Source organism: Balaenoptera borealis (assembly GCF_965194805.1).
Source record: "Balaenoptera borealis genome assembly, chromosome: 15".
In the NCBI taxonomy this organism is placed as follows: Eukaryota; Metazoa; Chordata; class Mammalia; order Artiodactyla; family Balaenopteridae; genus Balaenoptera; species Balaenoptera borealis.
In genome coordinates this window covers 73,960,858-74,519,176 of record NC_138871.1, presented here as the reverse complement: position 1 = coordinate 74,519,176, position 558,319 = coordinate 73,960,858, and the positions used below count along the sequence as shown (strand labels likewise).

Below are 558,319 nucleotides of genomic sequence, written 5' to 3'. Positions count from 1 at the left end.
AGATGAGGTCAACTTGGAAGTGACTGTAGACAGAGAACCGAAGAAGTACCAGGTCTGAACCCTGGTGCCCTCCAAAATGTTGGGAAGAATATGAGTTGAGTAAAGAAAAGGACATGAAGAACCAGATTAAATCTACTAGAAGTAGATTAAAGTGTGTTAGATCCTAACACCAAGTGGAGTCAAGAAGAAGAAAAGATATAGCAAGGTCAAAAGCTGGACACAGATCAAGTAAAAAAAGGACTGAGAAATGACCATTGAATCTGTCAATATGGAGGCTACTAATGACCTTGAAGAGAGCAGTACTGGTAGCATGGAGGGGACAACAGCCTGACTGGGGTGGGATTAAAAGACAAAGAGGAGTTCTGCTGCTGCTAATGGTAAAGTAGTTTGTATCAGACTAACCACTCCCTGGGTAATAATTACAAACTCTATATAAAATATAAAGTACATAAAAGTAAAGGAGAGAAGCCCCAAATCAGGTTTTTTCCACAAATAAAATGCAAGGAAAAATAAGAGAGGGATGGAGGAAGAACCAATAAAATATTTTTAAGAGACACATCAAGCAATTACAAACAAAAGAATGTTATAAAGATCCTGATTCAAACTACTAAAAAATGACAAGAAAATCGAGAAGTTTAAAGTGGTGATATGTGATATTAAAATCTTTATTGTTCTCTTGTGTAACTATGGTGATTCAGTTGCATTTTTTTAAATGCCATTATCTTTTAGAACTCGTGAAATATTTAGGAATTAAATGATCTAATATGGTGTTCAATATTTGCTTTGAATTAAAATAAAGCAATACAAGGGTGTAGCTAAAACATGACTGGTCATGAGTTGATAACTGTTGAGGTTGGGTGGTGGGCACATAGCATTCATTATACTATTCTATTGTTTTACATGTTTATGCCTTATAGTAAAATTAATTTTTAAAATGAAGACAAACCAAAATCCAACTTATAAAGCAAAAGAATTAGTCAAATGATATTTTACTTCCAAAAATACTCACTGTTATCTGCTTACAAAGAAAAAGTTCCTTCAATGCTTTAAAGTATTTGCCTTATAAATCATTCAATATTAAACAAAGGGCAGGGGGAGGGGGATAAACAAATGCGAATTATGGGAGCCTATACGAATTGGAAATTGAACATAAATGAAGTAAAACTGCCTCTGAAATGATAATTCTAGTTTATGATAAAGTAGGATTGGATTAACAAACACCACCTCAGGATCAGAACTGTTTTGCAAAGCAAAGTACACTAGCAAACAAATATGTGAAAGATGTTTACCCTTTAGGAGAAGACAGGCATAGGTAATTGTGAGCCAGCTCTAAGCCCATTTGTAAACAATAATACTATATTTTTACTGCTTCTCAGATTGTGGTCTGAACATTTGACATCTTTAATGTCTTTCAAAGATATTAAACGTTGCAGACAGGTGAGAAAGGACATATATCATTTCTGATTTGTTGTCGACGTTGCTGGCAAATGTGCATTTGTGTGCAGCCATCTCTAATAAACTGCTGGCTTCCTGGTTGTTATATAGCTCGCCCACTTCGAATAATTTATTGTCCCCCACATTATTGGCACCACTTTCTGAAAGCTGTGAGTGGAAAGGGGATTCTAATACATCACATTAAAAAAATAAGAGAAAACTCTAGATCAGTATGTTATTTTAAACAGCCTCTACTCATTAGGGAGGCAACTTATGGACCCAAAGTAAAAATGCCTCCCACATCTACTCAGAGAAGCAAAGAGGAGCAATGGAAATGGGTTTGTCTGCTGACCACTGTACGGATGCTGCCCTGCCTGTGTCTTGCACTCTGTGAGCGAAGCCAAATGGTCTCTTTGGTCTTATTCTTTATTTTAATTTCATTTTACAGGGGAGTAAAAACAAATTAAAAACTCAATCTTCACATCCTCCCAACAGAGGATATGTATTAGCTATCGATGCTGTGGATAGAGATACCTGAGTGTACTGTACTGGGGTCTCATCTTGACTGGCTCCTAATTAGATCTACCTTTCTGAATACAGATCCCTACCCGCAAAGTGGGGCTAAACCAGGACCTGTGGTTGGGAGGCTTCCGCTCAGTGTTGGCTCAGGGAGAGTTAGAGCTGTTGAAATTAAAGCTGGCTAACTGATGGGCAGTGAACTCCCTGTCACTATTTGTTGATGACCACCTGGCAAAGATGCTCTAGACCAGTGGTTTTTAAGCCTTGTAATTGTTTTGAAGTCATTAGAAATGCAATAGAGCTATGAAACTCCTCTATGTAAAAATATGTATGTTGAAATAAGATTACATATTACATAACACATCAGGGGCTCATGACCCCACACCCCCCATTAATGGTTCAGAATAAGTTTCTACATGTGGAGGAAACTTTGTCTGACCCTCAGGGTCTCTATATGCCCTTAGATTCTGTTATTCTTTAGGGAAGATTTTTAAAATAAAGAAGGATTCAAAGTGATTTTAAATTATTCCATCCTGCCCTCTGTAATTATCTGTAAACTGGCAAAACGGCCCTGATTCATTGCAAGTGAAATAATTATACAATTGACCCTTGAATAACACAGGTTTGAAATGTGCGGATACACGTGAATTTTTTTTTTAATAGTAAATACTGCAGTACTACACTATCCGCGGTTCGTTGAATCTGCAGATGTGAAACCGCAGATACAGAGGAACTGCGTATAGGGAGGGCTGACTATAAATTACATGGGGATTTTTGACTTCCGGGGAGGATCAGCACTCCTAACCCCCCCTCCTGCCCCATTAGCAGCAAATGACTTTGACTTGGTTTCCATGAGAGCCAGCAATGGAGACAAATCCACAAACAACAACACCTTTCTCCCTACGTCATGAATATCCTGTGCTAATGCTCTTTCTGGCACATTCACTCAACTTGCTGCCCACTACTTCCCACCCAACATGTCCAAATTCAGTGCCTTTCACATGCCCTCTGAGTTTCTTCTCTCACTCTGAAGCCTCACCTGGTATTTTAGGCTTTGCTCACCTCCTCTCATCCTAACCTGTACAAAACAGCGTCTGGGGTACCATTCCACACATAATCACATTCCATCATATGCTCTTAGTTTCTCTGTCTTGTATGTTGTCTCATTTCGGAGAATAGACTGTAATATTCTAGATCATAGGTACCTAGTCAAATTTTCTTCAACTTATCCACTAGAGCTAAAACACACATGAGATACTTAAGATAAGAAATACATATTGACCAAAAAAAATTTTTTTTGGCTTCTGTCTACTTTGAGAAACAATAAGATCTCCACGAGGGTAATTTAAAGGACAATCTTTTGAAAGAGAGCTAAGAAGTGATGAGCAAGCTTGCTCAATGTGCAAGAATCAATGCAAGTTTAGAGTTTTATATTTGAAAGGAATAATGATTAAGGGAAACTGTAAGACTGGATTAAAGAGTTGAAGAAAAAACTGATGAGAGATAAACACATTTTTAAAAGGTTTGTGACCTTATTTTTAATCATTTTTTAAAAGCTGAAAAGAGTTGTCTTATAAAATTATTTTTAAAAACATCTCTTGAACTTATTTGGCTCAAGGAATCACTTTAAAAACAGAGACTGTTAAATTCACTGTGGTTGTAATTGCCTAGTACCCACCAGCCTCACTTAAATGGCCTATTGTCACCTCAGAAGTAAGGTTTTACTTTGCTTAGTTATGAATACTCTCAGTTGCTGTTGTATTAAACAAGGGGTCAGCACCACCAGAGAATATCAAGTCAATTGTGAATTCTCAGCCTCAGTGTCTAATTAGAGGTAGTGTATGGAATGCCTTCCTTAATTACTTTGGAGTCATTGGGGTATTTCATTAGTCTCAGTTTTTATCTTGTAACATCATTCATAAAATATATTCCTTATCATTTAGCTCCGTCGGGAACAGATCACTGGCCCTGTGCATCCTGCTCTCTCTGTGATCTCTCAGCCCCAAAGGAGAAGGTCAGAATTCCTCTACATAATAACACTTTCAGCTCTATTAGCACATTCAGAACACCATGAAGGAAAAAGGAAAAAAAGCAAGATATCAGGTTGCTTACAAGATAATGTTCCCACATTTTGCCAGAAATATTAGGTAAAATTGTTTTCTTCAAAGAAGTTAAACAACAAATGTTGTTTATACAAAAATTGATCAGCAGTTCAATCTATTCTTCTCCTGGGACCAACAGAAGCATGCTCCCCAAAGATGTTCTTAAAAGAGAAATTATATTATTGTCTTTGATTATGAAATTCTATCAATACCTACACTCAATCAGACAAGGGATACACAGGTCATGCTAAAGAGAAAGACGGTTTCAGAGCAGAACACTAAATTCAAGCTATGAACATGGCGGAAGAACATTTAGGCAGGAAGGTAATGTCACAGAGATACACATAGGCATTGGCAATGACATCCAATATGTGGTGTCCTCTCCTAGCAATTCAGGTGCACCCAGCCCCATTGCAGGTTATTATGGAGACGGTGTGTCATGCTTGACGTCTTTAAACATTTAAATTCTGCAGTAAACTTTGTTATTCTAATTCCATGTTCACAAAGAAACTTCAGATTACTAATTTGTCTTCTAAGTTTCCTTGATCCTATAGCAAAGGCATCATAGGGTAAGTGGAAATATTCAAGGCCGCTTAAAGCCTCCTCTCAGAAGTGGCAATAATGACAGTCATTTTCACCTTATTCTGTTGGTTAAAGCAAGTCAAATAACCAAAAACAATACCAAGGGAAAGGGGAATAGACTCTGCTCTTTTAGTGGGAGGAATTGCAGAGTTACATGGCAAAGGAGTTGGATAGAGAGAAACATAGAATGAGGTCCAAATAATGCCATCTACCACATGTGGCCAACTGCACAGCTACAGAAACCTCAGCGGCCTCAGTAGCAGTACCTTTTTGAACCTTTATTCTAGTACCCTGATTACGTTGACTCAGCCACAAACTTGCATTTTTTTCTGTGTCTCCTAGTTCAAATTTCCAAAGGAAAAATCATACTGAATCAGCCTGGCTTACCATTGGTTCCTCGAGGGTCAGGGAGTTCCCTGGTTCAATCAAGGGCACATCCTCTTAAAAGAGGATGCAAACAGAGAGACAGTGATCACAGACATACCCAGGATAGTTTTCTTTTAGTTGCCATCGTTTTCTGTTGGCAATTCTCTGGGTCTCCCATCATTTGGCTTCTCTCGGGGGCAACTTCCCCTTGAGATGTGCACATCTGCTTTTCTGAGACTTCTATATTCATAGAAATTGGTTCATTTTACAGTGTTTCACAATTCCTTACTGACCACCTGACCATGGCCAGAAAATGATCTAGTCTTTATCTCAACAATATCTTAATACTTTCTACGGAATGAATGATGTCTTTGGCCACTCACTGATCCCTGACCCGACCACAGATCAGGCCCTGACTTCAGCTTGCTGCTTACCTCAATCATGGATGCCATTGGTCTTATAAAGAATAGAGACTCAACTCAGATTTTTTCCCCTCCTAGAGATACAACCAGAAGTAAACAGATAGTAGGGTAGTGGCACCATCTTTTTTTTAACATCATTTCTTTCAAGGAGCAAATTTTTCCATATCAAACTTCTGTAATATACACATTACTTAGAGGAAGCCTGCAATCCAAAAGAAAAATGAGGTCAAAATCAAAACTAAAGAAAAATATTTTTCCCTAATACAGTGTTTCTGCTGTTGTTCAAATGAAAAACCACCCTCAACACATAGGGAACTTTTTTTTTTTCATAGGGAACATTTGAATGTGTTGATGGAGGTTAGAAATTATCTATCATACATGTTGGCAGAATACATTTCAATCTATTGTCATTATCTTGAAGGAAATGGCACCATTTTAGTTGACAATTTGCAGAATGAGCAAAGAGATGCGGGTCCTATTTAAGGCATGATTTTCCTTATGGAAAGACACTGGGAACACAGCAGAGGAACCCTACATGTGAGCTTCCCTCCACTTAGCTGAGCCAATTATGGAAAACGCAGACATAATCTAATGTCTAAGCACTATGTACATGATATATTGTTATTTTGTTCAAGAGCCCTGAGGCAAGAGAAAAATCAAAATAATTTTACAATAGCACCTATTTGAAAATAAGCAGTTTATTCCATCCTTATAAAATATTTATGGATTTCAAATGGATGTCCTTGAATAAGGCCATTTCATTTCTGTTCTCCACTGAGGATCAGTTACTTAGAGAAAACTCTAGACCTATTTCCTGATAATTTAGTACAGTTCCAAACCTTTTGTGAAAAAGCAGCCATCCAATAACTTTATTTACTAAATTTCATTTTTAATGATTCTGACTTGGTAGTCATACAAGCAACACCTCATGCATCGTTTCACCCTATTGAATAGAGAGGAATCCCTTCTATGAAATAAAATAATTTGATTTCCATCGAGAAAATGTATTTCAAAAAACCCAAGAGATTGAAGGAAACTATTACTTTTTATTACCCATATCATAATGTTCATCTTAATTACTGCTAAAGCAGGTTCACAGACGTAGTCTAATTGAATGTATAACTTTTTAATTGAAAAGGGGAAAAGGATGAGATTTGAGTTCTAACAATAAGATGAGACTCAAGTTAAATCCCTCCCTTCTAAAAAGCTTTCCTGGGAGAATTGAGGTTCTTAAAAATGTCCTAATCGTCAGGTATCAACAATGCACAAATGAAGCATTTTGGAATTTGGAGAAATGAGTCAGTGTTGTGTTATCTATTATAACCGGGGTTAGAGGCAGGTCAATGTGAACGGACACTGGATAATGCGGCTAACCAGTTGAGACTATCCTCAACTCGGCCTCTGATACTTTGACCCATCTCCAGGCAAAAGATTTCACGTTTTATATAAAGAACAAAAGATGGGGTCAGTTAAGGTCTCTGGGCCTTTAGTTCTGTCTCTTATATGCCAAAGCTTTAACCTTTTAGTTATTCTTGTAAGTAGCAAATAATGTCCTACCTATTTTCGGCAGCCTAAACTTTTAGCCATTGAGGAAAAGAACCTTCTAGTAGTATTACTGCATTACTGCTATTCCTTCCATCTGTAATTGAACACTATTTCCTACATCTGTTTTCTTTTTCCATATGAAATTATTTTATGTTTCCTTGAATGCACTACAATAGAACATGCAATGGCTAAACTTACTGAAAGAACATCTGAGATTCTCTGAAGCAAAAAAAGAAAAGAAAAAACTATTTGCAACAGAATCCTTATGGTTTAAATTCTTGTTGTCTGGGTATGCATATGAACGTGTAACTTTTTTCAGACATCCCATTTTGCCAAAACATCAATTAGTCTGACTCATCAAATTCCCTCTTCCTATTCCGTATCATGTATTGAACATGTTTCTATTTCTGCACCAGGGAACACCACTCGAACTTCCACTGAAAACAGCCCTTGAATACATAGATGGTAATCACATGCTTAGACAGCAAAGGAAGCCTTCATGACTATTTTTAATGTATCTATAACCACTTCAGATGTCTTTTTGGAAACCAGCTGCAGAATCAATGTGTTCAAAATGGTAGCTATGTACCAGCTCCCATTAATTTCTTAAAGCCCAGGTTCTATGCTTACATTGAGGCAGAAGGAGTAATATGACTTTAAGGGTGTGGGTTATAATTCAAGTATGATTGTATTAGCATAAGAGAACATAAGCTGCTTTTTCTGAATGCAAACACGGTCCCTAAACCAAGGATGTAAATTAGTATTACAATGAAAGCTGCCAGAAGGACAGAAGTTGGAAGTGTTCTCTTCTCTGAGCAGCAGGAGACTGTTCAGGTCCTGCTGCTTTGAAAACCTTTCTCCCCCCATGCAGGCTGCCCTGCTAAGAGAAATCTATTTGAGTATTTTGGCAATCACAGAGGCCCCCACATAAATTATGGATACAGAAATGCAGAAGACAGTCTAACAAATGGAACACGGTGGAACCTGTTTCTCCGCCGCCATATGGTGTCGACAGAATTGCCACTTTGCTTCTCTGGGAAACAGCTCATCATTAAAAAATAAATAGCAACTTTTCTGTGGGGAAAGAACCCACAGTCATTATTCTGAAAAAATAACAAACAGGAAACTCTGTCCTTTCATTTTACAATCTTATTTTTTGTCTTACATTATTATTATTGCCGCACACATAGACATGTTTTCCAGGAATTCACAATGGCTTGTACCTTGGTACATGGGAACTCAACATCGTGTTTTTCTAGATTTGGAGAGATAAGCCCAAGTACAACATATACCGTGAAAAATCAGTGCACTTCATTATAGACCTTCTTTCCTTTGGAAAAACTATTCTTTGAACCTAACATATGGAATGTACTTATGGTCTGAGTTCATGCTTATAGATAAAATGCATATAAAACATCCTGGTTTCTGTAAAGTTTAACAATTTCCAAATTGAATTTGGATGACTTTATTATTTATGGAATGAAGTTGTTACTGGAATTTATTCTGTAATATATTTGATAATTTACCCTCTCTCAATGCAGGAAAGTTTCATCACATTCCATAATTAAATGTAATGCAAAGCCTGTTCGTAGCTTTCTCCCTCATACAACCCTTCTCTGGCTTTGCCCCCTTTTGCCCACAAGAAGCCTTTCTTACAAACCTCTATGTCACCTTTCTACAAATCAGACTGCTGGAAATTTGTATCTGTAGTGCTATCTGTAAACAAATCACGGTATTTTCAAATCCATGTAATTCCCAAAGCATTCTCCCAAATATTTTATTTGGTGTTCAAATAGCACTGAGAGAGGGATAGGAAAGGTTATCATTTCTTCTTTGCAAACAAAGAAATGGAAAGAGGGGGTTAAATCAGTAACTTAGATATTAGTCTCAGGGTTGAACTCTGGTCTTCTGACTCCCAGTTGAGGGCCTGTTCTACAGCACTGTGTTAGCCAAGGCAGAAGGACAGATCATCTTCAACAGTATTGCCCTTCTCCCATTATTCCTTCAGCGGTGGTCTCTGACCATGTGGCTAGACTGGCCTTGTTACTGATAATGCTTCATCTACCTATTTCCTCCAATATCAGGCATCTGTTTTAAGATACAACAGGGAAGTTAAAGGTTTCTAGAAGTCAGTTACCACAGAGCCAAAGAAAAGCACACGTCTGTAAAGGTTAGACTGTGTTTCAAATGCAAATCTTTAAGATTCTGATGCCAGAATCATCTACTTCCATTTGGTGAACTCTGTGAAATAGGATTTGGAGTCAGAAAAAAATGGTTGAGCTTGATAAGCTGCTTTATATTATAGTACTTTAGTTGTTTTGAAACAAGCAATAATTTTACAATATGTTGTCCTGTTGGAAGGACGACTAAGAAATTTTCACCAACACCAGGTAAATGAGGAGAGCACAAAATCTGGTCCTCCTGTGGACCAGAAGTCAAGAACAGAAGACATGCATTCCCTCTTCTCCCCGGGCTGTCTGTCAACACTAAATTCTGTTCTGCAATAGAACACTGAGTCCCTGCCAAATTGAGAGAGTCCTCACAGCCTCATCTGATTGAATTCATTTCTATCACTTCTAAAGAAAGCTTATTCAAAAATATAACTGATCTCAGGATGCATATGGTATTTTATATCTTTTCTTCAACTCTTCCAGCTTTGTCCTTTAATACTCCCTCAATTCATATTTGGGATGGGGATTTTGCAAATTAAGAAGCAGGAAAATATTTTATGTCTGCAAAGTTCCAAGGCATATGCTTTGTTCCTTGTTACTGGAAACACTGTCCTCAAGAAATTGTATACAACTGGCAGATAATTCCTCAATGTTATTGACAGCTTGTCACTAGTGGATGCTGACGGCTACATGACATCAAGTGCATCCAGCCAAAATGCCATAACACGGAGCAAGCACCAAAGTAAAGATTCTGAAAAAGGTAGCAAATCTACTGTATTGCTCAGTGTTGTTTTAAGGTTGCTCATTCTCAATTACGTATCATTTGCAAGACAACCTAACCACCCAGACAGAGGACTGAATAAAAGGAATACAGTTTGGGTGTTATATCTAATGGAGAGTGAGAAAAGAATATGTTTTATGGTATCGTTAAATGAAAGCTAGTCACCAATCACCTGCATCCAGCATCATACAATTTTAAGCAGGAGTTCCAGACCTAGAGGAAAAGATTTGAGGGAAAAGATATGGGGAAGGCAGTCTGAGAAGAAACCAGACTATATGATTTAAGCCAGACTGTATGACAAAAGAAGTGAGATGGTAGTAACTACAATTAATTAAAATTAAGTAAAATTAAAAGTTTAGTTCTTCAGTTGTAGTAGCCACATTTCAAGTACTCAAGAGCCACACATATCTAGTGGCTACTGCGTTGGTGAGCACAGATGTAGAATATTTCCCTCATTGCAGAATGTCCTACGGGACAGCGTTATTACAATGAGTTATATGTTTCTATGTGATTCAACCATCCAAAGACTCCCTTTATTGAGTGGATGATTTTCAATGGAAGCATAACACAAGTAAGAGAGCTTTAGTGTACAAACTCTAGATCTGACTTCCCTCCTAAGGCTTGGTCTCAGTTTCTTGTCTAGTAAAACAGAGGCCACAGGGACAGAGACGGTATGGAGCTGTTTCTGGAAGAAACAAGCCTAAAGTATTATCTAGCTCTTAAGTGCTCAGTAAGTGGTTTAATTATACTAATCATCATGCTTACTAGATTGTGTCTATAAATTTAGTTCTGCAAAGAAATTGTCAAATCATCTTTTCTCTCATTATGTTAGGAAAGTGTTTCTACCTTTATATTTGAGCTTCAAACAGCAACAATGATCACAAAAATGAATGTTTATTATTTAATATGAGCCAGGGGCATATATGTCCAGATTCAAGTTCTGCTATTGCTACACACTTCCCAGTGAGCTGTGTACCCTTGGATAGTTACCATACCTCACTAACCTTAATTTTCTTAATAAGTGAACTGGAGAAGATAATAATGGTCCTTGCGAGGGCTAAATTACTGCTGTATATAAAGCTCTTAGGACAGTGGCTAGAACATGGTAAGTACTTATTAAATGTTAGCCGTTGTAATTACCATTTTCCAGGCATTTTAATAAATACATCTATTTTCTCCTGTTCTTATGATAACCCTATTTAAAAAAAAAAAAAATATATATATATATATATTACCATTAGCAACATTTAACAGATGGAAAACTGAGATTTGGAGAGGTTAAGGGATTTTACCAATTTAACACAGGAGACAAGAGGTGGAGCCAGGATTTGAACCAGGCACCCTACCCTCAGAGCTCAGAGCCTGAGCAGCTAAACTTGACAATGGCACCAACCTTGTGGGCTTATTATGGGGATTTTAGGAGATAATGAAGGTAAAGTATTTATCATATATTTTTCAGTAATTATATTATTATTATGCTAAAACTCATTAAGTAATGTTTTGCAGTGTGATAGTAACTTTAGTGTTTTGTAGTGAGAAGGTAGTTATAGCATTATCAGAGTGGAAGCTATTTACACAACAGTTTTTTTTGTTTGTCTTTGGTTTTCGTTTTGGCTGCACCACGCAGCATGTGGGATCTTAGTTCCCTGACCAGGGATCGAACCTGTGCCCCCTGCAATGGAAGCGTGGAGTCTTAACCACTGGACTGCTAGGGAAGTCCCTAATATTACACAAGAGTTTTGAGCCATGTAATAATGTATCCTTTATGGCTGGTACGCCATTCCTTCTCTCAAATTTCATTCTGCTTTGATAATAACAATAATAATAATAGGAAGAGAAGGAGGAGGAAGAAGCAGAAGATGAAGCTGGGGAAAAGAAGGAGGGGGAGGAGGGGAAGGAGGTGGAAGAGGGAGAGCGGGAGGAAGGGAAGAAGAGGAAGAGGAAGAGGAAGAAGGAATTCTATTCAAGCAAACCACTAAGCAAGTGCTACCTAAAACAAGGGCAATGGCAATATATTTCCTTCGAAACCATGAGCTGTCCTTTGTGGAAGAGTCTTAAACGAAATGGAAGATGATAGCTGTGTGCAGGGAGCTGTCCCCAGACGAAGGAGTGAAGTAAGACTTCTGAACTTCGAGAACTACACCCAGCCAAGGTTGTGCACACTCCCTGCCAATCTGGCATGCAATAACATCAAAGGAAATGCACTGCAGACCACAATTTTCCAGCATGATGTTCCAGCCTGAAGCAGCCTGTAAGTATTAGCATAAAGCAACATAAGTCATTTTAGAAGGCACAGTGGGGGAGAGAGTATTTTTTATTACTCCTTTTCAGAAATGCTTTCAACTACAACTCTGGATACTTAAGCTGACTATTTCTGTACCAAATAACACCTGACCTATGATAAGGCAAATTCTTTAGGAGCCAAACTTAAATCAAAGAAGCCACTGGCTTAGCCACTGGGGAAAAATAAAAGGTAGTGATGAGAGACTGGCAATTTGGGTTGAGGCCATCAGATTGTTATAGTAAAAAAGGATAAATGGCCTTTCTGCAATGTGTAACACATTTCCTATAGCAAGGAGAATGGGTAAACCCAATTTCTCAATCTTTCCATGCAGTGTAGGATGAGATTAAAAAAAAAAAAAAAAAAAGACAGCATGGATATTCTAAAGAATTTAGATGTGGTTACCTAAAGGCTGAGAAGAGTCATTAATACATATGATGATATTATCAGGATCTAAGAAAAATGTGATTAGGTAAAAACAAACTGGCTGAATTTTAAGAAAAATTGATATTAATCCTGTACAGGGATTCCAAATTTCAATTTCCCAAATTCCCTTGGGAGATATGGCTTAATAAGAACTCATGTGGAAAAGGAAGCAAAGACCTTAGATGTCCATAAGCTACATATAAGACTACAGTGTGATGTTACGTGACAAAATTTGTTGTAATCTTGGGTTGTATTAAAAGAGGTAGACTATCCAGGTTATGGGAGGTGATAGTTAGAATAATATGTTCTGTGCTGGAGAGATAATCCAGAGTTCAGACACCTTATACAGAGATAGCAGAAAATATTAGGATGATGGGAGGGTGCATGCCTCTAAAAGAAAGCATGTGAGCAAGATGTGGAAACTTGCAAAATATGAGTGGGCAAGAGATGTCTGAGAGCAAAAGAGAAGAAATTATATCAATTTGATAACAAAAATCATATGTATGGACACTTTTTATTGTATTATTGCCTTCTCAAGCTTGACCTGGATCATGGTCTGATACAACTCCTTCCTCTGAAATGTACAATCTAGTTGAGCTTGACTTACTTTGGGGCTGTATATTTTTTCACTTCGCATTTTTTTGTGATTAGTCTCCTCAAATCTCCTGTGAACTTCCCCAGGCCAGGGATTCTGTCTTGTTTAGCTCTCTGTTTCCCACAGCAAACAGGACTAACTCCAGGAGGCCCTTGGTGACTATTCGTTGATTTCCTCCAACATGTCACTTTTTTGTTATTAGGTTAAACACTGTTCACAATCTGGAGGAGGCTATCTCCTCCAATTTAGCTGTTTCTCCTGATCTTCCATATGGACCATCAAAATGTGTTATCATTAGCAGCCTCTTAAATGCCTTAATTGGAGAAGTAAGGCATTTAGTATCAAGGGGGCATAGAATTCAATTGAGTTTAAATACTCCAGCATCTACCTTTTGAAAGCCAAGAGAGGAAATAAAAAGGCCTTGGGGTAGCAAGAGCTATAACTTAATTGGTAACACCTGCAGAGAGCAGGCGATAAATGTATGAGGAGGATAAGGGATTATCTCCAATCTTTTTCTGTTGTCATTCCCTATACACACATCCCTGTTGAGCAGTATACCTCTAGCTGAGTCAAACCTGTTCAGGAAAAGAAAAAAATATCAAATAGAAAAAGATATTCTAATATTAACAGCACTTTCGGAAATGCAGTTGAAATTCTTAATAAAAACTTTTCATCTCTTTCCTTTCTTCCCATCACAATCTAAGTTATTGAGGGTAAAAATTCAAATGAACATATCTTACCAAAATATTTATTCAAAGAGGAATGTTGGTGATTTTCAGATGCTTGCCGGCAGAGTGGAAACAGAAAGATAAACGACTTTCTCACCCTATTCGGGAGTTATTGTTATCACCCAGCCTGTGATGTTCCCTCATTATCGAGGGGTACACAAATCCAGGCAGTGCATAATTTGGGAACCAAAAGTAAAATAGTAAAACATTTCTCAAGATGCTTTCACCATTTCACCATTTTTAAAAAGAATTTAGATGCAGGAAAAGAAGTATAACTCATATTGGCTCTTCCCAGGCATTAAAATTCTAAGCACAAAACTATGTGCATCGCTTCTCCACAGGATGCTACCAACATTTTGCAAAGAGCAGTCTGGAATCCCAGTCCACGTACGGCCCGGGCCTTCTGGAGCAATGCCAGCGTTACCAAAGTTCATTCACCACGTTCTACAGATTGTCAAAGTGAGGTCTCCGGACGGAGGTAGCCCTATCTTTTCTCAGGCCCACCTAGCAACAGTTAGGAAATGAATGTCTTCCAGTCTTCTTACCAATGGACAAAATAATCACCTGAGCTGTTTACTTCCATTTTAATCAGTCAGCCAATCAAGTCTGAAATGAGAGCTTGCTTAATTACACTCTCAGCCCTGGGCTTAGCTCTGCTGTAAAGAACTAAGAGAGCAAAGTGCAGATTTGCCCTCTAGGAAACCTGACTTAGACACACCTGAAACAATTAGAGAACAATACAGGAGGAGATGCAATTAAGTGAGAAAACATTAAGCAGAGCGATTATAAGTGTTTGAAGGGCTCCGGGGTGTGGCTCAAGCAAGGGGAGAAAGTCATAAAGAGAGGGTCCTTTCTCCCTCGGCTCCTCTGTCACCCTTCCCACCTCTTCCTGGCTCCACCATTTAAGATGAACAGGAACAAGCTGCTTCACACATGGGGCCCACTGCACATCGGCCAGGCTCCTCTCTTGTTCTTCTCCCACTCACTGCCCAGCTGTTTTGGCTGATGCTCTTGTTACTGCCTGAAATCCTCTCCCATCAGCCTAGTTCAAACTGCCCTCATGACTGTGTCAGCATCTCCCCCAGGTGATTTCCTCATCACTCTTCCCTTGCCAATCCTTTCCTTCTTCCACATCTCACCAGAGTCCATCTTACTCTAATGGTGACGGGCATGCCTTTGCTCTTTTGTTAACCAGTCTGTGGGGGTCCCCAGAGGACCACACAGACCCGTAGCAATTGCAGATGTTTAAAAATGAAAGAATATTTTAGTAGTCCCGAGGGTGGTCTCAGGGGTATGATATGACAAATTTCTCCGATAGTATTAAATAAAGCACCATGAGCTGAGGTCAGTAGCCTCACATGATAATGGCTTATTTTGGTATATACAGAAAATTTTAACTCTTAGTTCCAAGCTGACTTTTCCTTACGCCACACATCAGCCAATGGCCTTCATACCATCCTCACTGTTACAGAGCCCCTGAATGCAACGTTCTTACAAAAGAGAGCTTTTACAAAGAGAAAATAAAAAGAATAGTTATTTAAACCTGACACCTTTTTATACCTTTATTTTTTCCAAACTAATATGTCAAACTAATTCAACTTAACATGTCCATTTTCCTCCAAAAGATGACAGAGATCTAAAGTAAATGAATATGCTCTAGATGATATAGAAGGCAATGCAAATACATAGTCAAATTTAGACCATCTCAGGACTATAATATAACCAGATAGAAAATTCTAATTCAAAAGTTAACGATTCATATACCACTTGTTATCTTCACCTGTCAACACTTCTGACAGCCTATTTTAATATTTGGTATTTTTTTATACTTTATCTTATAAAAAGAATTTTATCCTTTCTCACTGTATTCCTCAACATGGAAAAAAAAGAAGTCAGACTAGATTTTTAAATTTTATGCATGGAGGATAACAATGGTTTCTAGTGACAAAAAAGGTCCCTATCCTCATAGGAAAGGACTGATTTCTCCTCAGCCATAGCAGCAAGTAATCACCAGAGCCAATTCTATATCCATCCTAATCGATCAATGACAGCCTTGCATCAGGAATCATGCTTCTGAAGGCCAGCCAATTGGTGACAGCCCAATATTTCTGAAAGTCAGCCAATGAGTAACAGTGATTTTTGAGTAACCATGCTTACACAGCTAAAGATCCACCAATATCTAAACACTCTTGTTTTTGGAATTCTACCAATCTCTGAACTCCATAATTCCTGATTCTCTATACAAGGTCACTTCTCTGCTTTGTTCAGGGAAGGCTCAAAAGCAAGTTCTCCCTCAGTTAGCAAGGAATAAATTCACATCTCTGTATATGGAGTGATGGCCGCTTTCATGTAATCTAATTAATCTAAATTGTAATCTAAATCTAATCTATCAATTAGATTACATGAGAAATCTAATTTAAAAAATTAGAAAAAAAAATCTCTCTTTTTAGTGAGAAAACCAGGTTTTCTCACTAGTATATTTGAGGATCTATTCATTTACTTATTTATTTATACCCCCATTTATTTCAAATAGAATATAAGGTACTTAAATGTTATAAAAGCCAGTCAATGGCCCAAGCCGTAATGTGCAGGAGGTTGGTCTGGAATGAAATGAGCCAATAAAATTGTTGTTTAGACTTGTTGGTTTATTCAAATGTAACATCTCCATCAGCCACCCGTGTTTCTGTACCTCTCTCCCGGTGGCTACTAAGATCTAAGTTTCAAGCCTATTATCACACAGTGAGGAAGAGGTTACAGAATATCGCAATGTTGTAACATGGTGGGCAAAGTCAGGCCCTTCAGTGTTAGCCTTCATCTTAGAATGCTGAGACACCATATGCTTGAAAGAGGTTCCCAGTGTTTATCCAATTTGTTCAATACAAAAAGTAAGAGAACAAGAGTATTTGCCCTCACATATATTTGAGGTACTTGAAACCATAAAATCTCTTTTGAATAGCAATTATTTTCTTAGAACCAAAAGACTTCAATAAGACTGTGCATAGGTCATTACATATCATTCTGTTTAAAGTAGAATTATATATTTATTAGAGGATCTCCAATAAGAATGCCATATGCATAACTGTAAACATCACTGTCCTCCTTCTTAAAGTTATTTTAAATGTCATTTATAGGCTGTCTCTACCCAAGTTTGTGGCTTGTAATTTGTTGAAGACCTCATATAATAAATAGAGTGACTTATGTACATTATGATAGCCTGAACTCTGTAAGACTTATTGTGTCCAGAAAGAGTTCATTATCTATTTTATAAATGAGAATCAAGTCCTCTAACATACTGTGTTCAGCCATGATAAATATCATGACTCTCCAAGATCCTTTATATCCTCTGAGCAAGCTTGCCTGCCATCTGCTCCAAACCTGCCTTCATGGCCTCCCCAGTCTCTCTGGTTCCTATCTCAATGCTTCTGCCCAGGCTCTTCCTTCAAATATATACTGTTCTTTTCTCACTTCAGCTCTACCCGCCCCACACCTGCTCTTCCTCTCCAGTTCCATATCCAACAGGAAGGTATATACTATCACTTCACGAGATTCCCTATCTCCCTCCTCTGAGCTCTCATACACTGTCCCAGTCAATGCCTTCATTTATTCATTTACTCAAAAATGTGAGATTTTACCTTGCTGAGAAATATGCAGACATTTGGTAATTACCAACTGTTGCCTTGTATTATAGTTATCTGCATCCCTGTCTTATCTTCCCCTATTAGCTGTTACCTTCCTTGAGTGCAAAGGATGTGCATTTTCCATGACATGGTGCTGTTCATGTGATGGAAATACATGCTAAGTGGATGAACAAGTTTGCCTTTGGCATGGCAGGAGGGCTCACAGAAGGGTGAACCAAGGAAGCAATGTGTGATTCAGTTATCAAACAAGTATCTGATCTAGTCTGGTTTATTTTGTTCATCAGATTTCCCTTGAACAATTTAAAAAATGTTCCTTCTGCAGTGGATGAATCATGAGCCCTTTAAGAAATAGAAGTTGAAGCACTGTATTCACAGAGTGCATAAAATAAGTTTTCAAACCTCCAGCTATTGGTAATTGTCAATCATTTTTAAAAGTCTATCAATTTAGCTCATATGCTTCTAGAACTCTGTGTGCGTGAATATCCCTAAGGACACCGTATATTCCTGAGATTATCGTGTTTATGGATCTCTCAAAAGCATGGAAGAGACGTCACAGAGGCTTGTTAAGATAACTAACAGTAACCAATATCAGACAAGAAAGGGTAATGGCATTGGACCATTTGTCTTTCAGTTTGGACTGCAGAGAGATTGATGGTGTTTCCCCATGACCACTACAGGCTGCAATGCCTATACTAAGAACTGGAATGTTTTATTAGCACATCTACCGCCTGTGCTTGTTTAAGAAACAGAACCTTGTGCTAGTGAGTGAGAAAACAAATGTGGGTACGACAGAACTTGTGTCTTCAGGTGTTGATGGTGTTTGTGGGAGGGGCTCCTCCTTGTATAGGTCCCTCCCCTGGATCCGGCCTGAGCAGAACAGGGCCGCCTGAAGTCTGTCCTCACTCAGCCCCAGCTGGCACATCATCACCAGCCTCCCTCCCTCTGTGGAGGTGTCTCCTGAGGAGTGTGGACTCCCTTCCTTCCCCTCTCCACCTGTCTTCTCTGAGAGCTCATCTGCTTGCAGTGCTTCCTCTCTCACCAGGATGTAAATGACTCCCAAATCTATTTCTCTACTTTGCATGTCTATCTCTCTACATCACAGGGTACTCACTGCATGCTGTTGGCAAGCAATCATTACTCAGTAAATACTTGCTGCCTGATTGTAGGAAAAGATGGAAGTAATCTTCTTTCAGGTAAATGCATAAAGGGCTTTTCTGGGTCAAGATGGCCTTGTCCTTCCAAAATTCAAAACTAGAGAGAAGAGGATGAAATTACTATAGGTAAACTCCTTAGAAGAAAGGACTGTATAATTTTTGTTCGGCATCTGCTGTTTTATCAGCTCAGCACTGACTTCTTGTTCTGGAATTGCTACCTCTTCCTCCATTCTACATTCAGAACAGCCATATTACCACGTGACCCTATACCATACCTACTAAGTGGGCATTTGACCCAAACTAGGTTAAGGACCCCCTTCCCTGGGATGTTTTTTTTAACGTGTATACATATTTTACTGGATCTCATTTTCTTTCTTTTTTTTTTTACATCTTTATTGGAGTATAATTGCTTTACAATGTTGTGTTAGTTTCTGCTGTATAACAAAGTGAATCAGCTCTATGCATACATATATCCCCATATCCCCTCCCTCTTGCACTTCCCTCCCACCTTCCCTATCCCACCCCTCTAGGTGGTCACAAAGCACCGAGCTGATCTCCCTATGCTAAGCAGTTCCCTGGGATTTTTAAACTTGGAACTGATAGGCATTCTCTCTGCTTGATGTCTGAAACTGGTAAATATGAAACTCCAGCGATGTTTTCCTTCATCAAGTCAGTAACTTAACAAATATTTGCTGAGCATCTACTATGTGCTAAACACCTTACAGTGAAGAACCAGAACTAAAGTCTGCCTGTTAGTAGAGGAAGACAGAAGATGAACAAGTATATGCAGTAAGTAGACATATAGTATCCCATGTGATGAGCCAGAAACCCACTGTCCAAAATAATCACTACCTGATTACCTACATAATTTTCACTCAGACTAAGGAAAGAAAACAAAGCAACAATGGAATGTTCATTGTAACACATGCCTATTTCCCCTTATCTTGTCTATAGTTTTTAAACATGAAAACAGCAACAATAAAAGTAACTGTAGTAATGACTCCAACTTAGTGAAGGTGTTCAAAGCGACCAGCAATGCATTCAGTACAGTCAGTATCTTAGTTAATCTGTACGCCTGCCCTTTGCAGTAAACACTGAAAATTAGCCTGATCTTGCAGATGAAGAAATTGTTTCATAGAGAAGTGCAGTGATTTGGTCAGCATCACAGGGTGAACGGCAGAAGGAGCATTAGAACACAGGCTGCCTCCCACCAGCATCCTGGCTTTTATCACTCACTGTGTCATGCTGGTACTGAGCAGCCTCCACGTCCAGAAACGGTGCTGAATAAAGGACATCTTGCCTCAAGGAGCTCGCAGCCAAACTGGGGAGGCAAATCCATCAGGGGACAAGTGTGATACAGTAGCTGTCATTACACAGACAAAATTATGTAGGAGTATAGAAAACTGTGCGTGGACTGAAATTCTCAGCTCCATTTAACCCTCTGGAGTCATCCAAAGGCCACGCCCACCTACTTGCAAGCAGATCACCTCTGACCTAGTGCCTGCCACTTCTTCATAAGGCTGGATGTAGGAGAAGGCCCTTCTGGGTGAAATGTGGAAGTGGCAGCTCATCTCTGCTCTTATACTTTGAACAAGTTGTCCTTGGTGTTTGCTGAAAAAGCAAAAGATAAGGAAGGCAGCGTGGCTTCTGTCCACCTCCCAACCTAACTCTTCTTTACAACTTACTTAAAAGAGGGCACTTGGAGATGTTCCCAGGACTTCCTCCAGGCAAATACACTGGTACAGCCAGTGCTGGAAAATGCATCACTCCAAATACGAATTCAACATTAAAAGGAAAGGTGCTTCTTAACTCTCCATTCAATGCAAAATTATATTCCAAACTACAAGGACTTTACTGGGATTTTAATTTTTTTCTTTCTTTCTTTTTTTTTAATGCAATACATTTCCACTTAATTGGCTGCCCCTGAATTAAAGAGAGGACGGCTGGAATGTGCAGTTTCCTCCTTCCTTCATTCATCCTGTTCTCTCATTTCTCAACCCTCCATTTCAGCCTTTCTACTAGAAAAGCCCAGGTCAGGAATTCTGTCTGCCAAGACCCAGAGCAGAGTGAACTCCTTCTCAAAGAAACGGCCTGTGGCCTGAACAGCAGCCTGCAGGGAAAAGGGTGGAGGCAGGAAGAGGGCCTGGGAAATATAGCAGGAAAGTGTGTTAGGAAGGCGTCTTTAGAGTTCTCTTCGAAGCTAAAGTGCTCGACATTGACTGTCAGAGCCCAACCAGGTTTTCTTTCCCTAAGGGCACTTTTTCTCATCTAGAGAAATATTAAGTTCATTTCGACACTGCTCTCCTGGAATTCACAATTGTTATCAGCTCAGGGAACAGCGTAAACCCAGGACAGATCCCTCCTCCACAGGGTCTTCCCAGGCCCCTCTGCAGGCAGGATGCATCTTGCTCTGTTCCCCCAGCACGGACTCCTGCACCTTCCTCAGCCCTCAAGGTGCCTCTACCTCCCACCCTGCATTTCCACACTGGGGTGTTCTCCTGGTTGGATTACAGAAGTCTGATCATCAAGAATATATATAGTCAATAGCACTGTAATACCTGTGCATGGTGACAGATGGTAATTAGATTTATCGTGGTGATCATTTTGCAATGTATAGCGATATCGAATCACTATGTTGTGCACCAGGAACGAACGTAGCGTTGTAGGTCAATTTTACTTTAAAAGGAACAACGAACCAAACAAACGAACTCATAGGAAAAGCAGTCAGATTTATGGTTACCAGAGGCAGTGGCTGGGGGCACAGGGAACTGAAAAGGTTTTCAAAAGGTACAAACTTCCATATTATGAGATAAATAAGTACTGGGATGTCATGTACAACAGGATTACTAGAATTAATACTACTGGATGTTATATATGAAAATTGTTAAGAGAGTAAATGCTAAGAGTTCTGATCCCAGGGAATTTTTCTTTTCTCTTATTTTTATCTATATAAGATGATGGCTGTTCACCATATTGTGGTCATCATTTCATGATGCATGAAAGCCAAATCATTATGCTGTACACCTTAAACTTATACAGTGCTGTATGTTAATTATATCTCAGTAAAACTGGGGGAAAAAGAACCGTGCCTCATTCATTTAGAACTCCCTAGAGTCTGAAGAGTGGGAAGGGCGTGGATTTGAGGTTAAACACACCTAGTTTAAACTCTGGCGCTTACATTCAATAGGTGACTGACTGACTTGGGCTATTTAACCTCTCAGGGGTTCCATTTCCTGACCAGTACAAGGAGAGAGAGTAATATATGCCTAACCAAGGTACTCTGATCATTGAAAGAAAAATTAAAGTAACTCATACTTTGAAAGGTTGCTATGGGCTGGGCACTGTTCTGAGCCATGTGCATGCATTATCTTCTTTAATCTTTGTAACACACCATCAGGTAGATCCTAGTCTGAGCTCTATTTCGTAGATATGGAAATTGGGGCTTAGAAAAGTTAAATAACTTGCCTTAAGGTGCTTAACCTGGAAGACACATAATAATCATAATAATGACAATAGCTATGCTTTATGGTAGGTTGACTACGCCAGAGAAGTGCTGACAGTTTTACCTGTGCTGTCTCATGTGTTCCACATGTTTTCAACTGAGGAAACTGTATCTTAAAATGATGAAGTAACTTTCTGTGGCTATTCAATCATTATGTGTAACAGAGCAGAGATGTAACCCCAGATCTCTGAGTCAGATCCTGTGAGTTTAACCATTACTAACTGCCTAGAGATGGCAGTTTCACTATATAGTAGCCCCTTTCAAACACATTAGAGTGCTGAGGGAGAGAATACAGGTTTCAAGTCTTATGCACAGTGGATTTAATTTTCTTTTTAGTTTCCTCACGGAGAGGGGTCTAAAAGGGGGAAAGCGAGTAAGATTTGGGGTGTGCAGTACTCAGTCTCAATTGTTCAGCTCTTGAAATGAAGGCCAGCTCACCATCTCCTTAACTTGGGAACCAAAATCCACAGCATTCATTGCAGACTCTCAAGGTGCTAGAATCCATAGCCACATTAAAAAAAAATGGATTCAGAGCATTTCTTTTGCAAGATTCTTTGCCAAAACAGTTGGTAGTGATACAAACAACTAGTAAGAGAGAGTTGATTAAATATGATCTATCAACTTGATACAACATCATGCAGCCATGAAAACAGTAATTATGACCATTAGGAAAAAGCACAGGAGAATGCTTAGAATGTTTACCATATGATATTATCTGATAAAATACTATGTCATGTGCACCTTATGATTGCATCTATTTAAAATATGAATATATATGAAAGTTAAAAGCAGAAGTTAATGTAAAATGAATTATATATTTATGTTACTTATGATGGTAGGATTCTAGGTGATGTTCTATAGATTTTTTAAAATATCCTATTGTTTTGACAGTAAAACATCAGAATTAAACGTCAAAATATACTCTGGACACTGCCCCAAGAGGAGCTCCATGGAAGAAAAGGCAATGAGTATGCACACATATATTTCCTTGCCATTATTTCCCTGCCCCACAGACACAAGGAAAACCAACAAAGAAAATCAGCACACGTAGTAATAAGTTGCTCTGTGGCCCACATGACATATCTATATACTACTTCTCATCTGATGCTTTAATAAGGCAGGAATGTGCTATATATCCTCTCAATACTACTTTTCAAGTGAAATACAGAATATTCTGGAACCTCTTGCTCACTGAGATGGGGAGGTAAAACGATGGGTCCATGACTTGAACCAGACTCTTCACAGCCAGCCCAGGGTTCTTCTCCCTGTACCAGGCATTCTTTATACCCCAATGATTGCAAATAGCAGCTTGTGCATGTGGGGAGTGTACTGTCAATATACCAATTCTCTGAAGGTTATAGGAACTATGCTTCATGTTTTACTTTTGCTACTGTCAGTTTTGGTTGGACGTGTAAATGATGTTACAAGACTGAAAGAAAAATGCCATTGGAAATGGGAGAGATGTTTGGGGCAGAAATGATTTCCTTATTTACTTAGGCCTTTTTACTGAAACCACTTCTGAGCTGGCAGCAGGAGAGCCAAAGAGGGTGCCTGGTTGTCACTTCCCTTCCTTTCTGCTGTACGTGCATCTACAGCCATCCTGCGTTCCTTTAAGCCCCGCTCCCCTTTTGCCAATGTCCTCTCCTATTCCCCTTCCAGCCTCCAGTCTCTGAGTTAATGGGGTGAGGGGTTGTCTTGGTGCTTCCTCCCAGGCTGAGGCTGACTCAGAGCTTTAGATCTCTCTGCAAAATTAAAGGCTTAACTTCTGTGTCAGAAAGCAGGATTGGGGAAAGCATTTGGGAAATCATAAATTTACACAGTTCTGTTCAACAGCCAAGACATCACTGCTCTCACCCATACTGTCTGTGCACTTCTGGTCCCTAACACCAAAGGACCACGTGAGGATGAGGGGGCACGGCTGCTTCGTGCAGAGCCCGAGGGCAGACAACCTGAGAGGGAGGCTCTAGGCTTGATGGCTTCAGAGCTTCACTGAGAGTAAAAGTGGATGTTCTATGTGATGGGGCCAACAGTGCATGCTACATGCTTCTCCCTGCCAGTACTACATGCAAGAGGCTGTGTGTGTGTGTGTGTGTGTGTGTGTGTGTGAATAATTCCAGGAAGTCAAGTCCAGGCCTTTTGAAATGTATCAAAAAGCTATGTCCACAATAACCTGGGATCTAATTTCCTGTCCCAGCCTCTCTGCTTAATAAAGGAAGAGGCTACCTATCTCATAGCACTTTTCCTTTTATTCAGGTTAAGCCTCCCCTCCTGCCTTGGTTGTAGGTCATGATCTTGGCCACTCCCTGCAGACTGAAAAGGTTGACTCCTAGATCTATATGTGACCAGCTCAATTCTAGAGAGACTGTCTGAAATACTTCACCGTGGTTAAGTTTCCACGTCATTTATCACTGACATTGTCTCATGCATGAAAGTGCAAGGAGATTTAAGGAGCTGGCATTTGCTCACAGGGTCTCCTTTACTGGAACGGTCCCTAACATGCTACTTAACTCGCTCTGCCACTGAAACATAACTCCTCTCTCCCCAGCACTTCTGTCTTCCCACAGAATAGCATAACCCTGAGCAAGTGGGGAGCTTTACTCAAAACTCATAAGTCCTATTGTACTAAAATGTGCATGACACCCAGGGGGTGAGGTCACCACCCGTCTTTGCACTCCAAATCCCAGGCCTCAAAAACAGCAGGAAAGAGCCTGGTTTTGTAAGAACATGTTGCCTGAATAACCAAGAAATCCTCTGACACCACCTAGAAGATAAATCAAGAAAGCGTCACTTCTTTGAGTTTGAAGAGAACTGGGTTTTGTTTTGTTTTGGCCTCATTTGGATGTTTGCTTTTTTGATTTATTTTCATTTTTTCAAACCTACCACTTAATTGTACTCTATTAAAACTGAAAAACTATTAAAACCCAGATAAAATCTTGATGAGTTTATAGCTGGTTTTATTGGATTCCTCATTCTCAAAATAGAATTTCTAGTTTCACAAAAACAAGTGACTAGAAGCAGCATTCTCTGGTAAGGGAGTCAATATTTAGGATTGTACGAATGCAACGAGTCCAACTGAGTTTCCAAAATCAGAAGTCACTCAGAATCAACATTTTCTCCAGAAATGCAGACACTATATTCTGAAATGTTAATACTCTGTTCAGTCAACAGAATGTCCTCCCATAGGTTCTACAAGCTCCCTCCTGAGTTTGAAAGATCTAGTATAGATCTACCCTGTTATATAGGCACTCCGAGCACTAGCCCCCCCCCCACACACACACGGTTTTTGATATATGGTCCTACATTGCCTCAGTTAAAGAGATTTATTTATTCGAATATTAGTATTCTCTGAAGTTATGATTAGTCCTTGAGAATGAGCAACTCTCTCTGGAAGAACATGTATTAAACTGGTAGGACTTCTGCTTACACCTAAAGATAAAGCTTCTGTGACATTTATATATTAGACTTACTGAATTATTTTAAAACTTTTTGACAATTATAAGTGAAGATATATCCCATTTAATCTATTTGTATCTTAGCTACAGAAAAGAACTAATAAGCCATTATTCAATTTTACCATATAACTTGGATTTGTATTGCTCTGTTTCACTGTGGATCTGCTCATTCATTTCTTTACTGTGTAAACATATGACCTGTCCATTTCTACAAATCAGGGCCTACTTGTAAGCTAAATAGGTTGCAATTTGTTCAGTTAATTGCAAGTTTCTAGAGAGTGCAAATATCTAATAATGCCTCTTACCCCGGGTTCGAATTAGTGATAAAATTCCCTGATTGGAGAAAATGCTTTTGGGCAAAGAAGTCCCCTTGTTAAAATGGAAATTGTCCTGGAAGACACAGTACAAGGAGTCATCATCTGGCATTTACTACTGAGAAATTTTTGTTTGACATCCTTTATTATATGACAGATGTTATATGGACCAAGTAGGAAAGGGAACAATAGGTCTGGAGTATAGGCATTACATGAAGGGCCTAGATGTTCATGAGGGCAACAGTCACTCAGCGAAAATAGGTAGAGAAAAGAGGGGGTAGAATGATGCCAAAAATCATTGATTTTCTTCTTTGCCTGTTGGCCATATTCCAAACCTGCTACCATGAGCTAGGTCAGAAAAGGAGAGTTACCACATGGATTGCTGTGATATCGCCAAAGAAAAGTTGTACCATACAGAGTACCAAACAGACAAAAAAGACTTTAAGACTATTGTAGAAGGGGAGAGAGATTGAACTCAACTCCACTGAAACAAAATTTTTCAATGTCAAATGGTAGGAGGTTTTTTTTGTTTTGTTTTGTTTTTATAAATTTTATTTATTTATTTATTTATTCATTCATTCATTTTGGCTGCATTGGGTCTTCGTTGCTTTCTCTAGTTGTGGTGAGCGGGGGCTACTCTTTGTTGCGGTACGCGGGCTTCTCATTGTGGTGGCTTCTCTTGTTATGGAGCACGGGCTCTAGGCGCATGGACTTCAGTAGTTGTGGCTTGCGGGCTCTAGAGCACAGGCTCAGTAGTTGTGGTGCACGGGCTTAGTTGCTCTGAGGCATGTGGGATCTTCTCAGACCAGGGCTCGAACCCGTGTCCCCTGCACTGGCAGGCGGATTGTTAACCACTGTGCCACCAGGGAAGTCCCTGATAAAGGTTTTTAAGCACTGGGGTGAGCTAGTAAAAAAGTACTAGAGGAAGTTAAGACAGGGGTTGGCCAATCTGATTAAGCCATCTGTGTTTGCTAATTGTCCCTTATCAAAGTTAGGATCCTACCCTCCCACAGAGACTGGGAGAGAGGGGTGTTGTCTTTCTTGATGATAACATTTCAAAAGATGTCTCCCAGGTCTTTGAGAAAGTCATTCCTGGGTTGTAAAATTGGCGAGAGGCTAGGAGAATAGTTACATCTCAAAGGAGCAGAGAAATAATTTACAATTGCAGTTTTCCTAAACTACATGCTCTAAGAAAAGGGAGATGGGGGGTGGTCTAAAGTGCAGCCAAGCTGAAGGAAATCTTAAGGCCATCTTGGTCAATGTATAGTAGTAATATTGGTGAACATATAATAAGCACTTACTAAGATTACTAGATTTACTAGATTACTAGATTACTAGATTACTAGATTTATTACTAGATTCTTTACAAGCACTACCTCATTTAATAGCAATGCTTTATTTTCCTCATTCACAGATGAGGAAAGTAAAGCAAAGAGAGTCTGGGTTACTGCCCATGGTGATATAGAGCCCAGGCAGTCTGGCTTTGGAGTCTCCAAACTTCACCACTCTACCTCGCTTCCTTGCTGCTGGTATGTTAGATAGCCAAGCCTTGCACCTCACTGTCTGACCTTAAAATGAATCCTGCAGCAAAGGCACCCTAAGTTGAGCCACAGGGATTGACGCACCCTGTGCAGTTCCCTCCCCTTAAGTGGAGACAGAACTTGAGACAGCTTCTAGATGATAGAATATAGCAAAGGTGATGGGCTAGTCCCCCATAGTTATACTATATTATATACCACTCTGTCTTAGCAAACTGGACTGAGAGATTCTCCTACTGGGTTTGAAGAAGTGAGCTGCCATGTTATGAGAGGGCTGCGGCCACAAAGTGAGGAACTGTAGACAGCCTCTCGAACTGAGAGCAGCCCCCAAGTGACGGCCAGCAAGACAATGGGGACCTCGGTTGAATTCTGGTCTGAATTCTGCCAACAATCACACTGGACGAGAACTTTGAGTTATAAGTGAGAACAGGGCCTGGCGGACACCTTGATTTCAGCCTGCCCAGACTCCTGACTCGTGTTTTAAGTTGCCGAGTAATTTGCTAACGTTCCTGTTGCCTTGGCCAGTGATCTGCTTCTCGTTTATTGCAACAACCTTAGAGGTCTTTTGGTCTCCAGTTTTGCTTTCCCCCATATTTGCCTGCCACGGGTATCTTTTGAAAATGTGTATCTTGATATGTAATTCTTCAATTCGTCAAGTGCTGTGTTAACATCTAAAAATCTATAGGATGAAGCTCATGGGATATTGTGAAAAGCCTTCCCCAGTCTGGTTCCAAATTACCATATGTTCTCATCTCTTGCCACCTCCTTCATGCACTGTTCATTCATCCATTTTTCTCAATCAACCTACAGTTACCTTATGCCTACCTTTTATCAGAAAGTGTTCTAGGCACTGTGTACATGAAATATATGAAACCTAAATGATAGCATTTCTTCCAATATAGGCCTCTAATATCATTGAAGAGACAGACAACTTAATCAACTAACAATTCAAAACAAAGGCCATGCCTTGAAGAAATCAAAAGGTACAATTCCACCTCCGCCAGTTACTGTTTCTGTGAATTTGGAGAAGTCATCATTTGTCTCTGAACTTTAGTGTTCTCACTTGTAAATATTGGAAATAACACCTAATATACCACAGCATCATTGAGAGGGATTAAACTTGATGATACACATAAAGCTATTATCATAGTGCTGAATACAGAGCAAAGATCAAAAAGTATTTATTAATTTTTGATATTCAGGTTTTGTTTGTATTTACTGACACTTATCTTGCACATGAAGTGGAGGAGGCCAAGGATCAGGGCCGGGGGGGTGGGAGAGGCAGAATGCTCAGAGGAAGTAAGCCTTCAGGTGAGCCTAGAAGGATGACAGGCCTTATACCTGAACAAGGAAAGTTTCCAGATAGGGAGGACAACATATGTGAAGACACAGGTGCCTGAAACAGCAGGATGTATTGCAGACACAGTAGTCTGGCCTGTCTGAGAAAAAGGTGCATGTTGAAGAATTAATTTATAGTCTCTCTCATTTATTTTTCCAAGCACCCATCTTTACTTCCTCATAAAACAAAAAAAAGAAAAGAAAAATCAAAATTTGGGTAAATCAAATCATTAAAGCTTACCCAGTTTACTATCTTTAACACAAATGAGAAAAATGACATTCAGGAGGATAAGTGACTCTTGCTTCAATATTGAATGTAGTAAATGTAAGTTATAATTAGGCTAGCATCCAAATATCTTCAGCAACATAAAAACTCCTACCATATCAGTGAAGGCATGTATAGAGATGTTATGCGTTACCACATATGTGTGTTACATATGTATGTATGTTGGGAGAATCTATTTAGCAGAGTGAATAATTTAATGGTTTTTGCTCCATGAACTGCGTTCTTACTGTTTAAAATCAATCAAACATTGATTGATTGGCCTTCTAGTTGAAAACAGCATTGAGAAAGCAGCCTCTCATACCACTTTAGAACATATACAAGTGGTATCAGGTACAGTATTTCTTACAAATATCTTGAAGTCTTACTGGGAAAAAGGGTATTTAAAATGAATAAAATAGTGATTACTAATGTATGCACAAAAAAAGTACTCATTTTAGAATACAGGTAATTAATTCAAAAGACCCAAGGTCACCAAACATTTTTTTTTTCTAAAACACACTTCTAAATGTATCTAGTTTTTGCACATAATTTACTCATTTCAATTAACAAATATTTCTTGAATGCCTACTAAATGTGATGTACTATTCCTGGGCACCTGGGATATACAAAAGACATGATCCCAGCCCTGGTGAAACTTCCATCACAGCAGAGGAAAACAAACAATACATAAGACATATAACAAAAGTTATATAATATGTTATAATGATAAATTCCAGGTAAAAGAAAATATAGATCAGGTAAGGGGGAGCTAGAGATGGGGACTGCAGTATTAAATACAGGAGTCAGGGTGACCCTTTAAAGAAGATGACAATGGAAAAAACTTAAAGATGGTAAGAGATAGGCAGTTAGATATCTGGGAGAAGAGCTTTCCTGGCAGAAGAAAAGAGCAAGAGCAAAGGCCCTGAGGCAGGAGTGTGTCTGGCATGTTTAAGAAATACCAGGAGTCTAGTGGGGTTAAAACAGCATGACTAAGGGTAAGAAATAATAGAAGAGGTAACAGAGCCAGATGATGTAGGGAACCAACCCTCTTTGTAATGGAAAGTCATCAGGGATTTGAGATTGTCACAATCTGACAAACGTTTTAATTTTTTCTTAGACTGTATAAGCATGCTGTAGTAATCCAAGTGAGAAATGATGGTGACACACTGTGCAATGTTCCCTATCTCGGGGAAACTTCCTACACTTCACCATTAAGCAACATATTTCCTGTAGATTGTTTGAAACCTAACAGTCTAACAGTAGACTCTACTGTTGCTCATTTTAGCTGTAAATTCCATTCCTAATTCCCTAAGTTATTTTAAAAATCATGTGTAAAGTTTATAATATACCTCTTTGATTCAGTATGAATTGTCTTTTGTTTATTTAAATATAATGAATTACGTTGACTGATTTTCTAATATTAAAATAATCTTGCATGCCTATGGCAAATTCTCATGATGTTTTCTTTCTTTGATTCTTGGTTACTTCTGTGTGCTCAGTTTTTTCATTAAAAAAATTATTTGGAGTAATTATTTCAATCCTAGAACAAAGGTTTTTTCAAAGAAATTCTGTTTGCTTGCCAACATTTGATGTTGTCAAGTTTCTGATTTTTTTGCCATTAATATAGTTAATATGGTTAATGGTAAGGTGGCCTCACATTATTGACATAAAATCTGTTTTGTCATACTTTGTTATTAATTAGGATACCACTGAAGTCTATTCCTTGGTATTTATTTCAGACTTTCGGATCTATAGCCAGAAGTGAAATTGGTCTATTTTTTTTCTTCTACTAACCTTTTTATTCTCTTAAATAAATTATATATTTATTATAGGAAACTTTTTAATTGATTCATTATTTCTCTTTTATTTTTCCTGATTTCTATCGGACTAATAAAGATTTCTATATTCCATTTTTCTCTACTGATTTGAAACTGTAAATTACATTACTGATCTTCAAATACTTTACCCAAATTTAACAACACATTTTTCTACTAAAGCTAAAGTTATTCAGTGTTTCCTCCCTTGCAAAACTTATCAAAAATCTTAGCATGCCTTAAAAATTCATAGCACTCCCATTATGTTATTGCTGTCTATATTTTTAGTTTTACCTTTTGAAATACAAAAAATTATTTTTCACTTACAGACATAATTTTATTTTTTCCGTGCTTGCTTTTTTCCCCTTTCCATGCTCTGAGTTCACATCTCCTCTACCTGAAATGCATATTGTAATAAATCTTTTGATATTATTCTGTAAGTGATAACAGTTTTTGTGTAACTGAAAAATGTCTTTACTTTACCCTCACTCAGGAATGGAGATTTAGCTGAGTGTAAAAGTCAAGGTTAACAGTGAGTTTCCCTCAGGATTTTGAATATATGATTCTACTGTCTTCTGGAAATTCTTCTGGGTGATATCTGTTCACAGTCAAATTACAATCTATGTGTAGATAATCTATATTTTCTCTCTGCTAGCTTTTAAGCTTTTTCACTTTCTCTTTAATGTTTTTCAATTTCACTCCTAAATGTCACAGCGTGAATTTGTTTTCATTCTTCCAATATGGCATCTGTTGTGTATTTTCTGACTAAGGACTCAGAATTTCTTAAAATCTGAAAAATCTCACCTATTATGTTTTATATATTGCTTCTCTACCATTCCATCTATCTTTTCTTCCAGAATTCCTGCCAGACGTATGGTGGGGCTTATCAATCTACCATCCACTTAATAATTTTCCAGTTTTCACTTTTTTCCTGTTGCTGCTTGATTCTGGGTGAATTCTGCAGTATAGTCTTCAAATGACTCTTGTTCCTTTGGGTCCATTCCATGCATCCTCTAATCTATTATATTCTTTCATTTCAATTTTCATAAATTTCAAGGTTTCAATTTGACTACTTTACATTTTCTTCCAGTTTACTTTTATTATAATCTCTTCATTTTAATGGGTGTTATCAAAGTATTTATCTTTTGACACCCTAAACATACTTGCATTAATTATTTAAAATAATATTAAATTCATTTCATAAGAATGAATTGACATAGGAATTAGGAGTAATGTTAGCCTTCTTTCATAACATGTGATTTCTTCATGTGGTTGAGAGTGGTATTTGCAGTCTCATTTGAGGTGCAGGGACCCTCCCCCTCTGGACTCAGTCTTCTCAATGTAGAGAGTCAGAGTTTGCTTCTTGCCAGGCCCAAGAACTAGGTTTTAAATGGCATGAGAGGGCTTTGCCTCAGTGATTCTTGAGAGTGTTACAGATTGAGCTGGTAGCTTTGCTGGTTTTCTTGTCATGAGGTTCTTTCTTTTTCCCTCTTACCTCTAGCTCACAGCTTCCTCTAAAGCCATGGATCAAGCAGATTTTCTGCAAAAGATTTTTTCAGCCTCCCTTTACTGACTGGGAAGGAGACACTGAGCCTGCCTCCTACCTCCAATATAATATGGAACACTTTTCTCCACGGTTACTCCTCTGAGCTAAACGTCCATCTACCACATCTTGCTTCCTCATCAGCTTGGAGGACTATGGCCTCAAGCGGTAAAAGGCCCATGTTCTGGTCCAAAGCAATTGGAAAAAGCTAGATTAAAATTTTTAAAACTTTGTTTGAGACTCTGGAGGTATAAGGAGGCTGTTTGGACTTGCAGAGCATGATCCTACAGAAAAGGAGGCACATTGAAGTGAGCACAACTTTCTGGAAGCCATGTTTACCCCTGGGGATTTGTCTATTCTTGGCACAGGAGGTGAAGCTGAGATACTTGGCAGAGACTCACTGCTACAAAACAGAAAACTAGCAAAGATATTTAATATCTCGTGAGGCTGAGGATTTTTTTTTTTTAAATAGGAATTTTTGAAGCTGCCAAGGCAATCAAGTCTGGAGGAAATAAGATCCATGAGAGAAGAGAGAGAGGGAAGTAAACTGGACACTCAGTGCTGTAGACCAGGGTTTCTCAGCCTCCACACTACTGATGTGTTGGGTCAGATAATTCGTTATCATGGGAGGCTGTCCTGTGCACTGTAGAATACTTAGCAGCATCCCTGGCCTCTACCCACTAGATGTCAGTAGGAACCCACCCCTACCCCCACACCTAGAGCTGTGAACCATAAACGTCTTCAGATATTGTCCAATATCTGCTGAGGAGCAAAATCACCCTGATTGATAACCAAAAGTTTAGACTCTTCAAATATTTGCCAAATCCTTAAAGCATACAGAGTAAGAGGCTAAGAAACCAAGCAGGAAAAAAGCAAGCTGAATAACAGAGCAAAATGTTTAAGTCACAAGGTACGGAGGAGATAAAAACTAGTTTCCTAAGGGGAGGGATCCTAGTAAATAGTCCAGTCTCTAAACTGGTGCCTCTGGAGAGCTTTACATTACAACTTGGATGGTCCATTCTAGTCTGATCCCAACAACAATGGCAACACAGCCCTTAATGAGCTCAAGTTCTGATTAGAGGTAATCTGCTCTATGATAGTTGTCTGCCAGACAACAAGGAAATCATCACCAGAGGAAGATAACATCAGCCAGAAACACTGTAACTTTTTTAATACACAATGCCTTGTGCTCAACCAAAACTTTCCATGCATAACATGAAGTAGGACCAACCAACTGAAAATAAAACAGATAATAAAATGGATCCTTAGGTGACCAAGGTATTGAGGTTATCAAATATGGACTTTAAAATAAATATTATTCAATAAATATTATTCAATATTATTCTATATTATAAGGTCAAAACAGATGAAAACGTTGAAAATATAAAGCTTAAATCTTCAAATAAATCTTCGAATGTAACTTTTAGAACTAAAATATATAATTGTTAATGAGAAATCAAAGGAGGGGTTTAATAGTAGATATGACGATTCTAGGCACGTGGCCCCTCATCACTCGTACCACTGCTTCCCTTGTCACATCTTCTTTGGTTCTCATACTTATAAGTATCCTTGTGAATACACTGGGCCCATGAAGGATACCCTCCCATCTCAAGCTCCTTAATCTAATCATATCTGCAAAATTTAACAAGATTTTGTTTAAGAAAAATGTGCAAAACTATACATTGAAAACTACAAAACATTGTTGAGAGAAATTAACACTTCCAAAAAAATGGAGATATATACCATGTTCATGGATCAGACGACTCAATATCTTTAAGCTGTCAATCCTCCCTAAATTGGTCTAGGGTTTTTTGGTTTTGTTTGATTGTTTTCTTTTTGTGTGTGTGGAAATTAACATGTGGATTCTAACATTTCTATAGCAATGCAAAGAACCTAGAATAGTCAAAACAATTTTGAAAAATAGCAAGATTGAAGGACCTAACTTGATTTCAAAAATTTCCATAAAGTTAATATAATCAAGAGAGTGTGGTACTGGTGTGATTATATGTATATAATCCCTGGAAGAGAATAGAGAGTCAAGAAATGGAGTGACACTTATATAGTCAATAAATTTTTAACAAAGGTACCAAGTTAATTCTGTGGGTGAGATAATTCTAAAGCAATTAGATATGCACAAAAAATGAACCTTGACTGTTATTTCACATAATATACAAACATTAGCCTGATGTGGATTATAGATCTAAAAGTGAGAGCTAAAACTATAATGTTCTAGAGAACACATAGTAGAAAATCTTTGTAACCTTGCTAGGAAAAGTTTTCTTAGCATACAAAAGGAACAAAACACACACACAAAAATGATAAATTAGACTTTATCAAAATGAAAAACTTCTGCTTTTCAAAAGACACTTTTAAGAAAATAAAAAGACAAGTCACAGATTAGAAGAAAATATTTCACAAGATAGACTTCACATAGTACTGTATACAGAATATGTAAAAAATTCTTTCAACTCAATAATAAAAATCCAAATAATTCAATTTTTTAAGTAAGCAAAAGATCTGAACAGAAACTTTACCAAAGATATATGAATGATAAATAAGCATTTGATATGTAATGTCATTAGTCTCCAGGAATACACAGATTTACAACCACAATGAGATACTACTATACACCCACTAAAGTAGCTAAAATTATGAAGACTAACAATAGCAGGTGCTAGGAAAGATGTGGAGAGACTAAAACTCTCATATATTGCTGATGGGGATGCAAATAATACAATCACATTGGAAAGTAGTTCAGCAATTCTTACCTATTTACATATACGTTTACCATATGACTCAGCAGATTTATCTGTAGGTATTTAAACAAATAAACAAATACATATGCCCACAGAAAGATTTTTACTAGAATGTTTATAGCAGTTTGTCTCTGAATAACCAAAAAGTTAGAAACAATCTATATATATATATACATCTACTGGTGAGTTAGGAGATTGTGTCATATGCATATAATTGAATACTACTCAGTAATAAAAAGGAACAAGTTATTAAGTTATTTAAACACGTGACAATCAGGATGAATCAATCACAAAATAATATACTAAGTTGAAGACATCAGATACAAATGATTACTTACTGTCTGATTCAATTTTCATAAAATTTTAGAAAAGCCAAAACTATAGGAACAGGAAATATATCTGCCTGGGGTCCTGTGGGTGCTTTTGACTACACAAGGTCAGAAGGGTGATAAAAATATTCTCTCTCTCTCTCTCTCCATATATATATATATATATATGTTCTGATTATGAGTGGTTACATGATTATATATCATTATCAAAGCTAATCAAATTGTATGTTTTAATACGGTAAATTTTGTTATATGTAAATTGTACCTTAATTTTTTTTAATGGAGAGGAAGTAGGTAGGGATCAATATGGTAGGGCCCAATGCTAGTCTTAAAATCCAGACAGATGACCTTGAACTTGGTATGAACTTGAAAAATATCCATACAAGATTAATACATGTGTGTCATAGATGATGCTTCTGAGGTTTACAAAGAATTTGGATTTCTTTCTAGACAAGTGTTTTCTTCTTTTCTAGTTGTCAGAAGTCCTAGGAAATTCCTTAGTAAAAGGAGTTATAAAAATATATTTATTCTACTTATATAGTAAAACTCTGGTTGGTAACATGGAGGGATGGAAGCAGGTGGAGGTAACTTTCCAAGGCTAGTCGTGAGTTAATGGATTCCATTAAAGGTGATGTAAATTGTCTAAATTTTTTCATCTGACACTCAAATCAAACAAGAGTGAAAGGAAAATGAACCAGTAAATATAATAAATATCCACTGACCTAGTAGTCTGAAACAAAAATTAAGTGAAAAATTTCAGCCCTGTGTGTTACCCTTAAGAGAATCTACCTGCTGTAGAATAATGAGGGTTCTGATCATGCCAGATCAGATGCAAGCACAATTTGCAGGTGTGCAGTTTCTCTCTTGAAAGAAGTTGTTAAACAATGAAGGGCAAGTCAGAATCACTATTCTGCTTTTCAGAACACCAAGGAGTTCACCAGGAGGAAAGCAGCACATGCATATCATATCAGCCCAACCTAGAGCAAAATTTCATTAAATATTCAGCATCACAAGGAACTCCTTGTTTTACATATAGGATTTGATCCCCTTTGGGACTGAGGTGGTGTGAAATCCTTGTTACACAGCACCATTGGGGATTGGAAGGCCCTGGCTAATTCTTGTTGACACAGAAGCACTGTGCAAATGACACGTGGATCAGCAACTATAAAGAACTTAGATTACATTACACAGTGTATCTTTATAAGAATTTTATCCAAAATCCTACTAAGTGGCTGGGAGAAATTATTTACTGCATATACAGTAGACACAGAACAGAGTTAAAAATCTTTAATATAGCATGAAACCTCTATGAATAAATAATAGGCACAAAGGAATTCTAAGAAATGATGAATATGTATAAAATGATATTCTACCTCACTGGTCATCTTGTAAATGCAAATTAAAATAAAAATTAATTTTTTAATCCATAAAATTGACCCAGAAGAAAAGTTGAGGTTTAAAATGTCCAGTGTTGCCAATGGTAGGGAAATGTTCCACTGATCATGGAAGGCATTTTGGCCAGATCTATCAAAAGGTTAAAAAGGTTAAAGCACATTTGCTCAGATCCATCAATTCTTCTTCTAAGAATTAGTTCTACATAAATATTGACTCATGTGTGCAAAGATATTTTTTGCAGCAGTGTTTGAAAGGGAAATATTGGAAACAATTTTAATATCCATTGACAGAAAAGCGGAAATTTAATTTATGCTCCACCCACACTACAGAATGCTTTGCTGCTTTGCAAAAATAAATAGATCTATTGCAAGACACCTAGCGTATATTTTTAAGTGGAAAGACCAAAACATAATCCCATTTTCTAAATTTTAACTCTGTATAATTCTGTTGACTATTTTATGATAATCATATTTTACTTTTCTTCTGTTTTAAATTCAAAGAAAAAAGAAAGGGAGGAAAAAATTACTTGACATAATTTGACCAAAAGACGACTTTCTTGCTTTTTCTCTTTTTCTTTGTTTCTTAGTCCTTTTACCTCTCTTTCTCTCCCTCTCTTCTTTCAACATTTATCAGATGGCTTCTGTAAACCAGTTGTTGTTTTAGGCAGTGAGGTCATATGGTCATATATGTTTAGTGTATATTGGGAAGATATGAAAACAAATAAACAATTACAGTAGATTATCGTAGTGCCATAGTTGAGATATGTACAAAGCCTGGTATGAGCCAGACAAGTGCATACTTAAGTCTGACTGACAAGGAAAGGAAAGGGATCAGAGAGAAGGCGACAAGGATGAAAGAGAGAATAGAAGTTTTACTGATAAATTATTAGAAAAAAGGTGCTTCGTGCAGAGGAAAATAGAAGTTAGTACCAAACAATCAAGCCTTCCTGATACCATGTGAGTACAGGTGAAAGAGAAAGAAAACAATTCTCTATAAATTCAGATGAATGCTATCAGAATTCAATACATGGAGTGCTAAAAATCTGCCCCACAGTTGGCAAGCACGTGAATTACTTTCAATTTCCCACTATGAATATCCTAAACATCCAAAGTGTTTTATTTTCCCCCAGAGTAATGAGATGCCTCAAGATGTATTTTTATCTATATCTGTTTGTGAAATCTTTCACAAACCTTTTACAATTTATAAGCCATCATGAACCACATGGCTTAATAAGGTGGCCATCAATTATGGAGGTCCCCTAATTCATAATACATGCTAGCCACAGCAACTACATGATTGCAAAAGAAGAACAGAAGAATTCTGTGAAGAAGACGTTATTTTCCCTATTTACAGATGAGAAAAAGAAGAGATGTTAAGTAATTTGTCCAACGTGAAACCATTCATGGTCTGAACTGTACTACTTACTTGTGTGCTTCTCTGCCGGCCCTGCCCCACCACAAATTCTTTGAAGAGCAAGGTGGTGTCTTTTTCTGCTTGTGAGGACAGGGACCATGTCCAAGATGTTTAATAGCACAAAGGAGAAAAACAATTCTGTATTGAGTAAATTAATATAAAGTATCACAGCAGCAATGGCCACTGGTCACCAGTTAAGCCTACGTTTATATTAGAATGGTTTTAAAATTATTTCCCTGCGCAAATGTAGACGCAGTCCTTATATTAAAAATGAGTTTATAAAAATGAGTTTTATAGGCAAGCAATTATGTAATAAGAGAAATGGAAACATTTCCCTTTATCTTAAAAAAGAAAGGAAATACTAATTACCCTATTCTTCTCCATAACAAATTTTAAGTATCTCCCTTTTGGCATTTGTTATAATCAACTTTAAATTACACTTATTCTGTACTGTGTGTAACTTGTCATATAGTCCAAGATCTGTTTATCTTACTAACTTCATATTACTTAGCAGCATGCCTTACTCCACGTACAATAAAAACTTATAGAGTGAATTAACGGAAGATAACATATCAATGAATTCAACAAGCTAGACTTTCATACTAGATGTAAGGCAGGCTTTGAAAAATTCAAACATGGTTGTTGACTTTTGAAGAGAATTATGTTTTTATGTAATTAAATAAACACAATATTCATCTGAACATCAAACTAAGTCTACATCAAAGGGACATGGAAAAACCTGGGGCAGTACAAGAACACAGACACACAATTATCTCAAGAAAAGAGAAAAGGATGGAAAAGTATTGGATATCCAGGGGGAATAAAATGAGGAACTATTCTAAGCAAAATATTTTAACATATGTTAAGTATTTATTTTGTAGTTTAAAATATGAAAAATAATAGTTCAAATTATTTTACGAAAATTGTCATCCCTCTTTGCAATCTTTGTAGTGTCTACTGAACTTGCAGGGAGATCTCTTGCATGGTGTGTGAAAAACTAATGCAGAAGGACAAAGAGGCAATGAATATATGTGGGTCCAGCTTTACCTTGCCAGATATTGGGACTGACTGACAACCTGGAAGCAGCAGCTCTAGGAAAAGACTGAAGAAATAGAATTCTGGATCATTCGTACTTCTCCCTTGCCAGATGGGGTTCCTGCCTGTAGAACAAAGGTAGGGGATGCACCAGCAGTGGCACTGGCATTTTGAATGATGTGCCTGTAGGTCACTGGATCACAATCTGCTCAAGAATATGTTGCCAGGAAGATGACACTGCCATTTGACATCCCAATAATTTCCTTGGTAACATATGCAATCAGTTCACAAACCCCGCCCAGCACAGTTGGCCAGTTGGGGGAATGGGTGGGGACTTTTTGGCACTCCCAGGAAGACAGGTGGAAAAGCTGAGGATTAAGCTGTTTGCTCAGCCAACAAAGAGAGAGATGTGTCAGAAGCTTCTTCACCTCTTCTCACACTGATCTAGATATATTACCTATTAAAGAGCCTTAGCTCAACTATAGAATAATAATTTTTTTACCTCTGTCTTTTTCCAACCAAAGAGGAAACTCCTTGAAGGGAGAAAACTGATTTGTTTTTGTTTCCCTCCAGTGAAGTTTTCTGTGTTGTAGATGTTGTTTGAACAATAGAATGTGAATAAATATACACTGAAAATTATAAAGTGCTGTTTAAATGCTTTTGTTTGATTAGAAAGGAATTAAAGGGAGAAAAAATGCAAGGTTTAAATTTTTTAAAAAAACAGGGAATTTCAGGATATCAATGTCACATCCTAGAGGTAAAGTTTTATACTCCATCATAATTCTTAATGCCATCATGTTTCTCTGAGGACCCTCTTTTACCTTTTTTTAATAAAAATTGAGTGTGCATTAGTGCTCTTGAGTCCTCTTTGGAACACATCTAGAATACAAGAGCCGTCATCAGGAAATCATGAAAATGTGAAGTGAAAAAAAGCGACTAGTGCATTGTTATTATCATGGATAAATTCCAAGATGTGGGAAGGCTCACAGCACACTTCATAAGCACAGGGTTAAAAGGATCACACCCAGCTTTATGGAACTACAAATCCATCAGAGTAATTTAGGTCCCTGAGGAAGAGAAATGTGGAACAAAGCCAGCGGACCTGAGCAGGGTGAAGCACTTACATTTGCTTCTGTTAGAAAACAAAGAAGCTGGGCTTGTCAGGACATACCCAGGATTTAATGGCCTTCTAACTGGTCCAAAAAAACACCTAGCAGGCAAAGACTTACTGGACATTCTCCTTCTCCCAGGCACCTACCTTCAAAATACCCACCCCTTACAAGACAGCTAGGAGTGAAAAATGGAATTGCACCCAGAACTACACAGAAGGGGAGGGAATAGATACTGTAAGAGCAGTTTAGCAAGCATGGCATGGAAGAAGCTGGCAAGGCTCTGGCAGCCTCTCTGGACTGATTATGGGTTAAAAAGAAAAGACAGAAACAGAGAAGAGGGACGTTGGGAAAGGGCAAAGGATGGGAAGGAGACATTAGTAAAACTGTAAATAGCTATAAGGATCTAACGTGTACTCCTCAGAGTTGAATTTTTTTGGCCTGAGTTTGAAATCTAGGAAATAAGAGTGAAGAGGCTTCCAAATTGACCTAGGAAATGAAATCAACCTTCGATTAAGAGAAAAACTACTCAGGAGTTTGAGAGAGAGAGAGAGAACCACGTGGAAGGTACATGACAGGAGGCAGAACAGGGAGACTGAAATCCATAGATGCTGTAAGAAAAGTATTTGGGGGACTTCCCTGGTGGTCCAGTGGGTAAGACTCCGCTCTCCCAAAGCAGGGGGCCCAGGTTCGATCCCTAGTCAGGGAGCTAGATTCCACATGCTTGCCACAACTAAGAGTCCACATGCTGCCACAAAGAAGTCTGCATGCCACAACTAAAGATCCTGTGTGCCACAACTAAGACCCAGCTTAGCCAAAATAAATTAATTAATTAATTTTGAAAAAAAAGGTATTTGGGATGTAAGTATGGAAGAAGTAGACTGGTTCAGAAGCTGAGAAAGCAAGCTTCAGGAATCAGAGAAGAAGAGTAGAATGGGCTAAGCCTTCACTGAGGACTTTGAAGAGTGTACATATAACAAGAGTAATAACAATAACTTAAATTTTTTTAATATTAATAGCTAGCATTTAGTGAATTCTGCTTACATACCAGCCACTGCACTAAGTCCTTTTCATAAATTTATTTTATTTAATCTTCATCCCAAACCTAGGAGATGGATGCTACACTTATTTCCATTTTATAAATAAAGAGGTTAAGCAACTTCTCGCACAGTCACATATCTGTTGAACCAGGATTCAGCTTAGGACTCTCAATCACCAAGCTCATTTCCTTTTTCCTTATGGTATATATGCAGTTTTTGGCCCGAGAGAGAAAAGTAGAGGACATCTAGAAGTCATGAAACTTTCTTGCTGTGTGTAAGAATTTGAGGAGCTGGAGAAGTTTAAAACATTTGCAATAACTCATTTCAAGCTTTCCTAAGAGAATCACTGTAACATACATCCAAATTCAACTGATTTTTCCACCTCCATTATTTCCACCGGATGTAAGTCGTGATCATCTCTCTCCTAGATTACTGCAGTAGTCTCCCAGCTTCCTGCTTTACCCTTATATCGCCTATTCTTATCTCAGCAGCTACAGTGATTCTTTTAAAATGAAAGTCAGATTATGTCACCCTTCGTCTTAAAACCCATCCAGAGGCTTCATATATCACTTGCATAAAAGCCCAAGCCCTTATAATGGTCTACAAAACCCAACATGATCTAGCTTTCTACCTGGCCTCACCTCCAACCTTGCTCCCCCTTGATCGTCCCCCTGCAGCCACACTAACCTCCTGCCTGTTCCCAGGGCCTTTGTACTTGCTGGTCTTTCTGCCAGGGACACTCTTCCCCCAGATCCCCCTCACTTCCTTCAAGTTCCTGCTCAAGTGTCACCTTATAAGTGAGCTCTTCCTTGATCATTCAAAATAAAATGGCACCTCCTCCCAGAACCTCCATCCCTCTGCCCCTATTTTATTTTTTCCTAGAGCACTTATCACAGTCTGACCTTCTAATTATTTATGTTTATTATCCGAACCCACCCCAGGAACATGAGCTTCACAAAAGCATTTTCCTTCACTGATTTATTTCCAATGCCTGTAACAGTGCCTAGTGTGGGTTCAATAAATATTTGTTTAACAAATCAATGCAAAACGGGTTCCGCTTTAGTGTTGGCATATCCTTGATAGTTTATTATGAATAATGAAAAGCCTAACTAATTATTGTGAGAGAAAGAAGCAGGACCTCTGGTGGGAAAAGCAGAGAAGAGGTTTCTAAGTTAGGAAACTGAAGGACAGCAACAGACAGAGCGGCTAAGCAACAAGGGAGATGCTAAAATCATTCTGTTCCATGATGAGAAGCTGAGAACTCTCAGGAAAAAGAGAGAAGCTGGGAGTATATCTCTTAGGCCTCTTTGAGGTCTATTCCTTTGGTTATTGATGTATGGAAGCCTAGCAACACAGTTTCCGAGAAAAATCTTATAACCCATCACTGTCCAATCAATTGGAGCTTTGAGTAGAGGGAGGTGATGAGGAATCTGAACAGTCTTGGGTTAGAAGTTATCCACGTAGATTGCCAGGCACTCGGAAAAGGCATGATGGCCAGGGCACAGGCACTTATGTTAATGAATCTCATCATTTCTAGGTGTATGTGTGTGGGGGAGATACACATTGTGAAAACTGCTGCATTACTTCTGAGAATTTAGCCATTCATGTCAAATCTCCTTTAGTGAACCACATCAGCACACACTATCTGATGTGTTTTCACAAAGGTACCTTTGACAACTTTGAGGTGATTTTTAGGTCAAATATAACATGGTTAAATATGTCTATTATTGAAGTCCCATTTAAATCCATCAAAAAAAGCATCATTTTTTTTTTTCAAGAATACCAGGTGTGCTTTTTATGGGATTCATTGTACTAGAAGGCCCCGTTACTTTAAGTGAATTTCATTTTAGAGGTGCTGATTGTTTGCAGATGCTCAGGATGGGACAACAGAAAAAAGTTTTTAGAAGTACTTTAAAAAAGTTTTTAAAAGTATGAATAAAGAACTCGAAGTCACATAAGGACAAAGTCTAAATAAGTCTGGATAGTTTAGTGTTTAAGAAAATGGGATTCTGGACTCAAAGTTTGAAAGCTTGTTGTACAACATTATCTGGGGCAAATGGTCGATCTCTCCAAGCTTCCATTTCTTCATCTGTGAAGATGAGAAGTGACCCCCCACTTAGAGACCATTTGTGAGCAGTAAATAAGATGGTTCATGAAATGCAAAGCCATACATTGGCAAGCACTCCATAGATGATGATGTCCATCACCTGTTCCTTCTGCTACTGCCCATTTTCCCCAGCCCTCTCTTTGGCTCCTTCAGCTTTGTCAAAACTATAGTAATGAGACCCATGCATAAAACATTTGATATCAACCACCCAGTAAAATAAATCTTCTGGTCTTTGCTATCCAGTTTGGTTCTTTACTTATTAAAGACATCAGCTGCTTTAAAAATTGAGTGAACTCTTTTGATGCTTTAAAGATCTTGCTTCACAGTCTTGTTTTACCAAGTATGTCTTCGTGATCCCAAGGACCTGGCATCTCTATGCAAAGTTTCCCCTACATTTACTGTCTACAAAAGCAAGAAACCACAGACCCCCTCCAAAACTATTCGATTTTTTGTTTTTCATTTGCTTCTGGTGTCTATTACAGCCTCTGAAAATACACTATCTTCTTCAGTTTAAATAAAACAAGTGGTGAAACCATGTAGCCTGGAAGGAAATAAAAAGATTCTGGAATGATTTAATAGCATTTTTAATTTTATAAAACTTAACATATTAATGATATGTAATTTAACTTATGCAAACTGGGCCACTGGATAATCATATCCTGAATAATCCTTCTCCTTTATTAAAAAAATTAATAAAGTGAGAGTATTCTGAAGCCTAAAGCCTTTTTTTCCTCTCCCAAATTATGACTGTGCTGCAACTGAAACATGTTTGGAAATAAAATCAATCCACCTCAGCTTTATCAAGGACAAATTGTACCTCTCAGAGGACCGACGTCTGCGCACAGGCAGAGGGTGGACAGCCCAAGTCTGACCCACAGAAAGCGTGTCTTTAGAAATCATGACTGCAGAGGTCAGAGGCTCAGAGAAACGGAACAGTTGGCTTCTCATTGGTCTCCCCAGTGTTTTCTCATCTTAGCCTATTTCATTTTCTTGGCAAATGTTAGTAGCATATCACTAAGTCTTTTTAACACTTCTTCATTCCTTATTATTTCAGTTTCAAGATCATTAATAAAACAGCAGCATGAGAAGGCAGCACCCCAGGCAATCCACAGTGATAGCAGGTAGGGTGGCTGCCTGACTTTCACAGCCATTAGCATAGATGAACTTGAATTTCATAAATAGGGTATAAACTTCATGGAAGGATAATTAAGGATAAACACTATTCTTTGCCTCTATTGAATGTCAAAGCAAAAATAAATTTATAAAGATTCCAGTTTCTTCTATTTTCATTAAAGTTTACTTTCCTGTTATAAAAGCAATTATACTCATGTTAGGAAAATTGAGAAAATATGGAAATTGTAGAGAAGAAATTAGAATGTTACCTAGTTCCCAGAGTTCCTTTTCTTCCAGATTTTTTATATACGGACTTTTTTTAACTTTTTTTTTTTTTTTTTGCTTAAAGTCTTGTATATAATTTTGCAGCCTGTTTTTCTCACTTAATGTTTCTTTATTTCCCCTTCTGTTTTTGGCCCAACCTGACTATCTGGTTAGTGATATTTTTTGACCCTGAGTAGGTCTTCCAATAGTCAAAATAATCACTGATTACTCAGTCACAATCAGAATTTGCTTTCTTTGATCAGCCTTAAGTTTTCCTGAGCTGACATACACCCTCTCCTGTGAACTGTCTCCAGAAACAGCCCCCATGGGAGGCACCTAATGTTATCAGAACTCACACTCCATCTGCAACACCAGCCCAGGTGGTGGGCATGAGACAACTGTTTCCATCGCTACTGAAATTGAAGCACGTTTGGGAATTAAGTCAATCAATCCAAACTTTGTCAAGGATCAGGCATACGTCCCTGGAAATGAAGTGAAATGCTCAGACTTTTCAGCCAGTCTCGTGTCATTTCCAGATACAAACATTTGGTTTCATTTTAGCCAGTGCAAATGCCTCCAAGACACCAATATTACCTTCCAATGTTGGAAATCATTGCTTAATAATATACAGAAAATTCCAAAGCCTATTAGCTGTAGTGATAAGGGATATTAGATATTAGTCTATTTGATATTAGCTTTTAACCTTGTATTTAACTGATTTTATACTGATCAGGTTAGGTATTAATTCGTACTGATTAGTCTCTTAGATATTAACATTTTTTTCTTGGTTTCTGAGCCACGGTCCTCTCTTCCTTCTCCTCTTATCTCACTAATTACAAACCTCCACATTTGGGGTTCCTGACAGCTCAGTCTTTGAACTTCTCCTCTTCTGTCTACATTCTTCTTGGTGACCCATTTAATCTCAAGACTCTAAATGAACATTCCGAAATATCCTGCTCCAGTCCTGAACCTCAGATTACAATAATTAGCTGCTGAACTGCAAATTCAATATCTTTATTTGAATATCTAACTTACCTTTTAATTCACCTGTTCCAACTACTGATCCCTGAAAGCCCAAGAGGCTTGCTTCTCACTTCCTTCATGTTGTTATACAATCGTTGCTTTACCAGAAAGGTATTCCCACTAAGGAGTAACTCCTCCCCTAACCCCCAAACCCTCTGCCCTTACCTTGCTCTGTTGTTCTGCATAGGTCTTTTCATTATTTGATGTACTAAATAGCCACTTGTTTACTTGATATTGTTCTCCCCCTCCTGGAATATAAGCTCGAGGAGCAGGGACTTCTTCAGGTCTGTTCACTGCTGCATCCTAGTCCCTAGTGCAACCCCGGCCCATGGTAGGCATGAATGAATGAGTGGATGAATGTGATATAATCCAATAGCAGGTATTTACACAGATATTCCAACTCTGTCCCAGCGAGGCTAGCATGAGTTAGGTTGGTTTTCTTTTTGTCACACTCTGGATCATTCTTCATGAAACTGTTTAAGGTCAAGCAAAGATGGACCAGCTAAGGCTTGAACCCCAATCACCTGCACTCTAGTCCACTAACATTGTGGTTTTATACTCTAAGCAGAAAGCATCACAAGAAACGTATCCAGGCATCTATGTGGTGGTGTGGGTTTTACTTCTTACTTCAAATGGGAAACTTTAAAAAAATCTAAGAAAAGTTCTAAAAGTCTTAATGTATTTCTTGTATTCACTCATTCTTTCACAAGAATGTCATAAGTAACTTCTATGTACAAATCTCCATAGCTGTGATCTTACTTATAGAAGCAGCTTAAACATTAAACACACTTGTCCAAGCACAAAAATGTTGATGTAAGGACAAGAACCCAGATCTCCTATCTCCTACGTCCTTTATCTCTGGTTTCTTTCCAACAATACTGATATGGTCTTCATAGCTTCAACCTTGGCAGTTGCTCACCTATGCCTGGCACTGTGCTCAGCCCTGGGTCCTGCATGAATCTAAGACACAGTGCCTGTTCTCACAGGATCACAGTTTTACTAGAGAAATAAAACTAACAGGCCTGAAAGAATTTGAGTTTTCCACCTTTTAAGGTAGGAGTTTTCAGAAATAGGAGGGCTGGGACTGAGGAGGATTCCTGGACCAAGTGGGGTGCTTCTTATCTGCAACTGTCCCACAGTCCCTTCCTGCATTTTCAGTATTTGATTTCCTTGCTGGAAATCACTCCATGTGTATCTACTGTTCTTTTGCCGTCACCAGCTACAAGATAGTGAAGTCACTAGAAGAGGTTAAACCAGCTGGAGGAAGATTTGCCCACAGGTCAAGTCTTGGACACTTCTGACTAGAGCATGAACTATTTTGCAAACTTGAACCCGTGTTTCCTAAATAGGGTTCCCTCCCTCAGGGTTCTTTTCAAGCCTAGAGTTATGTTCATCCTCTAATATGTATGAATGAAAGGCTTAAGAGACATCTTTCAGAAATTTGTAAGGCCATTTGTTTCTTTAAGGTACGTGCAAATATAAAAGCAATCCTTTCCCATAGCCCTATAACCACTCAGTTCATGAAATTACATTTTCCAGTATTGTCAGTTTCAATATTATCAGTTTCTGAATACCCTAAACCAAGATGAGTCACTGAACTAAGAGAAGGAGTAATAATAATAGACAATTTTATTAAGCACTTACTATGTTTGAGGTACATTTGCAGATACTTCATATGTTTTAAGTCATCTAATCTTCACAATATATTAGAGCAGACTTGTCCTGAGCCCAGAAGTTTGGGTCTGTATGAAAAACTCTGTGTTATTCCTCCCTGAAATCTCATTCATTATAGGCTGTCTTCCAAAGGCACTGACATCTAAGAATTTTAGGGAAAATTTCTAACATTCTATTTGTCAAGAACATTTTGGACCATACTTAACAGAAGAATGCCTCCAGTCAGCCATTAATTATTTCAAATGCACTAATTTTTAAAGCAGCTGTGTGATCCCAAAGTGCAACATGTAAACTCTGAAATTTCCATATCTCTTTTCAACAAATAGTGTGTGCTCCTGAGAGAAGATATTTGCTATTGAGTGCATTTAGATGAAAACTGACATTTCTTATGGGAGTGCATTAGCCTGGGCTAGTATGGTGTGAAACAAGACCACAAATTCATAATTTAACAGTTCAGTTTTAGCAGAAGTGGTGACATGAACACTGAATGTTCATACTCAAAATCATTTCCAGCTCCCTAAAGAGATGCCTTAGATGGAGAATAGTTCAGAAGGAATAATGACAATGGAATATAGCTTTGAAGAGGAGAAAAGAAAAATTAGAATTGAATAAAAAAAAATAGTAGCAACTTCAGCCATGTCTGTTCTTTAGAATAAGCATCTCTTGAACAGACAATGTTTCAAGCACATAACAGCTTTAATTTTATGCAGATTACATATTTACATGCTAATAAAATGGAAACTGGCTTGGTGGGGACACTTAGTGCCTAGGACAGAATTATTAATCAATATGTCTGTCTAAAGCTGTCACATCAATTACTTAAAGCCATGTAGAAAGTCAGATTTGCCCATCGTCATCTAAATTCTCTTCAGGACTATATTTTACAATCAAAAAATGAATGAGGTATAGCCAAATCCCAGTAGTCAGGAAGGGAGTGAGGGAGGGAAGGAGGAAAGAAGGAAGGAGGGAGGGAGGGAGGGAAGGAAAGAAGGAAGGGAGGAGGGAGGGAGGGAAGGAGGGAGGAAGGAAGGAAGGGGAAGAAAGAACTCTCTAAATTTCTTCACAGAGAAGATACACAAACAATGTCCCTTGAATTATATCTGTCCACACTGTTTGGTGGGCAGCCTGCCTCACAGCTGAACCATTCTGGAGGGCTGGCTTGACTTGCCATCTATGACAATGCGCCCAGCAGGCAAATCTGGAGTAGCATTTTCTTACACCCTGATTGATTCTGATCAGCCCAGTTCTGACTTTTTTTTTTTTCTGTTATTGTAAGACAGACAGATCACCAGAAACAAAGGATTTCTATTACAACTTAACAAATTTTAAAACAAATTTGGCTTTGCAGATTTATCTATGACACCACTGTCAGGACCTTTAAGTTGCTACCAGGCCCCTCCACCAGCTTCACATCTTTCCTGGGCTTTTTTTTTTTTTTTTTAAGACTTTATCTACATATTTAGGTAGAAGCAGGGAAAAGCTGACCTATAAATATCCTTGAAACTCTCAGACTTGGAATCAAGTTCTCTTTAGTACCTCTTTAGAGAAACTAGAATTTTCCTGTCTTGCACAGGAACTTGACCCTTTTTACGCATGAGATTTGGCACCTTCATTACCAATTTCTTGCAGATATACCTTTTCTCCATGCCCCAGCCCTAATAAGAAAAGACAAATCTCAAAGGAAGCTTAAAATATTTAATGACTTTGACTTTTAAACATAACCCGGATTAGATAGTAATGTCAAGTGATAATTTAATACACCAAAATATAGAACGGAACAAAACTTACTCTTTTATAAAGTTTAAACTCTAGTAAACTCTCACAGATTTAGGGTATTAGATACGAGAAGAGAAAGGAGACTATAAAATTTGAGATTATGTTCAAGTAAAGACAATGCATAAATACAACAATTCCACCAAGTGAAATTTAATAAAAACACATTTATTTAAAACTATATTAAAGAATGCATATCATGTAAAAGGATAAAAAGTACACGTGTGGGGGCTTCCCTGGTGGCGCAGTGGTTGAGAATCTGCCTGCCAATGTGGGGGACACGGGTTCGAGCCCTGGTCTGGGAAGATCCCACATGCTGTGGAGCGACTAGGCCCGTGAGCCACAATTGCTGAGCCTGCGCGTCTGGAGCCTGTGCTCCGCAACAAGAGAGGCCACGATAGTGAGAGGCCCGCGCACCACGATGAAGAGTGGCCCCCACTTGCCGCAAGTAGAGAAAGCCCTCGCACAGAAACGAAGACCCAACACAGCCATAAATAAATAAATAAAATTAAAAAAAAAAAAAAAAGTACACGTGTGGAAGAATTGACCTAAATTATATAAATTGACCAAATGGTCAGGAGATCATTTTTTAAACTATCTTTTAAAAAATTTTCTTAGCTAAATTAAGAGAGTAGATAGAGCAGAAATCAGGGCCAAAATCAAGCCATAGGAAAAGTATGGTTAGTGTCTGACTGACACTTCTCTTGCTGACACTGGATGTCACCACCACGAAAATGAATTCTAAATAGTCTTTGCATCTCTGTGTCTTTGGGGCAGGAGAAGCCAACTGGCAAAGCCTAGGACTTAAGATTCCACCTTTTCAACACAGGGAAGGGGAAATGGAGCCTCTGGCTTCCTGTAAATTCCAGCCTTCCATCAAGATTCACAAAAGTGAAATAACCCCCAAATAGGAAGGGCTTGAGATATTTAGGCAGACTAAATCTAACAAATGTCCCCTACTTGAAACCAGCTTAAGTGCTCAGTGTGAAATTTTAGACTATTTAAAAGAGATTTCAGTATATTCAAGTAGAGAAAACTCATGAGAAGTGTCCCCCAGCAGACATTTACTTGAACTTGCTTTAATGAGTATGAAAGATTCACCTACTTGGCATACACAGATAATTCAGTTTAAGTCCTTAAAATTAATCTTGTTTTCGTTGAAACAGGCCTCCTTTCAGTCTCAATTGTGATATCAGATTTGTAAGACTAATTCTTCAAGACGTGTACAAAGGAAAATGCAAACGAGTTAAGATGAAATTATTTACTGTAGATTTTAGGGATCTACACTCTGTGTGTGCATATGTGTATGACAGAGAGAGAGAGAGGTGTGGGGCAGATTGGTTTTTGTTTGAGAATGAATGGATGTGGTTAATAGTTTCCTTATGGTTAACACTAACTAGTCATGCCTACATCAATGAGTACAATTGTAAGGCAACTAACTTTAAATGTTTTCATTAGAATGTTTTAAGAATTATCATCATTACCAGAGACTTTATTCTCTGATTCTTTTTTGATGGATATAACTTTTGAAGCCTGATTCAACCCAATGCCTTACTTGATTTGATCCAAATGTTAATGACAATACTTAAATCAATGCTCTATGTGCCACTGAAACTCTATGGCTGTGTGGAGTTTATAATAGTGAGTGGTTAAGATTGGTAGGTATTTAAACATTGAGAAGCAGCATGTTAACTCTTTAGAGAGGACACTTTCAGATCTGCCAAGGGAATCCAGGACTTCTATACCCTAAAGTATCTACCTCTAAAGCATCCTCACCCTTACCTTAACCTGAGCCTTGCTTAAATGCTTCCTTATCACTTGAATCTGCTTTCACTAATTACCAGTCATAAGAAATAATCTCATAGTAAGTATTTTCTCAAAATCATATAAGAGCAACATGCTTGTAGTCAAATTTTGGCTCAAAAATCTCTCTTCTTCAGTATCACCCTTCTCTTTCCTTCCCTGGACCTTAATATCAGTTAATGGTATTGTCCCCCTTAAGGTTTAGGATCTAGTTCTCCAAACCCTCTTCTCTCAGGGCTCTAATCTAAAACAGTATCAGGTGAACTTCTCATCAGCAAACAATACATTCCTTATGGGATTGTGTTATATTACAGATGTATCACCCTAAAGAAAGTAATTTGAGACTTTTAACTCTGATAGGATTTGGCTAGTTGAAAAAGTATATTAGATATCAAGTAACCTGAGTAACATTTTATATTCATTAAAGTGTGTCACTTTTTATGCATTTCAAAGTGTATCCTCAGTCTTTGGAAACAGAGAGACATATATCTATGTACATACATGCAGATCTACACAGAGAACTATGAAGGTCTGAGCCACAAAATCATACAAATCTTAGGTATCAGTAGTCTGGTTTCTATAGCACAAATACTGTTGCATGCAGCACTCAAATATTCAGCATAATACCTTATAATCCGGCATGCCTTTGACCCCTCTAAATTTAACACTATGTGGTTCTTATTCTGCTTAAGTTTCTTTTCTTACCAAAAATTAAATCTACTGTTTACCTTCTTGTTATATTCAACTACATTCAATAGCCATTTATGGAGCACTTATTACATACCCATCTTTCAGCAAATGACTAAGAATAGAAAAATTTTAAAGAAAAACAAAACAGAGCCTCGCCTCCAAAGGTCAACTGTTAGAGAGATGGAGAAATAAACAGGTAATTACAGGCTGTGTATCATATGACAATAGAGAAACTCAAAAGCCTCGAAGGAGGCATAGAGGAGAGAACAATCTTACCTGGAGTGGGGATCAGAATTCTATTCCTGGGAAAGATCTGGGCAGCTGTGAAGGAAGAACACCTTTGTAAAGCTTTTGAACCTTACTTAACCTGCAGATTTTAAGCAGGAGGGTGATGTGGTCAGACTTCAAGTTTAGAAACTTCACATGGGAAACTGTGAAGGATGGATTAAAGAGGATGAGACAGAAGACAGGAAAGTCAATTAGAAGCTGAGGAGACAGGACGGGCAAAAATTAGTGGCCAATGAGATAAAGGTATGATGAGAGAGGTGAGGAGTTGACAGTGAGTTGGAGTTTTCTGAATTCACTGAGATGGGGAGTGAAGAAAGGGAGGGAGATTGTTCATTTGAAGACATGCCTTGTTTCCGAGCTTGGCCTGAGGTCTGTGGGTATGCAGTGAAATACAGTGTGAAGGGCCATATCTAAATTTCAAATAATGGAGGTGAAGTGAAGATGTTCAGACATTAAAAAAATGTATGTTTGCTTTAGTGGACCATTAGGCTTTCTTTAGTGGTCCTTCTGGTCCTAAGAATGATTACATGACAAGCAATTATATTTTGTGGGGCTAAATCATCTCTCTTCAAGTTTGTTCCTTTGCAGGATGTCAAACCAACAGTTCCACATGCTCAGCAACTAGATCAAATACAGGGACACCTTGACTTTGTACACCTCCTGCCTTAGCTGAAGTATAACTGATTTTCTTTCAATTCATTCTAAACAATATTTATCTCCATTTCAATTCAACCAAAATTTACTGAGTGTCTACTTGTGATCACTCCTTGGGATAAAGGCAAGAGAAAGAAAGAGAAGAAAACAGAAGATGTGATAAGGAGAGGATAAAATAAATTGTCAATATTTTGTAATAATTATTTTGTGACAGGTACTATATACAATATCTGATTAAAGTCAGAATCTCTGTCTTCAAGGGTATTAGGGTTGAGGGGGTGAAGAAATAAGGGAGAATTAAGATCATTTTATTTTTTATATTTAAAATATTTTAAATAAAATTTTTAATTTTTCTCTGAACTGAAAAAGTAATTTTAAAATTATAACTGACATTAAAGGCAGTGTGTGTTGCAGGAATCATGTACATTTAATGCACAGATACTATCAGAAGCCAGCTGGTCTTTACCACAGGTAGGACTCAAAGTAGAAATATGAGCAAAGATTCAATCAACAGGACAGAAATAATTTGAAAGCAACAAGGTGTTTCTCATTTTTTTGAGGGAAACTTTCCCCCTAAAAATTCCAGTAGCTCGTAACACAAAACAGCTTCTCTTCCTTATCACAAAGGCTCCAAGAGGCCCTCCTCCCTCATATTTAATGCCACGTGCCTGCTTGAAAAGGAGCAGGTTCACTCCTAACTCCCTGGCCCATCAGATAGCAAGTCATGCCCTGCATTTGTACTTGGGTCTCACTAGTCTTTCCTCTAAGTAGACTTTAACTATTCACAGAACAATCCTGGCCACCAAACTGAGCTCAGCTCTTAGAGGTTAATTCAATGACAATTTCTGTAAAGCGTCTTGCTCCTGCTTCGCATAAAGAAAGGAAACTATCAAAGGTCCCACTCATTGTGGAAGATTTGGAATTTCTGATCACTGTTATCTAATAACAAGTTACTTATCCATAGCTTCATCAGCCAAAAAGCAACCCATCCAACACTCATGTTTGTTAACTGGAGAAAGTTACTCCACCAAAAGAAACTGAGAATTACTAAAATCTAGGTCCTGATCAATCTGTATTTTTTTTTCACATGGAAGCAAACTCCTTATGTATTCTTAGCCTAACTGCTCAGCGTTTTGGTTGGTAAATACTGGCAAAGCGTGTGTAGAATCAATATGCCTATAAAGGCATGAAATACAATTTAAGGAAGGTCAGTAGGCAGAATGATTCTAAGGGGAAAATCCTTCCTTCCAAGGTGTAACAACATTTAGTCACATATTCTCTTGAAATAACAGATTCCATAGCTATCCCTCTAGGAAATGAGTTTATGTAAACGAGACCATTCTGCTTTGTGCTACTGAAGTCACAGAGTATACCAGATGTTCATGATCCCAAGGCTCAGTTGCATGATGTTGGTGAGTGTTTCATAAACCCCAATATTAGAAGGATTCAGCTACTGTTTTCTTTTACCCCTCTCTGAAAAAAATTTCATACGTTATATTTCATTGTACCAATTTTATTTTTAAAATGTAGCTGTCTTTATTTAAATGCCACGATTCATCTTATAATGGTATTTAAGGGGCTTCTGTGGCACTGTGCCAGATTTATATTATTAGAACCTAGGCATTTGCAAATGAACCTCTTTCAATTAGTGTTTCAGGAAGCAATTAAACTGTCTAAAGTGTATTAATGAATACACTGGAATTGGGAAGCCGATCCTCCTAATACCCCCATTATTAATGCACCATCTGCTTTGCTGCCTTAGGAGCATTCAGGATCTCTAACTTCAGGTCCACAAAACCCAATCGTTTATTCAGAAAGGTCACAGAAGCATAAGTTTGTAATCAGGCTCAATATCCTATACAATATATAATATTACAGATTAAGTACATATATTTTTATTGGATTTTTTTTACAGATGCAAATGAAGATGCATATGGGTTCTTCTTTTTTTTTTTCTTTTCATTCTGTGTTATATGTCAAACACTAACAGCTCTGTGAATAAAATCCTGGATCTGATATTCCTGCTAAAATCATGATTCTGTATGTACCCTCTGTGATTTTTAAGGATATCATTAGGATCCCTGATGAGGTTGTCTTTTTTCATTAATGAAGGATGTTGCTACTTGCTACTTGCTACTGAGTTGCAGCCTTTTTCACAGGGAGTGGTCCAGGTGCTGAGACATTTGCTGGTGCCTCTTTCCAATGCTCTCCTCAGAGTCCCTGCTGCAGGACAAGGTTCTGGAGGAGCTATGCTTCCTGAGATATTTCCTGTTGGCTTTACTACCAAGAGAAACCCAGGGCTGAAGGATACAGACTAGAGAGAGGACAGAAGTATGGGCAGGGAAGGCTGGTGTTTAGCACCACTCTGCTCCACGCTGTAAAGTCACCAAGTCACCAATTCCAAAAACATGCTGGCTTTGGTGATTAATTGCTGCTGAGGCAGTCAAAAGGGAAGAAGAAGACATTCTCTGCTTTTACAGAATTTAGAATCTAGTAGAGGAAAGAGGACACACGCCTCTTCCTCGTGAGCTGAAGCAGGAAGGTTGGTGTGGCGTGGATGAGCCTAGGAGGAGTCTGGGGAGGAGGAGGACCCTATGGGATATGTAGGATTTAGGAAAGTAGAGAGAAAAGAGAACTTTCCCACAGAACCTTGGACTTCTCCTACCTTGTTTTCATTAACCACTGTTATGGGTTAAATTGTGTCCCCCCCAAATTTATATGTTGCAGTCCTCACCCCCCAATACCTCAGAATGTGCCCTTATATGGAAAAAGGGTTGTGCAGATATATTTAGTTAAATTAAAATGAAGCCATACTGAAGTAAGGTAGACCCCTGATCTAATATGATTGATGTCCTTAGAAAAAGGGGAAATTCAAACCCAGAGGCACACACACAGAGAGAATTTCATGTGAAGATGAAGGCAGAGATAGGGGTGATGCAGCAGAAGTCAAGGAACAGCAAAGATTGCCAGCAGCCACCAGAAGCTAGGAGAGAGGCATGGAACAGACCCTTCCCTAACACCATCAGAGGGAGCATGGCCCTGCCAACACCTTGACCTGAGACTTGTAGCTTCCAGAACTATTCGACAAATACATTTCTGTTGCTTACACCATTCAGTTTGTGGTATTTTGTTCCAGCAGCCCTAGAAATTAATGTAAGTGCTATCATAATAAGTTATAAAATGCCTGACTTTCCTCTTGGATAAGCTCTTTGAAAACAAGAAAAATGTTGATTTTATCTTTTTTTATTGCAAGCCCCTTATATAATACATTACTGGGTTTATAATGGGTGCTCAATAATTCTGGTTGAATGACTGAATTAGGATGAGCAATTCATGGAGAAATTTGGAAAGTTCGGGTGACAGAGAGAAACAGCCTGAGACAGAAGGACAATTCTGGCAATTCCCTGGATGGGAGTGAAGGGGGTTTAGAAGAATCTGTGGAATCTTGGAACTCTGTATTGGCTTCTTCAGCAGGGAAGAGGGAGGGTATAGGAAGGCTAATTGGGTCACAGATCCCCCATGTCCTCTGCTGAGTCTTTGGTCATGCTACTTCTCCCCCAGGGCAGGCTCTTCAAGACATAATTCATAGGACATAGCAAACACACACACACACACTCATGCACACACACTCAGGTCCAGCTCTGCTAACACGTGAGCGCAATCATGTGCCTTTGCCATTTCTTCACCCACTGATGGCTCATTCACTCAAAGTCACAGGGAGTTCCCTTAATATAGGAGATCTGCTTCCTTATTCACCTGTCCTTTCAGAACTGTGCATTTCAGAGATAGAAGGTATGTTCAAGAGTGGGCAAGAATGATGAGGTGAGAAAGCAAGAGGAGAGATGTAGGAAGAAAAACTCATTTGCTAAGCTGAAATCCTGTTATATGTTGGGCTCTGTGCTGGGAACTTCAACCACATCAACTCACCCAGGTGGATATCATAAACCCCGGTTTACAAAGGAGAGAGGGAGGCTCAGAGAGGTACAATTATCTGCTCCAAGCCATGCATCTAACAAGTAAGGTGGCGGAGGTGTCACCCAGGTCTATTTGATTCCAAAGCCCGTGTTCCCTTTCTACTTCATTAAATTGCCTCTTTTTCTGGAGGCAGTGTAAAGTCAACACTCCCGTCTGTGCCCGTGCATCCTCTCCTTTTATTCTTGTCTGTGCCAGACTGGCCCTTTAAATGAGCTGGCCCACTCATCCTCCGCCTAGCAGCCAGCGCAAAAAAAAAGCTGGCTTCAGACAATAGTGGTTTACCGAGCAATTTCCCAGGTTATTTCTGTCTTGTATATTATCTATTAATCTGATTACTCTTCCCTGGTCCCTCAGATTTTTGGCTCTGGCCCCTCGGCTCCATCCTGTTAAAACTGGTTTACTGACCATGGGCTCCCCACTCCCCACTTTCCTCCATTTGCTCCTTTAGATTTTGTGTCCCCTGCAGCCATGGGATAGAGGTCCCCTCCTTTAACTGTATTCCTACTTTTAGTGGATAAGCCTCCTCCATCCTCACCAACCAAGCCAATCTTCTTCCCTGGAACAGATGAAGAGCATTTGAAGGTTGCCCATCAACACGATGATGGGCATGTGAGAGGAGAACGGTCCTAGAACAGGATCCAGGTGAACTCACACAATACTGGCTTTATCACCAACCAGATATGTAGTGTGGAGGAAGGCACCAGTTTCCTATTATAAAAAATAGGGTGCTACACAAAGGACTTGTGAGGTTCCTTCTGGAGTTAACAATCTATAAGTCTCTGTTAAAACAAACGTACAAAACAAGGACCTTTATAGCACCATAATAGCTGTGTTTGCACTTGGCCATCATTTTTAAAACAGACATTGGGGGACTTCCCTGGTGGTGCAGTGGTTAAGAATCTGCCTGCCAATGCAGGGGACACAGGTTCGAGCCTTGGTCCGGGGAGATCCCATATGCTGCAGAGCAACTAAGCCCGTGCACCACAACTACTGAGCTTGCACTCTACAGCCCGTGAGCCACAACTACTGAGCCTGAGTGCCACAACTACTGAAGCCCACGTGCCTAGAGCCCGTGCTCCACAACAAGAGAAGCCACCACAATGAGAAGCCCGCACACCGCAATGAAGAGTAGCCCCCGCTCGCCACAACTAGAGAAGCCCGCGCGCAGCAACAAAGACCCAATGCAGCCAAAAATAAATAAATAAATAAAATAAATTTAAATAAATAAATAAAAATTCAAAAGACATTGGTGACTTACAAAAGAAAAGCATCTCTTTTACATACTTGTTTGAACTTTTGAAAGTCAACTTTGGGGAAATAAATCACACTGCTCTGGTCATTACAAGACTGTACATTACGAAATATAGTCTATCCTGGAAGCATTAAGGAGAAAAACATGTAATGTATGACTGAGGCGTCTGCCAAAACAGTGACTTACTGAATGCACCCTATGTGGACACATTTCCTAGTTTCACTTTTGCATATGGTGCCTGTCAGGATGCTTTTGCATGGAATATGCAGCATTTCCATGTCTTTTTGGCAAGTGTTTATTTTCAGTACCTACTCTAAACTAGTGATGAATAAGAACTCAAGGTCCTTAAATCTAGAAACTGCAGGGGTTCTGCTCGTGGAGGCTTTAGAGTTGATTTGATGGACACTATACATACTCATGTGCAAATATCTCATTTCTCAGAAAGATAACTAATTAATTATATAATATTTTGTCTTGTCAGTAGTAGGTATACAGCATTTTTTACAGAAAATACTTTATTCTTTTTTAAATAGGACTCATTTGGAGAAAAGGCAGAGAAAGAATAAGCAAAATATATTTCACTTCTTCAACTTCAGTAAAACCAGTTCTCCAGTCACCATGTTAGAAATTCTCCCCTGGAATATCTGAAGAGCACAGTATAACAGTTCAGTCATTGTCTCTGAAGGCCTTGGGAAAAGTACACATAACTGCTCTGGGGTTATATCCTAATAGCTTCTCATTAATAGACTTGAAGGGATTAATGTTCCTGGTAGTCGCCCTGGCAACTTGTATCACTTACCCTTTTCCCAGTTCAATGCCATTCTCAATTATTTGTTATCCTTTAAATAATCATTGAAATTCCACTTCTTCCATGAGGCTTTTCCTGAATAATGGGAAAAAAGTGACTTCCCTTCCATGCAAGGTGACCAACCATCCTGCTTTGCCAGGACTGTCCCAATGTTATCACTAAAAGACCATGTTCTGGGAAACTTCTCAGTCTCAGGGAATGTTCATCACTGATATGGACTGAATTATGTCCCCTCAAAATCTTATGTTGAAGCCTAACTCCCAATGGGATGGTATTTGGAGATAGGGCCTTTGGGAGGTAATTAGGGTTATAGGAGGTCATGACCTGGTCATCCCTCATGATGGGATTAGTGTCCGTATGAGAAGAGACACCAGAGGGCGCCCGCTCTCTCTCTCTCTCTCTGTCAAGTGAGGACACAGCAAGAAGGTGGCTGTCTGCAAGGCAAGGAAAGAGCCTTCATCAGAATCTGACCATGCTGGCACCCTGATCTCAGATTTCCAGCCTTCAGAATTGTAACACACATTTCTGTTGTTTACATGGCCCAGTCTGTGGCACTGTGTTATGGCCCCCAAGCTGACTGATGCAGTTAACCTACCTCCATGTCCTCCCTAGGGACATATAACTTCCAAGAAGTATTCTTTTTATATGGATTTTTATTACCTCCAATACACTTGGCATCACACATTTAGGAGTGTATCCTGAAGGCTGGAGAGGGGATTAGTCATTTGCCTGTTCTTAAATAGTTTTAGATCCCAGGGCCACCTGGTTTTTGGTTATGTTGGCCAGACCACATCTGACACACTCTGTACCATTTCCTAATCCAGAGCCAGGCACTTGTATTGGGTGGACCCAAGAATGAGGCTTATTTCACAGCTAGCGATTAGAAAAATGGAAAATCGGTAACAGTTACTAATTCTCAGACATTTCATTTATCTGACATCAATCAACAAACAAGTATTTACTGAGATCTCCTTTGGTTGGCTTTTATAGGCAGGAGTTCAGGATGGATTTTTTTTTTAAAATGGCTTCTAATCCAGCTTTGGCACTTCCTAGCCATCTGAGCTGAGTATTTGTTTAATCCCTCTGAGTTTTAGTTTCTTTATCTCTAAAATGGATATAATCATATCTTCATTACAGGAAAGCTATAAAAATTAAACAAAGACTGGTGATTAGTGCATAGTGTCTTGCAAATATTAACTAAAATATGTAAAATAACTAATAAACATTGTAAAAGTAGCTATAGACTAGCATTGTATTTTGAAAATACTAATTAAACTTAATGAATGAACCCAGGCTTGTGCTCAGTATAATGAAGGGCACAGAAGGAGAACAGAATAGAATTCTCAAGGTCTAGTTAAACCTGCAAGCATTTCACACTGTTTCCTAGGCATCATTACCCACATCCGTCTGCACATCGAAGCTTCCCACATAGAGAGCTCTAGTCCAGATCTCCCCTCAAAAGTCCTGACCCATATGTTGCGCTCCACTTGTATGACTGAAAAATACATTAGACTCAACAGTATCAAGACCAAACCCATTACCCCCCCACCCCCCCACCCCTTTCTCCAATATGGTTCTCTTTCAATCTCTTCAGTGAATAACATCTTCTTCCAACTAGTGTGCATGCCAAACACCTTGGAGCCACCCTTGGCAACTTACTCCCCTTACCTCCCACAGTCATGGCATCACAGAGTCCTACTTACCTTAACTCCTACATCATTCCGCCCCCTCCATCGCCACTACTATCACCCCGTCTGGAGCTGTCAGCGTTTCTTCCCTGGACTGTTGCAGTAACTTTCTAAATGATCTTCCTAAACTCTTCTCAAAACTCTTGCTCTTATCTGATCTTTTATCAGATAACTCCAGAGTGACATTGGCAAAACAAAACTAAGGGCATGGGCCTGCCCCACTACAAAGCCCTCAATGGTTTCCTATCACTCATAGAACAAAGACCCAAATTCTTCACAAGGTCTACAAGACACGACCTGCCTGAGCCCTACCACCTCTGCAGCCTTGTCTCATAGCTGCACACGCCCCACTCTCCAAATCACATTGATCTTCAGGTTTCCATCATGGAGCTTTATGTGTTTGCTATTCCCTGTGGTAGGAACATTCTACCTCTCCCCTACCCTTTCCTAAATAATTCCTGATTATCCTATCAATTTCAACTCAAAAATTACCTTGTCAAGAAGAAGCACCCTACAAGTTCTCAAAATACCCGCTATTTATCCCTGGAAAAGCATTTAAAATAGTTTTCAATTTTATACCATTTGCAATTACTTATGTCAGTGTCCTTCACCAGAGCGTAAGTTCTATGAGGGTAGGTGAACATTTGTGTTCACCATTGTGCCATGGATCCTATTCCAATCCATGGCATATACTAGGTGCTCAATAATAATTTGTTGATGAGGGAGTGAACAAATGAGTGAATGAATATAAATAGCAAATGTTACAGCCAGATCATCACTAAGTGTCAAAGTACCTGGCAAAAGAGAGTAAGAAGAAGAAAGCTGGGAGGGTAAGGAAGTACTCCCTGGAAAGGCAATAATCAGAGAAGGGAATGACAGAGAGGGTGGAACCGGGAATAGAATTTAGATAATTAAAGAGGTGTGGATGGGGAGGCTGTTTTCCAGGTATTGACATTAAAGGTCAAAAGTCTTAGAGGCTGGAATAAGCATTTCATATACAGAGAACAGCGAAGAGATTCATAGCCTACCATAGGAGACTGAGTGTGTATAGTTACGTGACCAGAGAAAAAGCAGGGTGCCAATTTCAAAGTCTGAAGGATGCACATCATTTGTCTTTATTTCCAGCTATGATTGGTGTTTCAAATGGGTAGTTTAAATTAAAGCAAACACTGAAAGTTTTCTGGATGGGCAGTGACGAGCAGAAGTTCTTTTGCAGGGAAGGACTGTCATCTGCTTGTTTGGGCTGATACGGGCTTTTGTCTCACTCTGTGGAGACAAATGACTCTGTCTTTCTGCCAGTTACATTATGAACTGTACTGGCATTTTATTTCTAAGTCAAGGGATAATCTGAGGCCAAACAAAGAGGAAGCACTGAGAAGAGGCCTTGCCACGGCTGCTGACTACCTGACGTCTCAGAATGAAGAATCATTGCCTCGGAAATATTCCAAGCACTTCCTCTATACCCCAATCAGGGAACTGTTACAGTGAGGCTCAAAAGTGAGTTTGTTCAATCTCCTATCTCACCACAGGTTTAAGGAATCATATCCCAAGCATTTAAAATAATTAAAACCCACTCCTCTCATGATCATTGACAAAGATGCCTCGGTACACCTATGGACATCAAAACAGCCTCTTGTGCTGCTTTCCAAATGAACTGCAGGGAATAGACTTTATGATATAAAGGACAGTATGAATTGGGGAGGAGGAAAATTTATGGTGGAAATAGTCATGGTTAGAAATCATAAGATATCAAAGGCAAGATGCAGAGATTTTAACACAAACATGGTCCACAGCCCAAGTTGCCAATGAAGACAAAGACCCAATTAATTGAGGAGGATGAAAATGAAGGACCACAGGCTACAGTGAGAGTGGTTGGGAGCACATGATATACTGAAAGAGCAGAGACATTAGGGGACCGGTTGACACCAGTTTTAGCGACACTTGAAGTTCTCTGTGTAAGTAAAATCCCCATGAGCTTGATGCCTGATTCTGAGAAGAAAGTATGAGTTCAGTCAGCAGGATTGCTTGGGTCACAAGTGTTACTATAAACACCTATGCCTTTGTCCCAGAGTATGACAGGACTCAATATCTTTATTGCCTATTCAGTATCTTTACTGCTGGTTGAGATGAAGGAATCTACAATGTGCTCATCAAATTTGCAGACTATACTAAGTTAGGCAGATCTGCTAATACCTCCACAAGACAGGAATAAAATTCAAAGTAATCTTGGCAAGATGGAGTGACTCTACTGTGGGTCACTTTGGGACAAGGAAAAATAAACATGGGTTCCAAGACACCCACAAGCTAAATACAAACATCCTAGGCTCAGAAGTCAAACTCCCCTCACCCTTTCTCTCTTTCAGAAGTTCTTGAAAGTTCTGGATTACACTTTAGACACAAAACTTTAAAAGGAATGTGAGTAAACCAGAAATGTTTAGAAAAGCACGATGTACATATAATCAAAGGAAAACGACAAGTTATGCCCAACCATATAGAAGGTGCTTAATAATTGTGTGTTCAATAAAGAAGGAAGGAAGAAGGAAGTGAAGGGAGGAGGGGGAAGGAAAGAAGGAAGAAAAAGAAACGGTAGCATGGAAGAGAACAAATGAGACTGCTATGGGTAAAAATCTCTGTGACCTTGAAGGGAAGAATCATTACTCAGAGCTGGAAAGAGTAGATATTCATCAAATGAAAACAGGAACTGGTTTCCTGAGTCCCTCTCAGCTTGGAAATGTTACGATGCCTGACTTCAGAGCTGGTAATTCATGCCACTAGGTAAATGAGAATCACACTCAGGATATGTACCCCTGGTTATGGAGAAGCACTGGGGTCAGGCTTCTCCTTCCTGTGCCTCCCCATGTACGCCTCGCTCCTTCACTGCATTTCTCATCGTTTCTTCCCATGGTTTCACAAGCTGCCCACATTTTCTCCACATCCTGAAGATTACTTCAGAGTTAAGAAAAACTCAAATAAGCAGTCAAAAGTTTCACCTATGATCTGACTCAGAACTGAAGCTAGACTGAAGAAGGGCAGCCAATGCTCCATTGAAAGCTGTGGTTTCCAAGCTTGGCTGCATAATATACTCATCTGCAAAGGTTGGAAACTTCTCCAAGACCAGACCAGATCTAAGACCAACAAAATCAGATTACCAGGGAGTGGGTCCCAGGCATTAGGCCGCTTTTAAATTTCTCCAGGTGATTCCAATGTGCAGCCAACGTTGAGAATCACTACTTTACAGGGTGGTTGGTTATTTTTGTTCACCTCAGAACTCTGCCAGAATAATCCATCCCAAAAGCAGCCTGTGGGGGAAACCTAATACATGTTCTTCACTTAGCTAAGGAACAGGGTCAGGCACTTCTAGTTGGGTCAAACAACTAGATTTAAACAACTAAATGTGAGTGTCTCTCACATTTTAATGTACATACAAATTGCCTGAGGATCTTGCTAAAATGCAAGTTCTATTATCATAGCACTGAGGTGGGTTTGAGATTCTGCACGTGTAACATGCTCCCACGTGATGCTGGTACTACTGGTCTGTGGACCACATGGATAGCTGGAACTATAACTTCAAGCTTACATTAACTAATCACATAGTCTCCAATCAACCGCAATAGCCACTTAGCAATGTCCTTGGCTCTAAATAAATGGAGGCTGAGAGTTTACTCTCCGTGTTCTGTAAGAGCAACAGTGTAATTCTCAATCCAAAGCAGGTACAGTTGGGTGCCTTAGTATCTTTTGATGGTTAATTTTATGTGTCAACTTGACTGGATCAAAGAGTGCCCAGATATCCGGCTACACATTATGTCTGGTTGTGTCTCTATACATATATCAGTCCCTATCGGCTCTGTTTCTCTGGAGAACCCTGACTAACCCAGTATCCCCTAAGACTCTCTTGAGAAGTGAATGATTCTGGGACCCAATTACAATGTGTGGATGGTTTTCCCCACACCACCAACTCTCAGACACCAGCTGGCTGTCCTACAATTCAACTCAATTTCGACACTGTCTACCTGCAGATAGCATCACATTTCACAGGCTCAGTCCCACCAGACTGTCCCCCACTTTAGATGCCAATCACAATTCCAGGTTGTCACCTGTGACTCTGAATGATGGGTTATAAGTCAAAGGTTTCCATGACCCCCTCCTCAGGTTCAATTAACTTGCTTAGAGTGGCTCACAGAACTCAGGAAAACAGTTCACTTATGTTCATAGTTTTATTATAAAATAATATGATAAAGGATACAGATGAACATCCAGATGGAAGAGGTGGAAGAACTTCCATGCCCTCTCCACATGCATCCCTCTCCCAGCATCTCCAAGTGATCACCAACCCAGAAGCTCTCTGAACCCCTTCTCTTTGGGTTTTCTGTGGAGGCTTCACTACGCAGGCATTATTGATGAAATCATTGGCCAGGGTGACTGATTCAACCTCAGCCCCTCTCCCCTCCCCAGAGGTCAGGGATGGGACTAAAGACCCTCTAATCACAGGGTCAGCTCCCCCTACAATCAGCCCCCATCCTTAGGAGCTTTCTAAAGGCCTCCTCATTAATATAACAAAAGACACCTTTATCACTACCACCACAGGAAATTCCTAGGGTTTTAGGAGCTCTGTGCCAGAAACAGGGATGAAGACCAAATACATATTTCTTATCATAAATCACAATATCACAGGAAGTGTTTCTTAGACTGTTATGTGCATGTTAATCACCCAGGGAGCTCTCTGAAATGCAGATTCTGATTCGGTAGTCCTGAGGGGGCATGAGAGTCTACAGTTGTAGCAAATTCCCAGGTGATGTCAATCCTGCTGATCTAAGAACAACACTTAGTGAAAAGGATCTAGGGGAAGTTTTATTGGCTTCAAACGTTGCGGCATCCAAACTTTGAAGTCCCCAACCCAAGAACTCTCTCTGTTCAGTTCAGTTTGCTTAAGTCCCAAAAGTCTAACTCTTGATGTCTTTTAGGTAATAACTCTCAGGCACATAATCAACTCTGACCATAATTCTCCTTCATTGCTAACAGCCAACTTTTGAATAGACCTAAAATTACAACCCCAAAAAAGGCAATGAGCCCTTCCTCAAGCACAAAAATCCCCAATCTTAAAGAGAGTACTACCTGTGTTTGGAAACCAGCCTTATTCAGGATCTTCAGAATAAAATCCTATGGAAAGTATATGGTAACAGGGATCTAAGGTGGACCAAGGATTCCCTGATCCCAGATAACAAGAGGAAATCAAGTATCAGGAGTGTTCTGGTAAGAATGCATGGATATGCATTAATTGTTCAACTCAGAACTATTTGACATCATCATCATTATTTTCATTGCCACCAGTTCCTCTCTTTAAGGAGAACTCAGCACTTAGAGAAATATTGGCTCTTTCTTCTCAATTCCAGCCATTTAAAAAGACTAATTAGAAGTGTTCAGGAAGAAGTAGGGACAAGCACATCGCACCACAAACTTTAAGACTTGATTTCCAGCCCCAACTTAGCACTGATTAGTGCTATGAATTTGGGATAGTCTCAAGTCTTCTTGAAACTAGCTTGTCTCCTCTGCAGAGTGAGGTTATTTGTCATAGGTGTTTAATGAAGTTCACATAAAATAACGGATATGTAAGTGCTTAGGAAAGCAAAAGCAAAAGATCTGTTCCAAACTTGGAAACTTCTACTCAATTGAGCCAACTTTCTTTGAGTACCAGCTGTGAGCCTGAAAACATGTCAAGGATGACTTCTCTAGCTGTGCCAAGAAACACTGTCATAGCTGCAGAGCTTTGGTCCTTAGTACACACATCAGTTTAAAGTCTCATAGAAAAGGCTCCCAGTTTTGACAGCATCCCAATCACTGCCTTGGCCATGGTGACCGTAGAGAGTAACCTACTCTATGTAATTTTCATCTGTGTGTATGAGGCTATTGGATAAAGAGGTGAGGAGGAAAGAGGTTTCTCTCTGGGGCCAAGCCAAGTTAGAGCCTGTGCTCTAATTCATGAAATGTTATTATCATGTATGTAATGGACCTTGTCATTAGACTAAAATGGGTCCCAATTCCATCTTGGCTTTTGCTTAGTTGCCTTGTTACTGATGTGTCACTTACCCTTTCTAAGCTTCCATTTCCTCATCTGTAATACAAGAATATTTCTATTTCCTTTATCTTCTGTTATTAATAAAATGAAGACCGGGACTTCCATGGAGACAATTTCCTAAGGATAGTTTCCTAAGGCAATTTCCAAAGAAGTATACAGAACAGCAGGCTCATTCCTGGTTGCCTGAATCACCATTCTTTAATATCCTCTCTTCAAGAAGAGATGGTTTCTGCTCTAAAGTCCTGGCTCAAAGGGGGAGCCTAAGTCTTTCCTTTAGTAATCTATTATATAAATTTGAGAACAGTTTACAAAATTAACAATATATTTCTTTGCCAAGAATTTCAAATTATAAGAGAGAGTGAGAGAGAATAAAACAAGCAAAACTTTACAAGCATGTACCTTGAATAATCCACTTAACGGATGCAGTTTGCCTTCGAAGGCACCCAGAACCTGGGTCCTGTCCTACTTATGAGCAGAGACCACAATCAAAGAGCTCTCTTCCATTTTTCAAAGTCTAAATCTGAGAGGATAAAGTGGAGAGAGGGTCTCCACGTCTTACACTCCAATCTACCAGGGGCCTGCCTTCCAAATTCCGGTTTTCCTGGCTAAAACCAGTCTCTTCCATTGACAATGTCCAACTCCTTCAAAAGATACCAAAACAAGCTTTAGAATGTTGTAATAAAATAATAGAACCCAGCTTTCAAAGAGGACACTCTCATACACACTATCAGTGGGTTATTTAATTACAATTGCACAATTATACTCAATAAATAGTAGTCACTGCAATTTTTTTCTTGTTGTTGTTATTGTTGTGAGTCAGATGTTTTAACTTCCAGGTTAAAATATTTGTGGTGAGGATGTGAGTGATGACAGACGAGCCACACAGAGTTGCTTATGGTCTTGGCAACCCCTCAGCATTCCCCTTGGTCATGAAAAGGCCTTGCGATGACACCTAGCTGAAGCCAATAGGAATGAAGCTTCATAATACTGTCAGCAATGTTTATTTGTCATTCATCACAACATAAGTCATAAGAGATTCAGGATCCAAGAATTGGTCAGAAGGGCCTCACGCAGAAGAAATCACTGTCCCAGGCTGCCGATGAGACCAGCTGGCCTCAGCGGCTGTATTTCTCAGGCACCAGAGAGGAATAACACGCTGTTTGTGATTCCTTGATTCAGAAAAGGATTATTAAACACACAGCGTAGGGAGCCTCTGCAACAAGTAATGAGTTTAGTAACTGAGATTTGTGGTGACGACCCTAAACTAAAGCAGAAAATATCAAAGTCGGGTCAATAGTATAGATTTCTCCCTTTTTAACAGTGTCTTAATGATCACAAAGAGGGCTGTTCTGTTTTGATTTTTTTTGTTCCATTCCAGTTGGCATTTCATGTTGACCTCAAAACAATTTATTTAGTAGGAACATCCCTAGAAGTATAGCTAATAAGTGCAAGGGATGATGTTCTCCCAGGCTGTCTGTTTCCAAAGGAGATGGGGGGGTGTGTGTAAAGAAGTGACGGCCTCTCATCTTTTTCAGAAAAACAACCCACTGATTTTGTCCCAAGTCAAATCAACATAATTCTGTCTCAAAATGCTCTTGAGAATGTTTCATAGCCACTCAGAAAAGAGAACACATAACTTTGGAAGTTATGTGCTTAGGCTCCATTGCACACTGGGGGTTATGAACATGAGAGGCTTCAGTAGGGTTTTCCATTTAAAGGGTTTGGCCTAAACTGAAGTATGGCAGGTTCCTGGGCAGAAACTCATAGCAGTGTTTGAGGTCGTGTCATATAGAAGTCATCTAGTATCGTTTTGGCTAAATGTACAGGAAGTTGGAAGGAATTTCCAATCTAACTCATCTTTCCCCAAGCCACTGCCCCCAACCCTGATAGCAAAATGCAGTTCTGAGAGGACTGGGAACCCAAGGGCCACTACCTCATTGTTTACCACATGCTTAATTATGAAGCTCTCATTTTGTTCTGCAATCAGGGAAAGCAAAACATCATTTACAAGAGACACCACCAGAAAAGGTCAGTCCTGAGAAGTGATTGATGCATTCCCACAAGGAAAAGACTCTCATTTGAAGCCTGGTGGTTGATAAACACACTTACCTCACTCCCCATGGTGGAAAAACGTACAGCTTTCTGGAGTCAGTGAAGTGGCACAAACCAGGAGCGGGCTTCCCCGGGGCTGTGGGCAAGGCCAGCAGCGCACTGAGCAGAAGCCGAGCCTCCAGGCATGGCTGCAGCCATCACATCACGGGCCCATTAGGAAACTCATCACTGCTGTCAGAGGGTGAGTTTCCCCAGAGGCGCTGACATACTCAGCCACAGCCCCACACACATACAGGCACAGTTCTGCCAGCGCCAGGGGACCTCAGGCCGGAGATGGCAGAGCAATGGAACCGCGGGGAAACCTCAGGCCATCTTCCGGATTCAAGGTGTTATCTGTGTACTCAAGGTCTGGTTATAGGAAAGACAGGATTTCTCTGCCCCTGCAGTTCTATTTTCAGAGTTTGGAAAGCTCTCATCACTACAAAGTTCCTTGGCAAGATCAGGACCCAGCAAAACTATAACAAGGATAATCCACCTAGTGTGGCTCTCTCTCCTCTGTGCCTGGGTCCCTGGTACTTGCAACACCAAATGGCAGGCTGAACAGCAGGAGGACTGAGCAGTCCACTCAGGCCCCTGCTTTGTTTTAAACCCTTTAATGACTCCAAATGTCAGGGAAGTTTCTCAGGCTTGAGATTTTTAGCACAACTGAACACAGCAACCCCACAAACATTAAGAAGGCAACAAGCTAACCCACAGGCAGCTGAATATCTACACTGAGATCCTATATTTGCTTAGCTACACTGAGATCCTATATTCAGAGGTGAAGAGGAGGGTAGAGGGAGGAAGACTATTCCAAAGCTCGGTCCAGCATCTCACATCTAAAATTTAACATGACAGTTCAGTCAATGAAATAATTTGGCTGCCAATTCCCCACTGGCTCCCAGAGACATCAAATCCAGAATATCTCAATCATTCAATAAACATGTAATAGGCACCTGGTAATCAATCCGAATAAAACAAAGATTCTTCCTCTACGAGTCAGGGTGCTTGGTTAACAACAGAAATGATGGCTTATTAGAAGAGTACTAGGTAGTTTGCAATCTCAAGGTGTAAATGAAGAGCCAGCCTTAGAAAACAGGCAGGAACCAGAACCAGAGGCAAGATCATAGTACAGCGATGATCTAGATGGGACACTACTGATATCACCACTGGACATCAAATGCCACTACTGAGCTAGAGCAATGATCTCACCAGATCATGGCTTCTACCATAACCATGGCTGGAATCAATTCTCAGCAGCCCCTAGTGATAAACATTAATGCTCCAAATTAAGGTTCTAAGTAGGATCATGAGATCAGCTAATTTATATTATGTGCCCATGCGCCAATGTTGGGAGCAGGAAAGGACTATTTTCCAGACTTTTTGGCCTCTGTAGTCAGAAGCAGGGCCTCTTGTTGTAACATACATGATGATATATTCTACCAGAGAAAGAGTGTTAAGATTTCCAATAGTCGAGAAAAAAAGAAAAAGAGAAATGTTTGCTAAAAACTTCAGAATGGAGTAGGAGTCGGGAGTGGAAACCTGATTATCTATAAATGTACATAACTATGACACCAGCAAAGTAGGACAGATGCTACAGGTGAGGTGCTAGGGATAGATCTTGGCACCTAAATAAAGAAAATACTACTCTGGCTGGGGGATAAGGAAAATTTCATATAGAAATAATTTTTAGCTGAACCTTAAATGAAAGATGGGATTTCAAAAGGTTTATAAAGATATTGCAGGGAAGAAATACTCCCTGTAGTATTAGAAGACCTTCCCAAGTATAAAATGAAACTTTGTTGGGGAGAGGTTTGGATGAGTGGACAGATGCTTTGTATATAGCTTGAGAGCTTCTGCCAACTTAACCTTTCAATAAATCAATGGTCTTTCCAAAACAGAACAAATTCACATGACACTAAGGGAAAGTGATATTCATCCCTAGGGCAAAAACAGAACAAGAAAAGTTATGCCTCATCAGTTTCATCTTAACTTCATTCATATCACAAATAGGGAATTAATGTAGAGGGAATACCTAACCTCTTTGCTTTTACAAAGTCATGCTAACTATAAACACAGATGGAACCAAATAGAAAACTGTTGACTCATGGCTGAGTTTGGTTTCTAGGATCTTGAACAGGTTGAGAAACTGCATACAATCAATTAAGTTGAAGTAATTAATCAATTTCACTAAGGCTGAAGGAAGATCTATTATAGAACTTTTCTGTGAGGGAAGGAAACTCTTTCCACAATGTGCCAAAATACTTAACATGACCATCAACGCTGGCATCTAATTGATTTGCTTTCATCACATTTCTGTCTATAACGACTGTTGGAATTTTACTTATGAGAAAGGACATGAAAATTCAAATTCAAGACCAGGAATTTTCCTTACATAGAAATGTAAGAATTACCCTGTCTTTGTCTGAAAGAGGGTGACCTAAATGGCAAGGAGTCTGAAACACCAGGCACAAGAGGAATGTGAGGAAAAGCATAGGAAGAGCTAGAATGCAAGGGCCAGAGAAGCTGCAACTCAAGGGGAATATGGGAATTCTTTTCAAATAGCTGATGGATTATAAGATAAAATTGGCAAAAATTAAAGTAATCCAGTCATGGATTCAGCTATAAACAAGAATGGACCATTCAAGTAGAATTTGGATAATGATCTGTTGTTATGGTGATGACTGCTGAAGTTCTTCAAATTTCAAAGCTGATATGACCAGATGGGATAGTTGCATGTCGATTTGTCTAAATCTAAAGGTCAGCATAAGAACATTTATATAAATAATTTTGAAAAAAATAACTACTTGTTGACTAAATGAATGCATGATTCCTGTATAAAGATCACGTTAATAGAGAGCAAAATCTTGAGTTTCTTCTCATTAAGTGAGAGTTGCCAAAGACTTTACAAGGACCTAAAGGATCTTTTGCTACTGGAGTTATCTAATTATTCCTGGAGGTCAAAATAAAGTCATTTCTGTAAACAATTTCTGAAAGATAAAATATTCTTTGGATAAACAATTCTTCCATGAAGATCAGATAAAAATAAATCAAGATCTTGGGTTTCCTGGCTGATGTCTAAGTGGCATTAACTGTCCCCACTCCTCTCTCACCTCCTCTTCTACCTGCCCCACCCTCAGTCACTCTATCATAGTCACCTCAGCCTCTTCAGATATGCCGGGTACCATCTTGCCTCGGAGCTTTTGCATTGGATGTTCCCTTGGACTAGAATTTCTCCCCCAGAGAAGAATCCTTTTTCTCCATATCTCACCTTTTTGGGATGGTTTTCTCTGACCACTCTACATAAAACTCCCTACCACAACGCATACAAAACACACACACACACACCACCCACATACTTGTGTATATGCATATACATACACAGCAGAACCAATCTCCTTACTTACTTTTTGATTTACATATACTTCCCACCTTTCAAAATTCATACTTACTAATTACATTCACTATCTCTCTCCTCATTTTAGAATATAAGCTAAAGAGTTAGGAGTCTGTCTGCTTTATACATGAATGAAATCCTCACGTCTCAAACAGTACCTTGCACATGATAAACCTCAATAAAAAATCATGGAATAAATTGAAGCATACAGATCTGACTATGATATTACTAAGTTAGGATTTGGTATCAGCAACATAACTATAGAATACATTTGTGGTAACTCATTCATTAAAAAAAATTATAATGGAAAGTAGACATTAGAAGTTACAAATTGAAGGAAAGAAACTACTTACTAAACATAAAAGGAAAAGCTAGCACAGTATTTAGAGGGAAATGTATATCCTTACGTTAGAAAAAAAGGAAAGGCTGAAAATTAAAGATCTAAATATTCATCTCAAGAAAGATCAACATACTATAATAAATTGAAATAATTTAAGAGAAAGGAAATAATAGAAATAAAATTAGTTAAAATAGAAGATGAATACAAAAAGAGAGTTTTAGCAATATCAAATCTGGTTCTTTGAAAACACTAAAAATATTTTTAAAGAAAAACGAAATGTCCTTATCAAAAGTGATCAAGAAACCAAGGGAGAAGATACTAAAAAACAATAATCAATGGGGAACACACAGAATTCAATATGAAAGATGAAAAAGGGGAATACTAACTAGAACTTTACTGTAAAAAGCAAAAGTTAGATAAAATAAGTATTTCCTTGAAAATACTATAAGAAATAGGGGCTGAAAAAAAATAAGAACAACATAGACCAAAATTAAAAGATAAAATATAAGAAGATATGGGTGAAGAAAGGAAATAGAATAAAATCAAAATAGAAAAGCAAAATTAAAATCCACCCGGAAGGCAGTAAAGAGCAGGCCTGATTTTGTGAAAATCAGATCAGACGTTTAGAACAACCTGAGAATTTCCCTGAAAATGAGGAGAAAAACAAAAAGGAGATGGAAAATAATGAAGGAAATAGCAGAAATACAGATTCACTCTAACAAAATATGCATTCTAACTTAAAAAAAAAGAATGTTTTGGGACTTCCTTGGTGGCGCAGTGGTTAAGAATCCACCTGCTAATGCAGGGGACATGGGTTCGAGCCCTGGTCCAGGAAGATCCCACATGCTGAGGAGCAACTAAGCCCATGTGCCACAACTACTGAGCCTGCGCTCTAGAGCCCGCGAACCACAACTACTGAAGCCCATGAGCCTAGAGTCCATGCTCCACAACAAGAGAAGCCACCGCAATGAGAAGCCCGCGCACTGCAACGATGAGTAGCCCCTGCTCACTGCAACTAGAGAAAGCCGGCACGCAGCAACAAAGACCCAACACTGCCAAAAATAAATGAATAAAATAAATAAATTTATTTTTAAAAGAATGTTTTATAATGAAGTCATAATTAAGGCAATTTTTTTGTGTTTTTTTTTTTAAGTCTTGAGTTGAAATAGATACATGATGTGTACTGATTAACAGGGCTCAGACTAAATTCTTGGTAAAAATCGATGAAAGGAAAAAGTCACATCTAGTAACCTGCTGGTAATTATCTTAATTGTCAGTTAAAAAATAATTACTAAATTTTTAAGCAAATATGCAGAAAAATATGTGTTACAAAGGGACAGGAATCTGCTGGTCTCTAACATCTTTTTTATGCTCTGTCAAAAATAAAAATACCTAAAGTTTTGAGAAAAAAACATATTGAAACCTAATGATTACAGACACAGCTAAATCGTCTTTCATGTCTTAAAGCAACAGACAGGGAGGTAAATATTTGAGAGAGTCAAATATACAGTACCGATATACCTAACCCCTTTGAAACAATTATTTAAAGACATACCAAGTGACTGAAGGGAAATCAAAATTAATAAATCTCAATTAGGAAGGTTGTAATATTTCTAAAAATGGCAGCTTTTCATTGCTCAATTAGTTGTACATATAATTCAGAATCAGTTTATTTATGTGCCAAAATTTAGATTTTGTAATCCCACGTACAAAATCGAGCCTGCTTTGCTTCACATAGCTACTCCTCAGCAGACTTCTTTCTTTCCCCAGAACCAGGCAATTATCTGGAGACATAACTTCCTCCCACTGTTGTGTGGGAATGTGTTTGAGGAGAAAACAGTGACTTCACTGTGACAAAGACCGCTAGCAATGTTTATAGTATTTATGTTTTTCATCTACTACCAAGATAATTACAAGTCTTTCTCTTCCATCCACAAAATCAGAGAAGCAATTTTAATATCAAGATAATTAAATAACTGATTTTTATAATTTAAACCCCAGTTTAATAGCTAAAGTAAGTTTTTAAACATTAGGACAAAGCAATAAAAACTAGCCAGTGGTCAACAGTATACCAAGCTTCTCTTCATTTCCCCTTCATTCTATGGATTGTAGCTGATCTGTATTCACTATGCTTTAAAATCACCTCACAGTGTAAAGTAGAAGCTATATTAAACTCCAAAGAAAGAAAGATTTTAAGAAAATACAACAAAATTTTCCAAGCTTATCTTTAAGTAATAGAACTTTTGTTCTATAGTTACAATAGATTTTGTTGTTCTTTGTATTTTCTCTACGTTCCAAAGTTTCTACATTTCTTCTTACATAAGAAATATTAACATTTTAAAACATTACAAGGAGACTAAAATTATGCAAATAAAAAAAGAGTGGATACATGTGTATGTAAAACTGGTTCACTTTGCTGTACGGCAGAAACTAACACAACATCGTAAGTCAACTATACCCCAATAAAAATTTTTTTTTTAATTAAATTTTTTACAACTCACCAAAATGTTAACAGCAGTTATTTAGTGGCACTGCGGTTAAGGATGAACATTTTTCTTCCCTCAAGATTTCTGTAGTCTAAATTTCTATGAGTAATGTGTTTCATACTGTTATTTATTTCACAAAATGTAATTAATTTAATATTTATTTTCATAACAAAAGAATAATTATACCTATGTTAGGAAGGGTTCCTGAAATAAAGGACACTCTCGAAAAGATTTACCTGAAAGAGCCCAGTGAAGGGATTATTTAAAGAGGTTTGGGCAGGGTTAGGAACTAACAAGGTAAAAATAGATGAAAGGAAAAAGCCACATCTAGTAGCCTGCTGGAAATTATATTAAATTATCAGTAAAAAAAAAAAAAAAAAATTACTAAATTTTTAAGCAAATACGCAGGAAAACATGTTACTCCCAAAGGGACAGGAATCTGCTCATCTCTAACATCTTTTTTATGCTCTGTCAAAAATATAAAATACCTAAAGTTTTGAGGAAAAACAATATTGAAACCTAATGATTACAAGGAATGGTGAGACACCCAAGGTTGGGGAACAGAAGAAAGCTGTTCACACTTGTGATTCTGAGGGAGTAAAGGGAGAAAATGGTGCTTCTAAAACCCAGGGAGAGCTGAAACTACAGCAGCAAGGACAATTTGGCATGTGCTGTGGCTGGAACAAAGTCACTGCCAGATGCGTGATGGGGGCAGGGAGTGCAGATAAGACTCTAACTTTCCATTCTCTTGCCCTTTGAGATCCCGCCCATGTTTCCCATTGCTTGAACCCAAACAGAGCAACAGGCAAGAGAGCCTACAAGATGCAGAGCACAGAAGTCAGGCTTCTGGAGCACAGAGCAGGACACAGAGGGTGGATAATGGATCTGGGTGGGCAGGTAGGCAGAGGGACAGAAATAACCAGTACAGGCCTCTGTGTATACAACACCCTAGCTGAGAGCACCTGTGCACTTTTCACCTCATTCTCAGACCCCTGACTCAACAACTGAATTAACTTTCGGACTCTAGCCTCTTTTCATCTCTGTCCTACCTGGACCTGGCTATTCTCTGCTATTCAAAGGATAAACTGTAGTACAATAATCCAGATCCAAGATAATGGCTTAACCAGAAAGGCAGCAGTGACGCGGGTAAAAAGTGATCCAATCCTGGATATATTTCAGAAGTAGAGTCCATAGGATTTGCTAATGGACAGATGAAGACTGTGAAACAGGGATGAGTCAAGGCTGACAGCAAGCTCTGGTGGCCTAAGCCACAGGGAAAATGGTCTTGGCACCAACAGAGAAGAAAAAAACATCAAGAGCTTAGTCTTGAACATATTGAGATTTCTATTAAACATCCAAGTGGAAATACTGAGTAGTCAGATGGATACTTACATTTTTAAGTGTGGAATTCAGGGAGGAGGTCTGTGCTTGGAGTATAAATTTGGAAGTCACATTTTGTATTTGGTGTGTGAAACCATGTAATTGAATAAGATCATGAAGAAATAAGTGCAAGAGTGCTAAACCCTGCAACATTCCAACATTAAGAAGGCAGGGAGATAAGAAAGAATCAACAATGAAGACTGAGAAGGAGCAGCCTGTGAGACTGGAGGAAAACTGGGGGTATGTGCTTTACCTGGAAGCCAATTTAAGAAAGGAATTATCCAGAATCCAGGAGGAAAAGGTAAATAACTGTAGCAGATGTTGCTTTAAGTCCAGTAGGGGGAGGGCTAGGAAGTAATTATTGGATTTATTAAACAGGGGTTCTTGGTGAGCTTGTCAAGATCATTTTTACTGGATTGGTAAAGGTGGACTCAAAGCAGAGCAGGAAGAGAAAAATTAGGGATAGTGTAAATCACAGACAATTCTTTTGAGATTTGTTTTTAAAGGCTATTGATGTGGAAAGTGGGGGCATCAAGGTTTACATGTTTATCTGTTTTAAAGATGGAAAAATAATGGGATGTTGGTATATGGTTGGAAAATACCCCATTCTCTAGAGTGAGATATTCCTCAGGGTATCAGATATCCGACAGCATTTTCTGGAAAAAAAATATATGTGTATCCATATCTATTCATAAATTCCCTTAAGATTTTGAGAGCTGGTCTCTAAGGAGCTGATTTTAATCTATGCCATCTCCAAATTAGACAACCTTAGAGAGTGGAGAGATAAATAACGTCTCTGGTGTCTTACAGCATCAATTGATGTTGGCCAGCACTGACAGTTCTTAGTAATTGAAGAACCCATGATTGACTTACTTCTGCGCCCTCCACACTCTGTTTCTGAAACATGAGGGACTCCTGGAGTAAATGAGGCTAGGCAGAGAGAGATGGGAGCGGAGGCCAAACATGACTTCCAGACAATTCCTACTTCTATGTCAAGTAGACTTCATTTTTATGCTTTTGATGTAATCACTTTCCTACTTCCTATTCCGCATCTCCGCTTCTTCTTCTCCCAGTGAGAAAAAGAGGAAATGCAGCAAGTCATGGGTGGCATTGGTTTTTCTTTATTTTTCTGAATTTTTTCATCATGGCCTTTGGGATCAGGGGAAAAAATCTTCCATACATCACATTAGAGTTCATCTCCCTGTTCTGGACTTTGCTTCCCATTCCTGACACTCCTCTCTCTAAATAGATTCTTTCCATTTCTACACAGCTATATTTCCTGGCAAAACACAAACTGTATCGAGGTGAAATTGTGAGGAAGACATGGAGCTCAGTTTGGACAATGATTAAATTCAGATGTAATAACCAAGGAACCATGTAAGCCACCGGCAGGGAAACGAGGAGTTTATTAGTATGGTCCCAGGGTTAACAACTAGGGAAAATGAGAAAAATGATTAACAACAAGAAATCATTGAGCAGTACCATTCTCTGCTGGGTCCTGGCAGCCAAGTAGCCCAGGAGTCTTCCCAGATTCCACTTTTCTCTGCTCCCTATGTTCAGCCTGCCTCCAACTGCTGAATTTTCTTCAAACACGTTTCTTTGGTATTTCTGCAACCTTAGGCAAGCTGAGGGCCTCCGAGCCTTATAGTTTAACGCTTGTCTTTGCCTGGTGTCTGACTCTCACTCTCCAGATGACGCCCACCAAAGAAGTTTCTGCTCTGCAGCAAGAATGAGCATTTACAATTTACTCTATTTCCAATGCTTCCAAAATCAAATTCAGAGTCCTGGTCTTAAGCTTTTGGATTTTCTATCATTCCTTGTCCCTGTCATCAAGTTCCCTGTTAGAATCCTCTCTCCTAACCCATTCCTTTACCCCTACACCTACTTCCTCTCTTCTAGGGCTTCCAGCTCAGAGTTGACTGTCTTTACCTGTGCTATATATTGTATTCTTAGAGATCAAGTGTTTTCTCAACCCCAGTTTATATGATTCTGTGATTATTTGTTAATAACTCCATAAATGCTGTACACACTAAGGAGATGGCAAGCACTTCAGGAAAAAAAAATAATCCATATGGTTTATCATTACAGCAAAGTAATGGGTGGAACACATTAGACATGACTCACCCAGGCAGGAGTGTGTCTTTATAAACCTTAGCACATCAGCATGCTGGGTTAAGGAGTACAATCTTTAGCAAAGAAACCTTAATCCCCTCTGCATAATAACAAAGCAGCACTTACCTAGGCTCAGTGAAAAAATTCATAGAGCCAATGTCTGGAGGAGAATGAGCCGATGTGCTTTATATATGGTCTGTCTAATCAAATACTCATTCCTTTGACTGCATTTGCAGCAACTTTACAACATGGCATAGGACCCCTCCCCCGTCTGTCTCCTGACTATCTCTCCAGCCTCCCCCATCAGAGCTTCTCCACATGCTCCTTACACTCAAACCAGCTCCCCAGGTTCTATCGTCCTTCTTCTAAACTGGTCACATAGTTCTCTATGCCTTGTTTTCCCTTAGACTCCTTTTTCACTTGGTAAACACCTATGCAACTTTCAAGATTCAATTCAAAAGTCACTTCTTCAGTGAAGCCTTTTTGACTGCACATCTCCTAGCAAAGTACCAAGTATCCACAGCAGGCACTCAGTATAGACTTATGGATTGACTGATTATATTTTAGAATTTGTTCCACTTATTTTCTTTCTAGACCTCCGAATTATAAAGGTCTTTTTGGAATTTATTCAAAACCAACCCCAAAATCAAAGTCCCAAACTAAACATATAGCAACAGATTTAATAGTGTTTTGTGTAGGTGTAGGAACAGCTCAATCCCATCACTGTGTACAATGATCTGGGTATTGGAACAAAAATCCAAGTATTAACCTTTGTTCTGATATTACTATGTAGGTATATTACAAATTGTGCAATAGCTGTATTTCTAAAACATTAAATCATGTTTAAATGCACTGCTGTTTGCCCCTACCAGTTTAAGAAAATCAAAGAAAAAAAAAACACTTCCTAATATGAACGATTATTCTCAAATATATCTAGTTTGTAAATTTAAAGTCTGGCAAATCCACCTTCTCCAAATTAGGATCCACCATCATTGTTATTTATCATTCAAAATAGAAATCTAAGTGTGCAAACTTACAAAAGGTAGGAAAATAGGATAATTTGTAAGAAGATATAGAACTGGGCAAAATATCCCTAGTTATTCTCATTTTTTCCCTTAAAAACAAGAAAGCAAAACAAAAATATATACAATTAAAGGATTAAAACCCTCTCATATCATTTACTACATTTAATCTCTACAAAATCACTACAAGTAAGCAAGGAAATTATTAATATTGTAACTATTTCATAGATGGAGAAAGTAGAGTCCAGAGAGAGGCAAAGCAAAGAATCCCAGGTTATACTGTGTCAAAGCTAAAACTAAGTCAGGCCTGGGGACTTCCAATTCTGTGCTCTTTGGAACTCTTCTATAGAGAAAAAAAAAAGCCAAGTTCAATAGTATAGCTGTAACATTTACAACTTGAGATGATTTCGGAAATCTTCATCACAATAAGCTTCAGTGAGTAGAAGTTTAATCTGTTACTGGGCGAGAATTGTTTACTCGGGGAATCTTGATAAGAATAACATTATTATAAGTCATTGTAAATATACAGACTTCACTTAAAAAAAAAACTCATGGAATATGCGAAATGGGATATTTCTCACATAATTATAATTTTCGATATAAAAAAAATGATATATGCCAGAAACGGTGTCTTTATTTCAACCTTCATGACAATCTGCACAGCAAGTAATACCAGTCATATTTTATAGATGAGAAATTGAGGCTGAGAGAAGTTACTAAATTATCCAGGTTGACATAGGAAATTTACCAGTGTTGTCTCCCTCATTCCTGGCATTATGCCTAGGACAGGGAATGCTTTAGATAAATATTTTTGAATGAATGAATGAACAAACAAAGTAGTAAAGCCATGGTTTGATTCAGGTGTGTCTGCTTCTGAAGGTCAAACTTTCTTCCTTGTGGCACACTCTTTGCTTTATAGATAAATGTATTGCTGGAGTCTTTAAAAGAGAGAGTGTCGCATGTGAATTTTCAGATGATCCGCTACGTGAAGTAAGGGAGGCCTGGATTGTAAAATGCACTCCATACTGGCGGCATTGAGACCTGCCAGGCCTGATTTCCACTCCTGCCTTTAGTCTCTCAGTTGGCTTGTCTGGATATGGCTAAAACTTTAGGCTGGTTGGTAAGTGAATCACTCTATCCCCTCCTTTCCTTCAGCTCCCCAGACTGCATCACACTCTCCCTGGGATCTTTCCCTACTCTCCAGAGCTGTACTTAACATTCAAATTAATGCACATGAGTACGCCCTGCCTGTAGGCACCTCTGAAAGGAACACAGGCAGCTTCAACCAGATGACTATTTCCAGTAGGGAGAGATAGCCAGTGACAGGTGAATGCAACCTATTCTATCACATGAAGGACTAAAGATATTTACTTGTCATAAATGGAACAAAAATGGGAATGAAAATCCTTTTTCCAAATCATGAATTCCCAAAAGCAAATCAAGAGGTAAGGTTAAAGAGCAGCCTTTTTGTATATAGAAAAGATAAACAAGCAGGACCTACTGCATAGCACAAGGAACTATATTCAATATCTTGTAATAACCTATAATGGAAAAGAATCGGAAAAAGAATATATACATATAATTGAATCGCTTTGCTGTACATCTGAAACTAACACAACATTGTAAATTAACTATATTTCAATTTTCTAAAAACCCAGCTATAGATTTTGAAAAACTCGTAATATATACATGTTATCAGTGTACAGCTCAACGACTTTTCACAAACTAAAAGCACTCACGTAATCAGCACTCAGGTCAAGAAAGAGAACCTGACGCACACCCTAGGATCTCTCCTGGGTGTGCTTTCCAGTCACTATTTATCACCCCAGTCCCCCAATCACTAACCTTATTTCTAACAACAAAAGTTAGATTGTCTTGTTTCTATACTTTATACAAATGGAATCATGCGGTAAAGTAAATAAATAAAAAATAAAGTCAGGGGATTTTCTTCCACATCCTTGGGTCCTTTGCTACAAATTCTCAGTAAGCAAAGACAAGCTCACAAACCAAGAAAAAATGGCGGGGAGCGTGGGCGGTGTGCAGACCACTGTAACATGTCACCATTGACCTTCATAAGGAAGGTTTGCCCAGCAGGTAACCCTACCTCCTCCCCATTTTCACCAAGGCTTTTCAAGTCTATTATTGTAAAGTGCAATGATTCCACAGACTCTCTGACTCCATCTCCTAACCCCACATGTTGTCCGGAGACAAAGAACCCAATGTGTTGGGAAGGCTCACCTGAGGGTGCACAATTACAAAAGACCAAGAGAGGCACATGGGGATGCAGGGCAAGGCTAAGGAAGTAGAGAGAAGAGAGGTTCTTGCAGAACACCAGCTCACAGCTCACTGGAAGAAATACCAGAGACAGCAAGTCATGAGTAGATAAATTCACAGCACACAACTGCATTTCCTAAGCCTTTTTGGCCTCACGCTCTCTCTGCAAAGCCTTTGCACCACAGACCATCTCTAACATTCTGAAAGCGCAGCCTACCCCATCACCATCATTAGTTGGGTTTTCTCCAGAAAGAAGGATGCAGCCATGCAATCTGGTGTTTGTGTAGAAAATACAACAGCAGAGGAAGGGGAAGGTACACTCAAGAACATCTGCTCAGAGACACCATCTGAGAAGTAGTCAAGCACTCACAGGATGGAAACATCTGTGCACAGCTCCGCATTCCAGGAGCCTGGAGCTGCAGGAGAGGGGGAACCTAGAGAGAGGAGCTGGGAGAGGAGAGACTTAAACAAAAAGGAAGTCAGAAATTAAATGATTCAGATAACGTGCAAGGAGATGTTGAAAATAAAGACACAGAGGGTGGGAAGGAGAAGTGTCTCTGGACAGAGTTTTGGTAGTCTTCCAGCACAAATGATGAATATGGCTCCTAAGGAGAAAGAAACATCAACCTGTGCTCTACAGAGCAACTAGAAGGAGCACCAAGACCCACAGTTTCCTGCTAGATGCTTAGGTAACTTGCCCAAAGTCACAGGTTGTAAGCAGAAACTAGGGTAAATCCAGGTCTCTCAGACCCAGTGGCCATGCTGGTTCCTCTACTCAACACTTGAGCTCTTTGTAGCATTTACAGTAACCGTTATTCTCTCATCCCTGAAAAGTTCTCTGCATTGGCCTCCAGGGCTCCTCCCTCTCTGGGTTCTCCTCCTACTTCTCTGCCCAGTTCTCCTCAGCATCCTTCTCCATCTCTTCTTTATCTCTTACATACTCCCTATGCCTCCAATTTGTCCCTCATGCATATGAGCCAGAGAGTTAATATTTTCCCTAGATGGTATACCTCATCGACTTCTGCATATAACTCTATGCTGATAGCTCCTAAACGTCTATATTAGATCAAACCCTTTCCTTAGCCCTACATCTACATAACCAACACCATTTCCAACTTCCTCACAGGAATCACAATCAATATTTCCCAAACTAAGATCAGCAGGTCTATATCTCCAGAGGACACCCCTTCCCATTTTACTCCAATCTGCATGAAATGCACCACTGTGTTCCCATAATTTCCAAAGCAACATGTTGTTATAGTTCTCATCACAGAACATTTTAGTTGTGTATTTACCAATCTTCCCAAAAGACTCGAGCTGTTCAAGAATTGGAACTGTCTCATTCATATGGATCTAAATATCAAGTAGACAGTTAATGTTTCTTGAATGAGTAAATGTAGAGCCTAGTTAGAGACACCACCATAGCATGTCCCACAAGAAGTCATTCTAAGTGCCTCCTTTTCTCTCACCCTCACATCCAGGTGGCCAAGCTGTATATTTGCTTACCTTCTACATAACTTTTGAACATTTTGTTCATTACCATTTCTAACCAGTCTCTCCCCAACTCTACCCATCCTTTCACCAATCCCCACCCGGTTTCAACTCTCGAAGATCTAGAGGCAGTTAGTGAGTGGAAAAAGTGAATTAAAAAACATAATTGTTAAATACATAAAAAGCCAAACCTCTCTTTCAACACAAGCCAACAGCCCAGAAAGTCCCAAAGGGAGAAAAGAACCATTAACTTTAAATATTGATTTTTTTGTAGTGAACATTTTTTAATTGAAGTACAGTTGATGTACAATATTATATGTTACAAGTGTATAATACAGTGACTCACAATTTTAAAGGTTATACTTTATTTATAGTTGTTACAAAATATTAGCTATATTCCCTGTGTTGTACAATATATCCCTGTAGCTTATTTTATACCAAATAGTTTGTACCTCTTAACCCCCTACCCCTATATTACCCCTCCTCACTTCCCTCTCCCCGTTGGTAACCAGTAGCTTGTTCTCTATATCTGTGAGTCTGCTTCTTTTGTTACATTCACTAGTTTGTTGTATTTTTTGGATTCCACATATAAGTGATATCATATGGTATCTGTCTTTCTCTGGCTGACTTATTTCACTTAGCGTAATACCCTCCAGGTCCATCCATGTTGATGAAAATGACAAAATGTCATTCTTTTTACGGCCGATTGGTATTCCATTGTGTGTGTGTGTATATACACATACACACAGATATATATATACATATGATCTTCTATATGCATTCATCTGTTGAGGGACACTCAGGCTGCTTCCATATCTTGGCAACTGTGAATAATGCTGCGAAGAACATTGGGGTGTGTGTATTTTTTCAAATTAGTGTGTTTTTTTTTTTCATATATATACCCAGGAGTGGAATTGTGGGGTCATATGGTAGTTCTATTTTTATTGTGGGGGGACACCTCAATACTGTTTTCCACAAGGGCTGCACCAATTTACATTCCCACCAACAATGTTCAAGGGACTTCTTTTCTCCACAGCCTTGCCAACATTTGTTATTTGTGTTCTTTTCAATGATAGCCATTCAGACAGGTGTGAGGTGACATCTTATCCTTGTTTTCATTTGCATTTCCCTGATAATTAGCAATGTTGAGCATCTTTTCATGTGCCTGTTGGCCAACCATATTTCCTCTTTGGGAAAAATCTCTATTCAGTTCTTCTGCCCATTTTTTATTGGGTTGTTTGTATTTCGATGTTGAGTTGTAAGAGCTGTTTATATATGTTGGATATTAACTCCATATCAGTCATATCATTTGCAAATATTGTCCCACATTCCATAGTTTCTTTTCATTTTGTCAATAGTTTCCTTTGCTGTGCAAAAGATGTTAAGTTTAATTAGGTCCCATTTGTTTATCTTTGATGTTATTTCCTTCGCTTTAAGAGACAGATCCAAAAAAAAAATTGCTACAATTTATGTCAAAAAATGTTCTATGTTTTCTTCTAGGAGTTTTATGGTATCTGGTCTTACCAAGGCAATCTACAGATTCAATTCAATCACTATCAAAATACCAATGGCATTTTTCACAGAACTAGAACAAATAATTTCAAAATTTGTATGAAAACACAAAAGACCCTGAATAGCCAAAACAATCTTGAGAAAGAAGAACAGAGATGGAGGAATCATGCTCCCTGACTTCAGACTATATTACAAAGCTACAGTAATCAAAACAGTATGGTACTGGCATGAAAACAGACACACAGATCAATGGAACAGAATAGAGAGCCCAGAAATAAACCTACTCACTTATGGTCAGCTAAACTATGACAAATGAGGCAAGACTATACAATGGAGAAAAGACAGTCTCTTCAGTAAGTGGTGCTGGGAAAACTGGACAGCTACATGTAAAAGAATAAAATTAGAACATTCTCTAACACCATACATGAAAATGTAGTATTGGTTACTAATAGAACTGGGCATTCTAGCTATTGAACAAAGACTGTTTGGGAGACTAGACTGACCATAAGAACTTTAGTTGCTAAAGAGTAACTAGAGAAGCATAGGACTTTCCTTGTACTTTTTTCATCTAAAGAGAAAGAGAAAGAACTAGCCCACAGAATAGATTTGAAGGGATAGAGGGAGACTAAAGTAAAGTCGCCATATTGTTGTGTTCTACAAGTTCTGCTTATTTGACACAACATTTCCCCAATTTGTATGAAACTGTTTTAGAGTTTAGTTGAGCTGTAGTTAAGTAGTTAACATAATTCCATCATTTATAGGCATTTAATTAAAATAATTTTTATTTTGACTTGGCAGCTGTCCAACCATGAAGCTAATGTGTCTCCTCTCCCATGTCTCACCCAATTTGAGGGCCCTTGTGTAGCTCATGAACCCTACTCATCCTGCCTGCAGAGCCCAAACAATAAAGCTGCACTGACTCATTACACTCACTCAGCCAAAGTGCACTTTGAAAAATGTAAATCAGATCATGTGTTTCCTCTATCTAAAATCCTTCCATTAATCCTAATCACCTACAGGATAAAGTCCAAATTCCTAAATGGGCAAGCATGAGCTTCACAGTCTGACTCGTTCCCTGTCCAGCCTCATCTCTTGCCACTACCTGCCACCATGTTCCACTATTGTGGGAATTTATGCAAATGCAGGCATGAGGCTACTTTATACATGTTTTACATTGTCTGGAATATTCTTTCCTGTATCATGTATCAAGTTCAAGTCTTTACCATTTTTAAGACTTTTTAAGAATATCACCAACTCTCTGAAACCTTATTGAATCTCCTTCCCCAGGCCTACTCATAGTTTATCAGCCATCCTCCTATTATTGCTTTTATCACACGCACCTGGCTAAATATTTGTTACATGTCTGCCTTGCCATCTGGACTGGGAGGCAGGGGCTAAATTTTATCCAAGCTTGGTTCTCAAGCTTTAAACCTAAAACTTGACACATATTAGTTAACGAAACAACTTTTCTTGAACTAATATATCAAAGAATGTAGTTGCCTCTAGTAACAATGTAAATTACAATTATTTGGAGGCTATAAAGTATAGAATATACATATTAAAAGAAGGAAGATTAGGCCGAATTAGGTGAAGGAACTTTAAAAGGAACTTCAAATATGTGATTATGTTACATATTTGTAACACAATGAGAATGTGAAGGAGACACAGAAGATCATAGAAAAGCAAATATTATTTCAGGTTAAAGAGGAATAAGATTGATTCTGGAATCTAGAGGTAGCTTGTCTTTTGACATCAACCCCTAGCAAGATTCCATAAAATATTACTGAATCAATTATGTATGATTCAATTGAATCTACAGAGGAAACAGCATTACTAGGAGTAACTATTTCTCTCCTAAAAAATAAAAATCATATCTAAGATCATTATTTTTGTTTTCTCAAAGTTATTAGTCTGATAATTCAGGACCATGAGATACCTATAAATAAAAATTTGTCAAAACCCTTATTTGGATCATCACAATATTTTCTTAAACAAGAAACAGAAATACTAAAATATGAGTTAATTCAAGCACTTTGACATAAGAGAACCCATTCATACTACAGGTCTAACCTCAGAGTAACAAGCATTCTTCCACCTGGGCAAGATGAGGAGAGAGATACTCCATTGTAATGTGTTCATATTAAGACCACTGAAGGGTAAAGGTTGAACAGGAGCACTGAGAAAAAATCCTTCAGCACCATTCCTTACCCAAAGCACACAAAAAAGCAACTCATCACTAGACAACTTTAAAGACTATGTTATATAAGAGGTAACTGTAGTAAGAACAACTACCAAAAACAAAAATTCAGTTGAAATATTACCAGACTGATTCAATCCTCTACACTAATGGCCTAACAGAAGGAGACGTGCCCATTTCCTTTTGTAAATAATAGTTACTTCAGCCTCTTCTGTTCTTCAACATACTGTCTCTGATATTTAATCAAAAATGATGACACAAACAAAAGAAGCAAGGAAAAGAACCCACTGTCAATAGATAAAGTAGTCAATATAAGCAGACTTAGGGATGACTAGAACTATCAGATAGGTACATTAAAAAAACTACAATTATTATTTTAAAGGATCTAGAGCAGGGATCAGGAAACTATGGCCTTCAGCACAAATTCAGCTTCTTCTTATATTTGTAAAGAAAACTTTATTGAACATAACCACACTCATTCATTTACAATTATTGATGGATACTTTTACACTACAGTGGCCGAGATGAATAGTTATGAGAGAGACTATAAATCCTATAAAGCATAAAATATTTAATATCTGCCCTTTTACCAAAAATAAAATAAAAAGACTTGCTGAAAAAAAAAAAAAAGACTTGCTGATCTCTGGTCTAATGGAAAAGGTTGACAATGTGCATAAACAAATATGGAATATCAACAGAGAGATGGAAACTATAAAAGTCAAATGGAAATGCTACAAATAAAAGTGATACCACAGATGAAGAATTCCTATGTTGGGCTCATCAGGAGGATGAAAACTGTATAGCAATAAATTTGTTACTTGACAATGTGTCAATGCCAATAGAAATTATCCAAATTGAAACATAGAAATATAAAAAAAGGGAAGAAAAGAAACAGAACAGAAAATCTAAGAGGATTGGGAAGTATCAAATGGTCAATGAAAATGTGATTGGAGTCCCAGAAGGAGACAGATAGAACAGAATAGAGGAAATATTTAAGTGATAATGAAAAAGAATTTACCAAGCACTATCACCTAGACCTGCAGTTGGTTAAATGACCATGTCCAGTAATGTGAAGGGTTGAATAATTGGATGCCATAACTTAAACAGAAGACTTTCATAATATAGAACATACTTCTGACTTTCATCCTGTCCTTTATACACTTTTGCTGATGATTTATGTGAAAATATAGGTTTACTAATCAATTTTTTGGATGACATTGATCTAAGACACAAAACAAATCACAGTGAGTGGAAGAAGCAGAATCAATAATATCTAGATAGGCTTACTTGTACAATGGGCCAAACTCTAAATATAATCACAAACTTTAAATACATAATACAAACCTGTAAAAATAGAGGGTGGAAGAGGCTTGGCTTAATTGGATATCCAAAGTATAGTGGATTTACATGAAAGTGAATCCAATACAAACCAGTATCTGTGTGTGATGTGACTCCCAAACAAACGGACATACTCCCAAATGGTATCAGGAGAGGTACAGAATTTAAGGCAATCAAAGTAAGAGTCCCAGTGTAGTCTTCAGCTAGCCTATTGAAATCAGTGGACCATTTGACAACTACATTGTTAATAAGCAGACAAACTACACTGTATTCAAATGTAAGTGGCAGGAATGATTGAGAGGACTTGAAATCACATCAACCAAACAAGAGATGTTTAACTTGAGAAAAGTCAATGCAATCAAGACATGAAACAATTCTCAAAAGTCAAAAGGGAATTAAACTTGTTTTGTATGGCTTCGGGAGACAGAATTAAAACATGATTAGAAATTCTGAGAAATCGAATGATAGTTTGATATATTGGGAAACTTTTTAACAGAGGTGTCCACAATGGAATGGGCTGCCTGATAAGGAAGTGAGCTCCCCATCACTACAGATGTCCACATAAAAACTTCATAATGCAGATAAGACTTAACCATAGGATTGGTGGTTATGTACATTGCCTTCCCACCTGGATTGTCTACATTTATGTAATTCTGGAAAGAGGAAGCCATATGGAGACGAGAAAAGGGAAATGAAGATGATGGTGGGACCAATCACTAAAACAGGTGTGGATTTAGGAGGAAAAAATAATCTCACATTTCACGTTGCTTTTGAAGTGCCTGTCAAATAACCTATCAGAAATATTAAGTTGGCAATTAGTTACACTGTCTGGAGTTTAAAGGAGAGGTCTGAGCTAGAGATAAGTTTGGATATATTCATTGCATACTGCCCAACAGAAATATAAAATGAATCTATTTTTAATAATATATTTTGCTTAATATGACATATTCAAATTATCATTTTAGCATGTATCAATATAAAAATTATGAATGAGATAACTATATTCTTTTGTTGTTTGTAATAAGTCTCTGAAATCTGTTGTATGTTTTACACTTTTATTACATCTTAATTCAGATACCCACATTCCAAATGCTCAGTAGCCACGTCTGGCTAGTGGTTATTTACTATACTGGACAATGCAGGCATAGATGATCATTGAATTCTTTAAAATTGGTAAATATAGGGGGGGGAAAATGCTTTAGGATTAAGCAGTGAGAAAACCCAACAAAAGAAAATATGATATAGCCAACAGAGAGGAAAAATCTGGGAAAGTATATTGATATGAGAGCCATGAGAAGGAAGTGAAGATGTGTAGGATCGATTATGTTAAATTCTGCTGAAAGTTCAGGAATTAAAAAAAAAATCTGTTAGATTTAGGTATGTAGCAGAACTGGGTACCATGAGCAAGACAGTAGCTGCATGACAGTGGATTGAATAAGGACAAGTTTGAACTCAGTTATTCTCAGAATGAGTAGTAATGTGCTCAGACATTATGGTTCTCTGCCCAGTTAGCCAAGGGCTTTGGATCTCTGTTGGTTAATCCCTTAAAGGAAAAGAACAAAAGGCAGGCTTCAGGGCGCCATCTCAGGAGGCTCCTATGCAAGGCACAGAAACGAAACAGCAGCAATGCCTCCTTTCTGCGCACATCACATTCTTTTGTAGTGGATTCTTTTAGAAGATGTAAGCTTTCTTCCTATTCTTCGGTCACAATCTGGGATAAAAATTGTTCAAAACATAAAATAAGGCTTTAAAAGAAGGATTCATCCTTTAAAAGAAGGATTCCCTGGACATCTTTGGGTGAGGAAGGGATGGGGGAGCATCTTCATGCATGGAGCTGAGATACTGATGGTGACTCTTCAGAACTAACAGGTAGGCAACAGGTGAATGATGCCCTTGTGGTGGTCACCAGGGAACAAATCCAGGTGTTTATGTGACCTAGTCTCAGCTCCATTCAGGTAGATCTTCTCACAGCTCCATCTATAAGGCACTATTAGAGAAATGATATCTGCATGTTCTGCCAAGCACAGCAAGGACATAGCTAGGTCCCACAATGCCCTCACTTAGGGGGCCATATCCAATAGGCTTTATCATTGCTATCTACAGAGCTGTGTCCATTGGCCAGAGACCCCCCCCCCCAAGCTACCACCCATTACAAGTGAGCATATCCCCTGGAAAAGAAATGGGATAGAAAAGAATGATATTTTGAGAGACAACATGTCTTAGGTCCAGATGCAGTCTCAGTCCTGAAGCATCAGACTCTCTGAACAAAACTTCATGTTCAGGCCAATGGGTTCAAACGAAGAACACATGAAGATTCTATTATATGGCCTGTTTGCCTTCTGTTGACACATGGCAAGTCTGTGCTCATTCATTTATTTGTACATTGTGGTACAAGAATAAAAGAGGCCTGAGTTCTAGCTCTGTGTGATACTGAGCAAAGCCAGTCCCTTTTCTGGGCCCTCGGTCATTTCATCCTTTTTGGCTCTGACATGATCTGATCCTACCTCCATCAGTTCAATGCTCTCAGGTTTCTCTACTACCCTTGGTCCCCCTAGGATCTCTGTTCTCTTGACAGCTGTTTTCTCCTGTCAGCTCACTCAGAGGATTCATGATGACTGCGGTTGCCATAGGAATGATTCATCTATCATAAAGGAGGCTGCATGAGATCACAAACACTCGAAAGAGAGCTAGAGGGGGGGAAGTGATATTCAGAACCAGGAAATAGATCCACACTGAATGTGGATGACAGCTTAATGAGAGGGGGAGATAAAGTTTGTGCATTTTCTATAACTCTCATGTGTATTTGAACTGCTCTGAGAGCACAAGTGCAGATCCACTGTCCAACGTGTCTCCCACCTGTCTCCCATGCCCACATTAGACACTTCCTCCACAAATATAGAATGTAGTATGTAAGCTGCAAGGAATCAGCCCCCTCCTCACCAGCCACTTGATGAAAATGGAAGGTCAGGATAGCCTGAGTGATGCTGGACACCGTGCCCTGAGCATCAACAGCTGGCTGCTTGTTTATGATAATTTACTTGTCATTTACAAGAAAGGGCTGGAGACAATTCTGAAAAGATTTAGTTGTTTACATAGCTTGTTTAATACTCGAACTCACTCTTTTTATTCTTGAGGTGGACCATTTGTATTACAATATAATCCAACTGCCAATACTTCGATGGTCATTTTCTTTTCTTTCCCTAATAGGACTTCACAACATCCTACACTCTAATTTCCACCCCTGACTGAGTATTGAAACTCAGTTGTGAATTGAACATCCTGTCAATACTGGTCACAGACTGAGCCCCCTATTCTAGCCCTAGATGGCCATTCTCCCAAGCCTAGCCATGGACAGAACCCTAACTCAAGCCACAGAGAACCCTGTGGGTGGCCAGAGAGTGACCACCATTAACTAGAGCCAGTTCTCTCACCATGACCCCGGAAGGGAGCAGAGGAGAGGAGAGGAGAGGTGGGGGGTCAGTGCTAGCCAGTGCCACATGGGGCCACACTTGATTGTACATGTCTCTCTAAGGATGGGTCAGAGGCATTTTTATTATGAAATACGATACATTCATTTTACAGTTTCCTAGCCACAGGATGCCAATCAGGTGGCTGTAATTCAAGGATTCTTCTTTGTTAGGAAGGAGCTGGGAGCAGTGGGGTAGGGTGGGAGGACTTCCCAAGATGAGAAAGAACTGACAGTTTGCTTTGAGGATGAGGAAACCAAGCCTGCAGAAGAAGGAACCTCAGAGAGTTTGCCTTTCTTCCTTCAGACTCTTTGAAGCAGGAATTCGCCCTGCTGCTGCTGCTGCTGGCTTCTCGCTTCTGCGTTAATTACTAGTGTTGATAGGTCCAATTTCAAGTCATATGGCATGTTCCTGAATCATGCACAGAGCTTGCTCTGTGCACAAAACATTGACAGTACAAGACAAATCAGGACAGGAACAATCAACCATCTCAGGCTTCCCTAGCATGTTGGCTAAGATTTGGAAATGCTGCGATCACCAACTCACATGGATAGGTCCCTGAGACATTATCCTGTGGCTGATTCCCACTCTTTTTAGCACCTGCAAATTTATTACATAAGATACTATTTTGTACTCAATTTAATCAGTTAGAACTATCTGTAGTCATTTGAAATACTCTCCATGTTGATTAAAATAATTAGTGTAGGGCTACTAAATATTTACCTAAGATATGAATCCAGGGGGAATTTGATAAATTTAATTAGCAAGAACTAATTATTGTTATGATAGGAGTTAGGGTTTAATAAATTTAATTACAGAGCACAAATGACGGTTTCTTAATTAATAGATACTAGTTGCAAACACAAGAGCCATTATCATATTTTCAGGCAGGACATGCTATTCAGCACACCTTCCAGATGTCAACTCTAGCAGCCATGGCGACTTACAATAAGAGGAGCTAACACCTGTAAAGTGCTTCTGCTGTCAGGCACAGGTCTAAGAGCTGTTAGCATATGAATTCATTTAATTCTTACAACAACCTGACCGTTGTCCACATTTTACATGTATAGAAACTGAGGCACTGAAAGGTTAAGTACCTTGCCTAAGATTACACAGCTAGGAAGTGGCAGAGCTGGCATTGGATCCCATGCAGTTTAGCTCAAGCATCCGTGCTCTTTACTATCTCTAATACCTAAACCAACCAAACTACAAACATAAAAATAGAAAGTGTGAATGTTCAAAAGATCAGCAACCAAAATCCTCAAGTCTGCTTTGTTAGTCAAGTATAATAGACTTGTGCTGTTTGCAGATTTCATTTACACAATTGTGGAGATTCTAAAGAGACCCTGAAGGCACCTGGCCTTGGGCCATTTACAATTTTGCTGAGGCTCAGATGTGGAAAGGCTGGGGTGCTGAAACTGATGGGTAGTGAGTGAGCGGAGCTGCATTCAGGGCTGCATTCCAAGAGTACTCTGTGGTGCTTCCTTATCTGGATCGTTCTGCATACATATTCTATTCGGGAATTTTCTACCATCATGGCATTTGCGAGTTTGGAGAATCAAGAGAGTATCAGGGGTCTACTATGTAATAACTTTGCAAAAAGTACAATTTGTACTCCAACCAATCACGGGCATGCGCCTCATTCAGTCTAGGATATTTAAAGCCGAGAGTCCTTTCACAGTAATCAAAATGGTCCTGAATCGCTGCCTATCTGACCAGACACAGCAGGTTCCACATGATCAGGCCCTGACCTCTTGCACTCCCTATTAGGAAATGCCTTTCTTCAAGAGGGTCTGGCTCATTTCTAACATGATATCAACATAGGGCTTTGGTGATGTCCCTGAGTGCTGTTAATGAATTCACAGGGAAGATACAGACCCTCCCATCACACTCCCCTTGGTGCCAGGGATATTCTTTAAGGACAATGACTCTTACCTGGGGACAATTACATAAGGTAATCGATGTCAATGAGCTCACTACAGCACTTGAGCTGTATTCAGTATTGGTTGTATATTTTCCTATATTTGTAATAAATAAAAAAGTGAAGACTTTTGGAGTCAGTGTCCAGAATCCCATGAAAGGCTGGTGTTTCAGGATGCCCAGTGGAACAGGCCAACCTGTGCTTATCCATACCTATGGTCAGATGAGCCATAAGTGGGCCAGATATGCAAATTATGGCCATTGCAGGAGGAAATACAGAGCAAGGATCCCCTCCAAGTCAAATGCTCTACATGAGGAGCTGAAATTCTCCTATCTCTCAGTGTTTCACAGAGTGATGCAGAGGACCACTTGACTTGGCCTGTAAGGAAAGTCCTTGCTTTGTTCTTGAGGTCTGGAACCTGACAAACTGTACACATCACTTGGATCTCCAAGGGCAGCCTGGCTTGCAGAGATCAGTTTCCTAAGTAGATTATTTGACAACAAAGTATATGAAGAGGAAGCCAAACATGTGGAATGTTTACCAGGTGGAGACATCAGCTGTGATCTTCATGCTCTGCACTTGTGTCCCCAGCTCTGACCAGAACAGAAGTCTCTCCTTCAGTCCCCTGGTCTGGGTAGCAGCCTTCTGAATCAGCAGCTCCCTCAGGAGGCAGACCAGATCTAGGGGTAGGTTGCACCCCAAGTTCATCCCTCAGAAATATCCTATCTGGCTTGTTTCTAAAGTTCTTCAAGGTTACATCTGTAGCTCACCTTACTTGTAATTGAGAGAAATCGCTATTAACTTCCCCTAGGTTCTGCGCTGAGTCATACAGCAGTGGTATTTTCCCTTGGTCACATGCTCCAGGATTCTGTCCACTCTTCATGGGAGCCCAACTCATGGAATGAGATCCTAGTGAGTCCCAGAATCAATCTCATTGCACTTTTTAATGGAAAACTCTTCCTGCCCTTGACACATTTTTACATAACAGGTGACAAGTCAGTGCCTCATTCTATGCCCCACTACACATATATTTTGGCCACCAAATATGACCCAAGAATTTATTAAAGTTGGTCATTTTGCTGTAATCAGAGAAGTCATTGGATATCAATAAAGCCAGCTTCCTAAGTGAGAACTAAGTGAGATCTAAGATGGGAAGTGAATTGTAAACTTTACACTAGCAGAGGCAGGCTAGTATAGAAGAACTCAAGTCTTCTCATCCCAATTCAGTGCTCCTTTCATTGTATGCAAAATGATGTAGAACATCTTTCTAAGAACACATGTCCTGTAGGCCTCACTAACTGCCATTCTGAAATCTGGACAATGTTTGGAATGTATGGTCTAACTTCTTTCAAAATGTTTGAATTATTCACATTAGCAACGTGAAGCAAGACCACTAGACTCAACAGATGCTTCCTAGAGCATTTTTCTAGGAAAAAGGGTTGATTGGCTACTGTCATAGGCACCGGTCCCCAGTTCCCAGCTCATATTCTTACCCAGTGTCCTTCCCATCATGAATTTTGTCTTTCACCTGTGCTTTTGGGACACTGGGGAGTGCCAGGGCTTCATTCATGGGGCAAATGGGTAATTGTGAAAGGACAGCATTATGGGGGGATTGCAAAAACCCAGATAGTCTAAGGCCCAGGGCTTTCTATTCAAAGTGGAGTTCTGGAAGATCTGGATTGGTGCCAAAGTGCAGAACAAGCCTGGAGATCACCTCCCTCAGGCTCGACTTTGTTTTGAAGAAATGGCATTTCTCCCTCAGGTCAATCCTGAAACACAGTGTAATCTAAGGGGAGCAACATGGGAGGGGGAAAAAAAAGAAGATGAGAAAAACCAATAAATAGTAATAACAGGAAGCAGGAAAAGACAGGCCTGGATATGCAATTCTTTTTGTGCCTGTTGAATGAACTCTGGTGGGGATGTGGAGAGAGAATTATCCTATTTATATATTGAAAGGAATTTTAAATATGCATAGGCAGGGAGAGAGGATCCACAGAGATTGAAATGCAAAACACAGCACGGTCTGAGCATCTCTCCTTCTATCTCCCAGTACCATTAGCAAGTTCCTTGCACCAATTTCTGGAAAGCTCCTTCTAAAACTCAGAGCCATCCTTCTGCTTACTCAGCATTTCTATCTTAGAAAAGCAATTCTATTTTTATAAAGAAATGGGCCTTCACTTGCAAAACACCTTGCAAACGATTTCAGACAGAAACAGAGCTCACACTTCTACACTGATGCACACACATGTCCAACCAACCCATTCACACACACAGACACACACACACAAACACACATATACACACACATGCACGCCTTCTACACCACAATCTCCTGGCTGCTTGGCACTAAGGTTTTTTGTTTGTTTGTTTTGTTTTTTTAACATCTTTATTGGAGTATAATTGCTTTACAATGGTGTGTGAGTTTGCATTTTATAGCAAAGTGAATCAGCTATACATATACATATATCCCCATATCTCCTCCCTCTTGCGTCTCCCTCCCATTCTCCCTATCCCACTCCTCTAGGTGGTCACAAAGCACCGAGCTGATCTCCCTGTGCTATGCAGCTGCTTCCCACTAGCTACCTATTTTACATTTGGTAGTGTATATATGTCCATGCCACTCTCTCACTTCGTCCCAGCTTACCTTTCCCCCTCCCTGTGTCCTCAAGTCCATTCTCTATGTCTACATCTTTATTCCTGCCCTGCCACTAGGTTCATCAGTACCATTTTTTTTTTTTAGATTCCATATATATGTATTAGCATACGGTATTTGTTTTTCTCTTTCTGACTTAACGTCACTCTGTATGACAGACTCTAGGTCCATCCACCTCACTACAAATAACTCAATTTCATTTCTTTTTATGGCTGAGTAATATTCCATTGTATATATGTGCCACATCTTCTTTATCCATTCATCTGTCGATGGACACTTAGGTTCCTTCCATGTCCTGGCTATTGTAAATAGAGCTTCAGTGAACATTGTGGTACATGACTCTTTCTGAATTATGGTTTTCTCCTGGTTTATGCCCAGTAGTGGGATTGCTGGGTCGCATGGTAGTTCTATTTTTAATTTTTTAAGGAACCTCCATACTGTTCTCCATAGTGGCTGTAACAATTTACATTCCCACCAACAAGCACTAGGGTTTTAGATACTGTAGGTTCATAACATGCACGTAGAAACAACTTTTCACGCTATTGTGCAGGGAGACACGGTAGTGTGGATTAAAGGCCATGGGAAATATCATCATTCAACTGATCACAATCACTCTGGGAACATGTAAAAGACAGAAAACTGGTCATATTTCTTCATTAATATACTTCATTCACATTGAAAAAACAATCCTTTATCCCACACAAATATCTCCTTCCTTACTAAGTCTCCCCATTCACCATTCCCACCAAGCACACATTACCTCTCCTAAAATAGCAGGAGCTACTGTCCTCAGAGGCTTCACTGAGGAGCAAATAAATAGAGTAGCTGCTGCTGGCTCCCCTACCATGGACCAACACATCTTAAGTCCCAAATCAAAGCTCTGAAAGAAAGAGGAATTACTAAATAAAAACAAGACCTTTAATCCATTTGGAGTTTATTTTTGTGTATGGTGTTAAGTAGTGTTCTATTTCATTCTTCTACATGTAGCTGTCCAGTTTTCCCAGCACCACTTATTGAAGAGGCTGTCTTTTCTCCATTGTATGTTCTTGCCTCGTTTGTCATAAACTAGGTGACCATATGTGCATGGGTTTATCTCTGGGATTTCTATCCTATTCCATTGATCTATGTTTCTGTTATTGTGCCAGTACCATACTGTCTTGATTACTGTAGCTTTGTAGTATACGCTGAAGTCAGGGAGCCTGATTCCTCCAGCTCCGTTTTTCTTTCTTAAGATTGTTTTGGCTATTTGGGGTCTTCTGTGTTTCCACACAAATTGTAAAATATTTTGTTCTAATTCTGTGAAGAATGCCATTGGTAGTTTGATAGGGATTGCGTTGAATCTGTAGATTGCTTTGGGTAGTACAGTCATTTTCACAGTATTGATTCTTCCAATCCAAGAACATGGTGTACTTCTCCATCTGTTTATGTCATCTTTGATTTCTTTCATCAGTGTTTTATAGTTTTCTGAGTACAAGTCTTTCGCCTCCTTAGGTAGGTTGATTCCTAGGTACTTTATTATTTTTGTTGCAATAGTAAATGGGATTGTTTCCTTAATTTCTCTTTCTGATCTTTCGTTGTTAGTGTATAGGAATGCCAGAGATTTCTACGCATTAATTTTGTATCCTACAACCCTACCAAATTCATCGATTAGTTCTAGTAGTTTTCTGGTGGCATCTTTAGAATTTTCTATGTATAATATCATGTCATCTGCAAACAATGACAGTTTTACTTCTTTTCCCATTTGTATTCCTTTTATTTCTTTTTCTTCTCTTATTGTCATGGCTAGGACTTCCAAAACTATGTTGAATAAGAGTGGTGAGAGTGGACATCCTTGTCTTATTCCTGATCTTAGGGGAAATGCTTTCAGTCTTTCACCATTGAGTATGATGTTTGCTGTGGGTTTGTCATATATGTCTTTTATTATGTTGAGGTAGGTTCCTACTATGCCCATTTATCTGGAGGGTTTTTATTATATATGGGTGTTGAATTTTGTCAAAAGCTTTTTCTCAACCTATTGAGATGATCATATGGTTTTTATTCCTTAATTTGTTAATATGGTGTATCACATTGTTTGATATGCATACATTGAAGAATCCTTGCATCCCTGGGATAAATCCCACTTGATCATGGTATATGATCCTTTTAATATGTTGTTGGATTCTGTTTGCTAGTATTTTGCTCAGGATTTTTGCATCTATGTTCATCAGTGATACTGGTCTATAATAGTCTTTTTTTGTGATATCTTTTTCTGGTTTTAGTATCAGGGTGATGGTGGCTTCGTAGAATGAATTTGGGAGTGTTCCTCTATCTGCAATTTTTTGGAAGAGTCTGAGAAGATCAGTGTTAGCTCTTCTCTAAATGTTTGATAGAATTCGCATGTGAAGCCATCTGGTCCTGGACTTTTTAAGACCAGACACTATAAAACTCTTAGAGGAAAACATAGGAAAAATACTCTTTGACATAAACCACAGCAAGATCTTTTTTGACCCACCTCCTAGAGTAATGAATATAAAATAAATAAATAAACAAATGGGACCTAATTAAACTTAAAAGCTCGTGCACAGCAAAGGGAACCATAAACAAGATGAAAAGACAACCGTCAGAATGGGAGAAAATATTTGCAAATGAAACGACAAAGGACTAATCTCCAAAACATACAAACAGCTCATGGAGCTCAATATCAAAAAAACAAACAATCCAATTAAAAAATGGGCAGAAGACCTAAATAGACATTTCACCAAAGAAGACATACAGATGGCCAAGAGGCACATGAAAAGATGCTCAATATCACTAATTATTAGAGAAATGCAAATCAAATCTACAATATGGTATCAACTCACACTGGTCAGAATGACCATCATCAAAAAATCTAGAAACAATAAATGCTGGAGAGGGTGTGGTGAAAAGGGAACCCTCCTGCACTGTTGGTGGAAATGTAAATTGATACAACCATTATGGAGAGCAGTATGGAGGTTCCTTAAAAAACTAAAAATAGAACTACCATATGACCCAGCAATCCCACTACTGGGCATATACCCTGAGAAAACCAAATTCAGAAAGAGACATATACCACAATGTTCATTGCAGCACTATTTACAATAGCCAGGACATGGAAGCAAACTAAATGTCCATCAACAGATGAATGGATAAAGAGGATGTGGCACATATATACAATGGAATATTACTCAGCCATAAAAAGAAACGAAATTGAGTTATTTGTAGTGAGGTGGATGGACCTAGAGTCTGTCATACAGAGTGAAGTAAGTCAGAAAGAGAAAAACAAATACCATATACTAACACATATATATGGAATCTAAAAAAACAAAACAAAAAAAAATGGTACTGATGAACCTAGTGGCAGGGCAGGAATAAAGATGTAGACGTAGAGAATGGACTTGAGGACACGGGGAGGGGTGAGTTTAGCTGGGGTGAAGTGAGAGTAGCATTGACGTATATACACTACCAAATGTAAAATAGTTAGCTAGTGGGAAGCAGCAGCATAGCACAGGGAGATCAGCTTGGTGCTTTGCGACCACCTAGAGGGGTGGGATAGGGAGGGTGGGAAGGAGGTTCAAGAAGGAGGGGATATGGGGATATATGTATGCATATGGCTGATTCACTTTGTTGTACAACAAAAACTAACACAGTATAGTGAAACAATTATACTCCAGTAGAGATTAAAAAAAAAAAAAAAGACCTTTGTCAATCATCTTAATTTTTCCCCACCCCCCAGTCTCTCCCTTTCTCTCTGTATCTTACAAATTCATACAAAGTCCCTGGCCCTCTTCAGTTCTGTTGATTTACAGGATTTAGTCACTGACCTGGGTATTACTTCAGGAAAGTTGCCATTCTCTGGTTACTTATAGGAGAGGATATTTTGAAATTATGAAGATTGCTAATAGAAAGTCAAGACCTTCAGATTTTTATAACAGACTTCTAATCAATAATGAAAATATAGAGAAGAAAGGGAAGAGAAGGAGAGATGAATTGTGAGAGCACAATCAATACCTCAGTGTCAGCACTCTGTTTGTTGTGTGTGGCTTCTTCAAGTAGGAGGACATCTTGGACGAGTAGCTGTATAGCTTGACCATCCACCCCAGACCCAGGAAGAAGCCCTTTACCAAATTCCTGACCTACTTGCAGGCCCAATCACATTCTGCAGGGTTTGCCTGGCTAATATCTCTGTATCCTTTACGTTTAGCATCACTTCCTCTAGAAATCTCTCTCAGAATGCTCCCCTTTTGACGTTTGAGTCATTGCAGTTTGGAGCGAGAGGGCTTCAAGGACAGGAAAGATGACTAACTCCATACTGAGATACTGAGATCTGCAGGTTTTGTGATTTCTAAGGAGAATCCAGGTGGTGAGATGTAGTGAACAGCTGGCTCTCTGGGCCTGGATATCAGGGCAGAAGACTGGGTTCAGAAGCAACTGGGAAGCTACCAGCAAATGAACTGTCTTGAAGGCACTGGGTTGAGGGGAATCCCCAGGTGTAGCCTAGGCTTGATGCATCCCTGGGCCGCCACCATGCACAGGGGCGATATCAAACTCAGAGGAAAGAGATGAAGTCAGAGCTCTATGTGAAGGGTTTTCTGTAGGCCCAGATTCGTGATACCAGGGTAGTATGAATCATCATCACTGTGTAACATTTCTTACTGAGAATCCAGGAAAGTGCTTACATCTACATTAAGCTTTCAGGCAATCAAACACTGAATTTTTTTTAAAGCCTGAAAATGGTATTAATGTGTGAAAAACACTTAAAAAAAAAAAACACCAATATCTTGAGAACAACTGAGAAGAACGTTTCACCAGGCTGTCTACAGTTCACAGCTCCAGCCTGAGCACAGGCTTGTAAAGACATATAACAAAGGTGCCTCTCTCCCTGAGGAATAAGCACCTGAATCATCCACTGCCTACAAGTGTGGCACCTACCATAAAAACAACTCTCCCTTTGATTGCCATAAAATGCCCACATTTCCTTAGTGTTGATTTGCCGGTGAGAGGCTGAGGGAGCCCAGAACCAGGTCTCCAATTAGGCCTTATTATCACTAACCAACAATGGACCAGTGGAGGGACCGAATGAAAACTACAACAGCCATCTCTCTGGGTGCTTTGATGTCCACATCTTCCGTCTTCCTTGAAGCCTTCCTTGACGCTATTTAGGCTGGGCTCATAATGTTAGGGGATCTCTTTTCCAATGGAAGCAGAACTATAGTTTGGCAAAAAATAAAACCATGGTCCAGTTAGATGAAGGGAGGCTATGTATGCATTAAGCCTCCTCCCCCTAATTTCCATTTATAAGGACATTTGCAGAGCCTTGCAGGCATCTGCTTCTAAGTTCTGTGTCTGATAGTGCTATCATAACCTGCTTTAACCTTTTACATGCTGTTGGCCTACCTGTGGCTCTCCATGCTGATCATTTTCCATGGTCCAGATTAAGGACCACCTCTCTCATGATGGCTGATGGTGCCAGTGAACTGACACCACCCTGACACAAATGGGAACCCTCCTAGACCCTTCCCTTGGTCTCACATCTAGGTACCATGTATGTCCTGGAGAGTACCACCCTTAGCACATCACCCATAGCCCACCGCATCTGAGCTCAGATCCCCATCCTTTCTTTTTTTTTTTTTTTTTTTAATTTTATTTATTTATTTATTTTTGGCTGTGTTGGGTCTTCGTTTCTGTGCGAGGGCTTTCTCTAGTTGCGGCAAGTGGGGGCCACTCTTCATCACGGTGTGCGGGCCTCTCACTATCGCAGCCTCTCTTGTTGCGGAGCACGGGCTCCAGACGCGCAGGCTCAGTAATTGTGGCTCACGGGCCTAGTTGCCCCGCGGCATGTGGGATCTTCCCAGACCAGGGCTCGAACCCGTGTCCCCTGCATTGGCAGGCAGATTCTCAACCACCGCGCCACCAGGGAAGCCCCCCCATCCTTTCTTATCAGAATTTGAAATTTCTTTGGTTTAGTTAATTCTCCCTCTAATCCTTATCACATACAGAAAGCAGAATGAGCTTTCTACAGTGAGTGTCTGACTTTTCCATTCTTCGGTTAAAAGCTCTTTAGCCCCATCACTGCCTTCCCATGCATACAGGAGGAAGTCCAAGTTCCTGCCCATGGCTTACAAGGTCCCCATGATCTGTTCCCTCTATGCCTTGCCAGATGTAACCCCTGTGCAGGACAAAATGTGTCAGACAACTAAGGAGATGATTTTATTCAGGCTATTGCAATAGGAAGAACAAATGAGGAACGTATCAAAGAACAGGAAGGGGCTTTGAATTTGATAATAGACAGGTAAACCGGGGAGTCATGGGCAAGTCCTATGGAAGCCATGAAGAAGAATTGAGATGGGCCTATCTAGGAATATGTGAGATCACGGTGGTTGTTTTTGTGGTTAGATTTTCTTGGAACACAAAAGGGTGGGGAGACTTCCTAAAAGCTATCTCCAGGAGCACAGGGCTCAGGTAAAGTTCAGCACTGTCATCTCATTTCACTCCACCACTCTGACTTCCAGCCACAGACACACTCACCTGAGCTGTTTTCACACCCCTGGGACAGAGCTCAATCTGCTCTCTATGAATGGAAAGCCCTTCTCTGTCTTCTATGCCTAAACATCTTTCAAGATTCAGTTCAAGATTCAGTTACTTTCTCCATAAAATCTTAATCAGGACCCACTTTGTTGTTATAAGGATTAAACAGAGTGATGTAAGTGAAGTCCTTTGCATGGGGCACCCAGTAAGCACTGAGGAAACACAGACTTATAAACACCTTTCCTGGCTGGGCCATGCAGATGGAGCTGCCCCCACTGTACCCGACTCAAAACATCTGTCTTCACACCTGAGACACCAGGACTCAGTTGTTGCCATGAGCTCCTCCTCATGTTGTTTATTCATGCTTTTAACAAACATTTATTAATCCTCACTGGGGCTACAACAGTGAACAAGACAGTCCCACTGCCAGCCCGTATGGAGATAACAGCCCCTGAGGCTACATATGAGTAAGTAAACAACTGCAATTTGGAGGGGTGCAAGCACAAGGAGGCTACTAGGTATGCATGCTCTGGGGGATAAAAGTAGACCTCTGACCCAGACCGGGGCTGGGTGCAGGCAGCTTTCTGGGAGGAAGTGATGGCTAAGCTTAGATGAGGGGGAAACTGTTCAAAACATTATTTGTAAAAGATCTAGACCCTGGAAGGAGAGAGGGAGGAAGGAATGGGAAATGCCTCACTTAAGGCAAGATAACTGGTCATCTCTTTCTTTGCCTTCCTAGTCTACACACACACACACACACACACACACACACACACACACACACACACTAACACTCACTCACACACAGGAACATGCACACACTTCCCTCATGGCTTATCTCTGTTCTGCCTATAAGCATCAAGGTGTGAAGAATGAACCTTTTATCCTACACTTTGGATGGACTGTCTGTGTCTGAATTTTTTGTTTTGGTGCTGATAGGAATCTAAGTTATTAACCCTGATAAGTACCCTTTAATTTTTTTTCCTTAGAAGTTAAGTGGGACTCAGACTTTACTTAGAGGAAGAGCTGGGGGAAGAGAGTAAGGAGGTCACATGATAAGCACTCAATAACCATTTCCTTCACTTGTTCCTGAGCCAAACCTTTTCAGCAGCAAGTGTGATGAATTTGTGCACTGTGTGTATAGTAGTAACACTAGATATTGTCAGGAAGAAAACAATGCTTTGGAAAGCTTGTTCCAGGCAACATGCATGGGGATAAACCCCTGGGAGTCCAGAGTGTTAGGAGCAGGGCTGCTGGTGAGTAAGTGGGGGAGGTGGGGACCAGGGCCAAAGAAGGAGTGAGGGGCCGCCAGCAAAGGCCCAAAATGCCTTTCTGGGAGAACTGAATTCATTAACTTCAACTTTGAGCCCTCATCCGTCTTCTGCAGTGAGGGACTGCTGTAGATGGGCCACTTAGTGATAACACTCACAATACCTGCGATTGGCTAGGGATGTGGCTGTTTGTATGAGATACCACCCTTAGCCACTAAGAGCGCTCTGTGTGCTCTGCTTCACCAGCCGTCTACCATCAGCCCCTGCAGACACACCGTGAGCACTCATCACCAGCCCAGAAACTCCACTCACTGTGAAGCTCAGGTAAGCCCATTGCTCCGTTGCCTCTGCAAAAGGCTGTTTCAGGGCCAAGGATGCACAGGGAATTGTTAAGGATCTATAAAGGAGTTGAGAAAAAAATACAGTGCAACCAGAAGAGCCCTTGAGAGCCAAGATCAGCTTTATATTTTGCAGGGTCCAGTGAAAAATGAAAACATGGGGTTCCCTGTTCAAAAATTATTAGCAATTTCAAGATGGCAACAGCAGAGCATGAAACCAAGCCTAGGACCCTTTGGATCGCAGGGCCCTGTTTGACTGCACAGGTTGGACAAACAAAGTCAGACCAGCTGAGGGGTCATAAAATCCAAACCCCTTATTTTATGAGTGAGAAAATTAAAGACCAGAAGTGGAAAGCGTTCTCTTGTTCCAGTGCCATGTCATTTTCATGCAGTAGGAGGCCTCCACACTGGGGTTCCTTAGTCATGAACTGTTCATTTACCAGTTGCGTGACCCCAGACAAATTATGTACTTTCTCCCTCAGCCTCCTCATCTGTAAAATGGGGGTAATAATACAGACCTCAAAGATTATTCATTAGAATTAAACACAGTAAAGAGGCAGAGAATTCAGAACAGTACATGAGCTATAGTAGCTCCCAATAAACTATCACAATTTTAAGTATTGGTAATAGCAGTAGTAATGATTGTAGTATTTCAGTAAGCTCCTCCTTTTGTCTCCTTTGAGTGGCTTTCCTTTTCTGTATCAAGGAGGGGACACCTTTGCCAACACTGACTGTGAACCACCTCACTGTGGTCATAGTTGTAGGGCAGGGGTCCCCAACCCCCGGGCCACAGACTGGTGCTGGTCCGCGGCCTGTAAGGAACCGGGTCGCACAGCAAGAGGTGAGCAGCAGGCAAGCGAGCAAAGCTTCCTCTGCCACTCCCCATCGCTTCCCATCGCTCTCATTACCTCCTGAACCCTCCCCTCCACCCCCCAACCCCACCCCCGTCCGTAGAAAAATTGTCTTCCACGAAACCGGTCCCTGGTGCCAAAAAGGTTGGGGACCACTGCTGTAGGAATTAGGGCTATAATTCCTTTAGAGAAAGGCTAGACTCTTATAAAAAGCTGACTCCAGCAGTCCTGCTCCTGGGACCCTGCAGCATTTACTCCCATCAAAGACTGGGCTGTCTTTAAAAAGAAGGAAATCCTGCCATCTGTGACAACATGAATGGACCTGGAGGGCATTATGCTGAGTGAAATAAGCCAGACACAGAAAGAGACATACCGTATGATCTCAGTTATATGTGGAATCTAAAATAGTCAAACTCATAGAAGCAGAGAATAGAATGGTGGTTACCAGGAAATGGGGAGATGATGATTAATGGATACAAAGTTTCAGTTATGTAGGATAAATAACTTCTGGAGATCTACTATATAGCACAACGCCTATGGCTAACAGTGGTGTATTGTATACTTACAATTTCCTAGGAAGGTAGATCTTAAATGTTCTTCACCACAAAATAATAATAAATAATAATAATAATAATAAAGGGGATGGAAGGAGACTTTGGGAGGTAATGGGTATACTTCTGGCCTTGATGGTGGTGATGGTTTCACAGGTGTATACTTATTCCCAAACTCATCGAGTGGTATACATTAAATGTGTACCGCTTTTTATATATCAATCATATCTCAGTAAAGTGGTTTAAAAAAGTAAAGCTCCTAGTAGATTAAAAGAAAAAAAAAAGATAGGGCTGAGCTGCATAAAGGCAGGGCTTCTCAAACTGCTTTCATCTACATACAGCAGGATGTCCAGGAGTGCTTGCCAAAAGTTCACATTTCTAGATCCCAACTCAGACCCAATAAATCAGAATCTCCCAGGGTGGGATCCAGGAATCCAGTCTAACAAGAACCTCTAGAAATTCTTATTTCACACCAAAGGGTGAGAACCACTGTCCAAGGCCAGCTGCAGGTTCACGGCCATCAGCAAGCCCTCCGGGGCGCGCTGCCTGCATCGAGCGTGGCGTCCGCCTCACTCCTTCAGGCTGTCTAGCCCCATGGTAATCTTGCATGGGGAGGGCACCCAGCGGCCACCAATTAGAGCATGTTGGTTGGCTGTCAGATGGTTCACCGCACACATCTCACATCTAACACACAAGAAAGGCCGACCGCTGTGCCAGCTGGTCAGGCTGTTCCATCTGGGCCTGGTCCAGGGAGACTCTGGCTGGGGTCCTGAGAGTGACCCAGAGAGGCAGAGCATGTCACCACACACAGTGTCTTGCTCTTTGCAGCCTCCAACTGTGGGACACCTCTCCCAATTCTGGAATTTACTCAAGCCTCACAGCTTACTGCTAAAGCTTGAGCTATATAAAAAAAGAATGAGGGGCATTTTAAGCCTCACTTTAAACAGACTTCAAAAGGAAAAGGGGGTCAAAAGGTACAAACTTCCAGTTATAAGATAAATAAGTTTTGGGGATGTAATGTACAGCACAGTGACTACAGTTTAACGATACTGTTTTGTATATCTGAATGTTGCTAAAAGAGTAGGTCTTAAAAGCTCTCAACACACACACAAAAGTGTAATTATGTGAGGTGACGGATGTTAACTAGATTTATTGTGGTGATGATTTAGCAACGTATAGATATATCAAATCATTATGCTGTGCACTTTGACTAATACAATGTTATATGTCAATTATATCTCAATAAAACTGAAAAAAAAATGTCTTCCACCAGACGCACAAGGTCATAAATTGCTTTAATATGATAAGTTATCTGGTGGTTCTTTATACCAACTATACCAAGCAAATGGCAAACATTCCTCACTACTCAGGGTAGCCTGCCTGGCCCTTTCTGTCTGTCACTTGGGGAAAGAGAGAGAAATCCATTTGAAACCAGGCTCTGATCATCATGGGGATGGCGGGTGTTGCTTTACCATCCTGCATTAAATCCTCCTCTCCCCAGCACTCAAATTTACCTTCTTTCAAAGCACATACTTTGTACTTTTAATTTATACCTTTGTCAGAAATTAAAGCTGACTTGCTCACTTTTTTTGGCTGGCGTCTCTAATGGCCCCAAACTCTGCTGCATTTACAAGGAAAGCACAGGAGGAGCTTGGGGATGTCCCAGCACACCCTGCAGGAAAGGGAGCAGCATTCTGAGGAAGTGAGGCGTGTGACCCTGGGGGACCCTCATGGGGCTCTGGATGCCTAGGTGTCTGCTTCAGGACATCTTGAGAGTTAACATCAACTCAGCAAGACTCCCTAAGAGCAGATCCAAGCTTGTGCCCACTACTCATCCACAACACAGCCCCCTGTGTGGCTCAGAGCCACTCCTATAATGCCCTGCACTACATCCATCAGCATCAAATCTTCCCTGTGGACCACGGAGGCAGCCAACATATACATTTATGAAAATAAGCACAGTATGAGAAAAGAAAAATCATAGGCCCACCTTCCCCAAAGCTTTATTTTTCATTATTTTGGCTCACAGTGCTTCTTACCAAGTTTTGTTTGTTTGTTTTATATTTTTATCTATTGTATTATGCTACCACTACCATATAAGCTTCATGAGGGAAGGACTATGATTTGTTTTGTTCATAAAACATATAGGTGCTTAAAATGTGGTTATTAAATGAGAGAATGAAGGAATGAGCTCACTTAACCTAACCCAGTCTTGATGGACACCCCTACCCCAAGTGATATCATATGCTACCTAGTTCATAAAGAATATTTAACAAAGACTTGGGGGATAAGGAAATTGTTGTAATTATTCTTTTTAAAAAGTCAAAATATATATAAGCCCATTACTTTGTTTGTTCCAATAAAGAGAAAGGCAACAGTCTAAAAAATAAACATAACCAGAAAAAGAAATAAATATAACAACAAAAAAACTCCTAGAAGAAAACATGGGTGGTAAGCTCCTTGACATCTGCCTTGGCAATGATTTTTTAGACTTGACACCAAAAGCAAAGTCAACAAAAGCAAAAATAACCAAGTTGGACTACGTCAAACTAAAAAGCTTCTCTGTACAGCAAAGGATAACAAAATTACAACAATCTAATTTAACGATGAACAAACAATCTAATTTAAAAATGGGCAGAGGATCTGAATAGACATTTTTCCAAAGAAGACATACAGATGGCCAATAGGTACATGAAAACATGCTCAACATCACTAATTATCATGGAAATGCAAATTCAAACCACATATCACCTTACACCTGTTAGAATGGCTGTTATCAAAAATGCAAGAAATAGCAAGTGTTAGCGAGGATGTGGTGAGAAGGGAACTCCCAGGCACCACTGATAGGAATGTAAACTGGTGCAACCCCGACAGAAAACAGTATGGATGTTCTTTAAAAAAATAAAAGTAGAACTATTATATGACCCAGCAATTCCACTTCTGGGTATTTATCCAAAGAAAACAAAAAAAAACTTGAAAAGATATATGCACTCCTAGGTTTGATGCAGAATCATTTACAATACCAAGACATGGCAACAACCTAAGTGTCCACCAAGGATGAATGAATAAAGAAAATGTGGTATGTATACACACACACACACACACACACACACACACACACACACACACACACACACAGGAATACTATGCAGTCATGAAAAAGAAGGAAATCTTATCATTTGCAACAACACACATGGACCTTGAGGGCATTATGCTAAGTGAAATAAGTCGGATGGAGAAAGAACAATACCACATAATCTCACTTATGTGTGGAAACAAAAAAAAGCACATGAGGGATAAGTGGCAATGCTCAGAGAAAGAAGACACAAGGTCAGGAGAGATGTGCTGAATGTGGATGGGTCTTGGAAGGAGGTTAGCTCCTAAGTCATTAATTGAGAAGAAGACATCCTCTCTTCTGAGAAGACTTCCTGACCTTGCAGGCTGGCGGTCCACATAGTCTTTTTTTTTTTAATTTATTTATTTTAATTTATTTATTTTTGGCTGTGTTGGGTCTTCGCTGCTCCGCATGGGCTTTCTCTAGTTGCAGTGCGGGGGGCCTACTCTTCATTGCAGTGCGTGGGCTTCTCATTGTGGTGGCTTCTCTTTTTGTGGAGCACGGGCTCCAGGCGCGTGGGCTTCAGTAGTTGTGGCACAAGGGCTCAGCAGTTGTGGTGCATGGGCTTTGTTGCTCCACAGCATGTGGGATCTTCCTGGACCAGGGCTCGAACCCATGTCCCCTGCACTGGCAGGCAGATTCTTAACCACAGGGAAGTCCCCACATAGTCTTAAAGACATTGCCAATCGTGATACTTGTCACAAGATATTTTAGCACCTGTGTATTTGCCCATGCACTTTTGAAAGACTACGTTTTATTTGCCTCTGAATCCTTGGGCTCCAGCACACAGTAAGTTCTCATTAAATGTTGGCCAAACAAATGTTGCCTGAACATGAGTTGGCAGGCTTTTCTGGGTGGAAGGAATGGATTGAACAAAGGCTCGTGGGAAGGAACAGTGTAAGTAGACAAGGAATGCATGTTTGCTTGTTGCTAAAAAACTGGAGCTCTGGACAATTCAATGTTATAGTGACAAACGCACCTAAGTCAGTGGTCTAAGCAAAGAGCTGCATTAAGAAACCATCCCTTCCAGCCTGAAGCTACCTTTGTTGCTGCACCCAGATCATTAAAGCATAAAGGCATTGCTGTTTCCTCAGTAGTTTTGTGAAAAAATGAGTACCTTTGTCTTCATCTCCCTCCCTGGGGCTTTCCCTACAGGTTGAAAAACAAGAGGGTTCCAGCTACAGGGAAGGGAAGCAAGATCCCACTTCAGATAATGAGATTCTTGGAAGCATGTACACACCCTGGGTGAGTAAGAAATACCATCAGAGTGTCAGGTCAGGGATGGGGTGGTCATGGCACCAGCTCTTCCTCCTGCTCGCTCTTCCTCACAGGATTTCCAGAAGCAACGGACTCTTGTGCTTTCTAACAATAATCTAAACCAGAGGCATCTGCTTTCATCTTTCTCAGCTGAAAGGCCTTTTAAGCTCCCCACTGTTTGTTTTGGTTTATTACTGAAAGGCTAAAACCATAAAAAAAAAAGTATTGTTGTGGGTATTTTCCAGTTGAGATGAAATATTTAACAAGGGCGAGGTGGGGAGGAGGAAGTTTGCTGAAAATACCATTCTTTAAAGGTCAAAAAATGCATAAACCCATTACTTTAATATTGTTTGTTCCCACGAGAGACAAAGTGTTTGGAGCCCTCCCCGCTGCTTCCTCCCCCCCAGACTTCCGTGCACAAATGCACACACATTTCAGGTCCATCCTCCAAAAGCACAGCTATGATCTTCTTACAGCTCTGCTTAGAATCTTCCTTGGCTCCACCCAGCCGAGAAAATGAGATATAGTCTCCTAGTGCCACAGGAAAATCCTACCACAATCTAGCTTGAACTAGTTGTGTAAGCTCACAGCTCACAGCTCACAGGGTCCTCCCAGCCCCTTGCCATTTCAGCCTGTCAAAAAGATATATCCATGCACATATTTTCAATGTATGGTTTTGCCTCTCTGTGTCACAGAATCATGCCAGTCTCTGAAATCATCTCTGCGCCTCTCCCTTCTCATCCATGGTGACACATCAAAACCCGACCCAAACTTTCCATACTTAGCGCAAGTTCGCCTCTTCCAAGATGTCTCCCCATCGCCCCAGTTAGAGCCCTCGTGGAGGCACGTGGCCATGCTGGGCATCTTCTCAGGGCTCAACTCCACTTTCAGGTTGTGACTTTCCCAAGAGCAGGGGCCAGGATCTATATAACTTTGTGTCCCCCACCAAACACAATGCCTCTGCCTAGCCAGTGCTCTGTATTTTTTGAATAACTGAATTAATGAAGAAAGAAGCCAGCCCCTTCCTCTCTGCAGCATTTGCTCCACTATTTGTGCAAAAATTAAATTCTCAGAACATGCCAAAGCACTCTACATGATGGATGCGTCTTCTGATTGGATTATAATTAAAATGTTGGTTTTTTTTTTTGGTAACAACATAGTTACCTCGATTGGCAGAAGGGAGATGGCAGATGTAATGGATAATTGATGAACAGTTTGAATGTTGCCATAATGTATATCCTATTATGTTTCCTGTTTCAAAAGACAGCTTTAGAGGAGCATCCCAAGAACCTGCTGTTGAATTATCATCCCCAAGTATAGCCGAATTATACAGCATGAGAAAGCTAGAAAATTGAAAGAGCTGACAGAGGAGGAGGGAACAGAATAGGAAGACCATGGGGCCGAAAGAATGCGGCAGTTCATTAGGAGGCTGCAGAGTGGCATGAAGGTGGGTCCTACGTAGCCTGAGAGGCAAGGGCTGCTCTGGACACACGCTAGACCAGCATCATCCAGTACAGCAGCCATCAAGCAAATGCAGCTATTGAGCACTTGAAATGTGGGTGGAGTGAACTAATATGTGTTGTAAGTACAATAACATCTATGCTGGATTTTAAAGATTTAACATGAAAAAAATGTAAGCTATCTAATCAATGATTTTTATAACTATTGCACATTGAAGTGATAAGACACTGGATATATTGGGCTAAATAAATTATTAATATTAAATTCAACTGTTTCTTTTTATTTTTTAATGTGGCTACTAGAAAATTTAATATTACATATGGGGCTAGAGTTTGTGGCTTGGATATTTCTAATGAACAGCACAGTTCTAGACTAAGTTTTCTAGACTAAGTAGGATATCACTCTTCTCACCCCCAAGAAGAAAAAAGAGCATCAATCATACTCAAAAAAAAAAAAAAAAAAAAAAGAAGAAGAAGAAGAAGAAAAAACAAAGCAGGTACCAGAGCTGGCAACTTTGTGGTAGCAGGAGAGTCATTTTCTGTCCAGACGTCCATACAAATTTTTGCAGAGCCCCAAGGCCTGGGACTAACAGTACAACTATTACCATGGCCTCAGGACAGCTGACCATCCTAAGCCCCAAGGAGGAAAAATGCCAAGAAGTAACTGTCATATTTGGATGTGGGAATGAAAAAAAAAAAAAGAGGTTCTTTAAAAAGGAGCTGTTATGCTTTAACTTACATTTTTTCTATCTTTGCAGGGCTCATTCCTATTAATGGTTTATTTAACCTGATGTTCCTAAATGGGCTGGTAAGTGTGGCTTAGCTGATTCTTTATCAGCTTTAGGTACCATTCACTGTAATAATTAGGTCTAATTTCTTACCAAAAAAACAGTCTTAAGATTAACGTATAACCAAAGGAGTCTTTGAAATCAGTAACTTTGACCATCACTTTACTTCTTCAACCTGACTAAACTAAGATGTGGCATAGCAACCTGTCAAGGGCCACATGCAATACTGGTCAGGTAGGGGTCGAGGTGGGAGGATGGGGACAATAGTTTGAATTTGAGTATTTCTAGTGTCAACAGAAATCTCTTTGCTGTAATTGGCTTAGTCCCCAGTTGAAGTTATGCTTATCCAAAATCTTAGGTGGTATATTAGTTATCTACTGCTGTGTAACAATCTACCCCATAATTTAGCAGCTTAAAACAACACAGTGTATTATCTCAGTGTCTGTGAGTCAGTAATCCAGGTGTGGTTTAGCCAGATCTTCCATCCCAAAGTCTCTCAGAAGGCTGCAATCAACATCAGCCAAGGCTGCAGTCACCTGAAAGTTCAACCAGGGCACAGTCTGCTTCCAAGCTCACCCACATGGTAAATACTTTCATGTATGTATATATGTGTGTTGTGGAGATAAGTTCTCATAAATACCGCTATTGCTTTTTCTATTAACAGGACAAATGACTTACCCTGCATTTATATCTGCTCACCACTCTTCTACCTTCTCTCCCTGCTCCCACCCCCTCCCCAAAAAGGGTAAAAATAAATTTACCCTTGATTAAAAGACCTGTAATCAAGGGTAAATTTATCTCACAAAAGGCTGTCAGCAGCTTATGTAGAACCAACTTCCCTGTATCACATGTAAGTTCTACCAAAAAATGGCTTGTAATGCAATTCTTTGTGAGTTTTCACTTGCAGTTGTACTAACAGATGAAAGATCAAAGAGGGAGCAGTCCCTTGCACAGCCGAATGCCAGTGGCTCCTCAAAACTAAGCCATCACTCTCTCAACAAACAGGCGTCCACCCTTCTGCCCACCAATTCATCTCACCCAGTAGACCACCTGAAGAGCAACTGGACTGAAGGTGAAGCTGCAGCTTTTCAAATAACAAGGAAAGGCAAAAGCCTCTTATGACAAGATGTGTTTCATTCCCCCCATATTTTCTGTTTGTTGAGGCTCATCAATCCCCCACCTACACCAGCCAATGGACTGTGCGGTGGGGGTGGGAAATCGCGGAGAGAAAAACACTCAGGGCAGATATTCTGCAGCTCGGCACCTCCCCTGGCAGGTGCAGCGGGGCTGCTCATAGCGGTCTGGGGCGCCAGGGCGTGTGAAGTCTCCCTTCTCCCTCGCTGACCCCACTCTGGCCCCTTTGTCCAATCCTGAGGGGACTCCAGTCAACATTTTCACTCCCCTGCCAATGGCTTTAACATCATACTTGAGTTTTACTGCAAACCTCTTTTATATTTTGTTTATTTCCAAAACCTGCCTATTGTTTCTCTACCTAATTGAACAGTAGACCTGACCATCACATGTAACCATTTACTGATGACTCAGATATCAAACACCAATGACCTCAAGACCACTGAGTGTGTGTCTGCTTGTTCTCGGTCAAAATGGCCCCAGATCTTTGTGCCTTTAAGTTCATGTACCATTTCCTATAGATTTTCTCTCTCTTCCCTCAAAACTAGGCTTTGACAACCATTTTTACATACGGTTAACCCGCCTGGCTGGAATTCTCTCCTGTATGCAAATCAAAGCACACACTTACACTCATATTCCTCTCTAATGCAGGGCTTCTCATCCAATGGGGGCTGGGGGAGAAAAATACAAAACAAAAAATAAAATCTATGCAAAATGAGTTACAATGTTCTGATTATAGAGCTCAAGGTCTCTCTCATGAGTTCAATGCATCATTTTTACCTTTAGTATTAGTTTGCATAGATCCAGTTTAACAGCTTTGTTCCTAATAGCTACAAAGAACTGTGAACTCTGGGTAAGTGATTAAAGTTCAATTTACGCCTTAACTTTTATACATGTGTAATAGAAGTTTGGTGTGTGTGTGTGTGTGTGTGTGCATGCATTAAGTTTTCCCTGCACATCACCCACTCCATCATCTGGTATAGGAATACTGAAGATATTATTGACTCATCATTCTTCTTTACTCCTCACATCTGATCAGTCACCAAGTCCTTATAATTCCACTTAAAATATTTCTCAAATCCATCTCCTCTTATGCGTTCCACTGGCTATTGCTATGTGTAACAGTTTGCTAGGGCTGCTGTGATGATTGATTTTATGTGTCAACATGATTGTGCCATGAGGTGCCCAGATATTCTGGCCAAACATTACTCTGGGTGTGTCTGTGAGAGCATTTTCGGATGAGATTCACCTTTGAATCAGTAGACTAAGTAGAGTGGATTGCCCTCCCTAATGAGCGGCCCAAACCCAATCAGCTGAAGGCCTGAATAGAAAAGAAAGCCTGACCCTTTCTCAAGTAAGAGGAAACTCCTTCTACCTGACTGCCTGAGCTGGGACATCAGTCTTTTCCTACTTTTGACTTTGAACTAAAACATTGGCTCTTCTTGGGTCTCAAGCCTGCTGGCTTTGGGAACTTTTATCATCTGCTCTCCTGGTTCTCAGGCCTTTTTATACAGACTGGAACTACACCATCATCCCTCCTGGGTCTCCAGCTTAGTCTCCATAATTATGTGAGCCAATTCCTTACAATAAATTGATAGATAAACAAACATTCAGACAGACATACCCTGTTGGTTCTGTTTCTCTGGAGAAATCTGGCTAATATAGTTGCCACAACAAAATACCACAGATTGGGTGGCTTAAACAACAGAAATTTATTTTCTCACAGTTCTGGAGGCTGGAAGCCCAAGATCAAGGTGTCAGCAGGTTTGGTTTCTCCCGAGGCCTCTCTCTTTTGCTCACAGATGACTGCCTTCTCCCTGTGTCCTCACATGGCCTTCTCTCTGTGCGTGAACATCCCTGGTGTGTATCTTGTGTCCTAACCTCCTCTTCTTCTAAAGACACAAGTCAGATTGCATTGAAACCCACCCTGACAGCCTCATTTTAACTTAATTACCTATTTAAAGGATCTATCTCCAAATCCAGTTACATTCTGAGGTTCTAGGATTTAGGGCTTCAACCTAAGAATTTTCGGGAGACACAATTAAGTCCATAACACCATGGCTATTGTCTTAGCTTATGGAAATACTCTTTTATCATTCCTCTCCTTCCTCCACTGTTGCCACCTTCCAATCCATCGACAATTGTTAAAGTAATCTTTCTAAAATCCAAATATGATCAGGCATTATCTATTTTATTTGGTCTTGTAAGTTCTTAATGTTTCATTGCTTGTAGGACACAGCTGAAAGTCTTTAGCCAGAAAATATCAAGGTCTTCTGGGTCTCACCCTTAACTACCCCGTTCTAGCGTCATCTCTCATCATTCTTCCTCATTTGCCCAACACCCTATTTGTAGCCATCCCAGAAAACTCTGCAGAGATCATTCATCTTTGTGTTCAACCCAGAAGCCTTTTTAACTGTATCCTTTGAAATGTGCAGCCTCCCTGAGCACATGCCGTCTGGCCATGGCTACATAATTATCAGTGGATCTGAATCTTCCTTTCCAGACAGAATAAACCTTCAATACTACTTTGTGTCCAAATAAAAAACATATTAATTAGTTAACCCATTAACTATTTTCTGGGTACCTGCTTTAGATCCAGCCCTTTCCTAGGGACCAAACTTGCCAGTCTACCTTTGGAGGTGAGAAATGTACATGTCGTAAAAGAACTAACAATACAATCCATACTCTCCTGGCCTTCTCCCAAAGATGGCCAAGAGATAACTCATCTATATCTATTGCTAAGGATTTGTTACAATCAATGGTTTAAAATAAACGGAAACACAGTGTCTAGCAGAATAGCAACCTTTCTTCTAGCATAACATATACAACAAACCAGTAATAGCCAGCTCCTCTACTCCAAGATTTGCTGCCTAGAAATAGTCATAACCAGAAATAACATAAGTGTGACAATCTAAAGACTCAGACCATCTATCAGGACAGTGATTTCAGAAGCTTAGTGTAGGTGGATTTATAAGACCAATAAGCCACCACTGCCATAATCTATAATAAAGTAATATAGACCCCAAGGAAGCCTGGGTAGCTGAGAACACTGTGTGCACATGGTTATGTGGGTAGGGGTGATGTGCTTGGGGGCTACCCATTAGCTCTACACACTGAGACTTCCAGTACAACTTCAATACCTTAAGTTAAATTGGACAGTTAAATGCCATCAGGCAATTTCTCCTTCCCGGTCAAAACAATAAGCCACAGTATCACTATTGTTAATTGTCTGAACAAGCTGCTTACATGGAAAAATAATGTCATCACAAAAGAGATCCACAATGCCTTCCTTGGATTTCCAATTTTAATTTTTTTAAGATGTTCAGGTCAGGTGAGTAACATTTCACCAAAAGGAAACAGTCTTTTCTGAGTCTTAACTGACCTAAATAGAACAAGCACAGGGAAGGGGATCAATGGGGACAAAATATGCAAGAAGATTTGAAGAGGTGCTGTTGGTTGGCTAAACACCGCACTTATAAGGCGCTGGGGAGAACTGATGAAGTCATGGGAGGGAAAAAATATCTTACTAATAATTCCGAAGCTGTAAGGACAGAGACCATAACTACCATATACAGAGAAAGTATGCAGACATGATTTATTAATTTCTGGGTGAATGACCAGACCACATAGCCCTGCGTATTCTAAAACGTGAAGATAATTGTTGTCATAGCATTCCTTTTTTTTTTTCAACATCTTTATTGGAGTGTAATTGCTTTACAATTGTGTGTTAGTTTCTGCTGTATAACAAAGTGAATCAGCTATACGTATACATATATCCCCATATCGCCTCCTTCTTGCATCTCCCTCCCACCCTCCCTATCCCACCCCTCTAGGTGGTCACAAAGCACCGAGCTGATCTCCCTGTGCTATGCAGCTGCTTCCCACTACCTACCTATTTTACATTTGGTAGTGTATATATGTCCATGCCACTCTCTCACTTCATCCCAGCTTACCCTTCCCCCTCCCCATGTCCCAAGTCCACTCTCTAGGTCTGCGTCTTTATTCCTGTCCTGCCCCTAGGTTCTTCAGAACCAATTTTTTTTTTTAGATTCCATATATATGTGTTAGCATACAGTATTTGTTTTTCTCTTTCTGACTTACGTCACTCTGTATGATAGACTCTAGGTCCATCCACCTCATTACAAGTAACTAAATTTCGTTTCTTTTATGGCTGAGTAATATTCCATTGTATACAGGTGCCACATCTTATTTATCCATTCTTCTGTCAATGGACACTTAGGTTGCTTCTATGTCCTGGCTATTGTAAATAGTGCTGCAATGAACACTGTGGTACATGACTCTCTTTGAGTGATGGTTTTCTCTGGGTATATGCCCAATAGTGGGATTGCTGGGTCGTATGGTAGTTCTATTTTTAGTTTTTTAAGGAACCTCCATACTGTTCTCCATAGTGGCTGTATCAATATACATTCCCACCAAGAGTGCAAGAGGGTTCCCTTTTCTTCACACCCTTTCCAGCATTTATTGTTTGTGAACATCTTGATGATGGCCATTCTGACCAATGTGAGGGGATACCTCATTTTAGTTTTGATTTGCAATACTCTAATGATTAGTGATGTTGAGTATCCTTTCATGTGTTTGTTGGCAATCTGCATATCTTCTTTGAAGAAATGTCTGTTTAGGTCTTCTGCCCATTTTTGGATTGGGTTGTTTGTTTTTGTGATATTGAGCTGCATGAGCTGTTTGTATATTTTGGAGATTAATCCTTTGTCAGTTGCTTCATCTGCAAATATTTTTCTCCCATTCTGAAGGTTGTCTTTTCGTCTGGCTTATGGTTTCCTTTCCTGTGCAAAAGCTTTTATGTTTCATTAGGTCCCATTTGTGTATTTTTGTTTTTATTTCCCTTACTCTAGGAGGTGGGTCAAAAAGGATCTTGCTGTGATGTATCTCACAGAGTGTTCTGCCTATGTTTCCCTCTAAGAGTTTTACAGTGTCTGACCTCACATTTAGGTCTTTAATCCATTTTGAGTTTATTTTTGTGTATGGTGTTAGGGAGTGTTCTAATTTCATTCTTTTACATGTATCTATCCATTTTTCCCAGCACCACTTATTGAAGAGGCTGTCTTTTCCCCATTGTATATTCTTGCCTCCTCTGTCAAAGATAAGGTGACCATATGTGCGTGGGTTTATCTCTGGGCTTTCTATCCTGTTCCATTGATCTATATGTCTGTTTTTGTGCCAGTACCATACTGTCTTGATTACTGTAGCTTTGTAGTATACACTGAATTCAGGGAGCCTGATTCCTCCAGCTCCGTTTTTCTTTCTCAAGATTGCTTTGGCTATTCGGGGTCTTTTGTGTTTCCATACAGATTGTGAAATTTTTTGTTCTAGTTCTGTGAAAAATGCCAGTGGTAGTTTGATAGGGATTGCATTGAATCTGCAGATTGCTCTGGGTACTATAGTCATTTTCACAATGTTGATTCTTCCAATCCAAGAACATGGTATATCTCTCCATCTATTTGTATCATCTTTAATTTCTTTCATCAGTGTCTTATAGTTTTCTGCATATAGGTCTTTTGTCTCCTTAGGTAGGTTTATGCCTAGGTATTTTATTCTTTTAGTTGCAGTGCTAAATGGGAGTGTTTCCTTAATTTCTGTTTCAGATTTCTCGTTGTTAGCATATAGAAATGCAAGAGATTTCTGTACAATACTTTTGTATCCTGCTACTTTACCAAATTGATTGATTAACTCTAGTAGTTTTCTGGTAGCATCTTTAGGATTCTCTATGTATAGTATCATGTCATCTGCAAACAGTGACAGTTTTACTTCTTCTTTTCCAATTTGTATTCCTTTTATTTCTTTTTCTTCTCTGATTGCTGTGGCTAAAACTTCCAAAACTATGTTGAATAATAGTCGTGAGAGAGGGCAACCTTGTCTTGTTCCTGATCTTAGTGGAAATGGTTTCAGTTTTTCACCATTGAGAACGATGTTTGTTGTGGGTTTGTCATACATGGCCTTTATTATGTTGAGGTAAGTTCCCTCTACACCTACTTTCTAGAGGTTTTTTATCATAAATGGGTGTTGAATTTTGTTGAAAGCTTTTTCTGCATCTATTGAGGTGACCATATGGTTTTTCTCCTTCAATTTGTTAATATGGTGTATCACATTGACTGCTTTTCATATACTAAAGAATCCTTGCATTCCTGGGATAAACCCCACTTGATCATGATGTATGATCCTTTTAATGTGCTGGTGGATTCTGCTTGCTAGTATTTTGTTGAGGATTTTTGCATCTATGTTCATCAGTGATATTGGCCTCTTTTTTTATGACATCTTTGTCTGGTTTTGGTATCAGGGTGATGGTGGCCTCGTATAATGAGTTTGGGGGTGTTCCTCCCTCTGCTATACTTTGGAAGAGTTTGAGAAGGATAGGTGTCAGCTCTTCTATAAATATTTGATAGAATTCGCCTGTGAAGGCATTTGGTCCTGGGCTTTTGTTTGCTGGAAGATTTTTAATCAAAGTTTCAATTTCAGTGCTTGTGATTAGTCTGTTTATATTTTCTGTTTATTCCTGGTTCAGTCTCGGAAGGTTTTGTTTTTCTAAGAAGGTGTCCATTTCTTCCAGGTTGTCCATTTTGTTGGCATACAGTTGCTTGCAGTAATCTCTCATGATACTTTGTATTTCTGCAGGGTCAGTTGTTACTTCTTTTTCATTTATAATTCTATTGATTTGAGTCTTTTCCCTTCTTTTCTTGATGAGTCTGGCTAATGGTTTATCAATTTTGTTTATATTCTCAAAGAGCCAGCTTTTAGTTTTACTGATCTTTGCTATTGTTTCCTTCATTTTTTTTTCATTTATTTCTGACCTGATCTTTATGATTTCTCTCCTTCTGCTAACTTTGGGGTTTTTTTGTTCTTCTTTCTCTAATTGCTTCAGGTGTAAGGTTAGGTTGTTTATTTGAGATTTTCTTGCTTCTTGAGGTAGGCTTGTATTGCTATAAACTTCCCTCTTAGAACTGCTTTTGCTGCATCCCATAGGTTTTGGGTCGTCATCTTTTCATTGTCATTTGCTGCTAGGTATTTTTTGATTTCCTCTTTGATTTCTTCAGTGATCTCTTGGTTATTTAGTAGTGTATTGTTTAGCCTCCATGTGTTTGTATTTTTTACAGTTTTTTTCCTGTAATTGATATCTAGTTTTGTAGTGTTGTGGTCAGAAAAGATACTTGATACAATTTCAGTTCTCTTAAATTTACCAAGGCTTGATTTGTGACCCAATATATGCTCTATCTTGGAGAATTTTCCATAAGCACTTGAGAAGAAAGTGTATTCTATTGTTTTTGGATGGAATGTCCTATAAAGATCAATTAAGTTCATCTTGTTTAATGTGTCATTTAAAGCTTGTGTTTCCTCATTTATTTTCATTTTGGATTATCTGTCCATTGGTGAAACTGGGGTGTTAAAGTCCCCTACTATGATTGTGTTACTGTCGATTTCCCCTTTTATGGCTGTTAGCATTTGACTTATGTATTGAGGTGCTCCTATGTTGGGTGCATAAATATTTACAATTGTTATATCTTCTTCTTGGATTGATCCCTTGATCATTATGCAGCGTCCTTCTTTGTCTCTTGTAATAGTCTCTATTTTAAAGTCTATTTTGTCTGATATGAGAATTGCTACTCTAGCTTTCTTTTGATTTCCATTTGCATAGAATATCTTTTTCTATCCCCTCACTTTCAGTCTGTATGTGTCCCTAGGTCTGAAGTGGGTCTCTTGTAGACAGCATATATACGGGTCTTGTTTTTCTATCCATTCATCCAGTCTATGTCTTTTGGTTGGAGCATTTAATCCATTTACATTTAAGGTAATTATCAATATGTATGCTCCTATTACCATTTTCTTAATTGTTTTGGGTTTGTTATTGTAGGTCTTTTCCTTCTCTTGTGTTTCCTGCCTAGAGAAGTTCCTTTAGCATTTGTTGTAGAGCTGGTTTGGTGCTGCTGATTTCTCTTAGCTTTTGCTTGTCTGTAAAGGTTTTAATTTCTCCATCGAATTGAATGAGATCCTTGATGGGTAGAGTAATCGTGGTTATAATTTTTTACCTTTCATCACTTTAAATATGTCCTGCCACTCCCTTCTGGCTTGCAGAGTTTCTGCTGAAAAATCAGTTGTTAACATTATGGGGATTCCCTTGTATGTTATTTGTTGCTTTTCCCTTGCTCCTTTTAATATTTTTTCTTTGTATTTAATTTCTGATAGTTTGCTTAATATGTGTCTTGGCACGTTTCTCCTTGGATTTATCCTGTATGGGACTCTCTGTGCTTCCTGGACTTGATTGACTATTTCCTTTCCCATATTAGGGAAGTGTTCAACTATAATCTCTTCAAATATTTTCTCAGTCCCTTTCCTTTTCTCTTCTTCTTCTGGGACCCCTATAATTCGAATGCTGGTGCATTTAATGTTGCCCCTGATGTCTCTGAGACTGTCCTCAGTTCTTTTCATTCTTTTTTCTTTATTCTGCTCTGCAGTAGTTATTCCACTATTTTATCTTCCAGGTCACTTATCTGTTCTTCTGCCTCAGTTATTCTGCTACTGATTCCTTCTAGAGAATTTTTAATTTCATTTATTGTGTGTTCATCATTGTTTGTTTGCTCTGTAGGTCTAGGTCCTTGTTAAATGTTTCTTGTATTTTCTCCATTCTATTTCCAAGATTTTGGATCATCTTTACTATCGTTACTCTGAATTCTTTTAGGTAAACTGCCTATTTCCTCTTCATTTGTTTGGTCTGGTGGGTTTTTACCTTGCTCCTTCATCTGTTGTGTACTTCTCTGTCTTCTCATTTTGCTTAACTTACTGTGTTTGGGGTCTCCTCTACAGAGGCTGCACGTTCGTAGTTCCCATTGTTTTTGATGCCTGCCCCCCTGTGGGTGAGGTTAGTTCAGTGAGTTGTGTAGGCTTCCTGGTGGAGGGGACTGGTGCCTGTGTTCTGGTGAATGAGGCTGGATCTTGTCTTTCTGGTGGGCAGGACCACGCCCGGTGGTGTGTTTTGAGGTGTCTGTGAACTTATTATGATTTTAGGCAACCTCTCTGCTAATGGGTGGGGTTGTGTTCCTGTCTTGCTAGTTGTTTGGCATGGGATGTCCAGCACTGGAGCTTGCTGGTCGTTGAGTGGAGCTGGGTCTTAGCATTGAGACGGAGGTCTCTGGGAGAGCTCTCGCTGATTGGTATTACGTCAGGCCGGGAGACCTCTGGTGGTCCAATGTCCTGAGCTCGCCTCTCCCACCTCAGAGGCTCAGGCCTGACACCCGGCCAGAGCACCAAGACCCTGTCAGCCACACGGCTGTGGCAGTCACCCAACACTTGAGAGAGCAGAGGGTTTAAAGTCAGAAGAACTGGATGAAGTGATGCCTCAGTCACTTGCTGGTTGTGGAACTCAGGCACAGCCCAAATCTCCCTGAGCCTGTTTCTCACCTCCACTCAGCCCCAGGGCTGTTCCAATGTTGTCAGGTCTCCGCCTGTCACTCAGAGCTGGTGCACCTCCTCCCCGGTGTCCGGCCCTCAGCTGACCCAGAAGCAGACACTGTCATAGCATTCTTGAAGTGATAACTCATGTGATATTGCCCTGTTCAGGTGATGTTAATGGAAGCTGAAATGGGAATAACATCTCCAGAAAGTCCCCCATGGTCCGAATGACGACAGCGCCTGTGAATTTTTCTGGTCTATGGCTCAGCTATGGGGTCGTTGTATTGAACCTTCTGTTTTGAAGGCATCCAGCCTTGAATATGAAATGATGGATCTCCTTAGATTTTAAGCCCCTGACACTTTATTCTATTAATAAATATTCATTTTCCTTTTCTCCCTCCAGTAGCATTTTCTCATCAATCATGGCTGAAGTCATAGCTGTGAAAGCCCTTTATCTTTTACTGTTCATCTCTACATGATTCTGTGCATCCTTACAAAATTATGAAATTATTGAAGATTGGGTCTGAACCTTTTGTTTAGTGCTGTTTTTAATCATCACTGAATCCGTGTTTATTCCCAGAATGAAACCACTTTGTTATTTTTTTTCTTCATTTTCTTCTAGTACATGTATAAATCACTCCATTGGAATCTACTGTCTTGTAAAAATAAAAATGATCCCCAAATGTTCAAGAATTACTCAGGGACTATTCAGTATTCAATATGTCAAAGCAGCCAAGACAGCCAGTCAGGAAGAAGATTAGAATCAATGAAGAAAAATCCATCCCCGGCACAAGTTGTCCTGCTGCCAGCGCTGTCGGAGAAGTCCTGCTCACTCGGCACTCTCATTACTGGGAGAAAAAGTCTTCAAGCATGAGACCAGGGAGGAGGCTGCAGCCTCTGCTGCCTGAGTTCTTAGGACAAATCCACAGTTTATTTTGTCAAAACGGATACTCCTATGGAGTGGCCGTCTGCTGCGCAGTTTTAAAGATCTCCTTCACCTCTCTGCTGCCTCCAGACAGGGAACAGTCAGTGGGGCCACAGCAGGGGGCTCAGGATAACCCCAAAAAGCTGGGATGCTGAGATCTCCACTTATTTCCTACTGATCCACCGACATAAGAGGCTCTCTGCCTGGGGCAGGATTTTTGCTCAGTTCTGCCACTCTTCTCATCCTTCCAACCAGAGCTGCATATCATCCAGTCTCCTCCTACCCCATTCAAACTCCTTCCACAACTGGGGACTTTAAAAGGTTAACATCTGCCTGGATTTCAAATATGAAAACTGGCCCAGGTGTTGATAGAGTTGATAATAATAGATGATGGTCACAAAAATGGGATGGGATCAATGAGCACCTCACAAACCGATAGTCTGGGAGCACCTTCTGTGGGCATGGCCCATGCCAGGTTGCACATTTGCAAAAGCAGCTCTGGAAGCCATTGGATGGCTACAAGTGTTGAAAGCAGGAAAGAAGAGAGGCAAAGAAGTTGGGGCAGGCTGAAGACAATGAACACCTGGAGCAAACAGGCTTAGTCTTCCCCTTCCATAAGAATATGCTGGAAAAGATGTCTAGTTCTAATGCATTGCTAGACTCACACAATTGCAAAAGGAATCCCAGCCTCAGCATCTGTCTAGGTTGTATCTAAAGGCCCTTCCAAACCACTGATGCTTAGACTTTCTGGTCTGGAAAGGAAGTAAATTCAGTTCTTCTGTATGGAATACAGGGTCTGCTTGAACCCCAACCTCCAATTACAAACTCCAAACTCTTTCTGTTTTCCACATCTTTATTGGAATATAAATGCTTTATACTGTTGTATTAGTTTCTGCTGTACAACAAAGTGAATCAGCTATATGTATACATATATCCCCATATCCCCTCCCTCTTGAGCCTCCCTCCTACCCTCCATATCCCATCCCTCTATGTCATCACAAAGCATCGAGCTGATCTCCTTGTGCTATGCAGCAACTTCCCACTAGCCATCCATTTTACATTTCATAGCGTATATATGTCAGTGCTACTCTCTCACTTCATCCCAGCTTCTCCTTCCCTTGCTGTGCCCTCAAGTCCATTCTCTACATCTGCATCTTTATTCCTGCCCTGCCAACAGGTTCATCGGTACCACTTTTTAAAATTCCATATATATGCGTTAGCATATGGTACTTGTTTTTCTCTTTCTGACTTACTTCACTCTGTATGACAGATTCTAGGTCCATCCACCTCACTACAAATAACTCAGTTTTGTTGCTTTTCATGGCTAATATTCCGCTGTATATATGTGCCACATCTTCTTTATCCATTCACCTGTGGATGGACATTTAGGTTGCTTCCGTGTCCTGGCAAATAGTGCTGCAATGAACATTGTGGTACATGTAACTTTTTGAATTACGGTTTTCTCAGGGTATAGTCCCAGTAGTGGGATTGCTGGGTCATATGGTAGGTCTATTTTTAGTTTTTAAGGAACATCCATACTGTTCTCCATAGTGGCTGTATCAATTTACATTCCCACCAACAGTGCAGGAGGGTTCCCTTTTCACCACACCCTCTCCAGCATTTATTGTTTCTAGATTTTTTGATGATGGCCATTCTGACTGGTGTGAGGTGATACCTCACTGTGGTTTTGATTTGCATTTCTCTAATGATTAGTGAATATTGAACATCTTTTCATATTTGTTGGCCATCTGTATGTCTTCTTTGGAGAAATGCCTATTTAGATCTTCAGCCCATTTTTGGATTGGGTTGTTTGTTTTTGTGATATCGAGCTGCATGAGCTGTTTGTATATTTTGGAGATTAATCCTTTCTCAGTTGCTTCGTTTGCAAATATTTTCTCCCATTCTGAGGGTTGTCTTTTCGTCTTGTTTATGGTTTCCTTTGCTGTGCAAAAGCTAATACGTTTCATTAGGTTCCATTTGTGTATTTTTGGTTTTATTTCCCTTACTCTAGGAGGTGGGTCAAAAAGGATCTTGCTGTGATGTATCTCACAGAGTGTTCTGCCTATGTTTTCCTCTAAGCGTTTTACAGTGTCTGGCCGTACCTTTAAGTCTTTAATCCATTTTGAGTTTATTTTTGTGTATGGTGTTAGGGATTGTTCTAATTTCATTCTTTTACATGTATCTATCCATTTTTCCCAGCACCACTTATTGAAGAGGCTGTCTTTTCCCCATTGTATATTCTTGCCTCCTTTATCAAAGATAAGGTGACCATATGTGTGTGGGTTTATCTCTGGGCTTTCTATCCTGTTCCATTGATCTATATTTCTGTTTTTGTGCCTGTACCATACTGTCTTGATTACTGTAGCTTTGTAGTATACGCTGAATTCAGGGAGCCTGATTCCTCCAGCTCCGTTTTTCTTTCTCAAGATTGCTTTGGCTATTCGGGGTCTTTTGTGTTTCCATACAAATTGTAAAATTTCTTGTTCTAATTCTGTGAAGAACACCATTGGTAGTTTGATAGGGATTGCATTGAACCTGTAGATTGCTTTGGGTCACATTACAGATTGAAAATGCAACCTATAATTGCAATTTCACAATATTGATTCTTCCAATCCAGCAGCACGGTATATCTCTCCATCTCTTTATGTTATCTTTGAGTTCTTTCATCAGTGTTTTATAGTTTTCTGAGTACAGGTCTTTTGCCTCCTTAGGTAGGTTTATTCCTAGGTATTTTATTCTTTTCATTGCATGGTAAATGGGATTGTTTCCTTAATTTCTCTTTCCGATCTTTCATTGTTAGTGTATAGGAATGCAAGAGATTTCTGTGCATTAATTTTATATCCTGCAACCTTACCAAATTCATTGATTAGTTCTAGTAGTTTTCTGGTGGCATCTTTAGGATTTTTCTATGTATAGTATCATGTCATCGGCAAACAGGGACAGTTTTACTTCTTCTTTTCCAATTTGTATTTCTTTTTATTCTCTGACTACTGTGGCTAGGACTTCCAATACTACGTTGAATAATAGTGGTGAGAGTGGACATCCTTGTCTTGCTCCTGATTTTAGAGGAAATGCTTTCAGTTTTTCACCATTGAGAATGATGTTTGTTGTGGGTTTGTTGTATGTGGCTTTTGTTATGTTGAGGTAGGTTCCCTCTATGCCCACTTTCTGGAGAGTTTTTATCATAAATGGGTGTTTTTGAATTTTGTCAAAACTTTTTTCTGCATCTGTTGAGATGATCCTTTGGTTTTTATTCTTTAATTTGTTAATATGGTGTATCACGTTGATTGTTTTGTGTATATTGAAGAATCCTTGCATCCCTGGGATAAATCCCACTTGATCATGGTGTATGGTCCTTTTAATACAAACCCCAAACTCTTTAGAGCTGAGTGAAAAGGGAAATGTATCAAGTCAGCTTCCTCATTCATATTTAGGAAACTTGAGCCCAGGAAAGAGAAACTGGCCCAAAGTCATGCATTCAGGTGGACATGTGACCAGGGCTGGAAGCCATGTCTCTGGGTTTTCATACCTAGACTCTTTCCCCACACATCTTAAGTGGGGGCGATATGGGCGGTGGGTTCCTCCTTTCTACTGAAAGCTGAATGTTGGATATAGCTTCCATCAGCTTGAAAAATAGAGCCAGGATGGTTGCAGGACCCAACCAGGAGACTCTGTGGCATGTAGTCATTGAAGCACAAGGCTTTTAACAAAGACCTCCACAGTTGTGTCTCCGGAAGTGTCACCAATACCTATTGTGGGTTTGACTATATGACATGCAATCTTACCCTGGTTTCTTCTTTGTAAAACAATACAGAGATCCTACTGTTCTTACAGAGATGCTGGAAGATCAAATTAATGATTAGTTATGAGCACACAGAATTTCATGGAGATTACTTTTCAATTTCACATTATTATTTTCACCAAAACTGTTATAATTACATGTCCAATGAGTAAGACTAAATATTAGAAGGATTTTTTTTTAACTTAAAAGATGACAAATGCAATCTGAATAAAACAATTTAATACAGTAAAAGCTCATAAAGCATCCCACAATTATGCTTGACATGCACAAATCTCCAATACCAGATGTCCTATGTGACAAATTTCTGACAGGCTTCCAATCCTCCACATCATGGCTAACAAGTACAGGCTGTTGGCTCCCTCCCCAAGCAACTATGAAGACGCCAGAGGAGAAAAAGGAAGCTTGCATATTTAAGAAAGGTGGTCAAAAACTAAGCAAAACGTGTGTGAAGTTTCTGGGGAGACAGAAGAGTGATGGTTAAGTTTGGGCTGTGGCCTACAGTGGAGCAGGCCAGGGTTCCACTGGGAGACAGCTGCTACACCACTATGAATCCCAATATGGCCCCAGCATATTACCTTCCGGCTTGCTTTAATCCAGGGTAGGAACGCAGCTGTTTACATCTCCCCAACCACCCTATGCCTATTATCACAGAGGGGGATACCCTGGAAGGGAGCCCTGGGAACTTCTCTGGAAAGGTTATAAAAAATGACTGAGCATAAATATCAGCACCAGAGTTTCCACATCACCAAGAGGAACAGTCTAGGATCTAAGGTTTGCTCCTCCACCCTGATGGTACTATTAGCCAAGACAGCTGGTGGTCCCTAAGATACAAAAAGTAAGCTCACAGAGAAAAGTGAGGTATTTGAAGACAACATGGGCTATTTTTAAAAAAGACAACAAATGGAACAACCAACAGCAGAAGATAGAATATACACCAAAAGGAAGACAGCTAGGTCTTTAATCTGCTTGGAGTTTATTTTCTTAAAATATAATAATGAGCTAATTCTCAAAACCTGACTAATGGTCTACTTGTTATATCCCTGATTTGTGATCCTGTCTCTGTCATATATATATATGGATTAAAAAAGCAGATTGTGAAAGGCAATACTATTAACACAGGAAATGTAGAATATATGGTTACCTCAGATTGGACAGATATTTACCTTATAGTGGGAAAGGCTTTATTAAACAAAATTCAAAATATATAAATCATGAGACAAAAAAACTAAACAGAAAAAGATTCCTGTACTTCAAATGCCACCCTGTGTGAAGGCAATAATAAGAGAAACCTGGAAGATATTAATAAGGAATTACTACCTGGATATATGAAGGATTTCTGTAAATAATCTAGAAAAGATAAGAAGCCAATACAATATAGATAAAGGATAAGAACAGGCAACTCAGAGGGGATCTGAAAGGCTAATAATAGATGTTCAGACTCGGTAATCATTATTATAACCATCTGATAGGCAAAATTAGAAAGTAGGCAAAACTAATGTTGGAAATAGAAATAGTTATGCACTGCCTTTCTGGAGAGAATCTGGTAAAACTTAGTGAAATTAAACATACACATAGACCATGATTCCCAATCATCGCATCCCTGAGCAGATAGCCCAGAGAAGCCATCTCACAGGTCCATAAAAAGACATTTGTGAGGATGTCCACATCCACGTTACTTTGACAGCAGGAAGTTGGAGCCAACCTAGATGCCCATACCTAGAGAATAGAAACATGAAATGTGCTATAAGCCTACTATGAAACTCTCCGCAGCAGTCAGAAATCATCAGCCAGTTTTGCATAGAATAACATAAGGCTATAAAGAGAGAGAAAGATTTAATCACTCTCTGAATTGGGAGGACATCCATTAGCTACACTAGTGAGAGTACCTATGCAAGAAGGAGAATGGGATGGCAGTTTAAAAGGAAAACAACTAAAATTAAATGAAACAAAAGAGGCACCTTGCATGAATAATGACGGCATTAGGTATTCATTTCTGCATACATTCACTCATTCATCTGGTAAAATATATGCTGAGTGCCTACTTGTGCCTGGTAAGCACACTAGGATTCCCAAGGTGAGTTCTGCCCTCAGGCAACCTCCTATTGGTGGACTGAGGAATAGAACTGATGATTGTGAGTAAATCAACTCTGGATTTCTATGATTATAAGGGAAATTGAGATGGCAAAGAAAATGATGAGAGTGATGGTGAGAGATGAGGATGATGATGCCAACATTACATCTGAAGAGACAGAGCTTAAGGTTAATAATTCCCAAACCTCACTAGCATATATATTTAAAGGAAATTAATTTAGGCAAACTGGATTCTGGAGCTTGGTGAATTTCCTCTGGAAGGCATAACACAGAAACTCCCTGTGGGAGGACGTCAAGTTATCTGGTGCTCGGCAACATTTCTCACACCCTGCATGTCCCCTAGATGCACAGAGCAATCATATGACACATGCAGAAAAGAAACAAAATACCACCTGATTACTCCAATGAGTGTTATCACTCATTACGTTTTTCCCCTGGAGCCTAAATTCAGCCCAGCCTCCACTGCTGTACTGGATTCTGTTTCCTGTGAGTGGATCTGCCTCTAATACAGGTGGCCAAAGGCAAAAGATGGATTCCTTCTGAAAAAAAGAGAGTGCTGGTCAGTGCAAAATGACCAAACCCTTGCTACTCTGGGTCCTTCCTTGAAACCTACTCAGAAGAAATGAGTTTTGATGGACTCTTCCCACACAATCTACATTTTCAGGACAAAGCAGCTTTGCTGCCTCAGAAAGTGGCACAGGACTGTGGTGCATGTATGTGCTTAGAGGCAGTTGAGGTGGTGGGTGAGGAGGATAAAGAGGAAATTAGAATACCCTCCAGAGACAGCACCCAACCTCAGGTTTGGGGCTAACATATCTCATCCTTAAAGATCCTTCTCAGAAATTCAAATGTCTCAGGAAAAGGGCTCATTTCCTTTAAGACTGTGCCGCTTGCTATTTCTTAAACGCTAACCATTCTGGATCCTCATTCATTTCATGCTCCTTCCTTCCTTCCTCCTCCCCACACATTTTTCTGCTTCATCTGGATCAGAGAAACAGTCAAATACACTCAGGCTATGGATATGGCTGAGGCTGGAGGTAGGCAGGAATTTCCAGAACAAAACATGGACACTTTCTCAGGGTCGGTACACAGGCACTTAAAAACCTTCAGACACAAGGTTTCTGAAACATCGCAATACCCTCCAGTGTTGGCAAAGGTACAGGAGGTTAACCCTGTCACAGCACTTGGCAATGCATTTCAAGGACTTTCTATTTGTCCACTACCTCTGTCCAGAATTGCTCTTATGGGAATTTATACATAGGGAATTATCAGAAATATGGGCAAAGATTGACGTTTAGGAATATTTAATGCAACATTTTGTTTGTGACCCACATTGGAAGCCTTCCTGTCTTCTGAAAATTAAATAAAATTATCCTAAGACTCTATCTCCTATGCTATGGAAACTGCAATGTCTTCCTCAAGATTTCTGATAATTCTCAGGGCTTAAGCTTTAAATTCCTGTAACGAGTGAACTCTATATCTTCCCAATATTAATCTAAATTCAGAGCTTTATGCCAACTGAGGCTGGGGATTCAGTCCCTTTTCTTGACTTTCTTTCCAAAACACGTGGAATTTCTACGAGTTTCAGTATGTAGAGAGGAATCAAGAAAATAGAGATAATACAGGCACAGGAATACAAACACTTTGTTTGAAAATTAAAAATTTTTAAATTCTCAAAATATTCCTTCAGCCTCCCAGACTTTTGATTCAAAAGTCCATCCCATGTAATGTTGCTCAGATCAATGTCCTTTTTGTTTTAATCATTTTATCTCTCTTACTTCTCTATTTGCCCCAACCCCAAATTTTATCTAATACCATAAACAGAGCAATGTAATCTCTCTGTTTTGCCACCTTCAGATAGATCATGTTCTCATGGCCACACCAAAAAGGCTATTGAGATATTTTCCTAAAGATAGTCAGTTATGACGAATTTCTTTCCTAGTAAGGACATGCAGAGAGTAAGCACCCCTCTCTGTCAGCTGACATCATCATGCTTTCATGTGATGCCTGAAACTGTGGCAGTCATTTGGTAACCATGGGGAGAAAATACAAGGGTCAGGAATGGAAGAGTAGAAAGGGCCTGGGACCCTAATAACATTACTGAGCTGCAAAGTTAGCCCTGACAGGAATTACCACCATAATTCTTCTTGCAAGAAATAATAAACATTCCTTTCTTTTTATCATTATTTAAAACATTTTTAGACAAGTGTATCAACTCAATTCTGACACTATTTACCCAGAGATAGTGTCAGATCCCACAGCCTAAGGGCTCAGTACCACAAGACTGTTCCTACCCCATGCCACCCCCCACTTCAGACACCAGTTGCAAGCCCTGGCTATCACCTGTGCTTCTGACCAAACTTCCTGTCCTTGGGTTCAATTAATTTGCTAGAATAGCTCGAAGAACTTAGAGAAACACTTCAACCTGGAAGCTCTCCAAAACCCCTACTATTGGGATTTTATGGAGGCTTACCCACATAGGCATGATCAATTATTAACTCCGTTTCCAGACCTTCTACTCTCTCTGGAGAAGTTGGGAGTGGGGCTACAGCTAAAAACCTGGGACAGAGATTTATAATCTCTGTAGAGATTATAAATTAATAATAGAATAGAATAGAATATTATTAATATAAATAATATAATATAAATTTATAATATAAAATAAAAAATATTTCCTATTATCTCACAACAAGTATAATTTTACTTGCAGCCAAAGGCATATTTGATATATAGTACATCAAACTCTTAGCATCTCTCTGCCTCAGTTTTCCCATCTTTACTATTGATATAACAATAGTAATTTATTATATTGGGTTCTTATAGAGATATAATAATCTAATGCCTACATACAGCAAATAACCTATATACATTATATATTATATAACTCTCTCTCCATATATATATATATATATATATATATATATATATATATATACACACACACACACACACACATATATTCATTCATTCCCTAAATAATGATTAAGTGTCTAGTAAGAGAGATTCTGAAATGAAAAATACAGGATTAAGTTTCTCTCTTTCTAGCAGCCTTTAATAATCTGGCCTTTTCAGCTTTAGTTTTTGTCAAATCCCACCAAAAAGCCTTTGCTCTGGATCCACTGTATTCACATGTTATTTGCCTAGGAGGCTATGCTCCTTCTTGACTCTGTGTATTTGCTATTTCTTCTGCCCTACTGCTTCCTCCCACTCTTCAGGACCTAAAGAACTCATCTTTTCCTGACTTACCTACCTGCAGAATATACTGATCATTTTGTTTTCCTCTGTGACCCATAAAATGTGTGTGTGTGTGCTTCCATTGGCATGTTAGGCAAGAATCCAAAAAAGAAAATATTGAATCCTATTAATCAATGTTTCTCCCTGATGAGATTCTGATGAATATAGTCTCAAGGAACAGCAATCAAATGGGATATCCATTTGGCTACTGTTCCCAAAGTACCATTCTGCTATTAGCTCTAAGAGCATCCCAATGCTGAACCCTCCTAAAAACTGGGTTAGAAAAGTGGGTTTGGTTCAAGGCCTAAACAGGGCCTCCTAGCTCCTCCCTCCCACTGCTGCGAAGTCTAAACTTGGCCTCTTACCACCATCTTAGTGGCCACATAAAGAAAGGCAGACCAGAGCAAAGAGTAAAAGGGATGTTCAGGCACCAAAGAAGGTGCCCCCTCCGTTTGCCAGTTCTATCAAATATTGCAGAATATAGAGAGAGGGGCATGAACTAACTCTTTCCTAAGGGCAAGCTCTATCTAGGTCTGTCTACCTCAGGGCAGCAGGAAGTGCCAAAGAGCATAATTAGCGCCTTGAACAATGATTAGTCATATTAGCAAGTTTTCCTTCCTCGGCATATTTCTAATGAAAGGAACTGAGACTAAAGCTTCCTTTCCCAGTAGTGTGTGTATGACTAACTTCATATTTTTATGTAGTAAACTACATTACTACTCAACATTATTTATTGCCCTGCCCCATACCTCCCTGCTTTCCTGTTTGTGGCCCTGTGACTCTCTCTGGCCAATGAAGTATGCATTTCTAAACAGCTGACAACACTTGTGGTTAAAAGCTTCAAGAGCCAGCACTTGCTTCACCAAACTCTATTAACCCACTGCCAAGGTAACCAGGGATGTTCCAGAAACTAGCTGATCTATCATCCTGGCTCCTGGAGTGAGAAAGGGGATGACACAGAGCAGAGGCCCCAGCCAACCATCAGCAGGTAAGTGGGGTGTGTGAGCAATAAAACTTGTGATTTTGAAGTGACTGAGATGTTCCAGATGTTTGTCATAGCAGCAGAGCCTCGCCTAATCCTGATGATCCCAGGAGTTGCTCTAGGAATGGATCCATCACTATCTCATCAGTCTAATACAAAGCACAGCACATATGCATGCTCAGTGAATCTGCGAATAAACCAATGAATGTTTTTAATCAAAGCTATCATTTTCTGCACTGAGAAGCAATGTGGTTTAGCAAAAGAGATTAGACTTCGGAATCACAGAGACTCATTTAAATCCCATTTTGCCACTTACTAATTGTGAAACTTCAGGAAATTCAACTTTCTAAGTCTCCTTCTCCCCATTTAAGATAAATTTTGCTTGAAATGCCTTCCTTCAAAGGGCTCTTGTTAGTGTTAAATGAGAAAATATCTAGAAAGAACCTCATATGTTGTCAGGATTTGTAGACACTTAATACATTGTTTATTATTAATAATATTGGCCATGTTTTGTTTTATTCAAAAAAACACACATATTACTGGAGGTAAAGACAAGGAGCAACACAACATATTACAGATATTTCTGAAGTATAATCAATTGCACTGAATAACTGATTGGTTGAGCAGGATTGAGGAAAAAGAGCAAAGAAGTAAAATAGAGGATAATTACCGGATTTACAAAGGCTATGGCACTGCTATTTGATCCACATAGAGCAGACAGAACAGGTTATATGTGGCTTGACATGGTTGGCCAGGGATATGGGATTATACATTCAATTTTATGTATCTTGGGGCCCAGGGGTTGTGGATCATCCACATAGAGTTTTTGAGTTGATATTGAATGTATAGGCATGAAATTTAGGAAAGATCTATGTCTGTACCTATAAACGTTTATGGACTACATTAATGGTTAAATTCGGGTCAAAAGAGGTAAGTTAACACTCAGTGAGTTTTTGGTAAGCATATTTCATATTTCACGTGTACATTTTTTTTTGGCCAAGCCAGGTGGCATGTAGAAATCTTAGTTACCCGACCAAGGATCGAACCCTTGCCGCCTGCAGTGGAAGCATGGAGTCTTACCTGCTGGACCACCAGGGAAGTCCCCTTTCATATGTACATTTTTGCATAACCACCAATTGTCTATAGATAAAGGGATTAGCTTACTTTGACTCTGATTTGTACATGTCCTATTCTGACAAAAAAAATTTTTTTTTAACTATTTTGAAACTTGAAATTTACATTAAAGGAGACCCATGTCTATTTAACCAAATACAAAGATAGTCACCAAAGATTAAACCATTTGGGAAGTATAAAAAGAGCTAGCCTCATTAAGCAAAATTTTCAGAAAGCTGGTCATTTAGCACCAATTTTTTTTTTTTAACATCTTCATGGAGTATAATTGCTTTACAATGTTGTTAGTTAATGCTGTATAACAAAGTGAATCAGCTGTACATATACATATATCCCCATATCTCTTCCCTCTTTCGTCTCCCTCCCACCCTCTCTATCCCACCCCTCCAGGTGGTCACAAAGCACCGAGCTGATCTCCCTGTGCTATGTGGCTGCTTCCCACTAGCTATCTATTTTATATTTGGTAGTGTATATATATCCATGCCACCCTTTCACTTCGTCCCAGCCTACTTTCCCCCTCCCTGTGTCCTCAAGTCCATTCTCTATGTCTGTGTCTTTATTCCTGTCCCGCCCCTTGGTTCTTCAGAACCATTTTTTTTTTTAAGATTCCATATATATGTGTTAGCATATGGTATTTGTTTTTCTCTTTCTGACTTATTTCACTCTGTATGACAGACTCTAGGTCCATCCACCTCACTACAAATAGCTCAGTTTCATTTACTTTTATGGCTGAGTAATATTCCATTGTATATATGTGCCACATCTTCTTTATCCATTCATCTGTCGATGGACACTTAGGTTGCTTCCATGTCCTGGCTATTGTAAATAGAGCTGCAATGAACATTGTGGTACATGACCCTTTTTGAATTATGGTTTTCTCAGGGTATAGTCTCAGTAGTGGGATTGCTGGGTCATATGGTAGGTCTATTTTTAGTTTTTTAAGGAACCTCCATACTGTTCTCCATAGTGGCTGTATCAATTTACATTCCCACCAACAGTGCAGGAGGGTTCCCTTTTCATCACACCCTCTCCAGCATTTATTGTTTCTAGATTTTTTGATGATAGCCATTCTGACCAGTGTAAGGTGATATCTCATTATGGTTTTGATTTGTATTTCTCTAATGATTAGTGATGTTGAGCATCCTTTCATGTGTTTGTTGGCAATCTGTGTATCTTCTTTGGAGAAATGTCTATTTAGGTCTTCTGCCCATTTTTGGATTGGGTTGTTTGTTTTTTTGATATTGAGCTGCATGAGCTGTTTGTATATTTTGGAGATTAATCCTTTGTCAGTTGCTTCGTTTGCAAATATTTTCTCCCTTTCTGAGGGTTCTCTTTTTGCCTTGTTTATGGTTTCCTTTGCTGTGCAAAGCCTTTAAGTTTCATTAGTTCCCATTTGTTTATTTTTGTTTTTATTTCCCTTACTCTAGGAGGTGGGTCAAAAAGGATCTTGCTGTAGCACCAATTTTTGTCTCATAAGTTTTAGTCATTAGTCTCTTAATTAGTATTAGTTATTAACCACAGCTGGAGATGGTAGTTTGAAGGAGATGGAGTGACTTTTCCCAAGTCATTAATTCAACAACTAGTTTTTTTTAAAGCATAAACTCTGAGAAAGGTACTGCCCTGGACATATTGTGGGATGATAAATTAGAATCAGATGTGATTCTCGCCTTCAAGGAGATCACAGCTTCAGATGAGGCAATGGTAAGAAGGACTAAGGGAGAGATCCAGGTGAGGTGCCACGGATGGTGGAGCGGGGAGTGATTACTTCCAACTGAGGAGGTCAAGTGGGTTTGTGTGGAGCCTGTGATTTTTCAGCTACTTCTTCAAAATTAAGCATAATCTATATATGTGGGGTAAATGGTGTAAGGAGGGCATTCTAAAGAGGAGAATCTCAAGAGCAAAGGTATAGAGGTGGGAAGGAGTTGTGTACTTATGCAGAAGAGTAAAAACTCAATTCGATTATAACTGAATATTTATCAAGTGGTGAGCAATGGGACAGAAAATGTAGATTAGGGCCAGGCCACGAGGGATTTTGAATACCGGGCTACGGAATGTGATCTTTATTCTGTAACAGATCCTAGGACTCCACTGAAAGAACTTAAGCAGAAGAGAGATTGACTCTTATAGGGAATTCCGAAAGAATGATATTTGGGAGCTTTCCTGGGGATAGATTTTCTCATTACAAAGTCAGGGAAATAATATTTACTGCACCGAGGATGGTTTTAAATGAGATAACCTATATAATGCCTTGGCAGGTAATAGGTTCCCTTCCCATCCTCTTCCCTGAAAGTGACCTGATAATATCCACCTGCTCCTCATTAAGACCCCAAGGGCAGCAGTGCAACAACACAGAGATATTAACAAGGGCAGGTGCTATAAAGGCAGCTGGAGACCCACAAGCAGGGATTTAGCAGATAAAGTAAAGGCAAGCAATAAAAAGAGAAAGGGGGAAGAAATGTTTGCCAAGCGCTGTTGAAAAGAAATAAATTGGAAACCTGTTATGCATGTATCTGGGACACTGTTGTTAACTCAGGAAGGGAGGGAGGGCTTACAGAGGGAGCTCCAGTGGGTCCTAAAGCACCCAGGAAACCGGACCCTCAGGCTGCGCGCGCGCGTGTGTGTGTGTGTGTGTGTGTGTGTGTGTGTGTATGTACACTGCAGCCCATCCCAGCTGTATGGGCTGGCAGAAGGGAGCTGGAGCTAATCACCAGAGTTGTTTCAGTTAGGAAAATCACTCTCATCAAGTCACAAGTGTGACACCACAGTAGTGTCTGCAGGCAAACTGACACATGCAAAGTTCCAACAGGAAAATCTGCAGAGGAGGGAACGGCAGCCCTCAAGGCACCACTAGCGACTAAACATACAGAGTGGAAACAGCTGAAGATGGGCCTCACTGCTGCCGGGGTTAAGTTCTTACCTGTACAGAAAGCCAAGGTAACCTCAGGGTGTGATCCAACTACATATCTGGCCAGCCACTGAAGTATCAAGAAGTCATCAGTGCCCTTGAAACAATGTGTCCACTGTTCAAGAATTGGACAGGAGGGACTGCACTTGATGCTTGCTCTCCAAGGAGGCCAGAGTCTAGACAGAGAGAAACAATATGCCCTCTCTGAACTATGAAGACCTCTAGGCCTCCATGAAATATGTAGACACTAAGGGATGGAGATGCTCAGAGGGGCTGTACGAAACCATTCTGCTATAATCAGGAAGTTTCCTGGAAGAGGGGCACATGAGCTGAAGCTTGAAGAATAACAAGGAAACACGAGAGAAGTTAGCTAGGGTTGACAACACAGGGTGAACAACAGGGTGGGTGATGACAAAACTGACCCAAGGCAAGACTCTGTTCCTTCTGCTTAGTGTTTTCATAGGTACACAGCTGCAACTTTCAAAACATCTACAGACAAGTTTTAAAAAACCATGAATCACTGCCTTTCCTCCTAACGTATCTCCTCCAGAGCAAATACTGACATGAACACTGCCTGACTCTGGGAAGAGTTTACAGCTTAGGTTGTATCCTAAGCAGCCACCAATCATCCCAGCTCCACACCAGAGATCCTGGGTAAAGAACTGTTAGTACTTCTCTCCTACAGAGTCTTGTAAGGGGATGCAGGCTCCATAGGGCAAGAACGTTAGTGAATCAATGAATGAATGAGTGAACAGGATACATAAACCTTCCAAAAGAACTTAAATGGGGGGCTCCGTACATATCCTAGAAAGAGGGATTGGCAGACTGTTTACACATATATATATCTGTTTAATTACTGAATTAAATAATGCAAGAATCAATGAGTAAAGGAATGAATGGATATGCTACTTTTAAAACTACCAGAGTTTTGATCCCTGAGAGAAGTCTTCCTGAAGGTGTGCACTGGGCAAGCTTTAACAGCACTGCTCACCATGGTAGCAGAGCTGAAGTTTCCAGTTCTGCTCTCAGGGTCCTACAGGACACCTAACCCCATTCATAGCCCACCCCGACCGCCCGTGCACATGCAGCCCACCTTGCAATGTCATAAGTTCCTGCAACCGCAAAAGCTAGTGAGTTGGCTAGTGAGCCCTTAAGGATGTCAAATCAGTGCGTGTTTTAGATGAGAAAAATGATACTGATCCAGACAGCTTGAGTTGCAATAATTTTGGGGTTCTGTGATTTGGAGGGTGTGTTTCCTTCCTTAGGTTAGAAGACTGACGCTAGGACAGGGAACAGGCACAGTATTATTATCCCTACCGTCAGCAGCAAAGCCCATGAACAATTCCCAGGAAATCAAAATAGAATCTGGGTAATAAGATAAAGTCTAACCTTTTTTTTTCCTTTGCGCTGAGTGTAGTTTCACTTGCTCATAGGGTGCCGAGTTCAGAGGCCTTGCACCTTGCACTCTTCAGACCAGAGTTTCCCGTGCTAGGTGACTGTTCCCGGCCCTTCGGCTCAGCGCACAGCGTGCGTCAGCACTGCTCAAGACACCTCAATTCAAGATGGCGGGGGCGGGCCCTGTGCAGAGACGGGGCACCCAACTCGCGAGAGCTGCGCCAGCCCCGCGAGAGCTGAGCCAGCCCCGCGAGAACTCCGCCAGCCCCGCGAGAACTCCGCCCCTTCCTCCCCAGACGAGAACCCTGTAAAGCAGCCCTGCCCACAGAGAGAGAACGTGTGCTCTAGAGCCGGAGCTCGCGCTACTCTATTCTTTAATCGAAGAATAAAACTTTCATTTGCTTCTGCACTAAACTCCATCTCATTCTATTGGCCTGAACAGCACCAGGCAGAAGGACCCTTGTTGGGAACTCGAAAGGGTCAGTAACACTACTACCCCTTGGCTTAGATCATTTGTGATCTCCTTTCCAGGGGGACCCAACATGCTTTACTTACCCTAGTAGGTCACTAAGTCCTCTGTGGCAATACTTGGAATTAAGGGGTCAAGGCCCCCAGTCCATGCTTGTTCTGTGCACCTCATACTTGACAGATTTCAGCGATGTGCTTTCCTTCCTGGTTGGAAACAAAGCTCTTGGAGGGTTGTGAACGTCTATGACATTTTCCTTATAAACCTTCATGTCCTAAGAACACACAGGTGGCTCCCAAAAGATGCAGTTTGTAGACAGAGGCTCCTACCGGAGCTTCAACTCTGAGACCCTGGGTAGATAATGATCATTTGCTCATCACCAAAATGTTGATGGATTTCTCTACAGTGACCCTGCCCAAATTCCCAGGGAATGACTTTCAACTCAAGCAAACAGCCCACCAGCCACTTGGACAAGCTCAAGCTTTTTGTGGCAATTCGTTTATTTAAGCTACATAAAGTACTAGCTTTGATTTGGCTCCCATGTCGTAGGTAGTTATCCTTCTTCATTCATAAACCAGCATTTAAAATGCAGAGGACTCACACTGCCTTTAGTGTCCTTAAGTTCCTGGCTTATGTAAGAGTTTTGTTTACGTCAAAAATCTCAAGCCTCAGTCTTTGTCTTTCAAATATGGGCAGACTCTTTTCCTGTGGAAACTTGTATGCTCTCTGAGAAATTAGCACAGCTCCATGCTAGGAGCAAAAAACAAAACAAAACAACAAAAAAGAAAACAAAAACAAAAACGTCATGAGTTCATCCCAGCAGAGAAAGATGGTCCCACGAGATGTTCTTCTGAGCCTTGGCGACAGGCAGAGCAGGCAGCAAGCAGAGTACCAACTGCTATTAAAGTGGATGATGGGACATGATGGTCATGACCAGAAGGTAATTCGGGTGAGGCAGTGGGTACCCGGAGGGCTGGGAGGTGGGCTGGCTGCCTGGAATTCTTAGGCATAATTTTCTCTACCTTCATGCTGTCACTCTCAGCCCTTTATATAGCACCAATGTCATGCCACATCAGCTGCACCTGTGCCTGTGTGATGACTTTCAGACTCAGATAAATACCATCAGCGGGCGTCAGGATGATGGGCACAGTGGAACACTCTGGTGATTGATCTGTTTGTTTCCACCCTGGGGCTGTGGGTCTATTAAATAAACACTGGTATTTTGAAGGAAAAGCAGGAGAAAAGACGCTTGATAGTGGCCTTTAAATTTCTTGTTTGGTTTGGATGTTATTGTTTGCTCTTTGGATCTTTTTCTTTTTTTTTTTTTTGGTGGGAATGATTTTTTTCAGGTAAATAGATCTGGACACAAGCAGCAGGACTTCATTTGCCAGTTCCAATTCATCACTGAATGTACTCCACAGCTGGCAAGGTGTCAGTGATTAGCTGATTTCCCTGCTCTGTTGTGAAATTCTGCCCTGTGGCCAGATTAGACATGAGAAATAGAGGGGCTACGTGGTCTTCCCCAGAGCCCTCACTCCATGAATACTCCCAAGGCCGGCCCTCTCACCTCAGGCTGGTAGATAGAATCTGGGATAGAACAGACTCTTTTTCTCATTTTGCACAAAGCAAGTTAGGGTGTAAGTGTAATATTCTGCCTAGCTGCTGCATAATTCATTGCATTTTGGATTATTTAATTTTAAGGAGAAATTATTCATAAGAAAAATATTTATAATTGGAATTATTAAGAAATTCTAGCTCATGAAAAGCTACCCTCCTCCACACTTTGAAATTGGTTTTGTTTTCCAGTTTTTTTAATCCTGGAAAAAAAATTATTCAAAATTTGAGTGTTCCTTTTCTTTTCACCCAAGAGAGTTCCTTACTTAGTATGTTACCATTTCTTTACCTGTAAAATTCAGATGATATCACTGAGAATTTCATAAGTGGAATGATGTAAAGCTGTTTTGAGTCACTTTCTTCCTTGTACCCTCCTGAGAGGGTACCCAGCATTAGAGAATCATGATATCAGTATTAGGTACGTAGGAACTTGGAATACCGAAAGTTAACTCTGTCTGCATCATCCCTGCCAGGCCCTGAACTGAATGATCCTGGGAACAACGTGAAAGGAACCTGCATGTCCTTGTAGCAACAGGTGGATTCTAAGAGGTAAGGTGATGACTCCCAGCCTCTGCTCATTAATTCTCCCATATCAAGCTGGAATTAAAAAATAAGATGGAACATAAGACAGTCACATTGTGAGAAAACTCCCTCCAATTTTCTAATTTTTGTTGAGAAATATGTGAAGAAGGGCAACTGACAACATGATACCCTCCTATACTACTTCTCTACAGTTGTGCTACTCAAAGTGTGGTCTGTGGACCAGGGCTAGAGTATGAACTATTTGTCAGTGATCTGCAATGAGATGAACAGAGACATTAAAAGCAAATATGTCAATACTTGGATAGCAATTTGACATTCCACAACATCCAGCCAGAAATCTGTGGATTCATCTTTTTTGAACAGCATACAGACTAGTCTGGGTGTTGTCAGACTTAGTGGTAAATCACAGTGGCTCAAATTGTATTCAGTCGTGTGTAATAGGATATATCTACCTGTGACAGGTGAGAAATCAGAAATGCTAGATAGATGACCCACAGATAGAAAGAACAAACAGGTCCTTTGCTACAGACAGTGAGAGGCACAGTGTTACTGTAATCACTAAACTTGTAAACTACCCACTTATTGTCCATCCTGCTAGGTTGAATGTAAGCTCCATGAGGGAAGAAACTGTGCCTGCCTTCTTCAGTGCTCTATCACCAAAACCTAATACAATTCCTGATTTGTTGAATGAATGAATGAATGAACGAATGAATGGGGAATGTTTAGGGTTCTGCCTCCCTCTCAGGTTTGGCAGCCATTAGATGTCAAGAGAAGGCAGTTACAGTACCTATGTCAAGTCCAGACAGGGATCACTCAAAGCTCTCACTGTCCTCACTTACCCAGTCTTTAATGTCAAGGCAGTGAGACAAAAGACTCTGGAATACATCTTCAAATATGTAAGTCAAGCCTCTAGAGAAATAGGATTCCCTCTATAGAATTCACTTTATTACCACCTTTTCAGGATCACAGCTATTCCAAAAGCACAGTACGACTGATATTGCTTATTATAAGTACTTATTATTTGGAAGTAATCAGTGTCCCATAAACATGCCATGGTTCCTAATAAACTTTAGAGAGTAAACAAGGGTTGCTGACATTACTAAAAAACACAAAGAAGTCATGACCTTGTTCCCTCAGAGGACACATAGGAGAGACAGACCACACTCACCGTATAATAATATTTTGACTTAAAATATATTTTGTTGACAAGTAGTAGAAAGTGAAAGCATTAGGCTAGAATCCACAGTGGCTCCCACTTGAGGGTGGTACAGTCCTTCAAGGGGACTTGGAAAGGTATGGATGTCCCAGGTATCACTGCATAGCAATGCCCTCCAAATTAAAATGGCATAAAACAACCACCATTTTATTATGCTCACAATTTTGTGGGTCAAAAATTCAGAAGGGGTATAGTTGCCTCTACTCCACAGCAACCCAGGATCTCAGCTAGGAAGATTCAAATAGCTGAGAAGTTCTCAAATAACCGTAGGCCGGAATCATGTAGAGACTTCTTCATTCACATGTTTGGTACCTGGGCCAAGATGACTCAAAGGTGGGCTTAGCTGGGACTGTTGACCAGAGCAACTGTACATACCATAGCACCCTCAGGGAAGCCAACATCTTACATGCTGTCTCAAGCCTCCAAGATTAAGACTTCCTGCAAACAAGGGGGAAGTTACATGGCATTTTAGGACCAAAGCTCAGAAGTCACACAGTGTCACTTTTGCTGTACTGTATTAGCCAAATTGAGCACAGGCACACCCAGATTCAGGGAAAGGTAATATGGGCCTCACCTCTTGACAGGAGAGGTGTCAAACAATGAACAGCCATATTTTAAAACCTCTCCAGGGCAGAAAACTTCTGGAATTTTAGTAAACAACAGCCAGGGATGCCAAGGATCCTACAAAGCATGTGGCAGTTTTGCACCTCAAGGAACTCTCCTTCTGAAGATGCCAGGAGTACCCCTGTCTATAAACGCCAGGTCCTTGGATTCAGAGAACCAGATAGAAGTCATTTCACCCAAGAACATGACCATCCATTTTACAAAAAAGGAAATCAAAGTCTGGGGTTGATGGGCTGAAACTAGACTCCAGGTCTCTTTCTTCCAAGGTAGATGGTCCTAAGCACCTTTTTGGGACAACGCACTTTCTTCAAGTAAGTCTTTGTTAAAAATTCCTAGTATATAAAATGTAACAGTGGATGTTAAAACTGGTAGTAAAAGTGTGATGAGTAACAGGATATTTACATGGCCCCAAAGTATCTGCCCACACATTATTTACTAAATAAACAGAGAAGAGTAACCTTACAATGGAAAAACCTGGTGGATAATACCTTTACCTGATGATCAAAGTGACAAATGGGCATCACTTGACTTCTGATATGAGGCACTGAGAAGGCACAGCATCACTTCTATGACATTCCTGCTCAAAATATACAACCTAAATCTACTCATGTTTGAGGAACATTCTACAAATAACTGGGCTATGTTTTTCCAAGAAGTAAAAAATCATAAAGACAGTCTCTTCACTCTCAAGTAATTCAGAAAAAAAGAATATATTAGTAGACACACACACAATAGAGAATGAGAAAGTAAAATGGACACAACAGTTGGTAAATCCAAAAAGGGGGTTTGCAAATGTTCCTGCACTACTCTTGCAACCTATCTGTAAGTTTTGTATAATTTTGAAATTATTTCAAAATAAGAAGTTACACAATCAGCAACAACAAAACATTTAATGGTGAATTTCTTGGTGATGTTCTCCCAGCTACTGCAATGAACTCCATTTCTTAACTTTCCAAGGAGTCATAGTTTAAACAAACCACAATGTCTTGAGCTCTGCTCTCATGCAGCTCTCTCTAGTCTTCAGGGAGTAGATCTAGGCTTTGGGGGGAGATGTCAACCAGAATATTTTAGGGCACAAATTGGCCCTGCATATAGATCTTTTAGTTAGGTTACAGGAAAGTTGGTATAACAAAGAGACCCAAAATCCAGAGGCTTAAATAAAAGAGAAGTTCATTTCTGTCTCATCCAACAGTTCAGGAAGTTTGAGCAGCTCTGCCATCCTCAATCTGAAGCTTCCATCTCTGGGTCCAAGGGAGCAGCTTCAATTACCATTTCCTAGTCAGAGGGGAGGGGGAAAGAAAGAGAGAAATACACATAGCTTCATTAGAAAACTCAGTCCAGAAGTTTACCTATATCACTTCTATTATCACTTTCTTGGTCAAAATTTAATCACATGCCACAGCTAGACCATAAGGAGGCTGAGTAATCAACCTTTATCTCTGTAGATGTGTACATGTTCCCAGCTAAATCTCAGGGTGGGGGTAATGTTCTATTCTTAAGAGGAAGAGAGTGAGAAGGGATCATGGTAGGTAATTTGATCCTCTGCCCAGAGAACAGACATTGGGGGGACTTCCATAGGACTAGCGGAGCATCTCAGTCATGTTTCCAACAGGGGTATGGGTTTTGGGAGGAGGTAGGAAATTCATGGAAGAAATTGGGCTCCCAAAATAGACACTGTCCTGTTTGGTGTCCATTTGAAAAAATTATTTAATTAGCTGTAAGATTTCCAGACCCGAGGTACTTTATTCTGGAGACAAAAACCAACATTTTCCCAGTCATGGAGAGTCAGAATTGCCATGTCAAATTATTTTCATTCTATTGACAAAATAAAATGTCTTTACACAAACAAAGCGGCCTTCATCCATGCCTACATTCACATCCACGTGCACACGCACACAGATTTGTACACTCACAGACATGGTACGTGAAGTTGCCCCAGGGTGCTCCCTGAATCCTCTCAGTGACTCCCCATTGATTGGGAGTGTGAGGTATATTTACACTGTCGACTCTCACTTACATTATGTGGTTACTAAATGGTTTCCATAAAATAACAGGCAAATTACCCAACATTGCTTTTTAAGGGATTATGTCTTGACTCATCAAATTTATGAGTGGCTAAATTGCTTTATGTACATCTGAAAAAATAACTTATCCCAGAACAGGCAAGCTAACACATCTGTATTCTAGTTGATTAAAGCTCTATTTCATTTTTGAGGCTTTTCCCTCAAAATAGCATTTCAAAATGTCTCTTCCTTCCTTTTCTCTCACATCTCTGTAGGATGCAGACACGTACACGGGCAGACTGCAATGGGCTCTGCTTTTTCTGTCCAGCTTCACTGTACCCCTAGGGAGGCAAAGAGGAAGTTAACAAGGGTACAGGAGGATACTGTCTGCTCTATTAGAAGTGCCAGTTTGCCATTTTAACCCAAGTCCTGAAGATGTGAGGACCACCAAGGAACGTAAGTTGTTTATCATCATCATGAAGCCTGAAGACAGGGACACTCATGCTCTAGGAAACCACAGATCCTGAAGCCACCAGGGTGCCACAAAGAGGTTTTGGAAGTCCCCCTGGTTTCCCATGAACTACCCTGCTGACCCTGCCTGCTCCTCCCTGCTGGTGACTCATCCAAATGCCCAGTGAGGCTCTCCTTGGCCCCCCATTACAGCCTCTTCAGCCTGCCCTTCCGCACTTGCCCAGTCACAGCCCCAGACCAAGAACTCTCAGAAAGGCTGCCAACCTTGGCTCATCTGTAGACCTCTCAATACCAAGAACAGGAGCATCCCGAGACTTAAATGCAGCTCCACTGTTTTAATACACCCACACCCACTCTGCTTTTCAATCCCCCATTCCCAACCAAGGATTGTCACTGAAAGCAATATTCACATCTAGAAGGTCTCACTATCTAAATGTAAGAGGTAGCAGAGCATGATGGTTGCAAGTGTGGCAGTAGAGTATGATTGCCTAGGTTTGTGTCTTGTCTCTGCTGCTTGCAAACTCTGACCTAGGCAAGGGACACCTCTCTGTGCCACAGTTTCCTTCTTGATCTGATTGATAATATTACCTACTTCACAGGATAAAGTTAAGTTAGTTAATACATGTAAATCACTTAGAAACATGCCTGACATAATGAAAGCTCAATAAACATTAGCTATCCCCATCATTAATATTGTTACTATTATTATAGAATCTGACAATTAGAAGATCATTAGTGACCTTGTCCAAAGTAATTTCGATAAACCAACGGGGATATATAAACCAGTGTGATGGGGACAGATGAGTGAATGGGGTGGTGAGAAAGTGGAAACATGGGATTTGGTCAAGAGAAGGAGAATAGATATGAGATAGCAACTAAAGAAGGTCACAGGGTCAAAAAGGAACCAATTCGTTCTTTGACCATAAAATACCTTGGCAGAAAAATTGTTATAAACTTTGGTAATTCTGATAAATTGGTATGAATTAAAGTCAATCTATTTACAGCAATGAAAATATTAATCATAACTTAAGCAAAGTACTTCAAAGTTACCAAATAGTCTATGTATATCTCACTTTATTCTTAAGTCTGAGGTTACAGGGGAAACCCCTTGACCCCATGTTATACAAGAAAAATCAAGTCTCAGGTGAGATGCCTTGTCCCAAGCCACACATCCATCCTGGGCAACCTTCTCTCCCATCTCTAAATTCTTAATATTTCAGAAATGCTGATATATGTCACCCCTATTCTCATGAACCTCAGAGAATCTCTATTAATGAGACCAAGTATATTTTCTTAGTTCAAAATTAGAGAACTGCTACAATTTGCTGAGAGCCTGCTTACCCAAACTCCTCACTCAGGACAAGTCCCATAACAGAATCTCCCGCATCATTCCTCTTGGTCAACCAGGGGTCACCTGAGCAAGTGTATGTGCTGACACTCTGACACCCGTCCAGAACTCTGAGCATCTTCGTCTTCTGCTTATCTCCTTCCTTACGACTGGGCCCCCTACACACACACACCCGAGCTGAGGGTGAAAGTCCCTTCTTTGACTCCAAAACATGGACCACCTGGGCGCTCACTCAGGATTTAATCACCACCACTGGTTAAGTTATTTGTCTGCACATGTATCTTATCTTTATGTTGGATTTTGAGTTGGGGAAAGTTGCACTTCTTCACAGTCCTCTATCTTCCCATCACAACAGGCCTTGTACCTGTCACGGGATGTTTTGCTCCCTCCTTCTGGTTCCTCTGGTGGTTTGTGCAAAGCCCCAGTGACTTAACATTGTGCGTTCTCTTTGGCGTTGCTTCTTCTTGCAACTCCCTGGGGTCTTACCGTCTAAATGGAAGAGGTTCTGTGCTGATAGACAACACCGACCAAGATAAACTTGGCGGTGACTGGTGTTTGCAAGGTCACTCTGGGGACCAGTCCAGCTGAGCACAGCAGGGAATGCCGCCAGCTGCCCTGAGAGGCCCTCCCATCTCTAAACAAGGCCTGACACTTGCTCACCCAGGACCTGGGCTTATCAATCATGGCACGTCACAGAGCACGTCATGCTCCTTGCTCTTTTTCCATCCACGAGAGAACTGCTGTTTCAAAGCTTTCCTTGGATAGTTACAACAAAATGTTTGAAATGCTTTAAAGAGGTTTGGCCCTTTATTTTACATTCCTCTAGTCACAAGCAGCAGCTTTAAAATTACTTTTAAACACAGTGGGGAGTAGGAAGGGGTTGTAAAATTCAGAGCTTACATTAAATAAATCCTATAAATGTAATTTCCTTTATTAGGAAAGCAGAAGATGTCGCAGAAATAAGAAGGTAGATGTACTAGTTGCCTATGCTGCTATAACAAATTATGACAAACTCAATGGCTTAAAAAACACAACCCTATTATCTTACAGTTCTGGAGGTCAGAAGTCTGAGGCATGTCTCAGGACGCTAAAATCAAGGTGTTGGCAGGGCTACATTCCTTTATGGGGAGAATTTGTTTTTCTTGCCTTTCCCGGCTTCTAGAGGGTACTCACAGTCCTTCACTTGTGGCCCTTTCCATCTTCAGAGCCAACAACGGTAGGTTGAATCCTCCTGACACTGAACTATTCCGAGCTTCTCCAGGGTCACATCTCCCTCCAGCTCACTCTCTCCCACTTGTAAGGACCCTTCTTACTGCATTGGGCCTGCCAGGATAATCTCCCTATTTTAAGGTACGGTGATGAGCAACATTAATTTCATCTGCAAGCTTAGTCTCCCTTTGCCATGTAAGCTAATTTATTCACAAATTCTAAGGATTAGGATATTGACATCTTAGGGGGAGGCACTACTCTACCCACCACAATAGATATCATTGGAGCTATGCTCAGCTCACAATTTAGTAATCCTGATTTAGTTCAATTTCATTGAACTCTGAAATTTGGAAGACAATTTCAGGGGAGTCTGAACCATCCCCACATCCTCCCAGCCTCCCACGTCCAAAATGGGTCTGCCGAGGTGCTAGACACATCCAGGCTAATCAAGACTCAGGTCCCAGGGATACCAGCTAGAGCAGTGCCCTCTGTGATGCAGAAAGAGCTCTCATGACTAATCTTTGTAGAATTCATGGAAGTGCAAGCTCTCTGAACTGCTCTCCCTTAACCATCTATTTAATGAATCCTTTCCATGTCTTTGGTAAATCATACTGACTGATGGCACGGCATGCTGAAGGCTCTCTGCTAGTTGGCTAATTTCTGATATATATTAACACTGTCACTTCCACCAATTGAGTGGGATGCTCAGCCATGTCGGCTGTGATTGTACCCCAACCATTTATGCCTGTATATATGCTCTTGTAATGATGTAGTTTAATTAAATGTCACATAAGCCAATGGAAGACGAACATGAAAAGAGAGTTGTTTTTTTATGCACACCAAGTAGAATGCCTTGGAAAGACTTGATATAGATGAGTCATTTCAAAAAAAGGAAGAGGCAGGCAATTAGATGGTAAAACAACTGTAAGAGAGAGGAAATGCAATCATAAAAATCTCCAAGGATTTTGCCGAAAAGCAGGCGTGGAGCCAATAGTGGGAAATTAGCTACAGTTAAGAAACGGCAGAACTGGAACACAGTGGAAACAAGGTGGGGGAAATCCTTGATGATTAAACAAGCAGTGTAAGTGATCCTAACCTTGCTTGTGCTGGCTGAAGAATGGGTGGGTTAGGTCTGACTGATGTGAACCTCCTGTGTAATCCACCGAAGGATGGATTTGAGAATGGATTGAGAAGTGCTGTACAGATATGAGGATTATTTCTAAAAGGGCGAGCAGGACAGCTCTTTCTCCATCACAATAGTTGCTGTTTCCCCAAATCCCCCCTGCCTTCCTGCCCAGAACTAGCGGGAGTATTGGAACACCATTCCGTCTGAAAAATCTGTCAACCTGTGCGTGATCCCAGGCTGACAGATCAAGCCACTGAAATGATGCTTCTCTGAAAAACTATTTCCAGAAAATCCCAGCCCTTTGCTTGGTAACCTTACCCTTTTGGAGACAGTTATTAATTTGGGGAATATTGAAGAGCATTTGGTGACAGATCTGACCTCATCCTCCTTCTTGCTCATGAGCGCGTCTAAAGAAAAGGATAAATCCATTCTTTAGTCACTGTCTTAAAGCCTCCGTGGGCCTTGTACCCATACATGCAAAGAAGTCAGATCTGGGTCCTAATGGATTCAAGACAGTGGAAGAAGACAAACCAGGAATGCTGGCTACACATTTTCCCTACCTATCCTTTCTCTGTGGGTTTTTTACCAGTCAGAATGCAGAGTCTGCTGTCTGTGAGACTAGGATCTAGAGCTGCTCTAGAAGGAAGAGTTGGGCCATCGAATGAGCTAGAATCCTGGTACATTTGTGCAGATGCCATGCAAAACATGTGGAATCCAGGTCCCTAACCCTTGACCAGCCCTAGCCCTCAAGGAGCAAGGAAAATGTAATTGCATGTAGATGGGTCAAGAAATAGATATTTTAATATAATTTCACAACTAGAAAATAAAACAATAGACTTAAAACTAAAACAAGACGATTGACAGTTGAAAGGAAAAGGAAGTCGTGTAAGTGACAGGTATGTCTCATACACTAAGCAAATCAACAAACTATTTTAAGTTGGTAAATCATATCTGAATTACTATTAGAAGCATTAAAAATAGAACAGTTAAAAGAAGGTGTGGGACAGGGAAAGAATTTTTTTCTTTTCATTGGATACTCTCTTATACTGTTTGAATTTGTATGTAAATAGTAAAAGGTCTAGAAAAACATATATTAAACTTTTAAAAATGTGTTCCTCTAAAGGAGTGGAAAGTGAGAAGAGAATCCATTTACTTTCCAACTTCACTTCTGTATTATTCTCAATGAACATGTGTCCCCATTGAAATTTGAAACTTGACAGTGAGTGATTATACATTTATAAAGTGGGATATTATGAAACTATTTAAAATATTGTTGTTGTGGAAGACTCATGGCATGGAAAATGTTCATAATATGTGGCCAAACTGTTATGAAGAGCCTTAAATCCTGTTCCCATGTGGGCAAAATGAACTGATCACATTCAAACAAATTGTTGGCTTTGGAGCTTAAAATATGTTTTAAATTATATGTTTTGTCAGTTATAGAAATTGTAACAACTTGCTAGCACTAATCAAGGTAAAATAATAAAAGTATAAAAATTATAGAAAAATCCTCATGTTGTCTATTCCCTAGAGATAACATTCTAGTATAGAGTCTTTGGAATTTTTTCCATGAATTTAGAAATTTTTACTCTGTCCATATATACATATAGATACATACATACATATGATTTCATTAAACAAAGTGGGATAACTCCTACTGTTCTACAAAAATAATACAAATGGTCCAAAAATATGTGTATCATTCTTGCACAAGGGCCTCATTAGTTTTTTTCTGTGTCCTTTTAAGTTTATAATATGAACTGCTATAGTGAGGATAGTTTTTAAAATATTATCAAAATTATAAAGACTTTTGAATTTAAAATGAGTTCAAAGACAATTAGCTTAAAAAGCCCAAAAGGCTTTATTGAGTTAATGGTACATTTAAAAAATGAAATTAATTTTAAAGCATTGATATTCTTCTAAAAGAGCGATACATTTAAATTGTTTTTTAATTCAGTGTTTCAATTCAAGAAATTGAAATTAACTCAATTTAGCTTTTCTATAATGTTTGCAAATAGGTCTTGGTATTCACATGGCCTACACACCACAACATGCTAACTCCTGGTAATTTGCTGTTCCCCAGAAAGCTGAATTCAGCAGTCCGCAGGCTTGCCTTGAACAGCATTGCTTGGAAAATGGGTGATGGGGAGCACCATTTAGTTCTTGATACTCTTAGGCATCGTTGAATGTGATGGTTCTATCTATGCATGTACCCTTTAAAAGGATGGCATTGAAGTTTTAGGCTAACCTTTGTGCTAGGGAAATCTAGTCTGGGAAAAGCTTCATGCACCAGCTTTAATTATTGCCATCCCCTGGAAGGCTGCCACCTTGGCCTCCGTATCTGCTGTCTTTTTCTTATGTGCTGCCTCTTCAAACCATATTATGTGTCTGTAATCCCTGTAATGAAAGCAGATGGAAAGACTGCCTTCATTGAGAACTGGAGTGAGAAGGCACTTCCTCTGGGTCCAGCACCTGCTCTGGCACACTAACACATTATGGTCTTGTATGAGAAGAGGAAGAGCCACACCTCTAAATGAGGCCACAGAGTGAGAAACCCAGGCGTCTGACTGGGTAGTGTGATTCACAGAAGCATTTATTAAACCTCCCTTATGTGTAAGGTACTGAACTGGAAGCACATCCATCAGTGAATCAGATTTTTGTGTTCTAACCCTAGGGCCTTCTAGGTAATAATTAGATGAGCTTGGGTAAATGATCTAACCCTAATGTGACTCAGTTCCCTAAATGTAAAATGGGGACAATAAATAATACCTCTGTAAATTAGCTTTTAAGCACTATCTTGACCCAGTTTTGAGGAGCTGGCTAGAGGTCAGTCAGTTCCCCTTCTTGAGCAACCAAATAAGTCCACACTTCCAACTACCTCCCTTATCAAACTCTCATACTTCAGGTCTCTAATCATCCCAGGGCCAGATAACAGACAATTTTTGACAGCCCTTATGGCCCAAAGCCTACTAAAATTATCCAAATTAGCCAATCCTAAATCTGCTGGCCCTGCCTTGCTCCTTCTTTCCTGCAGAAACCCCAATAAAGGTGCTTGCCCACAGCGTTCCTCCCTCTGCTTCTTTACCAACCCCAATGCATCCCCGAGTGGCATGCTGTGTTCTCTCCAGAGAACTGTGGGTATAGCAAAACTGTATGTTTCTGTTTTCTTTCTCTTGATCTGTGTTTGGCCTCACCATACCTACCCAAGGTAAGATGGTTAAAACAACCTGCTCTGCATAACTCACAGATTGGTTAAGAAACATATTAAGATAATGGATATGAAAGCCCTTTGAACAGTTGGAGGGATTATAGACATGTGATATGGTCAGAAGCACCCTGTTCAGTATTGGAGAGAAGTAAAATATGGTGACAGATACACATTGTGGTAGACATAATTAGTGGCCATCAATATCGAGTTCTCTCCTTACTGGGCACAATGAAGACTATCTCACCTAGATCTCTTGCACCTGGATAGAGCCAAGCAACTATTTCTGGCCAAAGGCTGTGAAGGAAAATGACATGCTTCACTTACAAACTGAGACACGGAAAAACCCTGCAAGACATTCTAGCTCTATCTTCATTTAGCAGTGGATATGGAAACCGTGCATGGAGATTGCAGAAACACAAGATCTAACAGCCTAGATCACTGGCTCAGTATATGCTTGGGAGCCCTTGAGGGTTAATATGACCTCTAGCAACTCTTACTTGAGTGAGAAATAAACTTAGACTATATTCCACCAGAACTGGAGGTATTTTATAGATATTTTAAAAATAATAAGAGAATACTAAGAACCGTCATATGGCTATATATTAGACAACTTAAATAAAATGGACATTTTTTGGAAAAACACAAATTACCAACAGCACAAGAAGAAATGGAAAATCTGAATAGCAATAGGTCTATTAAAACAATTGGAATTTTCGTTTAAAAACTTCTAATAAAAAAGTAGAGGCGTCCTCACTGGTGAAGTCTATCAAACATTTAAGAAATAAATAGTATTTCTATGCCAAGACCTGTTCTAAACAGAAGATGTAAGAACATTTTCAACTTATTTTATTATCCTGATACCAAAACTAGACAAAGATATTATAAGAAAACTGAAGACCTTCATGAATATAGATGCAAAATTCCTTAACAAAATATTAGCATATCAAATATAGCAATACATAAAAAAAATACATCATGATAAGGTGGGGCTTATTCGAGCATTGGCAGATTTGTATAGCATTCTAAAATCAATCAATATAGTTTATCATATTAAGAAAATAGGGAGAAAAACCATGTGATTCTATCAATAGATGTAGCAAAATTATTTAACAAATTTTAACACCTATTCTCATCTTTTAATGTGGTGGAGTTATCTATGAAAAACCTATAGCTAAGATAATATTCAATGGTAAAAACTAAACTATTTCCCGTGAAAGACAAAAACAAGGTAAGGAGGTTTGCTCTCACCACTACTATTCAGCTTTATACTAGAGTTCCAAGCTAGCTCAATAAGGCTAGAAAAGGAAAAAAAGGCATACAGATAGGGAAAGAAAGAATAAAAGTGTTTTTATTCATAGGTATCATAATCATATACAGAGAAAATTCTTAAAAAATCTAAAGAAAAACTTTGAGAACTAATAATAAGTTGAATAGAGTTTCAGGAAACAAGATACAAAAATAAATTGTATACTAAAACAATTGAAAATTGAATTTTAAAAATACCATTTAGGATAGCATCAAAAAGTAAATACTTGGGAATAAATCTAACAAAATATGTTTAACTTTTGTTCCTTTAAAACTGTAAAACTTTGCTGAGAAAAATTAAAGAGGACTAAAATAAATGGGTAGAAATTACATGTTCATGGATTGAAAGACTCAAGTTGTTTATTCTCCCCCAAATTGATCTATAGGTTCAACTCAATCCCAAACAAATTCTCAGCAGGATTTTTTTAAGAAAGTGATTTGATTCAAAAATGTATTTGGAAATGCAAAAATTACAGAATAGCTAAAACAGTTTGGCAGAGAAGAAAAAAATGGAGGAATCATATAACTTACTTTCAAGATCTACTATAAAGTCAAAGTAAGACATAAGGATAAACAAATAGATCAATGGGAAAGTATTCAGGGTCTGAAAATAGACCCATGCACATATGGTGAATTGACTTTCGGGAGCCAAGGTAATTCAATGGGAAAAGATAGTTTTTTCAAGAAAAACTGCTCGAAAACTGATTATTTATATGGAAATAAAGCCTGTCCATTACCTCATACCATACATAAAAATTAACTTAAAATGACTATAGGCTTAAATGTGAGAACTTAAAACTTTAGAACTTTAGAAGAAAGCACGGAAAAAATCTTGACTTTCAGATTTGCTAAGATTTCTAGATAGAATAGAAAAAACACAAGCCATAAAAGGACACATTGATAAATTGAACATCAAAATTTTAAAAATTTGTTCTTCAAAAGATACTAATAAAATGATAGTCTACAATAATATATTTGCAATACATATATCTGAAAAATGATTTGTATCGAGAATATATACCATACTCTTATAACTCAACAACATGAAGACACAATCCAATTTTCCAAACGGAGAAAATATTTAAAGGGAACATCAGAAAAAAAGTAATATAAGCACCTGAAAATGTGCTTCAAATCATTAGTCAGCAGGAAATGCAAATAAAAACTACTGCGCACCTGGGATGGCCAAAATTTTAAAACACTGGCAGTACCAAAAGTTGGTCAGATTCATGAGCAAATGGAGCTCCATATAGGAATGTATGAGAGTTGCTGGTAAGAATATGCCACTTTGGCAAACAGTTGATTAGTTTCCTATAAGTTAGACATACCTTTATCATATTAACCAGTAATTCTACTCTGAGATATTTACCCAAGAGAAACAAAAGCGTATATTAACAAAAAAATATATATTCAAAATGTTCATCATAGGTTTATTCATAATAGTCCCAAACCAAAATCCACCTCAATAGCCATCAACACGTGAATAGATGAACAAATTGTGTTTATATCTATACAATAAATAACACCCTCCTATCAAAAGAACCAATGACTGACACATGCATCAAAAAGGGAGTGTTTTCAGCTAGCCGGGAGGGAGTCCGGGAAAAAGTCTGCAGCTGCCGAAGAGGCAAGAGACTTTTTCTTCCCTGTTTCCTGGTGCGCGAGGAGAGGGGATTCAGAGCGCCGCCTAAACGAGCTCCAGAGACGAGCGCGAGCTGCGGCTTTCAGCGCGGACCCCAGAGGCGGGTGCGAGCCACAGCTATCAGCACGGATCCCACAGCAACAGGGGCGCAGAGGGAAAAACGGAGAGATTCCCGCACAGAGGCTCGGCGCCGAGCAGCGCTCACCAGCCCGAGAGGCTTGTCTGCTCCCCCGCCGGGGCGGGCGGGGCTGGGAGCGGAGGCTCGGGCTTCGGTCGGATCGCAGGGAGAGGACTGGGGTTGGCGGCGTGAACACAGCCTGAAGGGGTTAGCGCACCACAGCTGGCTGGGAGGGAGACCGGGAAAAAGTCTGCAGCTGTCGAAGAGGCAAGAGACTTTTTCCTGCCTCTTTGTTTCGCGGCGCGCAAGGAGAGGGGATTCAGAGCGCCGCCTAAACGAACTCCAGAGACTGGCGCGAGCCGCGGCTATCAGCGCGGACCCCAGAGACGGGCGTGAGACGCTGGGGCTGCTGCTGCCGCCTCCAAAAAGCCTGTGTGCGAGCACAGGTCACTCTCCACACCGCCCCTCCCGGGAGCCCGTGCAGCCCGCCACTGCCAGCGTCCCGTGATCCAGGGACAACTTCCCTGGGAGAACGCACTGTGCACCTCAGGCTGGTGCAACGTCACGCCGGCCTCTGACGCCGCAGGCTCGCCCCGCCTCCTCCGTACCCCTCCCTCCCCGCGGCCTGGGTGAGCCAGAGCCCCCGAAGCAGCTGCTCCTTTAACCCCGTCCTGTCTGGGCGGGGAACAGACGCCCTCAGGCGACCTACACGCAGAGGCGGGTCCAAATCCAAAGCTGATCCCCAGGAGCTGTGCGAACAGAGACGAGGAGGGGAAATCTCTCCCAGCAGCCTCAGAAGCAGCGGATTAAAACTCCACAAACAACTTGATGTGCCTGCATCTGTTGAATACCTGAATAGATAACGAATCATCCCAAATTCAGGAGGTGGACTTTGGGAGCAGGATATATTAATTTTTCCCCTTTTCCTTTTTTTTTGTGAGTGTATATGTATATGCTTCTGGGGGAGATTTTGTCTGTATAGCTTTGCTTTATAATAGCTTTATTTTACTTCACTATATTATAGCCTCTTTCTTTCTTTCTTTCTTTCTTTCTTTCTTTCTTTCTTTCTTTCTTTCTTTCTTCTTTCTTTCTTTCTATTTTTTCTCCCTTTCACTCTGAGCCGTGTGGACGAAAGGCTCTTGGTGCTTCAGCCAGGCATCAGGGCCGTACCTCGGAGGTGGGAGAGCCAACTTCAGGACACTGGTCCACAAGAGACCTCCCAGCTCCACGTAATACCAAACGGCAAAAATCTCTCAGAGATCTCCATCTCAACATCAAGACCCAGCATCACTCAATGACCAGCAAGCTACAGTGCTGAACACCCTATGCCAAACAACTAGCAAGACAGGAACACAGCCCCATCCATTAGCAGAGAGGCTGCCTAAAATCATAATAAGGCCACAGACACCCCAAAACACACCACCAGACGTGGACGTGCCCACCAGAAAGACAAGATCCAGCCTCATCCACCAGAGCTCAGGCACTAGTTCCCTCCACCAGGAAGCCTACACAACCCACTGAACCAACCTTAGCCACTGGGGACAGATACCAAAAACAACGGGAATTACAAACCTGCAACCTGTGATAAGGAGACCCCAAACACAGTAAGATAAGCAAAATGAGACGACAGAAAAACACACAGCAGATGAAGGAGCAGGGTCAAAACACACTAGACTTAACAAATGAAGAGGAAATAGGTAGTCTACCTGAAAAAGAATTCAGAATAATGATAGTAAGGATGATCCAAAATCTTGGAAATAGAATAGACAAAATGCAAGAAACATTTAACAAGGACGTAGAAGAACTAAAGAGGAACCAAGCAATGATGAAAAACACAATAAATGAAATTAAAAATTCTCTAGATGGGATCAATAGCAGAATAACTGAGGCAGAAGAAAGGATAAGTGACCTGGAAGATAAAATGGTGGAAATAACTACTGCACAGCAGGATAAAGAAAAAAGAATGAAAAGAACTGAAGACAGTCTCAGAGACCTCTGGGACAACATTAAACGCACCAACATTCGAATTATAGGGGTCCCAGAAGAAGAAGAGAAAAAGAAAGGGACTGAGAAAATATTTGAAGAGATTATAGTTGAAAACTTCCCTAATATGGGAAAGGAAATAGTTAATCAAGTCCTGGAAGCACAGAGAGTCCCATACAGGATAAACCCAAGGAGAAACACGCCAAGACACATATTAATCAAACTGTCAAAAATTAAATATAAGGAAAACATATTAAAGGCAGCAAGGGAAAAAAAACAAATAACACACAAGGGAATCCCCATAAGGTTAACATCTGATCTTTCAGCAGAAACTCTGCAAGCCAGAAGGGAGTGGCAGGATATACTTAAAGTGATGAAGGAGAAGAACCTACAACCAAGATTACTCTACCCAGCAAAGATCTCATTCATATGTGATGGAGAAATTAAAACCTTTACAGACAAGCAAAAGCTGAGAGAGTTCAGCACCACCAAACCAGCTTTACAACAAATGCTAAAGGAACTTCTCTAGGCAAGAAACACAAGAGAAGGAAAACACCTACAATAACAAACCCAAAACATTTAAGAAAATGGGAATAGGAACATACATATCGATAATTACCTTGAATGTAAATGGATTAAATGCTCCCACCAAAAGACACAGGCTGGCTGAATGGATACAAAAACAAGACCCATATATATGCTGTCTACAAGAGACCCACTTCAGACCTAGAGACACATACAGACTGAAAGTGAGGGGATGGAAAAAGATATTCCATGCAAATGGAAATCAAAAGAAAGCTGGAGTAGCAATTCTCATATCAGACAAAATAGACTTTAAAATAAAGACTATTACAAGAGACAAAGAAGGACACTATATAATGATCAAGGGATCGATCCAAGAGGAAGGTATAACAATTGTAAATATTTATGCACCCAACATAGGAGCACCTCAATACATAAGGCAAATACTAACAGCCATAAAAGGGGAAATCGACAGCAACACAATCATAGTAGGGGACTTTAACACCCCACTTTCACCAATGGAGAGATCATCCAAAATGAAAATAAATAAGGAAACACAAGCTTTAAATGATACATTAAACAAGATGGACTTAATTGATATTTATAGGACATTCCACCCAAAAACAACAGAATACACATTTTTCTCAAGTGCTCATGGAACATTCTCCAGGATAGATCATATCTTGGGTCACAAATCAAGCCTTGGTAAATTTAAGAAAATTGAAATCGTATCAAGTATCTTTTCCGACCACAACGCTATGAGACTAGATATCAATTACAGGAAAAGATCTGTAAAAAATACAAACACATGGAGGCTACACAATACACTACTTAATAACGAAGTGATCACTGAAGAAATCAAAGGGGAAATCAAAAAATACCTAGAAATAAATGACAATGGAGATACGATGACCCAAAACCTATGGGACGCAGCAAAAGCAGTGCTAAGAGGGAAGTTTATAGCAATACAAGCCTACCTCAAGAAACAGGAAACATCTCGAATAAACAACCTAACCTTGCACCTAAAGCAGTTAGAGAAAGAAGAACAAAAAAACCCCAAAGCCAGCAGAAGGAAAGAAATTATAAAGATCAGGTCAGAAATAAATGAAAAAGAAATGAAGGAAACAATAGCAAAAATCAATGAAACTAAAAGCTGGTTCTTTGAGAAGATAAACAAAATTGATAAACCATTAGCCAGACTCATCAAGAGAAAAAGGGAGAAGACTCAAATCAATAGAATTAGAAATGAAAAAGGAGAAGTAACCACTGACACTGCAGAAATACAAAAGATCATGAGAGATTACTACAAGCAACTCTATGCCAATAAAATGGACAACCTGGAAGAAATGGACAGATGCTTAGAAATGCACAAACTGCCGAGACTGAACCAGGAAGAAATAGAAAATATGAACAGACCAATCACAAGCACTGAAATTGAAACTGTGATTAAAAACCTTCCAACAAACAAAAGCCCAGGACCAGATGGCTTCACAGGTGAATTCTATCAAACATTTAGAGAAGAGCTAACACCTATCCTTCTCAAACTCTTCCAAAATATTGCAGAGGGAGGAACACTCCCAAACTCATTCTACGAGGCCACCATCACCCTGACACCAAAACCAGACAAAGATGTCACAAAGAAAGAAAACTACAGGCCAATATCACTGATGAACACAGATGCAAAAATCCTCAACAAAATACTCGCAAACAGAATCCAACAGCACATTAAAAGGATCATACACCATGATCAAGTGGGGTTTATCCCAGGAATGCAAGGATTCTTCAATATACGCAAATCAATCAATGTGATACACCATATTAACAAATTGAAGGAGAAAAACCATATGATCATCTCAATAGATGCACAGAAAGCTTTCGACAAAATTCAACACCCATTTATGATAAAAGCCCTGCAGAAAGTAGGCATAGAGGGAACTTTCCTCAACATAATAAAGGACATATATGACAAACCCACAGCCAACATTGTCCTCAATGGTGAAAAACTGAAACCATTTCCACTAAGATCAGGAACAAGACAAGGTTGCCCACTCTCACCACTATTATTCAACATAGTTTTGGAAGTGTTAGCCACAGCAATCAGAGAAGACAAAGAAATAAAAGGAATCCAAATCGGAAAAGAAGAAGTAAAGCTGTCACTATTTGCAGATGACATGATACTATACATAGAGAATCCTAAAGATGCTACCAGAAAACTCCTAGAGCTAATCAATGAATTTGGTAAAGTAGCAGGATACAAAATTAATGCACAGAAATCTCTTGCATTTCTATACACTAATGACGAAAAATCTGAAAGTGAAATTAAGAAAACACTCCCGTTTACCATTGCAACAAAAAGAATAAAATATCTAGGAATAAACCTACCTAAGGAGACAAAAGACCTGTATGCAGAAAATTATAAGACACTGATGAAAGAAATTAAAGATGATACAAATAGATGGAGAGATATACCATGTTCCTGGATTGGAAGAATCAACATTGTGAAAATGACTCTACTACCCAAAGCAATCTACAGATTCAATGCAATCCCTATCAAACTACCACTGGCATTTTTCACAGAACTAGAACAAAAAATTTCACAATTTGTATGGAAACACAAAAGACCCCGAATAGCCAAAGCAATCTTGAGAACGAAAAATGGAGCTGGGGGAATCAGGCTCCCTGACTTCAGACTATATTACAAAGCTTCAGTAATCAAGACAGTTTGGTACTGGCACAAAAACAGAAATATAGATCAATGGAACAGGATAGAAAGCCCAGAGATAAACCCACACACATATGGTCACCTTATCTTTGATAAAGGAGGCAAGCATATACAGTGGAGAAAAGACAGCCTCTTCAATAAGTGGTGCTGGGAAAATTGGACAGGTACATGTAAAAGTATGAAATTAGAACACTCCCTGACACCATGCACAAAAATAAACTCCAAATGGATTAAAGACCTAAGTGTAAGGCCAGACACTATCAAACTCTTAGAGGAAAACATAGGCAGAACACTCTATGACATACATCACAGCAAGATTCTTTTTGACCCAGCTCCCAGAGAAATGGAAATAAGAACACAAACAAATGGGACCTAATGAAACTTAAAAGCTTTTGCACAGCAAAGGAAACCATAAACAAGACCAAAAGACAACCATCAGAATGGGAGAAAATATTTGCAAATGAAGCAACTGACAAAGGATTAATCTCCAAGATTTACAAGCAGCTCATGCAGCTCAATAACAAAAAAACGAACAACCCAATCCAAAATTGGGCAGAAGACCTAAATAGACATTTCTCCAAAGAAGATATACAGATGGCCTACAGACACATGAAAGAATGCTCAACAGCATTAATCATTAGAGAAATGCAAATCAAAACTACAATGAGATATCATCTCACACCGGTCAGAATGGCCATCATCAAAAAATCTAGAAACAATAAATGCTGGAGAGGGTGTGGAGGAAAGGGAACACTCTTGCACTGTTGGTGGGAATGTAAATTGATACAGTCACTATGGAGAACAGTATGGAGGTTCCTTAAAAAACTACAAATAGAACTACCATACGACCCAGCAATCCCACTACTGGGCATATACCCTGAGAAAACCATAGGTCAAAAAGTGTCATGTACCACAATGTTCATTGCAGCTCTATTTACAATAGCCAGGACCTGGAAGCAACCTAAATGTCCATCGACAGATGAATGGATAAAGAAGATGTGGCACATATATACAATGGAATATTACTCAGCCATAAAAAGAAATGAAATGGAGGTATTTGTAATGAGGTGGATGGAGTTAGAGTCTGTCATACAGAGTGAAGTAAGTCAGAAAGAGAAAAACAAATACAGTATGCTAACACATATATACGGAATCTAAGGGAAAAAAAAAAAAAGGCCATGAAGAACCTAGTGGCAAGACGGGAATAAAGACACAGACCTACTAGAGAATGGACTTGAGGATATGGGGAGGGGGTGGGGTGAGATGTGACAGGGTAAGAGAGTGTCATGGACATATATACACTACCAAATGTAAAATAGATAGCTAGTGGGAAGCAGCCGCATAGCACAGGGAGATCAGCTCGGTGCTTTGTGACCACCTAGAGGGGTGGGATGGTGAGGGTGGGAGGGAGGGAGATGCAAGAGGGAAGAGAAATGGGAACATATTGTATATGTATAACTGATTCACTTTGTTATAAAGCAGAAGCTAACACACCATTGTAAGGCAATTATACTTCAATAAAGATGTTTAAAAAAAAAAAAAGGGAGTGTTTTGATGAATGGATAAAGAAGATGTGAGATATATATATAGAGAGAATGGAATGAGATATATATGTGTATATATATATATATAGAGAGAGAGAATGGAATGTTACTCAACCATAAAAAGAATGAAATGCTGCCAATTGCAGCAACGTGGATAGACCTAGAGAATATTATGCTTAATGAAATAAGTCAGAGAAAGACAAATACTATATGCTATTACTTATATGTGGAATCTAGAAAATAATACAAATGAATGTATGCAAAACAGAAGCAGACTCACAGATATAGACAACAAACTTATGGTCACCAAAGGGGAGAGGGAGGAGGGGAAGGACAAATTAGGGTAATGGGATTAAAAGATACAAACTACTAGGTATAAAATAGATAAGCAACAAGGGTATATTGTACAGCACAGGGAATTATAGCCATTATCTTGCAATAACTTATAATGGAGTATAATATGCAAAAATATTTAATCACTATGCTGTACACCTGAAACTAATATTGTAAATCAACTGTACTTCAGTTTTTAAAAGGTTGTGTCTCAAAAACATTATTCTGAGAAGAAAAAAAGGAGTACAAAGAGTATGTACTGTATGATTCCATTATTTGAACTTCTATAATATGCAGATCTCCTCTATAGTCACATAAAGAAGATCAATCGTCACAAGCCAGATATGTGATCATAGGATGGACTATAAACAGGTAGGCCTTCCTACTTTCTGGAATGATGGAAATTTCTATCTTTACTGTGCTTGTGGTTACACGTGTGTACATATTTACCCAAACTCATTGAATTGTACACTTATAATGGGTTCATTTAAATGTATGTCAATTACATCTCAATAAAGTTTATTTAATTTTTAAAAAAGGTAATCAGTGAAAGGTACCGGAAGTTTAGCAATATGAAAACAAACAGGACCTGAAATGTATTTTAAATTCCTATTTCATGGTAGAAATACAGAGAAAAAAGGATTCTAATCATGTTCAGATGCCTGTATCTATCTCTGAGTACTGTGTGTATAAGAATGAAGTTAGCATGTGTGCCCTAGCCGTCCATTTAAAAGAATCATCTGAAATAGGAATATCAAAGACATCTATGAAACAAAAGCTTGAGCATCTTCTTTTGCCTAATCAACACAGACTTTCTGGAAGTAGCAAAGAACTTGAAGAAAGATGCATCTTCTTTCACTGGCACCGCCCAACCCCTTCAATAAAAAACAAACAAAAGAAATCAAAAGATGAGAAGAGAGAGACTTGTGTTTGAATCCCAGCTTCTCTATTTACCAGCCTTGTGATTTTGGCAAGTACTTAACCTTTTCCAGACTTGCTCTTCTCATCTGTTAAACGAGGACAGAAAAGATAACTCATGAATTCTTTGCAAATATTAATAGGATACCATATGGAAACTGCTTAGCAAGGCTTGAAATATAATATACTTGCAGTAAATAATGGTTAGGAAAAAAAGGTAGCTCTTGTTACGTCAGGTTTTTGTCATATATTCCTTTTTATTTTATATCAGCATGTGTTCCCCAGAATTGCTGGGGTTTCAATAGCCTTTAAAGCACCGTAAGTTCTGCTGTTAGAATATATTCAAATTCTTTAGGAATGAGATAATACACAAATGTTTTATATGTTCTGTTATCGTCTTTCTCTTTGTTGTTTGTGTCTTCTATAGGAAAATTAATGGAAATGCAAAAGGAATGTAGAGATGACTAATTTCAGAAGCCTAGGGAAACCAGAGGGGACAGATATGGCAGTTTAAATTTAGTCTGAATTTACTTTATTCTGCAAAGTTTGAAAGGAAATGATGTCACCATTTGGACTGTGAGGAAGTAGGAAATTCTTATCTGACCTTGTGAAGGATGAGACATCTCAAAGTCTTATAAATGTAATGGCTGACCATCCTCAATGTTTAAATCTTACCCATCATTCAGGCTTATTCAACTATTTATTTACAGTTTCTAAATTTATTGAAATCTGTTCAACTGCTTTCAGGCAACAAACAGATGGAGTTTAGGATTGGTGAATTCAAATCATCAAGCTCACAAATAGAGAGAATGGACTCGGTCTAAGAACAGACTGCATTGTTGAAGATAAAACGAAAAGGTAACCTTTATACACCAGCATTTAACTGCTGGGAAGTTCCAAACACTGATGAAAACAGTTGGCTGTCCATCTGGAAAATGTATTTAAAATTAACTAAAATGCAGAGTGTTATTTTAAGGTAACAATTGCTTCCTATACATGCCCATTCTGTTCAAAAGTAGGCCTCAAAGTCATAAAATATAACATTGGAATCTGTTAAAGGCTAAACTGCGGCATATTAAAATTTTTAAGTTTTTTTGAGCAAAAATCGATTTCAACTGAGTAGCGCCAAACCAGAAGTGTTTATGAGTACTCCACCTACAGGACAGATTTTTATGGAGTAAAGGCAGAAGCAAAGTAAGGAAAAACCATTGACTGGCTATAGCTTAAAGTCTACTTGGCTGTTTGCGATTGGTTGCCCTTAGGGTTCAATTTTGAGCCATTTACAGGCTTAGATTTTGGTTTGCTTACATATGCTGCCATGGTGTAGAGCAATACCAGTCTCCTGGCCTCCTTATTTAATTAATTTAAATCTCAGTAATCTCAATGCTGAGATATCTTCTGTAACTGTAAAAGTTACCATTGAATCACTTTCAAATTGAGAGAGGTTGAAGGTAGTAACTAATGTCAGCAATTTATGATGAATTCAAAGTATGAAAATGCCAGATGTTAGGGTGTAAGATATATATGATTGCATTTAACAAGTTTTTCTTTTCACACAATGATTCAAGGATTTTAATAACATGTTCTAATCAATAGCAAAATGCCTGACCAAAGCTATTAGCCTCAGCATTAGAAGGCTAAAAGGTAATACTATCCCAACTATATGATAGCTACTAAGATTATGGCAGCAGTTAGCCTGGACATATGGTTAAATTACTTACGTGTTACCCAGAATAAATCAGGGAGCAGACACACCGCTTTTCAGAATTAGAATCACAATGGACCCACACAGCAGGTCTGCAGCTGGTGGGTAAGTCCTTTTGGGAATCTTGTTCTGCCCCCACAAATATGCAAGTTCCTAATCCTGGCCACAGGCTTACAGGTCATTGTAGCAACAGCAAAGTAGTCTAGTCTCTTCTATGACTACAAGACTCCCCTGTGTATTCATTAGCCAATGCTAACTTTAAGAAAGGTGAGATAGACACAGGGCCACCAAGACATCCATGGGTTCCTCCACATGTCACAGCCTCCCTTGCAGTTGGGTCGGGGCCATGAACTGGATTCTGAATAATGGAAAAGAGTGGAAGTGATAAACCTTTTTGTGGCCTGACTATTAAAAGCATTTCATCATGGGATCCAGCCCTTTCTTCCCCTTCTGTGGCAATGCAAGAAGTTGTGGAAGCAGCCCAGGACTTAGAATTCACTGTGTGAATAGAGACCCAGGAGAAATGCCCAAGACACACTAGGTGTTGCCTCAGAAAGATATGATCATCCTCTTTTCTGTTATTGTTATTAAGCCAATGGGGTTGCAGGATTTATTTGTTTTTGCAGCATAGCTGACCATATGCTGCCTAATAAAAAGGATCTTCCTGTTTTGACTATAACACAGTGGAAAATACTTTTGATTCCTTTTATGCCTGATAAATCCCTGAGAGATTTCTGTGAGAAAAGATAACTTTGCTTGATATTCAACCAACAAGAAGGCTTAGATGTATAAAAGAGTAACTTCAGCCACTATCCAAAATTAAGAATCATATAACCTTCCATTTGTACAGCCATATCAGCTTTTTTCATAAAGCTTCATGGACACATCTTCACAACAGCCCTAGAGCTTTTTTTTAAAGTGTATAAAATCTCAACTTTACAATTGAACAAAGTGAGTAACAGCAGGATTTTAAGCGAGATGTCCGGGAACTCAGCTAGTGAGAGCACAGATGAGACAGGCTGCTGCCTTTGGTCCTTCTGTAATCAAGAAATGCTCCAAGCTTTCAGCCTTGTTGCAGATTTTTACAAGCTCCTCTTTTAATAACCTTTCTCCATTGCATTCCTGACTTATTACCTCCCTGGCTCCCAGCACTCTTATTTATATGCAGACTCATTCCAGATGCACATCCCATTGTATATGCTGTGTTTACTATGTTGTCTCCTAACTAGAGTCCATTATCTGCTGAAACAAGAAGGATGTTCACGAATAAAACACAGCTTGCTTGTGGCTGCCAGACCAGCCGAGCAAAGATGTATCTTTGCTGATGGGGAGTAACCTGCTGTTTTCATATGAGCTTCCCCTTGGGTGGCTCCAACAGTAGGAGAAGGACTAGAGGGCTGAGAGCATGTGACTGACTTCAGGGAACCAAGCCAAGTGTCATTTCAAAGTCTCACTTCCAGGCAAGCTTTGCCCTCTGACCAGGAACCAAGCTGCAGGGTACATGGGCCACAATCAGAGCTTCTGATAGACTCGAGATCAGGGAGGTTGCATTTGTAGTCAAATTGACTTAAATAGAAGAAAGAAAGACTGTGTGAAGGTGGCTGGAAAATACTTGACCTAAATTGACTACTTGGAGTATTGAACGTAGCTCAAAGCCAGGTCCAAAAGCTGTCTCTACACTTCTTGTCTGGATCACACATCTGGCCTGTTTAGAGAAATAACAAGGAGAGGTGCCTAGCTTAGGTGGTGCGGGGAGGTGTGGCACGAGGGGCTGAGCACAGGGTGAGCCACTCTCACCAAGAGCCACAAGCCAGGTTGGGCCCCTCCCTCATCCCTTCTGCCAAGTATTAATGGCCATTATGGAAGGTGGTAAAATGTAGACTAATGTAGATGTAATGTAGAGCCTGCTGGCTTTGAAGTCAGACCATTATGTTTTTAAAATCTGACTCAGTGCTTAATAGCTGGGTGACCTTGGTCAAGTAATTTAACCTCTCTATGACTTGGTTTTCTCATACGTAAAATAGGAGGTAAGAATAACTACCATTGTTGATTGTAAAGATTGGGAATTATATATACAAACATTCATACACGTATATAATGCTTGGTGTGGTGTAAGCCCTGGCATATGATCAGCCCTCAGTAAATGGTAACTTTTTAGTCATTTTTATAATTGTGATTATTACATGAAAAATTGCTTATTTGTGCTCTTGCTCTGATCTACCTCTCACCATCTCTATGAAAACCATCTGTGTAGTATCAACCCCTAAAAACAAACAAGCCCCTTTCGTATGGAATAGAAAGCCAGCAGAGGGCCAACACTTAGTACATACTCAACATTTCAATTTCTTGAATTGAATTGAATTGAACCCAATTGTGCCCAAAATTTTATATCCATAGGCAGCTTCCTTGGTTTGCTTTATTGGCTTTGATATTCCTCTAAAAATTAAGCTTGGCTTACTCCTGCCTGGAGCTTCTGAGTGTTTTGGCTGAAGTTATGAAATGTGTATGACTTTTTGTGTATGAAGAGCTTTATATTTGATCATGTGCTTTCACATAATTATATTAATACTGGGTGAATTAGAAAAAAAAAAAGAACAAAACTGATGGATCACATTTCTATCTGTATACTACCCATTTTGGACTGGTCTTCTGAAAAAAGTAGAAGAGACCCACAAAGAGGCTTCAGAATTATAGCTAGGGATGAGAGTTTAATATTGTAGAATATTAGTGTCATGGCTTCTAAGGCTGTGGCAGTGTCTTAAGATGAGAAGGGAATTTAGAGGTCATCTAGTCCTACCCCCACCCCAGGCACTGTCTGCCAGCTCCTATCAGGGAAACTGTGAACAGCAGTGACTCCACAGGCCCTGGCACCAACCCCAGTTCATACTGCCAGGCCCTGGGGCACCAGATGCCCACAGCTAAGGAGGGTCTAATAGGGCTGTGAGGATCGTTTTGACCACTGCATTCTAAGGAGTCTTGCCTAGTTGTCTCCATCCTATGAAATTAAACAGTAATGGGCAAGGTTTATTGAATTAAATATGCTTTTAAGGCATAGAGCTTGAGAGTATACATGTGTTCATACGCGCTCATATGCACATTTCAAGGTCTAGATTCAGTTAATACTCACAACGAGGACACACAGTGGGCACAAAGCACAGTGCAGTTCACACACGACCTTTTATTCCTGGAGATCACATATTACTTTTTAAAGAACATCTGATATGCTTATTAACATAGATTTCATTTAGCGCACACTTCCTTCGTGAAAATGTATCTTAGGGCATGCGTTTGTAGTGCTTCCTTTATATCCCTGGGAGTGAGGGGCTGGAGGTAGAGTCACCATCTGCAAGCTTAGGCAGTTTAAGCCCCAGTCCCGGCAGTGACCAGGTGAGTGCATGGGTCCCATCCTGTCCCTGCAAGGGCTACGTTTCTACAGAACTAGGCTTGGGTGGGGATGGCTGCCCCCTTAGCTGCATGCCCAAAGGTCTATTTACATTTTAAATCACTGTTGTGTCATCGGGTTACATTTTGATAGCTGCCAAGTAGTTAAGTTCAGAATTTTCACTCTGAACCGTAAACAGTTTACTTTTCAAATAGCATAATTTTTGAAGTTTTTATTCTTCACCATCACTGTTAAGAAAGCTGTCAAGTTTTGGAATTTCATGGAGAAATGTGAAGTGGCCTTTGTAAGCGCCAAATGAACCCTCTGAGGCCTGACATTCTCAACGTGATGGCTCCATTTACATATATATTGTCCTTCCTAGGAAATGCTAGAGGTTTGGATTTGGGATTACTGTCTCTAGACAGCTCTGGCTGCCATAGGGGCCTTGTCTTTCTTATATTTATGTATGCATTCATTCATTCATTCACTCACTCATTTATTTATTCTTTCAAAAAGAGTTTATTGTTTCATCTTTGATATCTGGGGAAGTCTGGGCTCTTGTTCTGCCATTAAGGAGGGTGTCAGGAGTCGGGAGTCAGGTGCCTAGAGTAGAGAACCCAAACACTCAGGTTGATAAGAACACTGAACCTTAGCAATTTTTATCCTGCCCAGAGAATTTTCAGTCAAATAAAGAAATTGTATGGCTGTTCACCTATGGTTCATTTTGAGTATCTGAGATCCTTCTAGAGGCCTTCTCAAGAAAACCAACTTGTATTTATCCTTGCATTAGACTGGTTTTTCCCTTTGCCTCCCTTCTCCTTGGCTTGAGTTTTCTGGACTCAGCTCATTAAGTCTTGCTGAGAAGGCAAATAAAGCTCTAGGCAGACTGCTCTTCCCCTTCAAAAACGGGGCTGAGGAAGGAGCTGAATTTCAGGGAGTGCCACGCCTGCGGTGAAAAAGTTATACCAGCTCCAGTGCCTACCACGGTTGCCAATAACTCCAGCGAGAGCGGCAGCAGTGATGTTAATTACAATGATCTGAGCAGTAATGATGTCGCAGGCTCTGGACTAAGGGCAAACATGTATCAGTCATCCAATGGGATGCTTACAAACCACACTGAGAAGCGGATTTAGTGTCCCCTTTTTACAGATGGTAAAACTGAGAGCACAGAAGTCACACCGGCTACCCAAGTCCCTCCTCCAGGCAGCTGAGTTGGGATTCAAAGCAGCCATTGGGCTATGCTACCTCCCTCAGCCAGTTACCATAGCAAAAAAGGCAAAGAATGGAATTGCAGACATGGCTGGAGTTCTTAAGCTTTTATAATGTCCCCATATTTATTATCTGTTTCCTCATTTTCCCGTAGTGTTAATCAGTAAGAGTCAAACAGACTCTGACATTGAAGAATTCCAAGGGATATAAGGAGGATAAGGACAGTAAAAAGAAGGCAAAGGTAGTCTGAGTTGAGAGATCCTGCTTCAAGGAAGAAAGCAACCGGAGACCTAGATTTAGGAAGAGTTTCTGGGATATAACCATCACAAGGCCTCTATGCTTCCCCACAAACATCTGAAAGTTTCACAGAAGGATAGAGAACCTTACTATATAAAGAATGAGAAGCTTAAATCAAAATATAATTTTTGGATTTGTTCATTGTTTTCCATCACTTGACCTACTTAGTGCTCCTTAATCAGGAATACATCCATAGCCATGCAGCTAAGATTGAGCACACAAATTGAGATGAAGAAAGATGGTGAGGAAAGTATCTGGCTGGTGTTCATTCAGTTCATTCATTCAAGGAATGAACAGATTCTGAAGCCCACTTCAGGGCTGGGTGCCAGGATCAGCAACGAGAGAACAGGCAAATAAAGCACAGCTCCCTTGCCCTTGAAGAACTGATACAGTATATTGTATCTGGGGGTGGGAGGAGTAACAAAGATGATCCATTCAGAGGAGTAAAGGCTACACACTTGTGTGTCAGGTGTGGGGGACACAAGGCAGTGGCTGAAATGTCTTAAGGCCATACATTATCCTGGGTGACCAAAGAATAAGCACACATTTTTGCCTTGGCAATGTGGTTCTCACACGTGGGAGTGGAGAAAGCCAGAATGTGAGCACATCCTGTGGAGGAAGAGACAGAGAGATGCTCAGAGCTTGCATCTCTCCCTGACAAGGAGAAAGCAGCATGGAGGGCCAGTTCAAGGCAAGCCACGGGTCCACAGATGGGGAAAGATTTAAATTCCCGAAACAATCAGGTCACATATGCACTGGGCAATTGTGTTAACCTTTACATTTACATTTTTGTTTTAAACAACATAGAGTGGCAATGGAGAGATGAGGTCTGGTAAAGAGTCACTAGGGTGATAATACTTGCTATTAATGTTGAAGGCTGGGAAAGAGTATATCAAGGAAAAAGGAAAAGAAGAGAATTCCATGTGGAGGAAACAGTGTCTTCAAAGAAGGTGAGGGAGAGCAAGGTGATTTGTCCTCCTGACACTCAGGGGTGGGCCTTCCTTCCACTCAGGGTCACCACAGGTAAAGGAAGATTCCGACAGGAGTTGGTACCTTAAGGTGTGTCTCCCACAATACTGACAACAAAACGCACATTATTTTTCTTTTGCAAAGGATTGTACCCCAATCATCTAGTTCCCAAAGGTGGAATTTAGATCATGTATTTTTAAAATATTTGTGGAACACCTTATAATCCTGGCCCCAAGTAAATACTGATGTGAGAGGGAAAGAATCTGGGTGAGGGGTGACAGAGCTGATGTTATACTTCATAAGGCATCAAGCTAATGGTCCAGTAATGTAGGCAGAAGGCACTCATATCTCTGAAAATAAGACAGTAGGTAGTAGATGTGAAGTGGTTAAAACAAGCCAGGTTCTTGAAGAGAGCAGACCTTGGAGGAGGAGGAGGCACTCCTTCTTTGCCAAATGAATTAAGTGGCTTGACAGATGGGGCAAGGAAGAGGGTGTCGGGCATTCCAGGAAGAGAGCATGTTATGTAGTAATGCAAAGAGCCACGAGTGTGGGGTAAATTTGGGAATGATAAAAATTATGTAAAGTATATATCAGGGACTCCCAGAAAAGAAAGATTAGAGCCAGATTCTAGAGGGCTTTAAAAGCCAGGCTAAGCTTAACTTTTAGTAGACAATGGGGGACCCTTGAATTTTCTTAAGTAAGGCAGTGACTTAAGAAGATGAATCTGTCAGGGACCATGGAATAACTGGTGTCCAAGGAGCAGAGAGGCAGAATGTCCAGTTGAACCCCCATCATCTGAGAGTGAAATGATGAGAACTGGACCAGAGTTCTGGTGGTTGACATGGAGACGAGGGAAACAAATGGAGAGATGATTAGAGGTGGTGATTTATACTGTGTGTGAAATACTGAATGAAATAAAATGTGTGAAGGAAGGTGTAATGTTATGGAGAAGGTGCTGAGGTGTAACAAGAAAAAGGATGTTCTTAACAATCGTTCACAATACTAAGCATGCCTTAGAAGAGTTATGGAGAATGCGGTTTTAGAAGGATTGGGGAAACCACTCACAAGTTACACACACAGCAACCCCAGTACAACCACCCCAGGGTGGTGACTGCTTTTCTACAAAAGCACTAGCTACTTCCCTTTCCCTGAGCCTATCCAGTCTTCTCCTTTCCTCCACACCGCCCAAGCCAGAAGGCCAAAGAAAAGCTAAGCAATCTGTGGGATGCCATTCGACATATAGTTTATTCAGGGCAACCAGGAAAGTATGAGATGATGTACCAACTCATCCCAAACCTGTCCCTGAACAGGAGGAAAAAAATCTCGAGCTATACAGGGTTCTATGTGAAAGCAGGTAGGAAATATTTTGAGAAGTAAGGAATGGAGGGTAGTGGGATTGAAGCATTGGCATCACATCTGTTTCCTGGTGCTTCATCTTCCTTATCATGGCTCTTGGGAGCCCTACTGAGAACCACAGGGATGGGAGAGGATGCCAGCACTCTGGAAAGAGTACCCTGGGGAACCAGAGCATGTTTATGAACATACTATGGTTCTGTCCTTTCTAAGAAAAGTAGGTTCTGTCATCCATAACTCTTCCCCTACCTCCTTCCCAAAGGCTAACATCCCCAAACAATACTAAATGATGAGAAGTTGCACACAAGAAGGCTGCAGGAGACCCTGCCCCTTTAAATTGAGTTCATCTCCTTGTGCTGAGTGAAACTTTTGTCCCTATTTTCAGTGGGAGCAGCAGGCATCTGCCTTTCAGGGACCCAGTCCACCCCACACCTAGAGCCTTTCAATAGCTTCCAGACTCCTTGTAAGTCATGGAGACTTACTGACTTCAGAATGATTCCTTAAAGATATTGTGCAGTCAATGAACCTGAGGACCTAAATAGTCAAATAATAGAGAAGGTTCTGTAAGTGGTTATTTGTTGTGTCCCTCGAGTGATAATAAGACATCGGTCTTCAAATTGTTTCTCAATTACCTGGCGTGGTCTATCTGCAGAATCTCCATTGTAAATAAGCGGCTGCCTCTGAAGACAAGACTAGAAAGCAAAGGTTAAGACGATGACATCTGGAGCCACATATTCTTGGAGGCTGATGCTTCTCTACGGACCAGGGATATTTAAATCCCATGAAGTTTGTGCCCCATTTTAACTGAACCACCCCAGTTGATGAATGTGCCTGTTAATTTATTTAGGAGTTGGTTTTCTTTAAACTATGACATTCAGTTTCCCCTGAGACGCACCATTCCAAAATCAATGAAGACCTATGACTTATATTTATATGCAATTCAGTGGGAAAGAAAGAGATTTTTGAATCCTTGTGGCTGGGGATATAATACTAGGTACCTCCAACTCATTAATTAATTATTGCTATTAAATGAGTGTTTACTGTCTGCAGTATACCAGTCTAAGTGCCAGAGAATATATATATATACACGCACAACCAATCTTTAAGAGCAGTAGATAATCCTGCAATCTTGCAGGAAATAAAGATCAGACAAGGAAAGTAGAACTGTGACACAACAGCATTAGGAGAGGAGAATTTGAAATAGTGCTAATAATAATGATAGCAATAATCATAATAAAACGTATAAATAGCATGCAGCATAAGTCAAGCACTATTCTAAGTATTTTGGATACGGTAATTCAATGAATCCTCTGAACAGCCCTGTGAAGTAGATGCAGCATTTATCTCCATTTTACAGGTAAGAAAACTTAGCTCATGGAAGTTAAGTAACTTATTCAAGGTGATAAAGCTAGTAAATGGCAGGGCTGGGTATTGAACTAGGTTTATACAATTTAACTCCAAATGCCATGCTCTGAACCACTGTGTTATTGGAGCATGGCGCTGAATGTTCAGGAAGGCTTCTTGTGGGAACTAGGTTGTAAGTCAGTCCTAAAAGATGAGCTAGAATTTAGAAGTGTGAAGAAGAGGAAAAACAACATTCCAGGTAGCACAAACAGTCTGAGCCTTGTTTGGGAGGCAGAGGTAACCACGCAGGAGTGAACAGCACAGTGATTAAGTGCGTGATCCCTGGAACCAGACTTTGCAGCTTCAAGTCCTGGTGCCACCACTTACTAGCTCTGTGACTTTGCACAAGTTCCCTAACCTCTCTGTCGTCTTGCGTTTCTTCTCATAAAATGGGCATAAGAAATAGTACAGAATGGTAAATTGGTAAGCATTTGTAAACCACTTAGAACCACCCCAATGCCTAGTAAGTGTTGTATGAGGCTTTTCTGAGTGGGTAAATGTAAATTTGGGGCACTGAGAGACAGACCTGGCTAAAAAGCTAAATGACATTCAGCTGCCTGTCGGTATGTGTCTTTCCCTTATTTCCGTCACCTTTCAAGGACCATCTCCTTGGCATCCCAGCATAATTTTTGCTTGGGGATAGAATTAGAGAACAGCTCCTAGCCAAACCCTATGATAAAGGACACCAGTGCAATTGCCATCAAAATAACCACAAACATTCACCCAGAGCCTACATGTGCAAAGTACTTTTAGGTGTAGTTAGTAATTTAAAAAAAAAAAAAAAAAGGAAGAAGAAACTGCAGTTTGAATGGCTCCGGGTGGAACCAGCTGCCTGGAAAGCCGTGGCCGGCTGCAGTACCGGGCAGATATGGCTGGTTCCGCTGCTCAGAGCAGCCCCAGGAGCCAGGGGAAGAGTCAAGGGGGTCAGGAGCCCGTACTAGCTCATCAGTGCTCCTGGACTGAAAAGAGAGATTCCCAAATCCCAAGAGGTGGCTCACGGCTCAGAACAAAACCCAGTGCATTAACATCCTCGTATTCCAAAACGCTCCCCGAAGCCCTGCAGTTATGCTGATAGAATGTGATTTATACCAAGGCGAGTGATGCCAAGGCCCAGACTGGGGAGGCAGCTGAGCAAGGGAATAATTGAGAATGCTATGAATTTCTCTGTTTGTGAACCTCCCGATTAAATAGGAGAAGTGCATCTCAGGAGTCCTGGGCCCCCAGCCCTAGACCCTGCTGGTCTCTCTGCCACGCTGTGCCTGTGGATTGCAGACCTAGTCTGTCACCACATCAGATCTCTGCATCTCAGCTGAGCTCTGGGCAGCGCAGCAGGTTTTGGAAAGTGCCACAGAAGCCATCTCTAAAACCCTACACTCTGAGTTTGCTGTCTTCAGTGCAATGGTTACCCAGGAGATGGTTCTAGATCCAGCTCAAAGGCTGCTTCAGTTTCTTTGGGGAGGATATCCTTGGGAGGATGAGATGGGAACACGCTGGTTAAATAAGGAGGGACACAATTCACACGATGCAACAAAAATGTCCATATGCATGTTTGAAATTTTTTCTCCAGATCAGAAATATTACGAGTTAGCTTTTCTCGTACACTCTCGCACAGCACCTGATGGTTACCGCTGCAGCCTGGGTAGAGAATGTTAAGAAACAGATCGGGAGCATGCTCTCAGGAGTCAGACAGGCCACAGTTTGCTTTCAGAGCTCTACTGTATTAGAAAATTGTTTACACATGTTCATAAGCTCCTATCTGAGGCCATGTTCAATTAGAGATCAAATGACTATTATTTTCAACTTGCGAGTCAATCAGTGTATTAGTCTAGACAGGCTAATTGTTGTAACAAACAACTTCCAACTCTCAGTGACTTTGCCACAATACAGGTTTATTTCTCCCTCTTGTCACCGTCTAATGTGCTGGGGGGCAGAGGGGGCTCTGCTCCACATACTCATTAAGGGATCCAGGCTTTTCAGATATAGTGGATCCCACCATCTCCTAGGACCTTGGCATTTTACACTGGTTTCTCCCTCTCCCACTGGCAGACAAGCAAAAAGTGAAGGCGTTAGGAGCCAAATTTGGAAGTGACATACATCACTCCCACCCACATTCTGTTGTCACATGGACAGCATTTCCACAAAGGGGAAGTAGGAAAATATAGTCTATCTCTATATGCAGGAGGAAAGGGAATTAATAGAGCTTAGTGAACACTTCCATCGTCTGTGCAGTCAGGGAGGCTTCCTGGAGGGAGCACTGCCTGAGTGCTCTGAGGATGCATGTTCTTGTAGCCTCCCCTGCCTCTCAGGTTGGAAGCAACCTCAGAGGTCATTTCAGTCACTGTCTCACAGTTCAGCAAAGCAGAAGCTGAGTGCACAGTAATTGCTTGGACAACATTTGGTGTTTGATCTTAAATGGGATCTAGAGGGAAATGCAGCAGACAGAGGGGCTGAGGGTGGACACTGGACCCAGGGTCCAGAGCTCGGCTGTTGATACTGCCTGAGTGGGAGTGAGAGAAACGTTGGCAGGATCCCTACACATTAACTCCGCTAATGGTGAGCAGGAGGGTGGGCAAGGGAATCTGTCCGATGCTTTGCAGCTGTTGTGTGTATTAGAACTATCTCCTCTGCAGTGAAAATACCTAGACAACTTCTGCTGAACACCATGTGTATGTGACAGTCACCTGATTTGGTTTCACCAAACAGTATCTGGAATATATAATCTGAGACATATGTAAATACTCATATTCATAATTAGCCCATTGTTGCTCCTTTTCTCTGGTGTTAAAAGATTTCTAATCTTGCAGTTTAAAAATCCCACTGAAACTTGTCGATGATAAATCTCTGCCCGTGTTCTTCCTATAGTTAGAGTTCTGTGGCTACAAAGGCCATGAGAGGTCGTTCGATCCTTTTTCCATTCTCCTGGAAAGACCTCAGTTAATGACAGGGACATGTCTTGTTTTCAGTACCACAGAAAAGGATAAAACACAGGGATGTGTCTTGTTTTTAGGACCACAGAAAAGGAAGAAACACAGAGTATCAGTGCATGAAGAGCCCAGGGCTGCTCCAGTCTGCTAAGACTCACAGAAAGAGGCTCCTTGCCCCTCTGGAGCCAGCGACAAGAACCTGAGCCCTGGTCACCGGGGCACTGCCTGAACTCCTGCTCTTCCCCAGTTGGAGACTATCAGCCCTGTATTCCTCTGCTCAGACTGTCATAACAAAATATCACAGCCTGGGGGGCTTCAACGACAGAAGTTCATTTTCTTACAGTTCTGGAGGCCAAAAGCCCAATACCAAGTGCCAGAAGGTTTCGTGTGAGGCTCTTCTCCTTGGCTTTCCTATGATGTCTTCTCGCTGCGGCCTCTTCTCTGGGTGCGTGTGTGGAGAGAGCGAGCTCTGGTGTCACTTTCTTTTCTTATAAGGACACTAGTTCTATTAGATTAGAGGCCCATCCTTATGTCCTCATTGAACCTTAATTACCTCTTTGAAGGACTTATCTCCAAATACAGTCACATGGGGGGTTAGGGCCTCAACATGTGACCTTCAGAGGGATACAATTCAGTCCATAACAGCCACTCACTCGTGAGGACCACACAGATCCTGACACCGCTGTGTAGAGCTGGGTGGAGCTGAGCATCACACGTGGGGGCCCTCCTCTGCCTTGGGGTCCAGATCCTCATGCTGTCTCTCAGTGATCATCACCCCCTCAGTTAGTCCTGGATCTCTTCCTCCATCCTCCCAAACTAATGGTAATCCCCTGGCTGTCCACAGGCAGTCTTGCCTGAGGGATTGACAAATTTCTGATCTAGACACCCTTGGTGACAGCCTGCATCCCTGTCTTCTCCTCACCTACAGGCTCTGGCCCAGGAAAACAGGGCTGCAGCTCCTACCATCAGGCCGCTTCAGGATTCTCACTGATGATCAGCCCTCCCTGGAGCATATATTGTCCATGGTCAGGTGGAATCCCATGAATTAGATTGCTGAGTCCTGACTTATTCACCACCTGGTGGAGGTCGTTTCTTCCTGAACAGATCCTGGCTGATACTGACTGACTCCCCAACCTGTGTGAGTGGTGTGGCTCTTGCTTTTGCTGTGGGCCGAGATGGGAGGGCAAAACATGGCTCTGATCTCCCTGAGGAGCTTGAAGCCATCTCACAGGAGATGGAGGAATTACAGATGAAGTTGCTTAGTTTGAGATCAATCCAGGACTGTGGGGTGGAAGGCAAAGGAAGAAGGAGCCCAGAACAGGACGCCAGTCTTCTGTTTCCTGCTCCATCAGCTATTTTGTGTGACTAGGTAACTGACAGCCCCTGTCTGTGCCTCAGTCCCCTGAATGATTGAGCGGGAGCATGAACTAAATGATATCTCCAGTCCCCTGAGATCTGGTATGCCCTGCTGTGCCAACCTACTATCAGATCCTTTGTCCTTATCTTCCTGGCCCAGGACATCCAGGAGCATTTATTCCAGAAGGCTTCTTGGACTCCATGCAGATTCCTTGGGCGTCTCCTAATCAGATTCACTCGCCTAGATTTCCCTGGATGGAACTGTGGCCCACCTACATTCATGTCAAAGGCCTGTCTCATTTTCGAGGTCCAAGAAGATGAATGCTCAGCATTTTCACCAAGGGAAGGGAGTATTTCTTCCAGGAAGTTAATAAGATTGTATATTTTAGCCTTGGGGCACTGGAGAAGGGAAAGAAAAATTCCCTGAAACAACATGTCTCTTGTTTAATAAGGTTTTATTATTATTATATATGAGTGTGTGAGAATGAGAAATCCATATCCGTTCTTTGCGGTCACAGCTTTATTGGTTCTGAGCTTAAAAAATCAGTTTGGTGAATAACAGAATAAAGCACTGACTGACCAGTGATTTTTAATATTTGGCTCTTCCAGGAAGCAATCTAATAGAGTAAGAGCTTATTGGAAAGTGTAGATGATGTGGAAATGAGTTACGCAGAGGGATGGGCTGTCTGGGCTTCCACCTTGTGAAGGACAGGCAGGTATGACAGGTGACAAGGGCCTCTGCGATTGCTGGCTGTGCTAGCTCAGTACAACACCTCGGCTTTGGGGAGTAAAATCAAGCTGATAGTTTTGTTTTTCTCTTACTCTTATCACCAAGTCCTTGTTTTGAACCCTACTTCTACTGAGAGAATCTTTCTCCCCTGGAAAACCCTTTTGTTCAGGCAGGTCCCAGTCTTCTACCATTGTGTGTGTGTGTGTGTGTGTGTGTGTGTGTGTACACATACATTGAGTCTCAGTGACCATCCACCAGGGCTTATAGTCTCACCCTGGGCTCTCCCTGGGAGATAGCACACCCTGCTTCCTGTTGGAGCTAGGCAAGGGCTCTAACTAACCTTGGCCCATCCTTGGACTCTAGAACCCCCTACATCCCAGGTCTAGATTGAGGTCTTTCTCTGGCCTGGGGATGGTGGTTAATAACTCTTTAAGAAACATCAAAAACTCTCTGTTTTCCATAGTGGCTACACCAATTTACATTCCCACCAAAGTGTACTAGGCCTCCCTTTTTTCCACATCTTCATTAACGTTTGTTATTTGTTGTCTTTTTCCACATAAGCCAGCAATTTTACTGCTGGGTATAGCCAAAAAAAAAAAAAAAAAAAAATGAAAACACTAATTCAAAAAGATATGTGCACCCCAATGTTCATAGCTACATTATTTACAATAGCCAAGATATGGAAGCAAACTAAATGCCCATCAAGAGATGAATCGATAAAGAAGATGTGGTACATATATACAATGGAATATTACTCGGCCATAAAAAAGAATGAAATTCTGCCATTTGCAACAACATGAAAGGACCTAGAGAGTATGCTTAGTGAAATATGTCAGAGAAATACAAATACTCTGTGTTATCACTTGTATATGAAATCTAAAAAATAAAACAAAGGAATAAATATAACAAAACAGAAACAGACTTACGGATATAGAGAACAAACTAGTGGTTACCAGTAGAGAGAGGGAAGGGGAGGAGCAACAAGATAGGGGGATGAGGTTAAGACATACAAACTACTATGTATAAAATAAATAAGCTACAAGGATACATCATACAGCACTGGGAAATATACCAATTATTTTATAATAACTTTAAATGGAGTATAAGCTATAAAATATTGAATCACTATATTGTACACTTGAAACTAATACAATACTGTAAATCAAGTATTTTTCAATGAAAAAAGCAGAATGTAAAAAAAAATTAAAACAAACCTGTTTCTGGAGCTCCCACTCTGGGGTCAGCCTCTCTTCCCTTAATTTCCTGAGCTTCCTTGTTATTATTCATAGCAACTGACTTTTGAATGCCTGAACTAGATAAAGCCTAAAATACTTTAAGTTTGGCTTTTCTGAGTACAGTAGCAGATATGACTTTCTTTAGATGTTAAAGTAGTACTTTGAGGTCAGGTGGCATAAGGTAAACCAAACTCAACGACCTTATTCCCAGGAGCCCATGATGACAGTAGGGTGCGTTGGTGAGTGTGTGTCGGAGGGTGGAGCAGAGGTGATATGATGCAGGGTATATTAGTCTGCTAGGGCCGCCATAACAAAGTACCCCAGGCTGAGTGGCTTAAACAACAAAAGTGTGTTTTCTCTCAGTTCTGGAGGCTAGAAGTCTGAGATCAAGGTGTTGGCAGGGTGGCTTCTTTTAAGGCCTCTCTCCTTGGCTTGTAGACGGCCATCTTCTCCCTGTGTCTTCACATGGTCTTCCCTCTGTACATGTCTGTGTCCTAATTTCCTCCTCTTATAAGGACTCTAGTCAGATAGAATTAAGACCCATCCTAATGACCTAATTTTAACTTAAGTACCTCTTTAAAGACCCTACCTCCAAGTACAATCACACTCTGAGGTACTGGGGGTTAGGACTTCAACACACAAATTTGGGGGGGACACAATTCAGCTCATAACACACGGGGTAAAGGAATGGAATCTGTGTGAGACACACACCAGAAATTTAGCAGTAAAATGTGTCTCTGCTGTCATCAGCATTCCTCTTGTACTGGGGTGTGCCTTCCCAGTTCTTAGTAACCAGGGTCCCCATCACCCCTTGGATCCCTCCTTCTGTACATCTTCTCCCAGCACATGAGTGGTGCAATGACTGATGAGGCATAGAAGGTGAACCCACACAGGCCACAGGAGAATAAGCCTCTATCTAATAGGGAATTATAAATATTAACCACAGAAAATATTGTTTTGAAAAAAGATGTCCATGTACCTCTGAGATCATGTACAGGAAGCAGTCACTCTCACTGCCTCAGCCCAAGACTGGGATGATGAGGTTTATTCGGTCCCTGAATATCTGAATCAGCTACTTATGGCCTTGCTGTCTATTTTCCTCTAGCCGAAGACATTGAGAAACCAATACTCTGAAAACGCAGAAATGCCAAGTGGAGTCAAAGGAGAGCTGTTTGGACCTGAGTGGCTGTCTTTCCTGCCTGGATACAGAGACCAAGGATCTACCTCCCAGAGAAAGAGTAAGTATAGGGTTAGTGACATTCTGGGAGGGGCACCAAGCTTTGGTCAGGGAAATGCAAACCTGAATTACATTTGGGAACAACATGCAGGAACGCATCACAGTTCAACAGATTTAAGTGACTGTCCCAGACCTCAGATCTACTCCACTGAGTAGAGGGTTTAGGTAACAGGGTGAACTGACCCTTGGAAGGGGGAGGGCCCCTCCTCCCATCTAGAGCCTTTATCTCCTCCTCAGGGAGCTCCTCCACGTTCCAGGCTGAGTTTCCTGCAGGGGCACCAATGAGAGCAACAAAGCAGAGGAGGGCCTCATTCATCTCTGCTTCCTCTGTTTTAGATTTGGCGTGTCCTGGGGATAACTATGAAAAGCTGAAAGTCTTCTAATTTTTTGCACTGAGTTTTCATTACACTTTAAACATTGTCATGGATGGAATTAATGAGCAGAAACCTACTGAATATTCAGCCAGAATTCTCAGAACCCCAGCAGTCTTGACTCTGAGAGCTCAGGACCACTTGGCACTTAAATGATTCCTAATTTTGTTTCTGATTAGTACCAAGGAGTGCCTCAGTCGCCCTGGGGACTCTTCCACCTTCTACTCAGCCAGGGGCATGTTTGACTCACTCTGTTCTTTGTCTCACGGACATGGTTCAGGGCCAGAGGGTCCCTCAGAGGTGGGGATTTATGATTCCCGAGGACATGAGCAGCTGAGAAGATCACCCTTTTTATAGGACTATCTTCACACAACAAAAAGCTGGCACTCTCTGCATGGATAACCAGAAACATCCTTTGGCCCCTGAAACTTTCCTCCTCCTATGTTCTCAGTGCCTAGAATTATATTACCGGAACTTGACTCCCTTAGGATTGTAAGACATTTTGGTCTTTTAAAGTCCTTTATTAAAATGCAAAGACATCTAGGAAGCATGAAAACTTATAATATCAACAAGAATTTGAAGTCATTGAAGGCAGGAAGGATGCCTTAAATGACATTTTTTATATATTAGATTCTTAGCCGCCCAGGACTCTCAGAAGGTTAAGTCATTCCGTATAATCAAGGTGCTTATTGAAGAGTTACCTCTTATAAGTCTAATTTAAGTAATATGAAGTATCTTAGATAGAGATCTGGTCTAAAATGTTCCATGCTGCCGTACCTTCTTAAATGCAGCCTACCAAATGCAATGAAACATTTTCTTGATAATTCAAGGTCATCATTATGAACTCCCACTACTGCCCTCTGCGTGGGTTCTCTGCAGAGCGCTGGGGCGTTTGTACCTGTATGGCAGTCCTTGCATTTCCTTTTAAGCCTTCCGCCTTTCCCTCTCATATAAGCCACTTTCACTGCCTGCTCATGCCGAAGTGTTTGCCTTAGGCATTCTTTCTCTTTCTAACCTATCCCTTTAATCACCTGTGGGTGGGAAATAAGATACCCAAGCTTTTGGAGGTCTGTGAGTAAAAGAAGAGAAGACAGGCTTTGAATAAGAATGTTTCCCACAGACAAAGGCAAGAATTTTATTATAGAACACACTAATTCTCACTACACAGATACTTTTGCTTTTTCTGTGATTGTCAGCTATTATTTGGATAAGTGAGGAAACCAGATATCCTGGTGCATTTCAGGGGACGTGACTTTCTTTAGAAAGTAAGATAAAGAGATGCCTGACCTACAGTGTAATGGAAGGGGCAGGAGTTGGTGATCTCACTGCCCAAACTTGACTCAGTCTCATCAGCAATCCCTGCCCAGTCTGTAACAAATTTCCTCAAAGTAAATTATTTTCCAAAGTGGACACTTTTGAGAATGAAAGGATGCAAAATTAATAATTACTTCAAGACAACGGGCATAGACCAGGACTGTCCTGGGCAAATCAAGACCTAGGGTCTCCCTATTTCTAGGAAACACTGCAGCAACATCAGCTGGTACAGAGAACTAAAAATGCCCTGGACTACTGCAAAGTTGGATGTGCATCACAGAAGCAAGCATAGACTCTTGTTGGGCAACTTCTCCATTTGGATTTAAGTTTACAGGTCATGAACTGTGACCAATGGCTAAGACTGACATCTTAGCAAGGCTAAAACCAAGATTTTATTATCCCTCTCATATTTTATATGCTTACCCTTCTACTTCCAAATACCACTAAGTTTCTTGGGTTAGCAAATAAAATGTGTTTCTGGATTATATTCCTTAAAGTATCTCTTCTAACGAGTATATGGACTTCAGCTGGGGCTGAAATGTTACAATCATTAAATCACATAATGTATCTAAAGTGCTTAGTCTAACATCTGGAATATAGTAAGTGCTCAGTTAATATTAGCTAAAGCAAATTCATGTGCATTTGTGAGTGCATACACACACATACACTCACACACATATAACTCTGCTTTTAAACTAAAGCACAGTCTGGCAATGTGTGTCAATATTTAAAATATCCTTTCACCTAGATATCCAACTTCTAAGAATTTGTCCTAAAGAGAAGCATGTTTATCACAATGTTGTTTATAATACTGGAAACTTAGAATAACCCAAATCCATCAATAGGACATTAGCTAAAAGAATAACAGGGCAGGGGCTTCCCTGGTGGCGCAGTGGTTGAGAATCTGCCTGCTAATGCAGGGGATACGGGTTCGAGCCCTGGTCTGGGAAGATCCCACATGCCACGGAGCAGCTAGGCCCGTGAGCCACAACTACTGAGCCTGTGCGCCTGGAGCCTGCGCTCCGCAACAAGAGAGGCAACGATAGTGAGGGGCCCACGCACCGTGATGAAGAGTGGCCCCCGCTTGCCGCAACTAGAGAAAGCCCTCACAGAAACGAAGACCCAACACAGCCAAAAATAAATAAATAAATAAATAAAAAAGAACAAGGCAAGGATATCGCCTCAACACATTAAAAAAAAAAAAGAAAAAGAATAACAGGGCATCTATACAACAGAATATGATACACAGCTCTTAAAATAATAAAGTAGAATTTTGTTTATGATATGAAAAAGTCAATGATATATTATCAAATGAATATGCAACTTACAAAGCAGTATTTATGTGTGATTTTTTGGGACAAAACAATGAAAGAAAAGACATCAAAAATACCTTGAAGAGGTATACCAAAATTATATATTTTTAAAAAAATTTTAGTTATTTTCTCTGAATTATGAGATAACTATTAATCTTTATTTTCTTTTTTGAATGTTCTGAATTTTGTTTCATACAAATGTATTTCATAATTATATATAAATAATATATATCCCATATATACGTAATATAGATCCCAGGCCCTCTTGAGAGGTGTGCCTTGGCTCCCTGGTCAGTATTCAAAGATGCTGCTCCTGTGTGCTCTCATAATTTCCAGTGCCTGTAAATTTTTTTTGCATTTATCCCTCTGCATTATAGTTTTCCTAATATATATCAGTCTTATCAACAAAACCATGTACATTTGAGGGCAAGCCCTTGACCTGACTCAACTTTGATTTTCCCTTATATGCCACCTGGCTTATAGTTTATGCTCAGTCAATGTTTGCTGAATGAATAGATGCATAAATGAGTAGGTCTCATGGCTTCTAGAACTAAACCAGTCTTCAGAGTCTAGTTAGAAAGCCATAAGAGAAGTGATACCTAACTTGCCCTTCATAATCTGGCTGTATCACACAAGACCCACAGTCTAGGATCCCCTGGAAGGGTTCCCTCAGGTACACACCAAGTGCTCAATACTCGTTTGTTGAAAGAGAGAATAAAGAATTGAATGGATGACAATGAAGAGAAGAGATTATAACAGCACCAGCTCCATCCGAAGCAGAGGATCTAGTAAGGGCTGGCACCAAGATCTGAACATCACTCTGAAATTAAGTCACAGAAGTGAAGGGATCTTAGAGATCAAATAATCCATCTTTCTCATTTCACAGGTAAAGAGACGATGGCCCAAAGAGGAGAGATGATTTCCTAGAGACACAGGACGGTTTAGCAGCAGAATCTAGGCTGGAACCGGAATTCTCACCACTCCCTGCAAAGCTGCCTCTTTCCTCAACCAGCGCCTGAGGTTTCTGTATATTTCAGCATGCTGTAGTTTTCTAGCTGGACAAATAGAAGGCAAAATCAGCATGTTCCCTATTCATCTGTTTGTCTCTTTTCCCTTCTTCCATCCACTTTATATGCCGTCTGAACCGAACCCCTTCCCAGAGCAACTGCCCCTCTGAAAGCAACCTGCAAGTATCCAGAGACCCAGCTGCCCAGGTGGTGAATCTCACCTACCAGGGTTTTGTTCTGTTGAATAAAAGCAAATCCTGCATCAGGCAACAAATACTTTCTGATTCCTGAATAATTGAAAGGCTGGGCCCCAAGCCGCAGCAGGCGAAGAACTGATGAGAAGTGGAGAAGGGGCGGGGTGGGGGGGGACCAGCAGCCAGCATCCCGCCCTGGGAGTTAGGGCCCTCCACAGGGAAACCGCTCCCTCAGGACCTGCTGCCAGGGCCCAGGCCTGTTTGTGGGACAGTGGGAAGAACTATGCAACCATTCGCATCTTCATAATTGCATAGCAAGCCTCTGTTTCTGCTACCAAATTAATCTATATGGTGAAAGCAAGAAAACAGAGGTCACTTAATGTACCGCATCACTAAGCCTGTGAAAACTGATCAAAGGAATTGAAAGTATGAGTCAAACAAATGTCTTCATATTATCTTCAGATGGACTATCAATGAGAATAAGCCCATTTCTCAGCTCACATATGAGTACTGAGACGATACAGACCTTCTCCTCATTTTCATGCTCTCCTTGCCCAGGTCAGATGAAAAAGATAAACCACACCTCACATTAACAGCATTTTTCAGCCTTATAACCACGGCACCTCTTATATCCACTCAGTGAGGCAGACAGAACAGAGATCTCCTTTATCCAGGGGAGATCGAAGAACACAATAGGGATTGGACCCAGGACCTGCAGCTCATGCTTGCGTTACGCTCTGGGACCAGCTCTCTCCGGTTTTATATGCCTCCTGCCCATGCTCTATATGGAACCACAGCCATTTCTACAAACTTCAGGTTCAACCAGATCATTCTTCTGTTACATCTATATTTTGCCAATAATTTCCCATCGCCCTCAAGATGGAGACCCAAGTGCTTAAGAGGGTCCAGGGCCTCCTCATTCCAGTCTGCCTTCAGGTTCTCAGCATGCACGATGCTCCCCGCAGTGGGCATGACCCCAACCACAGCGACTTCGGCCCTCCTGGCCTCGGAAGTGCCAGAATCATGGCTCAGGTCCTTCACGTGTGTGTCCGCCAGGCCTGGAACATCCTCCCCTAGTCAGCTGTTCCTCACCCCTCAAGGCTTTGATCCCTAAGGCTCTCTAATCCCTAGGGAGGGGAAGTCCCTTGTCGTATATCCCTATAGCACCCTCTCCTCCCAGTTCGTCTCCCTCGTGATTCCTGCTCCAGGGCCCTCTTCTCCATCAGACTGTGAGCCCCATGATGCTACAGGATAACAACTGTCTGGGTCATGTCTATGAACCAGCACCTATTACAATGCCTGGCTCAGAGCAGGGCTTAGTAAATATTTGCTGAATGAACAAATTTTTTTAAATGGCTAAATAAAAAGCAAAAAGTGAAACAGAATCAAAATCAGGCTACTAAAAAGTCCTTACTGAGTATATTTGCATTCATTTTTTATAATTGTTTAATGAATATTTATTTAGTGTCTGCTATGTGCCAGGAACTGCTCTAGGCACAGAGAAAACAACAGTGAAGAAAACAGGCAAAAATCCTTGCACTCAAGGGGTGGCTTTTGTTAAAGGAGACAAATAATGAAGAAAATAAATGAAAGGTATAGTTTGTTAAATGGTGCTTAGAACAATTGGAGGGGTGATACAGGAGGAAAAGGGATGTGTAAACATAGGTGCTGAGCACAGGTAGCTAAAGCTAATTCTCATGCTACCTAAGAAGTTCCCGAAGTCTGTATTCCACTAAATTTCTTTTCTCTTTTATCCAATTCCCCTAATGGTGTACATTTAATTAGCTTTCTATTTTAATGCTATTTTAGCTCATTCTGGGTTGATATATGGGTCAGGCATCATTTCTTCTCCCGTCAAATTATTTCCTTTGGATAAATTCCTAAACGGAGAATTATTTAATCAAATGTACATTTTTCAGACCTTGCAAGGCACTGTACTTCCATTTTGTTATCACAAATAATTTTAGAAACTGATAAGGCCACTTAAGCAAAAACTGATGTACCACTTTCATCATAGCATCAGCAGGGATGAGAACTATCGTTGCTTGTTTGTTTACAGTTGTTATTTTAGTAGATGTGAAAATAGTATTTCAAGGTTCCTTTCATTTGTTCCTCTTTGATTCTCCCATTTTTATTTTTACAGTGTGATTGCCCGAATACAAAGTAGTGTTTCTCTACCTCGTGGACAAGCATGACCGTGTTTCCTAAACTCGAGATCTTTGCATTTTCACAAGAGAGCAAAGGCTGCGTGAAAGGCCAAGACAGGAAAAGAGATTCCACAGAATGACCAGGCTTTTTCATTAAGACAACTAGATCATGAAAGCTACTAGAAATGAAGTATGAAAAAGGGTGATTGATAGGGTTCTGACCATGTTGGCAACATGTCAAATACTTAAATATCAAATACTTAAGGCAAATAAGCAATAATCACATACAGTACTAAGAACTAAAGTTGTGATGGTTCTCAAGCACTTATAGAACATCTATTCCTTTTGACCAGTTGAAGAATAGCCCTCAAAGGTAATGTTTTTTGCTCTTTGTCTTTTTTTTTCTTTTTCTTTTTTTTTGGGGAATACACGTTTTAATAAGATTGCAACACACCCGGTAGGGGTCACGGTGTGGCACTTCATTACAAGGACATTTTTTTTGTTTCATTTTCCATCCTCCAATGATCACATTCAAGCAATACACGGGTAGCAGTTTCAGGTAAAATAAAGTCCTGGGAGACCCACAACAAATGCACTGGCATTTGTCTTCTGACATGTTCGTTTCTCGCAGCCTCATTCTACAAAGTCTGTTCTGCTGGCTGGAATTTAACCAGAAGCTCTTCTCTCTCTGCCCTCCTTTTCTGGGGAAAAGAGTGAACCTGCCCATCACTTGGGGCACGATGGTCCTTCCCCCACAGGGGGCAGGACACGGGAAACGGATACTGAGGACCATCAAGGCCAAGGACTTGCAACTTCTCTTGTTCTTTCTCACGAAAGACTTCCAGAGAGGCTGAGTCTGCTTTCAAGTGAGGCACCAGAGTGCCAAAGCCCTAGTACGAGAAGATATCTGGGAACCGGCTGCTGTCTGGGGACCATCTCTGCTGCTGACATCGTGGTGTGCTATCGGAGCGCTCGCTCAAGCATCAGCTTTCTGTGAGCACTTCACCGGTGCACATCACTGGGCCCCTGCACTGCCTGTGAATGTTCAGTTTTTCCATGCGTTTTCCATGGAAGAGTCAAGAAGAGTTTCAAAATGTCACCTGCTGGAATCCAGAGATGGTATCAAGAAGGCTCCCCATCCCAGAAAATCTGACGCCAGTTACGGTACCTTAGTAAACAAGAAGGCTGATCACAGGGTGTTGACAGGAAGCCAGCCGCTGTCCCCACATGTACAGGAAGGCAGTCCCCGTGGGCTACGAGCTCCTGTCTTCATGAGCTGGGGGGTATCCTCCGTAATGTACAAAATAGATATCACAAGGCATGTCTGTAAGCGACAGTCACGTCTGCCCAGTGCAGGGCAGCCGCTGGTCCTGGCTTTTCGCGCCCAGCGTGGCTGGGCCACTGGCTACTTGGCCTGGGCCTCCTGCAGGAGTGGCAGCCTGGCGGCCGGGGGCCTGTCAGACCAGGCAGGAAGCTTGTGCTGCAGTGGGGTCCTCCGGGGGTAGAACGTGTAGCTGATGTCACAGCTCAGGAGGCAGCTCAGGGATGCCACGTAGATGTCGGCAAATCGCGACAGGCGCCGCAGGAAGTACGTGGGGTTCTGGTCTATGCGGAACAAGCTTCCAAACTGGGCGCTGAAGGAACCTTTGGTCATTTCTCTCAACTCCTTCCTCTCCTTTTTCCACTCCTGCAAAACCAGCTGTGACTCCGCATCTCTGTGAACCTGCATCTGCTCCAATAACCCAGTCAAGGTCTGTAGCCAGGTAATAGTTTGAATGTACTGTCCCATGTTCATGATTCTGAGCTCAGATGTCAATTCCAGGATAATTGCACCCGTTCACCAGCCATGCTTTAGGGTCAAGTCCGCCAGGTCACTGTATATATGGTCACCAAAATACAACACTTTGGATTCCCTCCATCCAGTAAGCTTCAAAAATTCATATAAATTGCCCTGCTTATAAATCTGGCCTTTCTGCAACGTGTAGATTTTATCCTAGAGTAAGACACCTTTCACATTCACCTTTCGGAAAGGACTCCACTTATCACTAAAGAAGTTTGGCTTCTCCGCCTGAACAATGACCACATCAAACAGGTCCCTCCAGTCTTTTCCAACAATATACCTCATCCCTTTGTCCACAAAGCTACTGGGGCTATTGGTGATGAGAAACATCATCTTGCCATGATCAGCCAGTTTGGCCAACACTGCACGGGTCTGCGCAGGGTAGCAGATGTACTTTTCAGTATCTGCTTCAACTGCTCTGTACATGATTCCTTTGGTGTGCACCTCCCGAATTGAATCCTTGACGTCTCTGTACAGATGCACAGGCTCATAGTCGATGTTGTTCTTCAGAAAGTACTCGTTCACACAGGACAGCAGGGTCATCTCGGGCAGGGAGAAGATGTCCATGAACATGGACATGATGTCATGGTGTTTCCATGGGAACTCTCATAAAAGTTGCTCATTTGTTCCAAAGGCAGGTGGGAGCCCTGGTACATTTCAATGACTTTCTCATCAGGGACCACGCTGAGGCCTCTGTAGACAGTTCCCAGCTGGATGTAATGAAAAGCACTGATCTTCATCAAGACCGACCGCTGCACATCATAATGCAGTCCACGGATTGCAAAGTTTGGGTCATACTCATACTTCCTGATTTCCATGGGATACCTGTGTTCGTTGATGGGAAGGTCCCGAGCGGCATTAAAAATCAGTGTGTGGAGGTGCTTGGAATAAAACACCAAGGTGTAATCATAATCAAAGCTGTAGATTTCAATGTCTGACAGGCTCCTGTCATTGTTTGAGAAGATGGCATCTGGATTCAACAAGTTGCTCACAACTGAAGTAACCAGTTCTTCCGTGTTCCTCTTCGCCTCCCAGTAGCGCTCCCAAAGGTAGGGCTTCATGTCCGGGGCGGTCCCAGGTGCCCTGCATAAGGGCCCCGTGCGGGGCCCGCGTGCGACCGCCCCCAAACCGCAGTCCGGCAGCCGCCCTTGCACCGGCCCCACGAGCTGCTGCCGCCGCCATGGCCTTGCCTGCCGCTGCCCCATCGCGAGTGGCGCCTCAGGCTATTTGCCTTTGTTGCGTAAAGATTTTCCAGTTTATATCCTGGAGGCTTGATTATTCAGATTATTTCTGTATTTCTGTATAGCTGAATAAATTAGTAAGTAAAGGCCTTTTTGGTTAATTATTTCATTTAGAAAATTATATTAAATAGCTATTTAGATCACTCATTGCTCTATTTCATTCTTATGTTATCATTAATATGTAGTATTCAAAGTTGTACATGGGCTCTAACCAATCAGATGTTAGATTCATCTTCACTTTCAAAGATAGTAACTGGACATTTCAACTGCTAACTTAAGTTTACTGTCAAATAGGAGACACTTTGGACAATTTAAGTTTTTTTTATTGTCTGGCATATTTGTTCTTTTGACATCAACTAGTTATCATGTCTTTTGATTTCAACTAGATTTTATGTATTTGTATTCCTTTTTAAATGTAGCATAATTTACGTATGACATTGACCATTTTGATGTGCAATTCTATGAGTTTAACACATCAGGTTACAAATAATGTAACAGCTACCAGGGTCAAGATTTAAAACTGTCCCATCTCCTTCAAAAAATGTCCTATGCCCCTTGGCAGTCAAGCTCTCCCTCTATTTTCAGCCCCTGGCAACTACTGATCCGTTTTTGCCTTTTCCAGATTATCATGTAAATAGAATCATAAAGTATGCAACCTTTTGAGTCTGGCTTCTTTCATTTGGCAGAATGCATTTGAGATTCATCCAGGGTGTTACACGCTTCAGTACTTTTCACTCCAGAATAGTGTTCCTTTACATGGATGTGCCACAGTTTGTTTATCCACTTATTAAAGTGCATTTTGAGTTGTTTTCGGTTTAGAGAAATGGTGAACCAAGCTGCTATAGACATCCAGGCACAGGTCTTTATGTGATCATGTTTTCATTTCTCTTGGGTAAATATCTAGGAGTGGCACTTCTGGGTTGTTCAGTGACTTATAAAAAATTGCTAAATGGGGCTTCCCTGGTGGCGCAGTGGTTGAGAGTCTGCCTGCCAATGCAGAGGACACGGGTTCGAGCCCTGGTCAGGGAGGATCCCACATGCCGCGGAGCAAATAGGCCCGTGAGCCACAACTACTGAGCCTGCGCGTCTGGAGCCTGTGCTCCGCAACAAGAGAGGCCGCGACGGCGAGAGGCCCGTGCACCGCGATGAAGAGTAGCCCCCGCTTGCTGCAACTGGAGAAAGCCCTCGCATGAAATGAAGACACAACACAGACAAAAATAAAAAAATAAATTAAAAAAAAAAAATCCTTCCCTCTACTTAGAAAACAAAACAAACAAAAAAAATTTGCTAAATGGTTCTACATTTTGCATTCCTACCAGCAAGATATGAGAATTCCAGTCACTTAACATGCTTATCACCTCTTGATATTGTCTGGTATTTTTATTTTCGCCTTTGTATTAGGTGTGTAGCAGTGTCTCATTGTGATTTTAATTTGCATTTTTCTGATGACTAATGAAGATGAGTGACTTCTCCTGGGCTTGTCATCCCTGTGTTTTGGTGAAGTGTCTTCAAATATTTTTCCATGTTTAATTGGTTGGATGTTTTCCTATTATTGAATTTGCAGAGCAATTTATATATTTTGGATACAAGTCCTTTCTGTTTCGCCAATATATCCTCTTAGCCCATGGCTTGTCTTTTCATTTCCTTAACAGTATCGTTTGCAAAACAGAAGTTTTTCATTGTGAAGAATTCCAATTTATATTCCTTTTAAACAGTGTGTGTGTGGTTTTTTCCTATCTCTTTTTGCTCCTTGCACCATCATCAGTGATCATTGTACAACAGATTTGTTTTGGTCTACTTCACAAAGCACACGCAGTTGCCGCTTCATCTGCTTAACATCAAGGGAACAAGTATGAGGACATGGGATGAGCATTGAACTGACAGTCAAGATGTCTAGATTCCTGTTTTGTCAGTGGTTTGCCATCAACTGTGAGCTAATTATTTCAATTCTCTAGGCTTCCATTTCTTCATCTCACATTAGAAATAAAACCCAACTTACCCATTTCAGGAATGGTGAGGATATAGTGAGATAGAAGATGCAATAGTACTTGCAAAGTGCTGGAAGGATGCTGCGTGCATTATATTTTCCTCTTCCAAGAGCCTCGCATCAATTTTGACAGTCACACTGGACCCAGATTACAAAGGTACCTCTATAACTACAAATAGAAGGCTCTAATATACTTTGTGTACCCAGTACTTCCCTCTTTCACTCTAGAATATCCTTTGGTAACTTCAAATTTTCTTTTCACGCTCTTATATCCATTTTTAAAATGCTATATATTTAATACTGGATAATCTTCAGATTTCATTTCAGAAACTTGTAATTTTTATTTTTTTCAAAAAGAAATGCTCTAACCAGCAATAGGATTAAGATTTCTTCCCTTGGACATTTGGCAGAAACATCTTCTTTCATGAAATAGTGGTGTTATTCAACAATGGAGCATGATTTTTTTTCTTCTCTCTCTCAAGGGAGGAAACTGAAGTACAGCAGAAGATTAAACATTCTCTAGGATATGTACAGTCCCTTTTCCAGTAAAAATAGGTAAAGAAAAGGATATTTCTGTGGACAGGATTATTTGTGTTTAGGAATTATAGCTGTAAGGTTCTAAAAATTCAAACTGTCTAGGAAAGGAATAAAATTTTTTTAAAGGTTTAGTCTATATAACCATAGGGAGTTGATAATTTGTTATTTTCATGAAGTATTTAAAATCTTTATTTAACATTTTGAATTTAAAAAATTAAAAAGGCTTCTTTATCAGTTATGTAGCTAATTTTGGCAAAATTGCTGTTAGTGTATTTTGGGAAATAGGTAAATCTTACAGTGAATTCGTAATAACCAAATAAGTCAAGTCCAGAATAATTGCTTTAAAATGAAGGTCAAATTATGTCACCACTCTGGTCAATGGCTTTGCCATCTTACTCAGAGTGACAGCCAATTGCAAGGGTCCACTCTCCCCCACCTCCCTGATGTCAGCTCCTGTCACTCTCCCCTCTTGCCTTCCCCACTCCAGTTTACTGGCCTTCTCTTCCTTGTTCATTTCAGCTCTTGTGTTCTCACTGGTGCCCCCTGCCTGGAGTGCTCTTCTCCCAACTATCACATGGCTCATTCCTGGTCCAGGACCAGCTACATAATTTGTTGGGCCCAGTATAAAATGAAATGTATTTTGTTAAAAAATTATTAAGAATCTTAAGATGGCAACAGCAGAGTATTAAATCAAGTGTGGCTACATAGGTAAGTACACCCACAAAGCCTGCCCTGCCTGGCTCCTTGACTCCTTCATATCTCTGTTTCAAAGTCACCTTGTCTTAGAGAAGTTGTCCTTCTGTCCATTCTATATGAAAGAGTTACCCCTAGCACCCTTGGCCCTTTTATTTTATTTTATTTATTGATTACTTGATTGTCTACGTTTCCCCAGTGGGATATAAAGTCCTCACGTGCGGTATCACCCAGAGCATAAGACATACCCAGCACGTAACACAGTAGCCACTCAAATATTTGTCAACTGAATGAATAAAGGAGTAAATGAGAAGTAATAAAAATCCAAAGCCATATGAATAAAAAAAAAATCAAGAGGCAGACCAGATTTTAAAACAGTAAATATAAAAACTGTATTTGCATGTATGGGGAGAGGCTCAGATTTGGAAATTCAAATTTAGGAAGGAGAATGAACTCAGCCTCAGTTCTTACATTAGCTGGTTCTGTGACTTTGGAAAGGTCTCTCGATCCCTCTGAATCCCATGCTGTCACCAGTGCAGTAACGGGCCTTCCAACACTTCATTCTGTGACTTTATGGAACAGTCTCAAATGTGACAGTATAATATAATAATCTGATTAGTTGAAGATATTTTCTATACATTTGGGTCAAAAAACAAAAACAGGATGCTCTTTGGATGACTGGTCTAGCATTTCTCCAGTCTTCTCCTTCAATGTGACGGTCCACTTACAAATATGTATGGTATACAGTATACATATATACTGTATGATATATTGTGGCCTCACAAAATCATTTTTCCTGAGGGAAAAAGAGCTCTGCTTTGAGGAGTAGCTAGAATTCTTGTAAATAGCTTATTATGTATCAGAGTTTGGGTGACTTGGCGATTTAAACTCTTAAATTGATGACATTCATGCGTTTATTCAAATCCACAGGCTGTCATATGTTAGTTCTTTAAGAAGAGACTCAAATCTAACTGGAGGTCCCCAGGCCTGCACACTTCTCCTCACTCCTTTTTGGGACAATTCTGGGGTATCTACTGCTGAATCCATTGTGGAAAACAGAGTCTTCATTTAATATGCCAAGCTCCCTTTTGATATTATTAATTTAAAAAATCATGAAGAAATGTTGTGATCATAAATTCTCTCAGCATAGACGATGTTGAAAAAAAAACCCACAAAACACTATAATGCCTTCTGGCTCTGTATGTGTCTGTGTTGAAAAATATTTGTTTTCCAAATCTCAGCCTCTCGCCTTTTTGGTCAATAGCTGTGCATAGTACTTGCTCTGTAGTTTGTTTTTCATGTCCATTTTGCTTGGGATAATGTCCTATGTCTTTTTTATTCTTCTGATTCTTTTTCCTCTACTCATTGTGTTTTTTTAGCAAAGAAGCAAACCTATTTCTTCCCCTAGAATCCACATTAATCCTTCCCACTGAAAGATTTCTGATGTGCTTTTATCACTATTTTAAAATAATCCCCATATTCTATCTGATAGGAGAGCAAGATGGACGCCCATCACATAAGAATAGACAGAGGCAAAATGAACTAAAAGTGAAACCCAATACAGATATTAAGAGCACAGCTATAGCCTTGGTCAATTGAATAAGGAAGGGCTTAGGAGTCCTATAAATCTCAGTACAAGGTTAGAGTAGGACTTACTACCAGGCTCCGCTGATGTTGAAGTCTTGATATCCTCTTGATTATGAATCCTACTTCTAGAGGCAAGGATTACAGTTCCTTATTGGGCAGCCCCAGTTATAACAGGGAAATATGAATATAGGAAATTTGCTTCATCATCAGAAAGGCAGGTTAGACACAGCAGAGCTTAGTGAATTAAAGATAAGTTATAATTGAATGCCTTCTTGCTCAGACAGTAAGGACAAAATAAGAATAAAAAGCACTGTATGTACATATTATTCCCAATTGTGCTACCAGCATGCAAAGAGCATCTGAGAAGCATGAAAATCCAGAACATCCCATGGACATCCCATAAATGAGTCTACACATATAGATTCAGGGACATCAAGGATGATTTCCTGTCTATGAAAAACACCTCCTTCTCTCCTTCCTAAAGGTTTGGATAAAAGCATAAGAAATCTTCCTACAACAAAAAATTAAAAGATAGATTTGGCCACCTGGGATAGAAGAAAAGACCTCTGTGGTAGGAACTGGAAGATCTGTTTCCAATCCCAACCATTTCCCTAACCAGCTTGAGTAAGTTTCTCGTAGACCCTTTGTACCAACCCTTCTGTCAGCTAAACACCATGGGTGGGACTCACCCAGCTGACATCAGGTGGGACAGAAGAATCAGCCAGCTGAGCCCTACTCAAATGTCTGAAGCACAACACTGCTTCAAAATTATACAATTATATATAATTATTATAATTATATATAAAAATAGTTGCTGTTTGAAGCTACTAAATTTTGGAGTAACTTGTTACACAGTAATAGGTAACTGAAACTGAATTTTGTACTGGAGGCAGGTGCTGTTAGAACACAATCCTAAAGCATGTGGCATTGGCTTTGGAGTGGAGACGTGGGTGAAAGGTAGAAGAGCTTGGATGAGACTGTTGGTAAATTGTCAAATGACAAAAGGAAAAATGTTTTTGGAGCCTGGAGAAAAGATGTAGTGGTAGAAAGTTCAGCGAAACTGTTGCCTATAGTAATGTAGAAAATAGAAAAACTAATGAACCATTAGATCAGGCTAAAGAGATTTCCAGACAACATCAAAAGTAGCAACTGGTTTATTTTTACTTTATGTGACAAAATGCCATAGAGAGTATTTAGATTAAATAAGAAAATGTACAATTTTCAAGCAGATTTTAGAGGAAATACAAGGAAGCCAAGACTTCCTGTTTCCAAAACAAAAATGTTTTCCATTCCCAGCATCTCTGGATGGTAAAATAATCTCAAAGTAAGAAATGGTCTCAGGGTAAAGATCTTAAGGGTGTTGCTACAAGACCTTTGTTGAGACTCAGAAAGATTTAAGGGTGTGCATAGTAGGACTGATAAAAATCTTAAGGAAATGCCTAGTGGATTCTCTCTGGCTGGAAAGGAGCCTTTAAGAATCTAAGGGTAAAATGTTGTAAAATCTTTTATCTAGATAAAAAGGTGTCAAGAATTTTGAAGACTTTGTCCCATAGCACCCTGTGTCACAACAAGCCAGAGAGGAGCTTACCTGGAAGATAATTGTGAGTATGATTTTGATCTAATGGAATTAACCCCAAAAAGAGTCCTACAAACACACAAAGAGAGCTTTAAGAGAATTGTACTATAGAAGCAGTTAGCTGAATGGACAGTCCAGAATGAAAAGAGACCTTTGTACCCACAAAGGAAGAAGACTGAGAAAACTACCTAGCCAAGCATAGGTCATTTGTTATACAAAAGAAAAGATGACTCGGAGGGTAAAACCAAGAGCCCAAAGAAGAGAGAACGGAACCAGGGAGAATCATTCCCAGGGAGGAAGACTGGGCCTAATCAAGGAAGTGGCAACAAGTGCACAGTTCTATTTTATACGTAGTTGGATTTCTGAATTGGTCTAGACCAGTGACTGCTATGTGCCTCCTATTCCCACCTGTTTGGATGAGAATGTCTGTTATATTTATCCTCTTCCTGTATCACCACTGTCTGTTGGCTGTGAAGGGGCAGATAACTCGTGTCTTTATTCAACATATTCAACTTCTAGACTTACTCACATAACAATATTCTGAACCTCAGCTTGAGCCTGAAGCTAGAATTGGGTGAGAATTCTGAAGGTCTTGGGAGATGTAAATGTATTTGCAGGTGGAAGAAATATTCATGGTCTGTGGCCAAAAGGGGGACTGTGATAGGTGAAAGATGGCCACAGTTTCTTTGATGCTCCTCTGCTGGAAGGCTGGAGTCTAACATTCTTCCCTTCTAATCTGAGCTGGCCTCCTTCACTTGTTTGATAGAATGCAGCAGAATTGACATTCTGGGAATTTTGAGACTAAATCATATAAAGTCTTGAATTTTTCATCTAGGTGGCCTCTTGGGACACTTTCTGGGAACCAGGTACCACCATGCTGGAGAGGACACATGTAGGCATCAAGATGACGTCTCCACTTAGCACAGTCCTCCAGCTCAGACATAGCATGGAGCTCTCTTGGACCCGTGGACCAGCCCATCCACCAGCTGTATATTACAGAGTGACCTCAGTCAATGCTGTGTGGAGTCAAAGAGTTGCCCAGCTAAGCCCTGCCTGAATGTCTGAATCACAAAATTGTGAGAAAAAATAAAACATATTTTTATTTAAAGCTGTTATGTTTGGGGGGGATGAATTGTTTCGCAGCAGTAGATAACCAGAACAAAGTCTCTTTCTCTTTCTGGGTCTCAGTTTCCTCACCAACAAAATGTGAGATTTGAATCAGACCTCTAAGTTTTTTCAAATTTTAACAAAAATAGCAAAATAACACATAACTATTTCTATTAAACTGCCATAATTTTACTTATAAAACCATCTATAAATAGTAAGCATTACAAATTATGTCACTTCTGACTAAAATGTCAGAAATAGAGTTAAAACATTGGGGAATTATTGTCAATACACACTAACCACCATTCTGGGTGAAGATAGGTTAGCAAGGTTAACATTTTTATAGAGAGACAATCTGATTTCTCCTCAATGATTCTCCAAAGGGGCTGGCTAAATGCACTCAAATTACTTAATATCTAAAACAGCTAAGTCTTTCAAACAAAATTTACCTTGAACAAGGCATATGAAAATTGATCCAGAAAATTAATTCCTATCTGCAAACACATCAGTGACTATGTATATATGTATGGGTAAACACATATACTTCTGTCTATGCATTTAGCACAGGAGGTCTTAACTCAGAATCTATGTACCCTCAAGGAGTCCAAGGATAGAGTTCAGGTGGTTCACGTATTTTCAATGGAAAAAATTACGTATTTATTTTCCCTAACCTTTAACTGAATTTAGCATTAACTTCAATTATGCATGCAGGTAGCAAACCAGAAAAGTATCAGCAGTATCTGTGATTTTTGTTACCAGTAACAGTCACCAATATTTTCATATCACATAACAGTTGTTGTAGATATCTCTAATTATCATTTATGCTCATCACAACTTTGTAGCGTTATTAATCCCACTGATAGAGTCACTATTGAATGCATTAATAAAGATATATATATGTTGGTAATGTATGAATCCTACTATATCATAAATTCACTTTTGATATTTTAATATTTTATCATAATTGGTTTCCTTTTTAATGCTATGTTTTAAAATTTATTTTTTAAAAATTATTCTGAAAAAGGATCCCTAGCCTTCTCTAAGTCTAGAGAAGGGGTCGATGGCACCAAAAGGTTAAAAACCCCTCACTGGCCTCTCCAGCCAGGCAGCACACACCAAGCCCCTGCCATGGGCCCAACATGGTCCTGGAGATCGACGCACCAATACATTAGTTTTCTCTCATGCTTTGCTTCCTCTTCCTGTTTCCTACGTTAGTTGCTCTGAATATCAGCCCCTGACTTAGGCCCCTATCTCGCTTCTGGCCTCCTCATTCTTCACAGATTATTTGGCCTCATACTTCATTACAGAGAAATTGGAACTTCTTCATTTTATCCATGTCCATTGACTCTATTGCTACCTATATGCTGTTCTCTCTCAAATATATAAATTTCCAAATCTCATGTCTCTCTTGAATTTGAATTCTAACCACCTGCTCATCCTAAATATCCTCCACACACTTCAAATTAAACGGGATTATTCATTACCCATTCCTGCCATCACAAGCTCTGACTCACTCACACCTAGGCACAGATGGTGACAACAATTCTGTGCATTAGACTCTTTGGTGCCATATCTGGATTTAACTCCCTCTCCCTCATCCCCAAATTGTAATATTTAATTTGTCCCTTTAAATATTTCTGAAATCCATTTCTCTTACTCGACCCAGACCCTGCTCAATTCTAGCCATGACCATTTTAATAATCTTTTAAAGAATCTCCTGGTTTCTAGTATCTCACTGTCTTCAGTCCAACTAGAATTATCCTTCTAGAACTCAAATTAAGCCATCTCACTTTCCACCTTAAAAGCTGTATTGCCTAGATCAGTGAGCCTCACCTGGGTGATCTGTTAAAGAACAGGTTGCTGGGCCCCACCCCCAAGGTATCTGATCCAGTAAGTCTGTAGTGGGGCCTGGGAATTCGCATTTCTAACCCATTCCCAGGTGAGGCTGCTGCTGCTCAGGAAGCGACCCTTGAGAATTACTGGCCCAAACCAGTAAAACTGTTTGCTTTGTAGTTCTTCCAAGAAAAAATGTTTCAGTACCACCCTCCTAAACATGTATGCCTATTTATTTATACATTATATATTCAACGCATGTTCTAATGCACTAACACAGTGGGTACATCATGAAACACACTAAAAATCATCATAAAAAGATGAGCTCAAAACAAATAGAAAGTTCAAGACTATCCTTCCTGCATCCAAATGGACCCTGTTGTTCACCCTGCATCAGAGGATTCTGGGAGGGATAAAGATTAAGAATAAGCGCACGACTTGAGATGCAAAGTCTTATCCTCAGTTTTTCTGGTCAATCATAGCCAGCCTGCGTTCTCTCTAATCCTGGCTCCAGACCATACGTTACAACCTTAGGAAATTTCCTTAACTTCTCTAAGCCTCTGTGTCTTCCTCTGGAAAATGGAGATAATGTTAGTAACTACCTGGGATTGTTCTTAGGATTAAATAAATTCATATGCATAAAAAAGTCCCTAGCATATAATAAATGTTTGATTACTGTTGACTATCATGATTGCTCCCGGTTAGACACCTTATGCTATAACCATGCTGATCAATTCACTGTTCCCTGAATAAACATCTACAACTCAATGTCTTTGCTCATGTTGTATCCTCTACCTGGAATATACTTCCTTTATCTCCAGTTGATAATATCCTTCTCATCTTTCACAGCCCAGCTGAAAATATTATGTCCCCCGTGACAACTTAACCCGAACTTCCTGGCATAATTAATTGGTGTCTCCTCTGTGTTCCTCTGCACTTGTACAAGCCTCTGACTATGGCTTTCCACAATGTATTATGTACAGTTGCTTACATGCCATTTCCTCCAATATTGTGAGCATGATATGAACAATGTCTAGTTGACCTATGTATCCATCACATCACCCCCAGGAAGTGCTTGGCACATGGCAGATGGTAGATACTGATTGCGAAGGAGGGTGAGGACATAAGGGTGACAATCCTATTCTAGTACCACAGCCCAGCCTGTGACCTTGTGTTCGGCTGCAGATGGTGTTTTCCCCAAGTGACTCCCCACTTCAGCCCCACTTTCCCTGGTCCCTTGGCCAATGAGGCTGTGATATAATAAAAATGAAGATTTAGTCTTTGTCCCAGATTCCTAGCACACAGCTCCTAAAAACCTTGAAAACTTCAGAGTGATGAGTGTCTTATGCATGCTATTGAGACGACTGGTTCTAGGGGCCCCTGGACAGCTTCAGGATGGGGGTTGTTCATTAGAAAGATCAAGCCTTAAATAGAAACTTGGAACTTTCAGTCCTTTCCCCTAACTTCCTGGGAGAGGAGAAGGGCTGGAGATTGAGTCTAATCACCAATGGCCAATGATTTCACCAATCATGCCTGCATAAAGCAACTCCCATGAAAACCCCTGAACAACAGGATTTATTAAAGGGCTTCTGGGTTGATGAATGCATCTATGTGCTGGGAAAGTGCTGCACCCCAATTCCACAGGACAGAAGCTCCTGCACTTGGGACCTTTCTGGATCTCACCCTATGTACCTCTTCATTTGGCCGTTCATTTGTATCTTTTATAATGTCCTTTCAAATCAACCTGGAAACATAATAAAGTATTTTCCTAAGGTTTGTGAACTCTTCTGGCAAATTATCAAACCTGAAGAGGGAGTTGTGGGAACCCCAGATTTACAGCCAGTTGGTCAGAAGTACAGGTGTCAATCTGAGCTTACAACTGGCACGGAGGCAGTCTTCTAGGACTGAGCTCTTAATCTGGGTCATTAGTGTCAGATTAAATTGAATTGTAGGCCACCCAGCTGATGTCCAGAGAGTTGAAGAATTGGTTGGTGTGGGGAAAAGAACCAAAAAACACCCATTTGGTGGAACGTGAGTAAAAGCAGTTCAGAGAGGACAATTAGGTTTCATATGGAAGTCTGCATCCATCTAATAGAAATATGCTAGAGGTACCATACCGCAAACTATGCCTTCATCAGCCCTACATCCCGTCCATCTGAATAGTATGTCCACAAAACGGTGACAGACAACACCTATTCAAATTGATACCTCAGTTCTTCTCCCTGGTTTCTGTAATGTCATGGCCTTGGATATAAAAAACTGAATGCTTGTCCTCAGTTGAAAACTCTCCCAACCTCATTAATAAGAAAGCCCAAGCATCCAAGGCCCTGAAGGCTTTAAATTATGTTTCCCTTGAGTCAACGCCAGACCCCTCTGTCACAGTATGTCCCAGTGCATATCCACATCTATTTGAACCACAGGTAACATGTGTTAGAGGTTGTGCTTCTCAACACTGCCCTGGTTGTCTGCAGGGCTCATCTTCAGTTCTTTCAGAGTTGCTACCAGGTTCTCCAAGTAGACTTGCTCTTTGTTAATCCTTGTTGCCCACTCCATGAAAAATACCGGAATCAAAGTACACTAACATTTTAATAAACCAGTCAAAGCCCATCCACCACCTGCTAATCAGGGTAACACTGTCACCCTCCCTCTGCCCAGATTCAATGGAGCTCTGTTTACATGTACTCGTGATACTGGGCTAATTTATTGTGAAAGAAAAGCTAGCTTCATGTCACATAAGGTATATTTTTAAACCACGGCACACAGCATAAGGGAGCCAGATATGCCCCTGTCAACCCTAATGAAAGAAGAATATCAGACCCATTAAAAGGCTAAAGTCCAATCACCCTTCAGTTACTTTTCTTCTCATCAGCAAAAATGCTCATTAATTCTAATATCTTTGCTTTCAGGCATGAACTATGAGATCTGAACAGAAATTTCATTTGTAATGAATACATTTGGACAGAAGTAAAATTATGATGATTCTACTGGTAATAATAAAAATAATAAAACATATCACAGGAACCAGAGGATTCTCTGAGCTGGCAGGGGATCTGTAAGACCCTCTGTCTGTGACATAGTCTCATGATGACCAGAAGCACCTGTATAAATAGTGTGACTATAAAATCATGAGGCTGATTCTTCTAACCAATAAACCAGAATGCATAGGTCCAGATAGCAAACATCCATTACCGACTTAATCAAGTGTTGAGGATATGGACTGTTCTTTTGAATAACCCTGCGAGCCTATTTTTGAGCCTGTATTTGGTGAATCTACAGGAATGCTTTTTCTGGGATGGGAGATTATTGTAAGGATACTGGGGACAAGTATGTAGAAGGCCACAGAGTCACCTTGGAACCCAGAGAGTCCAGGTCTGGATTTTCCTAAAGAAGGAGATAATCATTCTCCATGATTTAGACATCAATGAAATAACCAAGATTCTCTTACTTGACTTAGCATGTATATTTTCCACCAGAAAAAAATCCTTGAGTTCTGCATACAGCAGGTACTTAACAAATATTTGTTCAGTGAGTAAGTGAATAGGTTCAGATTTGCCACTATCCAACACTATCCAATTGCTTCCCTAGTCTTTAAGGAATAAGGCTGTCCAATCCCACAACCTAATCCCACAACCTAACCCCATGACTACACTACAGTCAGGGGAAAAGCCTCATGGAATAGCTATATCAGCCCTGGGCTCCTCACCTCTAAGATAATTTAACATAAAAGAATAGACTACTACTTTTTTAAGCCCCCGCATTTATGTCTCTGCTACCAATAGCCAAATATATCAATAGTTACTAATCCATCCCAACATATACTACTGCTCCCATTTCACAGGTAAGCAAACCAGTTCAGAGAGATTAAGATTCTTGCACCAAACTACACAGCTAGAAAGCACGAAGCCAGGCTTATAAACCCTGCTCTCTCACAGCAAAATCTTGTTCTTCCTAATGTGCCTACCACTGTAGTGGCCATGAATCAATAGAGCAATTAGAATTGTTATGTCTATTGTAATATGTAGTTAGAAAAAGGATTTGACTTCAATAGATCAAAGAGAAAAGAAATTAGAAAGAGAGCCTGTGGGGAAATGTGTATGTGGAGAGTTGCCAGAAGAGAGGCCAGCCAAAAAAGGATTTAACACAATTGCTTATCAAATGGGCAAAGGACAGGACCTGCAATTCACAAGTGAGGACACGTAATTAGAAGACAAATGGGGAAAACATTTAATTTCTGTAGATATCAAGGAAAAGCAAATTGAAACAACAGCTTTATGCCTTCTAAAACAACAAAGAATGGCAGCACTCAGTGTTATCAATGTGCTGTGAAGGCCATACACAAATGGACCCTGGTGAAAATATAATTTAGAACACCTATTTGAAACAAATTTACCTATAATTGTCAAGAGTCATGAAGATGTTTATGCCCTTTATCTTAAAGAACATACGAGAGAAAGAAATGTATTTATATAGATAAAGATGCAAACCATAGCAATATTCAGAACAGCAACAGTTTAAAATTAAGTGCCCACAAACAGGAGGATGTTTGTGTAATATGGTGGAATATTACAGCGTTAGCTCAGTCTATCCCCTCTGGTCTGGACCACTGCAATAGACTTGTTTCTTGTCGCCAGCGTTGTCCTCCAATCCAGGCTCCACTCTGTCACCAGATAGGTCTAATGAGTATGGCACTCCCATCGCCAGCCTGGTGGAGTTCCAAGTTCTGAGACAGGCCCCCAGGGCTTCTGCGAGCTTTGTTCCACCTGCCTGTCCAACTTCATTCCTTGCACCTGCCCCACCTGCAGGCCTGTTTTCCCAGTGTATTAAATACAATATAAACACATTCATTTCCTGAATAAACATCTATAACCCAATGTCCTTGCTTATGTTGTAGCCTCTGCCTGGAATATCCTTCCTTCATTTCCACTTGGTAAAATCCTTCACATCCTTCACAACCCAGTTGAGAAGGTGAGCTGGGCTTTACTCATGCATCTTTAGAAATAACGGGGCTGTATCTGTGCAACAGATGCCAGTTTGCCTTCATGACTGAGCTTACTTACTGCCTCTTTGTAAATAATTTCTTAATTTTCTACACCTTCATTCCCAGGAGAAATCAACCATGCTTTCCTTGGGACCTCCAATGAATGGTCTATCATGGTTATATGGATGTTTATCATGGTATCTGTTATTCCTCATTGCATGTATTTTTGTATATGTCTCTCTCTATTAAACTCCTTGAGGTCATGGGCACATCACCATAGCCAATCATATCAGCATCTTATTCACTATCATTTACTGAATGCTTACTCTGTGCCAAGAACTGTGCCATGCATTTTGCATTTTATCTCCACATCTCATTAAAATTTTACAACTCTGATAAAGTATGTTGTTAATTAGTCTCAGTTTAAAATATGTGGAAACTGAGGCTCAAAGAAGTTGAGTAACTTGCCCAAGGCACAAAGTGAGCAAATGGCATAGCCAAGACTTGAACCCTGGTCTAATTGATTCTGGCCATCTACCCACCATACTGTCTCATTCTCTTTTTTAATATAGTAGCTGAGTATCTTGTCATCATGGAGGAGCCTGAAGGTTCCCAAAGGCAGACATTGGGGCTTGTTAATGAAGACAGGCCAAACAAAGGTAAAGCCTTGCCATGGAAGAAAGAACAAGCTGAGTTCTGATGATGTCACTGGAGCCCAGGATCCAATGGTGCCTGAAGCTGGCCCTGTGCTGTGGAGACCTCAGCTTGCAGGATCTTGGTTCCAAGGCTGGAGGTCGGGCCCGAGCTCCTGTGGTGGGAGCGCCGAGTCCAAACTTCAGGACTAACAGAGAACCTCAGACCCCAGGGACTATTAATCGGAGTGAGGCTTACCAGAGGTCATCACCTTGGCAACAAGACCTGGCTCTACCCAACTGCCTGCAAACTCCAGTGCTGAACACCTCAGGCCAAACAACCAGTAAGACAGGAATACAGCCCCACCCATCAAAAAAAAGGAAAAGACAAAAACTATGTTACAAACGAAGGAACAAGGTAAAAACTTACAAGACCAAATAAATGAAGACAAACTAGGCAACCTACCTGAAAAAGAATTCAGAGTAATGATAGTAAAGATGATCCAAAATCTCGGAAACAGAACGGAGAAAATATAAGAAACATTTAACAAGGACCTAGAAGAACTAAAGAGCAAGCAAACAGTGATGAACAACACAATAACTGAAATTAAAAATACGCCAGAAGGAATCAATAGCAGAATAACTGAGGCAGAAAAACGGATAAGTGAGCTGGAAGATAAAATGGTGGAAATAACTGCCAGGGAGCAAAATAAAGAAAAAAGAATGAAAAGAATTGAGGACAGTCTCAGAGACCCCTGAGACAACATTAAACGCACCAATATACAAATTATAATGGTCCCAGAAGAAGAAGAGGAAAAGCAAGGGTCTGAGAAAATATTTGAAGAGATTATAGTTGAAAACTTCCCTAACATGGGAAAGGAAATAGTCAATCAAGTCCAGGAAGTGCAGAGAGTCCCATACAGGATAAACCCAAAGAGAAACACACCAAGACACATATTACTCAAGCTATCAAAAATTAAATACAAAGAAAAAATATTAAAAGCAGCAAGGGAAAAGCAACAAATAACATACAAGGGAATCCCCATAAGGTTAACGGAGGATCTTTCAGCAGAAACTCTGCAAGCCAGAAGGGAGTGGCAGGACAATTTAAAGTGATGAAAGAGAAAAACCTACAACCAAGATTACTCTACCCAGCAAAGATCTCATTTGGATTCGGCAGAGAAATCAAAAGCTTTTACAGACAAGCCAAAGCTACGAGAATTCAGCACCACCAAACGAGCTTTAAAACAAATGCTAAAGGAACTTCTCGAAGCAGGAAACAAGAGAAGAAAAAGACCTACAAAAACAAACCCAAATCAATTAAGAAAATGGTAATAGGAACATACATATCGATAATCACCTTGAGTGTAAATGGATTAAATGCTCCAAATAAAAGATACAGATTGGCTGAATGGATACAAAAACAAGACCCGTATATATGCTGTCTACAAGAAACCCACCTCAGACCTAGGGACACATACAGGTTGAAAGTGAGGGGATGGAAAAAGATATTCCCTGCAAATGGAAATCAAAAGAAAGCTGGAGTAACAATACTCATATCAGATAAAATAGACTTTAAAATAAAGACTGTTACAAGAGATAAAGAAGGACACTACATAATGATCAAGGGATCAATCCAAGAAGAAAACATAACAATTGTAAATATTTATGCACCCAACATAGGAGCACCTCAATACAAAAGGCAAATGCTAACAGCCATAAAAGGAGAAATCAACATTAACACAATAATAGTGGGGGACTTTAACACCCCACTTACACCAATAGACAGATCATCCAGACAGAAAATAAATAAGGAAACATAAGCTTTAAATGACACAATAGACCACATTGACTTAATTGATATTTTTAGGACATTCCACCCAAAAGTGGGAGAACACACTTTCTTCTCAAGTGCACATGGAACATTCTCCAGAATAGATCACATCTTGGGTCACAAATCAAGCCTTGGAAAATTTAAGAATATTGAAATTGTATCAAGCATCTTTTCTAACCACAATGCTATGAGATTAGAAATCAATTACAAGAAAAAAAACTGTAAAAAACACAAATACATGGAGGCTAAACAGTGTGCTGCTAAATAACCAAGAGATCACTGAGGAAATCAAAGAAGAAATTTAAAAATACCTAGAAACAAATGACAATGAAAACATGATGATCCAAAACCTATGGGACGCAGAAAAAGCAGTTCTAAGAGGGAAGTTCATAGCAATTCAAGCTCACCTCAAGAAACAAGAAAAATCTCAAATAAACAACCTAACCTTACACGTAAAGCAACTAGAAAAAGAAAAGAAAGAAAACCCACTAAAACTTAGGAGAAGGAAACTAAAAGTTAGTAGAAGGAAAGAAATCATAAAGATCAGAGCAGAAATAAATGAAATAGAAATGAAGAAAACAATAGCAAGGATCAATAAAACTAAAAGTTGGTTCTTTGAGAAGATAAACAAAATTTATAAACCTTTAGCCAGACACATCAAGAAAAAAAGGGAGAGGACTCAAATCAATAAAATTAGAAATGAAAAAGAAGAGATTAAAACTGACACCACAGAAATACAAAAGATCATAAGAGATTACTACAAGCAACTATATGCCAATAAAATGGACAACCTGGAAGAAATGGACAAATTCTTGGAAAGGTACAACTTTCCAAGATTGAACCAGGAAGAATTAGAAAATATAAACAGACCAATCACAGGTAACGAAAATGAAACTGTAATTAAAAGTCTTCCAACAAACAAAAGTCCAGGACCAGATTGCTTCACAGGTGAATTCTATCAAACACTTAGAGAAGAGTTAACACCTATCCTTTTGAAACTCTTCCAAAAAATTGTAGAGGGAGGAACATTCCCAAATTCGTTCTATGAGGCCACCATCACCCTGATGCTAAAACAAGACAAAGATATCACAGAAAAAGAAAATTATAGACCAATATCACTGATGAACATAGACGCAAAAATCCTCAACAAAATATTAGCAAACAGAATCCAACGACACATTAAAAAGATCATACACCATGATTAAATGGGATTTATCCCAGAGATGCAAGGGTTCTTCAATATATGTAAAACAATCAATGTGATATACCATATTAACAAATTAAAGAATAAAAAGCATATATCATCTCAATAGATGCAGAAAAAGCTTTTGACAAAATTCAACACCCATTTATGTATGATAAAAAACTCTCCAGAAAGTGGGCATAGAGGGAACCTACCTCAACATAATAAAAGCTATATACGACAAACCCGCAGCAAACATCATTCTCAATGGTGAAAAACTGAAAGCATTTCCTCTAAGATCAGGAACAAGACAAGGATATCCACTCTCACCACTATTATTCAACATAGTATTGGAAGTCCTAGCCACAGCAGTCAGAGAAGAAAAAGAAATAAAAGGAATACAAAATGGAAAAGAAGTAGTAAAACTGTCCCTGTTTGCCAATGACATGATACTATACATAGAAAATCCTAAAGATGCCACCAGAAAACTACTAGAACTAATCAATGAATTTCGTAAGGTTGCAGGATACAAAATTAATGCACAGATATCTCTTGCATTCCTGTACACAAACAATGAAAGATCAGAAAGAGAAATTAAGGAAACAATCCCATTTACCATCACAACAAAAAGAATAAAATACCTAGGAATAAACCTACCTAAGGAGGCAGAAGACCTGTACTCAGAAAACTATAAAACACTGATGAAAGAAATCAAAGATAACATAAACAGATGGAGAGTTATACCATGATCCTGGATTGGAAGACTCAATATTGTGAAAATGACTATACTACCCAAAGCAATCTACAGGTTCAATGCAATCCCTATCAAATTATCAATGGCATTTTTCACAGAAATAGAACAATAAATTTCACATTTTGTATGGAAACACAAAAGACCCTGAATAGCCAAAGCAATCTTAAGAAAGAAAAACAGAGCTGGAGGAATCATGCTCCCTGACTTCCGACTATACTACAAAGCTACAGTAATCAAGACAGTATGGTACTGGCACAGAAACAGAAATATAGATCAATGGAACAGGATAGAAAGCCCAGAGATAAACCCACACACATAAGTCACCTTATCTTTGACAAAGGAGGCAAGAATATACAATGGAGAAAAGAAATCCTCTTCAACAAGTGGTGCTGGGGAAAATGGACAAATACTAGTAAAAGAATAAAATTAGAACACACTCTAATACCATACACAAAAGTAAACTCAAAATGGATTAAAGACCTAAATGTAAAGCCAGACACTATAAAACTCTTAGAGGAAAACATAGGCAGAACACTCTATGACATAAATCACAGCAAGATCCTTTTTGACCCACCTCCTAGAGAAATGGAAATAAAAACAAAAATAAACAAATGGGACCTAATGAAACTTCAAAGCTTTTGCACAGCAAAGGAAACCATAAACAAGACAAAAAGACAGACCTCAGAATGGGAGAAAATATTTTCAAACAAAGCAACTGACAAAGGATTAATCTCCAAAATACACAAGCAGCTCATGCAAATCAATATCACAAAAAAAAACAACCCAATACAAAAATGGGCAGAAGACCTAAATAAGCATTTCTCCAAAGAAGACATACAGATGGCCAACAAATACATGAAAAGATGCTCAACATCACTAATTATTAGAGAAATGCAAATCAAAACCACAATGAGGTATCACCTCACACCGGTCAGAATGGCCATCATCAAAAAATCTAGAAACAATAAATGCTGGAGAGGGTGTGGAGAAAAGGGAACCCTCTTGCACTGTTGGTGGGAATGTAAATTGATACAGCCACTATGCAGAACAGTATGGAGGTTCCTTAAAAAACTAAAAATAGAACTATCGTATGACCCAGCAATCCCACTACTGGGCATATATCCAGAGAAAGCCATAATTCAAAAAGATATATATGTACCACAATGTTCATCGCAGAACTACTTACAGTAGCCAGGACATGGAAGCAACCTAAATGTCCAACAACAGATGAATGGATAAAGAAGATGTGGCACATATATACAATGGAATATTACTCAGCCATAAAAAGGAACAAAATTGAGTTATTTGTAGTGAGGTGGATGGACCTAGAATCTGTCAGAGTGAAGTAAGTCAGAAAGAAAAAAACAAATACCATATGCTAATGCATATATATGGAATTTTAAAAAGCGGCACTGGTGAACCTAGTGGCAGGGCAAGAGTAAAGACACAGACCTAGAGAACGGATGTGAGGGCACGGCGGGGGAAGGGGAAACTGGGATGAAGTGAGAGAGTAGCATTGACATATATACGCTATGAAATGTAAAATGGATGGCTAGTGGGAAGCAGCTGCATTGCACAAGGAGATCAGCTCGATGCTTTGTGACGACCTAGAGTGGTGGGATAGGGATTGTGGGAGGGAGGCTCAAGAGGAAGGATTTATGGGGATGTATGTATATATATAGCTGATTCACTTTGTTATACAGCAGAAACTAACACAACATTGTAATGCATTTATACTCCAATAAAGATGTGGGAAAAAAAATACATAGTAGCTGACACATAAAAGGTGCTCAATAATTGTTATAAAAATAAAATTACATGGCAAGCTGGATAAGCGTTTACAACAGTTAGAATAAAGGCAGAATATAAAAAATGGATCTACACACTGATTACAACTCAATCAAAACTACGTGTGCATCTTTGACAAAGACTTGTGAAACTGACAATGGCAAAGGTCAATTTACTAGAGAAATAGAATTCTGGAAATTTTAAAATTGATTTTCCCCTTTCATAGCATTCTTAAATTGCTTACCAAGAATTTTGTTCATGAAAGCCTAGCTCAGTGCTATTCTACCATCAGAGCTCCCAAAAACATAAAGGTATCAACTGACTAGAATGCAGAAACCAGAGGTCTTAACTGGTTACCTACTGAACATTTCTGGTGAAAACTGTATGCATATCAGCAGGCCAGAAAAATGGATATGTACAAAGGAGAAGAAATGCCAGTTGCCTTTTGTGCTGAGCTGCCATACATAAGGAAGACTTGCACAAAACCTTAATTCTGTCTGAAAAGTAAACAAAACCAGAACTTGCCAGCACCATTTCATAGAAGTGAATTCCAGAGATGGATCTTTAAGTCAACTCTCCACTATATGCAAAGAATGTATTGAAAGAGTAGGAGAGAGAGGCAAGAGAAAGGAGAAAGAGAAGGAAAATGAGAGTGGAAGAAACAAAATGTGATTTGACAAAGATGAAAGAAAAAGAGGCAATTAAAACACAAATACATCTACCTGTTGGTTCTCTTAAAAATCCTTCCCTGAATTTTCATATTTCAAAATGTGCTGTTGTTTAATTTCACCCAAGAAAGAGGAAAAATGATGGTGCCATTAACTGAAATGGGAAATCCAAAGGAGGGGATGCTTTGAGAAAATATAAGCCTGTAAAGAGGACTTGATAAACGTGTGTGCGTAGGCCATTAAATGCAAGTGTCTTGTTGGTTGAGTTTCAGTTTCCAATAGGACATCTTTCATGGCCTGCCAAAATAGGAACACCTCCTCTCAGGGGGCAAGACTACATTTCAGTTAATTTTCTATTTCAATAAGATAGAAATTGCAAGTCAGCAAGAAACAGAGACAGGCTACACAGTTCCCTTAGTCTTGTATTCCTGATCAAATGCAGGGCCCAGAAATAGCCAGAATAGACCTCACTGCTTTTGCCCTTTGCCTACAAATGACAATGACTAATGATGAGGGTAGGTTGGGTGGAGGTAGGCTGAGGGCAGGTGGGGCTACCCTGGCATTGAGGACCCATTGAGGGCTAACAACACACACCCCTTTGCAATAAGTTTAAGGGAACAGCATTGTCTTTTCTTCCCATGAGATACTGACATTTAACCCCATCCCAAAGCAATCACCACCTCCACTTTTCCCTCCCTCTATAAGTCAACAGGAAAAATAACATTCCCCAAATAAGAGATTCATTTCTCATCAAAATAGAACCTTCTTTTATGTAACTACACAGAAGCTTCCTTACTGAAGCACTAAATTCAAAAGCAGCTATAAGTAAAAAGAATCTGCTCTTATCATAAATAAAAGATTGTATATGCGAACTTATTTGCAGTAAAATCTTAGATAAAAAATATAATTTATACCCTAGTTTCTCCTGTGTATTTTATGTAATATCCCAGTAAAATATTTCCATTTTACAACATGTACCTATTAAAACCATTCCTCATAAAACTGTCGGCATAAAATAAAATACAAAAACTGGAAGGAAAAAGCAGAGGAAAAGAAAATATATCAAAAAGAGGTGATGAAAGGCAACAGAAGGATGCTTGTGGAAACTCTCCCAGTGAGACATAAATAACAGTAATATGGAGGCAGTGGAAGATGCTAATAATTAAGTAGGATATTTTAAGGTGAATCCTTAAATCCTTCTTCAAATGCCATTCGTTTCTCTATGCTAACAAGGAATTCTCTCACAATAAAATCTGGAGACAGGACCTTACTAGTGACATAGAATGAGTCTACAAAATAAGTCAATTAAAAAGAAAGTGTCCTGGAGGACTTCCCTGGTGGTGCAGTGGTTAAGAATCTGCCTGCCAATGCAGGTGACACAGGTTCGAGCCCTGGTCCAGGAGGATCCCACACGCACGGAGCAACTAAGCCGGAGCACCACAACTACTGAGCCTGCGCTCTAGAGCACGTGAGCCACAACTACTGAGCCCGTGTGCCGCAACTACTGAAGCCCACGCGCCTAGAGCCTGTGCTCTGAAAAAAGAGAAGCCACAGCAATGGGAAGCTCACGCACTGCAATGAAGAGCAGCCCCCACTCGCCGCAACTAGAGAAAGCCTGCGCACAGCAACAAAGACCCAATGGAGTCAAAAATAAATAAATAAATTAATTTAAAAAAAAAAGTGTCCTGGAAACGGCAAATATTGTCTGTGAAAATGCAGCCCAACATGTGATTGAAGTTTACTCTCGAGTCAACAGGTCCTCCTCCCACCTACAGGTGGACTTGCAGCCTGTGAGCCAAGGAGCCCTTAAAACCAGCGAATCGGATCTGTCAGTCTTTGGGAGGTTGTCAGTATTTATTCTGAAATCATTTCAGATGTACAGAAAACTTGTAAGAATAATAAAAAGAACTCCAGATACCCTTCTTCCAGATTTTCTACAACTGTTAAATTTTTATCACTTTCTCATATATATATGAATTATTATATTATATAAATTACATACATTCAAATTACACATATAATTAAATATACACATGTATTTGATCATTTGAGAATAAATTGCTGATTTATGATACCCATTCACCCCTGAAACTTCAGTGTGTATTATTTGGGGGTACTCTTTTACGTAACTAGGAGAACATAATCAAAATCAGGAAAATAATATTTAATATGATCTAATCTGTAGATCTTATTCAAATTTGGCCACTTGTCCCAACAACAACATTACAGTTTTAAAAAATGAGATAACTAAAAAAGGAAGAGAAATTGAAGGAAAATTTTAGTCCAGGATGCAGTCCAGGATCACACATTCAGCTGTCCCGTCTCTTTGGTCTCCCTTAATCTGGAACAGTACCTCCGTCTCTTTGTTTTTTCTGATCTTCACTTGTTGAAGAGAACAAGTTAGTTATTTTGTAAAGTAACTTGGTTTTGTCTGGTATTTCCTCATGATTATATTCAGATTACACATTTTTGACAGAAATGCTGCAGAGGTGATATGTCTTGGTATCAGGAGGCATATGTTCATTTGTCCCATAAATGGTGATAATAACTTTGATCACTTCGCTAAAGTGGAGTCCCTTGTAAAATTACTACTTTTCTCTTTGTAATTCATAAGCGGAGATACTTTGAGATTAAGTAAATATCCTGTTCCTCATCAAATTTTCACCCAACAGTGTCAGCATCTGTTGATGACTCTTGCCTAAATCAATTATTACTGTGATAGTTCCAAATGAGGAGTGATGCCGTGGTCTATAGATGGGGTGACTCAGATCTCTGGGGGATCAGATGGCCTAAGTTTTGACTTGGAAAAGAAAGCAGTATCTATTTCTACTGCAATCTATAGAAAGTAAAGATCAACAAAATTGTCCTAGTTGATGGCACTATGGAGAACATAGCATCCATTTTCTGTGCATCAGTATTTCTCAATGGAAAGGAGAGGTTTTTTTTATCACTATCAAAAAGGTCACAGGTTTAGAAAAGTTGAGAAATACTGTACTAGATGCTTTTCTTTCAAGAGAAATTAACCTCCAGTTTAGAAAATGGAATGGCTGTTTTTCTCCTAAGTAATTTTTTTTGATTTTATGCAAAAACATTCTGAATTATGTAACCAACCAAGTTTTTCCTTTTGACAATACCTGCTAGAAAACTTAGAACTTAAACAGTGTGTAGTTCATGGTGATAAGTCTTTTAACTCTGCATTTTAGGGTCTCATTTTTTGATCATTTAATGTTTCCAACTAGTTTTGCTTTCTTCTTTTGCTCTAATTTCTTATTTATGCATCTATTTTATTAGGTATTTTTGTAGCCAAATTGAAACTTTGTGGACTAAGATAGACATACAAACTAATAAAATAGTCCATAATTTCTTTTTTCATCAGTTGCTCTATCTCAAATCTCCAGATCAAATTTCTTATCAACTGGGGCTATCTTATTTTGTTCCACTTGACATGACACGTTGGAGGAGGGGCGTGGGTGAAAGAACACATGAGAAACTTTAATTCAGTGTCATTGGTTAATTCAGTGACTTTATGCTTTCCAGGGCCCTAAAATAATGAGATTGGTTATTGCTTGTCACTTGGAATGGATCCTTCTTGGTGCAGGGAAAAGAGCACTGAACCAGTCATCAGAAGGCCCATCCATGGCATAATTCTACTTCTGCCACAGATGTGGTGTGACCTTGAACAAACCAATTCCAATATCTGAACTTCAGCATCCTTGGGGAATAACTGGGAATGAAAGCACCTAAACTGCCTATCTCACCAAACTATTGGAAAACTCGATAGGAAACTGCTTCAAGAACTACAAGATCCAAGAATTCCTTATCATCTTATCATCTGGTAAGAGCATCAGACCATAAACAAGTAAACAAATATACAAATAACTTAATTTCAGATAATAGTAAATGCTATGAAAACAAAATAGACGAAAAGATTCAAGAAGGAAGGCGGGGAGGGTGATTTGAGACCAGAGGGCCAAAGGAGACCTCTGTAAGGAATGGATATTTAATCAGAGACCTGAATAAGGAGAAGCAGAAAGCTATGCAGGGATGACAAGAGCTCATGAAGCGGGGATAAAACCTCGAAGGCAGGAAGCCACTCAGTGGGCTCCAGTAACTGCAAGAAGCCAGTGTGTGTACGGGGTGTTTACATAGGGCAGGTGTGGCAGAGGCGAAATCGAGGATGGAGGTGCAGCCTTTGCAAACCAATCTCTCTGCAGCCTCAGCATTAAGAGCATGGGCTCTGCAAATCCACAAACCTGGGTGCACCTCCTGGGTCTGCCTCTCACCATCGTGGTGGAGGTACTTAAGCTCCCCGTGCCACAGCTTTACTGTATATAAAACAGGAATGATAATAGCAGTTTCTTTACAAAATGGTGTGAGAATTGAGTGGGCTGATGCTTGGTACAGGGGAGCTCTCAAGAAGCTTATTACTTTCCGGTCCACTCCATCAAAGGAACAACAATGACCCTTAAAGAATAAACTGCACAAGTCAGGGTTCAAGGATATCTGATAAAACTTTTCTCATAGGATAAGCAGTAAACTCCTCAAGGATAGAGAACCTGTCTGCTCCAGCCCCTCAGCACCTAGCACAGAGCTGCACATAGTAGGTGCTCAATAAGATATCTACCCTGAGTAAATATTTGTGAAAGGCGGTTCCTGACAGTAGTAGCAAGCCAGCCATGAAACGCAGGCAGTAAATCACGCTCCCCTGTGCCCAGCTCTATACAGAATTCACAACAGGCACAACTTGTTTTTAAACTCAAGTTATGTGAAATGTTTTGAGATGGTCCTAACTTATTCAGAGGCATGCTCACCTTAAGTAATGGGTTGTCTCAGGAGTGAGTCCCTGGCTCTGCCATAATAGCTGATTTTTATCAACAATTAGGAAAAGAGGCATTTGTCTGATCACTCGGCCAATGTCTGAACAAATGGCTCCTCAGCCAACCATTACAAATACGTCCCACCACCACCAGCGTTTCCAAGTTCAGACTTCTCATTCTGATCATGCTAGGAATGTAATCAACTCCCTCTGTAGAGGTAAGTTAATTATCTCCTCAGGCTGTGAAAGAACACACGGGTTTGGTTTCTGACCACGGTGCCTAATGAGAGGGCCCTCCAGAGGAGCCAGAGGGCTTGTCGGCTGCCACCCCAGGGCCCCGGATGGCACCCGGGAGCCGTGGTTCAAAACGATCTGGCCTTTATCCCCCAGGTCCCCCATCGCACCTGCTTTAGTGATGCAGCGCTGGACACAGAACTTGGCTCTCTCCAATCTCCTCTGGCCAGCATGGCCGTGCCCTGTTGGCTGGAGCTGGGCTCCTGGAGCTCACCCAGCACCTCCTGCAGCCCAGCTCAGCTCCCAGCTCAGGATGTCCCTCTGGAAGCTGATCCTGAGATAGATAAGGGAGGAAATCAGCTTCCCTGTCCTCCATCACCAGGCTGCCAGGGACAGCAGGACCTAAAGACTCAAACATAAATCACCTGCCTATCTCCATGTTTTAAACTTCAGCTTTAATCCAGCTCAGAGTAGGATTAGCTGCCTCAGAGACTGCTAATTGCCAGATGGCCGCTGATAGCCAACCAGGGAAACGTGTGTGTCAGAGCCTGCTGTGAAGCCTTAGAAAGTCAGAACTGGAAAGGATCTGAGGGAGGCAGGCCAACCCTTCACTTCTCCATCATCACAATGGGGACAGGGGCAAGGCGGCAGCTCTCGGATGCACGGTGAGTTAACAGCACGTGCTGGGACCTTTCTCTGGGTTGTTCGAATTGAGGGGAGAAAGAGAGATGAGCATTGAGAGACAGCAGCGCATCGCTAGCTGATTATGTCCTGCTGCTCTCAGACAGGGGCAGAAGCAAGAGGAAGGGAAGTTAATTTACTGAATACCTCCTATATTCCAGATGTGATGTCAGCTGTTTTCGTGTGTAACACCTGGGTTCTAATCCCTGGTCTGCCACTGACCCTACATGTCATCTTGGGTAAATCACTTTCCCTGTGGAGGAGTCTTAGTACCTCAAGTGCAGGCTGAGAAGGGTAGAGTGGATTATCTCTAATAAGACAGTGGTTCTCATTCTTTAATGTGCACCAGAATCCCCTGGAGGGCTTGTTAAGATACAGATTGCTGGGTCCTACCCTCAGTTTCTGAATCATGGCGCTTGAGAATATGTGTGTCAAACAAGCTCCCCAGTGGTGCTGATGATGATCATCTATGGACCACACCTAAAGGTGCATCGCTCTAAGATATAACCGCCAACTCTAAAGTTAAATAGCATGCGTGAGTTCATGAAAAAGAAACATACACATACACACACACACACACTCTCTTTAAAAAGGAGTAAAAAACAAAGGACCCCAAGCTAGTAAATCAATCCCAGTGGGTCCAAGCCTATAGGTTTCCTTAAACCCTTGAAAACAACTCTAACATGTAGCAAGCCAAATCTGAACTCAAGTTTATGTCCTGTGGCTCAAGTCCTTTCTTTGGAGAGAATAAAGTGCTGCCTTACCCCCAAGAAGCCTATAAGCCTGAATGAAGCGCGTTCATTAACACAGTCATACTCAGATGGAGGCCCAAGTGGCATCCCAGGCAAGCATCTGAATGTCTTCAGTAGCTGGTACATCCAGACGTTTGCTATGCACCCAACGAGGACTGCAACCGGCAGGGCTACCACCGGGATGGAGAAGATGCAGGAGTGCTCACCATCGCTTCCGTGGTGTGACCAGAGGTCCACACCCCTCAAATCCCCACCCAGAGCAATGCCAACCTCCCAGGACATCAGCAGATTGTTTCTGGGAAATTTCTCAAAACATATATCAACCCAAAGGAAAGCAGAAAAAAAAACACATATATATTGAAAAACCCAGAAAAATACCCAAATGCTCCTAGGAGAATGTTTGACCCTTGACACACTATACTCATGGGCTGAATATCTAAGATCAAAGCTACCTTGGAAGGGTATTATGGCTTTTATAGAACAACAACAAAAATGGGCAGGAAGAAAGCCCGGGGCAAGAAAGCCAGAGAACTTCCACGGGGCGCCGCCTCTCAGGGAAGATAGGTCGTGGCTAAAATCCGGGAAAGCTGTCTGATATTGGTGTCATTTTTGGTCTCCGGTCCTACGGGCTGGTCCACTATCATTGCAGACAGAATAAGTGATGTGGCCAAGGATGGGACATGAGAGGAAAGAAAAAAGAAATCTCCTTTTCGGTGTCTCCAGTGAGGCACCCAACAAGCTTAACCCCAGGCGGGAGCTGGTCTCTCACCCAGAGTATCATCTAATGCTTGTCTCCCCAGCCCTTTCCCTCCTACCTTTCAAATGGAAGCACTAAAAGCATTTACACTAAAAACTAATTCTATATAATTGTTACAAACCAGAATGCAAATGTCATAGATAATCCTTCCGGTAGAATATACATAATGTAAAAAAAATAATCAGTTTAACAATCAATCTAACAATTTAACAGAGTACCCATTTATCAACACAAGCCCAGAGTGGGGACAGAGGGTCGGGTGCAGGGGAAACAGAAGAGTGGAGGGTAGAGGTAAAAATAAGCATCTCTCTTCCTCTTAGACAACAGAGAGTTAATAGATATACTTGGCACGGATAATAAGTGACATATAAGATAAAATACTGTTTATTTAATGTAACCATTAATAGAATGTAAAAGGCTTTATATCCCACAGAAACTACCAAAAAAGAAATCAGAAAACAGACCGCATGGAAGAAGCAAGAAAATGGCAAAAAAATCACCACCACCCTTCCAAAAAGGAGGCATAAACAAGAGAAAATAGACAAATAAGATAGCAGAATTAAGACAAACCATGCTTTCCTAAAAGCCAAACCAAAAGGAAAACACCCACTGCTTCTAATGATCAAGTGGTGCATTATACCCGTTCCTTCCGGGCCCCTTGGTTGTTTCATTTCTTCATCTCACGGACTTGTCTCCACTTCAACCGCTGTGGCCACTGTCACTCATTAGAGCTTGTCATCCCCTAAAGTCTCCTCCCTTCAGGAACAACTAAACCAATCACTGTACTCACATCTCCTGACATTTCAGCTGCAAAAGGAAAGAGGGCAGGTTCAAGGGAAGGCTTTGGCTTCTTTAGGTTTGTAGTAGGAGAAAATGAGATTTTGTTTAAAAAAAGAAAGAAAAAGCCAATGAAAAGAGTTACAAAGTAAAAGGATGAACAAACAGGAAAGAAAAGGGAAATCAATAGTGGCAAGTTTTGAAGATGGCAGTTTTGAGGGAGAGATGGGGTCAGGAAAGGGTGGAGCCACTGGCCTCTGAGTTAATCAAGCCTGCAATTCCTCAGCCACATATCAAACTATGGAATGAGACTGAAGCAGCACTCAGAGAAAAATTCTGAGCCTCAATTTTATTGCTTCAAAAAGGAATAAAATAGAGAAACTAAGCATCTACCTCAAGATGTCAGAAAGAGAACATAATAATATGAGAAAAGTTTTTATAAGAATGTAATAGAGATAATATTACAAATTATGTTTTTTAGAAAGAAATCTACAGAAATGGAAAAGTAATTCTAACTGTTGACTTTAAAGAAACAGAAAAATATATAGTGGGTGCAATTAAGGGGAAAACGTTTAGGAATAAAAATGTGATTTAACCATAAGTATGAAGTTTACTTTTTTAAAAGGTAAATGAGTACTATGTCAGCCCTGCTAGTATATTTGAAAATCACTAGGAAAAGAGTTTCTAGAAAATCTATAAATCACCAAAATTGATTCATTAAACAAACAGCCTAAGTAGTTCAATAATTATAGGCAAACCTTAAAGAGTTCAACAGACTATATACATATAGACTATATATGTATTACACACATACATATAAAGCAAGCTGTACTCAGGTGAAACTTTCATGTTCTCAGGGGAAAGATAATATTAATGGTACCTAGACCCACAACCCCTTATTTATAGTTCTAAAATTCCAAATGCTCTGTAGTTTATTTTATAAAACCTTTGAAGACAAAACCTGACTGAAACTCATTTAACATTAAATTTGATCTGAATTCATACATATATATTATTATTATTTTCATGTCATGTATGAAATAGTAACATGTTTATTATGCCCTGCTGCCCCACTTCCCACTAGGTGAGATATGTAATATTGGTTTGGCCAAAAAGTTCGTTCGGCTTTTCCGTCACATCTTACGGAAAAACCCAAACGAACTTTTTGACCAACCCAATATATGTTATACATCGTGTATTACCTTTCTAAAAAGCCAAAGGTTCTGAATTCTGAAACATATCTGGTCTCAAGGGTTTCAGAACAGGCCTCGTGGGCCTGTATAAACTGGTACAGAACATAGAAAAAAAGATGAAAAGTTTCTCAACTATTTTAAGAAGTTTGTTAACCCTGATCTAAAATTTGGCAAAAGAGAATTCACTCAAAAAGAAAAACTACAGTCTGATTTCATTTGACTACGGAAGCAAAAACCTTCGATAAGTGATGTTTTTTATTGTTTTCAACTTGGTGATAAAAAATATGGTCATTGTTATGAACCGGGGTGTCCCCCACAAAATTCATATGTTGAAGTCCTAACACCCAATACCTCAGAATGTGACTGTATTTGGAGATAGGGTCTTTAAAGAGGTAATTAAAATAAGGTTGCAGGTGTGGGCCCTGATCCAATATGACTGGTGTCCTGATAAGTATAAGATGAGGAAATTTGGACACAAACACGCACAGAGGAAAGACCATGTGAGGACACAACAAGGAAGTCGCTATCTACAAGCCAAGGAGAGAGGCCTCAGAAGAAACCAACTCTGCCAACACCTTGATCTGGGACTTCTAAATCTCCAGAAATGTGATAAAATGAATTTCTGTTGCTTAATCCACCGAGTCTGTGGAACTCGTTGTCGCAGCCCTAGCAAACTAATACAGGCACATTTAATATTCAAGTTTGAATAATTACTAAGTATCCATTCCACCATTATAAAAACATCTCTTTTCCTTCTCTCTGGGCACTACTTTCATGAAAATTCCAAGAATCATAAGGATACCTACTCTGTGCAAATAGTCAATCCTGGTTACTAGTTTTACAGAAAAAAATGCTAGAAAATCTGACCAGTCTACCAGAGGGCCAAGTGTACTGCTACTATGATTCTTGGACCACACACACGGTATCTGTCGAAAGCACGTGACTCAGAAACAGGGGTCATCCTTGTCCATGGATCAGAGCTTATCAATGGTCCAGACACCAGCACCAGGTGGTCCATGCTCCTGGGCCAGACTCAGCCACACACCCTGACCTGACATCCTGCCCCACCCGCTCAGCTTCCTGGCCCTCAGGAGAAAAAGCAGCCCTTCCCTCACTCAGTCCAGAGCCTGCCTATGCCTGCCTAGTATTATTAGTCATACTATTTTCAAGGGGAAATCTCACCTTGTGAAATGAAACGTGACCTGGTGAAAGGAAATAAAAGCAAACCAAATCCTGCCAAGTGAAAAGAGGTGTGTTCCATAACTAAGTAAAGATTATTTCAGGAATGCAGAGACAGATAAATATTAGGGGAAATTTTTAAACGTCATATCGCTAAGTCAAAGGAGAAAAAAAAATCTTCTTAAAAGATGAGGAGGTGACTTCAATAGCATTTCTAATTTATAACACTAACCACCACAACAAAAACATTTTATAAACTAGGAATGGAAGATTGCTCCTTGATATGATAAAAAACCAAAATTGTCCCAAGCCAAATGGCAGTAATAGCTAGTTAAAAGTAAGTGATGTTCCCACTTAACAGAAAATAATAAGACAAGGCTACTTGCAATCATGGTCATTGTTTATAGTATTCTAGAAGTTCTAGACCTGTACTGTCCAAAATGACAGCCACTAGCCACATGTGGCTACTGAGCACTTGAAATAGGGCTCATCTGAATTGAGGTGCGCTGTACCAGATTTTGAACACTTAGTATTTTTTTTAAAAAGAGTGTAAAATACCTAATTTTTAATTTTTATATTGATTTAGGTTGAAATTTTATTCTGGGTATATGGGGTTAAATAGTAATATATTATTGAATTAATTTCATGTTTCTTTTTACTTTCTTTTACCGTAGCTACTAGAACATTTTACATTACATATATGAATGGCATTATTTTTCTATATTTCAGGGCTCTTCTAGACAGTGTAATGAGGTAAAAGAAAAGAAAAAATCTTTAGCCACAAGAAATAAGAAGGTGCAATTATTACTGTTTGAGGATTAGATGACTGTGTAGATGAGAAGTTATTACACATTTTAAAAAATAATTATTTAGAAATTAATGACTACTTTCTATGCCAGCATTAGACAGTTAGAGAATATAATGGAAAAATAAATCTCAAATGTCCACGAAATATATAATATACTCAAGAATAAATTGTATGTAAAATGTAAGACATTTTTATAAATAAATAGTTTAAAATGGCTTTAGTTTCTCCTTTGACAACAGTTTAGGGAAGAAGCAAAGATGTTCTCAGAGAACACTAGTCTGAACTGAGGCCCCCAACTGAGCAAACAGCTGTACTCACCTGACTGCCAGTCTGTAGTGGCTGCTGAGGACCAAATATCCATGTCCATCAAATACTGTAGAACTCACAGCATACAAGTTCAGCAATGACCTTGTTTCTGGCTCCACCTTAGGTTTCCTATCCTGATGTTTCTTTGCTTAATCATCCAAGCACTGCATTGTAAAACATGATACATGCATCAGCTATAATTATACACTGACTTCATGGTTTGTTTTTTCTCCTATTCCTTTAACTTTTTATGTAGGGCTGGTCCTTCCCCTTCTCTCAAATGACACTTCTCAGTCATCTTGTATCACTTCTTCAGGGACAAGCATAGTCTCTGTTTCTGCACCTCTGCCTTTTCATCTGAACAGATACCCCCTTTTCATTAGAGGCATTTGAAAATGCAACTCTTAGGACTCAATCTTGACAAATATTGCAGAGACAGAGGGACATTTTAACCTTTGACTTGTCAAGGGTAGTCACATCTACACTGAGGCTTAGTAAGGATGTGAGAACATTCCTTACTAAATAAATCTTTTTTGTAACTTTGGATGTTAACTTTAATGTCATTTAATATAGGAGGAAATCTGTATATGATTTCTCTGGATCCTTAATAGCCTAGGTTTAATGACTGGAAAGGCGGGGCAGGGAGTCACATATCCTTGGCAGAGGATATAGGACTGTTTGGAGAAAACCTGAGAAAAACCCTGAGAGCCTCCAGGACCCAGTACCTTTGCAATTTGTCTGGTTTATAATCCTGGTCTGGAGCTTGGGACTTCTTACCTCCCAGGTGAAAGACTCCTTTTGGCCCTGGACAAGGACAATAGCCCCCAGAAGCCCAAGGGACAATTTACAAAGGCCCAGGGCTTACAGAGCCTTGCAGTGTCTCTCCACTCCAGACATGAAATAGGGCTTCTGATCCAAGGGCCATCCCAGGGAACTACTGGGAAGACGTGAGGATCTAGGCTGACAGGGGAAGTGTGTCATTTCTTAAGGCAAAAAGCAGTGGAGAAGAAGAAGCAAATATGGAGGATGAGGAGTTGAGTTTGGGACATTTTTTTTTAATTTTAATTTTAATTTATTTTATTTACTTATTTTTGGCTGCACTGGGTCTTTGTTGCTGCATGTGGGCTTTCTCTGGTTGTGGCAAGCAGGGGCTACTCTTCGTTGCGGTGCATGGCCTTCTCTTTGAGGTGGCTTCTCTTGTTGCAGAGCACGGGCTCTAGGGCGCACGGGCTTCAGTAGTTGCAGCACGCGGGCTCAGTTGTTGTGGCGCACAGACTCTAGAGCGCAGGCTCAGTAGTTGTGGCACACAAGCTTAGTTGCTCCGCGGCATGTGGGATCTTCTGGGACCAGGGCTCGAACCTGTGTCCCCTGCATTGGCAGGCGGATTCTTAACCACTGCGTCACCAGGGAAGCCCAAGTTTGGGACATTTTTATATTGACGTAGAACTACCAAGTGAAGATATATTAGTAGGCATTAGGATCTGGAATTCAGGAAGGACATTAGCCTACAGATACAGATGTTAACAACTATAAACGTAAGTCCAGTGGTATTTGATATTTCTCTCCAGGAAATCATCGAGTTTTTCATTTTCAGGAGCACACAGAGGACATGTCTTGGATGACATAGAGATTTTAGAGGAACAGCACTGAACCTCTCTTACGATGCAGGTGGCCAGGAACTTCTGAGTGTTGTGTGTCCATTTTCAACTACTGCATAACAAATTATCACAGACTTAGCAACTGTGAACAATACACATTTATTATCTGACTATTGCTGGGGGTCAGAGTCTGGGTGTGGCTTAGCTGGGTCTTCTGTTCAGGGTCTCATAAGGCTGCAGTTGAGGTTTTAGCCAGGCTGTGTTCTCATCCAGAAGCTTGAATGGGGAAGAACCTGACTCCAAGCTCACTCAGGTTACTGGAAGAATTTATTTCCTTGTGGCTGTAGAACTGAGGGCCCCAGATTTTGCTGGCTAATGGTTGGAGGCTGCGCTCAGCTCCTAGAGGTCACCCAGCATTCAGAGAGGCCCACGTGGACTTTCCCAAAATGGCCACTTATTTCATCAAAACAGTGAAGGAATTTGCTAGTAAGACAAAGTCTCGTATAATGCAATGTAATCATAGGAGTGACATCCATCACTTTTGCTATATTCAATTGGTTAGAAGCAAGTCAGGTCCCCCCACACACACTCAAGAGGAAGGTATTATACAGGACACAAACAGGAGATCAGGACCATGGAGGGTCAATTACCTCAGAATCTGTCTGCCACATGCTGCATGGATGGGAGAGGCATTGAAACAGAGTTGAAAAACCATCTCCAAGGAGCAAACATATAGCAGTGGGAGGCACAAGAACAATCACCACATATTCTGCCATGGTAGGCCACAAAGAAGGTACAAAAGACCACAAATTTTGGCAGCTGCACATTAAATACATTCATTGACATATTCTGTTACTAGGGTCCCCATGCTATAGTTTAGAAGGTTGAGAGCGAGAGAGGGGGGAAGCAAAAAAGCTAGCCTGACGATAACCCTCAAAATGTATTACGATATTCTGGGGAGATTTGATCAGCATAGGCATCTGAACATTGAATGGGCACGGTGATTGGTCAAAGAATATTTTGGTTGATTTATTTCCCCATCTTCCCACTAGGAAGAATGGAGTTGATACAACTCTAGAAAGAGGAAATATCTGAAAACTTCTATAACTCAATAATCAAAACCTATGTGAAATATCAGATATACGCTAGGTGCTAAAAATCAGATCTCAGATAACCAATTCATCAACAACCTGCACAGAAAGGTGTCTAACTGCTGAACACAGGAAGCTCTGGCCTGGCTTGTTCCTCCTGTGCCCTAACTAACCTCTAACCTCAGCACCGCCCCTGGAAGAGCTGGTCAAGACTCTCGAAAGCTGCCAGTGTGAGGGGTATACATCGTGCGGGAGATGCAGTTTCACCTCCGTCTTTTCTCCACCAGAAGCACCGCCCATGACACTGCCATCTGCTCAGCAACACGGCCTCCCAGGCACCAAGGACCCCGTTCGGGACACGAAACTGGGTACAGGGCCATTTCCTCTTGACACCTCAGAACTCATCTCCCTTCTGAAACAAGGACAGACATGCCCGATTTATCAGGGACCCAGCGAGCATGGAGGCAAATCTTTGTTCTCAGTAATTCTGAGACTTCAAGGATATTTGGTAGCAACTGAACCTAGTCTGCCTGAGCAACTGTTTCTGCAACACCAAACTCCATGAGGTTGTTAATGGTGAGAAGCGACTCTTGCTTCATCACAAACCAGCAAGAGGACATGCCCATTTCTGCTTGTCCAAAGAAACAAGCATGTCAGGCAATACAGCTCTCCCAAAAGGGCAGATGGACAGCTTCTCCACCCGGCCCCTCCCTTCCCGACCCCATCACAGACGGGGGACAGAAGCTACAGGAGAAAACATTCAACCAGCCAGGGCAGGGGAGGTGATACATGGAGGAGAGATGGATAAAAATTTCATTTCAGGCTTTGAAGATGTACCCTTTGGATTCTCCTTGTCCCTTTGTTTTGTTTGTTTATTTTCTTGCAGGGGTGTTTGGGGAAGCATGATGCCATTTTGCAAAAAAGAAAGTACAGGATTTCTGAAAAGACAGCCCCGGGTCTAAACGCTAGCTTCTCCACTTATTCTCTGCCCACCTTTCAATAGAACAGTCTAATCCCCTTAAATCTGTTTCCTCATCTTCTTAGACGGGAACATTTAAAAGGTACTTAATCTCACTGAGTTATTGCCACGGGAGCATGTTGAGACCCAGCATTTCGCAGAAGCATCCTACACTCTGAATGACTGCAGAGCTGAAGCCAGCCCGGGGTCCGCCACAGCCATGTTAACACCGCACGCCCGGAAACTAAAACCCGCGCTGGGAAAGGGACTTGGCCAAGTTCTCTATGCCAAAAAGATGCCACATGGGGTACTGCCTCCTGCCCAGGCCTGCCGGAGAAGGGAGATAGAGTTGAAAAGTAAACTTCAAAAAACAAAGAAGAGAGAAAGAAACGTAAACCTCTCCGCCTTGTCTGGGGTTGAGAGCCTTGCGGTTCGGGTGGGACTGAAGAGGGTGGGGCTTAGCGCAGGCGCAGGACTGGTCAGGTGGTGAGTCCCCACCCCAGCCAATGAGAGCTCCCATCCGACCTGCAGCCACCCTAGGTCTGCGTGACTCCAGGGGTCCCCTGCTGCTGGGCATCTGAGTGGCCCATCATCCCAGGCTCTCAGACTCTGTTCTGAAGGAGAGAGGTGGTAGCAGAGCTGGTGGGGTGGCAGTTTCAGCAGCTCCCGTGCAAATCGGCAGGTCTGCATCTCTGTATTGGGGCGGCCCCATCTCTCTGTGCATCAGGAAGCTCCATGGACATATTTGTTTACTCCATTTGCCGATATGCAGTTTGCATAATATTGAATCTGGAAAGGACACTGCATCCACTGACAGGAGTTTTCCCAGCTGGAAAAAAAAAAAAGGAAAGAAAGAAACCAGCTTTACATTTTTTTACATTTTGGAGTAAAAATAAAGACACTCCACCGTGTGCCAGGCTTTCCGATGGATGGTTCTCGGGGTGGGGAAGGCCACGTCTGTGGTCAGGCCACGCTCCCAGATCCAAAGTATTGTTGGATGGCTTTCTCGTAAACACTGTTGGCAGCTCCAGGGACGGCTCTTTTGGTAAAAAGGATGTGCTGGAACGAAACGTGGGCCTCCAGCCAAGACACATTTCTTCCTATAAAACAGAAAACACGCACATGTCAGGATGCAAGAAGCCAAGCCGCTTCAAGAGTGGGGGCGTCCTCGTCCACAGCATCCCAGGAGAACGGGGGGAACAAGGCTGAGCTGGGCTTTGACCTGAGATGCGTGGTAGCGAGCAAGGAGCTGAGGATGTATTCCAGCCCTCCCCATCCCCCCACCTCTCCGAGCCAGGCTTTCAATCAGATGCCTTCTGCCAGCTTGCTCATATCCTCAGATTGGTCTAAACGCCTAGCTCCAGTGTAAGGTATAATGAGGCCCCTCCAAATCTGTAAGAGCAAAGACGCAAAGCACAAAGTCAAGGGAAGTGGAAGGAAGCCCAGGAGGGGGTGTTCTTCACAGACCCCGGACAGCCATTCTCCTGGATACTTTCTTCTCACTCAGACCCTTCTCATCACAGATCCTTCCAGCCTCCTTGGCAGGCTCTGGGGAGCTGCACAGAAGCACTGCTTGTCCAAACATCATTCTACACATGGCACAATTCCCTGGACCCTCCTACCCTGAGTGGGGTCCTCAGGGCACCATCAGCCTCACCTGGAGGTTGGTTAGAAATGCAGCATCATGAGGCCCAGGTGTTTCATAGGCACATGGAAAGTTTGACAGGCACTGCCTGGGGGCTTCCTGGAGCATCCTCCTAACTGGACACATGTGCCTTCTTCAAGGTCCTACAGCAGAGAAGGATGGACAATTGGTGAATCATGAAGTGACAAAGCCCCTCCTCTCACAGCACCCCCAGGTCATGGCCTGGGTGTGGATAAAAGGCACTTTGGACTATAGATCCCACAGTCCCCAGGACTCCAGTTTTCCCAGCCACCCAACCTCTACAGTAGGGGAGCATCTGCTCACACTCTCCCCTCACCTTCTTGGAAGAGGAAAAACGGTAGAGCTCAATTCCAGGATGATTTAAGACATCAAATGAGAGTTAAAAAAAAATAAAATCAGATCTGTGGTTCTTCATTGTGAATTTTTCACCCTTTAGCCAGAGTTTGGCTTTACCTGCTCTAGGGACAAAGGAGTCAGGTCCCAGGCAGCCTGGGTGAAGTTGGAAATTAAGGGTAGTTGTGTCCCTTGGGTGGACATCTGCAGGAGCACCGGCCCACAGTGAAGCCCAGTTCTGTCTCATCATTTGGCTCTTTCAATGCTGTTGCTCTAGTCTGGTCACTGAATCTGGAGAACTTATGAGCTCATTCCTGGGCAAATCACCAAGCTCTGCAGATGACTCAACAGCGAGCTCCCATCAGGAGCAAAGTCGCCCTGCACACCAGCAAGGCTCACAAACCTGGATCCTCCCTCAACATCCAACGTGATGGTGACATAACCACCCAGCCTCCGTGATCACTAAGCACAACTGCAGGCCTTCAGTGCTTCTCCGGGAGAAGCAGGGGCTACCTTTCCCTCCTGGTTTTGGCTCTCAGGACCTAGTCTATAAATATTACGAGTATCTCACCTTGTATGATGGGTGTGGCACCTGGAAATGTTCGTTCTGCCACCATAGCTGGTGCTTAGTGCTTACATCCTGTAAGGATAACGGGAACAGAATTGTATTTACTATCGACATGCTATTGGTGTGTGCTATAGAGAGTTTTTGTTTGGCATCGTACACATAGATTATAAATTGCAGTTTTGGCGCATCACATCCAGTTGCCATAGGTCATGCCTGGAAACTAAAGCCTAGGGTGAGAAGGGGACTTGACCAAGTTCACTGTCCAAGTTTTGTTTTGTTTCTAAGGGCTGCAGCAGTCAGAGGGTTATAGCTGTTTAAAATTTTTTTCAGGTTAAAATTACTATAGCAGATTACATTCTATGAAACCGTGTGGCCTCGGTTACCATTTTTCCCATGTGTTAGGGCAGACACAAAATGACTTTCTGAGGAGAATCTTGGTCTAACCCACAGGTGCATCCTGGGTTATCTCCAAAAGGAGACACGAGAGCTTTCTATTCAGGCAGGAGTTCTTGTAAGGTGACACAATTTTGACAAGAGTGTGTTAATCTTACTCCCACCTTGGGTGACTATTAAAACATAAGGTTTTGCACCTACCCACTTCCCTGCAACAGAGAATATTTGCACTCTTCGCAGTTGTCAGGGAATGTAACTTTGAACTTGGTGTCACTCAAATCTCTCAGTTCCTCTTGGCTGAGAGGAATTTTATTTAGAGAGCATTTCCCGAGGGGAACTGTATTTGTTAAAATAATGCTAGTTACTCTAACAGACAAATCCGGAATTCTCAGTGGCTTGACACCATAGAAGTCGGTTCCTTGTGCATATCACAATCCAGTGAAGGTTTTCTGGCTGGTGTCTTCCACCAGACCCTCAGTAGCCTGACTTCCTCCTTCCTGTGTCTCCACCTTCCTCTGGGTCCTTCCTTATAGCCTTCTCCTCTAAGCCAGCGGATGGGGAAAGGGATTATGGAGAGAATGCATTTACTTCCCAACCATTTCAGCCCAGAAGTGACACACATCACTTCTGCTCAAGCTCAGTGTCAAAGCCATGCCCAGCTGCAAAGGAGTCTGGGGAAAGTACTCATGTGCCCAGGAGGGAAGGAAACAGGCTCTGGTGAACTCAAAGTAGTCCCTGCCATGGAAATGCATTGCTCTAAGTCCCTTAAATTGACGCAGATTAAGCCAGACCATCTGAGAGCTGAGTATCTGGAGAGCATCAAGTGGGCTCTGCAGAATAGCTTCTCTAGAACAGCAAGGAGTTGTGCCCCTGGTCTAAACAGAGACAAAAGAGAAACACTCGGTGGGCGGGGAGATGGAGGAGGATCTCACACTGATGTGTGCCAGGTGCCGCTGAGGTCAGCAGCTGGGGCCTGATGAAGTTTCTTTTCAAGGAAGAATCCAGGAGGAACATCACTGCGACGATGTGACACAATTTTGGTGTCACTGGTGTGCTTCCGCTGTGCTTCAACCTGTGTCCTCGCATCCTGGCCTCACAGTGTGAGTGTGTGCCAACTCCACTCCTGTTGGCTGTTATTTCTTGGGCTGTGACTCATGCCACTTATTGTGCTTTCATTGGCCTTGGCTGTTGAAAAGCTTAGACTCAGATCAATACAGCCCATCTCTAGCAAATAGGTGAGACATTAAGGGATGTGTATTTTGAACCAACCTCACACCTGGTTCCATTCATCTTTCCTATTCTTCCATCTCCTGTGCCTCACTTTTTGTCATTTTTATGTCATCTTGCCATAATCCAACTGTTCTTGTAAACTGCATCTAGCCCACTTGAGGAACACAGTGGAATACAAGCAAATAGATTAACCACAGGATTATCAAACAAATACAAGAGTAGCAATGATCCAGGAGCTTCTAGAGAAAGTTGGAGACAGTGGCTTTTTCCCTTCTCTTCTTGCCAAGGTCTTGACATTATGGGCGTGGCTGCTTCGCCCATGGTGTCTCCTGATGAGCAAATCTCTTCCCTGTGCTCTGTGTAGCTCTGTGTGTGGCAGCCTTCAGGAAGGCACCTTCCCAGGTCTCAGAGCTCCCACACACTCCGGGAGATGGTAACCTCAGCTCGCTCTCTTTTGTATAGAATGACTGGTGTCACGGGTGCCTCTCCCTCCCACTGGGCTTCTTCCCGCGTCTTTGCATCCCAGTGCGCCTTTGTACCCAGCAATTGCTCTAACACACCAACCTCTAACACCTCTGAGTTCCACGGCGGATTAGCCAAGGGGTGGCACAGCTCACGGTGAAAAGCAAGTCTCAGAGAAGAACTCCCAACAGAACAAACAGGCAAACAAAACAAAATGAAAGCAAACTCATAGATCCAGAGAGCACACAGGTGGATGCCAGAAGGGAGGTGGGCAATGGGGTGGGAGAAAAGAGGCAAAGGGGACTTAGAGGTACAAACCTCCAGTTATATAGTAAGTCACAGGGATGTAATAACATAAGGAATGTGATCAATGATATTGCAATAATTTTGTATGCAGATGGTTACTAGACTTATTGTAGTAATCATTACATAATGTATGCAAAAGTCAAATCATTATGTAGCACACCTGAAACTAACATAATATTGTATGTCAACTATATTTTATTACAGAGAGAGAGAGAAAGAAAGGAAGAGAAGCACTATTCAGTATGGTAGCTACTCGCTACATGTGGCCACAAACACTTGAAATGAGGCAAGTTTGAACTGAGATGTGCTGTACGTATAAAATTTTGAAGACCTAGTACAAAACAAAAAAAATAAATGATCACATTAATAATTTTTAATATAGAACAGGAATTCTCATCTAACCTCTCACCACTAAGTTCCGGAGGGGCACTTGCCTGGGATTCATGTTAAAAGGGAGAGACTGGGGATTCTATACCTCTGCCTACAAGTTTTAGCCCCCTGTCTAATGCACTCAGCTCTGAGACTCAGCCCAGAGAACAAAGACTTCGAGGTATTATTCACCTGTATCATGTGGGCTTTGTTTTCAAGGACAAAAACTATTAACTTAAGGGGAAAAGTCATTTTGGGATTTTTTTCTTTAGTAAAATTAAATATTACCTAGAGCATCTCATCTTATCTTTCTCAAGTACAGAAGTTCAATTGCCCACCCTGGGTCCTCTGAATAGCAACTAAGAAAGATAAAAATATTTTCCTGTTCAGAGATGATTTCAGTTATCACAGCACTAAATAGATGGCAAATGAGCAACCGGTTTACAAATGTTTGTTCATGAAGCCTGAATCTGTTGCTTAAGAGAATCTGGGAGGAACTGCTGAGGAAGTCAATGACCAGTGGGTGAAAATGTTTTAAGTGCACATGATAACGCTGAAGCCTGGCTCACGGAGAACACATGGAAGAACAGGACCTCAAACCACGTGATCAGGTGCATCTGAAAATCAATATGCCTGCAACACAAATCTGCGTCCCTTATCCTGAGCTAGGGAGAGCTCCCAGTTGCCCTGCAGCCCAGAGAGGCACCACCTTGAACTGCCAAGATGCCCCAACTTCCATGCCTTGCACCCTGCCAGGCCCCATATCACCTCCGTTTTGTCAATTTACCCCTTAAGCATCCAGGCTTCCCCTCTGGGAAGCATGTGCTCCTACATCCTTCCTCAGCCGTGCACACGTCCTCACCCCTTTGCTCACAGCACAGGCCAACAACCCAGTACTTCTTATCATGCACATATTATACTGTTATTTCTCTTGTCATTTCTGTCCTCTTGGTCCCCCAATTTCTTAAAAATGGCCCTCAATGACACCTGACTCCAAGAAATCAATCCTTCAGTCTCCAGAGAGGGACAAAGAACCCCCACAAGCAGAGGATTCAGTAGAAGCCACTAATGGTTCAGTTATCTTCCTAATAAACCCATTTATTCATCAGCAGAAACTCATCCAAAGGCCCATGGACAGAAGTCAGGGGGTCAATGAAGTTAGACGGGGAAAATGTCTATCTTTATTTTCACTAACCTCTAACTGAACTATAGCATTTCGCTCAATTACGAATGTGAGCAATAAACCACAGTAGTTTTAGCAATGCTATGATTTGTCAACAGTAGAAATCAGATATTTTAGTATGTTATGATTGTTGCAGATTTCTCAAAATACTATTTATTTCAGACATATGTCAGTTATTCAACCCATAAGTAGATCTTGCTTTTTGATGAGTTAATAAAGAAGCACATATATGACTGTACCACACATGTTTTATTTATATTTTGATAACTGTATTTCAATATAATTAGTTTCCTTTGTAATCCTATATATTTTATTTTGTGCATTTAAAAACATTCTGAGAATGAGTCCTGTCTTAGTCTGGGCTACTGTAACAAAATACCACTGAACAAATGGCTTAAACAACAAATATTGATTTCTCACAGTTCTGGAGTCCAGAAGTTCAAGATCAAGTCAGTGTCTGGTGAAGAAACTCATGCAGATAGCTACCTTCCTGTTGTACCCTCACATGGCAGAGGGAGATCATCTGTCTCACATCTCTTCTTTTTAGGGCACTAATCCCATTCGTGAGGGCTCCACCCTCATGATCTAATTACCTCCCAAAAACCCACCTGCAAATACCATTACATTGAGGGTTAGGGCTTCAGCATATGAATTTGGGAGACACAAACATTCAGTCCATAGCAAGTCCATTGGCCTCACTAGATGCCAAAAGAGTTTATGGAAAAAAGGGAAAGGATGGTTAGCCACCCTCCCATAACCCCCATGAAGCATGCCCCCACCACAAAGATTCCTGTGACAACACCAGCCACAGAGTCTTCAACAATAGATCTCCAAGCACTTTACAGACCTGAATTCTCTTAGTTCCTCAAGAGGTGATAAATATCCACATTCATGTCAAAAGCAGGAAACTCATTTTTTAGATTCTTTTCCCATATAGGCCATTACAGAGTACTGAGTAGAGTTCCCTATGTGTATATGTCAATCCCAATCTTCCAATTTATCCCTCCCCCCCTTACCCCCTGGTAACCATAAGTTTATTTTCTACATCTGTGACTCTATTTCTGTTTTGTGGATAAGTTCATTTGTAGCCTTTTTTTAGATTCCACATATAAGTGATATCATATGATATTTGTCTTTCTCTGTCTGACTTACTTCACTCAGTATGAGAATCTAAAAAAGAGTAGATATTCGTATATGTGTAACAGATTCACTTTGCTGTACACCTGAAACTCACACAACATTGTAAATCAACTATACCCCAACATTTTTTAAAAAAAAACAGGAAACTTAGAGTTTAGATGAAGCACAGGGGCAGAAAGGGGGTAGTGGGAAGCACTGAGAGGCAAGGAGAGCTGGTATCTGGGGCTCCTCAGGGTCCGTTTCTCCGGGAGAGGAGCTGAGTGGCCTCCACCCCCACTCTGTGAAGGCCCAGTTATGCCATGTGCAGAGGTGAAAGTCAGGAGGGTACAGCCGCAAGACCACCTCCTCAGGGGCAAAACCCAGCCCAAAATGTGTCTCCAGCCATAAGGCACCTGCTGATATCAGACCAACAGGGCAACTCTCTCAACTCTCACAAGAAAGGAAGAGGAAATTCTTTTGTGAACGTTAATTCCAAACTGGGTGAGAGATATTGTGAGCTGCTCAGTTCCCTACCCCTCACGCTAATTACACAAGTGCTCTGGGTTAATTTGTAGGAGCGGGCCATATTGCTGAGCGCACATTTTTTCTGGGTTTCAACCACTCTACTTCTCAAGTTGAAATTACTTTGCTGCAACTTTTCTTTCTTTCTCTCACCTTTAACTCTAAGTCTGTTTGCATGTTTTCCTTTTGCAGTTTGGGAAAAAAATTAAAAAGGGGGTAAAAAAAAAAAGGTTATTTGATCCTTTGAAGAGAGAAATCCTGCTCATGGATTTTCTGCATTGAATTCATTGGAGAGAAAAGAGCGATTGAGTGAACAGAATGGGAAAGGGAGGACAAGGAAGGGCACAAGCAGCTTTGATCTCCTCCAGGGGGAGGTAGGGCAGCTGCCCCACCCCACCCCCCAGATATCCCAGGGCATCCGGGCTCCCCGCCAAGCCCTTGGAGACCCTTCTGCAGCCAGGCCACACCCACCTGATTGGAGAACTCTGGGCTACAGGTTCTTCAAACAGCACAGAAGAGGGGAGCGTGAGACTGAGCCAGAAATGCTTGCGCTCCCCTCCTGGCGCTCACCGCCTCGGGCACTTTGATCAGAGGAAGAAAAGCTGAGAACTAAGAAATCATTCTGAGCGCCAGCTGAGAGAGGGAGAGCTGATAAACCAAGGAAATACTCTTTGTAACATGAGCTTGTATTTCTTCCTTCATCTCTAGGCATAAGGAGGGAAGGCAGAATATGTGGTCATCAATACTAGGTGATAAATGCTCAGAACTTCTGGGTCAGCTCAAGGGCTCACTGTAGCCTGAGAAAGAGAAAACACCTAACATCTAACTCAGGGCAGGCATTGAGCTAAAAACACAGACTCTTACTGCTGCTCCCCACTGCAGAGCCCTCTGGAAATGTTCTCCTGACTTTAAGCATAGCTTTGCTGTCAAGGAGCTATGAGTACCATAGGGCAGTCATTAGGACTCAGTTCTGTTTAAAGAACAAAATCCTTAGCGCTTAATAAGTGCTGGGCATCGTGCTAGAAATATCTGGAGTCCAAAGATGAATGGGAGTTGGGGTGCCCACTGTTTACCACAGTAAACTGATAATAACTCAGTGATAAGTGCTACAAAAGCTGTATTCACAAGGTCAAGGATAGAAAAGAGGGAGTGGCAATGATTCATCAACTGGGACAAGTGATGTCTGGGAAGGCTTCATCGCAGAGGTGATAGGCAAGTTGGGTTTGAACGAATGAATAGGAAGAAAACATGGCATGAGAGCAATGCTCTGTACTAGAGAAAGAACACAGGCAAAGAGGCAGAAATGTGAAATCTCAAGGTGTGCTCAGCAGTCAGGGTTGGCTGGGGTCCGGTGTCTGGGGAGGCGTGGAGTCTTGACAGATGCGCCTGCAGTAAGGTCACAAAAGACCTTTGCCCCACTGCACCTAGCTCTCCAGGGATTTTATCCTGGTGGAGTGGTTTTAAGAAAGTAACGTGATCAGAAGGGCATGAGTGTGTGAATGTGTTGTGCACATGTATCCTAGCAGCAGGGCGAATCAGAGGCGTGTAAAATATAGCGATTTCCCCTTTGGACATGCTGATTTTAAGGCACCTCCGGAGACACAGGCAGGGAGCAGCGGGAGATGTGTTTCTGTCGCTCAGGCGGGGAATCTGTGCTGAAAATGCAGATCTGGGAGCTGCCAGGCTAGTGGTGGTGGCTGAAGTCAGGCAGAGGAAGAAACAGACATGAAGCCGCCACCTCTGGACCCTGGTTCTGCCAAGTGGCTCCCTGCTTTAGAAATTCCTAGAACATCAGACCTGAAAGGTTCATAGGGATTAGCCCTCACCCCCCACTTTGCAGATGAGGAAGCTGAAGACGGGTGGCAGCTGCAGCCTTTGCTCTCTGGTCACCAGATTCCCACATCTGCCTCAGCCTTGACTGGCCTGCCCGCTGCGTCTAAAACGGGCCAGAGGTGGGAGAAGAAGAGAGAGACATACAGGATTGAGATGGCAGAGGCCAGATTTAGAGGGAGTCAATCTATGACCAAGAAGATGTGGGGAAGACAAAGGATATTAAGCAATAGGATGACAAGGGGGCTACAGGTTTCCAGTGTGGTGCCTTGTTTTTCTCCACCTGGTGAGCTCTCTCCCAGCTCAAAGGCCGTCTCCTCCATGAAGCATCCCAACGAGCAGAGCACAGAGTGACCTCTCCCTTCCCTAACCTACAGGAGTCCTTCTTGCATGGTGTGCCCACATTTAGCCATAAATTAGAACCTGCTGTATAGCACAGGGAACTCTACTCAATACTCTGTAATGACCTACCTGGGAAAAGAAACTTAAAGCAAAAAACAAAAAACAGAAGTAGAGTCACAGATGTAGAAAACAAACGTATGGTTACTAGGGGATAAGGGGGTGGGGAGGGATAAATTGGAAGATTGAGATTGCCATACACACACTACTATATATAAAATAGATAACTAATAAGAACCTACTGTATAGCACAGGGAACTCTACTCAATACTCTGTAATGGTCTATATGGGAATAGAATCTAAAAAAAGAGTGGATAGATGTATATGTATAACTGATTCACATTGCTGTACACCTGAGACTAACACAACGTTGTCAATCAACTCTACTCCAATAAAAATTTTTAAAAAAAGAATTATCCGTGGGCAGGTCTCACATTGCTCTTAACTGTGAATAGTGGATGCATATCATTGTCTGAACCCCCAGAACTGAGCAGGGGCAGGCCTGCCACAGAGTGGGGTCGCCATAAACAGGGGCTGGAGGAATCATTGCTCACTGGGAGGACATGAGAGAGCAAGGCTGGCAGAACCAGATCCGTGGATGAAAAACTGAGTAGGCAGACAAGGAAGATGAGAGCAGAGCTCAAGAGAAAGCTGTGGGGCTGCCAGCCTTCAGGAGGCCCAGACCAGCCCCCAGCCCCCAGCCCCCGCCTGAGTCACAGGCAGGAGAAAGCGCGAGTGATCTGATACCAATCATGCCAGCTGTGGCAGAGGCAGTACAGGATGATCTAATAGATATTTTCCAGCCTTCCTGTGTATTATCCCCAAACAAAATGACATGTGCTTCCCAGCAGCTCCTCTCTGGTTATGAGCACTGTAATTAAGTACAAAGTACACACCCACCTCAGTCTGCACAGAGAGGGCGGGGAAGCCAACCATGGCCCAGCAAAGCCGCCTGGCTGAGTCAGTTCAGAGCCCCAGCCTCAGGTTGCTGGCCCTCAGACTCAGTGGCCCCGTGCCTGCCTCTGCGAGCTTGCAGTTCACTCAAGACCCCAGGGAGTCAAGGAGGAGGCCGTGGGCTAGGAGAGTGCGGGCAGGATTCTAGCCCCTGTGCTGCACTAAATGGGGGTCCTTCTCATCTTGAGTCTCCAGTTTCTCATCTGGTGTCCCCACCTGGCTACTCTCCCTGTCACATGAGCCTAGGTTCCCTCTTCGTGCCTTCCCAGCCAAGCTTAGTCCAGAGGCCTCAGCAGCTACCCCTCAAACAGCAGCCATGGCTCTGGCAGGCATGGGATGTTCCTTTAGCACCCTGGCTGTCCCCAGAGTCCCCGTCACAGGCAACCCAGGTCTGCTCAGAGGTGGCTTTGGGAATACATGTCTGGATTCCACCAGGGGCATTTAGTAAGTTTGGAACCACAGCAAGATTCCCCTCCCAGACCCAGTGCCGGGCCCAAGCTGGAGGCGGTGACTCCTGTGACAGGAACACTGAGCACTGGGTCAGGTCTTGTCCACCCCCAAGTTTTAAGGGCCCCTGCCAGGCTGCAACAAGCCAAGGGACCCAGACCAGTCAGATCCTCAGGGTGGTCCCCGGTGCCCCAAACTCCCCAAGCTGTGCCCGTTGATTGGCAGGGACCCGGACCTGCCCTGCGGCTTCTTTGCTGCACTGTACCTAGACTCAGCACATGAAGGGCCCCCAAACCCCTTTCCTTGCTGGTTTTCCAGGAATAGATCGTATGCATCTCCTCTAGCCCTGGACTGACCCCAGATTTTCCTGCCGAGTGTCCCCCAAGGTCTGCCTGATCTGGGCTGGCCAAGTCCAAGCCAGACTCAGGGAGGCAGAGATAGAAGCAGAGACTGGGAGGGGTACGGCAGTCAGAGCATGAGATTCAACATCTGGAGCGATTCCCCGGGCACTCAGGTCTCCTCTCCCCATCCTGGAAAGTCGCCACATGCACAGAGCGGGGGAAAAAAGAGCCTGCGGGTTCCGCCAAAACAGCATCGGATTGAGGAAGTTGGAATTTAGGCATCAAGTCCTGTGGTCCTTCCTGCCTCTCTGCGTCCCTCCCCTCTCTGCATCCCACAGTCACTGCCCTAGATCGCCGATGACTTCTTGTTCCAGCACAACTCTCCTGCACCTGCCAGAGGGACCTTTATAAAGTGTCTCCTTCCTGATGTCCTCCCCCAGCTGTAAACCACAAGGAGCTCTCCATGCCCGAGAGGTAAAGCCTGCTTAATCCATTCTTCATCGCCTCCCAAGGCTGCTTCTCCACTTCACCTCCAGTCTCATCCCTTTCTTCCTCCTCTCCCACGTGCTTCTCCCCAGCCAGCCAGGACAGTCTACTTCGGCCTTCCTTCTGCCCTTCCTAATTTCCCCCAAGGCCACGTCCTCAATGCTCAGCCCGGCCTTCCGTCTGTCTGGACGCTTGCCCTGACCTCGCCGGCTCACGCCACAGCAGTCCTGGCCCCTGGGACCCTGCCTCTTGGGCACCTCTCAGTGGTCTTGTGAATTACGATCCCCAGCTCCATCCTCCTCCCGCTTCACAGGGGGGCGGTGGGGATGCTGTTGTGAGGGGTGTTGCTGAGGTGGGACCCTGGCTACGGCCCTTCCTACTGTCCAAGGCCTCCTGCCGCTCTCTGGCCAGAGACAGCCCACGGAGGCACCCTGCACCCTCCTTTCCACATTTTTCTCCACTGTTCTTACCACGTTCTGACACGATATTTATTTAATGTGTGTTTATGTCTCCCCCCACCAAAAAAATTCTACGAATAATAACTCTATGAGGGGAGGATTGTTTTTCTGGTTTTGTTCTCAGCTCTATCCTGTGTCCAAAACAGTCTCTGGCCCGTGGAAGGCACTCTATAAATATTTGTTGAACAAATGAATGACCGAGTGAACGACTGAATGCTATCATAAGCCCCAGCCATGCAGCATCCCCGTGTAGGTAGATTCTTTCCGTGTGAAGCCCTTAGAGAAGCCTGAGCTGAGGTGGAAGGACCCCTGGCTTGGGGTTCAGGTCCCCTGAGACCCGGCAGGAGCAACTTTCCTGTCCACAACCTCAGCTTTCCCACGTGTAAGATGACAGGGCTGAGCGGTGCCTGCAGCCCACGTGCTGAGATCCTGCAGACCTTTCCCGAAAACTGCCCGCAGGCCCTGCCTGGAGCCCAGCGGGCTCTAATTAGGAGCTGGTCTTATCATTTTTATACTTTAATTCTCTCTGGTCAACACCACTTTAATGATGGGCCTCTGTGGGGTGGGTCCTACACTCACTGAGCAAGGCCACAGCTCCATGTGGAAGCCCTGCTTCCCCAGGGACACAGCAGAGGCCCCTGGCTAGTTTCCTGCCCTGGCCCTGACCCGCACCACTCTCACCATCCTCTCCCCACTGTTCTTTCTTCTCGCCCAGACCAGAGTTGTTGGCCCTTTCTTTCTCTGCCCCGTCGTAGGGACTTCAAGCAAGGCCCAGGCCCCAGGGGTGGGTTTGCCCTCACAAGGCTTCAGGGAAGAGTCGAGATGGGCACTCTGAACTGGCCTTTCCATCCAGGTCCTCCCAGGGGACGTGGACATCCCACCCACCTATGGGACTAGAATATTTTTTCATCTAGACTTGAGGGTTATATTGCTATTTCTACTGTGAAGCCAGTGTCCTCGCCAGATCAAACTGAAATTTTTCCCAAAGAGCACTTGTCCTAGGAGGAGGTGGCCCTCCCCACACCGTCTCTGGGGGGGTTTGGGGGCGACAGAGCTGAAGCCTCCAAGGGCAGGAGGCAGGATCTGACTTGGCAAGAGGAGGGAGGCTGGAGGGGGTTTGGGCAGGATGAAAGGTTTGAATAAGGCTCCAGAGAAACACCCTTCTGAGTTGGAAGGTCCTTGACACGGGGCTGCAGCAGCCTCCTGGGAGGTCCATGCTGGCATATAAAGGACTGCTAGGGGGGCTTGGCCTGCACTTTAGGCTGGAGAAAAGGACACAGTATCAAGGCCAAGAGGCAGCTTAGGGAGAATGTTAGCACGAGCAGGGATGCTCTAAACCAGACCGCCTGGGTCCCAAGCTGGCGGTACCACCACCCACTGGCTAGGTAGCTGCGCAGTTTCTTAACATCTCTCCCCATCTGAAAGTGGGACTAACGAGAGCACTTCATAGGGTTGCTATGGCAATTAAATATCTAATTATGAATAAAGTCTTAGGTCAGTGCCTGGGACAGAATAAGCACTCAATAAATGTCTGCTATTATTATTTGCCGTTATTTTTATTATTATCATTATTATGATTCCTCCAAAGCACCATTGCCCACAGCACCACCACCACCACCACCACTCAAGACATCCTAAATTATCAACACGTGGAGCCTCAACACACATCCTCTGGCCTCCTCTGAACTCCTCCTCAACAGAAATAGTGCAGCTCACCCTGAAGGGCCACATTCCAGTTCCCAGGGCAGCAGAGTCCCCAGGCTCTGTCTGAGGTCCCCAATATCCTGTAATCGTGAGAAATCATAAGGCAGCCCTTCATCAGAAGAAATCAGTCCACCCCACGGAAGAGGAGATGCCCCCTGGAGGACACCCTTTGGAAGTTACTGGGCAGCTGCTCTGGGGGTAGACCTGGTGGAGCTGGCTCCTGGGAAGGGGGGATGCCGAGTCCTTCCCTGGCCCCCTGACTGCTCGGATCATCCATTTCCTCTCCACCTCCCCCTTTGCCACCTCTGCCTTCTCTCCAGAAGCCGAGGTTAGAGCCCCGTGCCCAGAGCACCAGCAGTCTCTACAGACCAATCAAGAATCTGCCTCTTATGAGGGAGACTCACTACCCATCTCCAGCCTCCAGTTTAGACAGTGATTTCAACTGCCAAAAAAAATTCATGCAAATTGGGGCCAAACTGAAAATCTGTTCATCACTTCTTCTGGTGCCTAGGGTCTCTCGCTGGGGAATATTTTAATGGCTCAGGTCATCTGAAGCCAAAGAAGAGAGAGGAGACAGATGGAGTCATGCATTTTTACAGTGATTCTTAAGAACTGTCCTGTGGAAACCCCCTCTGCCCTCACATGCTGCAGTGGGGAAGTCTCATTCCATGACCTACTCTTACTAAAGATATTTCTCCCCACACCTGACGGCTTGGGCACGTTTCTGCGGGGACTCACTTGCACAGTGGCCTGCAGGAGGGATGTTTCTCACACAACTAGCTCAGAAAAATCCAAGGCGTCCTTGCCAAAAAAAGCAATCTTTTTGCTGCATAAGAGAATGCAAGAGCACCGGGTTTAACAAGAAAATGTCCACTGGTTAGAGGGACTTCTTGTCAATTAAAACCAACTCCATGCAAGAAGTGAAAAAATTGGGAGTGAGCCAGGCTCCACCCAACAGTCTAGTCACGCTTCTGCATGGAGGGTCCAATTTAAAGAGTCCCTGCGGGGGCTTCCCTGGTGGCGCAGTGGTTGAGAATCTGCCTGCCAGTGCTGGGGACATGGGTTCAAGTCCTGGTCTGGAAAGATCCCGTGTGCCACAACTACTGAGTCTGTGCTCTAGAGCCCGCGAGCCACAACTACTGAGTCCGTGTGCTGCAACTACTGAAGCCCGCGTGCCTAGAGCCCATGCTCCGCAACAAGAGAAGTCACCACAATGAGAAGCCCGCGCACAGCAACAAAGAGTAGCCCCCGTTCGCCACAATTAGAGAAAGCCTGTGTGCAGCAACGAAGACCCAACACAGCCAAAAATAAATAAATAAATAAATTTATTTATTTTATAAATAAATAAATAAAATAAAGAGTCCCTGGGATTCCCTTTGCATGAGACCCTCTGGGCAGTCTCATGGGCATGGGACTTGACTGCAGAATTTGACTCAATGTCCAGTCCTCTAATACCCTGCAAAGGGAGCCTGGCTCTCAAAAGCTGCCCTCGGACCATGATCATTCAGCAAAGCCCCAGCTCTGCTCAGAGTGGTAGCCAGGGTGCTCCAGAGAAATAAAAGGATCTAAGTAGGTATATGGAGAGATTTATTTTAAGGAATTGGTTCATGGCATTGTGAGGGTTGGCCAGTCTGAAATCCATAAGGCAGGCTAGTAGGCTGATAATTAAGAGTGGATGCTTCAGTCTTGAATTCTGCAGGGCAGCAGGCTGGGAACACAGGCAGGCTGTCAATGTGACAGTCTTGAGGAGAATCCCTTCTTCTGAAAACCTTGGTCTCTGAGCTTAAGGCCTTAACTGATTAAGTGAGGCCCACCCACATTATGGACAGTAATGTGCTTTACTCAGAGCCTACTGATTTAAATGCTTATCACATCTAAAAACACCTTCACAGTAACATCTACACCGGTGTTTGACCAAACAATTGGGCACCATAGCTTAGCCAGGACGACACCTAAATTTACCATCATACTCGGCATACATACTCTGCTCTCTGACCGTCGCACTTAGCCAGTCTGCCCGCCTATACCTCTGACAGTGCCTGTTCCTTCTCCTTGAGCTTACACGCTCATCATCAGCTCTGTGCTTTATCAAGCGGCCTCTCCCCTTCCCATTGCAAAGTACCCCCATCCCAGCCCTCTTCAAATCCTTCTTTCCTCCTCCAGACCCAACTTCAGTCTCACTTCCTTGACGGAGTCTTCCCTGGCCTTTCTAGGCCACACGTGTCTCCCTTAGGCCTCCTGAATCCCCAGGTGTCCATAGCATAAGCCCAGCCTTTGATCACACACCTCCTGAACTCCTCCTTTTCCTAGTCTCATTTCTGAGTTAAGAGACCAGCTCACATACCTTCACCTCCCACCTAGGGGAGGGCTGGGAAGATTGAAATGGATACAAATATCCATCTGCTGGGGGTTTTCTCTACAAAGAAAGAACAACGATGGTAAGCACTGGATTAAAAAACAAAGTCAAAACAAAAACAGAAAAAGCAGAGAAAATCTGGAGGTCTTTCTGTTTGAAGTGAGCTGAAAACAAAAGTTGAGGTGGGGGTAGGTTGAAGAAGGTGACCTCATTGTAGATAAATACATCGTATGGCTCCTGCCCCAGCCAATCTGTAAGAATGTGGGATATTCTGGCCCTGCAACGGAGCTGCTTCTGAGCTGCAGAGGGAGTTTCCGGCAGGCATCGGGACCGCATTAAAGGTCTCCACTCTGCGGAGACCTCTCCAAACCGATGAGTTCAAAGTTCTGCTTTTAGTCGATTCAGTGTGTGATATCACTGGGCAGCATTTCCTCCAAAGATAATGGCAGCATCGATGATCAGATACGAAGTACAGGCAGCCTTGAGCAGCGAGGAGCCCACTGCCAGAGCAAGGGGGCCAAAACCAGCTTTGGGAGTGCGGTGCTGGCTGCTACTGTGCTGTGATGAATACAGCTCCCGGCTCAAGCTCCAACGCTGGTGGTGGGAAGGGCCCAGAGCCTCCCCACTGTGAGCCAGCCACCAGCTTGTGGGAAGGAGGGAAAAGGAGTGAGATACACAGAGCCCTCGGGCATTTCTGAAAGGCAGGGTGCAGCAAATCTCAGTGTCTGCTCCATCTCACTTAATTTATTAATATCACTGAGCATGAAAAAGTATCACACCCTGTGCTGAGTGCTACGGATGTAACTGACAGCCCTGAGCCCTGCCTGTAGGGGGCGCCCATTCCAACAGGGAAGAAAGATATAGGGCAAGTATTGATATTATAAACAATCGCCAAGAGAAATCAGGTTGATCATGTACCATTTTTAAAGGACAAAGTGACATCGTGGTAGTGGAAGGATTTTCCTTGCTGGGGTTGGCCAGAGTTGAAGGGGGTTGGAGATTTTTTTTTTTTTTAATAAAGTTATTTTATTTTTATTTATTTTTGGCTGCGTTGGGTCTTTGTTGCTGCGCGTGGGCTTTCTCTCTAGTTGCGGTGAGCAGGGATTACTCTTCCTTGTAGTGTGCAGGCTTCTCATTGTGGTGGCTTCTCTTGTGGAACACGGGATCTGGGCACACGGGCTCAGTAGTTGTGGCTCGCGGGCTCTAGAGCGCAGGCTCAGTAGTTGTGGCACAAGGGCTTAGTTGCTCTGCAGCATGTGGGATCTTCCCGGACCAGGGCTCGAACCTGTGTCCCCTGCATTGGCAGGCGGATTCTTAACCACTGCGCCACCAGGGAAGCCCACGGTTGGAGATTTTACAAATGATTGCTTATCTATAAACAGAAGGCTTCCAACACTGCCTTTACTCCTTAGCCTTTCCTGTCCTGGTCAGTTTCTAGCGGCTCCGCTCAGCCTGGGGAGGGCTGGTACCAGATCTTAGACTGTATTAGAGGCCCCTCCTATATGCTCATATTATGATTGGTGATAACCACCCCTCCACCACCCGTATTACTTCTCATTTTCATTGTCCGTTTCACTGCCAGTCTCATCGACTGAACAGTAAGCTCCTTGCAGGTAGGGATGTGTCAGTTTCACTCACAATTTTATCCTCAGAGCCTACAGTTAACAGGGCACATAGCTGGCCACAGCTTTGAGTGCGTGTTTAGAGAAACTAATGCGCATTTAGAGAAACTTCGCTAATAATGATAGCTGACATTGTTTGCACTGGCATTATGTGTCCGACACGGTAAGCACTTGGCAAACACTAACTCATTTAGTCCTTGCAATAATCTTTTGAGTTTGGCATTATTAACCTCCTCATGCAAATAAGGGACCTGAAGCTCAGAGAAATTAAGTAATCTGCCCAAGGTCACACAGCTTGGGACTATATTCAAACTCAGAACTGTCTCTGGTCCCCATAGATGCTGGCCTGAGGTCCCCTGGAGTGGAAGCATGTTCTCCTCTGTAAGTGTACAAAAAGAGGGAAGTGGTTCTGGCCAGATGTGCAAAAGATCCACAGAGATTTGAGTGCTCAACAGACACATCCACGAGGAAGGCAGAAGGATCTACAGTTGTCAGGATCTAAAGCTTCCAGAGATTGGGTTCCTAAGCCCACAGCATCCTCTGTAAGGAGGTGAAGGCAGGTACCAGACTCTACGAGGCTTCTCCTGGAAGAAGAAAGAAGCCTAAGGCGGGTCCTAGGAAGGTGGTGGAAGGGTCAAGGATCAACGCCCCCTTAGGTTCTTGGCATCTCTCTCGGGTTCTTCTGGGCTTCTCCCTGAAACTCAGGGCCTGCTGCATACAGGAAGCCTCAGAGCCAGTCTCAGACTGGGGCTGGATCTGGGGCAGGAAGCAGAGGGATAGAAAGAAAGCTTGTCGCTGTGAAGGTCAGGGCACAAACGAACACAGACAAGAAGCACAGGCACAGAAGTGCCAAGTGATTTACCTGCTGTCACAGCACAAGCCTTAAGTGGGATACGCTAAAACATCATAGACTGGTCTGCCTGTGGAGGTATGCTTCTCCCCAAAGACCCCCTTCAGCCTGCTGCTACTCCCTCGTGGAAAATTAAGAGAGGAGCTTGTCATCACCGAAGGAAAGGAAAGTAGCCTCGTCATTTCATCACAAAAACTCCTGCAAGCCTATGGCAAATGGCCTCGGTTCCTTCCTTCCACCTGATTTATACCGAAGCCATTTTTCACCCTGACGGTGCTCAATATATCACCAGAATGAACACTGTGCATCTTGGTATTTCACCCTCCAAAGCCTCATAGAAAAATGAATGCTAATGAAGAGGCCTTCCATGTTTTCCTAAGAAGGCCATCACCTCTGATAATACAGAGAGCGTCAGCAGATCAATAAAGGCAATAAATCAATGCAATTTATTAAATACAACAAGCACTTTCCCAGGCAAGTGTTCAGGAAGGGTCCAGAACAGCATGTCACCAGCACTCAGAATGGGAAAAGGTTCTGGTAGCTACGTAGCATGAACAAAGTTTCAACAAATGCCTCAAGAGAGAGTTAAAGCCAGGAACAGTGACGCTCAAAATCACCCCATCCCAATCTCTAGCAGAGCTCTCCCTGTGGGGTCCTCATCTGTGCTCTTTAGACAGAATCCAATTTACCATCCTTTCTACAGCAACACCCAGATCAGCTCCTGGGACAGAGCTAGAAAATGTTCAAGTGAACAAGGGCAAGTTCCACTGCGCAAAATGAAAGCATGAGTGAGGCAAGATCAAACACAGTGGGTCTCAACAACATGGGAACTGATCTTTGAATCTGCCCATTGTCTTCCCAGAGAGAGAGCAGAGAATGGCCCCCCATCCATGGTATGTAAGGCATCCCAAAGGACAGCCCACATCCCAAGCCTGGTCCTGACATGTAGACAGAGCTGGTTTAACAATTCATCAGAGTAGGCAGACCACTAGTGTCTGCTTCCTCTGCAAGCAAGAGTTCCTAAAACAGCCCCTGCACTGATGAACATGAGATCACACCTCTCCCCAGCAAGGGCAAGGCTGGGACTGCCATTTCCCCACCTCAGCTCCAGTTCTGTTCCTATCTCTCTACCTTCAGGCCACTGAGGAGAGAAGGGCCATGGCAGGGTTGCTGTGGGGTCATGGTCCACGCTGTAGACACCCTGGCCCTGGCCTGAGAATGGGCTCCTCCCTGGGCAGCAAGCTTTTGTGAAAACACTGACTCTCCACGTCATCCATCCTTCCATTCATCCATCCTCCCATTCATCCATCCATCCATTCATCCATCCATCTACCAACTCATCCATCCATCCATCCATCCATCCATCCATCCATCCATCCATCCATCCACCAACTCATCCATCCATCCATCCATCCATCCATCCATCCATCCATCCATCCACCCCCAAATGTTTACTGAGGACCTCACTACATTCAAGTTTCTGTAGGGATGCAGAGGGTCTCTCAAGGATCCAGAGTATACAACAGATGATAAAATAGCCTGCTGACCAGTGACATGACAGAAGAAATAGGAGTTCTGGAAGCAACTACACCTGGTCCTCATGTCAGCTGTGTCTTTGGGTAAATTATGAAACCTCTCAGTGCCTCTAATGCCAAACCTAGAAAACAGGGGTAACAATGGTACCTACCAAAGAGGTTCTTTTATCTCATTTAATAATGAGATAATGGAGCTTTCCTAAAGGATGATAAGGCATGCCATCAGGAGTAGAGGAAATAATTTTAGTCGGAGCAGGGCAAACTTTTATCTAATATACATATATCTTTCAGTAAAAAGTAATATCAAACTCAATTTCACAAATATTACTACTTAAGATAAATCTAAAATTTAAACTAAGTTTACACAGAGTGTGAAAGGTATTTGTAATACATGTTACTGACAAAGGGTTTGTATCCAGAATATATAAAGAATTTCTACAAATCAATAAAAAGATCACAAAATAATGAAATAGTACAACCACTGGAAAACCTATTTGACACTACCTCCTACAGTTGAATGTCACATCTCATAACCCAGCAATTACACTCCTAAATATACGGTCAGCATACATGTGCTTTAATAAGTATGTATAAAAATGTTAATACTACCATTATTTGTAATAGCCAGAAACTGGAAACAACACAAAGGTCCATAAACCACAGAATAAATAAATAAATATTAACAGCAGAATAAATACATAATGGTGCTGTATTCATGCAATGGGATACCACACAGCAAGGAAAATAAATGAACCCCAGCTATATGTAACCACAGAGCTATGCTTTCAAACACGAAACTGGATTATATAAATCAGACATACATAAAAACATACACACTGATCCCATATGTATAATGTGCAAACTAAATGACAGAGTGTGAGAGTCAGAATAGGGGTACCTCTGGAGAAGCAGTAGGGGAGCATGAGAAGGGTGCCCGAGGCCCTTACCCTGGTCTGTTTCTTGACATTTCATGATAATTTATTGATCTATGCACCTATGATTTGTGCACTTTTCAGTATGTTATATTCATACTTTTTTTAAGTTTTACGAAGTCTTTAAATATTAAGTAAATACATGGGTGCGTGATTATAGCAACATTGTGAAGATAATAATGCCTAAAGATGGGAAAATGCTCAGGTGATAGAATTCACTAACCTTCACGAGATACAGATCCTATTCTGTACGCTTTACATAAATCATCTCACTTAGTTGTCACAAGGATCCTAGGAGGTAGGTAATACTATTAGCCCCCATTTTACCAGTGGGGCATCTAAAGCACAGGAAAGGTAAGCTACTTGCTTAAGGTCACCCCACTAGCTAGCAGCAAAGCTAAGATTCAAAGCCAGGCAGTCAAGCACTGAATGACAGTCATGCTCTTAACCATCACCCCATGCTGCCCTCATGCAAAGGACCAACACAATGACTAACACATAGCCACGCTCATTCTGTATTGACTCTTATTATTATAAATAATGGTCTTTCCTCTTGATTCCCTGTAGTCTGCTCAGGGAACCTTCCCGTCATCCATCATTCCTCTCCCAATTTATTTCTATGTTAAGATTTTGATGCCCCTCCTTCCCCTGAAAATTTTGTGCCCATATTTCAAGAAGTCTAGCGAAACACTGCCTACTTGGGGCCTAGGGGATATCAAAGACACAATAGCACAGCCTTTTGAAACATAAAAGAAAATAGCCCGGCTGGTGTCCGTGATATATGAACCACGAGCACACAAAGCGGGATTAGGCTTCACCTGATGATGGCTGTCCGGGGAGACCACCCAAAGGTTTCCAGCTGAAGGGCTGAGGTGTCGACGTGTGCTCTTCCTTGGGATCCTGCAGGAGCATGGGCGCTGATGGTGGCTGATCACAGGGAAAGCCTGCTGTGAACAGCAGGCCTCTTCGCCTCCTAGAAGGAAGCCAGAGACGGATGATGCAAATGCATTCAGGGTGAAGCAGGGGGAAGAAAATGGCTCGCAAATATTAGAAAAAGAAAGGAGATGCTCCTAGGGTCCCAGGGCTTGAGGGTGTTGCCTGAAATAGACTCAAGATGAATCTGCTCTCAGGAAGCATCACCCTTTGAGAATGTGAGGACATCCACCTGGGAGAAGACCTGCCTCCCCTGAGCCCCTCCAGAGCAGGAAAGCCTGGCTAATTTGTCATCTGAAGACTGTTCTTCTGGCTCTGAATACCTACACAATCCTTTTGGTGCTAAATTTATTTGTCATCATTGCAGCAGCCTGTTTAATTGTAACTAATGGGTGTACTCATGCTAAGTGACATGCCATTGGAAATCCCCCTCCCCCAACTGGAAATGTCCACAAAGATGCTGGGCAAGGAAGCAACTATTCTTAGGGAGACCAAGCTCCTCTAGTTGAGGCCCCACTTGGATGGAGAAATTTCACCCAAGAAATCTCCCCCCAGGTCACCTGTGTGGACGGCTCCAGCCCTTCAGGCTGTAGGGCCAGGGTGTCCCATTGGTGAGCTGCCATTTCTGAAAGCTCGATGACAGGGGCAGAGCCCCCACCTCCCAGCCTCCTACAGAGGATGTGATTTCCCATGCACATTATTAATGAGCTTCATCCTCAAGTTACTCTGGCTGCATGTGGAGCTTAGAGGACTTGGGAGGACAACTTGGCAGGCAGGAGAGGCTTCAAAATGCAGCATGTCCCCAGCCTGTTTTAAAAAAACATAGTATCAAAGAGGAAATCAGAGAGTGGGGGGAGGGCGGGGGGCAGTGGCAAAAATGGGATGAAAGAGTAAAATGAGGAAAAGAAAATATTTTAAAAAGTATTTTAAAAAAGTTTTTAAAAGAAATATCTATATATATTCAGCTCCATTTCTGTTCTGCCCTGTTCCTCCCAGCCTTGGGGCCAGTCTCTTGCCCGGAAGCCTCTCCTGCTCTTCTCTGTCTGCTCAACCCCTGCAGGTCTTGCAGGGCTACCCGAACCATTGCCAAACATCCTCTGTTGACTTCCCCAGATCTCAGAGCACTTTTCCTCCTGGAAATTCCTTCCTAGTAGCCATTTGGCACTTCCTTCATTTAATTATCATCAAAACAGGTATGGATTCCTTGCTGTGAAGTATTTGTGGCAGACACTAATCCCAGGTCTTAGATAAGGCAGTTTTCCCAGTGGGTAACTTGTCTTGTTCAAGAGGTTGAGATCCTGAGAATAGGAAGCACAGCAGGTTCATGGCCACGAAGCCCAAGGCCTGGCACATGTTGACCCCTCAGGGAATGCCTTCTGGATGACCAAATTGGATTCAGCATGATGGAGAGTGGCCTTGCTTGTTCTTTCCCAGTGACCCCTGACAGGATGCTGTCAATAGCATCATTGCCCATCTTCCCAGAGGGCAGCTGGGAGCAGAAGACCAGTCCCTCAAGAGAAAGGTTTTTGGATGCTAACCCAGCCTTTTCTTGTGAAAGGATAGAACCTCTAAGCCCCAAACATCATCCTACCCACTTATGTCTCCTGTCTGGGGACTTGGCATCCAAAGAACAAAGACAGTGATAGTGATGGGGGGGCGGGGTGAGGGGAGGAGCTACTGATGGCTAAAGACAGCTGGTTGTTTTCAGAGAGGAATAAGCATTTATTAGTGAACAAGTAAGGACCACAAAAGACTCTGATGAATGGGGAGCTTTATGGGAAGATGGGAAGGAGGGAGAGGCAGAGACCTGGTCTCTGCCTTGTCCTCAGAGAGAAAAGACATGGAAGGTAGAGCAATGGAAGAATAATCAATTCCTGGCCTCAACAGAAATGACAGAGTTACGCCAACCCCAATTCAGGGAAGAGTTCTGAAACCCAGTTCACACTTGTTCCCAAAGGAGCCTCTTCTCATATAGTCATGGACCAGCCCAGCTCCCTCAACATGCAGAAGCATTTTCAACTAAGTCCCATCCCTGGGACTTCCCTGGTTATAGACACACAAAAAAGGAAATCCTGTCATTTTTAAAGGTTCCCACAACGATGATTGTGATGCTTCACTTACTAAGATTTCACATTAGTAAATATAAAATCAATTTTCCCTGATCAGAATATTTTCCAGAAGTTTCCGTGATGCATCAATTACTCTTCAGGCTGCAATGAGAAGCAGGCTGAGTTAGCCATAACTTGGCCTGGAATTAAGGATGCTGACCCAGGCTCGCTAGGTGCTCCAACAGCAGAGGCTTCGGTCTCTGCTGCTCTTGAGTCAATCTGAGCTCCTGGGGCCCCTCCTGGCAGAAGAGCAAGCCGGGAGATCTCCTTGATCAGAGTCAAGACAACACCATTGGCAACTTAATCATAAAGGAATGAAGTAAAATACAGATACAGCCTAAATGTCTCACCATCTCCACAGACAGGCCAGGCTTTGAGATTCTGGATGATGAAAAACATTCTTTCCTATAAGCTCCCAGTGGTACCCAGATTTCCACAGTACTTGCTTCCCCACTTCAGGAGGGAGGGGGCAGCTAGCCATGTCCCTATTGTAAGATGTGACACAACAGCAGTTTTCTGGCCAAGGCAGCACTGACTGGGAGACCTCAGACCTTGGCCCTCATTCCCTCCTCCATCATTGTATGGATCTGCGAGTGAAGCTTCCCCCGCATTGGAAGACACCTTGTTCCCAACCCCAAGACACAGTTAATTTCCCCAAGAGAAAACTTTGGCACACACATCACTGCATCAGTGAGTGCATCAAAATGAGAGTCACCCCAGGGTACATCTGTTTTGAGTCAGGATCTCCAAGTTACATTCCACAAACATCAACTACTCTAAAGTTTTCCTTCCATAGGCTTAAGTCTAGATTCTTACATCCAACACCAATCTCCCTTTCCATTGATGAAAATCTTGATGTGTGCCCAGTACCATGTTGTGTGACAGAGAGGCTTGCCACTCTGGAGAGATATGACAGTGGCTTAGATCTGTCAACTTGTCCTCTTCTTTCCTGGAAAGGTTACAGTCAGGGTTAAATAACAAGTGATTACAAGGCAGCTTTCTCATTGAAATGAGAATTAATATTAATGCAATTATGTGTTGATGGCTTCGGTGTTCTGTTGACATGAATCAACATTTAAACACTATCACTTAACAAAAATAAAACCATCCTACAAAGACTTCAACAGTAATGCCAAGAGGCAGAAATGCGCAAAGGACTCTACAGGGTACCATTTTTACAAGACTGTTCTAAGAATTAGGGGGGAAAAAAACACAACTCTCCCAGTTAAAAATGTTTGTTCCCATAAAAAGTAAAAGTTGATTTATTTTTATGAAATACTACAAATATGCTCTTAAATTCACTGAACTCCTCAGCTACCTCACCCCAAATCAATGCTTTATGGAGCTTTTAGGCCCTTCAAAATACAGCACTGTAGCTAAAATTGGGCCATTCCCCAAGCAACAGGATTGTAAGCAGGATGTTAGAGGAAGAAAGGATTCTTTCAGAACCATGGAAAGCTGTTGTCCTTTTCTTGCAACACAGATGGTGTGATCTGAGGGCGACTGAACAGCATAAGCCTCTCTGCTCAGAAACCCCTGTCCCCTCACTATCTGAGCCTCACACTTAGAATCTCTGTCAGTTCATTTTAAAAACAAATGGGCCACTCAAACCATAGAACTCTAGGGTAGAAGGGACTTCAGTGGCCTTTCAGGTCAATCCACCCATGTCTCAGTGGGGAAAAGGCAGGTCCAGAGACTCAGCCAGAATCATGCAATTGGTCATCGATAGAACTTAGACCCAATCCAAGGCCCCTGAATGGCCAGCCTGGTACCTTGTCCATTCCTCAATGTTATAGAGTGAATTGTGTCCCACACATATAAAAGATATGTTGGCATCCTAACCTCCAGTACCTCAGTGTGTGACCTTATTTGGAGATGGGATCTTTACAGAGGTAATCGAGTTAACATGAGGATATTAGGGTGGCCCTAATCCAATATGACTGCTGTCCTTATAAAGAGGGGAAATCTGGATGCAGAAATAGATGTGCAGAGAGGGAAGACGATGTGAGGAGACAGGGAGAAGACACCCTCTGCCAGGCAAGGGGGAAGATTTTGAATAGATCCTTCCTACAAAGCCCTCGGGAAGAAGCAACCTTACCAAGACAATAAATTTCATTGTTTAAGCCTCCCAGCAGCCTTAGCAAACAAACATCACACCCAGTATCCACTGTCTGGAGTGGACTGTGTGTCTGAGTAAATGTCTATGTAGATATGCAGGCTTCATTTCACAGTTCAGGCGTCTCTAAACCTTGACTTCTTTAAAATTGCAAAGACACAATTTCCCTAAAAGTATCTTTTACAAATGCTAGCCTCTAAAAGGCACAAATTTGGTCAAAACCCAAGGCTAGGCCAACAACCCTAACAAGTAGATACTATTATTAACTCCATTTTCGGGATGAAGTTCCTTGGAGAGGTTGCAAAAACTGCCAAAGAACAACCATTGAGTAAGTGGCAGAGTGGATTTCAAACCCAACTCCATTTGGTTCCAGAGCACAAATTCCTGAGTAGTACACCGCACACAAGGTAGTGAGCTTCCCATCACCAGCAGTGTTCAAGCAGAAGGTGGAGAGCCACCAGTGAAAGATACTTTCTAAGGAATCCCTTCCCTTGAAGGAGAGGGGAAGTGAAGCGTTTTCTAAGGCCCCACCAGCCTTGAGCTGCCCTGAGTTTACAATCCTATAATTACTGCTGGTTTGAGGATTCAAGGGAAATTTCAAAGAGGAAGGAAGATGAGAATATGAATCAGAGTTACTATAGACAGAAATGGAGTTGTTAATGTTTTAATGTTGGGAGAGGAAGACTTCAGTAGACAGGAGGAAATTAGGAGGAACAGCAAGGAAGGTGTTAACAAGATTCCAGTTCTTGGGCTTTCCTAGTTAGAAGATGCCCAAAGCTCCAGCCCCACCAATTTTTATGCTGAGTGTGGGATCACATGGGCCTCTCAGTTCAGCCTTCATCCTGCGTGCAGGCTGATTAGATTGACGTGAACCCTTGCAGACTGAAAAGTCGCACGGTATTAAGGATGGATATAGAGCTGATGCTCTGAGCTCTTCAGTTAGCATTTTTTTCCAGCCCTAAGATAAACACATACACACTCATAATGCTTCCACCATGCTATGAGTTAAATTCTGCCGGTGTCTGAGTGCCCACGTATCTTATATTATCCTTCATGTGAGCTACCTGCACACGCAGTGGAGGGAGAGTAGGTCTCAGGGCCCTCAGTTCCCAGAGCAGCTCCCGAATTTATGCGGAGTCAGAATCACAGTCATTTGAAGGACGGCTTTCTGTCTCTGCCAGAGTTCAGGCAGCAGACGCGGGCTTCCTGATGCGGCAGCCGCAGAACATAAAAGTTGCTCATTTTCAAGCTAAGTTTTCATTTTCTCTGGTTGGTTTCAACAGGTTGCTGTGCAGAGGATCCACTCAGTACGTGACACTTTCTCAGCTTGCTTCAGAAGAGGAAAGGCAGACTCCCAAAACCCACCGAAAGGTTTTTTTAGGTCAGTAGGAGAAAAGAGTGGTTCAGAAGCCTGGCGCTGGTTCCCTGGAAAGGCTGGTGAGGGGGCTGCTTACGGGGGGAGAGGATCACCTTGGGGCTGCTTGGCATCAGCTAGGTGAGCTGGACCAGAAGAGAGACTCAAATCCCATACGCAAACGTGGGTGCCCCAGAGCGCAGGGGGTTGGCCCCTCAGGAAAGGAGGCTCAAGCTTCACCTCCACCCCCTGAAAGAGCAGACCCTGCTTACTTCTCCCACTTTCTAGAAAATGCTCAATGCAAACCTTAAATCTGTCAACCTTCATCAGTTTGTGAGACACATCTGTTCATTTCTGCCAAAGGAAATGGGAATTTCTAAGAGAGGGAAAATAAAGCCACATGTAGAGTATCTTGAGTATCTTGCATCTTTAGAGAAGTGCTGTTGGTGATTTGGATTCTTAAGTGGTTGCTGCACCTCTTAGGTAGATGCCAGCAAACACCAGCTCCCCAGTCACAAAGGGCTCCTTCAGAGCATGGGACGGGGGGTTTCCTTCTCTCCAGCAGCCAGGCAGCTCAAAGCTCTCCTTTCGTACTTCCTTGAAAAAGCGATTTTCATCCTAGGTTTCTGGTATATTTTTCACCCCATCACCACCACCTATCAAATGACATTTGATCATTAATTGCCTTTTAATGATTCCATCGTGACTGCATCTCATATTGTAAGCTGACGCAAATCCTCTTTGGAAGTAGCTGGTTATAAATAATAAGCACCATCACAAAGTGTGTTTAAGATAAAATGGGTGGAAGGACTCAGACTTGGAGGAAGAACCCTTCCAGTGATTATACAGGGCATTCTGGAGCAAGAAGAGAATATCTATGTCTGAGTCCTCCGATGGGAACCCTGAGGTCGAGAAAGCAAATGAGACTTGCCCAGAGTCACACAGCTCATCAGTGGACAAACGGACTGAAAGAGAAGGTGCCTGATGACGACACGGTGCTAATTCCATCACAGTCACTGATCAGTCACTGATTCGGATACGTGGGGCTCCGGCCACCTCTACAGATGCTGTCGCATCCACACCCCCGCGTGAACTGAGCCAGAGGAGTTACTCTATTTCCCTTTTATCCTATTTGCTTTTCCTGCAGCCCTTGCTTAGACTGCAATGGAGTCTACTCTGCTTCTGAGGGTCACTATTTAGGGAGGGGGAATGGCATCCTCAGAGGTTGCGGGAGATGTGGGGCCATGGATCCACTGTGGCCTTGGCATTTTCCATGAAAACACGCAGGATGCAATTAAGCATCAAGAGGACACCCGGGTGCCCGGCAGCAACATGCAAAATACACTGTTTTTCCCCAAACTCCCAAATATCTTGTGTCAAGTTTCTTTCCTCTCACTCTGCAAGAAACACTTTGGGAAAAGCACAGATTTCTCTTGAGAATTTGTTGTTCTGCTTGTTCTTGGCTTGAAGTGACAATTCCTTGAGTGAAGAGCCTGCGGCTGCCGAGGGAATAAGGAGACAGAGAGCGTGCACCTGCTGACGAGGAACAAGGGCAATGAACCTTCCATGAACCGTGGCGAGTCCCTGCCTGATACCCTGCAAGGCTCCCCACCCGCACGCCCTCACAGGATCGAGTTCCAACACCTTACCTGGTCCACAGGGGCCTCCCTGGCCTGCCCCTGTTGACCTCTCCAGCCTCAGCCCATCACGTCACCCCCTCCCCTTCATCCCACAACCCAGAAACACTCAGCTGGTGTAGCTTCCCAAACACATGGAGTCTGGTCTTGACCCTGGACCTCTGCTCATGCAGCCCCTCCTGCCGTTCCTCCATCCTTCTGAGTTCTCCCTTCTCCCCACCCTGGGCTCTGAGGGGCCACTTCCTCTCTTACCCATGTGGCTTGATTTTTTCTTCTTGCAGTATAATATTATCCCAACTATTAGGAAGATCCATTTCATCCTAGAACCCTTCATCTTCCCCTCAAAGTTCAGGTGTCCCAGAAACTATCCAAAGGGTTGACTCTTCCCTATAGGTCATGCACTCTGGGGTCACCTCTGGTTTTCAGTGTCATGTCCTTTGTGGTCCCAGCAGGGAAGCTATCTAAATCCTGCTTCAGCCTCAGGGCTTTGAGCCACTGGTCCTTTTTTCCTACAACCACAGTGACCAGTAAAACACCTTTATTTCTCTGTTTCTTGGGAAATACCCCATGACCATCAATACTTCTCTCTCCTCCAGCCTAGGAACTCTGGAGTCTCTTAAAGCCCCGAGGGGTCATCTGGTCATGGCAAAACTAGAATATGGATAAAACTCAGGAACTCAGAACTCAGGAGACCCAAGGCTTTTTCTAAGTGTTAAGATGAGTAAACGTAAGTGGGAGGACATGACCCAGACATTTCCATGGACTGAGTCAAAATTCAAGATTTACACTTTGTTCAGATGATCTTCACAGGAGTCATCTGCGGAGTATTTATTTTAAAATGCTGTGGCGTAACTCTTTATATAATTATAGAATCACAGGCTGCTAGGACTTGCGCAAGATCTTCAATCCACCCACCTTTTTCAGATGGGGTGGCCGAGGCCAAGAGAGGAAAATTAAGGAATTCAAATTTCTTCACTAGGACTAAGCCTTCTGTCCCCCAGCGCCACCTACAGCCACCTCATCCAGGGACCTGGTCTCTATTCATAGGCCCCTAAGTTACACACAGAGAAGGAATCTCTGCCCCTGCCCCAGGATCTGAGAGCAGCTTCACATCTCCCAACTGGGGCCGCTACAACGTATGCAGTTATTAGCAAGTCTGCCTGACAACATCAATAGCAAAATCTCCCTCTCTCCCCAAGGGACTAAGTGACTACACACGGGTGTCATGTGGTCTGAAGGTTCTTGTCCCTATTCTCTCTTTGTCTTCGAGCCCATCTCCTGGAGCAAGGCAAACTGAGAGGGTTTGAGGGATCCTCCCTCCACTGTTTCCTGGTGGAATATCTCTTATAAATAGAATCTTCTTTGGGATTAAAAGTCCATCATGTACAGCAATTCAGAAGCTTCCATAGTTCAACACAAGTTCCAGATCTGCTTCTCTTCATACATAGCTTTCTTCCAACCTTGGGTTCTTGAGCCTCACTATGACTTCCCAAGGACCCAGAACTTTTTTTAAGACTTTATTTTTTTTTAGAGTACTTTTAGGTTCATAGCAAAATTGAGAGGAAGGTACAGAGACTACCCATGTTCCCCTGCCCCATCACATGCACAGCCTCCCCATTATCAACACCCCCACCAGAGTGGCACGTTCATTACAGTCAAAAACCTACCCTGACACATCATCATCCAAAAGCTACAGTTTACATTAGGGTTCACTCTTGGTGTTGTACCTTCTATGGATTTGAACCAATGTGTAACGACATGTATCCACTATTACAGTATCACACAGAGTCTTTCTGCTATCTTAAACATCCTCTGGGCTCTGCCTATTCATCCCTCCCCCACCAACCACTGGCAACCACTGACCTTTTTACTATCTTCATAGTCTTGCCTTTTCCAGAACGTCATATAATTGGAATCATATAGTATGTAGCCTTTTTAGATTGGCTTCTTTTACTTAGTAATATGTATTTTAGATTCTCCCATGTCTTTTCATGGCTTGATAGCTCATTTATTTTTAGTGCTGAATGATATTCAATTGTCTGGATGTCCCAGTTTATTTATCCACTCACCTACTGAAGGGCATGGTGGTTGCTTTCAATTATGAACAAAGCTGCTATAAACATCCATGTGCATGTTTTTGTGGGACATAAGTTTTCAACTTCTTTGAGTAAATACCAAGGAGTGCAACTGCTGGATTCTATGGTAACAGTATGTTTAGTTTTGTAAGAAACCATTACAGTGTCTTCCAAAGTGGCTGTACCATTTTGCATTCCCACCAGCAGTGAATGAGAGTTCCTGTTGCTCTGCATTCTCTACAGTATTTGGTATTGTCAGTGTCCTGGGTTTTGGCCACTCTAATAGGTATGTAGTGGTATCTCACTGTTGTTTTAACTTGTGTTGCCCTGATGGCCTATGACATGGAGCATCTTTTCATATGTTTGGCGAGGTGTCTGTTAAAGCCTTTGGCCCATTTTTTAATTGGGTTGTTTGTTTTCTTATTGTTGAATTTTAAGAGTTCTCTGTATATTTTAGATGGCAGTCTTTTATCAGGTGTGTCTTTTGTGACCCAGAACTTTTGACTCTGTAATTCAGAGACAATTAAGACCCCTGGGATAGACCAGAGCTTTAGGATTCAGATTCCCAAAGAGATAGGTCTGAGCTAAGTGGAACCCCAGAGAGGACCCTGTCATGAGGAGTTGGATGAGTGACTCTGTTCCTTTTGAGAAAAGGCCATCCATTCTTAGGAGGCAACACCACTGAGACTTTAGGAGTCAGACGCGTACAGTCTCCAGATACCCACAGGGCACTCACTATGTTCTTGGTACTAAATCTAACCATAGGCATAGGCATCATTGGTAGGAGCAGCAGTAATGTCTAATATCTTTGAGCACTGGTGCTTTCTGTGAAATATCTCATTTTATCTTCAGAATAATCTTATGAGGTAGTATGGTTGTGACAAGCTAAATAATGGCCCCCCAAAATGTCCACAACCTAAACCCTGGAACCTGTGAATATGTTACCCTTCACGACAAAAGGGGCTTTGCAGATGTGATTAAGTAAAGATCTTGGGATGGGGAGATTTTCCTGGATAATCTGGGCGGGCCTAACATCATTACAAGGATCCTTAAAGGAGGGAGGCAGGAGGGTCAGAGTTGAGGAGATGTGATGATAGAAGCCAGAGTGATATGGAAGAGGGAAGATATTGAAGATGGAAGGGGACCATGAATCAAGGAATGCAGGTACTCTCTAGAAGCCAGAGAAAGTAAGGAAACAGACTCTCCCCTAGAGCCTCCAGAAGAAGTGTAGCCCTGCCATACTAGATTTTAGCCCAGTGAGACCCATTCCAGACTTCTAACCTCCAGAATTATAAGATGACACATTTGTGCAATGTTAAGCCACAAAGTATGTGGTAATTGCTACAGCAGCAATATGAAACTAATACAACTATCATTATTCCCATTTTACAAATGAAGAAACAAAGATGCAGAGAGGTAAAATAACATTTCCTAAATGGTACATCTAGCAACTGGCAGATCCAGGACTTGAACCCAGGTAGTTTGATTCCAGAGCCAGGATTCTTAGCTACTAAACCATAATGCTAACTACTAATTGAATCCATGAATTAATAAATAAACAAATAATGAAGATTTATCCTTGAGGTTGTAGAGATTAGAATCAAGGTAAAAGATGATGTAGAAACAACAATAGAGAACCCAGAAGGCATCTAACGCAGGTAAAACATACCATAATTTCCTTTGTAGAAGAGTTACTATAAAATGAAATGATCAGGTGTTGCTGGTGGGAATGCAAAACGGTTCAGCTGTTGTGGAAAATAATTTACTGGTTCCTCGAAAAGCTAAACATAGAACCATAAGCCCCAGCAGTTCTACTCCTACACTTAAACCCAAAAGAAGTTTAAAAAAAAGTACTGAAACAAATATTTGAATAGATGTGTTCATAGCAGCACTATTACCAACAGTCAAAAGGTGGAAATAACCCAAATGCCCGTCAACAGATGAATGGATAAATAAGCTGCAGTATATACGTATGATGGAATATTATTCAACCATTAAAAAAGGAATAAAGTACCAATACATGCTACAACATACATGAATCTAGAAAACATCATGCTAATTGAAAGAAGCCAGGTACATACACTGTATGATTCTATTGATATGAAATAGCCAAAATAGGTAAATCCATAGAGAGAGAAAGCAGATTGGTGGTTGCCAGGCTGGGGTGGGGCTGGAGAGGTAGTGGAGAATAACTGCTTAACAGAAAAAAGGGCTTCATTTGGGCTTCATTTGGGGGCGATAAAAATGCTTTGAAACTAAATAGAGGTGGTGATTGCACAACACTGTGAATGTACTAAATGCCAATAATGATTAATTTTACATTATATGAACTTAGCCTCAATACAAAATAAAATAAAATAAAGGAATACTGAAAAAAATATCAAGGAGGGCTTTCTAGAAGATGCAGAACTTATTCTGGGCCTTGAATGATGACTGGGATTAGGCAGGCTAGGAGGAGATGGAATAGTAAGCAAAAACTTTAATTCCACACAACAGACATTCTTGCAAATCTGCAAGTTCCTGCAGGGTCTTCCCCAGGCCCGCCTTACATAATCCCTCCCAAAGACTCCACCCAGCACTTAGAGATCCTGCAGGCATTATCAAGGGCACTCCCACACATTTGCTGATGGCGTTACATAAATCGTGTGAAAAAGAAGACTTACTGGAGAACAGTGTGCTAATATCAGAAACACTGGGGCAAGTTCCAAGTGATGCAGAAAGCCAGAGAACACCCCAAATTAGTCCAAGGCTTGTGGTCAGGAGATCTGAGTGACTGTGCATCACATGACCCACCTTCCTCCCCTGGTGGCACTCACAGTTCTGTCAAGCAGCCCATCTGCCATGATTTACCTGGCCCTTCCCCACCATTACCTGACCCCTCCCAGAATTCCTGTCAAGGCCACAGGTCAGGTGTCCCTGAAAAGCTACAGGGGTCTAGGGAGGGCAGTCCTCTGTAAGAATTTTTAAAAAGCCCAGCTTTTCTCAGTCATCAATCACACGGCCTGAGGAGCAAAGAAAATGCCAATGGCCTCCCTGAAGGCAGAAGGCTGAATCCACCTTTCTTCAGGAAGCAGAAGCAGTTCAAGGACCCAAGAGTGAGTGAAGTGTGCTTCCACTCCCTGCCCCTCTAGGGAAGGATTTGAGGAACTGCTTTGAGGAACTCAAGGCAGAACTCATGTCTACACCCAGCTTTCTAACTCGGAGCTCCAAGTTACTTCTGTGGGAGCTTCCCAATGCTGTCTTTGGTCACACACTGGGGTCTTCTGGTTCCTTCCCGCAAGCCCAGCCATCAGTCACAGCAGGATGGGAAGCTGCATGGAGAGAAGTAATGAGATACATTCAGTTCTGTTTACAAATTGCTTTCAGCCCTGTGGAGAGAGGTACTTCTAAATGTGAAGTGTTACTGCCACACAAGGAGGATGTGTGACTGATAGCTTTGCCTGACCTACCAAGGCTCAGGGCAAAGCCACCGCCCCCGTCTGAGGCCCTCATTCCTCATGCAGAAACAGGGGCACTGGCAATAGAGTCCATCTCTTCTCCAGGCAAATGCATCATCCCATCCAAGTCCAGAGATCTTTCCTCTGAACTCCTTCAACCCTCCCTATTTGCATACTCGCTGGGTATGTCACAGACAGCCTCGTTCATTACCTTTTTTTATAGGTATGCCTTTCATCTAGTACCAGCCTGGCAATTCATCCAGGGGGTAGAGTTAGTTTTCTTCATCCTGAACTCTCATTGAATGTGTCTTGGTGCCTGCCCATATATACGCTGGCTGACCGAATGTTGTGCATTTATATTCTTGCTCCTGTGTCACCAATACTGCAAGCCTTTATGATCTCAAGATTTATACAAACAAGTAGTAAAATTGTTAACATATATTGCATGTCTATTGTGTGCTAAGCACAGTGCTATGTGCTTTCTACACACTTTCTCCAAACCTTATAACTACCTGCAAGTATCCTATTCTCAGGGGACAGTGAAAGGCAGTGCCATCTCTACATCCTCAGCTCTCTCTCTCCCTGAGCCACACCAACTAGTTTCCACTCCTACCTTCGGGCCACTCCCCCAAAACTGCCTTTTATGATATTGCCTACAACCCCCATGTTGCCAGAACCGATGGCTACTCTTTGGAGTTCGTCTTGCTGAACCCAAGCAGCATCCCACCAGGCTGACCACCCCTCGATCTGGAAATATTCTGCTCTTAGCTTCTAGACGTCATGCTGCTGGTTTTCCTTCTATCTCCTGACACCTCTGACTACTTTGTCTCAGGCTCCACATGGGTTGAGGGAGAAGTTCTGGGGCCAGATTGCTGGGTTCCTAACTTAACCTCCTCCAACTACTAACTGTGACCTTGGATACCTGTTTACTTCATAGGGTTATTGTGAAAATAAAGAAATAAATTCATGCAGCACCTTTAGAACAATGCTTAGCCCATAGTAAGCCCTCCATGAATGCTAGCTCTTTGTAAGGTCATTATGGTAATCTATTATTACAACATGTCTAAATTTTGAAGTTCACAGAGCCATTCTGGGTCCTCGTCTCATCTCACTTTCACCTAAGGCAGCCTCACTCATCTCCGTGATTTCCGATGACATCTATATGTTGGCATCTCCAAATTCCTATCCCCAACCCAGATCTCATTTAAGCTCCAGACTCATTTACGCAATCGCCTACTCGACACATCCATTTGGACATCGTGCAGGCACCTCAATCGACACGTCAAAAACTGAACGTTCCTCTTCCACTTGGCCCTCCTCTGTCTTCTTCATCATGGACAATGGCACCATCGTGCGCCAGTGGTGACTTAAGTAAGAGGCCATGGGATCATCCCTGACACTTCTTTTTCTCACCCCTCCCACAGTGAATTCATTGTCGCAAGCTTCCCATTTCACCTTCAAAGGATATCTTCACTCCATTTCCCTTTTCAACATTTCAATTGCCATCACCCTATTCCAAGTTGCAAATCTCCCTGTTTTATCTTTACCAACCCTAGATTCCTTTACTTACTTGCAACAATGAGGAAGCTCTTGGTGGTGGTGGTGGTGGTGGTATCCTTTTAATGTTTTAATGTAAGTCAAATCATGAAGTCGATCTACGCTTAAAACTTTCAATTGTTTCCCATTGTCCGTAAGAGAAAATCCAGCTCCTCACTGTGACCCTCAAGGCCCTTCAGTCTCTGCAGTGTCATCTTGCCACCGTCTCCATGGCTGACCTTGCTCCTGCTACACTGGGGCTGCCTCCCTTCTCCTCCCACAGGCAGCTCCTTCTCCTGCCTGCTGCCTTAGCCCTTTTGTTCTCTGAACTGCCTTGGCAGCCTGAGGAAGTTTCTGGAGCCCTGCTTGGGATGTTTGTTAGTGTATAAAATAAAATGCATAGGATTACAAAGGAAACAAATTATATCAAAATACAGTTATCAAAATATTATTTTAAAAATATATGTGGGGACTTCCCTGGTGGTCCAGTGGTTAAGACTTCGCCTTCCAATACAGGGAGTGTGGGTTCGATCCCTGGTCAGGGAGCTAAGATCCCACATGCCTCGTGGCCAAAAAAACCAAAACAGAAGCAATATTGTAACAAATTCAATAAAGACTTTAAAAGTGGTCCACATCAAAAAAAAATCTAAAAAAAATTAAAATTTAAAAATTTAAAAATTAAAAATAAAAATGTATGTGTGATGTACCACTTTGGTGAGGGATTTTGATAGCAGTGGAAGCTGTGTGTATAAGGGGCAGGGGGGGCGGTTGGGCAGGAGGTTTATGGGAAATCTGTGTAATTTCTGCTCAGTTTTGCCGTCAACTTAAAGCTGTTCTAAAAAACATCCCTTAAAGAATTCACTTGCGATGTAGCAATAATACATGTGCTTCTTTCTTTTTTGTGTGTTTTAATTTATTTAATTTATTTATTTTTTGGCTGCGTTGGGTCTTTGTTGCTGTGCATGGGCTTCCTCTAGTTGCGACGAGCGGGGGCTACTCTTCTTTGAGGTGCGCGGGCTTCTCATTGTGGTGGCTTCTCTTGTTGCGGAGCACAGGCTCTAGGTGCGCGGGTTCAGTAGTTGTGGCGCAGGGGCTTAGCTGCTCCGTGGCATGTGGGATCTTCCCAGACCAGGGATCGAAGCTGTGTCCCCTGCATTGGTGGGCAGATTCTTAACCACTGCGCCACCAGGGAAGTCCCGACATGTGCTTCTTTATCAAGGCATTAACTAACAAGATCCAGCAATGGGTCTAATAACTACCATAATTTCAATGTGATATAATAGCTGCAATTTTCACTGGTGACAAGATCATACACAGTCACCACTAACACTACCATGAAATGAGGCCAAATTGAGCCTTATTGTCCAAACCAAACCCTCTCCCTTGTTCTTTGACTAAGTAACTCCTACTAGCCCTTCAGCCCCAGAATTCCCTTCCTTGACCCCCGAAACTAAGGGAGGACCCTCTTCTGTTACCCTCTGTCCCTATACCCCATTTTTATATCTGCAAATTTATCTCAAATTATAATCACATATGCATTTGCTTGCCTGCTTAGTAACTATGTCACCAGATTGAAAGCTCTGTGAGACTGGAATGGTACTCTGGTTAGTGATGGAGACACAGGAGGGCACAGTTCAATGAAGGAAGGAATGAACGAATGAGTTGCTCGTAACTGGTAGGCAATGCAACAAGGCTATAACAACTCCTAAGGTTTTGCTCTTTCCCTGTGCCACATTAAAACATGTTAAGAGCTGACTTCTGCTTTACACACACATACCTTCTTTTATTGTCTTTCACTGATCTCTCTGCTCAGCAGAAAAGTTACCTATGTCAGCCTTCAGAGAGGTTATCTTTACCAAAAATATTTATAGTTCCAATGGTAGCTTTTGCTGAAAAATGGCCCAAAAATGGGTTCATGATTTTAAGTTATTTTTGTGAAAAGCTAAATGATTTCCGATCTATTCAGTTCCTAAGAAATAGAACTGCGATGATAATGGTAGTAATAAACATTTACTGAGTGTTCTAGGCACTTTTCATATATTAGCTCATTTAGTCTTTACTGTATCCCTACTTCACAATTTAGGAAAGGGAAACACAGAAACATGATGAGCCCAAGCCAACAACTACACCCTGTTCCCCCTCCACCACCATACGTACCTATTTTAAATTTTTCTCCAGCATCCCCAAGAGCCTGAGATTTGATGACAGAGATTCTTAATGCAAACAGATTCTCTAAGGGGTGGCATCTTAACCCATTCATCTCAACTAATACACTACCCAGGACTGGTCTATCATCAAGTCAGGTAGTCTTTCACCTTGGGAATCAAAAAGCAATGATACAAGTTCAAAGTTCAAGGCTCAAAAAACCTGCCTGGGGAACAGGGGTCATCACATTAGGTATGCCCAGAGCAATAAACATGGGAGTGGAGGGGCAAGTGAGGGGAGGATGTGTAGAACAGAATATGCCACTCCAAAATTATCACTCTGGCATAAGAATTATTTTGAGCTAAAAACAATTGAGAAAAAGTGGACACAGGATGAGTCCTCTACAGTCCCCCTGTCTACCTGAAAACAGATCCTAACTCCCACCTGGGGAGGTGTCCTCCCTAATCCACTTCCCATACTAGATGGGGAATAACAACCTTATCACCAGAGATGTGATGGCACCAAAAAAGAGTTTATACAAACCTTACCAACTAGTCCTCAACTACCAGCAGTTTCCCCATATATTTGCCTTCCTTCAATTTGCTGACTGCAGAATCTCAGAATCCCCTTCCTTTGTGTTGTCACTTCTCTTAAAATTTATCCTCTTTTCCCCAGATGGTTTAAAAGCCTCCAAGCCTAGCTTTTTCTTTGGGAGTTTTCTTTCTATGAAGCCCTCCTGTGCCACATAAAACTTTTAACATCAAATAAATTTGCATGCCTTTTCTCCTGCTAATCTGCCTGTTGCCAGCTTTTTTTGTTTTTTATCTTTTTGTTTTTTTCACAGACCTAGCCAGAGAATAGAAGAGGGTAGAGGAAACTTTTCCTCCCCTACAGATGACAGATGAAAGCACCAAATTCCAGCTCAGAAGAGCCAGACCTTACAAACATTTCCTCGTTGGGTTAGGTTTAAAGCTGGGTTAAAATTAGAGTTTGGGGGCTTCCCTGGTGGCGCAGTGGTTGAGAATCTGCCTGCCAATGCAGGGGACACGGGTTCGAGCCCTGGTCTGGGAAGATCCCACATGCCGCGGAGCAACTAGGCCCGTGAGCCACAATTACTGAGCCTGCGCGTCTGGAGCCTGTGCTCCGCAACAAGAGAGGCCGCGATAGTGAGAGGCCCGCGCACCGCAATGAAGAGTGGTCCCCGCTCGCTGCAACTAGAGAAAGCCCTCGCACAGAAACGAAGACCCAACACAGCCATAAATAAATAAATAAATAAATAAAATTAAAAAAAAAATTAGAATTTGAATCTACAGTGATAAGATTTATTTATAGTTAACATCTGGACCAAGGTAAGGGTTAGGATCAGGCTGTAGGTTAGGACGGGAACCCTGTTTCAAGTGAAGCTTGGTTCAGGTGGGGCTGGGCTTCCACCTAGACCTCAGCGTTAGGTTGTGTATTGGAAGCTGTTGAGATCTGGTTTGGGGTCAACGTTAAGAGTTGAGAGTTACTGTCAGAGTCCAAACTGCATCAGGAAAATAGCTTGGAGGTTCTACTAAAAGTAGTATTTAGGTCTGAATTCAGGTCTTCAAGAATGTTGTCCTTCAGATTACTGACAAAGACCAGAGGAAGGGTGTGTGGCCAGCCTGTGTTTTGAGTAGAGATGTGAGATAGGTTTATGTGTGTCGGTAAGTGCAGATGACAGTCTGGGATTGCATCTGGTGTAGACAATGCCACAAATCTAGAAGGCGTATGGTAGACCCTACTACTGCCTAGAGCAGTTTTGCCCCCGGGTCCCTGGTATTGCTGTAAGCGTGATGGAGAATTCCAGGGTTTCAGACCTTTCCCCACCTGAGAGTCACTGCAGAACCAGCCCTCCTACTCTGGCTTGCTCACATTTCCTACTCTCAAAGCAGCAGCCCGTATCCCTCAGAGAAAGTGAGGGGATGCCTGAATCCCCACACCACAGCCTCAGTCCCAAACAGCTCTGATTGGCCCTCATTCAAGCCTCTTTTCCCAGGCCGCTGGACTTGGAGCTGAGTATCTCAGCCTGGAGGGAATGTGGGGGATGGTAAATGGTGAGCACTGAGCCCCCAAACAAGAGGAGTGAGGAACATGTCAGACTAACGGACAATTCCCAGGACAGTGCTGGCCTCACCCAGATACCGCAACTCTCTCTGCTCTGCTGGTGGTAGGTGGGCCTTGTCCAGCGGAGAGACCACCACAGGAGCCTCATAAGTGAAATCAAACTGCAGAGTTTGATTCTGATGATTTAGCTGCTGAGAAACGCCAGGGATTCACTTCAGTCATCACGGTAGTAACAACAAGGAGACATGGCCCCCAATTAGGAAAGGACACACGACACATCTATGATACACAACACAGCAAAGAGCACAGGGAAACTCGGCCTCTTTTAGGAGACCTCAGGCTTGCAGAGGCTCTTCTCCACTCCTTCCTGGGACACCAGGATCTGATTTGAACAACAAATACCCACACTCTTCAGAAAGCTTTCCTGAGAACCATTTGAAAAAGCAATCAGAAAAGAAATCACCCTTTTCCATTGGGAAAACTTTATAAATGGAGGTACATTCCTCCCCAAAGCCAGTACAAGATAAGAAGGAGGGCGCAGGGACCTGGGTCCTAACCTAGAAAATGCCACTCACTGTGCCACATTGAGAGACTGGCTCCTTTAGGACTTGGACTGGCATCTATGAAATTGGGGTAGCTGTGCGGCCCCACCTCCCAGGGTACTGCGGCCACATTGTAAAGGAGCAATGCTTGCTGCAAAAGCCAGAGAGCTCAAGCAAACACACCTGTTACCTTCACAGATCGCACGTGTCAGATGCTCAAAGAGCAATGACCTGGGGAAATGGCGGAGTGCAAACAAATCTGCAGTTTGCCCCTGGTCCTGCAGGAACGGCTGGGCCTCCTCCGAGGTGGGCTCCTTCAACTAATTGACCCCCCAGTCACCAAGTGCTCTCACCACGCAGACTGCCTGTGTCCTTCCCTAATTTGGGGCCATTTCTCCTTGTTGTTCCTACACTGATGACTGAAATTAATCCCTGGCATTTCCCAACAGCTAAATCATCATAATCAAACTCTGCAGCTGCCAGATCTGCTGACTCAAACCCCCTATGTATTCATATGATATTTGCCGGGTAATTACAGAATAGAGGTAATTATATTCATGACTCCATTACTTTCATAATTCCAGAGACCCAGAAATCACTAAAAAAATATTCTCACAGGGCCCAGAGAAGAAATTCCTTCAATAACTACCCTAACCCAGCTCTTATCCTGTTTGTCTCCTCACATAATTCTTTCTGTTTTTTTTTAGAATTTATTTATTTTTGGCTACATTGGGTCTTCGTTGCTGCATGTGGGTTTTTCTCTAGTTGCGGCGAGCAGGGGCTACTCTTCGTTGCGGTGGGCGGGCTTCTCACTGCAGTGGCCTCTCTTGTTGTGGAGCACGGGCTCTAGGCGCATGGGCTTCAGTAGTTGTGGCTCACCGGCTCTAGAGCGTAGGCTCAGTAGGTGTGGCGCACGGGCTTAGCTGCTCCACGGCATGTGGGATCTTCCCGGACCAGGGCTTGAACCCATGTCCCCTGCATTGGCAGGTGGATTCTTAACCAATGTGCCACCAGGGAAGTCCCTCCTCACATAATTCTTTCTTCAAAACTGTCCCACTCAACAGTAGCACCTCCTGAGCTCCTCAATGAAGAGAGAAACCAGGGAGATGAACGCAGAGCAGGATGGGGTGGCCCAGGCTTGGTTAAGCCAAAAAGACTTTGAGTTGACTAGACCAATGCGCATTACTTATAGTAACACTAACTACTGTATTACTTAAGTTAATTCCCAGGAGTTCTCAGGGGGTTAACACAATGAATGCCACAGTCCAATTCGGGTGCTTCTCGTCAGGCACCTCAGGGACCCAGGCTCCTTCTATGTTGTGGCTCTGCCCACTCGAAGTCCTTCAAAGGTTTCTGCAGTCAGCTGACAGGAGAGACTTTTTAACTCCCTTGGTCCAGACATGACACACATCAACTCCGCTAACATTCCTGTTGGCAACAGCTCATCACAGGAGCCGCCCAAACTCAAGGGTGCGGATGAGTGTAGCCCTCCCTGGGCAGCCCCTCCCAGCAACAGCTCTGTGCTCCCGTGGAGAACACACACCCTCGATGATCGGTTGGCCACTTCTGCCACTGATGATACTAACAGGGCATGGATGAGAGAGGCCAAGGCATCTGTGAAATGATGGACCACTGCACGCTGCCACGCAATGCAAATGAAAGCAATGAAACAAATAACCTAAAGAGGTGGCAAAGAAAATTCACTGTCTCCTCCTTCTGTTAATATAACATCTGAAGAAGATCCCTTTACAATTGTCTCCAGGTGGGACCCTGTAGCCCCTCCTGGGCAGGGGATTTAGTCCCCCCTCCCATGTCCCACTTGCCACCCTGCCTTTCTTGCATGCTGTCACAGATGGTTTGATGGTGCTACACCTCAAACAAGCAAGGATTCTGCTCACCGGTCAAAGGGGCAGGCAGGGTGACCTCTGAGCCTGATGAAACTGGAGAAGGAGGCAGGTTGTGAAGGCAAAACTCAGGAGTTAGGATGCAGTCATGTCCTACAGATGGTACCCCAAGGGCTGCCACTGGGAATCCTTGTCCCAAGTTTGATGGCAGCAAAGGAGGCCCAGTAGCAGAGACACACGAGAGCACAGCAGGGTGACTGAGACCCTGGGCCCTGGAAAGCCACAGGAGGGGCCCTGCGCTGCTTATAGACTCGGAAGGGATCCCCCAGACTGAGCTGCGGTCAGCAGCATCAGTGAACCTGCCTGTGAGCAGTGTGGGATGGGGGCAGGGGTGCTGAAATGAAGCCAGGACTGGCAATGAGGCCAAACAAAAGAGAAGCTCACAGAAGCGGTCCACGGGAAGCATCTCACTCACGTCAGAACAGCCCGTTAAGACCCAAGTCCATTGCCCAGCAGATGGGTGGTCCCCACACAGTGCAAACATGTGGGAAACTCACAGGAATTCCTTCTCCTTTTTTGAAACTCCAACCTAATAACTACCCTATATTTCCCATTCTGAATTTTCCACTTCAGCAGTTTTCTTTTTGTTTGTTCCAGAAAAGGGATAGAATTAAGTTTTACTGGGCTTTTTACACTTGAAAACCTCTACAACAAAATACAGCATTTCCCCAGAATTGTTCTTGTGGCTGGTCAGAGAAACCCACGACTGGGGCACCCAGGCAGCTTTCCAGCCTGACAGCACTAAGCCCCAGCTCCCGAGAGCCAAGGGTGAGTGCCTCTCCCTAACACAGTCCTCTCACGGGAGAGTGAGATGGCAGGGCACAACGTTTAGGGCGAGGATAAGAATCTTCCAATTAATAAGCCATCTTCCAAGGCGTGATTTGCCCTTGTCAACTTTCTCACCTGGGAAACCCTTGGGATTTCCAAAACACTGGTGGAAAATATTTTTTGTGTGGCATCACAATTTTTTTTTCAAAATGCAGCATTTAGAAGCATATACTAATCAGCAATAACAAAGAACAGGTCAAGTTTCTTTCTTTGTGTTTTTAATTCCTCTTCAAGTAGAAGGAGATGGACTTTCCACTGACCTCTTCTGTCTGGAGGCTCACCCTTCGTGCACCACCTGTTTCTGCAGTTACATTATGTCCCATCATCCAGAACTCAAGTACCCCGCGACCTCAGCCATTTGGAGCACAGTTGAGAAACGAAAGGTGTTAAAAAGGCAACTGAGCGCCCAGGTGAGAGGTTCCGCTATCCATGCAGAGATACACATGGGAGACTCGCAGCCTTCTTGTTGCACCTACATTTTAGTAGCTCGGTGAGTTTTGTTTGTAGCCTGTAGCACACAAGGACAGCTAATTGGAAAGGGGACAGGAATTACCATGACAGGAGGTAGGAACACTGGTAGCCATAAGAGGTGAACAGACAGACAATCTAAAAGCTCTAAAAGCACAGTCAGCTGGGTTTTTGACACCTGAGCAAACAACCTGAGGCTTGGCAGGAGCTGACAGGAGCTGGAGGGCCCTGGAGGAGGAGCGTGGCCTGAATGGACACAGAGGAGAGCAATCCAGTCCCATAAGGACTGGGGAGCATCTTGGGTTCTGAGCAGGAACGTCAAGGAGAGACACCAGGTTGGTCTGGGGAGTCCAGGGCTGTCAGATCCATCATCACACGACCCAGAACAGTAAAGCCAGGAGAGACCTGACACATCAAATTTCCATCCCAGCTTTGCAGGCACTGACTCTGAGACCCAGATGGGGGCGGGTGGCAGTGGTGGTAACTGGCCCACGCTCTGACCATAGGTCAGCGGGACACCCAGGGCTGGTCTGAAACCCCTTCCTCCCTGCCCAGGAATCCGCCTCTGCACGGGGCTGCCTCGCGCCCTCTCCCCGCCCCCATCCAGCGGGGGTCCCAGCATCTGTCCTTGCCCTGTGTTGGGGTCAGCAGGATCTCCTATTACCCTGAGCTCACCCAGCGAGCTGGCCTCAACCATTTAGCCTTGACAGAAGCAGGCAGTGGGGCGCCTGCCCAGCTGGGGATTTGGGAAGCTTCCTTAATCATGCTTTCAGAGCACTTTGTGATGCAGAGATGAAAGACGTCTGAAGAGAGCAAAGTACAGCCATTACCATCTCCATCTTCCTAATTGAGGAAAATGCGGTTATTTCTGAGTCCTCTGTGATGCCATGGGAAATGCGCTCCACAGGCCTGCATTTATGGCCTCCTCACAACAACTCCTCAGGGCGCAGAGCACCCAGCCATCCCGCTCCGGGTTAGGGCCCCACCATGTGGACGCGCCCCAGCTGCCCAGAGCGGCTCCAGATGCATCAGCCCCGGGAAGGGCAGCCTCGACACAACATCAAAGTCAGCACCTTCGTGTGGCGTGAAGTCCTCCTCCTCTGCACTGAGTAATTGGAACAAAACGACCCAGGTAGTCTTGCTGTAACATCAAAGCTGCGTATAATAACCTCACAGATGAATTCAAGAGTGAATACGTTCACAGCCACTGCTCAAGTTTGAAGTATGCTGTGATTTTTTTCAGCTTCAGAACTGAGCAAGAAGAAAAAGAAAAATCACCAGCCATAGCTTTCTTTGTGAACCAGCTGTCCCCCCCCTTTCAGGCTACGGTGAAAGGTGTGGGCTTATAGCCTTTAAGGAGTGAGAAGTCAGTCCAGGAACACTGATGAGGATGGGAAGAACAAGAATACGAATGGAAGTCAGGGGAGAGATCCGACAGTAAAACACCATGATGAATGTGTCTGTGCACCAGTGCCTGCCCACCATCAAGGTGGGCAGCAAACCCTGGCCCACCAGCAAGGTCCCCAGCCCACAGAGGGATGAGGAGGCCAGAGAGGCACTGACCCAACACCTTCAATGACCATGAAGGTCACCGTGGAGGGGCTGGTCATTCTCTGTAGCCTCTAAGGAATAGCTCCCTTTATTTAGGCTAGAAGACTAAAGATATTTATTTATAAATAATAGAGCTACCAAAGAAAGGAATCCACAATTGGTAAATAGAGCTAATACAGAAAGCCTTAAACGTTGAGCAGCTGAAGTCCTGGGACTTTCCAGAAGCAAGTCACAAGCCCCCCATTCTGGGAGGGATGTCAGAGGTCACAGCCAATGTGACCCAAGGACAGGATTATGACGTGCACCATGGCTGTAAAATAGCATCTGTTGAGATAATAGAAAATATACATTGGTCTCTGCCCCCAGTTCCTGGCACAGAACTGAAACCCTTGGAATTTCCTAAGTGATAAGAGCACTAGGAGCACCTTTTGTTCTAATATTTGGTCTTTGAGTCCAGTTTCTGACACAGGGCTCCTGAAACCTTTGTAATTGGGTAATAGGAGTGTCTTTTGTTCTAATGAGGGAATTCTGGGTGGGCTCCTGGATGAGGACTGGCCACCAGAAGGATCAAGCCATGATTAGAAGTTTGTGATTTTTATCCCCAACCCCCATTCTCTTGGGAAGGGAGAAATGATGAAAATGGAATTAATGATAAATCATGCCTACATGATGAAGCCTACACAAAAATCCCAAAAGGATGGGGTTTGAAGAGCTTCTGGGTTGATGGAGATGTGGAGATTTGGGGAGTACCACACCTGGAAGCCCTTTGCCCCTTCCCAGATACCTTGCCCTATGCATCTCTTCCATCTGGCTGTTCCTGAGTTACATCCTTCTATAATAAACTGGCAATCTAGTAAGTAATATGTTTCTCTGGGTTCTGTGAGCCACTCTAGCAAATTAATCAAACCCAAGGAGGGGGGCAAGGGAACCTCCAGTTCACAGCCCATCAGTCAGAAGCACAGGTGACAACCTAGGCTTGCAGTTGGCATCTGAACTGGCGGTGGGGGGTCAGTCTCGTAGGACGAAGCCCTTGACCTGTGGGAACTAAGGCTGTCTCCAGGTAGATAGTGTCAGAATTGGGTTGAGTCAGAGATTTGCTTGGTGTGCGGAAGAAAACCCCACACACCAGAATTAGTTGGAATCAGAATCTTAGCATCGTTTGGAACACAGCTGAAGACAAGCTTTAGAATATCTCCTGCCTTCCTGCTATACCACACAAAATCTGCTGCTCTCTGCCCAGCTTGAAGACCTCTATTCGGTGCCACCTCTCTTTTCCTCATGGCCTAACCAAATCCCCTGAGTCTTTTGTTCTTTGTTGATCTTAACTCCCTGCCCCCCATTCCAGACATGGCCTGCTGCCAACACACACATTGTTACCCTTTTTTTATAGCTGCCATGCTGTGGGATTACACACCCAGTTAATGCACTATTTATCCAACCCATTTCATAGTTGAGAAAACAAAGGAACTAAGAATAGGACCATTCTCTTCAGGGAGGGAACATATGGGTGGCACGTTATTGCCATAACGACTGAGAAGTGCATGATCTTCAAAAATCAAGGGGTCTTTAGATCCATCATCATCCTTGCACCAACTCTGTGAAGTAGCACTCTGGAAACCCTGATTTGACAACTAAGAACACAAGTACTGAATGACCTGCCTAGCTCACATGCCACAGGGCTGCCACCCAGCCCATTCCTAAAACTCACATTCTTCCATGTATATCTTATAGCCCAGTGGCACCCTTGCCCCCTATTATGGTTTGACTTCTGTCCCCCCAAAAAGTTATGGAAGTTCTAAACTCCAGTACCTGTAAATGTGACCTTATTGGGAACTAGTCTTTGCAGATGATCAAATTAAGATGAGGTCATTAGGGTGGATCTAATCCAATATGACTGTGTCCTTATGAAAAGGGGAAATGTGGACACAGGGACAGACATTTCCCATTGCTGGGAAAACGGCAAGTGAAGATGAGTCAGAGATCGGGGTAATACAGCTGCAAGTCAAGGAACAACAAAGATGCCAGCACACCAGGAGATGCTGGGGGAGACTCAAGTGGCAGATTCTCCCTCACAACCTACAAAAGGAACCAACCCTGCCAGCACCTTGATCTTGGACTTCTAGCCTCTAGAACTAGGAGACAATAAATTTCTGCCACTTCAGATGCCCAGTTTGTGGTACTTTGTTAGGGCAGCTCTAGTAAATGAATACAACCCCGTTACACTCACTTCAACCTTTTTGTTCTCATCGCTGATGTGGATGCAACAGGGCTTCCCTAGGCCCCCAGCGCAGGGTAGAGTCAGAAGGAAAATGATAGCCGCAGAGTGTTCAGCTCTCTCACTTGCCTCCCTTATACTGAGAATGGGTAAGAGGTGGGCGGGATTCCGGGGACTCTCACATATATCCTCTTATTCCAAGTCCTGCCCACCTTCCCCCACCACACACACAAACATCCTCCCCAGGCACAGAATGGAGCCGAAGGGCCTGGGCCAAGGTTGGCACGTTGAGCAGAAGGTGGAAAGACCAAGGGAGCCTCCCTTGTTACTGGAAGCTTCCACCTGCCATCAGCACCCTCCCTCTGTGGCTGAGGTCAGCAGCCTCCAGGGCAGGCCCAGCCAGCCTCCCAGCCTCCCAGCCTCACACTCCTCACTCCCCTAACCTGCCTCATCAAGGTGATATACTGCTCCTGGCTGCCAAGGCTGACCATGCCCCCAGAGCCACTGTTTTCAGTGCTCAATGCTAGGTGACCCCAGAAGGCACTGACCTCTGGTCCCCCAGTTCTTCAGAGGGCCCCACCCAGCGTTTCCTGACTCCCTGCTCCTCTCCTGGAAACTCACTACTTCTCATCCCAGTGTTTTACAGAAACTCATGGTTACTTCGGTTTTCTTTTTTAATAGATCTTTATTGGAGTATAATTGTTTCACAATACAACCACTATGGAAAACAGTATGGAGGTTCCCTAAAAAACTAAAAATAGAACTACCATATGACCCAGCAATCCCCCTACCGGGCATATACCCTGAGAAAACCATAATTCAAATAGAGTCATGTACCATAATGTTCATTGCAGCACTATTTACAATAGCCAGGACATGGAAGCAACCTAAGTGTCCATCGACAGATGAATGGGTAAAGAAGATGTGGCACATATATACAATGGAGTATTACTCAGCCATAAAAAGGAACGAAATTGAGTTATTTGTAGTGAGGTGGATGGACCTCGAGTCTGTCATACAGAGGGAAGTAAGTCATGGTTACTTTTAATCACAACTTTGCCTTGTCTCTACCCTCAAACTTGGAGGATGCGTGGGAGCGCCTGAGTCTCTCTCTGTGCTGGTTCCTCCTCTTCACCAAGCAACACATACTCTTTATGTCCTGACAGCTTCCAACGAGACCCTCAATGCATTAGGTGAAGAAGCAGTCAGAACGGGGATAGTTTGCACCAGCACAGCTTGGAGCCCATCAGTGCTTATCAGACTAACTCTGGTGCCCCGGCACCGTGGGCTCTCGCCCCAGGGGCTGCTTCCCCTTGGTCCAAGCTCCCTGTAATACCCTCTGCAGGGTCTTTTGGGCTCTGGGCAGAGACAGGGGTAGAGGCTGGCAAATTCAAACCATGGAAAATTCCCCTTGACATGAATTTATCACTCAGGAAACAATCAGGCTGAATGATTTGTACAAAAGTTCCTGACTCATCATGATTTTGACCTAGATGTTCAATTTTGGAATTTGCCTCTGTTTAAATTTTGTGACTTACTGCAAATAAAATAGTCTTATTGATATGATTTTGTGTCACTGTTATTTTTCTTAAAAGGGGTGATTTTTTAAAAGCTTGTCAGTTAGGTAGGATGACATTCTACATAAACCAGAGTTATTTTTTTTTCTACTAATCCATATCTGATTTTATAGCATACTTAATAGAAATTGCTGCATAGCTAGCTCCTCTTCCACAAAGTGAGGATTGGAGATTTATTCGCTTTGTGTTCAGTCAGTTCCTGCCCCCCTGCACATGGGGTGTCAACACGCACATACACAGGAATTAAGTGAATTAAATGCAGGGGCAGATGATGGAAAAGCTCCTCCACCAGATGAAGTATTTGGAGATTTATCAGCATCTCTAGGGTGCTCTGAGCCTCTCTGGGTTACCTCTGAAATGCACAGGATTTGGGAGGGATTAGGAGAAACTTGAAAGTCTCTAAGAATGCAAGAAAACAATTCATGACTTGGAAAATAGGACTCCTTAAGGTAGGTTAGGAACGTGGCCATGGAGTTTGAACAAAAGCCAATTGAAGAGATAGGAATACTTTAAGGAGCCTTTGAGTCCAGCATGAAATCACTCACATCTAACCTACTTTTTCTTTCTTTTATTATTAAAATAAAGCAATTGCTTCTTCCCCATCAGCCTCCTTTTCCTTGATCTCTATTCAACAGCCCCCATCCCTACGTTTGTCTACTTAGTGTTTATCAACTCTGAGAGATATGTCTTTGGTAGCTTCGCAGTGGCTCCTTGTTGTAATTTTCATAGCAATGTAGAGTGGGAGGAGAGAGAGTCCAGGGCAGCAAGACCCAGTAACCAGATAGTAACTTTCCACCCACCCACCACTCACCCACATTTGTGCCCAGTGCCTCCAAAGAGACCTGTCCTATCACGTAGTGTCTCTGACAGCTTCCCCGTTGCACACCCTGCAGTCAGGCCTTATGTGTCACTGCTCTCTCCCCACTCTCCATAATATACACCACATCTGCCCAACGTGGGATCACCTCTACCAAGAAGGCCCCAGCCCTATAAACATCCCCATCCTGTAAGACCTAGCTCAAGTCTCTGGCTCTCCACGGATCCAGCTTCTTTCCTGCCCACAGGGAGCAATGCTTCCTCTAAAAGCCTGCCCAGACACTGTTCGCAAAGCATTTAGATTTATGTAGAAATTCATATTTTCACATGGACATACTTTATCCTCACAACTCAATTGTAAGCTTCCTAGAAGTCCATGTTACACATAGTTAATATTCAATAAATATTTACTTATGTGAAGGATTGTGGCCAAGGAGTCCCCACTGATTCTTGAGACTAGGAGAATTAAAATGGGTAGCATGTGGGTGAAACATAAGAACAATTCTAACACTTTACTACTTGTATCCTTCTGCTTCATCATACTGGTCCTGAGTGTTGGCAGACATTCCAATATTCTTGAGAAGTACATAACACAAGTATACAGATGAGTACAGTAGAAACCAGGTTTGCCAACCTGCTAAGCCTTTCCTTAGGTTCTGTGGGTACAACAGCAGTCCGATGACACTCCCACCAGCGCATCATGACGCACCTTCATCTGGTACACCTGGACCCCCATGCTTGTCTCACCTGCTCTTCACCATGCTTCTCTCCGAGTTGCCCTGGGGCTTGGCCCTTCACTACCTGGGACTCCAGGACCAGCGTCCATCTCTATATCACTGGTCCTCCACTCTGGTTGCATGGGCCCCACCCCCAGACGCTAATGTTACTGGTCTAGGTGGGGCCCAGACATAAGTAGTTTTGAAAGCCCCTCTTGTTTCTAACATGCAGCCGGTTAAGACCCACTGCATTATATGCCTCCACTTCTGCCCTGGTTAGGGGAACCCCACACTTCCTTTTATGGTCCTTGCCTTTGCTCTACAAAGGCTGAGAATATAAACAGACTCTCCCAAAGGTGTGTGGGCAACTACAAGGAATGAAGATATAGGGGTAGCACAATTTAAATGAGATACAATATGATTTTCCTAAAATTCAAGAGTAATGATAAGCTCTTCCCAGGAGATGCTCTCACAAGCACAGTCCAGTTCGTAAACATGCTTCCCAGTGTCAGGTCAGCCAACCCCGTCTTCTGATAGACAGCCCTCCTCAACCCTTCAGTTTTTGACCCTCCACACACTTTACCACGAGGGGTTGGTCTCAGCCTTTCATGCAAACCTCCTGCTCATCAAGGCAATCACTGAGACACTATTGTTTCCAAGGTTGGATCTATTCCATCTGGAATAACCCCACCGGCGCTTTCAGCAAGTCACTCCAGGGTGGTGGCAGCAACATGTTCACTTCACTGGGACCCAGGGGAAACTTTAGCACCTATTACTCTTGAGATATTCTCAGTATCTTCTTCTCTCTCTCTCTCTCTCTCTCTCTCTCTTTCTCTCTCCATTCCCCTCCCCCAAGAACATAGAATTATTCTCAGATACAGGAGACAGCACAGTTTGAATCCATAATAAAAGGAGAAATATTTTCCTAAGGCTACATAATCCATAAAGACTATTGTCCCAGCCACCATGACAATCCCTGCATATTATTAACCAGAACAGCTGAAGCTCTTCTCTGCCACTTCCAGAACATGCCCAGGGGTCCAGGGGCCACCAATGCATCAGAAACAACTGGCTGAACAAAAGCATGTGCCCTTGAGAGTCAAACTTACGTAGCCAGGGAACCCTGAAAACAGTGGTTTATCTATCCCGGCTACCTAGTAGAATCACTTGGGGAACTTTAAACATTTATCCATGCCTGGACCTTACCCCAGATCAATTAGATGAGAAGCTCTCGAGAGGAGGCCCAGGTACAGTTGAGAATCACACTTGCAGCTGCTCTGAAAATAAAGTTTTCCTTACCTTGTGACAAAAAGGCCTCAGTAGGGCAGCTTACCTCTGCTCTCCATTAATAGATGATGTTGATTTTTTGCCCCCCACAAAAAACAGAGCAATTCTCTGGAGGCAGGGTAAGAAGTAGGTATAGTTGTACTCCCAGATACACATGAGGATAAAGATGCAGTCCTGTGATGGGCTGAATTATGTCCCCCCCACCAAATTCATATGTTGAAGTCTTTATCCCAAGTACCTCAGAATGTGACTCTATGTGAAGAGAGGGTCTTTTAAAAGGCAATTAAGTTAAAATGAGGTCATTAGGGTAGGCCCTAATCCAATATGACTGGTAGACTTCTAAGAAGAGGGAATTTGGACACAGACACATACAAGGGGACGACCATGTGAAGCCACAGGGAGAAGATGGCCATGGGTAAGCCAAGGAGAGAGGTCTCAGAAGAAACCATTCTTGCTGACGCCTTGATCTTGAACTTCCAGCTTCCAAAACTATGAGAAAATAAATTTCTATTGCTTACACCCCCCATTCTGTGGTACTTTGTTATGGCAGCCCTTGCACATGAATACAAGCCCCTTTTTATCAAGGAGCTAGCAGCAAGAGTTTGAGACCCCAAGAAGACTCACAGTGAGTTAATGGCAAGACTCCAATGTTGGCCCTGACTCCAGGAAGTTGTGGAGATTTTTTTCCAGACCGAAGAGCACACGGGTATCTCTTTTTCTGTCAGGAACACGTTAGTTGGAGTCTCACTACAGGCAAAAAAACCCCAAAAAAAACCCTGTTTCTAAAAGCCCCCAGGTCACTTACATCCCCAGGGGCCTAAGAACACTAACTCTGTCCCCAGAGGGCCTTCCAGCTCCCTCTGAGGACCTGGCCGCCCCTGGACCTTGATCTGATGGAGAACCGCGTTCCCTGCCTGTCAGAGCTGTCCCTCTCGCTCTCGGAGTCAGTTTCCCATTCAGATTGTATTCTGAAGCTCCCTGTGTGGGGCGTGAAGTGCATGAATGCTCTCAAAGGAGAGTTTTTATCCCAGAGCCTGAAACTGTGACAAAGAGGGCATCTTCACCTGTGAATTAGCTTGATTTTTCCAGCTGCCACCGCTCACTTCTCCATCAGAAGACCTGGCCTCTACACAAATGACGTCTCTGAAAGCTGGAGCAAAATTTTCTAGCTAATAGCAGGCTTCATTTTTTTTTTTTTCCAACCAGGAAATGTCCTCTTTTAGCAGGCAGCTTGAAAAATACCCTTCCAAAGAACTGAGTTGTCAGTATAAATGTCTAAATGAACCTTTATTAGAACTATAAAAAAAGGCTACTTAACATGTAATTGGACCATTCTTCATGCTTAAACACACTGTTAAAATCATGTCAATAGCTGAGTTAGAAACCACAGTAAAAGGCAAACGTTTTGTCTGCAAGCTCCATTTTATAGCCTGGTAAGATGAGATCACATCCATCTCTGTGTCTTTCAAGATGATAGATAGAAATTTGCCCAGGTACCTCTATGCCATTCAATTTTTCCTCTCAGATTTACTGAAATTAGCTAATGGAAAAGTCACTCTAACGAGATCATTCTACCAAGGCTGCTCCAAGCAGGATGGAGAGGTGAACTCAAGTCCCCCACACCCCAATGTGGTTCCATTTCCATTTCCTTCCCTAATCCTAATGTTCATAGGGCTGTTTATTATCAACCAGTTTATAGATCTCTAGTTAATATTTGCTCAGGGCTTATGCTGATTTCTCAATACATGCAATTTTCTGGTTTCATCTTTATCTTTAAGGATTAGGTTGGATCGAGCTGCCTTGTAGTAATTTAGTTTTTATCTTATGCCTTACAGTTTTATGCTCTTGTAATAGCACTTGCTTCTCCTTTTTTATTTAATTAAATATATCTTCTTTCACAACTACAGCATTTTTGTTTTGAGTTTATTTATTTAACAGCTGGCAGGGCGCTGGTGCTTTGTAGAGGGAACCACACTGGGTATTTTTAGAAATTCAGAAGTTGGGGAATGCACCAGCTGAGAAGATGGAAGAAAAATCTGAACTTGGGAGATGAATGCTTAGAGATTAAACTTGGATTGCTTTGGTTGCATGATGGAGCGCCATAGATTAAGTCCTTAAAACAAAAACAGAAATAAAAACAAACAACAACAACAAAATAGCTTTAAAAGTTTGCTCAAGAAAAACACTCCAAGACTCTCTCTTTGCCCTTCTAGAGAACAGCTGGCTCTGTTCATTGGCTCAGCTGGTGCAGAATATAGGCATTGCTAACACCTGAGGGTTGCCTCCACCTCATCCAGACAGGGTGCTATGGATTTGTAAGGCTTTCCAGCCATCTCTGTCTCCACTGACCAGCTCCATTCAAGTCCTGTGGACAGAAAATTCAGATCCATACAAGTCATGTACAGGTGTGTGGAACCCTGGGGTCAGGCCAGGTTGTACGAACCTGAGCAATACCACCTTAAAATCTGTGTTCTCCAGGAATAACATCCGTGTGTTCAATAACCATATTATTCTGTTGAAAGTATGCCCACAGCAGTGTTTAGAATCCTGGGGATGGATTAACCATGCAGGAGCAGTAAACAAGGCTGGGAGTGGAAGGGGAATTACCATGTGCTGAGGGCCTGCCACCAGCCAACCCTGTTGTTGATTAATTTCCTTACAACATCTCACTGACTACTCACCCAAAAAACAAAAACAACAAAAACAAAAACAAAAAACCTATGAAGGACTGATAAAAGCTAGGAGGCCTGTGTATCCAGGTCCAAAAGTCTCTGGAGTAGAGAGTAAGGTAGGAACAGGTATAAAAAGATGAAAAGTGGAGGAAAAAGATCCATGCTTACCCACGCCAAGCCCAGCCCAAAGGCCAATGTCTTCCTTCAGTGCCTTTCTAGGATCCTAGCATCTAATAGCCAGTCCAGGGCTCTTCCTATAAATGCCTCAATGCATTTCCTTTCCTTGCTGACTATTATTGAAGCAAGAAAGTCAAGGGACCCTTGTCTTTAGCCTGTGATCCAAAAACCCAGATGCACCATTTGTGCTGAGTCAGGACAAGCAGAACTAGCCCCAGAAAGAACCTGGGAGGCATCAGGGCTGGTGGGTGTGATGCTAGGAGCATTTGATGCTGGGAGCCCAGGTTTTCCCAGCCACAGTTCTGCCACTCACTCATTCTGTGGCTTAACTTGAGGCAATGCCCCAGCCCATGCACTGCCACACCTCAGGGACTGGATTTTGTTTTGCTGAGTTTGCATATAACCAAGTCACTGAGTCAGTCTCTCTCTAAGAGCCCAAAGGACATAAGTGTCTGAGTACAGCCTATTGGTCAAGCAAATGCCCCCTGCCTCCAGGCATAATGAAGCCATTACCTGAAGTTTTAGTAGCTGCAGAGAAGCTGCCATTAAACCAACTTTCATGTCCCAAACCTGGCCAGGTGCCACCATCTGCTACCAGAGTCTCTGCCGGAGCCCAGCAGGAACACTGCATCTTAGAGCAGTGAGAGGAGGGGGCTGCTTTTGGATTTTTGCTCTCATAGTCTGAGGCTTTCAAGGGTGCTTTGCCTTCCAGATTTATTTCGTCAAGTTGCTGTTAATTGTGTTTTCAATTAGTTATGTTTAAAACATCTTGAGATTTGGGCAACTGAAATTGCAGTGCATTAATAATTATTAAACAGAGGTTCTAATCCATTATTTATTGAATACATTTTTAATACTAATGCAGAATCCATTGTCACTGCCACCACGAGTTTGGCCATTAAGGAAAACGCTGACGAAAGAAAACTGAACCTCCAGGATCCTTAAATGAAGGCCTGTGGAGCAGAGCTTCCTGGAGGATTGGCAGCTGTTTCTCTTTCATGTCTGTTTAATCAAGGCTTTGTTGCCTAGAAACAGAGCGTTCCCACATAGTAGGTACTCAGCAAATGTTTGCCCAAGGAGCGAAAGAATGAATGAGTAAATAAATGAATTTAAGAGGAATTAAACTAGGAGAGACTCTTTAAGATCTAAGATCTTTTTCTATTTTAACCATTAACAAACACTTAGAGCATTCAGCTAGGCAATGAAGTATCCATGATGGATAAGACAGTAATCCCTTCCCTCTCAGTCTGGCAGATCATCATAATACAGATTTAAATATAGTGATAATAAAATGTAGTAACCCAAAGTGGCACAGAAATCCACGTGAGGGGTGACTCTTGTAGAGCAGTCAAAGAAGGCTTCAGTAAAGAGATGATGTGAGGTCCTGGACGCTGATTTTTCCAGATGTAGAAATGAGGAAAAGATAATACAACAAGCATACTTACAGGTACAAGCAAAGACAAGGATGTGGGTGAATTCAAGATCATGAGGAGTCTGCTGGGAAAACAGGAAGTGAGGCTGGAAAGGAGGATGGAGGGAGAAAGTAAGCCACACTAAGAAGCTGGTTTTCACCTGCAGACAAACCCACAGGTGGGTGTTAAGCGAGGGACTGATTGGTCAGATTTGTATTTCAGAGCGAGCATACCAATTCACATTCTACTGAATAATCTAAGCACTATGCAGAGGGAGAGTGGCTAAAGTTGCAGGGATGGATGAGGAGAAGGGGTAGGATGGAGAGTGAGCTAGTAGCCACAAGTGTGGAACTTAGACACCAGCTAGCTCTAGAAAAGGGTGAGAAAGGCAGCGGGGAGTCAGAGGTGACCCCAGTGTTTTGGCTGTAGTGCTTTTGAGGAAGGAGGTCTAGGCTGAGCGTATGTTGGCGGGGGGCGGGGGGGGAGGCGCGGGGGGGATGGCAGATAGCAGATACAACAAAAAGCTTCGGAAATGTTAACTTTGAGGTCTCTACAGGATATCCAGGTGGAAACCCAGCAAACGATTGGATCTATAGGTCTGGAGATCAGCAAAACATATGGGTTGAGCTCTAGATGGAGAATCACACAAGGTGGCAGTTCCAAGCATTTGTTCAGAATATACTATGCCCAGCACTTGGTTAGATAAACCTTTTGCTGTGGAGAGTCATTAAGAATGATTATCTATAGAATTTTTTAATAAAATGAATTCAACATAGGGAGAGTCTAATGTCTCTGTTTAGGGCAAAGAAAAGAAATACAACAAGAAATCAAAGCAGTGAAAAGAAAAGGGATCTTTTTAGAATTCACACCAGTCTTAAACTCAACCCAAAATGAATGGATCCGTCAGTTAATATTACAAAGCACCACCTCTAAACCTTTAGGAATCCAGGGATGCAAAGGTGACATCATGCAATCCCCTCTCAGCCTCACCAAAATCCCTCAGAGGCTTTGAGCCTCACCTTCACCTGTCTGCCCCACCCACTTTCCAGAATCTTCTCTGACCACTGAAGACTAGAGGGCCTCTACATCTGAGCACCTTCAGCCCCATCAACCTCTGACCCTCTCTAGGCTCTGAGCACACGTTAAACCTGTACAGTTAGGGCTCCTGGGAGGCCACAACTCCACCCCACCCCACCACAGACTCCAGCAAGGCGCAGCACAGGGCTGAACACGTAACATTTTGTTCTGGTAATTTCTGGTTCCCCAGCAACACTGCCAGCCCTACGGGGCCTCCACTCTCCCGCCTCCTACCCCACCTCCAGGGTGGTTCTGCTTGGCCAACCACAGAGATAAGCTCATATTAGATGTTTAGGGAGGACCTGGGTATAATGGCCCATTGGATCCACGTCCTCACACTTCCTCAGGCAACTTCCAGCACCAGCAGGACGCTGAGCTCCTGGCTCATGCAAACTTGCCAGCTGGAGAGAAGGGAGAGGGAGGGGAGATGGGTCAGATTCAGTAACCCTCTGCCTCCCCCTCTCACTGACATTCCTGGAAATATTTTAGAATCCCTCAGAACCAACACCCAAAGGATATAAAGACACAATGCCTGAGACAGGGAAAGTGCAAATGAGAGGTATGACATCAAAAGATGAGAAGTGGCCAACCCACCCGCAGATGAGGTGTGTCCAGGCCAGCAGACTCAGAAGTGAGGTCTGTAAGAACTGCCAGAGGCAAGGGCATGAAAACGGTACCCGTGCAGGATGTGGAGCAGTAAGAAGTGAGCCAAGCTCGGAAGCCGTTTCCATCCTTCCAGGCAAAATCCCCTACTCCTTCCTTTGTCTTCTCACATTTTTTTATCTTTCTACTTATTTCCCTACCTCCTTACTAGATATGAGCTCCTTGAGGTGAGGAACCTGAATTTCTCACTTTTGTATTCTCTACAATGTCTAGCAAAGACCTGGCACATTGTAGACCCTCAAAAAATTGTTGATGCATAAATGAATAAATGAACCCTATTTTTAAGAAATTTTATTTACTATGAAATAGTTGAGGATTTCATAAATGACCTTCAATTCCTTCTAATCCATCATCAAGTTGGCAAGAAAATATAAAACAATACAGTGTCAAACTCTACTATTAAACACTATTATGTGACTTTCTGAATACATCCTACGTATCTGAGAACAACAGAAAGAGCAGAGGGGAGAAGTCGAAGGCCATTACATGACTGTATGTTTTTTAAACTGTGTCTGCTATTTGGGTCAGTGTCTTCCAGGAGGGAATGAAGATCCATTAATAACATTTGGATTTTAGAGGAAATCTTTTTAAAGGAAAATGTTGTGCCTTGCAAATATTCTGTGTCCTCAGGGAAAAGAAATCCAAGGAAAGAAAAACTGCAGCCAGCCCACTCAGGAAGAATTGGGTTGGGGCCAGGAAATCAAAATGAGAATGAATTTAGCATTGGTGTTGCTAGAACTAATTATCAGGAAGATTCTTTATATTTTTTTTTAAGAGCAGGAAGGAGGAAGGAGCAGTACGCTTCATTAAAATTATAGCCAATAAACAGCAGGAATGGAATATTCCTTTTTTAGCTCTTGGATGTAATATCATCATGCTATTGAGATAGGCAGACCACTGTCATACTTGACATATAAATCCAATGGCTTTTTCAATAACAATGACAACATAAGCAATAAAACATGTTATGATCTCAAAGCTTACATGATCTAATTGACTACACGACAACCTTCCAAATACAGCTACTATTGTCCCTGCCCACAGGGACAGAGATATTGAGAGTCCCAAAGTTAACCAGTGGTAGATCTGGGACTCAAATGCATGTCTTCTGACTTCATCCCTGAGCTTTTTCTTCTCTGTGTGGCTTGGAGAACTTCCTGATGGCAAATTCCCTGTAGGTCTAGGAAATGGTGGTGGTTCTTATTCCCACATGAGAGCTACAGTGACTGAGGCCCCAGCTTACACAGAAAACTAGAGCCACAGAGGCCCTGGGGTCTTGTCCACCCAGCAGGGACTCGACTCTCATAATTAGTAGCAAGACACACCCACTTTTCCCAGACATAGATTCATGATGGAGCTGGCCCCACTTAGAAGCTTCAAACAGGTTTAGTCTGAAACAGGGCTGCCTGATGGCCCCATCAGAGGGTGGTTCATAGTTGGAACTCAAAAATCACAGACAGAAAGACACTTTTGAAATCAGGAAACCTACAAGGGGCAGCAGCTTCAATGGCTTGTCCTTAGATTATACGTCCAACCCTGCGACCCCTTGTTCTCCTAGCCTCCCAATTCACTAGCACTCTTACTGTGAAGTAGGAATGAAAACAGTTCACGCACAGGCTTGTTGTGAGTACACACTAGAAAAAAAGAGCATGAACAAGCTCTTGTTAATATAGCCCACCCTATCTTAGGAAGAGAAGCCTGGAGACTGGCACAGTCAGCCTCTACCCTCCTTACTGCTGACCTTGGACCCAAGGACCAAGTAAGAGGGAAGGCAGGGAACAAGGACTCAGTGTATTGGTTAAGATTCTCCAGAGAAACAGAACCAATAGGATAGAGAGAGAGAGATACAGCAGTGGAGACTTACTATAGGAATTGGATCAGGTGGTTACAGAGGCTGACAAGCCCCACAATCTGCCTTCTGCAAGATGGAAAATCAGGAAAGCCAGTGTTATAATAAGTCCAAGGCCAAAGGCCTGAGAACCGGGAGCTCCAATGTCTGAGGGTGGGAGAAGATACAAGTCCCAACTCAAAAAAATGGGGGGAGAGAATTTGCCCTCTGTTTGCCTGTTTGTTCTATCTGGATCCCCAGTAGATTGGACTGATGAGGGAGTGAGTGTGAATCTTCTTTACTCAGTCTATAGACTCTAATGCTAATCTCGTTCAGAAACATTCTCACAAACAACAAACCCAGAAACAATGTTTTACCAGCTATCTGAGCATCCCTTAAGCGAATCAAGTTGACACATAAACTTAATCATCCCATTCAGGATACCCTCCAGCCTCAAAACAAAGGTCCAGCCACGCTCTGTTCCCTGTGTATGGTTTCTGGAACAGGGAAGCACAGCTGCTCGTCGGTGCTGATTGCATTGTGTTCCAGGGCTAATTGTGCCCCCCTTGTCCTATGCAGAAAATAAAAGTGTGTCTTAAGTGAAAACCCATCTCATTTCCCTTGACCATAATAAACCTCCTAATTTCTCTTTCCCTCCTCTGCAGTTAGTAACTTAAGTCTGCTTGCAGCTAAATGGCCCAGTTAATACAGCCTGGCTGGGAGCATGGCTCACTCAAAGCACCATCCTGCACTCACGGGGGAAGGGCTCTCTCAGCAAAGGGGCTCGTACATATGCCGTCATTTTCTATTCCATTCCAAGCTTAAGTTTCTAGGTCAAGAACTCGAGAGTCTGGAGGGTTCTGGATCCCCCAATGGGAGCCAACATCACCTAATTCTGACCTCACCAGTCGCACAGTTCATCTCCCCCCAGGCCTGGATGGATGAGCGAAAGGTTTATCTTGGTTATTAAAGGGGCGATGATTTCTCTTTTAGAGAAATACACTGAGATATTTATATAGAGGAAATGATGTGACTTACAAGATTTCCTTCAGAATAATCTGGGAGGGGGTTAGCGAGCCTAGTGTGTGGATGGGGCAGTCTCGGCTTGAGTGAACCACCACGGGGACCAGGTGATGAGTACATGGGAGTTCCCTACAAGAGTCTGTCTGCCTTTTACGCTCACAATTTTCCATAATAAACTCCATTTTTTTGGATAGCATGGTTGAAACCTGAAAGGCTAAAGGAAAAAGTCCTAAAAAGCCACATTTTAAGTAAATAAAATTTCAAGATGCATTTGGTACCTCTCTAACTCAGATTGTTTTTTATTTATTCCTTAACCTGGTTTTTACTTCTAGGGTTCATCAGAGGACTTCCTCTTAATTTATCCTAAATCTTTATTTCAAAAACAGTCTCTCTAGGACAACAGCTCCCAAACTGCATGCCGGGGTGACATCAAACGCCTTTTTGGGGGCTTCCCTGGTGGCGCAGTGGTTAAGAATCTGCCTGCCAATGCAGGGGACACGGGTTCGAGCCCTGGTCTGGGAAGATCCCACATGCCGTGGAGCAACTAATCCCGTGAGCCACAACTACTGAGCTTGCGCGTCTGGAGCCTGTGCTCTGCAACAAGAGAGGCCGCGATAGTGAGAGGCCCGCGCACCGCGATGAAGAGTGGCCCCCACTTGCCGCAACTAGAGAAAGCCCTCGCACAGAAACAAAGACCCAACACAGCCAAAAATAAATAAATAAAATAAATAAATTTTTTTTTAAAAAAAGCCTTTTTTGGCATCTTGTCCACAGCCTTCTTCCACCTTAGCCACGAGCAGATTGTTTTCCTCGTAGGGCAAGTCAGAAAAGGGAAGGACCCTACCATTTCCCCCATTTCCTTTCACCTGCCTGTCCTGCCCCTTTGTGCTCAGGCAAAGACAGAAAAGTCGTATTGGTGTCTCAGATCCCCTTTGGAAAATGTTCTATTTGACTGGAAAAACATAAGAATCTTCTTCTCCATTGACCCATACCCATGTATCAACCACTGCTTGGACCCTGGGGCTGTGTCTCAGTACTTCTGTTTACCAGCCCACAATATACCCAAATTATAAGCCTGCGCCTTAGAGGAAGGAGTCTTCTCAGAAGGGCTAGTGCAGCAAACCCAGTTCTGTTAAATCACAGAAAAGCCCCTGCTGCCTCGCTCAGCATTTTTCTCTCTAAACCTAGCTAACTGCTGGATCCCATCAGATCCCTACCCTACATCTACACTGTCTTGATACTTTTCCCTTCTCACTCCAGCACTTTCCAGCCATGAAAATGTCACCTTCTATCTAGACCACCCCGTTCCAACAAAGATGACATTTTAAAAACTGGTTTCTATACAAATTAAATGGGATGTTAGTCAGAGAAATGAGTACATGTGTTTGCTTACAATCCACATTGCCTTGGGAGACCCTGACTACAGTTTCTACCCAATTATTATCAGGACCAGCTCTGACAAGCCCTCTGCCCAGCCACAGGACACCCCATCCCCTGATGGCACCCTGAGCACTGTGAGCTAGGCACAGCCCAGGAGCAGCTACGTGAAAGCAGACCTCATGCCTTAGCCCTCTCTCCCCTTGTCTCGCTGAGCATGAGAACTGGCTTTCTAAAGAAGTGTGCAATGGGGGACATTGCCAGCCCGGTGCCCTGTGTGCTCCAGAACCAGAAGCAAACAAGGGTAGAGATGATGGAGTATTTTTGAAAGAACGAAAGAAGCTGTACCCATCCAGGGATAAAGTACTCGATTCCCCTGGTGGATCTCTCCTCCTCCTTCCTGCTTTCATGTTGCCTACTACCTGGTTAATTGATCAAAGTATCAAATGGAGAAGCCAGGACAGAAGATGGAGCTGGAATCAGGTAGGATATAGTTGCTGGAAAAATGGGGTGCCCTTGTACCCAGGAAGGCAAACCTCCCGTCCACAAGCAGAGCCTGGGCTGCTATTTGGTGGACGATTCACACACCCTGATCTCCCGGTCAGGAAACAGCTTCCCGATATTTCTTTCAAACATATTTTTTCACCATATTTAACATCTACCTGGCACAATGACAGGTTCGGATAAACAGGAAGAAACATGACTGGACAATCGCGGTCCCATTGGGTCTACCTCCTTGGGGATCTAGCCCCCAAGATTCAACCACTCTAATATAGCAACAGCCTTTGTCTTCGATTCTCACTAATTGCCAGATCTCTAGAACACAGGCCTGGATGTCAGTGAACAGGAAATAATCATCCTTCCAGTAACTCTGGGTTACTATCCAGGAAGTAGTAGCTACATGCTATTGAGAATTCTGAATACGCTTTGGCGACCTCCATGCCAGAGGAAGCCCTTCGCTCCCGCTGAAGGAGCCAGATCACTTTTCCCAGGCTAAGCTGCAGCAACCATTGTGAGTATCCCCACGGTTCTCTCACTGTGCACTAAACCAGCTTCCTTTGCAGCAGGCAAAAGTACTCATCCCCTTCAGACAATACGAAGCCACTCCAGTTCGCTGGTCTGTGGGGATGGGGACATGTAAGCAGTATACTGGGTGACCCTTCCTACACTTACTAAAGAAAGTGAGGCTGGCATCACTACAAGAAAGAGCCAACTAGTGCATCTGAGACGTAACTTGAGATCACCTCCTACTCCTAAGGGAGCTTGACTTGATGCAGGAGGTTGGACTTTTTTCCCCTGATTTTTTAATGCTACGGCAGCTGAGATTCAAAAACTTAAAGCATTTTAAGGACTTTAAAAATAGTAGGCATTCAATAAATATTTAGTTAATAAATGAAAATAAGACAGATAGATACATCAGACTCCACCCTCCTCTTTCTTCTCCTCTGCTCTAAGGTAAGATGTAAGGTAAGATTACTAAGAAATTTTTTTATCGTAGTGATTTCATCTGATCCCAAGAGAGGTCCTACTTGTTTCTGAAAACTGTCTAAAGTGTGTTCGGGTTAAATCATAGACAGGACTTCCCCATTCTCAATGCTACTGGCTGGAGGCACCTCCTCAAAATTAGGATCCTAAGTTCCTGGTGGGAATGAGTCCTTTCATGTCCACTTTCTTCTAACTAAGCATCCAGCCAGCTGCAAAGGCAAGTTTTCTGCATATTTCTCCCACCTAATGGAACTGGGTTTAATAGAGAACAGACCGCTGGCAGCCGCATCTGTTGTACTCAGATAGGCGAATCAGAGGCAGCGCCTCCTAGGTGTAGGTCCCTAAGTTACTAAATTATTAAATTGGGCACTGATTCCAACTTAGCCCCAGCCTCACCAAGGCCTTCCACTGTGGTACTGAGGAGTGACACAAGAGATGGGAAATCTGGACATTTCTGATGATCAGAATCTAAGTGTCATTTTGTGTGTCTTAGCAAGACAGCTGGAATGTCACCTCAAATGTCACACAGTGTTCTTACATTTTTCAAGGAGTACTTCCATCATGTTATTAGACCCTTACAGCCACTCTGTGAGGAGGGTGGGGAAGGGATTAGTATCCTCACTGTGTACAGGGAGATCCTGCATCATTCAGCATCATTCAAGAAGTCTCCAGAAGTCAGACACGAATCACTGACAGAGTTGGGTCCAGAACTTGGGGTGGCCTCCACCTCTCCCTTCTGGTGGTCACCGTCACTCACTGTCACTGTTCCTGGTGCTCAGTACACTCCTCTGGGCCACGTATACACTGAGAGATCAGTAAGGTATCTGCCTTGGCCTCTTTCCCAACTTTTCTCTTTCTACCTTCCTTCTCCCTGACCTGGTGTAGCGCTCACAGGAATGAGGCCAGGTCTGCGAGCATCAGCCCTTCCCTGAGCTGTCTGGGGAGAGTGCCGCATGCCATATTCCTAGATTAATTTGAGGTCAATTACCTTCATGAGTGCCCCACTCATAAACACAGTATGTTTTTTTGCTTTTTAAAAGTCTTCTTAAATGTCCTTTGATAGAATTTTTTCCATTTGTGTTTTATACATTCTTCATTAGATTAATGCTTATATATCCTGCAGGGTTTTATTGATATCATGAATGGTATTTTATACTCTATTATGTCTTCAATTCTGTTACTTCTGATATAGAAAGACTCTATATATTTTTATGTCATCTTGTTTCATAACCGTACCCTCTTACTGGTCCTGGTGGTTTGTTGATTCTGATGGTTTTTATAAGAAGAGAGTAACAGTTTTGTATCTTCCCTTTTACTCAAAGTGGGTGTGTGTCTTTGTGTTTGTGTGTCTTTTGTGTGTTCCTTCATTGACCAGAACCTCCATAAATCTGTGGACTATAGTGATTTTAGTAATTTAAGTCATTTCTTTCTTTATTGCCTTGGTCAGTTTAGCTAAAGATTTGTCAATTTTGTTGGTATTTTCAAAGAAACAACTTTTGCTTTTGTTTATATTCTCTATCATTTTCTGTATTTCATTAATTTTTTTTTAAAATTAATTTATTTAATTTATTTTTGGCTGCGTGGGGTCTTCGTTGCTGCGGGCGGGCCTTCTCTAGTTGTGGTGAGCGGGCTAGTCTTTGTTGCGGTGCATGGGCTTCTCATTGTGGTGGCTTCTTTTGTTGTGGAGCATGGCCTCTAGGCACACGGGCTTCAGTAGTTGTGGCACTCAGGCTCTAGAGCGCAGGCTCAGTAGTTGTGGTGCATGGGCTTAGTTGCACCGCAGCATGTGGGATCTTCCTGGACGAGGGCTCGAACCAGTGTCTCCTGCATTGGCAGGTGGATTCCTAACCACTGCACCACCAGGGAAGTCCCTATTTCATTAATTTCTGCTCAAATCTTTGTTTTCTTCCTTCTGTTGGCTTTAGGTTTATTGTGCTGTTTTTTTCAGTGTCTTAAGATGAAAGATGAGGTTATTGATTTAAGATCTTTCTTCATTTTTTTATTCATATAGGCATTCAAAACTATAGATTTCTCCCTAAGCACTGCTGTTAAGTTTTGGAATGTGTGTCTTTATTTTCATTCATCTCAATGTATTTTCTAAGTTTTCTTCAGTTTCTTCTTTGATCCACTGATCATTTAGGAGTGAGCTGTTTAATATCCATATGTTTGTGAATTTTCATTTTTTTGTTATTGATCTGTAATTTCATTCTACTACGATCAGAGAGTATACTTTGTATGATTCTAATTCTTCTATATTTATCAAAGCTTTTTTCATGGACTACCATATCCATGTGCACTTGAGAAGAGTATAATTTGGCTCTTATTTTTCTATAGATGTCTATTAGGTCAATTTGGTTTACAGTGTTGTTCAAGTCTTCTATTTCCTTGTTAATCTTCTGCCTAGATGGTCTATCCATTATTGAAAGTAGAGTATTAAGATTTCCAACTATTAGTTTTGGGTTGTCTATTTCTCCCCGCATTTCTAACAGTCTGTGCTTTATGCATTCATGGGCTCTGTCTGTTAGGTATATATATGTTAATTGCTATATCATCATGATAAATTGATACTTTTATGATTATAAAATGTCCCTCTTTATGTCTATTAACATTTTTTTTGCCTTTTATTTTGTCTGATCTTAGTGAGAGCCACTCCTGGTTTCCTATAGTTGATTTGTGTGATATATCTTTGTCCATTCTTTACTTTAATTCTATTTGTATGTTTGAATTTCAAATGTATCTCCTATAGACAGCCTATAGCTGGATCACAACTTTTTTTAATCCAGTCTGAAAATCTTTGTATTTTGATCAGATTGCTTAATCTATTCACATTTAATGCTATTATTATTATATTTGAATTTATGGTTGCCCTTTTACTTTTTGTTGTCTATATGTCTCACATCTTTTTTGTTCCTTTATTCTTCCTTTACTGCTTCCTTTTGCATAAAGCAAACATTTTCCAAAGTAACATTTTAATCCCTTTAATAATTCTTTCATCATTTTTAGAAGATATTTTCTTAGTGAAAGCTCTAGGGCTTACCATATACATATAAATTTATCAGAAAATAAATCTATTTCAGATTTACACCAATTTAATTACAGTGAGACATAGCAATGTTACTCCTATATAAACCTGTACCTTTTCCTCTCCTGTTGTGCTGTTATTGGTATACATATTATATATAGATAAGCTACAAACCCAAAATACATTGTCATAGTATGACTTTATATAATTTTATGTCTTTTAAAGAAGTTTAGAGAATAGAGAAGAACAAATATTTATTTATAGAGTTTGTTATGTTAACCTTCTTATTTGCCATTTCTGGTTCTTTGTTCCTGTAAATTCAAGTTACCAACTAGTGTCATTTCTTTGCTCAATACAGTTTTTCTCCAACCTATCTCCTTGTACTCATGTTGTCAAAAAGTACCATCTCTCTTTGTTAAAGTCCCAAACAATAGAATTATATACTTACTGTTCAATAAACTCCTTTTTAAACCAGGGAAGAGAAGGAAAAAGAAAAAAATATGCTTTTATGCTATCTTTTATAATAACATAATTATCTTTAGTCTTTTTTTTTTTAATAAATTTATTTATTTATTTATTTATTTTTGAGTGTGTTGGGTCTTCGTTTCTGTGCGAGGGCTTTCTCTAGTTGTGGCAAGCGGGGACCACTCTTCATCGCAGTGCGCGGGCCTCTCACTGTCGCGGCCTCTCTTGTTGCAGAGCACAGGCTCCAGACGCGCAGGCTCAGTAGTTGTGGCTCATGGGCCTAGTTGCTCCACGGCATGTGGGATCTTCCCAGACCAGGGCTCGAACCCGTGTCCCCTGCATTGGCAGGCAGATTCTCAACCACTGTGCCACCAGGGAAGCCCAATCTTTCTTTCTTTTAATGTGGTTTCAAATTACTGCTTGGAGTCATTTGTTTTTATCCTGAGAGCTTCCTTTAGTATTTCCTGCAGATTTGCTAGCAACGAATTCTCTCAGATTTTGTTTATATGGGAATGTTTTTATTTTACCTTCATTTTCAAAAGACTGTTGTGCTGGATATGAGACTCTTGGTTTGACAAGTTTGGTTTTTGTTGTTGTTGTTTATCCAGCACTTTGAATATCCCACTGCTTTTCTGGCCTCTATTGTTTCCAATGAAAAATTAGTTCACAATATTATTGAGGTCTCCTTATATATTATGAGTCACCTTCTCTTGTTGCTTTCAAGATTTTTTTTTCTTTCAGCTTTTTTACTGTGATATGCCTGGATGTAAATTCCTTTGTGGTCATCATATTTGGAATTTGTTGAGCTTCTTGTTTGTGTAGATTAATGGTTTTCATCAAATTTAGAAAGTTTTCAGCCATGATTTCTTCAAATATATTTTTTGCTCTTTTTTCTCCTCTCCTTCTAGTACTTTTATTACACATATGTGTCCCATATTTCTCTGAGTCTGTTCATTTTTCTTCATTTTTTTCTCTGTTATTCAGATTGCATAGTCTCTAATTAATATACTTTTAAGTTCACTGATTCTTTCATCTGCCAACTCAAATCTACAGTTAAGCCCCTCTAGTAAAATTTTAATTTCAGTTATTGTACTTTTCACCTTCTTCATTTCCATTTGGTTCTTTTTTATCTATATCATTTCTAACTCTTCATTATTATTCTCTATTTTACGAGACACAGTCATTGCATCTCCTTTCCACTCTTTACTTCTTTAACTGTAGTTTCCTATAGTTCCTTGAGTATATAATACTGGCAGACCTCATTTCATTACACTTCTTTTTATTACACTTTGCAGATACTGCATTTTTTACAGATGGAAGGTTTGTGTCAACTCTATGTCAAGCAAGTCTATCAGCACCATTTCTAGACAGCATTTGCTCACGTCATGTCTCTGTGTCACATTCTGGTAATTCTCACAATATTTCTTTTCATTATTATTTTCATTATTAATATTAATAACTTTAAAATTATTGTTATATTTGTTATAGTGATCTGATCTGTGATCAGTGATCTTTGATCAGTGATCTTTGTTACTATGGTAATTGTTTTGGCATTTTTTAGCAATAAAGTATTTTTCAATTAAGATATGTACGTTTTTTGGACATAATGCTATTGCATACTTAACAGACTATAGTGTAGTGTAAACATAACTTTTATATACATTTGGAAACCAAAAAGTTTGTGTGAATCACTTTGTGGTGATATATGCTTTATTGCAGTGGCCTGGAACCAAACCTGCAATATCTCTGAGGTATGCCTCTAGTTGCTTTAAAGTCTTTGTCTGCTAAATCTGACATTTGGGTCCTTGACAGGCAGTTTCTGTGGCCTGCTTTTTTCCATCTGGGTCACCTTCTTCTATTTCTTTGCATGTCTCATAATTATTGAAAACTGGACATTTTAAATAATGCACCTCTGTATGTTGATCCCCTTCTCTGGGGCTTGTTGTTGTTTGCTATTTGTTTGGTGAGTTGGTTGAATTATTTTAGTGGTTTACTTCTCCCTGAGAAAGCAGCCTCTGCTATCACTGCTCAGAGGGTTCAGCCTTGGGCATGCATACTGTCACTCTGGGATGGCAGTGATTTTATTAGTGATCTTTTTGTCTCTTTTGCTGACCTCTCTGTTGTCTGCCTCCATTGATATCATGCCTAGCTACTAGCCTCCACTAATTGCTCACTGATTATTCTATTATTTTGACAATGCTCTGGGGCATAAATTGCTCCACAGTCTGTTACGATTAAATGTGGGTACCTTTACAGTGGTAATCTTTGAGGCCAGTCTTGGAGGTTTGTGTTAACCCCAAGAGGGTTCTTCTTAACTGTCTCTTTCCATAATTCTCTCTGGTAAGTTGCTATATGGTCTAAGGTTTAGCTTGTTAGTCACATGGAACTGGAACTACAAGTCTCCTCTTAGTTGCTTGTCACTAAAATCTCCATTGTTTTTAAGAACACTCCTAGGTTTGAACTTCCTCACACCATTGTACAAACAAAGTTAGTTCTCTTGGGGAGAGCTTCAGAGCTCTTTATTCTTATGGCCTGCCTCTCCTCTTGAGCAAAAAATCTGCACCACTGCTCCACAGCTGGGGTCAGGGACAGTGGCCTACATCTCTCAGAGTCACACCCCTGCTCCACGACCTTCATTACTGTCACCTGGGCTGGGATAGCAGCCTCCAGTCTTTGCAGCTTGCATTTCCTGGAATGGAGCCTCTGCCTTAAAACCAAGCTAGGGTGAGGTGACTAGGGCGCTCTATCTCTGGCCTTCCATGTGTGAAGTAGATTTTCCACCCTACAAGTGCAAACTGGGTAGAGGAAGAAAGCCCCGTACTTCTCAGTCACTCCTGCCAGGAACAGAGCCTCTGCAACACAGAGATGGGAGTGGGGGCAGGATGAGAAGTGCTGGTTGCCTGCCCCTCCCCAGGAGACACCACAGCCCTCATCTGGGGTCTGGGTAAAGATGGAGCCCTGTGCTCCTGGTTGCATTTTCCTGGAGTGGATGTCCATCACTGTGAGCTGGGAGAGGGGAAGGGAGGAGTAACTTGTGGCACAGGTGCCACACAACGTTACTGTTCTTACTGAGATTTAGTAAACTGTCTTGAATAAATATTTCATTTGCTGTATGTCCTGAAGACAGTTTCCAGAGACTTTGAACGGAGAGGGTCCATGGAGTGCCCCACACCACCATTGCAGAAATCATGTCTCCACAAGTCATGCTGGGGTTCCTAGAAGTGTGTGGGTAATGTGCACTGTGAGATACTGGTGGCAACTTGGATCATGGACCACTGAGAATAGAGATAAGAAGACGAAAAGGTAAAAAATGGAGAGTGTTGGGGAAGAGAGAAACAAAGAGAAACGGTGGAGGAGATGTCTATCTAATCATAAGTTTGAACATATTGCAAAAACAAATAAAAATTAATCTGGTTTCAGTCAGTGGCAACTTTGGACACAATTTTGAGGTGTGCATACGTGGTCTTTGGCAGCTCTACCTTCCATCCGTGAACTTCTCCTCATCCCTGGTAGCCTCCAGGTGAGGGGACTTGTACTCTAGACTTTTCTCTCCCTCATCTGGTCCCTTTTCGGCTCTGTGTGTAAGTTCTAAAGGAAGTTGCCAGCCCTTAATTCACACTAAAGAAGGTATCACTGGCTGGGAACTGCTTAATGTGAGATATTGCTTTTGGAATTTGCCTTTTAACAGTGAAAACCCTACTCATCCCAAAGGCATAATCTTCTAATTGAGAAACTTAAGGATTCATCACTGGATCAGCCCAGGAGATATTAGGCCAGAGAGAAAGGGGTTCTTCTAGAACATTGACAAAGGCAGTTTCACACATTCCTGAGGCCTCTTGAGCCAGACATTCTAGCTGAGGAATTTCTATCGTGTCCACAAATCTGAGGAAGCACGCTTTCTCAGTAAGCACAGCTGCTCTCCATTTGGTTAATGATAGCCCATTTCAAATTTGGTATATGCAAACAAAAGAGCCACCAGGCCCAGCTCTATATAGTTTGCCCAGAAAGACCTCTGTGCCTCAGGCTGCCACATGGTCTCTGGTAGAGACAGAAGTGTCTGTGTTGTATCTGGTGCATCAAGGCTGGACTGTGTCAGGTGAGTGCCAGGTATAGACACTGGGCTACACTGTGATCTACCAGCATTTGGTAGCAGACAAGCCAGTGAAGGGATTGCAGAAAGATACCAAGGGCTGTGCTAGCAGCAATGACAAAGCAGGAGTTTCTAAGGACAGTGGATTCCCAAATCTACACATAAAGGAACTGGTCCTCAGAGAGGGTACCAGGCCCAAAGTCATACACTTAGTAAATATAAAAAAATGTTAGAATTCAAGTTTTGATATTTTGATTCCAAAGTACGTGCTTTTTTACAGATTATTTTAGTTCACGTGATTGTTTAGGGCAGCAAAGATGTCCTTTATGGAGTTTCTCAACTCACAGTGCATGTGCCTTTAAATAAGGCCATCCCTGAGAATGAAAAGTGGTCCTATGGTGCCCTACTAAACTTCCCCAGGCTGAGGTTTGCTCCAACCATTCCCTGATCTAATCTCCCCTGTCCATGGTGCTGAATTTGAAGACCCGCATAGTTGGCATAAAACAAAAACAAAGTAATCTGAATCTGAATTGTAAAGGATCTTGAATATTACTCTGAGGCTGGCCATTCAAAATCAGTAAAGGCTTTTTCAAACCCTCTGCTTTAGCCTACAAATCTCTCCTCTTTTCCAAAATCTTCAAGTTGAACTGGATAGAATAAGTGAGGCTTTCAATTAACAAGAATTGTTCAAACCAAAATCTTTTCAGTTCTATAATTCCAAAGATTCCATTATCTGGGAATAAATTGATGAAAAGAGAGAATTAGAAGGTCTATTTCATAAACATCAACCCAGATCTAACCAGAGTTCAAATAAAAACAATCAGAGACTAGAAACCATCGAGTGGGTCTCAAGCCACAGCACTGAGCTAATGCAGTGTACTGAGACTGGTACTGAGAACAAAGGCTGAAGACAGAGTATGTCTTTATATTTGGTACAGAATTGATTTTAAAGCCATAAAAATGTTAGTTAAGGAACACTGACATGAACTAGGGCAGGGTGGGGGAAAAAAGTTGGAAAACAGCAAGTGCAATTTCAGGCTTATGAGAAATGGAATTAAAGTTAAGAGAAGGAAGGCAATCTATTGTTGTCCAGAAACTGGCAAACAGCACAGCCACTGCATCATTATAGTGGCAACGACCTGCTGTGTACATTTCTCTCTGAGCTGTCTGACCTAGGAGCTGAGTGATTTATCTACTTTCCACAGCTTCAGCTGGGCCAGGCCAGGAGGATAACTTGGAGAAAGGGGTGGTAGTGGGGGTGTTGACACTCAAGCACCAAGCCAGTGAACTCCATATGTCTTGTGTTAGAGAGCATGATCATAAATCAACCAATATCACACATTTATTTCACACCTACTATAAACAAATCTCTGTGCTAGAAAGATGCTGGTCATACAAAGATTGAAAAGGGCAGAGTCATTGGCCTTGGAGAGCTTAGAATCTAGTGGCAAAGATTAAGCATGCAGAAACCAAATTAGTAATATATGTTAGATCATGACTAGAGACAACAGGAGCTATCAGAATACAGAGGAGAACTGTTAACTTTCATATCATGGAAGGCTTCTGAGAGGAGATAGGACCTGAATCAAATTTAAAGAGCAGGTAGAATTTGCACAGGCAGGAAAAAAATGGGGGTCAGCACTTAAGGACAAAGCAATTAGCAAAGCCGCAGAGGCAGGAATGAGTCAATTATGTTTTGAGAAAGGTAACACTGCCCATCCGAAGCCAAATGCATGATCTAGATACAAGAGAGACAGTACCCAAAGTCTCCACATCAAGGGAGAGATTTGAGGCAGCAGTTGAGGCAGTTGAATACTCAAGGCTCTGTGTACATCAATACTGGACTGAACCACTTTGTCAAAAATTGAATGACATCTAGTATGAAAATTAAATTTCTACATTGCTGGCTACAGTAGGATATGCTGCTAAGGTACAGAGAAACATCAGGGCCAAGCAGTATTTCACCCCATGACTCTCCCAAAAAGTTATCTGTGAAGTTAACCAGGATAATGTTTCTTCTTCAAGCTAGTGTGCTCTCATCCTGGTAAATAAGAAAATCCAATGGTGAGGGTTAATTCTGGCAAGAAGAATAGAGAGTCCATAAGAGTTTTTAGAAGTTAGACAAATAACATTTTGTTCAAGTGTCTTGTATTCAGTGACCTCATTGCCGACTTGCAACACCAGTTAAGCACATCACATCCTCATTACAAGTTAGGCTACCTCATAGAGCAGCCACCACAGCACAACAATTTGCAGTCAGAAAACAGATTAGAGGGAGGAAGGAAAGCTGAGGAATCCTCAAGGTACAAGGGAGAAAACATCTTATTTCTTATTCTAGACATATTTCTAAAATATATCTAATTTTTAATTCTAGCTCATAGAAGGAGAGAAGGAAAGAAAGTCCAGATGAAAATTAAGATGCCGAATCTCAGAGATAGTGGTTTTAAAATAATAGTCTTGTTTGTGTTACAACAAAAGGGCCTTGGGTATGTCGGGGAGAGGCAGGAGTAAATGTGTACTTTGGTGTTGCAAACAAACCTGCTCCAGAGGACTCATCCTGAGGAAAGATCAAAGCTGTATGTCTTTAGGCAGATAGAACTCAAACAAACAAAAGCAAATAAAAAGATATCTAGCAATTTGGTGTTATTCAACTAATGGAAATTCTAGAGAAAAAATACAAACTTCATTCAGAGAGAGGAGTTCACCTGAGACCTGACCACACTGTACCACTGAGAACATGCTCTAGAACATGCTCAGTGGTCTCCCAATCACCAACTTCTGAGCATTCACATGTATCAAGCATTCATTTAAGTCATCTCCCTTGATGAGTTCAACTCTGAGACTCCCTGATCCCTTGACTTCTGCCACCAGCACTTTCTTGGATGTCCTTCAATGCTTCCTAGCAATCGAATTCAGTCTCCTTTTCAGGACACTCTCCCTCCTCTCCCTTCCAGATTGAAGGTGTTCCCCCCTGAAATTCAGCTCTCTCTTTACTCCTTTCCCATATGAAACTCAATCCAAGGGAGAGAAAGGCAGAAGGCTTAGAATTTAATCCTAGGGACCGCCAATGACTAGCCTGGCAATGTTGGGCAATGTACTTAGCCATCCTCAATCGGTTTCCTTACCAATAAAACACAGATAATATTATCTTTTCAGCTTATGTTAGTTGACTCTTTTGAAAATCACATGAGATGATAAAAGGGAGAGTGCTTTGAAGACTGTAAAGACTTGTAAGCTGTTCATCTCTAAGGTAAGATGGATGATGAAAATTGTGGTGAATCCTCTCTCATCTATACTGCATACCTTAGGAGCTCCATTATCTCTCTTGAGCTAACTTGGCTCCAAACACAATCCCCATACTGTAACCCAAATGTGCTAATCACTCCCCTCCCTTCCTTCTACCTCCATTTTACCACTCTTAAGACAACCATTAAAAAAAACCCTTAGTTTAGGACATGGATTAGGGGGAGAATTGGGCTCAACTTGGATAAGACAGTAGCTGGTATCACTGTAAACCACACTGTTGTTCTACCAAGAGACATCTCAATATTGTATTTAACCACGAGGGCTCTGAAGTCATACATACTGGGTTCAAATTCCATCTTCACCAGTATGACTTGCTCTTTGACCTTAGGTAAATTGCTTGACCTTTTTGTGCCTCAAATTCCTCCACTATAAAACAGGGATGTTAATAGTAGCATCTACCTCATGGGATTCTTGTGATTTTTACATGAAACAAGATATATAAATTAACTGAGACATCATATATGTGAAATAAATATTTGGTCTAATTTCATATACTTAGAGGTGGTAACAAGAACTCAATCATTCAACAAATATTCAAGGATTAATTAGAAATCCATTTGCTCCAGGAACTGGGGATACAGGGAGAACAAAGCAGAGATCTACTCAGATTTATTAGAGTCTAATGTGGAATATAAAGAAGTAAATAAGAAATTCAAGCAAGTGGTAAGTGCCATGATAGGGAAAAAATAAAGGATGCTGTGAAAACACACAGAAAGGGCCTCTTGGAAGGATGGAAATGAGGAAAAAGTAATGAGGTGTTATGGGCTGAATTTTGTCACCCCAAAAGTCATACGTTGAAGTTCGAACTCCCAGTACTTCCTAATGTGAATGTACTGGGAGATAAGGTATTTAAAGAGGGAATTAAGGTTAAATGAGGTCATTAGATTAGGCCCTAATACAGTGTAACAGATGTCCTTCCAGGAGGAAAAAATTAGGACACAAACACACATAAAGGGAAGACCATGTGAAGACAGGAGAAGATGGCCATCTACAAGCCAAAAAGTGAGGCCTTCAGAGGAAACCAACCCTGCCAACACCTTCGTCTTAGACTTCTAGCCTCCAGAACTGTGAGGACATAAACTTCCCTTGTTTAAGCCACACAGTCTGTAGTACTTCCTTACGGCAGCCCAAGCATACATAGGGTGTGGCAATGGTACTCTTCAGAGAGACACGACAACACATCTGAGACTGAAGTATGAGTAGGAGAGGGCATATTTTGGCAAGGGCAGAAGGCAGGGGGCCACAAGAGAAAGGTCAAGGCCATGACTGCTCATAATACGACCTTTCATTTGTATATATTCCAAGCTCTTTGGAGCACATTATTAACTTCTTTTGTCCTCACAACAGCTTTGAGGTGTTAGACACATCTGAGTCATAACTATCACTATTTTCCAGAGATCAAAGCTAAGGTTCAGCATGGGGCTGAACTTGACTCACCCATACTATAGATAAGTGCAAAACTGAAGCTCTTAGTGAGGAAATAACAAAGCTATCTCTTCCTTGTATTTGGTACTGAATATAGTTTATCTTTATTGATGTCATGGAGCAGGAAAAACTTTAATTCCCAGTATAATCCTTTCAAAAACAGATAAATAATACAAGATAATCAGTTTGGAGACAGATAAGTGAACAATTTGAAAAAGACAGAGAGAATGGTTGAACATGGGTTTACAGATGAATTAGGCCAGCAGATAAGAATGGAAACTGGATGCAACAAATGTTTTGGAGGGGTTGTGGGTGATGGGTAAATTTGGTGAAATCTGTATGTTCTTTTCAAGGAAGGAGAGAAGTGAATATTGAGTCAAAACTTCTCCGCTAGTCCTCAAACATCTTCGATGGTGATTTAAACAGTCTGCCCCCCACACCTAGCACATCTTCCCTGAGGTTAATGAACCTGAGTTGAGCTCTTTGAGGTGAATGCACACCGCATGAGGACTTCCAAGAAGTAACAAAGTGAGGTCAACGTGGTGTTTCCACTGTTCTGACACAGTCTAGTGATGGGACGTTGGTTGAGTTAACTAAGAAAGCATTCTTAAAGCATCACCTCAGTTTTCTCACCTGTAAGATGGGGCCTCATTTAACATGAGAGCTAAATGAAAGAATTAAAGGAGACATCTAATGCTTGGTCTAAAGCATTGTGCCTGGCACAAAGCAAGCACAGGATAAATAGTAGGTCCTTATATAAAATTTTAGGAGAGAAAAGGAACTGCTTCTGACTTGGGGCTGCAGAATGATTTAGATGCCATTAAGCTCCCTTCCACTCTGAACTTTACACTATTCAAATGCATCAGTAACGGATTGACACTTCGACGGCTAAGAGTTCCCTCGAGCAGACAAACGAAGACAGCTGGCAGCACCTAGCATCACCTTCCTACTTTCTGAGATGAGCAAGCTAAAGTCAAAAGAACCTAGTGATATCAGGTAAATATATCTGAGCCTGTCATTGGAAAGTTCCTAATAAGGTTCCCAGGTGATTCACTGGGGGACAGGAGGCATCTGACTCACCCAGGCTGCCCTTGATCACATCCGCAGATTTGATGGACAACTGGTCTCAGATAGTTCTTTTTCAGAGCAATCCAAGGTGTTCTTCACAGGGTATCGAAAACACAACAATTATTCCACTGAGAAATGATGAGAACTAAAAATCACAATTATATTATCTTCACCAAGACAAGAGCACTGGAAAGATGAGAACCAGTTTTGCCCAGGAAGAGAGACACGCTCTTTTTCAACCCTATAAAGGGTAAACACCAGAACCACCAGATTCCCCCCGGGGTTCATGTCCGTGGGCTGCACATGTCTGCATAGTCATGCAGTGCCGCATTACAGGGAGATGTCACTAAGCCAAAGGACCTCAAACAGGGCATCCAGTAAATTCTGAGCAAAAATAGTGGCCTCATCTGGCTGGACTCCAAAAGCAGAGTATTTGGGAACGTGACCTTGCTATACATGGAGCCTCCAGATAGTGAATTGAGGACAGCCTGCCAATCACAACTGAAAGATGCTCCCAGACACCCCTGTGCAAGTGTGAAATCTTCCAACCACATGCTCTTCGCTTCTGTCTACTCCCACACAGGCTCCTGTACCATTCAAGGTACTCCCTGATATTGACGCGTTATTTGATTTCTGCTGAAATAATGCTGTTAACGTTGTTCAAATGTTCTGCCTACCCTCCTTAATCTTAAATTCTTCAAGGGCAGCAGGAAGCCCTTCTCCAATTCCTCATGTCCTCCTCTCTTTCTCCAAACCCCTGCCCCAGGCCTAGCTTTAGCCCTAGCCTCAGCACAGGCCCCACACTAATGCCTGTGGTACGACTGAAAGAACAGAACCCTATTTGCTTCAACCTCAAAACACATGGAAATCCCAGGATAAAGTCCTCATATATGACATTGGTCAAGGCAACTGCCCTGTACCAGTGTCATCACAGTGTTCACTCTTGCATATCAAACTCCTCCTTATTGGACTAATTTTTTAAGTTCATTAAAATGGCAGGCAATTTGCTGTCTAAACTGTGATATGTTTGTGATGGTTTGCAAGAAATTCAGAACAAGAAAACTAGTAAGACAGAAGTCGTTTTAATCAGGGCCAGGTATTGAAGATGATCATAATGGATGGGTGCTCTCTGTACATTTCCCTTCTCATCTCACACTGACTTTGCTGAATGAAGAAGGTTACAAGACTCTGAGTAGGGAGGCAGGGAGATCTTCCTAAAGACGCAGAGCTTCCATATCCACAATCAGACCCTAGAAAATTGCACAGGCTCATGCCTCTAAACCACAGGTTTTAAGGACCCGCTGTACCTTAAGGCTCTGACTGCTGCTTCTAATGTGTTTCCAGAATAGTGCTGTCCACAGGAAATGTCCTGTGACCTGGGACATCCCTGTGCCCCTCTTAAGACATTCTGGAGGACCTAGAGACACACAGAAGGGAAAAGTCTTTTCTTATCTCTTGCTTTCCATCTTCTCTGGCTATTTTCTCCTTTCCAAACTCCACATACATACGCACATGCAATGCACAGTTGGAAAGAACAGGAAAAATCTCACCAACTCTGACCTCATTCTTGAATTATTTGCCCAAAAAGAATAGAAGGCAGTAGAAACCAGAAATTTTACATGTTAACTATAAAATTAGTATCTATGAGTTAACTACGAATTAGTTAACAATGAAATTAGTAAGTACTCCTTGTAAAAAAAATTAAAACAATGCAAACTAGAAAGTAAAAGTTTCCATATATATATATGGTTTATGAAGATTTCACAAATGGAAAAGTCAACATTCTTCTTAACATCTTGAGCTACAAGCTCTGATTTACCTTCTGAAAGATAGTAGATGATTAGAACATTTCTGGAAAATCATACCAGAAATTGATAACTGTAATTACTTCTTGGAATGGAGAAAAACTTACTTTTCATAACCTTTTACAGTGTTTAAATTTTTCACTCTAAGCATGCATTGCCTTCTAAAAGTGAAGGTAACCAAATCAGACAATTAATCAATTGGCTAATTTTTAAAAGTTGTTCTTGTTAAGAAGACATCAAATCTAGTCCCACAAATTAAAGTTCTTTTCTGGTTTGAGGATCTGAAAACAGAAGCTTTAGTCCCAGCCCTCTCCTTAATATGTCTCATGACTTGTGTTTCCAATCCATGAACACAGAATTGTTCCATTTATTGATTTTCTTCTATTTCTTTCATCAATTTTGTAGTTTTCCACATATACATCTTATAATACATATCTTGTTAGATTTATACCTAAGCATTTTGGTTTCTGGTACCATTGTAATTTTTTTTAATTTCAAATTTCAATTGTTCATTACTGGTATATAGGAAAACATTTGACTTTTGTACATTAAGCTTGTGTCCTATGACCTTGCTATACTCACTCATGAGTTCCAGGAGAGTTGTTTGCTCGTTTCTCAATTCTTTGGGACTTTAGACAATCATGTCATCTGTAAACAAAGATTTTTTTTTCTTTTTTTGTGTTGCACAGGTTTTTTTTTTTTAAATGGAAGTATAGTTAATTTACAGTGTTGTATTAGTTTCAAGTGTACAGCAAAGTGATTCACTTTTATATATATATATATATATATATATATATATATATATATATATATATATATATATATATCTCATATATATATGTACATATTCTTTTTCAGATTTTTTTTCCATTATAGGTTATTACAAGGTATTGAGTATAGTTCCCTGTGCTATTCAGTAGGTTCTTGTCATTTATCTATTTTATACATAGTAGTGTGTATATGTTCATCCCAAACTCCTAATTTACCTCCCCCCCACACCTGCTACCCCCTTTGGTAACCATAAGTTTGTTTTCTATGACTGTTAGTCTATTTCTGTATTGTAAATAAGTTCATTTGTATCTTCTTTTTTAGACTCCACATATAAGTAATATCATAAATTTGTCTTACTCTGTCTGACTTACTTCACTTAATATGATAATCTCTGTCTATCCATGTTGCTGCAAATGGCATTATTTCATTCTTTTTTATGGTTGAGTAATATTCCATTGTATATATCAAAATATACCACACTTTCTTTATCCAGTCATCTGTTGATGGACATTTAGGTTGCTTCCATGTCTTGGCTATTGTAAATAGTGCTGCAATAAACATTTGGGTGCATGTATCTTTTTGAATTAGAGTTTTCTCTGGATATATGCCCAGGAGTGGGATTGCAGGATCATATGGTAACTATTTTTAGCTTTTTAAGGAGCCTCCATACTGTTCTCCATAGTGGCTGCAACAATTTACATTCCCACCAACAGTGTAGGAGGGTTCCTTTTTCTCCACACCCTCTCCAGCATTTCTATACACTAAAAATGAAATATCAGAAAGAGAAATTAAGGAAACAATCCCATTTACCATGCATCTAAAAGAATAAAATACCTAGGAATAAACCTACCTAAGGAAGCAAAAGACCTGCACTCCAAAAACTATAAGATGCTGATGAAAGAAATTGAGGACGACACAGATGGAAAAATATACCGTATTCTTGGATTGGAGGAATCAATATTGTTAAAATGACTACACTACCCAAAGCAATCTATAAATTCAATGTAATCCATATCAAATTACCAATGGCATTTTTAACAGAACTAGAACAAAAATTTTTTAAATTTGTATGGAAACACAAAAGACCCCAAATACCCGAATAGCAAAAACAAACTTGAGAAAGAAGAATGGAGCTGGAGGAACCATGCTCCCCAATTTCAGACTATACTACAAAGCTACAGTAATAAAATCAGTATGGTACTGGAATAAAAACAGACATATACATCAATGGAATGGGATAGAAAGCCCAGAAATAAACCCATGCACTTATGGTCAATTAATCTCTGACAAAGGAGGCAAGAATATACAATGGAGAAAAGACAGTCTTTTCCACAAGTGGTGCTGAGAAAACTGGAAAAGAATGAAAAAGAATGAAATGTAAAAGAATGAAATTAAAACATTCTCTAACACCATATACAAAAATAAACTCAAAATGGATTAAAGACCTAAATGTAAGACTATAAAACTCCTAGAGGAAAACATAGGCAGAACACTTTTTGACATAAATTGCAGCACTATTTTTTTGGATCTGTCTCCTAGAGTAATGGAAATAAAAACAAAAATAAATAAATGGGACCTAATTAAACTTAAAAGCTTTTTCACAGCAAAGGAAACCATGAACAAAATAAAAAGACAACCTATAGACTAGGAGAAAATATTTGCAAACGATGTTACCAACAAGGAATTAATTTCTAAAGTATACAAATAGCTCATACAGCTTAATATCAAAAAACAAACAATCCAATCAAAAAATGGGCAGAAGATCTAAATAGACATTTCTTCAAAGAAGATATACAGATGACCAAGCACATGAAAAGATGCTCAATATTGGTAATTATTAGAGAAATGCGAATCAAAACTACAGTGAGGTTGTCACCTCACATCAGTCAGAATGGCCATCATTAAAAAGTCTACAAATAACAAAGACAGTTTTATTTTTTCCTGCCCAATCTGTATAACTATATTTGTTTTTATTGTCTTTTTGCATTAGCTGGGACTCCAGTATGATGGTAAATAGAAGTGGTAAGAGAGGGCATCCTAGACTTGTTCCCGATCTTAGGGAGTAAGTTTCTCACCATTAAGTGTCAGGTCAACTGCAGGGTTTTTGTAGGTGTTCTTTACAAAACTGAGGAAATTCCCCTCTAATCCTAGTTTACTGAGAGTTTTTATCATGAATTGGTGCTGGATTTTGTCAAATGTCTTCTCTGTACCAATTTATATTATCATATGACTTTTTTTTTTTTTTTTACCTGTTAGTGTGGTGGATTATGCTGATTGATTTTCTGATGCTGAACTAGTTTTGCAAACCTGGGATAATCCTATTTGGCTGTGGTGTATAATTCTTTTTATACAATGTTTGACTCCATCAACTAATATTTTGTTGAAAACTTTTGCTTCTATGTTGATGTAGTCTTCCCTTCTTGTAACGTCTTTATCTGTTTTGGGTTTTTTTTTTAAATCAGTTTAATGCTGTAGTCATAGAATGATTCAAGAAGTATTCTTTCTGCTTCTACTTTTCTGGAGGAGACTGTTGAAAAGTAGTATCACTTCTTTAAATACATGGCATAATCTACTAGTGAACTATCTGGGACTGATGCTTTCTTTTTTTGAAAGGTTATTAATTACTGATTTTATCTCTTTAATAGATATAGGGCTATTCATGTAACCTATTTATCCTTGTGAGAGTTTGGCAGTTCTTGTCTTTCAAGGAATTCATCCATTAATCTAAGTTATCAATTTTGTGAGCATAGAGTTATACATGGTATTCCTTTAGTATTCTTTTAATGTCTGTGGACTCAGTAGTGATATTCCTCCTTTATTTCTGATTTTGGAAAATTCTGTATCTTCTCTCTTTTTCCCTTGGTTAGCCTGACTAGATGTTTATCAAATTTATTGATATTTTCAAAGAATGAGATTTTGGTTTTATTGACTTTCCCTATTATTTTCCTATTTTCAGTTTCATTGACATTTGCTCTAATTTTTATTATTTTTTGGCTTGCTTTAGGCTTAAATTGCACTTCTTTCTCTAGTTTCCTAAGGTGGAAGCTAGATTATTGATTTAAGATATTTGTTCTTTTCTAACATATGCATTTAACACTATAAATTTCCTTCTAAGCACTGTTTTCACTGAATTCCACAAATTTTGATGTTTTATTTTCATTTAGTTCAAAATAATTTTTAATTTCTCTTGAAACTTTTTCTTTCATCTGTGTGTTATTTAGAAATGTTGTGTTTAATTCCAAATATTTGAGTATCTTCCAGTTATCTTTTTGTTATTGATTTCCAGTTTAATTATATTACGGTCTGAGACATACTTAATATGATTTCTGTTATTTTAAATTTGTTAAGATGCGTTTTAAGGTCCAGAATGTAGTCTATTTTGGTGAATGTTCCATGTTATTTTGAAAAAAATGTATATTCTGTTGTCATGGGATGGAATATTGTACAAATCAAGTTGATTGATAATGCTGTTCAGATCAAGTATATCCTTACTGATTTTGAACCTACTCTATCTATCAATGACTGAAGGAGGGGTATTAAAGTCTGCAGCTATGGTAATGGATTTTTCCATTTCTCCTTGCAGTTCTGTCAGTTTTGCCTCATGTATTTTGGCACTCTTTTGTTAGTTACATATACATTAAGGATTATCATGTCTTCTTGGAGAACTGATCCCTACATTATTATATAATTACAACCCCAATATTATTATATAGCTTCTTTATTCCTAATAATTTTCCTTGTCCTGAAGTCTGCTTTGTCTGAAATTAACATAGTTACTCCAGCTTTCTTTTGATTAACAGTAGCATGGTATATCTTTCACCATCCCCTTACTTTTAATATATCTGAAACATTTAAAGTGTTTTTCTTGTAGACAAAATATAGTTGGTTCTTGTTTTTTTAATTCACTCTGACAATTTCTCTCTTTTAATTGGTGTATTTAGACCATTTACATTAAAGTGATTATTGATATAGTTGGATTAATGTCTATTATATCTGTAGCTGTTTCTATTCACTATACTTGTTACTTGTTTCTTTTCCCCACCTTTTTGTGCTTTCTCTGGTTTTAATTACATGAGTCTATTTTCTCTCCACTCTTAGCATATCAATTATTCTTCTTTTTAAAAAAATTTAGTGGTTGCCCTAGAGTTTGAAATATACATTTTTAATTAATCTAGGCCCACCTTCAAATAACAGTATACTGTTCCACATTTGGAAAGTACCTTATAACAGAGTTTTCCCAATTCCTCCTCCCTGTCCCTTATGACATTGCTATTAGTCATTTCATTTATCCATAAGCCATATACTACTTCAACAGTTATCTTTTAGATGAATTAAGAGTAAGAAATGTAAAAAATTTTATTTTACTTTTGTTCTCCAGGTAAGCATATTTCAGTGTGACTTTTCTGTATTCACCTGTCTCTCCAGATTTCAAAGTGATAGTTTGCTCCACAACATCATTCTCTGATGGTCCAAGAAAAGTCATTGGTTTTCAGTTTGCTCAGCTTTTTCTTGTTGTAAGGATGACAGTGATGACTTCCAGGATCTTCACATGTAGGAGCTAAAATTGGATGTTCCTTTTGACTTGTGTTTCAATATTCTCACCTAGAAAGTGGAAAAGACCCTGACCTGGAGGCTGCAAGGTGATGAATCATATAGGGAGGGGGTCTTTCAGAAAGATCATGAGCCAGGACCTTCTTTCTATGCGATCTATCAACCTTTCATTTTATCAAAGCTGATTACTTTTTCATTCTACTCATTCAGAATCTCACAGACTTAACGTATCTTTGCCCATGAGGATTTCTGAATTAAGTCATAAAGTACTAGATTATGTATTCCTTTTGGCCTCTGTATCCCTAACATTTTGCCCTATTCTGCACTTTCATAGTACAAACTCTACCAAAAATAGAATCGGGTTCAAGTTAGGAATAACAATGGTGGTACTCAGGAATCAGGTGAGTTATAGGTTGTGGGATTAAAAGTGCAAGACTCAGAGATGGCTGGGGCAATAGAAACAGCATATTCAATCTTAGAACAGAGCGTGGGTGAAAAAAAGAAGGGCATCGAAGGGTCTGTCATTCTCATTACCCTGGGATAACTCCTATTTCCTTGAGATTTCAACTTAACCTCTGGTTGGTCTGTCTGCCTGCTTCCTCTTACTGTTCAAAAATTACAATAGCCACTATTTCTAGAATTTTAAAATACTCAATATATAAGGAACATGAGCATTCATATAGTCCGGTCATCCATCCAAAGCAAGAATCTTTTCAAGCCCAGTTACATTACTAAGACAGTAGTTTTGCCCTCAGCCAAACCTCATCTTACAATTTTCTCATTTCATTGTTCAGGACTTCACATTCTGAGGGAATCATCAGATTCCCCCAGTTGAGAATCACCTGAAGGCTTCGTTAACCTGAAGGATTTACTCGCCACCCAACCATGAGCTGGATAAACTGCTGTCTGTCTCCTCCTTTGCTTTGGTCTTCTGGCCACTCTTAATCCGTGTGACAAGGGCCCATACAGCCAAGCTACCCCAGCTTTGAAATAAATGATGTGAACACTGGTGCCAAATGTGTAAGTAAAGTTCAAAGACTTATGCTATCTTTTAAAATTCGGCCAATTCCTGTGCACAAGAAAAAATCAATTGTTGGGCCTGCTTTGTTCTTGAAAAACAAAAATCAATCATGGTTCTTGCCAATGATCCCATTACCCTCTGGGTGCCGGGGTCCCTCCTTCACATCCCCATTGCATGTTTACATCAGCTATATTGAACTGCATTTCCATAAGGCTTCTGTCTTGGTTTAAGATTGAAACCAACTTTTATATTCCCCTCTCTTCCTAGCATCCTAAGATCCCTATTACTTTTCCCCAAAATAACTGTAAGTGTGTGAACTAATTAGCTTAGAGAGCACAAGCTCCCTTAATGCCTTCGGAATCCTGCCATCCCACACTGATTTCTCTATGTTCTGAGCTGCAAAATAGCCCCTCACTTGGTTTTGGCTTAATTATTCTTCAAGGTCATCCCTTTGCCACTCCTGTCCATGTTCCTTTTCTTCTCTGCTTCTGTTTTTAAGAGGATTTTTAAATAGGTTCGGCAGCTCAGTCATTTTTGAGTCATTACTAGCTTTAATCCCCTTTCACACTTATTACTTGTTCTATTTTTTCGCTAACCTCACCTCCTTCTCTGCCGTATTTGCAAGAGTGTTTCTGATTCTCTCTGACCCCTTTGCCAGGTTGGAATTTTTCTGTGTTTTGGTGGCCTATGCCTTTTCCCAGCAGTTTGAACTAGTCTCGCATGGCCTTGATTTCGGAATGGGCTCTCTCTTCCCGTTTATAGCACAGATGGGTCTTTTCCTTCATCTTCCAGCTGCCCCTTCATGAAGCTGGACTGAATGTTCCCTTGATCTTCAGGACACTCACTGGTCAGGCAAGAGCTCCAAGAAGACATCTTCCCCATTCATGGTGGTTCAACAGCACCCCAGCCTTCTGGGTTTCCAATCCACCTACTGATTTATTTCTATGTTTACCTTTGACAGAAACCAGAATCTTGAGGTGAGAATAATAAAGCAAATGCAACAATTATAATAATAATGCCACCTCACACTGGAGAGCACTGAGGGCTTTTCAAACACTTTCCTATAAATTCTCCCATCCAGAAGACACATTACATAACAGACATTTTTTAACTTCCTGCTTTCTTCTAATTATTATTCTAATTATTTTCTATTTTCTTCTAATCTCCTATTGTAATTTCTCTTTCCCACTCACTTTGCATTATCAATCATCACCTAAAGAACCATGGAAAGCACTTCAGAGCTGGATCTAGACCAAGGGATTTTGAACTTTTTGAAGTAGCAGAACGAAAAGTTGACACTGAAGCCAGAGTTCACATCCTATAAGCAATGTGTAAGGATAATTAGAAGACTGAGGATTAAAACCTCACAACCAAGCACACCCAACAAAAATGGGAAATGCTACAACTCTGAGGCCCACAGAAGACCTAAGCATCCCTCACTAACTCCAACAGCAGGCTCTGGGCAGCACCTCATTCCAGGCATCATAGATCATAGGAATGGGCTCTTAAATGAGACTTAATCTGGTTCTCAGGTGGAACTAAGTCTGCAAGGTATGGGCCTCTGTGGGCAGAAGGTCTGGGCAAGTAAGCAGAGTAGAATGCTAGGTAGAGAGGGAAGAAAAAGAGATACCCAACAACGATGCCAGGCAGAAGACTCAAAGGCCAGGAAAACAGGTCTTCAGAAGTTCACTGTTATGGCCAAAATTGGAGATAGGGCCTCTACAGAGGTGATTAAGCTAAAATGAGGAGGCCATTAGGGTGGGCCCTAATCCAATCTGACTGGTGTTATTATAAGAAGAGGAAATTTGGACACAGAAAGAGACACCAGGGATGCACACACAGAGGAAAGACCAGGTGAGACACAGCAAGAAGATGGCAGTCTGCAAGCCAAGGAGAGAGGCCTCAGAAGAAACCAAACCTGCCTACACCTTGATGTTGGAATTCTAGCTTAAAAAAATAAATTTCCGTTGTTTAAGTCATCCAACCTGTATTTTGTTATGGCAACCCAAGCAAACTAATGCATTCACCCAGAGGATAAGTTAAGCAGAAAACCCTCAGGTCAGATTTCCTGGGTTCCAATCTCACCTGACCACTTACTAGCTATGTGACCTTGGGCAAGTTATGTAACCAAACTGTGCCTCAATTTTCTCATCTGTTTAACAAGGAGGATAATGGTACCTAGCTCACAAAGTTGTCATAAGAATTAAATAAATTAATCTTTGTAATGTGCTTAAAAAACTATCTGGCATATGCTATATTAGTTGCTACTATTATTACTATTACTATTATCATCATCATCATCATCTAATGTGCCAGGATTTTTCATGCGTTTCCAGAAAGGCAGAAGAAGATTGATGAGACTAGAGAGAAACTAGAGACTAGAGAAAACATGTAAACAGAAATGGATTTTTGAGGCAGAAAGTTTGTGACCTAAAGCTTGTACCCGGAAAACATCAATAGCTAATTCTAGGAAATGAAGACATTTCTGGAAGACAGAGTATGTCTCCCCTTTAATTCACACTCATTGTCAGAAGTCTGGGCTTCCCAGCATTCAAAAGCATTTCAGCAATAAACATTAAGCACCAACATTTGCATTAATATGAAGAAAAAGAACAATAAAGATAAATATCATCAGTTCTTATGTGCCAGGGGGCAGACTTTATGCCACCACAGTCCAAAAACAGGAAAAAGAAAACTTCTGGAGTCATATCAATTTTTGATGTTAAATTTCTGCATACTCTTCTTTTATCTCATTGCATATGAGAAAACATGAATACTCCCTTCCCTCGAAGCAAAGACCCCTCTGAAAAAGATGAAGTGGACAAAAGACAGAGTTCAAATTGTTTGATAGTGTTAGAGTCTTTTTTTAAGCAATAATATCCATGTTTTTAGATGAAAAGATTATTTGTCTAAAAAAGTAAGCACAGGCTCTGTGATGTGGTCATAACATGAAGAACTAAATATTTGGCCCTTTAGGTTCTTTGGTCATCATTTCAACCTGCCTAGGAAAAAGGAGATTGAAGCCACATTCCCAGAAATGTCATATTTATCGACAGTGATAAATTTCTCAGAATCTGAGGGACTCATCTGCACTTAATTTAGCAGCAAAGACTCAGAAAATGGGCAATCGCTTCCCCAACATGAAAAAAGCATCCAAGAGCAAAGCAATTGATTGGAAAAAATGAGACTAGCCTAAAAGATGAGAACCCTGGGAGGTCATCACGTTCAGATAAAGGATCTAAGTGTGACTGAGAAAGGCAAGATGACTAGTACAATGGAAGGAACTCTGTAGAGTCTGCATATTACAAACAGAGGGAGCATGGCTCATGGTGAAATTGTTATTTTTTCCCATCACTTAGAAGACTGGGATCAAACTGCTTATCTCAGAGTTCTACTGGTCTACAAATCCATCTCAGAATCCCTGATTTTAGTTTTGTTTTTCTAAGGCTCAAGAAAGACCACTGTTGGTTTGAAAAGAGATTATTTCAAACTATTTTATTCTGATCCCCTGAGATATCAAATTTTCAAAAATATTTCAGTTAGATTTGTACCCTTGTGACCCTTCATCCCACAACAACATCCCTAACAACAAAGTCCAGGAGCTATGAGTTATGTGTCTGCCAAACAAGTTAAGAAAGGGTTTTAATAAGACCAAATAAAGACTGAGCTCTTGGTAAGGCAGGTAGGGAAGGGAATGCATAGGTCATTCATTGGTTTAGAGAGTTTTTGAGGATGTCTGCCTTCTGCAGCTGTGAATGACCCCACGAGTGTCTCCACTCTACATCCTGTTTGATAGATCAGTTTATCTATCAGCTAGTTCTACTCTACACAAACGTGGCTAGGCTACGTAGCTAACCCAAGCTCTGCAAATGCTGAGGCCTGTTGGCATTACTTTTTCCCCTTGTTTATTATGTGTTGACATCGAGACAGATTCTTACGCAGGTCCTGTAGACTTCAGATTTTCACAATATTACAATTTCAGCAGGCTGGATGTTAAAAAATGGAAATTGGACAGACTGTTATCAACTTTAATCGACCATTAGAGCATCGGAGCCTGAAGGCACAGTATTTAACGGTTGGAATGGGGTGGTCAAGTAAAATGCTGTCTCTTTCATTTGGAATCTGGGAATAAAGCCAACCCAGATAAAAAGGGGAAAAAAGCCATTACTCTGACAGCTGTGGCAGAGCACATGGATCAGTGATGCAAAGGAGCCCAAGATGCAAATATTGCAGGACACTTGGGTAAGGTTTGTCTACAAATTCTGGTTTGCAGATTTGTTACCTAATGGAGATAAATAAGCTAAGGAATGAGATACTGACCTACCAGAATGAAGGCTATTATCTAATATCAAAAATGGATCCTGTGACATCATATTATACTGCCAGACTTGGCCTCAATATGTCATCACCTCTCTGTGCAGAAATGGCTCTCTTCTCAGAAAGGCAAATAATGTGCTGCCTTGGTTAGAATTCTCTGCCTCAGCCCCTCAGCATGGTACACTGTGAATGCTTCAGAGAATGATTCTGGAATTAAGGTTTTTAATTACACCTGACATTAGTGAGCTTTCACCTGTTGGCAGCCATCTTGTTAAAACCACCCATGGGAGAAAAGTTGTTTTACTAGAAGTTAAGACTCCTTTCTCCTTCGTACCTGGGTTGGCCATGCCAGATTCCTTCCTGACACCGTTTACACTGCTAAGGTGGTTTTGCACGTTATGAACTTTCAGAATGTTAAGCTGAGCACAGTTTTCTTTTAAACAAAATATATTGTTTATGTAAAGAGTCTAATGGCCCATAGCAATCACTACATGTAAAGTACACGATTTCATATTGAAGCAGTTTTATTACTTCACATACGAAAGATATTGAGCAGTGGTAGGTATATTGTATTTGTATCCGAAAAATACAAGGGCAGATATAGGGGGCTTGTGCTTAGTAATATTAGAATCGATTATTCCGATGAGAGGCGAGACATCTGTTCATTATGGGAAGAAGCATCATTTCCACCCCACCACTGTTGTCCGATGAACCCTTTCCCCTCTTCACTCAGTGAAATAACCATACTTAAAGGGTTAATTATGCCTCCCAAACTGATAACATTAACTGTCTATCAGCAGCAAGGGAATATTGTTGATATCATTTAAAATTTACTAGGCACATGTGGTTTGCTGGACATTGTACCAAACCTATAAAACATTAGATATTTAATCACTGGCTGCTTTTGTATGCTAATTATGTTGATTCGCTTGACCTCTCAAAAACTGGATTTAATCTTTCCCATATATTCTGCATTATGGAAACCCCAAACCTATTTTTCTTTACATTTTAGCTTCTTTTTCTGTGAACTCTAATCATTAGACAATCTCTTCACAGAGTAATCTGTACTCTTATAAACTATCAGTTATTTGAAATATTTTAGGAGAGAACTAATCTTTTTTTTTTTTTATTAATCTGGAAGGTTGTTCTTTAAGCACTGCTGTTGAGAGGGAAAAGCTAAACCTTTGCAATGTTCCTAATAAACAGATTCTCTAGATGCCCTCTCTCCTTTTACCACAAAAAATATTCATTCAATATAATTGAAAGCCTCAATTAATATTACTTAAATCAGATGGGGTGAGAGCATATTCTTGAGTTAACAAAAACTAAAACTAGCAGGCAGTTAGGGACACAGAATAATTTGAAATGAAACCAATGCAAAAGGAAATTTGCTCATAATATCCTTTTGGAAATTTTGTTATATTTTTGGATACAAGATTTTGTTGTATGAAATTTCACTTTTAAACATTTTTTTTTCCTTTTCCATCTTTTCAAGGGTGGAAAGAGCTTTCTTTTCCACCCTAATTTGCTTTTAGGAGTAAAAGATGGTCCCTAGCTGTCCGTGTCTGAATTGATGTGATGTGCTTTGGGATTTAGTTAGAATGCACACATTTTTCCATGTCCTTCTAGCCTCTAGGCATGCAGGCCAAGTTCAAACACAACATCTTAAGTAAACAAAACTAAATTGAACAGCTAAAGCCTTCCTTCAAGGAAAGATATACAGATTAGTGAAGGCCAGACCACGGTGTGATTCTCGCCTATACCCCAACGATAATTCAACCACACTCTAGAGAGAAAAATGTGCATCTGCTGCGTGACTGTGTGTGTTTGAGTCCACACATAGTTTGCACTTCCTGTGCCCTGCACAATATGGCCTGTGGTATGGATTAGATATAAAATCATTACACTGTGGATGTCGGTGCACTAGTCCTATTTTCCTTCAGTAGAAAAAGAACTCTTAGCCAAAATACTGTTTACATTAAAAAAATGTTTCCTCCGCAAGAAATCTTCCTCCCTGCAGATTCCCAAGTCTAGACTTAGCTGCAAAATCCAACCTTTGCCAGCAGGAGTGCTCACCAAGCCGTGAGGGAGCTGAAGCAGACAGACCTCTGCTCAGACAGGAAGTGGACCGCCCAGGTGGGTCATGACTGCACAATGGGCTCCAAGGGTCACCGATATGTACCCATCGAATAAAGGAGCCCTCAGGTGCTCCTGTCTCTTCAGATCTCAGAGACTTGGATTCCAGTGAGAGAAAACACACATTTAATCAACTAATAAATTTACTTTTAAGAGGGTCTCCTAATGTCTCGACAAGGAACTTCTACTTTTTAATGTGCTGCAATTTCTACTCTTAATACCTTAGTTCTACCCTCTTTGATTGATCAGCATCCCTTATTAAGCAAGCATCTGTAGCGCCTCACTCGTCAGGAAACTAAAACAGCTGTCTTAGTCTGTTCGGGCTGCTATAACGAAATACCACAGACTGGGTGGCTTATAAACAGAAGTTGGTTTCTCACAGTCCTGGAGGCTCAAAGTCCAGGATTATGGTGCCAGTGTGGTCGGGTGAGGGCCCTCTTCTGGGCTGCAGACTTTTTGTGGCTTCACATGGTGGAAGGGACCAGGGAGCTCTCTTTTATAAGGACACTGATCCCATTCATGAGGACTCCATCCTCATGACCTAATAATCACCTCCTAAAGGCCGCACCTACTAATACCATCACTTATGGGTGCTGAAGTTTCAACATGAATTCTAGGGGAATACAAACATTCAGACCATAGCAATAGCCAAAGGACTGCTGTTCCTTGATCATTCCAGTTCTATTCATAGCTCTTCATGGGTCACTGCTAATGCCCAAGCCAAAGGGCTGGGTTTTGTAGGGAAGGTCAAGATTTAGGAAATATGTTCTGCTTCCCAAGGAATTAATGGACTCTTTGGACAGTGTCTTGGTCCATTCAGGCTGCTGTAAGAAAAATACCATAAACTGGATGGCTGATAAACAACAAACATTTATTACTCACAGTTCTGGAGGCTGGGAAGTCCAAGATCACAGCACCAGCAGATTTGGTGTCTAGTGAGACCCACTTTTTGGTGCATAAATGGTGCTGTTTTGCTGTGCCCTCAGAGGATGGCATAATTCCAATCATTAGGGCTCTGCCCTTGTGACCCAATCACCTCCCAAAGTCCCCACTTCCTAATACAATTACCTTGGGGGTTAAGATTTCAGTATATAAATTTGGGCGGGGGGGATAGAAACATTCAGACCATAGCAGGAAGGTAAGATTCATATGTGATATAATTATTAAATAACACAAGGAGATATGTGATTAAAACAATCAAAATGTGAGGCTGCTGAGGTTCAGGGAAACAAATATTCCATTATATCCACTACACTCTATTAGCAAGGCAGGAAAGTAGATTAACATATTCTTGAAATATTTCCAGTGGTAATTGAAATAATGAGTTCTCCTTTCCTTGCCTATAAGCAGAAAAGTCAAGTAATCATATCACGTTGCTACCTTGTCATTCCATTTACTTGATGAAGCAAAGGAAAAGCATCAATAATGCCACTATTTTTCTATGAATCGAAATGTCTTTGGGTTCCACCTTACTTCCTTTCCTAACACAGAATGCATTTTCCCAAAGAGACAATGTAATACATATGGCAATTAGTATCCCTTCTATTTCAGCCCTTTAAATGCACCTGCCAAGCCCATGTCAGCTGTTAGGAGAAATCATAGAAGAGCAGTCCTTCCAGAATATCTCCAGGTCCCCTCTAGCCAACCAATTCCAATTGTTCCCGTACGCTAGTACCCTAGTTCTCGATTCTCTTTCATTCTCTTTGACACCAATCTTGGCTGTCAAACTCTATCAAGCTTCTTGACTTGGCCTTTTCACCCCTTTAGAACATGACCTCCTGTATCTGCCTCTGTGCTCCACATGTGGAAAGACCCTCTATCCCCTCACTCCATCCACACCTCACCAGAACACAGAACTTCAAGACTCAAGAGTGGTGGTTGGTGTCCAAGGGTCATTGTAAGAGCCAAAAGTATGAGGATAAAAGACTGTTTACTGAAAAGAACCAGGGTTCTCTCTGCCTAGAGAACTTTTTTTGAGCAGTATGACAAAATATCTGTCTACCTGCATATATCCTCCACTGGTGGGTGAACTCTTCAAAGCATGGGACAAGGACTTCCTTATCTCTTCATTCTAACACACTGCCTAGAAAAATAACACACACACATGGTTGCTTAATTAATTAATTATTTAATTAATTAATTAATCCATGCTCCAAGGTTAATTAACTCCCCCAAACAAAACTATTTATTCAGTAGTCTCAACTAGAGTTTAGAAGGAAAGTGAACTAATTGAATTAATTCACCCTAAAGCATAAATTATTAAAAATACATCATTCTGATATAGGACCTGACAATGGTATTTTTTTTAATCTCCCCAGGAGATTTTCATGAGCAGCCTGTCTTGAGAACTGGTGGCATAAAATGTCCTCTGTGCTCTGGCCCCTGCTTCTCCCATCATCTACCCCATGCACGTGCCTCTCTAGTTGTACTGAAATAAATGTCCTTTTTCATGCACATCATGCCTGCCCAGACCCCCAGATCTGTTTCACCATACTTGGAGAAATCTGAAGTTAGGAATGATGTTAATGTCTCTTTCAAGGTCTCCCTATCAGTAGTATTTGCCTCCTATGATCTGAATGCTTATGTCCCCCCCAAATTCATATGCTGAAATCCTAACCCCCAAAGATGATGGTATTAAGAGATAGGGCCTTTGAGAGGTTCTTAAGTCATGAGAGTGGTACACTCATAAATGGGATTAGCACCTTATAAGAGGCTCCAGAGAGACTCCTTGCTCCTTCCTCCATGTGAGGATACAGGGAGAAGTTGCCGGCTATGAACCAGGAAGAGGGCCCTCACCAAATGCGACCACCCTGGTGCCTTCATCCTGAACTTCCCAGCCTCCAGAACTGTGAGAAACCAATTTCTGTTGTTTATAAGCTATCCAGTCTGTGGTATTTTGTTATAGCAGCCCAAACACTAAAACATTGCCTCCCAAATCAGGTTATTTTTTTCCCTGGAAATGAATGTCAGAAATAATGTTTCATTTTGAGCAAGAGTTAAATCACCAGAGTAAGGAAACTACATCAAAAGCTAGTCTGGGAATTTTGGGAAATTTGATGAATCTAAATGAGAAGAAAATACAGAGTGAAGTCTTTTAAGATTCCTCTGCAGCAGCTCATCTCTGTGGTGGATATATTGTGTTGGTGTTGGTTTTCTTCATCTGCAGGGTAAAACCCATTGTCTAACTATAGAAAAAGATTTATTGCAGTTGCCAGAGCTATGAAAGGGAATCATAATTCCTGACACCTCTCCCCATTCTTTCCTCATCCTCTAGCATAATATATCCAGACAATTTGGTTATGACTTAGTAGGTACTGATGGTAGAGCATAGGGTTCCATTTTGATGGATTCAAACCCAACCTATCCTGCTGGTCTTCTGTAATAACAGAGAAGGTCTCAGAGACCAGAGTGAGTTCAGGGCAGTTTTCAAGTACATAAAAATGGGTGTTTCTCATGAAGTCAACATAATCATATTCTCTGATGATGTATCTGCTACACTCACGACTCCATCTGAAATATTTAGGGCTTGTTCTTTTAAGATGATCCCGAAACACCCCCTTCAGCTTGTCTTCCACAAACATGCCTTTTCTGAGTGATTTAGGTGTAGAAGGAGGAAAAAAAAAAAAAAAAAAGAGGAGGGGGATTTATCAGGATTAATTAATACACAAGAGGAAAGAGATGTATGTGATTAAACTAACCTCTCAGGTTCATTATAAATATTTTATGCATTTATGTGGCTCTGAATTCTGTCTTTGTCATTTAGGAAATAGCCCTTTGTCATTTAGGAAGCCTCCTACGAGTGAAAATAAGGTGCAAGGATTCTTATACCCAGGTCTGTGGTTGGAAAGACCCAAATAGAGAGCAGTTGGACTCCTGTCAGAAGGGGTAACAGTGCCAAGGAGATAGGAAGGGGCACACCATCACTGTATTCACTGGGCTGACTCTGATTCTCTGGAGACACTTTGTGTAGGAAATATAGGAGAAAGCCTTGGTGGATGAAGGACAGCTCCCAAAGGAGGGCATGGGTGGGGCTAGCATCCCCAAACTCCCCTTTACACGGGCCTCTGCACTGACCTCTGGAGATGCCCTGAGCGTTCCCTCCTCAGCACCTCCACTATTGCTTTCCCCACACCATCCCCTAGCCCTCCACCATGCAATGTCCTCCCTTGACCCTTCTGTCTGCCTGGCTTCTCCCACCCATCCTTGGAAATCAGGCTCCACTTCATCTCCACCATGAAGGCTATCATGGCATTACATATTTAGCATTATCTACATCCCTTGGAACCAGAGGTTCTATTTCAGAGTGGGGTTGATTTCAAGAAGTTAAATTTCAACCACCCAAAGTAATTAAAAAGGAACTTCATTCTCTACTCACATTTCTCAAAAGTCATGAGAAGGTCTCCAAAAGCATAGTTTATAGGCATATTTATTAAAACTCTCTTTCGTCATTGTCCTTCCTATCCCCAAGGGACTCCCACAGCACTTTTTTCAACCCCCCCCCCCAGAAAGTGCCTCTTTGTCCCCCAGCCCATGAGTCTTTCTTTCTTCCTTTACTACAGCGGGGAAGATTAAAGTAGAGACCACATGATTCTCTTTGGTGTTCTGGGGGAAAGGCAATGACTTTGAACATGCGGACCTCATGAATTTGTATCCCATCATATACTTATTATATATCCTTGTATTCTAGACATTTTTTCCTGTGTATTCATCCTGTCTTCCCGAATAAGTTGTGGATTCTTTAAGAACTATGTTTTATTCACCTTTGTATTTTAGTACAATATAGGTTTTCAGTAATAGTTTTAGAATGAATGAAAGAATTAAAACATATGAAAGTCAAAGATTAAATTTCATATTTCATTAATTCCTTCTGCAAATATCACACACTACACACTCAATTACTATTTGCTGATGATAATAAAAGAGGAAAGCAACCCAATCAGGAGGAAGAGAGGAGGCAAAGGCCCAGATCAACCCTGCAGTCTTTCACCCATAATGAGCTTCAGTCAACAAAACCTCCAGGGCTTCTTCACCCAGTAATCTGTTATTCAGCCTCTTGTACATGGACTTGCCCAATTCATTATATCAATCTTGAAAAAAAAAAAAAAAACCTGCTTTGTTTTGCTTTTGCCCCTACTAAAATTCATCTTATTAGATATGACCTGTCCTTTCAGCTCTTTGCAACCTGTTTGATACCTGGGTTTGTTACACACCATGATCCCTATTCTCCGAAGACTTATCAACATGGCTGTAGAGTCGCCTTTTTATTTTTAGTTGTTCGTCACATCATGAAAGAAACTCATCTCCACCACAAGGAACTGCAGGTTGTAATTTGAAAGCTATGTACATACATTCAGATGCACAATGACGCATGTCACACGGGGGAATGCACCCACTCCTTCACCCAAAGCATAGGCACACGCTGGGCACTTCTCCTGACAAACACCCACAGACGCACCTCAATACAACATCAAAATGGGTCCAAAGCACATGGTAGGCAGGACGTAGTCTGTACTAGGTGCTACCTGGTTGAGAACACTTGCTGGGGCCATAAAGAGAGTGGCACAGGCACACAGCGAGGCAGGAGGAGGTGCAGCTTCCCAAGGCGTGGCTTGAGCATCCTGGACCAGATATTGCCCTCATGGAGCCTCATGGTCAAAAAGTTCTCCGAAGGGAGAGCAGGGCCAATTTGCTGAGCTCCTATTACAGGCCTGCACCTTCAGATGCATTTGCTCTTCCAGTCATCAAAACACCAGCATAGATCTTATAAACATCAGCATATTTGTACATAAAATTAAGTCTCACCTAAATTAGGCCATGCGTCCGTGTCATAAGGTCAGTAAGCGCCAAAATCAGAACCAAAGAGTGATCTCATCCAGGCTCCAACTGCTGCTGCTCTGATCCCAGATAACCTGCTGGTAAACCCACAACCTGCATCAACCTAGACCTCAGCTGCTCCTCCCGGACACACACTGCTGCATCCGTCCCTAGGAAAGTCCATACAAGTCCTCCATCCTCACCTGGACCACAGGGCAAAGCCACTTCTTGCCCACAGTCAGATCCCACTTCCTTTCCCCACAGTGACAATGCCAGGTTTCCATCATCCTCCTTGGGAAGCCCTACTCACCCTGCCACTTTTTCTACCAGATGAGGAACTGAACTTCTTATTCGCTTGGTTCACTTTTCACCAGCAACTTGTCAATGGTATTGTGGTTACAGAGCCAGACTAAGTCCAAATCTTGATCCCTCTACTTTCCAGTTGTGTGATTTCAAGCATGTTAGTAAGCCTCTCTGAGTCTCAGGTTCCTTATCTGCAAAAGGGGGCTAAGAGCTGTATCTATCTACTGAGCAATCCCTGGGCGGTTTGAATGAATTGATGAATGTGAAGCACTTAGAACAATGGCTGGCACACCGTGAGCATGAGATGCATTCTGGTTCTCACGTGTGCCAGCTCTGGGAGCCAAGAGGACAAGATGGACACAGGCCCTGCTGTAATTCGAACAGGGGAATCAGTGCTAAACACGTAATAATTGGACAAATAATTAATTAGAGCAGAGATGAGCACTCTGAAGGAAAAGGGCAAAGGGCAATGAGAGCATCTACCAGAGGGTCAGGATGAGTAGGAATCAGGTAGATCAGGGGTCAGCAAACTATGGCTTGGCAGCTTTAGTAAACAGAGTTTACTGGCACACAGCCTCACCCTTCCATGTACAGAATGTCTACGGCTGCTTTTGCTCCACAACCCTAGAGTCTAGGCAGGGACCTCATGGCCCACAAAGCCGAAAATATTTACCATCTGCCCATTTAAGAAAAAGTTTGCTGAACCCTGAGCTACAGGAAGAGGGAAAGAGAAAAACAATCCATAAAGAGGATGTAGGAAGGCTGGCCTGGGGCTCAAGGAACTTGGAAAATGTGTCCCTCAGGCATGAACTCCCCCAACTTCCTAAACCATATCACCTGCACCTACAGACACCTTCAGCTGCACCTTCTTCCCTCTCGCCTCTGGGAAATGGCAAACGTTCCCCTCATTCAGGACTGCAGCCTCCTTTTTGCTCAAGATTTCCTCTCCTCTAAGAACCTGCCCTCCCAGGTTCATTCTTTCTTTCTTTCTCTTTCTCTCTCTCCCTCCCCCTCCTCCTCCTTCTCTCTCTCCCCATCCCCCCTCCCCAACTAGTCATCCTACCCCCAGTCTTTCCTACCCATCCTCCCCACTCTGCCTTCAGCGTCATCATTCTAAAATGCAAATCTGACCATGTCACTCCCTTGCCTAAAACCCACCAGTGACTCCCAATTGTTTATGGGTAAGAGTCCAAACTTTAAAACAAGATATACAAAGCTCTACATAACCTGCTCTCACCACATCTGCAACTTTATCCCTGGCAAACTAGGACCACCTATCCTACTGTAACAATCATTAATCTTTCTTCTTGACCACTAACACCTTTGGACGCCCTCCCATGTTTCACAAATCCCTCACCTCATGAGTTTTGTGGGAACAGAATACAAACCAAATGGTCATGCTCCCAGCTTCCCTTGCAGCTAAGGTCCAGGCTGCCTGAGGTGACCTCAGCTTCCCCCGCCAGATGAACCCAAGTCAGATTCTGAATCTGAAGCCAGCAGTACGAAGAAGGATGCACAGCACAGAGTTCATTCTGCCGAGGGTGGGGACGGCAATGTCCAGGCTCAAGTGGCAGTGCCCAGCGCCCAGCATTGCAGTGTCCGTAGTGAAAGCCACCCTGGCTGTGTCCAGCAAAGGGACAAAGATGTCTCCTCTACTAACTGCCAGTCTACTTCTGGGAATATAGCAGAGAACAAGACAGAAAAGGTCTCTTCCTTTACTGGGATTATATTTTAGAAGCTGCATCAGACTTGCTTCTATTTTCAAGTGCCCACCATAGTGCTGGACACAGAGAATGTACTCAGTCCATGTTTGCCTTTTGTGTTCCAAGCCATTCCTCTGTTTTCAGTTCAGCCCACTGCCTAAGATCTCATAGTGCCCATGACCTTCATCCTGAGGGCTACTTCACCACCAGCACCATGGCTGTGGAAGTGGGCTAGACTCCACGATGGGCCCTGATCTTGTTTGCTTTTTACAAAATCCCTGGAATAACTATCTTATTCCTTTTAAGTAGCATGAAGCTGAAAGATGGCTCATTGCATGTTCCTGTTGTTCTAGTTATAGGTGACTAAGGGTTTTGATTTATTTCCTTGTGTCCCCATTAGCCTAACTCATCCCAGTACTGTGAACATAGTAGGTGTTCAATGAATTTAGGCTGAACCTGACTTAGTTGTTAAATGTGTGTGTGTGTATATCTCCTCACAAACAGAGCTTGTGAAGAGAGTCACAGAGTCTAATTTTTGCAGAAAAAATTCAGAACAGCTCTGATTAGTGAGTTTGTTCCATTTCCCAAGAAATCATTTTAACCTTTAAACGCAGAAGGTCAGCCTCTCATCTCTCTGTTCACGCATAATTCCCCCTGCCCTCTGGTCTCAGTGCCTCGGCAACCCACCGGAGAGAGAGACCGAGCCTGCGGGAGGGAGAACGTGGGTGCTCCAAGGCCCAGGCTGCCTCCCTGGGACTGACTAAACTGTCAGAATATGTTGTCTCCCTTGCTACATTATTAATAGAATTGCGAGAAGTTTGGGAGAAAACTTTCTCCCCCACCCAGAATAATTAGCATTTATGCCACACATGGTGCAAACTTAGGAAGATGAACATCAATAAAACAGAAAATGTTCCCTTTGAATCTTATTCTAGAGCCAGTGCCAACAGAGCACTTTGAAAGAGTGAAGGGCGTGGGAGAGCTCAGGTTGAATAAATCAGGGTTGCTGGGTCATCTGGGCACTGTGGGTGGCCCCAGTTAGGGCCGGAGGGGGCTGGGGGAGTCCAGCCAGTCCCAAATCTCTGTAGTATCATCACAGATCCTGGGTGGCAGTACTGGAAGTGGTCAGTGGTAGGATGTCCTGCCATGGATGATGGCTCACAAGAGCCCAGGAGACGCAGAGTCACTGAAATGAGGCCAAGGTCAGACAGGCGGGCTTGGTAATTTTCTGAAAGGCCCGGATTGGCCTGCAGGGCTGACCCTGCAGCTGAAGGAAGTCACATGATCTTAAGTAGGCGGAGGTATCCAAGCAGGTCACTCTAACTAGTGCGAATGATTCGTCATAGAGCCCAGGATTGCAGTAGCTTTATAACAACCATGTCAAACAGCTAGTGGGCCAAGTGTTACTTCCTTGTAGAAGTCTTCCCTGCCTCCCCCATTTAAAATAGCACCCCATCATTCCATTTACCATTGCTAGGCTTTCTCTTTCCTCTCACCACCCTTGGCTAGCCCGTATCATATAACCTACTTATTTGTATTGCATACTGTGTATTGTGTATTACATTTTAATACTAGAATGTAAGCTATTTGAGGACGATGTCTTCTTATTCACTGCTGTGTCCCCAGCTCCTGGGTCAGTGCCTGGTATCCAATTAGTATTTATTGAACTCATAAATATATTCTGAACTAAAACTCTGATGTATTTTCACTTGAACTGCTCATTGACCGGGTTTATCTCAACTGTATTTGTACAATTGCTAGTTTTTAACTTTAAAAATGCAGCATTTTATCTTTTGGGTTTTTGTCCATTTTTCCAGCCTTTCAAGTTTAGTAAGTCTTGATTCCAACACAATGGTGGGTCCCCTCAACCTCAATTCAATGCCTCCAAAACCTGAGCAGCATGCCATTGTCCCTCCATCCAAGTTGACATGCCAGTAGACATGCCAGTAGACACGTCCCCTCAGCCTGGATTAATTATTCTTAACCATTTGAGCCAGGAATCATTGCAATAGAGGCTCTCCCTCTGAAAAGGACCTTTGAGATCAAATGATCAGAAGCTTCAATTTTATAGACTGGGATTCTGGGACCACATGGGGAAGTGAGTGATAAATGGATGGCCTCTCTGTGACATCATAAAAAGTGCAGTGATGGGTTCATAAAGCCTCAGCCACCCTGGGTTAAGTAGGTGCTTCCATAGCAACAAGCTCCCAGGGTGGCCTTGGACGAGCACCTGAATTCTCCAACACCCATGCTAGACAGGTGGGATCCATCCACAAAGCCTGTCTCTTCTTTATCTTTTCCCATACCAAGGGTGGTCCATGAGTAACAGCTGGAAGGACTCAGAAGCCAAGCCAGGGCCCTGGCTTCTCCCCTCTTCACCCTATCCTTCCTTCTCCCTCCTCCTGAGATGGCAATGCTCTCCTGTTCTCTTCCTTTTCCACCCCACTGAGACATGTAAACTTATTCAGATGGGGTGAAAATGCCAAGAATATACTGATGAGCTATGGCCAACAGATACTCAAAGACAAAAGAGAGGTTTCTTGGCACTTCTGAGAGCATAAAATCCTTTGGCTCTCAGTGACTGGCAGCGTTTAAAAAAAAACATGTCCTGAAACAGCCAGAAATATAAGGGTAAAGGCAAGAGCCAGTCACAGTAAGTATTTGTTGAATGAATGAATGACTTCAGTATATGAAACAAAGTAAATGGACATAGTAATGGAACTGCTGGTGCCTCCTCAGACTTGCCTTGGTCTAAGTGGGGACATCAGGGGAAATCACAGCCAGTGCCTCCCCACCTCCCGAGGAAAGGCCGGGCAAGAATAGCCCAACGTTAGGGTACAGTGAACACTGCAGAGGTCGCTGTGCGTGCACCTGAGGCCACACCCTTCCTTGGCCTCCTTCCCCTGCCTCAGCCTGCTTCCCTCAGTCCCTGCTCCTGGGAGCACCGCCTCCATAAATCACTTTCTCAAGAATCCCCATCTCCAGCTCTGCTTCTAGGAATGTGACCCAAGACATTATATTTCTTAAAATACAACAGGCAGTGGAGTATCTAATATTGAATCTGGCCCCTACAACCTTTTTAAATCCCTCCCACCAGACCCCTCATTGCTGGTCCCAGAACACAGTGTCACCAGACTCCCACTTCTGCAGCCGGCGCAGGCTCTACAGCCATGACGTTAATGGCAACCCTCACAATGCAAGGACGCTCAGAAGTAAACTGTCTGGAGCCACAGTTTTAGACACAAGGTGAGCAGCTTAGCTTGTGAAGTTTCAAAGCTGCCAAAAGGTGTCTTCAGTTATAGGAACAGAACCCACTGTCACAGTCATTAATTATTTATGGAACAGATTTGGGAAAAAGGCAGGGGCAGGTGGTGAGACAGGCAATACAGAAATGGAGAAAGATTTGCATGTGCTTATCTTAAAAACTCCCGGGTGGGCTCCTCCCCACCTTTCACCCAGGAAAGCAGTCACTCAGGCTGCCCTCTGCCACCACCACCTCACCTCTCTCCCTTCTGGGAGACCGAGAAGGAAGCAGGTGCTCCGGAGTAGAAAGCTCTGACCTTCCCAGCCTGCTCAGTTTGAGATTCGGAAGGACTTTAAATGACAGGCCCAACCTGGCCGCTTGGCGTGGCCTGGAAGTATCCCTGTGGCGCTGTGGCCTGTGTGCGCAGAACTCCCCAAGGCCGCCGGAGAGGCTCCCGGCCAGCACACCCCTTCCCTCTCCACGGGGCTCCTTCAACTATCCCCCACTCACCCACCTGTTTGCCACCTTCTTCCTTATCGTACGAGATCTTGCCTCCGGCTTCAAGGGAAATGCAGAAGGCAGCAGAGGGTGAGGTACTGAACCTCTGGCTTACACACACACACAACACAGACACCACAAAAAAAACAAAGAAGGCACACACACACACCACACACACAATACACCCACAATAGACACACAACACACACTACAGATACACAACACGCAGACAACACACAATGCATGCACACACACACACACGCACGCCCTCTACCTGCCCTTTCCTCCTGAAAGCTTGGAAGAGGTGTCCTGCTCCTCACACACCCCCTTCCATTGCTTCCTCTTCTCCCAAACTTTCAACCCCTCTCGCATTGCAGGCCCCTTCCTGTGAGCATTTACTGTGCTGGAGTTTCACTTCTTAAAAAAAAGAAAAAGGGAACAGTCATAAGCGACAGATTACCTCCCCTCCTACCTGCAGTGAAAATAGAAGCATCAGATGGGCACCCCACACACACACACACACACACACACCCGCATGTCTACACACCTAGTGGGGCCCCTCAGTGGCAGCCAGACCCTCCCACCACAGCGTCACCGGCGCTCCAGACCCACCCCTTCCCCACCTCCAGAGCCAAGTCACAGTTCCCTGAGTTAAACCCTCACTTGAATGTGCAACTTCTTCCTTTGCCAGCTCCTCTCCCACTTTAAGCCCAGCTCTTTCTTGGGCTCCTTCACTTCCTGGCACCCAGCAGCATCTGAAGGATAACTGATAACTCCACACCCGTGTCTCCAGCCCATCTCTCCCGCCAGGTCAGCCGCAGGTGTAACAAGTTCCTAGCGGACAAGAGCCTTGAACAAAGCATGTCGAAAACTAAACTTCTCAAGCTCGCCCCCTTGCTCCTTATAATTAATGTCTCCCTTCAATAAATTAGCATTTCCAGCCAGCCAGTTGTCCAAACCAGAGACCTGGATATGGTCCTTAACTCTTGAGATTTAACCTCCTTCTCCCTTAACCAGTAGAACTCCATGTCCTATCTTTACGTCCCCTAAGTGTCCCTTAATCCATCTCTTTCTCCCTATTTCTTAACTGAGGCCCCCCCGTCACACCTTCTAACCCTGGAAGAGCCTCTGTCCTACATGAGGCCCCCCCACTCCCACGCACTGCACTCATCACTCTAACGAGCAAAATGGAGTTGTCACCTTCTCTTTAAACCCTTTCCTGAATACCTTCCCCCTTCACAGACCTCCTCCCAGGAGAAACAGACTCAGGGAAGAGAAACTGAACAGAATACAGCAAATCCAGGGGCAGGGAAATGACTGATTCATGCATTTGTTCGTTCATTAAATTATACCTTCAGAACTTGGAGTTAGTCCTTCTGGGAGTCTCCAGGCCCAAGCATTTAGTTTTCTTGTTTATTTCCTTCATAGCACTTACCTCCATTTGTTGGTTTTTTTGTTTTTTTGTTTTTTTGATTCATTATGTTTATACTTAAAAAAAAAATCTATCTCCCCTTTAAGAATAAAAGTTCCTTAAAGAAAAGGTACTCTCTCTGTCCGTTTGATATGGTATCCACAGCCCCTATTCCCAGGCGGGGCATACAGTAGTCACTTAATAAATATTTATAGAATAAATGAAGGGATAAATGAATGACCACATTGGCACATGGTAGTTTCTGTCCAGAGTCAGTTCCATCAACACTAGTTTGAGAACAAGTTTCCCATCATCTATCGGCAAGCATTTACTAAGTACCCGCCATCTACAGGCGGAGTGGGGTGGGCGCCAGCAGCACAGATACAGAAAGTGTGATTTCTACACTCAAGTCTCTCTAGGGAGGGATGGACTGAGGTACAAAGGGCTAACTCTCAGCAGTGTGGGACCAGGGCTCTCTATGCCCAGGGACGGGCCTCGCCTGGGGTGCCCGACACAGATGCCAGCCTTGGAGTGGGGACAGTTCCAGCCTGAGGAGCTGGGCCCTGGGGAATGTCCTCCCTCCTCTGCCTTATGCCAGACTCCAGATACCCATTCCGTGTGCTCAGCCCCCAGCAGGAGGAAGAATGGGCCTTCCACTCTGGTCCCATGAGGCTATAGCTGGAGGAGGGTGTGCAAATTTATCAGGAGAGGAGGAAGAAGTACAGGAATGCGTTAAAAAAGAAATGAAGAGAAAATGAGAAGGAAGGAAAAAGGAAAGAGAAAAGCCATCCCCGACGACATATCTCATCTCTCCTTTACAATCCTGGCCCCAGGCCCTAGGGCGCTCACCGGGACAATGCAGTGTCCTTCCCACCAGCCTCCCTAAACCAAAACACCCACCCCTGCTTCCATTGCAGTCCAAGCTCCAGCCAGGATCTGGTGTGGGCTTTTATAAACATAAACTCAGATTGTGCAGCTGTGTCACTCCCTGCTTAAAATCCTCCTTGGCTTCCCTCACACTGAAAATAAAATCCAAGTTCCATGTTCAGTCATGGAAAACCTTTCATGATTTGGTATCTGTCCCTGTAGACTGGATCCAGCCACACTGACCTGCTTTTTGCACCTGAAAACACCAGGCTTATTGCAGCCACAGGGCCTTTGTCCTCATTGTTCCCTCCTCCTGGAGGCTCTGGCCCCTGATTTTCACCAAACTGGGTCCTCGTTGACATGCAGCTTAAACATCACCCTAGCGAAGTGAAGCTCCCTTGACTCCCCTTTCTGAAGTAACGACGGGGCTCCCGCTCCATTTCACGCCTGGGGGTTATTTTTCTGTACAACCTTTACCAGTATTTGAATCTTTCCTGGTCACGTTTTTCTGTATTCCCCCAAATATTAGTCTTCTACTGTTGCAAAACAAATTACCACAATCTTAGAAGCTGAAAACCACACCCATTTATTAGCTCATAGCCCTGTGGGTCTGAAGTTTGGGCACAGACAGGCTGAGTTCTCTGCCCAGGGTCTCCCACGGCTAAGATAGAGGTGTTGGCTGGGCTGTGTACTCGTCTGGAGCTTGGGGTCCTCTTCCAGGCCCGTGGGGTTTTGGCAGGATTCATTTCCTTCAGTTGTAGGCCTACAGTTCCCAGTTCCTTGCTGGCCACCAGCAAGGTGCAGCCCTGAGCTCCTGAAGCCCGCTCCCGTTCCTTGCCATGGGGTCCCTCCAACTTCAAAGCCAGCAACAGAGTTTTCCTCACGTTGAGACCCTCTCACGCTGCGAATCTACCCCACCAGGAAAAGCCCAGTCCCCACGAAGGGATCGCCTGACTACGTCAGGTGGACCCAGGACCATCACTTTGCAAGTCAAGTCAGCCATATAACATGACCTGATCCAGGGAACGACTGTCCCGTCCCATTCACAGCCCACATCCACACTCCAGGGGACAGGATTATAGCCGGCAGGTATGCCGGGGGTGGAAATTTGGGGGTTAACTTAGAATTCTGCCTACCATGCCCCACTTGAGGAGGACATTGCCTGCCTTGTTATCTCTGCACCTCAAGGCCTTGGACAGATCTTCCAACCACACAGAGAACATGCAGACAATGAAAATATTGCATAGCACTATGTGGGAAAGCAACAGCATTGCTCAGAAATTAGAGGTGCCCCAGGCCCAGGAGCCCTGACCAGCCCCGGCCCTGTCTGTCCAACCCAGGGACAAGGGAATCAGAATCCCACATGCCTGAACCCAGCCATGGGCCACCAATGTGCCACCACACAGTATTGGAAGCCTCTGGCCTAGACTAGTTCCAGCACATAGCAGATGCTCATTAATTTGTTTTTCATTTATTAATGGAAGGAAGGGAAGAGGGCTATCTCTCCTGGAAACTAGAGATGGAAAGAATTGGGGTGGTGAGAGCAAAACAGAAGCCATGAGCCAGTCAAGTACTTTCCACCTCCCTCTGCTCTCGGCCTGTCCAACACCCACTTCCCGAGACCCAGCTCCCTCCAGCCCCCAGGAAGCCTCCTCTGCCCCAGCCTGAGGTCCTGTGCACTGAACGCCTACCCACCTCATCCAGCCCTTTTCAGAGGGCTGCCTTTGGACCCCTCTCTCCTACTGTGGAGCATCAGGCCAAGTCCTGAGTGCTGTTGGCAGTTCACCACGCCTGCGTCTTGGGTTCCTGTCTCACCTTCACTCTCCTTGAGAAAGGCGGCCGTTTCACCCACCTTTGTCTCCACCCAGTGCAGATGGAGCGCATTTTGGCTGTGCGGACCTCTGGGACCAGCTTGGTGCTTTGGAATTGAGACCTGCTGTTAAGCAGGAAATGGGAGCTGGCCTGGGGTGGGGTAGTCGTGGGGTGAAGCATGCCGGTGGGGTGGTGGCAGCAGGGGGTGGAGAGGCGGGGGAGCAGGCAGCAAGAGCACAATATGAGGCCCTGGCACCTGTGAAAAGGCGACAGAGGCCAGAAGGTCACAGCGGACCTAGAAAAGGAGAGGAAGGAAAGCAATTGGACCAAGAGAGCTGGTCGTCATCAGAGTGGTGTGAGGACCCGCATCCAACCAATGGCTGTCTCTGCAAACACAGGCTACTTGCTTTTTGTCCAAACCTGCCTAAAGAGCCACAGTCAGAGAATTGTCTCCACTGTCGTTTCTCCTTACTTCCAGTAGTGGTCACTGTTGGTGCAGATAAAATGAGACAGTGATGCTGGTGGTAGATGTGATATATTTTGCCCTTAACATCCAAGGAAGTAAAGAAAAATGATCTGGTATGCTAGTAGGCTGAAAGGTGACCATCAGCCTATGAGTGAGACTGTCACCAGCACACGAGCCCCACTTGGGTACGTGAACAGGAAGGTAATGTTCATGCCATGGGTTCAAGAAAGACTCTCATTAGGAGTAAGATGGGTCAGAACTAACTAGACTCCAAGTTCTGGTTCTGGGCTCCCCTCCAGGGAGACTGGTACTTAGCGAGGGATCAGAGGGCAGCCTCAAAAGTGATAAGCAGACCGGGCAGCAGGGCCTGGGAGAAAAAGAAGCTGGGATTATTCATCGGGAAAAAACAGGCAGGCAGGATTTAATACAATCTTCAGGTATCAGAAGAGTTCTTAGGCAGTGCAGGCTAAATCTTGGCAGTGGCTACTGAGGATAGAATAAGGAAAGGAACTTAATCCCTAGCATAAGGGATTTAGGATAGCTAAGGGGGAGAATTTCCTGATGGTGAAGGTTGTTAAAAGTGGCAATGAATGGTCTGGGGAGAGACTCGGGTCTGCTCTGGAAGCTTTTACAAGTAGAAAAGATTATCCTCTGGTAGGGCAGCTTATCTCTAATCCTTCCTGAAGGCAGGGGAATGGACGCAATGACCTCAGGGTCTCCTTCAGACTTGGAAAGCAGGCTTTCCCATCAGTGGGCCAGGCAACACTGCTGAGCAGGAGATGTGCTTTAAGGAAGGCCCAGAGTGTTTCTGGAAATAAAAAGGAGCAGCCCCACGTGAGCGCTCCTTTCCTTTGTCTATCTTTCAGCCAGGGCTGCCTCACGGCAATGGCCAGGCCCCTCTATAATCTCAGGTCTAATCAAGGGCACCTGAGGCAAGAAAGCCAAGGGCAGCCACAGGCCACGCAGAGACGGATTACTCCCCACTCGGCAAAGCACCCCGGACAGCAGAGCCTTGCTGTGGTCTTCTCCACGGAGGGCTCTGCATTTAAAAATCCATGTGAACTGCTTGTATATTTTGGAGATTCACTTTGTTATACAGCAGAAACTAACACACCATTGTAAAGCAATTATACTCCAATAAAGATGCTAAAAAAAAAAAATCCATGTGAAAAGCTTGCTGGCCCCCAGGCAGTAGCAACAGGGTGTTTTCAACCTGCTGCTGCCAGCCCAGATGACCAAAAAGGGCTGCGCTAGCTCCAGCTTTCCTCAAACCACACTGCCACTTCCTGTCTGTAAATTGACAAGCCTTCTGGGAACACTGGTCTGTGTGCAGCTGTTCACCTTGGGGGCCAGGGAAGAAAAGCCCATGACCTTGTGCATGCACAGCTGAGACCATTAACAAGTACACAGAGCACCGGCCGGGATGGCCTCAGAAGGCTTCTGCGCTTGCACAGAGCTCGAAGGAAGGGCAAGATCTGGGCAGAGACGAGAGCACCAACATCTTCTGAAGTGGTTTTCCAAAGTGCCGCCCAGATACGTGAACTACTCTCAGGGCCATAGTTGATTCAATGTTTTCTGAAACCCAGAAAGCCAAAGACAAGATGACCTTTGGCTTTCTAGAACCTCGGGGTCTGACTCTGCCCAGTATTCAACTAGATAAATTTGGAAGTGGGTATATCTTTTATTTTCAGTTTTATTTCCCCAATGAAGAAAGAATTCTTTAAACCCTAACCCTATACCTTCACAGAGTTTGATTCTTCATCCCTGCTATTTCTTTCTTATAACTTGGCTGATGTCCTCCCAGTGCTTTTTCTTTGTCTTCCATATCTCTGTTCCAACTCTTTTACAGGATTTGCACCAGCCCCATCTCTGCTTTCCACCTCTCAGCTCTTGATAAGTCCACAGCTCCATACCCTCCCCCACAAACAGGGCCCTGGGGCCAGTGTCCTCCCTTCAAGGACACCTTTCCTTCTGGAGACTTAACCATCAGCCTCCTGGACACTTCTACTTAGACTGCATCGTAGCACAGGGATAGGACTGGAGCAAACGGCCAAGGATGCTTAGGGGAAATAAGCATGGAAATGTATTATTCTGCCCATTGCACATGCTGGACACAGGCAGGAGCTGGTTGCAAAAGCATATTAAGCATGCAATCAGCTGCATCCTCGAACCCAAATAAAGCTATTTTAATTTCATAAAGCAAGAGAGCAAGTCAAGTCATTAGGGAAATAGAAATGGGGAGCTTAAATGCCTAATTGGAAGCTCTATTGCACTTGCAAAGTACCTTTGGTTTTTCTAAAAATTTAAGGGAAACACATTGAGCTTAGAATTGCAGATAGATCGATGTCATGTCCCTTTCTGCATTAGCACAGAAGAAGAATCCCTTCCTGTAGGCTCATCCCAACTCAGGTTATGGTACATAAATGACACTGAGGGCCCAGAAGGAAACAAGTGGCTCCTAAAAGCAGGAAAAATTGAGGAGACAGAAAAAGTCCTCTTCCTTTCCAGGGAAGGCAGAAGCTCATGGCCACAGCACCTCTCTGGCTGTTTTAGTTTAACTCTTCCATCTGTTAGTAAGAATTTTAATGAGTTTGATTTATTTATTGGACATTTCCTATGTGCCTGGTGCAATGTGAGGCTAAACTACCTCTGGAGCATCAGTGACCTCCTCTGTTAAAGGCAGGGATTAAGCATGATTGGTGGTTTAGCCCTGAGATTCCACAAAAGTGCCTGGGAGCCACTGAGGGGAGGGGTCCATGTGAGAGATGAACAGACAAGGAAGATTCTACTCCCCCATGCCCATGTCCACTGTATCTGTTCAATATTTTGGGATTCCACGTAAGATATTGTTTGGCGGGGGCAGGGGGGCAAGGTTTCTGTTGCTTAAATACACACACACGCATACACACACACACAGAATCCACCGAGGGCTCCTCCAGGATTGAGAAATTGAAGATGTATTCTCCTAATCTCACCATGCAGATGAGGCAAGCGCTCATTGACCAGCTTGGTAACTTAGTTATAGAACTCAGTTGCTCATAGATTCTCTAAAGCATGTATCCCGGGAGCTCAGAGCATAAGAAAACAAGGATTATGTTTCCTGGGAGGTTCAGGCTTGACTTGTTGATTGATCCTGCACATGTGACTGTTTTGAGGTAGAACAAGAGCAATTCCTGCATCACATACTTTTTCATAGAGAGCTCGTCTAAACTCATCTTTCCCCAACTCATCTAAACCATGTTGTCTCTTACAAGTTGCAGAAATGAGAACATTCAGATTAACCTGGATGCTCATCTGGTGATGGGGTCTTCTTACAGATAAGGTCTTTTTATCTAGAAAGTCTCTGTCTCAGGAGGGCTGAGGGCGTTTATCAACACAGGACTCTTCACTCAAGAGGAGCATGCAGGATCAGCAGAAATAGTCGGGAGGAATAGCCTTCTTGAGCCAACATCATGGTGTTTCTGAAAATTCCCACAGAGCCCCCAACTCCAAAGGAATGAATCTCTAATGGTTGAATATTGGGTACTCTGAGTGCACATAGGAGGTAATAACTAGAGCCTCTGGGAAAACTAACTGCCAGGTCCCCTCAAGGAGCCAGCCCTGCAAACACACAAGGACTTAGCCCTTGACTTTTTCTTCTGATCCCTACAATGGGCTCACACTGCACTCTGATGGGCACTTTCCCATTCCACGGAATGTCTGCAGCCACCTTTATCATCACAGAGAATGCAACAAGAAGATAAAGTTAGAAAGTTCTTCTTCCCCTGATCTGCAGGAATGACCTCCAGACCTCAGGCCTGTGGTTCATGAGAACAAACATATCCACTAGAGTGATCATGAGTAAGTCAGCTTGACACACACATGACATGACATGACATCCTAAGTGTGATTAGATTAGGTCCCTACCTGCACTGGAAGTGAAACCACAGGCATATAACGGAGGACCTGCATCCAGTCACACCCAGTCTTTCTGCAACATCACCGAGCTGGGCACTCATGCCTCTGTCCCGAAGCACAGTCCGTTGGGAGTCCCACAGGGTGTGAAACTCAACTGTTTTCCCAGCTGAAGAGACAGTTGGATTTGCACGGGCAGCAGGGACCGGACTGCAACTACAAAAACTCTAGGTTCTCCCCAAAATTCTAACCCCAAATAGAGACAGCGTGTCCCTGGAGAAATGGCAGGATGTGGAGAGAGGAAGAGGAGAGAAGCGAAGTTGCAGAGAAAGTGATGAATGGCCAGTCTGCTTTGCCCAACTAGTTATTACTGAGTCGTTTGCCATTTGGCCCCATGTATTTTTTTTTTTTTTTTTTTTTTAGGTTCTTTTTTTTTTTTTTTTTAGAAATTCACGTTCTTTTTTTATTTATTTATTTATTTATTTATGACTGTGTTGAGTCTTCGTTTCTGTGCGAGGGCTTTCTCTAGTTGCGGCAAGTGGGGACCACTCTTCATCGCGGTGCGCGGGCCTCTCACCATCGCGGCCTCTCTTGTTGCGGAGCACAGGCTCCAGACGCGCAGGCTCAGTAATTGTGGCTCACGGGCCCAGTTGCTCCGTGGCATGTGGGATCTTCCCAGACCAGGGCTCGAACCCGTGTCCCCTGCATTGGCAGGCAGATTCTCAACCACTGCGCCACCAGGGAAGCCCGGCCCCATGTATTTTTAAAGCATATAGTTAAGGAGCATTTATTAAAATGTTTTCAAGTTGTCCCTCTAAAGAAGAGACCTTGACAGGCCACTCAGTATACTGCAAAGGTGGGTTAAATACTATTATCCCTGCTGCAGAGATAGGAAGACAACAGTATAATGGATTACCTTAATTTCCCAGAGACATGTGGTGCATTCATTACTGGGAGGGAAAAAGAAAAAGTAAAGAAAAGACAATCAGATGAAAGAGTCCTGAAGCCTGGGCTACCTTGCCAAGAAAGCCAACCAGTCTGAGAAAAGGAGAGGCGAGCCCCATACCTCCGAGGGTGCTGCTCCAAAACACGCAGTCCTTAGAAACACAGACACCTTCAGGAGCTCCGAATTAAAATGCACAACAGAAACAAATTCGCCAAACAGAAAACTGCGAGGGCTCACCAATCTGCCATGTGAGGCAGATTGGGAGAGAAGGAAAAAATAATCCAGATCCTAATTTAGTTCAGGAGCTTGTTTTCTTACACCGACAAATCCTTCTAAAAATGATTTCCTGATTAGAGTCAAACGTTGGAGGCCCAAACTCCCCGAGATTGTTGTGTTGTCAGCATGTTAATGTGTTCCTTAGCAACTCTCTCCCTCCACCTTTAGGAGGAAACAACACCTCTACCAGTAACACAAAGCTGGAGAAGCCTCAGCACCTCTGATGATGCACGGTCAGGGAGGGAGGCGCAGATATCTGAGGTCGATGGGAGAGTGGGACGCTGGCTGGTAGCAAGACGCAGGCAGCAAATGCCAAGGCAGGTGCCAGGCTGTACGGGGAGGCTGTGCAAAAGGAGAGAAGAGGGGCCACTGCATCTCTGTATCTCTACATACTTGCAACCATCATTTGCCATTTCATAACGTGAAATGCGAATCCCAGTACTTACACAGAGCTAGTATCTTTTTTCTCACCAGACTTAAAGATGCAAAAAGCCCTAAGGAGAGGTCAAGTTAGTGAAGGTTAAGGAAAAGGTTCTCCTGAAATGATTTTGTTTTAATCCTAAACTCTGGAATCTTCAGAATCAGTTCAGAAAGAAATGAAAATCTAAACTTTATTTATCCATTGATTAAATACTTATTACACATTTGGCAGTATGCCAGCTCTTGTTCTCTGTGATTTCAGGTCAGTTCTTTGGGCAATGAGCAACATCAATGAACCCTAAAGCTAGAAGGGACTATCAACTCCAATAATCTCATTTTCCAGATGAGAAAGCTGAGGCCTCGTGAGGTTCTCCTCCTTGAGATATGAGTAATTTATTGACAAAGCTAGAGTATGAATCCAAGTATTTCCACCATGACTACTAATTCTCAGACCAGATGCTTCCAAACTGGACTTGGATGGTCTCTGTCTGAGAAGGGGAGAAGTGAGATTCAATTTGCCAATATTCTCAACCTTGGAGGAAGTGATATTCATCCTAAGCCAAAACATACTGGTAAATTCTCTAATTTAGTCAGATGATGTCTCACTTTACATGATAAATGTTTCTAAAAAGTTGCATGCAAATCAAATTTTTGCAAATTGAATTACTTTTTTAAAAGCACAAGACAGATTGCTTTGTAAAGGAATCCTGGGCTGAAAATGAGAAATATTTCTGCAATTTAAATAATAACTACCTCTATAATTTATCTCTTGTGTAATTCATAATTTAATATTCCTTGGTTTTGTTTAGCATCACTTGTTTAAAACAAGAAAGATCTATATTTATGCAGCTAGTGTCACCAAGAAGTTTGAAGTACATTAATAATAACTAATACTTTCCTTCTACATACCCTTAAGAACTAATAAGGAATTGGTATTCTCATTTGGCAGATGGAAAAAGTCAAGGCATGGAGTAAGGATAGATCTAAGATCATGGAGAAAGTCAATGAGGTGGACAGGATGCCTGCATGTTTTTGATTATAAATCCTGCATTTTTATCTGTTGATTTTAGGACACCGTAGGCAACTATCATATTCGAGTTCTCCAGAGAAATAGACCCAATAGGATACATATGGATATACAAGAGGGGACTTATGAGAATTGGCTCATGTGACTATGGAGGCTGAGATATGCCATGACATGCTGTCTGCAGACTGGAGAACCAAGAAACCCAGTGATATAATTTAATTCGAGTCCAATGGCCTGAAAAAGGAGGCAAGGGAAATGGAAGAGGGGCCATTGGTATAGCTCCCGGAGTCCTAAGGCCAGAGAACCAGGAGCTCTGATATCCGAAAGCAGGAGAAGATGGATGTCCCAGCTCAAGAAGAAAGAGCGAATATGCCCTTCTTCCATTTTTTTTTTCCATTGGGGTCCCTAGTGGATTGGATGATGCCCACATTGGTGAGGGTGGATCTTTTTCACTCCGTCAACTGATTCAAATGCTAATCTCTCTTCTGCGAACATCCTCACAGACACACCCAGAAATAACATCTCCCCAGTTATCTGGGCAATTCCTTAGCCCAATCAAGTTGCAAAATTAACCGTCACAGCTATTGTCTCCCAGGGAGACATTCTCCACGTCACAGATACGTGGACTCCACAGAAATTCATGAGGCATCTCAAAGATATATGTTCCAGGAATCCAAGAGAGCCTCCTGCCTTTCTCTCTGCCCAATCACTGGACTCACCTAGGAAACATGGAGACCAAAAAAGAGTCTCAATCAATCCATGACAATGTGGCTTTACCGATTCCCCATCACAACCCACCCCTCGGACTGTAGAGAAGAAAAGAGGAGCAAGTATAGGCTCTGCCCCCAAGAACTCTCAGCCTACTGGAAGAGGCAAGGCTCATACACAAAACTACATTAGAGTCTAAGTTCATATGGGTCTTCCCTACTAGATTGTAGAGCCTTTAGGAGAGGGACCTCTTCATCTTTGCAATGTTAGCACCTTGCCTTGGAAACAGTCAGTACCCAGCTGAATTTTTTGTCATATTAAATTATAAACATGTAGAGAGATTGGGAAGGATGTTATCTGCAAATATCTGGAGAGATGACATAGAATAGATAGAATAAACATATTGGTTGTATCTCCAGAATGAAATCATCTCCTCTGCAGTGCGGGAAGATTAATAATAATGCCAACCTCAGAGAGTGGCTGTGGCACTTGAGTGGCAAAATAGATCTAAAGCATTTAGCAAGTCTCTGGCACACAGTGAGCACTTAATAGGCAGTGCCTATCATTTATGTTACAAGGATCACAGATAGTGGTGACAGAGGACCGCATGACAGATCAATGTGAAGAAGAATTTTCCAAAAGTATCAAGGGCTGCTCCCTCGTGGAAGCTACTACATGGGTGAAGCTCCCTCTCCCAGAGGCTGGACAGTCATCTCTCAATGAAGATGTCAAGAAAAGTCCTGCACTAGGTAAAGGTTGGCTGACAGCACTGGTTCATCAACCTGGCTGAGAATTAGAATAATGTAGGCAGTATTTTAAATATACACAGTTTTAGACCAATCCAGACTTCTTTAACAATTGTGAAAAGACCCAGGAATTTATATTTTAATAAGCATCCCAAAGTGACTTTTAGGTAGCTCATCAAGCAAGGATCTAATTATCTAAGTTTGAGAACCACCTGTATAGAGAAAGTTTATACTCCCTTCCAGATTCTGAGGCTCTAGGAATTCCTTCATCCATCCTTGATCACCTTCAGAATAGTATCATGGAAAATCATACAGGTTGATAAAGTCAGAAAGATTGGCTTCAAATCCCTGTTCTGCCATTTCCTGTTTGTATCACTTAAAGCGTATTGATTATTCTCCAAAAGCCTCAATTTTTTTGTCTATAAAATAGAGATAAAGGTGATTACCTTGTATGGATGTTTATTCTAGGAGGGATTTCTGGCACATAATAAGTATTTAATAAATATTTTATGAGAAAAGTGCCTCTCATTGTACATGCATACATACATACATACATAAATAAAGACTTAATAAATACCAGTTCCCTTTCTCACCACCATCCCAAACTTTCGCATTATGTAGAGGAAACTGAGTTCACTTAAAGCAAGGAGGTGACAAAAGATGAGAAAGTAAGACAACAGAACCATGCATAGATGGAGATACCAGAAGAACAGGAAAATAGCCTGGGAGATTCCAAAAATCAAGAGGATTCTCAAAATCTGAAGTAAAGCAGGCAGAGAAAAAACACAATGCATTAAATTTCAGTGGGAAAGTGAAGGAGAGTGAAAGTATCATGGATCTTTCTGGATTTTGTTGGGTGTTCTCAATCATTACATCTGCATTTAGAAATATTTATGTTTGCTGAAAACCAAGAGCCTTGGCGCACAGGGAGAGTGAAAAGAGCAAGGGACAGGGTCTAATTAATCATCAGGGGGCTGTCACATTGACAACTAGAAGAATTGGAAAGTTACAAAGTACCAGCACCAAACAGCATCAATCACCCAACGATGGTAAATAAATTAATCAAAAATCATTGGGTACCAAAAGGTCTGGGGGAAAAATAAAAGGCAGAAGAGAAAAATGATCAGGAGCAGCAAGCAAGCAAAATAGCAGAGCCTGACCCTGTTAAAGCTGAAGCCATGTACCTTGGCAGACTGCCAGCCACTCTGCCTTCAATGCCTTGCCCACCCCCAAGCAGAGTGCCAAGCACAACTGGGTTTGTAGCTATTACCCCTTCTGTATTGAATGGGAGATTCACTTAGCATCCCTACTCCCTACCCCTAATAAAAGGGGAAATATTGGCCTTGACAAGTAGGTCATCCTAAATACCACTTTGCTCAAAGCCATTCCCTGACTCATTACTGAGCTGCTATATTTGTGCGTTTGAGTTAAAACTCCCCACCTAGCCTGCTGGGGACCAGTTATTACCAGCCACAGGTCTTGGTGGAATACATGACTCTCTCCTCTGGGATACTAGGGGCCCTCACTGACCCAGAATTATAACACCTGGCCCACCCTCCCTTACCTGGCCTCTATTTCCCCCAATCAGTTTGTTTTTTGTTTATTTGTTTGTTTGTTTTTAACCTGGCAGAAGAGTGGTTATGGAGGATATTAACCAGATCATCAACTTCCCCATTCTTTTCCAGTCAGGATGCACACATCTGCCCCTTTCGGTTCACACAGGATTCAGGGGGCTCAGCCATGAATTAAAAGAATTGAACACCTGGATTTCCTATGGATCCACACAGGTCATGAAATATTCCAGTAGAGTTTAACATTTGCTATGATCCGCCTTTTTAAAAAATATATTTTTGACATGATAGATCACACATCCTTTCCAATTCACCCACAAGGGTTAACCTGCAATTTAATTCCATTTAACAGATATTCAGTGAGTGCGCATAGGTTTCTAGCAATGTTATAGAAATAAGTGGAGTCATGTCTCTATTCTGAGAGCTCACAGACTAGTAAGAGAGACAAAACCATCACAAATGACATGATCCGGGCAACTATGACCATGGTGACCACACAGAGACATAAACCATGCACAGTAGGACTAAGGACAGAATTAACTCTCATATGAGGCATTGGGAAAGGCTTACTAGTAGTGGGGAGTGCTGAGAGAGAGACAGGATTTGATATGACTTGGAAGAACGTTAAGACTTGGATGATGGAGACAAGAGAATGGTGTTAAAGGCACAGAGACAAACCTGAGAAAAGCCTGAGAAGCGGGTGAATGCAAAATATATGGGAGGAGCCATGGAGAGGCTGACCTTGCTGAACAGAGGAAGTGGGGTCATGAGTGGGAGACAGTAGTGATGAGGCTTAGGAAGAGTCTTATAAGTACAAAAGCATCCCTCTACCCTGAACAACTCTGACTGCCTGGGTACAGGATACTCTCCCTTCTCTAGATGTCCAGAGAGATCACAAGGGTGTCTCCTGGATCTTCCTGGGGGCTGGAGTCTCCAAATATGAGAGCAGCAGCTGTAAACACCAGAGGAGCTCCAAGAAGCTAGTCCTCAGAAGGCAGTGCCCATGTTTGAGGCCCGGCAAGGGAAATAACACATAAATGATATCTGAGCACAAATAGGTTATGTACAGATCATATGCACCCAACCAGGTGATAGACAGGTAGGTATCAAGTTGATAATTTGTTGGGTGGGTAAATTTTGGAAAGTGAGACAATATATACATGTAACTGATTAACTGAATGAACCAGACTCAATAAGGTCCAAGCAACAAGAACTGAATTTTTTGTCACACCGGCCGTTTCAACCTGTTCTATGGGATCATTACTCCCTGCTCCTAAATGAATACCCAACAGTCTCATCACATTTTTTGTTAACTCTCAGATAAAAAGCACATTAAAAAGTCCAGTGCTATGTAATGTTAAAATTCTAAAATCTCCTCTAATTTATGATTTCACCAGTTAGGCCCATCACAGTCTTGGGGGCCTGAGGGGAGAAGTCAGAGCCTGTGTTCTTTTCTTTTGCTCCCTCCTCCCCACTCCGCGCTCTGATCTGTGGCTCCACAGGGGTGAGTGCAAGAGAGAGGGAGGGGAAGGAAGGGGCAGGAGAGGTCCTCTGGAATGGTGCAGATATAAGCCAGCATTAGTGCTCTTGGAATACAGGGAATGTCATCCAAAGCTAATTATTTTCTTCATGGGGTGCTTTTACGAGGACCGCCATCTTGCATTTTCTTGCAAAAACAGTGCTTCCCATGGCCCTGCAGCACTCCCTCCATCACTGGCACCTTGCAGTACACCCCTCAAGCCCCTCATCTCTCCAGGGGGTCCTCGTGAGCAGCTGCACCCCATCAGCCCTCTTCCTCAGAGCCTCTTTACTCTACAAGGATGTAAGCTTAGGCTTACATCCTAAGCCTGGTTATACCTCAGAAGGGCAGGCCATTCCCAGGGCCATTCTGATTCTTTCCTCTCTTCTTCCTTCATGCAAGCTGACCAACAGAGTCCAGTCACAGTGTCCACCAAAGGCCAGAGAACACAGATAAAGCTTCTGAGCGGTCCCCTTGATTAGAGAGACTCCACCTTTCCTTCCTACTTGGGATGTGTGGGGAACAAATCACTACGTGTTGACAACTTTCCCCATCCTAAATCCTGGCCTCCTACCTTCTACCCCTTTTCCTTTACACCCTGGAGGTGGCTGATGAGCTAATGCTGACAGCACAGTTTGGGGTCAACTCCTTTTAAAGTACTTTATAGATGGGCTAGACTATCATTTTAAAATATGGGTGCACTTGGCAGATATTTTTCTCAGACTTTGGGCATCAGCTGAAATTCCAAGCAACCAAAAAGTTTTACTTAACATCCCCCTACATGACTATCACAAACTTATAGAGGTTCAAGAACCCTTAGAGAAAACACAAGGCCCCTAACTTATTTTATGTATTAGAAAAGTAACACTCCTCCCTTGTCTCACCTTGTACTTCTATCTCCTGTGTAGGGGGATACTGAGGCTGGTAAAGGACTGTACCACACCCGGCAGAAAGGGCACCTTCCATCTGCTCAGGCAATGTCTCTCAAAACCTAAATAGCCCTCCTTCTCTTAAGGGAAAGGGTCTGTGAGCAGAAAAGGCCATAGGGCAGCTGGGACATGCAAGCCTATGTATTAATCAGGGTAGGTTCGTCTTTGCTGCAGTAACAAATAATGCCTGAAATCTCAATGGCTTAATAGCACAAAGTAAGTTTATTTCTAACCCGCTTCAAGTTCTATGGGGATTGATAGTGCTCCTGATCTGCTCTCCTCCACGTAGTGATTCAGGGACCCAGGTTTCTCGTCTCTTTTGTTACTCCCTTATCATGAAGGGAGTTGCTCTCAAGGTTGTCCACAAGCCAGCAGATGGGGGAAAGGGAGCATAGGAAGTCACATGATTACTTAACTACCTTGGTCCATATTACTTCTGCTCACATTTCATAGGCCAGAACTAGTTATGTAGTGAACCTAAATCAAGGGAGGCTGAGAAAAGAAGAGAAGTTCACAGAAATCTCCATAGGACCAAGTCTGTACCACCTACTGAGCATCAATTTCATTCTGGGGACAAAGGTATTTCTCCTCTTTATTCTGGTGCTAAAGTCCACACTCTTCTCACCACACATCTCTCCACTTTGTGATTTGATAAAGAAGAGGAATTTCATAATCAGAGGCAGGATAGCACTGAGATTCAGAGCACAGACTCGAGTCAGAATGTCAGGGTTTAAATCCAAGCTCCACCACTGGTTAGCTAAGTGACTTGGAGTAAGTCACTTAACTTCTTTCATCAGTATCATAGGGATAATAACAGTACATACCTCAAAGGATTGCAAACATTCAATAAGTTAATATATCTATAGAACTTAGAACAGTGCCTGAGTTATGGTAATCCCTATAAAAGTGTTTAATGTTAATATTGTTGTTATTTTTATTATCTATACCAAACTCTTTGCCCTGTTAATTACAGTTGCTCTTGGCTATACATAATTCCTTATTAGCAGACAGCACCTCACTGAAAGATGCCAGAGCACTGTAGCTCATTGCTTTAGAAAAGAAGAAAGATCCCATTGTCTGCAAAGCTTCCTGGTCATTTTTCCAAATCAATTCTCTAGGACCAGGCATAGTCAGAATAAAGTCTTCACTGTCGCATTCCAGGCTGGTAGAAATGCTCCATGCTTCAATAGCTCAGTGGCCTCACACCAGCTCTCAGTGGCCTGCAGCCCTCTGAAGAAGGAAGTTATGTCCTAAGGGTGAAAAGTTATTTAGTTTCCCTGCCTGACATTCTAGTCCCAGCCCTTCTAGAAACAGAGAAGCTGTTGTCACCATGCCAGGATGTGACAAATGATGTGAGGGAGTGTTATGATACAGCCATCCATCCACCGTCAGAGGCCAGGACCAAAAGGGGACAGAAAATGAACAGGGAAATTGTTAATTGTGTTGCTTTAAAGCTTCCCAAGAGAAACTTCAGAGGGAAGTATGTTTTGCCGCCATCTAGAGAGGCATAATATGCTGAAAGCCTTTAGAAGGTACACCACCAGCTAGGCAGGAGACTAGCAGAGCTTGGGGAGGGAAGGAAACACCCCAGAGTCAGTGAAAGCAAAAGAGGAACACTACAGAAAGAATCGTTGCAAAAGCAGGTGTCTATTATGCTTGGAGAGAGAACTAAGGTTAATCTTTACAGGATCCTGGATAAGTTACTTAACATTCAGAGTTGGCACAATATGTAAAATGAAGAAGGTATATATCTTTCTTTCTTAAAGGCAGGGGGCTACTCTTGAGAACCCTCCAGAGTCTAAGACCATGTGATTCTTTAAGTATGTGATGCCCTTTCTTCTCTCCAAAGTGTAGAGTTATTTATTTGATAAATGTAAAATGGGGGATTTCATGGCACTAGATTTAGTCTCACTTACAAAAGATATAAGCAGGATGGAGGCTAAATATATATATAACAAAATTCCATTGCACAAATCACCTTCCCTTTCTGGAGAGTGGGTTCTACCATCACATGCAAATATCTGCCATGCTGTGAGGTTCTAGTACATGGGCTGGATATTTCTGATGGGAAATACCTACTACATGCCCTATAGCCCTGATGTTTTTATTCTCTCCAGTCCACAACAGAGACTCTCTTGAAAGGATTAACACTTTGACTCTAACATGAAGACTACAGAATCCATATTAAAACAACAGTGTAAAATTTCTGCTTATGCCTAAGACGGAGTAAGAGGAACCAGATTTATCTTCCTACCTGAAGCCAAACAAAAACAAAATAAAAACAAAAAAAGCAAGCAACATACATGAAGCAATGGTTTTCAAGACTCAGTACATCAGAGAATGAAGGATGGTGATCCCTGAAAGATAAGAAACAAATGAGAAGAGCCTTAGAATTGCCCCAGTTTACTGCCTTGAGAGAGTCTCCAATACATGACCCAAGGAGAGGGAACCTAGGCAGATCCCAGCACACAGCCTGAGTCAAGCAGGTGAAGTTGAAATTCCAGGGGTCCTGGGCTTTACTCTCATAAGAATTTTTACCATGTGAAATAGTATAATATTACTTGAAGGTAGACTATGAAAACTTAAAGATGTGTTTTGTAATCCTCAAAGAAACTATTAAAATAACTAAACAGAGTTATAGCTATAAGTCAACCAACAAAGGAGATAAAGTAGAATAATTTTAAAATACTCCATTAATACAAAATAAGATTAAAAAAAGGAAAAGAAGAACTAAAAATAGATGGAACAAATAGAAAACAAATAGCAAGATGATAGATTTATATTATAATCACATTAAATATAAATGATCTAAACACTCCAGCTGAAAGGTAGAGATTACCAAAACCATAAAAAAACAATACAAAAAAAAGAAAATTTCAGACCAGTATCTCACATGAACTTAGACACAAAAATTCTCAACAAAAAAATTAGCAAATCAAATCCAATGATGTATAAAAAGAATTATGTCCCATGACCAAATGGGATATATTCCAGGTATGCAAGGCTGGCTCAACATTCAAAAAGCAATCAATATAACTCATCATAGCAACATGCCAAAGAAGAAAACTCATATGATAATATCAAACGATGCAGAAAAAGTATTTGACAAAATCTAATACCCATTAATGATTTTAAAAAAAAGACTCTCAGCAAATTAGGAATTGCGGGAAATTACCTTAACTTGATAAAGAGCATCTACCAAAAAAACCCACTGCTAATATCATATTTATGGTAAAAGACTGAATGTCAGAAATGGAGAACAGATTAGTGGTTGTCAGGAGTTAAAGAAAACGGCAGGGTGGGTCAGAGGAAGGGAAAACATGAGATTTTTTGTCCATGGAAATTTTCTATATTGTGACTGTGGTAGTAAATACATGAAACTATTCAAGTGATAAAATTGCATAGAACTAAAAACATATGTACACACATACATACAAATAAGTACAAGTAAAACAGGAAATCTGAGCAAGTCTGATGTATCAACATCAATATCCTGGTTTTGATATTGTACTGTAGTTTTGCAAGATGTTACTGAGGGAAATTGAGCAAAGGAAACACAGGATATCTCTGTATCATTTCTTACAACTGCATATAAATCTATAATTAAATCAAAATAAAAGTTTTTAGGGCAGATATTTCCGGATTGGATAAAAAAAACACAACACCAAATTTGTGCTACCTATAAGAAAAATATTTTAAATATAGACATAAATGGTTAAATTAAAAAATGAAATATATATGTCTATATATATATAGAGAGAGAGAGAGACATCCCTAAGTATCCATAGGGGATTGGTTCCAGGACCCCCATTATACCAAAATCTACGGATATTCAAGTTCCTTGCATAAAATGGCATAGTACAGTCAGCCCTCTGTATCCACAGGTTCTACATCTGCGGATTCAAGCAACCCCAGTCCAGAGTTGGTTTAATCCAGGGATGCAGAACCTGTGGCTACAGAGGGCCAACTGTATACACATATTTGTGTGTGAGCATATAACATTAATCAAAAGAAAGCTGCACTGGCTATATTAATAACATATGAAGTAGATTTCAGAGCAACAAAAACTTATCAAAGATACAGAAAAGTCATGTCTTACTGGTAAAGGGGTCAATTACCAGAGTCACATAATAATTCTAAATGTTTATGCAACTTATAATGGAGCTTCAAAATACATGAAGCAATAACTGATAAAACTTCAAGAAGAAATAGACAAGTCCACAATTATAGTCAAAGTTGTCAACATTTACCTTCTGATAATTGATAGAACAAGTACAAAGAAAATCAGGAAGGTTATAGAATATTTGAACAATGCCATCATGTATACATGCAAAATTTGTCCACAGATGTTCATAACAGCTTTATTTATAAGAGCAAAAACTGGCAATAACCCAAATGTGTATCAACTGATAAATAGATAAACAAATGATGGTTGATCCATACAATGGAATACTACTCAGCAATAAAAGGAATGAACTACTTATACATATAAACATGGATGACTGTCAAAATACTTACACTTTGTGGGAAAAGCCAAACAAAAGAGTACCTGGTAGCAGATTCAATTTACATAAAACACTCAAAAATGAAAATTTATAGTGGCAGCAGATCATTAGTTACCAGCAGACATGGGGAGCAGGGAGTGATGGGGATCACAAAAGTCTCCAAGGATCTTTTGTTGATGACAGTTCATTATCTTGAATATGGGGATAGTTTCCTGGATCCTGTATAAGTCAGGCCTTATCAAATTGTATACTTTAAATATGTACAGTTTATATTATGTCATCTATATCCCCAAAACACACACAGTGTGACCAGCACCCACCAAGAGCCATCAATCATTATCCCCAACAATGATCCCTTCTATCCGACCCAGACCTGTATCTTCACTGTGCCAGACACCTGGAACATCCCTCTCCTTCCTTCCTTCTGTCTCTTCAAAATCTATTTGTCCTTCAAAGTCCAGAACAAGTCCTACCTCCTGCAGGAAACCTTTCAGGACCTCTGTCCCTCACTGCACATATAGACTACAACTGTTCTATATGAGAGTATCTTCATCATCCAAATAGAGGTTGAGCTCCCTGAAACCAGGAACCATGTCATCAGGATCTTTCCTCTACCTGCATAGGCCTGGGTCCAAGAAGCCTCAGTTGGTACCTGTTGATTATTTGGTTGATGAATCTTTCACTGATAGGTCTCCCTCATGAGGCTACTCTTCACTCTGTGATGATATGTCATTAATTTTAAAAAGGGAAGGACATCTTCTGTGCTTTTGGCCTTTGCCTCTGCCAGGGACCACTGTGTTTCCAATCAGAGCATGCCTCTGGAAGGGTCCTGAGTGCTTGCTCATGTAAGAACTCCCTGCAGCTGGCTACAGTACTGAGCTTGTTGCAGAAAACCAGAGAACCAAGGGCTGCTTTGGTCCACTCTGTGCTTCACATATCCCAGGGGTTCAGCAACCTTTGCAAAGAAGCCATGCACTACTCTGATGTTACTACAGCCTCAGAACATAAGAAAATGTCTGGTGCTGACTAACTTCTTGCCCAGATGAATAAACCAAGGCCAGGGAGATCAAGTGGGCAGTTTTGGGTTACTCACTGAACCTTGCTTCTTCATTCTTACTTTCTTTGTGTTTGGGGCTTGTCTCAAGTGAAGAGATCATAAGATAAACAGAAGGACAGACCTCCCATCCCCTGTTGCTTCACTAGACCAGAAAAGGGTCATCACAAGGTTTCCATGCTCTTCTACAGATGTTTCATGATCAAATTTCCCATCTCTTGTCTAAAGTAATTTCTTCTGCACCTCACACTCCAATCAACTGGTTTAAAAAAAAAAAAAAAAGTCAATAGGCTTACAGCCTTAGAAGTGGATAAAGATATTAGCAGGAGGCCTGCTGGTTCCAACAGTAGTAGACAAATAATGATCAATAGTTTTTATCTCCTAATGACTGGATGGCGATTGGGTAGCCTCCAGCTAAGAACTTCATTGACAACTACAGTGTTGCTTCCAGGAGGGAGGGGAAGTGTACCTTTCAGAAACACCTGGATCTCAGTCACCACAATCCTAGCAACTGAGTTGACCTGGATTCTTTTCTCTGCACCTTGTAATCATCAAGTTCTTCTCTCAAATTGTCCCCACGTTCCATCCCTGCAGCCTCTGCTCAGAAATCACCTCAAACATGTCTGACAGCAGACAAAGAGGTCTTGGTCCATGAAAATTATTTGTATCCTATTATGTCCTCCCTGGAGATCTTTATGGGGGTCCCTAACACCACTCATGTCTACAGTAAGTCCCCTACACACAAGCCTTCAAGCTGTGAACTTTCAAAGATGCAAATGTGAGTTCGCATGTCCAGTCACGTAAGTTAGTTCACGTGTGGCGTACATTGTCATGTGCATGCATCCTCTACAAGTGGCTGTGCTTTTGTGTACTTTACTGTGCGGTACTGTATAGAGTACCATAGTACAGTATCTCTATTTCAAGCCCAGGATGTCCGGAAGCAAGCGTAAAAGCAGCGGTAATGAGCTGGTACTACTGTACTTTTCAAGGTACAGTACTGTAAAATTAAAAATGGTCTTTTTATTTTTTGTGTTTGTTTGTTTTTTATGTATTATCTGTGTAAAAAGTATTAAAACCTATTATAGTACAGTACTATATAGCCGATTGTGTGAGTTGGGTACCTAGGCTAACTTTGTTGGACTTACAAACAAATTGGACTTTCGAATGCGCTTTCGGAATGGAACTCATTCGTATGTAGGGGACTTACTGTATTTCAAACTCTGCAGTGATGACTGAGCATCCTTCATTAGCTGTCCTCTGATTCCTCCATCTTTGTCAACAATCTCCCTCACACATCAGCCAAGACATGGAACATACTTGCTTTCCACCTACTTACCTCCTTGCCTTTGCTGAACTGGCTGCCTTCAGCTAACATGCTCTTTCCTAGTGACCCATATCAGCCATTTTCATAAATTTTCACTCAAAAGCTCTACCAGATAGCATGCTGATTAACTCCACCTCATCCTGATGATATCTTTCCTCCCTGCTCTTCCCCATTTCCCGATACAAACTGTTCACTGCCATCTCATTCGGGGACGACACTGCCGCAGGGTTGGTGATATTCCCTATGGAATGAATTCTCAAATTACTTCTCCAGTGAGAGGCAAGAAAATGTCTCTTGGGCAGCAGAGGCACACGATAGCATTTGGCATGTTTGTGAGTGAATGCATGGAGCACATTCGTGCGGATGCCACATAGCCTAGCAGTGCATTTCCTCTAGTATGTCAAATGGAATGCCAATTCTCCAGGATGTTAACGGGGACCACAGTTTTCTCTACATGGAGTTCCATGACCAAATAAGCATGGTCAATGTTAAATTAAAGAAAGTTGAAAAGTTTACTGCTGAAAGTCTCACAGTCTTCTCCATGATCAGATGAAAAATTCTCTCCAAGAGGGAGGCATATTGTACATCATGTCCAAGTTATATGATCATGGAGCCCTTTATCTACAGAGTATTGCACAAGGTTATAGCAGTCCAGGAAGCAGTCTTTGGGAAATATTCCCCTAAAACATTCAGCTCACAGGTTCACTTCATTCTGCTGAATGAGGATCTATTCTTTCCAGAGCCTCAGTTTAGTGATTCAGATCAGCTTTTCTTTGCCTAATTCTCACATGGCCCCAGTGTACCATGTCAGTCTGTGCAAGAAGAAGAAGAAGAAGAAGGAGAAGGAGAAGGAGAAGGAGAAGGGGAAGGAGAAGGAGAAGGAGAAGGAGGAGGAGAAGAAGAAGAAGAAGAAGAAGAAAGAAGAAGAAGAAGAAGAAGAAGAAGAAAGAAGAAGAAGAGGAAGAAGAAGAAGAAGAAGAAGGAGAAGGAGAAGGAGGAGGAGGAGGGGGAGGGGGAGGAGGAAGGAGGGGGAGGGGGAGGGGGAGGAGGAGGGGGAGGAGGAGGAGGAGGAGAAGAAGAAGAAGAAGAAGGAGGAGGAGGAGGAGGAGGAGAAGGGGAAGAAGAAGAAGAAGAGGAAGAAGTAGAAGAAGAAGAAGAAGAAGAAGGAGAAGGAGAAGGAGGAGGAGGAGGGGGAGGGGGAGGAGGAAGGAGGGGGAGGGGGAGGAGGAGGGGGAGGAGGAGGGGGAGGAGGAGGAGGAGGAGGAGAAGAAGAAGAAGAAGAAGAAGGAGGAGGAGGAGGAGGAGGAGAAGGGGAAGAAGAAGAAGAAGAGGAAGAAGTAGAAGAAGAGGAAGAAGTAGAAGAAGAAGAAGGGGGAGGAGGGGGAGGAGGGGGAGGAGGAGGGGGGAGGGGGAGGGGAGGAGGAGGAAATGAAAGTCAAAAATATTGGCAAGCATTAAAATTATTCCACAATAAGATTAAAGCATGAAACACCTTCCAGCACCAAGCCAAAAGGCAGAAAGCAGAATTATATCTAAAAATCAAGCTGCACCCTTACCACCTGTTCAACAATCAATATGCCATTACCCTGTCTATAGAAGTGGTTTGCAAGTAGCCATTCCCAGGCTATAACAGAGGCAAAGGCAGGATTGGAGAACTACTTTGAATGCTTTACCATCCCAAAGTAGAAACTTAGGATTCTGGACACAGGCCTGGGGGAAGCATGGGCTGCATGACCTATGCTGGCTGTAAGCAAATGTAATCACACCATCCAATTAGACCATGAAGACAGCCACGGAACCAACTGAATCCTTTTCATGGCTGAGGGGAGCTGGGACTGAGATACCAAACTGGACCGTCCTCTCTTATCTTTTGAAAATTATAGAGTTGCCTGTTCCTTTGCATAAGCACTCTAGCCCAAATAAATGGCTAAGAAAACACACAACACCTATCAAGAGGTGGCCACAGAATAATGAGATATCTGTGTTATAGGCAAGAGTGCTATAGGAAATAGGAGGATTTAGGCCAGAAAAGAGAAAATTCAGAGTATAAAACTGAATGTCTTCCCATATCTGAACAGCTCTCATGTCAGGAGTATCATTTGTGTCATTATGGAGTCAGTTACAAGGGGGTCAATTTGGACTTGATAGTAAGAAAACTTTATAACTCTGTGCAGATGTCAGCAAGGGTTATGTTCCTCTTTAGGATCTATAAAGATTGCCTTGGGCAACAATACAATGGGTTTTGAAAAATCAAATTGCCTTTCCAAGAATCACTAATGTGTACGTCCGTGTGGGAAGGGAGGCTGGCTTTATACATCTCTGAGTTTCCTTCTGAAACTAAGACTACATGTGTCAAGCGTGCCCTTTTTGCTCCAGCAAGAGAGGTGAATATACCAGAGAAGATTTTTACATGTGTGAACCACACTGAGAGGTATCCATTGGCATCAGCTCGCCTCAGAAAATCTCCTGCACGGAGAGGTAGGCAAGGTCTGACTTAGTCATGCATATGGGATTCTGCTATTCAGTGAGGGATGAACATGAACGCTCTTGAAGCTCTGGCCTGAGAATATATGCCAGCAGCTTCTAGAAGTTCAGAAGTATTCTACTAGCATGTGACTTCTGTTTAATGGAAGGAAGAAACTTTCAATCAAAATAGCTCAGCAAGTTCACACTTGACATTACCACCCTGGTTCCAAACATGCAGCAGTGATCTATTAAAACAACACAAAAATATCACTGGGCTCACAAACAAGTAAATGTCTTCATGGATGAGAAACACAACAGCAATTCCAAAACATAAACAGCTCTGAAGTCACAGACCCAGACCAAGGCAATGGTAACTAGGAGTTCAATGCCTCTGGGACCACAAGGGGCTAGAAGCAGGCTCACTGCCTAAAGCTAGAGGGTGGATTGCCCCACCACATTCCCTGCAACACACGTGCTCATCACTTGAGAAAGCAAAAAGAAAGCAATACGAATCCAGCCCCAAGATCAGGAACTAAGCAAGATACCCACTAGCTCAGGAAGAGGGCTAGTAATTTCCCTGATCACACAACTGGGGTGGAAATAAATACCACCATTATAGGACCTGTTCAGGATCAGGGTTAGGCTTATGGAATGGTAAGCACATAGCCACTCAGATAGGAGTGAGCATTAGCAGGAGAAAAGAGAAAGAGAGAATAACAAAGAACAAATAAGATCTCCCTTCAAAATGAAGCCATAAATCAAAATTCCAACCATGTAAAGAAATATAACACTAGGAAATAAAACAAATGTACAGAGTCTTTGAGACAAAAAAAGCAATCAATATCCCTTATATTCCTTTATTGAAGCATGGAAATAAGTATGTCTAGGTGGATTAATGAAAGAATAGCACCCTTTAGATGAGCAAAAATTATGGTAAAAGGCAAAAATGAAACAAGAAAATGATATGGAAATGAATGGGTAAGAAGTTTTAGAAATGAAAATTATAGTAATGGATATAAATGAATTCTTAAAGCAATAAATGAGATAAAATCTAGCCTGAAAACAGGTGAAAGCAAGTTAGTGATGGAAAAGATGGTGCTGAGAAGTCTACCCAGAGGCTGTGCAGAGAGAAAAAATAAGAACTGTGGAAGATCCATTAGGAAAGATGGAGTAAAATAAGAGGCAGAAACATGGGTTAAATGAGTCTTCCAGAAGAAGAGAATGGAGGGAATGGCATAGAAACAATATTTATTTATTTATTTATTTATTTATTTATTTATTTATTTATTTATTTATTAACATCTTTATTGGAGTATAATTGATTTACAATGGCGTGTTTGTTTCTGCTTTATAACAAAGTGAATCAGCTACACATATACATACATCCCCATATCTCCTCCCTCTTGCTTCTCACTCCTACCCTCCCTATCCCACCCCTCTAGGTGATCAAAAAGCACCGAGCTGATCTCCCTGTGGTATGCAGCTGCTTCCCACTAGCTATTTTACATTTGGTAGTATTTATAAGTCCATTTGGTAGTATTTATAAGTCCATGCCACTCTCTCACTTCATCCCAGCTTACACTTCCCCCTCCCCATGTCCTCAAGTCCATTCTCTAAGTCTGTGTCTTTATTCCTGTCCTGCCCCTAGGTTCTTCAGAACCGGTTTTTTTTTTTTTTAGATTCCATATATATGTGTTAGCATATGGTGTTTGTTTTTCTCTTTCTGACTTAGTTCACTCTGTATGACAGACTCTAGGTGCATTCACCTCCCTACAAATAACTCAATTTCATTTCTTTTTATGGCTGAGTAATATTCCACTGTATATATGTGCCACATCTTCTTTATCCATTCATCTGTGGATGGACACTTAGGTTGCTTCCATGTCCTGGCTATTGTAAATAGAGCTGCAATGAACATTGTGGTACATGACTCTTTTTGAATTATGGTTTTCTCAGGGTATATGCCCACTAGTGGGATTGCTGGGTCATATGGTAGTTCTGTTTTTAGTTTTTTAAGGAACCTCCATACTGTTCTCCATAGTGGCTGTATCAATTTACATTCCCACCAACAGGGCAAGAAGGTTCCCTTTTCTCCACACCATCTATAGCATTTATTGTTTGTAGATTTTTTGATGATGGCCATTCTGACTGGTGTGAGGTGATACCTCATTGTAGTTTTGATTTGCATTTCTCTAATGATTAGTGATGTTGAGCATTCTTTCATGTGTTTGTTGGCAATCTGTATATCTTCTTTGGAGAAATGTCTATTTAGGTCTTCTGCCCATTTTTAGATTGGGTTGTTTGTTTTTTTGATATTGAGCTGCATGAGCTGCTTGTAAGTTTGGAGGTTAATCCTTTGTCAGTTGCTTCATTTGCAAATATTTTCTCCCATTCTGAGGGTTATCTTTTTATCTTATTTATGGTTTCCTTTGCTGTGCAAAAGTTTTTAAGTTTCATTAGGTCCCATTTGTTTATTTTTATTTTTATTTCCATTTTTCTAGGAGGTGGGTCAAAAAAGGATCTTGCTGTGATTTATGTCATAGAGTGTTCTACCTATGTTTTCCTCTAAGAGTTTTATAGTGTCTGGCCTTACATTTAGGTCTTTAATCGAAACAATATTTAAAAGCTGAGAATTTTCCAGAATTAGGCAAAGACAGAAATCTTGAGAACAAAGTTTCCCTCCACTTATCAGAAGGGGAAAAATAAAAATAAATCTATACCTAGACATATCATAGTGAAACTACAGAGCATTAAAAGTAATAAGAAGGATCTTAAAATCTACCTTTAAAAAGAGCTATCAAATTTAGTTGACAGCAGGCATCCCAAAGTCAAATTTAGATACCAGATGACAAAGGAGTAACATACTCAAAATGCTGAAGGAAAAACACTTTGTAGTGTTTATATCCAGGTAAACTATTATTTTGGAAAAAAGGCAAAATAAAGTTACTTTTCAGACATATAAAATTGAAATCAGATGGAAGATAGGATACATAGGAAATAGCTGTGAGCAGAAAATTGATATGGTATATCATTAAAAATAAACACTTATCTAATATATGCATCACTATAAAAATATGCTGCCTGTTGGTTCAAAAACTGGCCCCCTGACACAGAGGGCAAGGAGAGATGGAAGAAAGAGGCAGACCTCTCCAGAGTTGGGTAGGTGCAGGTTTAATAAGCAAGGGACTTACATACAAGGCTTGGGCAGCTGCAAGATGAATAGATCTCTGCACGCACCTGCCAGAATCTGAAAAGTTTATAGAGAGGCCTTAACTATGTTCATAAGTATTCAGTCCAGATGGTCTCAACCACAACTTACACTCTCAAGGCTACATCCTTGAAACCAGCTCCCTCTGGGAGAATGTGGGGTGAAATGTACATTCCGAGGACAGGGGAGGGGTGAGGAGCCTCCTATTGCCCGGGTCCAGCTTGAAGGTCAACCAACAGTCACATCCTCTCAATGACCTCCTCCAATGCTGCCCCATTATCCTGAAATAAAATTTGTAGACAATATAATCTTTCCTTTACACATAACTTCAAAAATATCTGTAGGCAAACTCTCAGGTGGCAAGCAACCAGGGCTGGAGGAGGAGAACTCTTCCAGCATGTGAGGAGCAGCGGGAGTTGGCAGTGCTTGGCTGAGGAGATGGCTCCTGTGATTGGAAGACTGGTTACTTACAAGGTGATTGAGAAAATAAGTCAATAAAGTAAGAATGTGCAAGCCAGGTTTCTCATTGTTGAGAATGGAGGTACAAGTATGGAAAGGAGAAGTCTAGAATAAACCTCACGATGTGAGATTGTATTTAGGGATACTGATGTGAAGTTACGGTTCCTAATAGATAGATAAATGTACATGTACATAGCAGTAGACATAGATATGTAGTGAGAGAGAGAGAGAGAAAAAGAGAGGAGAGATCGATTCTAGCTCTGTCTGCTGAGAAGGCCTGGAAGCAAGACAAACAAGCAGCAATGAACACACCCAGCACCAGATCCTGGTTTCTAAAGGGCACCAGGGATTCCTGGAAAAACGGCTGATTCCAGGGCTATGGCAGGGAACCAAGCCTGGACCATCTTGTGATGGAATGATAGGAACATGCCTAAAAGATGCAGAATCCAGAATGACAGGTGTTCCACCAGCCAAGTTGAAAACAACCTGGGCATCAAAATAAATGGTAATGGTAAAGGATTATAACCCACTGAATAAAATAGGAACTCATAAGTACATACATCCATACATAGTAGTTCTACCTTACGTAGAAATGCCAACTCGTAAGTGTAGAAGGCACCATGCAATTAGAAAATTGCCATTAGACAACTGATTCAGGCAAGATTCACCAGTAGACTCTAGGGTGAAGGTTTGATAAGGAAGAGCGTATGTACATAGTATCACAGGATCTGCTCTTAAAAATACCTACTAATTAGCTTTACAATGGAGAAACCTGATGGTTACCATTTTAACTAAGTGATAAAAGTTCACTGTTTTATCTTTATCAGTAATGGGAAAACCAATATCATGTGTCTTCTGAAATTACGCACTGAGAAGAACACAACATCACCTCTGTGACGTTCCTGCCAAAAATGCACAACCTGAATCTATTGATGAGGAAACCCCAGACAATGCCCAACTGTGGAACCATCTACCAAGTAACTGTCCTATCCCCTTTAAAAACGTCAAGGCCATGGAAGACCAGGATGACAGAGGAACCGCTACAGATTGAAGGAGACCAGAAAGCCATATGACAACTAAATGAAACGAGTGAACCTGAACTGGCTCCTGCGTCCATAAAGAGCATTATTGGGACAAGCGAGGCCTGTGAATGGGATCTGTGGTCGTGTATATGTGATGGTAGTAAGATATCAATGTCAATTTCCTGATTGCAAGAGGTGTAATGTGGTCTTAGAGGAGAGTGCCCTTGTTCTTAGGAAATACATACTAAAGTCCTTAGAGACAATAGGGTATCCCCGTGCACTTAATCTCAAATGTATTAGGAAAAAAAAGAGAAATGTGTGTGTCTCTATACATACATATACAAAGAGTGAGAATGGTTAAGGCAAATGTCATAGTGTGTTCTAGAGGAAAAGGTACAAAATAGTATTACAGAGCAACTGAATGAAAAGGAAAATACTTAGAAGAAAGTTGAATTTTAGATCAACTGAACAATAGATAAATTTCCAACTGATATCTAGCAAATTGACCTTGAACCAAGACATGCAGCCGTCTAGGGGAAAAGCCTGAAACGGGAAGTTGGTTGCCCACGTTGACCCATAAAGGGGCTTTCTTCGTGCCAGAAACTGACTGCACCAAGGCTGTTCCTCAGAGCTTCTCATCAGAGCCCTGTCAGAACCAATGTTCCCTTTTCATAACGAGCTTTTAATAATGACACGACATGAAAGTCATGGATAATATATCTGACCCACATCATTTTTTACAATAGAAATATATTGTCCTAAGTAAATGGAGTGATTAAACTAAATAATCTACAATGAAATGCATAACTCAATATGTAAGGGATCATGCCTATACTGGAAGACATAAAGTCATGAAATGTTCACATTATCTGAAAGAATCATCATGAAGGTGATACCTAAAAATGCAGGCTAATCCAAGCGTCTTGTATTTACGACTCATATTCTCTGAGTGCTGTTTCTATCAGTGAGTTCATTTTTCAAAATGGTGAGCAACTCCTGGTAAAGTTCTAAGCAAAACAAAGTACATCCTTACCCCATTTCGCAATAGAACTGTATTCTTAGGAAAAAAGCAGCAGCAATTTAAAACATGCAAAGACAAATACCAATATAACGTACTAACTAGAATGTCATGGAGAAATACATGGGAAAGAATGTATGAAATAGCACTTCTTTCAATCTGTAAACACTCAGGAGGATGACTAACTAGAAGACATAGCGAAATGGCCAGACGCTTGTGTCTTTACATAGCCACACCAGGAATGAGACAGCTAGAGGCACAGATTGCTACAATCTGTGGGCAACTCCGACACCATGAGAGGCGTTGCCATCGGTGACAATGATTTTCCATGACGGGAAGGATGTGAGAAATTCCTGATAAATTTTTGAACATCATAAAGTGCAATATTTTCTCAATTTACACAGTAGGTATAGTCCCTGGGAAAGTCAGTGCAGGTCAGCATTATACACGAAACACTTCGTGTTATATGTAGAACAGTTAAGACCTAGGCTCAGCTAATTAACAAAAGGTTTTTCACCTACATCAGCATCCACTGAGATATTCACAATTCATGCAGGATGTGGGACAATTCCTCATGTACAGGACCCATCCTCCCCCTCCTGTCCACATCATTGGATAAACCAAAGGCCTCCTCAGAGGCAGAACTTCTCCAAAGGTCAAGAAGTCTTCCTAAACAACCAGTTAGGTCAGAACAGAACTATGAGCATGTGGTCTACAGATTTTCGGACCCCCTGTCCCAGCCAACACCAAGGCTAAGGAAGGTTGGACATTTGAGCTCAGAGCATTTGCTTTAAGCCCCTTCTGCAGTAATGTATCCACCACAGGCAACTGATAAAACTTCATGAATGAATGAGCAGGTCACTTTTCTGATTTGCTGTAACAAGCAATACAGATGTTGTCTGGAAAGAGGTCAGCAGGATCAAGTAAATCCATGTGTAAATAAAAAAGGGAACATGCCCTCAGATGCACAGTTAGAAACAGTCAAGTGCTGCAACAGAGCCAAGATTCAAAGGCCTCCTTGCAAGCTGCTGCGGTCACTTCTCTGCTATTAGGCAGCTCCAACTTTCTCAGGTTTGAGGGTCAGTGCCAATTCTGCTGGCTTGCCGGAAAGAGGTCCCCAAGCCACAAATAAAAGCTAAAAGGTATCACAGGGTTCTCCTCAAAGCAGAAAGGGGGGTGAGGGGAGATCTTTCTGGAACTTTCCCCTAACTTGGCTGGATGGGATTCACTGAGCACCGTAAGTGGTCACAGAGACCAGGCCCCTGGAATCACAGAGTCGACAGGAGCAGAACCACAGATTCGTTCATCTTTGTTTTTTGAATTTGATGTAAAATCCTGAGTGCCTAACATCTTATAGGTGTTCAAAAATTCATAACTATGATTGTTATTTCTTTTATTTTCTGTTCGTGGGCAAACAAAAAATTAATAGCCTCTCAGCTATTTCCTGGGACTCCAAATTCAGTATTTACAAGATGAACCTGGGTCTGGGAATCTGTGAAGTTTACTTTCACCTGATACACATTTTACTGTCAATCTTTCCACATGTCTTTTACCAAATTTTTTAAATGCAGCAAACCCAAAGCAATTTAAGCAATTAAGTGCCCTGAATAGAAGTAATTTCCCAAAGATAGAGCCAAACAGATTATGAGCATGAATAAAAGATCACAAACCAGATACCCCTTGGAGATCCACCTCCAGATGGAGAAGGGGAGACTCTCCTCTTTCTTTTCCACAACACTTGGATCCATCAAAAATGCAGTCTGTACATTTGGTCTCTCCTCTTTCCTATTTTTCAAATATCCTCCTACCTGTGGGGGAGCATAAGGGCCAGTGGAAAAGGCCCCTGACTGAAGCTTCTTTTGCCTGACCACCTGGTGTAGCTCACCCTCAGCTGAGCTTCAGTGAGAGACCTTTGCCCCTCACACCGAATAGAAATGTCTTCATGAATAAATAATTGATCTCAATTCAGTCCTCTGAGTAAATCTCTCCTTCCTCACATCTCCACCTGTTAGTATCCCTGCCAGGCACAATTTTGGGTGGAGCTGGGGTCTCTTCCAGATCCCTCCAAGGGCTGGAGTCACTGGACACTGAGTACACAGATCTATTGCTTTTATTTCAGGAAAGAATGTTTATTTGCAGCAACTGCATCTCTTTTGGAGCTAGAGGCCCCAGAAACTCTAGGAAAGCCATTCAACAAAGGCACGTCTGAATCTTGTAACACTGACACAAAACAGATGGACCCCCGTTTTCTCCATTCCATTCAGCACAAACCAGGAGTAGTTCTTCTCCTTCTTGGTGCTGATTTCTGCTCTCAGCTAGACCAGTTAGCCCTGAGAATGAATAGGGAGCGGAAGACTCGATCATGGCAGTAGCCAGGGGGTCAGCTCTTCAGACTGACAGCCCCCTGCCCCCAGCCTAATGAGCATCTGGGGTTGTGTTCTTCTCACTCGTGTCACTATGTTAACTCTGGTGTGTGTGTGTGTGTGTGTTGCCTCCCCAGACTTAAGGGCAGAGATGTTTTATAAAAATCTGTCTTCCCTACCACCATAGCTCTCAAAACAAGGAATGACACACATTAGCAACTTAAATCATGTTGAACAAAGGAATGAATGAAATAAAGTACTTCTGGCTCTATTCCCAACCCTGGAAAAATAACTGCAAGCATATGTCCGCCCAGCACACTTGCTGAAACGTCTCCATGAGATTCAGATGCTCACCACTGAGCCCACAACACTTGAGCCTCTCTCTCTCTTTGTGCAAAATGAGAAGAAACCAGGTGTCCTCACTAATCTCCTCCAGTGCCAGGAAACAAGGGGTACAGTCTCCACAGATGTGCCCACTGACCCTGAGAGAAGGAGGAGAAATTATTGAAATAAATGCCAATTTTGAAAAGCATCCCACAAATGCAAAAATACTCTTATGCTACCCAGCAGACTTGTGGGATATAGCAGGTGGCATACACTGTTATTACTGCAGACCACACACACACACACACACACACACACACACACACACACACACGTGTAATGTCAGGGCAAATAATGAGCCTTGATGCTATGGCCACATCAGTCCAAAACCTTTGAGTCACAAAGAGACTGGGAAACTGTACCTGGGATATGTCTTACTAAACCTATTAGCTAGGGCTGGGAAGTAATGTAAACAGTTGTGGACTGTTTCAGAAGAATCTGTTGTGAAGGAGATACATCTATGGGCTACTTAGTATTAAATTTCCGATCAGGGAGGGCACCTCCTGGCTGGCTCACCATCAGATCAAAGCCCTGGCAACACTACTCTCTCCAGTTCTCAGTTCACCAACACTTTCTTTTCTGACCGTGAAGAGGAAAGTTCTTGGAGCTCTAAGTGTGCAGAGGTCCCAAGAGAGGGGCATGGCTTCCAAGAATCAGAAACAACAGAAAGAGATGAACAAATCTAGGGAAGAAGGCAAGTCAAGAAGCATTCGAGCCAGTCAGCCATCAGAGAGCCAACCAATAAACCAGGAAGGGTTCTTGTTTGACCCACCCCCCCAGTCCACCACACACACATACCATAAGTTTGAATTCCATTGGTGAACACAGACTGGACTTGACTATGATCCCACCGCATACCATAGTGCAATATTCGCTATGGGGCACTGATCTATAGTCCTAAAACATCAGGCATTCCATAGATACAAAATCATCCAGTATGAATTAAGCTAAGACATTTGTAACAGGCGTGACTGACATTACACGGTGCCTTAGTCACTGTTAACAATGAGCCTGCAAGTCAAGCCAACTATTGAATTTATGACAAATGACTGATTAGGAGAGAGATTTAAAGGGTAGTGGCTAACGCTGGAAAGGAAGTACAATGGGCAGCCTGAAGTTTTTGCATCTGTGAGAAGATACTCAGTATTCAGCACCAACAGAAAAATGTAATCAAGCTTCATGTTTTTCTTTTTTTTTTTTCCACAAACCAGAGCAAGGCGTCTTAGGAAACAGGTACCAAAGAATAGATGTGTCCTGAAGCAAAATTACTCAGTATAGTCCATAGAGACCAGATGTGCACTGAAGAGCAACTAAGCATGGGAGAGATTCCCTGGGAATCTGAAGACCCTGGGAAGCAGAAGACCTGGCGAATAAAGCTTGGAATTTGTATCAAACTCCAACATTGTATAAAAGAGCAACAGAAATGAAATGGGAGCATTCCCTTAAAACTGCAACCAACCTGGAAGTTGCCCAGAGTTGACCAAGCTGCAAGAATTACCATAACTAGAACAAGCCCAGTGCAGGAAGGGTTGTACTTGAGTGGGTGTATAATCATGGATGTTCAGGGTCTCTCTACGTGAATGAGAATGAATTCATCTCATGCATGAATGAGAAACAAATGTAATAGGGAATGCATCTGTTGAAAACAGGAATTCCATCCTTGAGCTCTAAGTGATGCTCTTTTCCACAATTAGAACCACCAAATCCCCAGAAGGTTTTGACAAACTCCCACATAGCTTTCTGTTGGCAAAGAGGGGAAATAGTGAGGCCAGAACATGAAGGAATTCCAGTGTGTACTATTTAATAAGTGTGAACTACAGTATCACCGCTAAATGACATTTATCTTAAGCACCCAAGCCCTGAACACATATATCCACCAGAGAATTTTTTTCCATGAATATACCTCCCCACTGCCTCCTAAGTTTGGTTCTGGGCATCTGGTTCTAAATGTTCACTTCTGTTGATTCCTGACTCCCCCACCTCAAAAAATGAATCCTCTCCCAAGAGCTGATGGGTCCCTTCTTGGGTCCCAAATATACTTCTTGTTATTGCGCCTCACCAGTCCACCACGCATACTCAAGCATACATAATAAACTTGAACTCCATTGGTGAGCTCAGACTGGACTCAGTCTATGGCCCACCACACAGTGTTTACTAAAGCTTGCTGAGTTCAGGTTTGGGGGACAAGAAGAGGGGCAGATGAATGTGTCCTAAGGTAAATTTGGTAAGGATAACCCACGGAAGCCAGATGTGTCCAGGAGAGACAAAAGGCACAACAGAAGGAAGGAGGGGAGGAGGAGATGGGGCAGGGCCTCTGTCCTATGGGAAATTCAAAGAGCAAATAGGGGGAAAAGGTGTACTCATGAGACCAAAGCAATTCAATGCTGAGTGTACGGTATACAATAGGGGTTCTTTACCCTGGCTGTACATTAGAGTCATTGGTTGGAACAACTGTGTCTGCATTAAGAATTAGGGAGGCTGCAGAGCAGACGGGATGGAGTACACTTGAGCAGACATGGCTGAGAACTTGGCCTGCCAGCAAGGGGAGCATTCCTACATGAATTGATTTGAAAGGCAGAGGAAGCTTTCTCTCCATTCCTGAAGTTTCCTTCCAAGTGGAGAGAACCTCTATTGTTGACAGATTTTGATCTCTCCCCATCTCCCAACACATCATTCATTTGACTGGTGAATTTGAGAAAAATAACTAAGGATGCTCACTTGAAATCTAGCTTCACTACTTCCGGGAACCAGCCAGCCCAGGGGGAACAGGAGTTCTCCCAGAACTCTTGCCTGGGTAGCCCTTTCCCCGTGGAAAGCCCTGTTCTGTTCAGTGCTACCAGGGTTGAGTGAGTGAGCCTGCTTCATTCTGGAGCTTAGAATCAACAAGCCCACTTGGCTACAGAACTGTAAGCATGACCTCCGACTTAGCTGTCCTCAGTGATACGTTTCGAACACATTCTTACTCTTCATTCAGTGCATAACTTCTTCAGGGCCAGGAAAGATAAGAGGAGTACTACTCATAGGGAGCTTGCTCAGAGACCCCAACAGTTGACAACATTATTGGAGCAAGAAAACAAGGAGATTCTCGACATGAGCCCCGTGATAATGGCAGCCCCAGGGTGGGTTTTCACCCCTCAATAGCCTTGCAAAGGAAGAGATCACTGATGACTTTCCAAAGGAGCACAGAAGCTTAATTTCTCCAACCACCTGCCCAGTGGAGGAAGCTGCCTCTGATTCAGCTCTGGAACCCACTCTGGGAAATACCATCCGGCCACCAGATGGTATTTCCGGCGCCCAAATTTTGCAGGCATCTTGTTTAGTTACAGACTGTTGCCTCCATCAAACTCCTTCATTCAAACAGTCAAATAAATGGTTGGCAGGCTCTATTCTGTGATTTTTATAGCACTGACAAAGTGCAGAAGCCAAGACAAATATTTTAATATTCTTTACCTTGTTAAACAGCTTGACAAGCCAGCTGATTACACAGCTTACCTTTAAAAGGCAAAGATGGTATGAAGGATCATTTCTTTTTTTCTGAGATGAGATAATTTTGTAATTCTAGTTCTTTCAGTAAGTCTAAAGTCTGTACCTTTTAGGGAGCAAGAGCCAGTATTCATTCTCTATTTTTTACAGGTCTTGGGATTAAATCTTAGACTAGGTTGACCTCGATCATCTAGAAGCTGCAGCTACCCGCTTGTTCCAGGAAATATGTCCTCTGGGTCATAAGCTCCTTTATCAATACCATCTCCTTTTACCCAAGACTCTTAGATCATTCTCTGCCCTATGGAAGATGTGTAATAAGTATACATATTTAGCCCAAAATATAGTTAAGTGATGTGATTGATAGGTAGAGAAAACAGAAATTCAAATTTTAGGGTTTTGTGAGGTTTTTGTTTTTTTACAATTTCTACTTTTAACATTTGGTTCAGTAATTTGACCTCCATTTACCCCAATTACATTTCCAAGACTCCACGTTATTAGCCCACTTTGGTTACATATCTAAATAAGCTCAACTGTGGTTCAAATTTATGCCAATTTGTCAGTTTCATGTCCTTCTCTCCTCTTCTACCCCTTGGGGCAGGAGGGTGGGGGGTCAACAGAGGCCAGGTTTTGGCAGGAGATTGAAATTTGGGCAGGAGTTAATGTTTACTAGAAGTGTGTTCCCAGAAGGGTGGGGCCAGAACGTGAGTGACTGTCCCTGTGAAGGAGAGAGTTCACGAGACACTCAGTGCTAAGTAGAAGGGGACCTACTGTCCTATTTCCATCTTTCTTACACATAATGAGACCTTGGAGAGAGGATTTCTTTCACAGAGCAGGAAAGGTAGGAGGGAGTTATTGCCACTTCCAGGGCACAGATCCTTTTGCTGGCACTACTGTACTTAAATTTCTTTTCTTTCTTTCCAAGTTTATGTCAATGTCCAGTTTAAGCCTTGTCTCCTCCGAGAAGCCCTCCCTGACTACACCCACTAGAATAAAGTCCAATCCAGCCAAGAAGCATCTACCACCAGGTCAGCCCTATAGGTATGCCAGCATCGGCTGTTTGAAAACACTGTTGCGTATTGACACAAATAAAACAAGATAAAGAGTAGAAAAAATTAAATAAGGGAAGAAAAAGAACAAGGAGTAACATGAGTTCAAACTATGGTGCTTTCAGATGAAAATGAGAGACTAGAAATGGCTAAAAATTATGGAGGAACATCAGGGTTCATCTAGCTCTGACTCTGATGAACAAGTTCTTCTTTAAAAAAATAAAAATATTTCCAATAAGCTCTTAGAAGCCCTCCACACTGGTCCTACTTGAATCCTTGAAGAGAAAGAGAATGCATTTCATCTCCCCAACTCACTCTGGCAACATCTCTGAAAGTTGAGATCAATTCCTTAGGTTGGTTGTGGTCTATTTCCTTGTGTGACAATGGAAAGATATTATTAAGATGGACTCTTCCATTCATTCTTTCTCACGATCTATCTCTGTCCAATATCAGTACAGGGGCACAGGAGTCTATCAATTATTTATCTATCTCTCCACCTATCCATCTAGCACCTACTTAGTACACCAGCTGGATGAAATTTCAACAAGCCAAGTACTCCCAATCACATTGCATGCAGCCTTACAACCAGACACTGAGGCTATTCATTCACTCACTCAACACTCTATTTGGGAATGTCTACAAGACACCAGGCACTGTTCTCAAAACTGGGTGTACAGCAGAGAACAAAACAAGCAAACTTCCTGCCCTTTCAAAGAATCTATGTTCTAATGAGGGAAATAAACTAACAAGAAATTATAGCTATATACATAAGATAATGTAGTAATAAGTGCTATGGAGGAAAATAAGGTGGTATCAAGGGACAGATGATGACTGAGGATGTTATTTCAGGTGATAAAAGAAAGTCTGAGGAGGTGACATTTGGGCAGAGACCGAAAAAAAGTGAAGAAATGAGTTATGTTAATGGCTGAAAGAAGAAGTTTCCATGGGGAGGGAACACCTAGTGCCAAGACTGAGACGGGAGGTGCCTTAGATGAACAAAACCAAGGCCCGTGCACTGGAGCCATGAGCAAGAAGCAGGCAGGGAGGAGATGAGGTCAGGGACGAGACAGGGTTTCAGCAAGGGTGGTAACCATGTTGGTGCCACTCTTGCTGTGATAGAAAGCTCTGGAAGGGTTTTGAGGAAAGTCATAGTCTGATGTAAGACTTACAGCATTCACACCGTCTGCTCTGCGGAGAACAGAACAGATGGTTCAGGGCCCAGAGTGGAGGCTGGGAACCCAGGCAGGAATCTCTCTTGTTTGTTCCTGCTGCTTCTTGTGTATCATTTTCCTAGCCCAGTTGCAATCTGTTCTAGGGCAGACTGTTCTGGTCTGTCTCGAAACCCTACTGCTTGGCTCCAGGGAACCTTCTAGAGCCCCAAACCGCTCCCTACTTTCCCCTCAATGTGTTTTCCTTTCCTTTGCAACCCAACTAAATATGCTCATACCACTGTTTCCCAGGTATAATACCCTTCCCCTAAATGTTCAATCCGCCCACATCCAGGGTCAGATTCTGTTCAGATGGTGCTAGGGACCAGCCAACTAACCTCACATGCTGGTTCTCACTGAGGTGCAAACGGACATTGCAATCTTAATGCACCCTGTCATCCATGTCACGTTACCTGGGAAGATTTAAGAAAATATACATTTTCTCAAAAGCAGAAGAGAAAGAGGGGAAACCTCCTTACTTGCTATTCCCTGGGCTCAGGTACAGTTTGGGTGCTGGCTTTTCAGAGGACCCTGGTCACCTCAGAGAATTTTGTTCTTCCAAACAGAGAAGGAGGAATCCTATGGTATCCTATGGTCTAAAGTCTGAGTGGTGGTAACACCACTGAAGCAGCAGATTAAATATTTTTGTGATTCCAGAAGCAGAAAACAAACTGCTCGATGAATGACAGGCACTGCACAGATGCCACATATTAAATAATTAAAATAAAGTAGAAATTAAAAATAAACAGTGGGAAATGATTTGAAACACAACCAAAGGAAGCAGAAAGAGTAACTTGGGAATGAAGAAGCGAGTAAAATTAGATTTGAGTTATTTCTAAATTCAATTGCAGCTAGATTAACTGGCTGTCTTTCTCCCATTGCCAGCATGAAATAAACAATACTTTACACTGAGAAATCCTAGAAGCAAGTGTAATCCTAATGCAGCGGCCATGGTGCCTCTTTTGATGGGCAGGAAAATGCCCGGATTTTGCTGATTAGGACAAAATGTGTAGATATAAAGTGAGGTGAAATGAAAATAGAATTTGTAGTGGCCAGCAAATGCTGTGTAATGAGCATTTACAGAAACTTTGTAATACACAGTGAACATTTACCTATCTCAGATTTGTGGGTCCATTGTGAATTTGCTGATCTGTATGGGGCTTGTCTAGGTGACTCTGTTTCATGCTGAAATTCAGGCTGGGATTGGTGTATCTCAACTTGTTTGTGCTCTGGTGTATTTCACAGTACTTAGTGTGGGAACCAGGCTAAAATGGCAACAGCTACTCAGAGGAAGCTTGTTTCATGGTAATGACAGAAATTTCAAGAAGGTAGGTGTAAACTCACAATTCCTCTGAAGGCTCAGCCTGGAACTGGCTACTCCTACCTACACCCCACCAGCCAGTACAAGTCCCATGGTCAAGCCCATGGTCAATGGGATGAGAAAATACACCCCATCCACCCTACTAACTGACACTGCAAAGTCATATGGGAAAGGGTATGATTATGGGAAAGGGTTTTATTAAACGTGATACTTTTCAAAGCCAATTGTTTCTCAGGTCCTTCAAAATGATGTTCTAGACCATGGTTTGACAAACAATGGCGCACAGGCTGAATTCAGCCTGCCACCTGTTTTTGTAGGCCCTGCAAACTAAAAATGTTTTTTATGTATTTAAATGATGGGGGAAAAACAGTCAAAAGAATAATAATGTTTTTGGACACGTTGAAATTATATGACCTTCAAATATCAGTGTCTATAAAGCTTTATTGTAACATATCCACACACATTCATTTATGTATTATCATGCTGTGTTTGCACTAAAACAACAGAGTTGAGTAGTTGCAACAGAGACCCTGTGGCCTGCACAGCCTACAACATTCACTAGCTGACCCTTTAAAGAAAAAGTTTACTGACCTTTAGCCTAGACCACTGTTGTCCAATAGAAAAATAATGGGAGCTATATATGTAATTTTACATTTTCTAATAGGAACATTGTAATATTGTGATTTATAATAAGAAATATGTATTCGGTCTTCCTCTCATTTCTAACTAGCTAGCTCCTAGCTCCTAAAACCCTTGGAATTTCCTAAGTGATGAGAGCAATAAAGGTGACTTGATTTTCATAACAATCTCCTTTCAACCACACCTGAGTTTATGTTAATGAGGTGACCTTTGGAAAGCACCTACAGAGGGTGGCTGGTTGCCATGGGAACCAATTGTGTGATTGGAGGGTTGAAACTTTCCTTCCCATCCCCCTGACCTCTGGGGAGGGGAGAGGGCTTGGAGATGGAATTTATGGCCAGTGGCCAATGATTTAATCAATCATGCCTATATAATGAAGCATCCACAAAAAAGCAAAAGGACAGGGTTTAGAGAGTGTCCAGGTTGGTGAACACGTGGGGATTCTGGAAGAACATGGAAGCTCTGCACCACTTCCGGCATACTTTGCCCTATGACTCTCTTCCACCTGCCTATTCCTGAGTTATAACTTTTTATAATAAACTGGTAATCTATTAAGTAAAATGTTTCTTTGTTCTGTGAGCCACTCTAGCAAATTAATTGAACCCAAAGAGGGGGGTGATGGGAACCTCCAATCTATAGACAGTGGGTCAGAAGTACGGGTGACAACACGGAGTTGTGATTGGCATCTGAAGTGGGGTCAGTCTTGTGGGACTGAGCCCTGGACCTGTGGGATCTGCCAATAACCAGATAGTGTCAGAATTGAGCTGAATTTGTGGAGAACTGAGCTGGTGTCAGAACTGTACACATCAAAAAGTAAAAAGAAACAGGTAAAATAAATTATAATAATATATCTACTTAAATATATCCAAAAGGGTACATTATGAAAAAGTATTAATGAGATATTTTACGTTCTTTTTTCGTACTGAGTCTACAAGATTTGATGTGTATTTTATATTTACAGCACATCTCATTTCAGACTAATCACAATTCAAGTGATCAATAGCTATCTGGACTAGTGGAGACCATGCAGGAAGGCAAAAATGTAGACCATTTTTATCTCCCCTTTGCAAAGCCTAATCCTGCGTGGTAGTGGTTGTTTTCAGATCTCTTCTTAAATCAACTTATTCTAAATAATCTCTTAGCTTGAATGACTATGGAATGTGTATCTACAGCCAACATTATGTTATCTTGTGCCAGGAGAAGAGCTCTGCCCACAATGGATGCTCAAAAATTGTTTGTTGGATGAATAAATATGTGAGTGAATGATGCACTTGCCCATATCATGTTTCTGGAGTCATTCTCTGGCTTCTCCCTGTGTTGGACTCCTGTCTCTCTAATTAAACAGTTTGCTTCTTAAGTGTGATGACCAGGTATCTCCTATTAGAGCAGCCCGCCTGCAGATAACAACTATAAACGGTGGAGAATATTTTTAAAACGGCTACATGAAAGTGTCAAAAACAAGAAACTAGAGAGGAGACCACAGTTGGAAGAAGGGAATGGTGCTGGGTTAATTGTCCATTTTTACATTTTTTTACCTGAAGGCGGACTTCAGTCAGCAGCAAGTGGAACAACTAAAACTTGGTGGAAATCCCACAGTCTTACTAGATTGCAGAAGCAGAGGACAGAATTCACGGCGCCCATAGTTGCTGGGAAGAGGAGGAGGTGACCCAAAAGGGAATGAGCCCAGGATGGGGAGCCCTACATTCTGCTTATAAATTCTGCCCCAATCTCCGGCTGTCCCCTGAACAACACAGGTGTGGGACAGACACGAAGCAGCCCGGCTGAGACTGAGAGAACAGAGCAGAGAACTTTGCTGCTGCCCACAGTAAGGAAGACAGAGTTTAGAGTTTCAGTCCAGCCAACGCTTTTGGGAGGAATGTAACTGAATGATCCAGAGTGTCTACAATGTATCATTTAGAACATGCCAGACACATTTTAAATGACTGAACACTTCATTCCTGCACATCTTCCTGGAGAATTCCTTCAAGACCCAGTGCAAATATCAGTTTTCTTAAGAAGCTCTTCTTGCCTCCATCCTAATCACTCCCTCCTCTGCCCAATCTCTGAACCCAGGGCACTCCTGTCACAGTATGCATCACAATTTAGGAAATTTTAGTTCTTTTTTAATGCCTCTCCCTCATTACACTATGAGCTGTACGAAGGCATAAACCTGATCTAGTTCCTCTTGGTCTCCAATGTACGTTGCAGGTGGTGGTGGGGATGGAGAGAAAAGAAAAATACTATTTTTTCTGAAAATTAAAGGTCTGGGGAGGGGGGAGGGATAAATCGGGAGATTGGGATTGACATATACACACTACTATATATAAAATAGATAACTAATAAGAAGCTACTATATAGCACAGGGAACTCTACTCAATACTCTGTAATGACCTATATGGGAATAGAATCTAGAAAAGAGTGGATAGATGTATATGTATAAGTGACTCACTATGCTGTACAGCAGAAACTAACACAACATTGTAAATCAACTATACTCCAATAAAAAAAATTTAATTAAAAAAAGGTCTAAAAAATTTTATAAAATCCCTTTGACTCAAATGCAAGCTTTCTGTAATTGTCACAAGACTAGAGTTTTAGATAACAATAGCATCTCTTCACATTTCCATAACATTTATAATTTATACAGCACTGAATATAATCTCAGTCAGTTGTTTTTGACACCCCAATTATGCATTAGAACTCAAATATTACAGGTGAGAAAGCCAATGATCAAAAACATTGACTTGTCCAAGATCTCTGGCATATAACTGAAAATGCACAGAACTTTGACCGAAACTTAGGTCTTTGGATTTAAGGTTTGTTTCGTTTTGTTGTTTGTTTTCACAACATACAAGCCTTGAGGATAAATTAACCCCTGCCTCCTAATGTGGGTGGAGGCTTAGTGTCTCCTAGGGACATGCCAGCCATCATCAGCGCTGAACACTACCAAGGCCTGCTGCAGCGGGGGTTCATGTCGGGGCTTCCAGAGGCCCAGGTACCACCAGCTCCTGGCCTAAATCCAAGACCCCAAGCTAAGACCCGACTCCCATCTCATGGGGCCAGTACTGTCCTCAGGCTCAGCTGTGCAGAGGTGCCTGTTACTTTCCCTCTGACTCTTTCTGCCACCCGACTCCACACCAGATGTGCTTGCAAAAGGAGGCTTCATAGACAATAGAACCTGAGATGAGTCTTCATGGATGGTCACGTGGATAGACAGAGAGGAATGTGCAAAGTGTTTGATGCAGGAAGATTTTGTAAAACAAAATTGCCAAAGCAGAGAAGTCTATAGTTTACTCCCAGAGTCTGCAGAGATGGACACAAGTGGGGCTCTCATGGGTTGAAGAAGCCCCACCACCACCACTACCTCCGCTATGGCCTCTTTCTTTCCAACCATGTCTTCCATTCACATTGAACATGAATCTGAACATGGCTGTACATCAGGCAGACAGCTCTGGGGGACACAGTGGCTGATGCAAAGTCAGAGGTGGGCTTTGAAATCACACAGTCAGCCCTGCCCCACCCTCGAGCAAGAAGCTCCCTGCCACACCTGTGCACGGGCCTGCGGGAGGCCCCCTAGTGAGTGTCAGGGTGCTCTATCCCAGGGAGCCCCCCCACACTTGATGGAGCATCTTGAAATGGCCAATTGTTTTTGAAAATGTCTGGGCACTGGGACCTGCCTGCCTCTGAATCACTGTGGGCAGTTTTTAAAACTAATTTTTTCCCATTTCTCCTACGGTAATTCTGATCTCTAGGTATAGAAAGGGTCTTTAAACATGATTCCCAGACCCTATACCAGACAAGCTAAATCAAAATGACCTAGGGAGGGCTGTGGGAACTGGTTCTTTAAAAAACCTTCCCAAATGGTTGTTTAAAAAAACCTTCCCAAATGGTTCTACAGCAAGACCGGTTGGGAACTGCTGAATTGGAGTATTCTAATTTCCAGCCCAGATCTCCACCTGGCCCCTCTGCCTGTCTCCCCCTGCTCTGTCCCCTGCAGCCACCAAAGCTTTCAGGGCTTCCTCCTCAAGACACCTGCTCGGTGTTTGAAAAATAAAAGCCATCATCTTCTCCTACGTCTTTTCTTTTTAAGACTAAAAGGAACATCACAGCAAGAAAAAGAGGGATTTTCCTGCTAGGAGCCTCCAGAAATTAGTCTCAAAATAGTATTTGCTTCAGGGACTTATTTATTATTACTCAGAAACAAAGTGTTGAAAGTGTAGGGAAAATTCAAACTGATTTGTTTCACCTATGTATCAATGTATTCAAAATGCTGAGGAATTTCTTTTCTCAGAGTCAGTTTTGTTTTGGCAATTGACCCTGTGGAAAATCAAAGAAAAAAATGATTCAGGCAGATCCATGAACTGCCGCCAACTGAGGCCATAATTTGAAGGGTTCTGGCCCCTGGCTCTTCTCAGCAGGGAAGGGAAGGGAAGGGGCTCCATCCTTTGGAGGCAGCCTCCATGCAGAGCCCCAGTTAGCAAGATGAGATGTCCAGCTTCATCAGGGCTGGGCTCCGGATCTGGGAAAAGGGAGCATCTGTAGATTCACGTCCTGGGAACCTAACTGGAATGGAAAGCTGAGAAGGACGGCCAGAGGCTGCAACACACAAATCTTACCCCTCCATCAGAGCCCTGGCATGTGAGAATTAGCTGGTTCTGGGAAGGGAGGACTTAAAAGGCATAGTTATCGGGATGCAATGGTACAACATTAAGCGCAGGTGCTTACACCTTAGACTGGATTTATCTTTTCACTGGTCAAGCATTGGTCCAGTTAGTCCCAACGGGGTAGGTGGATTTCCCCAGTGGGCATCGTCTTTGTGTGCTGACCACATTTCTTCATGACAAGCTTGATGTTTAGCAGGGGCTTAACACCAAATGTTGGAGAAATAAAGAAGGGCATTAAAATAAATCCTCAAACATAACTAACGTTGATCTATTCTTGGTGGAGACAGTTGGTCCAAAACTGCTGGGCCTCAAAATTGTGATATGCCTGAGATGAGGGGAAGGGATAGTTTAAGAACTCCTGCCATGGATATAGGTATCTTTCACCTAATATTTTCACAGCCCTCAAGAGTCTTTCTCATGCTTTAACCCAGCTTTAGTGTCAAAAAATCCAGTTCTATAGGCAAGGTACCTACTATTATCCCATTTTACAGATAAAAAAAGTTGAGGTTCAAAATTTATATCACTACCCAAGTTGGCAGAGTAGAAAGCAGCAGAACTGGGACTCAAACTCTGTCTGCTTCCAAGTCCAAAATGTTTCCAAAAGATGACCTTCTTCACGAAGGCTAAAGGAACTATATACTAGCACCTACTAAAACCCAGGAGCCTCTGCCCTCAGCACTCAAGATGCCCATTCTAAAAATATTTCCTGTTGTTAGCATGGCTTTGTTTCTAAGAACTACCTGGGATCACCTAGGTAGAGTCTAGATGAACTAGCAAAGACCTAAGGAGAGAAGCTGGCACCTCCTCTTGCCATCAGCAAATCTCCTCTATGATATCTGGATTCCCAGGCCCAGCAATAGGGCTTACACATTAAGAGGGCCACCCTCTCCTGTGCAGTCAGGGGCAAGAGCTACTGTACTGCATAACAAGGATGGGGAGAGGAGACTAAGGTCCTTCAAATCCAGGAATGTGTGACAATCACGACTGGACAGGCAGGAAAGAATGTTGGCTCAAGAAACCAAAAAGAGGAGAGGTCAGAAGTGAAAGCTATCAAGGAAGGGGCTCGGCCCACCTAACTCAGGAGGAGAACTGAGACGGGCACGCCTTATAGCTTCTTCAAGCTGTGTACCTTCCGCATGGCTGTTAATTTTTACCTGATTCCTGCAATTAGGAAGTGAAAATCTGAGGGGTAAACCAAGAGTGGGGGGGTGAGGGAGGAGGAAGGATACTGTGGCAGGGGACCTGGAAAGGGGACACTTGGGGTATTTGAGAACAGATGGAGGCAGCAGAAGAGATTCACAATCACAGACCCCTTACTAGCCAACATGGTGACCTTGCACACATTATAGAAGAAGAACTAGACCTTCCTTTCTCAAGACACTTTATGGCCATCTGCTGGAAAATTGTCATACTGGTGCTATAAACTTAGGATGACTAGGAATGTGAATGGTGCTCCCTGGGGTTGTACAGGCACATGCACAACCAAGAGTGGACGCTTCACCTCTGTGCCGGGCAGAGGCAAGGCAGGGCCGTGTTAATAATTAGGGGCACAGCACCCGGGACCTGGAGAAGTTCAGCCTCCCCATCTGTTTTCCTCCAGTGCTCACTCAGATAAAGACACCTGACCCACAACAAAGAAGGGAATCCTGAGGTCCTTCTCTCCTGCTTTCTTTGGTTCTTGCCAACCTCTTCCTCTCTCCAGCCTGGTCTGCTGTATCAGACACTTGCCTTTAGGTTCACACTGATATTCACAGCTTCCATCGCAAAGGTAGAGCACAGAGATGCTCCGAGGACAGGACACTTCACTGATATAAGATTCCCCTGGGCACACACCATTCATTCATTCTTTCCTGGGAGGGCATATCCTTCTCTTCTAGAGGAATGGAGAAGAAGGACTCTTTGGAAGCCTCAGGGGTAAGGAAAATACAGAAAGGAGAGACCAGAGATGCAAAAGAACTTAGAAATCATGGAACCAATCTGTAGCAGAGCTGGGAGGGATCTGGGATTCATCTAGCCCAGCCAGGGAGCCAGGGTTAACTTAAGCCTCTTAGCTCCCTGACCAAAGCTGCATTTCCAGGCTGCAAGGTACACCAGGCAGCTCAGTTCCAAGGGAGACAGAGGCTGTGCTCAAAGGTTCATGAGAGCCACGAACAGGACCTGACCAATTCAGCCTCAGGCTTCCAGCCCTCAGGCACCTGCCCACAGACACACGGGCCATCCTACAAACTCATGTATAAAACACACACAGACCAAAACCTAACCACCCGGACACGTGGATGCAAACAGCACACAGGCACAAAGGCAATACATGTTCACAAGGGCAAGTCAAAGTAACACTAGTTCCCATTTAATGAGCTTCTTCAATGTGCCAACCTCTGTACTGGGTAATTTATAGTCATTATCTCATTATCCTCCCAACAATCCCACTTGTTAACCTCACTTCACAGAACAGAAAATGAGGCTCAGAGAGACTAAGTAACTCACCAAAAATCACACAGATGATGCCATATATAAATATATATACACATATTATAAAATATAACATACGTATGCTAGACTAATAATAATATGTAATGTTAGTAGAGATAATGGTAATAAAGATGTGTAATAGTAATGATAGTGGTAATAATAACAGCTAACTGTCTCAGGTACTGTTCTAAACCACTCATTGTTCCAAGCCCTTTCCACAAATTAGCTCCTTTCATCCTCTCAGTAACACTCTCAATTAGGCACCATTTTGTAGATGAGAAAACCACAGCCCAGAGAAGCTAAGTAGAGTTCTCAAGGTCCCCCAGCTGGTAGGCTGGAGAACCAGGGTGTGAACGCAGTCACAGGGCTTCACGTGGGTCAGGAGCGGGGGCTGTAGCCAGGAGCCACCTGGGCCCTGGCTTCAGCCCTGAGGCTGACCCCATCATCCTCCCAGGCAGGTGCTCTTGGGAGGAAGCACTCCCGCCAGCCCTCTGTCCTCGGCCCTTACTCACCTCTGCTGAATTTGCAGCTCCGGTCGGCCAGCTCCAAGGCAGAGCTCTGGGTCTCCGGGGAACGGAGCAGTGAAGGCGGGCAGCGTGGCCAGCCCTGGAGGCCCAGCAACTCCGGCAGAGGGAGTCAGGTTGCTTGTTCAACAGCTGAGAGCTTGGGCGCTCCGGAGAACCAGGGCACGAGGCCATTTTCCAGGCGGCTACATCCAGGGTGGAGGGAAAGCCAGGCTACTGGTCCTGTGCGGAACCCGGGGGCCTGCTCCCCCTCCCCGCCTGCCCTCCCTCGCACCTGGCCTCCTGGGCTGTCTTCCCGTGCTCCCCTTGCCTCCCGAGCCGGCTCCCCTTCTAGCCCCTCTCTTTCAGCAGATCAATCCATTTTGTAAGAGCAGAAGAGTGAGGCAGAGATCAGGCTGCAGAGACTGAATGCGCGGCCCCGATAAGAGAAGGGAGAACCACCATCTGTGGCACAGGGGGCTGTGGAGGGGATAATAGCCCAGACCCTGTGTTCTGTTCGGCCACACAATGCGCAGCTTTCAGCAAGTGCCCTCCTGGTCTCTAATCTAGAAGAAAGGGCTTGTGTGCAGTCTATTAGCATTTATTTTCCCTTTCTGCATTGTACTGATAACCCAGTTTCTGACCCAACCTCTTGCTTTCTTTTCACTCTACATTATAATTCTGCTTTCTTAAAATCCTATTCAGCTATACTTAAAAGAAAAAAAGAAAAAAAAAAAAACCTCTAACTCTCTCTACCTTTCTACCTTCTGAAAGCACATCAGTAATTTTTTTTCTCTGCTGAACCAAGGTGACTTCTACAAAGGATTTACCATTCTGGATGGTAATGATGGTTCAAGAGCTAAGGGACAGGTAGCGTTCTTCAGACTGTGTTTATGAATTCACTAATAGAAATCAACATAAAGGATGAACCTCAGCACTGAAACACAGCTGTCACAGAAACCAGATGCCCAGGACAGGCAAAAGCTTCCTGGTCAGCTCTGCCTTCCAGAGAGCCTGGAATGAGCACATCACAGGTGGACTCAGGCCGCACCGTCTTGTGACTGCCCAGTGGACTTATTCACCCTGCTGTTTGTTTTTAACAAAATTTGCCCAAAGTAGAATGCAGAGTTTAATCAATGGTTAATGATTCTGAAAGCAGACATTTCATGAAACCCTCTTAAGCTCTGAGAAAACAAGCAAATTGCTCGTAATCATAGAAAGTGGAATCTTCTGTGGCCAATACTTTTTGTTCTTTACTGGAGCCACCCAGACAGGAGTTAAACCTATTGATCATCAGAATGTCCTAAAATAACAATTGGATAAGTGAGAAGACAACTGGGATGTGACCACCATGTGGAACACAGAGGCCTGAGTCCAAGTTCTATGCCATGCATGTTCTAGTTTGGTGTTATCTACTGATATTCCTTCTGTGACTTAAAAATAACCCTCCAACATAACAAAATGAATAGGCATTTCTAACCCAAGGGAAATCTCCTGGACTCCCCGCTTATGCTGGTTGTGTAAACATTAAGAGAAATTCTGATGCACAACTTCATCTAAGGGAGTAATTCTCACAGAAGACTGACCTCCTCTTGCCCGTGAAAAATATAAAAATCTCCAGGAGATTGGCCACATATACGAGGGAACAAGAACACAGGATGAGTGACACCCTAATTCTCACCCAGGAAGGCTTTTTCTTTTCCTGGAAGGGCTCTTTTCCAGAGCACAAGTGTGAGAATGATGAAGGATTGGACTCCAAAGAAACTTCTGACTAGCAGGAGTGTTAGGTTGTTCAAGGGGAAGTGGAAGAGAAAATGTTCCCACTGTGGGTGACAAAGAAGGGCATGACACTCGGGTCATGACTTCTTCCAGTCAATAGATGGTCTTTAGGCAGATGACCCTACACACCAAATCAGCAGGACTTGAATTTTGAGTCATTTCCTCAGGAGTGGAAGCTCTGGTTAACACGAGCGTTCACCCTGTCTTTACCGTGCGTTTATGAAAATGTCTGGGAAATAGCCAGAGAACAAGGAAGATGCTAGGTTGTGGTATGACGTGACCAGGCCCAACTGAGGACCGGGCACTGGCCCTCTAATCTCCATGTGTCCACTGGAGACCGATCCCAGGCTGGTGATAAGTGAAGGGTGCCAGGGAAGTGTCCTCGCCACATGCCTTCTCAGAAGGATGGTCTGTAGAAATCTACATTGGACAAGGTCTCAAACTCAGAGGCCTACGGAGACCAGGTAGGAGATGCAAATGAGGGAAATGGGCTGAGAAAGAACCTTCTGTGGCCAACTGGAAAGCATGCATCCTGGCTCGAGGGCAGCCACTTCTCAATTCCAATCTCATCAGTGTGTTGCTGGAGTGGAATGCAAGTCCTACGTTGCCAGACAACCCAGACTTTCAAGAGATGTAGAAAATCGATTTCATTTTATGTTGTCAAGCAATTCAAAAATTTTTAAACATTATGCAGGCCAGATCTGGATGGAAGTCAGGTCATCAGTGGGCAACCTTGTTCCAAAGAACATTGAATCCATCATTTTTATCATTACCAGGCATCTCCCTAGTATCTATTTGGACCAAGAACTTGTTTCTCCAGTGAAATTCAGTAAATAATTCTGCCTCTCTGGAGCTTGGTGCCCTCTGTGTAGAAGATATTTAATTCCCAATTGCAATTCTAGATGTTTTCTTTCAGGGTTCATTCTAGTATTCAGTGTCCTAAGCACTAAGAATACAAAGGTGATAGTCAAGATACTTGCTCTCATGCAGCTCACATGCTAGTTGGGAAGGTGGGAAGAGAGGCTACGTACATGTATACATACATAAATGCATATACATATATGTGCATGCACACACACATGCATAGATACACGTATGCATTCATACTATGGATAGATTGGGGTATGTGTTGTAGGTAAAGGCAATAGGATTTGCAAATGGTTTGGATATGAAACATTAGAAAAAAAAAAATCAGAAATTAGATTTGTGGCTTTAAAACAGGTGGATGAGGAAGATTGAGGCATGAGGTTTACTGAAAAATCAAGAGTTCTTTAACTGAAGTTGTCAAATCTGAATTGTGTGTTAGACACCCAGTGGCAATATCATGTATGACTCTACAGACGATACCTATGAAAATAGAAACTTCCTTGATGGTTTCCTCAAGAACCCCAAAAAGTCAATGGAAGTAGATCAAAATCTACAAAGCTGCTTATAATAACACTGACCACCACCATATCTAGTGGCAACATTGACCTAGGAGTCGGGGTCCACACTGTATATCACCAGGATCTTAATCATATTGTACTAACAGTTCCAGAACAATTATTTTTTACAATCTTATGATAAAGTTATGGGAAATGTGCCACTTTAAGCTTTTATAGATCTGTTTAGATATCTTACTAAAGAAAGTGCTTCTATCCACCACTAGAAATCCGCCTTGGAGTTAGCTTTCCTGCTTCATCATCACAGGCCAAACCCAAATCATAGAGAGTGACCCTGACACCATGAACCACAGAATAGGAAAGTGCAAAGAGGGGCCTCTCCCACCTGCCTGCCCCTAGATGCACATGCTCCCGAGTGCATCAGGGCGTGTGGTCGCCTGTGAGCGTGAAGAGCCATCTTCATTAATTAAACTTATTGTTGCCATGCTAGGAAAAATGGCTCATTAGCTCTGGCACTGTAACCATGCCTGCAGTGTTTCTACCTAACGGAGCCCAGGGATTTACAGCAACTGCAGTACTCTTTGCAGTAGCTGTGATTTTTGACAAAGTGCACACTCACCACCTCCTCCTAATTTACTGAGCCCTTTTGCCCTCCAAGGCACCTTGTCAATGTCTGGTGATTTCTCAGCACTCCTCGCAAAGGACGCTGTGGGATGTCAAGGTATCAGGAGGAGGAGTGGAGCCCTGAACCCAAAGCAAAGGCAGATTGAGCCTCCAGAAGAAATCAGACCCCAGACAGAGTAGAAGGTGTTACGTCAAGTGGGTGGTGAATACTAGGGATCATTCAGAGCAGTCATCCCTGATCACAGAAAAAAATGAAAGTAGCGGAGGAACTAGATGGCTCCTCTACTTTGTGAAACTCCTCCTCGGCCCCCAGACAGCAGGCCTAGATCTAGCAGAGCACAGGGGGAGGCTCTGGTCTCTATCGTGCTGCGGAAGGTTTGAACCACTGCTCGAAGTCAGAGAGAAAATATTTACTTTATTAAACCCCCCTAACCAAAATCAGCCTAGTCCAATTAATATTGCTTCCCGATATTGCTTTCCAAATGTTAGGGGCAATGACCTGGAAAAGTGAAAAGCTTTATTTCAGAGGGTTGATGTCTGCATCTAAGTGGATGGGTCTTTGGATGTCAGAAGAACAAAAGAGCCATTGGTTGGAGTTTAATAATCTTTGGCTGTCCAGATATGAAACTTGCTGTTGCCCCCATGGAAGACTTCCAGGGAGCAGAGCTATAAAACATGGATGTTTGCTTTAGAATGCAGACAGTCACAAGGGAGTGTCGCTTCCATGCTACCATTAGAAGAAGCCTGATAAGCTGTAAAATTATAGTTTTTAAACTCATCAGAGAGCTGAGGATATCAATAAGCCTAAATGAATTAAATTCCAGAAAGCAACGAGCCCTTCCTTGAAAAGTAGAGACTCAGAGCTACTGGCATCATTGGTGGAGTGGTGGGAAAGGAGGAATTCAGAGACAATAGAGACAAAGGCACAGAAAAACCAGACAAACGTTTCATAAATCTCCCATGGCCTGTGTGAGCTGGTGAGATAGGAAGCCCATGGTATCCCTTCCACTGAACAACTCAGCATCCATGCCCCCTATCTTTCCCATAGGCCTTCACCAAGCATATGGGCATAGTATATTAAAGGCTCAGGGGCAGGGCAGAGACCTGAAAGAGATGCCCCTCCCACAGCATACGAGACCTTCCCAAAGTGCAAGACAGGGACCCACTGCCGGGTGCAGGCAGGGCAAGAGAGCTGAGAAAATCTCCCTGAGACCCCATGGGCTCATACTAGATGCCCAGGCGCAGCCACTGAAGGCTGGGACAGGCGCAGGGCACGGGAGCCGGGAGCAATCCCTTCAAGGCTCTGCAGGTCTTTGCTGAGTGCACCGGCGTAGCCCTCCAAAGGCTGGGAGCAGGGGAACAGGATGGAAAGAAACTTCCCAAGAAATAGAAAACCAGCAGCAGGACTGAAGAAAACAGAGAAGTCTCCAGACAAAAGTTGGCAGGTGGGCTCTTAGAACAGAGCCTTCCATTGTTCAGGAAACTATAAAGCTTAAAGATCTCTTTACTCTCACCTCTGTTCAGATCCCAGGCCCTGCTGAAGGGACAGTCTTGAGCACACACTCCGAATATTTAAAGCCAGAAGTGAACTGAATCTAACCAAAGCCGCGACAAAGCTCAGGCCCAGCTCAACATATCAGATTAACTCATCCTTCCAAACTACCAGCCTGACAGAAGATGGGTCTTTTTCTTTTCTAGAGGTTAAAGTTTATTTACCTCTACCACTTCAGTCCGTTTTTATAAATATGATGTGGCACACAGTAAAAAAAAATTAGGAAACAAACAAGGAAGCAAGAGAATGTGACCCATGGTCAAAAGAAAAAAAAGAGCAATGGAATCAGAATAAGGGAAGTTCCAAATATTGGATTTATTATACAGGGAATCTGCACACACAAAAAAAGTCTATGATAAATATGTTAAAGGATCTAAAAGATATCATGGACAGTATGTGTGAAAAGATGAGGGATTTTATTAGAGAGTTGGAAATTACAAAAGGGAACAAAATGGAAATGCTATAAATAAGAAAAACAATATCAGAAGTGACTAAGTCATTTGACAGGGTTAAAACAAACTGGACAAAGAAGCAAAGAGGATTAGTGAGCTTCAAAACAGGACAATAGGGGCTTCCCTGGTGGCGCAGGGGTTGACAGTCTGCCTGCCAATGCAGGGGACAGGGGTTCGAGCCCTGGTCTGGGAAGATCCCACATGCCGCGGAGCAACTGGGCCCGCGAGCCACAACTACTGAGCCTGCGCGTCTGGAGCCTGTGCTCCGCAAGGAGAAGCCGCGATAGTGAGAGGCCCGCGCACCGCGATGAAGAGTGGCCCCCACTCGCCGCAACTAGAGAAAGCCCTCGCACAGAAACGAAGATCCAACACAGCCAAAAATAAATAAATAAATAAATTTAAAAAAACAAAACAAAACAGGACAATAGGAATTACTTTGAATGAGGGAAGTTTCTGGAATCATGGAGATGTTTTACATGTTGTTTCAGTGTCAATTACACAAGTGTATACAATTGTCAAAACCCATCAAATTGAACCCTTGGGATCTATGCATTTTATTTTATGTAAATATCCATAAAGTATGAATGGACGAAAATATGGAAGGATATTATTCAACATATTTATTGAGCCTCTGTATGTGGCAGACACTTTACCACTAGACGGGAATAAGAGGGTGAGGTCCACAGGGCAGCTGTTGCCTTTATAGGGCTTACAGTCCCTGAAGGAGTGAGACAGCCCCTTCCCTTTCGCGGAAGAAGTCAGGGCATTGTTTCCTCATGTGACGTTTTAAAAAAACAAAACAAAACAAGGTCCTCAGAGGGTATGAGTTGATCTGAGTGACACAGGGAAACCGTACTGGGCCCTATGCATCCCCCAGGCCTCAGCTCTGTGGTCGGTGGAGAACCTCGGCCGCCATTTCGACCCCGCCCTACACGCCGACACCCTAAACACCTGCGGGGGCGGGAGTGGGTAGAGGGGTAAAGCGTCCTGTTCATTGCCCAGGACAGGAGCCTCCGAAGCTCCAGTGCCTGGGTCTGGCCTGAGGAAAGGCACACAGGCTCTGACTTACCCTGCAACTGCCAGGAGGGGCTGCGTAACACGGTCCAGAAATCGCAGGGACACAGTGCCCCGTGGAGTGAACCTGGACCTGGGCCAAGAGGCAGGAGCTAGGAAGAATCTATAAAGAAGCTTCCTGCCTCCTCCTCCCCCGCCTCCGCACCCCTCTGGACTGTTCCCAGGAGGAGTCATTCCACATGGCCCCCTGGAGAAATCTGTGTGTCGGGGAGGGGGCGGCGGTTAACATCTTTATTGGAGTATCATTGCTTTACCATGGTGTGTTAGTTTCTGCTGTATAACAAAGTGAAGACTGGGCCAACTGGAATCCCTACAAAAGCCCCCCTGGCGTTTGCTCCCCTTCCTTCCCTGCCTCACTCCCCTTTACCCCTCACTGTTGACCTGGGGATTAACCCACCCTCCTTCCCAATAAAACAGGAGCACAGGAGCTTGGTCTCAGGCTCTGTTTGCTAGGTACCCAGGCTCATACGAACACAAAGCTTATTTCAGAAAAAGAATAATACTAGTAATTTTTAATAATTACTGAGTTTTTACAGTGTACTTTTTTCTCTTCTTTTTAAAGTCCACTTGATTTACAATATTGAGTTAGTTTCAGGTGCACAGCAAAGTGATTCAGTTAAACACACACACACACACACACACACATATATATATATATGTGTGTGTGTGTATATATATATATATTCACATATATATATTCTTTTTTTAATTCTTTTCCATACCATGTGTTTTTTTTAACTGCTTTACCTAAATTAACCCTGTCTAAGCAGTAGCCCTAAGCAGTAAATATTTATTATGATCCTTATTTTACAGATGAGAAAACAGAGACACAGAGAGGTTAGTAACTCACCCAAGGCTACACAGTAAGTGGCAGAATGACTAGACAAATCCAAGCAGCCTGGTTGGCAAGCCCAGTTCCTAACCACCATGCTATACTTCCTCTTTCATAGTAAATGAGACCAAAACAGTGAACACGCCAGGCATGATGCTTGTGACAGTATTAGCTTATTAGAATCTGAATGTCCGATAGGAAGCTAGAAATACAAATCTGAAGCTTGAACCAGACCTACGTATCCAGCCAAGGGCCTGGAAGCATTTCACCTCATTTAAAGCAGCTTCACTGGGCCCTGTGCACAGTTGTGCGCTCACCCACACACACTCTTGTGTGTGCAGGAGTCTCAGTGAGGCACACTGGATATGGGAACACAGGACAATTGTTCTCTTCTCACTCTCCACCCCTCCCCCATCCCTGCAGTCCTTGCAAATGCTCTAAGAAACTTGTCACATGATAATGATAAACTGAAATGTGACGGATTCAATTACAATTTATACTTTAACTTAACAATCAATTACCTTCCCCTTATTGGAGGAACATCCTTAAGCTATGATACCGGTTCTGGAGAGAAATGCTCTTAGGGAAAGGAGCCGCTGGCCCAAGGAGATCTGCAAAGGGCTGTTATCCTCCCAGGAACCTGGGGAGGGGGAGGAGAGGCACTGAGCAGGAAGGGGGGATGAGGAAGGGCTGGCTGGCTTCCCGGGGCTGCACAGGTGTGAGCAGGGAGGTGTTCCCTGTCTGTGCTGAGAGAGGAAGATAAGGGGATCCCCTCCTTACTCCTGCCCTGGTTCAGGTGTCTGTGGGTGCTTCCCCAGGCTGTAAAATGAACTAGAAAGGTGAAGCTCCCATTGCTTGTCACCCAGGAGCAGCTGATCTCTGAAGTTAAATGTTTGCAAAGAAAGGGATGAAGGACGTTGGTAGCAGCCAGAGCTGAACAACACAGACCCCCCGAGGACCAGGCCACGGTGCACGAGGCAGAGGCAGCTTCTCCTCCTGTGCAGCCTCTGCTGAGATTCTTCAAGAGGTTTGGGGCGATGGATGCACACTCGCTCCCCAGGTGGGCTTTGTAGAACTCAAGAGGCTCCCTGAGGTTCTGCGTCCTGGAAAGCCACAGCAGCGATAAGCCCTGCACAGATGCAGCAACCTCCAAATAGCAGCCGCACAGGAGGATGAAGATTGAAATCCCAGCTTTCCTTCAGGGAGACGTAAAGAAGGGAGGGAATCCCAGTGCAGGCTTCTCTCTCTTTCTCTCTCTCTTCCCCACGGGGATGGAACCCAGACTGGGACAGGTCTCCATGCCTCCAGCGTCTCCTCTTCTAAACCTTTCCCCACACTGCAGCCAGAAGGAGCTCTCAAACACACAGATCTGACCATGTCACTTAAGGCTTTAAACCCCTCATCTTATGAAATAAAGCCCAAATTCTCAAGTGTGGCTTTTGAAGGAGAGCAGAATATGCTACCCCCAAATATGCCACTTTGGAATAAGGATTATTTTGAATGTAAGGCAACTGAGAATCGTTCTCTGCCCTCCCCTTATCTGCCTAAAAACAGGGCATAATTTCCCTTTGTGAAGGTGCTTACCCCTGTACCAGGAAGGGAAGAGAAGCTCTTATCACTGAAGATGAAAAGTCAACACTGAGATGAGTTTGCATAAACAGACCTCACTATAATAACCCTTATCTTCCATGAGTCGCCTCATGTATTTCCTAGTTACTTCCCCACAGTTTATTGTTCCTTCAAGCTCAAACCCTTTTTCTGTTGTTAAAATGGTATATAAGCATACAAGTCTAACCACTTCTTTGAGTTTAGCTTCTTTCTGTGAACTCCCATGCATATAAATATTAATAAAAATGATATGCCTTTTCCTCTATTAATCTGTCTTTTGTTAGTTTAATACACACCCCCCAGGAACTGAACCTAAGAGGGTAGAGGAAAAGTTTTTCCTCCCCAACACATTCAAAGTCCTTCCCAATCTTGCCTCTATCACACACACTTTCCAGCTCCCCCCCTAAGCTTGGCCTGGTTCTCAAACCACTGTTAACTTTTAAGTGCCTCCTAGAATTTACACACACTCTTGCATTCTCCCAGCTTCTCCATTTGACCCAACTCCTATTAAAACTTTGAAGTCTCTTCAAATAATTTCCTCTCCTGAAGCCTTCTTTCAACATCACCAGGCAGTGGATGGCCCTTTGCCTTGCTCCCAAAACACTGTGCCCACACTATTTGTTACACACTGTTGCAATAATTATGATGTAACATATAGTACAGAGTGAGGAGAGACAGCATAAGAGCACCAGGGGAAAACTGCTTGGATTCAAATCCCAGTCCTGTCTCTTCCTAGCTGAGGGATCTCAGACAAACTGCTTATCCATTTAGTACCTCAGTTTCCTCATCTGTAAAATGGGGTTGATGTGACTACCTTATATGAACATGGTAGTTGGAAGGATTAAGTGAGTTGCTGTATGAAAGCCACTGGATCAATGCATGGCAACTAGTAAGTGCTCAGTAAATGCTGGTTACTAGTTATTTGATTTTTGGTAAACTAAAAGTTTTTATGAAAGTGTCAGTTAAATCTTAATCATCTTTGTACCCAATGTCAAAAAAGCCTGTCACAGAGCCTGGTGTTTCATAAATTCTCAAAAAAAAAGGAAAAAGTGTGCTGAATGAACAGTCACTATGCAGAGCTATTGTGAACGCAGTAGCTGCTGGTATTCGAAACCATGAATACATAGGTTTGTGGAACATTTCAACTGCTGATCCTGTCAGATGTGCTTACATGTAAGTGTTGTGAAAACATTTTAAGGGCTCATACTGTCAAATGCATGGAGGAACCACTGTGAATGTTGACCCTGTCAAGTGGGGTGTCGAATATGGTTATATGAAAACAATGTAACATCAATGTATGTGACATATAGATCTATATTAAAGATATTGTACCAAGAATGAGGTTAAAGCAAAGCACAGTCCAAATAAAACACCAAGCCCTACCTTTCGGCTCATCGTCTTAAAACCGCGATGGCTCCAGAAATTCATCATATGCTAATTCTTTAAAAAACATTACGTTGTCCGGGGTGGGGGAGTGAAATGTAACATGAAGGACCCCTTAAGGAGAAGCAAAGGGCATGGCTGCCCCACCCACAGTGAGGACGGCCTTTCCTAAGGGAGACTTCCGCACACTCTTCTACCTGATTTCCCGGAGCTGGGGGCAGTGTAAGCCATGACATAGGTGTGGCCGAGATGTTCAGATCGCAAGGTCTTTGGTCATAAATGTTGCAGTCTTGCATTACTCAAGCCAGCCCCAGTGAGGGCTGAAGATGAGGTGCCCTCTGTCCCCATGGGGTCCTGAGCTGGCAGGGAGCGTGGGGCTCCTGTATAATGGTCTGAATGATACAGTCCAAACCCACACCTCACCCAGACCTGCAGAGCAATGCCATCACAAATTCTGGGAAAATGGAACTGCGTCTTACACATTATATCACTTCTGTTTCTGAAGGGTAGCCGTTACTTTCTAGCTTAAAATCAAAACAAACGCAAAAAGGTAAAAATATCCCTGTGTTTCTACCGCATTAACTTGTCTATTGTATCCAGGAGAGAGAAATCATAGTTTTGTTTTACATCTGCTGGTCATATCAGATCTGAATTGAATGTCCAGGTTAGGAAAGGGACTAATAATAGCATTACCCAAAATTTTTCACACTGTCTCAAGAATCATAAAAATGTTAAAAATGTTTACATCCTTTACTCCACTAGTTACAAATCTGGGAATTCTGCACAATTTCTCACATTCTGATATTTTTGAAATTTGGATGCACACTTGTATTTGATATACGCATGTAATGAAGTGTTTCTTCCCCCCCTCCCCCCGCCCCCCGCCAAAGTGCTATTAAATTGATGGTGTGTCTTAAGTCAATTGTATTCATGTGCTCGGCTGCCATAACACAATACCACAGACACAGTGGCTTAAACAACAGAAATTTATTTTCTCATAGTTCTGGAAGTGGGAGTCCAAGATCAAGGTGTGAGCAAGTTTGGTTTCTTCTGAGGCCTCTCTCCCTGGCTTGTAGATGGCGCCGTCTCACTGCGTCCCCATATGGCCTTTCCTCTTGCACCCTCGCATCCTTGGTGACTCTTCTTATAAAACCAGTCATGTTGGATTAGGGCCCACCCTCATGACCTCATTTAACCTTCGTTACCTCTTCAAATGTCTCATCTCCAAAGACAGTCACACTGAGGTTAGGGCTTCAACATACGAATTTGGGAGGCACACCATTTAGTCCCTAACATCAATGGTGTCTTAGGATCAAGGAAATACAGCATAACCTTCATAATCAATAAACAAGAAATGAGTGTTTATTGAAGAAAACAAGAGACATTGCCATACCTTCTCTGACACATGGAATGTTCTGGCAGCCTGTCTGACCCATTGCTGACCACCTCAGAGGCCTGGGCTCCACCAACGGTGGGAGGACAAACCCAGCATCCCTCTCCCCCCACGTCCCCGCCACCCTGCCCAGTTCAGGAATGGCTCCTGCCGTGTTCTCTACTGTCTCAACGGATATTTTGGCCCCTGTGGCTGAGGACTCCAACACAGTGCCCTGGGCTCGCATTTTGCCCCGACCCTAATGAGTCTTTTTTTTTTTTTTTTTTTTTTGGCTGTGTCGGGTCTTAGTAGCGGCATGTGGGATCTTTTGCATGTTGCAGCGTGCGGGTTTTCTCTCTCTAGTTGTGGCGCGCAGGCTCCAGGGTGCGTGGGCTCTGTAGTTTGCACACGCGGGCTCTCTAGTTGAGGCACACGAGCTCAGTAGTTGTGGTGCACAGACGGGCTTAGCTGCGCCTTGGCATGTGGGAGCTTTGTTCCCTTACCAGGGGTCGAACCCTTGTTCCCTGCATTGGAAGGTGGATTATTTACCACTGGACCATCAGGGAAGTCACCCTAATGAGTCTTCTATTGTAATTTAATCTTTTCTGAGTAAATCTTGTCTTTCTTTAACCACAGAATTACCTTCTCCTATTTAACTCCTATTTCTGCTTAAGTATTTAGCTGTCATCTCCTCCTCTGGGAAACCTTCTTTGACCACCTGCCACATGAAGCATGGGGTAGGTGTCCCCTTCTGAGCTGTCAGTACCAGTACAAGGTTTGTCCTAACTATGTACCATTATATCACACACACACACTCACATACACAAACACACTCACAGACACACACACTCACACATGCACAAACACACTCACACACATACACACACACACATACACACATAGCAAGCCCGTTAGTTCTGGAAACTCTGTCTTAGCCTTCCACCTTCGTGGCCCAATACAACGACTTACTAGCTACGTGCCCTCTATGCCTTAGTTTCTGTCTCTGTAAATAGGGACAGTCACATAGGATTGATGGGAAGGTGAAGTGAGATGGTGAAATATAGACAGTGGTTTGCTCAATGCCCATATGTGACTGATGAGGAGGAGGAGGAGGATGGCAATACAGCAGCACCCAGAATGTCCAGAGGAGGAAAGGAAGCCTCGTCTAAGCCATGGTTATGTGTTCTCCACCTTTTCCCTCCCCCGTGAGACCTAGGCACCCAGGTCTAGGCACGGGGATCACTTCTTAAACTAGATTTAAGGTGAATAAATGACTTGGGCTCCATCTAACCTGGGGCCCATTAGGGTTTATAGTGACAAATAGTAAGTAGGCTCTCAAGAGTTTAACCATAATGATAATGGATAGGTAGGTAGAAGAGATAAATAAATATAAGACATGAAAAGCCCACCTAGTCCCTGCAAAGCTTTTAATCCTGGTCCACAGGCTGCCCGCAAATATTCCAGCAGTTCCTTTTCCTGTGCAGTATGGCTCTGCTTGTGAGGTATACTCATGGGGCAACCTACTCACATCTCCAGGGAACACCCCTGTTACACGGTGCACAGTGTGTAAGTCAGGACCACCCACAGGAAAACATCACCATGGGCTACATCAGCTACTCAATCTGACTCTGAAATCCCACCTCTGGGAAGATATCTTCAGAACATGATTCGAGAGGACAAAACTCTATCTGTATGAAGATGCAATAGCATATAAGATCTTAAAAATACTAATCAGCTTATGAGAACAGTCCAATGTGCCCACGCATTGACAGTAAAATATTCTATGACTTTGAAGAGGAGTAGCTGGAAGGCTATGCTTACAGTTAAAGAAGAGACCCAAGTTCCATCTGCACTATCATTACAGCTGTGTAAAAATATATATGCTGTGGCCAAAACACAACATATGCCAAGAAGAAGACAGATATTTTGTTAGGAAGGAAGGAATTGGGGGGAATTAGGAATGGGCTTCCATTTACATTAAAAAAAAGTCCTCAGTGCTTTTATAAGAAGGTTTCTATACGAGAATGCCCTACATTAGCAAGTTCCCAGCTGTTGGGAACGCTCCCTGACTCCAGAGGATTAAGAATTCAGGCAGCCCCGATGGCTGTCATTGTTCCAAATAGTCCTTAAAATTCACAATCGGAAAGAGTTGGCCAAGAACATTCTCGGTGTAGATGAAGCTCATGTCAGATGATGGCTGCCTGCTGCCTCTTTGGGGTTTTCCCAAGTGCAAGATGCTTAGGAGAGACTTCCTCCTTGGTGTGTATACTTTAATTATTCATGCAATCAATTGGTGTTCACTAAATGTTTTTAAAGAGCTTCTCCGCTTGTTTCTGTGACTTCGGTGACGTACAGTTCTGCACTTTGGCCAGAGGAACTCCAAGGGCTCCACGTAGCCCACTCAGATGAGGGAGTCTAGGAAGTGCCGCCATCTAGGTCGTTGCAGGGGTGGATTTGAATAACTGATGGTTTTCTGATATTAGTTCTGCTCTGATGATGTTTTTAAGTGTGTGCGACTTGTTTATTGAGCAATCTCACTCAGCACGATGGGATATAAACATGAGTTTTCTCCATTCACTGCCTTTAATCAAACCTCATCCAATCTCTCCCATTCCCGTCCCTTAACAACACCCTCTTCAAGTTTCACGACCTTCTGATCACTTTTGGTTATTAAAAGTCAGATACGTTTAAAACTTCTGTGTCAAAGTTAACCTCAACTGCTCCTCTCCTTCCAAGCAAGGCTGACAGTGACCTTGACTGCTTGCAGTGGGGGACTCTAGCCCCTTAGTCCTCCCAGCCCTTCAAGGTCTGGCTACTCTTGTGCTGGGCTGGGAAAAGAGTAGAACAAGAATGCAATCATCACTGTTTAACTCTGCTGGTGGTCCCAGCTCTCTATACCTGGACTTCTTTGGGGCCACGCCCTCCCCTGCACACTTCCCTGACATGAGAAGTCCAATTCCAGCTCTTATCTTTCATTGTGTGCTAAGGATGGAATGTCTGTGTCCCCCCTACTCCCGCAACCTAAATTTCATATGTTGAAATCCTAACCCCTAATGGGAAGGTATTAGGAGGTGGGGTCTTTGGGTGGTGATTAGTTCATGAGGATGGAGCCCTCATGAATGGGACTAGTGCCTTATAAAAGAGCCCTCCCCCAAAATCTCCTTCATCCCTTCCACCACGTGAGGCCATGCAAGAAGACAGCATCTATGGGTCTTCCTCAGAAGCCTAACCTGCCAGGGGACTTGATCTTGGATTTCCCAGCCTCCAGAACTGTGAGAAACAAATGTTTGTCATTTACGCTGCCCAGCCCATGGTGATTTTGTGATAGTAGCACTTACGGACTAAGACACTGTGCCACCACACATCCCAGTCTCTGCTGCTGGCCGCCACCACCCATCAGGCAACAGGCACGATAGGCAGGGCATTGCCAGCCCCGCCCTCTCAGCACTGTCTGCTAGACCCATGGAAAACTCATGCCCCCTTGAAACACCAAAGCACACACACAGAGGCTCTTCCCTGTTCGGCTCTGTGTTCATGCTACCCTTTCTCCCTTGTTTTCTCTTCTCCTGCTCTTCCAGGTATCAGGTCAGATCTGAAAGTTGGCAAACTAAGCAGACATGTAATCTGGAGTTAGAATATGAGCTTCATATTCCTGTTGAAGAACCCCCAGTTCTCTTGATTCCCCCTCATTTGACTTGGGGGGTCAGGGTGGAAGCTGAGGGATTGACTGCTCACAGTGAACCATGTGTGACAATGACTTCAGCCATGGTTTCCTCTCCTCTCAAACTGAGGAAGGGCCTAGCCCGGAACGGATGGCAACAGGACTAGTGTTGACCCCAGATGTTGTTGATTCTCTCCAGCATGTACAGAACTTAGCAACTCTTTGTCCTTGGTTTCAGCCTCAGTCACCAATTCTGGGTCAACAGAAAAATCCATTCAACTTCCTGTTATGTGTGCAAGTTTAGATTTGGGTCCAAACTGGCCTTCTATTTCTTTGGAGCTTAGCTCACATTTTAGAAAAGGGTAGAATTTGGTTTTACTTGGTCCAAGCTTTGGTTAAAGAGTGAAGTCCAAGAGCTAGCCGAAACTACAACCAGACAAGAGAAAGCTGCTCAGGGCACAGCTGCAGAGGGTGGGCCCAGCCCCGGTTGGGCTGGGAGTGAAGGAAGCACCAGAGGAGCCCCCGCTGCCCCATCTGCAGAACCACCTAACATGTGGACACACCGGGAGACCTCCAGGGCTCCGCAAAGGCTCTACCGTTCAGACACTCCTGGCTGAGTCACAGCTGATCTCATTCAGGCAGAGCACCAGCGTCTTTCACTGGAACCAAGCCTTCTTCAATCTGGGGGAGAGAGGCGAGTTCAGTGCCAAGGGGACACCCACTTCTACCCTTTATAGGCATTGTGGGTCAGTTAGTCATATCTTCAGGCTTTGACATTTTCCATAAAATAGGGAAAACCAATCTACCTCAACGGGATGCCAGAGGATTAAATGAGATGATGTTGTATGTGAAGTATATACGACAGTGCTTAGCACATAACAGGCAGAATAAATTCCCAATCTACCCACCCTGCAGTGAGACCACAGCGACCAGGAGATAAGTGGTCCCTCTGCCTTCAGATCTATCCATAATTCAGCTACTTCTCACCATGGTCACTGCCCCACTCTGGTCCAAACCAGTATCACCTCTTACCTTGGCCCCTGCAGCAGCCTCCAAAGTGAAACCCTACTTCCACCCTTGGCCCCCACAGTCTATCAGAATGATCCTAATAAAAGGTAAGCAGATCATGATACTATGTAAAACCCCACAATGACTCCGGTCCTCTTCAGAGTGAATGCCAAAGTCCCCACAGTCACCTACAAGGCCCTACACATTCCACCTCCAGTTGCTCTCCTGTCTTGTCTCCATCCCACTGGCCTACTCCCTGTTCCTCCAACACAGCAGGCCTGTTTCTGCCTCAGGGTCTTTGCAGTGAAGAGTCCTTCTGCTTGGAATGTTCTTCTTTCTGATAGTCACATTACTATCCCTTACTTCTTTCAGGTCCTGCATCAAGTGTCACCTTCTTGGTGGTCTACCCTGACCACTCTGTTTAACATTGCATCATTCCCCCATCTGCCCCAATGGCTGTCCTATCCTGCTCCCCATAGCATTTTATCTCCTGACATACCATGTAATTTACTGATTTATATTATTGTCTGTTTCCCCTTTCCCCACCCCCCACACACACACCAGAATGTAAGTACCATGAATGCAAGAATTAGTGTCTGCGTTGTTCACTGCTGTATCCCAGCATCTGGGACAGTGCCTGGTACATATTAGGTGCCCAATAATCTACTGGATGAATGGCTAAATGAATAAAAGAACATGAGTACTCACAAGCAGGAAGTGTAAGACCCAGTTAACTACTCAAAACACTGGTTGCAGTCTAGCCTCAGCGTAGGGTGATGCTGAGAATGAATCAGAGGAAGGATGAAGTCAGCTTAGGAGAGGGTGCCCAGACTGCGTAAGTGGGCTCCACCCTTGCCTCAGCTCAATTTGGACCCAACATAGGAAACACATTTTGAAAGCATCCTCTTTAGTCATTCCAATCATTTGTTTCCTCTAAACTCCAACTTGTCTGGGGACCAAAGTCCAAAGCTCTTGTAAATAGAAGCTGTGTTAAGCACAAAAAAAGTTCAATGGCACTTTAACCATTTTGACTTCAGAGAGCAAGGGTGCTACCTCAAAGCCTCCCAGATGCTCCCTGTGGCTCGGCTCTCTTAGGTACCTGCGGTCTCAGACTCTCTTCAACCAAAAACTTGATTCACACCTTGAATTGAAGGGATACAGCTGTTTCACGTGTGGGGGTCTCTTCTCTTCACAGGAATTGCAAGTAAAACAACAACTGGGTGTAAGAAAACTATAACTCACTGGCAAGCGCTTGCTCCATCTAAAGGCATTCAGACATGAATGAATGAATAATAAATAAACAGCCAGCACCGGTCAAGTCAAACAAAACACTTTAGATCTGCAAACTGCCAGTCTGCAGTTCAAGTCTTGATTGCAAGCTTAGCCCCTATATCAGTGCAGCAATATAGCAGGCACTTAATAAATAGCTGTTGGCTACAAAGTACCAAGTACTGAGTCATAGAAAGTAACCCAAAAGAGGATTAGAAAGTCTTGTTTCAGGGAGTGATTCTGCCCTTTTGCAGATGTAGTATATGGAGTGTTCTGTTTCTCACCCCTCTCTCCCATGGTCTCTGACCCAGAGCATATGTGAGGTATCTGTGAACCCACTGGTCCTTGGGAAGAGGCTCACACTCTCTGTACGGAGGCAATGCCCAAAACAGGGGTACAGAGGAGAGAACTGCTGGTGGGATGAGAGAATTGGGCAGGGGAGAGACTGTGGTTCTCGCTACAATGTAGCCTATGCGCCATGCTGGGTTTTTAATTGGTGCTCAAAGCACTTCCATCAAGTCTGTCCAATCCATGCTTCCCACACACGTGCACACACACTCCCCCCCACCAACTTCTCTGACCCCTTTCCTTTCCTAACTGCACTTTTGCTTAACCTACTCAGTAGCCTTTAGAAATCCTCAGGACATTTGCAGCGTTAAAACAAGTGTATCTCCATTTTATTGCACCTGTATTTCTTGCAAAGAGCAATTTCATTTTGTGTCTCCATTGTATTCAATCTGACTTTTGCACTCTGAAACTTCTCCAAACAAAGCTCTCCTTGTGAAGCAGGAAACACAGCTGACAGCCTCTTGCTCTCCCAGCATTTTTTCAGAATGAGGAAAAAAGCACAGAGCTCAGTCTGGAGCACGCCAGCCCAGTAGCTGCTTCATCCCAGTGAAGGGAAGAGAGAGCAGCCTCCACTGGCTGTAAGTAGGAGTTATGAAGGCACCACACCCCTCGCTCACTCCACCTACTTCCCACAAACCCAGGGAGGACACTTAGGAACTTGTGAGTGAGTGCGTGCGTGAATATTTGCATGATTGTAACAGCCCCGGAAATTGTCTTCTGAGTCTAATCTCACCTCTATCCAAATCATTCTCCACATACTTCCAGAGTAATCTTTCATGTCACTCTTGTTGACCTTAAACAAATAGGGTGCCACTTATTTCTCCAGCAAAAATGGGTTTACCCAGGATCAGCAAAGAACTGCAATTCGGGGACTGCGACCACGGTGAGCCACGTGCAAGTCTTGTGCAGCACGAAGAGCAGAACTCTTTTATAGAAGGGAAAAGGAAGTTGGGAGGCCCGCAGTAAACAAAGAGCCCATTGGAGGAATCGAGAGAGTTTGAAGTATAGTGGCTTTTCATTGGCTGCCTTGTGACAGTCTCTTGTTGGCTGAGCTCTTGCCAGGCAAGAAGAGGAAGCCTTTCTTCTTCCTGTTGGGCTCTGCCATCCTCGCAGGGCATATGAGTTCCCCCTTCTGGTCTCCCGACTCTATTTTAATTGAGGTCTCTATTTATTAATGTTCACACTCTCATTCTTAAGACCATTCAAAGCCCTCAGGATAATCCAGTCTTCCACACATGAACTTTCCTGACATGAGTGCCAACTATTTCTCCACTTGATCTCTTGTACTCACTCCCCTTCACCCTCCCCTCCAGCCAGATCCACCTTCTTTCCTTTTAGGCACAGGCCACATTCTCCACCACCTTTGAACTGTTGGCCTTTTGTCTCCATGCCCAGAGCGCTTTCCCCTCCTCCACTCTACCCCCCTTTTCAGCCAATCTTGTCCTTGGTGAAATGAAGAAATGGGTGAATAAATGATGAGATCAAATGGAAATGTCTGATCTTGGAGTTCAGGAGAAATATTTGGGTTTCAGACTGAGTTTGGGGAATCACCATGTGTCCCCTAAGAATTTTAGACCATGACTGAAAGAGCAGCATCTGCTGCTGGGTAGGGGAGACTCCAGAGGGTCCTCCAGGACCTAAAGGGTGTGTGCCTGAGACAGAACATGGTGAGGACACACTCAAGGGGAGTAGCACCAAGGCTAAGCACCTTCCCCTGTATCTCTTCCCCTCCCACCCCTCTTGTAGCCCATCCACCTTAGGAATAGGCAGCATCGCTTCTCAAACAAAGCTTATCTTCCTTTCTCTCAGGAGCCACATCCCGCCTACGTCTGAGAAGAGCATTTATTCCATTCAGCGGACCACACTACTTCAGGCAAAGCTTCTAACAGCCCAATTAGCAGCAGCACCAGTGTGGCCAGAACTACTCAAAGTATTTCATCTGTGCTGGGTGTTCCACCTGCAGAGCACAGAATATTCAGAATATATGAATCCAAATAAAGCCCCACTAGAGAAGAAAACTCGGGAGTCTAGGAGGGAAACAGCTCAGATCACTGGGGAAGGAAAAGCACTGGCCCTGTCTGTGGTTTCACCCCATCCGAAGAACAAGTCCTGGAGAAGCCCTTAGGAATCAGAAGAAGATGTACCCAGATGACACAGGGAGTTGCTTTAAATGATGTTTAGGAGACGGGAATCAATTCAGAAGAATGAGCACGTGTCCACTTCATTTTGATCAGAAGTTGCAGTACAGAAAAAAAAAACATTTTATAACGAGAAATGGAAAGAACAAAGATTTCCCTTAAACAGTTTTTCTCAGTTTGAAAGCTAATAGGAACACACTTGTTATGGATTGAATTGTCCCCCCAAATTCATATGCTGAAGTTCTAACCCCCTAGTACCTTACTGCAGCAAAATGTGACCTTATTTGGAAACAGGGTCAATGAAGTTATAATTAGCTAAGCTGAGGTAATTAAGGTGGGCCCTAATCCAATATGACTGGCGTCCTTATAAAAAAGAGAAAGTTGGACACCAACAAATGTCCACAGGGAGAACGCCATATAAAGGTGAAGGTGAGATCTCAGTGATACTTTTACAAGCCCAGGAAGCCCAAAGATGTCCAGCAAGCCACCGGAGGCTAGGAGAGAAGCCTGGAACAGACTCTGCCTCACGTCCCTGAGAAGGATCCAACCCCACTGACACTCAGTCTTGAACTTCTAGCCTCTACAATTGTGAGACAACACATTTCTGTTGTTTAAGCCACCCAGTTTGTAGTGCTTTGTTACAGCAGCTCTAGCAAACTAATACAGAAAGCAAGCACTATATCTAGAAAATATTATTTTTCCTACTCAGTGTCCATTGCAAACACAGTGAGCCACCTCAAAAGCTCTGTGCCGGCGCTACTGCTACACTCGTTACTGAAGGTTTCCGAACCCTGCAGGTGCCTCACTCCTGGCCACCGTGGCATTTCCTTGCCTGTCCCTGTGACGGAGGGACAGTGCGATAGAGCTGTTATGAGCCTGGGCTTTGAAACCAAGCTGACCTGCCTTTGGACTCCTCTCTTGCCACTGACAAGCTGCGGCACTGGGGCACAGCTGGCCGCCCTTCCTTGTTGGTGGCCTGGAGCTAGCAGCACTGCCTGCTTCACGGGGCCGACGTGAAAAGCACCTGAGATGATTAGGGGTGCCCAGAAGCTGGCAGTGGCACACTGAGCCCTTAGTGACATCAGGGCAGACCCTTAACCCTAGATCAGGGTAAATCAAGACGGTGCTCACTGGCTGCCTTATACGCCTGCCCTCTCACCCGCAGCAGGTTTTCTCCTCTGCTCGCTTGGGACCTGCTCTGGCACCTGTACGTGCTGCTAGACAACTCCCCTCTGTCTACTCCAGACGGGGACTTGGTAGCTTGGGACAAGGGACAGAGCCATTTCAGGTACGAAAGTGGGTCCCAGTACTTGCCACCTCGGGACACATCCCTTTGCCTGCCAGCACCTCAGGGAAAGCCTTGCTGGATGCAGGAACGTGCTGGCTCCCTGAGACAGGGTTAGTAAAAGGACCCCGAGGGAGCTTCAGCCCCACCTCCTGCATCCTTCAGGCCAGTTCTGAGGATGCGATGTGCACTTTAATTCCCTTTCACACCGCTGTTTGGCCCAGGAATGGGGCACTGTCCTCCAGCCGCCCTCGTCCATCACCCTGTCCAGAGGTGCACTGACATCACCACACTAACTACAGGTTGGAAGGAACTTCTCTCTGGATTGATGAGAAACTTACGGAGCCCATATTCTGGACCCACGCACCAGCATCAGGTCATGCTACATCGGTCCATCTGCACACACTTGGATTTTTCCCTCCTGGGGCAAGATGGAGCCTCAGTTTACATCTGCCTGAAGGCTGCTTAGAGGGGAGTTCAAGGAATTTAAAGGATATCTTCTTTTCTTCTCAGGTAATTAGGTCCGGAGGAACATGTGATCACCTGCCAGCCTGCCCAGACAGCGGGTGAGGTAAGCCTTCAGCTCTGACAAGGTTAAAGAACTTGTGGCTGCCTGCAGCCCACTGTTTAGCACTCGTCCGCTGCCCAGGGGGCCTGGAGTCAGGTCAGGAACACCTCCAAGCCCCAAGTTAACTGAGGTGCTGAGACTAAGCCAAGCAGGGGCAAATGCCCCTGGCCAGAGCTAAGAAACTAGGATTCATCTGCACCTACTCAACTCAACGGTGACCTCAGGCAAGTCACCTGAATCCTCTGGGCTTCGGTTTCTTCGTTGGCACAAAGATCCCTTCTTGCCTCCCGCAAAAAAATTATTAGGGAGAACAAATGGCATGGGGGATGTAAAGGTTCATTGGAGATGATTTACAATCAGCATTGCTTAAGATGTTGTTTACAAAGGCAAAGTAACGCTGGGAATTTGCTGGAGGCAAAATGGAGTTTTATCGGAAGTGCTTTATTGATCCTCTGACGATTGCTGACCTCAGTAAATCCTCAGCATGTACAGATGGATCCAAAATGTTGAGGTAGAGGAGGCTTCCCCCAGTGCATCTCTCTGCTCAGTAATACGGTGAGGACTACTACAAATACCCCCAGCGTGCCCGACACATCCCAATAGAAACATGGTAGTGAGTAAAACTGAGGCATGATGCAAAGTCAAAGTGAAGTCCTCCCACCCCAGCTCAGCCACTAAAACAAAGATGGCCATTGGATGGTCCTGCAAGTAGGGAAATGGCTGAGCTAAGCAGGAACGAGGGTTGTTTAAGGGAAGGCAGGATGCTTTACTCCTTTGATTTTAGGAATGAGCTTAGCAAGGACCGAAACCCTGCTGTCTCCATGCTGGAAGGTGAAGAATCCAGGGAAGCTGTTGCGTAGCCTTTGTGGATACTGCCCAGCTCCTGCCCCACTGAGGTCACTTGTCCACCCCGTGCCTGGGTTGGGCATGGCCTGACCACCAGCTGTTTGCATAGTAAGGATGCCTCCTATGCCCACAGCCAGAGCAACTCCCAAGCCTATGGACAGCTAGGACCGCAGAGAACAGTTACGTAGTCCTGGTTCCTCTGCCCACCTGGATTTCCTGAGCCAGGCTACACAAGAGCTTTACCTTGTAGCTGTGTCCCAGCTGGATGCCAGCAAGTCTCCATAAATCAGGAGGGAAAACCGTTTTGGAGCAAAAAGGCTTTCCCTCATAACAGAGCTCAGGCAGATGGTAATTATTTATTCTAATTAACAGTAAGAATAGATAAGCTTAGTAAGGATGTTCTATGGGCCAGACACTGTTCTAAGTGCTTTATGTGGATTGAGCTCATTTATCCATTATTTCAACCTTAGGAGATAATAACTTTTATTATCCCCAATTTACAGATGAAGAAACTGAGGCAAGAATGGTTAAGTGATTTTTCCCAACACTATACAGTTAAAAAGTGATTATCTTCATTAAGTGATGCTAGCTGCTGTCGTAAATAAACCTTGAAATCTTACAGGCCTGATACATTAGACACTTGTATCTCACTCATGGAAAGTCTCATTGGTGGGAAGAGTGGATGGTCAGCCCTGCAGAGTCATTCAGGACCCTACTGACAGAGGTGACACCTGCCATCCTCACCATGTGACATCCAGTGTTGCTCTGGGCATCTACCTCCAGCCAGCAGATGGGGGAGGGTGGACATGGAGAGTCATATGGGGGGTGTTTATGGGCCATGCCCAGAGGGGCATATATCACTTCCATCCACCTTCTAGGACCCAAGCTCAGTCACCTGGACCGGCTTGGAGGCAAGTAAAGGCTGAGAAATGTTGACCCTGGCGGGGCAACCACTTCCAATCACCATTTTACACTGTGAGAGGGAAGCACAAACCTAGGGTGGTCAGCAAGCCACCTCTGCCATGGTTTTGGAGCTGGGATCCAAACCCAAGTAGCCTGGCTCCAGAGTCTGTCCTCTTTATCATTATGCTACCTGATCGGGGTCAAGAGCTGCTGGTGAGGTGGTCACTGGTGGAGCTGGGCTAAGATTGGAAAGGAGGTAGCAGTCATCTCTCAAGTGCCCATCACTAAACAGCCTTTCTCAAGAATCTCCTCCACACCCCTGTCATAGGGTCTGAAATCCCACCATTAACATGATGAGTCTCTGGGTCATGGGCTCAGCAATATTAGGAGTTCCTACAAAGTGGCAGATATCTCTGGGAATGGCCACTCCAGATCTTTTTTTATTTTACAACTTCCCTGAATGAGTTTATCAGATCTTTTCCGAAGGGGACCCCTGGGTGAGTTTACAGTCCAGTGGGAATTGGAAGTCTGGAAGATGGGGTGAAAGTACTATGGGAAGGGCGGGGGGGGGAGTTCAAAATCTAGGAACATGCCTCATGTGGCAGGGGTTCGTGAGTAGCCCAGTGTATCTAAGCAAAGAAAGCTTTGTGCAGGGATGTGATGGTTTCAAAAATATGTCCACAGATCCTTTGTTATTCCTCCCTTCAAGTGGTGGAGGCCAATTCTCCTTCTCTTGAATAGGGACCAAACTTAGTGACTTACTTTTAATGAATGGAGCAAAGCAGAAGTGATGGCATATGACCTCAGATCATAAAGGACATTGAGGCCTCTTCCTTGTTTTCTCTCATTCTCTCTTGAACCACTTGCTCTTAGTAAGTCAGCTGCCATGTTGTAAGGATGCCCAAGCAGCCTTTGAAGAAGGCTACATGGCGAGGAACTGAGGCCTCCTGCCCACAACCACCTCGGGGGAGCCATCTTGGAAACAAATCCTCCCAGTCGAGTTTTCAGATGACTACACCCCTGCTAACATTCTGTCTGCAACCACATGAGACACCCTCAGCCAGAACCACCCAGCAAAGCCACTCCTAAATTCCTGACCCACAGGTACTATAATATAACAAATTATTGCTTCCTTAAGCCACTAAGTTTTGGAGTAATTTATTTTGCAGCTATTAATAACTAATATGGGGGAAGGAAGGAAGCCAGTGGAGGCAACATGCTCCGCTCATGGAGAGCTTTGAATGGCAAAAAGCCAGCTCTGGTCTTCATGTTTTATGAGGAAGCAAAGAATCTTTCAACCCATGACATGAAATAGGGAAAAGAAACAGGAAAGTATTCCTCTGGCCACGGAGAGAGGAAAACTCATGCTCCTGATATCTCAAGCTGGGAATCTGCCTTTCTCTAGCCCAGTGGTTCTCAACTAGGGGTGATTTTTCCCCCCTCCCCCAGGGACATTAAACAATGTCTTGAGAGATTATATTTTGATTGTCACAGTTGGTGGGGAAGTGGGGTGCACTACTGGTATCCAGCAGGCAGAGGCCATGGATGCTGTTTAAGCATCCTACAGTGCACAGGTCAACCCCACAACAAAGAAATATCCAGCCCCCAACTGTCAACTGTGCCAACATTGAGAAGCCCTGCCTAGCCCTCACCTTGAAACCACTACCTCCCTTGAAGCATCTACAGATCTGGCCTCTCCAGAGTTGGAATCACCAATTTGACTCTCACACTGAGACACTTCCCAATTTTGAGAACTCAGAAGAAGAAAATACAGCCCTGGTCAATCAGAAAGACCTTGGCCAGATTCCAGGAGGCCCAGGCATAGCTGTGGGCATAGGACTAACCTCTTCCATGGATTCTCACAGCCAAGAAGTCAGAATAGGGTAAATTATGCTATGCTAACAAGTTAACTCTGAAATTTCAATGTTTTAACACAAAAAAGATTTATTTCTCATTCACATCACGGTCCAGGGGAATCCTAGGAGTCTCTCCTTCAAGAAGTAACCCAACCTTCAAAGGCCACTTCCATTTACAGTTCTTCTATCTGGCCTTGGCCTTCTCTGGTGGCAGGGAGTAGAAAAAGAGAAGGGAGGATCACACATGGGAGATTTTATGGCCAGTCCTGGAAATACCTACATTCTATTAGCCAGAACAAGGCACACGCTCCCATCTAATTGCAAAAGAGGCTGGGAATGTAATCCAACTATGAGCCTGTAAAGATGAGAAAAGTGGGTGTTGGTAGCAGTGGCAAAATCTGTACTCTGATATAGTCCCTACTTTTCCTCACTTTCAAGGCTCCACATTCAGGACATGGGCCTGGCCCAAGTCCACTGGTACAATCCCAACAGAATCCATCATAAAAGAAACAGGGGGGCTTCCCTGGTGGCGCAGTGGTTGAGAGTCTGCCTGCCAGTGCGGGGGACACGGGTTCGGGCCCTGGTCTGGGAGGATCCCACATGCTGCAGAGCGGCTGGGCCCGTGGGCCACAATTGCTGAGCCTGCGTGTCTGGAGCCTGTGCTCCACAACGGAAGGGGCCGCGATGGTGAGAGGCCTGCGCACCGCGATGAGGAGTGGTCCCCACTTCCCACAACTAGAGAAGGCCCTCGCGCAGAAACGGAGACCCAACGCAGCCATAAATAAATTAAATAAATAATTAATTAATTAATTAATTAAAAAAAAAAAAAAAGAAAAGAAACAGGCATTGCCTGAGGTCACTGGCGGGTCCTCAGGAAGGAGATGGAAGACAGCACAGGAACCTTATCCATTATCTTTGCCTCTACAGTCAGCTATCCAAGGGGCCTCATTACTCTTTGGGTCAGGAAAAAAATTGAAGAACTGACCCTCCAACTATAGACCCAAATTAGGTAAGTTCCACTTACTAAAAGAACTCTCTTATCAGCCACACTCGATTACGATTTTGTACCTCAGTTCTCAATTCCACGTGAAAGATTTTTTAACCTCAGATATTTTTGCAAAATGAGAAGCAAATCTGAAAGTTACTTCATAAGACAGCCTTCTTGAGTCCTTTATACCCTTAGCACTAGAACATTGTACAGTGCCTTACAACCCAGCTCAAGTGAAGATATGTCTGAGCCTGTGCGAAAGCTGAAAACTTAGTCATTTGATAAAAAGGAGAAGCTCCAAATGTGGGCGTTAAAGATAAAAACAGGAGTTCAACTGCACACCATTTATATACATTCTTTTAACTATATATTTCATTAAAGATTTTTTAAGAGCCAATTCTATATTCCCAATTTAAAATAGTAAGTGAATACTGAATTCTTGGGATAAAAATGAAGGTAGCTCCATTTGACATGTGCCCCAAATGGAATCAACTCACCCCAGCCCAACTCTTCTCAGCCTCTGTTCAGGAAGTTTGAGTCCTGTTTCTTTTTCTCTTTTCCTCTCAGGCCTGAGAAGCCGCCCTCCCTTCTACCTGTCACCCCGCGGGCGTGCTCTGTAATCCTACAGAGCATGCTGGAATACAGTTTAAATATAAGATGTTACAGGTAATAAAGTTTATCAGAATGGCTTGTCATTATTTTTGCATCATTATACAATTACTGCAGCTTTGGAAGGTAATAAATCACTGCACAGGTGACAAATTGAGACGCTAAGAAGAACAGTTATTCTCACAAATAAAGCAACTGCTGCCACTAACGAGATGTGGTGACTTGGTGCTCAACCTTTTAAAAAATGTCCCGTGGTCCTGCAAGATGTCAGTGGGAAAGCCATCCACACATGAAAGCACTCAAAGCCCATTGCCAAGACCGCAAAAGAGCTTGACGCTCCAACACCTCCACAAATGAGCGTCCCAGTCTCACTCCTTTATGGCCCAGAGGGAGCGTCGTTAACACCAATAGCCGAACTCCAGCAAGACTACATTTCATTGGCTCTGCGTTAAGTGCCCAGACAGCCCATTATTCACTCACTGATGTCTCTGGAAAAGCCTGTATCATCACTCGTGCATGCGTGTGTATGTGCACACATGTTTTAAGTTGTGTAAGTATTAAACTCTCTCTGCATAATTTCCTAGTACACTAAGTTTTGTTTTGTTTTTCACACTTAGGTAACAAAAAACTAACAAAGCATATTTTCTACAGACTATAAAAAATAGATCTCTAGACTAAAATCAAGCAGGCAGCATTTGAGTCCAAGAAACAGTATTCTAGGAGAGAATTATGAAGGCTGTGAGGGGTCTGGAAAAGAAGAACCGGTTCAACTCCACTCTGATGCTGATGGCTGAGCTGGTTGAGGTGCTGCAGACCCACCAAATTTATCAATGGGCTCCTAGAAGACAGAGAACTGCTGAGAAAAGAGCTAGTAAGACCCTCTTCCAGAACGTTCCAGCGAAGCCATTTATTTGGGACCAACCTATACCACTAAATAAGAAAGCATCTTTGGTTTTGATGAGCAAATCAGGTAATTAGTGCCTGGAAGTAGGAAAATCTGGGTCAGGGAATTACACCCCAGAGAAGTGGCTCTCACAATATGGTGCCCAGACCAAGGGCATCAGCATCGCTTAGGAACTTTTTAGAAATCCAAGTTCTTGGGTCCTACCTCAGACCTACTAAATCAGCAACTCTAAACCACTAACCAGAAATTACTAAATCAGAAAGGATGCCCAGGCTCAGGCATTCTTCTGAAGCACTGGGTCAGCCTATTATTATGAATTTTTCCTTTATTCAGGGCTGCCACATCTGGATGTGCAAGTTGGGCACTACACAAATTCTCCCTGATCAGGAGATAATTAGGGGGTTAAAATATAGGCTTTGCTTGCTCCTGAGTCATGAGTTTAATATGCTACATACGCCACGAAAGGGTGCTTTTTTCTCATACATGCAAAGACATCATATAGGCTGGCAGCTCATGTTATCTTCATCCCTTTTTTCAAATAAATCCCAACCTTCAGGATGAAAAAAAGATGAGCAGCAAATGAAAATCAGAATCTTACCCTTCCAGATAGATGGATGAGCAGCTTAACCAAAACGGTGACTTCATTCCCATAGTGACTTGAACTCACGAAAGCCCAGTTCTCATGCCCAGTCTCAACTGAAACTAAAATGAATTGCAAAACAAAACTCTGAAACTCACAGCCTGCATGACATTCTCTAACCTGCACCCATCCTACAATCAAGGTTCTCCAAATACTGAAGTAAATTTGGTCCTATTGAATCCAGCTAAGTCCAGTACCAGGACCACCCCAGACGACAATGGGGCCATGCCGAGTTCACACAGAGCCCACATAAAGAGGTCCTTCCTCACATGGGGAAAGGCAACAGGATATATTTTATAAGCCTCTGATATAGAGCATCAATCTTTTCATCCACACAACTTCCCAAGGTCCAAGCATCTCCCAAGACAAGCAAAGTCCTCTCCAAATTAAACCAGATAAATAAGTGCACTGGAAAGGGTTCTAATCTTCCTCTTCCACCAACATTTCCAGAAAAAAAGGCCACTGGGAGGTGGCCCAGTTCGTGCCTGCTCACCCCTGTGACTCCATAACATCACTGAGAAAACCCCATCAGATTAGGGGGATTGGAGAGGGAGGTTACTTCACTCCCATTGTTCACCACATGCAGAAAAACGATGGTTTTGTATATTATGCACTGGGTAATCAATTCCAATCCCCTGGAGATTTCCTGGGTCTGCTAAGCACATTTATTCTCCTGTTTCTAATCTATTCCTTTGATTTGCACAACTTGAACATACTGTCATCATTTTAAAGGAGGGGAGAGAAGAAGAAATGAGAAAGCAAGGGCAGAGGGAGCAGGAGAGAGGGAGGGAGAAGGGACTTGATCCTGTCATTCCCCAGCTGGAAATTCCCCTTTGTCTATAGGACAAAATGCCTATGCCTCCCATTTAAGAGCTTAACAGCCTAGCCCCAGAACCTGCCTGTATATGTCTAGGCTGAGATTTCAAGGTTAAGTGTAATGACAATGATAATATAACAATATCATCATTATCAGCAGGGCTGAGCAGTCTAGACTAAATACTAGAATGTGCCTGACACTCAGCTTGAAGGCTCATAATAATCACATGAGTTTAGTGGCTATTATGATCATTATTTCATTAGCTAATATGTGGAAGATCTTGGATTTGGGCCCCAGCAATCTGACCCCACATCCCCATGTTCCTAGTTGCTCTGTTCAATGTTAAACTTTTCCTGACATAGAACCCCTGGGCCTTTCTGTGCCCTGTGCTCCTTGCAGTGAGAGGTCAGATGAAGCTTCAATTCAGGAATGAAATTTTCTCCTCCAAGCCATGACTGTTTACCCTCTTTCTCAGCCTCAAATCAGAAGAGACCTTGTATGTATAGAAACTGGATATAAACTAATCAAGAGATCACCTGTACAGACATTCTCTGCTCCCAAGGATTCTCTGAATCTTGGCACCTAACATAAGGTTTCACAAACTAGCTGTTCAATAAACGTCTGCTGAATGAGCATGTTCTCAGATTCATGTTCTGTAAATTGTTGCACATTTATAAGGCAGGCAATGTGCTAGATGATTTCTTGGAGTTACCTCGCAGGAACTAAAGGAATAAATTTGAGTCAGGCTGATTTCTTTGTGGGAAGGTCAGCCTCCAAGGATGATCACTATTGATCCCTTCCCTTCCTCCACTGTTACACAGGTGTCATTTCACTCATCAAAGGTGGCATCTAATTTCCCCTCCCCTCGGATCTGGGGTGACTTTATCAATACAGCATGAGGTAGAGTGACTTTGTAGTAACTGGCCTGGACTTTCTAAGGACCAGCAGCTTCCACTTCCTCTGGGGGACGTTGAACACCATGTAGGAAGTCAAACCTCTCTGAGACGACCATGCTGTGAGGAAGCCCAAGCTGGCCTCACGAAGCAGCCACGTGGAGGAAAACCAGAGAACCCAGCTGGCAGCCAGAAGCGGAGCCCCAAACATAGGGCCCAGTTGAGCTGCCCCATCCAGCTCCTGGCCATGTGAGCCTTTCCAGTCAAAACCAGACATCATGCATCACACACAAACTGTCAACGATATATCCTCACATGCCCTATCCAAATTCTTGACCCACACAAGTGTGACCAAATAAAACAGTTGTTGTTTTAAGCCACTGAGCTTTAAGATAGTTTATTGAGCATCAATAGATAATTGAAGCACTTCCTAACCCCTTCCCAAGAATAGCCACACCATAGTTTTGAAGTGGGAGAACAGGAAAGCCCTGTGCTCAAGGGTTGCCCTGGGGGTGTGGGTTTGTCACACTGGATGAGGTGAGAGCTGGGTGAGTTTGCAGAAGGAAACATGGGAGGAAGCCAAGGACATATCTCCCCTGTTTCAAAGTTTTGCCCAAAAAAACTAAAGGAAAGAGGATTCTCTTCCTTCTTTAACTTCTCCTCCCTCACCTCCATTGACCCTCTTCCCAGGATGCACAGAGGTCAGAATAATATGTATTAAATTGAATTTTTAATTTATTTTATTTTTACATACAAAATATTTAACATACAGAAAAAAACAAAAAACAAACAGAAAATAATTTAACAAACGCCCTTGTATTTCCCACCTAGCATTTAAATAGACTTTTGAGGAGCAGTCAAGAATCTTAATCAGTTTTCACAGAATTACTATTTACAGGAAAATATGTTTTACATTCTGAAAAACACTGACTTGGGGATGAATTCCTGGGATACCCTGGCAGTCAGCAGTGGGACTGAGTATCTGCCTCTCAAGGATCTCAGAGTCTGGCAGACCCTAAAACAATGCCAGTGACTTCCATTTTCCATATCGATAGCCCCTCATGCCCCTTTTCCCACCACCTCTCAGGTGTTCAGGTGTCCAGGGAAGTTACACAGACAAAGGCCCCCACTGGAGAGCTTGCCTGGACGGCTTCTCCCTGGGCCACCCGATCCTGCACCATTAGCCTCCGCCTTACCCATGAAATGTACCTGTCCTGTGTTGCATCCCTGGAACGGCCGGTAGCCAACCAATTTGATAGACATCCAGACTTTTTACTAATGGCTAAGCCATCACTGTCCCAAGGTTAGATATTTGCAAGTGAACAGGGACCTTCTAGAGACAGTGCGGTGCGAGCCACGGCAGGAGTGTCATTACAAGAGGTGTTATGAGGGCACTGGGATCCTCCACTGGCACCTCCAAATCCACTCTCCATTCTTCTCTCCCTGGGAGGCTGACCTACGAGGATTACATGAGGGGCTCCCTCGCTTCTAGCTTTCTACTGAGTTTGATCAATGAGGGAACACCCCCAGGAGATGAGAGAAGGGAGGAGAATGCAGTTCCGGTGTTTATCCTTCTGGCGCCCTTCCTGTGGAGTCACCACGGGTGGAGTCACCAGCAACCAAAGCCTGAACTCCCACTAGACAGCAAGTCCACACAGCCCTCCCTTTCTTGGGGTGAGGAACTGCTCCCCAACCCTTGCTTGTTCAGGCCCAGGAGAGGTAAGGAGCCCTGCTGTTCCTGACCCAGGAATCTGCATTATTCCCTGTGGGTTCCCTTCATCCTGCCTCCACCTCTGTACAGAGTCTATTAAAGTCCCATCAAATTGCCTAATTTGAGTGTGCCATCCTATTCTCTCTGGGAAAGTAACAGTCCAAAAGGAAAGTAAAACCTCTCGGCACCCCTCAACTCTTGCCACTTCCCCTCTCTTGGACAGACGACCAAGCTGGAAGCCACCAATGACACAGGCAGAGTAGCCCTGTCCCCTGCCCAATCAGGGAGATACACTCCTGAGGCCATTTCCAACTCCACGTTCCCGGAGCCCTCGGAGATACACTCCTGAGGCCATTTCCAACTCCACGTTCCCGGAGCCCTCGGAGATACACTCCTGAGGCCATTTCCAACTCCACGTGCCTGGAGCCCTCTGCCCTTGGCAAGCCTAGGTGTACGTGGTAAGCCTGGGACTACAGGTGAGGATGCCTCCACACTCCTGCTCCTACCAAATTAAGTCCCCCCTAATTCTGAGCACTTCTCTTATGCTTTATGCTTCTTCATAAAAGGATAGGACGTATTATAAGCAAAATAGGCTTGCTATATATAGTCTATTCAGCCTGGGGAAGGCTAAATTATTCATAACCAGACCAGGATATACAATACACGCTAAACACAAATCCATTTTTGATTTTGGTATTTTTTTCTGGGGCCTGTGTATTGAGCGTCCCTGCATTGATCTGTAACTGCCCCCCGATGCCTGCATTTGCTCAGGATGAAGATCTCAGCATCGGGGCTAATTACGAAGCTGTGAATAACCCCAGTCTTGCCCTCTGCAGGACAGCAGTGACCACAAGGTCATCGACTGTCCATCCTGTGCCGTGGTCCTGGAGGCATGTGCATCCCGGGAAAGGACCATCAGCTCCCCGCAGAGCCCCAAGGATAAACAAGCCCTAAAAAAGACATCATCGAAGCCAGCACAGCTCAGCATCCATTGCACCATGAAAGGCAAGAAAGGACAGAGTGACTGCAACAATTAAAACCACTGAGTCCTCAAAATGATCAATGCCCAGGAAACAATGGACAAGTCCCCTCCAAAGCGGAGGTCTCAGACTGGGCTCCCACATTTCAAATTATTTTCAACCCAAGCTCTCTTCACACAGAAGCTGCTGATTAGATTTTTCTGTGCTATGAGAATCGTTGTTGAAAATACAGATGTCTCTGAGACATTCTTCTTTTCACTACTGCTGTTTTCCAAATAAGACGAAGTAGAACCATAAAATAAAACACCGATCTCAGCTATTCCTTCTGAGTGTTGCTCCAGGAGCTGAAGACTTAGCCAGCTGACCGTGACCTAGAAGCTTCCTGAGCACCTCGGAATGGAAAATTGGAGGAGGATACGATGGAAAAAGCTATAAGAAGGAATCCCTAGGCAATAATCTGCCAAGATATGGCATTTCTGTCCTAACAGAAAAGAGAAATCTGTCATAAATACATTATGTCTCTACTAAAATGGATCCAGATTTTACAAACAGTAGCTAGAAAGGAAGAGGTTTTATCTGAGGACAGAATGTGTAGTTTGGATTGAAATGGACAGTGAGTTGGTAATGCATCTATTCCCAGGAACCTACCATTACCTAAGGCCCTTGGAGATTGGGGTGACTTCTCCTTCCTAGATGAGGGCACAGGCTGTATAGATTTAAAGGACCAACCTGCTGTTGCTTGACTCATGTGAGTGATTTGAGCAGCAGCCCTTGGTCTTCCAGAACCTGAGGTCAGGGTGATACCACTGGAAAGGCCACCTGGATGAGGGGCAGTGAGCAACGGCAAAACTCAGCTGCTTTCCTGACATCACAACTGCTACTAACCACCCCAGAGATGGGCCCAAACTTCAGGGTGTTTCATCTTGCCAGTGATTGCCTGGTTTCTTTCCCACATGAGAGGAGTGTGCATTATTGATCAAAGAAAAGAGCCTGGGATGAGGGATTCTGCAAGACTGGTGGAGCAATCAGCCCTTCTGGACGCTAGTGAACATTTTGTTCCATTGCCTGCATCATTGGATGAAGAGTTCCCTGAAAATTCAAACCAACAGAACAAGTCCCATCCAAAGAGAAAGTTCTGGGAAGCACTGGAGTATGTGGGGAAGGGGCTAGGGCTCAAACCCCAGCTCCCCTCTCCCCTGTTTGTCAGCCCGAGGCCTTGAGCACATCACTCAACCTCTCTGCGATTAGAAAAGAAACAACACCAATCCGGTCCCTTGCCTGGGAAGGTTGTGAAAGAACGCATGAGAAAGCATTTGTGAACAGTAAACCACTTACAGCTATAGGAGATAACTATCATTTTCAAGTTGGAAGCCGTCAGAGTCTTGAAAGCATGACAGGCCCATATGATCTTTCCTTAAACAAGTAGTTCTCAAAGTGCAGTCCCCTCACCAGCATCACCTAGAAATTTGTGATCACCTAGGAATTTGATCATGCAAATGATCGAGACCCAGACTCACTGAATCAGAAATCCTGGTTGGGGGAGAGAAGGAAGGTAGAGAAGGCAGTGTTTAACCAGCCCCACAGGTGCTTCTAGTGCACACTCAAGTGTGAGAACCACTGCTCAAAGGAACTTGTGACTTGTCTGGTATGTCTCCATCCCAAGATGACAGCTACTGCCTTGCTTAGCCCAGGAGGCCTTCTTCGGCCTGGGACAGATGAGGAGATGAGTCAGACACAGAGAAGAGAAGGACCCATCCCCTGTCCTGGCCTTGGGAGGAGTTCAAGTTAAACAGGAGCAAGAACACCATCCACAGACTATTGGCAAAGGATCACAGATGCCCAGAATGTGTGACTGGTTGGCCTGGCTCAGTGACTGTCACTGCTGGGGGTGGGAGGGCATGGGGAGGAAAGCAATGAGTCTCCAGGGACCTAAGTTGGATGGGAAAAGGCAGAGATGAGGAAGGGCACTCCTGTGTGTAGTTGGAGAGGGGTTCCTAGGATGAGCACCCACGCGGGAAGCAGGGTAGCTGGGAGGGGGATGGAGAAGGACCAGCTCACTTGGTCCAGGTGATTCCCTCAAGGGTCCCCTGAGCCTGAAGCTGGTTTTCCTTGTTCAGTTCAGATGCAGATTCTCTTAAATTAGTAAACCACAGGCTCTTCCAAGTTACACACTGTGCTTAATCCTCAAGCCTCCCCTAAATCTATCTTTTCCCCCCTGCCAACCACATCAGGCCTATAAATAGAGAAGCTTCAGGGGAAGGAATGGCTGAAATTACATGGTTTATTAGGATGATTATATATTATTTATGTAATAATTACATACATGATTATGTAACATTACAATGATGCCTATATTCTAGCTTTATTAACCATAAAATATCATTTTTGCTTTTAAGGTTTTTATGGTTTTTTAAAAGATTTTAATTATTTGTAATTTTATTCAAATGCACCCTGAGGTTTTAGAATGAACAATGCTGCTCTAAAAATCTAATAGATAAGTAAATATTTAGTCTCTACCATCATTTCAAGAGATTTAGCCTAATATTAAAAGCTTTGGTAGTCTCAATGTGTGATTGAGAAGGATGCCGTATGGCTTGAAACCATCATGGATAAAATCATTCATTTGATCAGCAAAAAATCTACTGAGTGTCCACCATATGGCAGGCACTGTGCAAGGAACATCTTGGGATACACTTTCTCTGTACTCACGACAGATTGGGAGGGGCTCTGGGAAATGGTTCCAGAGGAGGACCTCTGGGTTTCAGAGGGGACCCTATCACCAGCTCTCTGTAGATTGTATTCTTTCTCCTCACTCTAAAATAAGGGTATTGTTCAGGGTAGACTGTGAGAACTTGCCCTCGTTATGAGCACTATATAAGTAACAGGTACTCTAATATAGGTCACTAAACACAACATAGGAATAGAACTCAGATCAAGGGATTTGCCTCCCCTGACCCGTAGCTATACAGGAACTGGAGCCCAGCCCCAAAGTTCTGAAATTCAAGTCCAGAGACCCCACACCAGGGACCATCAGTGAAGTTCTCACTGCCTCCTTTGGACATTTTTCTCCCTCATACTGCCCCTCCCGTTTCATGCCCCACAGCCCTGATATAACATCTATTAGTCAGTCTAAGCTGAAATCAAGGCACTGATAAAACAGAAGCACCAAAATATATGTTTGAACACATTTGATTTTTGAAATACTTCAAAAATCATCCAAGTAATCATTTGGGGGGAAATAAGAATTTTCTTGGACCTTCTTATACTTGTTTCATGGTTAAGTGTTTATTTTATTTTAAATTATATATCAAGGGTTATTTTATCTATTTAGCATTTGGTCCCCTAAAGGTTGCATTGGCAGGAGAAAAGAACACAATAACATAACTCACAATAAGGTGTTCATGACTTCCTCTAGCTTAGACCTCTGTCAAGTACAACTCTACTGAAAATAATGCCTATATTGTGAGACTTTGAGATATTTGCAGAAGACCCAAGGCAAAGATAGTTTTAATAAGAAGGTTTTCAGAATTCTCCTCAAACCATACCTTGGTGACAATTGCCTATCTCATTCACCCAGAAGGCAGGAAGGGTATTTGGGTCAATGATTTCTGTGCAGTGGAAAAAAATGTTTCAAATCCACTCAACATGGAAGTTACTCTCCTCCCAACAGAATCCAGGGTCAACTGCACAACTCCTGTTTCTGCTGCAGCAAAACAAGAGATTCAGAAATTAGAGGGTCAAAAGCCATTTCTAACTTCTGCAGCAGACACTATGGTAGGCATTTTGCTAATCACTTACTGGAAAAAAGATACTCTGTTAGTGCCACCTGAATAGGGACCAGTGTCACTAGAGCTAACCAAACGTAGCCAATAAAGATACAACCTAAATATAACCCTGGAATCATCACATAACAAAGGAAGATAGCAAGGGAAGAAAAATGGAATAAAACAAGAACAAAACAGACAGGAAACTATTAATAAAATGGCAATAGTTAAGTCCTCACCTATTAATAATTATTTTAAATATAAATGGATTAAATTCCCCAAACAAAAGGCTTAGAGTGGCTGAATAGATAAAAGAGCAAAATCTAGCAATTTGCTGTCTATAAACACCCCACTTTAGACTTAAGGACATACATAGGCTGAAAGTGAAGGGATGGAAAAGCTACTCTGTGCAAATGGTAACCAAAAGAAAGCAGGGGTGGGTATACTTATGTCAGAAAAAACTAGACTTTAAGTCAAAAGCTGTCCTAGAGATGAAGATGGTCATTATTTAATGATAAAAGGGTCAATTCACCAGGAAGATCTAACAATTACAAATATATATGCACCCAACATCAGAGCACCTGAATATTAAAAGAAATATTGACAGATCTAAAGGGAGAAATTGACAGCAATACAACAGTAGCAGGAGACTTCTCTATCCCACTTTCAATAATGGACAGAACATCCAGACAGAAAATCAGTAAAGAAACAGTTGATTTGAACAATGCTATAGACCAAATGGACCTAAAAGATATATTAAGAACTTTTCACCCAATAGCAGAATGCACATTCGTATCAAGTGCTCTCAAAACATTCTCCAGGCTAAATCATAAGTGAAGTCACAAAACAAGTCTCAACAAATTTAAGAAGATAGAATAATTCCAAGTATCTTTTCAGACCACAGTAGAATAAAACTAGAAATCAGTAACAGCAAGAAAATGAAAAAATTCATAAGTACATGGAAACTAAATGACACACTCTTGAATAACAATTGAGTCAAAGAAGAAATCAAAGGGAATTTTTAAAATATCCTGAGATAAACAAAGACAAAAATACAACATACCAAAACTTATGGGATGCCATAAAAGCAGTACTAAGGAAGTTTTAGTTTTTTTAGCAAAAAATACATCAAAAAAAGAAAAGATCTCAAATAAACAATCAAACTTTACACCTCAAGCAACTAGAAAAAGAAAACAAACTAAGCCCAAAGTTAGGAGAAGGAAGGAAATAATACAAATTAGAGCAGAAATAAATCAAATAGAGAAACAGTAGAAAAAAATCAAGAAAACTAAGAATTCATTTTTTGAAAAAATAAAACAAAATTTACAAACACTTAGCTAGACTAACTGAGAAAAAAAGAGAGAAGACTCAAAGAAAATCATAAATGAAATAGGAAACATTACAATAGATGCCTCAGAAGTAAAAAGGATCGTAAGAGACTTTAAGAACAATTACACATTAACAAGCTGGATAACCTAAAAGAGAGGGATAAATATCTAGAAAGAGACAATTTACCAAACTAAATCAAGAAAAAGTAGAAAGCCTGAACAGACCAATAACAAATAACAAGATTTAATCAGTATTTAAAAACCTCCTCAAAATGAAAAACCCAGGACAAATATGATCTACAGCTTCAATGCAATCGCTATCAAAACTCCAACATTTTCACAGAAATAGAAAAAGCAATCCTAAAATTCATAGAGAACCACAAAAGACCCTGAATAGCCAAAGCAGTCTTGAGAAAGAGGAACAAAGTAGGCTGCATCACACTTCCTGATTTCAAATTAACCATAGTAATCAAAATAGCATAGTACCAGCATAAAAACAGATACATAGAACAATGAAACAGAATCTAGAGCCTAGAAATAAACCCCCACATATACAGTCATCGAATCTTCAACAAGGGCACCAAAAATAAACAATGGTAAAAGGATAGATTTTTTAATAAATAGTTTGGAGAAGACTGTATGTCCACAGGCAAGGGAATGAAATTGGACCCATCTTACACCATATACAGGGATTAAAGACTTAAATGTATGACCTGAAACTGTAAAACTCCTAGAAGAAAACAAAGGGAAAAACTCCTTGACATTATCCTTGGCAATAATTTTTTTTGATATGACACCAAAAGCACAAACAACAAAAGCAAAATAAACAAGTGGGATTGCCTCACTTGGACTTCAGACATCAGTCGAAAGTTGAGGTTGTTACCTGTACTTCTGACCAACTAGCTATAAATCAGAGGTTCCCAAAACCCCCTACTCAGGTTCCATTAACTTGCTGGAGCACCTCACAGAACTCAAAGAAACATTTTACTTACCAGATTACCAATTTATTATAAAAGAATATAACTCAGGAACTGCCAGATGGAAGAGATGCTGAGGGCAAGTGATAGGGAAAGGATCAGCCACTCTCCCCAAATCTACATGTGTTCACTAACCTGGAAGGTCTCTGAACCCACTCCTCTTGGGTTTTTATGGACGCTTCATTACATAGTCATGACTGATTAAATCTTTGGCCATTGGCAATTGATTCAACCTCCAGGCCCTCTTCCCCCCCAGGAGGTTAGGGGGTGAGGGTTGAAAATTCCAACCCTCCAATCACAAGGTGATTGTGATAAGCCAGCCCTCATCCTTAGGTGTTTTCCAAAAGTCATCTCATTAATAAAACAAAAGATACCTTTATCACTCTCAACACTTAGGAAATTCCAAGGACTTTGGGAGCTCTGAGGCAGGAACAGTGGAGGAAGATCAAATATATATAAAAAATATATTTTGGTAACTTGAAGGATCAAATATATATTTCTTATAAGTCACAATATCACAGGGTTAATATCCAAATTCATATATTTATAATGCAATTAAAAAATGGGCAAAGGATCTGAATAGACATTTCTCAAAAGAAGACTTACAAATGGACAATAAATGCATGAAAAGATGCTCAATTATCAGGAAAATGCAAATCAAAACCATAATGAGAAATCACGTCACACCTGTTAGGATGGCTATTATCAAAAAGACAAAAAATAGCAAATGTTGGCAAGGATGTGGAGAAAAGAGAACCATTTTGCACTGTTGGCGGGAATGTAAATTGGTATAGTCATTATGGAAAATAATATGGAGGTGCCTCAAAAAATTAAAAACAGAACTACTATATGATTCAGCAAGTCCACTTCTGGTTATACATCCAAAGGAAATGAAATCAGTATCTCAAAGAGACATCTGCACCCCATGTTCACTGCAGCATTATTCACAATACCTGCGATATGGAACAGACCAAGTATCCATCAACAGATGAGTAAAGAAATTGTATCCATTATATATACATATATATATACTTGTATACATATTATACATGTGTACAGATGCACACACACACATATTCAGCCTTAAAAAAAGAAGAAAATCCTGTCATTTGTGACAGGATGTGAACCTGGAGGACACTATGCTGAGTGAAAAAAGCCAGACACAGAAAGAAAAATTCTGCATTATCTCACTTCTATGTGGAATCTAAAAAAGTTGAATTCATAGAAGCAGAGTGTAGAATGGTGGTTACCAGGGGCAGGTCAGGAAGGGGGATTGGGGGAAATGTGGAGATATTGGTCAAACAATGCAAAGTTTCAGTTATGTAGGATGAATAGTTCTAGAGATCTGATGTACAATACTGTGAATATAGTTAATAACATTGTATTGTATACTTGAAATTTGCTAGGAGAGTAGATCTTAAGTGTTCTCACCACACCCACAGAAAAAGGTAACTATGTGAAGGGATGAATTTGTCAATTAGCTTGACTATAGAAATTATTTCACAAGTCAATTAGCTTGACTATAGAAATTATTTCACAAGGTATATGTATATGAAAACATCATGTTGTATACTTTGAATATACACAGTTTTTATTAAAAAAAGAAAAACTTCAAGTAAAAAATTATAAACATTAAACAGGTGAAAAGAGGAGAAAGTGCAAGCTGACTGAAACAATATGAAGTCTATTGGTAATTACATGCAATGTAAATGCAATACTTTTTAATTACTTTTTAATGGTTATGTGATGTATTCCATAGAATTGGTAATGCATTTTTAACATTCCTTTATTGATAAACATTTAAACTGTTTCTAATATTCCTTATTAAAACCAATGTAGGGAGTTCTCTGGCATTCCAGTGGTTAGGACTTGGCACTTTCACTGCTGTGGCCCGGGTTCAATCCCTGGTGGAGGAACTGAGATCCTGCAAGCTGTGTAGTGCAGCCAAAAATTTTTAAAAATAAAAAATAAATTTGAGAGGGCAGATAGCAGAAGTAAGAAGAACTACAATTCTGCAGCCTATGGAAGGAAAACCACATTCACAGGACAAAATGAAAAGGCAGAGGACTTTGTACCAGATGAAGGAACAAGATAAAACCCCAGAAAAACAACTAAATGAAGTGGAGATAGGCAACCTGCCAGAAAAAGAATTCAGAATAATGATAGTGAAGATGATCCAGGACCTTGGAAAAAGAATGGAGGCAAAGATCAAGAAGATGCAAGAAATGTTTAACAAAGACCTAGAAGAATTAAAGAACAAACAAACAGAGATGAACAATACAATAACTGAAATGAAAAATACACTAGAAGGAATCAATAGCAGAATAACTGAGGCAGAAGAACGGATAAGTGACCTGTAAGACAGAATGGTAGAATTCACTGTTACAGAACAGAATAAAGAAAAAAGAATGAAAAGAAATGAAGACAGCCTAAGAGGCTTCTGGGACAACATTAAACACAACAACATTCACATTATAGGGGTCCAAGAAGGAAAAGAGAGAGAGAAAGGACCCGAGAAAATATTTGAAGAGATTATAGTCGAAAATTCCCTAACATGGGAAAGGAAATAGCCACCCAAGTCCAGGAAGTGCAGAGAGTCCCAGGCAGGATAAACCCAAGGAGAAACACGCCGAGAGACACGGTAATCAAATTGACAAAAATTAAAGACAAAGAAAAATTATTGAAAGCAGCAAGGGATAAACGACAAATAACATACAAGGGAACTCCCATAAGGTTAACAGCTGATTTCTCAGCAGAAACTCTACAAGCCAGAAGGGAGTGGTGTGATATATTTGAAGTGATGAAAGGGAAGAACATACAGCCAAGATTACTCTACCCGGCAAGCATCTCATTCAGATTCGACAGAGAACTCAAAAGCTTTACAGACAAGCAAAAGTTAAGAGAATTCAGCACCACTGAACCAGCTCTACAACAAATGCTAAAGGAACTTCTCTAAGGGGGAAACACAAGAGAAGAAAAGGACCTACAAAAACAAACCCAAAACAATTAAGAAAATGGTCATAGGAACATACATATCGATAATTACCTCAAATGTGAATGGATTAAATGCTCCAACCAAAAGACACAGGCTCGCTGAATGGATACAAAAACAAGACCTATATATATGCTGTCTACAAGAGACCCACTTCAGACCTAGGGACACATACAATCTGAAAGTGAGGGAATGGAAAAAGATATTGCATGCAAACGCAAATCAAAAGAACACTGGAGTAGCAATACTCATCAGATAAAATAGACTTTAAAATAAAGAATGTTATAAGAAACAAGGAAGGACACTACATAATGATCAAGGGATCAATCCAAGAAGAAGATATAACAATTATAAATAAATATGCACCCAACATAGGAGCACCTCAATAAATAAGGCAACTGTTAACAGCTATAAAAGAGGAAATAGACAGTAACACAATAATAGTGGGGGACTTTAACACCTCACTTACACCAATGGACAAATCATCCAAACAGAAAATTAATAAGGAAACACAAGCTTTAAATGACACAATAGACCAGATAGATTTAATTGATATTTATAGGACATTCCATCCAAAAACAGCAGATTACACTGTCTTCTCAAGTGCACATGGAACATTCTCCAGGATAGATCACATCTTGGGTCACAAATCAAGCCTCAGTAAATTTAAGAAAATTGAAATAATATCAAGCATCTTTACTGACCACAACGTTATGAGATTAGAAATCAATTACAGGGAAAAAAACAGAAATACATGGAAGCTAAACAATACATTAGTACATAACCAAGAGATCACTAAAGAAAACAAAGAGGAAATCAAAAAATACCTAGAGACAAATGACAATGAAAACACGACGATCCAGAACCTATGGGATGCAGCAAAAACAGTTGTAAGAGGGAAGTTTATAGCAATACAAGCCTACCTCAAGAAACAAGAAAAATCTCAAATAAACAATCTAACCTTACACCTAACAGAATGAGAGAAAGAAGAACAAACAAAACCCAAAGTTAGCAGAAGGAAAGAAATCATAAAGATCAGAGCAGAAATAAATGAAATAGAAACAAAGAAAACAATAGCAAAGATCAATAAAACTAAAAGCTGGTTCTTTGAGAAGATAAACAAAATTGATAAACCATTAGCCAGACTCACCAAGAAAAAGAGGGAGAGGACTCAAATCAATAAAATTAGAAATGAAAAAGGAGAAGTTACAACAGACACCACAGAAATACAAAGCATCCTAAGAGACTACTGCAAACAACTCTATGCCAATAAAATAAACAACCTGGAAGAAACGGACAAATTCTTAGAAAGGTGTAACCTTCCAAGACTAAACCAGGAAGAAAAAGAAAATATGAACAGATCAATTACAAGTAATGAAATTGACACTGTGATTTAAAATCTTTCAACAAACAAAAGTCCAGGACCAAATGGCTTCATAGGTGAATTCTATCAAACGCTTAGAGAAGTGCTAACACCCATCCTTCTCAAACTCTTCCAAAAAATTGCACAGGAAGGAACACTCCCAAACTCATTCTACGAGGCCACCATCACCCTGATACCAAAACCACACAAAGATACTACAAAAAAAGAAAATTACAAACCAATATCACTGATGAATATAGATGCAAAAATCCTCAACAAAATACTAGCAAACAGAGTCCAACAACACATTAAAAGGCTCATACACCATGATCAAGTGGGATTTATCCCAGGGATGCAAGGATTCTTCAATATACGCAAATCAATCAATGTGATACACCATATTAACAAATTGAAGAATAAAAACCATATGATCATCTCAATAGACTCAGAAAAAGCTTTTGACAAAATTCAACACCCATTTATGATAAAAACTCTCTAGAAAGTGGGCATAGAGGGAACTTACCTCAACATAACAAAGGCCATATATGACAAACCCACAGCAAACATCATTCTCAATGGTGAAAAACTGAAAGCATTTTCTCTAAGATCAGGAACAAGACAAGGATGTCCACTCTCGCCACTATTATTCAACATAGTTTTGGAAGTCCTAGCCATGGCAATCAGTGAAGAAAAAGAAATAAAAGGAATACCAATTGGAAAAGAAGACGTAAAACTGTCATTGTTTGCAGATGACATGATACTATACATAGAGAATCCTAAAGATGCCACCAGAAAACTACTAGAGCTAATCAATGAGTTTGGTAAACTTGCAGGATACAAAATTAATGCACAGAAATCTCTTGCATTCCTATACACTAATGATGAAAAATCTGAAAGAGAAATTAAGGAAACACCCCCATTTACCATTGCAACAAAAAGAATAAAATACCTAGGAATAAACCTACCTAGGGAGAAAAAAGACCTGTATGCAGAAAATTATAAGACACTGATGAAAGAAATTAAAGATGATACAAACAGATGGAGAGATATACCATGTTTTTGGATTGGAAGACTCAATACTGTGAAAATGACTATACTACCCAAAGAAATCTACAGATTCAATGCAATCCCTATCAAATTACCAATGGCATTTTTTACAGAACTAGAACAAAAAAATCTTAAAATTTGTATGGAGACACAAAAGACCCCAAATAGCCAAAGCAGTCTTGAGGGGAAAAAACGGAGCTGGAGGAATCAGACTCCCTGACTTCAGACTAAACTACAAAGCTACACTAATCAAGACAATATGGTACTGGCACAAAAACAGAAACATAGATCAATGGAACAAGATAGAAAGCCCAGAGATAAACCCACACACCCATGGTCAACTAATCTATGACGAAGGAGGCAAGGATATACAATGGAGAAAAGACAGTCTCTTCAATAAGTGGTGCTGGGAAAACTGGACAGCTACATGTAAAAGAATGAAATTAGAACACTCCCTAACACCATACACAAAAATAAACTCAAAATGGATTAGAGACCTAAATGTAAGACTGGATACTATAAAACTCTTAGAGGAAAACATAGGAAGAACACTCTTTGACATAAATCACAGCAAGATCTTTTGTGATCCACCTCCTAGAGTAATGGAAATAAAAACAAAAATAAACAAATGGGACCTAATGAAACTTAAAAACTTTTGCCAAGCAAAGGAAACTACAAACAAGATGAAAAGACAACCCTCAGAATGGGAGAAAATATTTGCAAATGAATCAATGGACAAAGGATTAATCTCCAAAATATATAAACAGCTCATGCAGCTCAATATTTAAAAAACAAACAACCCAATCAAAAAATGGGCAGAAGACCTAAATAGACATTTCTCCAGAGAAGAGACACAGGTGGCCAAGAAGCAAATGGAAATCTGCTCAACATCACTAATTATTAGAGAAATGCAAGTCAAAACTACAATGAGGTTTATCACCTCACACCAGTTAGAATGGGCATCATCAGAAAATCTACAAACAACACATGCTGGAGAGGGTGTGGAGAAAAGGGAACCCTCTTGCACTGTTGGTGGGAATGTAAATTGATACAGCCACTATGGAGAACAGTATGGAGGTTCCTTAAAAAACTAAAAATAGAACTACCATATGACCCAGCAATCCCACTACTGGGCATATACCCAGCAAAAACCATAATTCAAAAAGACACATGCACCCCAATGTTCATTGCAGCACTATTTACAGTAGCCAGGACATGGAAGCAACCTAAATGCCCATCGACAGACGAATGGATAAAGGAAATGTGGTTCATATATACAACAGAATATTACTCAGCCATAAAAAGGAACGAAATTGTAGAGATGTGGTTGGATCTAGAGACTGTCATACAGAGTGTAGTAAGTCAGGAAGAGAAAAACAAATATCGTATATTAACACATATATGTGGAACCTAGAAAAATGGTACAGATGAACCAGTTTGCAGGGCAGAAATTGAGACACAGATGTAGAGAACAAACATATGGACACCAAGGGGGAAAGTGGCGGGGGTGGTGGTGGTGGGATGAATTGGGAGGTTGGGATTGACATATATACACTAATATGTATAAAATGGATAACCAGTAAGAACCTGCTGTATAAAAAAATAAAATAAAATTCAAAAAATAAATAAATGTTTAAAAACCCAATGTATCATTAGTATAAATATACAAAGAACTGTATATGATTACAACTAAGTTTATAGAGTGAACAATGTAATAAAATATTTAATTCAAATATAATAAAGTATATTAAAATATATAAAATATAACAAAATATATAATATAATAATAAAATATTTAATCCAAATGTTTGAATTAAATATACATATATCCCTGAGAAATCATATTCGTTGAAACCAGTAAGTTTAAAATGACTTTTCTGGCACAGACTAGCACAGAGCATGGAGCACATGGAACAAAGAAGATGTGTTCATGATACAGAAATAAAACCATGGCAGTTAAAAGATAAAGAACAAGGGGGAGCCATGAGGGAGAGATTTGCCCTAGTCAGATGTTTCCAAGAGATTCATCGATTCCACCCCAAAAAGAAATTGGAAGCTAAATCAGACCCAAAAATGTACAGTGAACAGATTTACTTCTGTGTGCTCAGGTTTAGGTTAACTGGCTTGTAAACTCTACTGAGTTCTTATTTCATAGTGTGCATGTCCTCAATTAATCACTTTGTGGTTATTATCCAGCTAGAGTTGAAGAACTGGTTTGGGAATTTTTATGAATGGATTATCTCAACCTGGGAAACTCACCTTGGCAACTGTAGTCAAAATAAGGAAGATCAACTCAACTTGGTTCTCTCCCAGAACAGGGCCTAAAGAAGGTCCAATTCTGTCTGAAAATGTCTGCTTCATATTATACTAGCCCTAGATCTGAAAAGGGGATTGATATTCCAAGGGAAACCTCACCTCAGTTGTTTTTAGGACAAGTTACCAAAAGATATTTATCTCCCCAAAATATGCACCATGTCTTCAAGGTCTCTGGCCCCATCCAGTTTCTCACATTTGATGCCAGCTCAAGGCCATCCCAAGTACCCTCACCCTCACTGTTCTTAGAGGACATAGACCACCACTGACCAATAGGAAAAGAATGCAAGCCAGATATGATTTTAAATTTTTAGTAGCCACACTTAAAAAAAGTAAAATGAAACAGGGAAAAGTGATTTCAATAGTATGTTTTCTTTAACCCGATATATTCAAAATATGATCATCTCAACATGTAATCAACATAAAATATTATTCAACAGACGTCACCCATTCTTTCTTTGGACTAAGTCTTTGAAATCTGCTATGTATGTTTTACACATAGCGAGTCTCTGTTTGGACCAGTCACATGTCATGTGCTCAGGAGCCACGTGTGGCTCCTGGTCGTCCTTTTGAACAGTGCAGACTAAATGACCTCATTCCAAGTCCTCCATCCCCAGCTGTGATGTCCTAGACTAGGCCCAGGAACCAGGCCTGGATGCCGGTACCCACCGTGGTATTTGCCAGTGTCCCTCACCTATGAGTCTGAAGTGGGCCAAAGAGAGCCAGCCTCTGTGCCCACAGGACCTGGCTGGGCAGCAGGTGCCAACTCTCCCCGCAGCCCAGCGAGCCGGACCTCGCTTCTTATCTAGGATCTGCTCTCTGAGTGGCCGTTCTGAGTCCTGATGAAACAGTTAACTCCCTTTATAAAATTTCTGAGAGGATGTTTTATTTCTTCATGTGAATTAGAAAAGGCTATTTTTAAAATCAAAGAATAATCTTTAGATCTTTAGGGGGAAACGGCATCCTCACCAGTGACCTGTGTGTGCACTTCACCCTTAAGGAGCACTGGCCTCCAGAAGGAAAGCTCATCACCGCCAGGGAAGGTGAGTGTCAAGTCCGCTTGCATCCACCTAGCCCTCCCCAGGTCAGTGGGGGAGCCGGCCAGAGAGCAAGGAGATGAAAACAGGTTCCTGGAGGGGTAAGTGGGAACACGTGCTGGAGACGTTTCTTTGAAAATCTAATCCAGGGTGTGCAGGAGGCTCAGCACCTCCTGGACCAGGAAGCAGTAACGAGATAATGCGTGAAACGATTTAGTGGCCCCTATCACCTCCTCATGGGGCTCAGCAATGCCACTGTTAGCACTTCTGACACTTAAGACACCCCAGGAGGAGACAGTTATTGTCACCCCAGAGTGAGGAAGGAACCTGGATGCGGGTCCTGAAAAAGGAAAGTCCAGGAAAGAATACAGAATGGCAGACAGGGTGTGGTGGGCAAATGTTGCTGACTGCCTCTCAGTGTCGGGCCCAGCGCTCAGGACAAGGCACAAAGGGCTAAGGTGGCAACTCAGGCACTAACCCATTCTATGGTTCTCTGGGCTCTCTCAGGGCAGGCTGCTAGCCAAACGTTGGCCTGACCTCTCCGGCACCCACCTCCATAAGGCCAGCAGTGGATGCTAAGTGACTAAGTGACTTGCTAGGGCAAGTCCTAGGGCTACCAATCAACCTATGTATTCTCATGTTCAACAGATGCATATTAAACACCAAGGTCCCAGTTAGCTTCTTTTTTTTTTTTTTTTTTTTAAACATCTTTATTGAAGTATAATTGCCTTACAATAGTGTGTTAGCTTCTGCTTTATAACAAAGTGAATCAGTTATACATATACAATATGTTCCCATTTCTCTTCCCTCTTGCATCTCCCTCCCTCCCACCCTCCCCATCCCACCCCTCTAGGTGGTCACAAAGCACCGAGCTGATCTCCCTGTGCTATGCGGCTGCTTCCCACTAGCTATCTATTTTACATTTGGTAGTGTATATATGTCCATGACACTCTCTTACCCTGTCACATCTCACCCCACCCCCTCCCCATATCCTCAAGTCCATTCTCTAGTAGGTCTGTGTCTTTATTCCCGTCTTGCCACTAGGTTCTTCATGGCCTTTTTTTTTTTTTTTTTTTTTTCCTTAGATTCCGTATATATGTGTTAGCATACTGTATTTGTTTTTCTCTTTCTGACTTACTTCACTCTGTATGACAGACTCTAACTCCATCCACCTCATTACAAATACCTCCATTTCATTTCTTTTTATGGCTGAGTAATATTCCATTGTATATATGTGCCACATCTTCTTTATCCATTCGTCTGTCGATGGACATTTAGGTTGCTTCCAGGTCCTGGCTATTGTAAATAGAGCTGCAATGAACATTGTGGTACATGACACTTTTTGACCTATGGTTTTCTCAGGGTATATGCCCAGTAGTGGGATTGCTGGGTCGTATGGTAGTTCTATTTGTAGATTTTTAAGGAACCTCCATACTGTTCTCCATAGTGGCTGTATCAATTTACATTCCCACCAACAGTGCAAGAGTGTTCCCTTTCCTCCACATCCTCTCCAGCATTTATTGTTTCTAGATTTTTTGATGATGGCCATTCTGACCGGTGTGAGATGATATCTCATTGTAGTTTTGATTTGCATTTCTCTAATGATTAATGATGTTGAGCATTCTTTCATGTGTCTGTAGGCCATCTGTATATCTTCTTTGGAGAAATGTCTATTTAGGTTTTCTGCCCATTTTTGGATTGGGTTGTTCGTTTTTTTGTTATTGAGCTGCATGAGCTGCTTGTAAATCTTGGAGATTAATCCTTTGTCAGTTGCTTCATTGGCAAATATTTTCTCCCATTCTAAGGGTTGTCTTTTGGTCTTGTTTCTGGTTTCCTTTGCTGTGCAAAAGCTTTTAAGTTTCATTAGGTCCCATTTGTTTATTTGTGTTCTTATTTCCATTTCTCTGGGAGCTAGGTCAAAAAGAATCTTGCTGTGATGTATGTCATAGAGTGTTCTGCCTATGTTTTCCTCTAAGAGTTTGATAGTGTCTGGCCTTACACTTAGGTCTTTAATCCATTTGGAGTTTATTTTTGTGCATGGTGTCAGGGAGTGTTCTAATTTCATACTTTTACATGTACCTGTCCAATTTTCCCAGCACCACTTATTGAAGAGGCTGTCTTTTCTCCACTGTATATGCTTGCCTCCTTTATCAAAGATAAGGTGACCATATGTGTGTGGGTTTATCTCTGGGCTTTCTATCCTGTTCCATTGGTCTATATTTCTGTTTTTGTGCCAGTACCAAACTGTCTTGATTACTGAAGCTTTGTAGTATAGTCTGAAGTCAGGGAGCCTGATTCCCCCAGCTCCATTTTTCGTTCTCAAGATTGCTTTGGCTATTCGGGGTCTTTTGTGTTTCCATACAAATTGTGAAATTTTTTGTTCTAGTTCTGTGAAAAATGCCAGTGGTAGTTTGATAGGGATTGCATTGAATCTGTAGATTGCTTTGGGTAGTAGAGTCATTTTCACAATGTTGATTCTTCCAATCCAGGAACATGGTATATCTCTCCATCTATTTGTATCATCTTTAATTTCTTTCATCAGTGTCTTATAATTTTCTGCATACAGGTCTTTTGTCTCCTTAGGTAGGTTTATTCCTAGATATCTTATTCTTTTTGTTGCAATGGTAAACGGGAGTGTTTTCTTAATTTCACTTTCAGATTTTTCGTCATTAGTGTATAGAAATGCAAGCGATTTCTGTGCATTAATTTTGTATCCTGCTACTTTACCAAATTCATTGATTAGCTCTAGGAGTTTTCTGGTAGCCTCTTTAGGATTCTCTATGTATAGTATCATGTCATCTGCAAATAGTGACAGCTTTACTTCTTCTTTTCCGATTTGGATTCCTTTTATTTCTTTGTCTTCTCTGATTGCTGTGGCTAACACTTCCAAAACTATGTTGAATAATAGTGGTGAGAGTGGGCAACCTTGTCTTGTTCCTGATCTTAGTGGAAATGGTTTCAGTTTTTCACCATTGAGGACAATGTTGGCTGTGGGTTTGTCATATATGGCCTTTATTATGTTGAGGAAAGTTCCCTCTATGCCTACTTTCTGCAGGGCTTTTATCATAAATGGGTGTTGAATTTTGTCGAAAGCTTTCTCTGCATCTATTGAGATGATCATATGGTTTTTCTCCTTCAATTTGTTAATATGGTGTATCACATTGATTGATTTGCGTATATTGAAGAATCCTTGCATTCCTGGGATAAACCCCACTTGATCATGGTGTATGATCCTTTTAATGTGCTGTTGGATTCTGTTTGCGAGTATTTTGTTGAGGATTTTTGCATCTATGTTCATCAGTGATATTGGCCTGTAGTTTTCTTTCTTTGTGACATCTTTGTCTGGTTTTGGTGTCAGGGTGATGGTGGCCTCGTAGAATGAGTTTGGGAGTGTTCCTCCCTCTGCAATATTTTGGAAGAGTTTGAGAAGGATAGGTGTTAGCTCTTCTCTAAATGTTTGATAGAATTCACCTGTGAAGCCATCTGGTCCTGGGCTTTTGTTTGTTGGAAGGTTTTTAATCACAGTTTCAATTTCAGTGCTTGTGATTGGTCTGTTCATATTTTCTATTTCTTCCTGGTTCAGTCTCGGCAGTTTGTGCATTTCTAAGAATCTGTCCATTTCTTCCAGGTTGTCCATTTTACTGGCATAGAGTTGCTTGTAGTAATCTCTCATGATCTTTTGTATTTCTGCAGTGTCAGTGGTTATTTCTCCTTTTTCATTTCTAATTCTATTGATCTGAGTCTTCTCCCTTTTTCTCTTGATGAGTCTGGCTAATGGTTTATCAATTTTGTTTATCTTCTCAAAGAACCAGCTTTTAGTTTCATTGATTTTTGCTATTGTTTCCTTCATTTCTTTTTCATTTATTTCTGACCTGATCTTTATAATTTCTTTCCTTCTGCTGGCTTTGGGGTTTTTTTGTTCTTCTTTCTCTAATTGCTTTAGGTGCAAGGTTAGGTTGTTTATTCGAGATGTTTCCTGTTTCTTGAGGTAGGCTTGTATTGCTATAAACTTCCCTCTTAGCACTGCTTTTGCTGCGTCCCATAGGTTTTCGGTCGTCATATCTCCATTGTCATTTATTTCTAGGTATTTTTTGATTTCCCCTTTGATTTCTTCAGTAATCACTTCATTATTAAGTAATGTATTGTGTAGCCTCCATGTGTTTGTATTTTTTACACATCTTTTCCTGTAATTGATATCTAGTCTCATAGCGTTGTGGTCGGAAAAGATACTTGATACGATTTCAATTTTCTTAAATTTACCAAGGTTTGATTTGTGACCCAAGATATGATCTATCCTGGAGAATGTTCCATGAGCACTTGAGAAAAATGTGTATTCTGTTGTTTTTGGGTGGAATGTCCTATAAATATCAATTAAGTCCATCTTGTTTAATGTATCATTTAAAGCTTGTGTTTCCTTATTTATTTTCATTTTGGATGATCTGTCCATTGGTGAAAGTGGGGTGTTAAAGTCCCCTACTATGATTGTGTTGCTGTTGATTTCCCCTTTTATGGCTGTTAGTACTTGCCTTATGTATTGAGGTGCTCCTATGTTGGGTGCATAAATATTTACAATTGTTATACCTTCCTCTTGGATCGATCCCTTGATCATTATATAGTGTCCTTCTTTGTCTCTTGTAATAGTCTTTATTTTAAAGTCTATTTTGTCTGATGTGAGAATTGCTACTCCAGCTTTCTTTTGATTTCCATTTGCATGGAATATCTTTTTCCATCCCCTCACTTTCAGTCTGTATGTGTCTCTAGGTCTGAAGTGGGTCTCTTGTAGACAGCATATATATGGGTCTTGTTCCAGTTAGCTTCTTAAAAAGATCATCTCAACATGCAAACAACCCAAGTGCCCATCAACATATGATTGGTTTAAGAAGATGTGGTATATATACATATATATATATATATACACACAATGGAATGTCAGTCATAAAAAAGAATGAAATATTGCCATTTGCAACAACATGGATGGACCTAGAGATTATCATACTAAGTGAAGGAAGTCAGACAGAGAAAGACAAATATTACATGATATCACTTGTATGTGGAATCTTTAAAAATGATACAAATGAATATATATATACAAAACAGAAACAGACTCACATACATAGAAAACAAACTTATGGCTACCAAAAGAGAAAGGGAGGGTGGGAGGGATAAATTAGGAGTATGGGATTAACAGATAAAAACTATCATACATAAAATAGATAAGCAGAAAGGACCTACTGTAGAGCACAGGGAAATATATTCAATATCTTGTAATAACCTATAATGGAAAATAATCTGAAAAAAATATATATATATAACTGAATCACTTTGTTGTACACCAGAAACTAACACAGTATTGTAAATCAACTATGTTTCAATTAAAAAAAGATAATCTTCCCCCCAACTAATTGTGTTTTAACCAGTTTTGGAATCCTGAATCTGTGTTCTCTCCGCTCCTTTCTCCCTCCCTTGCTCTCTATCTATTCTCTGGGTTGCTGAGTGTTCCTTATATGAACAAAGTTCTGTGGAGGCACAGAGCACAGAGGAACTAAATACTGTAGAGCTGTTGGCCAAGACTTCAGGACTGTGACATAAAAGCCGGAACTGAAAGGTTGGGTGAGAATTTTTCATGTAGAAAATGAGAGGAATATCCCAGACAGAGGACATAATAGTCATAAAGCAACAGAGCTGAGAGAAGGATTAGCAAGGTTGAATCCAACCTTAGAGAGTTCATAGGCTGCCCCAGGCCAGCTCAGAGACTGGACCTACACTGAGGGTCTCCTAGCTTCTGTAGATTTCTTTTGGCACATGGCACAGTTGGAATGTGTCTGGTCTCTTCTATAATTTCACTTGCACACCTCTGATTTCACATTTCTTTTTTTCTAGACAAGCACAAAAATAATCCCTGAATTTGACATGCCCAGAGCTTCCTAACATCCTCAGGTCTGTGAGCTATTCTTACAAACAGCATAAGTGACTTCAACATTCCCTACCAATGCAGCTGTAGCACTTTTAATGTTTACAATCCTGTGCCACCCTGGGCCTGAGATGCTCTTCCAATTAAACCCTGGTTACACTTCTCTTTCCAAGTGCGAAAGAATCCAATTAAAGTTAATGAAAGTAATCAGTCTGCAAGTCTCAGGTTGTTCTGCCCCATTTGTGAATACAGGTAATAACACCCACTGACCTCGTGGAGGGAGAGGAGGCGCCATCTTTGACTGCAAATGAGCCAGACCTGAGCCAGCCAGGGAAACCCGGAATTTAGGAGGTCACCCTGTTTGGACTCCCACACAGAGCTCAGGATCCCATTAAGCATTAACTGTAGGAATCTGTCCTTTAGGTAGCTTCAGACTCATTTGGCTGCCATACGGCTGGGGCTAGCAATGCCTCCCATAAGCCTGAATTCCTGGGACACCCTACACTTATTTTCAAGAAGCCATTCATCACATTACTCTTGATTTTCTGTCTGGCTTCCAAGAAGCAGCTCCCAAAGAATAACACAGTTAGAGCACCAAAAACCCGTGAGATGAAATCAGCTCAAGTCCTCTATCGGAGCTCGCATGACCCTTCTCCAGCCCCTGGTGCTAACTCTCAGAGCACCAGATGGACCTGCTGGGTGTCAGCTCAGAGGGTCAGCCTAGGACCCTTCCGGAAGCATCAATGGGACCCACGTCCTCATGCCAGAGAAGCTGTGAGAACACCCCTCAGACACCAGAGACTTAGCAGGAGCGTTACTTGTCACCATTCATTCCGGAAGGGCCTGTCCTCCCGGGGCACTCCTTCTGCCCAAGTGCAGTTGAAAAACCACACACCCACCTAAGCTGCATTTGCTCCTCACTGTTCTGCATTTGTTTTGAAGGCTGACTCACTCGACAGTCATTTCTTGGCATAATCTTGAAGTTTTGACCTCAAATTATGGTCCCATGCTTTCTGTTTCCTCAGATCACTGTCTTTAGACGCAAGAATCTGACCCTGGCCCCATCTGATACCAATGAAGGGGCCTGTCCCTGTTCTCGGGGAGCTCGGCTCTGGCTGGGGAAACAAAGCCGACGCTTGTGAGCAGTTGGAAAACTGAACAAGGCAGTAAATAATTAAGTGCTACTTAATCACATAATTGATTAATTATAACTAATTGCTACTTAAATGAACTGCTCTAGTCCACATTGATCTTCCTCGGCTCTGACCTCATAGAGTGGCCATGGTCTGAACCGCTTACTTGGGCATTTGCACATTGTCCAGAACATTCTTCCCATCCTCTCATGGATGAGTCTCCTCTCTCATGACTGGTAGTGTCCTCAAGGGCAGGACCAGGTCTTTTCAGTTTCTTCCTCCTCTGTCTCCCACAGCAGAATCAGCCCATTCAAAGCATAAGGCTCTTTGCTTAATAAACACTTGGTGATTAATGTCAAAAATGTGGACCAGTGTTCATATAACCAATGTGCCCCAGCTTCACACAACGATGAGTACAAACTAGGGTCACACAACCACAATCAACTTTGCTTCATTAACTTAGCCCCCTAAGCATGTCCTTGGGAATGTCCCATCTTATGTTCCTCTACTCTGTCTTGTGAAGCCACCAGGATAGTGGTTCTGTCATTGGCCACACTGTCCTGCTAGGATCCATCCCACAGCCACCACTCTGATGGCTCACGCAAGACCCTTCTTTCCCCTATGTGTTGTTTGATGGATGATGCAAAGGAAGGGCAAGCCAGGGAGTTGCCCACCTACCTCCTTCCGCCTGTGCTTCTTTAGGGTTCCAGGTCCCCTGCTAGGCTCTGAGCAGCTTGAGGAATCTCTATTCATCACTGGGTCCCCATTACCTGGAAGTGACACAGTAACAGTCAGCTAGGGCTGCCAGAACAAAATACTGCAGACTGGGGGGCTTAAACAACAGAAGTTTATTTTTTCACATTTCTGGAGGCTGGAAGTCCAAGATCAAGGTGTTTGACTTGGTTTGATTTCATTCTGAGGCCTCTCTCCTTGGCTTGTAGGTGGCCATCTTCTTGCTGTGTCTTCACATGGTTCTCCCTCTGTGTATGTCTCTGTCCTAATCTCCTCTTCTTATAAGGACCCCGGTTAGATTGGATTAAAGTCCACCATATGACCTCATTTTACCTAATTACCTCTTTAAAGGCCCTATCTCCAAATACAGTCAGATTCTGAGCTACAGGGGTTTAAGATGTCAACCTATGAGTTGTGTGGAGGACACAATTCAGCGCGAAACAACCACTAATATCCTAAGTGCTTAATAAATGTTTCGGGCTTGGTGGAACAGAGAGAGATGACAGATGGACAGATGGATGGATAGAAAACAGAAAGGCTGCTGAAAAGATATTTGGCCCTGAGCAAAAGGTGGGATTAACAGGTCAGGAGATTCTTTCCTAGTGCTGGGCCCTTTCTACTCCACCACATCCTTCCCTTTCTCACAGGAAGAGATGGGCTTTCCAAGATGGGAATTCCTCTGTTCCCTCCCCAGCCACAGGGCAGTGACTCCACGTTGTCTCGATGTAAATGCGTGGAGTGAGGGCTGCTGTCCCCACACACACCCCTGGGTAGCCGTCTGGCTCTCTTCTGGGGCTAGAGCAGAGGACACGGCTCAGGCTGTGGCTTCCCAAGCAATGCCAGAAATGCTAACTCAACACTGAAATGAAGACTTCTTGTAAATAACCAACATCTAAAAGGGAGACAAAAATCCCAGAATTGGGGCCTTTTTCTTTTCATGTTCAGCGAAATCGTTACTGTTGTTGAACAGGAGCTGTGCTCCCAGCAGGGGGCGCAGCCCAATAATTACGGTGCGGCCAGGAGTGCTCAGGGTCAGGAAAACAAAGAGGAGGAAATCGCCTGCACAGATTGGCTCAAATACCAGGTTCAACGAAGAAGAAAACACAATTTGCTCATTTGGAAAGTGACTCTGATGACATGAAGGCCCTACACGTTGTTGGAATTCAGGGGGAAACAGGGCAACAGCATGGGGAACCCCGCCCCCGCGCCCCAGGAGAAGAGATAGCGCCCTGCTTTTAGACCAGAGAACGATTTTGTGGGCCGAGCAAGTGGACAGCGGAAGAGACCCTCTGTCGCATTTATGAGGTTAGGTCTTCAGGTCCACAAATCAGCAGGGCTCCAAGGAGGTCTTTGAAGGTGCCCTTGGCTTAAGCTCCAAGACAGGCAGCATTGCCCAGGCACCTCCAGGAAACAGGACCACCCCCCCTTTTTTTTTCAATTTTTATTGGAGTATAGTTAATTTACAATGTTGTATTAGTTTCAGGTGTACAGCAAAGTGAATCAGTTATACATATACATATATCCACTCTTTTTTTTTTTTTTTTTTTTTAGATTCTTTCCCATATAGGCCATTACAGAGTATTGAGTAGAGTTCCCTGCACTGAAACAGGCTCCTTTGAAGGAGAGCTTCGGGGTGTCACCGATGGGATCCTCATCACTAAGCTGGGACATGGGTGTGAGCTCATGGCTGCATCTGCATCCATCAACCATTCTAGGACCCTCTTGCAAGTTCCTTTCTCTTCATTTCTTCCTCTGCACAGTGTGACATTTAAACCTGTGGTGACCCAGTACAGAGGAGGCAGAGAGAGGCTGTGAACGGTCATCATGCTAGGTGGCTTCTGGGTCAGGGTGTCACCCACCTAGTTTGCCCAGGACAGTCCAGGTTTACACCTCTGGTCCCAGCATAATCATTAACACCCAAAGTGTCCCAGTTTGAATACTAAATTAAACAGGTATCCCGATTCTCTGGAATTTTACAGGACCAGATCCCCACCCTTCCATGCCTTTCAGCCATGACTCTCCTGATGCGTCCAAGCTCCACCTGGAAAAGACACCCCGGATCAGAGGCCTTTACACAACGCAAGCAGGTCCTCCCTTTGGGAATTAGGAACAGAGAGCCAAGGGGAAGATCACTGCGGGTGGCGGACATCACTCAGCCCAAGGTTGCTGTGCAACCAGCCACCCGTACTGAGTACATTCGCCGTTGTCTCCGTGGTCTGGGGGTCCACCGGCCTCCCAGCACCCCCCCACCCCACCCCCTCAAGGTAGAGCCTAGCCAGCTTCCTGGAGATGAGCCCCCTCCCCCTCTCTCCTCAGGCTCCCCAGTACCTTGGCAATTAAGCCTCATCCTCAAATGTAATCCAGACATGTCTCTACCTTTAGATCCTGCCTGGGCTGAGGCTTAGCAGATCTACCCTCAGATACAGAAACAAAGAGTTATTTCCAAAGTATAATTGGGGTTCTTGTCATCACCAGGGGCTAGCAATGAGCAGGGAATAGGAGACGGTCTTGTTAGGGAACTGATCTAAGTTGGAACTTAAAGCACAGGGAGGCTTTAGATCAGTGGGAGGGGCGGGAAGAAGGCCCAGGGACGTGATGGCACTGATGTGGGGAAGAGTGAGGAACTGGCCATCAGCAACCGGGCAGCAGAGGGCATGGGGCAGGGATCCAAGGTCAGGCCCTGACCACGTCCCTGAGAAGCCCGGACTACCTCACACCTGCTCTCCAGCTCCCACAGATCCTGCCATCTGTGCTGTTCCATTTAATGACACTGTCTGGCATTTGATTGACTCTTAAACATAATGCTGCTATTGTGGACGAAGTTTAGTGTCGTTGATTAAGTCATTGAAAATTGAAATAAAACACAAAGACTGAACTGTTCACAATCATCCAGTGAAACAGAATGACTTTGTAATCTGTAAAAAAAAAACAAAAACAAAAAAAACAATGGGACATCCTCAGTCTCCTCCCAGGAGTTTCTGACCAGGCTGGGCAATTAATGGGTGAGTGGGCTCTGCAGAGCCCAGGGAGGCCCATATCTGCTCCTGGCATCCTTCACTCATGTACGTGACCTCACGGTTTCTGCTGCTTTCCTTTGTGCAGGAACTGTGTGTTTCGGCCTTTAAGATTCCAATTTTTATTCTAATTCACGTTTTGTTTGTGAAAGGGTGCTCAGCAGCATAAAGATGAAGTTAGCTAAAGACAGTGTTTCCTTAGCCCACCTGGAGAAAGCACTAAAATGTGGGTAATACCTACCACTTTAGAAATAGGAAGAAAACAGAAAGGATTCTTTTAATCCCAACAGCTATTTAAAAGATAAATGGTAAATACAAGTGGAATTATACCATCTAACCATATTACCAGCAGTCAATTGCTGTAGAATAAACATTCTTATTTCCAGGGTGTTCTAATATATTCAAAGACATGGAGAATGGCACCAGAAGAATTTATCACTGACTTTTGCTAAATTAGATGTTCCCGAGGTTTGCCTATATGGATAACAACATTTTTAGCACTTCAAGGTCCTTGCAAGAAAAAAAGTCTCTATAAAAATTCAGGATGGTATTGTTATCATCAACACTTTAAAATTGACTGTGATTGTTACAGCAGTTTTAAAATCAAAGAGACCTAAAAAGAAGGGGGAAATTATATGTGTACTCTGTATTTGAATTTTTATACATGAGACTTAAAACATAATATCGCGATGTTTACTTCAGATAAATTTGTTTTCACCAAAGACTTTTTTCTGAGCCAAAGTCGATGCAAAGTTTATCGAAGACCCCACCAAAAAAAGAGTTTATTGAAGACCCATCAGCCAGGTAATATCCATCAATAACCTGCCATTAACCAGCGTGTCATGTTTGACAGTTCAGCTCTCAACCTGTTTAGCTGTGCTTTCCATTTTGGCTGCTGTCCTAATTAATGACTAATCTATAAAACGGGGATAATAAAACATACCTCATACATGCAACATACATAATTATAAGGAGTGAATCATGTTGCACATGGTACCTGGCACAGTAGATGCTTGGTAAGTGTTTGAATTTTATGTTTCTTTTTACTTTTTCCTGGCATTTTGTTAATGCTTATGATCTTTACTCTTGGGTTTCCAAGGCTATTTGGAAATAAATAATAACAAAATCGAAAGATCTTTTTATATGATAAAATCTCCTGTTGTGGCTCTATCCCAAAAGCCACTCAAAGGAATCAGAAGCCTTGGGTATCAGTTTGAGACTTTTTGGCTGGGGCTCCCACACCTCAGAGACTTGAGACCAAACTTTCATGGTCACTATGGTCCAGCTCTATCCCAGAGGATAATCAGATTAAAAACCTAGAAATGGACTGAATTGCAAACATATTTATACTATTTTACTAGAAATGCACTTGTACTCCTGCATCATTTTTGCTTCTTTCCCTACTTTGGATTCTCAAACTTCCTCTTTAGGAAAATTCTCAAAATTACGATGGGTGCCCATAGCCTCCCCCCAGTAGCAGATCTGGGCTTCCTGGTCATCTGTTCCCTAATCTTTCTCTCCCCTTCCTCCTCCAGTGACCCATCATCTGTACGTTTCTCTCTATTAACTCTGTTTACTAAAACTATGCAACCTCCAGAATTCAGAAACAGTAAATTCCTTAGGTTAAGGGCTACAGCTGGCATTGAAATCGTCTATAGGTGCTGTCAATAGCTGGTTCTCAACTAATCATCTTTGTATGGAACTGATCTTTTTTGTTACTGCAATGCTGTCAGCAGACAGTAACAATGCTGAGATTTGGGGTCTAGACATTATGTTGGTGCCTGCAGTCAAGCTTACGTTCTGAAAGATGAGCCTTATCCAGACCATCTCAGCTCCAGCCACAGCTGGCCCTTCCACAGTGCCATATGCAGCATGAGCCTGGGACGGGGGATATGGAGCTTCAGCCAATGACCCAACCCTCCAATAGTCAAGGACAGCTGTTAAGAGGGGCACAAAGAAATCTGTAAACCTGCTATAAAGCTTAAATAAGACTTTAAACCTTGTTCATGTTTGAACTTTTTTTCCTCCCAAATCTTATTGTATTTATACTTACCATATATATTTGTGTATACCTATATACATGCCAACTGATATTACCTAACACTTTATAGACACATGGAATCAGCTTGTATATAATTTTATTCTACATAACATTAAATATAAGGCCCAGGTATGGCCTTAGAACGACATGCAATGAAACAGACCACTCCGCAGCCATATCCATCAAAGCCCCATTCAGCAGGACACAAGGGAATTTGAATCATCAGTTAATGTTCTGATCTGTGGGTAATTCCTAACCACAATTTAAGTTTAACCAACCCCATAACTTCTGCAGCTTTCTTGGGCTGAGGACCCACAATGCATAAAAATAAAGGAACTCATCCTGGCTTTTCTCCTCTAGGGCATCTTTATTGTGAGGAGACATTATACGCTCAGACCCATGAAAAGTACTAGAATTAGATTTCTGTGATCATTTTATGGGTTGAGGCCACAAGTGCATCCTCAGAGGCCAAACTTTCTCCTGGCAGAAACTTGAGCTCTGTGTTCACCACATCGGGTTCTTGTCTTCAACCTCTTCCATCTCTCATGCTGTAATTTCTCTCCGCCTGCCCACCAGGCATGAATATGAACTTCTCTGTATGCTGGGGGCACCGGCCTCAGGGTGTACCTTCGTAACTTTCTGTTACAAACCAGACCTCCCAATAAAGAAGAAACCACAAATCTCAGACACCTCACCACACAATAGTTCCCTTTGATTTTCAACTCTTAGTTGTGGTTATTATACAAAGGCAACATGTGACTTACTGTGTCTCACTGTGATGAAATGTCAGACCAGGGGAACCAAATACCTCAATTAAGTTTTTGTGAGTCACAAACATGACACCTAGGAGTGCCTTTGGAGATCACCCAGACAACCCCCTCATTTGACATAGGAGGACACGAAGGCATGAGTGTTTAAGAGACCTTTATGCTTCAGTCCTTCTCTCCGGACACCTCCCCAGGAGGTCTCCCATACCCGCCCCACCGCCAGTCACCCACATAATCGACAACGCGCTCAAAGCTCTAATGCGCCAGAGTGATCTTTCAACACGGAGTCTGTCTTCTGCTTTGCCCAACTCACTTCCCACCTCCCTTGATGAGCAGACATATATTAGAACTCTACAGTGTTAACTCTTTTTATAAATTTAATGCCTTTGTTAGATCCTTCAAAATAGGTTCTGGTAAAATAACCACGAGTAACCCTCTACATTGTGCATCACTCCGCATTTTACAAAACACTTTCACTGACCTTATCTCACTTGATCGAGTAAATAAACAAAAGGTTTCTTTGTTTAGGGAGAGAGGAATGGAAAAGTCAGAGAGTGTTGAAAAACAGAAGGGCCCATCAGAAAAAGAGATTCAAAAACATGGATGGGGCTCAGTGAAACATATTTTTCCTTTTTGGAGCTGGGAGCTGAAAGCCAACTTCCCCATCATGATCTCTCATTTGAGGAGCTCAAGCCTGAGAATCTGTCTGAAATAGAAATCAACTGATCTCTGGGTGAGGCACTGACATCAGACCCATCAGAATACCCAGCGCTGGAGTCTGCAAACCAAGTTCCCAAGAACCCTGAAACGCTCCCAGTGGGGTCTGAGCAAGGCAGGGTGTGTATTTAGGCAAAAAGTGCAGATTCTGATCACAGAGGCTGGAATCCAAGGAGAGGCCAGAAGCTGGTTCCAGAAGCCGGTTCCAGCCTCTTCTGACCCAGATGGACTGATTGCTCCCTCAGGGCTGGTTGGAGTTCATGCATATAAAGTCAAGGCATTTTTTTTTGTCATTGATGATGAAAACATGTCTATAATGTCAGGAGAAATTATGACACATAAAATTCCACTATCAAATCATATCAAGTTCACATTTCTCCATAATCCCTGGTCCTTCTTATCCATATACACACACATTTTTTTAGAGCCATAAGAGGTTACATAAAACTGTGTATCCTTTTTTTATGGTATTACTATCTGTTTCGTATTTTTTCCAAGTTTCTACAGTTTCCATGTCATAATGGTCTTGATTTGTATAATCATCATTTAAGAGTAGGGAAAGTTCAGATTATCCTTAAATTTGTAAATAAAGAGAATTTCTGGGTACAAACCTAAGTCAGTTTGCCAGAGAAGAGGTAAGCCAGCCACAGAAGGAAGTCAGGATCCAATTTGTTAGGTGGAGGCTGAGATGCTACAGGTCACGGACATGACTCGGTGTAGCCTCAGGGAGCCAGGGCTATGAAATGATGGCTCAAAGATCAGGATGTGTGTCCAGCAGTGCCTGGGAGGGAGGCCCAGCACCTGGGGCTTGGACATCTAGCCACCAGGGATGTGTCCTCCTCTGTGAGCTGAAAATGGTTCATCAGACTCCACCAGGGCCCAGCTTAAGCCTCCCCCTTGGCTCTAATTCCTTGGTCACACAGCAGATTGGGGTGATATCCTTCCAGAAATGCTATCCAGAGATGGAAATGCCCTGAGTGACGAGCTGAAGCATTCTAGTCACCATCTAGGTGTTTCCACCGTAAATGCATGATCTGGTCTCCACTTACACAACAGGCTCACACAGTTAGTGTCTTCACCTCTGAGGATCTGGCCACCTGGCTCAGGTTTCTGGACACATATTACTGAAAAGCAGTGACCACATCAGGCTGCACGATACCAATAAGGCCCTAGCCAAGGGCAAGTTGGCACCCTTCCAGGGTTTGGCCTTCTCTCTCTACCAGTTGGACCACACCATGGAGTAACATAACCAGAATATGATTTCTGTTCCCTGGGGCTGGTTATCTTGCTTGTTCATAGCTTTATGCTCATCTAGAGAAGATTGACATAAACACCCTGTGCCTTTGGCTTTTGTCTTTAAGGGATTGTGAGGATGGTTGAAGATTATATTCCGCATCTTGGGGGCTTTTTGCCCACAGGGCTGAAAAATTCCAGAATGGTGATTTGGAGTGCCACAGGAATCCAAGAGTGAGAGCAGAGAGGTTTCATTTTTAATTCAGGGACTCAAACTTTGAGTTCCACGGGCAGTGCTTATGGTATCATGTCATGCAGAATGTCATCCAGCTGAACCCCTGTGTCCTGTCCTCCTGTCCTCAGACATGCCTGGCCCTAGCTCATGAGAAAGCTTGAATTGCTATAGACACAAACTATTGCAATGTCCCTTCATCTTCAAATCTCTATTCCCTATTAAATTTAAACGTGAATTATGTATTTGCCTTCCCTCCAGATAACACTGTCTTCTGCAATATGAAATTAGATGGAGGTGACAGGAATGATTGCTGAGTTGTTTGAATTTTAACCATTAGACTCAAAAAAGAAATCGTAACTCAACTAACTCTTCATTAAAAGTACTATATTTCATCCAAGATAGAACATATCAGAATAAAGGTTCTTGGACACGTTTTGTTTGTTGTTGTTTTTTTTAATTAATTAACTTATTTATTTATTTTTGGCTGCGTTGGGTCTCCGTTGCTGCACGCGGGTTTTGCTCTAGTTGTGGCGAGCGGGGGTTACTCTTCTTTGCGGTGCGTGGGCTTCTCACTGCGGTGGCTTCTCTTGTTGAGGAGCACGGGCTCTAGGCTCATGGGCTTCAGTAGTTGTGGCGCATGGGCTTAGTTGCTCCGCGGCATGCGGGATCTTCCCGGAGCAGGGCTCGAACCCGTGTCCCCTGCATTGGCAGGCGGATTCTTAATCACTGCACCACCAGGGAAGTCCTTGGGCACGTTTTTTATGGTGCATGTAAGAATTAAAATTTCCCCATGTATATGTCACCTTTTAATAATTTTAAAACTAATATGGCTGATTGTCCCAAGGAAAAAGCCATTCTTTTATATATCAGAGGCCAGCAGCCCATGACCAGCCTGTCAAAGGTGACTTGCATGGGGATTCGGAGAGAAGCCAGAGAACACAGAATGCATCGATTTTCCTGACTTGACTTTCAGCATTACTAAGACTTTGGCTTGCTTATTGCTCTGGCTCTTTCTTCTCCTGGCTAACGCACAGAAGAAGCTGGAATCTCTGAGGAGCAACTCTCTGTCCAAGACTCCTGGCCCAAGGGAGGTTTGGGGCTGCAAGTGCCTCCAGTGTAACATGACCAAAATGGAACACATCATCTCCACAATCCCCTGCACACACACACATATAACAGAGCACACACACAGTTATGCTAAAAACACACAACTCCTCTTCCTATATTCTCTGAGTCAATGAATGGCCTCACTAAGCTCCCAGCTGCTTAAGCCAAAACCTGGATAATTCTCAAATCTCCCCTCCTCTGTTCCCCAATAGCCATGAACTCTAAGCACTATCTATACTAATCCCTGAATACCTTATTCTCTACCCCATGATTAGAGTTCTCGTATCTCTCATCTGAACTATAGTATCAGGAGATGCTATAATTAAAGAGATTCCACAACACCTTAAAAATTCAAGCCATTGATCAATCACCAGGTGTACTGTGAGGAGCATCACAGAAACACCCTTGACCTTGAGTCTTAGACATGTGCTGCCTGACCATGAGGAAATGAGGGAGGGAAGCAGTGTCATGATAAAGTGACAACCAAATATAATAACCACCAGATGAGTTCCCTGGAGGGGAAAAGACTGATGGGGTAGGAGTTATCAGGAAGGCTTCCTGGAGGAAGTAGGAACTTGAGGTAAGCCACCAAGAGCAGAACTCGAATCTGTGAAGTTGAGGGAACAGTGGAGCAAAGTCTTGACAGCCAGGTGGGCTACACAGAAAGAGAGGAGAGGAGACTCCATGTCGGGGGTGGTAAGAAACAAAAAAAAGAAGGATGAGTCAAAATAAGGAGGTAGGTGCTTCTGAGCATGGGTTGGCAGTTACAGAGACCAGGGAGGATAAAGCAGGGAGGCCAAAGTTCCAGGAGAAAGAGGTGAATGAGTGTGAGCTCTCCTCCTTGCTGAGCTCCAAAAGGCAAAGTGGGTGAGTAGCCGGTAAAACTAGGCCTGGAACCAAAACTATTGCCTCTTCCTAGAGCCACCTCTTTGGCTGAGGCCCCAGTGTCTTATTCTGTCTGCTGTCAGCCTGCCCAATCTACCAGGGTCACCACTGGAGACATGCAGCTCTTTTCCCAACAAGTGGCCAATTTCTCCCAGGATCCAGAAAAGTATCCACTTAGACTTCTAAAATCTATAAATTCCAGGGTCAATGGCACCACACTGGACATGTGTGGGGTTAACAGTGGGGAGTTCAGGAAGGAACTTCCAGTGGAAAAGCTCTTTATTCATAGAGGAGAGAAAAGCGTGCCTCACGCTGCCCAGGGAAGCACAGACCTGAGGTGCACATTCCTTTGGGTTTGGAAACCAAATAAATAGGCCCAGGACATTCAAGTTAGCAAAGGGAAATTAAGAATTCACTCCCTGGGGCCTGGAGAAAGTGAACCAATAATAGAGGGCAGGCTTATTTTTCAAAAGCAGATTCTTCCAACCCACTGGGGAGATAAGCCATGGAAGCACTGATGGCCTCCAGGGTCATGTGTGCACCTCCAAGCTGGAAAACAAGCAGTCAGAGGCAGCCAGGACAAGAGGCTGAAATCAGACAAGAGAAGGGTGGAACAGGAGAGCTCAGGCTGGGAATCCAGGCTTCATGACTATTCCAACAGCCTTTGTAAGAGTAGAAAGAACCATGGCTGGCATATCTAGGGATATCTGTATTTTCATTCCTGCTCTGCTACTTGCTAGTTGTGGTATTCAAGGAAGTTGCTTACCCAGCGAGGCTTACCCAGCAAAACACAGGTTATCAGACCTCCCGTCCCCACCACTACCACCACAGAGGGTTTGCTAAAGGGATGACTGAACCAACAACCAAGGAAGCAGTTTGTCACTGTGTGGTCCTATGCTCAAATGAAGGTATGTTACCATCACAATGTGCTCCCCATGGCCCCAGGCCACAGAAGAGGGAATAGGATCATGCAGAGTCTGGCACTGCCCTCAAGAAGTTCATAATCAGACTCGGAAGAGAGGCATACCACCCAAGGACAATCGTTAGACTGGTTAAAAGCTCCTATCCAGACTGCTATGTGCTGCAGAAAAATGGTGGTAGATATAAGCAGAAAAGATATCCCAGGAAAGTCTGAACATGAGCTGGACCACAAAGGATAGAGTCAAATCTGGAAAGATGGAAAAGGTGAGAATGGAAAAGAAAAAGAAAGCTGCAAACATCAGAAATGTAGGCCAAAGGTCCAGTTTTAGAACTCATTCATGGCTAATGTACATGCAAGCACCGGGGGCTGCAATCCTTTTTATTTATTTATTTTTCTTTATGAGCAAAGCCAAGAAATCTGAAAACTTTAAGGAAGGGAAAAAAAAAGAAGAAAAGTAAGATTACCTACGATTTCATAACACTCGGGATAACCAGTGTTATTTTATTATGTGTCCTTAAAGTCTTTTTCAAATTTTCTTCTGCAAGATCTTTTTTTTTTTAAATTTTTTATTTATTATTTATTTATTATGTTTATTTTTGGCTGTGTTTCTGTGTGAGGGCTTTCTCCAGTTGCGGCGAGTGGGGGCCACTCTTCATCGCGGTGTGCGAGCCTCTCACTATCGTGGCCTCTCTTGTTGCGGAGCAGAGGCTCCAGATGCTCAGGCTCAGTAGTTGTGGCTCACGGGCCCAGTTGCTCCGCGGCATGTGGGATCTTCCCAGACCAGGGCTCAAACCCGTGTCCCCTGCATTGGCAGGCAGATTCTCAACCACTGCGCCACCAGGGAAGCCCCTGCAAGATCATTTTTAAATGCTTGTATAAATTTTATTACATAAATGTAAAATGGTTAACTCATTCCCCTGTTGATGAGCCTTTAAGACATTTCCAAATAATATAAACGATATTTTAAAGTTTGTGATTGGGAATGTGGAATTCTCGAGTAAGGGTGTCTGGGTTCAAATTCTGTCTCCATCATTTATTATCTGAGTTACCTTGGGTGAATTTAGCTCTCTAACTCAGTTTCTTATTCTTGTAAATTGGGATAAAAACAGAACCTAACACTCAAGAGTTTTAAAAAAAAATTGTGGTAATATTCACATAATGGAAGGCTACTCAGCTATAAAAAGGAAGGAATTATAGGTACATGGATGGATCTCAAAATAATCATGCTGAATGAAAGAAGCCAGAACAAAAAAGAGGGTACATAGGGTATGTTTCCACTTGTATAAAATTCTAGGAAATGCAATCTATATTGACTGAGAGCAGCTCAGTGGATGCCTGGGATAGGGTAGGACATGGAGGAGCAGGAGGAAAGAATTACAAAGGGCAGGAGGAAACTGTGGAGGGTGATGGGTACATTCATTATTTTGACGGCTGTGGTAGTTTCATGAGTATATACATATGTCAAATGTTATCAAATCACACACTTTAAATAGAGTACTCCTTGCCTAAGCTATGCACAGTGTGCTGTGTGCAGTTTTCTGTGTTAATTATGCCTCAATAATGTTGTAAACAAAACTTTTTTTTTTTAATTTGTGCTAAAATAAGCCACCACCAGGAATGTATGGGCATGCCTTTTGTCTTCTCCCTTCTGAACACTGGGTATTCCTTTATTTTAAACATTTTTGCCAAACTGATCAACAAAAATAAAGGTATCTCATTATCATTTTAAATTGTGTCTGTGATTACAAATAAAGTATAAAATACTTACTTTTTTGTGTGTATTTGCATTTCTTTTCTATGAATTATATGTTGATATGTTTCGCTCATTTTTGCTGGCATGTTTATCCTTTTCCTTATTTATGTCTTATTGTGATTATGCAAGTATGTCTTTCCAGACTTTTCCCATCCAAATACATATACTTTTTAAAAACAAAAATCGAATCATACTTTATATCCTATTCTGTAACCCACTTTTTACACTAACATAATGTGAATATCTCTCAATGTCGATAAATGTGTGGCTACATCATAGTTTTAGTATTTAGAGCAGCAATTCTTAATGCTGCTCCTTAAATCATATTTCAGTTTCAGAAAATGGAATGAGGCTCTCCCTCATTTCAAAGGGAGTTGAGAGTAACTTCACAAATCACTTTCTTATTTGTTACAGCCTCATAGAAACTGCAGTAGGTTCTTTGATTAATGACAACCAAGAATCCTCCTCACCCTGAAACGGAACTTTATGAAACTGACTCTTGCTAACTTCTTTTCTTACAGTTCCCTTAGAACAGTGCTGATAATGAAATTTTCAGCTAGCCGCACTTCACTTGACAAATTATGAAGAGATCAATTTGTTCCCATTAGTCTCTTCATTAATACCCAAGACGAGGTCCACTCTAGTAAATAGTGAACAACCTTTGGCTCAGGTAGAAATGTCTCTTTGTCAAAGTCTTAAGAGAAGCTCTTCCTTAAAGTTCAAAAGGAAATACTTTGGTTAAAATCAAAAAGCTCCTCCTCTTAAATGTCAGGCAAAAACATTGGTAACGTCCTATGAGAAATACAATTATTATTCAAGGCAACACATTGCTATGACATTGGGGTTAAGAATTTAAAAGTGACACAGCTTAAGAATGAAAAGTTATGGTTTACCAGCAATAGTAATCTATCTGCTTTGCAAGTTACCTTTGAGTGACACTTAATATGCAGGCTCTGTCATCCAATGGGCTGAAAGAATTATTCAAACTGGGGTCAGTAGGACCTTACTTAAAAATCATCATTCCATTCACTTTTGTATTGTGTTTCAAACAAGTCAACCATATAAATGAGGAAATATTCAGTCTGAAGGTCAGACTGGCTGAGATTTTTGTTTTAAAAACACTGGTCAGAAACAAAGCATTATTTTTGAAGGGAGAAAACCAGGAATTGGGTTGCAATAACCAGTCCATGGCAGCCTAGGCATTTCAAAAGGGCTTTTTCCCCCCTGATGATCAGAAAGGCATTGAACATTCAGTAAACACTGGGGCCTTCCCTGGGCCCTACGTAATTCTGGGTGCCAGTAAGAATATCATCAGCTAAGTGGACGAAGAGATAGGCATGTAAACAGCTCACTTTCTGATGAGGCCAATGGGGTTGGGTGTAATCAGAAAGAAAAAAGTTTGCTGTGAGCATAAGAAACCAGTGACTAAGGCTGACAGGACAGGAGAAGGCTCTCTAAAATAGACAGCACTTCTGTCTGAGGAGAGAAGGAAATACGACTTTCCAAGCCCACCCATCTTACTACCTTTGGGTGCATAAAACCAACGTTGGAAATAACTATTGCAAGAGATCTTTTTTTTTTTAACATCTTTATTGGAGTATAATTGCTTTACAACGGTATGTTAGTTTCTGCTTTATAACAAAGTGAATCAGCTATACATATACATATATCTCCATATCTCCTCCCTCTTGCGTCTCCCTCCCATCCTCCCTATCCCACCCCTCTGGGTGGACACAAAGCACCGAGCTGATCTCCCTGTGCTATGCGGCTGCTTCCCACTAGCTATCTATTTTACATTTGGTAGTGTATATATGTCCATGCCACTCTCTCACTTTGTCCCAGCTTACCCTTCCCCCTCCCTATGTCCTCAAGTCCATTCTCTATGTCTGCGTCTTTATTCCTGTCCTGCCCCTAGGTTCATCAGAACCTTTTTTTTTTTTTAGATTCCATATATATGTGTTAGCATACGGTATTTATTTTTCTTTCTCTGACTTACTTCACTCTGTATGACAGTCTCTAGGTCCATCCACCTCACTACAAATAACTCAATTTCGTTTCTTTTTATGGCTGAGTAATATTCCATTGTATGTATGTACCACATCTTCTTTATCCATTCATCTGTCAATGGACACTTAGGTTGCTTCCATGTCCTGGCTACTGTAAATAGAGCTGCAATGAACATTGTGGTACATGACTCTTTTTGAAACTCTTCCAAAATATAGAAGAGGGAGAAACTCTCCCAAACTCATTCTATGAGGCCACCATCACCCTGATACCAAAACCAGACAAAGATGTCACAAAGAAAGAAAACTACAGGCCAATATCACTGATGAACATAGATGCAAAAATCCTCAACAAAATACTAGCAAACAGAATCCAACAGCACATTAAAAGGATCATACACCATGATCAAGTGGGGTTTATCCCAGAAATGCAAGGATTCTTCAATATACGCAAATCAATCCATGTAATACAGCATATTAACAAACTGAAGGAGAAAAACCATATGATCATCTCAATAGGTGCAGAAAAAGCTTTTGACAAAATTCAACACACATTTATGATAAAAACCCTCCAGAAAGTGGGCATAGAGGGAACTTACCTCAACATAATAAAGGCCATATATGACAAACCCACAGCCAACATCGTTCTCAGTGGTGAAAAACTGGAATCATTTCCTCTAAGATCAGGGACAAGACAAGGTTGTCCACTCTCACCACTATTATTCAACATAGTTTTGGAAGTTTTAGCCACCGCAAGAGATATTTTAAAATCTCAATGATCCTTAAAATAAATTGAAGGGGGAAAAGTGCATTTCAAGTAGCTAGGCTACTTGTTTCATAAAGGTGATAAAAGCAATTACACCTTAACAGAAAAGCTCTCTGTGGATGTCTCCCCAACAATGCAACACTTTATCAAGTTTCATACAAATACTAGATGTTTCCAATAAACTAGAAACTTACAGCTCATTTGAGAGTGAGAGACTCTTCCGCAGAGCACCGACCGCCTGAGAGGAGAAACCCTGGTGAGTGAGGAACCAGGTGCCCTTCAGAGTAGGCAAGTAGGGAAGTGAGTGGGCAGGTAGGGAACGGAGCAGCACTCCTGAAGGTCCCCCCCTTGGATGACAAGGACAGGTGCTTCCCAGGAATCAGGGCCATAGGGGTTGAGACTGGAGATGTGAGACCAATAGGCTGCAAGGAATTGGCAAGATGAGTAAGTTGGACCACCCAACACATGAGTGCAGTCAGTGGGAAAACCCCTCAACTCCCCACAGCTTGGTCTGAGGTCTGCAAACACAGGGAAGAGTTTGGGACCTTAAAAATTAGAAGTGCAACTTAGGAGAAGGGGGCTTGGTGGTCAATCCCAGATCCTTTTCTGAGATCTGAGTTGGCATGAAAGAGAACAGAACCTATAGGAAACGGGAGCTGAAATGAAGGGCTGAGGGACAAAGGAAAACCTGGCCAAGCCCACGGTGAGGCCATTGCTGCTGAAAAGCTGGTCTTAGAGCTTGGGCTGGTTCCCAGGGGCATGCGGCAGAGGTCCCGCTGCAGATATGGTGATGCCTGGGCAGGATCCGATCATTCTGGATGGTCTGCAAGGCCTCCTATCAGAGGCCCTAGGGCTCACAATATGGGAGACAGGCAGAGAGCTGGCACCTGGGTACTTAGGATAAATGCATTAAAATAATTGCAAGATAATAGATATCTTCCAATGATGACACTAAACAAAGGATAACTGGTATCACTGAAGTAGAGATATAACAAGTGGTATAAAATAAATGAAAGATATAATAGGAAAAAAAACTTTCCCTTAAATGAAGGAAGAACTAAATCTCCATAATTAAAAGCATATTCCAAGTAGACCATGTTGTAGGAAATTTGAGACAGAAATGAACACTACCAAGATCAACCCTGGTAAATTACTGAACATTAAAAAAAAAAAAAATTGAGAGAATTCCTTAGGCATCTGAAAAGAGGAAACAAAAAAAATTTACTTAAAAGACTGATAAATAAGGCTAGTCTCATGTTTCTTTATAGCAACATTAAAATACAGGGAAAGAAGGGAAAGCATATGTGAGTTTCTGAAGGAAAAAAGTGTGATCCAAAAATTGCAGGCCCAACAAAATGTTATTCAGGTGTAAAGGTGTCAGGAATGGACTTGAGGACATGGGGAGGGGGAAGGGTAAGCTGGGATGAAGTGAGAGAGTGGCATGGACATATATACACTACCAAATATAAAATAGATAGCTAGTGGGAAGCAGCCGCATAGCACAGGGAGATCAGCTTGGTGCTCTGTGCCCACCTAGAGGGGTGGGATAAGGAGGGTGGGAGGGAGACACAAGAGGGAGGAGATATGGGGATGTATGTATATGTATAGCTGATTCACTTTGTTATACAGCAGAAACTAACACACCATTGTAAAGCAATTATACTCCAATAAAGATGTTTAAAAAAAAAAAAGTGTAAAGGTGTCAGACAGGCATTCACGGATTCACAAGAACTCAGGAAATACAGCACCCAGTAATCCCCTAGGAGAAAAAATTTGATGACAAAATCTAGCCATACAAGAATGAATGAGAAGTTGTGGTAAAAAAAAAAAAGAAAAGAGACCTATAAGGAGCACTGAACCCACACATTTAAATGGAAGCTAAACAATTTTATATATACATATACTTATACATACACATGCATACATATGTAACAAATTGGAGAAGTGCTATAACAGAACTAAATAATATGATGTATGTGGTTAATGGTGGTTATCTCTGAAAGTAAAGGCAGTCAGAGGAGACAGGGAGAAGCAATTTTATTTAATTTTTTCTCCCATACTCTGTTTTTAATTGAGGTATAATTTACATGTAATAAAATGCATAAATTTTAAGTATACAGTTTGACAAATTTTGACAAATGTGTAAACCTACATAATCACTACTCAAATCAAAAAAGTATTTAACATCTCCTCCACCCCCAGAAAGTTCCTTCATGCCTCTTTCAGTCAACTCTCCAGACCCCAGAGGCAACCATCGTTCTGATTTCCATCGTCTGTTCTAGAACATTATGTAAATGGAGTCATATGTGTTTGGTTTCTTTCACTCACATGTTTTTAAGATTCATCCATGGTGTTGCACATATGAGTAGTTTATGTTTTATTGTTGAGTAATATTCCATGGCTATACCATGGTGTGCTTATACATTCTCCTGTTGATGGATATTTGAGTTGTCTCCAGTTTTTGCCTATCACAAACAAAGCCACCACACATTCTTGTACAGTATATTGTCATCCCTCTTGGGTAAAAACCTAGTAATGGATTAGCTGGGATATAATGTAGTTGAATATATAACCCTATAATAAATTGCCTAATAGCTTTCAAAGTGATATATCATTTTACCACCAAGTGCCAGATGTTCTACATCCTCTCCAATATTGTTAGACTTCTAATTTTAACCATCTAAGTGTGTGTAAGGTGGTGTCTCTTTGTGGTTTTAATGTATGCTTATCCAATTACTGATGATGTAAGCTTTTTTTTTAATGTGTTATTAGCATTTCATATATGTTTCTTTGGGAGGGTCTGTTTAAAAGTGTTTTTGCAGATATTTTCACCAAGCTTGCAGTTTGCCTTTGAACTTTCTGAAGAGTGTCTTCTGAAGAGCAAATGTTTTTCACTTTCATTTAGTCCAATTTATCAATTTTTTCTCTCTTAGGGGTAGTGCTTTTTAATGTCCTTTAAACGAATTTTGCTTACTGGTCAAGAAGATATTCTCCAATGTTTTCTTCTAGAAACCCTATCGTTTTACCTTGTATGTTCAAATGTGTACACATCCTGAATAAATTTTTGTGCATAGTATAAATTAGGGTTTAAAGTTTACAGCGTTTTTTTTTTAATACATAGATATCAAATTGTCCCAACATTGTTTATTAACAGTATTTCCCCTCCCCATTAAATCACGCTGTCATTATTGTTGAAAATAAATAGACTGCATTTGTGTGGATTTATTTTGAGGTTTTCAAATCTGTACCATTGATCCATCTGTCTACCTTAAAAAAATAACACATGGCTTTGATCACTATAACTTTATAATAAGTCTTGATATCAGGTATATGTCTTCCAACTTTCTTCTTTTCTTTTCATAAAGTTTTGCCTATACTAGATCCTTAGCATTTCCTTACAATTTTTAGAATCAGCTTCTCAATTTCTTAAAAAAAAAAAAAGTTTGATGTGATTTTGATTGGGTTTATGTTGAATCTACAGGCCAATTTAGGGAGCATGAACATCTTAATAATACTGAATCTTTCAATGTACTAATATGGCGTATCTCTCCATTTCTTAGGTCTTCCTTAATTTCTGTTTCATATTTTATAGTAGTCAAAGAGCTAGCACATCTGATGTTAAATTTATTCCCATGTATTTTATGTTTTTAATTTAACTTATATAAATTATATTTTTATTCCATTTCATTTTTCATTGTTTGTTGCTAAAATACACAAGAACAACTAATTTCTGCATATTAAACTTTGATCTGCAGAATTACTAAATTCACTTATTTGTTCTAGTAGGGGTTTTTTCCCCATAGATTTCTTAGGATTTTCAACATATATTATCATGACATCTAGAAAGAAAAACAGTTTTACTTCTTCCTTTCCAATCTATTGTTTTCTTACCTTACTGCACTGGCTAGGACCTCTGGCATAATGTAGACTAGAAACATTGAGGGTAGATATCCTTGCCTTGTTTCTTGGAGGAAAGTAAGCATTTAATGTTTCACTGTATGACGTCTAATGTTTTGTGTAGGATGTTTGCTGTAGGTTTTTCATAGATTCCCTTTATCATACTGACAAAATTCCCTTTCATTTCTAGTTTGTCAGTAGTTCTTATCATGAATGGGTGTTGATTTTCTGCATCTGCTGAGATGATCCTGTGGGGCTCTTTTACTCTAATGACATGGTAACCAACACTGGTCAAGAAACTTTGCATTCTTGGAATAAACCACAATTGGCCCTTTTTACATATTGTTAGATTGGATTCATTGATGATTTTTGTGTCCTTGTATATAATGATATTGGACTGCAATTTTCTCTTCTTATATTCTTGTCAGGTTGTAGCTCTTTGGATTGTCTTTATTATTTGTTTTTTATTTTGTTGATTTTTGCGTTTATCTCTTTTATGTTCTTTCTTCTTTGTTTGATTTAAATGTGGTCTTCATTTTCTGGTTTCTTTAGATGGAAGCTTAAATAACTGATTTCAAACATTTCTTCATTTCTAATATAAGATTTAAAGGTACAAGTTTTCCTTTAAGAACTGGCTTAGCTATATCTCACACATTTTGTTAGGTTATATTTCCTTGGTGATTTTGCATGAAATATTTGCTTATTTTTCTTGTGATTTCTCCTTCGATTCCTTGGTTATTTACAAGTGCAGTTTCATTTCCAAAAAATAGGGGATTTTCTATATATTTAATTTCAATCCTTTGCAATTTACTGAGTCTTGTTTTATGGTCCAGAACCTGATCCGTCTTAGTGAATATTCTATGTGCACTCAAATAATATGGAGGGATTTTTCTATGACCATCAAATAGGTTAATTTGGATGATGTTGTTCAAGCATCCTATTTCCTTTCTGACTTTTTGTCTGTTTGTTCTGTCAATGACAAAGTTATGGATGTTAAAATAATTTATGACTGTTGATTTGTCTATTTCTCTCTTTAGTTTTATCCATTTTGATTCACATATTTTTGTTTCCAGTTTAACAGTAGTAACTTGCTTTCTTTACAGTTCTATTGTGGTATAATCAATGTACAATAAGCAGGACATATTTAAAGTATACAATTTGATAACTTTTGACCTATGTGTATACATGGGAAACCATTACCAAAATCAATATAATGAACATAGCTATCATCCCAAAAAGTTTCTTCATGTCCTTTTGTAATCCAGGCTTGCCTCATCTTTTCCCCATCTCAAGTTATCTACTGATCTTCTTTCTACCACTATAAATTAGTTTGCATTTTCTAGAATTTGATATACATGAGAACAAATAGCATGTACCCATTCTGTCTTGATTCTTTCACTCTGGAAAATTATTTTGAGATTCATTAATATTGTTGCATGCACCAGTAATTTATTCTTTTTTATTACTGATAGTATTCTCCTATGTGGATATACCACAATTTAGTTATTCACCTGGCAATGGACATTTAGCCTGTTTCTAGGTTTGAGTTATAACACATAAAGCTTCTATAGACTTTTCTTGTAAGTCTTTGTGTGGATATATGCTTTCATTTCCCTTGAGTAAATACCTAGAAGTCGAATGACTGGATTGCATAATAGGTGTACACTTAACTTACTAAAAAACTACCAAATTTTTCCCAAATGATTGTACCAGCAGTTTATGAGAATTCCAGTTGCTCCACATCTTTGCCAACAATTAGTAGTTAGTCTCTTTATTTTTAGCCATTGTAGTGTGTGTTGTGATTGTCATGTGGTTCTACTTGCATTTTCCTAATGACCAGTGATGTTAAACATCTTTTCATGTACTTATTTGTCATCCATGTGTCTTCTTTGGTGAAGACTATGTGCAAATTTTTGCCCCTTTTTAAAATTGGATTGTCTTTTTACAATTGAGTGGGAGAAGTTTTTATACATTCTTCATAAAAGTCCTTTGTAAGATATATGTTATGCAAATATCTTCTTACAGTCTATGGCTTGCCTTTTATTTTGAAGAATAAAGTTTTTAATTTTGGTGATTTTTCATTATTGAACTTTTATGTTTAAAATTTGTTCTTTTTTTGAACATATTTATAAAATCTTTGCCAAGCCCAAATGCACTAAGATTTTCTCCTATGTTTTCCCCTAAAAGTTTTGTAGTTTAGCTCTTGCATTTAGGTCTATGATCTATTTCAAGTTAATTTTTGTATACAGTGTGAGCTAAGGGTCAAGATCCATTTTTCTGCATATTGTGATTGTTCCAACACAATTGGTTGAAAAAGTCATTTCAACATTAAACTGCATTGAGCCTTATAGAAAATCAGTTGGCCAAATATATGTGCATCTATATCTTCAGTCTCTATTCTGTTCCACTAATCTACACACATGTATGTATGTCAATGTTACATTTCCTTGATTACTGTCACTTTATAAGTCTCGAAATCAAACTCTGTTCCTCTTTTTTGAAGTTGTTTTGGTTATTCTAGATCCTATGCATTCCCATATAAACTTTGGTATCTGCTTATAAATATATAGAAAAAGAATACTGCTAGGATTTAATTGAAATTAATTGAAATCTATACATCAATTTGAAGAGAACTGACTTCTTGACTCTATTGTATCTTTACATCAATGAATATAGTTTACATCTCCAGTTATTTGTGCTTTCTTCAATGCTCTCAACAAAGCCCTTTAGTTTTCAGGGTACACAATTTTTGTCAAATTTATCCCTATGCATTTCACACATATTGTACTATTTTTAATACAGTTGTTTTTAAAATTTTCATTCTCTGATTGCTATTGTTACATATATAGTAATGTATAGAATACATACAATTGATTTTTTGTATCAATCTTGTATCCTGAATAGTGAACTATTTGCTACATTCACTTATTAGTTCTTATAGATTTTTTTTGTAAATTCCTTAGAATTTTTACATAGATGATCATGTCATCTGCAGATAAAGTACATTTATTTCCAGTTTAGATGTTTATTTCTTTTTCTTGCATTAATGCAGTTGCTAGCTTCTCCCATACAATGTTGAGTGGAACTGGGGAAAGCAGACGTTCTTGCTTTCTTTCTGATCTTCGGTGGAAAGCATTAATTCTTTCAGGATTAAGTATACTATTTGTTATAGGTTATTCATAGGTGCACTCTATCAGGTTAAGAAAGTCTGCTTCTGTTTCTAGTTTGCTGTAAGTTTTTATCATGAATGTCATATGCTTTTGCTGCATGAATTGAGGTGAACAGAGGTGGTTTTTTTTAGTCTGTTAATATGGTGAATAACACTGATTGATTTTTCAAATGTTGAACCAATCTTGCATTTTGGGGTTTAACCCCACTTGGTCATGATTCTTTTTATGTAGTGTTGAATATAATTAGCTAAAACTCAAAAATTTTCATCTATTTTTATAATGGACATTGGTCTACCAATTTTTTTTCTTGTAATATCTATCCCTCATTTTGGTATCAGAGTAATTCTGGCCTCATAGAATGAGTTGGTTTTTTAAATTTCACTCTCTGATTTTCTGGAAGAGTGTGCAGAACTGGTACCGTTTTTTTTTTTTTTCTTAAGTATTTCTAGAATTCACCAGTGAAGCCATTTGAACCTAGAGTTCATTTGTGGGAATTTTTTTTACCTACGAATTCAATTTCTTTAATAGACATAGGGCTTTTCAAGTTATCTATTTCTTTTAGAATAAACTTTGGTAGTTTGTGTCTTTTGAAGAGCCTATCCATTTTATTGATAATTTATTATCAAACTCACAGTCATAAAATTGTTCATAATATTCCTGTATTTTACTTTCATGTTTGTAGAATCTTTAGTGATGTTCCCGCTCTTATTTCTGATATTGGCAATTTGTATTCTTTTTCTTTTTTTTTTTTTCTTGCTCTATATGGTTTGGGTTATCAATTTTGTTCATCTTCTCAAGGGACCATATATTAGTTTCATTGATTATTCTTATTGTTTTTGCTTTCTGCTCTTATCTTTATTATTTTCTTTCTTAGGCTTACTTTGTGTTTCATTTGTTCTTTTTCTAGTTTCTAATGTTTCTAGTTTCTAGTTTCTAATGCTCCTCTAGAAGGGAGCATCTTCTAAAGCTTAGATCAGGGGCCAGCAAAAACTTTTTATAAGGAGTCAGATAATAATTATTTTAGGCTTTGAGATTCATATGATCTCTGTTGCAACTAATCAACTCTATTGTTATTGCTAAAAGAAGCCATGGACGATACATAAATGAATGAACATGGCTGTGTTTCAATAAAACTTTGTTTGTAAAAACAGGCAGCAGGTTCAATTTTGCCCATCTGCCGTAATTTGACAATTCCCAATTTACATCATCTATTAGAGATCTTTCATCTTTCTAATAGAGGCACTTAGTGCTATATATTTCCAAGTACTGTTTTAGATGCATCCCACAAATTTTGATTTGTCATGTTTTTATTTTTATTGGAAAATGGAGAATGTTTTGGTTGTCGACTATGAATCTGGTCTTTACTCTCCTTAATCACCACCACCTCTGTGGGCTCTTTACCGTAATGTTACTAACTGAAAGCAGGCTGGGCATGAAACCTCCACCACTGCTATTGAAGCTTCTCTACCCTCCTTTCTCTGGGCCCTGCATGTGAGGCAGTGTCAGTTTCTAAAATTTTCAAAGACGCCCAAACCCCAGACCCTTTTCTAATCTTCCTTCTCCAATTATATCTCCTCCACCTCTTTTTTTTTTTTTAACATCTTTATTGGAGTATAATTGCTTTACAATGGTGTGTTAGTTTCTGCTTTACAACAAAGTGAATCAATCCACCTCTTGAATAGAATGGCTTGATCCCTCACACCAACGACCCCCCTGCTCACATTATCCTGAAACACAAAGATTGCAAGTTGACTTATCCCTGAGGATGGATAGATGGGGGAAGGGACTGCATTCATTTAGGTCCCTGAGAAGGGGACATCTAAACAAGAGTAGACATGCAAGAGACTGGTTGCAGAAGGGAGCAGGGGAATGAAGGGAGCATCTTCAGATTATGGTGCAGATCTGACAATTCTGAAAGGAAAGAGGGAAGGAAGGAGGACTCAGGAGGAAGGCCCTTGGACTGAAGCACAGTTTCAAGAAAGATTCTGCAAGGCCATTGGAAATACTCAAGCCAAATTCACCTGTTGGAGCAGTCCTGCATTTTGCTGAAACGGGCCTGCCTTAGCACCCGTGCTCTGCTTAGTCATTGGTTGGAAGCAGCCTTCAGGAAGTACGACCTTAGTGTGAATACAGTGGTAGATCCCATAAAGACCTCAGAAAGAATCTCCAAATTATCTACAGCAACTGAATTCTATGTCCTGTTAATAAAGGAAGTGGATGGAGAAAAGCAGATGCCTTTATTCCTTGTTGGCTTAGGGCTGCTGCACTAATCAAGAAGCAGATCTCACTCCTCTCACCATGAGTCACCGATGGAACCACACACCATTGAAAGGCCTTCCACACACTGACAATATTTGCCCTCCATTGCAAGGACACCTGTCAAAACAACACTTGACAGGTATATCTTGCCTTGTTCTGAACTGCATTAACCACAGAAAAATATACCTGCTCCAATAAAACACTCCAATGTTATTATAAAGGCCACTAAATGTACTTCTGGGCACTTTTTCAGCAGAATGTGCTAGCAGTGGTGTGTGCTGTTATGCACATCATAGCGATGAATTTCCTGACTGTTGCCCAATGGTAAGAGCCACTGAAGCATTAGAGGATGTGACCCACTCGGTGATGGGTGGGCATAAATTCGATGCCTGTGTTGGTGGCAACCTAGATTGGGTGATGTGTCTTTAAAGGCAAAGCAGAGTCAGCCCAATGGACCTTTGAGTCTGCACTAAAGGATTAATAAAGCCAGAGTGGCAGAGACTAAACCAGCCAGAACACGAGCGACCTTGCACAACTTCTTCAGGAGCAATTTTCTCATATACCACAGCAAACCTCCTAGAGTCCCATAGGCAAAATGCCCCATTGGATAAACTGAGGCAGGGGAGTAAAACCAAAACCTAGCTCCACACTCTCAACACCCTCTCCCCTTCATGTGTAAGCTATTAAGCCATATCGCTTCCTCTTTCAGCAGAGCTGTTATTATCTACACAGGGCCTGCAATATTCACTGAAGACCTAATAGGCTTTTGTTTCTGGCAATAAACACTGCCCCTTGGTCATTCAAACAGAAGCAGCTCAGAAATAGCTTTCAACGTTTGAAGGCTCTGTAGTTCCCCAGCTGGGCATCTGCTCCCTGAAGCTGGGCTCTCTGAAGGTGTAGGGCGAGGCAGTACCTGTCCACACAGGTAGATCAGCCCAGGACTCTGACCAGCTCCTGGCAGAGGCCAGAGTGCAGAACTGCTTAAATAATTCCCAGGGCTATTTATCAATGGTGCCCCTGGGAGGCACTTTACCAAAGCATTCTAACCTGTAGAATTGAGAGCATGCTATTTTAAAGACTATTTTTCCTATTTATTTAATTCCTTCATTTATTCATCACATACCTACTGAGGTCCTGCTCCATGCAAACCCTCTTCTAGGCACCTGGGATACAAGGACCAACAAGGGGCTGCTGAAATTGTGCAAAGAAACAGCGTGGTCCTGGATTAAGATCGTGGAAGCTGAAGGGAAGGGAGGTGGGTGGATTTGAGAGATATTTAAGAAGAGTAAGACCGAGCCACCCCTGAGCACCTACCATAGCCAGGTGTATAGTTTGTCTTCAGCAAACTACAGTTTACATGGCTCACTGCAACATGAAAATACAGGAAATGCAGGGCCACTTGTTCTGAAAGCAGGAAAAGCTGTTCCCTTGTTCCTTACTCTCTCCATCTCTCTGGACTGCAGCATCCTTCCAGAGGCTCAGCAAGGCTAGTGGAAGGCCTCAAGCCAAAGTTTTGTATGGGAGGAGACCCGCAGCTTACTGGCATGGGCCTGCCTTACAGATACTCCCATGGCAAGTGCTGTCTGTCACAGGTCACGCTCTGTGACTCAGTACCACACCCTTGCTCAGGTCCCTTCTGAGAGCAGAGGGTGGCTGAAGTTGCTGGGTCAAGACAAAGGAGTGAGCAGCTTAGAACCTGTCCTGGGGAGGTGGTGAGGGTGTGGGACCCCCAGCGTATCTCCATTGCTCCATTGGACTTCACTTACAAAACACAAGCTCAAAGATAATGTTATTAAGACCGTCAAGTCGGCAACCACAGAGCATTTAACCCCAAGTGCAGAGCTCTTCTGAACATAGGGTTTTTGCCTTTTGCAGCTGCATTGGTCACACACCCATGAAGCTGGCTCTGGTGCCAGCCACCGTGTTGGACTCTATGATGCAAGAATGAATTAGATTCAATTCCCACTCACCCACTGTGATGGGGCAGGGAACTGTGGGATACTCCTGGGACTTAGGGGGTGATTTAACAGAGGAAGTGAGGTCGAACTGGAGCGTAAACTGTTATTAGCTGCAGGAGGAATGGGGAAGTGGAGGAGAGGAACCTTCCAGCATAAGGAACAGCAAGTGCAAAGGTCTAGAGGTGAGGCAAGAGAAAGCTGGGAATATCTGGGGAACTACAGCTGCTCCAGCTCAGAGTAACCACAGTGAAAATGGAGTGGGGGAAATGAGACTGGAGAGGCAAATGGGTAAAGGATCATGAAAAAGTCATTAAGAATTATTTTTTAATTTATCCTAAAGGCAAGGGGAAACAACTTAAAGAGTTTTAAGCTGAGACATGATCTAATTTGTATTTGTGCTTCAGAAATAATGCTCTGGAGGTTAAATTAGAGCAAGTTAGGTTTAGGAGCAAAAAGTCCAGCTCCGGGTTGAGTGTGGAAATAGTCCAGGTGAGAGAAGTCACAGTAGCCTGGAGTAGTCAGGTAGTGAAAACTGAAAAGGAAATATATCAATGCAGTGCAATGTGATAAGTCCACACAGGAGAAAGCACAGAGTGTTATGAAGGCCGAGAAGAAGGGTCCCAGGTTGGCCATGTCTACCCTGCCTCATGAGAAAGGAGTTGATGTTTGTGGGTAAATGGGAGCAGGCCGGGGATAAAGGGCTTCAGGCAGAGGAAACAGTAGAGGTGTGGAAATAAGGGCAGGCTGTCTTCTGAGGACTAAGCTTCCATATGGCTGGAACAGAGAGTGAAAGCAAGACTGGCCAGAGATGAGGATGGAGAAATGAGCGGCAGTCAGACACAGTGATTCAAGATCAGTCTTTGTGCCAAAGACAATGGGAAGCCAGAGATTTAAGCAAACTTCACTATGGAAAGATCACTTTGTCATATGTGCATAAGTTAGACTGGAGTTGGGCAAGGCTGGAGGCAAGGAGCCAAGTTAGGAAACGGGTACCATAATCCAGGTCAAACATCCCGGTAGCCTGAACTAGGAAAGTGGCAGCAGGATTGGAGAGAAATTAAGAGGGTGACATTGTAAGAGCTGGCGGGCAATGGAACGTAATAGGTGAGAGAGAGGAGAGGGTCACAGAGGATGCCCACATTTCTGGACACTGTGTGGATAGTGCAGATTGTGGTCCCCTGAGCTAGGAACCACAGGGGGAGGAGCAACAGGGGAAGGGAGGAGAGGAGGAGCTCAGTTTTCCCCATGTTCTGCTGGAGCTGCTCCTTAGTCATTCAGGTGAGATGTTTGGTAGACATTGGGATGTAAGGATCTGGCACCAGGTATGGGCTTGGGTATGGGGTTGTTTTCAGCATATCTTTGGTAATGAAACCATGAGCGTGTGTGAGGTCTTTCCTACAATTCTAACCCTTAACAGGGGAGTAGCAGCCTCTCTGGATAAGAAGCACCACCACTCATGCTTTCAAGCAAATACTGGGATCACGTAGCCGAGGAGAGGCTGGAATGCAAGGCCCCAAAAATTCCTTCAGTTGAGCCTCTGAGTCATCGACCTTTTCTACCATCTAACAGTTATTCTCCCTTTCACATCATAAGAAATTTCAACTTAACTTTAGAGTCAGACACACTAATGCTAAGACATCAAATTATATTTCCTAGAAGACTGTGTGCTATCTCTTGCTATCTTCCAGGCTTCTCCTCCTCTTGGGGACCCCCCTCTTGGCACTTTTCTCATCCTCTTTGTACCCCCCAAAACCCTGATCTTCCAGCCTCTTCTATCTCCCTTCCCCACTAGCCTGCCTGCCCTCTTTTCCGCCTGCCCTGGTAATTCCCATCATATATCTCTGTGACTGATGAGTAGGAAATTAATCAGAGTGCAGTCAGCTGTACCTTTGAATCGTGGACTCATTTTGAGTTGTCTTAATTGAACCATCTCCCTGGGAAAGATGAACTGTAGATAACAATCAGAGAGGCTTGAGCAAAGGGTAAAGGGGCGAGTCTTCTAAAATGAATATATGTCAAAGTCAGATGACAAGAACCTTAGGTTCACCTAAAATCATTCAGTCAGCTAGTCATCGCTCAACAGATGTTTACCATGCACCCCACACCCTGCTGGGATCTCCAGGAATTCAGGATCGTGGCGGTCTCTGCCCTCAAGCTATTTCTCTGCCTTTGTCTGAAGACAGCAGAAGACTATGCAGAAAGGGATGCGCTTGAACATCCTTCCTGTGACAACAAAGAAAGAGATCATGGGAGCTTCAAGATGGCGGAGGAGTGAGACGTGGAGATCGCCTTCCTCCCCACAGATACATCAGAAATACATCTACATGTGGAACAACGCCTACAGAACACCTACTGAACGCTGGCAGAAGACCTCAGACTTCCAAAAAGGCAAGAAACTCCCCACGTACCTGGGTAGGGCAAAAGAAAAAACAGAGACAAAAGAATAGGGACAGGACCTGCACCAGTGGGAGGGAGCTGTGAAGGAGGAAAGGTTTCCACACACTAGGAAGCCCCTTCGCGGGCAGAGACTGGGTGGCGGAGGGGAAGCTTCGCAGCCACGGAGGAGAGTGCAGCCACAGGGGTGCGGAGGGCAAAGCGGAGAGATTCCCGCACAGAGGATCAGCGCCGACCAGCACTCACCAGCCCGAGAGGCTTGTCTGCTCACCCGCCGGGGCGGGCGGGGGCTGGGAGCTGAGGCTCGGGCTTCGGTGCTAGCCAGGAGGGAGTCCGGGAAAAAGTCTGCAGCTGCCGAAGAGGCAGAGACTTTTTCTTGCCTCTTTGTTTCCTGGTGCGCGAGGAGAGGGGATTAAGAGCGCCGCCTAAACGAGCTCCAGAGATGGGTGCGAGCCGCGGCTATCAGCGTGGACCCCAGAGACGGGCATGGGACGCTAAGGCTGCTGCTGCCGCCACCAAGAAGCCTGTGTGCGAGCACAGGTCACTCTCCACACCGCCCCTCCCGGGAGCCTGTGCAGCCCGCCACTGCCAGGGTCCCGTGATCCAGGGAAAACTTCGCCGGGAGAACACACAGCGCGCCTCAGGCTGGTGCAACGTCATGTCGGCCTCTGCCGCCGCAGGCTCGCCCCGCATCCGTACCCCTCCCTCCCCCCGGCCAGAGTGAGCCAGAGCCCCCGAAGCAGCTGCTCCTTTAACCCCGTCCTGTCTGAGCGAAGAACAGACGCCCTCAGGAGACATAAATGCAGAGGCGGGGCCAAATCCAAAGCTGAACCCCAGGAGCTGTGCGAACAAAGAACAGAAAGGGAAATCTCTTCCAGCAGCCTCAGGAGCAGCGGATTAAATCTCCACAATCAACTTGATGTACCTGCATCTGTGGAATACCTGAACAGACAATGAATCATCCCAAATTGAGGAAGTGGACTTTGGGAGCAATGATATATATATATTTTTTCCGTTTTCTCTTTTTGTGAATGTGTATGTGTATGCTTCTTTGTGTGATTTTTGTCTGTATAGCTTTGCTTTTACCATTTGTCCTAAGGTTCTGTCTGTCCATTTTTCTGTTGTTGTTGTTGTTTTTTAGTACACTTTTTAGCGCTTGTTATCATTGGTGGATTTGTTTTTTGGTTTTGTTGCTCTCTTCTTTCTTTCTTTTTTTCCTTTTTTTAAATTACTTTAAAAATTTTTTATTTTTAATAATTATTTTTTATTTTAATAACTTTATTTTATTTTATTTTTTCTTTCTTTCTTTCTTTTTTTCTCCCTTTTCTTCTGAGCCATGTCGCTGAAGAACAGGGTCTGGGTTCTCCAGCTGGGTATCAGGCCTGTGCCTCAGAGGTGGGAGAGCCGAGTTAGACATTGGTCCACCAGAGACCTCCCAGCTCCACATAATATCAAACAGCAAAAGCTCTCCCAGAGATCTCCATCTTAATGCTAAGACCCAGCTCCACTCAACGAGCAGCAAGCTACAGTGCTGGACACCCTATGCCAAACACCTAGCAAGGCAGGAACACAACCCCACCCATTAGCAGAGAGGCTGCCTAAAATCATAATAATGTCACAGACACCCCAAAACACACCACTGGACGTGGTCCTGCCTACCAGAAAGACAAGATACAGCCTCAACCTCCAGAACACAGGCACTAGTCCCCTCCACCAAGAAGCCTACAAAACCCACTGAACCAACCTTAGCCACTGGGGACAGACACCAAAAACAACGGGAACTACGAACCTGCAGCCTGCAAAAAGGAGACCCCAAACACAGTAAGTTAAGCAAAATGAGAAGACAGAGAAACACACAGCAGATGAAGAAGCAAAGTAAAAACCCACCAGACCAAATAAATGAAGAGGAAATAGGCAGTCTACCTGAAAAAGAATTCAGAGTAATGATAGTAAAGATGATCCAAAATCTTGGAAATAGAATGGAGAAAATACAAGAAACGTTTAACAAGGACCTAGAAGAACTAAAGAGCAAACAATGATGAACAACACAATAAATGAAATTAAAAATGCTCTAGAAGGAATCAATAGCAGAATAACTGAGGGAGAAGAACAGATAAGTGACCTGGAAGATAAAATAGTGGAAATAACTACTGCAGAGCAGAATAAAGAAAAAAGAATGAAAAGAATTGAGGACAGTCTCAGAGACCTCTGGGACAATGTTAAATGCACCAACATTTGAATTATAGAGGTCCCAAAAGAAGAAGAGAGAAAGAAAGGTACTGAGAAAATATTTGAAGAGATTATAGTTGAAAACTTCCCTAATATGGGAAAGGAAAGAGTTAATCAAGTCCAGGAAGCACAGAGAGTCCCATACAGGATAAATCCAAGGAGAAACACGCCAAGACACATATTAATCAAACTATCAAAAATTAAATACAAAGAAAAAATATTAAAAGCAGCAAGGGAAAAACAACAAATAACATACAAGGGAATCCCCATAATGTTAACAGCTGATTTTTCAGCAGAAACTCTGCAAGCCAGAAGGGAGTGGCAGGACATATTTAAAGTGATGAAAGGTAAAAAATTATAACCAAGATTACTCTACCCATTAAGGATCTCATTCAGATTCGATGGAGAAATTAAAACCTTTACAGACAAGCAAAAGCTATGAGAATTCAGCACCACAAAACCAGCTTTACAACAAATGCTAAAGGAACTTCTCTAGGCAGGAAACACAAAGGAAGGAAAAGACCTACAATAACAAACCCAAAACAATTAAGAAAATGGTAATAGGAACATACATATCGATAACTACCTTAAATGTAAATGGATTAAATGCTCCAACCAAAAGACATAGACTGGCTGAATGGATACAAAAACAAGACCCATATATATGCTGTCTACAAGAGGCCCACTTCAGACCTAGGGACTGAAAGTCACATACAGACTGAAAGTGAGGGGATGGAAAAAGATATTCCATGCAAATGGAAATCAAAAGAAAGCTGAAGTAGCAATTCTCATATCAGACAAAATAGACTTTAAAACAAAGACTATTACAACAGACAAAGAAGAACACTACATAATGATCAAGGGATCAATCCAAGAAGAAGATATAACAATTGTAAGTATTTATGCACCCAACATAGGAGCACCTCAATACATAAGGCAACTGCTAACAGCCATAAAAGGGGAAATCAACAGTTACACAATCGTAGTAGGGGACTTTAACACCCCGCTTTCACCAATGGACAGATCATCCAAAATGAAAATAAACAAGGAAACACAAGCTTTAAATGACACATTAAACAACATGGACTTAATTGATATTTATAGGACATTCCATCCAAAAAAAACAGAATACACTTTCTTCTCAAGTGCTCATGGAACATTCTCCATGATAGATCATATCTTGGGTCAAAAATCAAACCTTGGTAAATTTAAGAAAATTGAGATCGTATCAAGTATCTTTTCCAACAACAATGCTATGAGACTAGATATCAATTACAGGAAAAGATCTGTAAATAATACAAACACATGGAGTCTAAACAGTACACTACTTAATAACCAAGAGATCACTGAAGAAATCAAAGAGGAAATTAAAAAATACCTAGAAACAAATGACAATGAAAACACGACGACCCAAAACCTATGGGATGCAGCAAAAGCAGATCTAAGAGGGAAGTTTATAGCAATACAATCCTACCTCAAGAAACAAGAAACATCTCAAATAAACAACCTAACCTTACAGCTAAAGCAATTAGAGAAAGAAGAACAAAAAACCCTCAAAGTTAGCATAAGAAAAGAAATCATAAAGATCAGATCAGAAATAAATGAAAAAGAAATGAAGGAAACAATAGCAAAGATCAATAAAACTAAAAGCTCTTTTTTGAGAAGATAAACAAAATTGATAAACCATTAGCCAGACTTATCAAGAAAAAAGGGAGAAGACTCAAATCAATAGAATTAGAAATGAAAAAGAAGTAACAACTGACACTGCAGAAATACAAAGGATCATGAGAGATTAAACTAAGCAATTCTATGCCAATAAAATGGACAACCTGGAAGAAATGGACACATTCTTAGAAAAGCACAACCTTCTGAGACTGAACCAGGAAGAAACAGAAAATATAAACAGACCAATCACAAGCACTGAAATTGAGACTGTGATTAAAAATCTTCCAACAAATAAAAGCCCAGAACCAGATGGCTTCACAGGCGAATTCTATCAAACATTTAGAGAAGAGCTAACACCTATCCTTCTCAAACTCTTCCAAAATATAGCAGAGGGAGGAACACTCCCAAACTCATTCTACGAGGCCGCCATCACCCTGATACCAAAACCAAAGATGTCACAAAGAAAGAAAGCTACAGGCCAATATCACTGATGAACATAGATGCAAAAATCCTCAACAAAATAACTAGCAAACAGAATCCACCAGCACATTAAAAGGATCTTACACCATGATGAAGTGGGGTTTATCCCAGGAATGCAAGGATTCCTCAATATACACAAATCAGTCAATGTGATACACCATATTAACAAATTGAAGGATAAAAACCATATGGTCATCTCAATAGATGCAGAAAAAGCTTCTGACAAAATTCAACACCCATTTATGATAAAAACCCTCCAGAAAGTAGGCATAGAGGGAACTTACCTCAACATAATAAAGGCCATATATGACAAACCCACAGACAATATCGTTCTCAATGGTGAAAAACTGGAACCATTTCCACTAAGATCAGAAACAAGACAAAGTTGCCCACTCTCACAACTATTATTCAACATAGTTTTGGAAGTTTTAGCCACAGTAATCAGAGAATAAAAATAAACAAATGGAATACAAATCAGAAAAGAAGAAGTAAAGCTGTCACTGTTTGCAGATGACATGATACTATACATAGAGAATCCTAAAGATGCTACCGGAAAACTACTAGAGCTAATCAATGAATTTGGTAAAGTAGCAGGATACAAAATTAGTGCACAGAACTCTCTTGCATTCCTATACACTAATGATGAAAAATCTGAAAGAGAAATTAAGGAAACATTGCCATTTACCATTGCAACAAAAGAATAAAATACCTAGGAATAAACCTACTGAAGGAGACAAAAGACCTGTATGCAGAAAACTATAAGACGCTGATGAAAGAAATTAAAGATGATACAAACAGATGGAGATATATACTATGTTCTTGGATTGGAAGAATCAACATTGTGAAAATGACTATATTACCCAAAGCAATCTAAAGATTCAATGCAATCCCTATCAAGCTACCAATGGCATTTTTCACAGAACTAGAACAAAAAAATTCACAATTTGTATGGAAACACAAAAGACCCCGAATAGCCAAAGCAATCTTGAGAATGAAAAACAGAGCTGGAGGAATCAGGCCCCCTGACTTCAGACTATACTACAAAGCTATAGCAATCAAGACAGTATGGTACTGGCACAAAAACAGAAATATAGATCAATGGAACAGGATAGAAAGACCAGAGATAAACCCACGCACATATGGTCACCTTATTTTTGATAAAGGAGGCAAGAATATACAGTGGAGAAAAGACAGCCTCTTCAGTAAGTGGTGCTGGGAAAACTGGACAGCTACATGTAAAAGAATGAAATTAGAACACTCCCTAACACCATACACAAAAATAAATTCAAAATGGATTAAAGACCTAAATGTAAGGCCAGACACTATAAAACTCTTAGAAGAAAACATAGGCAGAACACTCTATGACATAAATCACAGCAAGATCCTTTTTGACCCAGCTCCTAGAGAAATGGACATAAAAACAAAAATAAACAAATGGGACCTAATGAAACTTAAAAGCTTTTGCACAGCAAAGGAAACCATAAACAAGACCAAAGGACAACCCTCAGAATGGGAGAGAATATTTGCAAATGAAGCAACTGACAAAGGATTCATCTCCAAAATTTACAAGCAGCTCAATATCACAAAAACAAACAACCCAATCCAAAAATGGGCAGAAGACCTAAATAGACATTTCTCCAAAGAAGATATACAGATTGCCAACAAACACATGAAAGAATGCTCAACATCACTAATCATTAGAGAAATGCAAATCAAAACTACAATGAGGTATCACCTCACACCAGTCAGAATGGCCATCATCAAAAAGTCTACAAACAATAAATGCTGGAGAGGGTGTGGAGAAAAGGGAACCCTCTTACACTGTTGGTGGGAATGTAAATTGATACAGCCACTATGGAGAACAGTATGGAGGTTCCTTAAAAAACTAAAAATAGAACTACCATACGACCCAGCAATCCCACTACTGGGCATATACCCTGAGAAAACCATAATTCAGAAAGAGTCATGTACCATAATGTTCATTGCAGCACTATTTACAATAGCCAGGACATGGAAGCAACCTAAGTGTCCATCCACAGATGAATGGATAAAGAAGAAGTGGCACATATATACAATGGAATATTACTGTGCTGAGTACAGCCATAAAAAGAAACGAAATTGAGTTATTTGTAGTGAGGTGGATGGACCTAGAGTCTGTCATATAGAGTGAAGTAAGTCAGAAAGAGAAAAACAAATACCGTATGCTAACACATATATATGGAATCTAAAAAAAAAAGAAAAAGGTTATGAAGAACCTAGAGGCAGGACAGGAATAAAGACGCAGATGTAGAGAATGCACTTGAGGACATGGGGAGGGGGAAGGGTAAGCTGTGACAAAGTGAGAGAGTGGCATGGACATATATACACTACCAAATGTAAAATAGATAGCTAGTGGGAAGCAGCTGCATAGCACAGGGAGATCAGCTTGGTGCTTTGTGACCACCTAGAGGGGTGGGATAGGGAGGGTTGGAGGGAGACGCAAGAGGGAGGAGATATGGGGATATATGTATATGTATAGCTGATTCACTTTGTTATAAAGCAGAAACTAACACACCATTGTAAAGCAATTATACTCCAAAAAAGACGTTTAAAAAAGAAAAGAAAGAGATCATGGGCTGAGAAAGTGGCCCAGGTGTGAAAACCCTCTTAGCATGGGTTAGTTTCACCTGCTAGAAAGAAGCAAAGGAGATTGCAGCAGACACTGGCTTGTCATTTTCCAAACCATTTCTCTTCTTTTGCCAGACAGAGCTGCCAGGCTACATTTCCCACCCTCCCTTGCAGTTGGATGTATGAGAGTTCTGTCCACTTGGTTCCGCTGGTGCCTGTATATTCAGGCCAATCCTCCCCCCGTTAGGGTGATGTGACCCACTCAGCACTCTAGCCAGTGTCTCCCTCTCATTGGCAGAAGCAGTGCCCAAGTGAAGTCAAGTTGATCTGCAAATTCCATTCCCAGCTATTTCAAGGAGAAAATGAGCCCATTCCACTTCCTGGATAAAGGAAAGTTAAAAAGCAGAATCTTCAGGCAGTAGAGCCAGGGTACTTGGCCTCCCTCAAAGTCCTGCTCAGAAGTCTCTGATTATTCAAAATCAGAAAGGACAGAGGCCAAATTCAACTAAAACTAAATTCCGGTCAGTGTCTGCACTCAGGAAGAATAATTAGCAAAGACAATCAGGCATTGTTTATCCTTCTATAACAAGAAAAAATCATTGGTTACCTTCAGCAAGTCTATGTATCACCATTCTAGATGTCAGTCCTAGAGAATACTAATTTAGGCTTGGGCTCCTGCTATGAAATGCAACCCAGCTGATATTCAAACATGCATAAACATCATCATTTGCTAATAATGGCTAATGGCTTTAATCACAGAATAAAACAAATCAATAATTAACCTTAGCAGTAGAAGTGCAACTTGGATTCAAAAATAATTAATTCACTAATGGTTCTTGCTGCTATTAGTACATATACATCAAGGTAAATATGCAGAAATGTGCCCATTTCCAAGTAGTTAATCTATTCATAAATATTCAGATTATGACTCCAATTTGGATATGAAGGTGGGTAATAAATAATACATCCACCAAGTTTTCTCTAATCTATTAAGAAAGCTATAAGCTTACATGTCAAAACATTTATTTACCACCTTATCCCCGTTATATACCAGGTCTGTGCCAGAAGCAGGTGGTAGAGAACAATAGAGCGACATTAAAATAAAACATTGGGCTTCCCTGGTGGCGCAGTGGTTGAGAGTCTGCCTGCCAATGCAGGGGACACGGGTTGGAGCCCTGGTCTGGGAAGATCCCACATGCCGCGGAGCAACTGGGCCCGTGAGCCACAATTACTGAGCCTGCGCGTCTGGAGCCTGTGCTCCGCAACAAGAGAGGCCATGATAGTGAGAGGCCCGCGCACCACGATGAAGAGTGGCCCCCGCTCGCCGCAACTAGAGAAAGCCCTCACATAGAAACGAAGACCCAACACAGCCAAAAATAAATTAATTAATTAATTAATTTTAAAAAAAATAAAATAAAATAAAACATTAATGCCAATCTTTCTCAAACTCTTTCAAAAAATTGAACAAGAGGGAACACTCCAGAAACTCATTTTACAAGGTTAACATTACCCTGATAACAAAGCTAGATAAGGACATTACAAGAAAAGAAAACTACAAGCCAAATCCCTGATGAATATAGATGCGAAAACTCACAACAAAATACTAGCAAACCAAATTCAACAGCACATTAAAAGGATCATACACCATGATCAAGTGGGATTTAACCCTGGCATGCAAGAATGCTTCAACATATGCAAATCAATAAATGTGATACACCACATTAACAGAATAAAAGATAAAAATAATGATCATCTCAACAGATGCAGAAAAAGCATTTGATGAAATTCATTATCCTTTCAGGATAAAAAACTCCCAACAAACTGGGTATAAAAGGAGCATACTTCCACATAATAAAGGCATATATGGTGAGTCCAAACCTAACACCATACTCAACAGTGAAAGGCTGAAAGCTTTTTGTCTAAGATCAGGAACAAGACAAGCGTGCCCACTCTTACCACTACTATTCAAAATAGTAATAGAAGTCCTAGCTAGAGCAATCAGGCAAGAAAAAGAAATAAAAGGCATCCAAATAGTAAAGGAAAGATTAAAATTGTCTCTGTTTGCAGATGACATGATGCTATATACAGAAAATCTTAAAAGACTCTACCAAAAAACTGTTAGAACTAACAAATAAATTCAGTAAAGTTGTGGAATATAAAATCAACATACAGGGCTTCCCTGGTAGCACAGTGGTTGAGAATCTGCCTGCCAATGCAGGGGACATGGGTTCGAGCCCTGGTCTGGGAAGATCCCACATGCCGCAGAGCAACTAGGCCCGTGAGCCACAGCTACTGAGCTTGTGCATCTGGAGCCTGTGCTCCGCAACAAGAGAGGCCACGATAGTGAGAGGCCCACGCACCGCGATGAAGAGTGGCCCCCGCTTGCTGCAACTAGAGAAAGCCCTCGCACAGAAACGAAGACCCAACACAGCCAAAAATAAATATAAAAATAAATAAATTAATTTTTAAAAAAATCAACATACAAAAATCAGTTGTGTTTCTACATACTAACAACAAACTATCTGAAAAAGAATTAAAGAAAATAATATCATTTACAATAGTACCATCAAAAACAATAAAATAGTTAGGAATAAGTTCACCCAAGGAGGCAAAAGATTGAAACATTGAAAACTATAAAATATTTATGAAAGAAACTGAGTAAAACACAAATAAATGGAAAGATAGCCTGTGCTCATGGATTGTAAGAGTTAAAATGTCCATACTACCCAAAGCCATCTATAGATTCAATGCAATCCCTATCAAAATTCCAATGGCATTCTTTACAGAAATAGAAAAAACAATCCCAAAATTCATATGGAGCCGCAAAAGACCCTGAATATCCAAAGCAGTCCTGTGAAAGAAGAACAAAGCTGGAGGCATCACACTTCCTAATTTCAAACTATGTATACTACAAACCCATATTAATCAAAACTGTATGATACTGGCATAAAAACAGACACACAGAACGATGGAACAAAATAAAGAGCCCAGAAACAAATTCACGCATATACAGTCAACTAATATTTGATGAGGGAACCAAGAATACTCAGTGGATAAAGGATAGTCTCTTCAATAAATGATGCTGGGAAAACTGGATTTTCACATGCAAAAGAAGAAAATTGGACCCCTATTTTACATCACTCAAAAATTAACTCAAAAGAGATTAAAAATTTAAATGTAAGACCCAAAACTGTAAAACTCCTGGAAGAAACCATAGGGGGAAAGCTCCTTGGCATTGGTCTTGGCAATGATTTTTTTTGGATATGACATCAAAGCACGAGCAACAAAAGCAAAAATAAACAAGTGGAACCACATCACACTAAAAATCTTCTGCACAGCCTAAGAAATAATCAACAAAATGAAAAGGCAATGTATGAAATGGGAGAAAATATTTGCAAATCATATACCTAAGAAAATATCTGCATATCAAATATTTGCAAACTCATACAATTCAATAGGGAAAGAAAAGGTAATCCAATTTAAAAATGGGCAAAGGACCTGAACAAACATTTTTTCCAAAGAAGACATACAAATGGCCAACAGATACATGAAAAGGTCCTCAACATCACTAATCATCTGGGAAATGCAAAGCAAAACCACAATGAGATATCAATCACCTCACACCTGTTAAAATGACTGTTCTCAAAAAGACAAGAGATAACAAGTACTGGCAAGGATGTTTAGAAAAGGAAACCCTTATGCACTGTTGGTGGGAATATAAATTGCTACAACCACTACAGAAAACAGTATGGAAATTGCTCAAAAATTTTCAAATAGATCTACCATATGATCCAGCAATTCCACTTCTGAGTATATAGCTGAAGGAAATAAAATAACTATCTCAAATAAATATCTGCACCCCATGTTCATTGTAGCATTAGTCACAATAGCCAAGACATACAGACAACCTAAGTGACCACTGATGCATGACTGAATAAAGAAAATGTAGTGTGCGTGTGTGTGTGTGTGTGTGTGTGTACACAATGGAATATTATTCAATCATAAAAAAATAGGAAATTCTACCATTTGCAACAACATGGATGGACCTTGAGGGCATCAAGGTAAGTGAAGTAAGTCAGACAAAGAAAGATAAATACTGGATGATCTCACTTATATGTGGAATCTTAAAAAACCAAACCTGTAAAAACAGAAAATAGATTGGTGGTTGCCAGAGGCTGGGAGGTGGGGAAAATGGGAAAATATTGGTCAAACGGTACAAATTTCCAATTACAATATGAGTAAGTTCTGGGAATCTAATGTACAGCATGATAACTATAGATAACAATTCTGCATTATATACTTGAAAGTTGCTAAGAAAGTAGCAATGTTTTCACCACAAAAATACAAACAAACGAATAAAAACTGTTACTATGTCAAGTGATAAATGTGTTAATAAACCTTTTCGTGATAATCACTTTGCAAAATATGCATATATCAAATCATCACACTGTACATCTTAAACGTATGCTATGTTATATGTCAAATATATCTCAATAAAGCTAGGGGACAAAATTGGTTAGAACCAGATCCTGGAGAACCTAGAATGAGAATATGAGAATTTGTTGTATTTGGAAAACATGAAGTGCCTTTGCCTATCTAGATCTTAGGAAAAGGGCTGACATTAACCATCTGTGTTAGAGTGATCAGTCTGATGTAGAGATGAGAAAGGATTCGCTAGGAGCAGTTCTGGAGTCAGGGAGTCTAGAGCCATAGCTCTAACAGAAGCAGTGTGAATGGAAAGGAGGGGACAGGTTAGGGGATATTTAGGAAGTGATGCCATGGGACTTGGTGACTCATTGGTTATAGGAAATAAGAATGGGGAGAGACTCAGATGAGCCCATGTATATGACAGGTATACCAGGTCACCACAACTGACATTCAATGTCATCAAGATGGAAAAATACTATAATAACATCTTGACAGACAGGTACTTCATGTCATAGTGACAGACAGGTACCATCTATCATGGTGACACACAAGTATACCAATTATTATGTCAGGGACACCATGTCATAGTGACAGATATGACATCTTTTGCATTGTCTTTATAGACAACCTACCATGGCATGACCATGGCACACATTTATCATGTCTTCATCACATAGAGACACAATGGATCAACATGAGAGAGAGAAATAGGCTGTTGTATGCAAACAACACCTTAGCAACTAGAAGACACATAAAAGTGGTGTGACAAATTTACTGTGCTATTGTTATAAGTGAGCTTGATAGTTTCCACTATGATGAAAGTGATACTATACATGTACATAGTTATAAAGCTAAGTGATGGCTTTAAACGATGGAGAAGTTTTGCATTTTGCTCAAACAGTCCTTATAATAAATGCTGAGAACTCTTTACTCCGATTAGAAGTCCCTGTGGTGACTGGTGTTACCATCATCTGGTGCCACCTCTCCACGGAGGTAGCAGCCAGAAGGGAAACTAAGCTTCTCTAGAATAGACACCGAGTGTTTTTCACTGCTTTATTTACTCTTTTTGTTTTTTAGATATTACGTAGCATTTACTATGTGCCAAGCACCATTTTAAGTGCTTTTAAATTCTAACTTGATCCTTATAACAATCCTGTGAAGCAGGAATATTATTTCCATTTTACTGATAAAGAAAATGAGGCATGAAGAGGCCATTGAAGCTAGTGGGTGGTGAAATTGAGGTTCAAACCCAAGCAGCTGGTCCAAGCTCTTTTTTTATCCTGGGATCCAAGCTCTTTTTTTATCCAGGGATCTAAGCTCTTAACCTCTACATGAATGCTGCCTAGGCATCTGTTGGGATGCTTTTTTTGTTGTTGTTGGGATGCTTTTAGTTGCAAGTAATAGGACTCATCTCAAACTGGCTTAAACATTAAAAGGGATTTATTGGCCCCCATAACAGAATTAAGTGTGGCTTCAGGCAAAACTTGATTCAAAGGCTTAAGGGATGTGACCAGGACCTGAGTTCTAACTCTCAAATTCTCAGCTACAGTTTTTTGGTCTTGGCTCTATCCTCAGCAGCGTCTCCCTAATCGTTACCAGATGGCTACTCATGCTCCCTGGATGTGTTTCCAGGTTATAATCCAGAGGAAGAGAGAGGTCCACATACCTGATATCTCAAACAAAAGTCTTTGGGTTGACTCCTGATGACCTTTGATGACCTGAATTAGGTCACAGGACCCTCACCAAATTAATCACTGTGACTAGCTGCTGGGAGGAAGGTGTGGTATTGATCGGGTTCACCGATCCAGTTAATCAGGGGCACACTTACAGCTGGAGATAGACGCAACCCCTTCTAAACTACATCCATAGAAAATTTCCTTTTGAAAGAAGAAATGAGGGGACTAAATCCTGAGGAGGAAACCAATAAGTGTCCATTATATGATCTTATCCCCACCACCTAGATTAGCACGTGGCACAGAGTAAGTGTTCAGGGAATGTTTGCTATCTGGATGGGTGGGATAGATGGATGGATGGATGGATGGATGGATGGATGGATGGATGGATGGATGGATGGATGGGTGGATGGACGACGGATGGATGGAAAACTCATGATTAGGAGAGAAGAGTTACACTGGTACATTTTCCAACCTTCACAAACTCCAAATTAGTTACCAGGAAGAGTTACATGGATCATGGGACCAGAGGACAGATGGGCTGACTAAGACATGTTTTCCTCCCAGAAATCACAACTTTGTCAGCATTCTTCAGTGATTATGATTAGGCTATTGGTTTCGGTGACCATTTTGACACTTGAACTTGATATAGATTATTCGCATCACTTTGGGGTCCTTAGTGAGTCTAACTCTTCTGGGATTCATGGATTATAATGTAAGTCTCAACTGTCTCTACCCTTGAGCAACCCTGGTCCTTGAGTACATCCTATCGAGAAAGTATTGTATTCCCACCTCTACTTGAAAATCTTCTGGATCTGGTTTAAGTGTGTTTTAAATGATTCATTCTGGAACACTTGGCATGTCATTGAGGAAGGAAAACATACTGCTCGTTAATGGAAAATGTTGGATTTCCTCATTTCCAGCATGGAATATGAAAGGTCAGGACTCACTCCATCCTAGTCCCCTTAAATATATCAGCCCACCTGTGCAAATTGAGCCTAGAAATAATGAAAGCCCCTTCAGGTATGAGCACTACAGTGACCCTGCTTCCTTGATGTCCCTCTCCCATGCCCCAGCCCCATGAGGCATTGCACCTTGACTCCCATGGTTTCCTTGGAGCTAACTGACGGACAACACATTTAGACTCAATTGTCAACTTTGACTCCAGCACCCCCTATAAGAGACAACTTACCTACCGTCTTGACACTTCCACTTCCACTCCCACCCTAGGCCCAGCAGGACCTGAGTTCTGGTCTGTGTCAAGAGCTAAGTGACAGCCCACTTCTGTGACAGGGACACAAAGCTATTCTTATTGAAAAACTAAAGAAATTCAAAGGGAGAAGGGAGTGGGAGAGGGATGGATTGGGAGTTTGGGATAAACAGATGCAAACTACTATATATAGAATGGATAAACAACAAGTTCTACTGCCCACATTATGGGCAGTGGTCTTGTCAGACCACCTCTGAGTATCTTTCATAAGTTAGTTATCCAGTGAACGTCTGTCTTTTGAAATGTTGGATCAGCCCTTTCTTTGAGAAACTCACCAGATGGATCAATGTGCTCCCGTGCTCAGAGGTACATAGTCTGTCTACGAAAATCCAGGGCAGGGATGAGCAAAGCCAGTTAGAAGCCCCTTGTCTGTAAGAGTCACAGTTTGTCTTTCCAAATGCAAGGAAAGGGAAGCAGTAATGTCTGGTCAGTTCTAAAGTAACATCAGCCAATTAATCACAGGGTGCCCAGTGTAAGGTCAGAAGTCAGCAAAACCAAATTTCCAAACAAAGTTGCAATACATTTGAAGAAGCAATGTTTAAAATCTCCCAAGATGAAAATAGCTGAAGAATGATGTTTTAGGAACTCAGATTTAACTCAGCAAGTGACAGTTCAGCAAGATGAGATGTGAGCTGGGCAGTAAGACAAGGGGATGAGCTCATCCTCGGGCCACCCACAATCTGACCCAACCTGCTGCAGGCAAGCGAGGTGCAGGCTCAGACTGGGTTTTTAAAAGGTAGAGAGAAATGGATGTGACTCGGCTGACCCCAGGGTCCAGAGCAAAGGCTTACTTGGACATCTAATGCGACTGGTTCCGGATAAGACATGGTTTTGAGATGAGGGGGAGGAAGCCAAAGAGGAAGGATAGAAATGCAATTTGTAAAATCTTTGTATTGTGATAAAAATCCAATAGAGTTGGACTGAGTGAGGGCTTGAAATTTCATCGGTTCTATGAACCATCCCCAGGTGCAGGGAAGGGTCTGGGTCTTACCAGGGCAAAGAGCCAGCGATAAAAGAACTGTCCTGCAGTCCGGGCAGAGCCAGGCTGACATTTCAGCCCAAGATGCATTCCTTTTAAGGGCCAGGATTTTAAGGAATGTGCTTTTCATCCGCTCCCACGAGCTCACACAGGCAAAGCCAAGGCAGAAGGAGCTGTGTGCGCAGTGAGACGTGTTTTTCTCATTACCCTTAGATGCCTTTCAAGCCTTGCTCACCAACTCCTCCCTCCTGGCACTTTTCCCAGGCAGAGGGGGCTTGGCTGGAGGGCTGTCGAGGGGAACACACTTTGGAAGGAAGGTGAAAGGAAATGTTTTTCAAGTCTGGCTATCCTGAGGACTCGCTGAATATCATCTGGTCAGGTTTATGATGAGTGTGTACGTCAAGGGGAGGGTGCTGTCCTGCCCCAGAAATCCACAGATCTGCCCTCTGATGTGTAAAAAGCTCAAGTCTGAGCGTCACTTACAGTGACCTGCCATGCATGCGTGCATCCATTCATTTACCAAATTCATTTACCAAACAGTTCTCGAAAAATTTCTCTTTACCCAAATACACACAAAGGAAATAGTGTCAGTCCTAAAGCCACATCTCAAACAATCACAGAGCAACCACTAGTGATGTTTTTCTGGTCATGGGCTGCAATGCTTTGCTAAACTCTGCTATAGTCGCTTCCTGGGGTAAAAGAAGGGGAATGGGCATTTGGAAGACTACAGATGACCAAGTCCATATTTTAGTGTTCTCAGCTAATCAATCAATAAACAGAAATTGAACATTGCCTAAGGGTCTACTAATCAGAATATATTTCTGGTTAAACTGGTAACATGGATTTGGGATATGAGATTTTACTTTATAGACAAGTTAGATGGGTATGTCCCAATGCAGAATACTGGTCATCAAAAAGCCAAAGTCATTTCAAACCTTCAGGGCACAATAGAATCTCCAGAATGAGTTTATTGGTGAACATTTATTTCTATTGCTCAGTTCAAACTGAACTTTTGCATTATAACAATAGGGGTCCATTTTATCTTGAGTGTTACAATATTCAGCCACAGAGATGAAAAAGAAATCTCCAGGTAATTTGACAAGTGATTTCTGCATAGATACCAAAATTACATACAAAAGTAAAGTCTAAGAAAGCATTGAAACTAGCCAGAATGTCTTAGAAGCCCTTAATCTACTTAGCAGAAGTACTCACTAAGGACAGTGTCCAAAGTGTATGCATTTTTCCAGTCTCTAAGTTATTTCATAAATATCATTTGTGTTTCATAGCACAACAATGGTTGATATCAATACAGTAGTTATTCCCACTCAAAGTTATATGGCTTTTGAGGCAGACACTATACAGTTTTTTGGTCTTTGTAAACAGAATTTTGAATACCGAAAGACATAAACCATGCTTATGAACACATGCATTCACTCACATATAACAAAAGTATCAGTTCTTCATGAAAACTCTAAGAGCAGAAATTCACGGTATTAGAAAGGATATCCAATGCCCATTGTTTTCAGATAAGCTCCCACACAAACCAGGCATCGTTATGTTTTCTAAACTATAATGTGAAGATATTAAGAAGTATGAGATATTAATAGGTGTTAAGATATTAAGATATGAAAAGGTGTTCTGCCATAGAAAGGTTCAGTGGCCAACTAACACTGGGAAAATGGTAGATGAAACCAAATCAAATATGTTGGCATTTTGTTTGTTGTTTATTTATTTGTTTTTACTACTGATCCTGAAGGAGCTTTAATATGGTAACGCACACTGTGAATTCCAAGATGGGAATGGAGTGTGAAACATTTCTAAACTTAATTAACCACCTTTTTAAGGGATACCAGTCTTCTGCAGGAAACACCTCTATAGCGGACAATTATCTCTGTCTTGGTCATAAATATTTTAAGAATCATCTTGGCCCTACGGAATTTTCTTTGACCCACCCATGGAAAGATGAACACTCCTTTGTGCCCCCATAGTACTCTGAATAAAGTACACCGAAACCCAAATATTCTTCTATCATCTTATACACGCCTTACATATTTATATGCCCAAAGACAAATTATGCATTATTCATCCACATGTTCTCAGTGCCTGGCCCATGGTCACTGTATTAATCTTAGTAGAGTCTTTGAATGAATGAATGAATGAATGTTGCTATTGAAAAGCAACCTACTTTACTGAAGTTTCAGGTGTGTCAGGTTCTCTATTTGGATAATCTCACCTGCTACATGGTTAATACTGACCAATTCATTTTGCCACATGAACTGTCATCTGTGACTCACCATCCAGTACACTTAGGTGTTCTGAAATCGTCTTTGTTGGGATCTGTGCATCCCAGTAAGCTTCCTCCTGGTGGTACCCCAGGCCCTCTACGGACTGGCACCAGCCTCCCCTCATGCTCTGACTTTCCACTGCTTCCTGTCACACACCCTCCTCCTCAAACAGCAAAACTCCGTCACCTCTAAACCTGGCTGACCTGGCCTGCCCCATCCTCTCCGTCCTCAGTCTTTTGACAAATATTCAGCCAAAGTCTACTGAGGCCTGGGCATTGCACGAGGCACTGGGTTACAAAGATGAATAGATAGGGTTGCTGCTCTCAAAGGGGTCACAATAGACACATAAACAGAGACATGCTGTGACAGAGCCCAGTACAAGGTACTATGTTAAGACAGAAAGGGTACTGGCTAAGGCTTTAGGAGCAGGAGCTTTACAAACTGGATCTTTCCTTGAACTACATATTACCAGTGGGTGCGGTCACTGGTCCACAAGGGCAAGAATCTATGCTCCACCCTCTCTTCTGCTTCTCATTTCCATGGCATAAACTCACAGGGCATGGCCATGTAGGATATCAGGCATCCTCATTCATGCATTGCATTGGGTGAGTTGTATACCTAAGACCGTCCTACAAATAAAGGCTGAGATTAGGGAAGAAGGAAGTAGGAAGCAGTCTACCAGGCAGCCCTCATAGTGTTGGTGGTGGCATCTTACAGTTACTGCTGAACAAGGTGGAGGTGATGGCATTGTCATAGCCCACACATGATCCACACATGAGCATACGCGGCTGTTGTTCTGGTGGCAAGGTTACATAATTGCAAACCTTAGTGTTTCAGCTGACAAACTACTTAAGGACCATTTGAGAAAAAAAAAGAGTCCTGGGTTCTTACCTTCTGGTAAGATCAAAGGAGCACCACATCTAGAACTTGTTAATGGGTGTCAGGGTGAGGGAAGAAAACACCAGATCAACAATGTAGTGCTCTGGGATAGAAAAGCTCTTCATCACTGCTCTTAATGTCAGGGAGGGAGGCATAGAGAACCACAGACAGCAGCAACCCTAAGTCAGAGAGACATTCAGAAAAGCCCATCTTGTGAAGACAGTTTAGGAATATTGCAGCCAGTGTATTCTGCTTATATTCTCATTTTACTGTATGCACAAATGTCTACTTAAGCCTTAAAGAGCTCTTTCAGTAAGTACAAAATTACAATTCTAAGTTATAAAGCAAGGTGGTCATAGTTTAATTGGCAGTACTTTTTTCCTCAGAGGTACATAAAATAATGGTGCATCTTAAAATCTATAATGTCTCAGATGCTTTGAAATACAGAGGCTACTTGTTTATCCAGCTAACCCACTGAATCCTAACTGTAATTAAGTTTTCTCTTTATGTATCGCTCCGGTTGAGTTGAAAGCTTCTCCAGTCCATTAGCTATCCACCTGAGCTCTGGAAAAATATGTCAGTGTTCTTTGTGTTCTCTGGAAGAGAACAGCAAAATGTGAAAAACTTTAATATTTAATACTGGCTTGTTATCCTCATTTCTGGTTTCGGGAATTAGATGGGGATGACTTCATTGCTCTGCAGGCAACTGTATTGATGGAATGGACCTCACTCTGTGCAACAGATGTGCTCCTGGAGAAGATGTGCTTAATTTAGATTTTTTTAAAATTCAATTGTGCTCCCACAGAAAAACAGTTTGCTTAAGACATCTTTCATACACACACACACACACACACACACACACACAATTTCACTTGAGAATCCTATGAACAAGGATCACAGGACTAGTTAGGAGCAGAGTCCAGGTCTGCATGCCAAGTTTCCTGACCCTGGTGGCCGCTCCCATTCTTTTGAAGGATAATTATCTCTTTAGATTTACAAACCCAGAAAAATTGAAAACTCTTTCCACATTACCTCTTAAACATGGGGCAACACAGTGTTACTAACAAGTATGTAATTCATATATCTACAAGCCTTTGCTATAGGATTTTGTGTCAAAAAATAGGAAACTTAAAAGCCAGATGCTCAGCCTCGAGGAAGGGATTGCAATTGATGGGATTTTCAAAACGAGAAAATGGTCCAGGTCCAAGGAAATGGTGTTCAGTCACAGTATCCTAAGAGTTTTCACTGGAAGGATTTTCTCCTCCTGTCATTCTGAAAATCTTAATGGGTTTGAATTGATTCACTGAGCCATGCCACTGAAAAAGAAGGGAAGTGTCAAGCTTTCATGTTCCCAGTCGTGCTTTTGGGGGCCACACCAAAAAAGGCACCTCAGAACTTCTAGGTTCGAATGTGTTTTCATCAAGAAAAAGAAATCATTGGACAAGTCTTCCCAAGAACCTATCATGTTCCCTGAATTTCCCTGGGTCCCTCCCCCTGGTCCTTACTCTCAGTTGACTGTGGGGACATGGGGGGGGTCAGCCTCACACCTAAGGATAGGGGAGAGCCACCTAAGCAGCTTTACTGTTCCAAGGGGCCCGGGTTGTAGTTGCCATGGGACCAATGTGTCTGAGACCATCACACCACAGTCTACACCATGGTGGGAAGGTGGAGTCAAATTGGTGGAGGAATGTGCCCAGAGGCCGGCAGTGGTAATAGTGCTTCCAGTACCCCCTGCAGAAGTGAAGACCTCCTTCCAGCAGCTTAGACTGGCACCTGGAGGTTACAGGAGAGACATCATCATCACCTTGAGAACTTTCTGCTGCCTGGTGGTTACCACCTGGGCTCTTTCACTTTACTACACAAATTGCCATCATTCTGGAGGCCTCTGATTGCCACTGGGTCTCTCTGTTCAATTCCGGTAAGAACCAGAAACAGGGAATAGGAGAAGCGGGTAGGGAAGCATACTGCTCTATAGGATGAGGCAGCGCATCGCTGAGAACTCACAACAGCCCCGTGGGAAATACAAAATGGTGTCATGACCTATTCTGGAGTTGAAGCCAATGGTCCAGCACTTGAATTATGTACCTCAATACAAAATGGTGTCATGACCTATTCTGGAGTTGAAGCCAATGGTCCAGCACTTGAATTATGTACCTCAATACAAAACCAGAGGAGGACACTCTTCTCATACATCCTAACTGCAACTCCAAGAGCCTCCCTTCTTTCCCCTTATGCAGGTTTTCATCTAAATAACTACAAGGATCTCAGTGCAGGGAGGAAAATATATGCCTTTAAGGAGAGGAGAAATGCTAGTGATTTGGTGGGGTAGGGACCATGTGTGTGTGGGTGGGGGGGTGGAAAGCAGTGAGGCATTCTTCCAAGGATTGAGGACCATGAGCTCAAGTTCCCACCAATTAAAAAGGATGTCACTTTCCCATCTGCCCTGGAACAGGAGTTGAGCCCACACAGCTGAGCAGTGCTGTTCCAGCTCCAGCTTCCCAGGAAGAGAGGAGAGAATACTAAGCACAAAGGTATCTAAGCCTGACCCTCTCTGACCTTTCTAGACACAGCCGTGCAGGCTGCCCAAGTCCACGGCCACTTTTCCCACCTCTGATGAACCCCCAGAGAAGTGCATTGTTTAAGCTACTCAAGTTTCAGAATAGATTAGCCCAGCTGAGAGCTCAGCTCTGGACTTGTTCCTGAACTACACAGATCTCTAAGCCAGAGACATTCTTTGTCAATGCTGGCAGATGAGAAAGTGGGGATCATCTCTCACATTTCTGATTTATAGGTTGCCCAGGGAGTGTCCCAAAGCTGGAAGGCTGAGGTCTATTAATTGGTTCATTGGTCTGAGGCCAAACTATCAGGCAACACTTCCTGCTGATACGTTGGATTCTCCAATATAGAATTACTTATTCATGAAGTTATTTAGACCTAAATACTATTCAAGCTTTTTCATTCCCTTACTTCCCCTAATAATCTATCATTGGAATTATACATCTGATTCCCAATTATAAGCTAAGACTTACCTCCAGGGCCCTGATATTGTCTTAGAAAATGCAGAGTTGAACCCAAAACAAAGCCAATAAAGAAGCCATCTAAAATTCCTTGGCACCGCCATGCAGTTTGAGTCTTATTTAAAACAACTATTCATTTTAATGACTGTTCAAGTTTATTTTCATAAAAATGTGTTTTGCATAAGTCCCAAAGTTTCTCATACAATTAATTCCCTTCACGAAGAAAGTGTGTTTCAAACCCAAAATGGTCATGCTGGTCTCCATGACCATGGAGGCTTGTTTCTCTCAAGTTGCAGTTGCCTTTTTAACCCTGTAATTAAGCTTAGGGAAAAAAAAACATAATGAAAACCAAATAAATCCTGCCCTTCAGGCAATTATGTATGGTATGTGGTGAGAAAAAAATGATCTAGGTTTTGTTCATCTTAAAATACACTTGGCAGCCACTTCACTTAATAAGCTCCTTTCTCTTTCTGAGAACAAGAAAGTCATGAAATCCAAGCCATAACGGCAGAATGCTGGCACCTTGGGAGGGGACATCCCGGAGAAGAGACCTGCGCACAGAGGCTCAGAACACTGTTCTGCTGCAGCTTCTTCAGGATCATGAGTTTGTCTTTAAGTCTGTCTCTCTGGGTCTTGCTTTCCTTATTGTTTCTGCCTCTGGTAGAATCTAATTTTTACATGATGAGATAAGGGCTCACAAGCCCTTAGGCTCCTATGGGACCCACGGGCCTCACTGAGCACCAACCTGCCCGCTCCAGTCTTTTCTTCTCTTACCACCCCTTCTACTCCCCAGTCACACAGGACTTAGCCTGAGATCCTGTCCGGCGGGAATCTCACAGCTCTCTCCCTCCAGGGCCTGCATTCCACAGCGATGAGCTTCCTCTTCATCTACCTTGATCAGATCCCATCATGAGTAAGCGCCTTCCTGGCTTCTTCTCTTCCTGTGTTCACAGGCCTTGGAGCACTGCTGGGGAGGCCACAGAATGGGGCAACCCCTCCGATCTAACCACTTCTCCACCCTCGCTTCCACTGCTGACAATCAGAACTTCTACCTTGGACTAGTCCAAAGCTACCCAACATCCCTACTGTCTCCAAGCTCTGTGCCCTCCAATCCAGAGAGCAATTGTTCTAAAATGCCCATTGAATCAGGTCACAACTCCTGCTCGGCAAATTTTTTTTCTTTTTTTTTTTTTTCTTTTTTTTAAATTTTATTTTATCTTGGAGCATAGCTGATTAACAATGTTGTGTTAGTTTCAGGTGTACAGCAAAGTGATTCGGTTATACATATACATGTATCTACTCTTTTTCAAATTCTTTTCCCATTTAGGTTATTACAGAGTATTGAGCAGTGTTCCCTGTGCTATACAGTAGGTCCTTGTTGGTTACCTATTTTAAATATCTGCTCAGCAACTTTCATCAGCACCACTGTTGATCAAAGTGTAGAGAGACCCTTACACTAACTTTCAGGAGTCTGGATCCCCACCTCTTCTTCCAAGTTGATTTTTCCAGCCTCTTTCTTCCCAGATAGTATATAGGACACACTGGACTACTTGCTGATCCCTGCAAACATCCCTCCTTTGATTACCTGCCCCTGTGCCTTTGTCGATGGCTGTTCCTTCTACTTGGAAGGCCAAGGCACTATCTGTTTGTATCCTATGCTCTATTCAAGGCTTGGCTTAAATACCACCTCCTCCCTTTAACAGAAAGTTTCTTCTTCTCCACTTGAACCAAAAAAAACCCCTCAGGTAGCTCACTTAGAGCTCTTTGTTTCAACAACGAGCAACAAGCACCCCAGACCCGATTGCGCATGTCTGCTGTCTATGAGGATGTCTTAGTTGGCAACCAATATGAATCCTCCCGCAGGGCTGAAGCCACATCCGATTAATCTTTCTATTGCTCCTGCCTGGTAAAGTGGCTTGTATTGAATAGGCATTAAATATATATTTGTTGACAGAATAACTGAATGAAACACTTCCCCAGAGTTTTATATTATAAAGAAGCAGCTTAGAGAAGGAAGGAGAGAAGTAAATTTGCTTAATTTGTTCTGGATTACGTTTGGCACTTCATCACATCGAAGTAGGTAGCAATCTTTTAAGTCTCAGATTAAATGTTACTTCCCACGTGAGGTCTGCCGTTGCCCCTACACTGGGTTAGGTTCCTCCTGTGGGCACTGTCTCACACACATACACACACACCCCTCCTGTGAGTGGTGGTGCAGAGCAGAGGTGATGGGGGAGGAACTTCTTCCCTACTCCTGGTGTCTTGCTCCGCATGAGGTGTGCTTGCACTAATATCACACTCCTGGCCTCTCTCTCTGCCTCTCACTCACTATGCTGAGTTTATACTGATTCCTATAGAGGGGAAGGTGAAGAGGAGCCTGAGCCTGGAGGACCCAGCCCTCCACCTCCTCCTCCTCCTTCTCAGAAGCAAGTTCCCTGCAGGAAGCACATCCCCTGCCCACCGCTCCGCCCACAGTGGATTTTACCCAGATGCTTTACCCTGGCCCAGGCGGCCTCTGGCTGGTGGCCAAGCTGGGCAAACTCTGTAATTCAGTGTCAGGCAGCCCACATGCCTGAAGAGATGAGTTACATTCTCCAATAGCAGCTTCCCCGTGGATTTCAGTGCTATTTTGATTTGCCAGCTGCCTTAACCTTTCATCTTATTTCTCAGTTGGCCCAGAGATTGGGTGAGAAAGATGAGAGTTATTCATTGGACCTCCGCCTTATGACAATGACTTATTTAATCATCAGCGTTCTACTCTGGACCTCAGCTCCGTGAGGACCACTTCTTCTTTTTCAGTGTGTCCCCAGTACCTGGTGTGTGTTGAATGCCAAACCCAAACACATGTTAATTTAAAGAAGTAATTAATTATTAATGTTATGGAGAAAATTAGGAGAAGAAAAGAATGAAAAGGGGAAAGGAAAAGGGGAGGGAAGAAAAAGGAAAGGGAAGGGGTTTTACAAGAAAGAGACCAGAGAGGAAGAGAAGGAGGAAACAAGAGCATCGATGAAAGAGGAAGGACAGAAGAAAAGGAAAGAGGGGGGAGTTGAGAAGGGAAAATAGAAAGAGAGAAAAAATAAAGCACCAAGGCCAGGGGCCTCCACACAGCAGCCAGAATGCCCACTGGGAGTCAGAGCTTGACTTGGCTGACTCCTGACCCCTCGCCTGTCTTCTACCCACATCAGGGGGCTTCCGGTCCCCCTCCCCTCCCTACTTCCAGCTCCAGCTGCTTCACCTGAGAAATGAACATTCACTTTCCTGCCTCTCTGTCCACGGGCTGCCGGGAGGAGGAACTAGGATGGATACAGGTGACAGTGCCTCAGAAGCGGAAAGCCTCACCAGAGAGAGGGGTTATTCTCCAGGACACCCCAACCCTGCAGAGGTCAGGCCCCACCCAGGAAGCATAGAGAGAGGCCTCCCCAGCTCCCCACACCACGCCAGGCTGCCCTACTTTCTCCCCTCCTGCCCCCCTTTGCTATTCAATTCTCATTATCCTTCTGCTAATCGAGTAGAGCTGGGCACTCGATCAAAACTATTGGTTCTGTAACTCACCCAGACGCATCACAAGCTGAGACATTTATGACCATCCTGGGGTATATATCTCTGTGATAGATCTCCTCCTCCATGAGCTCTCTGGCTGCCCCTGGAGTCTAGACACATCTCATAGCAAAGGATGTTTGAAAGAAGGAGACTGAGGCCTGTTATGGAGCTCCCTTCCGGCACTCCTCAGTCCTGCTCCCCACGGCTGGGGGCAAGGGGCACGGGCCTTCCTCAGAATATAAGTGGGTAAATTAAGGTCAATTATTTTGTGTTTATATGATCTATAGATGAACTAGTATCACTAGGCAGCACTCACAACTGAATAATCCCTGGGACTTTGTCACAGTGGAGATTTTTAAAAGAAATTCAGCTTTACTGATAAGAAACATATCGTCCTGTTTATACCCGTCACATCCCTGACAAAATGGCCTTTCAATATCTACACATGCAAAGTACATTGACAATGATGATTAACATTATGGTTGTGTTGTTATTTTAAAAACCTTAAGTTTTCCTCTCTGAGCTTCAGATGACTTGAATGACACCCTGTATTACTCTGCTAGGGCTGCCATAACAATGTCCCACAGACTACGGGGCTTAAACAACAGAAATTTATTTTTTCACCGTCATGAAGTCTGAACGTCGGAGATTAAGGTGTCAGCAAGGTTGGTTTCTTCTGAGGCCTCTCTCCTTGGCAAGTAGATGGTCATTTTCTCCCTGTATATGCACCTGGTCTTCCCTCTGTACTATGTGTGTCTCTTCTTATAAGGGCACCAGTCACATTGGATTAGGGCCCACCCTAATGACCTCATTTTAATTTAACTGCCTCTTGAAATTCTCTATCTCCAAGTACAGTCACATTCTGAGGTTCTGGGGGTCAGGACTTGAACACATGAATGTGGAGGGGATACAATTCAGCCCATAACACACCCTGTCCCAGATTCTCTCCTCAAGTCAGACCAGACCAGTAACCAGAACAGAAGAATAAACACCCAGCTTCAATCTCTCCTAAGAATGTGGAAATTGCTCACATATATCTCAGGATCACCCCAACCTCACAGCCACAGCCCTTTAGGGCAACAGAACTGGAACCAACTGTCCACCCAAATATGAGGCTGCCCAGTTCCGAGACACTGAAAAGAGATAAACGGCCACCACCAGAGACGCTAGCTCAGCTGTGTCCACACATCCAGGGGATGTGAAATAATGTGTTAGATCTCCATGCTCCCAAAAGGAAAAGTAAACCCCGGAGGAAATGGCTGTAGAACCTCAGACTTGCTAGTTAACCTCCCTGAACCTCAGTCTCTTCATCTGTACATGGAGAAAAGAATTGGATCTATTTCATTCAACCACATGAAGATTAAATGAGAATATCCGTGTTCTTTTTAACACAGTGCCTGGCACGTAGTGAGTGCTCCAAACACTCCGGTCAGAGTGGCAGTGGAAGCAGCGGTGGGGATCAGGGGTCGGATCGTGTCAGCTTTCCCACTTCCACAGCCTTCCTGCCCATGCCACACGATGCCTCCCGCCTCTTCTCCACCCATCACTCCAGGGCCAGCTCCAGCCCCACTTTCTCCCAGATGGTTTTCCAGAACTCTCTAGCACACAGAGTCTCTCCACCTCGGGGCTCCAGCAGTTCAGGCCAGTAGGGTTCTCATTCGGCCCTGAACAGTGCCTTGTGCCGCGACTCCGTGCTCTTCCTCACTCCCGTGGAGCCCCCTCCGCCGTGAAGGCCCCACAGCTTCACCTCTTCGTATTCTCTTTGGGGTGGTCCCTCCAACACGCCCTGCATTTTCAGCCCCTCGTGTCTTTGCTCACATGATGCCTCCCAGGGCACCTCTGACTACAGTGCAACCCACTTTGTGAGCCTGGCTAAAGCCTTCCTTGAAGGGAAGAAGGGAGCTCTTTGGCTTCCGTGCACGAACAGCAACAAACAGGTGACTCTCACATCCCTTTGTGATCATTGCCGCCACCCATCGAACGCCTGCTATGAGCCTGGTGCTGTGCCAGGGGGCTTCTCCCATGCTGGCTCCTAAGTATAACGACCCCCATTCTGCAAGTGAGGAAACCCAAGCTCCAGGTGAACTGACTTGCTCTGGGTCACGTGAGAGTTAAAAAAGGAGGTTGTGACTTTCTAAGTCTGTCTGGCTCCAAAGACAGACCTTGTGCTACGATACCAGTGATTCTCAAAATGAGGAGAATGGAGACATAAACCATGGGGGGGGGGTGGTCACGTGATGGAATACTACCCAGCGATAAAAAAGGAATAAACCACTGCCACGTGCACCAACATGTAATATAGGCAAAGTAGCCAGACACGAATCACAACTGTATGACTCGTTCATATGAAGTTCAAGAACAAGCAAAGCTAATCTACACGATAGAAATTAGAGGAGTGGTGACTTCTGGGTGAGTGGGGTAGGGGGATTGACTTGGAAGAAGCCTGAGGGAGCTTCTTGGAGTGCTGGAAATATTCCATGTCTATCCATGGTGGTATTCATACCAATGCATATGTATGTAAAATTCATATACTATACACTATATATGCATGTTATACCTCAATAAAATTTTTTTGAAAAACATCTCATGGAGGACATGTGTAGTTTTTAAAATATATTCAATATTATAATTTCATATTTGGAAACCAAAAAAAAAAAAAAAAAAACCTACTCTATTGCTTTCGAAACACAAACTTTAAAGAAATTTTCAAGATTTATGTTTCTCCACAGGAGACATATGTTGAAAAGGCTGAGACACACTGCACTACACTGTTCACATTCTGCCTCAGTTCCCTGAGTAACTCCGGCTCCCCCACTAGACTCAGGGCATCCTAGGGGGAAGGCACCATCTTGGTACGTGGACAAAAAACAGCTCAGGGTCTGCTCGGGCACACAGGAGAGGGTTAGTAAGAGATTGTTTCCCTAATGGCCAGAATGGGTCCCCAAAACTTACTGGCTAGCCATCCCTGCCCTCCAGAACCCCCAACATGCTGAAGCGTCCAAGAATTCAGGTCCCAGACTGCTCTTCCCCATCCCAGCCATGATTCAGCCACATTTTGCAATTCAGAAAAAAAGGGAAGAAAACAAGCACTGCGGCTAGCCTTGCTCTCAACCAAGGGCTGGTTGCTCGGCAGGCCTGGCAGGGTGCCGAGCCGCTGAGGGTCTGACCCCACCCCACCAATCATATAAAGTTTCCCTAGCCAAGGCCACTCTCCCCTGTGGGCAGTTTGCTCTGCACACAGACACCGGGCACAGAGAAGCTGCTGGAAGTTGTTCTAGGAGGCTATGGCCTTTGCTGTTCTTAGAACAAAGCCTTTAATTTGTGTGGCAAGAAGCTTAGCGTATTTCACGCTGCCATTCTCATCATGAATTCCCAGGGGACAGGGGTTGGCGTGAACCTTCCTGTAGTGAACACCAGGCACATCAAGCCCTCAGCACGGATCCTAGGATGTGGTGGGCATATATACAGGTAAATTCACTCCCCCTTCCCTGGCTGTTCCTCATGAGAAGGAGAGCATTCAGGAAGGTTGGAGGTATCAGCCAACCAACGCACAAATTTTTCTCGAGGACCTACCCTATGCCAGGGGGTTGTCAAGAGGGTGAAGTGTCTTTGATGGCCCCTTGAATAGCTGAGCCATGCTGAGCACTGGAAAGAAAAATGCAGAAGTTACTGTGCTCGCTTTTAATGGGGCAAACTGTGGGTGTGTGACACCTTCTTGCAGTTTTTACTCTGTATCAGATCTCACAAAATTCCTAGAAATTTCCTGCCTGGCTGTCAGCTTTGAATTACAGGTAGATGACAAGGCATCCTTGGGTTTAGTGATGCCCCAGACAGTAGAGGCTCTTGCCTTCATTGCAAAGATACCTCCTTATCTTTGTCAGATTCTGGAAAAATCTCAGGCTTCCACTAGCTCCTTTGTGTCACTCATTTGGAGAAGTTAGAGAAACTAGAAACTGATGATAGGCTCATGAAAGTCCAGCCTCTTGGTCTTTCTTCATTGGGACCAGGTGGACAGATTAATTGGCTGATCCTCTCTGAATATCCAGGAGGTGCCAAACACAGTCAACGGATCAAGCAATGGGAAGAAAGAGAGATGAGAGATAAGGGTCCTGTCTTATCTCTCTCTGGAGAGAGGCTCCAGAGACTCCCGGAGTAGAACGTCACTTAGAGATCTTCTAGTCCATTCCTTCTTTCCCAGTGTCTGTAAATGTCCCAGAAAAGGGCAGTGGCCAAATTCATCCTCCCAGAAATCTCAAGGTGAGAGTGGGCCTCTGCTGGGTCATTTCTTACCCCTAGGCCAAGTCATCTTAGTAACCAAAGTCAGGAGCTCCTCTCTCTTGCAATGAAGCTACAGGGTTGTTCTCCCAGTTAATCTCTCACTCCTTCTCTGCTACCTAAGTTTGCAGAATAAGTTCTGTGGCCCCTCCATAGAAGAGGGCTGAGCCCAGTACGAGGCCCATTCTGACCCTAGGGTTCACAGACATGAGACCTGCAGGGCAACCAGGTAGCAGAGACAGTCCTCATAATTCCTGACAACAATTTTTATACCAATGTAGATGAAAATCCCTTTCACATTCCTTCATGTCTAATGCATGAGGTACACTGAGGGTCACAGAGGTGAATTAGACATGTTTTCTGCCTTCAGAAGTTCTTAGTCTAATAGAAGGAACTTGTATTCAATAGCAGAATACAAGATAGGCCATGAGAATTATCCCCTAGGAGGGCCCAAGGCGCTATGGGGCCATAGAGGAAGGAGATTCCTCATAGTTGGAGGAATCAGGAAAAAGTAACCATAGAAGAGAAAATATTTGTATTGGACCTTGAAAGAGAGATGTCTGGATATATGTGAGAATGGGAAGGAACTATGCCAGGGTGAGAGAACTCAGAACCAAAAATGGAGAGATGAGAAAATGCAGGGCATGTTCAGAAAACAGCAAGTAGATGAATTTCACCAGGCAGAGTATGTGAAAAGGAGAAGTGAGAGACAAGACCATTTAGGAAATGCTCTAATTTAAGAAAAGGCAAAGTCTCAGAGGACTTTGAATGCCATTTTGGAAGCTTAGATATTTTTCATTAGGCAACAAGAAGTTATTGAAGAGCATGATCAGGGCCAGGGTCAGAGTGGGGGGATTGGAAGTAGCATGAACTTTGCCTTCAGAAGAAAGATACGGAAGCTGAAGAATCCAAGGAAGAAAATACAGAATCCCCATCCCAGAGGAAAAGAAGTTCTGCTTCCTTGTCAAGCTCTCCACAATCTCCGTTCACCAGTGTTCCCTTCTCTATTTATATATTCAGATTCTCCTCTCTTCTGGTTCTTTCTTCACAGATCACAAAGTGTCAAGCCTATCTCTTATATTAAGAAAATCAAATCTATATAAACTCCACCCTCCCATCCTTTTCTTTATAGCCAAGCTTCTTAAAATGATAGCAAGCCTCCTAAAATTGATGATTTTGTCCATGCTCTACTCTTAAAACCACACAGTATTCACAAGATGATCTATTAGGGAGTAGGAATAAAATATTAGAATCTTAATTTTATTTATTTTATCTAAAAATATATAAGTAAAATTATGTTTTACTAATTCAGTAGAACTCTGCCATAATTCAATAAGTAGAGTCAAAAATTTTTTCAATCATGTAAAATTCAGGGTAATGTTCTTAGAAGGTTAATGAAAAATAGCATTTGGGGGTAATGTACTGTCATGAGACAGTGCCAGATGAAAAGTTTACATTATCTGCAAAGAATATCAGCAAACATCTTAACAGTCCCAATAGAAGACAGGAGACAATAGAATATTATTTTCAAAGACCTGAGAAAAAAGTAATGGTCCACTTAGAATTCTATACCCTGCTAAGTTACCACTGAAGAATAAGAGTAAAGACTGAAAGAATTTACCACTAACAGGCTTTTGCTGAAAGAATAATTTTCTTCCTCCAAATATAAAGGATGAAAATTAGAAAAATGGAAGTGGAAACCAGAGGAGCAAGATGTAAAAATGGTGAGCAAGAAATGAGTAAGCATGTGTATAAACCTAAACAATAACAATATAAATGATTAAAAAATCATGATTAATTTGGGGATCATAAAAATCAAGATAAAACTACAAATACTGGACAAAAGAAACTTTTAATATGGAAGGTTGTGATGAGAGTTAAAACTTCCTAAATTCTTTGTATTTCTCAGGAGGATGATTGAGCTATTGATTAACTTCTTTCGGTAAGGTATACATAAAATTGTTTTTAAAGTGACCATTAAAAAATGAGAAAAGGATATACAACTTTCAAATTAGTACAAGGGATAAGGAAAAATAAAGAAAATGCTGTCTATCCAAAGAACATAGGAAAGGAGAGGAGAAATCATAGCAATGGAAAAGAATAGAATAAATCCAAATATATCAGTAATCACAAGAAATTAAATGAATTAAGCTCAGCCATTAAAACCCAGATTATCAGACTGGATAGAAAAACTAAATGTAGTTACATGCTGTTTACAAGAAACATGCTTAAAACAAAAGACAGCTATTGCATGTTAAAAGGCGGAGAAAAGATATACGAGATAAATATCAACCAAAAGAAGCCTGATAAAATGGAGTTTCAGGGGAAAAGCATTATTAGAGACAAAGATGCTCACTACCCATTAATAAAAAAAAATTATTTCCCAGGAAGATATATCAATTCTAACACTGGTCACACCTAAGAATATAATTGCAAAATATACAAAGCAAAGATTGACAGAATTGCCATGTGAAATTGACAAACCAGCAACCACAATGGGAAATTTTAGCACCTCTCCGAATAATTAATGCATTAAGGAGAACAAAAATTAACGAAGGTATAGATTTTAATACCATAATTAAAAACCTGATCTAATGAACATCTATAGAGAGAGCTGTCTAGACATTCTCTGTCTATACTTCCTCACTTCCCATCCACTCTCCAACCAACTGCCTCCACTCCCAGCCCTCCTCTGAAAGAGTGGCCCCAAGAGTAACCTATGACCTCCCAGTTACCAAATCCTTACGGTTCTGCTTTTAAAACTGTTGGTTACACTCTCCTTGAAACTGTCTGATAAATACTCTTCCATGACGCTAGATTCTTGTTTCTCTTTCTGCGCATTCACTGTTTCCTTTATGTGTTTGACTTCATCTGCTGCTTTTCCCAAGGCTCTGTCCTCATCTCTTCTCATTCCATTCCACACAGTCTCCCTGACAACCTTATTTCACACCATGGGTTTAGGTCAGAAATGCAAGTTTAGGAGGCAAGGGTTTAGTGTAGGAGACAGCATGGATGCAGGTACAGCCCACAGGCTTCCTTGGTGAGCACCCCGGTGAACGCCAGGGCGTGGCGGTGGATGGAGGCTGGAAGGCCTGGAAGGTGGACAGTCTCCCTCTAAATTCAGAGAAGGGACCACGTGTGTCCTGTTCACTTCTACACCTAGCTCAGTGCCTAGCCTCTAATAGACATTTGATAAAAGTTTATTACTTGGTTGAGCACACACTGAATTTTGCATGTTCTCTACAGAGCTCTAGAAATACAGTCTGTTGAGGGATGGAAAGTTATCATCAGTCTCTGAGCTTCCTCAAGGGCTCTGACTCAGGCCAGGAGCTCTTGCCCAAACAATAGCCAAGATCACAATCAAGAGCTCAATCTAAGCCAACCCCCAGTGAGGCCACTTCTTGGATGTTGCACGTACTGCTTTGTAAAACCAGAGCACTCTCTTAAATCATAAGACCCCGCACACTTGCTCATTTCTTCCTGTCCCTCTTTTTCCCTGTCCCTGGTAGAGAACATCCCTCCCTCCACCACCCACACAGCTGTGAAGCTGCCAGCAGTCCCTGAGAGAGACAGGATAGGGGCACCCTTTGTATCAATGACTGTGGACCAGGGAAAGAGACTTCTGGCAAAGCAAAGTGGCCATTTTCACAGACTTTTCATAAGTACGTAAGCCAAACCCTGAGCTGCTGAAAAATCAGTCTCCTGTCCTTTCACATTCTTGCGGCAATAGAAGTTCATTTTCTCATCATATGCTGTAAATTACAGGCTGAAAAGGTGGGTCGCGTCTGACTTCAGCCTATAAATAGCTGATCTTCCTTTGCCTCCTCAGAGGGGCCATTCTCAACAGTGGCTTAGCTCAGTGCTTCCCCGGCAGAGGGATAAGAACGCAGGAACCAGAAATCAAATCTCCCTCCAGTGAGCCCGGGGCAGAACCTGGAGTTCCTCATGCCTCGGAATCAGAGAAGACCCTGCCCAGTGCATACATATTTTTCTATGAGGCAACATCTAGGTAAATCCACTCCCAGTCTCTCTTCATCTCGCTTACGCACGCCTTCTGCAAATAGCTCCCAGCACTGTCCCAGCATCTTGTAAAATAAAAATCAAAGCTGAGCAAATAATTTCAGACTCGTGTTTAAACCTTTCCCGGGTTCCTGAGTCATTGCCTCTTAAAGGAGAAGCGCCTTTGCCACAGGCTCCGGAAGCTGTTCCCTATGACAGCACCTCCACCATCCCCGCGGAAGAAGCATTTTGTTTGGCATTTCAGGAGCTCCTCACAGGGCTTATGGAAGGCTGTTTTTAATCAATCGACAACATTATTTATCATCAGCTGCATGCCTGGCACGAAACAGATGCAAAGGTGAATGAAAGACATGAGATTCATCCTCAGGGAGCACAGAGTCAAGTGCAAGAGACACACCACACTCTGTGAAACAACAGAGAACAGGAGAAAATTGGGATTCAGCATTCAGTCGAGTGGATGAGATGGCAAGCGTGCTAGGAGTGCAAGGAGGGCGGTCTGTGAGGATGGAAAGCTTCCTGGTGGAGGTGAGGACTGAGCTGGAGGCTTTGGAGAAGAGAAGATTAAGGGGAGAAACTAAAGCCGGGAGAACAACATGAGCAAAGGCAAGAAAGCCAAATTAAAACCATGTTTGGGGAGATGTGACCTGCATGTGTCACATGGTCTGTGTTTTGGGCTGAACTGTGTCCCCTGCCCCTAAAATTTGTATGTTGAAGCCCTAACCACTAGGACCTCAGAATGTGACTGTATTTGGAAATGAGACCTTTAAAGAGGTGATTAGGGTAAAGTGAAGTCTTATGAGTGGGCCAACATCCAATAGGACTGATGTCGCGATAAGAAGAGGAGATTAGGACACAGACAGGCACAGGGGGAGGACCACGTGAGGACACAGAAAGGAGGCAGCCATCCGCAAGCCAAGACTAGAGGCCTTAGAAGAAACTCACCCTGCCAACACCTTGATCGTGGACTCCCAGGCGCCAGAACTGTGAGAAAATAAATTTCTGTTGGTTCAGCCCCCCAATCTGTGGTACTCTGTTATGGCAGCCCCAGCAGACTGATACAGTCAGGTTCTCTTGGAAAGAGCTCTCTGGGAGCACCTGGAGGCTGTCCCAAGAGTTCAAGCACAAGGCCATCTTGGCCTGATCCAAGGCAGAGGTTGTGAGAATGGATGTAAGGAATTAGAAGGTAATAGAGACCAGCCTTGGCCACCAGTTGCATGCAGGGATGAAGGATATCTATAAAATCTGAGGAAGAAGGACTCCAGGGAAACAGGCTGACATTTCAGTTCCCAGGGGTGACCCTATCCACAGAAACCCAGTGTCCTCTCCCTGCCCTTTCTCCACCCTGGTTTTTGTGTGGCAGGGGACACCTTTAGGTTGCAGGATGCTGATGAGATAAACCTCAACATCCAGTGTTTCATGCTGACTCAAGTTTGGAGCTTCTTGGTAGGAAAAAACTTTAAATCCTAACTTACACCCGCTCCGGCACTCCCCTGCCCAGGTGGGTAGTCAGGAAAGAAATCCCTCCTGGGGGCACCAGTCATTAAGAGACTCTGGAAAGCAAAGCCCCTAGCTCATCACTCAGTCACTGGGGATCTCAGACTCCTCAATCACTCAATTCTGAGAATCCCAGCTGTGATCACTGACAACCTCAAGCTCCAGACACCGCAGCTCGTGCTGGAAGGGGGAATCAGGAAATGTGTACCGTGACTCCTCAGGGACATCCCAGACCTCAAAACACCTAATGAGCTGGGTGCATGATGGCCCGTGCTCACTATGCGCAGGCGCAAAGGGCCTTACATGCATCGACGATGTATCTAATTATTCAAACAGACACGCTGCGATGTGCAAATTGTACCCCCAGTGCAGCACCACTGTGCACCCACCAGAGCTACCGTGAAAATCGCCAGTGTTGATATGGACATGGGGCAGCTGAAAATCCCCGTCACTGCAGGTTGTACAACCGCTGTGGAAAGCTGCTCGGTAGGATCTACCGATGCTGAATATACATTCACCTCATGGTCCAGCCACTCCATTCCTAGGTACAGAAGCGTGTGCCTATGTGCACCAGAGACACGTACAATCGCAGCACTACTGTACCAGATCTCCCCCAAATTAAATGGGGATGAACAAGTACAATGACACACAACAATATGGAGGAGTCTCACAAACATATTGGGAAAAGGAAACAACACAAAAGACCACCTATTGTATGATTCAATCTACTCAAAGTTCACAAACAGGCACAGCTAACCAACTTAGGGAGTTAGAGGTCAGGTTGATGGTTATCCTTGGGATGGGGACAGATGTATCCTCTCCTGCTATGAGGAAGCATGAGGGAGGTTTCTGAGGTACGGGTGACATTCAGTTTCTTGAACTTGGTGCTTGTTTTATGGGTATGTTCACTCTGTGAAAATTCAATCTGCTGTACACTTATATTTGTGCAGTTTTCTGTGTGTATGTTATATTTCAATTAAAAGTTTTTAAAAATTAAAGCCCCATATGGTAGGAAAATGACTCTTTGCACTGAGGAAAACAAGGCACAGAGGACGTAAGTAACTCTCCCAGGGACAGATGGCCAGCAAGAGTCAGAGCCAGGACTTGAAACCAAGTCGTCTGGCTCTAGAGCTAGACACTCAACTACCCCTCCATGCCTCCTCTTGGGAAAACAAGGGGTCTTAGCCCATGTCCTGAATGGACTGTCTTGTGTAAACCCTGTAGAACCCTTAGCACAGTGCTTGGTATTTCACAGGTGTCCAGTATATGTCTTATGTGGATGTAAATCAATCCCACGGAAACCACTTGCAGTGGGTTACATGTTTTGCACAAGTCACAGCATGGCCACTGTATAAGAGCCAGACCATAAGGACAGATGACTAAAATTAACTTCATCTCATGGACAATAGAAGTGACTCTTTAGACCTGGAAGCCATTTCTCACCCACCCCCTCTCATCCCTCCTAAAGACCTTATAGGATGGACTGGTCCAGTCTTGGGTTTCCTCTGGGTTGAACACTTCTGGCAACAATTGATGATGGACTCTCCTTCCAGGCACCTTGGAAAACCTATTTGATCCTGGCATTTAGAGAGATATCTCAAGGCTTCAAAGGCCAACTCACAGGTCAGGAGGCTGCTTGAAGGATTTAGAACGCAGAATATGAGATGTAAAACCAGTGGAGATCAAATTGGACAATCTTTTCTCTAGAGAAGGGCTGGTGCCTGACTTCAGTCCCTTCACTCACACACTCATTCACTCAACAGGCAAGCTTTTCTGCCTGAAGATCACCCCCTCCTCTACTCACCCTTGCTCCAGGACTCACACTTGTTCATCCCAATAGGAAACAAGGGAAGCCAGGCCCAAGGATACTCAGGACGCCTCTGTGCAGACAGCCGAGGTTCCAGCCTCAATGCACTGCTCTTCAGAGAGCGCTGGGCCCCCGACCTCCCTGCCACTGCCGCCTCCCACTCAGTTCACTAATTCCCTCTCCTTCCACGACTACTGTGACTTTGCAGAGTCAGACTTGGATTTCACCTGAGAGGCTGATGCTGCCCACCCCATGGCCCCAAAAACCCATCACCGCTTCCCACTCACTCCCCGCCTCGCCCCTTCCTAGGAGCCCGGTCCTTGCTCTTGGGGTTCCCCAAGGTCTGGGGCCGGCTTCTCAGAAGTTTCTGCAAGCCCCAGCAAGGGGCCTTCACACCAGGGCACAGCCCCGAGCAAAAGCAGAACATCGGGGAGCCTGTCCCCCACTCCCGATATCCCAGGGGAGAAAAAAATACTGCCTGTCGGAAATGTGTTAGAACTGTCAAAAACACATCAAAACAGCTATATACATTGTGATCTCTAAGTCACAGTTCCATTTGTTCCGTGACAGTGTAAAAATAACAAAATTTCCACGAGATGGAAAATAAAAACATAGGAACCACTTCAACGGTATGTGAAAACAATGTCTCAACAAAAGTCCCTTTTTTCCCCTCAGTGGTGGCCTCTATTCAGTGACATCTGTCTCCCTCCCATTCTCCCTCTCAGCACACCCCTTCCTTCTCTCTCACCCTCTTTTTTCTCTTCTTACCTGGGCCTTTTCCCCATACCTGGCTCAGACAGCGAGCAGGAGATCGCAACCTCCTGATCTGAAGACAGGTCCAGACGGTGCCTCAGAGTCGCTCCCAGCTCAGTTCTGCCAGCTCACGTTCCCAGGACACCGACCCAGGAAGACACCCAGACCCTCCAACCACAGGATTTACATATCTAAGTTGGCCTGAACAAAGGCTGGGGGTGAGGGTACTCTTCTAGAAGGTGCCAAGAGAAAATTCCCCAGAGCTGCTGGCTCCATTCTCGTGCTGTTATAGCACTGAGCATCCTGGGTTGTGTCTTCTTCAATTAAGCCTCAAACTATGAGAAGTCAAGAGACAATGATCCTTTGCCTCCCCCCACCCCCATTCCCCAGCCCCAGCCCAATTTCTGCCCCAGAGGAGGAAGGAGCTGAAGAAATATTTATTGAATGACTGAACAAATGAATAAAGGCTGCCCTGAATGCATGAATAAATGAATGTCTAGATCACAGGGAAAAAGTGATCATAATATTTATTTGTTTGTATCAAAATAATACAGGCACACGGTCTAACTAAAACTCACATCGAACTAACACTTAAAAGGGAGAACAGAAATCTCCTTCTGCATCTCCACTCATCCACCGGTCCTGATCTCAAGTGACAACACTCCCATATCTTTTACCTCTTTGTTCTGATATGTACCTTCATATATCTTGATTGTTAAGAGTGGAGAGAAAAGACACCATGGGATGTCTACAGCACACTCCAGCAGGGGAATCCCAGCATAGAGCCCTGGAGTTCTGGAGGAAGGCCACACCATCTGCCCCAGAGAACTAAACACCACTCAAAAAGTAGCTTCTGGCGGGATACTGGGCCCTGGCAGGGATAGAATCTGATCCTGAGGCATCAGAAGACTATGTGGGCAGAGCCACCCACCATAGACTGGTTCTGTCAGACCCATCAAATCATAAGGTCAGGTGGGCCCAGCAGCAATCCATAATAAGATCAAAGTGGTACATTTGGACAGGGCAGAATCAGAGCCAGAGGGCACAAGTAAGCTGCATGAGCAGATGTCTCAAACCCTGTCATCCACTGCTATTGCACTGGCACTTCTCCATCGGCCCACATCTATGGCTACAGATAGAGGTGGAAGAGAGCTGAGCCCTGTTTACAGATAGGTAGCTTGACATGTGGGTGCCAACTGAAAAAGGATTACAGCTGCACTATATCTTCACTCGGGGTCTCCGTCACCCAGAACCCACCTCTCTGGCTCCACAAGTGTTAGATGACGGAAAATAAGTACAAATATTTTTTAATTGTGGTAAAGTACATAGAACACAAAATGTACAGTTTTGACTATTCTTAAGTATTTTAATGTTCAATGACATTAAGTACATTCACATTGCTATGGAATCATCACCATCTACTCCATCTATATCTCCAGAATATTTTTCATCTTATCAAACTGAAACCCTGTACCCAATTAACACTGACTCCCCACTTCCCTCTCCCCCAGTCCCTGGCAACCACTATTCTACTTTCTGTCTCTATTAACCTGACAACCCTAAGTACCTCATATTTGCGGAATCATACCGTAGTTTTTCTCTTGTGATTGGCTCATTTCACTTAGCATAATGTCTTCAAGGTTCATCCATGATGAACCATGTGTCAGACTATCCCTCTTTTTTAAGGCTGAATAATAGTCCATCATATGTATGTGCCACATTTTGTTTATCAATTCATCTTCAATGGACACTTGGGTTGTTTCCACGTTGTAGCTATTGTGCGTAATACTACCATGAACATGGGTGTACAAATATCTGTTCAAGTCTCTGTTTTCAACCTTTCGGGTATATATCCAGAAGTAGAATTGCTGGATTGTATGGTAGTTCTATTTTTAATTTTTTGAGGAATTTCCATACCATTTTCCATACCATTTATGTTCCCACCAGCAGTGTACAAGGGTACCAATTTCCCCACATGCTCACCAACACTTGTTGTTTTTATAATAGCTATCCTAATGTGTTTGACATGATATCTCACTATGGTTTTGATTTGCATTTCCCTGATGATTAACCACGTGGAGCACCTTTTCATGTGCTTATTGGCCAAATATCCTTTTAGCTACCAGAAAGACTCAAATTTACCAAATAATGACCAAATAGCCCCATTTTCATTGCAGAGTGATCTATGCAGGCAGCAACAATGCACTCACTTTGGAAAATAAACAAAGATGTATTTTATTGACCATTAATTCATAGTATCAAGAAGAAAAGGTTTTTCATTCTCAGTCATAGGAGGATTTGATCAGTGAATGCTGGTTCAATAGTTCAATTATATGAGAAAACTTAAGCTTAGTAAAGATGGCCTGACATCTTTACTGAACCTTCTAAAAACTGAAATGGAGTTTGAATATTGCACAGGGGTACTAATTTACCCAAAGGAAGCAGAAAATCTTAACCCTACACACGCTGCAGGCAAAACAAGCCCAGCAAGCCGTTAGAACCTATCTCTACGTTCTTACGGCCTTGAGACCACCGCTTTGCAGGCTTAAAATGATGTCAGTGCGTGAAAGGCCAATTTCTTACAATGTGAAAAAATACAGGTGGCGTCAGAGGAGAGACGTGAACAAGGGTTTGTATACATTGGAGACTTTTTGGTCTCCTTTCCACTCCAGGCAAAAGCAGTCCTCTCCCTTCCTCCCAGGAGCTCAGCACAAAAACTGCCTCGTACTTCATCACACTCAACATCTAATTACTCCCACAGGCCAGCGGACTCCACTTTCGACACCACTCTGCCCCCTTTCTGTTCCCTCCTCCTCGTCCCCTCTCCCCACATCACATTTAGAGGGACACCATTATGATTCCAAAGCAGAAACTGGCTACATGTTCACCACTCTCAGTTCTCCTTCCTAGACCCATGGGAAGACTACATTTCCCAGACTTCCTTGTAATTACATCAGGGCCAGGCGACGTGGATTGTGGGCAGAAATTGTATATTAGATTTTCAGTCTTGGCCATAAAACTCCCGAACAATTGTCCATACTCTCTCTTCCCCTTCCACAGCAGCCATGCAGGCAATGGATTGAAAATGGCAGCAGGACAAGATGGAAGAAGTCTGGATGCCTTAGTCATTACCTGAGGCAGAGCTCCCAGAAGAGCCTCTCAACCCACATTAGACAGTGACATGAGAGAAAAATATACCTTTTTTCAGGTCAAGTCATTTAGATTTGAAAGTTGGTCATCACCACAGCATAGTATAGCCTATCCTGACCAATACAGACCTTCCCATCTTTCCATAACTCTAGTCACCAACAAAAATTCTCAGCGAACTCTGGACATTGGCTGGTTAAACCAAGTAGGACTCCAAGAGCATATGAAGTTCTACCATAAAGCTAGACTTTACTAAACACCCTCCTAGCCTAACTATAACCACTGAAAGTTGAACTCATAGAAGCAAAGTAGAGCCCTGGTTGCCAGAGGCTGTGCAGTGGGAAAAAGGAGAAATTTGGGCAAAGGGTACAAACTTTCAGCTATAAGAGGAGTAAGTTTCGGGAGCTAATGCACAGCCTGGTAACTATTTTAATAATACTGTATTGTATATTTGACATTTGCTAAGAGAATAGATCTGAAGCCTTCTCACCACATACACACAAAAAGTGTAACTATGTGAGGTGATGGGTGTATTAAAATAAGCTTGACTGTGCTAATCATTTCATAATGTATATGGATATCAAAACATCATGCCGTACACCTTAATTAAATGCAATTTACCAAAAGGTGGTCCACTACAACCATAGAATATAAATGTTTTATTTTATGTTCAGTGGTATTTTATCTGTTGAAGTGGACATGCTCAATTATTTACCTAGAAAAAAATTAATGCTATTGTGTACTACATGACACAGAAAATGCGCACCCCTTGATTTCACCGTAAGAATGGCTGTTGTAGGGCTTCCCTGGTGGCGCAGTGGTTGAGAATCTGCCTGCCAATGCAGGGGACACGGGTTCGAGCCCTGGTCTGGGAATATCCCACATGCTGCGGAGCAACTAGGCCCGTGAGCCACAATTACTGAGCCTGCGCATCTGGAGCCTGTGCTCCGCAACAAGAGAGGCCGCGATAACGAGAGGCCTGCGCACCGCGATGAAGAGTGGCCCCCGTTCTCCGCAACTAGAGAAAGCCCTCGCATAGAAACGAAGACCCAACACAGCCATAAATAAATAAGTAAATAAATAAATAAATAAACCCAAAATGTTAAAAAAAAAAAAAAAAGAATGGCTGCTGCAACCTGTCCTCTTATGAATGTGTTTCCCTGACTGATGTTAAAATCAATCAATCTCCATGGAAATTCAACCAGTCGGAACTGGGCAGTCGTGAACTGCTCACATTCAGGGTCTTTGTCCACCCTCATTTTCAGAATGCAATAGCTTGGCTACTGTGTTAATTAACAACACATTTTGTAAGCAGCAAAAATCAGTTGAAAAAATACCTATAATCTGTGGCTAATAACCAAATGAAACTCATCACAAAAATGCCAAGAGCATTTGAAAGATCACAGGGAGCCCAGAAACTTGTGTTCAGACAGAGGAGCCATGGGAGGGAGAGACGAGTGTGGTCCAGAGTGGTCAGGAGTGGTCATGGAGAAAGCCAACTCAGCTGGCACAGAGTCAGACAGCAGAACAAGTGGCATGCCACAAAACAAAACACATAAAGTATGTGTCATCCCCCTAGTGGTGGTGCAGCAGATGGTAAAGCTGTAGATCAGAGGCTGGAAAGATGGGGACCCACGGTATGCAACGGCAAAACATTCAAAACTGTCACCTATCATTACTTGGGATGCAGACCAAGTGCCTACTGAGTATGGCTTAGAGGAAATGGTTGGAAAGAGCCAGAATGTTACTATGTGTTGGTTGCTCCTCCATGCATTTTACAAGGCATAACAAAAAGATATGCACTCAAGAGAAATATCGGCTGGTTTGCAAGCAGAAAATGAAAGGGAATAGAGAGAATCCAGATAATAGGGCCCACCTGCTACACCCCCAAACAGTAGCAGATAAGACTGCAAAATTCTTTAGGCAACTAAGTCCATTAAGATTTCTTGGTTAAAAAGGAAGACTCAATCCTGTAGCAAAGAGTAAATTAAGGATTCCCACCCAAGCCTATTGATTGAGATGGTCTCAGGATAGCTGCCATCATGCTGAGAGAGATGGGTGAAGAAAAAAAATAAGGCTGGCTTAATAATTATATCTAGGAAAGAACTTTGGGTGAAGTTATGGACACCTGCAACTGTAAAAAGCAGGTTGATCAGAAGCCTGTTAAGTTTTTGACAAAATTGTATTGCCAAAGAAACTATAATCCTGGACTTTTATAAAAAGCCTGTGTTTATTAAATAATCCTCAAGCCCCTTCATCTTGCACCAGGAAGAACCAAGCAAGGAGGGGACACTCGCCCACTTCAGATGTGTTCAGATAAAGGATGGTGGACAAGGAAATACCTTCCAGAGAATGGAGCCGGCAACCGTGGGAAGAGCGAACAGGAGTTCCTTCACTCAAACAGAATCAGGGCTCGTGAAGGAACCTCCCCACAGCTGGGCAGGCGTTCTCACGATGGACCAGTGTCTGCTGTGTCTCCCACTCCTCTCTCTTGTGAATGGGAGACATTGCTGTGCTGCTCCACCATGCACACGGGTAGGTAGAAGGAGGCGGCAGATTGCATGTCTTTTGGTTCATCAATTACTAGGTTATAATGAGTCATATCCACACCTGATGGTTTAAATTCCAGGAATTTGAGCTGGATGCATGAATTTAACTTTGGGGAGCAGTGAGGACAGTTGAAGTGTGAGAATTAGGGTGTGCACAGGCTTTTATTATCCAGGGACAGACTGTGGCAGTGATGACTAGCTGTCTACCAACTGACACTGCCTCTTCCATTGTGTGGAGCTGTCGCTGAGAGGCTGCTGTCAGGCCAGCGACTGCATTTCCCAGCTCCTCCTTTGCATTTAGATGTGTCCCCACTCTTCCCAGAAGAATGTGCATGGAAGAAATGTATATCACTTTCAAGCTGGGGGGTTTTCATCTCCACTCTTCTTTCCCTTTCTGGCAGCTGGAAGCAGAAGACTTTGAGGTCTTAGGCAGTGGTAGAGCCTAAAGATGGAAATTATCTGGATCTCTGAACCACCATTTGGAGAAACATCACCTGCCAGCCAGGAGCATCCAAAGTAGACTGTTACATGAGGGAGGAAATAAACCTTTACTGTGTTAATAAACCTTTATTGTGTTAAGCCTTTGAAATTTCGACAGTGTGTGTCAAGAGGTAGAGTTACCTTAACTAATATATTAGCAGACTATTTGAAGCAGTGTTCTCTAATTTCTCTGTTTATGGCACACTTTCCAATGTTAGTATTTTTGTCAGTGCACTTGAAGGGACTACAGTCTGTGCAAATTGTCACTCTACTCACTTCAGCACTGTCACTGCCTAAGTGGATCGATTTACTTGCTCTTTTACATGTAAAAGGAGGCAAAGTACTTGCATTTGGCAGTGAAGATGTGATTGCTCTGTGGCTCAGATGTGCTGTGATGCTATCATTCTTGCAATATATTCTATCATCTCTACACTGTGTCACCCATCTCATTCAGCTCAACATTCCATTCCGAGCCCCACCAGAGTGGGTGGTTACAGAAGTTCATTTTATGCACTGCTCAAAATTCTGGCTACTCGCCTATAATGGTTCACAAGTCCCTTTCTAGGGTACCAGGGCACACTGGTTGAGGACCGCTGGTTCAAAGGTTAGAAATACCCAAGCACAAAATGCTTCAGCCCAAGCATCCCTAGTGAGTTTTTCCAAGTCAAGGAGTAATTTCAGCTAGGGTAACTCTAGCTTTCATTCACACAGAGAAGTATTTCTGCAAAAGTCAAATTTGACTTTATGGCTCAGGGTCAAGAGGGGCTGAAATTTCTGTTTCTATTTCAGAGTGTTCACTGGTGTTCACTGCTATGCTGACAGCTAATATGAAACAGACTGTAGCCTTTGGTGATGCAAGTACAAAATCTACAAATATCTAAAGATGAATAAAAACTAACTAATGCATAAATAACTAGATACACACATGCTGAGAATCAAACGATCCACATGATTCTGTCCACATTAACATGACTTCACTTTTCTAGGGGAATCTTGCTCAGGCAGGTAAAAGTTGTTCAAACCAGGAACTTTCTGAAAGACTCAACTCTTGAATAGAAAGCATCAGATGGTCATTTATCCCCCAAGACCCTTTGAACCCGTCTCTCAAACTCCTCGCCTGTTGTGTTCACCAATCCTAAACTATAAAATCATGATTCTTACCTGCTCCTCACCAAGTTTCTGCATTGAAAGGTCCACCTTAAACCAAACTTGAAATTCTCAGTAAATACTCCAACTTTGCTCATGCCTCAGTGAGATGCCACTAGACTCTGTCAAGCTGGGGCTCTCTTACCATGGTAGGCAATAAACTCCGCTTTGCTTACCTACAGGTTGTCATGGTGATATTTTGGGATCCAGCATTCAGCAACCCACTTATAGGTACATTCTGGTCCTGTTTCTATAACTCATTCACAGGGTATCTCAGGGCAAGTATCTTAACCTCTCTGTTTGCTGACAATAAATCTGGAGATGCCAGATAAACACATTCGCCTAGTTATTTTAGACAAGGCTAAGCATGATCTACTGTGGCCTGAGGCAGAAAAAAAAATCTATCAACAGCACAGGCACTTGTATCATTGAGACCAATCACTAAATCCTTTGAGGATTCTTGTAAACATCGTTACAAACCAGACACATGCATTCACTCTGGGCAAGGAGGAAACAAAAGTCATTTAAACAGAGAAAATCAAAATTGGGAAGAGGATTGGAGGAAAGGAAATTAAAAAAACAAGCATTGTATTAAAATGAGAAATCTAGAATATAAGAGCTGGAGCAGAAAAATTTTTTCAACAGCTTTGTAAACTGAGCAATGATTTTTCTTCCCCATGGCCAGCATACTGAAGCTAATGGTAAAAGTATTAATTTATCATCAGAGTTTAAAGATCTCTCTTGTCAGTAATGAAATAAATATGTGACAGGGTAGCCAGAGAGTTATTGTTTATAGGAAGGTTATTATAATAATTAAGATTAATAGCAATTACTTGTTGTGTTTGTGCATTTTTTTTTCCTTGGGAAAGAACTGTAGCCATATTAAATAACTAATCAACACATCCCCATGTCAGGGTACGAATGCATGGATTCATAAGGCTTCCCATACTCCCCAGCCTGCCATAACCACCTAAATAAATAAACAAGCACGGTATAAAAACTAGCTCACATTTTGAAAGGCAACTTCAAAATTAAACCCATCACCAGATTGATGAGAGGGTCTAAAATGGAAACTAAGGCTTTCTCCTAGTAACATGCTAGAGTACCCCGTGGAGCCCACTGATGGCTGACAAAATGTAGATTTTGGATCTCGCTGCCTTTTCGTGTGTTTCTGTGTAGGTACATAAATAAATCTATATCTTGAGTGTTATATATTTTATATAATAACTTGAATAATTTTATCTTCATATAAAAGGGGATTTTTCACTCTTCAGTCACAGCCCTATAAGGGAAATCTTAAGCCTTAAGTATTAAAGCCTAAAAGCTATTTTGATTGAACATTTTCCAGAGCAGCATGAAAAATGGATAGGAATGTTTTCTCATATATGAATTTTTTTTAAGGGGGGTGGGCCTTGCCATTTACATAGCTCGATACTGAGGGAGGGAGGAGGGTCAAGGAAATCACTCCTCCTCGCCTGGAGAACGCTTACAGCCTGTCACTGAACAGAAGCAAAACACATTTGTAAATAAAGACTTGGTGGAAAGGGGGAGAGGAAATGCTTGCTCCCTCCCAAAGCCACCTTCCTCCTAACGGCAACACCACAGCTGAATTAGGATCACAGACCAGAAACGCAGACCCGGGCCAAGGGCTGGAACGTGTATAAAGGATGGAGACAAACTGGATGGTGACAAACTGGATGGTGAAGACTGCTGTGGTCCAGGGCAGGAGGGCGGGCTTCCCTCCTCCCATCTGGCCATTAAACTCACCCCTAAAGCTCCTCTTTTCTACCCTCCCTCCTTCACATACACACAGATGGACACACACACACACCCCAACACACATGCACACAGTCATTAACTGCAAAAGTGCAGAGACTTCCATTTCTCCCTGAACCTTCGTTTTGAAACTGGTAAATTATATTCATCCCACAATAAATCTGTGTGTTGCAGTGGGAGAAGGAGAGGGAGAAGGAAAGATAGGACGAAAATAAGAGGCATTTATTATTGGGTCTGCTCAGAGAGAGGATCAGTGCTCGGGCTCTGGGCTCAGTTAAGATGACAAAGGCTCAGCTCCTGATCTTCAGGAGCCTCACATCGATTCTGCTGTAAGGGAGTTGCCGTCTTCAAAATACAACACCTAGCACTTTGCAAATTCTGCTCCCAGAAAGGATCTTGGGAGGGGGGCTAGTGTGACAGGGCTGGATCACATGCCACCCCTGCCTTCCTCTGGAATGCCTCCCTCTGAATGCACACCGCCCAGCCCCTGGAAGCTACGGGTGTCACCAGAGCAGCAAAGGCTCAAAGAAGATGTCTCTGCAAAGGCAGAGATAAAAGGGAAGGATGGCATGCAAGGGAGATATGAAGAGTATGAACAGAGGGATGGTGGTAGAAACGCAAGAGATGTTATCAAGTCTAAGGATCCACAAAAAAGGGGGAAATTCATGCATGCTGGATACATCACAGGAGAAAAGATGGGGCGTCTTCTAAAACCAGAGTAGGTTTGTCAGAGAGAAAAATACTGAACCCTCCAGGGTGGCTCATAGATGTGGATCCTGCATCCCTGTCAGTGAGGCTCCACAAGGGGGTGGGCCAGGTAAATGCACAGTTGGGTACCCAGAACTGGTGCTCAGAGCAAAGTCTGGGCAGGAGATGGGATGCCGCATGTCAACAGCACATGGATGGTCGCTGTGGCTGTGAGAGCGGGTGAGGTCGCCAGGGAGAGTATACAGCGCAAGAACGCTGTTAACGAGAGGGCAGAATCGTAGAGAACACTAATCTATAAGGCTAAGCAGGTGAAGAAGGACAAGCAGGAAAAACAGCAGGGGGAGGAGCTCGGAGACTAAGGAAGGAGAAAGCTCAAGGCAAGAATGTCACCTGGACATAGCTGGTTCCAGTGCCCCATCCATCCATCCTCCAATCCACCGTCACGTTAATCCTCAGTGAGTGCATTTGTGATCATGACCTCTGCTTACTCAGAATGCTCCAAAGACTCTACCATCTTAGACTGGTATTAAGGTTCTCGGCGAACCAGTTCTCGCAAAACTCTCCACCCTCATCTTGTAATTGCTCCCATAGAGATACCCTGGAACTAGCTAAATCACTTCCTCGCCATTTATTTCCCCTACTTTTTTTTTTACCACCTTGTCTTTATTCATGCTGCTCCACCTTCTGGAATGCCTGCCCTGCCTGGACTATCTTGCCTGCCAGAGAAGTCAGTGAACATGCTCCCTAAGTCTGTCTTATGACTCCATCAATAAGAAGTCACCCAGAAGCTAACACGTGTGTACATGAAGCCATGCTGTGCACAGGCACAGCCAGATGGACCAGTCTTTCCTCTCATCACTGTGGGTAGATATTGGCCAGCTGGTAGTCAGACAGTAGCCACAATGTGCAGTAGCACAACCACCTGGATACAGAAATGTGTGGGTGTGAACTCACGCCCCACGACCATGGGACTCTGTTTGTTCCCTCCAGCCCCAGAACAATGGTCCCCCAGCAGCTATGAAAACTCCAGCTGGCCTCTCTCTGGGTCTTCGTTGTCTCTCTGGGTAGAAGAAGCCTATCTGGCATTTGCGATAGCTGGCTCCTGGCGCCCCCAGCTACTGCCTAGAGAAATCTGAGCAGAGCACTTGGAGATGACCCAAGGTGAGGCCCAGTATCCGAAATAATAAAAAGCAAGTATGACTGTGTTACTCCCGGCTCCGACACAGCCTGGGAATCCTTATCAAACAAACACCAGTGTGGGAGGAGAGGTCACTGTGGATATTCCAGGGCTAACAGTCAAACGTTAATAACTTTACCGCGTAGATTAATTTTAAATGTCAGACCACGTCGCTGTGTAAAGCTAAGGAGCTTGGGAAAACCATACGTTTTCAGGCATCCTGATGCCACCAGCACATTTTGTGTTTGATCACTAGTGTGGTGGGCAGGATCAGAGAAGAGGGTGTTTAACAGTTGCTGCCCCTGCAATGCAAACATGACAAATAAATGGCATCTGAATGCATCCGCGGCCTAGCTTCTCAACCGGGAAAAATGGCCGAAATGACAGATTTCACACAGAACCACAAGACTGTGCAAGGGCCGAGACCCAGCCCAGGATGCCAGGTTCCAAGCCCAAACAAATATGTGTAACTTGGTTAAGAGCCCCTGGAAAATAGCATTTGTAATGGAAACAGCGGTGACGCTGGGCTGCTGATTCCGCCCCAGGCAGGAGGCAGAGCTGGGTCAGGGCTGCTGAGGGTGGGCGTGGGTAGGGGAGCCGGGGGCAGCCCCAGCCCAGGAAAAGCTTGAAAGGAAAAGGGATGTGAGGCAGAGACTACAGGAGGAGCACGGAGGAAGGAACAGATGCTGCACACAAAACCCACCCAGGGCTGCCAGGATTGCAATTAAAAATTCACATATTTTGGACTGAAATTCTCATATTTTAAGAGAACTTGGGCAAAAATCCTCCTCCCACCAATATTAGCAATGCAAAACCGGCAGTCAAGACAGACTCAAATTATCATCCATTTTACAAAAAGGATGAAAATTGTATAGCACTGAGTCCAAAATTCTTCAGCGAAAACAATCATTAGAACGCACCTGGCAGCCCTTGGTCCGACCCCCCAGGCTCCAGGACCGGGACAAAGCGCCCGCCCTCTCCCCCACACAGCCCGAGGCTCCAGATCTGGGACTGTCACAGCGGTCACCAGTCGCCAGGGGCTCTCAGGATTCTCTTACAGTTTGAGAGGCCACCCTTATTGGGATAAATGTGCATGCCGAATTCAAGAGGCGATAATACTATAGCAGGATAAAGTGCAAGGGCAAACATGAAGCGTGCCAGAAATTCCAACACAAACACAGTCCCAGGCCTGATGCACCTGGATTGGGCTTCTGGTGTTCAAGCCAGCAAATGGGGTGGGAGAGAAGGAAAGAGGGGGCCAGGATGGAAATGTAGGCACCCAGAATCCAAAGTCAAGTGAACCCTCAATAAGCAGGGCCCCGCATGGAGCTGAGCACCTGACAGCAACTAAGTTTCTGGCTAAAACCTTTGAGGTTCTAAACTAGTGGTTACCAGTGGCGGGGGCGATGGGCAGTATAACGGTGGGGAAGTGGGAGGTACAAACCACTGGGTGTAGGATAGGCTCAAGGATGTATTGTACAACACAGGGAATGGAGCCAATATTCTGTAATAACTGTAAACAGAAAGTAACCTTTTAAACTTGTATAAAAAAATGCAAAAAGAAAATAAAAATAAAAATAGAATACATAAAACTACCAGAGGAAACAAAATAAAATAAAATTAAAATTAAATCTTTGAGAGTCTACCTCCAAAATGAATCTCAAATACATCTCCCACCTTCTTCCCGTGTTCACCCTCCTTATTCCAAACTTCTTCCGCACCGCCTCCAGGGATGCTCCCTAAACACCCATTTCCTTACGTCAAGTGGCCACCACTGCAAACAGGATCAATATTCAGCTCCAGCGAGGCTCTCTGGGGGCTGGTCCAAGGTGGCAGCCCCCACCTGGCAGGCAGGTGCACAAAAGGTAGAAAAGCAAGAGGCATGATGGGGAGGGACTAGTCTTACCAAATAGTATTGATAAAGATGTTTATACATATAAATATTATATTTATTAAAGGGCTATAAATACAAGTATAACAGAAATGTCAATAGATTCTGAATTCAGCAACACGTTCTAAGGGCTAGGTGGACTCTCGACCCAATGGGCTGGACCTCTGCCGTGTTCGCGAACCTGATGCAGAGGGCAGGAGTTGCTGGAACAGCATCAAGATTTGCGACAAGTGTGACCTCTCTTACCAGGTTAGCAGGTCTCTTCAGGATGGCTGAGGAGTGGAGAGTGGGGGTTTCAGAGGATTGGCTCTAAACTCATACATCTCAAGTTCAAACCCAGCCCATGGTTTCCCAGCGGTAAGAAGTCAGGCAAGTCACGTAATCTTTCTGAGCCTCACTTTCCTCACCTTGGTCTGATAATAGTATGTACTTCATAGGTTTGTTGGGAGATTTCAATGAGGTGATTCATATAATGCATTTAGCCCACTGCCCCGTGACTCAATAAATGTTCTCTATTGTTTTTAGAATTAGGAGACCAAGGAAGAGGAAAATTCTACCCAAGGTCACACAGAGAGCTGGGGGCAGAGCTAGAACCACACTCTGGCCTCTGGATGCCCCATCCTGGCTCCTCCCCCACGCCAGTCTCCTTTCCTTTGCTGCAGAGTCTGCAGCACAAACATTACATCTGGAGCCAGAAAATAATCAACCTAATTGGGCCATTAGGACCAGTCACTTCCCTCTACATCGAGCCTTTGGGGGATGTTACCAGTGATCAATATAATAAATAATATTGCGTAGTCTGGGGCACTTCTCAAGGGAGCATCTTGGAAACCAAGAGGAGAAAGAGATTGAGATCACCATAAGAGATTCAGAGAGAAAGCAGGATCTCCAAGTATCATTAAGCTTCTCCCTTGCCTACCTTGCCTTGTTATGTGCCAGATGCAAGGTGAGGGAGGGGGGATGCCAAAGACGGACAAGGTAACCCAGGTGTTCCATTCAAGTTTTGTAATTCCTGGTTTTTCTTATCCAAGGTGTATCTCTCAGTCATGTCACCAATGCACAGACATGGTTCACAGGTAATAATGGTGAGGCTTTGGTGAGCTCGGCCATAAACAAAGCCTTTCTTCTCTCTCAGCAAAACCCTAAATGCCTGAGAAAACCTCAATGAGCCCAGGCACACCTTCAGTGGCAACCCTCAACCCCAAGGGCATTTTTACCAGCTCACGAACGTTCAGAATCATGCAGAAACATCTGTCCTGGATGAACGTTTCTCTGGTTCCCTAGAAGAACTCTGGGTTCAAAGAGCACAGTTTAGACTTAACAGAACCAGTTTGGAGAGAGAAAAGTGTCCTTGTGGGATCCCTAGCAAATTAAAGAGCTGACCAATGTACCAGAAAATCAGAAGTATCCATACGTTTCCCTAGATTTCACTGCAAGTCATGGCCATGACCTAAGAGTATGTAATAAAGGTTCTGAGAAGTTGGGGCCACAGATCCACAGATAAACCCCAGTGGATGTGCAGCCCAGATGATACTGGAAGTGGAATGGCTGAACTGGAAACCTTTGAGTGCTGGATGCTAGTGAAGACATTCAGTGGTGTACACAACAATTGCTACAATGACCCCGTCTGCCAAAGCAGGAATGTTCTGTAAGCTTGAACTTCCATCAATAGCTTATTCATGTGTAGACATTTATCCGGTGAACACAGAGCCTTCAGGTGTGAAGTGTGGCGATATCAAGCCAACAGGCAAAGAAGCCGTTGTCCAGTTCTGAACAAGGCAGATCACAGCCCCATGCGGAGGGGACTCAAGGGATGCACAGCTCCTCAGCAATGGAATGACAAAGATGCAGTCCATTAAAGACCTCTGAGCAAGTGCAGAAGTAGGAACAGAGAATTTCTCCAGGTCAAAACTCTAAAATCCGGAGCTGATGGGAGACAGCAAAAGACACCCAGGAGAAGTGAAGAATCTTAACTGTACCAGAGCAGAGGTTATTATCTAAGTAAGAAGGAATTACAAATTAGTAACAACTCAATACGATATTATCTGCTGTGCTAAGCATGCTTATATTCTCTGTCTGGTCACCATGTCTAGATCTTTCTCATTACGTTCTGCTCAACTCATCTCTATTAATATCTTCAATGAGACGACTCCTCCACATATGCTGTTGACAAATGTGTGGTTTGAGTGAGCGCCGACATCACTTGAGGACACTATTCACAGAATGAGCAAAGCCAGGGACAGGGCCTCCTTCAAGAAGCCACCTGAGCACAGTGGCTTTCTGTCTGAGAGCTCTCCATCACCCACTCACCGGGAACCTGCTCACACACGCACGAGCGCCGACAGCGCTGATACTCACAGACAGAACTCCTCCCCCACGTCTCACCTGTGCCCCTGCCCCTCCGTAGAGCGCCTACCGTCCATGACCACTTGTCTCTGAAATATCCATGCCTCCGTACCTGCTGGAGTAAACGTGACGGCCTCCCGTGGATCGGATGAAGCCAGGGAGCCAGGAACAAGAGGCGAACCTGAAAGCGTTGGGTTTCCTTTGTTATTCCCCAGAATATAAAAAGACTCATTCCTCTGAAATATCATCTCCCAACAGCATCAGGCAGGGAAGGTCGAGGGCAGTTTGTTTTCTGTGTCTGAGACAGCATCCGTGGGTGTCTGCATCTGAGGCTTTGTCCTTCCTGCAGTTCTTCCGTGACTGTGGGACCTGTCTGGGCACAACTGGCCAAGTCCCGAGCCGTGCTCTGGACTGTGCCTGTGCCTCTGAGCCAGGACTGTCCAAGACTGACCGTATCTGTGATCCTTCCCGTGACTTCCCAGCCTCCGAGCTACGTCTGTGCATAATTATTGTCTGTTCCTAGAATTATGATTGTTTGATTATACCTGTATACTCAAACAGTATCGGTTACTCTGATTGTAACTGCCTTGGTGAATGTTTCCTACCATTGTGATTACACCTGATTACGGGGGTGATGTTCAGAATATTTGACTAGTCCTACACCAACTGCTTAGAACAGATGCCCTCCGTGAACAACTGGTATGGCTGTGCTGAGGCATTTCAGCCAGACCGTGCACAGTTTATTGAGCAGTCTCAATTCGGTGACGTATAGTCACAAAAGTGCTTTATTTTTTTCCATCGCTGCCTTCAATCATGCTCTGTCATAACCCTTCCCTGTCATTTAACGACATCTTCAGTGGGTCCCACTGCTCCCCGGTCACTCTCAGTTATTGGAAGTCTGGTCCAGCCCTCAGGGTATGTCTGATTTAAACCCAGAGAAGACAGGCTACAGGATTGTGAGAAGAGAGAGCACAGCCTCTCTCTCCCCTCCTCTCATCTCTTGTCTGGAAACAGAAGTCGGGAGGGGAGATGGGAAAGATGGCAGGTGCCCTCTCACAGGATCGGTCACCTGTGGCAATGGGGCTGCGGGGACCCTGACTTTGCCCTGGCTCCATCTGGTTTCACTGGGCACTGGTTGTGGCTGTAATATGTGTCGGGTAGATTTGCTGGAGCTTCCTTGAGTGTGTGACCAGTGTCACCACAGCTCCCTCCATCACTGAGGACAGCTCCTTTGGCCCCCCCAGCAGCAGTCCACAGCCCAACAGCCCTTCAAAGGGCATCAGTGAGCCCGGTGGCTCCACACCCGAATCTGCATGCTCCTTCCCGGGGAGCCACAGGAGCCGCTGAGGCCTCCTTTCCTGTCCCCAGAAGAACTGAAGGCAACAGCCCCCTGTCTCATCCTCCTCCTCAAATGCGCACCCCCCCCCCAGATCCCTTCTTGGAACCCGCTGACTTCAAAAATCTCCAGCGGGCAAGCAGGCATCAGTCACTATGGTCAGGAAGACCCTGAAACTCGAAGGGTCAAGTTCTCCCAAGACCTCTCCTACTCCCTCTGCAGTCCTGACCCCTGATGACCAAGACACCAGTGTCCTCAAGCCACCCTATGGAGAACTCTCACATGGTTCTGGGGGAGGGAGTGGGCAGCAGAAGGGAAGCCTTCTTGTCACAGACTCTGCACTGCTGTCAACTTGAGCAACGGCCCCTCTCTCCCGACCGGTCTTCCTTCATGGAAACGGAGGCTGGAGGCAGAGGGGCAGGTGAGAGTGCTGACTGCCAGCATCAGGGTTTCGGGGATCGATGTCTGGTCCCCACTGTTGGCAAACCCCATCTTTAGAATGCAGGGTACTCAGCCCCTCTTCCTCAACTTTGGACTGAGCTGACAATTCAGGGGCAACAGGGAAAACTCCATTCCCATCCAGTTCCCAATGTCTTTGTCCCTCTGCCTGGACCATTTCTGAGACTTCTGTCTGTTGCATGTTGCTGCTCCCTCTGTGGTCACACACCTGGGATTCTGTCTCAGTCTTCATACCACATGTCTATGACCATGTCTGTCTGTCTGTGGGATGAGGGACTCTCTTTGTGCCTGCAACCACGGCTCAGGGCCCACCCACCATGGGGTATCCGTGACCACGTCTCTGTGACAGCATTTCTGTGCCCAGGCCTGCACCTAGCCTGACTGGGGGACTCTGTCTCTGCGGCACCTTCTTGGGTCTGTGACTCAGTCTCTGAGCCTACGTTTTGTGCTTTACAGACAGTGCCCCTGTGTCTGGGCTTGGATAGCTGTGACTCTCAGCTGTCTTCCTTGCTGTGTCGTCTGTCCATGCTGTGGCAGTGGCCAGCGTGTGAGGCTGAGAGGTTTTCTAGAGGGGGAGGGCTGGAGTAGAACAGTGTGGGAGATAGTACACATGAGTGTCTGTGTAGGGCTGACTCCATTTCCCCCAAGGTTAGGGTTCCAAGGCATTTCTCTGTCCTCAGCTACCCTTTTCAATCTCTACTGCCCCTTCTACCATCTCCCCTACCCACCAGTCAAATCAGAACTGGACACACTGGTCAGAAACTAACTAAGGTCCACAGTAAGGACGTGGTCCTTTGCAGGCCCCAGCTAATTTTCAAAGGCCTCCTTGATTGCCCATCACCAACCCATGGACAGCCCTCTCCCTGCCCTCCTCTGGAGGCAGGTGTGGTCTGATAGAAACGCTGACTTGAAACCTGATTTATACTAACCTCCCTAAATCACAAACCCTGGTGGGATTGTTGTGAGGACTAGGGAAGACATTTTCAGTAACGCAGATGGCCCAGTGCCTGATGCTTAATAAATCTTAATTCCTGCACTCCATAGAGCTGCCTGTGGCAGAAACAGGGTTTGGGGAAAAGCCACCTGCCTCATCCTGATGGATGCTGCCCTGTTACATAATCTGGGTGAACTGAGGTGCTTCTGACAGTATGGATATTTCTACACATGAAACATCATCGTATATCATGGCATTCAAGGGCCCCACAATCTAGCCTGTATTAGTTTTGTTGTAGTTGTTGCTGTTTTGGTCTTCCTAGGTTCCCATCTGCTCTGGAGAAAAGGCTCAGGATATAACTGGACAATTTTCTTTTTCTAGTACTGAAGAGATTAGGCATATGATTCATGGATCCCCTCAACCATCTCAGCCAAAGCTAGGAATAGAGGTAGGATTATCTAGGAAAGCTTTGTGGAGGACTCCCTTGTTTAATGATGTGATGACGTACACAGGAGACTCACAAGGTTCCTGAGAATGGCTTACCCTTAGAAATACTGCCAGATTGCATTGAAAGGGACAGAGACAAGATGACATAAAGGAAAACTGTCAGACACACTCCCCCCCGCCAAGCTTTACAGGCAGGAAACAGGCTAATAAAACCACACAGCTGCAAACATGTGTTACCCTTCAAGCAAAAGGAAGAATGACTCCAAGGTCAGCGCCACAGTCCAGAGTGTGGAGCTGTGGACCCTGAGGACTGAGCGTTGAGCCACAAATGATAATTCCCAGGTCTTGAAACCTAATGGAATGTACCCTGCTGGATTTTCAAATTGCTTTGCCCCAGTGACTCCTTTCTTCCTTCCATATACTCCCATTTTGGAATGAGAATGCCTGTAGCCTATAACTATTATCTCCTCCCTGTCCCACCATTGTACCTTGGCAGTAGCTAACGGGTCTCCTAATTTCACAAGTCCACAGATAGGGAATTTTGCCCCAGGATGTATCATATCCAGAGTGTCAGCCATACCTGATTTAGATCATAAGATTTGGGACTTTTGAGCTGATGATACTTAAATGAGATTTGGGACTTGAGTTGATGCTATAAAGGGTTGAGACTTTGGGGATCCTGGGATGAGGTGACTGCATTTCACATGAGGAATGGATATGAATATTTAGGGCCCAGCCAGCAGACTATAGTGGGCTGAATAATGACCCCCAAAGATATCAGGCCCTAGTCCCTGGAACATGTGTTACCTTATATAGAAAAATGGTCTTTGTAGATGTGATTAAGCTAAGAATCTTGAGATGGGGAAATTATCCTGGACTATCCAGGTAGGCCCTAAATGCCATCACAAGTGTCCTTATAAGAGGATGTGATTTGACATGCACAAAGGAAAAGGTGATGTGAGGTGGAGCAGAGAGAGGTTTAAAGATGCTGGCTTTAGAGTGATGCAGCCACAAGCCAAGGAATGCTGGTAGCCACCAGAAGCTGGAAGAGGCAAGGAACCGATTCTCCCATAGAGCCTCTGGAGGGAGCAAGGCTTGGTCAACACCTTGATTTCATGCCTATGAACTGATTTCAGACTTTTAGTCACCAGATTTGTGAGAGAATAAATTTCTGTTGTTTTAAGCACCAGGTGTCTATATAGTAATTTGTTACAGCAGCCATAGGAAACTTTACACCACCCAAAAAGGCTTCTTCTGGCAAAACAACCTTCTCCCTCTCATGACAGGGGTGGCCAGATGACCCAAGCCGAGCAGTCATAGCTTCCCATATCCCAGCCACATAACTGATGCAGGCATGGCATGTGCCTCAAGCTGGACCAGTCAGAGGCCTTCTCTGAGAAGTTTTTCTAAGTAGATTCGGTGGAGAAAGTCTCTTCTCTCTGCTTATGAGGTTATAAGGATCTAAGCTGGAGTTACCTGTATCCTTGGTTCCACCTCAGGGGAACAGCTAGCTTGAGAAAATAAAACTCTCACACAGAAGAAAGCAGGGAAGAAAGAAGAGGGTAAGGAGGAGAGAGTTCTGAGGCTGCCTCAACCCCCGGCTATTCTGTGAGTTCACCACAGGCACCATTATATCCCCTCTTTTACTTACGCAATTGATCTGGGGTTCTGTCACATATAACGAAGAATCCTGATGTATTTTGTCATCCTCCTAATCCAACCTAATCTCATGCTACCCTCTACCTACACTCTTCATCCCTCTTAAGCCAATCTCAAATTAGTTCAAGTGAGCAAGCCTTTACCAAGCATCAAATTCATATAGGATATTGAATACAGAGAGGAAGAAAAAAAAAGTCCTTACAGACAAAGGGCATTTAACATGAGTCTTCCAGAATGGATGAGATCTTCTGGCAAACAGAGATGAGGAGGAGGTACCTGCGAGCAGAGGAAGCAGCATGTGTAATGGTACAAGAATAGGAGATTTGGGACTGGAGAGTTCAGCTTGGCTGGTGACTGTAGTCATGACAGGCAGGAGGACGAAGAGCTGATATACAGAAGGTCTGGTCTACCCTATGCAAGTGCTTAGACTCAACCCTGGAGATTATGGGGAGTCATTAGAGAGTTAAGCAAATGAGAGTTGCCCCAGAATAGATGCTTCAAAGAGATGCTTGGATGGTGATGGAAGCAGGGAGACCAGGCAAAAGATGATGTTGGTCTGAACCTGAGCAGTGGCAGGATAGGCTGAGGGGAGGAATCAGAACCCAGACCCCAACGTGGAGCCATACCCCCTTTATGGACTGATGGTCTGCCCTCTGGGACCAGTCTCATTCCCACCCACCTCTGTACTTTTGCCCTTGCACATCCCTCACCTGTAATGCCCTCCCTTTTTTCCTGCCTTTATTAAGCCCTATCTTTCGAGGCTGACTTCAGGAGCAGCCTTTTCTGACTGATGTCTGTGTTCTGGCCACCCTTCTCTGAACCCAGACCCTTAGACTGTAAAATTTAGACCCCAAAGATGTCCTAGTTTCCCTTCCCAACCTAGGATTCCATAACTATTCTGGGTGTGGTTGCATGTGCATTCATGCATATGTATAGATATATATGTTTGTATAGAGGCACATGTTTATGGAGGGCTTCCTGTAAGTTCTTGGTGGGCAGGGGTCCTGTTGGTGTCCCATTGGAACCCACGGTGTGTGCACACCCTGCAGGTACTTTGTCGATACTGGTCAATATGTAGGATCTAAACTGACTCTGCACCAGTGGCCCTACTCATCTCAGTCCTTTTGGCAAGGACAGGTCAGGTGGACACAGGAAGGGACAGTGATGGCTGTAGGTCACACGGTGCGCCAGTGACCAGGCCAGAGTGGGGGTAAAAGGCAGCCCTCTGACCTGCCAGCACAGAAGGTGCTTTTCTCCCATTTATCTCTCTTGTCTCTAACTGCGCAGACCAAAGGGAAAGCTTTAGAAAAATCAGGTCAATATAAGTAGATTTTCCCTCCTCTTTCACTGCTCTTTTTTTTTTTTTTAAGAACAGGTAATATGACCCTTCCTTTCCTTTACTTTACAGAGATTTTATTCCTAAATGAATTATGAATAATTAAAACTCCACTCCATTTGTTCTATATTGTTGTTAATTGAAAAAATTAAAGATGCACGTGCTGCAATGGCCGGGTAGCCCTGGGAGAAGCCGGTGGACGGCTCAAGAGGAGATGTGCCAGCGCCTCCCAGGCCTGCTGCCAGCGCTACCTCCAGAGGGGCATCTGGTCGACCACTGCGAGCACTCCCCTTGCCTGTCCTCACCACTTCCCACCAAGCACACCGAGGGTATAATGTCATTTCTCTCCTTATCCACACTTCTCTTTGCCCATGTAAAAGCCAAGAGGTAAAAGAACTGTATTTATCATTAAAATGTGGGGAAGCCTCACTCATTTCTCTCCAGTGGCTTTCCAAGTGATCCAGGCCCCAGGTGCCAGGGTGACCTGCTGGGTGTGGGATGTGACATCTTCCAAGGACACTGTCTAAAGTCTCAAGTCTGTCGGCCAGACTAATCACACCACCCACCCCTACCACCAGAGCTGACAGGTACAGACCCAGAGCTGAACAAAGCAAGGTCAATGTCTCTTCCCTGGAACCTGGGCCAGGTGTGTGCTAAGTCAGCTTGGTGGGCTTCACCCCTGTCCTTTTACTCTGAAATCCTCTCCATCCCTGTCTGCTTAGGCTCATCAGGCTGCCCCCACTGCCTGCTTAGCCCACAACTGTTGCTGAAAAAATGTTTGTTGACTGAATAAATCCTGTCCCCGGGCTGGGCTAATGAAAAGTCAGAAGCAGTTAGCCATTGTATCAGGCAGGATACGCTAACTATTTTCACAAACAACCCCAAATCCCAGTGGCTTCACACAGTAAACATTCGTTTCTCATGACCCCCTCATACAGCACTGCTCTGCGGGTGGCTCTTCTCAAGCAGCAACTCAGAGACCCAGAGCCCCTCCTTCTAGCATCCTAGCTTATTCCGTGCAAGCTCCTTGGAGTGTTCTCTACTTGCCGGTGGATAAGGAAAGAAAATGGCGGATCCCCTGCCAAAGCTTGTCATCATTCCTGCCCTCTCCTCCTCGGTAAGACTCCAGCGATGCTTTCCTCCAGGTCTTCCCCCCGCTGGTCTGTTTAGCATGAGCTCTTGCAATACCTGATCTCCTTGGAGTCCTTATGGACGATCTCACGTTACTTCAGGCCCACTCTGAGGAGGGCTTCTCCTGCACGCTCCATCTTAATAAGCTTCCTTTGACACGAGATGAGCTGCTGGGTTTGAAACAAGACCCCAGGCTACAGGGAGAGAAACTGACTGGGGTTCTAGTCTTGGCTGGTGCTCCTATACTTGGTGAGCTGAGCCTCCTACCACCAAGGCCAGGCTGAAGTGTCACTGTCCAGGGGAGTGACCCCTTCCCAGGCAGGCACGGAACACGTGAAGCCGATGAACTCGGCTGGTTCCCCAGAACTGTTGCCCCACTGGAGTTCTGCTTCCCTTAGGCAGTCCTGTGGGAGAAGGAGGGGAGATTCACATCCAGGAACCTGGGGAGAACCACCTTCTAATGAGTCCCTTTCCTCCTTGGTTTGTGAGCACTGCTGGCTCAAAGTCATGCCTTGCTGTGAGCTCTGCTTTCTGCATTTCACTTCCCCACCTTTAATGTTCCCCTGATCCAATTTCCTTTGCGATAAATAAATAAATAAATAAATAAAAGTGTTTTCGTTGAATACAAACCTACTCACTGCAAGGGGCCTGGGTGGCGCAAACTATGAAAGATTCGCTCTTCGTCAAAGCAGTCAGTCCTTAATCTCCACACTTTCTTCTTCCCCACAGTCTGCCTTGATCATGTGGAAGGAAAACCACAGCCTCCTCTGCCTCAGGGAGCTCATTCCCAGAGGGACTGACACTAATAAACCCCAGTGCCAGTGGATCTCACAGGCATCAGGCATCACAAGCATAAGAGCCAGCCTGGGGCCTGGAGGAAAACAGGCGGGGTGGTCCAGGCAGCTTCCCCCAGGAGTTTGGTTTTCTGTGTGTCTCGACAGCCCAGGAAGTCACCTTCGAGATGTTCCACAGTGAGAATGGTGCTCTGTAAAAGGAGCTGGAAGCAGGCACCTCTAACCACTGGAATTGATCAGTGGGCCCTCAGCTCCCTGAACCTGCTTCCTATGAGAGCCCATGTGGCCCAGAGACGCTGCTGTGAGCAGAGCTCCGCACTGACCCCGCCCCCAGCATTACCTCGACAAGCTCCCAGTACCTCCCATCCCATTCCAGGGAGGGAGCTGCTGCGTCCCCAAGTCCTCCCCTGGATTGCAGACTGGCAGTGCCATCACCCACTGCCAGGCTTACTCATGGATGAAGGCCAAAGCTTTGAATGCAACGCTCTTCAGAACAGCACTGGGAGTGTCCCCCACCTCCTTCAGGGGACTGAGCCCTACTTTTCTGCTTTTTCAGGGCCATGTGGGGAAAGAAGAGGCGGTCTGGGGAATAATCACTGTCCCATTCGGTGCAAATCCACCAAGCTTGGTTAATCGAGGTTGAATTGGAACCACCTGCACATTTTCTTTAATGCAAATACATATGGAGCAGGTGTTTTCTTATTGGTTTGACTCAATCAACCACCCACTGATGAGTCCACAGGGCACCCCAGCCCTGCTGAGCACAGTGGGCTGGGGATGGAGATGAAGACATCTTCCTGCCCTTCAAGAGCCCCATCTAGTTGAGTCAACCAGACACACACCTGAAAAATGAGATGAAATAAGAGCAATTTAAGGCCAAATGAGACTGTTTAAGGGAGGCAGAAAGTAAAATTACAACAAGAGCTGCTATTCTCGGAACGCACGCCCACCACTGTGCCTCAAAAATCTTTAATCTTCACAACAACTTACTGAAATAGGTATTATTCACCCCGGTTGGCAACGAGAAAACTCATGCTTAGAGAGGTTAAGTGATTTTCCTGAGGTCACACAGTCAGTAAATGAGAGAGATGAAATTTAAACTCCACTCTATTGACTCCTAAAAGCCTGTGCTTCTACCCACCGTGCAATCCCAGAGGACACATGCCAGTGGAGAGGAGACCCCAAGGCAGAGCTCAGCTCAACATAAAGACATTGCTACTAGCCCAGTGATGGGATAGGCTGAGTAAATGAGCCCCTGGCCCATGAGAGGTTCATAGGCTGCAGGGTCCCCTGGTACGTAAAAGAAGAATCTGGGCCTCAAAGGAGATTAGATAAATACATTCCAGATGGGAGATGCTGTAACTGGTAGGGAAGTGGGATTTGGAAGGGCTAGAATTTAAGAGGAAGGTCAGGAAGGTGGTAAATGTGTCAGCCACGATGCAGAGGTAGGGATCACAGGTGTGTCTGAAGGTAGTAAGTAAAGCTGATTGGCTGAAGCAAAGACCCTGTGTTGGTCAAATCTCCCCTTGCAATGGGCAAGGTCTAGCAAGGCGATGGGGTCGGGTTAAGAGGACCAGTGATTAGAAGTGGCCAGGAAGATTTGAAAAGGTGGGAAAGGTAGGGAGAAATGAGTGCCACATTCTCAGTAGAGTCATGGCACAAAGAGAGAAAACTCAATTTCTGCCTTTAAGAGCCAGGAGCCAGCTATCTGCATCCAGAAACAAGGGGTCAGGCCACCACGAGATCAGAAACTGGAAGCAAGAGCCAGGCTGGGGGTCCTTGGAAATGCTTCTGGCTGCAGCGTCCATGTCACAAGTGGTCTTCCTGCAGCTACATGGGTTAAAGGTGCAGGGGGCTGGGGGCAAACAGTGTTGAGAGTGGCAGACCCACTTCTACCCAGTGGGGCTGGCCTCAGGGGACAGACTTACCCCCAAGGTGCCCCCCAGCCATGGTACAACAAAGCCCTCAGAGGATGAATAGAGAATCAGCCCGAGACCAGAACAGCCCATTCAGTCCAGAGCACAGTGACACGGCGCCTGACTCAGAACAGCCATCTGGGCAGAGGCAAGGAAACTGCAGCTCTGAATCTGCTCTTGGCCATTTTCTAGAAATGGCTTCACTGGTTTCACTTGTTTAAAAAAAAAAAAGGAAAGGAAAGGAAGGAATATGGTCCAATTCCGAGGGCTAATTGCCTTTGCTCTCAACGAGAGCCCATGCTTTTTCCGGCAAACATGCTCTCCTGTCGCTGTGCCACCAGACCCACTCTCCGTTTCCAATCAGCCCTGAAAATAGCCCTTGATAGAGATAATAGGAAGAACAAAGAGAAATTTAGAGGAGCAGAGAGAGGGAAACAAGTCATGCCTAACAGGCAGCCCTGAAGTTGTTTTCATAAAGAACCCTTCAGTTAGTCCCTGATTTGTCTCCAAACAGCGAGGCATTCAGTAAATCCCAAGAAACAGACTTGGACCGAGACCAAAGGTTCTTTGACTTTTTTAGGTCATAGACTCATTTGAGAATCTGGAAAAGCACAGACCCTCTCTCTCACCAGGAAAATGCACATAAACACATATTCCATATATTAATTCAGGGGCTCAGAAACTCCACCGGAAGCTCCAACCACAGACCCTAAAGACCCTAGTTAAGAACCCATGATATAGGCAATCTCTTTTTTAAAGGCTTTCCTACTTATTTCTCTCTCTCCCTCTCTCTCTCTCTTTCTCTCTCTCTCCGAGTATACGTGTCTGTTTATAAGGAAAAGGTTGAGCTACATTTCTTCAGGCATAGTCTAAGGGATTTTTTTAAATTGTTCGATTTGAAATTTTGGAAGTCTTTCTGCAAATAACTGAGGGTGAGGGTCCAAAGAAGGGGGGTTGGTTCTACGTGAGCCATTCTCAGCAAAGACACTCACTGAGGGAGTCAACCCTCAGCCTTGGCACTCTCCCCTGCAGGCCTCAGCAAGAACAGGTGTATCACTAAAAGGCTAGTAATGGCCATGGGGTCTGGAGGGGCTGTGGGAGCCCAGAGCCTCACACCTGAGGAGAATGGTCTATGCCAGGGCTTCGCCAACTTTACTGTGGATCCAAATCACCTGGAGGTCTGGTTAAAACGCAGATTCTGCTTCAGTAGGCCCAGGGTGGGGCGGAGATCCTGCACGTCTAACAGCATCAAGTGATGGTGCTGCTTTGAGTAACAAGAGTCTATGCAACGATCAGCTCCATGCTGGGTCTGAGAGCAGGGGCAGAAGAGGGGCTGAGGGATAAGCAGGAACTAGAATATCAAAGAGAGAAGAACTCTTAGAAATGTTATAGTTCAATCTTATCATTTTACAGATGGGGACACTGAGGCCCAGAAACACTTGTTCAAGACCAAACAGCTGGTTGACAGCAGGGCCAGGATGCAAGTACAGATCATCTGACCTCCTGCCCATCTCCACCTTGCACTGGGGTCTGGCGAGAACCGGACAGTCTTCCTCTCTGGATTCCCAGGTCATCCTGGGTAGTACTCTGCCTCAGGCCTGCCCTCCAGGAGGCCCCCACTCAGCCTGGCACAGATCCAGGCACATGCAGGTGTCAGGGGGCATCTGTGATTCAGCCCACGAGGGACAGAGAGGCTTACCTGGGAGCAGCGCTAACTCGGGGCCTCTCCCTACACACTACATACAGACTGTCAGCCTAATAGGCCTGCGCCGAGCGCCTGGGGGAAAGTCAGTTCCAATCAGGCCACAACCCGTGGCCAGCAGTCAAATGCAGGGTGAAGGCAGGAGATGTGGCCTCTGCAGGAAGCCAGCCTGGCCCTCCTGCTCTCTCAAACGAGCTGACGCGTGGAGAAGGGGGAAAATGAAAACTGGACTTTCCCACAGCCAGCAACAAGGCCCCTCTTCTACTCCTTTTGTCCAAGAACACCATTAAAAAGATACTGCAGCTCCCTTGAGACCCTGAGCTGCAGATGCTTGGAGAACCAGTGAATCTTTAGCCAATGTAGGCCAGCCTCAAACTCCTGGCTTCCAATCTGTGACCACAGCCTCCGAGTAAATCAGGCAGGTTCCTTCTGAGGACAGAATCTACTCCCCTGTGCCTGTTGATCCTGGGTCACAAACACCCATTTAAAAGCATCACATGAGAGATTGTGAAGGCCATGCCATGACCGGGACCATGGGAATGCCACGCTGTCCTCAGAAACACATGTGCAGGGGCAGGGGTGCATCCCTAAGCAGTGACTCAAATTAATTCCACAAACCAGTAAGCACCTACTGTGAGCTACTCTACACTCTGCAGTTTCAGGGCCAAGGCAGCTTGCCTGAGCTGGTCTCATCTCACATAAACTGAAACCAAAGCTTCTCTGTTCCACTTTCTGCATCACACAGAAACACACAGCATAGATTTGGGGGTGATGCAGCCAAATTTAAAAGCAGGTGCCTTCAACAGCCTTTCAGAAAACATGCAGCAACCATTTGGAACTCTTCAGTTTGCCCCTCTCCCCCTGGAGAACATCCTCTCCACCTCCTGTTGCTCGCAAATTTGACACCATGAAAAAAAAAATCAGCGTCTAGCCCGCAGTTCACAGAATCAGACCTCCCTGCCCCTTTCCCCGAGATGCATGCAGGAGTGACTAGTTACCCTCTGAGTCCTGGAGAAGCATCAGTTTCCTCTGATGTTACTAGTACCCACAGCTTAGGATTGATGTAAAAACCATGAGATCATTCAAGTAAAGTACTCAGCCTGGGCCTGGCACAGAGTAGGCCCTCAATAAATGGCAGCTATTATGACCATGGTCCTGATGGAGGGAGCAAAAAAGTGGACTCAAGTACCCAAGAGCCACCATTGTTTCTGGACTCTACCAGCCCCAAAATGTTCTACTGAGACAGGATATGGCAGTGGACCACCCCACGTAGGAGGCTTTGAGACAAGGCCTGACTGGTGTCATTGGGCTGCAAAGGTTGCAGGTGTGGATGATGTGCTCTAGTCTAGTAAAGCACAACAGAAGTTACTTTGTCAATCACCTCTGAGGGAGGGGGTCTGCCAGAAGCGTAAGACTTCATTGGTGCTGCCATTGGAGCCTCGTCTTTTGTAGAGACTATTTTTAGCATAAATACTGTACACTCTGTTATATTGTCAAAACTGACAGATGAGCATTCTCGTGGCACCCACAGACCATGCATTCAATTGGGAAGATGTTAAGAAACGTTAGATGAGCTTCTCCCAACCGTGGCACAAAGAGCTGCTATGTATCACACGCCATGGCCACTGATATTCATGACAGGTGCCTCTGCCCTCTGTCCTCTGCCGTCTGTCATAGGTGTCCTGGCCTCTGAACTCTGCAGCTGGGATTCAGACTCGATTCCATGGTGGGCACATCTCAGTCGAACATTCAGCCAGGAGCAGCTGAGTCCAGGGAGGCCACGGTGGCAAAGCATTTGCAAAAACTATATTACAGGTAAGAGGTAAGAGGTGTACTATAGGTAAGACGGGATGAGAACTCCATAGTCATTGGGGGCCTGGCAAATGACCTGTGATTTCTCACCGTCCAGTCTCACAGCCCTGACGCCCTCCTTGGCCTCCCCCCAGGGGAGCCACTGCTTGGGGCCAAGTAGGGGGCAAGAAACTCAGTGCATCTATCACACAGGAAGACCCAGATCACTTCTCAGGTCCTCCTGAGACTAAGGAATTCTTTATCTGTTTGGTTAGTTGGTGTGACGTTTTCGTTTTTGTTTTCTATCCTCCTCCACTCACTATGTTCCTCTGACGGTATCCCTGCACTATAGCGCCCAGCACGTTATATTCTGCCCAGAATGCTTTTTTCCCTCTCATCACCCAGCTAATTCTACTCACTCTCTAGAGCTCTACAAGAACGTCAATTCCACAGCCAGGCTGTCTCTGGCCACCCAATTTAAGAGAGCCCTTCTATGATTCACTCTCAGAGCGCCCTGCGCTTTTCCTGCAAAGCATTTGCATTTATGGCTTATTTGTCTCCCTTATTAGCTTGCAAGTTCCCTGAAAGCGAGGACATGCCTCTTCTGTTTGCTTCTGTTTACAGTGCCCGGCACAAGGCCAGGCACAAAATCCAGCACAGAATAGAGATTCATTAAGCGATACTCACTGAGTCAAATGAATGAATGAAGGATGGATGGTTGGATACTTAAGAGGGGCCCAAGGATCATCTAGGTTGAAAGCCTCCAGAATTCTTCACATTCCTTAATCCACTGCATTCATCCTTAGAGGGAGAATCTTTTATCACCTAAAACGGGTGAAATGCATGCCTCTTTGTGGGGAAAAAAAAACATGAGCAAATGCAATCATCTGCCGTTTGGATTGACCAAAGAAGGGTCCAGGGAAGGGGAGGACCCCAAAATATCTTTTCAGACACTGAAGGGGTGCAAGCAGATCCACGCGAGGCCACTTTAAGTCTTGACACCCTAAATTCTAGGATTGCCAGTCTGCTACCGACAAATGACAAAAGCTGAGGGCTCAGTGGGCCTGGCTCAAGCCTCCCTCTCCTTCGCTCACTGTGTCACCGCGGGGGCCTGTCCCCTTGCTATTCCTCCCTGCTCCCCTGAGAGGTGAGCTCCCAGCTGTCGCCAGCATCACCATAACCAGATCCATGGCCAGGCGTCCTCAGTCAAGCCTACTTGGTTTTTGGCTTGATCACGATTATAGGAACAGTATTTTTCAACAGGAGGGCAGATTAACAAAGGTACTATCACACGACATAGAAGAATAAAGACGTGAGTACAAATAGAGAAGAAATAGTGAGGGACGGTGCCAGCTGCCTGCTGCAGATGTTTCGGATCTGGTCCCATTTATTTGTTCATCTGCATCATTCTGCATGCCAGAGGGGCCAGGCACGGTGATAGGTACTGGCTGGTGGAAAGGGAGAGCTGGGTCAGGGGACTCAAGGAATAAGCAGGCCCAGGCCTGGCGGGCACTATAAGGCCAGTAAATCATGTTACTGCAACTGAGGCAGGCTGGGAAGAGCCCAGGGAGGGCTGGCATCCCTGGAACATTCTTCTCTCCCCAAGGGTGGGAAATTACTAAACAAGAGGTGTAGTCAGGCATGCCGGCAAGTGGGCCATCAAGGACTGGATTAGAAGGAAGAGAAGAAGCCCCAGGCCACACATGCATGAGAGAAAAAAGGGAAGCGACAGAGTCGGGGGGGGGGGGGGGGGGGGGGGGGGGAAGGAGTTAGGTCCAGAAACCTTGACAGGAACTGCTCCTTGTAGAGCAGAGGACATCAGAGCTTGTTGGAGCCCAGAGATCCATTCCCAGGTAAAGGGTGGGGAGAGGTGGGAGATAAAACCCCCCGGTCATCTCACAAGGCCCACAGATGGCAGAAAATCCTAACAGGAGGAGGTACAGGGGAGGTCAGGAGACAAAGTGGCAGAGAGACAGAGGCAGACAGAGAGACAGAGTTCACTGAGAGAACGTTGCTGCCCAGGTTGTTACCAGGCATGATACTGGCCTCCTGAGAGCGGATCCAGCCTTGCCCCCAGCCCTGGACAGTCACTAGTCTCCTTCTTTTTATTTTTTTTTTTAATGAACTAGTCTCCTTCTGTGAGGAGTTCGCTACCAAGAGCTGTGGAAGGTCCCAGATCATATCCTCTTGCAAGCTCACAAGTTAGCCACAGTTTTACAGATGTGGGAAGAAGACATGAGACTCTTGGATCAGAAACAAAGCTCTTTATCCCTCACGGTCCAGCAGGTAGCACGAGCATCGCGTCTGCACTGGTGCCTCCGGTCCACCCACGGGGACGACGTGGAGGGGCCCAGAGGGACGCTGCACACACAGTGGGTTTGCTCCCCGGCCGACGGAATCCAAGCTTAGGAAACCTGAACCTTTTAAAATGGGCATAAACCTGCCTGAGGGAGCTATTGTCTTTACTGGAGGGTAAAAATACCTGCCATCTGTTCCTCAACCCAGAGGGAGACACTGTCTGCTTCTTCCAAGGCTGCGTGCTATACAAATATCCCCAAAGACAGAATCTAGAACAAAGGCCGTCAGTGCCTCTGCTCACAAGACTTGCAGGAATGCAAGAAACCCCCAGAGAATTATCTCCCAACACTCACAAACTGCAGAGAGATAGATTCCTACCGTCCCAAGACAGCTCCCATCTCGCCCCTGGGGAGAGCACAGGATAGAGCAGGCAGGGCTGCTTCAGGAAGAGAAAGTCCTCGTGCCTAATCTTGAGGGATGGCAGAGACAACCTCACGCTATGGTTGGCTCGTCCTGAAGAACGCCTCTTCTATTGCACTATTCCTCCTCTATTCCTCTATAATTCCACTTTAAAACATGGGTCTGCCAGGGTACAGAGAGGCAAGGAACCATGCATGAGCAAACAGAATTCCCCCTGCCCTCCTCCAGGGAAAAAGATGCTCTAGAGTCTTTTTAAGATTGCCTAGAATCTGAATCACATTCGAGGCCATTCTCTGGCCACTGAATGAGCACCCGTTACAGCTCCCAATCTCCTTCCACTCTGTCTGTGGCACATGGCATTCCACCCCGCGGTAATGGTATCCCCGGAGTTCTCCAAATACAGCCTGGAGGGTCTTGCCCTCCAGGTTCACGCCCTGAAGCAGCCAGAGGGGTAAGGGGGCCTGCACATTTGCCTTTCTCTTCACAACAGGGAAGTGGTGAGAAATTTAGAACTGGGTCACCTGGCTTATCTTCTGCCCTCATTGAGAAGATTAATTCACAAACCTTGCATTCAGAAGGCAGGTCAGATGGCCATTTCAGTGACTCCTCAGATCATTTTACCTTTACCTATGGGGGCCCACCCATCAGCCAGGATCACTCAGGGTCACTCTTCTGAATTATAAGTCACAGCGCATGACACCACCAGCCCTTTCTCACAGAATTTAGAGCAGAGGTGCACATGCCACAGTACAGGATCCCCCATCTGAACAGCCCCCTCCTAGGAGCTCTCTCAAGGTTTCCACAAGCCCCTAATCTTCTGTCCCTCTCCCCAGGATCTCTTAAACAAATGTTATATGTTCAATTATTGCATTGGCCTATTTAATTGATTTATATGCACTTTAAAAAGCTTTACACTGTGCAGGAAACACATCTATCATAATCCTTGACTGAATTGGAGAAAGGGAATTAAAATTTATTGAGCACTTATTATGTGCCAGGTAATACACAAGGTACTTTACATACATTACTGAGTTTAATCCTCACAACTGCCCTGTGAAGTGGGTATTTTTTCCTACTTAGCAGATGAAGAAATTGAGACCTATAGAGGTTAAGGGACTTGCCCACAGTTACAAAGCATCAGCTGGAAGAAGCAGGACTCAACTGCAGCTCTGATTCCAAGCCAACATCTACTTCGGGGTTTAAATACCAAGTGTTTCTATAAAAAGTTACGAATAAGGAATGTACCCCTTATCGTAGCATTGTTTCATTGAGGAAATAAATCCAATTGGCATTGTTCCCTTGAACCACATCTTTTACTACAACTGAACATGCCCAAGTGCACCATTTCACAGTAATGGGGGGAGGGGGAGGGATGAGGAAGGGGCCGCTGAGGGATAAGGTAGGGGTGCTTACAAAGCCCGAGAGTTTTCTCTCTGAATATTAACACTTCTTAGAAAATTCTCACTATTGAAAAAACTCTTCCACTATTTCTACTCAATGCCATTGTGAAGGGGTATAGAGAACATTCGTTCATCCAACAAGGGTTTATATATGATAAGTCACTGTGTGTAGGTACAAGGAGACAGCAAAGAACCAGCCACTCATGGTCCCTCAGAGCCCACATTCTAGAAGCTGAAGTGGTGCTCAAAGTCTGAAACAGCCAGTTAGGCACAGCCCTGAGCAGACAGAACAGACACAGGTGTCAGTGCTGGGCAGAGTCCAGGGGAGGGGACAGCTGATCCAAGACCCAGGTGACAAGAGGAGAAGCCCTGTACCTTCCCTTCATGGCAGAGGTGAGCACCGTCAGTCCACCACGTGCAGCCCCAAGACCAAAGTAAGGCTTGGTCTGTTAGTCTGGGTTCTCCAGAGAAACAGAACCAACAGGATGAGATAGATAGATAGGTAGATAGATAGATAGATAGATACATAGATAGATACATAGATAGATACATAGATGGAGAAAGAGGTAATAAGGAATTGCTTAATGACATTATGGAAGCTGAGAAGTCCCAAGAGCTGCAAATTTACAAGCTGGAGACCCAGGGGAGCCAATGGTAAAGTTCCACTCCAAGTTCAAAGGACTGAGAACCAGAAGAGCCAATGGTGTAAGCTCCAGTCTCAGTCTGAGTCTGAGTCCAAAGGCAGGCGAAGGCCAATGTCCCAGTTCAAAGACAGTCAGAGAGAAAAGCATTCCTTCTTCGTCACAGGAGGGTCAGCCTTTTTGTTCTATTCAGGCTTTCAGCTGATTGGATGAGGCCCACCCACATTGGGGAGGGCAATCTGCTTTACTCAGTCTATCAGCTCAAATGTTAATCTCATCCAAAACACCCTCACACACCCAGAACACACCCAGAATAGTGTTTGACCAAATATCTAGGCATCCCACGACCCATCAAGTTGACACATAAAATTAAACATCACACTTGGGCAAGTATTTACCCCTTTACTAAGTAGAACCAGACTGCTGAGTTCTTTGATTTTTGCATCTGTTTTGTAGTTTTTCTGTCTCTTATTACCAGACTGTCTGCTGTCACTGCTGACGGTCACTGCCCTTGCCCACAGAAGGACCTCTCCTCACTTCTAATTCAATCTGGGTTTGAAAAACAAGAGTGCTACTCTAGTTGGAATTTAATAACCTTGAAGGAATCCACAGACCTGGAGGTAAAATGTTTGAGATGTAGGGCAAATATTTTGTGACATCTCTTTTATCTTCTCACAGGGAACTTTTTTTTGCATCTGTTCTGATTCTTAGAGCTGTGAGCTAGATAAGGCAAGTTACCAGAGAACATGAAGACTTTCTGTATGAGGATGAGTCAAACAAAATTGAAATCACAATAGAGGGCAAGTCATGGGTAGAAATGTTTTCACAACTTCAGGGGGCAATTTGGTATTCAGGAATCACAAAACACAACAAATGTGAAAACAGGCAGCTAAACAGAACCAATCCTCCTAGCTTTCTTGTCTATTTAAATTATCCTAGGAAGAATAATTTCCTCCAAAGCCAACAGAATGAATCTTCACTGTGACTTCCCAGGCAATAAGCTAGTCAGATCCCACCAAAGAGTTTCCAGAAACAATGGGTTTTTTACTTTTAAAAACGATCAGAACATTCAGGACTTAACACACACACAAAAGTAGCAACCATTCTGCTTTGGCACCATTTTATCAAGTGTGAGTGTCAAAATTTTTATAGCTTCAAATTAACAACAAGGAGCTGTAATTTTTGTATTTGTTTGTTTAAAAGACCAGCAGAGAGTTTTCTTTTTGCTTGTTTAAGCTTCATTTAATTCACGCTCCAACCTGCCCCTCTTTGATTGCATTTCCAAATCCTAAATAAAAGTGATAACTCTTTCTGCCAATTGTAACAAACTGCTGGTGCCAGTTATTGCTTTTTGAAAGAAAAAAAAAAAAAGCAAAAGCAAAAAAATCTTTTAATACTTAGCTGACAGCTTTATCCAAAAGGGGGGAGAAAACCCTGGCCTTTCAAAGCCACCCGATATATCTGTAACAACCTCTTTACTGAGTTCATGTATCTTCTTTATTGTTCTTCATAAACAGGCTATTGGATCTCTCTAGCCTGCAATGTGAAAAATGAAAGAATTTCCTCCCATCCATGCCTCTCTTATCTCATAATTGTTTTGTTCTGAGGTAGGGGAGACCCGTATAAATGTCTCTGCTATTTTATATGTCCTCTCCAAGCCCATTCATGCTTTTCTCCAGGGCTTTTGACTCCTGTTCTGTTTCTGCCTGAACCTCTATCTGCTTACTGTTCTCCACATCAAACCCCACGAAAGTGTTTGAGATTTCATTTTAGAGGGTGATGTAAGAGAGATAAGAGTCAAAGGCATTTGAAAAGCCACTTTCCAGCGTGTCTGTGCTGCATAGGTTGGAGGGAGAGACGCAGCTTACCTGACATCACAGAGAACATCCTGGTTCAGGTCTGCGACGTCCACTTCTCTTCTCTGTTCTTTCCAGAGGGCTGTGCAGCTGTGCGTTCTGCTCCGGCTGCTGCAGCTTCAGCGGCTCCTCCGTCTCTCTGAGCTCCAGCCTCATCATTGTCCCCAAGAAGCTGAGGTCTGCCCACGACAAGAACAGCCCTTGTCAGGGACAGGCAGGTCTGAGCGCCTGTGGAATGGCTTGTTGGGGAGGAGGCAAAATTCTTCCATGTGGTTAATTGTCCTATAAATGTAGGAGATGCACACTCCAGGAAAAGGTCACGGAAAGGAGTCTGGAGGGGGGAAAAACTGCTCACTAAACCTCAATTCCTTGATGATATGCATCAGAGTGAGCATCTCAGACTTGAGTACTGAAGCAGTTCCATGCAGTGAAAAAAACCATGAACACTCATTAGTTAGGCTTGGCTGTGATACTGCTGTGTAACAAATAATCCCCAAATCTCAGTGGCTTACAACAGACATTTCTTTCTTTTCACTCTTGGGTCCGCAGGTTGGCTGAACTCAGCTGGGCTTGGGTTAGGTCTGCTCCATGTATCTCTCCATCGTGGAACTGTGACTCACACAGGGTATACATATCTCATGGTGAAGGCAGGAGCACCAGAGGACAAGCTCAAACATTTGAGGCCTGGGCACACCCCCACTTCTGTGCACTGCTTACATGGCCATGCTGGAAGTAAGTGAGGCAAATAAGCATACACCATCCTGAGGAGGAAGAAAGAGGGGATATTGAGTGAATATTTGTTCAACAACAATCCTCTCTAACACACACACACACACACACACACACACACAGAGAGAGAGAGAGAGAGAGAGAGAGACTTACAAGGTCAGAGAGAACTGCTTTTCAGGGAGGCAACAGTCCTGCAAAATAGGAATTGCCTGCTCTTCCTACCTGCCCCTGGCTGTTTGCAGCAGTTCAACAAAGACATTTTTGGATCTGGGACTGAAAGCGACTTTAAATGTCATCTAGCCCTACATCTTCACCACAAGAAGTTTCTAGTAACAGCTCCAGTGACAGGGAGATCACTTTCTTCAAGGCAACCCACTCCAAGCACACAAAATGAGTTTCCTTCTCCAGTATAGCAATGCCTCAGATGTCAGTGGCCAGCTCTTAGGTACCCCCTAAGCCTTCTGTTCTCCAAGTGAAAGGCCCTGGGTGTCTTTCCCTCAAAGCCCATGGTTTTGAGTCACAATTTCCTCCAGGCACGTGCTATGTGTTAATGCACTCCTAATGTTGGGAACCAGAGCTCCAGAACCACAACATGTGTATAAGCAGAGCAAGGCGATCCTCTCCCCCATTCTGAGCCAGCATCCACCAGACAGGAACCATTCATATGTCTTCCTCAGGTTGAGCTTAAAGTCATCTCAAGTCAAAACAGTCTTACGTGTGTTGCTAAACCATTCATCAGTCAACCAATTATGGAGTGCTTAGGATACAGCCTGCATCCTGCGAGGTGCTGGGGACACTGTGGTCAACAAGGTTGACGTACGTAGTTCTGGCTCTCATGGAGGCTACTTGGAGAGACAGATAAGAAATAAGTAAAGAGACCAAAAAATAAGAAAATGGAAATACAAACTATGAAGATAAAGAATAGATAATGGGAGGAGGGAAAAGGGAAAGCTGTATGAGATACGGTGGCCAGGGAAGGCCCCTCCAAAGAGGTGAATCCTGAAGCCCGGGGAGAAGGCCGACAGGAAGAGGGCAGGGAGGAGCCCTGGAAGCCGACTGGGCAGGATGCGGCCCTGCAGGATGAAGGATGGAGATGTGAAGGTAGGCCAGGTGGCCAGGCCTGGTGAGTGGCGAAGGGGGCACAAGGAGCGGGCAGAGTGTCAGCAGGTCTGGTTGGCCGTGAAGGGAGCAGAGTTTATTCTGAGCACAGTAGGAAGACACTGATGTGCTCTAAGCAGCAGAGGGCATGACGTGACGTGGATCTGGAGCAGCATCCCTGGCATTCCGAGTGTGTGCATCCAAGTGTGTACATCCGAGTGTGTGCATCTGAGTGTGTGCATCCGTGCACGTGGATCCGTGCAGTCCTCTGTGGAGAGAAGGCCCAGCCGGAGAACTTGATGTCTGTCCCAAATGAGTTTCTCTTTGTAAATTTAGGCCCCTTGGTCCAGCCTGTCGGCCAACAGCCAACTTTTCCTTGCAGCTCTGTGCCACCAACACAGGCCAGACCAGGAGGAAATGTGACTCTAACGGGTGAACAGCAGAGTCCTCGGGCACATCAACTGAGATAGAAAAAGTATAAAACTCTGACAGAAGAACTTTAAAAGCAGAGCCTTCAGCAGCCATGATTTTCAGGAACAAATGGTTCATCTTCCTAAACACCCAGCCCAATGTTGAGGAACAGATCCTGGGTGATGAGCAACAGGGGTATAAAACTGCACCCTTGGGAAACAGAAATGCAAAGCACTGTCCGAACCAGATGAGCTGGAGCCTGCCTGCAATCAGCCAGAAACCCCTGGAGTCTTGTCTGACCGGGAGGAAGAGGTCTCTGTGCCCTGCTTCTGCCAGACTCACCAACATGTCTGTGTGACCCCTGCTTGGTGGGCTGGTGCTCTGCCCAATGGGGTAGCACTGCTTCCACCTTCTCCACCAGCCATCCCCGTGGGTCACTGCACGGGTGTGGACCATGCGGATAGGATGGGCAGAGACCAGAGGACTAGTGAGGAAGTAGGGGGCCCTTCGAGCACAGCAAAGTGGGCAAGGACACTTAAGAATCTGACCCGGGGGGATAAAGGAGAAGCTGTCAGCATAGATGAAGCAGGCAGAGGAGATGCCGTGGACAATTAGAGGCTTAGAGTTACTTGGGACTCTCTCCTGAGCCCATGTGCAGGAAGGCTCTTAGATATGCAGGAGACACCTGCTGATTTGCTAGGAGCCAAGGAAGGCCAGGCAAGCCTCACCTGACCAAAAAAAAAAAAAAAAATAGATATAGAAATAGAGATATTTAGATACATATAGGTATATAGATATCTATAGATACAGATGTATAGATAGAGATATTGATACAGATGTATCTTCCCCCGAACGCATCTTGTTTTCAGTGAGTGACCTCCCCCAAGGAACCAGGAGCTCTGGAAAGGGAAGTAATGACTGAGACCCACACCTGGAGGCGGGCACAGCTTTTGTGGGTGGGGACAGAGATAAAGAGAGCGCCATGCAACTGAAGGATGCTCCAACTCACCCCTTGCTTTTCTCTGCTTCCTCCCCCGCCCAGCCTCAGGGGTACTCTGTCCTTTGTCCCATCGTATCCTTCTTCCTTACTTCAGCCTCCTGGTCTTGTCTGAATAACACAAAGACTTCAAGGGTCAAACCCAAATTATCGAGAAGGAGGTGTTTCAACCTTCTTATCCTCATTACATTTTTCAGAGAGAAAACAGGTTTTAAATCAATATGTACGGTATAATCCGATCTTTAAAAATATATTATTTATTACTATAAGGGGCAGAGTATTTATATGTGCATATAAACAGAGGGGAAAAAAGTCTGACAGGACACAGAGGATTTTTAGGGCAGTGAAACTCTGTATGATACTGTAAGAGGGGGTACATGTCATTTATACGTGTTTCCAAATCCACAGAACGTACAACACCAAGAGTGAACCCTAATGTGAGCCATGGGCTTTGGGTGATAATGATGCGTCAGTGTAGGTTCATCAGCTGTAACGAATGTCCCCTCTGGCAATCATGGCGGAGGCTGTGCAGGTGGCAAGGCAGGAAGTATGTGGGAACCCTCCATACCTTCCTCGCAACTTAGCAGTGAACCTAAATTCACATCAGGTTTTTTTCTTTAAAAAATATAATCTTTATATTTTAAAAACTTTAGCAGATATTTATCAGACAGATCACAGTCTTCTGAGTTCATTCATTCCCTTGGATATTTATGGGGACCTTCTGTGTTAGACACTTTACCAGAACTGAGCATCAGAATTTAATTAAAATGATTTACTTTTCTTTCTTCATTCTCTCTCTTTCTTCTTGCTTATCTCTCTTTTCTCATTTTGCAAGTCAACATGTAATGATAATGAACCAAAGAAAAAGAGTTTCAGAGCAAGGCCTCCTCCTTTCCCAGCTCTCACACCCCAGGCTAGGCATCCTGGTGGAGAAGCTTCAGACTTCTGCTGTAGTGTTTGGACGTGAGGTTCCTGCTCTGCTCTTGGCCCTGGAATCCCCTCGGAGCTCAGAGGAAGCCCCACCCGGCCTCCCCAGTCCCCCAGGAATCCCCAGGGCTGGGATTTGGGCGGCTGTTCAGAGCCCTGTCATCTCACCGAGGTAATATGGCTCTCAGTTCATGCAGCACTGGAGAGGGGGCAAAGGAGACAAATGGAATTTCTGCTCAGTGACTTGGTGATAATAATAAATAAGGCCTTTTCTCCAAAGACTTGAAATCTGTTGGCTCATTTCAAGGCACAAAATTATTCATTTAAAAACTCCTCCCCACAGACTTGAAGTAGGTGGGGGATTAGTAATCATTAACCCCATTTTGCAGATGGAGAAACCAGGACCCAGCAGGAGCTGGAGCTCATAACCACTGGCAAAGCAGGTGTCCTGACTCCCCGGCCAGTGCCCTGTTTGGAGAGGGTGCAGTCACAGCCTCAAGCTGGCACTGGAAGCACAGGCCCAGAAGGTCATGGCTGTATCCTCAAGAGTCAATGCTGAATTCTCCACCTATTCCTCTAACTGTTTCCCTCCTCTGACTCTGAGCTCCCAGAGGACCCGAAAACCATTTCTTCCTCTTTCTCTGTCCTCCCAAGACTGAGCAGACTGAGGGCAGGGTCCAGACACTCCCTCTGCTTCCCTCACGCTGAATGTGCTCAGGACAGGGCTCCCCAAAGGCCCCCGATGCTTGGTGATCAATGATGCATGGATCGGCTGAACCGTGGCGGAATGACTTCCCTGGTCCAGGCTCTTATATTTGCCAGGAGAATACTGCCTGGGAGGCAGAGGCAATCATGTGGCTCCGAGCAGGGAGAGGACATCCTTCCTTCTCCTGCTCTGCCTTTGCCTGTCAGAGCTTCCAGCCTCGGGTAACCATGGTAATCACCAGCATTAACCACGGCAGTGACAGGAGCCTCAGCAAGCCAGCTCTGACCTGCTCCCACTGCAGATGGTGTCCTGGCTTCCTGCAGCACATCGGTCCCCAGTTCGTACCCCTGCTGCCTGTACCCAGGGGCTGCAAAGGATGGTCTGTCTACCAGACCCAGGAGTCAACGCTGGAGGGAGAAAACGGCCCTAAGCCTCCTGCACCATCAGCAGGACCTGGGTCAGAAGAGGTCGAGGATGTGGCCCAAGATCTTAGTGGCCATGATGGTGGTGCCCAAGGACCAGGGCTTATTTCCTGCACTCCCTGTCCTGTCCCAGCCCTGCCTTCAAAGATGGCAGCCATCAGCTGTCACCACAGGAGGCCAGCCTGACCTTAACCTATGGGTGCCCCTCAGGGCAGGAATTTGGGGCATCCTTGACTTAAGGGCCATGCCAAAAAAGCCGCAGCTGAGCCATTCTTGCGAAATTTGGGTGCTGCCCCTCTGACCCTCCCCACCGTGCCCATCAGCTCCACTGGCTCCACGTCCGAGACATCGGGAGACAGCTTACCATGTCCCCAGGTCTTCATACCAGCTACATGTCCTACCAGCCCGGCCTCACTTCTTCCTAAGCCCTGCTCCCCACCTCCCCCTCCTATGAAGCATTAAACTTTTTTCCAGGTGGCACGGAGCTGAGGCACTGCCCAGAACCCAGGGGCCTGTCCTTTGCAGCTCTGAGGGCCAGTCCAGATTGCCCACGGGGGACAAACAGAGGCCTTTTCCCAGGTCCTCGGGTGCGAGGAGCAAAGGACAGCTTCTGTGAGCTACCAGAATCCCTGCTGCAGCCGCCCCAGGATTTGCAACAGGCTTGTGGCCGCATCCGGGACTGAAGGGCTCTGCAAATTCCTGACAAACAACACTAAGGATGGTTGAGCCCAGCTGCTCCCGAGAAATCTTTAAATGGGAAAGGGCAAAAGAATGAACCGCCCTCCCACCCCCCCCCACCCCCCCAAGCCCTGGCTGCCGCCCAGCCTGGCTTCAGCCGGGAGCCCAGCGCCGGTGACGGAGAACGACGCGGCGCTCCCTCTAGCGGCGAAGCTCCCGCACAGCGCCTCGCGTCTGCCGGCGACCCTTCCCGCGTGCAGACGCTCCCCGGGGACCGCGCTCCTGTCCTCGTCTCCCGAGTGCAAGCGGTGAACCGGTCAGCTCTGAGGAGCAGGGCCGCCTCACCTGGGCCAGAGGGAGGTCCGTGCCACAGCGGAGGAGCCCCTCCGGCCTCGAGCCGCTCCCAGCCGGGAGTTCGCAGCAGATCCCCTGACCCGGGGTGAGGCCGCCAAGCTGCCCTCTGCCTGGGTGAGGCCAGTAACGGGCCAGGAAAGCTGCGTGGCCTGCCCCAAACTGAGACCTCTACAAGGTCTCCGGGCTGCTTTGCCAAGCCAAGCAGCACTGACGGCTGAAGCAAGAAGCTTCGCAGGACCACCTGCCCCACCCCTACCCCCCCCATCGACCCCCATCGCCAGCAGCCCGCTCCCAGCCCCTACCCCGCTGAGCTACCACAGTTGGGTCACGTGCCCCACCCACCCCTTGGGGACGCACTCTCTTATTCATCTCTGTATCCTCAGCACCACGCACAGTAACTGTCTGTTGAATTCATGTACGAATGAAGAAATAGAACAGCATTTGCTGTGACAAAAGATGTTCCTCTACACAAAGACGATCTGTTTTGCCAGAATCCACAGGAGACTCGATCTGTGCCGAGGAAGTTACGTTCAGTCTTGACTGTGCTCATCCTCTCCACACCTCCTCTTCACCCTGCTCTGCTCCTTGAGGAGGAAGGCCCTGTCTACTTTATCTCTGGGTGGGGGTCTCCAGAAGAATGCAGAGAAAAGACTTAAGTGAAGAAGGGAGGGAGGACGGGATGAAGAGAGAAGGGAGAGAGAGAGATGGAGGACCTATTATTCATGTCCAATCAAAGCTGGCTTTTGATTCACACCCACTCTGATTGGCCTGTCCAGTCATGACATCATCAGAGAGCCAGGGGTGCTCTTATTCTAATTTAATTAATCAATGTTAGTAGCTTTATAGAAGTATAATTCACATACCATACAATTCACCCACTTAAAGTGCAATTCCATGACTTTTGCTCTATTCAAAGAGCTGTACATCCATCACCACCACCATTTACATGACCCCAAATAGAAACTCCACACCCATTCACAGTCACTCCACATCCCCTCCCAATCCCCCAGCCCTAGGCAACCACCAGTCTACCTTCTGTCACCATGGATTTGCCCATTCTGGACATTTCTTGTAAATGGAATCATACAATTTGTGGTCTTTAGTGACTGGCTTCTTTCATGTAGCATAGTGTTCTCAAGGACCATCGATGTTGTAGCATGTGTCAGAACTTCATTTCTTTTTATTGCCTAATAATAGTCCATGGTATGGATATATACATTTTGTTTATCCATTTATCAGTTGATGGACAGTTGGGTTGTTTCCACGTTGGGCTCTTACAAATAATATTATTTTTCTAGTAATAAAAACCAAAACCGTTTGATGTTCCCCCTGCCTCCGAAGAGGATATGAGGTAGTTTACCCTAAAAATGGCAAAGCTACAATCAAATCCAAGGCTATTCGCATATTACTGTTTAATTTTGAACTTCCTCCGTGTCTCAGACAGGGTGCTAGGGACTTTCACAAAACATTATCTGTTTTTGACAGAAAATTTTGAGCTAATTTTTGCATGACAATTGAGTCTCAATTTACCCGTAAGCTTCTTAACAGCCAAGGCAAAAAGGGAAGTATAAGGAAATGTACATTATATTGCTGTCCCGCTGGTATCACTGTTGGATTCGAAACAGCTCCCTCATTCACTCTTCTCCTAGAGTGAGGAGAGCAGAGCTGCTCTTTGGTTCTCCATCAAGCATGGAGCCTTATTCCGCCCCGCGCCATGCTCATTAGCCATGTACTCAGTCAACCACTGACATCACCAATACCATTAACTGGTTTGCCCAGCACTTTCATACCCGTGATCTCTTTTAACCCAGTGGGGTAATGCCTGAGCTGTATTACTAGCCCTATGCTGCAGGTCTTCAGTGTTTCTTCAACAAATGTTTGTTACAAGTCAAATACTATGAGTCCAGGTGAACAAGATAGAAACAGCATTGCCCTCCCAGAACTCACGGCCCAGAGAGGAAACCAGACACTAAACAAGTAGACAACTAAGTAATCCCCAAAGCCAAAGTGCTGGGAATAAAACTAACAGCGAGTAGTGATGGAGAATATCAAAGTGCGTGGAGAACATACTCCCAGGAGCGGTCAGGAGAGTCCTCCCTAAAGACGGGGTTTTCAGCTGCAACCCTAAGAAGGAGCCAGCCATGTGGTCAGAGGGAGATTGTTCCCTGAAGAGGGAATGGCATGAGCAGGGGCTCTGGGAGCAAAAGAGCCTGGTGTGATCCAGGAACAGGAGGAAGCCACTGTGGCTGGAACGTAGGGACAGGCAAGAGGCACCAGACAGGGCTGCACGGACACCCAGGGGCAGATCGGGAAGGGCCTTACAAACCAACATAAGGAGTTCGGTTTTTATTTTCAGTGCAGTTGGATTCAGTGAAAAGTTTTGGAAAGGAGAGCGATGGGATCCAATTTAAGTTTTGAAAAGACTGCTGTGCGGAGGATGAACTGCAGAGCCAGAGAAGAGGCAGGGAACCCTGTTGGGAGGCTCTCGTAGGGCCCAGGAGGGGATGCCTGTCATGCGCAAGGCGCTGAGAGTCACGCTGCAGAGAAGACATAAAGAAGAGGGATACATCACAGCTGGCTCCTAGGTTTTGGTTTGTGGAACTAGGTAAAGGATAGTGTGCCATCTACTGAGGTGGAAAAGAGTGGAGAAGAAATAGGTTAGGAGAAATATCAAGGGCTCTGTTAGAGACGCAGTTGGTTTAAGATGCTTGTGTAACGCCCACCTGGAGAGGTCAAGCTGTCAACTGGATAGGAGCCTGGAGCTCTGAGCCGAGGCTTTTCTAGAGATGCAAATTAGGGACTGTCAGAGTAGAGGTGGCATTTCAAGGCATGGGTATGGATGAGATCACCTGGGGAGATCTCTGAAGCTTTTGAAGCTTTTCTCTATATCTGCCTCCCAGGTGCAAAAACAATAAGTCAATTCTGTCAGTTCAGAAAGGGAAAAAAACTCACAGATGATTCTGGCCATTTGGTCCCATGTAAATAAAAGTTTGATTGAGCAAATTTTCTTGCAGTCAATCACAGGTTTGATCGCGTGTGCGCAGATACACAAACCGCACCTATCCCCCTGACCACATGAGAACAAAGGAGACTGGGGCAGCTGGCCAGACTCAGGACAGCAAGTGCGCTCACCCCCAAAACGGGAAAACAGGCTCCTATCAAGCAGTTAGACTGCACGTCAATAGGTCACTGCTGCTGCAGAAATGTTACGGCACAGCCATTACTGACTAGCAACAAGACTGGGATAATGCTCCAAGGGCTTAAAACAAGAAACGGAAACTCTGTGTGTCCACAGTCAGGTACAAAGGGGAGGGAAGAAGTCCAGCCAGTTTTGACCATCCATATACCACCCCCGCCCACGCACACTCATCTTCACCATCATCATCAACACTCTGCTGATAGAAGAGACGTTGTTTTGTCCAGTAAAAATCTACAGAAAAATTCCCAAGTTTTATTTTTCTGAAAAATCAGCCTTTAATAAAAAATTTTGCGCTGGGCCCATTGAGAAACACTGGTGTATTTCTGAGACACAATCACATCGTTTTCATGATTTTATAGGAAGAGCTGGGTGAAAATAAAAGGCTTCTCAAGAATCCCATTCCAGAGGCAAAGACAACTCCAACTTTTGCTGTTTATGAATGGAGGGTGACTCAGCCTCTTCTGCCGGCCCCGGGGCCCCAGCCATGGGGGAAGCGTAGGCGGCAGACACAGTCTAAGTTAGGGAAGGAGGAATTAGCATGGATTTGCTCAAATGTAGCTTTGTCCAATCATTTCTGAATGATAAGGGTGATTCAGATATAAATGAACTAGTGTCAGGAGGAAAAGAAAGATGTCATCAATCACCCAGTCATCAGTTATCAATCGTGACGATGGGTCAAGACCCAAGGTGGATGATGCCAGAACAGAGGAGAGGAAAACGCAGCCCTAGTCTCAGAAAAACCAAAGACAACAGCACGTGCAAAGTTCACAGCAAGGCCGGTCTGCATGTACCAAAGGCCAAATAAGGCAGAACTCAACCTTGCAGGAGCTCATAGGGAGACAGCATGGTGCAGGGGCAGTGCAGGCAAGCACAGAGGAGAGGAGACCTCAAGCTGGGAGGGACCCAGAGGATTCAGAGGACAGAGGGTGTGCAGGGAAAGGGTTCAAGCACAGCTCCAAAGCTGGAAGGGAGGATGTGTCTGGGGGGCAGCAGGGAGACCAGTGTAGGTAGAATGCAGAGGGCAAGGGTGGGGACCCAGCAGGCAGAGCAGTGGGTGAGCTCCAGGAGGAGCTCTGTCTTCAGGCAAGATTTCACCTGACCTGAGCTGTGTAGGTACATCTGCCTCCTGTGACCCCACCTGAAACCCTGCAACAGGTCCACTGAACTCTGTCCTGACTCCACATTCACTGCAAACACATAGCTAAACACACTGGCTAAACATTGTAATGCAATTTATCAGAACGCATGCCTTGCCCTCCTTTGTCAAGCTTTCAACCATATAGATACGTGGGGAGAAAGAGAGAGCAGGTTAACAAATCATGCAGTTCTACCCCAAAATAAAGCACAAGCACCCTTCTCCCCGCTCCAGTTCCCCAGGTTAACTGATTCTCAGGAAGCCGTGGCATTTATTGCCCACTGCTCATCTTTATTTTAAAAGATCATAAGCGGTGCACAAATTGCAGGGTGAAGACCACCTCTGGCTCTAACTGTTTAGTGAAAGGTTAGTCCCCGAATTAACAAAAGCGTGTTTGTTATGTTATTTTATATAAAAACATATCTGAAGGGTGAACCTTCTGGATTCCTGGTTTGAGTGCATGTAAAGAGAGACTCAGAAATCAAGATAGTAAACCTTATCCACTTGCCAAAATTCGATTCAGAGTAATTACCAGCCCAATTCTTGGCAAAGAATTCTGTTTTAAGTAGGCTGGGCCCATAAGAAAAGCTGAGGGTGGGAAAGTGTCTGCGGGTCGCTCACACGGAGGCTGCATGAAGAGAGGAAAGGGCCTGGCCGGGCAGGGCTGGGCTGTAGGGACTTGATCCAAAGTAGGTGACTGAATTACAAGGTCCAAGGGGCTCGGCAATCCACGGCAATATTGATGTTAAAACGTGCTGTGATTTTTTTGGAAATGACTCCCAGTGTAATTTCATGGGTCCAGGTTCATGGGTCTTTTGTTTTCCCTGCATCCCTTCTGCCAGGCTAGACAATACAGTTTGTTGCCCAGTGAAGGTGGAAAAAAGCTTCAAAGAAGGTCATAGAGCAGAGAGGCAGGGTGTGACATAAAGATGCTCCCAATGACCTGAAAACTGAAGTAGAACATCCTTCATTGCTAGTGGAGGAGCCCACAGAGAGACGAAAAGTACAGGGAAGAGGTCACTGGCTCTCTCTAACTGTTGAAATCTCTGGAGGCAGAAGAGAAATTGGTAGGGCCGCCAGACAGGTTTGCAGGGAAATCCCCGCATGCGCAGCTTACTTCTGACTTCCCAGGGCACGTCTCAGGAAATCAGAGTGCCTGCAGAAAATCCATCTCTTAGGCACCGCAGTACAGGGTGGGAAATTAGAAAGCGGCTGAGGAGTGGTCCAGCTGGCCCAAGGTGGCACCCCTTCCTCGTCTCCTGCTGTCCTAGGAGTGTTGCATCAGGACCCGAGAAGCTCCCTCCCACCAAGCCCCAGAGTCGACTGCCACGCTCTGCCTGTGCCAAAAACACAGGCCATGAGCCCCCGCCCCCAGCAGCGGATGCCTCAGTGGTGGAGCTGGTGAGGCCAGAGGCCACCCCAGGGACAAGTGGGCAAGCAGGTCAGCCAGAGGACTGTGCAGGGACCAGGCAAGCCCATCAAAGCGGGAGACATGAAGATGTCCTGAATGAGGCATCCTCCTAGAAAAGTTGGCAGGAGGAGGAAGGGGAAAAGAGCCCGCTTGAGGGGAGTCACAGACCTGAAGGAGAACATGTATTTTAATTGATTTATTTACTGGGGCAGGGGGAGGGGCACTCTTTCAACTAGAAGAAATAATGCTATCTTCCTTGTCGAGGTTAAAGACTGCTTTTGGTGGTGGTGGTGGTGATATTTGTGTTTTTATTATTGCTGTCTTTCCAACCATCAGCAAGAAAGCAAGCTGAAACTAGTTCTGGAAAAAAAAATTTTTAAGCTACCTTTTCCTGCACATACTAATACTTGCCAGTTACATTTCAGCCCCTTCACCACCTTCAGTGTCTAAAGGGCCTGTCACATATGGACGCATGAGGCAGCAGGAATCTCGGGACTGTGGTATTTGGCAAAGTCCAATCAGGGGCAGCAACTTTGTCCCAGTGGGGGTCCAGCTGTGTTGAAGGAGGACTCTATCCACAGCTACAAACACAAGGACAGAGCCCAGCCTTTCTCAGAGTGGCCTGCAAGGGCCAGGAAGGATGTCCAGCATGAGCCAAGCATTCAGCTCAAGGAGAAATGAAGCTCCAGGCAGGACAACTCGGACCGACTCCAGCTTATGGTCTGGAGAGACTTACTAAAGTTTCCCTGGGGAAATAGCAACTCAGGGGGTCGTCCTAGATTGGACATTCAGAGCAAGAATAACTGCAGCACCCACCCACCCACTGTGATAGTGCCCACCCACCTGCCGGGCTAGACTCCTAGGGAAACAAAGGCTGCTAATTCCCCAGAGATGCCAGCCCTCGGTGCTCTCCCACTTCCCAATCTCCCACAGACACACCAAGATGAGATAATGGATTCAAAAGCACATCGTCAACTGCAAAGTGCTGTACAAAAGCTGGCATAATTATTAATATTAGCGGTGGATTTTTTTTTTTTTCTTTTTGAGAGAGAGAGAGATGCCAGCATTTGTGCGTTCATAAATCATAAAACGCTTCCCGCCTGAGCCTTCTTCCCTTGTCTCTCTTTGGCTTGTGAACTTCCCAGTCCTAACAAATGAGTCCTTTTGATGGAGAGGTTGTTCATTATAGTGGACGAGGAGTTCATGGCTGTCCCAGTGCCGGGGCCGTGGGAATGCTTTGTCAACACCTGCCTGTACTGAACAGAACTGGAAGAGATGCCACGCTCGGGCTGATGTGAAAAAGATGGGTGAGCGGCAGTGACCACAGCAAGCACTTAAGGAGACTGCATCTCATCATTTACATGTAAACCTCATCCCTGGAGGCCTGTCAGTTTTCCAGAGGGCAGGGCCTGTTTATTCTGCATCTCTCAAACCCAACAGTGTCCATCCCGAGGCTGCAGGCTTGCTGGGTGAAGGAGTGCTCGCCTGATGAGCTAGTGATCTGCTCAACTGATGATACGCTCATCAAAATCCGTAAATCAATGCCTGAGCCCAAAGCCCAGATCTTGCAGGGCAGGTGCTAGACTAAGGGGCAGGAGGCGTGAGTTCTGGTTCTTAGGGGCCACAGTTTCACGTGTGACTTTGGAAAAGTCCCCTCCCTTCTTTGGACTTCAGTTTCTTCATCTGTAAATTTAGGAAAGTGGGGTTAAAAATTTTTTGAGTGTGTGAACCCACATTCCGTGACCCCATCTATGCCTCTGCTCTCCTGGGCAGCGCAAACAAAACAGAACCAGACAAAATAATCATCAACAATTTAGCACAAAGAGCAGCCCTATTCTTAATGAGATTCCAGAGGTTAAGACTGGTTTTTATTAGATTTTGCAATTATTTAATGCTATGAGAATGTTGTTGGTAGAATGATTAAAAATTGTGAGTAAAATGTAAGTAAGTGATTCATTTAAATCTGAATCTAAAGATGATAGAGCCACAAGGAGGACTGAGAGCAAGGTCAAACAGGGGAGCCAAGAAGGCAGCAGGAAAATGGGCCCAGAGCTGCAGGGACCCACCATGAGACTTGCCACGTGCAGCCTAGAGGATGAGAACAAAGAACAAGTAACAAATCCAGGCCCTTTGAACTCTGACTACCACCGACACCTGTGCACCTCTAACTGGTGTGGCATCTAAATTTTCAAAAGCTTGCAACACAATTAATTTTGAAATCATATTCAGCATAGCTTAGTTTTGAATCTTTGATGATTTGAAATGTCCTGCCTCAAATTTAAATTATTGTGGCACATGCAAATTTACACACACACACACACACACACACACACACATCCCTCTCTTTCCCCCTCTAGAAACCACTGGAAGTTTCAGTCTTAATGATGAGGAGAAATAACAAAAGCACTGGAATTGACCAAGACTCTGCCACGAGAAGCCATAGCACAATGTCTGGAACACGACGGGTATTCCATTCAACAAACCTTAGGGGTGATATGATGGTGACGAAGAAGAAGATGATGACGATGCTCGTGATGACAACAATGACAGGAAACGCACAGGGAGACCCAGCCTGGACCAGAAGTCAGTGAGCCCCTCCCAGAGGCAGTGACATCTTGGCCAAGCAGAGCGGAAAGAAGGGACCTACTTCTGCTTGTACGCAGACCAGTGCGGCTCTGCATTGGCTGCCAGCAGAAATCGCCAAGGACGTAATTCCAACCTTGTGACTCGGTGCTCCTCCCAGCAACTGTCTCCATCCAAGCTTCGGACTTCACCCCTTCTCGGCGCATTTCTATCCCCACCTCACCTTTCTGACCTGACTCTCACCAGTGCTGAATGTGTGCTCCCCAGAAGCTGCTTTTAAAAATAAACCTTTGATGTTTGTTTCCTGGGTGCCTGTCTCTTTCTCTAATAGCAACTCATTTAATCACAGACAATCCTATGAAGTTAGTAGCACAGCATCCTCACTGAACACGTAAAGTGGTTGTGAACCGAATAACTGAGTGCTCTTTTAAAGAGGAGGAAACGGAGCTGTAGGGAGTCCCTTGCCCGCATCATAGAGCCTAGAGTTGAGGTCTGAGCCCAATTCTGTCCACCTCCTAAGTCTGCACATTACAATAGGGTCTCATTCTCAACACACTCTGTACTAAGGATTTCAGGTTGTCTTGCCTACAAAGCTGTGAGCGCTGCAAGGCCAGAGACATTGCCCGTTTTGTTCACTGCTGTGTCCCTGAGCACAGTCCTAGGCTAGGGTACTGAGTAGTGTCTCACTAAATATTTATTGAAGAAATGAATGAATGAATTCTGTCTACCTTAGGAGGTGATCAAGGAAATGGAGGTGAATGTGTTTCGGTGGCACTTAAACTAGATACACATGAAAGAAAAAGATGCTTGAGGTACAGTTTTTAGTAACTCAATTAGTTGGAATCTAAACCGGAAAGCCGCAAGCCCTCCTAGTATTCACACACAGGGGATTTAATAACACGTATTGGTATTCCACGTGAGAAAAGAGGCTGAGAAGACAACAGTGAATGGTAAAGGACCCTAGAGATGAATGCAGCGGAAACTATGGCCAGTCTTCAGCTGGAGGGATAAAGAAAAGCCATAGAGCTACTGAACTGGGAGCTGGGGCCACCCAGTAGCTGAAAACCACAGTGAGCCCATCCATGAGGAGCTGGGGCCATGGAACTTGCAGCTTCCGCCAAGGACTTAATCAACCCCAGGCAAAGAGAAAAGGAGGGAAATATGCCAGCTTCTCCCTTCTTCTTGCCCTCAGTTCTCCTCCAGGTCTTCTCACTGGCCAGACCCAGCCAGGAGCCTGCTCACAGGGGAGCCTGGAAGAGCAGCCAGCATCACTGTCCCATGAGCTGAGCAGGGGAAGGGAGAAAACAGGCTCAGGTACAGCTCAGGGACTGATTCCAAAGTGAAGATTCTTAAACTATTACTAGGCAAAGGAGGGGGTCAGTCTTTTTCAGACATTTCTTACAATACTGCATATTCAGAAAAAACAGGAGGGGGACATTTTGAACAAGCTTGAGAGGAAACCACCTGTAGATCTGAAATTCCTGTCTGAGATGGTTGAATGATGCAGCCCTGGGGGGCCGGGGTGCAGCGTAAGATTTGTCTCTCATTCTGTCATTCATACTGGAGTGCAGCTCCCTGGGAGGCCCACTGCCCAGGGCGCCTGCCCGTCCAGGAACATAGCCCCAGCCCGGTCCATTCAGCCCCCATGTCCCAGAGAGAACTGGCTTCACAGTCATGAGACTGGCTAAGGGAGTAAGTTCTGTGGTCCAAGGGATGACCCATCTCTCAGAGCTGTCTGAGTGTCTGATTGTTCCACCAAGGATTCCCCAAACCAAGGCACAGAAGACAGACTGACCATCAGAGCCGAAGGACCCTGTGAGCTTGCCTGGTCCCATCCCACTCCCCACGCCTACTTTGTATTCCAAATGAAGAAGCTGAGGACTGTGGTTGAAAGAGGCTTGGCCATGGTCATACGGCAACATAGCAGCAGACTCAGAGACTCGGAACATCAGCTCAGGTCAGGGTTCCCAGAGGGGTGGGAAGAGGGTGGCTATAAAGTAAAGATGGAAAACTTTATTTATTTATATAGAGAATCAGCATTATGGTAAACTGAGTGATCTGATTGAGAATGATCACGCTTAGCACATTAATCTCAATTTCAAAATACTTAAAAAATAGTAATTATAAACTATATTAAACAGAACTTAATAATTTATTATCAATGGTGTTGAAGATGCCAAAAGACCTTGCCAGCCCTCAGTTGGGGATGCCTCAAAGTAATGCAGGAGATAGAGTTAAATGTGCAATGGCCTCAGGACATGTGCTGGAAACCACTTTTAAAAATAAATATCTGGAGATGTTGGCTTCTGTTTTTGACAGAGTAGCTTGTATCGGGTTAACCATCCTGCTGAGAGCAACTATAAAAACTAAATATATTGCAGAAAACAGCTGTTTGGAGTCATAGGAGAGTAACAAAAGCAGCCAGGACTTTAGGGGCCAAGATTCTGGAGAAAAGGGAAATGCAGTGAGTAAACCCTAAATGTCCCTCATGTTTTCCCTTCAGGGCATTTGCCAGTTCTCAAAGGGCATCATCAAGACAGAGAAGAAATGTAAGTCTAGAACCACAGCAGCCTTGCTGGTCTGAGAAGACAAAATTGGAATTCAGAGCTACCAAGGAAGCCAGAACATAGGGAACCCTTATCCTGGAGAACGGTCCCATATAGAAATAAGCCAGGCACTCCACATTTGAATTCCCCTCAAGGAATTTTCTCATGCATAAGCTTTCCATGTGATAGGCAAGAAACTAAGCAGTAAACAGCTTCTAAAAGGCTGGGAAACCCATCAGAGTTTCAGCAATCTCAAAGTGTTAGAAAGAAAAAAATACTGACATTTGGGGCCCACCAAGGAGGAGAGGTTTTGGTAAATAACCTAGATTTTCATTGAGACAGCTAAAGGATTATACACCAAGAGAAAAGACAAGCCAGACAGAGACTAGCCCTCACAAAGCCCAAAATCCAGTCTTAAAATATCTCAATTTCTGACAGGATCAAGGTGATTTGCCCACTCTTTAATTTGCCCACTCTTTAACTAGGGAAAAAAGATCCTCTCTAAGGGAAGGTAGCATCATCCAGAGCCTTGACAAATTTTCATTTACAATATCCAGTATTTAATCAAAAATTATCCAGCATTCCATGAGACAGGAAATAAAGCCAAGTTAAAAAAAAAAAGCTAAAGACTTTAGAAAGATACAAGATACTGTAATTATCAAAGATACTGTAATTATCAAAGACTTTATCAACCTAGTATTAATATGTTCAAACAAATACATGAAAAGATAGAA

General features: G+C 42.4%; 1 protein-coding gene and 1 pseudogene across 3 annotated transcripts; both read right to left on the bottom strand.

Annotated features, from left to right (window-relative positions):
• Window positions 1-93,535: 93,535 nt before the first annotated feature.
• On the bottom strand, window positions 93,536-546,405 carry LOC309612569 (uncharacterized protein). Of its 2 annotated transcripts, XM_082358452.1 has the most exons (6): window positions 540,402-546,405; window positions 438,474-438,565; window positions 230,643-230,711; window positions 225,511-229,860; window positions 224,438-224,589; window positions 93,536-145,360 (listed from the first exon to the last, which is right to left on the bottom strand). In XM_082358452.1, exons 1-4 carry the CDS (start codon window positions 540,418-540,420, stop codon window positions 229,741-229,743), a joined length of 300 nt encoding a protein of 99 aa, XP_082214578.1. In that variant the 5' UTR covers window positions 540,421-546,405; the 3' UTR covers window positions 93,536-145,360; window positions 224,438-224,589; window positions 225,511-229,740. The 2 variants fall into 2 exon arrangements, 1 of the variants encoding a protein (XP_082214578.1); XR_014235281.1 differs by having other exon boundaries at window positions 227,382-230,711.
• On the bottom strand, window positions 185,238-209,901 carry LOC309612555 (5'-nucleotidase domain-containing protein 3 pseudogene; annotated as a pseudogene). The gene has a single exon. The product of its transcript is annotated as a 5'-nucleotidase domain-containing protein 3 pseudogene (transcript).
• Window positions 546,406-558,319: the final 11,914 nt, after the last annotated feature.

Excerpts from the sequence above, each read along its gene's own strand:
- LOC309612569 (XM_082358452.1), bottom strand. Across the intron at positions 230,712-438,473 it reads AGAAGCACAGGCGGAAGGAG|GATGTAAGCACTAAGCACCA; the intron begins GTAGGTGGGCAA and ends TTATCCTTACAG. Across the intron at positions 229,861-230,642 it reads TGCCACACCCATCATACAAG|GACCTTGAAGAAGGCACATG; the intron begins GTGAGATACTCG and ends TCTCTGCTGTAG.